Below are 551365 nucleotides of genomic sequence, written 5' to 3' on the forward strand. Positions count from 1 at the left end.
CTGCTGCTAGCAGCTGCAATACCAGCCTGCAGGGCTACACAGCTGCATATCCTGGCATTTCTTGCCTGCCTCTCAGGGAATGAGGCATCCTATGGTGTTGAGTGCTTGAAGTTTTTATGTTCTGTGCAATCCATGCCTGTTTAGCTGAGAGTTTGCCAATGAAAGAGAAGATCCAGATTATGGAAGCATTTGAGGTCAGTACTTTTGAGTGGAACAGCAAAGCAAGTAATGGCTCTTTTTTTTTTCTTTCCCTCCCACATAATTCTGTGCCCAATTAATCTTTTGGTGCACAACCACATACTACAGGGCCTTTTCTACCACTAATACTGTGCTGTCAGACTGGAGTCAAAGCAGTGACTGAGGCCTTGTATTGTGTATGTGTCAAAGGCATGAGAAAATACTGCTTGCAACATAATCCCCTCAGCGTGATGATTTCTGCATTTCAGTGATTTGTACAACACGGGGTAGTAATCAGATGGAGCTAGTTTTACATGCTCTCCTTCATATGAATTCATTTTAAAAATGGACTTTTAAAGTAAGATCAGTTTGGCTGAAGCATTTAATGCCATCATCACAGAAAGACACAGAGCAGTGGAGGAAAACAGCTCTAATTTGATTTCTGAAACTACTGTGTGGGAGAAAAGAAGCCTTTAGGATTGTGATTGTAGCTACTGAAATTAATTCTGCATATTTCAGTCTATGTTAAGGACTGAGAAAAACAAAAAATCAGAACTTCAAAGCTAGGGTAGGTGTATTGTTTTAATTTTCTTATCAAAAGCTAGAGGGGAAAAAGAATAATCTTTGTGTTTCATCATGAACTAAACATTGCAATTTACCTGAAATTGTGCTTTTTTCTTCTTAATTTACAATGAAAAGCAAACACAAAAAAGGGAGAGTCCATGACACATTTCTCCTTCCCAGCTGTCAGAGGGTTTGCTCCTTGGTCCCTACAAAGTGAAAGAGACATAAGGTTGTGATTTTTCTAAAATGGAAATGGGCTCAGAGCTACAAGGGCTGTATCATCCAAACCTGATACTGAGGTCTTGCTGCTTTCCAAAAAGCACTACTGTTTCTGCCAAACCCTAGAGAAAGTGGAGTTGACAGTTTCTTCTTGTTGGCATTTACAAAGCTGCAGAAGCTTACAAGCTGCAGCAGGAGTATCCTATCTCCCTGGCCTGCCTCCTCCCGTGCAGAGCATGCCCAGACTGGATGCTGGAGGACAGTGCTGGAAAAAGCAATCCAAAAACCAAACTGTAGGGAGCCAGGAGACAGGGGAAAAGGAATTTGTCTCCATCATCATCCCAAGTTCATGCCCTGTGAGGGCTCAGGTCAGTATTCTGGGGAGTGGTGGCAGACCCTGCATGTCTCTGCTGAGTGACATGAATGCCTGTGAGAGCCTTGCTCCCTGGGGAGCTTTGGGGGAACTGGACACCAAACTCCTCTGTGTTTGCCTGGGGGGTATCAAAGGCACCTGTGTGTGTCAGTTGGTTAGACAGGGAATGCAGGCACCTATTTTGAGAGTCACTCTCCTGGGAACCTAAGAATTACAGGCATATGAAGGTGCTTATGTTAAGCAGATTTGATTCCACCAAGCCTAAAAAAATAGCATCCTTGGAAAGTCACGTCTGATGACCTAGACTGGAATTACAAACCCATATATCTGATTCCTAAACCAGGCAAACAGAAAGAAACTAGTAAAGGAGGAGTGCACTTAGACTTTTAATTCCTTTTGCTCTTGTCTGTGTGCCTCTGTTATATGCAGGCATTTGACGTGGCTGCCAGCAGTGCTGCTTTCAGCTGGGAAGTGTGAGGGCTGCCTCATGCCCCTCTTTGTGCACAGGCCTTGGCCACCCATCCCAACAAACCTGGCTTAAAGTCATCATGGCAAAGTTGGCAAGCCTGTTGACAGAGACACTCTTGCTGGACTTTGCCAACAGTGTCCACTCTCACCTTCCAGTCCTTATTCCTCAGTGAGGATGCAGTAAAATCCAAGCAGATGCTTTCAACACCAGATGTGACATGCAAGAGGTGGCAACTCAGCACCTGTGGTATTTGTTGCTGTGAGGTTCCCATGAAGACTAATTGTGTTAATTGATTTGAAGATGGACTAGAGAAGCCTGTGGAGAATAGCTCTATAGGAGCGATTCCAGCTCAGGATGCTGGGAAATGGCTGGTTGCTGGAGGGTGGGTATGGGGGGAGAGCTCCACAGGCATGCCCAGTGCTTGTACCCCAACCACAGCTATTGGCCACTGTGGGGATTAAGAGATTGGGCCAGAAGACCTACAGGCTCATCCAAACTAGCTATTTTTTAAATGTAAATGATTTTATGTTGCTGTAGATCTATAGGAGAGACAGCTAGAGGGTGATTCAGCTGTCTAAATGCCAGCATCTGGCACCGTTAGGTGTCCTGCTATCTTTTCAGCTACTCTTCCAGGAGAGCTCAGGTTGGTCCTGAGTAGCTGTGTGCTACTGGGGTGTCCTTGGTGGCTAAAATTGCCCTAAGTGCATGTGTTTGGGCTCCCAATGTTTCTGGGACCAGGTCAGACTTTGTAGTGTTGAGACCCTCTTTCAACAGTGGTAGTTTTGAAGGATTTGAAATTTAAGTTCTGGTGTTCACAAGCCACAAGGTTTTGGACGCTGCGGAGTTTGAGGAGGTTAAATGCCAGTATTTTGCTTTAATCTGTTTTGAGATCTGGCCCTGGGTCTTTAGCTCTCTCTGCTGTCTCATCTTTTCAAGAATCTGCTCTTTGCAGCCAGAGAAATGAAATCTTTGCTGAAGCAACAACAGCTCATATACAAGTGTTACAAACTCAGGGCTCCACATGTGCAGAGGAGCCTGACAATACCTAACCATTCTGGGTGAAAAAGTCACTTCTGAAGGGAGAAGGCTATACAGAGAAGGGAATCTGGGATATCCCCTGGCTCTGTAGAACAATGCTGTTTCACCAACAGGGATAGGTAGGCATCTGCTTAATCTTTCTGCCACGTTGTTTTTGATTTAACACAGCTGGCAGCTTAACACTACACAGCTGTTCACTCACTCCCCCTCCATAGCAGGATGGCAGAAAAAAATGAAAAGTGCAGGAACTTGTGGGTTGAGATAAGGACAGTTTAATAAGAAAGAAAAAATAAAATAAAAGTAAATAATAATAATAATAATAATAAAGAATACACAAACAAGTAATGCACAATGCAATTGCTCACCTGCCATTGACTGATGCCCAGCCAGTCCCTGAGCAACTGCTGCCCCCCTGGCTAGCCCACCCCAGGCCCCCCTTCTTATTGTTCAGCACAACACCCTGAGGTGTGGGACACCCCTTTGTCCAGCCTGGGCCAGCTGTCCTGGCTCTGTCTCCTTCCAGCTCTTGGTGCATCCCCAGCCTTCTCATGGGCAGGGCAGCATCAGAAGCTGAAACATCCTTGTCTTAGTGTAAGCACTGCTCTGCAACATCTGAAACATTGGTGTGTTATCAGCATTATTCCAATCCTAAATTCAAAACACAACACCATGGCAGTGGCTAGGAAGAAAATTAAGTCTACACCAGCTGAAACCAGGACACATGTCAAGCCTTTCTGGGAGGGAAAAGCATTTGATCTGCATGCCACAAACAAGCTTCTGTAGACAGGGCCCAAAAAACCCTTTCTGGAAATTTGGAGAGGAAGCTCCAGAGAACAACAATGAAAGAATACATTTCGTTTGTGGTTATTTTAGAAGTTGTATCACAGACTGAAGTAATACGTGATGTCAGACATGCTCCACAGACTGACAAGTGAAACATTTCCATCACTGGTAACTCAAGCAGCTTCTCCTCTCTTCAGCCTCCATCTACTCCAGCCGATGTTTTGCCCACGTCTTGAAGAAAGAGCCTCTGCCCTCTCCTGTGCAACTACTGAAATTGCTTCCTTAGCACCTTTTTCCCTCCTGCCAAGCTGTGCCTGCACGATCCCATATACATGTAAAAATGCCCATTCAGAAGACTGTGAGGGACATCGACAAGTTATCAAGACTTTTCTACAAGTGTCTGTGCTTCTCCCAGCCAGCCCCCACCTCTATTAACAGCGCTTTGTTACTATGGGCTTTCAGGAGGCCTCTCTGAGCAGCAGCTTCACTTAAATCTGCTCCTTTGGTTTTGGCTTCTGTTTCTTTGTCCTTATCACAGAACAGATTATTCTTTTTTTTTTTTTTTTTTTTTTTTTCATCAAGCTGCAGACTGCTTTCCTGTTCTTCCTTACTTCCTTCTCCCTGCAAAGATCAAACAGAGCTTTTCATCATCAAAAGTCATTTGATCCTACTAAGTGCTGGGTCCACTTGGCTGTTTTCTTTTCCAGTGGAGAGAAAGAGGGGGGATTGAGCACAGAAGTTTTCTACGAATGTCAGACATCTGTTACATTGTCTGACTGTTTGTCAGTATTTTTAAGAAATGTAAGAGAATAAAAGAAAGATTATGACATACACTTTGAATAAAAGCTTTAAAACTTAAATTTCCCGTATTTTATGGTGTGTATGGTGCTAAAAATAACTGATTTTCGGTAAACACCTGTTGCTGAACTTCATAAAGATTATAACTACCTCATGTTTGCATTTTTCATTCTTCAGCTGAGAACAGATTTGTGGCAAATTTGCAAGAAGAAAGATTTCAAAACAACTGTCCCCTTTTCTGGAATGCTCCTGGTGTCAAATGACCTTAAAAAAATATCAAGCAACGCCTACCTTTAACAGAAGACATGCTGCTAAAAAATAAATGTATCTCTGCTTCTCCAAATTGAGGTGTCGGGGCGAGGTAAGATGTGGTGAAGGTAAGAAATGATGAGGGTGCCTGGGAAGTTCCCCGCGCTGCTGGGAAGAATGTGCAGGTAGATGGCGGCTCCACCAGGCATGACCTGGAAGCTGAGTCCACTGCCATAGGGATGTCCCCACATGGAAAGGCTGGGCCACATTTCCACATCCCCGTGTGGGGAGGCTGGGCTACGTCTCCGTCAGACGACAAAATATCATCAGGGAGCGACCCTGGGCACTGGACTGGAACACGAGGCCTGTGTGGCCTAGTACAGCCTGGTCCAGGCCCACCAGTGGCCTCCTTGGGGTCATTGTCCATGGGGTCTCAGCTCCGGAGAGCAATCGTGAGCACAGTTTATTGGAGCTGGCTTGCTACCAGCTGCACAGGGAGACAGCATTTTTGGATGTAAAAACATTTTATAGGTTGGGAATTCAATTTAATTAGGTTATAGTTTGGTTTAAAATAGGGATACTTTTCCCCTGACAATATTATTTACCATGAGGATTTCTTTTTTGGTGTGTGTGAAACTTTCTGAGTTTTAATGGCAGGAAAAAAACACACAAAGGATTATGCTGTACACTTAGTCATCTTCGATGTAGTGTTCTGATACCCCATGCTTTTTAAATTTTTCTTAATCTGCTGTAGTGAAAATTAAACACTGTGCTGACTCCTCTACCAAGTGCAAGTGGACACGTTCATGGTCATACCTCATACCTGCAGCTGTAACTGCTGGAGGACTTCTCTGCTGCAAGTCCACACATCAAAACAGCACGTTCACATTTAGAAACAACACTAGTGCATGCAAACTGTGACAAAATGCCCAGGGGCTTCTCTCTTTTCTTTGAGAGGTACATATCTTACACCTTCCCTCCTGCTGAAATTCAACAAGAAATCTGATTTTTTGGAAACTGAACGTTGACAAGATTTCTGCCTCCTCTGTCATAAGCATATAGACTACAGTAGATCTCATAGATATTTTTTTCTTGTTAGATTAAATCAAGTGCTGAGCCACAAACCAGACAGACTGTTCAGACTGAAAATAAATAAATAAATAAATAATAAAATTAAAGTTATGTTTTCAAAGGTAGTTAGAAGATGAGGAGAAACAATTTCAAAGTTTTGGCGAAAACCCTGTCTCGTTTCTGATAAACTCTGAATCCCCTGAGCTCTGCTTACAGCTTCGTGCACAGTAATGGAGCAGGTACCATCAGATAAACTTAATTCTAGCCTGATGCAACCTGAGACACCTGAAAGCACATTAATGATTATTCAGATTTGTAATTCATTAACTAGCATAGCCCATTTTTCAGAGGAGTGTGCTGAAGGTAAATGGAACATGGGTATGTGTATGAGTATGTGTATGTGTATATGTGTGCCTGGGCTTAGACATACAAATTGCCTTCAGCAGAAGGCACCAAATATCCAAGTGTTTAGTTAACCTGCTCTTCTGCTTGCAAGAGCCCTTCCTTGCTGTGCCAGCCTACAGGCACCCTTCTGAAAGCTGCAAATTCTGCATGCAAAGAGTGGCTTCGCGCAGGTGGGATGCTGCATTTCCAGGGCGGAGTCGTTGCTCAGAGAAGACGATTTCACCGCCCCCAGCTCCTGTTCTGCCCTTGCAGTGAGTGCCGGCGGACAGCAGGGGCTGCTGCTCCTGCGCTGGCAGCCCCTCTGCTCCGCACTCCCAGAGCCCCCGGGGATCGATGCACAGAGCAAAGCCGGCGGACGGGGACGTCACACTGTCACAGAGGCAAGGATTTTTGAATCACTTACTGATTAAACATGCATAGTTTCCTGGCTGTGCATTAATGTACAACCAGTTGCCAGATGGGAGATATAAGTGTATATGAAGTCTTGCACAAACTGCAGTTTAGTACCAGGAAGTACCTGTCGATGAAAGATAAGCAGCCTGCCAGGATGCAAATGTTATTACTCTACTAATTGCCTAAAATAATTTCCTGCTCTCGTCAGGAAACGATGCACATACTCGTTCTGACATGGTGTTTTATCCGTGGGCAGGACTGGGCCCTTTCCCCGTTTCTCAGCTTGAGCTAGCTGCCCTTGCCCTCGGCCCTGACCATGTATGTCCAGTGTGCTGCTGAAGGAGAGGGCCGAGAAGCAAAACACAGGCTACCTGTCACCCCTAAGAAGTATATCAATACACCCCAACTTCTTACCCAAGTGCTATACTATGTCGCTGATAATGCTTGTGACCTTTTGCAGGCAGAGTTGTTAATAGCTGTGTCTAGACAGAGAGAAATTTTCCTTCATCAGCTGGGTGTTTAACCTTTTTTCAGTTTTCTGCAAACAAGCGTCATCTCAGCATCTCCCCAGAGGCTCTTGCTGCTGGCCAGTCTTCCAAACGATAATTAATCAGCAGGAAAAAAAATATGCCAGCAGCTTGTTTATTGTGAAACACAACTGTCAGGCTATTAATTACTTGTTCCTATTGTACTTCGAGTAAAGGACTAAACCAGCAAGTCTTTTCAGCCCTATCAACTACAGAGCGGAGAAACGTGTCATCAAAACATCGCCATCCGCGGTATTGCTCCGGCACCCTCCTGTGGGCATCGCGGGTTGTCTGGGCGAGAGGCAGCACGAGGGGTCCTCCACTCCCACATCGCATCCATGGGTGCAAGGTGTCCCCTGCACAGCCCGTCTGGGTAGGGAGGAGAAAGAAGGCATCTGTTTAAAATCAGGTTAAATAAAAGGAAGCTTGCAACCCAGCGGCAGTAGCCCAGGGAAGCAACGTAATTGCAGGTTGGGCCAGCCGCAGCCACCAGTGTCACCCTGGAGACCGGCTGGTAAACGCCAGGCCTCCCAAAAAGGGGGAGGCAAGGCAGCCGGGTAAGTAAACAAGTAAAACGAGGTGGACGAGGAAGCTCTGCAGTGAGCCCGGCACTGCCCACGGCCCTGCGTCGCCTCCTCTCACCGCCCGTCCGGGTCCGGGCAGCAGCCTGGGAGCAGCTGTGGCACCACGCGGTCCGGGCCCCCAGAAACCTCCCCGGTCCCGGGCGGAAACCCCAGGTGCAGGATAGTGTTGCAGGTAAAGGATTTTCTCTTCCATTTGCTGGCTCGCAACAAGCTTTTCTCACCAGCTGAGCTTGGGGCTTGGCCACTAGCGTTTGTTTTATATACATATATATATATATATCATCAGATATATATAAAAATGTGATGAATAGCAATGTCCTACCTGACAGGATGGAGCCAAATGCTGCTGGGGATGGGGGAGAGGCAAAGGGGAGGCTGCAGGCTACTACAGAGGGGTTGGTGGGACTGGGAAGCCCGATTTTTAGTGAGATGTTAAGGTAGTCGCCTAACATCCATCCGATTTTCATGCTTGTAATAATTTAACGAGATTGTTAGGAGTAAAACCCAAATACATGCTATTGGTTTAGGCCACTTAAATAGACTGATAGTCTCCAAGATTTTTTGCTCAGGTGTGGTGTGTGACTTAGGAGTTTGGCCAGGACAGGCGCTTTCAGAGCTGACAATAATCCACAGATTGGTGTGGGTTTATGTCTGCCACACCTGGGTGTTTCTCAGGAAAATCAGGCCTGGATTTTCCAAGGAGGCTCTTGGTCTCAGCTGAAGGATAATGTATAAACAAACAGTACTGAACCAGAGCACAGCTTAGGTTAAATCTGCCTCTTTCCAGGTTTAAGCCTCAGGCTTAAAGGGATGCAAGGAGATTTGGGTCATGAACAGTTTGATGTCTTTCTGAAAAAAAAAGAAAAAAAAAATTTCAGGTTTAATTTTTGGTAGGAAATGTAATCATTGCTGTTCAGCTCGCACAACACAGCATCGCCCATGGAAACAAACAATGCTGGAACTCAGGGTGCTGTAATTGCTTGTAGTCCAGGCTGCAAGGCAGAACAAGGCTCTCCAGTGTTCAATTAAATTAACCAGCCCCTTTTTCATTTCACAGTGGGAGACAACTGATGATCTTGGAAGAGGTATAAGAATTATAAACATGTAAAATTACAGTTATGACCTTTTCTTGTTGTCATAATGGTTATTAATACATAACACATTTGGAAGGTACCCAGTGAACTGTTATATTCAACTAATCCTGACTGTATCTGTAATTATTTCATGTTAGATCCAAAAGGGGGCTTGCATACTGGAAAGTTAGTTTTTGCATTGGTTACTGTGTAGGTGTCTGTCCCCTGGCACACACTGTGCTGTCCACATCAGTTCCCATATTCGGTGCATCAGAAAGGGCAGAGGAATAGCTGCTTAAAGTTAGTAACCAGAGAAGAGAAAGAGGACAAGAGATCAGGACATGCCTTCAGCTTGGCTCTGGAGTATCACCAATGGTAAGACATGCTGTTTTGTTCTCCTGTGAGAACTATGTGTTCTATTTTATCTCCATCTCCCACAATGGCATGATGCCTTTGCAGAGAGGTGACAAAATCCCAGCTTTGGCCTCCAACCTTGTCCTTCAGGGAAGAGCTGGAAGTGCTGGGGAGAGCAGGATGGCCAAGCTCCCTATTGCAGTGCAGGATCTGAACAACCACATTTATCTTCAATGCCCATATCTACAATGTTGTTTTAATCTTATGGTCTTCTGTGACCACTCAGAGGAGGTTTCTCATTTCCCCTGGGGAAGTTCCAGTTGAAGATGTTGGTATCTCTTGTTGGGTGACCTCTTGGTGTAGGTGTCCACCACCCTAAACTGTATTGCTGTTATGTAATCTGAAGGATTTTTTTATTTTATTTCTTTAACCAGGATTTGTCCTAGCAAGAATGTTGTTTAAACAGCTAGTGGGACTTCATGCACTGTCAGCTGATTGTTACCATTTTTCCAAGGTCACATCTTGCTTCATTGTTTGTGAGCTCTGTAACTCCTGTCCTTTCAAAGACTGAGATCAGATCCTGCTGCTAACAAATAACAAAAGATTTTGCCACTCATTTCTAGCAGAGACATAATCAAGTGTTGCACTCTCTCAGTATTTCATAGGACAGTCTGCAGAAAGAGGGTTGCTTGGAAAAAGCAGCATGTATGGAAAGCAAAATGAAAGAAAAGAGAGAGCTTTTGAATCACTGAATTCCCTATCCTTGCTATGATTCAGAATCTGTTTTCTTAAAACATTTCTTAAAATAATCTTTTAACAGCCTTGGAAGTGTTTATCTTTAGTTTACAGCAGCTGCCAACAGAAATCGGGAAGTGATAGACATACTAGAGTGTGGACCAGGCTCATATGTTCTGGGGTTTATATTTCAATGCTTTTCTTTATTCAGTGAATGTATAGTAAGGATTCTCAAATACATGCTGTTGTGTGACATAGGAAGCCAGGTCACGTTTAAGAGGCTTTAATGTAATATGTCATTTAAGTGCAATATCTTTATGAACTAACTTTAACTGCTGAGTTTGATATCACAGCATGGTGTTCGTTGATTTCGTTATTGAACATTTTAGAGAATGTAGATTCTCAAAGACCAGCAGAATTATTGATTGTTAGTGTTTTTAACCATTATGCATGGAGATAAAAAATGGAATTATTGCTCCCTGTGGCATTAGTAAGATTATAAGAATGCTTTGTTCCACCTCAGAAAGAATACTGACAAAATATTGGAACAAGTCAGGAACAACAGCAGAATTATTTAACATCTGGAAACTGATTTTGTAGCAAGAGTTCTAAGCTCTGTCTAATTGCTTAGCCAAAGAGTGCTTCAAATGTTTGCATCTGGACAAATTTTAAACAGGTGTAGCCCTTTAATCTAGTAAAAGAAAATATAACATCATCTAGTGATCGGGAAATTTCAGACTGGAAGCAAAGAAGATATTTTAAAATGAAAATGATTCAATACTGGTACAATTTAGTCTAGAGATGGCGCGTTCTTGCCTAGAAATGCTTTTACATGCAGAAGCAAATTATGTACTTGCTGCAGAGATAATTGAGGATTGGCCAGTTTCAGTGGCTTTTATGGAGGTATAGGAGATTATAATAGATATCATATCAGATGGTCCCTCTCTAGCCTCAATTCATCAATCTCACTGCAATGATTATTTGATGTGCATTGCAGTATACGGGAAATGCCCGCACTGAGCCTGAGGCAGAGAGCTACTAAAGTCCTTACATGGTGTTTTTGTGTAGATTATTTCAGTGTGCAATGGAGATGAATTATCTCATCATTTGTCTCAGATCATGTTTGCATAGTATTTATGTATCTAAATATAATACAAAGGCATACTACACAATGCTAAGCATGAATGTTTAAGCACACTGTATATAGATATGTATGCATAATATATACAAGCTATAGTATATAAATACAGAATGAAAATACAGATTGCACAGTATTTATATAATCCCACTGTATTTTATATTCTTGCCAGCTAAAAATTTTCCCTTAAGGACAGGTCATTGTCTGCAGAAAACATTTCTGACTGCTGACCTCACATAGCTGGAAGGCTTCTTGGTCACTCATTAATGAACTCCTGGGATAACTTTGTCCATCCTGGCTGAAGCAAAAGCTGACAATGATCTCTTCCCTACCACAATGGATTTCTGCATTACGCTAGCACTGAAAACAATTTTGGGGAACAAAGACATTCTGTCTTTATGTTTCTCCCAAACTCAGCTGGTGCGGTCTGAAGGCACACATAAAAACAACAAGCTGCCATAGACAATGCCCTGTAGGCAGGAGTGAAGTAGTTAAGGTGAAACAGTTTAATCCCCAGTTTCTCAGAAATTTTCTCTGACTGCTTCAGTTCAATGACATCAAGATTTGAAGTGTGTTGGGCACCCACGATGCCTCACAGAGCTGCCTGCCTTCCACATCTCCCCTCCTCTGGGCACCCTCAGCAGAGAGGACCGGGCCCAGGCAGGCCTCTGCCATGACTCAGCCAGGCCCTTCCACAGCTCTCCCACAACATGGCCTCCTCCTGTGATGCTTTAAAGGCTGGAAGACATTTTGGAAACCTTTTTCTTGATCTGCAGGCCCAGCAGCCAGGCTATGGACGGCAGTCCTAGCCTTGAGCTGCTTTCCCACTCACCCACAGGGATGGGGACCCAAGCTTACAAGTGACTTCATTGCCCACACATCCTCTCCCCAGCATCAGCATGGGGAACAACAGACAGACAAGAAGAAAGCCCTCAGCCAGGACAATTTTTGCTGTCACCGCTTTTCCTGTTTGGGAACACTAACTGCCAAGCTGGCAAGGCTGAGAAGGCTCAGCAGGGCTGCTGGAGGTACAGCAGCAGCACTCTCCCGGCTATGTCCACCAACTTTCATTGTGTTCGTACACAGTAGGCAAGCAAACTCGTACCCACGCTTTCAAATTTCATCTGGGTTAAAGCAGCAGTGTGGTTGTCTGAGCTCTCCTTTCAGGTTTGGTGGCCCATGAAGTGCAGGTCAAAGCAATTATTTTCACTCAATGGAAAGAAAATGTTCAGTTCCTCTGGCAATTTCCTCTTCTGAGAAAAAGATATAATGAAAAGGAAATAGAGGGTAAAAAGGAGTCCTCATGAAAGAGTTGCAAACACCTTACAAGTGAGGGACTTAGGATGCTCTGTATACTAAGGCAGGCTTCAGTACACTGTGTTTTGTTTATGAATCCGCATTGTCTGAGAGCTTTGGTGTTTCAGATGCCAGGCACAGCAAGGCATGACCGAGAGATGGCAATCCAGGCCAAAAGAAACCTGTCTAAAACCACCGACCCTGTAGAAAGACTTCGACTGAAGTGCTTAGCAAGGGGATCTGCAGGCATTAAAGGACTTGGCAGGTAAGTCCAAGAAGTCAAATCCACTGTTCAGCCTAACGGTTTTAGTTGCAGGAGGCTCCAAACATAGATAGTGAAAGGGTGGTTATGGGGAAAAGAGATGGAGGAGGCTCTTTGTAGGATGTCCAGTGATGATGGGGAGAGAGTCAGTGTCCATAAGGTGATGTGAAGGAAATTCCAGCTGAATATGTGGGAAAGCTGTTTCACCATGCGCATGACAAAGCACTGGAAGACAACTAAGCACTGGAAGCAAAACTTTCATCTTTGGAAACTTTCAAACACCAGCTGGCCAAAGCACTGAGCACCTAGGCTTAGCTTTGAATTTAACTTGCTTTGAGTGAAAAGTTGCATTAAACACCTCCAGAGATCACATTTAACCTAAATTATTCTGTATTTCTTAATGTAAATATCCCCAAACAGCTCTTGGATGAAATTCTGGCCCCGCTGAGTTGTGCAGTAGGAATCCCCACTGCTCTTATCGAGCATGGCCATGCTTTGCACTCCTTTTGCTGTTGTTTGTAGCTGGAAAGCACAATACCCCTCCCTGATATCTCGTTTACAAGTGGCAAAGTGGGTCCTCAAGAATCTCTGAACCAGATCCAGGGAAGGAATTCAGGTTCATTCAACTCACTCTTTAGCTGCCTGTGCTCAAAGTTTTGGTCCTTCGAACTTTCCACCCAACTACCAACTGTGCCAGGAAAGGTTTGAATTTAATTCTTCATTTTTGCCACAGGTTTTCATTTTTGCCACTCCTTACCATTTATTTACCTATGCCTGGGGACAAACATGGCATTTCAGTCAGCAGCAGTCTGAGCAGGGTGTAAAACCTGTGTTTCCCACTTCCGATGCAAATGCCATAACCCACAGAGCCTGTTTTGGGAGACAGGACTCACCTGCTCGTCTGGTAAAGGACTAAGATGAGTCCTTCAGAAGGAAGGTGCTTCCCCAAGACCTGGAACAACTCCTGCCAGGGAGAGAGGAAGAATGTAAAACATCTCTCTCCCCTTGGTGTTTTCTGCAATTAACTTAAGTGCCTCAATACTGGGGATTTTGTTGTTCCTTGGGGTGTGACTCCCCTTGTAGCTTGTCTGTCAGGTGCCCAGTACATGGAGGGCACACAGGCTGCTTCTGCAGTCACCTCAGAGCGTGGAGCACCCCACCCCAGGAAGGGGAACTGGGCCATGCGCTGGAACCCCTCCCTGTCTCCCTTAGCCTCAGAGGGATCCCGGATGACCGGCTGCAACTTCATCTATCTGCACAACTGTTAGAGAGCTCAACATGTAACGAATAGCAAGACTCCTTCAGTTAAGGTAGCCTTCACCTCATTTAACTTCAGCTTCAGGCACACAATCTAAGCAGGTCATCTCTGCTGTTGATAGGTTTTATTTTTTTGTTTTGTTTTGTTTTGTTTTTTCTCAGAAGACTGTGCAAGGGGGAAATGTTATCTCAGTAAGGTGGCCCTGTTCTCCAGCACCTTGCTAAACCTCCGCAGCATCCTTTAAATTCTCCTTTGCGTTCTCCTCAAATTGCACATTTTCCACAGAGTATTTCGGATTATGGATGATGACAACAGCAGGACCCTTGATTTCAAAGAATTTGTGAAAGGATTAAATGATTATGCTATGATGATAGACAAGGAAGAAGCACAAGAGATTTTCCGGATATTTGATAAAGATGGCAGTGGAACAATTGATTTTGATGAATTTCTTGTTACACTGAGAGTAAGTCTGGGAATTTATGTTATTACTGCATTAAATGGAGAAAGAGCCCTGATTTGTCATTAGCTAAACTTCAGTACTAGTGAAACACAGTATTGTTTTGCACCTAAGAAACTAGCAAAACCTACAGCTGTACTTACAATATCTGTAACTCTTGAGAAGTTAAAATATTCCATTTCCATCTTAATATGCTAAAGGAAAAAAAATCACCCCAAATAACTCCTCTGTGGATGAGAAAGCTCAGAACCTTATGTCTCTGCCACTGATTGGCAAAATCTAATAGTCCTAGTAAAGAAATGGTTGTGATGGATTTTTATGAATTGCTGTCTTGATTTAGGTACCTCAGTTCCTATATAACAGTCCAGGTACCTATGTAGTTTAGCCCATTAATCTCACTTTTCTGTCCTTCATCTTATATTATGTTTCATCATAACGTGAGCTAGTCCAGTGGGAGCTTTCTCTAATAGACGACAGCATGACAGATCCTGGTTGGAGCCTCTGCTTTTCTCGAGTCACAACAATTGAGAAGTAAAATAATTAGTGCCTGCTGATGGCAGAAATATTTTAAATTGGTAGAATAGAAGTGTTCAAGAAGTCTTTTTTCTCTTTTTGTCCATTTACAATCCTATCAATAGACACTAATTAGACTCTACCACACCACTTTTTGGTGATATAATGCCCTTCCTATGTCATGGACAGTGTAGACTATCAGCACTTTGTTGTCCTATGTGCCTTGAACTCACTTTACTATTAACAAGAGCAGTTACATGAATTTTGAACTGGGCATTTATAGAAATGAATTGAATCTGCTGATATTTCTTTACAGCCTCCCATGTCAAATGCCAGAAAAGAGATCATCATGCAGGCATTTAGGAAGTTAGATAAAACTGGAGATGGTGTCATCACGATTGAAGACTTACGGGGAGTGTATAATGCAAAACACCATCCCAAGTACCAAAACGGAGACTGGACAGAAGATCAGGTTTTTAGGGCCTTTCTGGATAATTTTGATTCACCCTATGACAAAGATGGGAAGGTAAGTGAAACATCTGATGTCAGGCTGTGAAGTCACCAGATGACTCACAATTTGAATTAATTTATTAAATGAGAAAATGATTCCAGTACCAATCATGCATTTGCATCATATACATGGAGTACAGTAAAACATATGCATAACCTCTGTGTAGGACTGCTAGTTGAGCTTGCTTAGGCATTGACAGGCAAAGAGCAGGAGGTGCAAAGGTAAGCATGAGACTGCATTTATGGGCTTGTAGCGTATATGGATCTACTTTTACAGGTTACTCAAACTCTGTCTTTCAACTAACCCACTCAATTGCTAATTTTCAAAATCTATGTAAATTAGAGGATTTTTTTACTTCTTAGGAGAATAAAAAACAGGATCCAGCTCAAAAGCAGGTTCCCTAATATGTGAAATACTTTCAGTTAGCATTTCTCTAGTACTCATAATCTCTGAGATGCTTTACTTGGAAGTCAATCTGTAATAGAGATGGACTTATCCACAGGATGTCAGAGGGACAGTGAGGTTTGAGCAGAGCAGAGGGAAAGCCAAGAGCTGTGGCTGGAGGGCTGTGAGGGGGCAGCCAGAGGGACCCAGGGCTGCCACCAGACGTGTCCCCCAGGAGCTACCAGCTGGGGCAGGGCTAGGAGGCCTTCCTTCACTCTCCAGTGCAGGTACAAAGCCTGGGCACCCTCTGTGATGGACTTCCCATGCATTCAGTTCATAACTATCTTTGAGCCAAACATGCTTCTTTTCCCCTCATTGTGTGTCTGCAGAGTCCTTTGGTCTGATCTTACACGTATCTGACCAACACTGAGCGACCTCTGCTGTTCACGTGTCAGTATTCTTGGTCCAAGCTTTGCAAAATAACAAACTAGATAAGGTTTCATCAGCTCTTTATGCAATGTCTGTAACATTTCACTGTCTCTTCCCAAATAGTCTTAGGTTGCACCTGGGCTTTCATACTGCACTGCACTGGTGACACCTGCCTGTCTAATGACTGGCTAAAACACCCAAAGCCTCCACTTGTTTTGTTTCCAATAGGCATGTTCTCAGTTTGGTAGAGAAGTAATTGGTTTTATTTCTCTAGGGCGTGACTTTGCACTTAGTAGAGCTGAGTTTCATCCCTTTCTCTGCTGTGTCATCCTGAGAAGTACTGGTTGTGTGAGTTGTCCCTTTTCTGCAGCAGTGATGACGTCTAGCAAACCTCAGCAAAAATTTTCCTTTTTTGCTGAGGTCATAAATGAATGCATTAAAAAAGATGAGCCCCCAGAATGATTCTTGACAAGCTGAATGCCTCTGTTTGGCTTCATCAATGCCTTGCTCCTAATAAATGCTACAGTGTTTGAATTTACAGAAAAGTTACCACTCACCTCTTGTTCAGCAATCCTGGTGCTAGCTCACCAGACTGTGGTTTCTTCTGAGGACTGCCTCTGACTTTTCCTGTGCCAGAATCAGGGGTCACTAATGGTCCTGCTATGAACAGAAGACACCTAAAATGCTTTTAGCTAAAATGCCTCATGGCTAAGCATCTGCTAGACAGGTCCTCTTCATCACAATTTTGCTGGGTGCCTCTGAAATAGGCAGGGTCAGTGAAGCTTGTAATCAGGTCGTAATGGTAGGACAGGCAGTAGATTTCCTTACTCCCATTTGTCACTTGTTGCCTAGCTCTCACATGCACAACATTATAGGAGCAAATATTTTTTCTGTGTGATATTAAAAGAATAATGTATATGGTTCAAGAGTTAAGGTATCACTATTTTCATCATCAAATACCTATTAAAGATACTCAAAAACTCTTTAGTATTTGAAAGAATTTTTGCTTCTTGAAGTGAGACCTGTTAGGGCACTGATATTTTCTCTCTGGTGAAGAGCCATAAAGCTCATATCTGTCTCTGGGTTGCACCAGGAAACCCATCCACTTCTATTAATGATAATGCAAATAGAGGATAGCACTCCTGGGAAAAAAAATACATTTAAATATTTGCCTTCCTGGACAGCATTGACTTTAAGTTCAGATCCTGATAAGATTAGTTTAACTCTGCATGTTTAATTTCCATCCAAGTGTTCTTGGAGGACAAGAGCTCTTATTTCTGGTAAAGTGAACTCTGCATTTTCACTGTCTTCATTCTTCCTGTTGGGTTCCTTTTCACTAAAAACAATGCGAAATAGCAGGTGTTAAGTTTCATTTAGAGTTTTTCTCAATATGTGGTTTTGGCTTACTATAACATGAAAAAAAAATAAAGGTTCATTTTTCTATTTTAAATCCTTCTGTCTCAGGTTACAACAGAAGAATTCATGAACTACTATGCAGGAGTCAGCGCCTCAATAGACACTGATGTCTATTTTATCATCATGATGAAGAACGCTTGGAAACTCTGATTGTATGATTAAAAGAACAAGACTTTACTTTCACCTTTTGTAGGTTCCCATGATTAAGTGTATGCACAACAACACACTCATTTTCCATAATAGCAGCTTCCAGTAACTGTGCCAATTACAGTCTTACAGTCAATCTACAGAAATAATTCCCAGATGCTTTGGTAGTCTCAGCCTCAGGGGATTGGCAGCATAATCGGAGAGCAGATCTGGCATCCAGCCACTCAGCAGATCTAACCCTTTTCTCCCTGCATCCCTGACATGTCTTTTCATCTCTGAGATGAGCTTTTCTTCTCTTCTCGGACATCAGCAGCAGGTCATCGTGACTCTTGAATGTATCCCCCTCCAGCACTAGATACAGCTCCACGGGACAGAGGACACAAGAGGAGGAAAATAAATGTTCAGGAAGGGTGATGGTCTGGGGCAGGCTGTAAGGAACATGACAGAGTGCCCCAGGGGATAACAGGGGTGGGCTGGAGGGTCACATACCCCTCTCGCCTGGCTTCTTGTGTCTCACCCGTGGGACGGAGCCACTGCCTAAGTGCTCAGCTTGGTGCTGGGAACCTGTGAGTTCCCAGTGCTGGGAGGCTGGAGAGGGAGACAAAACAAGCAGGGGAGGATGGATCAATATAAATGCCAAAGACTCTTTAGAGCCCTATTTTTCCACAGCTTACAACTCAAAATATGTCAGCAGGCAGGCATCTTTTGTGCGCATGCGTTGCTTCAAACCTCTGTGGGCCTGCTTATTGCTTTCCCCCCCACTTTGGTTTCTTTCTTTTTGTACTCTGAAACCATCTCACTAATGGTTTTCTTTAAATGGCATACGTGTTACAGTACTTTCTTCTCTCTGTTCCTGGAACATTTACCAGTAGGGTAGCTGTTGTCTGTACACACTGACATCGAAAGTTGCTTGCTGCTTTTTCTGCTTTTCATATTTGTATTGGTTTATGACCGAGCTATGTCTTCAGGGAACTTTCTGGGAACTCAGGAACTTGTAATTTTCTTGTCTGGTCATCTTCAGTTTCTGATGCTGAAGAAAGGGTGGGAACACATCCTTCTCCTTGCTGCCCCTGGCCACACTAATGAGACTGTCAGTTCTGAGATCTGCTGTCCTCTCCCCATGCAGAGAGTGGGGAAATGGCACAACAAGGAAACTTAAAAAAATAAGAAGAAGAAGGGGGAGGGGAGGGCAACATACCTAATCATTCCTCTCTTGATTCCTTTTTCTTTTGTCTTCTTTCTGTTTCTCTCACAATGTCCTGATGTTCCCCAAGGCTGAGTTGCTGTAGCAAAGAGTAAATGGCTTATGCATGGCAGTGTTTGCTCCATTTCAGACTGGCAGCCAGCTAAAAGCAGTGTAGACTCACAGACTATACTTTCAAATGAATTTGTCTGATGAAGTCTCTGCTTGTGCTTAGTATGGACTGTTTGTGTATGCAAGGATGTATTACACTAATCAAACACAAGGAATCATATAAATCATTAAGGTTGGAAAAGACCTCCAAGATCATCTGGCCCAACCATCCCCCTACCACCAATGTCACCCACTAAACCATGCCCTTAAGCACCACGTCCAACCTCTCCTTGAACACCCCTAGGGACGGTGACTCCACCACCTCCCTGGGCAACAAGTTCCAAGGCCTGACTGCTGTAAGTTTGAGCACTGCAGTCCTGAGTGCTTCTAGCTCTAGTCCTGTGCAAACTCTGCTTTTGTTTTTTCCAGCCATGACCTCAGTACAAGCAATAGCTCTTTGAAATTCCTTAGTAAATGCTGTGCAAGCTCAATTATTGTCTTTGATCTGTGAACCTCTAGAAATTTGCATACTGGCTAACGGTGTAAACTAGTGGAAAGAGTTTTTTTGTGATTACCATTGATCGTAAGAGGAGTCTTACTGAGATGCTACTGAGGTGCCAACATAGCTCATATAAAAAACACACTTGTTGCAAATAGAGGCTTTGCATATCCTGGCAGCTTGTGTGCAATTCATTTCTTTTTCATTTACTAATTGGCTCCAGAACAGGGTATCATGTTAGCTATCGTCTAAGTTTCAACTAAAAAGAAAGCAATGGTAATGGATGGCAGGCATCTCAAAATGAAGTGATTTCCTTCTGACATGCTAGCTCATGGTTTCAGACTCCACAAGTAATCTGTTGTGCTGATGTTTAATCAAGGGCAGTGGAAATTTAAATCTGCATAGCTGCAACTCCTAACCAGTTTGTCTTTTCAGTACCAACCCTTTCCAATTTTACTTAATCCCCAAAAGCAATATACATTTCTAGAGGGGAGGATTAACTGGGTGGAGGAACAACAGAGTCAAAGAGCAGAAGTGGAAACAACAAAGCATTTTTAAAACCAGCAGAAGCTTTGCTACCGGCCTCAGGCAGCCTTCGGTTTAGCCTCTGATGCTGGCCTGAGGGTGGGAGCCATGGGAGCTCACGCCCCTCGTTCTGGTGGCAGGGCTCAGTGAGCATCCCGTGGGCTCCTCACTCTGCCCAGCTGCTGTCCTGTCACCCATGGGACATGCTCCTTGGCATCTCCAGGAGGACATTTTTCATGATTACATTGCTTCAAAACCTTGAGCCGCCCTTCAACCCCTCACCATGCCTCTCTGCTGGGGCTGCTGTGCTGCCAGCTGGGAGAGCCACAAATGAAGCTTGAGTGCCCGTGCTCAGCCTCAGGCTGCTGTGTGCCGGGTACAGAGCTGGCAGATGCTGGAGATAGACCTTGGTGCAGGCTGTCCTGCCAGCCCGTGGTTGCAGAGCGCACACGGCAGATGCTGGGAGATAGGTGGCAATGCACGTGACCGTATCTGGCGCTGCCATCAAGATTGTCAGATCTTGGTTGGTACTTCACGCTTGAACATTTTATTTCTTCTTTCTGATTGTGCAACAGATGCTAAACAGGATGGCACAAACCATAGGAACATCTGAGTCTGCAGGGCTGTGGGGCAACACCAGAGGTGAAGGTTTCAGCTCCAGCCTTGCTGCAAAAATGCTGTCTGACCCATCTGGTCCTTCAGGGAGGGAAATGGCTCCCCCCTACCTCTACCTGGGCCATCAAAGCATCTCTGTGACTGCCCCAAACTGGCACAAGGTGGGGGGAGAGGCCTCTCCCTTCAGCATGGTCCCAGGAAAGGAAAGGCTGCTCCTGCAACAGCCGGTACTTCATGTTGGTTTTGCCCCTGGTGTGGTTTTGTGGCTTTGTATTTTTGTTCCTGGAGCGGAACTTTTTGGCTTGATCTGGTCCAGAGTTGTTTGGTTCGTGTTTCCCTCCTGCAGCAAGAATTTTTGGTTCAGGCAACCAAGTTTTGATGCAAGCCTCTCTCACTCTTGTAATCAGGCCACAGGGTACGCTCACTGAACCTGTTCGCTTCACTGGTCCCCTGGCAGAAAGCTGTCGTGGCAGGGGCAGATGGAAGCAGCTGAGGTTTTTGCAGATGAAACCAGCTGCACACGCTGCTAAATGAAAGCCAGCGAGGCAATGACTGCACAGCCCTGCCCCAAAGCCTCGCCGCTGCGTGGGCAGAGCGGAGCTGTGCCACCCCGCAGCCGGGCTCGTGCCTCTGCCGGCACCAGCTGACAGAAGGGGCCAGCCTGGTGGTTTGGGCTGGTTTTGCTACTGACCTCTGTGCTGGGAGCAATAGCATGATCAGCTTTCCATGGTAAACCAGAAAATGCTGAGAGCAGCCTGATGCCGTCACCAGCTGCCCACTTTCTGTGACTTTTGCTATGATTACAGCTCCTTCAGAGAAACTCTGACCTTATCGCATAGACTTACTAGTTTAGACAGTCCCATCAATGGATTTCTGCTTCGTTTCTCATTTTTTAATAAAAAAAATAAAATCTTTACTAACATTTGGAGCTCTTTACATTCATCTGGTGATGGTTCTAGTGTTGGAATACTCTAATTTCATTGTGGCATCTAAGTCATGCAGTCAATGTTTAGCAATAGCCAGAATAACTTGTCTTACGTTCAGTTTGCCAGGACATAACAACAACTCTGTCTCCAGAAACACCAAGCTCAATACACTGACCTCAGAGTTATTGGAATAAACAAAGTCTCAGAGCTTGCTGGGGCAGCACATTCTGATGTCAGATCAGGACAACCTGATGAAAAAGTCAGACTTCTCTGAAAGAGGCTAAAGATTTTTCTGCAAAACATGGGAACGTGTAACATAAACACCTTGCTGTGGGCTACAGTCTGTAGCCATCACACATTTTTAACTCTGTTTTTCTCATTCCTAGGTTACAAAAGATGAATTTTTGAACTACTACTCTGGAGTTAGTGCCTCTGTGGACAGTGATGCCTACTTCGTTTTAATGATGCAGAAATCCTGGAAACTCTGACTTTTGCTTTTGTTTGTCCCAACTTGTTTGGAAGCAGAGGCTATAAAGATGTGAAACACTGTTTAGTTTGTTGTGAGTTTGTTTTTTCCCCCGTTCCTCTCTGCATGGCACTTTCTGGGCTGCGTGATGGGGTGGCACCAGTGGTGTCCCAGTGCTGGACACTTCCACTTGGCTTCGTGTTTCAACAGGTGGCGCCTAAAAGCCAAGGAACAGCCAAGCCTTGGTGAAATCTGGAGTTGGCTGGGTGAGCCAAGCGATGGAGCGTCTCTAAAAAGGAGCATCTGTATTTCCTAGCATCATGACTTGTTTTCTTCTCTGTTGGTATATTAGATTTGTTTTGCCAATGTCCTGTTACACACAGCAGTGCTGATTTGGGACTCTTCATGATCACAGTACTAAGGAACCCTTTGACCCCAAAATAATGCTTCATGGAAGCAGTAGGTTTCCTTTATGTTTCATTTTAGCTGATTTGAAAAGATAGCTTCAGGAACCCATGACCAAAGTGAGAACTAGCTCAAGCCCACAGTGAGCACAACACTGCTGCTATTCACTGCCGCACCGCACCCTTACTGGACAAACGCAGGCAAGAAACGCTTCTGCTGGGAAGCCCAGAAGGAGCTGAGCCCCTGCCTTGCAGACATAGCCCTGCAGCATCCTCATGCCCCTTCCTACCAGGGGTGGTTTCACGCTTGGCTTCTGCTGTCTCCATCTGCCCTGCATTCAGCTGTGTGTCCCTGCATAGGTGGCCTGCCACCCCATGACATGGGGATCATTGCAGGGGTGCAGAACAGATCCCAAACCTGTGGATCACAGTGGGAGAGGGCATGGGCTCTGCTCGCAGGTCAGGAGACCTGGTCCCCAGCCCGACAAGGGCAGGGAGCCCTCTGAGAACATCAGGGCCCACCTGGAGGAGATTTGTCCTTTCCTGCTGCAAGGCAAAGGCGTCTTTGCCTCGCTGTTTATCTCATGGCCCGGACTTCATGGCGCATCACTTGCATTTAATCTTTCCTTCGCCCTGACACAAATGGTCCCCATGCTTAGCACCCTACGAGCAGCATTTTTGTGTGCTTTATCGACATTTTTAATGAACACGCACAAGAGGAGGAGATCTGGTAAACAAACTAATAAACCCAGCAGGGGACAATTACCATCCTGGGAGATAATTAACATTTTTGGGCATCATTAAAATTAGTCTGCAAGTGTATTAGACCTGACAAAAGACTTATTTTATTTCAGGGGTGATAATATGTGTGGCATTAGGAGATGTTTGCATTATGCAAAGGGACTGCAGAGAGATGAGGGAAGGGAAGGCAGTGGGAGCCTGACAGTGCCCAGCAACCCAACATCAGGCAGCAGAGCAGGGCAGCCAGGCTGTTGAAATGCCATTCCCAGCACCTACAAAATAGTCAGGGACTGATTTTTCTGAGAGATTCATCTCCCACAGTTTGGGCCAGACTGTCAAAGCTGAAGGAGCACTGCTAACACATGCCTCAGAGAGAGATAATCCTCAAGCAGCACTGTCTCACAGGAGCTCAGCGATTGCAAAAGCTCAGCCTGACAGGACTTGCCCAAACACATTGACCAGGTCGCTGGCACTGACTTGGTAGCGGTTGGATGTAGTTCAATGAATGGGTTTCACAGCTGTATCTGAGAGCCAGGGTCCTTTGAAAACCTTACTGCTAACCCTCAACCCTCCTCAAGTTGTCTGTGCTCATTGCTGCTCTACTGAAAATACACCTTTCTGGATAGACTTCATCATGTGCCCAAGTGCATGCCTGGAAGAAAGTAACCCCTGTATTTGGCATGAGTTAGCCTTTGTGAAGAAAAGCTACAGTGGAATGAATGTATTGAACCAAAGTCTGCATACTTGTCAGCATTCACTAGTGTGTTACCAAAGCACCATCTTTGAGGAAATAACTTGTGTGAGAATTTGCCTTAATGTTTGCATACCCGTGCTAATACAAGCCTGAGGGCTTTTTGCCTTTGCTGGTGCTGTTGCTGTGGACTCACAGCTGCACAAAAGGTTTTGGTCAATGCTTCTGCCTCCCTGAGCAGCTGCAAGCCATTGGCAGGAGGTGGGCTGCAGCCATAAAGCACCACTTCCATGCTTTCACACCTCTGAGCTGTCTGTAATTATTTAAGTTTTATCCTGCCTGAAGCTGGGTAGAGCCCATGGAGTTGTCCCAATTTCGGTGATGGCAGAGTAAGCCCTCTCCTGATAGATGTGCATAAGAAGACAGAAGAGCAACACAAATATGTCATGCAAATAGTCATGTCCTTTTAATACAGTAAATACATTATAAAACCGAGGTTACAAGTTATCTAATTAAATAAAATCATTAGACACAGAGAATAAGATTGTTTAAACATAGCAGCTATGCAAAAATATGAGGACTACATAGGAAAAATATAACTATTTCGGAGTTATTACAGTAAATAAACATGAGATTGCTGGCTCTTTTTCTGTATTAAAGAAATACAGAGAAATTGTTTATATTCTGTATTCTGTATACCCTTCTGGATAAGCAGAAAGACTATTAGACGTCGGTACCTTACTGCTTAAATAGTGCAAATAGACATTGGTGATGGCACTTGTATTCATTAAAAATGTATGTATGAGCTCAGAACAAGCATAGCACATACTGTACAGGATTCTTCTGATGCACTTTTGCTTCTTCCTCTATCCCCTCTTTGTCGCTGTGTTACTGGAAGAGGCTTTCTTCCCAGTGCAGTCTCTCCACATCTACAGTTGCACTGTGCATGTCTGCACAGCATACGCATTACCAGCAGCTATTTTTTTTAAAATGAAATACAAATATCATAAAGGAAATGAATGTCCAGGGCTTTCATCTTTTTCTACTGCATTAATCAGCCTGTCGTTTGGTGAGAAACAGTAATAAAAACAATTCTGTAAAATGTCACTGGAGTATCATGAGTCAAACTCTCTGCCACTTTGCATGCAGAGACCATAAAATTATCCCTGTCTGAAGGGTCCCCAGATGTCAGGTGGAGCTGGGGCTGGTGGAGAGCTGTCTTGGGAGCGCTGTTTTTCTCCAGCAGACTACGTCAAATATAACAACTTCTCTGTGGTTATTAGCAGTCAGAAAATGTTCAAGCAGCTCTGAGGATGAGGGAGGACTCTTTTTACCCTTGGACTCTGGGAACATGAACATGAACAAGGAGGATTTCAAGCAGCTAGAGGAACTGATACTTCACAGTGTGGTAAACCCCAACCCCAGAGCACAGCAAAGTGGCTTGGATTTCCCATGGCCACACTGCTTGGCTGTCATGCAACTGTGTGGCTGTAGCAGCTTTGTCTCCAAGTGTGTGCTTTGCAGCGTGCAGCATCCCACAGGAGCAGTGAAGTGGCTCAGCCCTCCCAGAGTGGCAGCCTACGGGAAGCCCCTTAGAAATGGGCACAGAGTCCAGAGAAGGGTGAATGGGAAGGGACAGGATGCCTTCCTTAGTCATAATGTTAAAGGCTTTTTCTACATTATCTCCAGGCAAGTTACAAGCTACTACTTTTAAAATATGGATCTTGAGATGAGTGGCAAGATCCATGATGCTCCATCCATATTTCTAGGCCAGAAGCTGCACGAGAAAAGTACCTGGCCAAATTCAAAGTATTCTTATGCAGCCACAGTCACTGGGGATAATGCTAGCAAGAAAACATTATTTGATCAGTCCTTCTGTCCAGGAAAGTAGTTGCATGCTGTACTAATGCTTGTGCAAGAGCTGCAGAGAAAGACAGCAACATGTGTTTTACTGCCCTGATTCAGTTATAGGAAGAGCTAGGAGTTTGCTTTTCATTGATTTTGTTTTGTGTTCTTGTCTAAAAAGACTGCTAATACATGAAATAACTGAAGGTATTTAATATAAACTACTAGCAGAAGTTCCTATGGACCCTGAATTTGACTCCAGGGTAGTCAAATGAGCTGCATGCTGGGTTTTGTGTTGTTTTCATCTATCTGAAAAAAATTCAGTCTGAGAAAACATCTTCTTAAAGTGATTCCATGTGCCTTTTTTTCCTGGGGGCTCTGTGAACCTCCTTTGCAGTGGCCAAGCTCCTGAATCCCCAGGTGATTAATGCTTAGGCGCAATTCTCATTTACTGGCATTTTGCAAACTTGTGGACTTCCACTGACTGCAGAGGAGTTATTCTTGATCTGTGCTGGTGTGAAAGATATCAGATGCTATTTAACTTGAATTTGCTACCGTATTTCTTCCTTAGGCATTAATAAGAGCTTATCAGAAGCGTTCACTTTTATGAGAGATGCTGTCATCCTCGGCTAGGAGTGCAGCATCATTGCTCTGGATTAATCAGATCTGAAGATTAAAGTCAGGTTAAATTAAATTTCATTTCTGCTGCAGTGGAGATTGCTGCCAGCAGGCTGAGAGTGGAGGTTAGGACACTCAACACTAAAAGGCTGAAGAACCCACTTCCTCGTAGGTACAGCGTTGTGCTGTGATCAGGATGCATGGTGGAGGTGGGAGCTCACTGCTGCAGGACACAGGAAAACAAAATAGGCGGCTTCATTATCCTGCTTGTGTTGGTGAAAAAACAGCATTCTGTCATGTCTGTAAGGTCTATTGATTTTTGTAAAAGCTAGACATGGTGACATAGGCTTCTTCATTGTTTGGTGACCTCAGTTCACTGCTAGGTGGCATCTGTGACACCATGTCACCTTCCAGGGGCTCTGGTCCAGGTTGGCCTGAGGGATCCAGGGGAGGAGCAGAGGGAAAGTCAGTATCTTGGTCACACAGGGGCGCCCCGCTGCTGTGGCACACTTCATACATGCTGGATCCACAGACGCCTTCGGTGCCTGCAGACTGGTTACTTCCCAGGAGTCCATGCAGGGCTTCTGATGACCAGTTTCCTCCGTAACTCATGGACAGGTTTAGGTTGCTTTTGTCTGTCCTTGCAGGACTCCTCTTCAGGTCTGATGCACTCCTAATCTTTGCTGGAACATTTGTCTCTGGAGCAGTTGGTGGCTGCAGAAAACTTTCCTGTTCAGCTTTTGCTCGAATGCCGTCCACTTTATGGATAAAAACGTAACCGAAACTCTCTGGGTTAAAGCTTATATCAAAATTCTGCATGGCAAAGGGAATAGCACAGTCAGTTAACAGTGGCCAACAGTTGACAGAAAAGATGCTTTGCTAGTTCATATGATTTTAGAAGGTTATTTATTATTCCTTTAACTCTGAAAGTAACCCTGAAAAGGCTGAACAATAGGTTAGTAGAGAATTAGCTATTACAAAGCTCAAAATCTTTTTGCATGTTAATCTGAATCTATTCTGCGGTCTCCTGCAGGCAGCATCACTAAATAGTGTTTCAGAGACTTTTTGGAGCCACATATCTACTGCACACCTGCCATATAATAGGAACAAGTGTGCTGGCACAGGCAGCTCCTTTCAGTTCTATGTTCCTAATTTAGCAGTGAGAGAAATAAAATTTTATCTTGGCTTCTTGAAACATATTAGGAATCCCTGCACCACGGAACACAGGGGATGGCAGAGATGTCTTTGACCTCTGAAAATTAAGAACTTGCTAATAATCCACCAGATGGATTGCTGGCAGGACAACTCTGTTGAGTTTCTTTAGTGAAAAAATATAGTAGATGTAGTTTTAAGGAAACTGGTTAATCCTACACCTCAAAGTTTGTGGCATTTGCCCATCAGACTTTTACCTGGCAAAGTGTGTTTCATGTGCTGTGTGGCCTATGAACAATTCTGTTGGCCATGTAAGAGGACATGAGTATCACCAGGGATGTTTGCAAAGGGTTCCAATCCAGCTCTGTAATCACAGTTTCATAGAAGCACTGAAATGTCCCACTTGGAGTGGACTTCTGGAGTCCACCTGGTCCAACCATTTGCCAGAAACAGGACCTTAAATTGGGTTATCCAGGGTCCTGTGCAGCCAAGACTTGAATATTTCCAGCAAGCGGTACTCCACCTCATCACATCGTCACATCATGTGACCTACACAATGTTTAACAGGTCTCACAGAGAAGGATTATTTTCATATATCTAGATGAATTTTCCCCTGAAATAGCACCTACCTTTTGCCTCTTGTCTTGTTGCCGTGCAGCCTTATGAAGAGAACATCTCACCTACCCTCCACCTATCCTTTAGGTACTAGAAGGCTGTGATTAGTGCTGTCACCTTGAGTTTTCTCTTTTTCTACAAACAAATCCATTTGCTTCAACCTTTCTTCATATATTAAATTCTCCAGCCCTCTATAGTTAGTTTGCACAAGTCAAAGTTCAGGCACTACATGAATTGTCTGTTATATCCATACCCTTTGCTATTATTTGCCCATGCAAATATTAGCTCTCTTTAGCAGAATGTAGAAGCAATTTCTGAAAGATGGACCAGTTCATGTAGCAAATGCATGTACCTTCTGTAATGAGTGTTAGTTTTGTTCCCAATAGTCTATACTCAGGTGAAAAAGGCAGTGGAAATACATACATTTTTTGGTTTCTTGCACAGTTGCTCCAGAGTTTTTTTATGATCAGGAAGGTTTGGCCACATAGCAGGCTTGATCCTGAAACAGCAACAGTAGACAAGGAGTTCAACAGCAGCAAAAATGAGACATGCTGAGATAACAGAGGTTCATGTTGCATCATTTATACTAATTCTCACCCAGCCTTAGGTGTGACTTGCATTACCCAGAATAATGGCAGAGAAGTTCCAGAATAAAACAAAGACAGGAGAAGAAGAGGAGGTATAAAGGTCACCCAATAGTCATTGTTCTTCTGAGTGCACAAATTGTCGCAGTTAAAGTAAGACACTTCACCAAGTACTGGGAAAGCAGCAAATTGTGCTGGCAAAGATCTCATTTGCATTTAGCTGTTTTAACTGGGTTTTGCATGGTGAAACCATCTTCTGCAAGTGAAAAAAGAGGCTGTGGTTGAAGTGCAAATTTGCAGATATTTGCCTCTGCATGTTTATATTAGTCAAAGAAATGTATCTTTTCTTACTCCTTGGCCATCTTTCTCTGCTTCAGGTATCTGTATTATAACCTTGACTACAGGTTTCCTTTTACTGCCTGAATTAGCAAAGTTCTCATGCTGTGCTGCTGTGAAAACCCTCAGCCATGATGCATCTAGAGAATACAGCCTGACTGACATTCGACTTTGCAGTGATGTAAGTATAGCTGACATATGAATTATCAGCAATATTATAATATTATATATATGAATATATATTTCTGTTTATATATATTTATATGTATTTGTATATATATTTGTATATACAAGCATAAAACCCCTCTTTTTACAAAGGAAACCTCTGGATTCAAAAGGTCTCACCATATAAAAAACTGCTTTTTCATCAGTTTTATGTATTCAGAACTTCTAGAAAAGTTAGAGAAGTGCAGTGCTCAACAGTACTAAAAAACAAGAGCTAGAAATCTCAAGATACAGCTATACTTGCAAATTAAACAGCACCAGGGAGCAGTCCCTGGTAGGCAATTCAGGTGGCTAAAATGTTTAATTACTAAAAATGTTCCTGACACAGTTTCACTGAGGCCACCTAACCACATTCCCAGGCAATCCCCATATATAAATCAGGAGTTAGCACCTCCCAAGTATTGTCACCAAGAGCTGCTGGCATTCAGGCATCCCTCTGGGCATCAGTGAAGCTGGATGCCATGGGCAGGGGCTGCCCTGAATGCCACCAACCAGCCACGGGCATCCTGCCTTTCAGGGGGTTCATCTCCTCTGGCTGAACTTGGGAATTTTGCGCTTCAGATTCTGATCCCTCCAGATTATTTATGTATTTGTTTATTGTCTTAATCTTGTCTACTAGCTATCTATTTCATATAAGTATATATTACTACATACTGAAAAAAAAAATTACATGTACCTATCAACTGCTTGTAGCTGATACATGAAAAAAGCCCACAGAGACTACGGACTGCCTGTGTAGGTAGTGTAGCTCTGGTCCCACCTCTGCCTTGACTGCTTTGGAGGGGGCTGTAGAGCTTGGTTTTGCCACGCAGCTGGATGTGGACTCATCTGGTCTTGTGGCTGATGCCATCAAGCCCTTCATGCAGAGAGCACTGCCCCGTCACTCCTCAAAGCAGTACCCTGCTGACTCAGACTGTGAAAGGAAAAGAGGCAATCTCCTCTCTATATAGTTTCCAAACCTCTTGGGACTTTACTAAAACCCACAGCTTGCTTTCTTTTCTGAGTCTTGCATGAAGCTCTTGAGTCAAATGCGCCTCCCATGAGACACTGACTACGTAAGTGTTTTGTGGTGGCTTCAGATCCCCAAGGGTCCCAGCATTTTGAGCCCAAGACTAAAGTCTGATTGAAACAGCGGAGGTATGTTCTGCCTATATTGCGGAACATGTCTTTGTTTGCCTTTGACTTGATACAGAAGCCCGGAGATAGAAAGAGAATAGATCACAGGTACAACAGGGAAGGCAGTAAGACTGTCAGAAGAGGACTGGCTTGCAAAAATTTTTCTCATATGAAGAGACCTAGATTACCTGCTTTCCCAAAAATTTAGGATCAGTACAATCATGACAACTGATAGAATGAATCCAGGGATGGCGAGCATAATCACGAACATGCTGTTATCTAAAGGCAAACACAGGACATCTGTCAGTGCCCATAAATGCCTCACTGCTAGCCACAATATCCACCTCAGACCATAAGTCAGAGATGAGAGCCCAACACTGCACATTCCTCCCACTGGCCTGGTGCAGCAGTGGGTCTCTCCCACCTCACTGACAGTGTGAGAGGTTGGGAGGTCAGGGCTCCAGCCCTTGGCTGAGCTCCAGGCTGGTTCCCAGAGGTCTGCTGTCACCCCCAGCCCGGGGCAGCTGCCACTCACTGCATCCTTACAGCAGCACCAAGGTGACTTCCATCGTGTGATCAGGTGCCCAGCAGGGCTGGCCCTGCTGTGGCTGCTGTCTCTTCCCTCCCCGTGCTCTCATTGCTGCTGCAGCCAGGGCAAACCAGGCAGCTGGGGTGTCACCAGCCCAAGGGCCCCTTAGTTATCTTGGACTGAAGTGCTTTTTGCCCTTACATCTCTCTGCAGAGTGCTCTCCTGCAGTCCTGAAGCTCTTGGATACGCTCCATTCACTCCACGTGCCTTTAAAATAATCTCCATTGGGCTGCGAGCGTACTTTCACCTCGTAAGAGGCATCTGTTTCGAGGTTTTTCCCCAGTAACTTTACCTGAAGGTATGGCGATTCTATTGTCTAGACATGCAAAAAGATGCAATTACTGACTAATAGGCATAGAAAACAGGAGCAAAATCACCACAGCAAACACTGTTACTATTACACTTAAGATGTCTCCATTTCTTTACAGTGTTATGTCTTGTGTTTCCATGGCAAAGCCCAAGCACAAATGAACGAAACTTTGGTAGCCCACAGAAGCACCTAACAAACAAGGGTGCTGTTGGTCAGGAATTGTTTTGACTAAGGAAATTTCCAGAGGACAAATATTGCTCCTTTCCAACTTGTCAGCTGAAAAACTGCAGAAATGCAGACCTCAGGGCTTTTGCATGATACTGGTATTTCTGATAGCATTTAATTTCAGAAATTAGTGTAAGATCACCAACATATACTTACCTTCCAAGGACCTTCTCCCTTCCGATAGGCTATTTGGTGTATTAATTTGTCCTTTAAGTATTTCTTCCATGAATGTGGTGTACTATAGTGAATAAGATACTCATTTGCCTCCTTTTGGTACGTGATGTTGATATTGAATGGTACCTCGGGCTTAACTGCAAATGGCAACAAACCAGGATACAACAGATGCAGAAAAATATTACTACAAAATAAAATCGTCTTGAAAAATAAAAGTAGAGTCCATTTCAAATTAAACTCCCTGCAGGGTGATCTGTCTTGAGTGGGGGCTGGCCTGAGCTGGGTGAGTTTTACGCTGAGGCTAGCTCATCATTATACCTTGGTCCCAAGATGGGCTTGGTGTTGACCAGCTGAAGCAGAGCTGCGGCCAGCATTTCCTCAGACTGTGACATTTAGTCTTGGAAAGCAGTTCCTGAGCAAGCCCAACCCTTCTCTAGAGATGCTTGAAGACCTGAAATTCAGTCCTTCTTCCCAGTACTCTGAGTTGGTGACCCCATGCCAAAAGTGGTCACCATTTGGGGTAAAGGCACTGGCAGCAAGCCGGTGGCCAACAGGGCGGTAGGACAGAGGAAGAGATGAAGCTTGACAGTGTTAGATGTAGCAGAGGGGCTGCAGCTCCAGGACCTTACCATGAACCCACACCTGACTTGGTCTGCAGAAGGAGACAGTGCCAGATGGCCACCCTTGCAAGTACAAGTCCAAAATGCAGCCCCCTGAGCCCTGCCTGATGCTGGACACGCCTGAGGACCACAGGGACCCGTGTTTGTGCCGCTGAGGTTTCCTGCATTATCATCAGCTCTCGCAAGAACAGAGAGCCCATGTCTCTCTTTTCTCACAAAAAATGCATATAGTCCCATATTATGCCCATTGCTTCCGTATTCCCCAAATATTTAATCTTTCCATGGAGCACCATCAGTTTTGAAGGAGACACCACCAGAGATGGACCATGCTCTCCCACAGACAGAGGTGGTGTAAGATTATTAAAAAAACTATTGGACTGAGGCAGAAGTGCTTTATAAGAGAAGGATATTGCTGTGACTATTGCCAAAGGAAGGCAAAGCAATCCAGCACCAGAGCAGAAAACAGGGCTGCCCTACAAGGGCTTCTGTGCAGCCCTGGAATGAGACCAGCTCCCAGGAAGAGTAAGTCCTAAGGAGCCCCTCTTTCCCAGAGCTCCCTATTTCTTAACTTAGGCAGGTCCCTAGCATGGCTTTGATGAGCTCATTGATGGGTTCTTGGTGTCTCTTCTGCACCACAGGGTGCCTGAACACTTTGTTCAGACCATGGGCTCCACCAAGAAGCAAGGTGTGAAAAAGCGAGATCTTGCAACCCCACAGTCCCTGCGTGGGATTCTGGTGTGCTGCCAGGTTCAGCTAGAGTTCAGCTGGTCAGCCCTGAAACTAAGCAAGCCCTAGTAAGAGATGAACAAAATGTCCCTGCTTGACAGTTCATCCAAGCCCACGAACAGCTGCTTTTACCACCTGTGTGATTCATTTTAGGTCCAGGTCTGGGCAAACAGTGTTATAAGAAGCCGGTATTAAGCTGCACATTTTTAATGGGAGTTAGTCATCTTTATCTTTGAAGCATCACACTCTACCAACATGCAAATCCAGGCTCCATCCCTTCCTAGGACACTATTTTATGTCTCCTCTATGTTATCCAGATTGACCTCTAGGTGTTGCTCTGGACAATTCACACACACACACACGCACTAATGTCTATACCTTTATAATCTACAAAATGTTCAATGTCTTACCAATGTCAGTGACGAACAGACTCCTGCAGACTCTTCTCTTTATCTCATATTCCATGCAAATATCTTTATTTGAGAGTATATCAGTGAATTGTAAGAAATACACGTCTTCCCGTTTCTCCATATTGAAACACACATAATTGCTGTCTTCTTTGGTACTGTTGAGCAAAGTGACACATTAGTTTCTTCTCAGTCTTACTATAAAACTATAAGGGGCAAATCCTGGTTGCTCATTTCACATTAACTGAAGTAAGACTCCATACGAAATAAGAAAAAATGACATGTAAATAAAGAGATTAAAAGATGGATATTCTTTTTCCTCGTGGTCTTTGAGCACAATAATCAAGTCACAGTAGGAGTCCTGGAGCTCCCAAGAAAAAAAAAATTAAATATATATATATATATATTTGAGATGCATGTGTTAAGAAAACCTTTGTATCTTTAAAAATGAGCTTACTGCTGCCATTTTTAAATATAGGGCAAAATAGGGTAATGAGGAATTTCTTACTGACTGAAGTGGCAGCAAATACAGGGTCAATACAGGGAGATATATGATAACTTTTCAGAGGTGGAAACGTATCTATGTGTTCTTCCATCTGTGTGATTCCTGTGTTTGAGGACTGTCATAAAACTTCAGCCAAAATCCAAAATAAACCCCATGAAAATAGAAAAATTCTAATGAACTAGGTGGAAAAAATTAATTAGTGATTAGAATAGTAAGATGCAAAAAAGAAAAAAAAAACTCCTTCTGCTGGTTGTCACTGTACTTTCAGTTTCAGGAAAAACATGCAAAGGGAAAAAGCAGAAGTATGCTAAAGAAACAAAATCTGAGCTTCTTCATCTAGGTGTATTTAAAAAAGGTGGAAGTGTTTCATGGTCTTGATTAGAAGTGGAGATGACTGATAAGTTTGGTAAGTTTTTGGGTTTTGAATACTCATTCTAGTGTGTGTTTTGCATGTCTGTGTGTGCAAAGACAGTTTAACTTTTGTCTTGACCTAGATAAAGACTTTTTCAGTGGAAAATAAGACTTCTCATGAAATAATTTACAGTGGAAAGGATCCGCCTCTTCAAAATCATTCCTACTATTTACTTGATAAGTCTGGGTTTGCTTTTTCTTTCTCTCTTTTCTTTTTTTCTTCCTTTTTGTTTTGTTTTGTTGTTGTTTTGTTGTTGTTGTTGGTTTTGTTTTTGTTTTTTAAAATATCATTTAATTTAAAGGAAAAATGCTTTTGTCTTATGCTCAGCTTCACCAGAAACAATAGAAGTTCCAGAGCAACAGGAGCAAGATGAAGACTATTGGAGACATTATAATACCCTTCGTAGATCCTTCCATCCGATTTTTCTTTCTTGTTGTGGGTTAGATTCTGCTTCAGTAAGCTCTTCTTCTTTGCTAAATATAGTATTCAAACCTGGTAAAATGCTCTGAAACAGAATTTGGTCTCACTTTTCCACTCCTGTTTCCCAGCATTTGGCAGTGTGACTAACCATTCTTTAGCATTTATCTTCCCAGAAGTTTACCAAAGTACAGACTGACAGCACTTACCACACAGCCAGGGTATAGTTAGTGTTGTGAGGAGGCATCTCTGTAAAATTGCAGGTCAGGCTGCTGTAGGAATCCTTAAATTCCAGCTGGCTGAAGCAGTCAATGTCAAAGTTGCCTGGTTCGTCATCTTCAAAGGTCCCTAGGGAGAGATTCACACAATGGTACTTGAAGCAAACCAGCGTGTGTATTCAGTCTGCAGCTCCATTGTAAAGGAGGTTGTTTCTTTGTGTGGTTGCCTAAAAGGAAGAGGATCAGCCTACCTGTTTTGTAAGAAGCAAAGCAAGCTTGTTCAAAATGAAATTAAAAGCCACTTGCACCTTTCAGGGTTGCTCTCCGTGCATGCCAATGAAGCCCACCCACTTAACATGCACAGGGATATATACTGCATCACCGGCCTGTGAACTATAAAATGATTTTGCATCACAGATGGCTCAGCCAGACATGACACCCCATGTCTGTGCTATTCTTTTAATCACGGGCAAACACGGGGGATAATGTTGTCCTTTAAACATCTGTGAGATATAAATATATAAAATATATTGACCACTCTGCAGTCCAATTCTAATTCCTCCTATATTTGAGCCAGGGGAATTCTCACTTTAAAAGTTATGGATGATTTTTATACCAAGAAAAATCAGGACCTGCCCTGGCTGAAATCATCCTAGAACTTTTTCAAACAGGTTTTCCTATTAGGAACCACAAAATGCTGCTATCCTTGGACATGTAAAGGGGAGCAATGGGAGCAATACACATTCATAATGCCTGTTGTAAAGCAGAATAGTCATGTCAAGGACCAAAACACTCCTGAAAACAAACAGCACAGGAACACACACTGGGGGATATACTCTGCACAGTTACTGCCAGAGGTGTTTGGGGCTGATGCTCAGGGCTAACGTCTGTTCAAGAGCAAGGGCTAGTTTCAACAGGATTTATTTGTGTGGGAATTTCAGCTCAGGACAGCCTGAAAGGACGTCAAATACCTTTGAGTCTGAAGCAGCAGACCCACAGCCAGGGTTGCACACCATTGCTGTTGTTGCTCCTGCACCAGGACCAGCTGTCCGCCCCCTGCTCTGCCCCTGCCCATGCTGGGCAGGTCTGACCTGTCCCCAGGTTCCTGGGAAGGCTGAAAAATGATGTGGGTGGCTTTTGGAAAACCAGAGTATTCTGGTGTCATGAGGCAATTAAGCCTCACAGCACATTTTAACTGAATTGCAGAGTTTTCTGAAATGTCACAAATTTGGGTTGAGGAGGGAAAGCTCAGACATTCTGCCAGAACACACAGCTTCCTGCAAATTTGCTTCGATGACTCATAAAACAATCATGATTTGACTAAGAACGTATGTCTCATGTCCTACACTTGGCATGTATGAGGTCAGTGAAACAAAAACTGGTGCTTCTGAGAGGACTCCTCTCCAGCAGAAAATGCTAATTCAGCCCAATTTCATGAAATTTCACCCACGGTAGCCAAGAACACAGTGAAAGGGATATTGCGAGCCCTTGAGTGGATTCTCAGGGCAGGAACGCCTCTGTCCCCTTCTACCAGTGGTTAAGGGTAGCTGTGATGATGTGTAACTCTCTCCCCTATGTCCAGGGACGATTCCTGATCCTCCACTGGATTGCCTCCTACCCACTCCTCCACATGCCCTTCCCATGCTGTGTGCCTGCTGCAGCAAGAACAAGTCCTGGGCTGCGCCGGGGATATCAGTGACTCAAGTGCTTGCATAAGCAGCTTGGGGAAATGCCCATGGAGACATTCCCAATGGAAAGTCCCTCACAGAGAAAATGATGGTCATCTCTGCTGTGGCCCAGGTGGCTGAGATCACTGAGGGGTGACCAGCCACTTGGACACTGCGATTCACAGTCCTGCTGGTGATGCCCCATGACCCCCAGCCAACTCTGCCAGCGTACTGGGAGATCCAGACCTTCTCTGCAGTGGGAGCACACCTGGAGATCCAAAACCGTCATGATTTAACAGAATGGAGAAAGCAGGGGAGAGTTTTGTGATTGCATGAATGTGTAAGAAAAGCATGTCACCCCCAGCGTCCCTCACACAGGAGCATCTGAGGATGCACTGCTCCGGAAGTCAGATCTATCCCCCGAGCCAAAATTAAGTGCCCATTCCCAATGTGAGCAACCAGTGCTAGGAAGGATTTCCAGGTCTTCCCTTCTCACCGCAGGTCTGGTGTTGCCTGTCCCAAGGGGAGCTCGGATCTCCCTGAAGGAAGAAGAAATGGAGCATCTTCCACCAAGGCGGCCGGTTTGAGGGGACAACCTGTGCAGCACAGGTAGTGCGCCGTGCTCTCTGACCACCACATTTTAGAGAGAGACACAGAGGTCAGCGCAACTCCAGAACAAGCCCTGCAGCAGTTTCACAGAGGCAAAAGTCTTGACCAACACAGCCCTGAGCCATCGGGGCAGATAAGTATCTACAAAAATGTATATTACATATAATTATGTATTTGAGAGTAAGTATGTTTGTGTGTATATATATACACATACATTCAAAATTCATGGGATAACAAGTGAGCTGAAATGAATCTGTATAAAATGAAAAAAAAACACACCAACCTACCGTATTGTAGACAGTTAGATACACCCAAAGCTCACGTGCACATATATAGCACATTTTACACATCCCTAAGACTTCAGCTACAATGATCCAGGAGATTGGTTTATTTATACGCATAGTTACCTCAAGGCAGCATTAAAACTTGTGAACTAGGATGGTTAATCTTCCTTTATGTAATAGAGAGAGACTGCTTAGTGTTTTCTATGTATAAACTTTACATATACAATATCATATATATACGCAGAAAATTGATAAACATCATATTAATAAATAGCCTATCAAAAAGAATTTCTCAGCTGTCTGCTACTGTTTTGCTGGAAAGCAACAGAAATTTTAAGTCAATCCCTGTCAGGCTGACTGCAAAATCAAAAGAAAGAAAAATGTCTTGTCTTGCAGTTTATACATTTAATGATTATCCAGCATGGTTCACCTTTGGTGCCTGGGTAGAAGGAAAGCTGACGTTACCTCTTTGAACTTTCACATTGTTGATAACATGGTTCCTCATTCACGGAAATAACACCCTAACTATAGAATATATGATAATTAAGCCTCATGAATGGCCTTAAGTATGCAAATTTGAAATGCTTTTCCTGGTACAGTTCCTCCGTGGACTGAGAAATTCTTTTTTATCTGATGTACATATGTGTGTGGCCCCAGTCACGCTTCTTCCCTAAACTTCAGAAACACCACACACAAATATATCTGCTGCATAAATGGTTGTGGTGACTCCAGTATGGCTCCTACAGCTAAGGGCTGTAGGCACAATTAGAAGTTTACAAGATTATAATGTTTTTCCTCGAGAAGCTCAGACCAGACAGACCCCTGAGCCTGGCTCTGCTGAAATCAAGGCACGGCTTGAGATGGAGTGATTCCAGAGGGAGGAAAACTGCTCTCACAGCTACAGCTCCGGCAGGTCTTTCACAGAAATGGTCATCCCTAAGGTTTGGCCAACCCCCAGCAGAACGGTTCCAATCACAGCAAGAGTCTCACGAGCCTTTACCAAGAGAAGAGTGTTAGCAGAGGCTATGCTTTGAAGCCACCAGGACTAACCACAATGTGTGAAACTGAAGGCACTAGTAAGTGCCTGCAGGATCATTGACAGAATTTGCAAAGTCAATGAAGTGACCAGCTCTGTGGCCAGAGCCCTGCGAAATCTCTAGTGATGATGGCAGCGGAGAGTATATCATCTTGGTTTAGGATTTATTTGGCTCAGGGAGGAGTTTTCATCACAACAGTTTTGATGTGGGTTGGACAAACTGAACAAGTCTGGGAAAGAGGGCCACTGATGTTGGCCGTCCTGCCCATGACAGCCTGCAGCGTGCTGCTGCCTGCTGCTCCTGCCCGTGCCTGCCTGCACATCCATGGCTACCCTGGCATCGTTTTGCCATTAGCTCCCTTAGGACTTTTGGGGTCACCACTGCTCTGTCAGGCCTGGGGAGGCACTGCTGAGGAGGCAGCCTGCCACTCATCAAAGAGGTGGAGTTGAAGGCAAGTGCTGCACTGAGCTTCTCCTCTCCTCTGCACCTAATAATGGATGAGATCACACCTGCATCGGCTGGTGGCACTTTGTCAGGCAGCAGGGTGACTCTGAGAGGCAGAGAGAAATCCAAACATCTATCATGATGTTCAATTTGTTGGTCAAACCCATATGACTCATAAGGAGATCATAAAAGCTGGTAATTGCTCAGTGGGGATTTTCTGAATCTGTTTTTCTTTAATTCTAAGCAAAGGATTAGTTATGGTTTACTGGAAGCTAGTGATGAAACAAAGGAAAGGTCTTCTCCCATCTGCTGTTGAAAAGCCCTGAGCATTTCAGTGACGTCTGCTATAAATCACTAGTATTGACCACCTACAACTGTAGCTGCTTGCAAAATCTGGTTCTAAACAGCTGCAAATTGTACAAACAAAAGGTAAACAGAAAAAAAAAAAGAAGAAGAAGAAGAGAAAAAAAACCACAAACAAACACAACCAAGTCTGGTGGATGCAATTCTGAACTTTTCTGTTTTCCACTAACGCAAAAACTTGTCATGTATTACCTAGCTACATATGTGTGTATGTGTATATATATATATATATGTTATACAATAAATGACAACTACGTGAAAAAGAGATTTCTAGCCATTAAATCTGTGAGACAGCATAGGTACACAGACATCATCTTCCTACAAACCAGAAAACTCTTTTGCTCCTCAGTGATGAAATTGCAGTGCCCTAAACTACCAGTAACCAAATGACTGTCCATGTCCTTCAGACACTGTGCAACAAGCTCTGTCACAGCTGTTTGCTTAATATTAGACAAGTAAGAGTTAAACAGATCTGAGACTGAATCTGTAAATGCAGTTTTTCAGCTCCCTTTTGAGAAAAGGGACAGCAGATTGAAAGATGGTGTTTTTTATCATTGCTCTTTATGATTTTGATTGCGACTAAATTGATTGCGACCTTATTGATCTTGATGAAACTAAATAACTTTCACTTGTCCAAACGAGATAATGAAATCTGCAATAAGCCTGAATTCAAACTGTCGAATTAATTTATAATTTTTTGGCATGTAAGTGATGAATGCTCTTAGTGATGGGCTGTGAGAAGCCCATGGTTGAGCTGCTGCCTCAGCCACGATATGAAAGACACTAGGACTATCCCCAGATATAACTTTCACAACTGTTTAAAGGAAAAAAAGAAAGTTCTGTTTTTGAAGTGGAACAAGTTGGGCCCCACTTGACGTATATTAAGACATTTTCTTTGGAGGAAACTGCCAAGAACAAGAGAAGTCAGAACCTCGGCATCCTTTGATGGCAGGTCAGAGTGATCCTAGACTGCAGAAGAGTGAAACAGGCATAACTCCTCACACAAACACTACATACAAAAAGAAAGGATTAACAGGTCTGATGTTGCATGCCCTCTGCATACAGGAATCACCTCCTCATTTCAGACAAGTTTGGACATTGAAAGGTCAGCAGACTTGGGAATTAAACAGATAAACCAGCTCCACATACACCCCAGGTACTGGCACTGAAAGAAAGAGACTGGAGGCTAAAACTTTAACATATTTAACCCAGCAGTTGCATTTTGGAGCACTTAGCTCAGGTTTTCAAGATCATACATGAGTGGAAAGATGAACATGAAATGACTCACCATCACCATCTGCAGAAGTGCAACCACTTTCCCCAAAAGTGGTACGAAGAAACAAGACGAAAATGCTCAATACTGTACTCGTCCGTGTCATCCTGAGCACACTGCATGTGTGCAGGACCTGTGTGTGTGAAACCCTCGCTTACTCACTTACTTTATACTAGACGCAGAACAAACACATTGCCTGATAAAACGACCGCAGGCGAGGGGAAGTGTAAACATGCTGGCAAGGATGACTAGTGGCAGAGAGCAGGAAGCCAGAGAGAAGATATTTGCAGAGCTTTTACTTTGAAACACGCTTCCCACTTCAAAACTAAGGACCTTCTGGATCAGGCCCATTGAACTCACTGGGCTGAATCTGGTCAAGTCCAGTGGGTTGGATGCAAAAGTTTCTTGGACCATGCTCCTGTCAGGGCTAGTGGGATTTTTGCTGCTGATTTTCCTGAGGAAATGGTTCTGTTGCCACATCTATTTTCCTCTCAATGCAGGTACACAGTTCCAAGAAAGAAAAAAGTCTTCCAGCTATGAAATGTTAAGTGCAATTGCTGCTTTTTATTCTTTAAGTGTTGGCATCACACAAGTCCCAAACAAGACAATGCCGACCCAGAAAAGTTGTGATTTACAGGACTAATCCTGCAAAACCCGGCTCCTGAGAACAAAGTGGTATGTCTCCCTTTTTTTTTTTTTTTTTTTTTTTTCATTCTGTGGACAAAGCAGGGGCAGAAAAAGGATGATAAAGAGGTGTTAAATATTTCCTATGCACACTTTCTGTGGCTGTATACACCAACGCACACCAGAGCGTATTGCAGGGCCATGCACACAGCTGACTGATGTGGGTAACTACAAGCGAGCAGAAGACCTGAGAGAGGAGAGCAAGCTCCTGCATAGCACTGGCTGCACCAAGAAAGCTGCATGTTGCAGGCGTAAAGGAAACTGAGGGCAAAGTTGGTAACAATGCCCGAGCAAGCAGAAAAGTGGTGACACTATAAAAAGATACAACATGCAAGCCACAGTGACTTTTTTGTTTGCAAGGAAAGAAACCACTCAACAGAACTATGAAAGCTCAGCCCTCCTGTCTAGAACAGTGTCCTTCTTGGCAGGGAGCTGGGGGCTCTTCGCCAGTGGCACTCCCTGCCCTGACCAGGGGCAGTGGATACCCCATGGGGTGCTTCTGGGTTCCCCCACACTGTTTTAATAGGAGGAAATAGCCCCCTTTCCATGAGAGCTCAGTGGGGCTGCCTGGAAGCTGGAAATTTCCCACTCCTGTATCAAGTCCCTTCCTGGGATGGGACCCTTCACCTGACAAAATGTAGGTATTTGCAGTGTATATTCTATGCTAGAGCTTCTCAGACTTTCCCCCTGTATACTTGGTGGATAGCACAATTCATCTCATCCTAACACAGACTTTCAAAAGACAAAATCTAAGCCTTTAAATATATTCATTTATCTCCATGGCACAAAAAAAAAAAAAGCTGAAATAGGGGTAGACATCTGCTTGGCAGACCTCCATGATACATCCTGCTCATGGACATGGAAGGGAACTATCCAAATGCAATGGACATGGCAGCACCTTGGCCTGACCAGACCCTGCTCAGGATGGCCTTAAAAAATTATCTGGGGCACTTCCCCATTCATACAATATCCCTTTCAAGAAATACCCTCTTTCAGAGGACTTTGTCAGCTGGCAGGACTTTAGGAGTAGTAAGCCCCTCATCTCTCCCTCCTGAGTTTCCTATACTTGACTCCAAGCTCATTGACCCCAAATGTGAATCAAAGAGATTGGGTCTCAGTGACTTCATGTCCCTGTGGCCTACCCTATCTCATTAGAAAAGTTTATTTCAGGATTTCATCACCTGGCTTAGTAATATTCAATATCATATTAGTCTAGAAACCCTCAAGGTAATTTCTACTGCATTTTCAGCCAGAAACATCAATAAAGGAGGGCTCTTCCATGCAAACTGATTGTTATCCGGAAATTACACCTTCTCACTTTAAATTTTTCTTGTTTATAATTGAGTGGGCTATCACTTTGATCATTTTTTTTTCTTTTTTCCTGTTTCAGCTGAAGCAAAATAAAAGAAAAAGACTTTTCAGAAATAATATTTTGGCTGAGCCTTGAACAATCTTACTATCAGAGCTGCACTGCTCAGGGGATTTCCATGTTGTCATAGCTGCATTTTGTCTGGGTGGGGAAATGAGGGACCACAATGAAAAGAAAAAAAATAGTATAAAGAAAAACCCAGAAGCAAAAGTACATTTTGTTTTACTTCTGGGTCTTTGCTTCAAAAGTTATTTGATTTCTAAGAGGTACTTGAGTCCATCAGTCTCACTTTGTTGTCTTTCTCTAATATGCTGGAGATAGGAAATCAAATTTGTGCGAGTCCAAATTTTAGAGTAGCTGCAGTGTTAGTACTCAGGTGAGGCTGAAAGGAGACTGGATTAATCTTGCTATAAATTTACTCTGCATCTGCCTCCTTATTCAGGGTTCCATAAAAAAGAAAAATACATTTTTCTGAATCTAATCTTCAAATTTGACCAAAGGGATACATTTGTCTATTTTTTATTTAAAGTCTTAAGACCTCTGGAAAGCTGACAGATCAGGTTAATACACACATCTATCAAAAGCACATTGCTCAACAATGACAGTTTAAACAGGTAAGATTTCTGATGGTACAGCAAAAAACATACTAGTCCTTCAGTGGTGTGCCAACCTTTGCTGGTCCCAACACTTTGCTTGGAGCTTCTGAGCTACTCTGAGCCTTCTGACATTTTTAGCCATGAGCAAAATCCAGGTTACAACCCACCAGTTGGGTAAAGCAAGTTTTTCAGTGCACTGTGTTTCACAGCTACATGCTGTCCATGTGGTGTGTCAGCTCCTCAGCATGTCCCATTGACTGGTCCACATGACCTGGTACCCTCTTGGGTTATTGCTTACATTTCATCTGTTGATATGACTGATCAAGAAAGTAATTTACAAATTAACACTTCGTTCACTTCTTACACAGTTTGTTCACTTGTTTTTTGATTACCCTTTGGACACAAAAGTCTGTTTTAATTCTGTTTTGTCTCCAAAAAAAAAAAAAATGGAAAAGGCCTCTGTACATACTCTAGAATTAAGTCTGCCACCACTACCTGTTTAGTAAGATGAAGATGGTAGATATCATTCTACCATCTATCCTCTTCAAACAAGCCAGTTCAAGGAGATTGTGGCACTTGTGGAAGCCCAGTGAAGCACGTTCTCAGACATCCCAGTGTGTAGACAGTTCACATTGACAGTGACAGTTGGGAGATATGGGCATCCTTGTGTTTGAGGAACTCTGTGTTTCCTGGTCATATATCTATGGGTAAATTTGTGAACCAGATTTGTCAGAAACTGTTGGGCTTCTTGGCTCTCTCCATGGTGTGGCAGGGGGTGAGGGTTCTATATATTACAGAACAAGGGTGCTGGTCCTTCTGCCTGACCTGACCTGACCTGCTCTGCCCTGCTCCTCAGGGAGGTGAGAGGCTGGAGGAGACGATGGCACAATCTCTTTTCCCTTCTATGGGCCACAAGTGCTTATTCAAGACAGATTCTTAACACCGTTTAGGTCCACCCTCCTTCAATACAATATTTACATCTGTGCATAATCTTAACATGCTTCCAAACTGCCTTAAATAAAGCTTCAACACCCTGTAAAAATCTGCTGTAGGATGTTTCTTTAGATTATTGACAAAATGAAATTGGTGGATTCATTCATCTCTGAAACAAAATTTATAAAATTCAGTACACAGGAATTTGAGATGTTAATAACCATATTTGTAAGTTACAGATACAGATTGGTGCCTAAGACTAAAACATGGTTATTATTATTTTGTTGTTGTTGTTAGGAAAAAGTTTGGTAAAGCTGAAACAAGTAAGAAAGCAGAATGTTGTTAGAACATATATTATATATATACTCAAGCATAATTTATACTTAGATTTATTTTTTTTTTTACCCAGATATGCTGAGAAGCAGAAATCTTCCAGCTAGCTTCAGCTGTGAGCGGTTTTTCCACTTAAAAAAGAATTCGGATTTTTTTCTTTCTTCCTCACATTTCTCACTCTCACCTGCCACGAGAACTTGGTTCCTTGTATCTTCTTCCAGTGGAGCCATCCTCATTAGCTCATCAGCTGAGGGACTTCTCTTTAGCCTCAGGCTCCTACAATTCTTATTTTGCTAGCCCAGGAGCAAAAGCATGTAGGAGTTGGTATTGCTTAAGGCAGCATCACCATGGACAAACATAACTTGAAGCCTCAAAGAGAGAAAGTGTGTATGTGCACGTGTGTGTGTAAGAAACCATCTCTGGTAAAAGTGAAATTGAATGTAGTTACTCTGGAGAATATTTTGCTTCCCCCCTCACCAAATTACTTTGGGCTGAAGAACACAATGAGCAATGCAGGGTGGAAGGTATATAGTTCATTGACGCATTGTCCCAAAGAGAGGAGCCATGTGTAACAGAGAACAGAATATGTTCACCCCTTCTTTGAACTTCCTTTGTCTTTGAGATTTTGATACTTGAAATTACTGCTTTACATTTCCTACTTGAGGACTAACTTATACATTGGTGCCACATTAACAAGGAATCCAGTTACACTGAGAGAAGAATATGGAAAAGTTAGAAAAATATCGCTGTGCGGAGGCTAAAACGGGGGTTGGGTGTGCACTTCAGGCATTCAAATAATACGAATTCAGCCCCCTAAACTACAAGACTGGCTACAAGAGATGATTTTTTTTTTTCTTATGTTCCAAATACAGCAATAGAGCAAGTATTGCTGCAAATACAGCAATAGAGCAAGTATTGCTGCAAATACAGCAATAGACAAGTGAGACTCACAGGGTTCTAATAAATGGGGTTACATGGAGCTGGCAGCCAGTCACCAGTGGGGTTCCACAGGGCTTTGTTTTAGGGCCAGTTCTCATTAAAGCTTTCATAAATGACCTGGATGCAAGACTTGAATGCGTAGGAGGTAAGTCGGCAGACAACACTACATTGGAAGGAGCGGTTGACTCCCTCAAGGTTAGAGAGGTCTTGCTGAGAGATCTTGACAAATGAGAGAGCTGGGCAGTCACCAACAATATGAAGTTTAACAGGAGCAAGTGCTGGATTCTGGACGTAGGACAGGACAACCCTGGCTATACGTACAGACTGGGGGGCAAGAGGCCAGAGAGCAGCCCCGCAGAAAGGGATCTGGGGCTTCTGGTCAACAGCAAGTTGAACATGAGTTGAACAAGTGTGCCCTGGCAGCCAGGAGGGACAACCGCACCCTGGGGTGCATCAGGCATGGCACTACTAGCTGGCTGAGGGAAGGGATTGTCCTGCTCTGCTCTGCGCTGGTGTGGCCTCACCTCCAGTACTGTTTGCAACTTTGGATGCCACAATATAAGAAGGACATAAAACTATTGGAGAATGTTGAAAGGAGGGCTACAAGATGGTGAAGGATCTGGAGGACAAGATGTATGAGGAGCGGCTGAGGTCCCTTGGTTTGCCCAGCCCAGAGCAGAGCAGGCTGAGGGGAGGCCTCATGGCGGCCTGCAGCTCCCTCACGAGGGGAGCGGAGGGGCAGGCGCTGAGCTCTGCTCTCTGGGGACAGCAACAGGACCCGAGGGAACGGCATGGAGCTGGGACAGGGGAGGGTCAGGCTGGGTGTTAGGGAATGGGGAGCTGGGGCCTCTTCTCACAGGTAACCAGTGATAGGGCAAGAGGGAATGGTCTCAAGTTGCACCAGGGAGGTTCAGGTTGGAAATGAGGAGACATTTCTTCTCAGAAAGAGCAGTCAGGCATTGGAACGGGTTGCCCAGGGAGGTGGTGCCGTCACTGTCCCTTGGGGGTGTTTATGGAAAGGTTGGATGTGGTGCTTAGGGGCATGGTTTAGTGGGTGATGGGAGGTGGTTGGAACAGATGACCTTGGAGGTCTCTTCTAACCTCAATAATTCAATTATTCTTACCTTCCTTCTACACCAGCTGATGCCCGCTGCCCAGCCCATGCAGTACACTACTGAGCAGCATTGAAAAGCCAGCCATAGTCATACTGACCATTAGCCATAGGGATAACAGAATGTATCGCTTAAAATGACCCGCTGTCGAATGCAGCTTAATCCATAAAGATGAACTCATCAACATATTTTTAAAGAGTATTTAAAAAAAACCAAACACATAACATTTAAAATGTGTAAGCAGATAGGCATTAGATAACAAAAGGTCAAAATTAGAGAAATCATTTAAATATATTTAAATTTAAATATATTTTAAAATCTCTTTCCTGGCATGAAACCTACATAGAGTAACTGGAAAAAAAAAAAAAAGAAAAAAAAAAAGAAAAGAAAAACACACGCAAGAAAATGAAATTGCAATCAAAAGAACCATACTGCAAACATACACTATCAAAGGTAACAAAAATATATGTAATTTAGGTAACCAAGATGTGATTCAGTTTGGCATGAATTCTGTGCACTGCATTTATCTGTTCAAAATGAATTATAGCTGTCATCTCAACAATTTAACTATGAGTAATTTTTGAAGTATCATTACATTGAGACACTTCATGCAAGAAAACCACTGGAAATTTTGAGATTAAGCTGAAAGATTATCCCCCATACTATATTCAAAGACAAATAATAATCACACTTTTCCTTCCTGCTTGTCCCAAAAGCAGGGTGCAACAGCCAGTACCACAAGGCAAATATGCAGTATTTTTTCCTGGGAGAGAACACAAAGAACACTCCTCAACCAACTAAATAAAACAGATGAGCTACTAAGCTAATGCAGATCTGCTGTCTACCTAGTTCACCCGAAGGGAAAGGTTCTTATCTGTTTCATATTTTTTGTTTCATTCTTAAATTGCTTGTCATCCATGCAGATCAAAGCAGGCTAAAACCCCAAACTGAATATGATTAGTCTTTTTTTTCCCCTCTGGAGGATTAAATCTGTCTGTGAAAAAAAAAAAAAAAAAAAGAAAGGTGGCATAGTACTGAAACCTAGAATGTGTTGTCTGCCTGATGGGAGGGTTGAGCAGCAGCAGCACTACAGGGCACAGCAGAACACTGTTTGACATCCTACTGTTTCTTCCCATGGCAATTCTTTTTGAAGAATTGCTGTAGCAGTGTAGTTAGTGTAGTTTCTTAGTGTAGTTTCTAATGAGTAGCAGCATGGAACTAAAACCTGTCCAGCTCTCCTCTGGTATACACTGGGGCAAATCAGTTGAAAGACCCAAACAAGCAAAGGGAGTTGCATCATACAAATACTTAGAAAATACATGACAAAAGATAATCTAATTCAGTGGATATTTCATCCTAGCTAAAGTGAAGAAATGAGTGAAGGTTACAGCTAAAAAAAATTGCTCTCAAATTTGCTGAACTTTCAATGTAATTAGAAAGCTGATTTCTCAGGCACAGCAATATTCTCAGTGCACAGTCCAACAAAGATTACAGGTACAGGCGCCATCTCAAATACCGTAAAGCTGTAGCTAGGAAAGCAGGAAGCTATGTAGCATTATTAGCATACAGTTCTGATCCACCTAATTTACCATAATGAGGGGTGAGCTTAGATAGACTCTGTGTCAACACAATTCTATCATCAGTGTGGTTCACTCTTTGATCAAGCTAAGGTGTCTCTATCCTGTGCTTCACTGCGTACCGTAAACATTACCTGAGATTTTTCAGGGCAGAACAGGCTGTTAGGATGATGTGGTCTGCCCTGCAGTCTAAAGAATGTCACTCTCTCATCTGTCAGACTTATTTCTGACCTGTTACATTTGGTTTTCTAAAGACTTGAAACAGTTGAAGAAGCTACTGCACACCTGATATCAGCTGTCCTGACTGCTCAAGAGGTATGTGTAAATTTGTCTAAACCCAACCCGTAGTGAGTGAATCTGTTGTTTACAAAAATTAAGATCCAAGTATTATCAGAAATCCTTTTCCATGCTGATAACTGTAGTCAACCAAGAAATTATCATTTTATCATGTTTTTGAACAAGTAAAATAAATCTAGGGGTTTAAACTTATAGCTCAGTAAGATATGTCTTCCTGATACCAAATTTTCCTTCCGCTTTTTATGAGTTTTCAAAACTATTCACAATACTGTATCAGGAGTCTCACTTATCTCTGTATGCAGGGTTATTATCATCACTGAGGTTCTCCGTGTTCTACAGCTTACACATCCTGGATCACAATTGTCATTTTACCTACTGCATCTCCTGTTGTCACCTTCTGAACTATATGGCCAGGGTCTTACCTGACTCTGTTTTGGAGTCATTACTTCCCTGAGCTCAGGCCTTAATCTGATAAAAGGGATGAGAGAGTGCAAACATGGTCTAGACTGAGACTCTAACTGCTTAATCTGATGGGACTGTTACATACCTTGGCTTGTGTCCATGGTATAGTTAATAGCCCAGCTGCTTGGTCTTTCTACCTGGGTGGAAACAGCGGATGTCATTGTAATTAAGAAGTAGATTTCATTACACATTACCTATGGTTCCAATGAACAAAGCAAGGGTCATTATTCTGACCTAACTCCAAGATTTCAGCTAAATCATTGTTCCTGATTTCAGCACTGTGGTTAGAGGTGTTGCCTATTTGGAAGGAGTAGAGGAGCAAAAGCAAAAGGAGGGCTGGAAATTGTAGTGCACGGGGAGAGATGGAGAGGAGCTCTCAGCACCTGCAGGGCAGCACAAACAGGGCAGGGCGACCTGCAGTGGGAGGGCTCACCCATCTCATGGGGTCCTGCACCCAGGCCTGGTGCAGAACACCACGCTCTGAATTTACACCTTCTTGTAATTTTGGGGGTGAATACAGTTGCAGTGTCACTAGGGATTTTTCTTGGTGCAACACAGACCAAGAAGCAGCCTTTTGTTTGCTGTTAAGTGAGCAATATGACTGCCATTTGTAAAAGAGCAGCCAGGAGAGCTGCATGCTGCAGAGGAGAGCTGGAAACCTGCTGCCCCGCAGCCCAGCCTGGTGGAGCCGCTTCCTTCCCGACCCCTGCAGCGGCTCCCTGCCACAATCTGCCCTGCACAGCATCAGCCAGGGGTTTCTGCTGGTCCACAAAGCTGGTTTCTCTCCACTAAAATACCTGCAGGAAAGTTGGGCGTGTGCTGGCCTTTACTGCCTACCATGCGTGCAGATTAACGTTACATACTGCAGTCTGGATGTAAGGGTGTGGCCCAGGGTTTTCTGCGCAAGGCACAATTTTTACCACAGGCTTCACTCCATGTTGATTTAAATACAATGAGCAATGTATATCGCTTTTTAAAGTCCGAATGGAAGGAAAAGGTCAAAGCCAAGTCATAAATTTATCAAAGTTTAATGAACCTGTGCCAAGGCGTCATATGAAAGTATTGAAAAGACGCTGAAAAGCAATAAACATGGGATTGCTTACAGGCTATGGAGGTTGCCCAACCTTTCAGTGACCTTGGCCTGTGGTGGAGTTTGTAGCAAAACATGAAAACAGGAATACCTACCTGGTTTCACTTTTCAAGGCAAACGCTGTGAGCTGAGCCTCAGCATAACTGAGATACAACTGCAGCTGGAGCCATCAGCTTCAAAGCGTTTGTGTTCACAGCCAGAACATGCTGCAAACCTGCACTGAATCACCTCGACCTGGGAAAAACAAACAAACAAACAAACAAAAAAAACAAAACAGGGAGGGAAACAAAATCTTGAATATGAGGCCGACAAAAAGAGAAAACAAACCACAACAGACACCAGCTGCTGAAATGCACATTTGTTGCAATCCGAGATTCAGGCAGGAAAATGTTCAGTAAGAAAATAAGTGCAGAAAACAGAGGGATGGCTCTCACCATGGACATCCGCTGGGGTGGTGATACTGTTAGGCAATACCCACTATTTTTCCTCTGGAGTCAAGCAGAAAGGAGAAGCCATGAGCTCTTACTTCTGTCAAGAAGCAGTGAAAACCAGGTGAGGCCGATGGTTTGGGACCTCTGCTCTGCGCTTCCCACAACATGACTGGCAAGATGAAGTGAACTCTCACGGACAGGAGCTGCCTGCATCATGGCTTCTGCATCTTTCAAACACTCCTCTTGTGATGACACAGCGCCATTCCTCATTCCCAGAACTGTGCTGTATAGTCTGACCATCATGTGGGCAATCTAAGCTTATCCCAAGCATTTACAGTTCCTCGGCTGGATGTTCCCATTCCCTGAATGTTTCATTTCCCTTCGAGTCTCACACCCAGCAGAATTTACCAAACTGTCCCTCAAAGACACAGCCACACTTGAAGAAAAATCAGGAGAAATTGTAACTGTTTGATGTTATAACTATTGAAAAGCAAGAGTGCACCATGAGATCCTCCACAATCACAGCTATCCCCCTTAATGGATCAGGATTTTGCAGCATCTGTTTATATCTGCAGTGAAGAAAGCCTTGCAAGGACAAGGGACTTGCATTATAAGTGCTACTGAAATCATAACTTTGCCCTTCCTCAGCTGTTACCTTTAACTTTCTCAGCTTTCAGATTACTGTAGACCAATGTTTTTCAAAATGGAACCTCCCAGTTTAGCTTGCACTCTAGGAAGAGATTTTCAAAGTATAGAAGTGAATGAGGAGAAAAAAAAAATCTCATTTCACAGGGATTTGTGCTTCTCACAGACACACACACACACAAAAAGTCTTTGGAAAACCCCGCTATAACCCTTTTGTTACATAATATTTGGCTTGATTTTCATAACTGTTCAACATCCTACACTGGTCTGTTAGAAGTTAGTTATTGCCTCTAATTATTTAACTATATATTTGGGTACCTAAAAATGGATTTTTGACTTCAAGTAGCTATTTTAGAAAAGACTGTACAGGGTTTCTTCCATAGATTAGTACAAACAAGGCTGTTGCTGCTCCAAATAACATTCCTTCCATTTTACAGCCCCCTCGCCTAACTACTGGGTTACATGTGGCAGTTTTATTGATCACTCTGGATTGCCATTCAGCAATTATGGGAAGCTGAATGTATAACATTTTGGAGAAATGCCCAGAATTGGAAGTGATTTTATGTTGACTCCTTCAGCGCTTATACTGTGTAGGAGGAGTGCTGATTTTCCTCAACAAAGTAGTCAAAGAGGGTTAGGAAATACACTATTTCTGTCTTATTTCATTTAAGTGCTAACATTTATGAGTACAGATTTAAGGGCATGCAGGGTACAGGAGGGGTTGCAGTCATCCCACATCTGCAGTTCCCTTCCCAGCACAGGCTGGCTGCAGAGTTTCCCTCTGTCTGTTGCAGTTACCTTCGGTCCCACAGAAATGAGGATGTAGATGCCGTCACAGACTTTCTTTGTAAAAGCAAAGTAGATGGAATTGTGCTATCTACAACACACTGATTTGAGGCTATTGATAAAAAAAAAACCCTACAAACCTTAACTTTTTGAGATAAGGAAATATTAGCATCATTTCACAGAGGAAACTCACTCAGCAATGTGAACTATAAGTCCTGCCAGGAACACAGAGCATCTCGATCCTTAGCCACTTGTTCTGTTCACTTGTCTGCCAGATTCAAACAGCTGAAACAGCTCAGGAGAGGAATTGGACACTGGCCATGGTAGGTTAGGAAAGCAGATTGGAAAAATTGCCAGCATTTTTCCAGAACTGCATGTTTTGGAGTAGTTTGTACTTCTGCCCTACTGAAAACTTAACAAAGGCAACCACATTAGCAGTAATTAGTAGCTGAAAGCTATAGATGAATGAATAAACCTTTCCAGTGAAGGAATACCAGTTGTCAAACTGAGTTTGAGGAGGACAGGATTTTCACCAAACACAACTGATACATAATGAACCATGATTTTACACTTAGTAAGTAATAACAATAATAATAACAAAACTTTTCATTTCTGCTTCTTTTTGAAACCACAAAAAGTCTTTACCAAAAATGCAACTTCTTACTGTCAAGAAATTTGCACTTTCATCTCAGCTTTGCTTTACTTTCTTTAAAATTGTTCACTCATGTAAAACTGCAACGTGGACTGTGGATTTTAGCTATGCCGCTGAGCAGAGCAACAAGGGATGTAGTGTGGGAACTGTAGTGTGCATCAGAGCAGGACACGTGATCATTCTGCCTCTGCCACAAATACACAGCTTTTGGTCCTCTATAGGTATGTTGAATCTATCCCAGGCATCTTTGCTATCTAACAGTGGTTTACGCTGTCACAGAAGTGGTATTTTAATAAACACATGCAGAATCTTGAAGTTTCCTGACAATCAACTCGTACATACATGCAAAAGAGAAAACAGTGTTGGTAGGAAGCTATCAAAAAATTATGTTTTCCTGTTTACACAGCACTGCTAATACTTATAGCTTGAAAAGCGTATTATAGTCCTGAATAATATTAAAATGTTCTTACTAATATAAAAGTTACAAACACTTCGTGTGCACTGTACACCTGAAATTTTCTGTTCCAAGGTGAGAATACCCAGCTGATGAAACAGAGGATTAAACAACAGCTATCAGCAGAGAAGACAGCAGCTCTGGGGACTACAGAGAGTTAAACCACTTGAACTCGTTTGAACTAGTTGCAGAGTTAAGCTAGAAAGCCTCAGAACAGAGATTTTGGAAACAGAAGGAGATTGATAACTTGTTTGTAACAGCATTTTCCCATGCTTGGTCAGTGGAATGCTGCAGCCAGTGTGGGTTTCTTGCACCACTGGGATTTTGTCAAGGGCTTACATGAGGCAAAGGTAGCTCTCAGCAGCTGTCCCATTTAGCTTTCTTCTCTTCATGTATTATTATCCAACATTTGTAGGAACAATATTTGTTTTACATAAATATTTGAAACTTGTCTTTTACCTTAGTTGCTACAAACATCTGTATTTGAATGTGAAGGAGATTGTTATTAGTGTGTGAACCAGAATACCTGTTACTCATTTCCATCTCACTATCCCCAGATATAAATAGAAATGGTTTCATTCATCTGCTTGTGTGCATTATCCATACAAATTGCTAAAAATGTATAGGACTGATACAAACAAAATGAAAACTGTCAAATCAAAGTCTAAATGAAGTAAGGATGTTCATGAATCACAAATATATTTCCACATCTTTGAATCAATTTGTGAAGGACTGACAATTATGAAAAGGGCTAACTTTTTTTTTTTTGAAAATTTATTTGAAAATAATAATTCCAATAATTACATAGAGTGATGGGTTTGAGAGCTCTGCTAATGTTGTTTGTCATGCAGTTCATTCTGAAAGCCTTTCATCTTCAGTAAACCCACAAAAATCTAGTGCCTTCAAATCAGATTCAGGAGTTTACTACATCTGTAAATATAGTCTATGACAGCTATTTCGGATGACAATCTCCAGCTGATTACCTCAATTAAAACTTTACATCTCTTACACAGAGTTTCACATCTTCAAAGAGATACAGAAATTCATTTTACCATGTTTTGTTCCACTTCTTTTAAACTCATCACCTGATAGACTGTTTTTTGTGTAAAAATAAACAAAGGTACCTCTGAAAAAACATTGACCAATGTAGATTTTTAGTTACCCCAAAGATGTGTGAGTGGTTCACTTAGGTGTGGGTGCGACGTGACACTTTTGCCTGTGGTTTATGTGTTATAACTTTTTCATCTAATGAGCTACTAGCATGCAGGCAAGCTGCTGCTGGTTGTACATGTTGGGAATGAATGATCGTGATCTGCATGTTTGTCATAGATCAGCACTATACAGTTATTTAATTGCATAAGAAGAGAAATCTCTGTCTTTTGAAGAAATTTCACTTATGACAGGTCCTTCCCTTCCCTTCCCTTCCCTTCCCTTCCCTTCCCTTCCCTTCCCTTCCCTTCCCTTCCCTTCCCTTCCCTTCCCTTCCCTTCCCTTCCCTTCCCTTCCCTTCCCTTCCCTTCCCTTCCCTTCCCTTCCCTTCCCTTCCCTTCCCTTCCCTTCCCTTCCCTTCCCTTCCCTTCCCTTCCCTTCCCTTCCCTTCCCTTCCCTTCCCTTCCCTTCCCTTCCCTTCCCTTCCCTTCCCTTCCCTTCCCTTCCCTTCCCTTCCCTTCCCACACGTCATTATCTTCCAAGTATGTTAAAATGGAAAATCTGTCAGTCTTTTGCTGTACAGACTAATCCTCCCAAATTCATTTGTCAATGCATTAATTTTTACCAGTATTTTCCTAAATAAGAAACTGAAGTCAGGCTTCTATGCCTCTACTTGCCTGTCCTGGAGACACTTGACTGAAATAGAAGATAGGTGTTTAAAGATCAGTACTCCCAATGAATATTCCCTATGCTACAGAGATAAAGAACATAGTTAAAATGGTAATATCTAAGTCTGTCAGTCAGACAGGGCGTGTTTACACTGGTTCATGAATATGAGTAGAGCTTGAGCACAGGACCCCAGGTCTGTCACACCGCTGACTTGTTGGATAACTCCTTGCTCTCTTTAAGGCCAATGCAATGACATCTCTCTAATACAAAACATGCTCATGCTGCACTGTGGGACAAAGACAAAATGATGTATGAAGAAGCATGAGTGGGTTTTAGTAGTTTTGACTCTATACACCCTCCACAGTCTTCCGACACAATTTCAGTTGTAATTTCATCCTCCAACACCATTTCATGCCGCCATGTGTTACAGCTGTAAGTATCGCAGTACGTATTTTCAAGCTCATGCTATAGAAACACTGCCATGATGGGCTGCCACACACTCCTGCTTTGAACCAAAAAGACACACAGAAGATAAGGCTACAGGCACCGTGTGAACCTTGGAGGAGACTTAGGTTCAAGTGTGATGTAGTGTGGATGCTCCATGTATGTGGATGCGCTATGCTCTTGGGAGGTTGATCCTAAACAGCTTGGTTAGCAGCAAGCCTGGGCTTAGCATCAGGTCGGGATAGTCTTCAACCTTTCTTTGTTTAGCAATAAAGACATAGACTGTGAATCTTTCTACTGTCTGAAAATAGATCTCAGCGTTTCCTTCAGTGAAGTCTCTGGGATCTGTCAGCTTCTGTTTCTGTCCTTCCCCTCCTTTCTCTCCCAGTGATACTCCTCAGGAGCACTACTCAGTAGTTTTGTCCAAAATGCTAGTTGAACTACAAAACAACTATAAGACAACAGCAGAGTTGAAGAAAAAAAGAAATCATAGCTTCCTCCTATAAAGCCAAAATCACTTTTAAAAGAGCCTTTTAAACAGAAGAGGTTAACTGGACCTAACTTCATGTCCATTCTAGTCCTGCAAAGTTACAGGCACACTGAAGAAGGAGAGGAAATAAAAGCTTACTCTTTCTGACCAAGAATGCAGAAGAAAAAAGTTCCTAATTAATGTTATTGACTTTGTATTTGAAAAATACAGAAGCTTATATAAAAGAGGCTGAAGATGTCCTCCAGCACTGCAACAGTCTGACAAAAGATGTCTTTGCCATCTTTTCAGATAATAGGGGAAAAAAATGACCTGATATGGAATTTTCTGGGGATATTTCAAATGTTGATTAAACATAAAGTAGAAATACAATGTTTAAAGCATGTTGGCTTAAATTCAAATATGTAAATGATTATAACTGAGTCATTGCTGCTATAGCAATTACTGAGATGTTTGTCAAATTTGTTTCAGATCTCTGAAAAGTTTCCAAAGCACTTAACTTTTACATAAGCATGACAATCAATTGAATGCAAGGACCTTTTCACCACAGTAACACATGATCTAAATTAGGTCACCTTGTATTTGTGCGTGTTCGAAGTGTAACCTACTCAAATCAAATTAGGTCAGCCCGCAGTGTCCTGCTTATCAAAATACCCCTCTAGAACAGAAGATACAAGATCTATAGAAATATTAACTGAGGAATTAAGAATGACAAGGAACATACCATGGTCATTTTCAGATCAGTTGGAGTTACTCAAATGTGTCTAAACTTGGCCTGTACAAATGGAAGTGAGAAAACATACTGGCAACTTACCTTTCCTTAGACAGTGTAAGGTTATTCTTATCCATAGCCCAATATTATGTATCTCCTCCTCCAATATTATTTACCTCTTTATTTCTATTGGATATCTGGCTGAATACATTTACTTAACCAGGCAGACAAAAATTGTTAAAGATATTCCACAATATAGTCAATGCTTGCATAGTAAAAACAACAATGTAAAACTTGCACTGGCTTCATCTTTAATTTTACCTTAATATTCTAGTCTTTTATTTGTTTACTTTTCATGTTCACACACTCTGGCTAAGGAAAAGCAAAATGAAAACATATATTGGAACTTTTTGCTTAGGTGTACAGCTTCATCCCTGACTAAGCCTTTAAACATGATGCTTTTGTTTCCTTTAACTATTTAAGTGTAAGCTGGTCTCCTTGGGTATTTATGTTATACCATGTTTCTGTATGTATTGACAGCTCTCTAATAATACAACACTACTAAAATAAGATTATCTTGAAGGTGCAGCTTAACTTCAGTAATTCCCTATAAATACTTTTGATGCTGACACGTATCTTTCAGTTTATAAAAATATGAATGCACAGTAAAGTCAGTATTCTTGACACTTCACTATTGAAAACAGATGGCATTCCTTACACGAAGGCAAACTATTTAGTACACAAAAGCTTTTATACCTGTAATAGAAATTAACATTCTTTCTGCCAAGCTTCCTGAAACTCTGCCTGACTTCTGTTTTGTGTATGCTTCACTCATCTGAGATAAAAGCCCGATCGTGAGCAATAGTTTAACACAGCCAACTCCATTAACCTGCCATTGTAACAGCATTATCCTGAAAACCTCTGGTAAAATATTTTTCAAAATATTGTGCAACTCCTGTCAAACAAACCAAATTCTGTTTGATATAACATAAAAATTTGCAAATCTATGTTACATGAGAATGAGTTTGTACTTCTAAATATAGAACAGGTGAGTAATTTCACCCAGTTCTGGCATCAGCACTTGCCTACAGATTAAAAAGGAACAATGAATAATGGAGATCTGAAAACGCAAATTACAGCACCTAACTGCGCTTAACAGCTAAGCCTGCTCTCTGACTCTGAGAGTGCTTAGTCCACTCACATTGCATATATAAAACCAACACTGAGGTGAGCTCTGTGTTTCATAACTAAGTTCCCAAGAGTTTTGATGTGCTCATGACCAGCTCTAAACCTCACAGATAATGACTTAAGCTGCTAGAAGACAGCACATCCCCCAAATCCTCCTGAGGTTCACAAAGAGCACAGATGGTGTCAATAACACATTTTAAAGAAAAAATTAGTACTGCAGTAGTAAGGGCTCACTGATTTTTTTAAGCTGATATCGTGCTTTATAACTGTGTTACATATGTGTTTATATGTGGCCTCTTCTACTGTAAAAACACAACAGATTTTTTTGTTAGCAATTTATTAAATAGAAGATATAAGGTGGGATAATTGTGAATATTGAATGATACATGGTTTCTAGATAAGTTTAATGCAAGTGAAACTGTAAAGTCTGACCGAATACTTGGGATGCTTGATTCCAGAATGTGAGCTCAGTAATATAAAAGAATGCCACACAGACAAATGCAGAGAGGCATCAGAACTTCAGTTTATTTGTTCACTTTAAATGAAGGATAAAGAAAATACTTCATCATTGTGTCTAGCTTCCAAAAGAAATAAGGCCTTTCAGCTTGGAACATAAAGCATAAGCAAGTCCAAACACTGGACTCTGAAGGTAGAACTTAGTCTGAAGAAGAGGTTGCACATGAGTGTAATTAACTGTTAAAATAAACTGGTATGTGATCTGAAATCTCTTTCTCTTAATCTCTTGCAATCATACATGGACACTTTTCTAAAAAACACTCAGAGCATTTACTTTTAGTAAATTTTGTAAATATGTAAATGTATTTCGTAAATACTTTTTGTGGGGTACTCTAGGATGAGGTCTCTCACAATCAAAAAGTAAAATATCCAGATGAAAATTTGGCTTAGTATGAAATGAGTAACAAACAGTCCACTGATTTTAGCAGAGACAAGAAATCACCCTATGAATATAAATGCTCCAAAACAAACTGCAGGTAGGAAACAATCTCTTTGATTTTATCTGACTACCAGCTCTTTCTTTCTTTTTTTTTTTTTGATTTTGAGTTTGTCCTCATTTTGTTCCTTACCTTACCATTGTTTTTGTTGTTTGTATGTTCAGATGTGGGTAGTGGTAGAGCAGAGGAAATCTGTTTCTTACTTCTAATTCATCTGTTTCTGAGAAGCCACCCTAGCCCTTCCTTTGCTCAGCTTTGGATTTTTAAGGAGTCCTGCATTTTAACCTTTGGACTTATTATTGATCATGGCAACAATGAAGTAACAGGAAGATTTTTCTCTTTTGCCTTAGTTCTAGACTGAAGAAAGGTCAATTCAAACTAGGATAGTTTGCCTGAGGAAAAGAAAAGGTTGTTCTGACTATCAAGTAGTCTAGGTAATTCAGGTAATGAGAGGTGAAAATATGCCATAGGCTAAGCCTCAGAGGGTTCATCTAATTCAACAGATTTTAAAGGATGTGGTAAGGGAGAAAAAAAAGCCAAATAGGCTGAGGTACTGAAAACATATTTCCTTTAAAGTAAAAGTTAATTGTTGTTAAAAGTGTTAGGCAGAAAACATGAAGAAATAAATGTTAATCTAAAAATATGGAAAAAAAATGCTATGGATTCTTGGCAACCCCATTCATACTGAAATAAGCTAATACCCTCTATTATCTAATGTAAGAATGAAAAGATGAGAGGCATTTTTCAGAAAGCTGATTTTTGTCTCCAAAGGATCTATGCCTGCTTAACATGGTATGAAGTTCAGGTGCTCTAAATTTAGCCATGGCACTATAGTAAATTACCAGCCTCTGTTGCAGCAGGATTGCTTCCAGTGCCTGAATTAACTAATTAACCTATTTAGAGCCAGCTTTGACACCTCTATATTGCATTACATTTGACAAAGTAGACATATCCTTATTGCAGAACTCTAACCACAAGACCATCCTTTTTCCCTTTCAGGCTTCCTCCCAGTAACAATGTGAATGACATGCCCAGTTTAAAAAAAAAAAAAAAAAAAAAGCTGTGTTCATTGTGTCACTATTAATCATTATGGGGCTGAAAACGAAAATACAATGCTAAATCAAGTCCAACATATCCTAATTGAACTTAAGCTGTCATGGTACCACAAAGTTTTGTTGTGTGTTAAATTCATCCCAGCGTACTCACAGAGCTGGCTGGTTAATGTCATTGAGACATCTCTCAATTATTTTTCAATGGTTTTAGGAAACTGGAGAGGTCCTAGTTGACTGGAAGCTGGCAAGTGTTGTCCCAGTTTTCAAGAAGGCTGAGAAGGAATACCCCACTAATTACAGGCCTGTCAGTCTCACTACAATGCCCAGAAAACTCCCAGAAGATTATTAAGGGAGTTATTGAAACACACTTGAAAGACAACAGTCATTGCTCACAGCCAACGCAGGTTCATAAGGGGTACGTTCTGCTAAATGAACTTAATTTCCTCTTATGACAAAGTCACCCACCTGGTTGAACAAGGGAAGCCAGTCGATGTAATCTTTCTGGATTTCAGCAAAGTTTTTGATGATGTTTCTCACAGTACCCTTCTGGACAAAATGTCCAGCATGCAGCTAGACAAATACATAATACAATGGGTGAGCAATTGTCTGAAAGGTTGGACTCACAGGGTTCTAGCAAAAGGGGTCACATGGGGCTGGCAGACAGTCACCAGTGGGGTTCCACAGGGCTTCGTTTTAGGGCCAGTTCTCATTAAAGCTTTCATAAATGACCTGGATGCAAGACTTGAATGCGTAGGAGGTAAGTCGGCAGACAACACTACATTGGAAGGAGCGGTTGACTCCCTCAAGGTTAGAGAGGTCTTGCTGAGAGATCTTGACAAATGAGAGAGCTGGGCAGTCACCAACAATATGAAGTTTAACAGGAGCAAGTGCTGGATTCTGGACGTAGGACAGGACAACCCTGGCTATACGTACAGGTTGCGGGGCAGGAGACCAGAGAGCAGCCCCGCAGAAAGGGATCTGGGGCTTCTGGTCAACAGCAAGTTGAACATGAGCCAGCAGTGTGCCCTGGCAGCCAGGAGGGACAACTGCGCCCTGGAGTGCATCAGGCACGGCACTGCTAGCTGGCCAAGGGAAGGGATTGTCCTGCTCTGCTCTGTGCTGGTGCAGCCTCACCTCCAGCACTGTGTGCAGCATTCGGTGCCACAACATAGGAAGGACATAAAACTGTTGGAGAGTGTACAAAGGAGGTCTACAAAGAAGGTGAAGGGACTAGAAGGGAAGGTGATGTATGAGGAGTTGCGGAGGTTACTTGTTCAGCCCACATATATACACATATTTGAAACAAAGAAAATATGAACTATTGTTATGAGAAAGAGAAAAGAGAAAAACCAAAGTCTTTGCCTAAATTAAACTTTGAAGTGGGCATGGCACATTCTTTGCTACTGGCAGGTACTGCTGCTATCTTTTAACAGGTATGATATTCATAGTGGGAGATAAGTACAGACAACCATTGCATTATGCTAAAGGAGCAAGGCCATCAGACAAAGCTGCTAAGTCGACGACCACTTATTCAGAAGTGCATGGACATCTGAAGATACTGCTCATGAGAAATGAAAGTAAGAAATCTTGAATGTAAAGTGACTACGGAAAACAAAGGAAATGAAACTGAGAGGGTAGACACACACTGGAACAGGCTCCCCAGGGACATAGTCATGGCACCAAGCCTGTCGGAGTTTAAGAAGTGTTTGGACAATGCTCTTAGTCATATGGTCTGAATTTTTGGGTAGACCTGTGTGGTACCAGGAGTTGGACTCGATGATCCTTGTGGTTCCCTTCCAGCTCGGGATGTTCTATGATTCTATGAAATTCAAAATGTTTGAGAGAGTTTTAAAATTATGAATAGAATAATCATAGGTCAGGAAAATCCCCTTACCTTTACAAAATGAATGCTCCTAAACAAAATGTAGGTAGTGGTGTTTTATTTCTATTTTCTTTAACTTTATTGAATCAACTTCTAGATATAAATTATTCATAAAGTACATAATGCATATATGTAAAAGCCAGGGGTGAAATTGAGCACACACTTAAAAGTGACAGTGGAAGATGACATTTCTGCAGGACAATGGTGCTACCTGGAGATAGCCAAAGTCATACCTGTTGATCTGAGTAAAGAAAGGATGTATATTCACTTTTTCACTCCTCTCATTATGGTGCTAATAAGAAAAGCAATAACACTTTATAGGACTCTTAACCATTTTCATCCCCAGGAGAACTACTTATTAAGAGCCCATTAGTTATGCTTGTGCAATGCCAATGAAATCAGTGGTTTTGCATGGTATAACTGAAAATAATAAACATGATAGAATAATTCAGAAGAAATATCCAGAGGTCATCTAGTCCAATCTCCTACTCAAGAATCAGCAGCATGAGGTCAGCCCAGTTTGCTCAGGGATTTATGCAGTCAGGTCTTGAAAAACTTCAAGGACAGAGACTGCAGAACCTCTCTGGGCAACCTGTTCCACTGCTGGACTTTCATCAGCTTTTTCCTATGTCTGCTCAGAATGAGTCATATTTCAAATTTTGCCCATTTTCTCATGTCCTCCTGCCATATCCCGCAGCAAAGAGTTTGACTCCATCTTCCTGATAACTGTATCACAGGTATTGTAAAACTACTGTTAAATTCCCTCAGAGACTGCTCTTCTCCAGGCTGAACAAGCCCAGTTTCTTCAGCCTGTCCTCCCCTGGAAAGAGGTCAATCCTCCAACCCTCTTAGTGACCCTCCACTGAACCTTCTGCCATTTGTTAATGTCTTTCTGGTATCAGGAGTCCCAAAACTGGACATACTATTCTAGAAGTAATGAGTAATTGCTCAAGAACAGTGACTTTTCTCATTCTACTAGGTATGTTCCAGTTAATAGATGCCAAGATGCTGTTGGCCTTTGGTGCCAGGGCATGCTGCGCTCATGTTCAGCTTGCTGTCCATGAAGATCCACAGGACCTTTTCAGCGGAACTGCTCCCCAGCTAGCAAATCCCCTGTTTTTATCATTGCAAGAGATTACTCCTTCCAGAGGTGCAGCCCTTTGAATCTGTCCCTGAGTTTGCAGGAATGTCCAAAGATAAGATGCCAAACTACAGAATATTCATTATACGTGCTACTTAAAATCAAAGGAAACAAAATATTTTATATTCTAGTGCCAAGGGAAGTTTGTAAAATCAGGAATGAAATAAAATTGCATTTTATTTATGAATGAGCATATTTGTAATAGAATCTTTTGGAGGTAACAAAAGCAGTACCAAAGCAAGTAATTTGTACTGATAAAGTGAATATCTTTTGATTTTTTTTTGATTGCTGTTGCTTTAATTTCATAATTATAGCTACAATATTGCATACAAGCTTGTGAAGTATGCTTGATTTTTGGATTATATCTGCCATACTGTGTCTTTTGAATGGTTTGGAGAACTTCTCTTTGGCAGTCTTCATGCATTAAGAAAACTCAGCATAGCTAAGAAGCTTTTCACAAGATGGCTTGCTTCACTTGTAAAGAATGTGAAAAGAAACCATGGCTGAACCTCATGCTCAGTGGAAATTTTGAGGTATGGACCACAGAGCAGATTGAGGAACTTTTCTCGCTAGCATGGTGACAATGTGACATCACATAGCCACATTCTGAAGTGAGAAAAATAGTGCCTTAGAAAATGTTCTGGTTAATTGCAAAATGTTTTGAATCTTCCTGTGCCAGTCTGCTTCCTGAGAGATGTGCCCAGAGTGGTTCTTTTTATATAGGGAATTGATCACAGCCTGGATTCTTCACAGAATGAAATATTGAGCCATATTTATGCAGAGAAATTTTATGCCAGTCAGTAAGTGTTAAGAGACTTCCTAACTCAGCAGTATTTTCTGGTTAGTTGTTTTTGAGTTTTTTTTTGCAGGGATGGACTATAAGTTGTTTTAATCATGATAAGAGTATTGTTAATATAAACTCTTGCATGCTTTCTAAGGTAGACTACCCAAGGCATTTTCTATGCAGCATACAAAAGAATAACTAAGGCAAGTGAAATTAGGGAGTACAGGAAATAAAATAGTAAGTTACAGCAAACTTTGAAAAAAAGGACCTAACACATTGAAAATGATTAACTGAAAGCTGAACTAGGTTTCAAGGTTTTTTTTTTTTTTTTTTTTTTTTTTTGCGTGTGTGTGTGTGTTTTAATATCAAAAATGCAGATATTTCATCCCAGCTTCCATCACAAACTGGATTTAAAAGCGTTATTCATCTTCATTTTATGACCCTGTGATGAGAAATTTTCCTTGACCTTGTTTCAACACTTGATCCTCTTCCCTGCTAAAAATCTCTGTGTTATTTTGAAGCCTAAAAGTTCCAGCCATTGAGTCTTGCTATATCTATATGTCTACTGGAATGGAGACTTTTTATACGGATCCTTGTAAATGGAAATCTGACATGACCACCCCTTAACTTTTCCTTTGATGAGTTAAAAAGAACAAGTTCCTTGAATTTTCGTGTACAAAACATGATTCCCCATCATTCTCGTGGTTATTCTCTGAACACTTTCCAGTTTTCAACATTCTGCTTGAAGCTTAGATATTAAACTGAGCAAGATATGACTGTAACTCCACTGCCAAAACTGAGTGCATAGCTACTTAGCTTTCCCCCTTCCTAAATACTGGACCTATTTTGTTCTCTGGGCCCCAGCATTATGCTGGGAATCAAAGTCTATTGGATATCCACTGTGAAACTCAATTATAATCAAGTTGTAACAGTTATAAAAAAATAAGTTGGTATTGTCAGGACATACATTCTTTGCTTCTTAAATTATGCCTTTGCCTTGACAATATAGAAATATGTACTGTCTTTCACATGTACTATTTCATACTTCACCATGCAATCCATTTCACTTTTTATTATTCAGCATAACTTCAGAATTTGTGCTTATTCTCAAACTTTATCAGTAATGATTTTGTTCTATTCCAGGACATTGATAAAACATATACTGTGTGAAAAAGGAGCAAGAATTTAAGAATCCTAACTAAAACAGCAATTCACGATTTTCAGTAGCTGAAGTACCTGTTTACCTCATTGGGATTTACAGATCATAGGAGAACCTTTCTGAGAAGAATACCTTTCTAATTTCCCACAGAGAACATCAGTATGTAAAGTTGGAATTCAACACCTAGTGATTAATGCTGGCTTTTACTAAAGAAATTAGACATGGAAAAAAAGAAAAAATGTAAATTTACTATGCAGTTCTCTTTTGGAAATTTTTAATATCCTCATAGTATTTTTCACACAAGAAGAAGAAGACATAGTCTTGTATGAGTATACATATGTAATGTCTCAAGAATCTGGGGGATGAAATACAATGAAATTTTGACTGAGTTGTACGTGCTGTAAGAAGAAATTATTCTGGTAACAAAGCAGATTAATTTGTATGCATCGTGAAGTCTGTTGTCATAAGTAAAACGAGGATGTTGAGGTTTTAGCATGGTTTGCGGGGGCACAACAGGGTTATATCTGTTTCTAAGATAGTACTTAGCTACAATGTGCCGGTGTGGTTAGCACAAAGCATGTAGACTGCAGAGACACAACATTATTTGCCTGAAGTGATAAGCCTACTGGGTTCTATTTTGAATTTGTATATCATGTATAAATGCTTTGATCTGCTGTGCTAGTCTACCAACTTTTCTTTCAATATTTGACTGTCTGAAATCAACTAAAATGAACCTGCCATTATTGACACCAAGAAGTTTTAAAAATCTGACAAAATGTTTATAATTTTAATCATCACAGAAAAAAGAATTTATTTTACACGTTGGTCTGCTAGATATTGTCTAACTATAACTATGCCAGCTTCTCTTTTTTGCATGCTGGTATTCCTTTTTTGGTACATAATTGTTTTATAGCTCAAGCAGGCCATTTAAAATCCTTGTTAGGAACATCAGAAAATGTTGTGTAAGTGCTATACTGTGTCAAGCAGACTTCACTAAAAAGTTACAAAGATACATTAAAAATGTAAAAATATTCTGTGCAGAGAGCGCTTCTCAACAAAGGTTTGTGGTTCTCTATGAGCTAGCTGACTTCAATGGGACTACTTGTATTCTTAGAGAGCATCATATGTTTGAGTGCTTTGCTGAATCAAACCAGAGAAAGGAAGCTTTAAATGTTTTGTGTGATTGTTACCAGGGTACTGCCAAAATGCAGAAAAAAATACCCCAGAATGACGGAGCAGTGTTCAGGTATGAGTAGGCAGGCGTCTTGGAAGTATTTACTTATTAATTATGTTTCTAATCTAGTAATACATTATAGAGCGCACAAGGTTTGCTAAAAGCTTGGGCAGTTGTCAGATTTCAAATTAGAAGTTATACTGAGTTTGGATAATCACAAATACATTCTTGCCATGTCCAGTCTTCCAACAACTTGAAACCGTAGATCAGAAGAATGGGTATCATTGAAAGCCAAGGAGATATTAGACATTTCAGTGTTGAATTCCAGAGGAATTAATTAGAAACAAAAGGTATTCTAAGATTTATATGAAAAAGTTTTGTGAAAATACACAGTTCCCAATATTTTATTTCTAGTCATCATTAGCCACAAGAGAATGAAAAGGTTGAATAAAACTGCAAGGAAACACAAATTTCCTATTAACAAGCACATTTCTATGAAAGCTACTCCAGAACAACCTCCAGGAGAGCCAAAAAGAGTCACATTGGATGTAGAAAAACAAAGAACAACTTCAGTAGTAAATAAGGAGAATATCATCAAGACTGCTTAATCTGCCAAAGAATGTAGCAGCTGATAGGTGTCTTCAAGTGCCATAGACATTTTTAGACAAGCACCTATCATACATGAAGACCTGCAATTTGTGGCTGTTGTATGGAGTGTCCCTTAGTACACTATGCTGATTCAAAAATGAATTATGACCGATTACTGAAAACAATTATGTGGAACCCCAATATAAATTACAGTGACTAGCAAACTTATGTGCAGAATTAGCAGTGGAACCACAAATGGTATAGCCCCTGCTTTGCTGCTTCTGCAACAAGATAGGAGGAGAGGTTATGGGGCCAGGGGGGAGGAGGCAGCAGCCTATGCCACCCAGCCCCTTGGGCTACATGTGGTGCTGCACCACACAAAGAGTCTGTGGAGTTTTAGTGGGTGGCAACAAAGCTGGGCTGTGATGGAAAGTTAGGAAAAAAAGGGTTGGATAACAAAGATTCATCATCTCTGCTATTAACAAGCACTACTTTTTCATGTATATCATGTTGTTTTGGTAGTTTACACTGATCTTATACTGACCATGTTTTCATTTACTTATTTTATTAGCTATGAACTGCATCATTTTTCAAAAAAATAATTAATTTAGAACAAAATTAATCAATATCTTATAAACATTAACAAAATTTGACCAGATATCTTAACTTGTTTACAAAACTTTGATGTATTCTATTCTTCTACCACCTATTAATGAACACAAACAGCTCTATTCAAGTTCAGAAACCAGCTTTTTTTTTATTCAGAAATTCCATCAGGATGTTTAAAATGAACTAATAATATTCTTTCCCAGGTTTTGTGTGTGTTTTTAAATTATTATTATTATTATTATTTCTTTAAAGTAACAAATAAACGTAAAATTACTACAAAATTTGTTTCTTTCAATGTTAAATGAATAAATCTTTCCTGTGGAAGGGAGGAGTGGAGATCTAGCACCCATTTCTTACATGCATAACAAAATATATGTTTTCATGAACCACAATTTTTCATGCATCGATATCTTTACATGTTGTGGTTTTCTCACCAATTGACTGTGCTTGTTCAGCTCTCTGGAGAAAGATTTTAATATCCTATGAAAAAGAAAATGAAAAGTTAAAAAGAGGTCATTTCACATAGCAGCTTGATCATCTTAAAACTTGTAATAATAAAGTCCGTCTTTCCATCGTGTGAGCTTTCTGACTAGTCACTACAAGTGTGTGATGAAAAATTAACTTCAACGGTGATACATTACTATAAATTGCACTTTTTCTAGGTTACATAAGATGTTTCCCAAAAGGGCACTTAAAACAGCACTGTCATTCAGCTTTAGCACTATATTGAGCACACTGATGAAAACATAACAATATAGTGGCAATTGCAGAAAGAACGTTATTCATAGCAAATTCTAGAAGAGTTACTGATGTCCCATTCTTATCACTGAGATGGTGTTTTCATGTTATCCACACAATCTCATTGCTTTCCATGGTTTTATGAAACTATGGTGTATTAAAACACAGTTCTCAAAGTAAGCAGAAACCTTAAGCGTCTCCTTAACTGTATCATTTAAGTCATTAAAATTCTTGTTTAAAGTTGTTGTTTAAACCAGCAAATATCATTCAGAGCACACAGAGACAAAATTTTCAGTAGTTTCTTTTCTTGTGTGTTCACATTTCAGACTGAACTTAAACAACACATCAAGGAAATAAAAGAAAATAAGTAACTGCAATAGTTGGAATAACACATGCCCCCTTTTAGACATTATAGAGCTGCAGGTTTTTTTTGCAGTTCTGCATCTTTTATAACACAAACTGTGTTATAAAAATACTGTTTATTTTTTATAACACAAAATAAGCGAATATTCAGAATTTTTAAGAAAGAAATGAGTTTAGATTCAAATACATGCTCCAGTATGCATTTGGTGCCTATTTTGAAGATAGAGCCTTTTTTTCAAAAGCATAAACTGCTTGTATGGAATAATGCCTCACATTACTTGCAATGTATGAGCAGCATTTCAGTGAATACAGAACTTGGTTAAAAGATTAATTTTACCAGTCCTTAGTTTTAGAAGGCAGTGCTAACAGTTACCCTGACTCTAAGAAATACTTCAGTTTAAGGAGGCCTACTTCAGTACATTGAGTGAGAAATGAAGTTTCAATTCCGGTTCGACAAAAGTAAATGTTAGCAAATGGAACCTTCAGCAAGCTCATTATCAGTACTTATCACTACCACACAAAGCAGATGAGGATCTCAGTAAACTGTAGTGCTTCTGGCACGATAGAATGTGAATTATGAGTGTTTTAAATTTAAGTACGTGTTCTTGTAAAAAATAAGTTTGAGAAAGCTACTGCTCATCATCACGGAGCAAATGAGATATACAGTCTCTTCCAATACTGTCATTGTGTTCTTGCGTGTGGGAAGTGGAAATTTTATGCTCTAGCAATGCCACAGAAATATATGTTAAATATCAGTCTAAAACTAAGAATGATATGATCAAAAATTATAACTGGATGAAAAAGAGAGTGATAGAACAGCACTTAAGAATGTGTTAAGCATATGAAAGAAGGTTTCCGCAGGACAGATTTAATTTATGTAGCTACCAGTTTTACAAAGGAAAGCAAAACTAAATAACCTCAAAACATGGGTGAAATAGTCCCCCACAGATTTAGTATGTCTGTATTTAAAGAAGCAGACATAATATTTCTGTTATATTAACAATATTTTTATCATTTTTAATGTAAGGAACATGCTATTTTTCTTGTATATTTGCACTTCTTGTGCTGTTTTTATTGTTTTATGTTATTTTTTTAATGGGATATACATGATCAAGAGAAACATACGTCTCTCATGTAGACCAGGTATTTAAACACTGAGTTTAATTTTCCTTCTCTTGCACACTGGGACATTTAAAACACCACATGAAAAAGTCTTCTCAAGTTTCATAAGTATTACAGCTACTGCCTACAAGTAGACAGTGATTCAGCAATGCTCTTTCCTCCAAAGCATTAAATGTTGTCTATGAACTATATGGTCTGCCTCTTAAACCTTACTGAATAGAATCTTCATGAACTCTTCCTGAGAGAGAATGCATTTTTACTATGCTAAATGACATGTGGAGTTCTGAATGCTTGTTCAGTTCTGCAGTATTAAATGGCTTCTGTGAGTATAAGCAGTTTTTGTAATATTTGCTCAACTTACTAATAAATGTTTTGATAGATATGTTTACTATACATTATTAGAAATCCTAACCCAGTGGAACTTCAATTTAAATGAATATCGGGGTAATGATACTGAAATGATTAACTAAATCAACAACAATAACAGCCATAATAATATGATAATTACTTTACAAGGAACAAGCCTGATGCATGGACCTATATTGAAAGTATTCAAAAAATAGATATATCAAAATACAATATAATCAAAATACCAACCTTCAAAATTATTATTTATTTTTTTTTTAAAGGAATTAAGTAGTGGCAACCATACTATTCAGGATTTGAAAGCAGGACAAAAAGTGTAACATAACATTATCAAATGCATAATAGTTTTAACTGAATGGTAATTATTAAGGTACCTTGTTGTCCTCATTAAATGTAAGAATGCAGTTCACTCAAAATAATAGATTAATGAATGTATTAAGAATTGTAGAAGTAAAATACAATGCAGACTATTTAAATTTATCACAATCAAAGCACAGAGTTACTAAAATGCATTATTGTCCTGGGTAATTTTATCTGTGATAGTATCAGGATAGAAGTAGGACAAGTTTTGTAACATGAAATAATAACAGCCCTGAAAATGACCTTAATTTTTATTTTGAGACCAACCCATAGAGTAGAAAAAGCAAATTTGCTTGTTTTTTTCCAACTGGAAAAATATTCTCTGTTACTACTGAATGTATTTAAAATGATATCATTCAGAATGTAATGAAGTGTCTACATAAACATATAGGATTGGTCTGGCTATACCTAATAAATAAATTTCATCTGATAAGTGGAAAAAAGAATGTTGATTATGGAAAACCACTTGCAAGTTCTAGTCAGGACGAGAAAGACTTCAAATCAGGATGAAAAAGACCAAATGATAAAGTAATAGAATTTCCAAGTTTATTCACTTATTGGCATTTGTACTGTGGCTAACAGAAAGGTTGACATAATGCAGGTTGTTGCCAGACTACTGGTGTATGAACTGAAAAAACAAACTCCCTTCAGAAGACATCCATATACCTCACCAGCAGATAATATTCTTTATCAGAGATACTACTGGTTAGAACTGAATAGGCTGTCAAGAGACCAAAGGAATACGGTGCCCCAACATAGATTTTACAAATTGTAAGCTAAATATTTCATTTATGGTTTTCAGCCAAACATTTCATTTTCCACTGTTTATGACTGCAGCAGTAGAAACATTTTAACCTTAAAAACCACACCCTACCTTGCTATATTTATCTTGTAAAAGATCTCAAAATAACAGCACTGTGGTTGGATTTCATTTTTATAGAGATTTTTATAGTCTCTGGAGAATTTCTGAACAAATAATTGATGCTAAAAATATTGTTTACTTATTTTGGAATTGTTTCTTTAGGAAGAAAAAAGTTTACCTGTTCACCAAATATACTTCTATGAATTGTCAGAGGAAGGTCATTCCTGAACGGCATAGATTTCTGACTCGTTCTACATAAAACAATGGCCACTGGTTCTCTATGCATGTTTGCTGGTGAATATAATTTGTTTTAAAGTTGAATAAGAACTTGTAGTCTTAGCTCTTCCCTGCTTAAACAGAATTTGAAAGTAAGACTGCAATGCTGATTTCATGCATAAAACAGCAGTCGATATTTACCTGTGCAGTCATGGAATATCATCCTGTCATTCTAAGTACAGAATATGCATTTTAAATGTATACTACAAACTACTCTTCAAGTTGTATAAAATACTTTCTTCTTAAAGTGGTACTGGAAATTTTGATTAAGAATAAACATTCTGCTCTTGATATTCAGCTATTAGTTTGTGAGAAAAGGTTTTCAAAAACAGTACCCTTCCTTGTAAATAGTAGAATATATACATATGGCATTACTCTTTTCACACCATAGTTAAGTGTTACTTTTAGTTGCATCACACTTGCTCTTCATGGGGAACTCGCAGTACGTTGAGTGTGTGTAAAGAATACTTCTTGAGATAGATCATATATACAACAAAGAGCTCGTTTAAGAAATGTTGTGGTCTACAAGAAACTCAGTGAAATTGGAAAAAAATGTTCAAATTAGGAAATGCAGTACATGATTAAATAAAAAGGATCAGGCAAGATGGCATAGGGAAGGCGAGGGAGGAATAACTTTTCATTCCATGGTGTCTGTCCTCCCAAATTTGCTGAGACATACATTGCATGGGGCTTTGAGCAACCTGGTCTAGTGGATGGTAACCTTACCCATGGCACAGCAGTTGGAAGTAGATAATCTTTAAGGTCCCTTCCAACTCAAACCATTCTGTGATTATATGATTTTATGATTAAAGTAGCCAGGATAGATATGATTGATAGTTATAATATTTAATTGAGTGGTCTTTGTTTTATGTTCTCCTTTTGTATCTTTTCCTACTATAACAAATAAATTTTCACCCTAAACTTCAACAGAGTAAATAGATTCTTTTATTCTTATATCTTGTCTTTTACTAATAAGGAGTATGAGCGATATGATAAATACTGTGCACTTCACTCCTTACAGGGAAAAGCACTGCCACCTGTGACAAGGCAGTAGAAAACTTGGAGGCAGCCATAGGCCAGCTAGACAGGTATAAAAAATTGGTCAGAAAGCACTGCACTCTTTGATGGATGCTTTCATTGACAATGAAAAAACTGATCTAATCTACAATCTTCTATGATGTGTATTTCATCTACACTTCAAATTGACGGTATCTAAATCAAAAACATTTCTGGGATAATGCAAATTTCGATATGCATACTTACAAAGTTTGTGGTCCCTGAAAGCAATACTTACAATAAGCTTGTACTCTTGATACCTGTTGATCAAGTCTTGAATGAAAGGATGCTTCAAAAGGAATTCAACTGGAATAGGTGTCAGATCTTCAGCATCTAATTCTTTGTATATTTTTATGAAATGCTTTAAGAAAAAATAATAACTGTTCAAGTTGTTGAGTAAGTGTTTAAAAAAACAGGGGAAAGACTACAGCAGGTATTTGTGTAACATAATGTAAGGTACAAAACCTCCTTTGAATCACCAGACTACCTTATCATATCTGCCTTCCTTCTCTGAGCTACTAAATCTATGATTATCTTCATCTGTACACGCTCCATCATGAAACACTTTGAGTAGAGTTGCCAGTGAAATTTTTCCTTCACCTGTGTAATTCAAGACTTCACTTTCATCTTCTATTAAAGGTCCCTCATTTGTCACTACACCGATGTAAGGAAAAGCCTAAGAAAATAAAGCATGGGTGTAAAACTTAGTCAATAGGTCATCTGTTTCATGTAAGTATTTGTTAAGGATCAATGGATTATACTTTTAAACTTCAGTTCTTACAAAAAAAAAAAAAAAGTCATCAACCTATACAAAATTATCCACCAAACTATGAGATGAAGGAATGGGTCCTGACAGTCCAGAAATATCTATGATGTTGACAACAGTAAAAACTGAATAATCATCTTTTTCCAGGAACCTGGCCAATGTTCCTCTGAGAAATTAATATTTTTCAGAACAACAAAGCATAATAATACTTAATAGTTACAATTTACAATACACTACCAAGAACTTTTTATTTACATGAGTAAGCTTAGTAATTCATAGAATCATAGAATCATCTAGGTTGGAAAAGAACTTCAAGATCATCAAGTCCAACCATAATCCTGACCTACCAAGTCCCATCACTAAACAATGTCCTTCAGTGCAACATCCACATATCTCTTAAATGCCTCAATGGATGGTGGAGGTTGGACTTCCCTGAGCAGCCCACTTCTAATGCTTAACAATTCTTTCCACAATGAAATTTTTCCCAATGTCCAAAGTAAACCTCCCTAGTGCAACTTGAAGCTGTTTCCTTGTGTCCTCGTCACCTGAGAGAATAACACCCTCCTCACTGCAAACTCCTTTCAGAAAGTTGCGGAGAGCATTGAAGTCTCCCTCAGCCTTCTCTTCTTCAGAATAAACAACCCCAATTCCTTCAGCTGGTCCTCATAAGTCTTGTTTACTAGTCCCTTCACCAGCTTCATTGCTTTTCTTTGCACATGCTCGAGCAACTCAATATCCTTCTTGTAGTGAGGGCCCAAAACTGAACACAGTATTCACAGTGCAGTCTCACCAGTGTCAAATACAAGGGGAAAATCTCTCCCTGAGTGATTTGCACCAGAAAGTAATAAATCAAATCAAATACAGTAGATCATAGTTTGGAGAAATTTGCTTCCCACAAATTCTGGATGTTCACATGAAAAAAGCAGCATGAATTTTCTAGTCCAATACAAAGAGTCACCGTATGAAATTCATTTTGTTTAAGAGTTAAATAGGCTCACCAGCTCTCCACAGAAAAAAAGTGAGAAAGGCTTTATGCAGAAAAATCAGGTGTTTGGTATATTGTTTGTTATAAACAAGCGACAAGATATCTTTGTGATGACACTACAGATGACCAAAGAGAAAAACAAAGAACAACAACAACAAAAACCACTCCAGAGATTTGTCATCACAAAGATGAGAAAGGACCTCATGAAGCTGAACAACACTTTGTCTAGATTAGCCTACTCTGTAGGATAACCATTAACAACAATAGGAAAGTTCATTTAATTCAACATACCATTTTCCTCTTTATTAGGAAGGACACACTGCTGAGATTCAGACATGTTTGTGGTACATGCCTTGTGCATTAATACATTCCTTTTTCAGTACAGGAGGAGCAGGTCACTGATCCACTGATTTTTTTTTTTTTTTAAACACTCCGCAGTGGAGAATATAAAAATATCAGCTCTTAGATACAGCACGCTGTATCATTTACGTTTATGTAAATAAACGTTTACTGTACCATTTACGTTTAGCTAAAAGATCTACACGACAAACAACGAAATAATTGAGACCTAAAAGCTAAGCATTTGAAGATAGTACAAGCAACAAAAATCTCTAGAACGTGTTTGCCTGATCTTCTCTCATTAATATAATTAAATTTTCAGAACTATTTCTTTAGGAAGCTTCCAGTCAAGAGTCATTACAATACCAGCAAAAAATGAAAAACAAGAAACAGAGAAGAGATGAATGAAATTAGGTGTCTTTGTATAAGTGTCTGTTTATAAGCTCAGAATAAGCTGGATAGCTCTTTATATTCTACTGATGAATATTCCACTGATAATATTTATTGGATTTCCAGTATCTATAATGAGAATTTGGAGATTTAGATCACATGTAAGCAACCACAGGTAGACAACAGTTTAGGTTCATAATTTGGAGCCGAATACTACTTTGGATGTCTTCAGGGACCTAAGCCTTTCTATCTGATGGCTCAATTAAAGATGACACAATACCAACTCATAATTTACATTTTGCCCCCTTGTGGTTGTTGAATATCCTGCATGAAATGCTGGCCCTACTGAAGCCTATGGTTAAACTCACATTCACTTCAGAGAAGCAGGATTTTATTAATTCTCCCTCTCTCTCGGTATTCAATGGGACTGGTAAGGGTATGCATACAGAAGACAAGGTATAAGAAAAGAAAAGAAAAAAGATTAAAATTATGTTCTATCAGCCCTGTGATACCTACTTAGAAGAGACAACTATAAAGCCACATAGAATCTACATATGCAAGCAGTTCATTTAGAATCTAATTCTTAGATGTTTCTAGATTTCTAAGGGACTCTCCAAGATGAATTAGGCAAATACACTGTCCGTATAATACATTGAGAGATATGCATCATAGCACGTATAAATCTTGCCCCTCAGAGATAAATTTTTAATTCTAGATTGGAGGGAAATGTTTTCCTCCACCTGTGACTCATAGCCTTCACGAAGCCTTTCACATTTAGGTGATAATGCACATGCAGTTACAGAAGTCCCAATCAAAAGAACAAAACCAAACAAAAAGCGCTGAGGAGAACAGGTTGCGTTGTTTTATATCCAATGACCAGAGAGCTAGAACTTTCCTCTGGAATATGGGGTACTAAGTTCAGATCTGCTGTATCTAAGTGGGAGCACAGTCTTCTCCTTTCTGTGCTCTCCTTTTTTTTCTTTTTTTTTTTTTTTTTTAATGAAAGGTGAAAAGGTAATTGGTATATTCAGACTCTCACACTGACACTTTAAAAACTTCTGTTACTTCCCTCTCCAGTCAATTGGAAATAATTCTTCACTCACTTCACATGTTCCCTTTCCAAAACTGTGTTGTGCAAAGCAAAAGCAGACAGAGGGGAGTACAATAATATATGTCATAAGTGATGAAAAGTAATTATGAATATGTATGAAATAACACTGTGTGGTAAAATAATGTCCTTTCTCTACTGTTTCTGGAGAGTATAGCAGTATTTTAAGTACTAGAAAAATGCCAGAGTCACTGTAGTTGTGACAGCATATGAAACATTTTATTATCTAGAAGAGCAAGCTCTTTCCAACGTGTATACTGATATATGTCGTATTTTTCAAAAAGTGACTTATACTTCAGCAACATGCAATTAATGTATTTAGTGCATTTACTAATGGCAGTTAGGAGTCTTTAAAAAAAATGGGAAATTAATAACATACTTCAGAAACACTAACATCATTCAAAAGCTGAGCTTTATGTGATGTGACCATACATTCATCATGTATTAAAAAAACTCATACTCTAAAAAAATTTTTTTTAATTATTTCACATTAAATAGTTAGTATTAAGCCTTCTGATTTACAGGCAAACTATAAAACAATAACAAAGGTGTATATACTTTTAAATATCTCAAAGAAACATAGTGTGAAAGAAAGTAAAGAGCAGCAACAAAGCAGGTTTTATATCATGAGATGACAATATCACAAACTACATCATAGTCCTACTCATGTGGACTGGTAGCCGGACTAAGACTAGGTCAGAGAATGTCCTCAGTTTTTACCCCCCCAACTGTACTGGGAGTAGTTACCAGGAAATATCTTAAAATTTTGTTATTATTTAACAAGCAACATTTTAGACTTTTGGAAGAATACTTCTGAGTATTAGTACCAAAATTACTGGGACTGTTTGCAGAGTTCCCATGAAGTCAGTGGGACTGTTTGTGAGGGCTGGATCTACTCAGTATATGGATATGTCCAGAAATCGAGCTAACCTATAATTTAGCAAGCATCACTACTATTCTCTAATATTTTACTTAAATATTTTACCCCACATACAAGAGAAGATTCTTCTTTTCTATGAATATATGTTCCAGCAGCAATGCTAAGTGCTCGGTAGACACCTTCAACAGGATCAGAATGAGCAGCAAAATAAAGTAGCATCTCAGTATAGTTGAATAGAGCAGGATCTTGTCTGGTGTCAGCAAATAAGCTGAAGAAAAACTACAAAAGGACAAAAATATTTACATTAATTTCTACTAATGAATGTTGATAAAATACAAATCAAAAGCTATACAGAAGAGGATGACAAAGTAATGACAGCTGAAAAGTGATACTATCCTTAAAAATGTGTTGAGGTTGTGTAAATTGAGATAAATAGTTGTGTCTGAGTCATTCAAGGAAACAGAAACTGTACTATTTTATTTTTTCAGAGTGAGGATTTTAGCAGAAAAGAAGAAATTCACCAAATGTGATATAATTATAGGTAGGCCTAAACCTTTTTCCTGTATTCAGATTACACCTGCATCTCCCTCTTCCACAGTGATGTCCATGAGCTTAGATGCAGGGATCATTTGCCTCTCATTCTTTACAAAGTTGTTCACTGTATAGCAAAATTTATGTGGTTCAACATAGTTGAACATGATTCAACAGAGAACAGAAATAATTAAGTTTTTCTGAGAAGACTATGATTTAGAATACTAAAGGACAATTCATAGATTCCTGTCCCTGATTTCCACATTATTTCTAACTTTGAGGTTTTTATACATGGAAGCCATATTCTGAAGTACCACCTGACCTTAAAATCCACTGAAACATTGCAGCAATTATGGAAGAAGAGACCTAAGAAACTTCAGAATGAGAACTCTTGTGTTAGAATAGTAAGTGGTCTCTTCAAAATATCTATGTTTTCAAAGTTACCTTTATGAGATGTCCTAGCCTATCAAAAGGCAAAGGTTCTGTGCAACCTTTTGTACTGTTTAGATCTTCATTTCCAGTAAACCATAAGCCAACCTGAGAAAGAAAAAAAAGTCGTTTATTTTCACACCTTAAAAAAAGTGGTCTTTATGCTCTGTAACTGTTGAACAGACTAGTTACTGGGAGCTTGATTCAGGGATTTAATCAAGCTGAATTTGTTATTAATATATTTGTTATTAATATACAATGACATCAGTTTAATTAACTGTTTGGACTTTGTAACAGATACTTTAGGAATTATTGAAAATTGAACAGCGAAGTCACACTATGCTCTTGAAAAAGGTGAAAATTAACTATGTAGTTCTAAACTTAAACTGCTCAAGAAGCAGAATATGATGCAGAATTTCTGTGTGTGTTCCTGTTAGGGTATCCTCTGCTACCCTGTTGCTTTTGTCTTAACTACTCTTTTGGAAACAATTGTCCAAACCCTTCAGTGCAACCAGGGAAAGAATCATAGCTGTTCCCACACATGCCTACTTCCAGCAACAAATAAGTGTCCTGTAATGATTAAAGAGCTACATCTACTCCAGCATGCTAAACCTGCCCACATTTATATAGGCCTCTTCTGAAAAAAAGGATCTTCAACTGAGAGTTACCTGTGTGTTTATAAACCTTCTAGTCCTTTTCAGTCCTTAACCAACTGCACAAGACTGTAGTTTTAGAGTCAGTAGTCTCAGGGAAGTTTGGAAGAACTAACAGGGGTAGGTCAATAAACAAATGAATGTACACACTTGCATGTTTACCTTGAGCTGACTGAATGGGAGCCATTTCTGATCCTGAAGTGCGTAAATGTTTTGATCAGTTAGTATTACTTTATAATTAGGATCCTATGTTTAAAATGTTAATTCGCAGCCTTGAATGTCTTAAATCTGTTTATTTGTATACTCTCAAATTTCAGTAAAAATTACCATAATAGACAAATGGATGCAGCATGTAGACCTGCAAATTTTGTGGGTTTTCTTGCTTTGCAGAATTTTACTTCTTTTTTTTTTTTTTTTTACCAGTCTTTGGTGGGATGTGGTTCTGCAGCAAGTTTTCAATTAATCAGAGAAGTTCTGAAACAGGCAGGTTTCTGGAATAACACAGCCTTTATTTAATTTTGGAATAAATCTAATGTTAGACATTTTTAAAACAAACTACATTAAAGGTTCTATGAAATTTGTTTAAAACATTTCGGAAATTATTTTAGTATCACCAAATCCAAACTGACAGAGCTATGAAATATTTGTGTGTACATTCATACACATACACACACACACATATATACACATATATATTGGCTAGTGCACATTAAAAGACTGAACCAGCAGTCATCCTAAGATTAAAAATCCAAAGTAAAACTGAAAATTTATAGAAGTAGGTCAAATATGTTAAAAGGAAAAAAAAAAAAAGTATTCTTAATACTTTTTTACAAAACTTGCTTCTTTAAAAACAGTTCTAAACCTTGCAAAGTTTTAAATAGAACTTTTTTTTAAACAAAAGAATGGATCAAATAATTGTTTAATTTCCTATATATTCAAGGTCTGAAAAACAATCTTCATTTGCAAAAAAAATCCTTATTGGAAAAATTCTCAAAATATTTAATTAAATTGGAGCTGGTGAGACCAAATTAAAATATTTGTTTTTGTTTGGGGCAATTTTTTTGTGTTATGGGACTTATACAGTGTCAATCAATAGTAGTGTCAGCTAATTGTAGTTCAAATGCTCACAGAATAGTTTCTTTAGGACAGGAAGGATTTTCTTTTTAAATTATTTTATGGCTTAAATAGGAAACAGAATTAAAATGTAAGATTAATTAGGCTGATTTTTGTAATTAATATATATGGATAAGATAAATATTTGGCCCTCAATTTTCTGAAGACAATTTTCACTAGAAAGCACCCTCAAATAGCAAAGCATTTAAAATTCAGGCTGATTTTTCTAAGTTTGAATAAACCTGACAATACATCATTCAATTCAAAGAGATTAACAAATGAATATTACTCAAAGAGAAAAGAATTATAACCTGCATATAGCGTTCCTGTGTAACTAAGCCTGATCCACCTACATCAATAGACTTGAAGATATGGAGAGTTTTGAGAAGTTGTGTCAGAGATGGCACTGGCCAAGGCTGTGCTGCTGCTAAAAGGAATCTGCGCCAGTCAATCAGTTCTGAGTTCACTGTGAATGCAGATGTCAGATTTTGCAACTATAAAAAGAAAATAAATATTGTCAAATATGTATGCATAAACATATACTTTCTATATATTATGCATACTTAGTTCTTTTTCCTATTTAGGATGGACAAGATTATCCATTGAGATTTGTATATGTCAAAGATACATCAAAGATGTATAAAGGATTCAGAGTTCTTTCTACTTCCTCCTTGTCTGCACAGTGTAGTTACACTGACACATTTATGAAATTTACAGCTTATAGTGACTTTACAGTAACTCCAATGGAAGCACAAGCATAGTTCCACTTAGTAAATAAGAGGCTTTATACAGTAAAAACACTGATATTTTCTCACTGCCCTCAAGTGCTTATGCCTCATGTCCTCATGAGAAGCATCTGTGGTTCACCCCAAACTCTTGGAGCACTGCCACTCTCCTACCTCTTTCCCCTGTACAGTGAGCATCTGAGTTTTGAGGGAGAGCAAGAGCCTTACAAATTAGTTTCAAGACTCTGATTTCTTTCAGAATGTATGGCTAACTCTGTATCTGTCATGGATGGAAATTATATGTACTTCACTCGTAACAGAGAAGAAGCAATGTATTTTATTGATATAATGTAGTGATCTAACAAAGCTTAATCATAAATAAGACAAAAATAAGATTTGAGACAGTGAGGTACACTTGGATATTTACTGTATAGAGGGCAGGGTCAAACAAATGGTCAAGAGACCCTGACAGTCACGAGGTTCAGAGTGGACCCCCTTGCTTTCTAAACTCCTGCTCAGAGAGGTGCCTAGGTGTGGCTGGATCCAAACTTAGTCCCACAGTTGGTCAATGATTTATGTCCAAAGAATTATATGTGCACAACCAATCTAAGATGTAATCTTAGCAAAGCTTACAAAGTTTAGCAAGCTATCAGCCACTTACTATCTGCTGCAGATAAGGAATCTCTCAACAGTAAGGAATCTCTCAGCCTTGAGAGGCAGACCTTGTGAGGCATCCCTACTCAAGGGGACATCCTGGCCTGCAGCCCACTGCCATGCAGGAGAGATCAAAGGGCTCTTGGCTCACTCTTTATAGGGTGAGATAGAATCATAGAATCATTAATGTTGGAAAAGACCTTCATGATCATCTGGTCTAACCATCACCCTACCACCAATAGACACCCACTAAACCATGTCCCTAAGCATTATGTCCAACCTTTCCTTGAACACCGCCAGGGATGATGACTCCACCACTTCCCTGGGCAACCCGTTCCAATGCCTGACTACTGTTTCTGAGAAGAAACATCTCCTAATTTCCAGTCTAAACCTCTCCTGGCACAACTTGATGCCATTCCCTCTAGTCCTATCTCTAGTTATCTGTGAGAAGAGGCCGACCCCCTGCTCCTTACACCTTCCTTTCAGGCAGTTGTAGAGAGCAATAAGGTCTTCCCTGAGCCTTCTCTTCTCCAGACTGAACAACCCCGGTTCCCTCAGACTCTCCTCGTAGGACTTTGGTTCAGACCCTTCACCAGCTTTGTAACCCTTCTCTGGACATGCTCCAGACCCTTGATGTCTTTCCTGTAGTGAGGGGTCCAAAACTGAACACAGTACTTGACGTGCAGCCTCACCAGAGCTGAGTACAGGGGGATGATCACCTCCCCGGTCTTGCTGGCTATACTATTCCTGATACAAGCTATTTACACTATTCCTGATACAGGATGATTGACTAACAGTCATATCTGTATACTATAGATGTTGTGTAACTATAGATGTTAGTTTCTTCCAAATTTGGCTTGAGACAGACATTGACCAGCACTGATGGTCAGGTGAGCACATTGCTCAGCTAGCCTCTTGGCTGTTGTATTGTTAACTGTCCCTCATGAATCCACTGTGACCAGATGGCACCCATCATGACTGCTGCTGGTGGTTATCTTCTTAAGCAGGGTTATGGAAAATAAAGCTGGGAAGGCTGTGGGGAGTTGGAGGTACACCATCATATTATCACTAAATAAAACAGGCCAGAGACCATTGTTTGTCACTGAGGCTAACTGGCATGTGCAGTTGGTAAACATCTAAATAAATACTCCCGCTTCCTAAATAGGGGGTTATACTTAAGCTGCCTATGAGATAATAGTCCTTAGTGTGTGCTAGTGGGGAACTGAACTGACAATTTAGTAGCATGAGTACAAAATTTAGTAAGTGCTTGGGCCTGTACCTTGGCCCTATTTTGCTTACTCTTTCAGGTATTCACCACATGGGTTTTCTTTGTTCCAGAAGTGTTTTCAGTTATCAAAAACAATTAATAGAAAAGCTGCTTTGCAGCTTGCCATGTATTCTTTTACAGCTGAAGATGCAGTATGTGGATAGCAGGGTGAGGTCCTGATCACAAACAGGGAAATATATGTAAGATCTCCTGATAGAGCATTGTGAAGGACGTAACGAATCTGGCACAGTTCATTTCTGCACTATTGGTGTGGTGAGAACTTACTATGTTCCTCTATACTATGTTCTTCTCCAAATACTGATTTCCTTGTCAAGTGTCTGGTTGGTTTCAGACTGGATTTACAGACGGAAGAAATGTATTTAGAGGGCTTAGGGCCTTAGGCAACACAGAGTGAATCAATTCAATAATGTTGTAGATGCCATCTGTCCTAAAACTGGCAAGTATAGCACTGCTTACTTTAATTTCAAAACTTATTTGAAATTACATTAAGTCACAAACTGTAAAGATGAAATGGTGACTTCAGTTCAGAATAGCTTCTGCAGAATAAACTTACACTTTAGGTCATGCTTCATTCATTTCCTTTAGCATGGCAATTCTTGCTTTCACAATAAATTTAAAAGTCTCATTTTAAAGTCATGCTATTAAGGAAACTCTTTTAAAGGAAATCCTCTTCTTAAAATAAAAATAGTACTTATAAGCACTAAGAGCTCTTAAAGAATAAAGAACATGGGATACATGCACATGTGCTCCATTACCAAACTGAATATTTGACTCATACTTTTCCCCATATAATTAATTTCCTGTGCTAAGATTAGATTTTTTACATACTGATGACAGCTGTGACTAGTTTTCACTAAACTCAGTGGAAATCCATCACTCAGCAACTTTAAAATGGTTTACTCATGCAATTCATCTGTGTGAAGAATATTTGAATAAAGCTGCTTCCATCATGTGTGGTCCAAATAAAATCTTAATGTGAATTACTCTTAATGTGAATTAAGAGTAATTAATAGTAATTAAGTAATTAATTAGTAATTAATTACTTAAGTACTTAAGTAATTAATTACTTAAGTACTTAAGTAATTAATTACTTAATTAGTAATTAATTAAGAGTAATTAATATCTTAATGTGAATAACTCCCAGAAATGATTATCAAAATATACTAAAAATAGCATACACTAGGTATTTTTGTCCCATACATTTTACCAACAGCATCTCAAACTAATCAATGGATTTTGTGATGAAAGATTTGGAAAGACTAAATTTTTTCATGTTTCTAAATCTGAAAATCATGGGTAAATAAGATTAAAGTCATACAGCTCCAGATTTTATTCTCCTATCTCATAACAAAGAACAAAAGCAGTCTTAATTTAACATCTGGAAGTGAATTTTCCACGTTTTCTAAGGAACTGATGTAATTTGAAATTTGTAAATAAATATAGTGCTAACATAAGCATTTAATTCCTAGCACGGTGGTTTCTTTGGCTTCTTCTCTACTGAAAGGGAACAATTTTAAGGAAAAACTGATAATGCCCTGTAATAGTTATTCTCTTGACTTTGTCATAGGAAGGACAATGCTTCATCTTCTACACAAAGCAATATCTCAGGGAAAAAAAATAGTTGTTAACTTACATCTGGAAGTGTTAAGTTCATCCATGCATCAGGAAGGTAATTTGTTCCAAGGTTCAAATTAATCAGGTCAATAAAAATGTCAATAAATACTTTCTTATATATAAAACCTAATGAAATAAAATAAAAATCAATAAAAAATATATTTAAATAGACTTCTTTTGTTAAAGGGAATCCATTTTTTTATATTAATGGCCATATGGGAAAATATTTGCTTTGCTATTCTGTAGTATTCATATTGGCTTTATCTTTGAAGCCAAGCATAATACATTCTCATTTAAAATAAATAATGTGGGGTCTGTTTAATAGCAAAATGTCAAATATTCCAATAAACTACAACTATTTTGATATTTGTCTTGATCTCCACTGTGATCACTAATCTATCCTCCCAGTTTACACTGACAGTTAATAAGCATTTTAAAAATACCAATCACAATCACATACATATTTTGTATATTGAATACCTACCAACCTTTTCTTTCACTGTGCTCTATTTTAGTTAATCATAAATCCATCTCTACCCTTGGTAAACGTGCGCTAGAGAATAGGATGGTAAACACAGAATATTCTCTGTTAAAATTTGAAATGAAATTTAATTGCTTTAAAAGTTTTGTAGGATCAGCTTTTGGGAGTTAGAGATAAATAGCTCTGTCAATTTTAATTTAAAGCAATCAAAAGATAAATTAGTGCATGCATATATGACATGGATGTATAGATAACAAAACTTAATTTTGTAAAATAGGGATAGATTTGCTTATAAGCAAACAGTAACTTTGAATTTCATGTACATTATTAAAACACAGAATGAAGTATACTGAAATACAATAGATAAATATGAGTCTGTCCATTCGGAAACAGACTTTCTTTGCTCAGTGAGGATTCACTGTAAAATCTCTGCAGTAAAGATAAAAAAAATGTAAAGAAAGTTTCAAATGAAATTTTAAGAGACAAGACTGATTTGGTCAGGCTATGATCACTTCTGCAAGGTCAAGACAGTAAGTTTTCAGATTATAAAGCAAACACAAACAATGAAAAACAAGAAGGAAAAAAAGTCTCATTGTTTTTTCCTTACTGCAGCCAAACTTTTGTCCCTTTTGAAAGGAGCCGTTATGTATGTTCTACAGCTAAAAGCTTTTGTCTTTGAGGTCCCTTCCAATCCAAATCATTCTATGATCTCTGAAGTGAAACAGGGAAGTGAAAATTCTTAAGTTTATGAAAAAGATTTAAGTGGTAGAAATAAAAAGAATGTGTTCGAATATTAATTTCATAGTGTGAGCATTCAAAGTCCAGTTGCCAATTTGATTTAGTAGGTCTGCACTCTCTGCTGTTTGCCTCCAATCCTGAATCAGGAGTTAAGCCCTCAGCACTTCTTAATACAGCAGGAAAAACCCCATACATATATAAGCTTGGAGAGAAAACGAAAAATAGATTTGGGAAGCTTAAAGTCTGTTGGGACAAGAAGAAGGAAGAAATATCTGGACTTGAAGCCATATGTTCTACCATAAATTTCAGCATGAAAGCAAAAGCTAAAAAAAATATTGTCAAACAGATAAGCATGCTAACAGTGATAACATCACCTCCTGAACGTTTTTGACTTACGTGTTTTGAGAAAGAACACATTTTTAAAGTCCTGTGAGCTAGGCTGTTTACTGAAAGACAGTGAATTGTTGATTTAATCACTTTAAGGTGATCAGAAACTTGTATGAGTACTTCAAACCACAAGAATCAGATAATTTCCATATGGCACAATAAAGCCTACATCACAAAAATATCATTACTGGGAGACTCCATAGAAGATTAAGTAGTAGTTACCTCTATTCTAGGAAACTATTTATTGGTTCATGGGGAGAAAAGGCTATGGTCCACAAAGGAGGCAGCAAAAAGTTTATATGAAAATAACAGGAAAAGTTTTTACATCTTACTTGCAGTCCCAAGATATCCATTGCTTTACTATGTGAAGTCCAGCTATCATCATTTTTATTTCATATTTTACTAATTGTTTCCATTTTCACATCTGATCCCTTCTACTCTGGAAATTTGCAAACTTCTTCTTCTCACTGTATCTTATGGCTTAAACTGTTGAATTCCTACTATGATTTCCCTATGTAACAATTAAAAATGCAGCTCCTGGATTTCCTATGTGCTTCTGGCTCTGCATACAATTCCAAAAAGATATAAATATCCTCATGTCACTTTCTGTGAGACTATTTGACTTCAGAAACATACCAAAAAACTATTTGAGGGGCAAGGAAATTAAAGTACTTGAATCAAGAGATAATTCCTGAAATGGGATTAAAGGATTGGAGACTAAACCATTAATGACTATTTATAGAAATCTGATTGGATCGTAGAACATACTAGAAAATAGTTTATAGGTAAATTTGACCTTAGCTGATGTAAGCTAAGACAAACCAATAAATTGTAGTGGGATTAAGTTTAAGCACTCTCAGGTGGTCTGCAGCATCTACCCATTTTTCTTTCTCTGTGGTAGAGCTAAGGAAGCTCTTCTCTCTTTTATTCAGAGTTAAGCTACTCTCTATCTGCTAATTATATAATTGATGATGTGCTGTAGGATAATTTCTTAAACTACCTCCTCATGAAATCTCTGATGTGGGACAATTCTGAAATATTTTTAAAATGGTATAATAGTTCAAAAACTTCAAATGTAGCACAACCTAATTCCCCCTCGTCACATACCTAGGTGGAACAAGGGAGGTTCAGAGGAAGAGACGAAATCCCTCATATGCATATAAAGAGATACCAAATAACTGCCTTCAATGTATTTTTTGATACTTAGTCTAGAATCAATGTATTTGTTTTTATATTATAGAGCATGGAACTATTTTTAAATGTCAGATTAATCAGTTTTCTTCAGGGGTTGCCAATGCCACAGAACTGCTCAACAGTCATGGTGAGATGCTGAGTGGGCAGCCACACAGATGGTGCTGAGAAAAGAAGACTGGTGCTCCCAAATGGGGCTCTGCAAGTGGTAGGAAGAAATAGTGTCCTCTGGGATAGAATGAGAAAACACTTCCCAGGATCTTCTTTGTCCATCTAACAAGAATGGTTTCAAAACACATGGGCTCTTTACAAAATCCTTTCATTCAGTAAGTCCAAATTAAAAAAAAAAAAAAAAGAAAGAAAAAGAAAGAAAGAAAAAATGTATTTCTCGAGTGACATAAATGACTGAATAGAAAATAAATGTATTAAAAGTGTAGATACTGTCTTAACTAGAAGGGATAACAATCATTTTGGAAAAAGAATCAGAATTCAAAGAGTTTTTGAAAAAGTGGAGAGATGGTCAAGACCAGTAAGTAAATTTCACTGAAAACAAATCAAAGTGCTTTGAGGAAAGAGTCTGCAAAAATTATTGTGTTTATTACATTGCAGATAAAACCAATGTGGAAAAGATTTCAAGCACTTTGAAGAATGGAATTAGAATTCAAAATGAACTTTACAAATTGGAGGTATAGACTGGGATAAAAAGAACACTATCCAATACAAATAAATGTTAAGTGCTACACCGTGCTGAAATAATGCACTGCATAAATGTCACAGGCAGAATCTTACTGCCAAAGTACCAGTTCCGTAGAAAAGGCTCTAGGGATCATAGTTGATTACAATATTGCCAGAAAGTACATGTGAAGACACTGGAAACAAACTTTGTATTCTTTTTGTTTTTTAGGTTTTCTGCTGGCATACAATCTTGGAATTTGAAGATCTAGAAGGGTGCGTGGAAACTGAAGAGCACTCAGAAGAAAGCAGCGAGAATAACTACCAAGTTAGAAAACATGAGAAAAAATATTGAAGCACTTCTGTTAATTTCATCTACAAAAGGAACATTATAAGTAAACAGGAGTAGTTTTTCAGTTAAAATCAAGTATTACAAAGAAGCTAGTGATAAAGTCCTCTCCAGTTAAAACTGAGAAGTATGAGAGGAAATCAAATTTCTTTTCTGCAAAAATATTTCAGATATTAGTAAAAATATAGAGTGAACTATTTTAAAAGCTTATCAAAACAGAAACATGAGCAAATACTGACTACAGACTGGGTGACTTGGTCTTATTTCATTGCAGGATTTTTAATATTCCTTTCCAAGTACTTTTTATGATACCAAGATTTCACTAAAAAATGAGATGCTGCCCTGGCACCATGGAAGTGACTTCAAATAAATAGATTTAGATAGATAGATTCAAAATATAGTTTTATTTGTTATGGTGTTTTTGTTTGCCTTTTTTTTTTTTCTTTTTTTTTTGTCTTCTGCTCTTGGACATTCTGGGTACACATTTCCAAAAATTTTTTAACTTCATCATTGCTAGAACTTCCCCACTTGAAACTTCAAGGGGAAAACCATGGTATTATGAGACTTATGAGAAAATCTTTATAATTAGTTATGCCATATATCTAAGAAAGTACCCTCTATAATATCTATCTTCTTGCTTATTAGGTAAAATATAGCTACACATTTCTGTTATCTGAGAAATCACAAATGCACATACTTCAATGATGCATCTTTTATAATATACCATATAATGCACAGTACTGATTTCTTGCTCTGATCGCTACAACTTAGCTCTGTTTGTGTGGATTATCATACCTTAATGAGCTATGCATTCAAAATGTACTCTATTTCTGTTGTAGGCAAATATTTAGACCTATAAGTAGCATGAATATTTATGCAAAATACTCAGAATGACTATATAAATAACATACCTTCTGCAATTACTAGAAATGTCTAATATTGAAAGTAGAATGTTGAATCTCAACTTAGAAAAGGGTTGATTTAAAGGTGAATGACCTCAAATTTGTTTCTCCCGAATTATTTCTAGTTCATCACTGTTTGAAAAGTCTTCGATGATTTCACTTTAGCTTTCTCAAAATATATTCTTTTGGTATTCTTTTCCTTGACTGGAATTTAGCAAGCAGGAAGTTGCATTTAAAACATGTGGGTAGTGGCAAATTATGAAATTTGAAACTTCTCTGAACAATTCTCATTCTCAAGTCGTAGGATAAAAATCAACATATAACATTCTTATCGTAGCCTTCACTGAAACATTTTTACAGGAAAAAGAAGCAGTTTAAGCTGTGAAGTATATTGGTCATATCCTGGCTATAATGTTATCTATTATGGGAAGACTGATTTATGCAATAAATAAACAGCAATGGAATATGGATCTGTTTTGCCTCTGCAGGAATCTTCTGAAGGACAAGTCTGACAAACATTATCCACAAGAGATTAAAAAGTAGCAACACATACAGAGAGAAGGCATGACACAAAATTCATAGGCCACAGAGGCCAAGCAATCATTAGACAGTAATAATACACCAATTTCCCATACATTTATCAAAACAAAAACAGGGTTTTCAGAATCAATAAAACTTCTTGAACCATTAAAGAACAAGATGACAGTTAACTCCAGTGGATATAAATGTGTCAATGGCTCAGATTAAATGCAACAATCAGATAGTAACCAGTCATCCCTCTGTCCAGGTGTCACAACAGCCACAATGTACTCCACATTTTTTGTTCATTCTTTTCAGCTTTGTAGGAATCAAGTAATGAATGTCAAATATGATGTTGATTCAGCAGTGAATACAGAAAGAAGAGCCACATTTTCAAATTGTAATGTTATGAAAAAATATAAATTTCACATTCATTCATCTTGCAAGATATGTTACTAAAGTGTCCATGTATGTTAAAAGAGTGACTGCGAAGTAAAAACTAAGAATTTTCATCTAATCACTTTCACAGTGACTCTCCACATCAAACTCAGAGGAGCAATCTGATCTTTCATTTGTCATCATATCACCTTCCTGTAGTCTTCTATTTCTCTGCCAACTACTATTCCACAAACGTATAGCTTTCTTGGGGTCAAACTTCTGGATATCTGGAGAGTTCATCTGAATTATCATGAGATCTGTCACACTTTCAGACACTAGTTTAGAGTGCAGATGCATCATGGTGAATTTCATTTGACTGAAGCCTCGCTCTGTCTCAGCTGAACTTGCTGGCAGAGTTAGGATCAAATCTACCAATGTCAGGATGTTGGGATACTTCTTTGAATAATCTGAGTTCACCAAATCCCATGTCAAGGTCTGGATGTTCTGAAATCTAAAAAACATAGTAAAAAGTATAATTATACCTATTCCTAAATATATTTCCATAATTTTTTAAAATAAATCAATAAACACAAGCAAATGCAGTATTTTTGTTACCTGTTATATAGCTCTAATTTCAACATGCTCCATTCAGTTTCAACTTCATTGATTTTCACACTAGCAGCTTCTAGTACAACTTCATAATGTTTAGTCAAGACAGACACTTCCTTTTCACCAAATTCTATAACAGAGGCAACAGAAAAATATTTTTGTACTTTAAAAAAAAAACTTAGAATGTGCATTTCTTCAACTAGCTGCTATCATAGTTCTATACCTTCTCTCATTTTGTCAGGCCATAGTTTAAAACTTCCAATAGTAGTTGCTCTTAAGACATCTTTACTTGCATCACAGAAACAATTACGTAGCCTCTTCACCAAATTACTTAGTACTTTGGTTCGTACTTCTGAAATATTTCCATTTCCAACAAGCTGGTGACCATGAAAGTGCTGAATGGTCTCCATTAGGCGTTCCTTTGGACCAGCTCTAAAAGATTCAAAGTACAAAAAGGTATATAATACTCTTTTGCTAGACTGTAAGAAATCAGGACTCAGTCGTTACAAATGTCAGACCTTGTTTGATACATGTGGAGTGTTTCCACTGTTGACTGCATGGTTGCAAATATATCTGCAATGGAGGAGTTGTGATCCAAAGTAACACGTGACAGAATGTTGAGGGCATTGATGACATCCAACAAGAAATGGGAAAACTTGACTATCTCCATTTTCAGAAGGAGGTGTAAAAGTCCTTTGACTTTCTGCCTATTTGAGGCTCTTGAATCTTTTTCAACCTGGAAATCAATATGGAAACAAAACGTATCAGGTAAGTGGACCAAAATTAACCATAGCAATTAATTTTTCCAAAATTTACATCCAATTTTTAAATCAGTTACCTTACTCAGATGTAGAACAATCGCAGGATAACCTTTAAGGAGAATTTGTAGAGCTGTTTGTAGACGAGGAAGCCACTGCGAGCCTCCAATGCGAGAAGGAATTGCTGGGCGTATCCTGATGGCTTCATACGTGGCTTTGAGATTATTCTTATTTAGAGGTGAGTTATGATAAAAATAATACATATTTCTCAAGCCATTGGTTAAGATATTGTATAGCTGAATATTTTTCAGTGCTCCTTTGTAAGCCAGCTTTAGGCGGTGAGCAAAACAATGCACAGACTGTACACAAGGCTGAATTTCCCTCAGAAGCTCAGCTACCCCATTGTTTTCTCCTATCATGACATCTGTCCCGTCACTTCCAAACCCAACTAATTTTCTTGACCAGTCTTGGCTTCCCAAATTGAGCTGAAGATTTATTTCTAAAATTTCCTCAATTGCATTTTTTATACTTGAAGCATCATTTTTTTGAACAGGTTGAACTCCAACAATCTGGCAATGGACTTTTCCTTCATTTGCAAAGCGCACATAGACAACTGCAGCTGCTTTGAATATGCTATCTGTGACTTCATCACTAATGAGAGAAAAGAATTTACATTTCTCCAGTTTCTCTTTTAGAGCCCTTCTTTCTACTTCAGCGATAAAATGTATAAATATTCTTGCTGACTTGTCATTTCTAAATACAGAACCAATATCCACTCCTTTCATATCATCTAGTTTACACATCCAGTCAAGGTCTGTAAAGGGACGACCAGACTTAGCAATAGCATGGCATGTTCTAAAAATATTTTCTACTCTTCCTAATGTTATGGAGTTCATACTCTTCAACATCTGCTCAGCAGAAGCTCTATTTGGTGAGGCAGTACTGGCAGCTTCCATGCAGGTAGCCCAGGCATGAGCTTCACTACTCTGGTGTGTATTTATAAATTCAAGTTTGAAGTCATCAGTGCCAGAACAAAAATTATGAACGTTTTCCCCCAAATCCACATTATGCTTGCGACACAATGCACAGAACATTATTCCCCTTTCATCATCATATTTTAACCAGGAGTACTTTGTTAGCCATATTTTTGGAAACTGGCGATTCCTCTTTGTTCTTTGATATTCCAAATCTTTCTTCTCCTTCCCTTTGTCACCAACTTCTCTCTTGCTAGAAGAATTACTCTTGCCTTTAAATTGCTTCAGTGCTCTTATGGCTATAATTTAGAAAGAAACAACTAAATATAAACTAGTTTTTATTTAATAATTTATCAATTGCTTTTTTTTTTTTTTCTTCCACATTTAGTTTGTTAAATTGGGACTGGACTGTGATTTAAAATAAACAGCCATAAAAGGGAGTAAATAAAACTGAGATCTCCTCTTACACCACTTTGATATTACTCAGGACCCTTGTAAAAAATGGTCAGTTTTGGCTATAGTTTCCTTTTGACTACCAGAGGTTTGTCAGAATCTGCAACCAGTAAAATGCAGCAACATAGATACCATTTTTGAAACAGAAAAAAACAGAGTCAGGGAATGGAATTCAGTATTGTCTTTGAGGAAAAATGTCTCCAGAAGATACTGCTGACGTCACAAGCCTATTATGATGACAATTCCACCTGATATTAACAGAAAATTTTACTTGGAACAAGTTCATAAATACATAACCAAATATCTGTCCCAGAATGAATAAGATGTTCTAAAGCACATTTAACTGACCTGATCATCTTTAAGTATGTTTATCTGCAGAAAAAAATTATTACTGTTTTGAGAGAGAGGAACTGCATAAGCTTCACATTTTGTTTTCGAAATTGAGACATTCTCAAAGCATCGAGATTGTTCTCAACATTGTTCTTCCAAATTGTTTTCAAGGTGGTCATTCTTATATTTTGTACTAAGAAGTGCAATAAGCTGACATTTTTGAAATTTTTCTCTCTAGAGCTCATGAATCTCCTACCTTTGGCAGGTGATTTAATGATTCTTTTAGTATACAGTTGCCATAAGGTCACGGCTTGGAAAAGAAAGCAGCCAAATAACTACAACAAATTCCAAGGAGAACTTAGGCAATAAAATTTGAAATCTATTCATTGGAAAATAGGAGAAGTAAAGCACTGATGAACAATTTGACTCCCACCATCCTTGCTGTAATTTGTACCTCAAGAAGCAAAATTAACAATTATATTAAGACAATCATAGAAAGAACTGGTATTTTGGGTGTTTTCAAAAATCTTATGAGAAAGACTCCTTGTACTCCATTCTTGTCTATTGTACAAGAAGGGGCAAACTTTTATATATGCATTATAGAATTTCTGAGAACAGTTTGTTCCCATTTTATTATAAGCATCCTGAAAGGCTATAACAGTGAAAAAAATGTTAGGAACATGCAGTTTAAATATATTTCTAGTATGAGTAATTCTTTGAAAGAGCTGTTTATATCTAACAGAAAACTTTAAATCCATGCTAGCAGCTGTAGTCCATGTGAACAGCAAAAACAAATGGACTTCCGCAGAAGTTTTCTTTTTCTGAAGTGTGCCCAAGGACACCCAGGACCAAAAAGAGAGGAGGAGAACAATTCTTAATAAACAGTAAAGATTGAAAACCTTCCCTAGCAGTAGGCAGCCACAAAAACACAATAATAGGTTAAAAAGGAGATAGGAGGCAGGATTAAAGGGTCTGCAACTGCAGAGGTCAGAGGGTGGAAGGGGAAAAATGGTTCTAATATGATAATGTGTTATGATAACACCTCTGCAGTGCCTACTGCTTCTTGAGGTGTATGGGAACCTTGTTTTTTTTTTGTGTGTGTTGGTGTTTTTTGGTTTTTGTTTTTGGTGCTGATTAGAAAAAAATAAGGATCAGAATAGGTTCTGTGAGCCACTGTCTGAGATAGGATTCCCTATAAGGTGGACTTTCAATGTCACTAACATTTTTCAAGTTTTGATTTATTTATTTTTTTATTTCAAAACACAATGGTTTTAATCTCTTGGAAAATTCTATTTTGTACATCTTGTATTTACAAGTGATCAGCTGTATGTGTTTTTAGAAAGACAGTATATTCTACAGTATGTGAGAACAGTAAATGCTAAGAGGAATGAATCATCAGATCAGATCCCTAACCCATCTAAATTATGATGATCCCTATAAACCAGACTATATTCATTACAGGTCTTCTCTCGAGTATATTCTTACCACACTTACCTAAGGAAATGAAGGTTATGCAGCTGTGCTGTCTCTGCAGCTCTACATAAATTTATCTGCCTGCCAGTTCTTCCTCACTGATAATTTCTAAATGGCCAGTTTGAACCAAGTTTGTCAGTAGGGTAGAGATATGAAGTTTCCAAAATTTTCTTCCAGATCTGTTCTGAGGAACAGGACAATGATACTCATATCATCCCTACTGAGGAAAAAGCAGGGAGATGCCAAGCTTTTAGCTGCTCTGTGGCCAAGACTTGTATGTCAGCCTACACTCAATTCCAGACCACACACAACATCCAGTGTATTTGGCCATCGCTGTGCAAGCAAAAAACATAGATAAGAGGACATGGAAAGAAGACAATATTTTTTTCAAATAAGGCTAAAAGACATGGAATGGAGCAGGAGTTAGGTTACTGGGAAGAAACTGGGAACATGGGAAAAGGGCTGGATTTATTGCAGTGGTACTGTGGAAAGAACACAGGATACAAAACGAAATCTTCAGTACTGAAAAAAGTTCAAAAACAAAACTTCATCTTCTCTATTTATGGAGCTACTTCTTTTTGACAAAAAAAACTTTGTCATCAATGAAATGAAAGGGAAAGCATACGCAGAAAAATCTACATAAGTTAGCTCTTCATTAAAATCTGTTAAATCGGTTTTAAAGTTCGTATCATTCAGTGATATACCAGCTGACATTGACATGCATTTACATCTACTTTAATAAACAGTGCAGAACTATAATAAACAAATAAAAAAAAAAAGAAGTTAAGATTATGACCACATCTGAGGCATTTTGAAGTGTCATAAAAAGCATAAAGAGCAGTCACCATGCCTCAGTTATAAGACACAGGTACATACAAAGAGACTGTTTTCTAATGACACACAAGACAGCAGTATAATATTTTGATTTTAAATTCCAGTTCGGCACTGTATGAAAATAGGGTTCCTCTCTCTAAACTGAGGAACACTGTAGGAAATATAGAGATTAGAAATTTATACAAGCAACAAAACATGAAGAAATTGTAAACCTACACTAGAGACAAGAATTATTTTAACACTTCATTCTCTTTTTCAAGTTTACTCTACTCTATCCTATTATATTCTATTTTTTGGCTAGATGTTTGGATGACAGAGATCTATGCAAGTTACACACCAGACTCTGTAGCAATACTGCAATGGATAAATGAATGAACTAAAGCCTTAGGCTGAATTATATTCATCCAAATTTAGCATTTACACCACTAAAAGGTAGTAATAGGGGATACTGTCATTCAGTGAAAAAGACAGGAATCTCAAGAATATGATTCATTCCCAACAAAGAAATTGAGATACTCATCAGATGCTCATCACCCCCTGCAAGTGCTTCTCACTGAAATTCTCGCTTTATTCACTAATTATTATTGATTCTGATGTGTTACATGCCTAATCTTTACTAATTATCAAGAATTAGGATTGTAAATTTAGAATCTCAGAGTAAGTTATGCTAGTTGCTGCACAGGTGAAATGAGGGGAAAGGAAACTTCCTCTGTTATATTCATAGGGATCTTGATACTGGGATATATATATTCAAGTGCACAGACACATACAAAGATGTTAAATGTTTCATAAAAGTAATTGGATACACAGATTTTTAAACGACATAGGCAGACAGTAACAGCTACTGAAATTAAATAATATACATGATATTTATTCAGTAAAAGACTAATGGGGGGTGTGTGTGGGGAAGTGAAAGTAAACGTAATTAGAATTAACAAATTTTCCAGTATCTGTAAGGAGAGGTATTGTACCTATCCTGGATATCTGATGAAGGGCTTTATATTTCAAAAGTTTAGGCATTTTCTATCTATATTACTGGTCGAGTAATATATTATTATCTATATTACTGGTCGAGTAAAAATAGTTCCTCTGCCTACAAACTTAGACTTTCTTATTTTCAAGTTTTGAAAAAAAACACATTGAAATCTAGTCTTAGAAAAGATAAAAGTTACAGATGAAGAACTTATTTCCATATTTGCATATAAGTTTCAGCCCCTATTCACACCAAAGTCAGATCATGAGGGCTACTATCATAAGTTCATGAGCTTTTTCTACAAAAGTACTTCAGAAGAGGTAGCATAACCTGTACACATTATTCATGGTCTGGGTGCAATTTGGACTGTGACACTAAGCAAAACCTTTTATGAAAAAGACAAAAAAAATAAACAGAACTACATGTACACTGATATGCTTATCTGTTCCGAATCTGACAGCGCAGCAAAACTCAACTGAGAAGTCTATAATTAGAAAAGAAATAGCAATACAATTTGGTCATTGATTGTCTTCTACGGTTGACAAATCTGGAATCACATTTGGCAAAATTACTGAGACTGTTCACATCTTAGCAGACTACTTCAAAGTTTTTTAAAACAGTCATTTTAAATTTTGGATATTGGATATAGAAGTTCTTAAAGCCTGACTGAAAATTATTTCAGATAAATAATCAGTTCTATAATTCAAATTGGGATTGCTCATGAAGATCATTGCTGTGGAAAAGAAAAAGAAAAAAAAAATACAATTTAAAATTCACTCCAGTCATAAACTGAAGAATAAAAATCTAGGATAGAATATATTTTGACCAGTTTGGTAATGCAAAGCATTACCAAAATTGCATTCTCTGAAGCACCTTTAAACTTGAGAAATTTCAGACGCATGCTATTTGAATTGACAGTAAATGCGATCATAGGCTGAAAATGGTGCTAAAGAGAATCAGAGGAGATGAGATCGATCCATGGTTAGTTTAATTTTGTTCATAGGAACAGAACATGTCGAAAGAGACTGTAGAAGAGGAGAGGAAAAAAAAAAGAAAAAAGAGTGTTATCAGCTCCATTTCAGACCTGGCACAGTTCTTTCTATAAAAAAGAAGCACAATCCTGAGGCAATATATTAAACCACTGTTAACAAAAGGATCAAAGGAGTTAGTGAAATCAACAAATACTGCAGAGCCACCCTGAGTTGGGGCAATGGCACTTGAATTAATAAATTAAAACATTTAAATATTTCTTTATCAAATGAAAGACTGGGTCAGTATGTAGGAAGGTCCAGCAGAGGTCACAGTTTTTGTCCATCGGTGCTTAGAATGGCCAGTAATGTGCCTCCACGGAGAACCAAGCGTGCAGGATAGAACAAGTTGTCTGTGATGAATCCGCAGTTCTTTAATACTTTAAATTCCTAGGGAACACAAAACTGTTTATAATTTTATAAGATTTCTTTTGTAAATACCTAATAATTTTAAAGTATATTGGTAGTCCCATTTTTTGCTTTTTTTTTGTCAATTTGTTAGACATATTTGAAAACACATCCTTTTGACGTCTGCCAAATATCCTGTGAGAAAACTGTTTACTTCCAACCTCATAGTTTCTCCTTTTTACTCTTTGCTTTGCTTGGTTTTCCAGGTAAATTGAAAGATGATCTTGACCTGATGATCTTGAAGGTCTTTTCCAACCTTAATGATTCTATGATTCTATGATTTCAATTAATTCAAAATTCTTCTTTATGAAATCTTCACAATGCTATACAAAATCAGCCTAATATTCCATTTTCAGAACAACTTTAGGAATTTTGCTATTTACATAGTATAGAGGATTGGTGGATTTATTTTATTAAAATATGTAGACTTGCCCTACAGTCTATGCCTCATGTTCTCTGATTTATTTGTATTACAAATGCTCAGTGGACTGCCCAGGCAAGTAGGAATTAAAAGATTAAGATGTTTGGCCAAAAATAATCTAGATGTTTGGAGATTCTGCAGTAGAAAGATTACTAGCTGGCTACTTTTTTGTATCTCCTTTAGAGCTAGCTGCTATCCAACAACTTCACCGCCAACGTGCTGGGTGCTTTAGTGTATTTCCTTGTTTTGTTCGATACAAGAGTAATCATGAAGGAGGCATATATTTTCTGTTGGGCATTCTATTAAACAAGGGGAGACAGAAGGATGTAAAGAATTTTTCCTGATTTTCTGAGAGGAAGGATTTAACTCTCCCTGTAGAGTCTAGTGCTTGTGGTGATGGGTAGTGGTTGTCTTAGGAAATCTGGGATACTTTTACAGTGCGTAAGAGAATGGAAAAAAATATTTTAAAGATGACTTGCACAATTCACATCCTAAATCAGCTGTCCAAAAAGGTAAATATTTTGACTTAATAGTCACCAGGCAGTAGAAGAATGCTGTTGCATGTTCTTGAGAACCTCACTTTAAATAATTTATTTTCATTGTTCCAGAGTGCAGGAAGGGGCAAGAGAGGAAGAAATTACAAAGAAATACTGTCATGCTGTGACAGCTGGATATCTCTGTTGGAGCTAGGGCATCCCAATGGAAGAAACAATGAAGACCTTATGCTAGAGGATATTTATCTCCTACATTACCTATACGCTTCCAATCTGAAAGTTTAGATGAATTCCTGTATACTTGGAGAAAATAATATTTCAGCATGAATCGGAATGAGTTTCTTCTATTTGCACCTGATAAAGAATTTGAAATAATGAAACAATGAAGGTTCAGGATAAAGTAGATGTCCTGCTATACAAGACACTTACTGTAGCAATTGTTCTGTCATTTGCAGTGTTACCTCTGCTGACTGCCCTGTGGTTTGCTGGAAGGAGTCTAAAGAATTGTTTCAATCCTATGGGATCCTAGCAGGCACCATCACTCCAATACAAATAAAAATGATTGTATGTAACTTGGGTCCTGCCTAATTGTGAGATCAGTCCTAGATCATTCTGTCATTAAGTGAATGAAGAATGTTGGATAGGAGCCTTCCTGGTATGAATTATATGGTCTAACAACACTAAAATCGTGATGTAAGCTTCCAGAGTTTGGAACCTATTATGTACTTAGTCTTAAAAAGACTGAGTCTTACCTTCCAAGCTAATTCACAAAGAAAAAGTTTGCTTTGTTGGGTCATTTTAGTGAACATAATATCAAAAAGACAATATTGTGGAAAGTTAAAGATTTCATTTGTATTTTTGCTATCTATTACAAAGGCACAATGAAAACACTTTTTCTCTATCTTGAAAATTTCAAGAATATTCGAGTTCATATTAGACAATGTTTTTAGTTTTAAATATTTTAATTAAGGAATAATTCAAAAAAAAAAACTTTTAATGGGAATGACCAGTCAAAACTGGTATTTGCGTAGTATGTTTACCTCTATGGCACTAATGATTACAAGTGTACAGATTTTTAGTTTCACATGGCATTATATATGCAATAATATCTGCTTCCTTAGTCTCTGTAGAGGCATTTGGAATGCTTACACACACACAAATAATCTCTGCATTATAGATAGAATGATAAACATCTTTCTAAAGGAAAATTCTTAACATCATTCTTCTTAAAATGCGTTCATGTTCAAAAGCTAAATGGAATTTCTCCATAACTATGCGTGAAAATAATTTCTGAATACAGGATTACATTCAACGTCATTGTGCCTTTGTGGCCTTATTATATTGGAAGAGTTGGATCCAAAATTGTAAGTACAGGTTTATGGATTCTGGTTCACAGTCTTAGTGGCACTTGTACTAAAGTCACAATTGTAATCTGGAACACTGATAGTAGGGCAAACCTCTGCAAATGCGTTTAACTATTTGCCATCTCAGTTTAAAAATAATGTTTTGACAGAAAGTATTTTTAAATGTCCTAAACTTAAAGTTCCCATAACTAGAGGGTAGGTACACAGTAAATATACTTACAAAGTAAAAAAAAAAATGAGTTAATACTTGCAAATCACCCAAAACAACTGGCATACATTTACTTGAAGAATATAATCATTAACAGTTTAATAGACCCTATCTAATAGTTTCATAAAAACAGTGTTTTCTTCAACAATGTTTTAAAATAATACAGCTTCAGTGTTTACTGAGTTCTGAATTAGTAAATGAGTTAAAGACTTGCATTTGAAATGATCTCTAAGCAAAATATGATACGTAGCACTTTAAAAAACATACTACAGTCAGAGTTAGAAGAATATTAAGCACATGGTCTTGAAGATACAAAGCCCATGAAAGAGACACTAAAAGCTTTCAAGTGGTCTGGTATTTCACATTTCTAATATTTTACACTATAACTTTGCTTCTACACTTAGTGCCATCTTTAACTGTAGTATGATCTTTAACAATATAGGTGACTAATATTTAGTACCTCCTTGCAGTTACTCTTTTTTAATTAGCTATCTAACTGCCTTTCTGGAATGAAGCTGATTTTTTTTTCTTACCTTTAGGTGCCACTTGTAGAAACTGCTTATGAAATGTATTAAGTTGTGAAATAGTTAGAGTACCACTTTCAGAGGTCTCTACTTGTGGAACATGTGGTGAAGGAACAGGATCAGGAATCACTTTTACATCACTGCTGAGGAAGAAATCTGTTTCTTCTAAAGTCATTTCATACTGGATTTTGCTAGAACACTCAATGTGGTGTCGTCCTATCTCAATGAGCTTTTCAACACTGTGAAAATGTAAATGCAGGAAACAGTAAGTACTTTTTAATAGAGAATGTTAATATCAAGTTCAAATTTTAATGTGTTTACACTCTGGGAGCTTTCCTGAAGAAAGAATTACAAATCCTCTTTATAAATTCTGTACTCAGCAAAATCATTATGAAGTGTACTCCTACTCTGGCAGCAAGACATTTTATTACTGTGGTAAGAAATTTAGGCAGATCTAAGCCACATAAGAGACCTGATGGAAAAATATGAAAGGATGAAACTTTATTTATTCCATAAATTTTATAGGAGAGATACACATTCCATTTGTAATCATCCTTTTGGTTATTCTCAATGCCTCATCCCCTACTCTGCCCCTAGATTGTAGATCAAAAAACACTTTCTAGAGTAGCATTCTGCAGAGATACATGAACTGCTGTTCCAAGTCTGATGAGCATGACTTATACTTTTTAACAGGTATAGGCACCAGATTGGCCTGGGGTCTCAGGATTATGCTTGCATCCATTCAAAGGACATGATATTCTGTAAATAACGTGTTTTGGAAGACATTGTTGTCAGGAGGGCCAATAAAACTAGCAGGTAGAGCTCAGCCTCTTTGAGCTATTGCCTGTTAGAGCCTTCACATATTACATTCTTGGGTGTGCACTGACATGAACCAACCAGGACTGCCCCAAGTATGCTTTGAAATTTAGCACAGGCCAGAAATATTTTCCATAAGGCAATGTGACATCTTTCTTCTGGAAAGTAAAACACTTTAATGATATGGACATAGGCCACTCTATGTCAGGTGGCCTAAGTGTCACATAGTGGTTCCAAGCACATTTTGCTAGAAGAGAAAAATGGCCAAGAAAAAAAAAAGACATTGAATTATTTTTTTGATAAATGCTATACATAGTGTTTATGACAGTAGGTGGAGCTTTCCAGTATTTGTATAGTACAGAAACAAAACAAAACAAAACAAAACAAACCTACAATCCAAAGTGACAAAAACCACTGAAATGATATACAGACATCTAGGAAATTGAATATCTGATTGTCTGATGATGCTTATAAATTGCTAAATCTGTAGTCTAGCAAAACAGTAAAACTGATAATTAATTACCTCTACCATTGCCAGCAGAACCTTCTAATTATTGAAGAACCGTGTTATTACCATTCAGTTATTTAAGATAAAATTAAATTTTAGCTCATGAAATGAAATGATTATTTTCTAATACATTTTGCAAATTATTTGCTCTATATAAACAACCACCTTTACCAGCTTAGTCCATTAAAAAAAATAAATGAATCCTGCTCAAAATTGGATATGCATTACCTGGACATTTCTGCTAGGAACCTGGCTCCAAGCCACTTTTCCATGTCTTTATAAGCTTCTTCTGCTTTCACTGTTAGTTCTTCAATATATGCTAACGCTTTTTCTTTTATAAGTTCTAGACGAGATTTTGTGGCTTCTTCTGTTAAAATATTTTTAATAATAATAATAATAATTAATACTTATAAAATTTCAGGAATTTTCACCCTTAAGCTCCTGATGTTTAACACATTAACCTGTACTTAGGCAGCAAAATATTTATTTCTCATGTTCTTAAATTATTAATTTTTCAGAATCACCCTTATAGCACCATTTATTTTACAAAACTGTGTATTCTATAAGCATCAGAATTCACAGGGTAACAAATATCTTAATAAAGCTAATGCAGAGGTGCAGGGGATGTTTAAGTACACAGTGACATCAAACTAAATTAACACTATATAGCAAACAGACCTAGAAGCGTAACAATGCAAGTGTAACATGTTATAGATAAATATTAAAGAAAACATTTCTAAAACATCATCTATGTTAATCATGACAAAGGTTTGCTTTTCTTTTCCTAACTTCCACTTCTTCAAAATTAACTTCATTGGTTTTGCTCCAACCTTCCTACATATGACTATTTTATACCCTAAAACTCAGCTTTCATTTGGTTAGTGACCACTAGGAAAGTAATTAATCTCTACCAAAATTATGCATAGAGTATCCAAATTAAACTTTTAAAAATGCTGGGAATTTCAGAATTCAGAATTTGTTAGTTTTCAGAATAGAAAGAACTGAGAGAGTCTTTCACTGAGAGACTAATACAGAAGAAAGGAGCTGAAAAGACAAGATGTGAGAACAATGTCCAAGGTGAAAAGGATATCAACTGGATGAAGAGACAGGTAAGGTAATGTGTTGACAGAGACATGAAACAGACACTGACAGTTTTTAAAAGCCTTAGAAAAGAAGAATGAGAGAAGAGTAGCTAGAGATTATTCTCAATCTTGAACATAAGCAAATTCAGTGTTCAGCTTGATTTTTTCTTTATATTTAACCTTCTTTGAGACAGAATCTTTCAAATAAGTAATATTATATAGTAATTGGCATAGTGACTTCAAAGTTAAAGAATGTAAAATTATTTATATTATAATTCTTACTCTATGTACTACTAAGCTTTCAAAATACTTAGGTTTGGGGCTAAAACTTTCTTTAGGCAGCTAGTGTAGAAAGATGAACTGTGAAAAGTATGAGACAGGTCCTTTTAATGTTATTTCTCAGTCACAGTAGAATGCAATACTGAGCACTTCCTATATTAAGCAAGAAAGAGTTGATCAAAATTTTACACCTAGCATCGATTTGGGTCTCATAGAAAGGTTATTTGATTTGAGGGCAAAGACATGGAAGTTCTAAGCAACTGAGAGTATCTTAAAGGAAAGTGGTAGATGTACAGACATTTGGTCTGGTGTGGAGCTAGAGAAGCCTTGTGAATCTGTGTTTTCTTTATTAACTGCTGTTTGCCCTCTAGTTTTCATAATTACTACGCAAAAGTTAGCCCAGCCAAGGAAATACATGATGGGTTAGCTAACTGCTGCTGAACAGAATGTGTAACAGATAAACTCTACCTATTCTTTAGTGAGAATGAGTTCTTTTTATTCTACTCAAAACCCATCTTCAAAGAAAAAAAAAAATCAACTCATTTTCAGTTTGGAACTTCTGTTTTTCAGACATCCACTTTTTGTTGAAAGTGACCAATTGGCTTGGAAGTTATTGGGCAGAACAAAGAGACAGAAAACTGAGTCATACATGGGTTTTGGAAGGGTCTGTTTAGTAGGGGCTTTGGAAGAAAAAGCAAATATGTGTCTCTCTGCTTAAATCCTGCACAGCTTGAGGAAGAGGAAATGAGAGAAGAGCATCAATGAAATATGTAATTACCAAAAAATTCTTCCACAGATCAAAACAATTCAAATACTGAACTCAATTGAATACTGAAGAGTGGCCCATCCCAAACTTATCCTTTCATGAAGAATACTTGCTTAGTTGTGGAAATGACATGACATGACATGACATGACATGACATGACATGACATGACAAGAAATGAAATGAAATGAAATGAAATTAAATTAAATTAAATTAAATTAAATTAAATTAAAGAAAAACATTTCTATCTTGGTATATCTATCACAAAATTCCCTGATGACTACCACTCTAAAAAATGTCCTAATTTCTTCAGACACTATTTTCTCTACTTTACTTTACTTACGCATCCATCTTCCCCCAAAGAGCTTCTCGTTAGTTTTGACTGTTACATTACCTAAATTAGGAATAATGATCACCACCAAATGTAAGTAGCCAAACAGTAACATACCCTCATGTTTCAGGGCAGCAAAATATTCTTGCTGTATTTTAAGTGTCAGTTCTTGCTTCTTTAATTCTTCAGAGGTTAAAGGAACTGGACTGACTTCGACCACAGGTACGGTAGAAGGAAGTCCTGCAGAAAAATAGTCCCCCTCACAGTCTTTGGACTTTGATGGTAATTGTGTGTGTCGCATTTTTTGAAATGAAAAATGGCACTTTCCACCTCACTTGGTATGACCATTTATGAGCACGCAAATGTGTTTACACAGTTGTCTTATGTCAACAAAACAGCTAGTTTTCTTCAAATGTGATTTACATCTGCAAGACATGCTAAGATTAACACTGAGTAAAAATAGTCCAACATATACATCTGTATTAAAATTGGTTAAATAACATTCCAAAATGTATTTCTGAATGGAAAATCATGACTAAATAGATCCGCCTCCGTTGTGATCCTGGAAAGTCAAAATGGCCTCTTTGACCTTAAAATCTACCAATTTATAACAATCTGTACAAAAATACACCTCTTTTAAAAGATAGCTGTTCCTGCTGCAGCAAAATCAAGTTTAGCATTCTGTGAGCTACCTTTGCATCTTGTTTTAGCTTACCCAGCTGTGAACAGATATTGTAAACATGGTATTTTGTCATGCATAAAATTATTTCTGCATACATAACACCTTGACTATTATTCAAAAATATTAATCTTTGTAACTGCTTTATCCTAGAAGAAAAGCAGATGAAGCTGTTAGAGAAAATTACAATAGCATCTGCATGATACATAAGGTAAACATAAAGCAAACAGTCAAATCTTGAAGTGATAAAATTACATGCGATAAATTGCAACGCTCAGTTACTAGCCTGTAGTTCTAACTACGGGAATTCTTATGTTACAGGAGCACTACAGTAACTGTTTTCATAATAAACAATAAAACAAGCATCAGTTGAGATTTTATTTTGTATCATGAGGAGTTCACAGCTGAGCTGTAGTCACACATCTATAACTTCCTTTTTATCTATAACTTCCTATAATTTTTATGACTTCAGGTAAGTCATCTAGTACCAGATCTGAAAAAAAAATATTTCCAAGAAGCAATTCACAAAAGCCTAACATAGCCACTTAGCATACAATAGCTGATAGCTGCTGATTTCCTATCACAAAGCTTTTTTAGAAAACTAAACATCTACGAAATTCTTGGCTGGATTGAGGAGCTAAGTACATAGCTAAATCTCCCTGGAGCTCACAGATTCACTTAGTATTTGCAAGGCTATACTTGTTCACTGTACTATAAGCACAACTCAACCAGAGAGGCAGGACTGAGTACATTGCAAATAAAATGGCTGTCAAAGAAAAAATGCTACCTGCCTTATGCAAAATAACTCTGCAGTTACAGCTTTCTCACAGGAAATTGAACACCTGAATTTCAAGTTACCCCAACACATGGAGGGCTCAAGCCCCTCTCTTAATATGCAGAATGTCTTAACAAAAGACACAAGATTCATACTACTAAACTGACTTCTTGCATAAGCTATGACTTTTGCAGAAAGTTGTGGCAGTTACTTAAACCACTACCTGCTCAAGGAAGTATTTATGAAAAAATGTATAAACAGCACTGAATGCCAGGAGTCTTCCCAGCAGACTGTTAGATAATTACTAAGCTAAAGACATAGAGTCTTCTAGGTCTTTTTGTCTTGTGCAAGTAAAGTTTGTATTCTCACGTGCACAGTGAAAAATAAGAGGGTAGGACAGACTCTTGCTAGGCCTATGTGCAAGATCTACCTCAACAGAAGTCTGCTCTTTTTTAGGACTATAAATACTATTAGATTTTATTTTCTTCACACCATCTTTAAGTTATATTTTAAAATGATGGACCTTGGGAGATCTAAATTACTGTAATTACTAATGAATTCATTCAGAAATATCTTCAGATATTGGCTAATGTATTGATTTTGTTCTTTTTTTTTTTAATGTTTGAAACATTTTAGCTTGACTGGAAAGTATGAAGAATTCAATGGGAATTTATTTAAGTTGATAGTTCTAACTCCCTAATTCCACAACAGCACATGGATAAAAATTAATATTTACTTTTTATTTTGAATATCGATCCATATATAATAATAACAATAACACATAAGATTAAATATACCCAACTGTCATTCAACACCCTCTGCATTCCTTTATCATCATCAGCTTTTCACATATTTGACATTTAAAAAGAGAAATTAAATATTAACTAAATACCTTGGTTTATCCCTTTCCATATTACTGTCACATTTACATTTCAGTAATTTCAAGCACTTCTAAAACAAAGTCTGCATTTCAAATACCTGTCTTTTTAGTAGGTGATTTGGGAGAAAGCTTTTTGGTATCTTTGGCATCCTTTCCAGTAGCTTTGCCTGACATTGTCTGAAAAGACTTCAGATCTTCTTTCAAATCTAGCTGCTGTTCTTCTTCTTCCTCCATTTCCTTTGACTTCATTTCAGCTGTTACCTTTACATCATATTCACACACACAGTCAAGTAAATGGTATCAGTACTATGTAATTATTGTTTTAAATAGCCTATATTTACTGCAAGTAGTTGCTAAGACATACACACTTAAATAAAAGAGATATTTAAAGTAATAAATAATCAGAATGTAATCAATGTATCAAAAATAAAATTGTACAGCAAAAGTGTAAGACAAAGATGGTAGTTTTAATTCCTGTAATCCACTCTCTATCTATCACAGGGAAAAATTGTGAAATCTGAGCCAGATGTGAAATGTAAGACTGTACACAAGCAACACTACAGTTACACTGTAAGGCTGCAGAATTTCAATTGTTTTTAAATGATCATTATGAAAAAAAAAAAAAAAGAAGAACAACCTAATTTACTTTTAGCTATATATAAAAAAGGATGTAACCATGGTTTTTGAAGTTTTTAAAGTTTTGAACAAAACTTGTATCCCAGGACTAGACATCCTTCTTCTCATAGTTCTATTGAAGAATTAGGGGAGAGTTTATCATGGAAGAAATAGATATATAGATCCAACATTCAAGTATTTATCTCTGTACTGGAATGAAAGAGTCAGTTGCAAATATGGAGGTGCTGCAGATCTGATAATACACGGATCCCAACACTTACATCATAGAAATGCAAATGTATTCAATGGAAATATCAGCAGGGGAGTAACACACAAGAAACTGATACACAGTGTGAAGGCTGTGTGTCCAGGCTACATACTGAATGGGAATCCTTGACTGTCCTTTCCAGAAATCTTTAAGTAAACAAAACATTCCTTACCATATCTGATACTGCTGTTACTGCTGTTTGCCATGTATCAGAAATAAGATTTTCATCTTTGCCAAAAGCGGCTGCTACATTTTCAGAAGAATTCTCATCCTTAACACTCTTCAGTAGAGTTCCCCTGTTTTTTAACTTGGCAATATTTGTTTCCGGTAAAGGCAGTTTAGAAGAAACTAGAGGAATCCTGAAAAATAAAATATAAGGCATAAACCACTTCCCCTTTGTAAAGAGATACTTTATAACTATTTTGGAGAATATGTTAAGAGAATGAGAATGTTATTTTCAAAATTTATCACAGCAACAGAAAAAGGATGAACTTTCCTTATGACCATTAGTGGTAAAATGTGTGCATGACAAGAAAATTGGCTAGTTTAACTCTAGAAACCAAGGAATAATAATAGAGGGATAAAACTATGTCAAACGTCTGTGTGATCTAATGACATGGGCTAGAAGCACAGCCTCATTATTCAGATGTTTTCTAAATGAGCTGTAAATATTAAAAAAAATAGGTGTTGACAGCATTTTTGATATTGTGAAATTATTTGATGGTATCCATTACCTTTAATATTGCATTCAATTCTGTGAGTTTTTCTAGGCTGCTTTGGTTTATATTTGTCATTACATGACCCATTTCATTATGTTTGTCTGCGCACATATTAAAACTGTTAATGCTCTATAATAACATTTAAGTTAGTTGCATGAGGATTGTGCTGCAAACTGTCAGCAATGCAGAGGGAAGTAGGAAATATTCCTAGAACAGATTTCTTTCTAAGGCAGCTTTTGAAACATTTTACAATTCAGAGTTGTATTAGTGAAAATGATGTGAAAATGAAATGGTCAATCAAAAATCAGAAATAACTTAAACGGTCAAAATGATTTAAGATTTATCATTTGACTATAACCAGTAGTTTAAAATTCTTATTTCCCAGTCCTTTGAAATACACCCACATTTACTTCCACATTCACCCACAAAGCAATGAATGCCTTATAATTTTTTATATTTGCATGATTTAATAACGCATTTCTACCTTCTTGATTTGTTCTGATCTTCTTTCTGTTCTATATCAATAATATCAAGCAATGGGAGTCTAGTAAAATCTTGACTGTCATCTGTTGGGATTTTTCCTTCCATTGCCCTGTAGTAATCATGAAGAAGTCTCTTTGTATCTTGGAAACGATCCACTTCAACCTCAAGAAGAAAGAACATAAAGACTGAAATTCAAAACAGGACAGAACAAAATTCTGTTACATTTTTAAATACACAATAACAAAAGCGATTCTAAAACATAAGACTTTTAGGGAGAACAACAAACATAACCATATTTGTTTGAATATTTATACTGTATTTAACGCATATTTCCACTTGCATCAACAATGTCTTTGAAATTTACATTCTTAATTTTCACACAAGAATTTCTAAGGATGATAAAAATCATAGTTGTTAGAATAGGAAAAATATTTCCAATAGGCAATGTTTGATACATTAAATTTAATTATATTTTCATGTGTATGTATTCCTGTGCTAGCAAGCATCCCAGCACCAACAACAGCGATCACTTTGGTCAAAATAATTAAAATCCTTAATAACATAAAATGAGTTAAGTGATGGAGAAAACAATTTATAAGCCACACAGTTTCTCCTAGACAATGAAATCAACAGACTTTACACACCTAAATACCTTGAAGGTTTTTTTCTGTGAATCTTCTCAGGAGAAATCAAGATTCAAAAAACATTTAACACCTGTCATGTTTTGATTTATTGATACAGAACGGTGTTAGTTTTTAACTGACAAAATTCATGGGAAAATGCACAAAACCACATTCACAAAACAAAGAATAAAACCTTTGCGGTGTAAAACAGCCCTTATCCATAAGTTAAGGAAAAAATATATTATGACAGTGCACACAAAGAAGGGTGGAAAGAAACCTGATGTAACCTTCCTAAGGTTAAGACTTTGTTAAACGGAATTTATACAAATCTGTATGTTTATACAGTAACAAAGCCACCTGGAGAATATATGTAACTTCCCACAGAAAAAGCCGCAAAAGGAGAACTCAAGACCAACACAGTCTATTTTTGGCTGTTTCTCAAACCAAGCCATAACTTAAAGATTTAGTTATTATATTTTTATTTTTGTAGTTGTAACATTGATAATTCATTTAATTTGGGGAGTATATGTAATATGGGAAAATAATATTTGGGAAAATGAATAAGGATAATAAATAAGGAAAGTATAAATGATTTTTTTTAAGGGAAAAACATAAATATTACATATTGTTAATATATTTTTCATTTTAAGTGTCTATTCTGCATATCCACAGAAGACATATCAAAGTAGATAGCAAATCTCTTCTGGACTGCATCTTACGTGTCAATGAAACTCTGCTAAAGAGAATTAAGCTTGCAAGCTTATACATGAATATTAAAATAGAAAAAGATAAGATTTAAGCTCAGCGATATCATTTTAATTTGGCTTCCTTGTGTGTATTATTTAAAATACAGAATTTAAATACACAATAATATAAATACCCTAATTAGAGGAAGAACGCTGTTCAGTTAGCAGGTATTTGATACTTAGATCTCTTAATTTAGTCAATGGCCTTAGTCTTTATTTGTGGCATTATTTAGGCTCTTTGAAAATAGGGTTAATAATTTCCCTACTATAGCAACTGAATTTACTTAGATTGCCACAACATTCATGTAAGATAAGAGAGTGGTTCCCTTGTTTAATAAGCCTGTAAAAATAAAACAGAGTTAAGGGTCAGGGAGCCCAACCAAAAGTGCTTCATCCTGACTTTTCAACTAAATTAGCATAACATGGCATGTGTTTAAAGTACTTATTTCCCCACCTTCTTTAATGCTGCCAAAACTTTTAAAGCAAGGTCACTCAGTTTACAGAAATGCCATTCCATTCCATTCCATTCCATTTCAGCCCTAAACCCAATTTATCCACCTAAGAATGGCAGTCACAGGAAAATAAATCTTACTTTACTTCAGGAACTGAAGTAATTCACAGTCTCACTGAATGAGAAGAAAGGCATACTGTTGGGAAGGGAAGAGCCACCTAAGTGAATATGGTCTTGTGAAAACTGTAAAGTTAGACATGTGAAAGCTGTGCCACATTTAAATGGATTTTCTCAAGAATAACAAAAAACATCACTTTCTCAAAAACATTCCTCACAACTATATATATTTTTTTAAGACAAGGTAAAATTTCAAGCCACACTGGTGAAGTTACAACTGAAATAATTTCTTGATATGGGAAACACAAGACAACCTTAGCAGTAAGTGTGTCTACAACCACAGTGAATTATGTAATTTGTAAATAAAAAGCTGATATTACTACAATCACTCCAGTATAATCAGTTTTGACATTTCTGTTACAAAACTCAGATGATTCAGTGGACTGATAAAACTGCAAAAGTAGCACTGTGCGTTACAGATTGAAAGTTCATGGTGTTGGACAATAACAATGGTGTTTTTCTTAAACTTTTCTGCTTGCAAAATGGGTAAGCATATGGATTGTCATCCACTTCTAATCTCTAACATTCTAGATAAAATCAGAAGAGGCATGAACATTTGCTTATCTTATTCTCGATCCCTCATTTATTCAAAGCCAAACATGAAATTCTTCTGAGGCTTACTGTCTTCCAAATCTAATTAATTGTCTACTTGCATTGCAAACTCTATAGTAGAGTCTATATCATACCTGCATAAGTGAAAAAAAATGGTTTATTGCGAGCCCCTTATGATCCAGTAACCAGCCGTCATTCATGATATCAGTACGTTCCTGCTCTGCTTCTTCCCTTCTTTTATCACAGATATCCCAGAGAAGATCTCTTAAGTCCTAAAACACAAAATAAAATATGAGAAATAACTATGAAATAAAACACACATACATTTTTATTTATTATTAAAAACTATATTTTTGCCTGTGCACAAGGCATCTTCCTCTTAATTTTTTTTTTTAAATTTTTATTACAGTCAAAGCCTGGTCCAAGAGTTATGTGCTTATAGAGAGCTGACAGAAAGTAGTTTTACAAGTGTACCAAACAGAAGAATCCAGAGGTATAAGATTAATGCATAGGACAGTACTTGGCTGCCTTGCTTTCACCAAGCAAAGACTTATCTAAGCCAGACAAAGAGTTTAGAACATGAATAGCTAAGCTCCTAACAGTACCAGCAACTTTCCACTTGAATGGTTTGCAATATAAATATAAGGAGAATTCTAAGCGGATGTGCAATATGAACGATCCTGAGAAAATCATCTCACTGTTCAAACATTCTGCTATTTGCATAGCTCCATTCTATTCTTGCTTTAACATGGATGGTGCTATGTAACTAAGTAACTAAGTGCTCTTCAACTAGTGACTATATCTAACAGCAGCTATGTAGCTCACTGTCAACACTGAGGACCTAGTAAGCATAAAACATGCATGAAAACCTTCTGTTCCCCACTACCATTTCGGCATGGAAGTGGCATGACAGACCTCTATGGAGTAAGAAGAGACAAGAAAAAGAAGCTGTTAAATGCTGTGGTATGCTCAGGCGAGCCGTTTCTCAGTCTCCAAGCAGTTCTACATCACCTGATTTATCCTGGGAAAAAAGGAAAGCTGTTCCAGACTACTACCCTTACAACAAGGCGGTTAGGCTTCAGGTGATGAGAGATTCAATATTCACCAGCTCTTGGTCTCAGCCTAATCAGTCAAATCCTGTTAGTCCCACTGTATCCAAAATCTTCAGACAAATTCAGCTGTCCTCAGTAGGACAAGAGCCACAGGGAAGCTGACAAATGAACAGCCCTTGACCTACTTTACACATCAGTGGCATAGATAGAAGGTAGCCAAATTGAATGCTATCACATATTTACGGTTGTTCCGCACTGTAGGATATACACATAAGGAACTGTTACTGAATAAAAAGATATAAGCTTACAAATGACTTGTTTTGTGGATACAAACAACACAAACTAATATTTTGCACAAACTGATGTACAGTTCTTTCCAGTATCTTCCTGCAACACGTAATGAGCAGCATTTTCTTCTTTGTTCTCATGTTATGCAGGTCACATGTTTGATTTACTGTAAATGGTGACTACAGCTGGAACAGTAGATGGTGAGCTATCTTTTTTCAGGGAGAAGCCAAAAACATGTTTTATGTGTCTTTCTTTTTCTCTCTCACCACTCTTTCTTATTTCAAAGTGAAACAGCTTCTCTCTCCTTCTTTTTTTGTACTCAGGTAGGGGAAAAAAGAAAAATGAATGCATGTGCTAAGTTGTCTCCTATATGGGACAAGAGATGTAGTGGGGTCAAGTGACTTACCATATTAGATGATAGCAAAGTCATGAGCGGAAAGTGAGAGAAATTGCTAAAAGGCAGTGTAACAGAGATCTTATGCATAGCAATTCTGTTATGAGTTTGGTTGCCAAAGCCTTGGATGTCAGAGCCTTGGATGTCAAAGCCTTTGAGGGATTTTTCACACATAGCAAGATGGGATGTATTTTTCCATTTTCCAGTTGGTATCAGAGAAATGTGGTTTATGTGGTTTCACAACGTGGCAGCTTCCATTGTGGATAGTGTTTCAGAAAGGGTCCAGCTGAGATGACAGAGTTCAGCAGTCTGGGAAAGCGGAAATGTTTAAGGAAAGACATTCCACAGATTCCAGCCCTCTTCATTTCCTCTCTCTCCTTTTCTAGTATCACGGAAGGATGAATGATAGAATTCTCACATTTGTGGAGGTACAATGGGCAAGCTTAAAGGCACAGAGGAAGCACCATCTTCACATTCACCCACAGGTTTGGAATCCACAAGGACTAGAATGGGTAATTTGGAAACAGAATTCCTGGTAGTCATGTATTAACTACAAACAGTCTTACTTATGGTGTTTAGCATTATCACAATGCCTGAGACTCACTGCCTAAACGTCCAAAAAATATATCACTATCTCATCCTCTTAGCCTAATTTGAAATGGAGAATGTCAAACATGGATCTCTGTTACGAGTGAAAGGTCAAATACTCAAAATTCTAGCTTTCTAAAATATAAGACAGAGGGATTCCAGTCTTTTTTATAATTCCATTTACTGGAAATTAGGAATATGAATGATGATTTTTAAGTCTTCTATTTCACCCTATTGAAATAATGCTATATAGAAGGAGGTTCTATGTTTTTTTCCACTTTAGTGAATTCTTCTATAATTCTACCAATGTTCCCTACAAATAAAAACGTCTGTCATTTTTTTCTCTTTTCTGGGAGCATTTCCTGACATGATTTCAATGAAAGATTATGCAGAAGTACGTTTCTTCTGAAAGCAATATAGGATAGTGCAGAATTCTGTTTATGTCTGTTCTGAAGTGGGAATCCAATAAATTCAAAGATAGCTCCATTTCCTGCCTATGTTTAAATTGGCTCCAAACTTGTTAGGACCTTTACAGCTACGTATTTCTGTGAAGAAGAGCTCTCAGGAGATGTATGAGAGCAAAGACTTACCTGCGCCAAAACATTTCACAGAAATTCTCTGTACTTTGTATGAATCAGCTTTAGCACACATATATTACCATATCTCATATACGGAAAAACTAAATGGCTGACAAGATTTGCCAGAATGTTATAGAAATGACCAAACCTATAAGTAAAATTTCTGAAAAATGTAAAGAAAAAGAAACCAGAGAAATTCTTACTCTAAACTGTACCAGAATACAACAGTATAACTTAAAGAAAGAAGCAAGAGATAAGAAAGGTGTGGCCACAAGCCAGACCAGTTGTGACGTGTCACTTTATGTACAAGAGGAAGTGAAATAGTTTAAGAGGAGTGGTAAGAGGAAAAAAAATGTAAATAATAATATCATTCATGTTACACTAAGGTTGTATACAATCAAACAATACTTTAGGGTATATTATAACTTTTGTCATTTACTTACAGTAACTCTTTGATGTAGTTCTGCTTTTGTTTCCTCATCTTCTCGCAGGTCATCAGCAATTGAATTAAAATCTGATTGCCACTGAGATACAAATTCCTGCTTAAGATCTGGGCGCTTTAAATAATCTTGGAAATTTTTTCTGTAAATGATGGTAAAAAACTACAGTGTTAAAATAAAAATAGAATGCCAGATTAAAAATATAAAATATGAATATTAAAGTAGTAGGCTACTTTTTCTACTCACCTAACATCTGCTAAGTAATAAATTATAGAGTGCTGTTCATCCCTTAGGCATCTAAGTATAGCTTTGATGGTATTGACATATGCATTTTCTATGTTTTCCCAGTAAGGTACTAAAAAGTCAGATATCTCCTGTATTTTTAAAAACATCAAAATTAATTGATACATTTATTGGTAATCCACTTAGCTGTATCATTAGCAAATATAAGAAAGATCATTTCATGAAATCACATTACTGATTTCTTTCACTACGTATTTCTTTTGATTTACAACTATTTACAGCTAATTATAAACACTACCAACATATAGGTTATCCTATGCATTTCTTTGGAAAAAAGTGGCCATACTCAAAATGAATGGGAATTACCAGCAAAATACTGCTGATATCTGCTTTTTGATATATTCATAAATTCAGTAAAGAAGGATGAGTATTTAGGTGGTACACAACTGTTCAAACTAGTAAAAATTAAAGGTGACTGTCAAGTGTTGCAAAAGTGACATTTGACTGACTGACTGTCAAAAAATGACAAATGAAGGCCATGACCAGAGGAAACACAACATACTGACTTATGGGCTGTAGCTACTCAGAAAGAGATTTACAGCATATGCAAGCTAACTGCAGTTATAAAGTCAAAACTGGTAAACATTAGGAATGGAATTACAGAACAAAACACAAAGCATCATTATGCACCCCTCAAATCCACATCCTGAATACTGCAAGCAGTCCCAGCTCCCCATCTCAAAAAATTTTCGTTGGAACTACAACAGGCAGACAGAAAGTAGGGCAACGGTCATGACTGAACATATTGAACTGCTTCTGCATGAGGAGAATTAAACATTATGACTGTATTGGAAAAACAATATCTGAGGCAAAATGAAGAAGGGAGATAGGTTACATGGCTCTAATACATAAGTACCTTCAGAGGGTGAATACAGAATTATTTTCATTGTATCTCACAATACAAGAATGTAGAGTCATCAAATGACCCAAGCAGACAACAAGTTTAAAGCAAAGTGACAGAATTTTTTATTTTTATTTTTTTCAGAAAAAGCAGAATTATGCAGGCCATATCATGGAGAACAAAAAGTAAATTGCTTCCAAATAAGCAACTACACATAATGATGGAAGAAAAACCTGCTGAGGGCTACTGAAAACAAAGATGCAGATATAAAGTTATCTCAGGAAATTGCTAAATTTCAGATCTTAATTTCAATACTTAATGCTTTCTTTGCCTCAGCCTTTAGTAGTAAGACCAGTTGTTCTCCTGGTAACCAGCCCCCTGAGCTGGAAGATAAGGATGGGGAGCAGAATGAAGCCTCCATAATCCAAGAGGAAATGGTTAGTAACCTGTTACACCACTTAGATACACACGGGTACTGAGGGAGCCAGCGGAAGTGCTCACCAAGCCACTTTTAATCATTTATTGGCAGTCCTGGCTGGATAGCCAGATGGCTGGGATGTCCCAGCTGACTGGAGTCTAGCAAATGTGACGCCGATTGACAAGAACGGCCAGAGGGAGGACGTGGTGAACTACAGGCCTGTCAGTCTGTCCTCCGTGCTGGGGAAGGTTACAGAGCGCCGCCACCTTGAGCGCCATCTCGCGGCACATACAGGACAACCAGTACAGGACCAAGCCCGGTCAGCTTTTTGTGAAAAGCAGGTCTTGCTCAACTACCCTCATCTCCTTCTATGACAAGGTGATGCACTTAGTGGATGAGGGAAAGGCTGTGGATTTTGTCTACTGAGACTTTAGTAAAGCTTTTGACACTGTTTTACACAGCATTCTCCTGGAGAAACTGGCTGCTCATGGCTTAGATGGGTGTGTGCTTTGCTGGGTAAAAAACTGGCTGGGTGGCCAGGCCCAAGGAGTCGTGGTGAATGGAGCTAAATCCACCTGGGGTCCAGTCACAAGTGGTGTCCCCCAGGGCTCAGTACTGGGTCCAATTCTCTTCAATACTTTTATCAATGATCTGGATGAGGGGATCGAGTGCACTCTCAGTAAGTTTGCAGATGACACCAAGTTCAGTGGGAGCATTGATGTGCTTAAGGGTAGGAAGGGTCTACAGAGGGATCTCAATAGTCTGGATTGATGGGCCGACACCAACTGTATGAGGTTCAACACAGATAAGTGTTGACAACAACTCTGCTACAGGCTTGGGGAAGAGTGCCTGTAAAGCTGCCTAGCAGAAAAGGACCTGAGGGTATTGGTTGATAGCCAGTTGAATAAGAGCCAGTAGTGTGCTCAGGTAGCCAAGAAGGCTAATAGCATCTACGCTTGTATCAGAAATGGTGTGGCCAACAGGTCTAGGGAAGAGATTGTCCCCCTATACTAGTCTCTGGTGAAGCCAAACCTCGAATACTGTGTTCGGTTTTGGGCCCCTCACTACAAGAAAGACATCAAGGTGCTGGAGCATGTCCAAAGGGCAACAATCAGCTTAAGAAACATTTGAATAAACTGCAAATACAGGATTCCACAGGTACCCACATCTGCTGAGGGAGCTGGCTGATGCCATTGCTAGGCCACTCTCAATTATCTTTGAAAAGTGATGGCGACTGGGGGAGATTCCGTAGGACTGGAGGAATGCAAATGTCTCTCCTCTCTTCAAGGAAAGAGTCCAAAGAAGGGCAACAAAGCTGGTGAAGGGCTTAGAGAACAAGTCTAATGATGAGCAGTTGAAGGAACTGGTGTTACTTAGCCTAGAGAAAAGGAGGCACAGGGGAGACCTTATCGCTCTACTACTACCTCCACAAGGGAGGTTGTAGCAGGGTGGGGGTCAGTCTCTTCTCTCAAGCAGCAAGTGATAGGCCTCAAGTTGTGCCAGGGGAAGTTTAGGTTGGATATTTGGAAAAAAATCTTCACTGAAGGGGTTGTGAAGCATTGCAACAGGCTGTTCAGGGAAGTGGTTGAGTCACCAACTCTAGTGGTATTTAAAAGACAAGTGGATGTGGTGTTTAGGGACATGGTTTAGTGGTAGACTTCACAGTGCTACAATAGCAGTTGGACTTGGTGATCTTAGAGGTCTTTTCCAACCTAAATGATTCTATGGTTCTATGAATTAATGTACCTTGGGAAGTGGTTCATCTACATAAATCCATCCATGTGATCCTGGTTCAATTGGTGGTTGTGTCACAGGAATAGGAGGAACCAAATCTTGAGATGTGACTGGTAAAGGCTTTTTTCCTGGTGATTTTTCTTGAGCAGAACCTTGTATTAGAACATAGAATTAGTACCTTCAAATGTATTTTAAGTAAACAAAGATAGACATCTATGCTACTCTGACACGTTGAAAATAATGGAACAGATTCAATATTTCATTGTTTGGTGTTTTTCATAAATATATATACTGATCAAACCAGTGATGCCATAGTTGTTATAACATTCCTTTCCAGTTAGGTTGTGTTTTGCAGGATTGATACTTTTCTAAAACCATCACTGTGAGAGAAACAAGAAGATAAAGATTTTGTGTGATTTTACAAAATATTCTTTACCAGGTAAACCAAGGTCAGCGGTATTGACAATTCTGAGATTCATTATAACTATCATTATTTCAATGATTCCCTGCTTAATTAAAGAACAGTTGTAAGCAATTATGGTTTCCATGTGAGAATGGGGAAAGAAAAATGTGTTGGAAGACACATAAAGACTGTCTTCTAATAATCCTGAAGAAATGAAACTGGTTATTCAAAAGTCTGCCAGTCCTGTTTTATTTGATACACCTTTTCCCTTGGGTATTTTTTTTCCTTTTTTTATTTTTATATGATTCTGTCCTTTGGGGTGATTAAGAGGAAATATGTAATAAGATGCACCAAAAGAGATGTTAATAACACTGCAAGTTATTCATATTTTTAAGCTGCTGCTGCTGTTATGCCACATGGTGAAGATGCTAGCCATAATACTTTAACCAAGAAGTAGGGACTGAATTTAGTAATCCGTTACTTCAGTGAATTTAAATATACCCAACTGACAGTTTGTTTTAAACGTTTTAAAACCTTTTCTCAAATTACCTTTGCAACTATGTGAAATCAGTCCACATCCTCTGAAACAGGATAACAGAAAAATTCAGAGTTCCAGGGCAGTTATCACTAACTCATAAATCTCCAAAGTCTTGCGGGGACAGTGAAAATTGGTAGTGTTTTCATATATTTTTATATATTTATCATTAGTATTAATTATAAAGAATTAAGTCTTTTTTAATTAAATGCAAAAAGTAGGAACAAAATAACTTACTTCTATTCTGCTTTTTGGCAATTTCTCCCACTAGAATTTCCTTTACTGCTTCGCACACAAGACTTTCTTCTGTCTCTGCATTGACTTTCACTAGAATATTGTGATGGACTGAAAACCAGTTCTCTAATTTTGGCCATGTGTCTAGAAAGCCTGAAATTCTACAAAAATCATATTAAAATCTTAAAATCTAACTACTGAAATAACTGCAGGAAAAGAAAACATTTTCCCAAAACCAATAAACAAAAGAAATATCACATCTAATCCAATACTAAAGCAAATTCAGCAAACACTTTTTGAAAATATTTAAATTTCTATCCACATCAACCCCTTCATTTTCAGCAACAGAAAATTTTCAAAATCCTACTGTTATCTAGTTATACGTATTTGTTACTCTTTCTTCTCACAATGTAAGCATATGTTTTCTTCTATCACAACTAAAACAATAATAATCAATAATGTAGTAGTCTAAAATAGTAGTATTAAATATTTAGATATAAAACTTGGTGTTCTTGATTTTGCTCTCTATGTAAAATTAAGCATATAATGATTGCATAAAACATACAAAACTAATATATTCTTTATTCCTGTAAAAGTGGAAGATACCATTTCAAAAAGTCTGTAACCCAAACCATTTCACTCAAGGACAATCACATTATATATGACATTTCTCAGATGTATGTATGCATACATATATATATGTAAGTATATGTATGTATGGTTCATTCAATACATATCTGCAAAAGAAATTCTCCTTGTAAAAATACCTTGGAAAAGCAAAACATATGAACTTTTATCTTCTAGGATTATTTGTATTGTGCCATGAATTCACTAGCTCTTTAAGCTCCACATCAGATAAACTCATAAGTAAAATCTTAACATTAGGCATATCAGTACAATCATGGATCACATATGAGGTTCAGATTAACTACATGCCTAAAAATATGGTTCAAGTAACTTTTTTGTACTTCAAGCAACATACCTATGCAGCATCTGGTCCCTTACTAAGTCAATCTTCTCTTCAAGGATTTCAGCATCTGAATTTTGATTGTTGTCCTCCTGTTCCATTTGAGATGAGTTTGATTTCTGTGCTGTGTGGAAAACAGCATATATGAGCATATGTTGAAAAAGGTACAAGTAGTGATTGGCCCCAAATAAGATAATTATTAAAAGAAAGATTTTAGCTTTCCTTCATTTTACATTTCCTCATCTAAAAACTGGGTGCCAGCTTCCTAAAAGAAAGGAAAGGTCAGAGAGAATTATAGAAATAGATCTGGGTAAGGACCTGGAGTCAGTGCCTTCCCTCCTTTTCTGTTTAAATGCAGTCAGTGATAATGCTAATATTTCCTGATGGATACTTTGCAGTCGTAGAAATCTCCAGGTGTAGAGATGGGAAAAATCTCATGGACAGACTACTTCAGGCTTAACTATTCTTACAGTTAGAAGCTGTTTTCGCAGTCTAATCTGAATCTTCCTTGAAGTAACCACAACAGCAATAGACAGATAAACTATTGCACCTGAAGACACGATATCCTCTTTCTCTGAGTCTTCTCGAGATTAAAAAACACTTTAATGACTAATTTGACACTTTTTTTTTTAACTTTATGATGTTTTTATTGTTCCTATGACTCTTTCTATCAACACATGACATCTTAAGAAATAAATTCTTTTTGGATTCTTGAGACTATATCATGTATTATCAAATTTTCAAAGTGTTTTGGCACACAAGGTCTTAAAATTAACACAAATTTTAAGTGTCTATACATTTATCTTGACTGCATTGTTAGCAAAACCTCTAACAATTTTGCCTCGTTCTCATCCTACCTCTCCTTTCTTTTTTTTAACAAAAGTTAAATGCTGTTAAATTCAAGCCAAGTGCTATGAAACTGCTGCAGTAAAAACAATAAAGAAGAATCTCCCTACAATTTGGATAATACAGGATGTATTTGTGAAAAGAACTCATGTTTTGCCAAGATGAATAAGACCAATGAAAAGTATGTGGCTTGGAATTGAAACAGCCCTCAAAAGGCCTTTGATGCCTTTGTCATTTCTGGTCAAAATCACCTACTTACAGGTGTTCACTAACTAACATATGACAAATGCAGTGTTCGATAGGGAATGAATGTTCGCACATGCCAGGGAAAGTTAGCACATCCCTTTGTTTACCCTTTCCTTTGTCTCTTTCCAAATGTGTCTCTTGGAGAAAAATACTATTTACACATACTCATTTGGAATGAGTCATATTTCTGCATTTGACGTAAGTTCTGTTTTTCTCAACTGCTGTTTTATGTGATAGTTAACACTAGCCACTGCACTATATCAGCTCTAGTGAGATTTCAGAACAAATAAAACCAAGAATATACACATGTACTTGCACACTTCTAATGTGCTTTTGACTGAAACACATATAAATGATTCTGTGAGATATAAAGAAATTGTACAATAATGCTATTTCGCTCCAATGAGCACCACGTAAGGGTAGATCTGGTAAATATAAGTTAAATTTATAAAGTCATGTACTTTAGACAAGTAAAAAAAGAACAGCCAAAGTTAGAAGAGGACTTACATATGGAGAGGAAAACTGCCAGGAAATAATAAAAAATATAATTTCATAATTATCAGAAAAAGTAAAAATAACATATAATTTTGTATCCTAATTTCACTAAGCAAATTGCCATTACATTGCAAAGTATTCACAATTTAGTAGTTTCAATATTATAACAATCTTTATATTCCCCTTAAATCAGACTCTGCTTGTCATTTAACTTTGTTAAGTGTAGTTGGAAACTCACACTTCAAGCTAGCCATGCGTTTTAGTACTGTCGTGTCTGAAATATCCAATAACACAGAAACATCAAATGCAGGTAAGGAAACAGGAGGCTTGATAGGGGCTCTGGGATCTGTAACAAGGGAGAGCTTTCCAGGGTTCATATCTTCTGCTTCTGCTTCATCTGGATCGACCCCTGTATAGGCTTTTTCAAATAGCTTTGCCTGATTAATTGTCATTGGAAATCCATCCAGAATCCACCCCATCTCTGGCGGTGTTTGGCTATGGGCAAATAAAGGATCAGGATTATACGGTGAATTGATAGCATAATATTAACACCTAAAGAACAGCTTGTCCTAGCAGTCTTTCATTCTGAATTCAGTATATGCAATATCCTCATGAACAGAGAATATGACAACTAAATTTGTGAAACAATGGATTTTATACCAGGAAATTACATCAAGTATAGCTAAAAGTGATAAACAAAACAAAACATCTGTCTTGATGAAGTTTTCAAGAACAAATTCTATACGAACTATTATCAGAGATGTAATTTCACTGTTGTCTTGAAGTGCTAACTTTTGCACTAAAGAAATAAATAGCAAAATCTGTTTCATAACATAAAGTACTGATGGGAGTAATACAACTTACATGATATTCATGTGAGAACTTAAGTGCTATTTGCTTATCAGGAGAGTAGAGACAATTTTCTGTCATGTAAGAATGTAAAAAAATAAGTAACTTAACTGCCAAAGTATGAATGTTTGGATTATGTATTTCACATAAAACCTAGAAGAAAAAACACTAGAACATTGTGAATAGTTTCCAACTGATAAACAAAATAGAGACATAAGTTATATTTAATGACTATGTGATAGATATTTTTTTTTACTTGCTGTCAGTGGTGTACAATAATGTCTGCGTAATTTAGGGCTAGATTCTACTGCTTTAATATGAGGATTAACTAACTTCACTAATTAGCTCCACTTTCCCAGCAGAATACTCCAACGTTCCAGTAATGCACTGAATAAAGAGAAATGGCTGACTCTGGATCTACAAACTGGATAATTACACTCTCAATAACTGGGGAAAAAAGCTACACAATTTCATACTTAATAGCTTCCAATAGGATGGCAACTAGTAATTCATCAGGAATACTTTTTCCTTTCTTCAACAATTTCTGTGATGCAGCACCAAGCTGGGCACGTACAGAAAGCTGTGGAAGAGTGCAGTTAAAAGAACATGTAAGACTGAAGTGCTCAGAATGCTCATGACACTGACAGTTAAAAAGAACTATTCTACTTTACATAGATTCTACTTTACATACCTTACTTCTATGTTCTCTATATATTTATTTATCTTTATCTTTATTGTGTTATTTATTAATCTTCATTGTGCTATTAATTTATATTTAATGTTTATTTTATTATCTATGTTTATTATCTATTTAGGAGAAATAGTTTAAACTGATTTAAAAACATCTAATTTAACTGAAATCTCAAACTGAACATCATTACACTCATGAAAATGCCAGACAGAAATGAGGTAGAGAAACAAAGGATATTGAAAGCAGAAAGATAAAAAAATTAAGTGTCCAAGTTATTCTGATTTAACTGTGCAATAATTCTGACTTGTGTCCAAGGTTACTCTCATTTTCTCTGCTCTAAATCCATTGATGATTTCCTTTCTGATAGCTTAAAAGAAGCCTCAAACTGGTTTCCTATAGCAGCATTTAAATTTTTTAGTTCTATAGGAACCTTCCTAGCTTTTGAAGTACTCTTCAGCTCAACCAATAAAGTCAAAGAGATCACTGGAAATTAAGTATTTTTGAACATAAAGAAAAGAAATCTTATCATGGGATGAATTATCTGCTTTGCACCACCAAGATCAGGAATACATTTCTGCTAACTCAAAAATGAATAGGAAGTACCATATCTTACATAAATGTGAGATTAAACAGGGAGGTATTTATGTATAACTCTAGCTGTATGTACAACTCTAACCAACATACGCAGGAATAGATTTTTATAAGATGTCTTTCCAAATTTCATACAGAAAATGCTTGCAGTAAGGTGAACAAATAAGTGCAGAATGATGAAATGGTGTCACCATTCTGTAGTTTAATAAGATTTTAACTAAAGTATCTTTATATAGTAGCAGCTAAAATCAAACTACAAACCTTGGATAGGTCATTCTGACTGTTGTCTGATTCAGTTTCTTGACCAGATGAATCATTTCTGATAGGACAATTACCTAAAATAGGTACATTATAAAGTTTAACGCTTTTACTTCTATAATATTTCTTACTGTAGATAAATAATAAAAGGTATGTGCAATCATCAGAAACATAGGATCATTGAATAATTCAGGTTGGAAGCAACCTCCAGAGGTCACATAGTCCAACCTTGTGGTTAAAGCAGCATCAGCTGAAAAGTCAGACCAGGTTGCTCAGGTTTTTACCCTGTCTCGAAAACATCCAGTGATGGAGACTACCTCTCCATACAATCTGTTTCAATGTTTTCACGGAGAAAAGATCTTTTCTTGTGTGTGGTGGAAAAGGGAAGGAAGACGGATATTTACAGATATCTCCACAGCAAAATTAAGACTAGGAAAAATATGAGCCAACTGCTGGAAAAGACTTTCGAAATGCTGAGCCTTCTCTCAGTCTTTAACAGTAAAACTTGCTTTCAGGAATCCCAGTCCCCTGAGATTAGCAGGAAAGTCTGCAGCAAGGAGGACTTACTTTTGGTGGAGGAGGACCATCTTAAGAAACATTTGAATAAACTGCAAATACAGGATTCCACAGGTTCTGATGGGATGTACCAACACGTGCTGAGGGAGCTGGCTGACGCCATTGCTAGGCCACTCTCAATTATCTTTGAGAGGTGATGGTGACTGGGGGAGATTCCGTAGGACTGGAGGAATGCAAATGTCTCTCCTCTCTTCAAGGAAAGAGTCCAAAGAAGGGCAACAAAGCTGGTGAAGGGCTTAGAGAACAAGTCTAATGATGAGCAGTTGAAGGAACTGGTGTTACTTAGCCTAGAGAAAAGGAGGCACAGGGGAGACCTTATCGCTCTCTACTACTGCCTCAAAGGAGGTCATAGCAGGGTGGGGGGTCTGTCTCTTCTCCCAAGCAACAAGCAATAGGGCAAGAGGAAATGGCCTCAAGTTGTGCCAGGGGAGGTTTAGGTTAGATACTAGGAAAAAAAATCTTCACTGAAGGGGTTGTGAGGCATTGCAACAAGCTGTGCAGGGAAGTGGTTGAGTCACCAACTCTAGTGGTATTTAAAAGACAAGTGGATGTGGTGTTTAGAGACATGGTTTAGTGGTAGACTTTGCAGTGCTATGATAGCAGTTGGACTTGGTGATCTCAGAGGTCTTTTCCAACCTAAATGATTCTATGATTCTATGAAAGCAAGAAGGAAGAATTGATCATGTACAAGCTAGTCAGCCTCACCTCAGTCCCCAGGAACTGATGGAGCAAAATAATCAGGGAAATATTTTCCAAGCACATTAAGGACAAGAATATGATTAGGAGTTAAAACATGCATTCGTGAAGAGGGAATCATGCTTAACCAACCTGACAATAACCTTCTACAGGCTCAGTGGATGAGGGAAGATCAGTGAAGATCAGTGTGTGCTGTTTATCTTGATTTTCAACACTATCTTCCTTAACATCCTCATTGACAAACTGATGAAGTATGGACTAGAGAAGTGGCCAGTAAGGTGGACTGAAAACTGGCTGAACTACAAGGTTGTGATCAGGAACATGAAGTGCAGCTGAGGACCAGTGATTAGTGGTGTAGTCCAAGGGTCAATTCTGAGAACAATACTGTTTAACATCTTCATTAATGACCACATAATGAGAGAGAGTGCACCCTCAGCAAGTCTGCAAGCAACATGAAACTGGAAGGAGTGGTTGATACTGCCCAAGTAACAGAATCCAAGGGCAGAGACTGGGAGGATGAAGTACTGCCCACTGTAGAAGATTGGGTGCAAGACCACCTAAGGAACATGAATGTGTGTAAGTCCGTGGGACTTGATGAAATGAATCCAGGGGTCCTGAGCGAACTGGAGGACAAAGGTGCTAATTCACTGGATTTGATATTTGGACCACTTGTTAGATAAGGAATTGGCTAGTTGGCAGCACTCAAAGAATTGCAGTCAATGTCTCAATGTCCAGGTGGAGAATAGTGATGAGTGGTGTTCCTATGGGGTCAGTACTGGGACTAGTATTTTTTAATATCTTTGTCAGAGTGATTGAGTGCACTCTCATCAAGTCTGCACAAAGACGACACAAAGCTTTGTGGTGCAGTCAACATGCTGGAGGGAAGAGATATCATCCAGAGGGACCTGGACAGGCTGGAGAGGTGAGCCTGTGCAGACCTCATGAAGTTCAGCAAGGCCAAGGGCAAGGTTCTGCATCTGGACTGGAGCAATCCAAAGCACAAACACAGGCTGGGAGGAGAATGCATGGAGAGCAGCTCCAAGGAGAAGGACCTGGGGGTGCTGGTTGATGAGAAGCTCAACATGAGACAGCAATGTGCACTTGCAGCCTAGAAAGTCAACCATATCCCAGGCTGCATCAAAAGAAACATAGCCAGCACATTGAGGGAGGTGGTTGAGAGAGGTGATTCTCCCCCTCTATTCTCCTCTCGTGAGACCCCACCTAGAGTGCTGCTTTCAGATCCCCAACACAAGAAGGACAAGGATGTATTAGTACAAGGAGGGCCATGAAGATGATCAAAGGGCTGGAGAACCTCCTGTATGAAGACAGGCTGAGAGAGATAGGGTTATCTAGCCTAGAGAGAAGAAGGCTCAGGGAGACGTTATAGTGGTCTTCCAGTACTTAAAGGGGACCTTCAGGAAAGCTGGAGAGGGATTCTTTGTCAGGGAGTGGAGTGATAGGACAAGGGGTAATAGTTTTATACTAAAAGATAGTTGGTTTAGATTAGATAGAAGGAAGCAGTCCTTTCCCATGAGGGTGGTGAGGCACTGGAACAGTTTGCCCAGTGAAGCCGTGGATGCCCTATCCCTGGAAGCATTCAGGTTGAACAGGGCTTTGGGAACTTGATCTAGCGAAAAGTATTCCTGCCCATGCCAGGGCAGTTGGAACTAGATGATCTTTAAGGTCCCGTCCAAACTAAACCATTCTATGATTCTGTATCTCAGGTGGTTGTGGTTGCCATTCACAGGGACCTTGATGGGTTGGAGAAAAGGGCTGTCAAAAATCTCATGAAGTTCAGCAAAGGGAAATGCAAAGTCCTGTATATGGGAAGGAAAGTCTCATGCATCAGTTTAAACTGGAGGTCAACTGTCTTGAAAGCAGCTGTGCAGAGAAGAGGCCTAGGGGCCCTTGAGGGCAACAAGCTGACTGAGCCAGCCATGTGCCCTTGCAGCAAAGAAGGCTGACAGCATCCTGGACTATGTTAAGAAGAATGTTGCCATCAGGATGAACTTGAGCTCTACTCAGCCCTGGTGAGACCGTATCTGGAATGCTGTGTCCAGTTCTGGGCTTCCAAGTACAAGAATGACCTGGATATATTGGAGAAGGTCAAGCAAAATGCCGTAAGAATTATTAAGGTCACAGAATATCTGACATACAAGGAGAGTCTGAGAAAGCTGGGATTGTTCAGCCTGGGGACAGAAGGCCTGAGCGGAATCTTGTCAATGCTCATAAATACCTGATGGGCGGGAAGTAAAGACCAAGCCAGAAACTTCTCAGTGATGCCAAGTAAAAGAACACAAACTGAAACACATGAAATTCCATTTAAACAATAAAATATTAACTCTAAAGGTTATGGAACATTGGAACATGTTGCACAGTGAGGTTGTGGAGTTTCCTTCCTTAGAGATGTTCAAAACCCAAATGGACACGGTCATGAACAACCTGCAATAGTGACCCTGCTTTAAGGAGAAACAATGGGCTATGTGACTTCCAGAGCTCCCTTCCACCTTCAGCCCTCAACACCTTCCTTTGGAAGGTGTTTTTAAGATGAAGCTCTCATCCTGGACTTTGTCTGTGATACATTACAGCTGTGTGATAGCCACATCAGCACTCTCTATTCTATCTCTTTGATTCTGACCCTGATCCATATCCGTGGACTTGAGTTTCTGATTTGACTCAAGACTTACTTCATCAGCAGACTTATCGCCAGACTGAGGTTCACACTGTCTCTGGACCTGGTCCTGACCCGGACTTCAGTCAATATCCTCACTTTTTGTTGGCAAAGTGTTGGCCCTGCCTAACTTATTGTTGTCCTCATCTCCTAGCTCAGCCTCCTTTGTGGAGCAGCCTGAACTTGCTGCTCTCAGACACTACAAATGTGTGGAAACAGTAAATTCATAATGGAAACTACGGTTAAAACTCAGACATGGATAACTGAAAGGCTAACTTCCATTTAAATTTAACAAGATAAGAGTAATAAATTATAATTAAATAATACACACACACACACACACCTTTGGTTCCATTGATAAATGTTTCTGTTAGAACTTTCGGTAGTGATGATTTTGACATGTTCCTCTGGACCTTGTATCAATTAAGAAAAGAAATGATGAGAAAGGAAACTACATGCTGCAGAAAACCAAACCTCTGAATTGAATATGTCTTGAAGTCTTCTAAGTCAAAACTTAGAACTAAGTCTGAAATGAGTAAGAAATTGAAACAATATGCTTTTTTCCTTACACGTCACTCTCTTTTCCCTGTGGTACCCAAAACAAAAATTAATAAAAATGCTTACCTCATTTTGTTTCACAGAATTCTCTGCTTCCTGTGAAATTACGCTGTGTTCACATTTCATTTCATTTTTAAGAAAAGCTTGGATGGCCTTCTGAACCAGAGTATCAACAGATAGTACCTGAATATTGCAAACTAATATAAGAAAAAATTAGATAGTTTTACAGTTTGAGCTGAGCATACATAGACACAGACCACTATTGAAATTAAATTAATGATGAGAAGACATGCAAAAGTCTAGTACATGCAAAGCAATGCATAGTTCCTTTTGTTTGGGCTTTTGATGCAAGTTGTTTCCACTGTCTTTGCTCTGTGACCACTATACAGCAAATTGCCACAATCACACAGATGTCTGCTAGTCTCTTCTATAGAAAAAATCCTCAGAGAACTCAAAATCATTTTTAAATTCTCCAGAAATGCAGAAGTAATACTATAACAACACTTTATGAAAGTTCATGTGTTTTTATCTTATTTTGGAAGATAATGAATGAATGACTTACAAGGAACTCCTAGAAAATATGGATGCATGTGAGTTTCAAGGATTAGTAATGCAAGGCCTTGCCCAAACAAATGTCATTCTAAGAGTTGGATTTAAAAACAATTAAATATTTTAAAGAAATTCAGGTAAAAAAACAAACAAACAAACAAAAACCTGAACTCTACCTTTTTCAAGAAACTTTACACAGGTAGTTTTTCCACTAAAAAGTTTTCCCAAAATGCATCCCTTAATAGGAAAAGAAGGAAATACAGGTAGTGAAGATTTGGGTTTTGGAGGATAGAAAATCTCCATCAGTCTATGAAGTACATGACCCAATATGTTATTATTACGAGGAGGTTTGTATTCACTGTTATCTTCAGTTAGGCACCATTCCCCTGTCATACTCTGTATAAATGACAAATTATGAAACAATTTGTCAATATGCCTTGTCTTTCATCTTTCTATATATGCCATTATATAAACAAATATACAATAACCAAATATAAACAGTACTAAAAAATAAAATATTTTTAGAATAGAGCCTTGTTAAAATCAATAACTGTCAGTATCTCTAAGCATTTTTATTAATATTCACTAATACTTAGTTGAGAGACAAGTACTCCTACGACCATTTTTACAGATTGCTAGATTCGTTTTTTAAATGTCATAAACATGAAAAGTCATTTCACCAATATGACAGAATGAATCAGTAGCATATTTGTGGAATATAAGTCCATTATCCTACCATTCAGCGTTCTAAAAAATGGGCAACATTATTGCTCAGTATCACACTGAAATCTTTGAAAATATGTACAGAGAAAGATTTCAAATACAGTTATCTGCCTAATATGCAGTCAATAGACACACAAACAACACCCCTCAAACCCTAACAACTTTCCCCCTCCCCTGCCGAATTTAATGAATCAGAAAAGAAAGGAAATACTGAGTAGAAAATTCCAGTTCATCTGCACTGAGATCAGTATAAATTTATCAGTGGTATGAATTACAAGCATACAGCTTAATGAGGTTGTCTCTTACTGACAACTGCAGTGGGAGAAATATGAATGGAAGGATATAGTCAGAAGAACTGAACATATTTTTTTGCTGCTGTGTTATTGCATTTTATAAGGCTAGGAAAGTAACGATGAAGTACATGTGCAGTTTATGCTATAACAAGCTAAAAGACAACATTCTAGTATGCAGGATAATACTAGTCTTGTTTCACTTATGATTTAACTGAAGGGTAATAAACAGCTGTCTGGAAGATATGTGGACTAGTATTATTCCCAATTAGATTTTGGCTTGTCATCTCATTTGGGGTGCACAATAAAGGGTTGTAAGGCAAAGTCAAATGTTTCAGTAAGGAAATTTCAACACAGAAAAAAATGAGGGAAAATAATGTTCACAATGAGGGTGGTTAAGCACAGGAGTAGGTTGCACAGAGAGTCTGTGGAATTTCCATCCTTGGAAATATTTGAAAGCTGACCAGCCAAGGCACTGAGCAACTTTATCTGATTTAGAAGTTGGACCTGCTTTGAGCAAAGATGTTGAAGTAAATGACGACCGCATCCCTTTCAATGTAAACTATTGTCTAATTCTATAAATTAAATATTTAATTACATCAACAGCAGCATCTAGTTTCATTCACAGTTCTAGTGAAATACAATACAATGTTTTAAATTCATGTTCTAGTTTTTTTTTTTCTTTTTTTCCTGACTTTGCTATTTACTTTAGGGCTGGAGCACCTCTCCTATGAAGGAAGGCTGAGAGAGCTGGGGATGTTCAGCCTTGAGATGGGAAGGCTCTGGGGAGACCTCACTGAGGCCTTTCAATACTTAAAAGGGTCTTACCAAAAGGAAGGAGGACTCTTTACTTGGATAGATAAAGATAGGACAAGGGGGAATGGTCTTAAACTAAAAGAGGATAGATTTAGATTAGACATTAGGAAGAAGGTCTTCACTGTAAGGGTAGTGAGGCACTGGAATGGGTTGCCCAGAGAAGCTGTGGCTGCCCCATCCCTGGAGGTGTTCAAGACCAGGTTCGATGGGGCCCTGGGCAACCTGATCCAGTGGGTGGCATCCCTGCCTATGGCAGGGGGGTTGGAGTTAGATGATCCCTAAGGACTCTTCCAACCTATGCCATTCTATGATTTTATGATTCTATTATAAATTATATATTGCCATAGCATACTGTCTACTAACAGAACTAGATCAGTGATGAATTTGAACATATATGCATTAGGTAAACTAACACCATATAATCTGTTATTACTATAAATTAAAATGCAACCTTTTAATCAGTAAAAACAAATATTTTTGAGTTGCAAAATACCCCCCTCTAACTTATCTCAGAGAATGTACTTTTTAATATGTATTGGAAAAGATATGCTTAAAAAAACCAAATCCTTGTTCTATCTGAATCATTCTCTTTAAAATTATGAGAAAAGATGGATCAACTGTTTTAAATTCTATCAAACCTGTAGAAAAAATGAATTCCAAGAGGAATGGGTTTCTTATTTGAAGTAATCACCTTTCAAATTTCTTGTCTTTTTCTTTCCAATCTAAAAGATTGCTAGATTGTATTTGTCTTTGGTTAAAGTAGCTTACCTGTTAGAAACAAGGTTTCAGGTATTCAGGCCAGAGTTATACAACTGCCAGTCAACACCCTCAAAGGTAACTGCAAATTATTTGGTATTTTGGACAGTGCCTACTGTTATGTTTGCTTTGGAGGAATTTTATTAACTTATGAAGTGATTAGCCACAACTGATCACGTGATAGTTTCCAAACATTTCCAAGCTCAGTCTAATGTAGAATGCACAACATACTGATAGCGCTTTATTTTCTTCTTTTATTTTATCATACATGTTTCTTTTAGTCAGCATTCTTAATATAAACTTATTGTTTTTGAGAGATGCCAAGTTGCTTGTGCCACGCTTTTTCCTCTGTGGTGAAGAAAATCAGCATAAATTTTACCAGAATGCCCTGCCAATACACTTTTGTTTAGATGAAATACTCTGAAGGAATTAGCTGTTCACTTAGGTTTTCAGGTGACTTAAGTATTGGTGCCTATAGTTTTACACATGTCGTATGATATCAGCTTTTGATGAACACTCATTCAGAAAGGCATAAGACTGGAAAAAAAGATGTGAATGTGCATTTGAAACAGGCTGGTAATGAAAAAAATGCTTTAAACTAAATGTTTAAATGTTTGCTATCTTCAGTGCCCCTATATTGAAAGACTACCGAGACTCTGTAATACAAACAATATTATGACTGAAAAACTTCGTTTCTCATTAGTGTTCCCCAGTAACTGTTTCCTCCCTATCTGTCCTGTATGTCCTCCCTTTTGGTCTTGAATATTTGCTTTTTCTTTTTTTCCACCTAAAGAGAATGATCATGAATTTCATCACATGATTGGATATGGCCTGAACAAGTAACTTACAAATAAATTAATCAGAAAAGCACATATTAAGATTGAAAACAAAATAAACTGAACTGCCAGGCATTCACCACAAACTCCTAAAAAACATTTAGACTCATTGCAAAAAAAATGTACCAATTTGTTCAGGAGGTGGGTAAAAGGACATGTATATTGTAGTTATAATTTCCGAGACAGTAAAAGACAGGTTATTTGTAATGAATTTGACATATTATAGTTAAACAGATTATTTGAAAATACTGGTGTGTTTTTTTCCCCCAAAGAAAAGCATCAGTTACATTGTAATTTGGAAAATATTGTACAATACTTTTTAATTATAACAGGGCAACATTCATCCTTCATCTTTCACTTTTGAAATTACATAGTGTACCCTAAAGTTGAGGAAAAGATTTAAGGTACCTTGTATCCTAACAGAATGTTAACAAAAACATCAGCCATTTATAACAATGTTTAAAAATGCTGCCATATGAAAATAAATAGACCACCCAAACCAATAAATCTTGTTAGAAAGCTTTCATTCAAAATTGCTAGAATTAAGTCTACCATGTTTTGTAACGGACACTATTTCTTTTCACTTGCTTTTGCCGTCTACTTCCTCTTTAATTTTAAATATGGTAGCATTAACCACACTTTCACATGCCAGTTGACTAAAATTCATTGCATTGCAATTTACTTGTTGGTTCTATGAACTCAGGAGAGAAATATAATCAATGTTATATATAAGCATGAAATTATAACTGTTTTAAAATTGTATCAGCTGTCCAGTGCTACTAACATAAAATATAGCCATGTATTTCATATAGAATCTCATGTAACACAAAGAAAATGCATATTATGTGCATATAAATGCATAATGCATATAAATGCATTAAATGCATATAATTCTGATATCAGAAACTACTGAAAGAACAAAATGTAATATCACAACAAAATGTTTATGATTATGAACAATCAACGTGTATTATATTCCATTATGTCTTATCAGTTTGATATACCTTGTATTCACCATAATCTTTTTCATCTAACAGATTCATTTTATTCATTTCTAGAAGTTGTTCTGGACTTCGTTCATTTGGCAAAGGCTGAACTGAGGCTTGTTCATATATTGGTTTTCCATTAAAAAAAAATTCCTTCCAATCACACATCAGTTTCAATGGAATTTTGCTGTAGTAGAAAACAAACAAACAAAAAAATTGAATGAGTTCCAAGCCAAAAATTAAGAGTTAGGTGTTTGAAAATAGTGGACCCAAATTTACAAGAATTACAATCATGAAATAGGGATATGCTAGAGTAGGTATGGTTTATAATATTTTCTGTAATTACTACAGCTTGTCAGGGGGAAACCATAAAAATAGTCACTGTGTGTGGCTACTTGTATGACACCAGTAGGCCCTTGTAGGTTTTGGTATCTTCAGAAGTGTTTCATCACACAGTATTTGTCTAGCAGAGATGTGTGGTAACAGTTTTGCTACAACTTCATTTCCCTGTTTCAAAATACTCTTCTCTTCTACGGGGTAAGGCTTCCCCTCCCCAAAAATCAATACAATTTTTCCTGGAATCTAAAATTCATTCAGAATTATGTAAGTAATTAAACTCTTTTTCTTTTTCTTTCTTTCAGAAAGGAACAATATTCACATGAAACAAGATAAACTGCATATAGTACCAAGTTATTAAGCAATTATTGTTATTGCTAAAATACAAATAGGACTCTTACATCTATGAGTGCTAAACAAACCATATAAAACCAGCTTAAATTTGACAAATGCTCAGAATGTTCTAGGATTACATCAGTTTAGAGCTTTTTTTTTGACTTTTTTTTTTTAATTAATGCTTGTAGATAAGGGCTATAACATTAAGTAAACTACATGCGTGGTTAAAAAATAATTGAATACATACTGTATGCACCCTTTTCAATGAAGTGTGCAGAAACACTGACAAAACATATAGGTAGTGGCAGTAACAAAGATACAATCTTAATATGCATATTTTGCAAAGATATTTCAGGTATCTGTACATATTGTTAAGTACTCAGTACAAGCAAATATGACACTGGCTTATTCTGGAATAAACTGTATCAGACAAGGAAATCATAACTAAACTGTGTCTAGACTGACTATTTTATCCAGTACCCACTGGGCCAAAATTTATATGATTTCCCTGAAACATAGACATACATATTTCATATGTATATGGCTTTATTATTTAGCCTACAATTACATCAAAAGGCAAGGAAGTTTTTGGCATACTTTCTAATCACACGCCCCCCACTGTCTAATCACTGAATACTAATGAGAGAACTAGAGCAACAGAGAATCCAAAGTCCTGCTCTGTGGCTTTGGAAACACTACTACAGCAAAGGCATGTGGAGATTGCTGCCTTTTTAGGACATTCTCAGAAGCCCTGCGGATTTGTGGCATGTCAGAAGAGGGGATCACAGCATGTAGGACCCAGACTTTGGACCAAGTTGCTACTTTCAGGACTGTCCAGGCAGGTTGATATGTATTAGGAAATTCATCCTCTTTATATTACTGTGGGGAAACACTCAGCTAGTGGAGCAACCTACCGTGAGATGAGCAGCATTCAGTTTCTAACTTTTAAACAAAGGAATTGCTTCATATAAAAGGTAAGTCAGTATTTCCACAAGCTGTAGAACTAGTGAATCTTTGCTAAGGATTCAAGTTGTTTGAGTTTTCAAGGAATTACACTAGGGCTTTAGCCCTATTTCACCTTGTATTACACATCAGTGAATACTCACATGAAAGGAATATCATAATTTTCTTATGTAAAGTAATTCAAGCTGTCCTGTAAGATACCTGAAGATCCACATAAGACATGACTGGTGCTTAAAGCAGAATGAATCATTAAGCCTAACAACTACCTCACACCTGTTAGTTTTGCCTGACAGCTAACATACTCACTTGTTTGTCAATATTCGATATTCTCCTACTTTTGTTGACAAGTCAATGATTTGGTCGATCACTTCCCAACATATAGAATAATGCTTTTTATAACGAGCCTGAGTTCTTCCAACAGCAATTTTCTCATGACGTTCTCTTTCTTTGATAGTTTGTTCTTCACAATCAATTTTTTCTTGTTTTGCAAGAGCCTAGAATTTTTTTGAAAAGTACATTTGAGATTGCAAAGAAAATGAAACTGCAGAAGTGCACCACCATGGATTAAGAAAAAGAACTTGCTCATTTAAACAAATAAATGAAAACAGAGTTACACCAGAGCTGGAAAGACAGCAAACATTGACACATACAAAAATCTAAAAACTTCTAAAAACTTGATTCTATAAGTCCCAGTTTCTTTGCTTTTTAACTGATAAAATATAACAAAATAAAGGAGAAATATATCACTTCTTTCATGACAAGCAAATTAAGAATGTACTCGGTGCCTGGGAGGCATGGAAACGTGAAATGACATTGTCTGCTCTTCCTGAGGAACAATGCAGATGCATTGGTAAAGGCTTAGTTTCACTGAAAACTATGATGGAATACTCATTTACAATATGTGACTAGCGACTTAATTTATCAGATTCTGATATACAAATAATTTGAGATTATTGATGCTGTTTGACCTTTGAGAAGGATTTCTGGTCATTGTAGAGAAATATCAGCAGCTCCTGTGACAGTGTGCTCCTTTTGGCCAAGAGTGTTCTTACAGAAACACTGCAGTCAATAGCTATGGCTGCTGATTACATAGGAGTCCAGCTGCATTGATGGATTTAGAGCTGTTAATTGTTTTTGGCAGGAGCAAAGTAACATTCCTACTGCTACATTACAGCCTGCTGTGGGCATAGCACTTGGCAATTTCCCACAGGATTATGAATTCTTTTAATTTATTAATCTACTCCAAGATCCAAGGTAGAAATTAGCACGCATGATTGAAATTCCTTATTACGGCATTTTTCAAAAATGAATGGTAGCATATTACACCTAAAGGACATGAAAAACATAATTCTTAAGACAAGTTTTTCTGTAACTGTCTTCTGTCATTTTGTCTCTACAAGACTGTCTTTTGACCTCAGCATATAGAGATGTTTCTCTAAAAAGTTAAAATTACTTGAGGTCTCTTCCAACCTAGAAATCTGTGATACTGTGATACTGTGATACTGTGATACTTTGTAAGAAAAGAACAAAATGAGACTTTAACTTGCTCAGTTCTGTCCGTTAACTGAGCCGCAACTTTAAACATATTTAAAAGTGATATATTCATCTTTGGATCACCCTAGAAAAAGCCTAAATTCTAACAGTTGACAATACAAATTCCACAGATAGGTACTGCAACATTCCTACAGTGACTCGGTGAGTAAATAATCACTTACGGCCTCTCTATCAAGAGCTTTCTGGAACTCTTTCAGTCGCCTATCTTCATACTGTTTTTCCCTGTAAATTCTGTTTTGCCTTAACACCTCTTTCTCATGTCGAACATGCATGAGTTGAACAGCAATCCTCCGCTCCTGCTGAGACTGTCTCATTAGTCTGTAAATAAGTTGCTCCTCTCGGTAAGCCTCCTAAAATGTATGTACATATAAAAAAATAGCATTAAGAACTGCTTATAAACGATTTCATAGACAACTCATCACTGTCTCATATGGGAAATATGAATGGAGTTATATAACAACATTCACTTGCTAATTTGATATACACGTCCAGAACAACCCATCTATTTATGAATACTACCTTTGTTAAATATACAAGAATTGTAGAACTATTCAAATGAATTCTAAATTTGTCTTAACAGATATACCGAGTGAAAAATACATTTGTTCAGATTAACTCAATTTTAACTTGGATAAAGCCTGTGTGCAAAACATATTTCAGATAATTCCTTCTGAATGTAAAGATATATCCCTTCCTTGAATTACATTGGTCGTTATTTCCCTTATCTGTCCTTGTTCTTTACCAGTCCCCATTCTCAGCCATGCTCCACTGAACCTGTTGAATAAGTCTATCCTTCTACGGTTTTGAACTTCATCCTTTTTTCTCAGGATTCAGGTAAATATCTCCTCCATTCAGGAGACTGGGAATATAGGAAAGCACTCCAACCAGAGGAAAATACAAGACTTCTAGGTAACAGTTTCAGCATTCTCACTATGACAAAGCATCATATATAGAATACCTTACTCAATATTATACAAAAAAATCATTCTGAACCATTGCTTGAAGCATGGTCAGAGTACGCAGACAGTTGGAAGGCTGTGCACTGTTACTTTTCAAAGTTCTTGACAGAACATACTAATATCTTCCCACTACTATACTTCCTCTTTTCTGTGCTTGGTATCTAAAGCTTAACATAACCTAAAGTTTTGCCCCATGGCCTTCACAGTCCAGAACTATTTCTGAGTTCTAATCAAAAGCATCAACTTGCCTTTCAAGCCCTATTGCCAAATATCACTCCTAAAGGAGAACCTTAGAGGAAACTTCTGATTCCCTCGACTTTTGATTCCGATGCAGAAAAACTACTATAAAATATAGGTTCAGATTTAAGGACATAAGTTGGGAATTGATCTGAAGAGTTCAAATTAATTTTCCTAAGAACAGAGAAATAGGGTAAAACCACTTAATAGTATTATAAAAATAAATAAATAAAAAGTATCACGTCTTTTATTTTCTTCTAATGTGGTTTATTTTTCATCAGCTCTCTGTGATGGAGAGAGGGCAGAACACACTATATAAATTCACCTATAAATGAAAATTCAAACTTCACTAAGTATAATCATGCCATTATGAAAGAAATAGCAGATTCTACAAAGAGGTCTAGATCATAGATTAGCAATCTATGAATACCTGGAGGGAAGGGTTGCCATCCAGAGGGACCTGGACAGGCTGGAGAGGTGGGTCTGTGTGAGCCTCATGAAGTTCAGCAAGGCCAAGTGCAAGGTGCTGCATTTGGGCTGGGGCAATCCCAAGCACAAATACAGGCTGGGCGGAGAATGCATTGAGAGAGCCCTGAGGAGACTAATAACTATTTAACTATTTAAATAAGTTATTTAACTATTTTAATTGCAATAATAAGAACAACAACCTTCAAATAAATTGAAATCTTTGATATTGATATTAGGGAGAAGCCAATATTTTTCAAGAAAATCTCGTTCCATATTTTTAGGTTCTGTTGTCTTTGCAACTGCTGGAAAAACTACATTCCAATTAAATACTGGTGATTTGAAAAGATTAAGCTGATATAAAATCCCTCAAAGTTTTGCTTATTTTAGCCAAAATGTGCTTTTTCCCGGCACAGTACCTCATGACAGGGTAGTATAATTTTAATGGCAAAGAAACTATCATGTGGTCATCTCAGGCTTTAATTCCAGAGGGCTTCACCCACATGCAAGATCATCTCCCTGCAAAGCTTATCACTAAATGAGGATCTAATTTATAGCGTACTCTTTGTACATTATGTTTCTGTGTACAGAATTATCACCACACATACAACTCTAAAATGGAAAACAATGAAACATTAACAATTTTAGATGCACTTTGTATTTTCATATTCATGCTACATGTCATTTGATATACTTTGGGTAATAAAATTATCCAATAGCACTGCCTTTTGAAGAGTAAATCTGTTCAGATGTCTTCTATATTCATTAAAGCAATGCAGTAAAAGAAGGAATGTAACTTTCTGATAGCTTTTTAAATTCCACAGGGAGAAAATCTAAACACCATTTAAAAATGAGTAGTTAGAACAAATATTTTGTTGAAACGGTGCAGATCAAAGATTCAACTGGGATGAAACTATGTTACTGTCAAACACTTCTATTTTCTGCCTGTGAAAATCTGACTGGCGTCACCACATGCTCCACATAGAGGAGTGCCATGTAATTTTAAAGTATGTTTACTCCTGGACTCAGACTTATACTACAGTTTTCAGTGTGCCAAGATTCAAAAACTGGAACAAGGTTCTTTTAGTAGACGTTTATAGATATGGTCATAAAACACATTAACGCATTCTGAAAACATGCAATTCGTTTGATTCTAGATGATTCTATGGCCTGTCTTCAAGTTTTATGCACTATAAGCATAAAGCCTAATGACTACAAGAAAGCCATGATTTCAGCTTGCAAACCCATTTTAGTTCTGTATCTAATGCAGGGAGATACTAATTTTCAACTACTTTGTATAATGTTTTCAATCTTAAATATATATATATATATATCTTCACTTATTTCATACTTCCTTAAATCAAGCAACATCTAATTTCTGAACTCTCACAGAATTCCAACCAGTAACTTCTTCCCCTGATAATTCAAAACAAAAGTGGCACTAAATAGGTTCTTTTATCTGGTCAGGCTATTGTTTTGGTCAACTGATCACTTGTCTTTCCTTCTAATCCCTGCAGTCCCTTTATTGTCCCTACACCAAAGATTATTTCCTGGGAAGTTATTGTTACTTTTGCCTTGCTTTGTAGCCACACTGGAGAAAGTCTGATTAGAAGAACACTACAGAAACTCCTCCATCTTGAACTGGCAAGGTTTGTTCTGCGGCTGCAGGTGGACCAGCCATCTGACCTGGATAGCACTGGCTGGCTTTGTTGGCTTAGTGCTGCTGTCTCTACCAAACATGCCAATAATGGCTGCTGATGCCACACGGCCATCAGCTGATAACCATGGCTATCGGAACCATTGGTCCAGGCTACTGGGGTATACTGGGGCTGCAATTGATGATGGAAGGTTTGAAACTACAGAGATTTCAGACAGCTGGGTTGCAAAACTTATTCACGATCTATGCATATCAACAAGAACGTTATACAGAATCACTCTGAGTGAGAGCTCAAATACAGCATGTGTGGATAGATATACAGTCTTAGTCTAAGCCACTAGAGATATCCTTAGTTTCCCGCAGAATACAGACCTGGGAGAAATATTGAGAAGTCATTCTAAATGCCTACCCCAATAAACGTACATTTTTCTTAACAACTTCAACAACCTCTCCAGACAATATATGCCAGTGCTTTAAAATATATATATAATTAATAATTTTTCTTTTAAGCGGTGCCATGCATCTTCAGTGCTGTTATTATGACATAGCTGAGGAGACAGGCTCAGCTACAGTGGGTTCAATGTACTTGATCTAAGCTAAGGACTCAAAATGTAATAATACTAAGATAAAAGATAACTAGAAATTACAGAAACTCTCCAGTAAGTTACAAGGATATGTTTGATGCCATCATTTCTTACAGAGAAGATGTGTGAAGTCAATAATCTAAGAGCTACTTTTTGAAAAAAGAGTTTCTGAGGAGGAATCTGAAAAGCCTTATGCTTTCAAGACAAAATTTGAATGGAACAACCTGCAACAACCATTTTTGGATACAACAGAGACATCCTCCCAAGACACACTTTCTATTCCATAACACTTCAAAAATCAAAGCTCTGATCTGCAAAATAAGTATTTTGCTTCTTCATACTACCCTGCACAACCATTTTTAAATTACTCCAGTCTAGATATAAATAACTTATGTTACACTATTGCAAATATAGATTTTCAACTGTCACATTTGTTGGTTTTTAATTACTACCTTCTTCAGACCCAGTATGCATTTTGATAGTTTAAAGGTCACCTTTTTTTTCATTCTTTTCGGGGAAAATAGCAGGCAGGCCTTCAACTGGTTTTTAATCATCTTAGCTCTGCTGCTTTCATTTCAGCCTTTATGATTTATAAGGATGAAGTATGACATAAAAGTGGTGAGAAAGAATAGAAAACCTTCCATAATTTTCAAGGAATAACAATGCATAAAAGTTATTTTCAGAGATAAAATGTATATATCTCCCTTTCTCCTCTCCAAATTTCATTCAGCCCTCAAAAACATGTTACTTTGTAAGTATATATTTAGGTTACTAATTGTGCATGGGTTATGTACTTCTCTTACCTCCTGTGCTTCGTGTGCTATTAACTGTTCCACCAGCATTTTTCGTCGTCTTTTTTCTCGTTGTTCTCTAGCAAACATATCTTCCTCCAAACGTTTTTGAATTTTTCTTACATATTCATCATCTGAATAAATATTTAATAGCTCAGTTGCTGTCTGTGCTGTGGTTTCTAGGGCTGGTACTTGCAATTTCTGTGTTTGCAATGATTCTTGTATATCACTGATTAAAAAGATTAAAAAGAAAAAGTTATTGACTTTATGGGACCTATGTTTTTCAGAGGTGTTTTCATATAGATCACTGTGAAGTTGTATGCAAGTCTGACAAGTGCACAGAATTATCTTGGGCAGCAATGTTCATGAGCATTGTGGCTACTTCTTGTGGCTACCCTTATACCCCACAACCACCACTGAGTCCAGAGAGCTCCAGACTTTACGTAAGCCAACTGTCAATTAGCTCATTTGCCAATATTTAATACAGAAACCTTTCTGCAGAAAGAATTCTGCAGAAACAAGAAATTAGGATTGCAGAATATTAAACGTAGTTTACTCTTTATATATAACCAAACACTCTGAGCACAATTTTGCAGAGTTATTAATCAGACGTAGTTTTCACACAGAAGTATCCACAGCAGCATGCATGAGTGCCACCTCTTCTAAATTTTGTATACATATCACTAAAGGTGACAGAATGCTTATTGCTTATAATTATTCACAAATAAATCAACATCTCCCTCTATATTAGTTGCCTATAAAGCATAATTAAGGAGAAAAGTTACTTTTCTTTGAAATGTGGTGCCATGTATATACATCCACCACCACTCTCTTCTTTCTGCAAGTCTAACCAAAACTACAGACTCAATGACTGAAGTAAACAGAAAAAAAGAGATATACTGTGTGCCCTCTGTTGCTGCATATATTGCAAAAAGGAGAGAGGGAAGGCTGATCCATCCCTAACACAATTATAAAAACACTAGGTAAAAATGCTAACAGCTGGAGCGGGAATACTTGTAATGCTAGCAGACATATAGACAGTCACTCAAAAGAGAATCACAGTTTAAACTAAGCAAGACATTATATTTCCTTCAAGTAGCTGTCTCCATAGATAGTAGGCACCTAAGGTGCCCAAGGTACTGTCTAAGCTTAACAATCTAATATCCAGATATTACCTATCAGAGACTTGGCTGTGTACGGCAGAGAGATTTCCTGCAATAGACTTCTCAAACTTGTTAATTTCCTTGTAAGTGTCCTAAAGAAATAACATAAAATTTAATGTTTTTCTCTTCACAAACTGTCTTAATGAAGCTTCAACTATTTTTTCACAGAGTAAATACTAGGAAATGATTTATGCTTCCTGTTAGTACCACAAAAAAAGTTTACACTGAAAATACATTAAGCGTCAACTAAATCAAGATGAAAGGCAAGACTATTTCCTTCTCCTACTTTTTGTTTCTATTTACTTTTTCCCTTTTTCCTATCTATACCTATGTTCAGACAAAATCCTAAATTTTTGCAGCTGTCCATTTTGCAGAATAATTACAGTTTGCATAGGACTCTACTAGTTCGTATAATTCCCACTATTCAGGGATTTTGAAATAAGATATTGTGGGCTATGTTCTGCTTTTACTAGCTTAAATTTATCCCTAGTAGTTATTCAAGCAACTCTGTTTGGATACTCTACATTTAAAAGCATCTATCTATTTATTTATGCAATAAGAACTTTCTCTTCCTTCAAAACAATTTTTCCTATGTAACAAATGTTGAATCACTCATATTTTGCCCAGTTCACATTGAGTCCACTATATAATTTCAAGAGTTGTATCAGCAGGTTTAGATGGCACAAGTACAGTATTCATAAGTGTAAATGCTCCCAGAAAATAATGTTTTCCCAGTTCATATAATTACCATTAATGAAATATAGATGATAGTTACCTCTGCTTCTCTTTTCTTCTTTAGCAATTTTTGGGCTTCAATAGCTTTTATTGTGTGGTTTGGTCGTGGCTTTGGAACCTGTATAATGGCTGCTTGAATCCTGGCCATTATTTCATTTTGTCTCCTTCTTCCTATGCGATGCTGAATATTCAACATAATGTGTTCAGATACTTGAGTTGAAACAAAACATACTATATTGATCTAATACACTATATATTTACCCATGTAGGAAATGTGATTAACCCATAAGGAAAAAAATCTTTTAGGAAGAAAAAAAAGAAAAAAAAAAGTGACAGACTAGCAAATGATTATTAAAAAAAAAAAAAAAAAAAATTCATTAAAATACCATGAAAGCTGTGGATGAACACCTCCCCGGAGGTGTTCAAGATCAGGTTGGACAAAGCCCAGGGCAACCTGATATAGTGGGTGGCATCCCTGCCTATGGCAGGGATGTTGGAACTAGATGATCTTTAAGATCCCTTCCAACCCAAGCTGTTCTATGTTTCTATGATGAAACAGATGCATTTTAAGTTAAAGCATCACTCCACATTCAGAGTCATTTGACAGTTTTTCAATATGCTAGTACATATTCTCAATAGTTGAGAATGAAGAAATATTTTAAGTACCAGTATCAGAAAATCTGATCTATGCAGTTGGACTGGAAGATCTTTGAAGGTTCCTTCCAACTGAACTTTCCTACCCTATCCTATCCTATCCTAGCCTAGCCTAGCCTAGCCTAGCCTATCCTATCCTATCCTGGCTATGCCTGCGTTAACAAAGGATGAGGTGCAATAAAAGCATGTCTGTAAAAAACAAAACAAAACGAAACAAAAACACAGTTTGTACTCAATGCCTGAGAGGCATTTAAAGGGTTATATTAAATGTTAGCTCTAGTCTAGCACCTGTTTCTGGTTAGAATTCAGAACAGAAACTGAAAAACACACATACTGTGAGGCAATGCTACCACTCAATACTGAGTCTCAGATGATTAAGCATTAGCAAAAATTTAAATAACACCATTAAAGTGCACTACAGATACATGCAGTTAAAAGAAGAGTTGTGTGGGAAAAAAAAATTTTCTACAAATGTTCAAAGAAAGCTAAAAAATAAATATCATATCAAATAGAATTTTAAAAAATTCTTTAAAAAATATCTTGAAAATCTTTGGGATATTGTTCATATTTTCTTTTGTAGATACTTGAAGAGTCATTTCATCATTTTTTTCCATTCTTGTTCTTGCAGTGGCAATAGAATTAATAAATAACCACTGAAAGACGCTTTTAATTAGGAGCTCCACAGAAAAGGATCTGAGGGTGTTGGTCAACAGAAAGTTGAAAGTGAGTCAACAGTGTACCCTGACAGCCAAAATGGCCAACTGTACCCTGGGGTGCATCAGGCACGGTATTGCTAGCTGACTGAGGGAAGGGATTGTCACACTCTGTGCTGCTGCAGCCTCACAAGTACTACCTACAGCTTTGGGTGACACAATATAAGAAGGACATAAAACTATTAGAGAGTGTTCAAAGGAGGGCTACAGAGATGGTGAAAGGTGTGGAGGGGAAGACTTGTGAGGAACAGCTGAGGTCCCTTGCCAGAGGCCCAAAGAGAGCAGGCTGAGGGGAGGCCCCATGGTGGCGTGCAGTTTCCTCACGAGGGGAGCGGAGGGGCAGGCGCTGAGCTCTGCTCTCTGGGGACAGAGACAGGACCTGAGGGAACGGCATGGAGCTGGGACAGGGGAGGTTCAAGTTGAATATTAGGAAAAGGTTCTTGACTGAGAGGGTGGTCGGGCACTGGGACAGGCTCCCCAGGGCAATGGTCACAGCCCCTAGCCTGCCAGAGTTCCAGAAGAGTTTGCACTACGCTCTCAGACAAATGGGTTGATTTTTGGGTGGTCCTATGCGGAGCCAGGAGTTGGACTCAATGATCCGTGTAGGTCCCTTGCAACTTGGGAAATTCTTTTGTTCTTTGATTCTAGCCATACAAAACACTTCTCAAATTAGTCATTTTCTTATTCATCATGGCTTAATATTCCTTGACTAGACTGCCAATTCTTCTGTATAAACTACAGCCTGTACTTTGGAAGAGTGTTCCCATATGCTGAAAAAATAGTTCATCTTTTTGATTTAATGAAAACATCTACACAGAGCTGGAAGATGGAATGAGGCCATCCATACCCACTATAGGTCCCCTTCCTTGTGTCTTTATCCTGCTTCTGAACAATGCTCCATCTTTTTCTTCAAAATTTCACAAAACCTCCTTTATAAGAACACTTTAAACATTTACAGTTGTGAAATTTACACTTTGTCTTCAAATTTATTATGATTTTTCTTGCATGACAACATGCAAATACTCTTAACATAAAGTATGTGATTTTGAAATATTAATGTTTTTAAGGGTCTTAAAAGACTGTATTGGCTATATATCTACACATAAATGCTTACTAAGAGCGCCCTCTTTCTTTGCTTTTCTATAAACATGATGGGGCAGAACAACTATGTATGTGACCTTAAGAAAATACTTCTTCAGAAGTCTCTATTAAATGTAATTAGTCACCTTTTCAATGTCTTGGGCTCTGTGTTCCTCTCGAAGCTTCTGAACTTTCTGTTGTTCTGAAATATGTATACGAGCTATTTTATCTTCCATTGCTTTAGACTTCATTTCAAAATGCTCTGAAACCTGTTGTAGCTGCAAATCTGCCTGACGTGGTGTTAAAGATTTCAAACGCTGAAATTAAATTTCAAGATAATCAAGTCAGAAACAGTAAGAAAAATTGTATTTAAATGTGACAATTTTGCAATAGTTATCTCAAACTGTGTTTTCTGGTGTTAATATCCACAGAACAATATCTAAACATGGTGGAGTATTTTTTTTAAAAAAATAAAGGACCAGCTGTGTTGAAAAGAACTTGCAGAATTGAACTTGAACAATGCCAGATGGAAATCTAAGACATTCAACTTAAACATAAGACAAAGTTTTTTCCCTGGAAATGTTGCTCAATAATTTGCCCAGGTATTTTTATGAAGTCTCCATCCTTGAAGATACTCAGAAACGAACTGGACAAGGTCCTGAGCAACCAGAGTTAACTCTGGTTAGAGGAGCAGGGTGGCTGGATTATGTGACCTCCAGAGCTCCCTTCCAACCTCAACGATTTTATGATGAATGTATCTATTTACAGGAGCAATCTCAGTTGCTTTATCTTCTTTAAGCTATTCATATATGTGAAGGGATGTCGTGGCTGTTTGGTGCTATCTCTGCATTTGTTGGTACACTTTATGTTTTGTTAGGATGTGTGCTAGAAAAAATGTGAAGTTTCACCCAGCTGAATCTGATTCGTGATGTGTGGCTTCTTAAAGATTGCTCGTCCTGGTAACAAATTATGGTCTGCACATGCTGAACATTACTGTTGAAGATGAGAAGAATGTACTACTTAGATAATGCCTTCCTCTTAGATACTCTCTTTGCCTTTTTTTTTTTTTTCCCCTCTTTGCATTATTCAGCATATGGTTACTCGGCCAGCTGGAGTCTAGTATAAATATATGGGGAGACATGTAACAGAAGGAATCAAACCACCATGGCACATTGCTCAACAAACCACCATGGCACATAGTTCATCACAGACTAATTTCCCCTTCAGGAAACATTTATACCTAAGTTCAAACCTCGACCGCAATGCAGTCTGCAATCTGTACTGATCAAATAAGTAAGACAGCAGCCACTGAACAACTACTAGTCTTTGTTGCTATCCATATTTTAAGGCTGGAAAGCAGGTAACACAGAATAAGCCAAAACAAAGGAACACAAAACAAAGGAACAAAAAGGAACACAGGTGGTCATTATCCTCATGAATCACAGATAAACCAGGTAATCCCAGTGTCTATGTATAGGACATGGCAAAGGATTTCATCTTGTCCATAGAAGCACTCTGGTTTTGAAAAAGAAATCTAAAAAGCGGGGAGGTGAAACATGAAATATGCTTGAGAGGTATGTGTAAATAAGCTACCTTATTTTCCTATACATTTATACAAAATTGGCATAGTTAGCTACCTCTTGATACAAAACACTTCCAATAGACTTGAGCCTTGCAGGTGCTGTAGGTTTCATTGCTTCCATGGCTACTGCAGTGAGCTTTGTCTTTCTCTTTTTTTCTAAAGCAATATACAATTCATACAAAAGCTTTGTTGCAGCCCCATGCTGCCCCGTCATGATGTCTTGGGCCACATTCTCATTAAACTGTACATCAAGGAGGTGAAGTGTGGGTTCCAGGAGAGAAAAATTGTTAAGTTTTGCACTTGCAATCCTATGTGATTAAAAACAAAGAAAAAATCAAAACATAAACGTACTTTCAATTCCAACTTGCTGCAATAAGCATTGTCATTATATGTATTTCATATCAAGATAGGAGGGAAAAAAAAAACCACAGCGGACTTCCTTAGAGTGACGTGATACACATTTTGTTTTAGATTTTATACTGTAGTACATGCAAATAGATTGGCCTACTAGGAATAATTTTGGGGAAAAAATAGAAGACATATATATATAAATCTTGATGCACGCACACAAGAAGTACAACTGACAGCAAAAGCTTACTCCAAATTGCAGCTAAAAGTATACCATCTACAAAAGGTACAAGGAACTAGAATGAAGTTTATTAAACTGTATAAAACCATGTGAGCTCTAACCAGCCAAAATACAGGAAATTATATATATATATGTGTATATATATATATATATATATATATAATCTATTAACCCTCAAAACATCTTGTCACATTTCTTCCCCAATAAAAAGAAATGCACACGTGGCTTGGTGTAGTGTTGAAAAATAAAGACTGTGGTCCCAATGAGCAAGATTTTTTTTTTTTCAAAAAATAAATGGTGGATTCCAGATTAATTATTTTTCTTGATGTGTAGATTCTCCTGTGGAAACACTTGAGATCAGTAGATAGGCCAAAAAAAGAAGAAGAAATTATCAATATTTCACAATTAACACACTATCAGATTTCATTCAGCAAAACCATAACTACTGGCTGAGTCAGAACATTTCTATGCTGCTCTATCACTTAACTTCACAATAGTTTATTTACATGAACCAACAAGGTTTTGAGGTTAGTAGAGCAACAGCATAATTCTACAAAAATGTTGAATTTTAACTTGAAGACCTCTTGGTCACACAGAATTCACCGTATTCCTAGATAAAACAGTCCTGGAGTTAATCAATCTCCCTATAACAATCCATGCCTTATTTGTTATACAATTATATATAAATGTAGCTTACAACTATTGAACATCTTTCTGCAATTGATTCAAGATTAAGGTGACACCTACTGTCAGAAGTCTTGCATGCATTGAGAAGCTGTGGTGACATGACCTCTTAATTTTTTTATTGTGTAAACAGATCAGATGGAAATTCTTAAAAACTGCTTGATAATACAAAGATGTTCTAAACCTTATCTCAAAATCATTTTCAGAGATAGACAAAACTATAATATTTCGTTTTTCAAACATGGACAGACTAACTGGAGGATGTTTTCCAGTAGTATTCCTTTCAAAAAGGTAGTACCACTTTCTCAACTATTATTCCCTTGCTTTTACGTCTATATATATGCCCATGTTCTGTATAAAGAACTGCACAACATAAGCAGCTAATATAGTTAAGCATAACTTGAGAGGCATAACAAGCATAACGTAAGCATAACATCATAAGCATAACATAACATAACATAAGCATAACATCAAAATGACCACCCATTCTTTTCAGTTATTACTTTCTAGATTACAGTTGCCCATACTACAATAGGAATTTACATTTCCTCCACTGCCACCCCAGTAGGTACCATCTTCCCTTGGTCTTTACTAAAACATATTAAAGTGATGACAGCTTACCAAATGACCCTTGAATGACATAATACACTCAAAAATTAAAAGTATTACTTTATAGATAACTAGTAAGATTTGTCAAGCACGGGTTCTTACAAGATTCCAGGACTATATAATGACTATTACACAGAAATAATTGCCTTTAATGTGCGGGAGGAATATCCTGGAACTGAGGAAATATTGCCTCAGTTCTCAGTAGCTGTTAAAGGATCTATGTCACTAGCTAATACAAAAGGAAGAGAAGGCAGAAAATATCAAAATATCCTGATGAAGTCATGGAATATCATGGTAAAGAATACAGCATTCCTTCCTCTCATGTTGGATATTTCAGGACCTTAATAATTGTTATGGCATTTTGCTTGACCTCCTCCAATATATCCAGGTCATTCCTGTACTTGGGAACCCCAAACTGGACACAGCATTTCAGATAAGGTCTCACCAGGGCTGAGTAGAGCGTAAGTACCACCTTCTTCACAGAATCAGGGAATGGTTGAGGCTGGAAGAGACCTCCAGAGATCATCTAGTCCAACCCCCCTGCTGAAGCAGGGTCACCTAGAGCATGTTACACTGGATCACATCCAGGCAGGTTTTGAATATCTCCAAAGGAGACTCCACAACCTCTCTGGGCTGTATGTTCTACTGCTCTGTCACCCTCCTCATACATTCCCTTCCCAAGGGACCTTAAAGACCATCTAGTTCCAACCCTCCTGACATAGGCAGGGATGCCACCCACTAGATCAGGTTGCCCAGGGCCCCATCCAGCCTGGTCTTGAACACCTCCAGGGATGGCGCAGCCACAGCTTCTCTGGGCAGCCTGTGCCAGGGCCTCACCACACTCTAAGTGAAGAATTTCCTGCTAACATTTAATCTAAATCTCCCCTCTTTCAGTTTAAAACCATTCCACCTTGTCCTGTCATTATCTGCCCAAGTAAAAATTCACACTCCATCTTTTTTATAAGCACCATTTAAGTATTGAAAAGTTGCAATGAGGTCTCCCCAGAGCTTCCTCTTCTCCAGGCTGAACATCCTTAGCTCTCTCAGCCCTTCTTCGCTGGAGAGCAGCTCCAGCCATCTGATCATCTTCATGGGCCTCCTCTGGACCCGCTCTAACAGCCCCACATCCTTCTCGTGCTGGGGGCCCCAGACCAGGACGCAGCACTGCAGGTGGGGCCTCACAAGGGCAGAGCAGAGGGGCACCATCCCCTCCCTCCACCTGCTGCCCACCCCTCTGTTGGTGCAGCCCAGGACGCAGTTGGCCTTCTGGGCTGCAGGCACACACTGCTGGCTCATGTCGAGCTTTTTGTCCACCAGAGCCCTCAAGTCCTTCTCTATAGGGCTGCTCTCAATGGGTTCTTCTGCCAGCCTGTGCTCATGTCTGGGATTGCCCTGACCCAGGTGCAGGACCTTGTACTCAGACTTGTTGAACCTCATGCGGTTCACATGGACCCACTTCTCAAGTTTGTCCAGGTCCCTTTGGATGGCATCTCTTCCTTCTTTGGTATCAACTGCACCACTCAGCTTGGTGTCATCTGCAAACTTGCTGAGCATGCACTTGATCCCACTGTCTATGTTGTCAATAAAGACATTAAACAGCACCGGTCCCAAGACAGACCCCTGAGGGACACTGCGCATCACTGGCCTCCACCTGGCCATAGAGACATTGACCACCATTCTCTGTGTGTAGCCATCAAGCAAATTCCTTATCCACGGAATGGTTCACCCTTCAAATCCATCTCTCTTCAGTTTGGAGATCAGGATGTCATGTTGGACCGTGTTAAAAGCCTTACAGAAGTCCAGGTAGATGACATCAGTCAACTGATGCAGTCACCCCATCACAGAAGGCCACCAGGTTGGTCAGGCATAATTAGCCCTTGGTGAAGCCATGCTGGCTGTCTTGGATCACCTCCTTGTCCTGCATGTGCCTTGACACTGCACCAGTGACTTCACCTGACTGCTAGGACTTTTCAGATATGATGGAGAGAGGCTTGGCAACTCCACCAGCTAGTGCCCTCAGGACCCTGCGATGCATGGCATCAGGGCCCATAGACTTGTACCTGTTCAGTTTCATCAGGTCATCTCGAACCTGCTCTTCACTTAAGCCGGGAGGGACTTTGCTCCCCCACCCTCAGGCACGCTCCCCCACCTTCAGGTACAGGGAAATGAGAGATGTGGGAAGCCTGACTGGCAGTGAAGACTGAGGTAAAGAAGTTGAGCATCTCAGCCTTCTCCATGTCTGTCATTACCAGTTTTCCCTTCTCATCCATCAGAGGGGACACACTATCCTTGGCCTTTCTTTTCTGGCCAATGTACCTACAGAATCCCTTCTTGTTATTCTTTCCATCCCTTGCCAAGTTCAGTTTCATCAGTGCCTTGGCTTTCCTGATCCCATCCCTGCACACCCAGACAGGAACCCTGTACTCTTCCCAGGCTTCATGTCCCTGCTTCCACTGCCTGTGCATTTCCTTCTTGCACCTCAGTCTGACCAGCAGGTCCTTGTTTAGCCATCCCAGCTGTCTGCCTTCTCTGCTTGCTTACATGGGGAATGGAGAGTTCTTGTGCTCTGGGGAAAACACCCTTAAAGAGTGGCTAGCTCTGTTTTGCTTCTTTGTCCCTAAGGACAGTGTCCCAAGTGAGCCCGTTGTCCTGGTTCCAGTTAGGACAGAGTTAATTTTCCCTCATAGTAGCTGGTAGGGTGCTATGTTTTGGATTAGGATGAGAAGAGCGCTGATAACATGCTGATGTTTTAATTGTTGCAGAGCAGTGTTTACACCAGGCCAAGGACTTTTCGGCTTCTCGCTCTGTCCTGCCAGCGAGCAGGCTGGGGGTGCAGCAGGAGCTGGGAGGGGACAGACCCAGGACAGCTGACCCAAACTGGCCAAAGGGGTATTCCATACCATCTGGCGTCATGCTAAACAATATATAGGGGTGGCTGGCCGGGGTGGGGGGGCCGGCTGCTCGGGGATAGGCTGGGCATCGGTCAGCGGGTGGTGAGCAATTGCATTGTGCATCACTTGTTTTCTTACACATTATTATTGTTAATACTATTATCATTATCACTATTATTATTATTATTGTTATTATTATATTCCTGTCTTAATAAACTGTCTTTATCTCAACTCACCGGCTTCACTTTCCCGTTTCTCTCCCCCACCCCAGAGAGGGAGGGGGGAGGGTGAGCGAACGGCTGTGTGGTGTTTAGCTGCCAGCCGGGTTAAACCACAACACCCGTCCACTAGCTATTTATACGGCTGGAATTTTGCTCTTTGGAAGTTCAGGGTCCTGACTTTGCTCTTTGCCGGGCCCATATTCCTCACGATCAATAACTCAAAATTCAAACTTTGTTGGAGGATGACAAAAGTCAAGATAAGCAGCACATACTGATCTTCCCTCATCCACTGAGCCCATCACCTCATTGCAGAAGACTGTTGTCAGGTTAGTTAGGCATGATTTCCCCTTCATAAAGCCATGGTGATAACTCCCAGTCATCTTCTTGTCCTTAGTATGCTTGGAAAATGTTCCCACACTCATTTGTTCCATCAGTTTTCAGGAACTGAGGCGAGGCTGACTATCTCGTTCATGACCAATTCCTCCTTCTTGCTTTCCTTGAAGAGAGCAGTGACATTTCCAGTCCTAAGAAATCTCCTCCAGTCACCATCACCTTTCAAAGACAATTGAGAGTGACCTAGCAGTGACATCAGCCAGGGCCCTCAGCATTTGTGGGTACATCCCATAGACTTGTGTATTTGTACCTTATTTAAATGTTCCTTAAGCTGATCCTCTTCCACTGAAAGTTTTCCTGCTAGTCTTAGGGGATTGGGATTCCTGAAGGCAAGTTTCACCAGCAGAGACTGAGACAGAGAAGACATTAAGTACTTCAAACTCTTCTTTTTTCCCCCCACTAGATCCTGTGCCCCATTCAGCAGTAAGCTCAAGTTTTTCCTATACTTCATTTTGCTGCGGAGATACCTGTAAAAGCCCTTTTGTTTGCCCTTCATGTCCCTCGCCAGTTTTAATTCTAGATGGGCTTTGGCTTCCCTAAAGCCTCCTGTGTACGCTCAGACACTGTTTTTCAAGTCCTTGTCCACCCAACACTACTTCCACATCTTGTATGCTTTCTTTTTGTGTTTCAGTTTAGTCAAGAGATGCTTGTTCATCCATTCAGGCCTCCTGCTGCCTTCATTGATTTTCTTCACAATGAGATGGATTATTCTCATACTTGAAGGTGGTGACCCTTGAATAAAAATTCAGCCACTTGTCCTGGACGCCTCTACTCTCCAGGAGTGATTTGCATAGGATTCTTCCAAGCAGGTCCCTGAACAAGCTTCTTTCATGAAACCTATGGTTGTGATACTGTTTTCAGCTTGTTCCCTCCTCTCAGAATCCTGAGATCACCATCTCAGGGTCACTGCAGTCAGTGCTGCCCGACCTCCCTCGTTTGTACATATTAGGTCTAGTAGAACATGTCCCTTCTTCAGCCCTTCAACCACCTGTCTCAGAAAGTTATCATCGATGCACTCCAGTATCCTAACAGATTGCTCGTTTATGGCTGCATTGCCTTTCCAGCAGATAACAACTTGTTTAAAGTCTCCTATTCTGACTAAGATCTGTGAACATGAGAATTCTTGCAGCTGTCTCAAGGAGATCTTAGGTACTTCTTCCTACGCAAGAAGGTTTTGGTGGTTCCCATCTCTTCCTAGCAGTCCTCCATCTTCAGAGAGGATCCCGTGATTGTAGAAAACAAATCCCTACTGTTGACAGCAGCTGCACAACCAGTTGTTGACCTGTAAGATCCATCCACTCCCCACCAAGTTCTTCCACCTCACCAGCAGAATTGAGGAAAAAAATGCCTAGAGCCCCACGCCTCTCACTTTTACTCCAGAAACACATGGCCACTCTTAATATACTCCAGGCCTCCATGACGGCATCCTTGGTACCCACACAGAAGAGCAGCATGGGTTACAATGCTAGGGCTGCATGAGCAGTCCTGGACCCAAGCCTCTAGCAAGTAGAAAACCTTCCTAGCTAGCACATGAGGACAGAAGATGGGGGCCTCCATCCGCAGAAGAAAATCTCCCACTGCTATTACTTAGCGCTTCCTGTTGGTGATCCTGTGTGTTCAAGATTAGCCACCTCCGATGCTTTGCTGCACAGCCTCAGAGTCCCCAGCCTCTCATCTGCTACTGAAACTGTTTTGCAGCCGTGGATCAACAGGTAAAGCATGAGCCTTTCTTCTCTTGACAGAAGGCACAAGCTGCCAGTTATCTCCATTTCCCAACCCTACAAACACAGACTCTGACTGCCTCTTCCTCAGTACAGCTGAGGGGTCAAGTTTCTGTATCTGCAGTGTCTCAGAGAAGCTCAAGTCAATCTCCTTTTCACTATCTGTGATGCTGCATCTCCTTCTGCAGCAGTTCTACTTAGTTATACAGATCCTCTGCCAGCACACACCTCTGCAGGCAAAGATACCACCTCCCTCCATCTAATGCTCAGCAAAGAGTCTGGACATCCCTAAAGCCTGAGACATGGAAAATTGTCTCCTTTCTCTGAAGATCAATCTGATTTGAGGTCTGACATTCTCGGGTTGTTGCTCCAGATCACACCCAGATCACCACATCTGCTGAGAACGCATACACTATCTCAGCAGAGTTTCTAAACCCTCTTGCATCTGTTGAAAGGGTGCTTGATCTTTCCTAATGAGAAGTCATCTGGGAACAAAAGTTCAGAGTACCCTTTTACCAGGAATAGTTGATAGAGCTTTTTAGATGTTGCTAGAGCTTGTAGAAGTAAAAACCTCCTTAAGCTATCAGGGGGTACCCTAATGTTCTTCAAAGAGCCCCCAGGAGTGCTTTAGTGTTCTGAAATATTCCCAAATGATCTAGAATTTTGAGAAACAGAAGCCAGAAACTGCTGTCTGCCTATTAGCTGCACTCAAGCTTCCCTCCTACAAGTTGGTAGGACTTGAATAGGAAAGGTTACAAATAAATGAGAAGTGCAGAGAACACAGAAGAGATTCAGAAGGAACAGGAAGAGGATGCACAGCCTGGCACATTTATTCTATCTGTGCACCACAGTCTATCTTTTGCCATAATGGTGCATAAGCCAGGGAACCCCGTGAACTACCTCATGAACATACCAAGCCTCACAGACCTGCAAATTTTTCAGCTTTCTCTTTTGTGGGTTGTTTTTTTTTTCATTCTTCACCATGGATATTCCACCAGATTATTTGTAAATGTATGAATTATTGTATTATCTTTTCCCAGGGCTTTACTCAGAGCCTCACAACACATCACTACCATTTCTATTTTACTGAAGTAAATGTTCACCACCATACCAGACTTCAGTATCCTGGGCTTCATTCAGCTTATGGGGAGAGTGTCAGAATCTCCAGTGTTAAAGACATTCTGAAGGACTTCTATCATTCTGTGACTTGTAGAACCTTTGATCTAGCCTGCTACTATCTTAGTTACAATCAAAATGTGTAATTTTTGTAAAGTAGTATGATCAACTTTGGAAACAGGAAGCTTGGCTGTGCATCAAATAGAAGTAGTCTTTGATTTATTGATAGTTGCATCAAATTTTGGTAAATTCCAGATGTCTTTTCCATTCTGCATTAGCAAATTCCAAGTGAAAAAATGAATATTTTGTCTAATTTCTGCAAGAGACATGTTATCCATATGTACTGACCTGCTCTGTGAAAATTTATTAAAGTCATCCTGAAGGCCATATTTGTGTAGAAGTTCTCCAAGGAGGTAGCCATTAGAAAATTCTTCAGCAAATGATCCTGGAACTAAGTTGTTTATTTTTCCCAAAAAGAATAACATAATTAAAATAATTCATACTTTAATTTTAATATTACCTTTGTTTTTATGACAAAATCAAGTACAAGCCTTACTAAATAATTAAAAAGAAGTTTAGGAGCTGCGAGTGACTTTTTAAGCCAGTAACAGATTTTCTTCCAGTGCAGTTATTTTGCAACATAAGCTTCACGCAATCAATTAATACTCCTTTTCGGTGTTGAAAATCAAACTTTGTCGTGGTTGTCACTGAGACAACGGCGAGAGCTATAAACAACAATTGTTAAGTTTTCTGTAAACTTTGTCGTGGTTGTCATTGAGACAATGGCAACAGTGACAAATGATAATTGTTTTCTGTTAGAAAGTTTAAACAAAGATATCTGCAGCGCTTCCACGAAAGCTGCTTGCTCTCGTGGAACACCTGCTTCTCCAAAGCCAGCCCCACACCTGCCATCCCAAACGGGGCAGCGATTAATACAACCGTGTCCTCTGGAGTGGACATCCATCCTCCCCTCGCACCTCCTGAGGGTCTGTGGCGCCTGACGGAGCACCAGCCCCCCCCCCGCCCCCGAAGGCCACCCACCCTCCTGAGGGCGCCCCTCAGCACCCCCGCGAGGAAACCGCCGGGCTTCGGGGCACGGCAGCGGGACTTATCCCGCGGGACACACCCCCCCCCCCCCCGGCCGCAGGGTTTAGGGTCTCGCTGCACTCACCGACGCTGCGGGAGAGCCTCACCTCCCCGTTGAGCCACCCGCACAGCAGCCCCGCCATCACCGCCGGCCGCCCCCGCCCAGCCTGGCACCGCGTCCCGTTGCCACGGCGACCGGGAGCCCGGCGCATGCGCGGAGAGGGGGTAGCCTCCCCCCCCCCCCGGCCCCTGCCCGCCCGCTCTTCCTGCCCCGCGGAGGGCCGCGCACGCGCCGCAGGTGTGGCGGGTGTGGCCGGGGCGGGGAGGCGAGGAGGAAGGTGAGCGCGCCGGGGGGGGGGGGGGGAGAGGAGAAAGGGGGGGGGGGGAAATGCGCGTGCCCGCCTCCGCCGCGAGCGGCGCGCGCGGGCGCACGGCCGTTGGCCGGCCGTTAACCGGCCGTTACCGTCTCGTTGGGCGGGAGCGGGCTGAGGGGAGCCTTGTGGGTCTGAGGCGGGGGGGCGGGTGTTGCTGCAGTGGCAGGGGGCTGCCGTCCTGCTGGGCGCCCCTCTGCCCTTCTTCCCTCCCCGCTTTTGTTTAATAAGGTGTCACTGCTCCCCCGCTCCGCCCCGGCCGCCGGTGGCTGAGTTGTTTGCCGTGTTGGCGCTTCGCAGAGGGGGACTCGGGCTGAGAAGCGTTCTGTCGGGAGAAGAGAATGAGCCCGGGATACATTTTCCACGCTTTAGAACGCCAAACCGCACGAATTGTCGCATTGGCTCGATGGGGAAGGGGGGAGGGAGCTCAAAAAGTGAAAATGCTGAGAGGAGAAAAAAAAAAAAAAAAAAGCCCTGCCAGTTCGAAGCGTGTGCTACGCGTTAGCAAGGCTGGTTTTCAACAGTGCTCCTTGTGTAAGGAGTCTGAGGCATCTGTGTGCCAGTACAGCTCCGCGCGGGGCTCAGCTCGGCCAGTTTGGGGCATTTCGAGATTGCTTTGAAATCATCGACTCTTATTGCATTACTTCTCTTTTTACTGGGTCATCCTTGTTTTAGTATCACGTTGAAATAAATACTTTGAGAAGTTTTGGTGCCCTCTTTTTAAAGAGCATGCTACAAAAATGTAGAAATAGAGAAGAGATCTACATCTGGAAAATGCATTGTACCCCATAGGAATTTAAATTCTTTCTTTCCAGGAATATCTGAAGTAGATTGAAGTTTTCAAGTGTCTTTCACTGCAATCCAGAATCCTAAAGGATGACTTAATCTAGAGAAGAGCAAGAGGATCTAGTGGTTAATGATAGGCAGACAAGAAACTAAACATTTTTCCAAAGTGACAATGATAGATATTTGACATGACTTTGAATATTATAGATTCTGTACCTTTAGAAGTCTTTTGATTAAATCGCTGTGCTTTTACAGGTGTGCTTTAAATCAAAATAAATTACTAGTTTTGTTAGAAGAAAGGTATAACTGAGCAGTTTATGTCTTAAGATTGTAAAATTAGTGGCACCTGAATGAATAAAGTAACAAACTTCAAGAGACGGGAAGTACTTTCAGGGCAGATTTTGTATTCTTTTGAAGTTACAAAGTTTTGTGCACGTGGTAAACTATAAAATTACTCACACTTTAGAGGAAGTAGAAACCTTGATTTTTTTTTTTCTAATACAATGTTCTTAGTGAGAGTATCTACCGTGTGAGTGTGTTTTTGATATGTCAAAGAACAAAGAAGAAATTTTAGTTTCATTGTGGAATTTTTTCCTCAGCTCCAGTAATTACATATATATATATATAGTTACATATATATATATCACATATATATACATATATAATTATATATATAAATATATATAATTACGTACATATATATATTTAAATATACTGAAATTTTGCTGTAAATAGTTATTTATATTAAGGTTAGAACTACTTTCCATATAACCTCTGACTTTGAAAAGCTGATAGTTGTTGTATCTCTAGGAATTTTAATGGATTTTTTTCAAATCTATTATCATAAGCAGTGGATCTCTAACATTGGTTTGATCTGCTCTGGTGGACATAATAAAATCCTACTTAGATAAGCTAGATTTGTGAGAAATGTGGAGTCCTTCATATGTTTAAATTCAGTAGTGGTTTGCTGTTTCATCTAAACCTGTCTTAGCTCTTAATAAATTAATGTAGCTTTCTAACAGAATTCTGAGTAGTGATAGGATGTTGTAGTAATCAATTTTTCCTTCATTGTCTCCCTGATTTAAAGAACTTGGAAAGATGTCTGCATTCTGCACTGTGAAAGCTGAGTCCGCAGTGTTTAAAGAAAAATACTTGCAGACAGCAAGTAAGGTAACTTTTTCCCTAATTCTGCCTTTCCTGAAACTGCTGACATTTTTTTTTTTTAATAAGGTGGGTCTTGTGTTTTGTTAATTTCTTAATTCTCTGCTAAGAATGCCAGTGGGACTGTCATGGAAATTGCAAACTGATTTCCTGTGGGATACTGTACCATGGGATAATGTAACTTTAAGACACTAATACTAGACTGTAGAATGCATCTGCTGCTTTCACCAACAAATCTGTAGGTTTATTTTAAATTTATTTAAATTTATACATTCAAATTTATTTTAAACTTCATATATCCTCCTATGGACTTGCTTTGAGAGAGAATTGTCTGTAGGTTATATCTGTAATGGTCAAAGGAACAGAAGACCTCAAACAGCAATCTTCTGAACATAGACAGAAATGAAGTTTCAGGGACTGTCTGCTGCTTGTCATTCCTTCTGGCTTCCTAAAAGAAACTGTATGTATGAAGATTATGTCATACGCTCTTTGTTATTCAAGTCTACAGCTGTCGTCAATATTAGTTTTTAATCACATGGAAGTAATAGTAGTATGTATATGGAATAAAAGGACAAGGATACAGTTTTTAAAATTATTATCAAAAGCTTGGACTTTTATCACAAAATGGCAATTGAAAAACTTTTAAAGGTTCAAGATTCTACTCTGAAGGGGAGTTAGGAGGAATGATCTTCTGGATACAATGAAGATTTAAAAAAGGCAGATGGAGACGTTTGGAATTCTTAGATTGCATTTAGGTTGAAGCTGTGCATAACAGTATCAGACTAAACTTACTGTGTAATTAAACAATGTGTGGTTTCAGGAGTTTCATTTTTGCACTGGAATTTATTGCTGCATCACTAAATTTTTTATAATCACACTAATTTCCTATTTTTTGTAACTATGTTTTTTATTGTTTGCTTGCCATGTCTCTTGGGAGGTTGCAAAAAGGCTAAATAGCATGCATGTCTGATAGTGGTTTTTTCCCACTTTTCCTTCTCTAGTTTGATTATTCATTTTACTTTGCATGTCATTTATTCCCTCTAGCATGATCAAATGACCACACCCTCTTTGAAACCTAGTTTCAACTATATTTGTCCTGCCCAGATGCTTTCCTCCTGTCACCTCTGGATCCTCATAAGCGTCTGTACTGAGGACAGAAGAGGATCGAGCCCTAAAGAAAGGTTTAGAAATTTCCATGATCTTGAGGTTTGTGCTACAGCATGTTTGCACAGCTGTTTGCTACTAAATCAGTCAATTCAGTTCCCCATACTGCCATTTTGAAGTCATAATTCTGGAACCCTGTCCTGACTCCTACCCTGGTTTTCCTTGTTGCCACAAGGCAACAGTTATGCTAATTCAGACCAGATGTCTGCCTAGTCCAGTCTCCTGTTGCTAACATTAATCAATAACAAATTCTGGGGAAGAGATTAGGGGAAAGCATATACTGAAACCTGTAGTTACTCCCTCCAGAACATTCTCCCAGCCACCACTGATTGTGGCTGAAGGACTTTTCTGAACCCACATAAGCTTGTACAATTAATTACTTCCATGAATACGTGCAGGCTGGTTTTGAATCTGTGTAAATGTTTAGCATTGACAGTGATCTGTGGTAAGGTGTTCCATTGCTTAACCAGGCTTTATATGAACGCATTGTTACCATGCATTATGTGAAGTACGTTGTTTTGTGTATTTTGGAGTTGCATTCTCTACATTTTACTTTCAGCACTGTGGTAGTTCTGTTATTTTTAAACAAGAGCATTGTGCACCTGAGTTGCAGGCTGACCTGATGTTTCAGGTGCTATCTTGCTTCTAATAGCTGTGTCACCAAGAACTAATAAGTAATAGGTACAGTCTGTATGTACATTTGGTGTCAAGCTTTATTCTCTCTCCTTCACTGTATTGGGGTTGGGGACTTTTGTCTCTGGAGAGAAACTGAGGTTCCTCTTGCGTATTCAGCTCTTTTTATTTTCTGCATGAAGAAAGCTAAAATGTGAGTGTACTGTACAAGTACTGTAAAAAAAAAAACTCCCCCTTTTAAGTACATGTAAAATAAACACTGGCAATGCTAATGTGGCTGTATACAATATATTAAAGAACTGCAGTTACTTGTTAAGTAACCTCTTTGTATTTTAATCAAGTGTGTCACCTTTGTTCAAATAGAAACGAGAATGTATGATGCAGTCTGAAAGATGCCAGGTACACTGTGTTCATGAAAATATTGTAACTGAGTGCATTGTTTTCTGTACTGTAAAGTAAATTGTCAGTGTGTAGGTTCAACTTGAATGTCAATAAATGACTGGGCAAGATTAAGGCAAGAGAACTGCAGACAAGTTCTGACATTATGAAGAGGAAACATGGTGAAATGCTTCCCATACGAGGAACAAATACAGTATTATGTCTGGCTGATGTTTGATTTATTTTCCTAACTGGTAACCAAGTAAAGAAAAAGATAATTTAGCCTGTTGTGCAAAATTGAACTCACTTCTTGCATCTAAAGACAATATGTTTCATGTTACTTCAGTTATAGAACTTCCATGTTTAAACTGAGGTCTGATAAATTTTTCAGCTTCAAGTAAGAATTCTCTCCAATGTGGTGTGTTTGTCAGGAACTGTCTACAGTAGATAGTAGTATATAATATTGAATAATGTGTGAAATATTTATACTGTTTGGTTTTGTTTGATAGAAGACCTACAGACTTGCTAAAGCATTTTTTTTGTTGTTGTTTTTAAAGTGTACTGAATTCCATTGAAAGATCTCAAAGAGGTTCTGTGACTTCAAGGTAGGAAGTGTGGCTCAACTGTTTCAAGAGGAAAGGAATACTGTGTTATAAAGCATCAAAACAGTACAATCTGAGGCATAAGTGATAGAAGAAAAGAACCAAACTGCCTGACAGAATGAAAATTCACGTAAGCAAAACAAAAGAAAGTAGAAAGCTTATTAAAACCTGTCTGAATAATGAGTATATGTCTTAAGGGCATGGTAGGATATGAGAAAATTAGAGATTAATGTGTAGATACAGCTTTAAGCAAATACATAAAGGAGTGGGGAATTAAGGGCCTATTTATTTTAGAGGCTGTTGTGATGCCACTGAATTGATTACTGATTTTTGAGCATTTCATTCTTAATAATTTATTTTCCTTTTACTACCAATTTCTTTCCTTTTATAACTCTATGTTAAGATTTTTTTTCCATAAAAAAGGCAGAGATTGTGGGATGCAGGCTGTTATCCCTTAGTGGGACATTAAGTGTAGTCGAGAAAGGCAGTGAGCAAGGGGTAAAACAAATTGAGCATTAGAGGCTGGAACTGGATAAAGATTCATAAAGGAATGTGACTGGTACAGATAGCTAGCCAAGTGGGTTCCATTATGGATGGAAAAAAAGGAATCAAGGGGATAGAAGGTGCTTTAGTTCTATGGCTGAGGTAGAATCTTCAAATTAAGAACCATAATTTCTCTACCATAGGAAATATAGAATGTACTGGCAAGGGATGTTTTTGGTAATTCCCCATAATTATCCATATCCACACACACACACACACATCTATTTTATAATATGGTTACAACTTACATTATGTGAACGTTTTTCTTGTAGTTGTTCATTTTTGCCTACATAGCAGGGAGCTAAGTAGCAAATAAAATTCAGATGGTTCATTTTTGCTGTGCATAGTTGAATTTATTATCTGGTATAGTGATTCTCTGTAAGATACAAATCAAGTTAATGAAGCCAGAGTTTTCCATCCAGTTAGAAATTGTGAGTTTATTTGAAGTACTCATAAGGTCTAATCACTTAGTGTTTAATCTTCATCATTCAATAAATGCTCATGAATTGGGCACCATTTCTCTGTAGCTTTTGTCTAGAATTACTAAAGAATATTTGTAATATAACTAGAATCCTTTTGGCTGCTACTGAAACGCGACTACTTTTTTGCTTAGAAATAGGACATCTACTGTGCATTAACAATTCTGTTTGATTCTATTTTTAAGGTATGAAATGAAGAATAGTGTGTTAGATCTGAAGTGGAGAGGGAATGCAAGTAAGCAAATGTAACTAAGTAATCTGGAATTTGGCTAGCATCTTTGCACCTAATGCCAGTACTTAAAAGCCTTAGATACTCATTCTTTCTCATTATGTTGAATGAGAACATTGGTCAGGCATTCTGTACATTGGAAATGTTCTTGGTAGAACATTAGACTTTCACAGTTGTTCTTTAATCCACAGTTGTTAGCAAATTAGAGTAAATTTAGACAGTGGTTGGCAGAGTCCCTTGGGAGGTGGTTCTGAAGGGCAGAGGAGTCCAGGAAGGCTGAGCACTCTTCAAGAAGGAGATCTTAATGGCTCAGGAGTGGTCTGTCCCCACGTGCCCAAAGACGAGCCGGCGTGGAAGAAGACTGGCCTGGCTGAACAGAGAGTTGTGGCTCGAGCTTAGGAGAAAAAAGAGAGTGTATAATCTTTGGAAAAGAGGGCGGGCCACTCAGGAGGGCTATAAGGATGTTGTGAGGCAGTGCAGGGACAAAATTAGAAAGGCCAAAACTCATCTGGAGCTCAATCTGGCTACTGCTGTTAAAGATAACAAAAAATGTTTTTACAAATACATCAACACAAAAAGGAGGACTAAGGAGAATCTCCATCCTGTACTGGATGCGGGGGGAAACTTAGTTGCAAGGGATGAAGAAAAGGCTGAGTTGCTTAATGCCTTCTTTGCCTCAGTCTTTAGCGGCAAAACCAGTTGTTCTCTGGATACCCAGTACCCTGAGCTGGTGGAAGGGGATGGGGAGCAGGATGTGGCCCTCACAATCCACGAGGAAATGGTTGGCGACCTGCTACAGCACTTAGATGTACGCAAGTCGATGGAGCTGGATGGGAGCCACCTGAGGGTACTGAGAGAACTGGCGGAGGAGCTGGCCAAGCCGCTTCCATCATTTATCAGCAGTCCTGGCTCTTAGGGGAGGTCCCAGTCGACTGGCAGCTAGCAAACGTGACGCCCATCGACAAGAAGGGCCGGAGGGTAGACCCAGGGAACTATAGGCTTGTTAGTTTGACCTCAGTGCTAGGGAAGCTCATGGAGCAGATTGAGTGTCATCACGCGGCACTTACAGGGCAACCAGGCGATCAGGCCCAGTCAGAATGGGTTTATGAAGGGCAGGTCCTGCTTGACGAACCTGATTTCCTTCTATGACAAAGTGACATGCTTAGTGGATGAGAGAAAGGCCGTGGATGTGGTCTACTTTGACTTCAGTAAGGCTTTTGACACTGTTTCCCACGACATTCTCCTCAGGAAACTGGCTGCTCGTGGCTTGGACTGGCGTATGCTTCATTGGGTTAAAAACTGGCGTGATAGCCGGGCCCAAAGAGTTGTGGTGAATGGAGTCAAATCCAGTTGGAGGCCGGTCACTAGTGGAGTCCCCCAGGGCTCAGTGCTGGGGCCAGTCCTCTTTAATATCTTTATCGAAGATCTGGATGAGGGGATCGAGTGCACCCTCAGTAAGTTTGCAGACGACACCAAGTTAGATGCGTGTGTCGATCTGCTCGAGGGTAGGAAGGCTCTGCAGGAGGATCTGGATAGGCTGGAGCGATGGGCTGAGGCCAACTGTATGAAGTTCAACAAGGCCAAGTGCCGGGTCCTGCACCTGGGGTGCAACAACCCCAAGCAGAGCTACAGGCTGGGAGATGAGTGGTTGGAAAGCTGCCTGGCAGAGAAGGACCTGGGAGTACTGGTTGATAGGCAGCTGAATATGAGCCAGCAGTGTGCTCAGGTGGCCAAGAAGGCCAAGAGCATCCTGGCTTGCATAAGAAGCAGCGTGGCCGGTAGGGCTAGGGAAGTGATTGTGCCCCTGTACTCGGCTCTGGTGAGGCCGCACCTTGAGTACTGTGTTCAGTTTTGGGTCCCTTGCTACAAGAAGGACATGGAGGTGCTCGAGCGAGTCCAGAGAAGGGCAACGAAGCAGGTGAGGGGTCTAGAGAACAAGTCTTACGAGGAGCGGCTGAGGGAGCTGGGGTTGTTCAGCCTCGAGAAGAGGAGGCTCAGGGGAGACCTCATCACTCTCTACAGGTACCTTAAAGGAGGCTGTAGCGAGGTGGGGGTTGGTCTGTTCTCCCACGTGCCTGGTGACAGGACAAGGGGGAATGGGCTGATGTTGTGCCAGGGGAGGTTTAGGTTGGATGTTAGGAAGAACTTCTTTACTGGAGAAGTTGTTAGGCATTGGAATGGGCTGCCCAGGGAAGTGGTTGAGTCACCGTCCCTGGAGGTCTTTAAGAGGTGTTTAGATGTAGAGCTTAGTGATATGGTTTAGTGCAGGACTTGTTAGTGTGAGGTCAGAGGTTGGACTCGGTGATCTTGGAGGTCTCTTCCAACCTAGACGATTCTGTGATTCTTCCCTCCCTCTCTCTCTCTCTGGAATAAAAAGAGGTCCAAGCCTATGCAAGTGCATCATACTGTTTATTAAGTTATTTTAAATCAAATAAGTTTTACAATTTGCTTTGAAATGTTAATTTATAGATTAATGTATGATATTACTTCAATGGGCCAGGTGAGATGTGGAAAAATAGTTTTAATTTTGAAACAAGAAATAAGTATGTCTGACAGACTTTACAGTTTACTCAGCTCCAACTTCATCTCATTTTTATATACAGACTGTGCCAATAAAATTTAATAATTTACTGCATAGTATAATATGTGGAACCTAATATTCATTTATTTCTGGGATTGTGCAACTGCTTCCTATGATTAACTGCCTAGGGAAACTCTCTTCAGCAATTCTTTCTATGCCTTTAAAAGTTTCTGATCCACGAGGAGAAAGAAGACATACTGAAAGCCCAGGAATGGCAAAAATAACCAAAAAGCAAATAAATTATATTGTGGCATTGTAATTACTTTCTTACAGATCCAGACATTCATACAAAATGAGATAGTGTAGGAGTTAAATTGATAGAAATTTTAATTCAAGTTCTTCAAAAACTGTTCATCTTATCATTTGTGTCTAAAGCTAAGGAATTAGTTTGATTTACTGTAGGTATTTTAATATGGAAACGGATTTAATAGTGGAAATGGATCTTGGTGGTCATAGCAATTCCAAACCACCTCTAGAGGAAAAATAAAGGACACTTTGAGCAGTCAAACCCAGGTTCCTCTGTTTTATGACACCGAGATTTACAGAAACCTGTAGGATAAGAAAAAATATTTGTCGAGTATATGTGAATATGCAAGTATGTGTGTCTGTGTGTTTTTAAATATTTTATGAGAACATCCTATGGTTTTGGAAGAACTTTTGCGAGCACTAAATTCATTATTTCAAATCATTAATAAACAAGCAAAAAAGTTCTTTCTTGCTGCAGCAATGTTGTTCATTTCCTATAGTTACTTATCTGAATGAAAATAAAATCACTGTATATTTTTTTCTGAATTGTAAATGTAATTCACTTAATATTTTCTTCCTTCATGATATAAGTATACATTTTTTCAAATTCGATTAGTTATACAAATACAACATTTGCCTTTTGAATTTATCATTCATCAGCTTGCTGGTGCAACAGTAGATAATGAATATGGGAGGTTTTTTTATCAATATGTCTTGTTCATTGTTTTCTTTTTGTGAGGTAGGCTCAGTAACATTGCTTGCCTATTTTTTTGAAATTAGATAATTTGTTTCTGTTGTCCCAATCACATCTGTGTTTAAGAGCTACTATTGATAACCTTTTGAAAGATTAAAAATAGGTATTTCTGTCCTATGTATAACATGTCAGCATATAGAACAGCAGCCACTATTTTTTTGATAATTGTGACATGTACATTTTGTTTTGCTTTGTGATTTATTATTCACCGTGTCCATATTACACAACAGAAACTTTCATATATGGTTAGTTTTTTCCCTTCATCTTTGAGCTGAATATGGCAATTCATTTTTATTTTATGATGAAGTTATCCTTGCAAGTGAAGAGGGCGTAAGTATTGAACGTTTCTGGGAGGATCCCTTATAATGTCCAGGTGTGGTTCAAGCCATGGTTTATGAGACATGTCTATAGTGTGGAAATTAACAAGCAGAAAATAAAATGTGTGTTTTGCAAGATGATAGGCTGTAGGAAATTCAGGACAAATAATGGAATCATAAATTATGTAATTACTAAATAATGGAGATATTAAATCTATTTGAAGATTTATTAAACATATAAATAAGTTTGTTATAACAATTGGCTTTAGCAAGAGATATTTGATAGTATGAATGTTACTTAAAAAAAAAAAAGAAAAAAAATGGAAATGATAATTTTGGTTCTAACCTAAATGTGTCTTCAATCATAAGGAGTAAAATACATGGCAAAATTCTATGAGTTATTTTAGCAAGAAATATGTATGGTAGATAATTAGAGACAGTGATAGTACTTGACAGAAATACTCAGAATTCTTTTTGGTCTGTAAATCTGTCAGGAGTTCGCTTACCAGCTGCCTAGATAACAGCCAGGATCAGGAGACATTTTAGACATTTAGGCTTCTGGGTTAGCAGTACTAGCCACAACTTTTAAGCATTCTGTTTGGTAATTTATTCTGACTTCTAATGGTGATCCATCTTTGATCTTTTTTAATGAATTATCACAAAGCATTGCTTACCACTTTTCCCTGATGGGAAATATACAGTTACCTTCTTTATCACAATCGTATGCTGAACCTGTCTTACTGGTGTCATGTCAAATAATTGTCTCTGCGCTAGTTTCGTGTAGGTGAAACAATCTAAGGTTATACTCAGCATTGAAACATAAAATTCTAAATTACTTAATTTCTTATTTTTTGTGTATTGTCCTTGTAAGCACCAAGTTCTTAAGAGATACTGTGCCATAATGTGCCTATTTACCTTATTTATCCTAATCTATATATTCAGGTATAGTATGTGTTACATATGTGTTCTGTGTACATTCTTAATGCTGTAACTGTAATTCTCTGGAGTAGTGTTTGGGGAAAAAAAAAAAAGTAATAGCAGTTCAACCCTTTTGTGTGTACTGGCAAAATTTCTAAAAATAAAAATAATTAAAAAAAAACCACACTTGTAATTCTATGAGAAGTTCGATTTCAGACCTGAGCTGAATTTTATCCGGATTTCTCCAACTTATGCTTTCTGGTATGTTCCTTATTTCCTCCTCCTCCTTCAACTGGTACTACTATAAGTTTTATTAAAGCCTGTAAGTTTTACTTGAATTTGTGACTACTCAGGAAGCATGCTGTTTTTCTATCAACTTTTATTTTCTTGAATGCAAGACCAGCTCGCTGTCTCGTCTTCCCTGTGCTACCTCTCTTCTTTCTATGCTGTCATTATTTCGTCACTGAAGAGCGCGTTTTCTTCTGCTTTACTCAGTAGATTCCATTTATTTTATTATTTACTTCTTATTTCAGAAATGCTAGAAGGCCTAAAATTCTTCTACGGTTTTCTTTAACCAGTCTATAAACCCATCCTTTTTCCACAAATTTTTCCTATTAGAAAGAGAATTATATAGATCTTTTCCATGCAAGTACAACTCATGATCTAAATATATAGGATACCTCCACAGTAATAAGAAGAGAATGTGTGAATTTAAGCAAGTGATTTTGCCCTCACGTTATGAAGTCTAGCAAGTCCAATGTCAGTAGTCCCTTTGCAATCTGCTAATTCAGAGCAGCCAGAAGACAATAACATATTTACATTTTTAAAATAGTGTAAGATTTACAACTTTGTGATCAAAGACATTGAGATGAAAGCCCTGAAGTATCTTAGGTGATATTCTAAAATATCACTGAGAAAGATAATTTAAAGCTTAAAAAAGCACACATATCACAGTAAATAACAGTGTACAACTTCTTTGATATATATAAATTTATTAAGATACACACAATTTTACTAGCAAACACTTAGTTTACGATACCTGGATTTATCAGTGTTCTCACTGGTTCATATAATTGATAATTAACTGTTGTTGTATGATTAAACACTTCAATGAACAGTAAGAAACGTATGCTGTATTGCTGACATACTGAAAGCCTGGAAATATTTCAACACCTTCAAGCTAGTAAATATGTAAAGCAGTAAGATAAAATCATTAATAAGCAAGTTCTAGATAGAGATGACACAATCATTATTGAAGCAATTCTCATTAAAGCACTTTTTCTGGGTATGGCATGCTTTATAGAATAAGAATTCTACTTGCTTTGTTTAGGAAAAAGGCAATGAATAAACTTTTATCTCCAAAAAAATAGAGGAAACGGTTCTGATCAGTTGTTTAGGAAAAAAATAAAAACCACCAGTTTGACTATATTCTTAAGTGTGAAGCTGTGTAACAAACAGATCAGTAGACCTATAAAATAGATGAAACACCTTATAAATGAGAGTCAATTCATAAGTAATAAGAAAGTGTTTTGAAATAGAAAAGAAAGCGGGGGCTGTTTGCTCAGCTGAAGGATGGTTATATATTTCCTTGTTCAGTCCTTAGCTTTCGGTCATCTAAAACTGTAAGAAAGGTTTTGATGATGAGTAATTTTTGATGGAAAGATAGCAAGGTACCTTTTATATGTCCCGGTCACATTTAAACCTATACACGCTTTGAAGCCTAACTTGGCAGTATTTTTCAAGCCACAGGAAGATCTGTATGTGTGCTGTTCTAGCTTGTGTTCAGAACAGGTATATAGTAATTTACTGCAGAGATTCAATACAAACTACTGAAGGGATTTAGGAAAGTATACTGTTTTCCTTTAATCTTTTGGTGTGAGTACTGTAGTTACACGGATTTTTTTGGTTTGAAGATTTACTTTCAATCAAGTTATCAACTTGGATTTCCTTCATATATGTGAACAGTTTTATTCTTGTACACAATTTATGATTTTTTATTTACAAATTCAATGTATTTATAGTATCTTTTTTTTTTTTTAAATTTGGGGATGTGTGTCCTATTTATTCCACTTTATAGTGGATCCATTTTATTCTTATTTTTAAAGGGAAAAAAATCAAATTCAGGGACAGAAGATACCATTCTTCACAATGAAATGCCAGCCTACTAAAACATTAGGAATCAGTCTGACTTGACATTATCAATGTACTAGTTCTCGTTCTTGACAGGTGTGGTCTTTTGATGGCTTCTATAGGCAGTGTTTATGTTCAAGTGGAGTAAAAGGCATGTTTTAATTTCTAGTTATTGCCAATAATTACTATTTAATTTCTACCCATGACTCAGAATTTCACTTATGCTAGGATTATGCTAGAAGAGCGTGTGTTGCCTAAGAAAAACGTATCAGAAGAAGATTAAAAATCTATTTTCTAGTCTGGGATTTTTTTATTAGGTTAGTGTTTAACTTTCATACAATCACAGATTTTTTTGGGTTGGATGGAACCTTAAAGACCATCTAATTTCAACCCCCCTGCCATGGGCAGGGTCACCTCCCACCAGACCAGGCTACTCAAAGCCCCATCCAGCCTGGCCTTGAACATGGGGGCATTCACAGCTTCTCCGGGCAACCTGTGCCAGTGCCTCACCAACCTCTGCGTAAAGAATTTCTTCCGTTTATCTAATCTGAATCTACCCTCTTTAGAACTTTAAATATTCTGTTTAAATTTAACTGGGATTTAAATCAGTTAAATCATAAATGGAGGCTAATTCTTAGTGTGCTATCCACAGCTGAATGCTAAGCTGTCCACTTTCTTTACTGTCCCTATCAAAATATACTGCAGTCTATCATTTAATTGACAGATAACCTATGGAAATCACCACAGCTTAAACTGACAGATGTAGATCATATTTCTTGCTAATGGACTATGCTGCTTTGCCTGTCTTAATGTTGCTCAACCATCTTTTTTTTAGTTTCAACTTTAATGCTTGTTACAGTGTCATCAAAATTCTTTGCCTTTTCTGGTAGGTGACAGTGTATGCCAAGTTCTTCCTAATTCAGGCATATCTTCTGAATACTTGATATTAAATTGCTCCACAGCACTGACAGTGGATCTGGTGTTACAATCTTTTAAAGCACTATTCTGTATTTCTGTATAAGACTGCAAGATGTTTTTCTTACAAGGAATAAAGCTATCAGAGAAATCATCAGTATATTGCTCTCTTCCACTGTCCCTTTTTCTGTATTATCTGTTTCTCTCTTTGATTTATCCCAGAGCAGTCAGTATCAAGGAGGAGAGTTTTTTTGTTTCACTGTACAACCCTTAACATGTTACCTGAACTTTTACTGCTAAAATAGTTATCATATAGACCTTAAATGTACGTATTTCTATTGACGATTTTGCCCGAAGTGCTAAATTAAATGTTATTATGACTGGTTATGTTTTTCTATATTCTATGTATGTTTTTTTGACAGTGTTTTTTTTTTTTTTCCTTCTCTATCATGTACATGAACTATTGGGTCTCTTCAAGAGTATGTGCTTTTTTTTGCATACGTAACTTCAAAATTTGATCTCTTGATGTCCCTTCCAACCCCTGCAGTTCTGTGATTCTGTGAAAATTTAGAAGCAGGTGATATGATTGTAAAAGTAAATGTGTACTTGCATTGTAGTGTTTTTTTCAAACATTGATAGATCACATACATTTTTCTCATATTTCAGAATAAAGTTTAGTGAGTATATCTATTTTCATATACATGCATATATATGTATATCTGTGTAAGCATATATAATTCATGTGTTACTCCATCTATATGAGGCTAACCCTTCATAAATCTGTACCCTATTTTGTGAGAAAATATTAATCAGTAGCAGCTTATTTAATGGCTTTATCTTAGAGCTTAAGAATGAAATGCATTTCAAAAAATGAAAAAAGGATTGACATGGTGTAGCTTGCAATTACTTACTTTTTTTGGCACCGGAAAAAAATATTCATTTTATCTTCACTTTAACATTAGTCATTGTCAAAGGAGAAAAGTGCAAAAATCGTGTAGAGGGAAAATTCATTATGAACTGGCATAAAAGTATGCTTGTTTACTTTTCGACTTTGTTTTTTTAAAAATATTGTATTCATACTGGGAAATAAATGTGTCCTCCACTGTCTTTTCAGTATTTTAATTTAGTAAGCTGCAATGATAAACGTCTCGGTACGGTGTAATTTAACGGTGTGTGAGCAACACTAGCCTGGTATAAGGGTTGATGTAAAATGTAAACTTTGTCATAGTTGATGTTGTTTGTTGTTAATTTTTTTTTCTGAAGATTTTCAAATCAAGGTAAACCTTGCTGTAGATGCAGCCATAGAAAATGAACCTTTTCCAAATTCATAAGGAGTAGTATACCTGTAAGAGTATTAGATTACCCTCCTATAGCTCTGAAAGGCAGAATTACTACTTCTGGCACACTAAGTAAAGCATTTCCGACATCAACCTTCCCACAGTCACTGGAAGTCATATTCCTTGTTACACACAGAAACCCTTGGAGTCCCCAAATGTAAAAATAAACAAGCAGATACAGAAATGTAAGTAAAAGCAAATAATTTGTATTGACTCCACTCACTCCTTATCCATGTGAACAAAGTAGATAGTGATGCTGATAATGTATGGGTAGGTCTACGGTGCCTTTAGGACGTTTTGTTTATGGAACACTTGGCAGCTGGTGATGAGGTGCAAATTCTGGTCAAAATTCACACTGGATTTTTAATAACTGATACAGAGGGAGCATCAATAGCCAAGTCTGGGTACGTGAATAAAGTATGGACTGGTAAGAGGGTTTTGTTCCTGCACTTCAGCCTGTTTACCGTGTTTGTTGACAGAGTGATCTTTGCAACTGGGGAGTCAAAGACAAAGTTGAAAATAGAAAAAATCATAATGAAGATCACAGTCCCTGAAGGATTTGATCTGGATTTTAAAGAGACATGTCAAAGTATGGGTACATTATCTGTCCAGCAGCTGCCTCTGAAGATTTGCAAAGCAGTGTGGAATATTATCTGAATTATGAACTGAATGTATCAAGAGTCATTTTATAAACAATGAAAGACGGAATAGATGTGTGTAAAACCAACATTGATTTTATTATATATGATGCACATTTTGTGTAACATAGTTTACTTTGTATAAACATAGCTTTCTGTCTAAATTCAACTCCTTCCTTTGCTTCTGTAAGCTATGCCTTTCTTTTTTTCCTCTTTTAAGTCTACTTGGAGTAACAGCAGAACCAAAAGGAGAACATGGAACAATTATATTATTTAACTAACCTTCTCCAACAATTTTAGTAAAAATTATTGATATGCTAATCATATCAGTAGTCATCTATAGATCACTATAATAATATGACAATTGTTCTTCAGATATTAATTGGGCTAAAGCTTTGTGGCAGCCAATGTTAGAACTGATTCGTATTAGTTATAAATCCTTAATTGCATGTAATTATAGATTTGCTTATGAACCAAACAGCTGCTCCTTTTCCATGATCTGTTTTACTCTGCCATTTGGAAGGATTAAGCTTGAGGAATGTCTATGAAGTCTTTTTTAATTTACCTTGTCTTGGCTCTATTTTATATTTTACATTGCACCTGGCCTGAATTTTCTAGAGCTCCTTGCTAATCTAGTGAAGCTTTTCATCTAGCCACGTTAATGACATTACTTTTTTCATTACTTTTTGCAGCAATCCATTTGGCTTTCCTGTCTTGGCTCAAGATGGTGCAGATTAATTGTAACATCTCAATCAAAACAACATGTATAATCTGCAAGCAGCATTCTTAAAAATGTTGTAACATTTGAGTTACATGAAGTTGAGTGCACTTGAAAGTTCTCTAAGCAACTGCTGATAGATGCAATCTGGGCAACATTTTGCAAGAATATTTGTTGAGAATATTCAACATTAGCTTTTGAGGGCTTATGAAATTGACTGTAAGCATGGGCCCAATATAGGGAGCTAAAAAGGAAGCTTGAATGAGATATGTTTCTCATGAACATATCTTCTCTTTCTCTCTCTCTCTCTCTCTTTTTTTTTTTTTTTTTTTTGTGTGGAGTAGTTGAGGACAGAATTGTAAGGTGGCAGAGTTGTTTAAACTTCTGTTGTTCTTTGACCATGAACACAAAAATGTTCCTTATGTACCAAATTACTGGACGCAGTTGTTTGGAAGCTGGTATTGTATGTATGAAAAGCACAGTTACTATGAAGCATGATTGAGTGAATATGCTTCAAATCCCTGTATCATTCCTCAAAGGACTGATGATACCGGTCTGTAACTAAAAGTTTTTCACATGTAATCACAAAATCTTCAATTAGCTGTTGTCCATTGAATTCTGGGTTGCTTAAGCTTTTACTGTCTTGGAGACAGGAATGAGAAAAAGTGTATTTTGTCTTTGCAGATGGAACAATTTGCATTCAGGATTAGGTTACAAAAGATAAACCAAATAGTGCCAGTTTGTGGGCGAATTATATAGCACAGAGGTCATCATTAGATTTCCAAGTGTATGATTTGGATAGCATTTTGGCTGATATCCATCAAAATAACATTGCCTAACTAACATGACCAATCTTCAAGCAGACTGATTGAGTAAAAAATTTATTTCCTAAGGGGAACAGAAGCCCCAGGATGTGTTCTGGCAAGTCTTCAGTTGATAGAATAAATTATTAAGTACTCTGCAGCAACCAAGAATGGTAAATATGGTATTTTGTACCCTTAATGAAGGAGGTATCTGAGGAGCAGCTTACTCTTTTTTTTTTTTTTTCCCCCTTCCTTGAGATTTTTCATTAATGTATTCTTTGCTGTTAACATTATCCATTCCTCCTCCAAGAGAGTCGTCAATAACTCCATCAAAAGGATCCCTATGACAGGGATGCCACCTTTTTGCATTCTTCTGGAAGTACAGTTTTGTTGTTGACTTTCAACATAGCTGCACACATTTCCAAAATTCAGGTCTGCTAAAATCTGAATTTCTTCACTTCTTACTATTGAACGACATAATCATAATTTAAAATCTGAAAAAGACCTGTACTGAGACAGCAGAATTTATGTACTTCACATAACAATTTAATGTTCAAGGCAGGAGGTATCCTACCTCCTAAATGTGAAGCTACTTTCTGACAAAAGAATAACATTATTAAAAAAAAAAAAAGCTCCTTGCAACTAGGAAGATAAGATAATCTTACAGTCAAGAATGCAGTGAATGAAGAGGCTAAGACTGGGAGCTGTGCCGGAGACAGGAAACATCTAAGAAGTCAAAGGATGGTACAGTCACTTGGTTTGAGAGAGTGGCAGTCTTGAAAGAAGTAGGAATGGTGGAGAAGCTAGAGTTTGCTAGCCTGTGAAAATATAGACAGAAGTGGACAAATGCAGGAAAGGGAGTAAGAACCAGCTTTGTATTGGTTTTGGAAACAGAATATTTTCACACCATGAAAATAATGTGTTTCCTTATGTCTGTTGTGATTAGCCTAGGGGTGTAATAACACTTATCTTTTCCATTAGGTTAAATGTCCTTAAAAAGTTAACCTTTCCTCATCTTGAGAATATTGTAATTTGTTGCGTTGTATATCTTGTGTGTCTTGCCTTTAGGCCCATCTATCTTCTTACAGAGAGGATTGTAGAATCACTTAGGTTGGAAAAAGACCTTTATGATCATCAAGTCCAGCCATCCACATAACTACCAAGTCTACAACTAAACTGTGTCCATAAGCACAGGAAGGCCAACTTCAGCCTGGAAGACCAACTATGTCCTGGGCTGCATCAAAAAAGGGGTGGCCAGCTGGGAGAGGGAGAAGATTGTCCCCCTCTACTCTGCTCTTGTGAGACCCCACCTGGAATACTGCATGCAGGCCTGGGGCCCCCAGCACAAGAAGGATGTGAGCTCTTGGAACGGGTCCAGAGAAGGGCCGCTAAGATGATCAGAGGGCTGGAGCACCTCTCCTATGAAGAAAGGTTGAAGGAACTGGGCTTGTTTAGCTTGGAGAAGAGAAGGTTCCAGGGAGACCTCATTGTGGCCTTCCAGTACTTGAGGGGAGCGTATAAACAGGAGGGGGAACGCCTGTTTACATGTGTTGGTAGTAATAGGACAAGGGGGAATGGTTTTAAACTAAGACAGGGGAGATTTAGGCTAGAAATTAGGAGAAAGTTTTTTACTCAGAGGGTGCTGAGGCACTAGAACAGGTTGCCCAGGGAGGTTGTGTATGCCCCATCCCTGGAGGCATTCAAGGCCAGGCTGGATGTGGCTCTGGGCAGCCTGCTCTAGTGGTTGGCAACCCTGCCCAGAGCGGGGGGGTGAAACTAGATGATCTTTGAGGTCCTTTTCAACCCAGGCCATTCTATGATTCTAACTTCTTACAGAGAGGATTGTAGAATCACTTAGGTTGGAAAAAGACCCTTAAGATCATCAAGTCCAGCCGTCCACATAACTACCAAGTCTACAACTAAACTGTGTCCATAAGCACCACATCCACAGGTTTCTTAAATACCTGCAGGGATGGCAACTCCACCACTTCCCTGGGCAGCCAGTTCCAGTGCCTAACCACCTTTTCCATTAATAAATTCTTCCTGATTTCCAATCTAAGTCTCCCCTGGCACAACTTGATGACATTTCCCTGTGTCCTATCACTTGTCATTTGAGAAAAGAGACTGACAACCACCTTGCTACAACTTCCTTTGAGAAATTTTCTGACATGGAATTTCTTTGTAGTTTATCAATACGATCAACTCTGAGAAAGAATAAAGATACAGTAAGGTGTTTAATACTGTAGAAACTTTCTCATTTCTTAATAGGAAGTTTAAATATATTTGCTGCCTTGTGTTGAAATGTGTTCATTGTATAAATAATTTTTTGTTTTAAATCATTTTAATTTATTCTTTTAGTGATATTTTCTAAAGTGACTGAATTTTATCAAAACTAGAAACAGTAACTTCTTCTCTCGTACTGTAAAGACTACATGAGATTTCATGTGGGCTTTATTTCTACATTTGCATCTAGAAGTTTGCTGAAATATTACAAATTTTAAAGGGCACATTCCAACACTGAATGATGAAAGAGTTTGAGACTATGCTAGCACTGGTTTTAGAAGACTTACTGGGAGAAAGGTGAGAGCAAAAGATATCAGATGTTTGTGTTTTCTTGTAAGATGCAGGGGCCACATCTTAAAACTTCATTATTTAATGAAAAGAGATCAATTATGTAATATTTTTATAATTATGCAATACAAAAATATTGTCATACTGGAAAATTTTAAGCAAGGAATATAGAGACAAGCAGGTAGTTAAACAAATTACTATTGTAGGACAATTAAGATTAGCAGAAACTACTTACATGTCTTAACATTATTATTGTAATGAAGGATAATTATGATATGGAACCTGAAATTGGAGTTGCAGTGATTGAAAACGTATATGACAGATACTTGAAGTTGCTGGCAGTTTGGGTTATTTCATTTTGCTGTTAGACTTTTGGTAATTACCTGAACACATGACAAGTTGTCATTAAGTACAACAGTAAGAAAAATCTATCAACAATCCTTTAAAAATACATTCTGTAATGCTGGAAGCTACATTGTTTTTAGGAAATAGAAAATGTTCTTTCTGATTTTAGTACCTGTATTACTGCTCCCTTTTTAACCTGTGCTTAGCTCTCCTTTCAGATACTGCAAGCTGAAAGAATCCATTGGGTTTTTGAAACAAGTATAAATTCCTGCTCCTGCCCAAGCTGCTGATTGTGTGACATGATGTAAGTCATGTAACCATTTTGTCTGCTTTTTCATTGTAGATGATGAAAATTTTCTGTTTTCTATACTTTGATGAAATCAATCAGAAATGTTTATACTAGATTCCCTGCCAATCATGATGAAAATTTTCATCTTACTTTAAAATTGAATTTAATTTAATAAACAAAACTTGTTTTGAAAAAAAATCTAAATTGAAACCTTACATTTCTGCTTTTTCAGCTGAAATTATTCGTTAGAATTGTAATACTTTCACAAATAATTTCACCTGACCTAACATATGCAAGACTGCTTACAGGTGCTTATCCTTTTTACACTGTTACTTATTAGTTTTAGAATGTTTTGAGCAATTAATATATATACCTGTTTAACAAGTATATGTTGTTGTTGGCTGGAACTTTATAATCTTAGCTGCAGTTTCATTATCTTCCAGTGTGCTTGACTGTGTTTTAAGTTTAATTCATTTTGAAGCTGGTGAATTATGACTTTGATTTTTTTTCAGAGTTATGAATTATTTCAGTCATAATTATCTGAGCTATTCACTAGTGGATCCAGAAAATAAGTGATCTCAAAGGAAAGAAACCAAAAAGTTTCAAGAAAAAAGATATAGGGAATATAGGAAAATATCAAATAGGGATTTCTTAGGAGAGAAGAAATACAAAGAGAATTCCCTCTGTGTGAATCAGGAATGACTAACAAGTTTCAGTTCATTGATCGCATTAACATGGTATTAGTAGAGAATCTACCTTGTAAGTATAATATCAGCATCTTTCAACTGACCAAAGTTATTTTTCACAGATCCATGTTACAATCTGATGAACATTACCTTCAATAAAAAATCAAGGAAATAGATAATGGAATTTTTGAGGAGTTTCTTGGTGAGCTAGGATGGTGGAACTCAGCCTGCAGTAAACAGGACATAATTACCTAGTTTAAAGATGAGACAATGGGAATGAATTGGGAATTCTGAGTAGCTCATATTTAAAAGGGATGTTCATGGCACTCACAACTCCTTCGGTTAGCTTATAAGATGTACAATACCACCATATCTGCTAGGAAAGCCATTCACTGCAGGTCCTGATTGTGGTGAAATAACAATTGTGCTCGATACATTATTTTGTTTGTAACTTGCTTTTAGTATTATATATCTCGGTTCTTCTAGAGTGGGTGTAAACATGAACTACTTTGTTCTGTACATCTTGTTGTTAAACATGAACTACTGCGTACACTTGCATTCTTTTCTGTTAACTAGTGTCTTTTCTTCTTTCTTATTTCTTCTTCCATTGCAGAAAGACATATATTTGCTTAGCTTTGCAATTGCTTTTGTCCTGCCCATAACGTGCTGATCTCCGGAAGGACTGAACTTGAAACTTTTGTTTTTTAGTCATTCGTCGTTCTTTTTAAAGAATTTTAAAAACAAGATTTGTAACATTAGTTGTTATTCTCTTTTAAGCATTTGTACTTACCCTTTACTGTGTTTTTCATCTGATGCCTTTAAGATGATTATGAAAATTAAGCTTCTTTCGTAACTATAGATTTTTTATCTGATACAAATACAAAATATATGATGCAAATAAATTAGTGTTTGCAGTTGTCATCTGTTTCAGAATTTCTAATAACTTTGGGGCTCTCTATAGATATGTTTTTGTATAATGACATGAGCTGTCTCTATGAATGTAGTTGTAGTTTGTGTAAAAATCACTCCTAGGTCTCATGAACTTTCTCTTCTGCTTGTTCATCATTAAGGTTTGAAATTGGTAATTAATGCTTTTTGATTATGTATTATTCTAACAATGTGTAGAATACTTTATAACAGTGTTTTCACAGAGAAACGATAACACAAGGTGCTCAATCTTTACAGCCTGAACAGTCTTTATAAAGGTACTTCAGATGACCTGTCACTTTCCAGAAGCCATTTAATCTCTCTTCACTGTCTTACATCTGCAATATATGAATTTTGTGTGGCTCAATCACCTTTGTAAATAACAGCTTTCTCAGAACTGGAATAAGCAATATATTTGATTGCTAATAATTTTGCTTAGGCAATATCTATCCAAAATAAGTTTTCACAAGTTTAAAGAAAGTTTTCACTAAATCAAAGACTTCTAACTTATAAAACATTAGGAGACTGAAGCATAAAAAGTATTCATTCACCAGATGCTGTTAATTAACTGCAATTATTTTACTAGGTCTGTTATATCCTGCAAATCACTGAACTGTCTTAGTATCAAATTGATATTTTCTCTCTTAATGCATTCTTTAAAAGATCCAAATTTTCTTTGTTATTTATGTAGCAAATAGTATGTAGGAAATAAATCAGATTATACACTTTATATTTTCTTCTGAAATCAATTAAATTTATAGTTTTTCTGATTTCCCAGGACTAAATTGATAAATATGGACATCCAGCTGGAAAACACTGTTTTTGTATGTTAGGTGTTTAAAGAAACAGCTCTACCCACCCCCGAAAAAGACAAAACCAACTTTCCTGAAGTGTTCAGCTCTGTTGTTCTTGAAGGTGAAAGGTCACTGTCATGGAAGTCTATGTTCATGGTTGTACTAAACTGATCTTTTCTGTCATGTAAGCTTGCACACTTGAGGCATTTGAAAGGAAAAACTGAAAACTTAAATTTAACTGTATTCAATAGGAAAATAATTCTATGAGTGGAGTGATGTATTCTTGGTGACCTGCGTTGCTAAGAAACAAACTGCTGTGTTCTCAATTGATTAAGTCCTTCTCTTCTAAGTGTTTTTACCACAAAGTACATTGCAATGCCTTATTCAGGCTTGGACATTTCGAATCCATTAACTATGAGGTCAAGCTATTATCTGCTTCTTTACTCCCTTCAATCTTGTTCCATCTAAACTAAAATCACTTAGACACCTTTCAGTGAGTATCTAGTATAAAGTTCCAGTGCAACAGGGGACAAAGCAAAACTCTTCCTATTTCTCCAGACCTATCTCCGTATCCTGTTTCTTTTCTTGATCCCGGTTGAGAACACTGCCAACTGCATCTGTCACACAGAACTGTAGCTTGGATATCATCTTCAGCCCATTCTTGTTTCACTTGCTAGTACTGAATTTGCCCAGTGTGGGGTGGGTTACAGCATGTGGCCACATAGTGCCTTTCTGTGAAATTTGGCAGTGCACACAACAAAAGATGTGTAAAAGCTTGTTTATTTTTATACTGGCTGTGGAAGGATAGTTGATACATGATCAGATATAAAGTAAGCCAATACAGAGTTACCATGTCAGCATTGTGTGAACTAATTTAAACCAATAAAGTCATTTTATAAAGCATCTAGTCTATGCATTGGGGCGCTGCATAACTTTTATTTAGTAGTAGGGATTGTCTGTCTAGATTTATTTTATCATTTTTCCTTATACTTTTTGAAGAGCATTTCTAAAATAGTAACTTACTTACTCAGCTACAGAGCTGATGCGTTTTCTCTTGCTTTACTGTTTATCTTAATTATTGCAAAATCATTTTTCTATAATTAGAAAAATGTTCTATGTGTATTTATCTAAAATATTGTTGCACTGTATAGTTTGTCACTATTTCGTTTTTGTATCCATCTCTAAACTGGTATTGAAACTTTTCGCTTTAAGCTTCCTAACTTCTCCCTCCCTTCCTCCCTCCCTCTCTATTGAAAGGCTAACTCCTGCCTATTTACCCATCATTGACCCACTACAGTGGGTCAGTGGCTGTTATTGCCTGCTTGTTAAACTTACAGATTTTCATAGTGTATTTCCCACTTGATGGGAATTTACGTACACATTCATTAATCCCCTTATATCCCAGTGCTTCATGCTATCACTGCTGCTCTTCTAGCTACACAGAATTGGCCAAGGTTTAGATAAAAAGGTTTTTAGATCAAGGTTTTCCTGAGATCACTGCCTGCAATACTAATCACCATCTTCATTGTTTCCTACTTCCTACTACTATATCAATTTCTAGTCTTTCACCATAGATTTACACTTGATGTATGTGAAACTAGAACTTTAATCTCATTTTCTAAATCTAACCATTCAGAACAAATCATGTACCCAGAGAAGCTCTGAAATTTAAGTCAGCCAAAACTGATAGAACATTAGAAATTCCAGCTTGCAACATCTTGAGCTTATGAGTTAGTGTTTATGGCTGTTACTCATCACACATTGACCATTATTTCTACCTTTCCATCCTGTTCTTAATTGGATATATTTCATTTATTATTCCCAGCCATATATTTTCAGGCAGTACAAATAGCTTTATAGATCAGCAGTCACACAATCTCATCTACTTTTTTCTTGACTCTTAATACATACTTACTCTGAAATATTTTTAGGACAAATATCATAGGCTGAGTAGCTCTGCTGATTTATAGTAGCAGTAATGCTCCTTCTCAGAAGAATAAAAAAGAAATCTTTTGAAATTTTCATATTCCAGGCTAATTCAGAATTCTTAGCTTGTTTTACTGAGGTGATTAAACTGATCAGTTATGACTTAAAGCACTGATTTGGACATCTGGGTTATGAAATAATAGAGGATTTCTGGCTTCTACTTCTGCAAATACATTTCTGGCTATAAATTTTTTTGTTTCTCAATTTCGAATTCCTTCAAACTCATTTTTTCTGGGGTTTCTAGATGGAGTCCACTGTTAGTGGTATTTCCATTGCTTGAAAGAGGATAGACTGTATATTAGTTCTAAATTCACCATTGGAGGTTGGTTGATACTATTATTCACCATTATAAGACACTGTTTTATTGACAGTTGGGTGCTGGGTTATGGTCAGACCCCAAGCTCCAAGATCAGAAAGGTTTTGCCACGAGGGCTCACCACCTTTCTTGTGCTTGTGTTAGTAAATGGCGCTTTGCTAGGGAATTTTCACCCCCTCACTGGAAATAAGTTGTCCGTGCTGTTTCCTTATTAGTACAAGTGAGAAGAGTTTTGTCAAGGACATTGCTAAACATTTTCAAAGTTTGGGAGTTTCTACAGGCTGTGGGTTATTCTCAGTTGGCAGTTTGCTTGCAGACAAGCTGTTTTGGAAGATAATAGAGTTTAAAAAATTGGACTTCTGCTCTGTGGCAGTTAGTCCCAGAGAGTGGTATTTCTCACAGCTAATTTATGACTACCACTGTAACCTCTGTAGAATTTCCATGCATCTATTGTCCTTTAAAGTAGAACGTATCACCTAGAATACCATCCAAAAGTCGTACAGCCCTCCAGCAGTTAATTCCAGTAATGTTGAAATTCTGTACTTTGCTTCTGTTATGAATTTGTCTACCATCAACCTCTAACCAGAGGATTTAATCATACTTATACCTTTGAAATCTTCATCTATTGCCAAGTATTCACTTCCCATTTGACAGGCAGGACGTTTTCCAGCAGTCATGTGCGTATACACCTGGCAGATACAACTTATCCCTGAAATTTCCAGGACAATTTAAATCTGGAAGAATTCCAGTCATGGGTAAGAGCTCCAGGAAGATTTGGTATTCATTACGCAGAAACACAGGTTAGGCAAGGTTACTGTGTCATGTAACCAATAAATACACTGTGAGCATTTTAAAATCATATAACCTCTCTCTAATTAAGTGATAATAGAATGGAAAGGAAATTCACTGGGTCACTTTTCCTAATGCATTAGCTATTTCAGCAGAGAAACCCTATGAATGATTTTAATACTGTGTCATTATAGTGATATTGTTGAATTACAAATCTCTTACTTACATCAACAGGAAGGATAGTTGACTATTTCTGTTAAAATGTGAGGTGAGGCTTTAAAAATGTAATAGGCTTTGCATGCTCTTGCATGATTCTCAGCTTCAAAACTGGTTAACTGGAGATAAGGTATGTCAGTTTTTCATATTATGTGTAATCCTCTCACTGTTTGTAATATCATTGGTCATATTTCCACTTTCAAGATTATTACTGCTTTTTTTTTTTTTTTAATATTCCTTTCCTAATTCTGTCTGCCTTATTACATTTCACACTGACGATTAATTCTTACTTCCACATAGCATGCAAATGACGTGCCTTGAATAAAAAATGCCCTTAGACTGTGTGCTCAGCAAGACTAGAATTGTCATGGCTCCTGAGTTTCAGAAGTGTTCATCCCATATGGGGGATGGCTTTGTAAGTAATTAATAGCAAATGGTTTAATATGAACAGAAGAAGTATAACGTAAGGAAGATTTTCACTGATTTTTTTTTTTAGCCTACAATGATTTGTAGAAAATAGCATTGAATAATAGATTTTCAGCTGGGCCATACCCTAAACCTGGACATCACATGTGGCTCCGGATGCTGTGGCAACTGCAGCTGTGTTGTCAAGGAAACAGCCTTGTGCTCAGTAGGCAAAACCAATGAGGATTAAGCAAGGCTACATTATAGCTAAGCCTCTGTGACCTTATCAGGGAGCAACAAGATCTGTCTGTTCTTCACCGTGCAGGTGTCCCTCAGGAGTGAGGGAGATATGCACAGGCAAAAACATACATGCAGTATATCAGATTTAAATGTCAGACCTGGATTATTCAAACAAGTGAATGCATTTCCCAGTTAGATGGATTAAAAGACTCCACTTGTGTAAGTAAAACATTGATATAAAATAAAACTAGATATTATAAAATAAAGTAATGTGACATGTTTTAGTTAGCTATGAAATGAGGAAGAAATAATTAAAGTATGATGGACTTTGGAAATTTTTTAATTTTTGTTGTATCTCTGTAGTCAGGGTAAAATTACATAAAAGTGTACCACTATTAAAAATATGTTAATTTCCCAGTGATAAGAAATATTGTAGATAGGACACTGAGATGCAGAATAGTTGTCAACATTTTCAAGAAGTCTTATTCTTTACTACTAAGAATTAATTAATGCATGGGTCACTTAAGTAAACTCACACTCCAACATACATGTTATTTCATCCCAGCATTTTATATCTAAAAGAATCAAATCCAAGTGGAACTGAGATAAATAAATGCAAGAGAAAAATACTTAGTATTTTTTGGCTTGTTGGAAAGGAAGTTTAAATAGAAAAGTTGCTTAAATTGCTCTCAGAAGTTGTCTGGTTTTTGCTTGAACTATAAAATATTTTTTATTTTGTTTCGGAAGCAAAATAGACTGTTCCACTTGAGTTGAAGCTTCATAATAAATAAAAATGAATGAACAAGCAACTAAATTTTACTTGGTTTGGCAGAATCTCTGGAGTTCGTTGTGCTTATCTGTTTTAAATTGTCACATAACATCAAAGGTGATTAAATGTCTCTTTTAATTAACCCTATGTTTAAACCATTAATCTGGATTTACTAATATTAATTATTGTATTTTTCTTGTTTCAGCATTTCTTTTGGTGTTACATGACAGTATTTTCCAAAAAAAAAAATCAGTGTTAATTTATCTGCAGATAAAGCCAGATGAGCCTTTTTCATTAGTGATACTGCCAAGTGTCTCGTACAGAAAAGAAGGGGCTGAAGCAAACTGTGAAATGAGACATATCTGATTATCATAGTGATTTTTCTTTTAACATTATTTTATGTTTTATTTTCTTTCTTAGTGTCTTTTTTTCTACAGTGAATTTAATCTAAACCTACCCAAGACCATGGGGTTTGTCAAGTTTTGATGCTTCTTTTCTTGCATCCCACTCCTTTTTTCAGTGAAGGCAGTGCTTCTGCATTTCTTTTTTTCAAATATCTGACTTTTTTTTTCCCCAGAATTGCTGTTTTTAGCATTTCATTTAAGTTATAGAAAAATCTTATATATAAGATATTTCCAGCTAAATAGAGGGTTTCAGACATTTTGCTGCATGTTTAAGGCAGTTATAGAAAACTTGAAATTGACCTTATTTTATTGCTTCATTTCTAAGATACTTACCACTGACCTGATGAGAATTTATGCCAGCACATCAGGGGAAGAAATGAAACAAAGATGACAGGGAAGACTTGGCTACTTTTGTGACCTAAAAATGATTTCACTCTTATTAACTATGTAAAATGTACAACAGGAAAGTTAGAGACAAGAGCATACTTAATGCTGAGCCATTCTAACATCAGAGTTGTTAGAATATGTGCAACAGTTAGCTTTAGAAATTGTGGATTAAGTCCTTGGAGAAAAGGCAGTATGATCCAGAAATGTTCAGAGAAACATGTACCTTAACATTGAAAATAAGAGAATTAGGAAATGTGTTCTGCTTCCCAAAAATGTACTCATTCCCATTTCTTCTTTTTTTACTCATTTTTTACTTTCAGTTTTTAAGTGGTTTTGTATGACATTTGATTTCCTTCTCTTGTGCTTCTGTTTATTACTGATGCATTTAATAGTTATTTTGAAGGTTGAGTACATAGCTGGATACTTTTCCTACTTTTTTATCTTCTTGACCTTTTCCCCCTCCTTGCATTTTTCCTAATTCTATACAAATACTTCTATCTATATTCTCTCTTGGTCTATCTTCTATCTTTATTGTCATTTTTCCTTGCTTTTCAGCCACTTGAATCCATGCATTGGTTAAATAGCCTGTCTTCTTTAAGGAGTTTGATGTGAATTAAATTGAATTTTTATTCTAGATCTTACTAGTATAAATGACATTGACCAATTATTATTAATTTAGGGAGCAAGAGGTGTTAGCCACTTTTTAAAACCAGTTAACTGCTTTAACACTGTGCAAGTAATTTAGTGCAAGCAATCTACTATCCTGCCACTTGCAGTCCTGAAGAATAGACAAAGCAGCAACAGTCTCTACAGTTGGATTATTTGTGTTCAAATAGGTAGATCAAGCTTTCTATGCTAATGGAGTGAGTTAGAAGCATTCAGTACATGTCATCTGTCCTGTGCACGTGATGTACAACTGATCTGTTTGTGCTTAACAAATCTAAGATATACCTGATGCTGTAGATTTACAGCAGGCCATCAGTATATGTCCCAAACCCATGTGTCTTGGTGTTCCACCTTCTACAGTAGATCTCTTTTCTTCCATGTGAAATGCTGGCAAGTATGATTTCATGACTCCATTTTTAGTTATTTGTGTAGCTTTGGTTCATCTATTCTAAATGCCTTATATCAAGAAGATTTAACTTGTTTGATCAAATTCAGACATGAATTGAGGAGTAGATATTGGAACATATGGTGAAATCTGATAAATTACGTAATATCACTATGGAGGAAATCAAAACTAGACCTAGATAGTCTACTTACGTCTAATTTTTCTTAATCTTTAATCTTTTTTAGCTATTTATGGTAGTGTAAAATGCCAGGGTAGTTTTACTAAATCTAAATACTCAGGATTATAGTGAATTAATTCAATTTTGTTATGAGATTATGCATTTATAGGAAATGTATTATTTTTGTATTGTAATGTCTTTAATTTGGTTCACTGTTCATAAAACATATATACAAAACTGTATTTCAGATTTTTTCTTCTACTTTACCTGAACTTCTGACTTCTGACCTGTTTTACTCATTTAAAAGTAAGTTTCTCAGGAGGGTAACTTAGTAGCTATAAATTGCTTTCTGAACAGGTTTTGATGAATGAAACATTCAAATTTAAACACACTTTCAGGTTGTGAAATCCAGATTATTTGGTGGGTATATTAACAAGTATATGATTTCTTTAAAAAAAAAAAAAAGCGTCTATATATATATGTGTATATATATATGTGTTTTTACCCATGAATTCTAAGTCAAAGGCTGTCAGCCACAGTAACTATCTGTGTGCAAGATATCTGAAGACATTTTAGTATGTATTTTTGTATCACTGCAGTAATAGGTAGCAATATATAATCATGTGTCACTGAAATAAACTCACACTTGCAAGCAATGCATAACTTACTACTTCATTGTATCTCTTCATTGTCAATCGCCTTAAGAAAGAGAGTGTTTATGGAAGCCCCAGCACCTGTTGTTTTTTTGATCTTATGATGAATGTTGTGTACTTCTCCAGATTGTTAATTGGAACAAATGCAAATGATGCATATTTTCCGTTTCTACTTTTATTTAAAGTACCATTTTTCAGTTTAATATTTTAGAAGTGATAGAATAAAATCCAGCAAATTGCTAACAGAAGAATTGAGAAAGTGAGTTCAATTGTTTTGCTAATGTTCTTTGGTGCCTGCAATTCCAGTCTGCAGTCTCGATAAAACCCAAGTAAATATTGGTCACACCTCCACTGAGAGATACACTGGCAGTAATGTTCATCTTGTTAACAGACCTTCAGCTTTGCTGAGAAAAACACACAGAGGATCTTTTTGATTGCCAGCTCTGTTTTTTAAAAGTATTAACAGGCCCACATCCAAGAAGATGATTACTTCAGTGCTTGTTGCTTAGGATTTATACTAAGGCACGTGGTTGCTAACACAAAACCGCTTTGCTTCCTTAGGAGGTATTTAAGTCTTTGCAGACACAAGAACATCGAAATTGCTGTACTGAATCAAAGCTTTGGTTCATTTATTCAGCCTATGATCGGAATTGATTACCTGTTCTTCATAGAATAAGGCAAGAATCCATTACATTTACAGATTAATCATATTAAAGAAAATTTAATGCTAGCTTCTCCCAGTCACTGCTTGTGAGGCTTGCTTTATATGTGAAGACTCTGCTCTTGAGAAAAGGAAGGAAAGGTAAAAACTAATTTGTAATGCTGCTGGGTAAGGGGGAACAGTAAGGAAGACCAATAGAAGGAATAGGAAAGACATAGATCCAGAGAACGCCAGTGGCACATTAATGGCATAGTCAGAAGCTGTCTGTCTTCTGAATAGTCAGTATTTGATGGATACTACCTGAACAAGAGAAACAGGGTAAAATTCAGGATACAGTTTGAGGGAGAGCATATGATTGTGTCTGTCATGAATGTGGTGAGAACCTTGGAGGAAGAGGCTCTTGGCTTATTGATTGATGTTAATTATATTTCCTGATATACAGATTATTAGGTAACACTGATAAGAGATGTATGTGATATCTGAAGGGCTGTATATTCGGCCCCAATAGTAAACAAGACATGAACCACAAGGTTGAGAAAAAAGCTTTTCTAAGCATGCTTTTTTGTCAATTTAATATTTTCTGGTTTTCAGTTTGAGTAATAGCAGAAAAATTTATTTTCATTGTATTGTATGTTGTTTTGTATGCCCTGATAATAATCTCCTTTCTAAATTTGAGTCCAGAAATTCTTTTCCCTTTTGAATCATATTTTTTTCTATACCTCTCCTTATACTTTCAACATTATGTTTGGAATTCCTATTTGAACTTCCTTGTGTTTGTATTCTTCCTGTCTTCTTTTCTGATATGTGGTTCTTAAAACTGAAATCAGTATTGATAGTATAGATATGTCTTTGATTTCTGTAGTTCATATGAAAACTCTTCCACTCTAATTCTTATCCATTGCTTTTGCTTAAGCCTTTGAGCAACTTTGGATATGGAGGTTTGTTTTTTTAATAGGTTTATTTGACTACATATCCAGTATATGCACAAGTGATTTATTTTCTTTCTTTCAATGTCAACAGGGTTTGTAGTTATCAATAAAACTGTGTTTGCTAATGTGATTTTCCAAGTGGAAATGAAATCTGTCCATGTTTTGGGGTGCAGAGCAGAACTCACGGACAACTTGCATATCTCCTACACTGGAGCTTGTGGAGGTAGAAATAGAGGTTCTTGCTGTTAGCTCACTTAGTCATTTGTTGCTCTCAGTATATTCCTCTCTGCTTGAGATAACAAGATAGAAAGTGCTGTTTCCTTTCTTTCTCCCACGCCACCTCCACACTTTTCTTTTTTTTTTTTCAGAGTCTGTCTTTCAGCTTTTAATTAAATGACTAGGTTGCAAACTCCCTAACTGTCAAGGTAGATAATGTATTTAATGAAGCAATATGGTATCTGGACAACCAGAATCACGATTAGGCAAACAGTTATTCTCTCTCCCAGTTGTCCCTTTAGTCAGATGGCTGTCCTATTCTTGATTTTTTAGGATTGTAGAGTTCTTTCTTGCCCTGTGGTATTAGGTCTTTTTTTTATAGGTCCTACAGTTTAATGTGGTACATTCATCGACTGTAAGTTAAATATTCTTCTTGAACCCCTTCCAGTGGTTTTCAATATACTTATCTTTTAGGTATTCTAAAAATATAGTTATATGCAAGCTTCAGCAGAACCCAACAGAGGAAAATTCATTACTTACATATTTTTCACTGTGCTAGACACAAGCAATTCTTATCTTACTTTCACAACTTAAATATATGCTTTTCTTAAAAATCCTTTTATATTAGATACTCCAATATTGACTAAGACAGTAACTAACACTGATTAAGACAGGTATTAAGTCTGTAGGAATGACAGAGTGTTCAACTCTGCTTGCCCATACAGGAGTGTTGATGTCTCTGATTATTTTTCATATTCTTTGGTTAATCTGCAAATTTTCTTTTTATTGGCATGTTTCCAATAACTTTGTCCTGTACAATACTTAAAGAAATGGAATTGGATAGGACATGAATCCTATGTTGGACTGCAAATCTTTGCCAATCAATGGACAGAAATGTTACCAATATCTGTAATTCTTTGGTAATCAGGATTGATTCCTGTTCTTGTAGCTCTTAATGCCTGTGTCCCTGTGAAATCTCTTCATTTGGTTTTGGTGATTTTTACTTTTAAGCATAAACCATCTATTGGTCCATCTACCCTTTATAATTGGATTCTTTAGTGATAATTCGCAGGTTCATATGGAGTCTAATAAACACAGGACCGATTTCTACTGAACATTATTTAAAATCAGAGTGAATTTATATTTTATCTGAAGAAATTGAATAGGAAGGACTTTTCTGGTTAGTGGTCCTGTTTTTGAATGTCATACCTCCTTGGGTTTTGAGAAGTTATGATTAAAACTTCTGCTATTAAGGGAAGAATGAGTGTACCAGGATCACTGAGTAGAATTTGCAGTTGTGCTTAAGTGTTGTTCCTTCGGTGTTTGAACTTTCATTGCTTTTTTTCTAACTGATAGTATTATTGCTACTGTGGTATTTCATCGGGATTATTTGATCCATCAGCATTTTTACTGATGGTTCTAGACTATCATCAGATGTTGCTGAGGAGGTATACTGTTGTTCAGGAAAGAAGTTGGAAAGCATTTTTGCACCATGTTTGGTGTAATGATGGTACTCGTGGTAGGTTTTATAATTGTCAGAGGCCTGCCTTATAACAGAATAACGCTCTTCATTTGAGATATGTCTTAATATCAGATGGAGAAATCTAACCACCTGTAGTGCCTTGCAGCATCATACAAGCCATATAGTAAGAATTCCCTGATGACACTTGAGACACCTGAGATTTTTCCATCATTTGGGAAAAAATCTTAATAAATGTCCTTGCATATCATAATTCCTCCAGTGGTTTATTTCTCCAGTGGTACTTCCTTTAGCTCTTCCTTTAGCTCTTCTTCTATATGTGGGGAACTCCACCCTGAAAGTATTTGCTCTAATATGCTAAAATTAGGAATCAGCCTTGTAGTCTTCTGAGAGAGACACAAATTTTTAGAAAATAAGTTAGCTGCTGAAAATACAGACTTTCTTAATTACTTTCTGGGACTTGGACACTACTTTTCTTCCTATGTTCCAAAGTTAATAGACTACTTACACCCAGTTAAGCATCATATTGCTATGCAACTTCAAACATTAGCTGGTTGACTAGATATTGAGAGGATATTTTTAATTTATTGCTCTGGACTTTTGAACTGTTTTAAGTCAGCATAAATCACTTTTAGTCAGTGCAGCTAAATTGTTCTTAGGCTTAAAAACAGACTACAAAAACATGCCTATTTAAGAAAGATATTTAAATGAAAAACATTCTGCTTTCTCACGTATGAAAACCTGGGATATTTAATAAATTAATCTTTTGTTACAAATTTAGTATTCATTATTGTTACTTTGTGTTGGCTTCTTTCAAGAATAATTCTATATTCTTTGTACAAATACACTTGTCATGTTTATTCCATTCTTTTACTCAATGGCAAAATATTTGTATTTTCAACTTTTCAATTTCTATGCCCTAGAATAGTGTCCACTTTACAGTTTTGGAGTTTGTGAAAAAAGGTGGCACAGCATTTTTTTGTTCTTTTCTCAGACATCCAGTAACCATATACATGATTTTCTTTGTGACAGTTAACTTCATTTCCTGCCTGTATCTCATCTGCATTTTTCTTTCTTTCATTCTTTTTTGTCCTTACGTCTGTTCGGTTCCCCATGTTCCATTCTATGGATTACCTATAAGTTACTTGTGGAGTTGTCTGAGCTTTCTCCTGAAAATACAGTGATGAGTGCTACAATTTAAATCTTGATATGAATGCAAAAAGGAAATGCAATACTATTAAACTGATTTTAATATACGCCCAATATGTAGGCATAATATTTATTCACTGTGAAGCAATAGCAAAAGCAATAGCTGTGGGGGAGTGGGATAACTAAATCTCAGAATGCTTTGGATTCTGTGTGTTTCTTTTGTTATATGATTTGCTATTTTTCTAAGATACTGCAGGAGTCATTATTTTCATAAAATTGTCTGTTTTGTTGGTATTGATGTGCACTTTTCTTTTGTTGCTGTGGCTGTTCTATTCTGCAGTTTTTCCCACAGTGAACTGAATTCATTTGCAATGTTGTCAGACTGCAAATGAGTGGGAAACAGAACTAGTACTTAGCTTACATTCAGGGCAAAAGAAGGGGAACTCAAGCACATACACTAACGAGTTGCTTTGGAAAACACTGGAATTGAGGTTGCATTTCTACACTAAGAATTCAGTTACTTTGGAGGTGTCTTCCTTCAAAACTATTTAGTATTTTTCTTTCAGTTTTGGCAATTTGTTACAGTTCGTTTTGCTACTCTGTTCCAAACCTCCAACTGTCACATACCTTTGCAACAGAATATTCCAGTATATTCAGATTTTCCAGTATATTCCCTATAAGAAAGCCCCTGTGTTTACTGAACAGCTCTTGTTGTGCCACTGAAGTCTTCATGGCACTTACAAGCAGATAATATCTAGAATTTCTCTTCTGATTTATTTTAATAAGTCCCCACACTTAAATGTAATTGCCTTGTTTGAAATTCAGCCCTTGACTGTTTTTGGTTTCGTTGGGTTGGGTTGTTTTGTTGTTGGTGGTGGTATTTTCATTTTTGCCTATGGTGCCTATGAAACGAAGAATGTGATGAACATGGTTACAGCTTATCTCCTTAGTAATTTTTAATCACATCCTGGATGTGGTGGAGGACTATCTCAAGAGTTGTTTCTTCTCTTGTGGCTTACCTGACTGGATTCACTGAAATAATCCATTGAAAATTTTGCCTCAGCAGTATACCCTTGTGGAATTTAACAGGTTTACATTATTATTTGCTTCTTGTTCTCAGATTTCCTGGTCTCCCAGAGTACGTCACAGTCACTGTCATCATCCTAGTCCCACCCTCAGTATTACAGTCTTAAAAATCCTGTGCTTTCCTGTTTAGGTATAGAATCCCAGTCCTGATCCTATTTTCCTTATTAATACAACAAACTGGTTTGTCTGATTTAACCCAGCTATTTCAGCATTTAACACTACTCCTGTGTTGGAGTGAGCAATTGTTTTTCCTGTTTTGTACAGTGAACTACAGCATTTCATTTATTATTACTTTTTCTCCATGTTTTAATTTGTAGTATGTTATTAACTTAATTTAAAACCAGTCATTCTGTTTCTCCCATTTTAGTTTTTCTTTTTTTCATTTGCGTATTCTCATACATTTGGTAGTATTTTTTTATATTATGTATCCTCTATAAATAGGACTTTATTGTTAACTAACCAATAAACTGGATTCTTACATACCTACAAAACAATTCAGGTAAATATTTTCTTTTACTTTTAGCTGCTTTACTTGTAATTCACATCCACCAGTGCAGTATAAGCTGTATGATATTGATGTCTTAAAATTGAAGAGTACGCCTGAGAAAAAAATCACCCCATATTTATCTGCTGTAAGATTAAAAAGAAAAGTAAACACAGAAATTGAAAGGAAGCAATAAGATTTGAATTACAAAGTTGGAGTGGAGAACAACATTGGTGTAATGTATGAAATGTTTATGGATTATGTATGTTTTGTAGGAGGAGGTTGCAATTTTCATCACGCAGAATAGGGAAAAATGAATTTGTTATTGTAGGTGCACTAAGAAATGTAAATATGCAGTAGATGTTTCTACATTTTTTCCTGGTATCTTGAGTCACAGTTTTACACTGTCAAGAAACTGAAGAGACTATGAAAGAATAGTTTTGGTGATATTAAATAATGACAGGTCTCCATAAAAACTTGGAGGCAAATGCAGGATTTTTTGCCTAAATATTTATTAATTTCCTACTCATATCATCCTCGGATTTCCATATTTTATCATAGTCCTGAGAGTTTCAGACTGTTTTTATGAAATGGTACAGTAACTTTCAGGTTCAGTCTTATTTAGCATGCTTAACAATACTTTAAATCTGAAATAATGATAACCACACAGTCACTAAATTGTTATTTTAAACTCAGATCATCTGGGAAAGACCACTTAGATTTTAGCCCGGTGCTGGATGAGTGAAAGTCTCCATTGTATGCATGAAGAAAGTTTTGTTTTTATATAGCACTCTTTGGCTTGATTACAGCTTTTTGCAAATTATTTTGCTTTGGTTTCTTTGTTTGAGTGGAAAGTAAGGGCAACAAGAGAAGGATTTTTGATTTTGTTTAGTCTGTTTCATATTGAAAGAAAACACATGTACAAGGCAGTAAATCTTAACAGAAGGAAAGTGAAGTCTAAAAAATTGACTCAAATTTTTGTTATAAATGTGTCCAGTTACAATGCAGTAGCCCTTGCTTATGTGAAAAACAGAATTTACTTAATTACACATATTCAAAAAGTCTGTGTGTCATTATCATAACTAAAAAGTCATCATTTCTTTTCTAAAGCACTTCAGAAAGCAAAATTAAGAGTCTGCCAGCATCTTCAATTTGTCTGTCTTTCACAGAAAATTGTAGCCTAAGTTTAGTAAGCAAATTTTGTTGTTTTTTTTGTTGTTGATGATTTTTTTATTTTTTTATTATTACTTCTTTAAGTTTCTACATGCAGATTTCATAATAGGAAGTGAAAAATTAGTGTTCTTGTCTAAAGCAGAATAATTATCAGAAATTCTTGAAAACAAGAACATTATTCCAGTCATTCCTTGGAATTAAAAATGTAAATGTTTCTCTCCTTTCTGCTCCCTTCATCCACGAATTTTTTTCTTTTCATAGATACATATACCACCCAACTTCGCCTGATAGCAAGTTAAAACTGCAAGCCGTGAGTAATTTTCTACACATCAGTGAGATGATTTTAAGAATATTACATGAATTAATTGCTGGAGTAATATTCAATTTATAAAAGATATCATGGATACCATTTTACCATAAACAGCTTAGTTGTTAATATGAAATGATCTTTTGTCAGTAAAAATCTTAAATACTATGATTAGAGGGGAAAAATGTTGATTGTTTTTACAGATTATAAAAGCATACATCAGTATATTGTATGCCTGCTGTAAGAATTTGTTTTAGTTGGTTAAAATTAGTAAATATGAGTAGACGTGAACTTTCTGGCTGGTTCTGCCATCCATACTCACTGAGCTCCTTCTCCTTCTAAACCCATTTTAGTTCATCTCATCTTTTCCCAGCTTTCAAATCATAGATACAGGGAATGGTCTTTTACCCCCAGAAATGTGCATTCTATATACCAGGTTATGAGTTTGATTAGAGAAGTAAAATTCAACACAATATGAAAGTTGTCAAAAATTTTAATAAAAATTGACACTAAAAATAAGGTTGCTTTCAACTGGGCTCGTAGGGTAAGTGTTCTGTAAATATATGTTTTTGTTTTCTTAGAGACCATAATAATCATATTAAGATCCCAGTGAGCATAATCAGCAATTAAATATGATGTAAGAGGGAGACTGAAGGATAGTTAAATGATTTTATAAAGCAATATTGCCTAGCAGTGATTTCTTCAGTTTTCGTTTGAACTTCCCTTTCTATCTTCTGTGTTCTTTTAATATTTTCACAAAAGCCATGAAAAGTTCATTGGTCTTGTGTACTTTTCTCATCCATCCTCAATCTCTTGTTTTTGTTTTCTTAAAAGAAAGTCTAACCCTGTGTCTCATTCAGACTTTAGGTCCAAGTTCTGAGTTCATCAAGATGAATAGAATTTTCCCATTATTTTTGTGCTGGTTGGGGGGCAGATTGGGTATCATTAAAAAAGGCTAAGTATCATACCTGGACGTGAGTGATATCTTCAGTATCTGAAATTTGGCCCTTAGAGAGTGTTTGCAGTTGTCTTTGATGATGAGGCTTAGTTACTATCTCTCTGTATTTTTTTTCTTATTTGGTGGGTTTTGTGTGTGCGTGTGTGATTTTTCGTTTGTTGTTTGTGGTGGTTATTTCTTTGTTTTGTTTTGTTTTCTGTTTGTCTTTCAACTCCTTCCTGCTCGTTACTGTGGCTGCTGTTCTTTTAAATGTGGATCCTTACAATAGCCTGTGTAATCTCCCTGGTCATAGCAAAGAAATAGGTACTTCTCAGACAAATTTGTCTCGCCCTTCAATATATATCTAAAACAGGTAAGATGAGTCACATTCTGTAATAGCCTGTTTCCCTTTATTGACAGTATAGGGACACCTATACAGCTCAGCTATAGGCATCTGGTTAAAGTGAGGTGAGTCCTGATTTGTCATTCTGAAAACATTATCTCTTAGAGAGCACACAATCTACTCAAAGTTCACCTCAGTCAAACTCATTAAAGAGAGAACATTACTTCCTTGTTCCAAGATGGGCAAGTTACAGTGACCTTTCTAGCTTGTTTTTAACTTCACAGAGTTGATTGCATTTTGCTGACCTCCAGTTGCCTGCAGTACTTTCAGGATTATTTCTTCCAACTATAGAAAGAAATATATAGTGTTTGCTAAATCTTCAAATTCATGGGTTTTATGCTTATTGAGCAGAAATTATTCTGCCTTCTTTTCTCTTTCTCCACAGGTCTTAATAGTTCCTGATACTAATTTTGATATAGACTAGAAGTTAAATGAATGAGCAGTGTACTTCCTCTTGGAAACATGCTATACAAGATATGGTTACATGAAGTAGGTGTAGGCACTTTAACAACTCTCCAGTGCAAAGTGGGAACTCCCCTATCGTGTTTTTCTTTCCTCAGTTCTGGTCACATAAGCCTGTTGCTGACCTTGCACCAGCTGGCATTTATTTGATCACGTGAGCGAACTCACTGAAACATCAGGAAAGTAACTTGGGAAAAACAGAAGCTGTTTAACTCATTGAATGTTTAATCTTGAGATCACATGGATGCTGTATCTCCTGGACAGTGAGGCAGGGTAGGGAAGCTATTACTGAGGGTGGGAGGGAAGGAACTGACTCAAAAACAGGAGGAAAATGAAAAAGTGAGGAAGCAAGATCTTACCCTTTCAGCACTATTAGACCATTCATTTGGTCCACATGTAAAGTGAACTGTCATCTCCACATTTAACACAGCTACTCTTCACTAAATAGAATAATTGCAGTTCATTTTGGTGTAATTTGTACTTGCTGCTGCTGCCAGGATGTATACCTGTGTCTTAGCTCACCTGAATTGTTATTTCAAGTATGATTCTAAATGCCTACATTTGCATCTACTGTTTTTAGGTAATTTAAATGGATGGATCTTCTAATTAGGTCTTTTGAATAAAGGTCACTGACAAGGTGCACCTGGTATAATAATGTTTATATTAATATTGAGCTTTTTCAGTGGCATAAATTTATTTCAGTAGTTTTCAATTATGTGACTTTAGAGTTAAATTAACTGTAATTAAGAATTAATTCATGCATTTGCTTTTGATTACCTCTCAGTAAATTTTGGTTTAAACTGTTTAACTGTGCTTATGAGGTACCAGTGAATACATGTGGAACTACATACAAAAAAATAACTACCTCTAGTAAGTTTTAAAAGAGTTCAAGGAAAATATAATATTTTCCTGTTTAAAAAAAAAAAAAAGCATAATATAGGGTGATATTCTAAATATGGAATATTTAGGTCTAAGATAAAATTACTGTGTCAAAGTTGCTGCAGTGACAAGGTCTTCTTAATCTCTTCCTCGAGTATTTCTAATAATTCTTACTGAAATATAAAATGCAAAGATTAAGGAAAGAACTGAGAAAGAAAATAAGAATAAAGAGATACACAATGCTTAGTTGTCATCCACATAGGCTTACAGTATTTTGTTGATTACAGTATTTTAACTTATTATTGGGTATTTCCTTTGAAATGACTTGGTTCTCTCAAGAAGTTGAGGTAGAAAACCCTAACTCAGTGAAGTCAGCCTTTTATATATTATATAGATAAGTAGGAGAGTTCAGACTCCAAGGTGATCACTAAAATTACGAAAACTGTAAAGGATAACTAAACTTAATGGAAATATTTTTCCTGTGATTATGATGACTTACAGTGCATTTTGTTTCTGAAAGGATATGATTGTAAAACTGTTTCCATTACTTGGAGGATTTTTATGTTTGCATATTAAACTCTGTAAATGTCAGCAAAGAAATAAATATTTCTGATCACAACCATGGAAAAATGAAAACAGTTCTTTCCCACAGACTGCCCATTTGACATGGAAAATTCCTTTTATATTTTATATTTCTTTTTTTCCCACTTACCTTCCACTAGTGTCCTTTACTGGAGGATTCCTCTATGGAATCCTTAATTGTGAATGTATTCTTTTGCATACTGGCCCATCCCATCTGCGTGTTGTCATTGTTGTTTGTTTTGCATTTATTTTGTAGGTCAACAGTAAGTACGAAATGTATTGCAAAGAAATACTTTTTTCTGCATTAGGTGGAGAATGTAGGATTTACATTCAGTACAAGGTCTGTGCATAGCCTTTTGGTTGAACGAGGTTTTTTGTGCATTTAATTAGCTTTAAGTTGTACGTTTGTAATTTTTAATACAAGCTCAACCACTCTGTTATCAAAATAGAGAGTAATATAAAGTTAGGTAGCAGTGACTATGCATAGTGATGTAGTCCTACAAAATTTTCTTCAGGTATCAAAGATGACATCAATGTCTTGCATTTCTGGTACTATCTCTGGGCCTAATTGAGGGTCATAAAGACTATGCAGAAGCAATATGTTTTTTACTGTAACAAATTTTTAGACTAGATGAGGCTTTGATCTGAAAAAAAATATATATGTATATATATTTATATATAGTCTTGTCAATTTTGCTGTAGCCTTTTTTACTGTAATTTCTGGATTCAGTAGTGGTCTTACTCTGTAACTTAAACAGGAAATTTGGTTGCAATGATACCAGTGAATTGGAGCTGGTTCAAACTGATACCACATATTATTTATCCAGACACCATATGTATGTTATCTAATTCATGAAAAACATCTTTATTATAGTCAGTTGTGAGAGAAACATGGTAGATCGGTTCACCAGAACCAAAAAATAAGGAGAAACATGAAAGAAAGGAGAGTAGTCCTTTTCTAGGGCTGAAGAGAAACTCCAAGGTACGTTGTTGCTTTCTGCTTCTTTTAAACTCTTTTGATTATTTTTTTTTCCTCAGAACAAGTATACTTTGTACTGTTTTTGCAATTAAACATCATATTGTAATGAAGCATTTAAAGAGATACATGGATACAATGTTAATTTCTTTGCATAATCAAAAATATATGAAGAGTATTGAAGAGTTGCTTGAAGTCTGCTGTGGTAAGATGTATTCCTGCTGAAAAACCTTTCTGCTTTCATGTCTTTGTTGTGCAGAGACTGTAGTTATGAATGCAGAGAAGAGATTTTCCTCTCTCTCTCATCTTTTGTTGCAGAACTACCTCATTCCCAACAATTAAAACGAGGACTGATGGCAGCAGGTATTTGAACATCAGGAAATTCTGTGTGAGGATGAAGGGGAAGATAAGGCCACAGACCTACTGGCAGTGCTGGAGGTTAGGGGTAAACAATTTAGTATATGAATTCCCAATTCTGAATCAGTCCCAGTTAGAGATGCCTGGATGGTGACAGAAAAGTGTCAGGGGTTGGGGAACAATGTTGGGGGTTGATCCCAACAGCAACAAACAAACCCTCTTAATTATGGCTCAGAGCTATAAAGTCTTTGCAGCCTACAGGTCACATTATCCGAGATTCTTCTCTCCCTGAGACTTTTCTATCCAGGATCTCCTTTTTAGGTCCTAAACCTGTAGTTTTGATGGTCGCTTACATACTCGTGGTCTTGTTGATTTCTAGGATATACTGCATATGTATATTGTGTATATGTGTATATATATATATACACACTGTATATTATACTCTTAGTAGGTGTACAAGTCATTTGAGCCTGCCTGTTCAGAACTTGAGCTCAGCAAAAGTTCCTGCTTTGACAGGCATTTTAGAAAGTGTGACCAAGCTGCACCTTACCTGTCTGCACTGGAAATCTGAAATAGAAAAAATATGAGAAGACTTAAAATGCAATTGATATATAATTGCCCAAGGGCCTCTGCCGCAAGCTTTCATCTGCAAAAGCACATTCTCTGCAAAACAGGCTTTACAGAAAACATTAATGTGCCTGCATCTTCTTTCTGGCATGCAAGGAAAATGGAAGTGCCATAAGAGCTTACCCTGTTAGAGCTGCTGAATGTCTCTCATGCATAGCAGCTATGCTGTGTGGGAATTGCTGTGATTTGGACCCACTTATACTGCTTGCAGTGAGTGAAATGGTCTAGTGGACTCAAATAACGGAAGATGTAAGGGAGGGCAAATGGAAGCAGGAGTGGTAAGGAAGCGACACTGAAAAGTCTGTAGTGCACTGTCTGGCACATACAAGGTGTACATATTTTCATAAGCAAAGTTCTGCTCAGAGAGGTGAGCTCATCAAGTGGAAAATTAAAAGATAGGAAAGGACCCTGAGTTTAAGTAAAACTGTAGTGTTCAACTTTTAATTTTAATTAAATCATTTCATGATTGATTGGAATTAAAATCTAAACTGCTGTGTATGTTGATGAGAATATGATTGCATGTAAACACTCGAGATATTATCAATAACTTCTAATGGCTTATTAATGTCTGGGAAAGGTTGGATGATTGAAGCTGTATATTTTTTTTAAGTGTCAAGATCATAACTCAAGTTTCTTTTCGAAAAGAAATTTCTTCTAATCCTAAGAATCAAGTGTAAATGAAAACTGTTATGTACTGAAGGTTCTGAAGTAAGAACTCATGTTAATTGGCGTTCTGTTTCTTGATCATTCCATCCTAGAGAAAGTGAGTTATTTTTGAAGGAAGTAGGATGTTAGACATACAGAATGGCTTTATAAGCCCAATTAAATAGGGTTTTTGAGATTATTGAGAGCTGGAAGGTTGCAGTTCTTCAGCCTAAAAAGTTTATTTTGGTTCATTCAACCTTTGAACCCGCCCATGGATGTCAAATCCTTTGTCCACACTGTCGCTCTGGGTGTTGGGTAGTTGAATGCTGTAAGTAAGTGCAGTCCATAATATAATGGACAAGATTTACTGGCTGCATATATGACTATGCAAAACTAACCAGTGAGATATAAACCCTGTTAATGAGATCTTACATCTTTTCTCTAAATGTCTGGAAGCCTTGAGACCTTGGCAAAGAGGCTATTCAGAAGTAGGCCCAGCTTTTCTTTGTTCTGAGTATTTACAAGTTGTTCTGGTCACCTTTAATTCTCCCAACTACTTGTTTCTTGGTGTTTTCACTTAATTCAGCGATTGTTTTACTTCTCTCAGCTATTAGGCTATTTTTTTTTCTCCTTCTGTCTTATTTAAGAAGTCATAAATTGCTGTGGCAGTTACTCTTCTCACTGTCTTGCTACCTTTTGGGATCGTTCTAGGTTACTGAACTAACTGCCAGCTGCTTGGCCTACACTGGACCTGATGGCAAAATCAGCTTTTGCTTTGGACTAATTTATATATAATTAGTTGTCCCTTAGTGACAGTTGCTCACTAAGGTAGAAGCTGTAACCTAACTTCCTTCCAATTCCCATATTTATATAAAACTAATTTCTTGTGTTTATTATTCTTTTTATTTTGACAGTCCTGTACATATATTGTGCATGATTATTCTAATGCTGTCTGTATTAAGATACAGACAATTAAGTATTAATTTTTAAATTAATTATTAATACAAATTAATTAATTTGTATTAAGTTTATGAACAGTTGAAAAACCAAATAAAAATATAAAATTAAAGACTACGAATGAGGAAGGTGCAATGAATAACCAAAATCAAAACTTCCATTTTTATTTCTTTATTTGGCATTTGGGTTGAACGTCTCTCAAAATCTTGGATTTATAATCTTTCTGGCTGCTTTTCTATTTCAACATGGTAAAACAGTTTTTCATACTCCGCTTTAGTAATTTTAAAGGTACTTTTATATCTCCATGTTTTCTGGCTGAAATAAGAAATGACTAAAACTGTACATTACTCTCAGGCAAATATTTATATTTTGTAAGAGTCTGAATTGATTTTTTTATCCACATAAAAATGGCTTTTTAGAAAGTTTTTGCTCTGCTGAGACAGACATCTAAAGGAGTATGTATCTTTAACCTTTTAAGTAATCTTTGTGAAGCCAAAGCTCCCTGGTGTTCATCTTAATTAGTTAATACATGTTAAATGGCACGTTGTCTAGGACACATCAGCTAATACGTGGGGCTGGGATTAAAAAGCTGGGATAAAAGTCACCAGCTCTGCTAATGTCAAAAGGCAAATGAAATTTCTTTCAATTCCTTGGCTTTTGTTGTCTTATCTTATGTAGTATCATCATTTCCAAGTGTCATTTGAGACTGTCTGCAATTTTACCTTTAAAGTTAATCTGCAACAAAAGAACTTCTGAATTCCTTAATAAATCATAAAGTTCATAAATATCATACAACATACGGTAAAACTCATCTCTTAGAGATGGTGCAGATAAAGTCTGGATACCAATTATCTCAGCACTGTAGCTGTTAATATGCTGACTGACACCTTTACATCTATTATACATTTAGCATTTGCCACAGCCTTTCCTGGTATTTTATTTAATAGCTTAATAGGGTACATTGTTAATAAGTAGGCTATTTGGGAAAGCATACTTTTCTTCCAAGAGAAATTCATCAGATTTTCATTAAATAAATGCAAATAATATGTATAAGTATTATCACGTCTTTCCTGGGAAATTGTTTTAGTGGTTGGAATGATTTAGAAGGAAGCTGAGGATAGCTCACTTCCGTTTATCATTTTGCACACTATACATTTGAAAAGTACATGTTTATACGGATTTGATAGTAATAGATTAGGCTGTCAATGTTCCTTAAATTGTAGATGATACCAAATGTATTTGGATGTGAAGTTTTTCTTATGGTATGCATGTATGTGCATGTTTGCATGCATACTGTATTCACTCTGTGCATCTTGTGCACAGCTCATTCTGAAATCAGATAATTAGTTCAATCTTATTAGAGTACTATCTACTCTGAGGGTATCCCCTTAATCCCATTTCTTTAGCATGCAAAAAATGTGGCAAAAGCAGTAATTTAGGCTCAAATAACTGTTGCTTCCTCTTTACCCCACCTCTGCAGCTTTAGAATCAGAGACTTTGCTTGAGCTTATAGGGGTGGGGGGAAAACAAAAGCAAATGCTGACACCCCTAAAACTCACACACTTGCCTCTGCTGCCCTCTAATCACTTAGCTCAGTTTTACCAAATAACTATTTCATCAGCTGGGAACACTACATTGCTGAAACTTGTAAAATAGAAGGAAGTAAAGTATCATGTCTTGTAGATTGTCATACTTTATTAGCATATAACACTTTGATGTTGTATAAAACACCCCTCTTACAACTTACTAGTAATAATGTATACTTAAAAAATAAAATACTTGTTTATTCTTTCTTAGACATACTTACAATATCAGTAGGATGCCTATGCATATTGAAGAGTTTCATCATGCTTTTCTATCAGTCATTACGGTTGCATGATCTTAGCAAATTAAATGTGCCAGGAATATTGGCATGGGAACCAACTGATATTATATACTCCATGTCTGTACTTTTAAATTGTCTTGCCCTCCAAAACACTGTGGCTGCATGCAGACCACCTATTGGGACTGGTGCTGTGCAGCTCCAGATCTGTACCCAGCAGTTGTTTGGGGTAGTTCTGGTTGACTTGGACCAAATCTGTGCTAGGGACCACTCCAGCAGTTTATCAGTGTGGGTAACCAGGATCCAATACCCAGGAATGCTGGTAGGTAGTTTGATTTACAAAGATGGATGTATCCATTTTAACTAATATGTAGCAGTTTCAGCCTGTAAAATTCAATTTGACCTTGTTAATTTCTGAGTAATGTGTAATGTGTTTTAAATCACACTAATAGGCACTTTCTGAATACTGTTGCCACCTCTATCAAATTCTGCAATAACTTCAGGTTCTGAGAGTAAAAAAAAAAAGTCATATAATCAGTCTGCTGTCTTCAACATGAATCACACTGACGACTTTTACTGGCACATCTAGAAAAAAAAAATACAACCCCTAAATTTTTGGGGGTATTCTTTTACATTTTAATGGGTGGGAATGATTTTACCTATGATACTTTCTAATGTTAGTAAATATATTGTAAAATGTTTTGGTTTTGTCATCATCTCAGTAGATGAGTATTGCAATCTCTGCAGAGTCTTGACAGAGAAATAAGACCTCAGAATTTTGGCAGTTATTGTTTTGGAAGATTTGTACATTAAAAAAAGTGAATATTAAGCAATGCTATAATTAATACCTGTAGCAAAGGATAGATATCTATCAACTTGCATGGAATATTAAACTACTGTAAAATAATTCAATTCTAGGCCAGTCATTTTGGCAGATCTGTAATGGAAAATAACTGCAACTTTAAGAGCAGTATTTTTTTCAGTTCAGGTGCTGCAGGATTCCATCATGGCACCGACAGTCACTTTAATCACATGAAAGAGTAATTCACTGATGTAGTTTATGAAATTTTTAGACATGTAGAGACAGAGATCTCTGTGCTGAAGAGCTTATGCTATAAGCAGGCAACTTACAGTTAACTGAGAGGTTAACTGATGATACAGATCAAAGTCCCTTCCTTTTCATGTTTTTTGATTGTTTCTTTGATTTTTGTTTCTTCTATTCTAGATGTTTCTTGCTTATGGTATTAAAACTATCTTTCTTATTTAGGGAAATTCTCCTCTAACTGCATACATTATACATATATGTGCTTTTATGTTTCTTTTATACTGAAAATATTTTACACATCCTGTATTTTGCTGCATTACTCAGCTTGACCTGCAGTTTCTACCATAATTGAGATTTCTGATCCTTACCTTCCTGAGTCTTTTGTACTTAGACAACTTCTCTTTAGTACCCATACCACTGCATTTTAACTTGAATTTATTTTACTTCAATCCGGAGATACAACCTCTGTTTCACAGCTTTCTGTTACCCTGAGCTTCAGGGCATTATAATGTTCTCTTATAAGCTGCTGGAAGCTTTCAGTAGGTTGGATGTTGAATGAACAGAATTCATTCGTTCTTGCATGCTGAGGCTGCCTTCCTTTCCGTCTCTTCAGAAAGCATGTTTATATCTGTTGGTGCATTCCAAACTTAAGTGCTCCTGTTTCACTGTTGTTCATGTGTAAAATTCATGTTTCCTAAAAATGCTCTCACAACTCATGCTTCAGATCATTTCCTCCAAATACATATAGCAGATATTTGCATTGCTTCTAATGTCCGAGGAAACAGCATCTGTAATTCCCATCTTTGTCCCTTCCAAAGAAGCTACACTGTTTTATAAATATATATGTTATATATATATATATATCATTTTATTATGTATATATTACATACATTATGTATATATATTATACACATTAATTGTCCTACTGATTGTCTGCTTTATCTAGTCATGACAGGCCGATTTTACTTTCTGTAATGACTATGTGAGTTGATATAGAAGAGGCTCAATGGTGTCTGCTTGAACACTTGGTCTGAAATCTGTAATACAGTGCCAGATAAACATGCTGAAAATTCTGGGTAGTTTTTAAAGGGGACAAAAACATAGATAATTATCATGGTAAGGGCCTCCTAAACAGGCTAGCCTCAAAAGATTAAGATTCCATGGCTTCCAGTAAGCAACTAGCAGAATGATCTACCACTACTAGTGATAGTGAAGGATTTTGAACATTAAGACATCTTCTGATGAAAGGAATACTGAGAAATAAATCCACCAGATTCCCAATTTGCAGACTTAAGCTCTGAAAATCAATATGTAATATTTCACAGGAACTAAGTCTAAGAAAAGAATTGAGGAAAATGTGTAGTACCTTAAATACACTATGCTAAGATTTTAAGTACACACTCCTCCAGTACAGAGGGTGTATGGTTGTTGTGGTTTAACCTGGCAGGCAGCTTGAGCACCACACAGCTGTTCCCTTCCTCCCTCCCTCCCCACAGTGGGATGGGGGAGAGAATCAGAAAAAAAAAAAAAAGAAAAAAAAAAAAAGTTAAACTTGTGGGTTGAGATAAAGAAAGTTCAATAGGATAGAAAATGAATGAAAACTAGTGATAATAATTATGATAAAGGAATATACAAACCAAGTGATGCACAATGCAACTGCTCACCCTGAGCTGGCACTAAGCCCAGTGCCCAGACCAACCCTGAGAAGTGGCACCACCTGAGCCAACTTCCCTAATTTCATTGTTCAGCATTATGTATCCCTTTGTCCAGCCCAGGCCAGCTGTCCTGGCTCTGTCCCCTCCCTGCTCCTGGTGCACCCCAGCCTCCTTGCTGGCAAGGCCACATGTGCCATGACCTTATTTTGTTTACTAGAGTAAATATTGCAAGTGAGTCCTTTTCACATTTTACCAGAGAATATGTTTATTTTCCTTAGGGAGGTCCTTACATACCCTGCCTATCCTTTCACGTGGGGGACTGTTTTACAGCACATTTGTCTACCTTGGTTTAGTCCTTGTTTAAAGCCTTTCAGCAGGAATGAATCTTCCGCAACTCTTCTAACAGCGTATGTTCTTGGCTTTCTTATAAAGCAGGATTATAAAGTTTCCCAACCACAATACACGGAATGAGATGTAACTAATGAGACAATTTGGAAAACACAAAATACCTCTCTAGTACAGTAGTTATAAGAGGAAGGCCAAGAGAATTACAGTTCTCTAAAAAGTGGAAAGGCCAAAGTTTTTAATTAGTTTTGACTGAAATAGTCAGTCTCAATGAGCTGCTGAATATAGTTAATACCAGAAGGGAGAGATAATGGAATCTGTTTAATGTTGAAGGAGAGAAGTAGAACAATATAATAAAACTATTTACCTACAAACATCGAGAAGGGATCAAGGACATGAGCTTTTTCAGGAACAAATGATGTCAAACCAGTTTAATTTATTTCTCTGAGATGGGAGCAGACTATATAGATGGATAAACATTAATATAAATTAATGGATCTTTATAGATGGGTAAACATTAGTAATAAATATCATATATAAATATTAATATATAAATACATAAATATTAGCTATCATGACTTTAATAAAACTTTCAATGCTGTATCGCATGGTATTCTCATAAACTAACAATGAAACATGATTCACAGATTCACAGATTTCTCTAGGTTGGAAGAGACCTCAAGATCATCGAGTCCAACCTCCGACCTAACACTAAGTACTCCACTAAACCATATCCCTAAGCTCTACATCTAAACGTCTTTTAAAGACCTCCAGGGATGGTGACTCCACCACCTCCCTGGGCAGCCCGTTCCAATGCTTAATAACCCTTTCGGTAAAGAAGTACTTCCTAACATCCAACCTAAAACTCCCCTGTCGCAACTTTAGCCCATTCCCCCTCGTCCTGTCACCAGGCACGTAGGAGAACAGACCAACCCCCACCTCTCTACAGCCTCCTTTAAGGTACCTGTAGAGAGCGATGAGGTCGCCCCTGAGCCTCCTCTTCTCCAGGCTGAACAACCCCAGCTCCCTCAGCCGCTCCTCGTAAGACTTGTTCTCCAGACCCCTCACCAGCTTGGTCGCCCTTCTCTGGACTCGCTCGAGCACGTCCATGTCCTTCCTGTAGCGAGGGGCCCAAAACTGAACACAGTACTCGAGGTGCGGCCTCACCAGAGCCGAGTACAGGGGCACAATCACTTCCCTCGACCTGCTGGCCACACTGCTTCTTATACAGGCCAGGATGCCGTTGGCCTTCTTGGCCACCTGAGCACACTGCTAGCTCATATTCAGCCGACTATCCACCAATACTCCCAGGTCCTTCTCTGCCAGGCAGCTTTCCAGCCACTCATCTCCCAGCCTGTAGCTCTGCTTGGGGTTGTTGCAGCCCAGGTGCAGGACCCGGCACTTGGCCTTGTTGAACTTCATGCAGTTGACCTCAGCCCATCGCTCCAGCCTATCCAGATCCTCCTGCAGAGCCTTCCTGCCCTCGAGCAGATCGACACACGCACTTAGCTTGGTGTCATCTGCAAACTTACTGAGGGTGCACTGGACGCCCTCATCCAGATCATCAATAAAGATATTAAGATGATATCAAAGATGATAAAGATGAACTTATGGTAGGGTGAAAATAAAACTAGTTGGAAAACCACAACCAAAAGTAGTTATCAGTGGTGGAGTTCTAGACATGTCTGTCCTGTATCCAATACTATTCAAGATTTTTATTTACATATATAAAGGTCTACTTTGTAAGTAAACAAGTGAAAGAAGTTTAGTGTGGTCAAACTGCATTGGCAGATAGTCCAAAATAGCCTTTAAAAATTGAAAGCATGTTATGAAAAAGATAGGATCCAATACAAAAAGAAAGTAAAGAAAATTATAAATGTAGGTAGGAAAAAATAACCACAGAGTGGCAGGATGGCATACAATTAGTTAAATACTAGTCCTGTAAAAATAACAGGATCCAGAGACTATAGTACATCACAAGCTTAATGAGAATTAAGCTCGATGAATACTGTTTGGAGTGTTTCACTTCAATTATTTGAATATGAAATTTATTTCCAAATTGAAACCATGTTTTGTTTTCAAAAGGAAGACTTTCTGTTTTGCCATATGTTTGAGTTACTCTTTGCAGATAAACGTCCTTTATCTGAGTTAGACATATGGCTACTTCCTGATTTGATAAGGAAAACTATCATTCTGATGTTAGAAGGGCAAGTCTTAATGTTGGATATAAAAAGGTGTACTATCTGCAAAATGTGTGTTTTCCCTTCTGTTCTTCAGCAATGGTAATGACTGAATTGAAGTATTTCATTCATTTTGGGGGCATTTTGCTTCAAGAAGAGGTAGAATAATTTCAGAGAGTCTGGGAGAAAGCAACAAGTTCTGACAGAAATCCAGAGATACCTATGACAATGCAAAAACTTGAAATATTTGATCTTTAGAAAATCAGACTGGGGGGGTAGGGGGAGGAAGAAGAAAAGAAGTAGAGAAGTAAGGAGAAGTAGAGGGATATTACAACAATTTTCAAATACTTTAAAGCTACTGCAAAAAGGAACAGGGCAATCTGTTCTCTGTCTGTGGTGCACAGAGCAAACAGTAATATTTCCAAATTACAGAACAGGTGATTTAGGATAGAGATTAGAAAGACATCTTTCATCTGACAGTTTATGAGAGTTTATGGAGAGGGCAGAATTATTTTTTAAGATTTCTAGATTTCTTGGCAGGTTGTGGAAATCCTTCACTAGATCATTAACAGCAGGTTAAAACAATATCAAAAATGAGAATGTGTTTTGGAGATAAAGCAGATGCTGTTTTAAGGCTATTTCTGACCCTATTTTGCAATGATTCTTAGGGTGAAGTTCTACACTGAACAGCAGCACTGATGTGAGGTCTTTGCATTTCCATCAACCTTTTCGGTATTTGAAGATATGTAATGTTTTTATTCAGTCTTCATCTCCTTACATTAAATGACACTTTCTTTAGTTTTTCTTTCCTTCATAGAAAATGAAAAGCCCCCCCCCCCCCAATTTCCCTGGTCATTTCAAGTCATACTGCACTGCCTCTCTTCTGTTCTGACACAATTGACTGCGAAGCTAGACTGTGAACTGAATCAAGCAATTGACAGACTCTTACTTTGTGGAAGATCTGATCAAATTTGCAAGTTGTTTTCAGGTGGACAGTTGTTTTCAGGTGGGTCAGTTCCTAGATCAAGTTCACAGCAGATCCTGCAAAACAAACAGATGTAACTAAAGAGGCATCAAAGGGGAGGAAACAGGCACATCTGTGATTAAAGGCATTTAAATAAGCACTGTCAATATGAAAATGCACATGGATCTGTGGGGTCAGGGTCACAGTTCCTTCCCTCCCAAGCCATTACAAATTTCTGTCTATATATTTCCATGTACTAGTTATCAAACGTCTGTTACTGTTATTCTCAGAAGGTATAAGTTAAATTTTTATTCTAAGGACAATGCAAACCTTAATACCTTTGAGCCACTCCATAATAAGAGGACTGAAATTGAAGCTGTGGGCCACTTTGTAGAATTGGCTACTAATATTTCTCTCTCTTTATAAAGAAAGGCACTCTGATTCTTAACTACTTCAATAGCATTTTTGTTCAGTTGTCCTTCCTATGGATGAGTATGATTTTTTATATATGAAAATAATAGAAATAATATATTTATATGCTCATCTTAAGTGTTAGAGTATTATTGTAAGTAGTCATCACTTTGTTAAAAGACCAGGCAAGAAATGGTCATCTGTCTAACTCAGATAAACTTTGTATCTCTGCTGAGATTAATAGGCATATTAGGGCTGGGGGGAAAAAATAGCCTATACTTACTGAATATAAAATATATTTTTATTACAGAAATAAAATTTTTGTTGAGATATTTGAGATAAAACACTCCAAACAGGATTGAACAAGTTGGCCATTTTTCACCACTTCAAAGCTACAGCCTGTAAACACAATGTAAATATTTAGCGTAGATCAAGCATGATCAATGATACCGAAATTTTAGTTGGCATGAAACTATGCCTAGAAAAACAGAACTGTGCTACATTATATTGATAGTAGATAAGAAAATAACATGCTTGTATAGATTGACTAGATCTGTATCTTTGAAACGTGAAGTCCACCAAATGCAAATGCAAAGTTCTGAAGCTGGAACAGAATAATCGTGCCACAGTACAGACTGTAGCTCTCTTGTTGGAAGGCAGCTTTGCACAAAAGGACTTGGGGATCCTGGTGGACCATGAATTGAACATGAGTCACTAGCGTGCACTTCCAACAGAGACAGCTAATGGAATAGTGTGCACTTGCAACAGAGAAAGCTAATGGAAAATAGGTCTGCATTAAAAACAGCAAAGTCAGTAGACTGAGGGAAATGATTATTCTCTTTTTAGCACTTCTGAGATCACATCTGGAGCACTGAACCTTTTCTCAGAAAAGACACTGAGAAACTAGAATAAGTCTGGTGGCATGCCTCCAAGATAGGAGATGGAGCATGTGATATAAAGGCAGAGACTGAAGGTCAGGGTTTGTTCAGCTTGGGGCAAAGATTTTGGGGGGGATCTAATTGCTTTCTTGTGTCAGTAGAAAGAGAGTCATGCCACAGCAGTAATAGGGTACTGTACAGTACAGATTCTTTCACCTGTTTAAGGGTCAATATATGCTTAATAGAATGTTCTTCACGAGGTACTATTTCTCATGCATTTTTTATCCATTCTGTTACACTCGCAAGAAGTCTTGTGCACTGTTAGGAGTTGCTGAATCTGGTAGCCCAACAGCACTGAGGTTGCTGTGGTTCCATGTCCCCAGATCCAGCCAGCAGTGAGTCTGAGTATGTGTTCCCATACACACATAAATAAACTGACACTGTACATATATAAATATATATATACGGCTAAGTACACAGATCAGTGCAGACAGAAAACACAGCAGTCATGCAAACACAAGCAACACCAATTGTCTCATCCTGTTCCCCTTTGTGGCTGATCAGAATTAATGCCTATTAGTCAAAAATTTATATTTTATATACCAGCAAGTTATTCTAGATTAGCTGCCCATATCCTTATGGGTGACTTCAACTTGCAAGATGTTAACTGGAAATACCACACAGATGATAAAACAGGTCCAGGAGATTCCTAAAACACCTTGGTGATACCTTGGTAAAGGTACTAAGGGAGCTGACCAGAAAAGGTACCCTCCTAGATTTGTTGCTTGTAAACAGAGAGGATCTCATGGGTAAAGTGGCAATTGGAGACAGGAACAGAAAATTCCACAATGTTGGAAGTCCAGCAGGCAGGGCAAAAAGACAACTTGACTGAGCAGGGATCTTCTTGAGCTGGAGCAGAAAAAGGAAGGAAGTGTATGGCCACTGGAGGTGAGGTCAGGCGACATGGGAACACTACAGAGATGCTGTTCAACATTGTAGGAAGAAAATTCATGCAAACAACAATCACTTGGAGTTGAAGCTAGTCAGTACCGTGGGGGACAATAAAAAGGGCTTTTTAAAAATATGTTAAGAACAAAAGGAGAACCAGAGAAAACATTGGTCTGTTACTTGATGAGGATGGTGACCTCACGAATAGGGATGTAGACAAAGCAGAGACATTTAATCACAGAATCACAGAATGGCCAAGGTTGCAAGGGACATCTAGTCCAACCCCCCTGCTGAGCAGGATCACCTAGAGCATATTGTGCAGGATGGCATCCAGGCACGTTCCACAACCTCTCTGGGCAACCTGTTCCAGTGCTCTGTCACCCTCGCAGTAAAGAAGTGCCCCCTCATATTGAGCTGGAACCTCCTGTGCTTCAGTTTGTGCCCATTGCCTCTCGTCCTGTCGCTGGGCACAACTGAAAAGAGACTGGCTCCATCCTCCCAACACCCTCCCCTCAGATATTTACATACATTGATAAGGTCTCCCCTCAGTCTTCTCTTTTCCAGGCTAAACAGGCCCAGCTCTCTCAGCCTGTCCTCCTACAACAGGTGCTCCAGTCCTCTCATCATCTTCGTAGCCCTCCTCTGGACTCAATCCAGGAGCTCCATGTCTGTCTTGTACTGGGAAGCCCAGAACTGGACACAATACTCCAGGTATGGCCTCACGAAGGCTGAGTAGAGGGGGAAGATCACCTACCTTGAGCTGCTGGCAACACTTTTCTGAATGCAGCCCAGGATACCGTTGGCCTTCTTGGCCACAAGGGCACATTGCTGGCTCATGGTCAGCCTGCTGTCCACCAGGACTCCAGGGTCTCTCTCTGCAAAGCTGCTCTCCAGCAGGTCAGCCCCCAGTCTGTACTGGTGCTTGGGGTTATTCCTTTCTAGGTGCAAGACCCTGCGCTTGCCCTTGTTGAACAAGACAGTCACCAGTGGGGTTCCCCATGGCTCCATTTTAGGGCCAGTTCTCATTAATGTTTTCATAAATGATTTGAACGCAGGACTCAAATGCGTACTAAGTTTGTTGATGCACTAAATTGGGAAGAGCCGTTGAGTACTTCTAGGGAAGAGAAACCTCACAGAGAGATCTTGACAAATTAGAGAGCTGGGCAACCACTAACTGCATGAAGTTCAACAAGAGCAACCTTGGCTATATGTACAGACCAGGGGATGAGGGGCTGGAGAGCAGCCCCACGGAAAGGAGTCTGGGAGTTTTGGTAAACAGTGATTTGAATTTGAGGCATCAGTGTGCTCTGGCAGACAAAAAGGGCCAACTGTACCCTGGGGTGCATTGGGCACAACAGTGGTAGCCGGTTGAGGGAAAGAATTGACCAACTCTGCTCTGTGCTGTTGCAGCATCACCTCAAGTACTGTGTGCAGTTTGGGGCACTGCAATGTAAGGACATAAAACTATTAGTGTCCAAAGGAGGGCTACAAAGATGGTGGAAAGTCTGTAGGGAAAGATGTATGAGGAGAGGCTGAGGTCCCTGGGTTTGTTCAGCCCAGAGCAGAGCAGGCTGAGGGGAGGCCTCATGGCGGCCTGCAGCTCCCTCACGAGGGGAGCGGAGGGGCAGGCGCTGAGCTCTGCTCTCTGGGGACAGCGACAGGACAGCACTGGGACAGGCTCCCCAGGGCAGTGTGATGTGACACCACCAAGCCTGCCAGAGTTCATGAAGCATCTGGACAGCTCTCAGTCATATGGTCTAATTCTGTGTGGTCCTGTGTGGAGCCAGGGTATGGACTCGATGATCCTTGTGGGTCCCTTCCAACCCAGGATATTTGATGATTCTCTGATGTGCATTCCTCCTGTAACTAGTCTTTAACAGTCAATCTATCCAGTAGCTGGCGCCTGGATTCACAGGTCTCCCCATATACTGGCAGCTGGGCATATGAGCCCCTGAGGCTCACAGCCTTGCTCCAGTAGTTGGTTATTCAGCTCTTCTCACATACATGCACAAATATGTTACAGATTCCTCCAGTAACTGGCATTAGGCAACTAGTCTGCCCAATAGCTGCTATTGGATACCCTGGTTTCCCAATTACCCTGCACACTGACACATACCTGCAAACAGGTCTCTCCAGTCCCTGGTCCAGACTTAAGACTTTATCCAGACATTATCCAGACTCAGGCCTCTCCTCTCAGACCTCTCTGGTCTCTCCAGTATCCATCCTAGATTTGTGGACATTCATACGTGAGCATTTTATCCTACAGTAAAATTATGGAGTAAAATTTCCTGTAAACTATGTGAAATGTCTTCACTTGAAGCAGAAAATTAAGGAAACCTGCACTAAATACAGCAAAAGGTGGTATTGTCCACACAAATGCAATGTATAACATTTGCAATATTTTGAACATTTTTGGTTACCTTAGAATATGTACAAAAGGGCACAGATATCTCCTGTCTTTATTTTGTGCCATATTGTCTAGAATTTGTTTTAATTTCAGTACTCTTAAGCCTTGTATCTCTTTGTGTACTCGGTGTTCAGGCTATTTCACTCAAAATTTTACCAAGAACATGTTTGTTTGTTTTTTCACTGATGGCTGGCAGTGTGGAAGTTGTAAACTACTTCATACTGATCCAAGCAAGAAGGTGAACAGTGGATCACTGTTAAAAACAAGGTTTACTATTAAATATGGTAGGATTATGCAAAGAAACAAGCACATATAGATAAAGACAAAATGGTACAACGATTGCTTAATAAAACAGAACCCTACAATCAGGAGTATGTCAAAGGCATGGGTAATACCAACAATGTGCCACTAACATATATCAGTGTGCACTCTGAAATTCATCCCACAATACTAGCAGCACACAAATAGTCATATAAAAACAAGCAGATCATCTCAGACCCCATTCAATATATTGTTAAGTATGGCAAGGGAGTATTATAGCCAAACATTAACAGTGCTTGAATGAGAGCTCCCACCAATTTTTACTCCTTTCAGAGAGCTGAAAGACCAGACAGGCTATTACTTTGTTTTCACATTTAGACAGAAGCATTCCATCATAACTGCAGATAAATAAATTTGGCAGTTTCTTAAAGGAACAACATGAAAGACACCAACACAAATTACTCTCTAAAAAAGCAAGAGAAGATCAAGTAAAAGACCAGTTTGGCTAAACCATGTGTCACATAGAAGGTGGAAACTAGGCTGGGTTACAAAGACTGAATGGAAAATTAATAGCATATGCACATAGAGATCAAATCCAACATATCATGGTGTAGAAAGATATACAACTAGTCCTTATTTTCTCTGCTTAGTTGTCTAAAGAAGCAATGCTGTTTCACCTAGTTATTTCTGATAGCATGGATTATCTTTTAATAAGGAGTTTTGTGTTTTTTTTGTTTTGTTTTGTTTTGTTTTGTTTGTTTGTTTTTTGTTGGTTTGTTTTTCCTGAAAACTGTATGGGATGCATTAGAAGCAAAAAATAATTCTCAGCTAGTGTAAGTCAAAGACAGTCAAACTAAGACAGACTAAGGTAGAAATTTTTTTTTTTTTTTTTTTTAGTATCTCCCACTTAGTATGACTCGATGTGTTTCAAGAGTATGTATTTTTATCCCAATAAAAATTAGGCAGTTCTATCCAGAATCAGTATAGAACAAAGATAAGGCTTGACATAAAAATATTAAATAGTCACTTTAGGTAACTTTTGTAGGAAGTGAAAAAACAATGAGCACAATTTATGGGAGAAAATTACTACTTTTATCAAAATTTCCAGTAGACACTCTGCATTCATGTTAAAAAAAAATACAGAAGAGAGGAGATTGAGCAGTGAAAATCAGTATGTGTTTGTCCATTTTTTAAACATCTAGAACAACTTATCTTCTAGTACTTTGCTTGAGATATACTACAATTTAGTCTATTAGTCTGTTGGCAGGAAAAGCAACAAGTTTTTTTCCACTATTTCTGTGAAGCATTTTAACTAGATGATTCCAGAGAATTAAGTCGTATATTTAAACCACAAACAAGGAATGGGAGCATTTCTTCTGTTTACTTAAAATGCACAGATTTTCTGTGAATTGCTTTTCATTTGCGTAGTACACTTGTAAAAGCAAACTTACAAATTGACATACTTACATACTTTGCAATACCTATGAATCAGATACACAGATATATAGACTCTAGGTATAAACAATTGCAACTGTAGCCATCTACATCAGGTGTCTTAAAATCATCGTAAAAGGAAGACTTTTCAAGAGCAGTGGGAAAAACTAGCTTCAACATTGTTTGGAAATGTAGAATTTCGATTATCAGATGTCTTTGAAAACAGGTTAAGGAACTATTTGTTATAAATGACTTAGGTATATTTGACTCTGTCTTAGAATCAAAAAGTGGTTTAAATGGACCTCAGAATATTGCCTGTGCTCTGTGCATAACTGCATCAAGTCAAAAACTTTACCCCATTCCAATGGTTGGCTTTGTATTAAAAAAAAAAAAAAAAACACCTAAGCTTTCTCCAAAAGTTTGGTACCTCCTAAATTCCTCCCACAAGATGATTTGGACTATACTTTAGATCTTCCATTTCAAAAGCATTTACTGTTTCTTGTATACGTGGCTAAAAGGAGAAGGCAGACAATTATTGCATACACCAGTAGAACAGAACAGAACAGAACAGAATAGTGTAAAACAGAATAAAATAGTTCAGTTGGGAGGGCCCAACAAAGATCAAGTCCAACTGCCTGACCACTTCAGGGCTAACCAAAAGTTAAAGCATATTATTGAAGGCATTGTCCAAATGCCTCTTCAACACTGACAGGGCATCAACCACCTCTCTAGGAAGTCTGTTCCAGTGGTTAACCACCCTCACAGAAAATGAATTGCTCCTAATGTCCAGTCTGAACCTCCCCTGGTGCAGCTTTGTGCCATTCTCACACATCCTGCCATCAGTTCCCAGGAGCCAGAGACCAGCAACGCCCACCCTGCTCAGAAAGTTGCAGAGAGTAATGGGGTCACCTCTGAGCCACCTTTCCTCCTGACTGGACAATCCAAGTGTCCTCAACCCCTCATCACAGGACACGTCTTCCAGCCCTGATACCAGCTTTCTTGCCCTACTCTGGATGCTTTCAAGACCTTAATATAATTTTTATTGTTGTCTTTCAACATCCCAGAACTGCACCTGATATTCAAGGTGAGGCCACACCAATGCTAAATATAGTGTGGGAATCACCTCTTTTGAGGTAATTAAACACCATGCTGTGTTCATTGTACCCCAAAATGCAGTTTTCCCTTTTAGCTGTCAGGGCACGTTGCTGGCTTACGTTGAGCCTGCTGAGCCTGCTGGTGTTGGACCAGCACCCCCAGATCCCATTCTGCTGAGCTGCTTCCCAGCCACTCATCTCCCAGGCTGTACCTGTATGAGGTTAGACTAATGGTTCTGTAGTTTTCTGGGTCTTCCTTCATGCCCTTCAGTCACCAGGAACCTTCCCAGACTCCCACCGCCTTTGGTAAATTGTTGAGAAGGGTCAAGCTGTAATATCCACTAATTCCTTCAGCACTTGAGTGAATCCTATCAGGTTCCATGGGCTTGCAGACGTCCAGCTTACACAGCTGTTCCCTCTCAGTAATTTCTTTCAATCATCGGTCTGCTAATGAAGTGGTGTGTGTATGTCAAATACTGCACGTCTGTTGTAAGGTGTGCTGAGAACAGAATGTGTTGCACAGTCTTTCAAAAGTACTGTAAGGCTACAAACATAAAACCATAGTTTGTAACAAAGGAGCACAACTGTCACAAAACCATAATCATGCATTAGTCTCCATTTAATTATTTGTTCATAATAGCAAACTAATAATAGTGAAGTGTTTTGATAAGAAACCAGTATTTTAATTCTGCAGAACTAAAGCACCTTCTGCAGCAAATAAACTTTTCACAAGGGATCTTGCTCATCTGTGTAAGAAAGCTTCTGACAGTCCACAATAATGAAAGTTATGTAGAACTGGAAAAGCACTATAATCTACCATAGACGAGCATTGAAAAGTGAAGTTGCCAAACTATATTTGAAAATAAGTGTGTCATTACATAATTATAAATCATTTTCTTCTGCCATTTTGACATATACAAGATGAAAATTTCTTCTCTGCAATGGACCTGTTGAAATGGAAGTCGTGGTATTAGACTGCCTGCTTTACCATTCTGAAATGAGAAGCTATAAAAAGAGTTTTAAAACAAGAAACATTCTGCAGCGAAGAACCATTACTTTAAATATTTATTTATTTATTTATTTATTTATTTATTTTTGTAAGAACAACCTACAGTTCCTGCGATATCTATAAGACACTGTTTTGAACTACTACCACAGAAATTCCATGACGTTTCTGTGGATGTTCTGTCAGGTATTGGGCACCTAAGGCCTCTTCAGGTCATTTGAATTGGTCTTACATGCTGCCACATACTGTCCCTGAGCAACTGGGAATTATTTCTCTGCTTGTCAAACACATTGAGTGAAATACAGTCAGCAGGATTCTTTTCTAAACTAGGACAATAGCTCCTGAAATTTATCTGAATCCAGACAGTAATTGTGGCCACCTACTCCATCAGCTTACCCAAACATATTTAGGAATATTTGTTCTGCAGAGGTGCATTTTTCTTCTGTTATGAATATCTAATATATATAGCTCAGATGGCATTGGTAGACAGTGTAGGGGACCCTTTTTTTCGGAGCTATTTTTACTTCCAGACCATGTAGAGTTGGTGTGATGTAATGTATTTTCCGGGATGATGACCCATCATCATTAGCAAATAGACAAAAGTTATTAAGTTGGGGGTGAGGTCAGACTGAGAGGACAAGTGGCAGAGGTTCAACAAGGAGGACTGCTAATAGCCTTGGGGAGGGGCAAAAGAGGCCTTGTGTAGTTCTGCATCTAAGATGGAATATCCTCCTGCATCAGTACAGGCTGGGAACCAGCTGGCAGGGTAGCAGCTCTGTTGAAAAGGCCCTGGAATTTACAATGGATGCCAGGCTGAATGTGAGCCAACAATGCACTCTGACTGTGAAACAGGCAACTATATATTATGCTGTTTTATTACTGCATCTGTACTGCTGCATTCTCCAGTACAAGAGAGTTATCAACAACCTGCAGCAGAGGGTCCCTGGGATGGTTAGTGAACTGAGGAGTATGATGTACAGGGAGAGGCTGAAGGAATAGGATTTGTTTACCCTAGAAAAGAAAAAGCTAATGGGGGATCTAGTTATATTCTTCAACTACCTAAACGCTATATTCTTCTAAAAAGTGTACAGTTGGAGAAGACAGTGGTCAAAAGTTGCAACAAGGGAAATTTGGAGTGGACATAAGAAAAAAATATTCACAATGAGAGTGGCTAGACAATGGATGAGATTATCTAAAGGGGCTGTTGAAATCTCTTTGCAGTTCTGGAAGGTGTCTGTTTCCATTGATGCATGAGAAATTTAGGGACTTCTCTATAATTCCCCACTTAATGTCAGAAAGTTCATTTTAGATTTTACGTGTTAGAGGAGCAGTACCTCAGATGGGTGCTTAAATTTGGCAGAGCAGGGGAATACAGCAGTAATTTGATTTGATTTGTTGACTTTATTTTCTTTGCAGTACATTTCCTGTAATTTTGTGATGGTAGATGTAAGAAAAAATTGTAAGTAGAGAAAATTAGCATTATTTATTTTATTTGCTTCTGAGAGAGATTCATAAATAATCTTGCAAGGCTTTGTATTTTATGTGATTTTGCACAGAATTTTTAAGTATCTTCAAATATGTAGTTCTACTGAGAAAGCTATTTAATTGTTATGCACAAAGAGGGAATCATGTACATTCAACAAAAAATCTTTAGATTAAAGAAAAGAATAAAATATAAAAAAACAGCTTACGTCCCTCCAAATAGGCAGTCTTACTGGGATTTTTAAAGCTTAAGTACCAAGAAACAAACATAATTCATATTGCACTTGGAAGCACTTGTCAGAGTGCTTCCAGTGTACATTATATTGTTTATTCACCATGAATTTTATTTTTCATTTTGCCTTCCATTGAAGTTTTTCTGATTAGTGTGTTGTGTCACGTAAATGGCTTGAGCAAGTTATATGAAATAAATCTTATCAGTCTCCAGAATCTGTGTCTTCAGGTTGTATTGTTGTAAAGTTCAGTGTCTTAATTCCTTCTTTTCAGTCTGTGGTTTATAATAAGTTGTCACAGCCATTTTCATTGCTAGTTTTCTGCTGTCACTGCCTCTTCAGCTCTTCATATTAATATTCAGAGAAAAGCTGAAAATTTAAGTAGGGTTACCCTCCTAATAAAATATTTTTCCAAATTTGAACTACTACAGTAGAACAGCATCAGTTAAGAACAAGAACTGGGCATGATAACTATTTGTTTCTTCATAACAAACTACCACATACAAAAATTGATTGAGTCTTTGCAATAAAAGTTAATAGTTAACAAGGAAAGAGACGATTATCATCATTATTGACAAGTTGTTTTTTCTTGCAACTATACCCATCACTCATACAATACAAAGAAAAAAATAAAAGACAAAATTAAAATCAAAACACAATAGACAAGTAGGGGGATTGGACCAGATAACCTCCAGAGGTTCCTTCCAACCTCAACCATTCTATGATTCTTAAGTAATGATTAAATATTAATGACTATCAGTATAAAACTGATTGGATAGAATGCTTTTAGTACGCTGATATTCTTTATGAGATTGCTTCTGACTATAAAGTATGATTCTGATCAAAAGGTGAATCCGTGCCCCCACATGATCCTAAACAAAAAATTATTTTGGTTTAAAATAATTATGTGGAAAATTGGATAGCCTTGAGAGGAGGGAACTATTTCCAAACTTCCTTCTTGGGATCTAGCTACTTTTTTTCACTAGATTCTGAAAGATCGGGTAGTTCACATGACAGACACCTCTTCCTTCAGACTCACTACCTGGAAGAGGTTTGAGAGTGTCCATGAATGGGAGGAAAAGATGCATTATACCTTCATTTGTTGTCATTTATTGATTTAAACTCTGTTAGAAGAACAAGTGATACTGGGTCAGATGAAACGTCCTCCTAGTTCTCTCTCTTCTCCAACCATGACCAATAATGGGTACTTGGGAAAGAGAATAAGCGTAAGGAAACATATGTTTCTTCTTTGTAAAGTAGCATATTATTCATTCAACCTAAGGCAAAAATAATAGCAGTTTATTTGTAAAGATAAAGAATGCTCAAAAGGCAACGAAATACCACTCATCTGTATTCTTCTGTACAGTAATTATCCAGATAGTAAGTAAGATAGCAGTATGATTCTTAATGTTCATATAACACTTTGAATTGCAAAATATATTTTGGAAGTGAATATTATTTTGTATTTTTAAATTGATATAATACGTTTATTGGATACAACACTTAAGGGAGAGTTTTCTAATATAAAAATATATCTCATAATATGATACATAACTAGACTTCTGAAACTCCTAATACAAAAAGGGAAAAGATTTTTCAAGTCTTCTTGGATAGCACAACTGTCAGGCCCTGAAGCAGAGACCTGAGATCATTCTGGAGCAAGGAACACAAATACACTTCAGAAAAGATTCTTGAATAGCCATTCTTCTGTAGTCAGGACAGAATTTAAAAATCACTCAGGAGGCATTGCTCTTGGCCATAGGTCCTACACTGATGGCCATCAGTAGCATGGCATTGACAAGTATATTAGGCCAAATTCATAACCCAACAGATTACGGAGTAATCTCATCATCATAGCTCTGCTTCCTACATATTACATACTTTATTGGTTTCACACATTTTTCCTCATCTGCTTCAACAGTTTGTGATTGATTTAGGGAGCAAAGACTCTGACTCAAACAGAGTTCTAATACTTCTGCATTTGAAGACAGAGGCTAAAAATTAAGAACAGAAGGAGGGTAGTAGAGCTTTTCAGCTAGTGTTATTAAGAGAATCACATAAATTAGAAATTAAGTATCCTTTGTGTTTGTTGTCTTGTAAAAGGCTGTATCTGTCCCAGAATACAGGATGCGGCCATTTTGTAAAATATTTTAAGAGACTGAATGAATTTAGGAGAAATCATAAATAATGAGACACATCCTTTCAAAGCCTGTTTTTTATTAATGCCTCTTTTCCTGTTCAGCTTTTCAGACAAAAGGAGATTCTGTTGGACATCCTGTGTTAATTAAATGTATAGTTTTGTGAAAATGCATGCTGGTTTAAAAAATATAAGTAGATTTTTTGTAGCAGTAAAAATATCAAACAAGAAATGACTCCATGTATGACAGCATAACTCCAGTTATAGATCAAAGAGATGAAATGAGTTAGACCCTAAAGGGGTGGGCTTATCTGGAACTTACTACCCTACAGAAAGACCATGTAATTGTGTTAAGTGCTACTTTGTGTTCATAGCATCATAGTTAATCATTTAGATCTTTTGGTGTTAAACCAGTACTTGAACATGTGCATCTCACATCAACCAAGCTGTTGTACTACAGAAATATTTTTGTTTATAGTTGAAACCAAAGAATATCAGTCAGGATGAATTTCATCTTTATTTCGTGAATGTTCTCATGAAAAGAAAACATATTTGTAGACAATAGAGATTACTGTTTTTCCCTTTCTCTGCAGGATTAAATTAGAATAGAATAGTGCAGTTGGAAAGGAACTTCAAAGATAGAACCATAGAATATTCCATGCTGGAAGGGACCCACAAAAATCATTGAGTCCATATCCTGGCTCCACACAGGACGACCCAAAAATCAAACCATGTGTCTGAGAGCGTTGTCCAAACCCTTGAACTCCAGCAGCTTGGTGCCGTGACCACTGCCCTGGGGAGCCTGTCCCAGTGCCCAACCACCCTCTGGGTTCAGAACCCTTTCCTAACACCCAACCTGACTTGTGACAGTCCAGGTGGAGCAGCAGGTCTCTGTGATAGCAGGTCTCTGAGCAGCAGGTCTCAATCATAGAATGAGATAGTGAAGGCATCCATGAGAGAGCTAAGGGTTCATTACAAGTCCACAATTAAAAGAGACAGCAAAATTTGAAGAATGCATTTAGGAAGTAGTAAAGTGATCAAGAATAGCTTAATGAAGTAGGAAACTGCCACATTATACAGTGATCCCATCAGAGAAAAAAATAAGTATTTTATCTGTATCAATAGGTAATCTCATCTGAATGTGCCAGCCATGTATAGCTGAATAGGAATTTAGAGGGGTTTATAGAGCAAGTGATAAATGGCTGAATTAGATAATGCTACAGTCAATATTTGGTCTGTATTTAAAATATGTTATAGTATTTAATATGTATACTCAACATCATGAGAGAGGACTGATTCTTAAGTAACAGCTGTCAGTGATGCTAGGCATATTCTTACATTTATATAAATACCAAAGGTGTGCTTACCATTTCAAAACAAAGAAAAAAACATATAGAAACAACTTCTTTAAAACAAGAACTGGCTAATTCATTTGTTTATGGATTTATTCAGGCCTTATAAGATTTTTTGCTTTCCTCAGCACAATTAGAGCTAGTTAAGCCTTCTCATTGTACCTAACTCAGTAGGAGCACAGTTTCCTCTATTACACAAACTGTGGTGGTTTCACACTGATGGGCAGCTGAGCTCCACCACACTGCTCTTTCATTCCCCCTCCTCAAATGAACACGGTGAGAGACTATGATGAAAAAAGGCTCAAGGGTTGAGGTCAGTCACCAATTACAGTCATGGGTAAAACAGACTCAGCATAGGAAGATTAATGTAATTTATTGCCTATTAGTAACAGACTAGAGCAGTGAGAAACTAAAAGCAAACTAAAAGTATCATTCCTCTATCCACCCTCTTCTACCTTCTCCCCCCAAGCAGCACAGGGGAACAGGGAATGGGGGCTGCAGTTGGTCCCTGATGCTTTGTCTCCACCGCTCCTTCACGGTCACTCTCTGCCCCTGCTCCACGTGGGGTCCCTCAGCCAGCAGCTCTTCAAGACCTGCTCCCACACGGCTCCGTACCACGGGGTCCATCCCCCAGGAGCAAACTGCTCCAGCACGGGTCCCCCACGGGCGGCAGCTCCCCCCAGACCCCTGCTCCTGCGTGGGCTCCTCTCCACGGGCTGCAGCTCCGGCCCGGGGCCTGCTCCTGCAGGGGCTCTCCGTGGGCCGCAGCCTCCTCCAGGCCACATCCACCTGCTCCACCGGGGGCTCCTCCACGGGCTGCAGCGTGGAGATCTGCTCCGTGTGGGACCCGTGGGCTGCAGGGGGACAGCCTGCTGCACCAGGGGCCTCTCCACAGGCCGCAGGGGAACTGCTGCTGCGTGCCTGGAGCACCTCCTGCCCTAATTCTGCACTGACCATTGGGGCTACAGGGCTGGTTCTCACTCCCCTCTCTCCCAGCTGCTATAGCACAGCAGGTGGTTTTTTTGTTTTTGTTTTTGTTTTTTCCTTTCTTCAGTCTGCTCTCCCAGAGGCCCAACCAGCGTCACTCACTGCTCGGCTCTGGCCAGCGGCAGGTCCCTTTTGGAGCCAGCTGGAGCTGGCTCTTAACTGATCTGGGGCAGCTGCTGGGTTCTGTTCAGAGGCCAGCCATGCAGCCCCCTTCCCCACCACCACCCCCCCCCCCAAAAAAAAAAAAAAAAAAGCCATGTAAACCTAATACACCAATGTAGATAAGGAGTCGCACTGGCTGAAGGCATGAGCAAGTGTGGTAGACTGAATACTTTGTTAGTAGTTAAAGGACAACTTCCATACAAGATTAGAAGTGACCTCACTTCTGGCAAAAGTCCTGCCTGTCACAGTCACATGACAAATTTACCCCAGGAATATGTTGTGCTCTTAGGACCAGGAAGTCCTCCCTCTCTTGGCCCACCTGAGCTATCACTTTGCTACAGTCAGGCAGAGCCCCTGCCATCCCAGGGCTCCACGTGCCTGCCTGGCACCTGAAGCCATGTCTGCCTCCCAGTGTGGCCCATGCACATGAAGGTCATGCTGAGTGAGAGCCTGTTGTTTGAGCATCTGTTACATGTTGACATAAAGATCATCAGCATGTCTGAGGGTAACAAGGACTGGCAATTTTTATGGCTAATGACAATCTCACGTATCGCAAGTAGCGTGTCATCTTTTCACATGAAAGACATTATTATGGCGCTAAGGATATCAGGAAAGTATATGGGACAAGAAACTTCTGTGAGCTTTGTCAGACACTGTAGAACCACAGGTGCTGCAGAATCAGAGCACGTTCTTTACTTCATGGCAGTAAGTCCTAGTGCTGGCTCTGGCCACTGTGTGGGTGTGCAGATAAGTAGAAGAATAAGGAGCCCTAGCTGCAGACAGCAGCTAGCAGTGACAGCAGCACAAGGCCCTGGCAATTAAAGTAATTGTGGTTTTGTTTGAGAGCAGCAAAGGATATGCAGAAAAGACTCACAAATGTAAAGGCTGAAAATGTGGTATGTATTGTGAGCAATCTTGAAGCACCAGCACCAGTGCTTTTTATCCATAACCAAAAATCCAGAAACATGGACGAGTGGTATTTTTGATGACATGGGGCATGTGCAGAATGCCCTTGACTTGCTGGCCTTGGAGCAAATGAGAAGGCATGGCAGCCTATCATAGGCCATTGTGAGATAGCATGGGATACATCTCTGCCAAAATGATAGTCACTGTGGGCTAAGGACATCCTGGTTCATCATTGCTATACTACTGTTGGAAGCTCATGTGTGACTAGAAAAGGGGAAGGACTTCTGAGGTGTGTGGATCATGTGAGAATGGTACTTGCCATGTCTTTGTGTGAAAATTGCCCTGTAAGTACATTTTTTCTGTCTCTAAAGGGACACATCAGAGGGTTTTGGCTACTGCTTCTTCAGAGGAAATTGTGGTAAGGAAAGAAGGCAGCAGCAAAAGAAAATATAATTCTCTCTGAAGTTCTCAGAATTCTTATTCCTATTTTATTTCTTTTATTCTTTCCTCTACATTTAAAAACCAGAGGCTTGTGCTGTTTGGAGGGAGGCGGGGACGGAGAGAGGAAGGGCAGGGACAAACAGTCGTAACCCCTATAAAAGCTGTTGCTCTCTGCGGAAGGCTTGAGGTTTTTTGTAGATAAGGACTGTGGGAAAGGGAAAGACAGGTTGCTGCGTCCTTTTATATGCTGTTTCAATTGTACTGTCTGCAACGCTCCTTTTAGCATTTTTCTCACGTTTAAAGTCCCTTCCTGAAACCTTGTCACTTATCTTTGATTGTTTCTTCCATCTTGTATCTTATTTCCCACCTTCCTCCCAACCTTGTGTGCTTACTGTTCTGACACCTTTTTGCTCATTTTTGCAATGAAATTGTGTTCTGCCTAAATGTTTGAGAGACTGATACAGCTGTGGTGAAGAATAACTTCACTAAGGTTGGTGCAGTTATAGTGGTACAAAAGTCATTATATTGAAAATAAAGTTAGGCCCTTACTCTCCTAGTTTTCTAAGCCTTCCTTTCCGGAAATGATTCACTGACGTGTCTGTAAGGACTGCTGTCTGGAATTTAACAGCTTATTTTAACAGTTTCCAAACCTACTAACTTTTCTAAGAAAATTAATCTCTGGAAATGAAATTATTATGCTTCTAGACCAGCCACAGAATAATCTTTCTCCACTGACTATAGAGGCAGCTTAAGATCCTGACCTAAACCAGATTTCTAAAGTGGATACACCCGTTACATGACATGGGATGAGTCAAGTCCATAATCCCTTTCAGAGACCTGCCAAGTTCTATTCTAGAACAGCTATGCTTTTTTTACCCTGTTGGAAGTCTTCTCCAATTTTTCATACTCTGGTGGCTAGTATCCTTTTGGTTAACTGCCTGATATTATTTGTGTCTAGTTTCTATCTGTTCTTTATGCTCCAGCATTTCTCTTTAGCTTAAGCAGCTATTGGACTGGTCCAGTGTTTACTCTTTTTTGTATTGCTAGACATACACTATCTTCATAGGGACATGTAAGTGCCTGTTCCATTTTCCACCTCAACCTTTACTTTGCCAGGTCAAATCATATTAGTCACTTTTTAACAGATGGGCCTTAGAGCCTTTACCTCATCTTGGTTACCTTATTTTTCACCTGGCCTAATTTGAAAGAATCTTTCTTGAGCATGGCTTACCTGTGTTGTGAGATCTTGCCACTACCTTAAAATAATCTCCTTAATCCAGTGCTCCTTGGATCACAGTTGTCTTTTCTTGGCAGTATTCCACCAGAAGCTGTGTGTGCCTGTACAGACTTGCCTGACTGGCTTGAGTGCTGCTACTAGTACAGCCACAGGCATACAGTGCTCATTAAAAGCTGAACAAATAGCTCAAATTCTGGGGAAATATTTAAGAACCGTCTCACACTATACTGCCTGCTGCCACAGTAACTAAGGTTGCATTACATCAGCTAGCTATAAACTAGATAGCACAGGTATAAATGTCAAAAGTTATCCTTGTTACAGATCTCAATGTTAGTTCTTAACTCACATCTTTCATCTTGTCTTTCACTAGATCATTAACAATTTAGTTTCTGTTCCATCTTCTTCCCTTCATCCACATTCTAGGGGTATAAAGCCTACTTTCACTATGAAAAAAATGCATATGCAGACTTTAATATTACTACAGTCCTCTTATGGAAATTAGGATAGTGATGAGGTGGAACAGTACTTCCTTGATTCACCTTCATTTTGAAAATCTCTTCCCTAGGCCAGATCTTATCTCTCTCTCCCCCACCCCACCCACCTACCCCCTTCCCCCTGGTTTGCCCTCCCTGTTTTCAGCAGCAGCAAGCAGATACGGACATAAAGCAAACAGCCACAGCCTGCTACATCTTTTCTGGCTGGTGAAATACCTGTTAGGTCTGTTCTTTTTCACATTTCTGAGGTGATAGCATCCTTTCAAACACATTACCAATTTTCCAAGAGCAGTTTCATCCCTTTCTACACAGTCACTGGTGGAATTTGCTTACAGCTAGCTGAACGCACTGATATTTTAGGGCATAGTTTTATGATACCATCGACTGAGTCTTTACTGCCAGCTATGCATTCCATTCCCCTATCGCTAGCATTTGTTGGACCTCAGAGTGCGGCTGTTCAGATATTTACAATAGGAAGGGGAAAAAAAAAAAAGGAATCGTCTTCTACCATTTTAGCTCCCTAAGCCCTCCTAACTGGGTCTCAAACGGGTAACACAACACACATGATGGATGGAAGGGAGCAAGCGAGTGGAGATACAGAGTGAAACTGTTCCTCTTGGCAGCAACTGGCAGTTAGCTTAGTCCAACCACACTGAAAAAACACACCTGAAGGTTTATAATCTGTGTGAATAGATCACAAGGTATGTGTTCCTTACTCGAAAATGCGTGCCTGTCTTGCCAAGAAACTGTTCATATGGTTGCTGCTTGTTTGTAATATTCTGCAGAATGTCCATTTGGTCACAAGATACGAACAATTATGACCTTGACTAGAAAGACTTGACTGTAATAACAACTAAACAACCACACCACAGAAATCTCACTTCATTATGAAAAAGAATGTTCTTGCTCAGTCTTCTTCCTTAAAAAAAAATCACTACATATGCATGTATTTTATTTTCACTTCACTGGCATGAATACAGAGAAGATAAAAATGTGAGTCAATGAAAGCATTAATAAGAACATGTAAAAATGCTTTCAGTTAAATAGAGGTGGATGACTAGTGAATAATTTAGTATGTTAGTAAAATTCAAAACCCCCTTGCATAATCTGAAATTCCTTTCAAATCACAAGAAAAAGCTAACAAAATTACCAAAAAAAGATTTTCTTCTGTTTAGTCAGCTTTTTGTTGTACAGTCACCTACTTTCATTCTGTTGTAAAAAGAATTTGTTTTTCTGCAATTCTAGACTATAAAACATGGACTACTGGTGCACAAAGGTTATTATGGATGTGGTTTATGGTAAGGGGCATTAGTTTTCCCTTTTAAAAAAAAAAAACAAAAAACACCTTAGGCAACAAGCATTTAAAAGAGGCCACAGCAACCTGTAGCATATGTAGCCGATGCTTAAAAATATCCTTTTTCTGCTGATGCATTCCTATGCTTCAGAGTACACCTCTCACCTTTAAAGCTGTCACACTCCAAACATTGCTTGTACTGAAGAGAATCACTGTTTTGCCTCAAGCAAGGAACATAAGTGTTGCAAAACTGACTCCTCCTCTAATGGGGAGAGCATGTACAAGTACACAGAGTTGTATTTCTCCTGGAGCTGCCAGGCTGAATATTTTGCAGTCAGAGCTGTAAACCTTACAGGCTTTTTCTTTATCTTTTTACTTTGAGGTGTTTTGTTTGTTTTTTTCACTCTTTCTTTCTGGATTTCTTTTCTTTTTTTCTTTTCTTTTAGTATTTGTGAAACTCTTTGAAATGCTGGATTTTCACGTCCTTGTTCAGGAAGTATTCGTGAATTGACATGGGTCAACATACTTCTCGTTACGAGGCAAAAGTAAGTACTGCAGTTAAACCTGTTCCTGCCGTATGTTTATCTGACTATAAAGCGTTCAGTGTCATTGTATAAAGGACAGAGTAGATTAGTTCTATTAGCAGAACTGAAAAACTTTAAAAAAGTAAAATCAGTTAAAATTAACATGTTATGCTAAATATTGTATAGTTTACATTCTGTAAAAAGACCACTTTTAGTTGACAGTCAGCGGTCGCTCTTTTAAAATACTGAAAGAAGCCAGATGCAGAGATGCCACTTCTCGTACACAGCTTTTTAAAATGACATTTCAGAATTGCATTTATTTTTGGAAAATATTTCTAATGCAGTTGGTAGTACTGATCTCATGTTACTATCCCTTTATATTATGTATGTTCACTAAGTACTCCTTATTTATGTAATTCGTTAATGAAAATTTGCTGGTTGAAGAAATAAGCCTCCCGGAGCTCCCGTAACTGCTGTCGGTCGTATCTTCCAGTATCTACTGTTTCCTAGCTATTATTTTATTCTTCCTGCATCACTCTCTTCTGTGTTCATATATATATGCTCACTAGTTACCAGATGTTTTTCTATGTTATTATCTTCAGATTTCTTTGCTGTTGGCATAGACTGGAAGTCGAAGGTAGAAGGAAACAGATATCAGAGAGAAGGGGAAGAAAAGAAAAGCTGCTAACTGAGCTGGTGAGAATTAAAGAAAACAGTGTGATTTGATTCTGAAATCATCTTTTTAGCCATTTTTCTCTGCATCTTATTGAAACACTGCATTGTCGTCATCAGTAATATTTTCACTATTCCAACAGCACCTGAGAATTCATTAATGGTCTGGGAAGGGGAGGGGAAATGAATATACACAGTTTCATTTGCTATTAGTTCCCTCTAGAGAGCGCAGCAGCCTGCAAGACAGAGTATAGATTGTTTCCGTATAGCCAGCATAAGCTGCAGAATGTTATTCTGCAGCTATCAGTCTTTTCTTCTTTTGAGAGAGGGTTTGCTATTACTGAGCTGAAATAGGCACTCGTTTCCCCAAGGCAGGTGGGTGTATTGCCCGTGGAGTGAACAGGTTTAAGCAACAAGTAATGCTTGAGTATCTGTATAATGAATGCAGCCATTTGCTATATACACGTTCAGTGGCACCAAGTATCTACAGAAAGTCTTTGGCATGAGAGCACATCGGCCTTCTTTGATGAAGTACAGCCTAGTGAAAGAGTCTGGCACAAAGAATAATGTCTGCCCTCATCTGGCATGCAGCTTGCAATCTTTAAGGAAAACATAATGTAGACAAATGCAGATAGTATAAAGGCAATGAGGAGCAAAAGCTGATAGGTAATCCTAGTATTTTTTGTGTTGTTAAAATTGGACTGGAAATCTTTCAGACTAAATTTTCCCATGAAAGATGCGATGCTTTGACAGGGCAGCATTATCCAATGGACTGAGCTTAGAAGGATAGTTCAGGTTTCTGAATTTTCATCTTTAAATCTGAGAAGGGCTTTATATGTTTTTAAGCTATTTCCATCAGATTGTCATCTTTTTTGTTGCCCAGCTAAAGATCCCTTTTAAATTTGTTCAGCTTTCATGGCTCTGGATGAATTAACACCCGTTGCAAATGGAGCTCCATTGTCAGAAACAGCCCTCGTAAACAAAGCTGGCTTTTGAAACCTCTGGCCCTCATTTAGAGCTTGTGGAAGTTTCACTTTTGCACATTCCTTACTGTAGTGCAGCAAATAGATTTCAGCCATTTCCCTCAGCTCCATCAGGATTTCAGTCCAAACTTTTACTCTCCCAGGCATGTATTCCTCATCAGAATTAGACACAGGTTAATTAGAGACTCATAAAACTACAAAAACACTTTGTTCCTATTACCTCTTGGTTTTGTCTTGTTTGAATCTAATATTCAGGTACTAGCAGACACTTAAATTTACAGACTTTAATGGTGTTTGTGTACCTGCATGTACATACATATGTATCAATACACTTATCCTTCAGGCAGGATTTTGTTTGGGTTTTCGACCGAATTCCTAATACCCTTCTTCTAATACCGTTCTTGCAAAGATCAACTCCGCCAAGAAAATCTTAATCTTCTGTGGCTTCAGCATCAGTGCCACTTCTGGTTCTCATTTATTCTTTCAGTACAATTGCCCTTAGAAAGGCTGTATGACTTCAGAAGGTAGAATCAAAGCACAACTCAGCCCTCAGCCTGTACCAGAACCTGTTGGTTGGACTGATTAATTGGGCTAATAGAGTGCTCTGATTACATCATTCACAGAGACTTTCTTGTTTACCTTTTCCTGATTACACTTTCTGGGGAGATGCCTTCATTCCCCAGTTAGGTCTCCATTCTTGCATAGCTTTGACTGCTATCACATTTACCCTCATTCCGGCTGATCTTAATCCTTTTGAAGAACCAGCTCATGGTACTGCAATATTTTATATTGATTAGTCAGCTCTGGCTGTACCTATTCTGCAGTCCTCCCCCACCCCAAGTTATAATGTGGTGCAATTTAATAAACCATTATGAAATCAAGGATTCGGATTTTTCCATGAAGTAAATAATGACAGAAGGAAGGTATCTCACTTTCTCGGCCTTCCGCCTTGCTATCTTTTTTATTGCCCAGCTCTATTGAAGAGGTAATGACTTAGCTCTGATAGAATAGTATCTCACAGTTCTGGTAGATACTGGTTGGTAATGGCTCTATTTCACTTGACCTTTAATCCCTATAAAAATTTACTTGTTAAGAAACTTTCATATGAAGTTGACTTTTTTTTTTTACAACCAGTTTTTAGCCCTACAACTTGCCTTTAAGTAACTCTGTTGGTAAGAACATTTTTTGCAGACAATATAATTGGACTTTGATTTTTCAGTTCATTGGCAGTTCTGAAAACTATTTTTAAAGACAGTGTAATTGAAATTAGCAGGTTTTCTTAATTGTGTTTTGGCAAATTGGAAAGACAAAACAAGGCTGAACTAAGTATTCAGCTAATGCTGTCTAATCTGAAAGAAAACCATTTCATTTTAAAGATTTCTTTAGAAATAAAATTGAGTTATGAAAGTGTCCTATGTATGTAAAATGTAAAAGTTTTTTTCATAAAAAGCTGTGATTAGTGATTTGAGTATTTCAGAATATTGTTTACATTTTCTTTCTCTTTTGAAACAACTTCTTAAAACTGACACAGTGTACTTTGCTGTTTCAGATGACTCTAGCCTGTGTGGCTGGATAATAGTTCCAGCCAAAAATTTTGCTCAATGTAAATTAAACCTCTCCTTTTCCTTTTCTACAACTATCCATCATTTTTGTTATGGTCTGGACTAGTACAAACTTTCTTCTGAGAATCATGACCGTTTCAAATTGTTGCTTGTCTGTTATAAGGGAGTAAAAAGGAATATTTTCGAATCACAGAAGTAAAAGGACTTTATGAGACTTGCAGCTATTGCATCCTCCATCAAAATGGTTCTCCCACTTGTCAAGTGTGAATATTGATAAATACCAAAATGATCTAGTCATCTCATCTTACTTGGAACATTGCACCTTACTTACCTTTTCTTTAGGAATTACAAACTTGCTGTCTTCTGAAATTCAGTGTAATTGCATGGCAGTTCTCTGCAGCTGATCAACAAAAGTTTTCATAAGGAATGACAGTTTAATTCTTAGTGTATTACAGGTAATTTCATATTCACAGAAGAAATACACATGTGGTAGAATTCTGCACTAATAGTGATGTTTTTTATACAAACTACATTTTTTTGGAATTTTTTCTTGCAATAAAAAAAGTTTCATATTTTGATTTACAGGATAGCCAGTGACCTTGCAAAAGTTTTGTTTAAAATGTATTTCAAAATATACTAGCTATGTAGGATGTTTGGACTGAAGGTTGGGTGAAATTTGGATTGAAATTCTTAAAATGAGAAATCAGGAAGCACTGAACCATGATGAAATTTGTATCAGTTTCTGACTGCATGACTAAGGTTGTAATCTCGTTGTAACTACAATGATTCATCTGCAAAATGTATCTGGAGGTTAAATCTGGGCAAGCATACAGTAAGCTTACTTTTACTTAAACGCAGATACCCCTTTTGCCATCAAATACTTAACTCAAAATTTATTTATTGTAAGAGCACACCTTAGGATATACATTAAAATGATTAGAAAGGGGAGAAAAGAGAGGCAGTTGAGAGGCAAAACAATCAATTCTGTCTCAAATTATAATATTCATGAACACAGCTTACTCTTACGGAATAGTTCCACTTGAGATCTGCTGTAGTTCAAGCCTTGAAAATCCTCTTCAAGATTGCAAATTCATTTGCATTTATAGTATTATTTTCCTGAAATTTAAAGTCATGTTTTTATATGAGCTTATTTATTTGACAAACTATGCAACGCATAACAGAGAGCATATTTGTACTTAGTTTGGGGCAATAATTAATTACCTATTAATTAATTATATCCTAATATACTTGTCCTACAGAAGCAAAAACATATTTCCCTATAGAAATAAAATTTATATAATCACACTATCTTTTTACACTTTTTTTTTTATTTGCTATCTAATTGCAAATGACTCTGACAGTAAGGGTAAGATTTCAAATGATGCTTTCCTTCAAATTATATAGAAGTAAGTGTAAAAGAGAAAGAACAGTTGGAGCATTTGCATTAGCTTGATTCTGTCAGATGATTTCAGCAATTCAGCGTGGCAGTCTACGTATCACAACCACATTATTTGGTGGAAGGCAATTATAATATATATGTCTGTCTTTATTACGCATGTATATAAACCTCATTTTTAAATTAAATATTCCAACTAGCTAGGAGATACAAATCCACAGCAAATCAGACTCAGCAGTTCTGATAATTATGGAGTTTCCAAGCAAGACCATCAGACAGACAAAAAGACTGAGAAGTCTGTACAGTGCAGTGTTCAAAAGAGTTCCAGACTCTTGACTCTGAGTGCTTTATTATGTGTATTTTTTTCCATATTTCATTGAGAATTGTCAAATTGACAGATAAGAAAAAATATTTTAAATAATTAACTCAAAGATACAAGTGTAAATCTCAAAGCACCTATTCATTTCCGTAGTCCAGGCCTCTTGTCTTACATCATAGGCATTATGAGGGACTGAATATTCCAGAAGTATTTGCAACACATAAGCATTACAGAAGCGTATTCAGAAGCTTATTGAATACATGCAGTCACATACGCACATGTGATAGCTCTGGTGCATTTGGATGAGCTCTGCTACATGCTCTGTGGGGCAGTTTGAACCTGGATTTAGCATAGGAACCATTATTCCCCTACCTGCCAAGTGCAGCTGTGGCTCTGCCTGGTGACCTTTCCTGTACTGTATATACCTGCGTACCTTGCAACAGTAAGCTGATAAAATGGACCAAAAAAGAAGTAAAGGATTATTTTACATTTCTAAGGGAACACTCTAATTTGTCTGTTGAAGACCCAAGGACACTCAGCTTTATTTTCATTGTTTTCTCTTCCTGCCTCTCTCCAGCTTGTTGAATTAAAAATGTGAAAGAATGAAAGTGTAAAATTGATGTTAAAAATACAGTTTTCTGAAAGATCTCTACTGTTCAGGATTGTATTTGGGGAAGTCATGCCAGCTTTGTATATAATTTAGATCATCACTATGATCCCCCTAGCTTCACAGTTAGTGATCTCTGAAAATATCTGAGTACATTTGTTATGTCTGATATCATTTGTTTTCTTTGCCTTGAGGAATTTTCTGATTTCCTGATTTTCTTCCCCCTGACAACCTGAGGTAGCCAGTTGTTTAGCAAAGCAAATCTCTTAGTGTGTTCATTGTTCCCCTGGGGTAAAGTCGTTCCATATTAATAGTATTTTTAATTCGTTGCATTTCCACTTCCAGTGAACACGTGATACATAACAATCACTGTGAACGAGTGTGTACCGGTTCATAAAAACAGTCAATAAACTTTGCACTGATAATTTCAGAAAACCTTCAGGCCTCTAACTGGGGAAGAACAAATAGGAACAATCACAATATAAAGCCAGAAGTTTTATAATTTAGGACAGAATGATCTGTTTGATGAGTAACATATGCTAGATGCTTCCATGTGGTGTCACACTTCTTCCTTGAAGAAAATAAGAGATGGTCTTTGGAAAAGCAAACACGATTTGTAGCCAGATCTCTTACATCTGCTCCGAGCTTGATCCAAAAAAATGGATCACTGCAGTCGCTACTTCTTGACCCTGAAACATTAGCTGGGAAATCATGAGTTCAAGAAAGCCGATCCAAAGAAAGTAGGCTTTTTCTTTAGAAGATGTTTTATTTATCATGTGATGCAAAGAGAAATTAAAGAACACTGCACTTACATTATGGTAGGGCAAAGCCACATGCTCTGGTAATATGAAAGGTAGGTAAGTGAAGATTGTGTGAATACAAAGTTAAAATAGAAAAGATATTTTTAAAATAGAAAAAGAAAAGGTACACAATTCAAGTGAAGAGTAAAGATTAGTTTTTGAAACATCAGTAGAGAAATTACCTATTGCGATGGAAGTTTTAACTAAACTGCAAGGTTTAACTGAACAACTAAACTGCCAGGTTCAATGTCAAGGTCTGGGCATCTGAAGATAGGATCCTTATGTGGCCCCTTTATTGTTTTAAACAGTAACATAAAGCATCTTAGTCTATCTAAGGTGATTGGGTATGATAGTACTGTGTCTTAATATAAGGAAGATAGAAAGTGTTGGCTTCTTCCACTCAAGATACTTCTTTCAGTCTTCTCTCTAGGAAAAGCCCAGCCTCATGTGTCTTCTGTCATCACTATACCATAACCATCATATGTCTGCTTAGCCCAAGTGATGCTAAATTAACCCAAACTGTGTGTAGTAATTACTAATATATGTTAAAATATTAATAAGTAAATCCTCTCTCTAGTGATTATTATATACTGTTTCATAGATTATTTTATTTCAAATATATCTTTATTCCTTGTTTGAGTGGTAGCAACAGGGCTCTCTAATGTGGTTCAGAAAGATGGAGGAGACGGTGAAGAAAGGCTGCCATCAAGAGAAATTATCAGTTAAAGAACAACTTTCATACAAGATGATGCAGCTGTGATTCCCCTTAACTTCTGCAGGAAGTCCTGCCCCTTAAAGCTGATGACCACTGTCCCCAGAAACCTCTCCTCTTTTTCCACGAGCCTCTTTTCCAGTTGTGTGATCCATTTAGCCCAGAAGTGTGTCACATATCTTATGACCAAGAAGTCCTCCCTTTGTCCGTGAGATGATGCCATTTTGTCATGACCATATCACATGTGCCGTGGCATGTGATCTCAGAGCTCCCTGTAACATCTGAAACCCGTTTTCTTTATCCGAGAAGTATGTCAAAGGTCTTCATTCATATGCATATGCACATATGTATATTGTATACGTATACATATACATATACATACATACACACATGCCTGCAGTTACAGAAATACAGTAAAGTTAACAACACATGGAAGACAGTGAGAAAGCACTTTATAAGTAACAGGTATTTGTGGCATATTCTGGACACCCTAACAGCATAAGCATATCTTAATAGTGATGAACATATTACAAAATGTGCCTGGACTGCATGTCTAAAAGGCAAAATGGGTTCTTAAATAGCTAAGGTCTTTCAAACAATTTTTGCTGCCTTGCAAATTACAACCCAAGCAGGGAATAGATTTTTTTTTTTTTTGAACCAGCCTTAAGACAAGCTGTTAAAGTAGTGTAATTTTCACCATTCTGTTGCTAGTAATGGGGTAGAAGCCTCTTGCAGATTGCTTTAACAGGGTATTAAAAACCAGGATGTGGGGATGTTTTACAGCATGCAATCCGTTTTGCTCATTTGGCGTATTACTGTAGTTTATAAACAGCTTCCAGTCTAAGCTACTGATGTGAAACCTCCAAGCTCTGCAAGATTTGGAAAACAAAGTCTAGGAATAAGTTTAAAATTACAGAAAATATGTCTCCAATCAGAAAGGAAGACTGTGTGAGGCTATCTATAACAAAGGATAGTTTTGACGATGGTTATGAGCAGATGTTCATCATAGTAGTTGAAACTGTGAGAAAGGGGCAGATACCCATGTACTGCTTAGTAGAATATCATCACCAAGCTATCAAGGCTATGTTTTTCTCCAAAGAACTTCAAAAACTGAATCCTGATGAGGACAGGATCTGCAAAATTGAAAACTTCCTAGCAGTAAAAAGGAAAGGAAGAAAGAAACAGCTGTTTGTGGTGTGGCTAGCCCTAGAAGTTTAACAGCTGGATGAAAGCCTCTCAAGTCCATGACGTTTAGTAGTTGGAGCCATAGTGGGAGAAAAAGAAGGATGGCAGACTGGCAGACTGTGTTTTTTACATCGTGCTCCCCAGCAATGCCTGCACAAGGATTTTCCCACAAAACAACAGTTTGAACATTACCAAACAGGTGTCAAAGTTCACAGGAGCTGTCAGGCAAGCGATAGGTGGGGCTTGCAGAAATACAATGCCTAAACAGCTGGAATAATATTCACAGTGCTGGAAATAGCACTGCCGGGTAAGACATGGCAATATTCTTTGGGGTGAGTCCATTACCCATCCATATCCATACTGCTGGAGGGTATGAACATTTATTGTTCCAACAACAGAGCTTTAACTGTTGACCAGCCATAGGTTTGGTACACAGTCCTGCAATCAGGAAAACAGAGATTTATCAGATGAAAATTCTTACACTTTTTGTACAGCTGGAGAGTTAGCAGATTTTTCTGGAAGCTTCTGGAATTGCCAGTGACAATTTCTCTTTTCAGCTGGCATCACTGGAAGGTTTATCTCAATCTACCTCTACACAAAACTTGTCGAGCACCAGGTGTTTACAGATTTACTGGTCCCATTATCAGCCTGTGTTCTGGCAAATGGTAATAGCAGTTAAATCATTGCAGCAACAAAGTACAACCTGCACTATATTCCAGTGAATCAACATCGTATCAATACAGACAGCATTGAACCAAATACGAATGGAAACAAACATACCTTACTTCACATTAGGCAAGGAGATGGTGAAGTTGCATCTGCCACCCTGGAAGGTTCTGGTATTTTAACAGCACACACCATTATGTAGAGAAGAGTGAGTAGTAAAGGGAATAGTAGAAGAAATAAGAGGACACATGCTTTTATCTGAATTATTACAGAGCCCAGATTGGCAATGGTATCCCTGATTTTCAGGGCATCACTGTGAAGTAAAAGCCTCTTTTCAAAAGCTGTATCATTTTCCCAGAAGAGATTGGAAATTATTAAGTCACATGTTAAAAGTGCTCTGAAAACATGGCCAAAGATATGACCAGATGCATCTTCCAGGCTGTTGTGGCCAAGTTGCAAACATTGGCAAAGCAGGAGGTCTCTGGGCTTGTTTATATTCAGAGACAGCTTTTAAAAAGAGACACGTCACAGCTCTGAAGTGAAGGCCTTCCTCAAACCCTTAAATGGGAAAGGATGGGTAGAGCCAGGCTGCATTCCATCCACAGCAAGAAGTAAAAGAATAACAAACCCCACTGAACAATGGGATAGAAACAAGAAATCCAGAGAAAGACGGTCCATTCTACCACTAGAAACGGTGATATATTTTAGTGGGGCTGACTTTTGTTCACAGCTGCTCAGAAGAGTGTACCAAATCCAAACCAGATTTGTTTGAAGTGGCAGACAAGCATCAAGAAGAGCTTGTCCATTGAGATGCCATTACTTTCAGCTATGGCAGAGTTTGCCCCCTGGATATTTTTCACAACTGGGAATGGGGAGGACTCTGTAGCTCTGAACAACAGTGCTGTATCTTTGCAGCAAAACTGGGAAAGAAAAGAGTGGGTTTGATGAATTACCTGCTGGCACCTATTTTCAGCCATTTGGGTGTTACAGTAGAAGACATCCTCATTCTGAGTTTGTAAGGCACAGTCTGCTATGTAGGGAGTAGATGACGTGGAATTTCACTTTGAGCTTTCATTTTCTGTCCTCACGAGAGGCATGGTTACTGCTGCATCAGGTTCAGAAGAGCCATTCATATTTAAAAGATCTTTTGATAGATGTAACCCTCTGCCCTTGTCATAATTTGCATAATTTGCTTTTGTTTCAGAAATTCAAGCCCAACCATCATTTATCTAAATGATGTCTTTTGGAAAAAACCCTTTGCAAATTTTTCTTGGTGTCCCTACACACATTCCTTTAAAGCTGAATTTTTCTTCTGGCTTTCCATTTTACTAGGCAGCGTTGCCAGTAATGTGTAGCATAGTGCAAAGTCCAAAGACTGCACTACCAATAAGACTGTATGGTGATCTGGTTGGTTTGAAATTCGGAAGAGGGACCTTTTGGTCATACTGACAAGATTAGTCCTATGCCTTCAGACCTGCAAATTTTTAATGTCCCCCACCCTCTCTGTGGTACACTCCCAATCCCTTTCAATTTACCCCACTCCAGACATATTAGGAGTTTTTCAGAAGTTGTTTTGTTTTTTTTTTTTTTTTTTTTAACTGGTGGTCCTGCAACTCTATTTTCTTTTTATTTAATTTGCTTTATTATAGATTCATACAATATCCCGAGTTTGAAGGGACCCACAAGGATCATCGAGTCTAACTCCTGGCTCTACACAGGACCACCCAAAAATCAGACCCTATGTCTGAGAGTGTTGTCCAAACACTTCCTGAACTCCACTGGGCTTGGTGCTGTGACCACTGCCCTGGGGAGCCTGTCCCAGTGCCCGAGCACCCTCTGGGTGCAGAACCTTTCCCTAACACCCAGCCTGACCCTCCCCTGTCCCAGCTCCATGCCGTTCCCTTGGGTCCTGTCACTGTCACCAGCAATAGGTGGTTGTTATATACAAATTTAGTTAATTTCAATACCTCTTATTAAGCAAACTTTTATATGTAAACTTGTGCAAATACAAACTTGTTTAGACTTATATATAAAGAAGAGTATGAATGCACTTATATGTATCTCTACAGTCCTTTCTGTATATATTTATAGCAATATTTACATGTCTGTATATTAGATATACCAAGAATAGATGAGGTTCCTTGAGAAGCTTCCAGGCAAGCAGGAATGCAAGGTTTCAGCTGCCAAGTAATCACCAGGTACACTGGGATCTCAAGGTTTGTGCCACTGACAAAATGGTAGCTGTGACAAAATGGTAGCCCTGTATTGGGCAACGTGATGACTTCCTGCTGCTGAATGACTGCAGCATGACTTCAGCAGCCAGCCAGTCCCAGGAAGCTCCGACACCATGTGGGTTATGGCTGTGCCAAAATGACAGCCTCACATGGGGTCAGATGGCATCATCTGGGGGTCCTGACTGGAAAACAGGAGGGGCTTTGGGGCAAATCAGTCGTGTGTCCATGAGGGGCTGGACTGCAGCAGGAGAGAGGGGGCAGGGTGATTGCCATGTCCTACCTGGGGGTGGTTGTCCCCTGACTCCTCCTGGGGGCACAGGGAAGTGTACGCTGGCCTGGTGGGCAGGGGAGGCATCATCCATTCCTAAATGAGGAAAACTGAGAGACACCATCTGCGTGTTGGTTACTTGGTTATAAACTGCTGGAGGAGGCTAAAATTAGTACGCTGGAAGAAACTAAAATTAATATTAAAAAAACTACAGATAAGCAACAGCAAAATAGGTTCCCGAAGAAAAGAAACAATCTTTTCAAAGTAGTCCAGTTTCTTTCTATAGATGGACATGTCTTGAAGACAGAAGAACAGCTGAGATGTCGTACGTTTTGGCTATTGTGAGGCTTTCAATACAGTTTCATGAAATTTTTGTAAATTAGGTAGAAAGACATTTTCTGGATGAAACTACGGTGCTGGATGTACTGGTCCTTAGAAAACCATATAGAAGTGGTTATCAGTGGGTCACTGTCAGAATGAAAGGACAATTCAAAACAAGCTGCACAGTTATCTGGTTGGTGTAGGAACTAATCAATAGTTCATTAGTGACTTGGATAATGTCATGCCAAAGGTATTAGTAAATGCATTAGTAAGACAACAGTGAAATGAGAGGGGTTTGTTTACTGGAAAACAGGATGAGAAAGCAAAATAATTTTGACAGTACTGTTTTTGAAGAACAAGTGATGAGCAAGGGGCTGCCCTTGAACATGGAGACTCAATCACACTAATAAAGGAACAAGGTAAGAAGTAGCTTTATAAATAGGGGTTGTGATGATACACAAGAAGAACAGGAGTCAGTACTGCCATCCTGCTGTGCAAAAAGTAAATAACTTGTCAAGATTTATAAACAGTCTGTTTTGTAGTGTACAAAGTAATTCTTCTATTCTCTTCATTCTCAACTGAAATACTTTGTCATTTGGAGCCACTGTACTTCACAGAAAATAGGCAGAGTGTAGGAGAGCAGAAAGAATTTTTAGAAATCAGGAAAATATGGCATATGAGAAAATGAATCAAGACTGGTAAATCTAAATGAGAGAAGAGAAGGGTGATATATCTGAACTGCTAGAAGTGGTGTTTCTTGGCTCTGCAGAAAGTCAGTAGTCTGTTTTTGTTGATTTTAGACTGCTAAAGAAATAATTGGATTAAGTTGCGGCAAGGAAGATACAGATCAGATATTAAGAACATTATAACAGTACAGATAATAAAGCAGTAGCTTACATTGCCTAAGGAGATTGTGAAACTCCCATAACTGGGACTTTTTATGAACAAGTTAAGCAAATCTCAGGAATTAAATTGGCATTGTTAATCCCTCTTTGGGATTAGAGGGTGTCCATTCTGGGATCCCTCCTTGGGGCACTTAGGTGGTGTAGATGGCTTCCTGAGACCTCTTCTAGTCTATAATTTACTAAGTATGTTTCGTGCATGAAATTACTAGGTTGTATATTCTTTGAAACAGGAAACATATATTGTGTATTTGTACAGCACACAACAAAGCAATCCAGGCTAGAGACTGTAGTCATTATAGAAACTATATAGTAATAATGGTATCTAATTATCATGCTATGTTTTGTAATGTTGGAACATTAATGTAAAACTGTGAGTCACTCTGCTGTCAGTGAGAGCCACATTTCAGAATTAGCTGTCATCATTCAAATAGTCTTGGCTAATTTGAACTTTATTGGAAACTCTGTCAGCAACTGTCATAGGTAAATATCACGTTGTGATATGATTTGTAATAGAAATCAGCCATGACAAACATTTTAATATGTTTTTGTCAATATAGTCACAAAAACAATTTCAGTATTTTACAGGTTAAAAGTTCAGGTGACAAACTAGTCTTTTTAGCACATTACATTTATACCTTCCATACATTAACTGCTCAGTCTTTACCCCTTCCACATTTTGACTGCCGTTTGCTTTGTCTTAGGCACAAAAGCAGTGATATGAGATACCCAACGTAATGTTGCATGTGCTCAAAATGGTGTAGACCTGTCTGACTTTAATTCTGAAATCAAGTTCATCTAATGCCTGAAAATGCACTTGGTGGTGAAAGTGCCTCACTCTTCTGATGGAAGTCCTTTCTCAGGTTGGGGTGCAATGGGATGAGGTGAGGAGGTGGAATCCATTTGCTGAATTATCTGCATGAATATGTATGCTTCTTTTCAAGGACTGATGAGATATTCTTTATTTACTGATGGCATCTGGGTGTTAGGGTTTTATGATGCCAAACCTGCAATAACATCATCGAAGCTGAATCTAGTCAAGAGTGATTGCTATCAGTATCATTTTTGCAGGACCTTTAGTATTTGTCTTCTATCAGAGCACTGAGCAGGCATTACTCAGATGATTAATAATACCGTGTGCCACTGAACCCAGGGGGCTCTTGACTTTCTTAACTGTTTTCCTCTATTCATCAATTGTCATTCAATCAAAAAAGTGTAGCAGGTATCAGTACGGCAGTGCTGTTCAGCCCCTTGAATAATGTCCAATATGTTGTGAAATGCCTTGATTAAAATGAGCTCTTTTATATATTATTTTAGACTCTTTAACTAGTAAGAAGGCATTTGTATTAACATGGTGGCATTTACATGCCACCGCCTGGTGATTATTTACATCTGTAGTCTAGAAGAAATGATACTCATGGCTATACTAATGAATGCTTTATCCTGAAGAACTACAAACCAAACGCTTTACAAACTGAAGCAGATTAAAGAAATAATTTCAGGCAGCCTATGGAAGTGAGGAGCACACAATGATGTTTCACAATACTTTTCAGAAGCAAATGTGGAAGAGGATCTTTCCTTAACTAAAACTGTAAGGGGAATTAGTTGCTTTAGAATATATTTTCTCAAATAGGAATTTGAGCCTAACAGTGGGGATTAGCACCATTTATTCTATGAAAGAAATAACTTATCAAATATAAGAATATTGACATTATACAAGACTAATAGTAGAATATATTATGTGGAGAGTTGCTTTAATGCAGTGATGCTAACTGAAATGCTTGGGATAATTTGCTCAGAAGTAGCTTGATTATCCATGTATGGTACTGATACTGACATTTAGATAAACCCTTCGTTTTGTATTCCAGTTGATTATGATTTCACAATAACAGTATAAATCAAGATGAACTTGTTGAGATAAAGAGGTGCTTTATGGTTTAAAGCAGGGTGAGTTCTAAAATAAGTCTTTAGAGAGACATACTTGTTGATGTAGTGCATCACCTGACTCCATAAAATGTGTGAGGAGGTTGCACAGAGGTTGAATGGTGTGCTTTAGTACCTGTTTTTGAAACAGTTTCTGAACTCAGTTGCTGTTGAATTACATAAGAAAAGGTATAGTCACTTCTTTAAATGATTTTATAATTCCTTGAAAACTAATTTCACTTTAAACTGCTTTCTTACTAAATCAGACTTGAATGTATACGTTACTTTGTTTCTTCTGTAGTATTAACTAGTTTATTTCAGTATAACAGTACTTTTCAACTTTCTGATGCTTAATTGGACATATTAATTCATGGCGGATATGAAGAAGTTTGTTGTAAAATATTGGGAAGGTTTATTTGCTGAGACAAATGTTCCATGGGAATATTTAAAAAATAATAATCAGTATTGTGTTTGGAAGGGAGATGTTTCTCATTATCATTTTTAACAAGAAATTCTAATTAAAATGCTTGAGAGGCTAGGGCATTCTTTCTTACAGGATTTTAGAGAATCATCTCCAGTTGTACGCAAAGTTCTGTGAACTTGAGTACAGCTTTTAAATGTAATATTCTATACCCTAGCTGACTATCTTTCCCACTAGTGTTACAAGTACTGTGATGCTTTTTTTTTTTCACTGTTTGAAAGAAGCCTGAATAGCTACTACAGATTTGTTTCACCACACATAGTAATATAGATTCCTGGGATTCATGTTTAATATTTACGAAAAATGAGATTAACTTCTTTTCTCAGTAGTCCCACCTTGCATAAATAATACAGTATGAAGTGGAGCAGGGATCCTGGAAGTCCAGTATCCTAAATGAAGGTTTTTGCTGCTGGATTATGTTTTGCCTTTTGCTCTTTGGTTCATTTAATATTTAATTGCCATATAAAAGGGAACACTTCAGGCATGCTGAGTTGAGATACAGAAGCTGAGATGTGCCCATAGCTCAGTAATAATGATTAGATAGATTAGATTGCGGTTTGAGAGATTATATGACTTTTTAAGGGCCAATCCTAATCTAATCATGCATACTCTTGATGGAGGCAGTGAGAATGTCCTGGCCACAATCAGTTATCTGTGTCTGACTTCATTTTTGCAGGTACATCCTATGACAGGCAGTGTGGAGATGTAAGAAGTACTCTTACTCTTGGTTGAGTAAAAGGCTGGAACTACGGCTAAACTGAAGGGCTAACTTTTCATTGGTATCTCAAAGCTGAATCTGTCGAAGAGCAATGAAAGCTCTATTTCAAGCTGCAGCCCTGAAAGAATCTCATTTCACTACACCTTCTAACATCTGCAGTCCCATGTCAGCACTTAGCTTTCCATTCCCAGTATCCCAGTTTCAACCCTGAATTCTCCGGCACCCAAGTCTTGAAACCTGTTGGTCCTTTCCAATGCATAAAACTGGCAGGTCAATATGCGATGAAATACACTCTGTTAGCTGGCACTGCTGAGCAGATTGATGTTTCCTGACTCCACTAACAGTTAACCAGCAGGTTTGGACCAGAACTCAGGAATGCTGTACAATGAGGAAAGAAACAGCTTTCCTTCCCCCTTTTCCTGTTCCCACAGGACAGGATCAGCTGAGCAGCAGCACTGTGAAATGCTTTTACAGGCTAATGCCAGAAAGTCGGAACAGTGGGGGAAAAACTTACTCTGCAATTAGGCACCAGTCTCAGGTGGAAGTGTTGACAGTCCTCTTTCAGCTGAAAACTGTAGTTTCTTGTGGATGCAACAGGTTGCGCTGAGTTGATTCAAAGTTAATGCACAGTATTGTGGATATAATATAGAAGACAGTATAACCAAAAGCATGATGGCTTTAGAATATATGACTCTAGGGTACCCACAACTATCCTTACTGGGGCTTGGTTTAATACCTGATGTCAAGTAAGAAGGAATATTTATCTCGAATAGGTGTCAACTAAGGAGTATTTCCATGACATTGAATAGCAAACTAAGGGAATTCCAGACTTAAGCTTTTAGTTCCTACCACTGTCCTGTAGTTCACTATCAGCGTGCAAATACAGCTCTTTGTTTAGTGATAGTATAAACTGAATCACTGAGATGACTCAGGCTTTAACAAAAATTGAAGGTTATTTTATACAATGAACCCTTTCTGTGGCCTCACAGACCCAGAAGCAGCTATATCAACCCAACTGAATGAGGAGCAAATTGCAGTATGGAAAGAGCAGTAAGTTTAGTTAGGAAAGCTTGCTAAGATACCTGTATTAGTGTACATTGGTGTATTGTAGAGTTACGCCTTCAGCATTAGACAGATCATCACAGTCCACACTCCCTGGTTAAACTGTGTTTGAGTTAAGGACTGCGACCCTATTAGCTGGGGAGCAGCCATTTTCATTCTGACCACTGACAACAGATTGTGCTTGACACAAACTTGAATTGACAGCATTCTCTATAAAAGAAATCAAAATTTTATACATACTACACATCCAAAGCCAGGTAGATGTGGTCTAGAGCATGTGGACTAGATTCACAGAATCACAGAATGGGCAGGGTTGGAAGGGACCTCTGAAGATCATCCAGTCCAACCCCCTTGCCGAGCAGAATCACCCAGAGCACATTGTGCAGGATGGCATCCAGGTGGGTTTTGAATATTTCCAGAGGAGACTCCAGAACCTCTCTGGACAACCTGTTCTAGTGCTCTGTCATGCTCACAGTAAAGAAATGTCCTCTCATATTCAACCAGAATTTCCTGTGCGTCAGTTTGTGCCCCTTGCCTCTCGTCCTGTGGCTGGGCACAACTGAAAAGAGACTGGCTCCATCCTCTCAACATCCTCCCCTCAGATATTTATATACATAAATTCCTTAAATAAGAGATCATTTTCACTGAATCTGTAGGACTATGTGTCTCCCCACACCCCATTACCATTTTTTCCACCAGACCTTAGGGCTTTCTTTTTCTGACTGTAGTCACAGCTTAAGGAATAACATCATGTCCCCAGATCTTTTCATTTCTCAGACTTTGCTCATGCTATCCTATTGCATGAGGATCCTACTGCTACTTGATTGTAACATACTTAAAGAAGGTTGCTGTTCATGTGTTTCACTTACTGGTGTCATTATGAACTGTAGGAGTGGCTGATTTTAATCCTCTCAGGAAAATCTCTTCTTGGTTCCCACAAATAACAGGTAACTTTTCCCAGCTTACAGGGGTGTGTGTTGCTGTTTTCTGTGATTGTGAAGACAAATGTCTGAGCTGCAGGTAACATGGGCTTGGAAGCTCTTTAGTTGCGTGCTTGGCTCTTTTTCAAATTCTCCACTAGTAACTCAGTAAAAGTCCGGGTATGTCATCACAGCTGTACTTGGATTTGTATCTTGAGATGTCTTCATTGAAATAGACATGAGGTAATCTTGTTTAAAGTAATAAACAATACCGATGAATACCTGAAAAATGTCTTTACTGAATTTCCACTTATGTATTTGTTTTTTCAGCTAATTGCTGCTAACAGACTGCTTTCTAGGTTCAACAGCTCAGTGATTCTGTCCAAATAACTTTTATGGCTAGAAAGAATGGCTAGAAATATTATAATAATCCCTCAATAGCAGTCAGCAGAATACCAGTTTTTCATTGGCTTTTACATTGTCATATTGGTGTTAACTTCTAGCTACATCTCCATATTTGATTCAAAACTCTATAGAGATTACTCCTAATGTTAGACTGAAACAAGGGTACTTTAAACAGATTGGCCTTAAGTGTGACTGTGTAAGAGTTTAAAACATCTCCCCTTCCTCTACTGTTCTTCAAGTGTTTTTCATCAATTTGTTCACAGAGCTTTAGTTCCTTGAACTGACTCATTGCAGGTTCACGTGAGTACTGGAAAAGATGCTACAGAGAAGGCAGGAGTATCCGGAGTTTGTTGGGGAGGACTGCTGAAATTACTTCAACTTATCATAGGAGTATTCCATGTAAACTGACTTATCAGCACAGCATCATCAAAGAAGACCAGACTAAAACTACCCTCTGCTATGAAATGTGATTTTTATTTTTTTATTTTTTTTGTAAGTTAAGAGCTGTAATTTATAAGTCGGTTGGTGGTTGTTCTAATGATTTCTCTATATACAGAAATCTCTTTTGAAAATAGAAGATGTCCTTTAGCTATGCTGAACCCTTTTCTGTTTTACAGTTGGAGTAACTCTGCATGTTAAAATCTTATGCCCTGTTTTGGCTTATATATCATACCACGTCCAGTGTTTTAGGAATTTTCCTCCACTCTAATCCATAAAGGGAATAAGCTAATATTAGAGTGAGTTTTATGAGAATAACTTCAGACTGGTATAACTAGAATGATTGCCTCTCCCTTGCTCAAAATGTTTAAAATCTCATAATTTCCTAACTATTAACCTCAGTCCTGTTGTGCTGCAAGAATGAAACAAGCACCTAAGTTGTTTGGTCTGCAACTTGAATGTTCAGCAGTGACTGTCCTATGACTGATATTTGGCAGATCTTTAATTCCCATATAAACAAATTAAAGAGATTAACTTAATGAATAAGTTTGTTACCATTTTTTTCATTTTTAATTTCAGCTACATAAGTATAATAGAGTTAGTTAAACTTACTTGCTTTCCTTTTTTAATGCAGTTCACAACCTGCTAGTGTAGACAGTTGTGACAGGGTTAAGCTGAAGCAAAAAGAAACTTTTTGTAAGTCAGTGCCAGGCTAAAAACAGTTGAGTTGGGTTTGATACAGTACTGGTAGATGAAAAATTGCCTCTGGTCTCCTTGGCTCCTTGGTTCTGCTTTCTCTGTAGGGAACCTCCCGTGCTTAGCTTGGTGGAAGGCTACTCTTCTGTCTGCCCTGAAACTCAGGTCTGGGTGTCCTTGTCCACAGAATGGGTTGTTTATCACGCAGTGCAAACCTACTTAGCTACCAAGTAGCTCAAGAGTTGCCTCTTGGCCACTGTCCTAGCCCAAAGGCTGCATAAGCATTTCCCAGTACTTGCGACAGGAACGCAATGCAGAGCAGTTAACGCTTGTCACTGCGGCCTCTGAACTGCCAAATGCAGTGCTGAATATGTGGTATTTTATGTGCATGCCCCTCGCACTCTTTTGTTTTCTGCTGCTTTTGTCCCCAGCTGTGCTGAAGCGTTTTGCCTCAAGAAGTCTGATGTTTTCCTTTAGAGAACCTCTAATGCAAACATTCTGGTGCACTCTACAGAGCGGATGTATTCCTATAGAAAACATAAACTGAAATCAAATGTACAAATTAAATTACATGTACTGAAGCTGTCTTCCACTTTGCCTGAAATAGACCCTTGACATTAAAAATACAAAGGCAAGACTCTATGTTAGTCTTACAATCAAGCCAAGACTCTGTTCTTTGATTAGTTTGTTGGAGAATTCCCCAGGCAAAGCACATGATAGAGTAAACCACGACATGGCACCAAACAATGAGGATTACAGGTGCATGGAAAGTGCAGTTTGTTCAAAAGTCCAGTTAAAGCTGAACATACAGTTTCCCTGGAGACAGACCAAAATAATACTGATTTACAGGTACGCTTTCTGCTAGGAAACGATTAACTAATGCAATCTTCAGCTGATCTCGAAAACTTAAAAATAACCTGACCCTGTTACAGCTGACCAGAAGTCAACAGGGATAAATATGGTTTACCAACCTGTCAGAAGAATATATATTTAAACCACTATATTGTTCCTTTAAAAATATACAATGGCTACTCTTAAAGGCCAGCTCTGAAGATCGATCTTGTTATGCTAGTTCTTTTGAAAAACAAAATGAGAAATCATTCTAGCCTGAAGATTTTTGTTTGGTCTTGTAAGTTTTCACCAAATATTCTCATAAGATAAAGTTTGTTTTCTTCTGTATCTACATACAGTACATACATATAGTTCAGGTTTTTTTTTATTTAATAGACAAAGACATTAAAGCTTTTCATAAGCTTTAATGCTCAAAAGGGTCAAGTACTAGTACAGTTTCATCTTTTACATGTTCTTAGGTGTTTTTTTTTTCCTTTGTTTCAAATGTACGTGGATATTTATGTATGAGAATTTTATTGTCTAATCATGTCAGCTCCCACAGAAAATGGGCACGATCTAGCAAGCAGAATGCATTAGGTGTAGAACTGGTTCTGTTGAGTTACATGCAACAACACAGACAAAAATGTGAATTTTGGGAGAATTAGGCTTTGCTGGATGAGAACACAGAAGAGCTGAAGTCTAGGTTATATCAGTTGACTCTGAATTTGATTTTGTTAACCATAGCATACACAAAATGAAAGAGAACCTCTTCTTGAGCTACAGAAACCAGATTAAATCCAAAAACAAGACTTCTTTGTAAGGATTCCTGAAGTTCTGAGTTACACTAATGATGTAATGTTCAAGAAAGAAGATTATCTTTGAGAAACACCTTAATTTGTTCTTCAGAGTTTTGTTTATAACATTAAATGCTTCAATAATATATTCAAATACACACTAAATATCCAAAGATGTCTCTTTAGAGATATTTCTAGAAGACTTGATTATTTTCATTATCATGAAAGAAACAATGAAATCACTCCCAAGTAAAATGGCCAATGATTTTCATGAAGGTAAATATGGAAGAGAAAAAAGTATTCGTATTCAGCAGTTTGGCTTACATGATAGTACAGAGCTATTCATACAGTGTGTTAAACAGGTACAAAAACATAGATAGCAAGGAAGTAGCAAGGAAGGCCATTCTTACAGAGTGGAAACTGATTCTGAAAATTACCAAGTCTTCAGAGAGGATGAGCAACTCAGGTGCTGTTGGTTTGGTACTGTAGGCTAACATGAGATCTCAACAAGGTTGCCTCCATAACAAGGTAATTTTGTACAATCTCTGTAATTACAACATTACAGAATATATTCTAATGTATTTGGTATCCTCCTACATTTTATGAATGCTGAAGAAGTAGAAAGGTTCACGTCATTTGCAGGGGAGCTGAAATCAGTGTCTTAGTGTGGAGGGAACCAGGGGCTCAGTCTGTTTACTCACAAAGAACAGATGACTTGATTTTTAGGTAACTGCATAAAATAGAAAAAGATATTAAAAGCCTGGGTGACCAGGGGGAGTAAGTTGTAGGAACTGATCACTAGAAGCTAAAACCAAAAAACTTAGAAATTAACAATTCACTTTCCGTTCTGAGCATGACTCTCCCCGCAGATAAGGTGTCAGGGATAATCTTTAAATGAGGACTTTATGATAGGTATCCATAAGGAGAAGTGATGCGTGAGCTGAAAATTGACACAGCATATGCTTTGTGTCAATTGACAGAGCAGAAGCCACAATGCTTCAGCCAGGAGCTTAGGAGTCAAAGAGGCTCTCTGAATTCAGTGAAGGCTGCTTGAGAACAGAGCCTGTTAAGATCTCACTATTATTTGTCTTTCTTTCTGGATGATACATATTATCTCAAATTACTTGGTTAAATGAATGAACTGTGTTAGTCTCAAATGTGCCAATGGCACTGGATGTTCCATTTTCTTACTTTGTCTTTAAACTCTTTGTGGATAACTTGGGGATTATTTAAATAATAAGAAGTAGAGTATATGTAGTTCTGGGGTAGAGTCCTGCTACAAGCATTTCATTAGAAACTTAAGCTGTGGGAAAGTTACTGCTGACATGAAATTCCTATTAGCCTGGGATTATAGAATATTTTGGTATCATGTTATTACCAAAAGTGTATGCGTAATTTTTGAACAATTTCCTCCACGAAAAGTAATTCCCAATATTTTAAATTAAGTAATATACCTGATCAATAGTTTAATTATTGAAATAAACAACATACATCTTAGAAAACATCCACCAGGTTTTGTTTTTAAAGACAGAAACACAGAATTGAAAGGAAAGACTTCAGAGGAAAAAAATGAAAAACATTTGAGATGTTGTTAAGAAGCAGATTTAGGATCAAATCCACTTACAAGATTTTCAAGTCCATTTAAATTAATATAATGAAACACCCCTTTGGCTTTGGAATAAATCTATTGTTTCACCTTTTTATTTTTATTTTTTTATTTTTTTCTTACAGCAAGAGATAGTGCTAAATTTATGTATGTAGGTATGGAATTTCTTTTCAAGTATTTTCTCCAGGTTTATGGAATGACTCTGGACAAGCAAACCCGCAAAAGGTATATGAAAAAATTGTATTTCTTCAGAAACTAGCATCACTTGAAAACAAACAAAAAAATCTGTTCACGATAGTTTGCTCTCAAAAAGACTCTTTGTATTTGCTTGACATTTTCATTTTGATGTGAATGGGTACAACTATGTATTTTTTTGTGAGAATTTTGCCCTAGAATAAAAGGAACACACTTGAGTTTATAGCTTGAAACTATATGTGAGAAATTAGGATATTTTACTAAAAAACAAAAACCTTTGCTTTTAAAATTGCAGGGCATTTTAGAAGTAGCTGAAATGATGAATTGACAAACATCTGGACTAAAACCACTCTTCATAAAACAATGCCAGAAAACCATTTTAAATAACTATCTCTTAGCCACAAAAACAAGGGTATTGTGAACACAGTGACAGAAAGCCAGTCTATGCTAATCCAAAACATACTTCATGTGGATCTGGAAATAGTGCCCTAAGCTGCTAACACACAGCAACACAGAGAGACTGATTTCAACATTGTTCTTCATTTAATAAACTTGTACAGATTTAAAGCGGAGGTTTAACTTTTCTCCAGCATTGATTTGTACAGTTATAAATCTTTTTTTTTTCTCTCTCTCTAAAGGTTTTGCATAAGATTTCTTTTTACAAATGATTTGTTGAGCTCCCAAGTCATCCACTTAAGTTGAGGGACGGGCAATCTCCATCACTTAGCTTTATGGAAGTGGTACAAGAAAGCAGAGAATGTAATCATAAAGTCTGCTCTTCTGGGACATTATGAGATGAGTCAAGAATGTGGTGTATATAGAATCTATACTAAAGGGGAGGTTGGGAGAAAGAGATGCAGGCAGCTATACACTGGTTAGAGTAATTTTAAAAATATGCAGAACTTTAGAACAGTTTTATTCTGTTTTTAAGGAAATAATAATATACAGGAATCAAGGTAGAGTAGAATGGATGAGGGAAGAGCAGGGGAAAAGGCTGCTGGACTTCTGTAAGGCCTTTGACTCTGTCCCCCATATGACAGTCATAGAGAAGCTGTTGATGTATGGACTGGAGGAGCAGACAGTGAGGTGGATCAAAAACTGGCTGAACAGCCTGGCCCCGAGGGTAGTGGTTAGTGGTGCAACATCTAGTTGGAGTCCAGTAATGAGCAGAGTGCCCCAGGTGTCAGTATTGGGTCCAGGTCAGTTTAACTTCGTAACAGTCTGGACAATGGGGTAGAGTGCACCCACAGTAAACTTGTAAGTGACGCAAAACTGGGGGAGTGGCTGACTCACCAGAGGATCATGCAGCCATCCAGAGGGACCTCAACAGGCTGGAGAGGTGGGCTGACAAGAATCTCATGGAGTTAACAAGGAGAAGCACCAAGTCCTGCACCTGGGGGGAAACAGCCCCGGGTACCAGTATGTGCTGGGGGCCACCCGGCTTTAGAGCAGGTTGGTAGAAAAGGACCTAGGGGTCCTGGTGGACACCAAGTTGCATATTAGTCAGCAATGTGCCCTTGTCACTAAGAAGGCTAGTGGTATTCTTGGCTGCATTAGGCAAAGCATCACCAGCAGGTCAAGAGAAGTGATCCTTCCCCTCTACACAGATCATCAGGAAGCACTTCTGTACTGTGCAGGTGACAGACCACTGGCACAGGTTGCCCAGAGCAATGCTGTATTCTCCCTCCTTGGAGATATTCAAAATGCACCTGGACATGGTCCTGGGCAACCTGCTGTAGGTGGCCCAGCTTGAGCAGAGAATTGGACCAGATGACCTCCAAAGGTCCTTTCCAACCTAAACCGTTCTGTTATTCTGTGATTCTCTAATGAAAGGGAAAGAAAAATATATGGAAGAGGGGAGGGTTAGGGTTGGAATTCCTCAGGGTGAGCGCTGGATCTGAATCTTTAATACTTGGTTTGATCACTTCAATACAGAAGGTAGGAATATGTTTATGACATTTCCCAGTTATGTGAAGTGCACTGTCAATATCAAGGTGCTATATGGGAAGAGCTAGGTGACCTTGAGAACTACAGTAGCGTAAACAGGATGAAATTCAGTGCTACAAAATGCAAATCCGAATGGAAAGGAATGCAAGGACTGAGAGTGAACTAACAACAAAGATTACTGTTTCAGCCAGAAGCTCATTAGCTGGAAACGCAGGCAAATTACTTTGGCAAATGCAGTCCTAGAAGCTTTGGGTTGTCTTAGCTGAGTTATTTCTAGCAGAATTAAAGGAGTGTTAATGATGTTATGTAAAATTCTAGTGGACACATCAAAATAATTTGTGTACTCTCATTCATGGTCAGGAAACATAAATTAAACTACAGCAGATGCAAAGACAGGCGCTATTCTTCTAGTAGCCTTTCTTACAGGAAGATACCTTAAAAAAAATGATTGTTAAACCTAGTAAAAAGTCTGGGAAGGAATATATGGCTGCTGTCTGAGAGGGGATTGTATTGCTCTATAACATGCCATACAGCAGAGGAAGAATGCCAAGGGGAGGCTGGAACACTACGGACACAGAGGAAAAGAAGATGGAAAGCTCTTTGAACTGTCTGAGCCACAAGAACAAGTGGATGTAAGACAAAGAATAAAATTAAGTGGGAAATTGGAAGATGATTCTTCTGAATTAAAGTAATCAAGGGCTGGATCACCTCCCAGTAAGAACAGTGAACACCAGAGAAGTAGCTACTTCTAGATGTACCTTGATTGGTTCATTAACAAAATTATGCAACGTGTTTGTTTATAGTAGCAAGTGGCTTGGCTGAATCAGGTGGTTTCTTCCAGCCTTTGCTTCTAATTGCTGCCTCTGTGAGGGTGGATCTGCAGAGAGGTCTGGGGCATTACTCTGATAGATTTCTGATGTATTACAGATCCACCTTAACTGAAAAATTATTTCCTGAAGACCGAGCCGTTATGCTGGTATCAGCCCTTAGGAATTCTACGGTTCAGCTATTATTTCATTTGCCTGCAGCGCATATTTTCATGGCAGGCCCAGGCAGTGATTGGAGCTGGCTGATGTATGCAGGAGTATGTTTTTCTCAGTTTTGAGCTGAAGTGAAGAATGCGAAGGGCTTAATTATGCCGTTATGGAGCTGAGGTTCTGCCTGTGGTGGGAAGGAAGTGCTTTATGCCAGCTGGGGAGGCTGTATTCCCCTTCAGCTCTCTCGGTAAGAAATTTGGTCGGCACCTGTAGAACAGGTCTGGCTGATGTTGCCTCAGCTTTCCTCACTGTCCTTCCAACTACATGTGAGTGAAGGAAGTTCCTTGGAAAAAAATGGAAGGAAAGGAGGAAGATGGAGAGGTACAATCCCTCCTTTCAGATACCTCTTCAGAGTCACTGTTGCCCATTTTAGTGGTGAACAGTTACTGAGTTTATAAAGCCCCCTGTTGTTGGCCTCTTGCTTAGATTAGTACAGGTTATTAAATTGGTAAGTGCACAGTTGTCATGTACTTGTGTTTTTCCTTCTGTGCTCTGTTGCTTTTCTTCCATATATATATATAAAACACCTGTTAACGTTTTGGGGGGCTTTGCTTAGGGAACTTGCATGTTTAACTGCCTAACTAAATAGGGGAATGTGAAAGAGAAGTGCTATATGTGCTTCTGTAGCTCTGTATAATGGAGATAAGCTTTTAACATTGTTCTCTATTGTTCTCTTTGTTTGCCACCCCAGTTTTTATCAGGAATTCAGTAGTGTTCCTGGCCTTGTCCAACATACTGGAATCCTGCAATGTACATTCGTGTGGGAGTAGTTATTACATAAACACTTCTGGTGTTTATGGACTTCCCACAGACCTCTTGGAGCCTTAATGCAGTGATTTTCTTCAGTAAAGAGAACTGTATAAGCATTAATCATCAAAATGTAGCAAGATCCTCTAGTGGGAAAGTGGGGAGTGGGAATCAGGCAGCTTGCCTGAGCTCTGCAGAGTGCACTTCAACACTTTTTGGCATTGGCAAATTCCGGAAGGGTTGGGTTAGGTGAGATTAGCACTACCAAAGCTACAGGCTTATTTAACTATTTAGGAAGCCTGGTGAGACCATATATGCCTGCTGTTCCAAGATCTGAACTATTTTATGTACTCTCTCTTGTCTCCTTTTACAACCTCTTAGAAAAATTTAGCGTAGCACAATTTGATTTTACAATGAGCAGTCATTCAACTGGCTACAACTTTTGAGTATTGGGTTTGACACTGCAGTAAACCAACAAATACTTCTACAAATAAATAAATACAAATACAAATAAAAGGGAATGTCCTTTTCACCCCTTCCTCCCTCCTCTCTTTTGTTACTTCCTACCATCAAGTGCCACCTCCTTTGCTCTGTCATTGGTGCTCACAGGACCTTTAATGAAGCTGATTTAACTTGCTAACCCAATGGGATTTTTTTGTTTCTTTTCTGCCAAGGTAGTTGCTTGTCATTTTGGAGTTGAGCTGGCCCATGGAGAAGTGGGAGCATGAGTACAGAAGCGAGAAGGGTGAAGGAAGGGAAATGTCCCCATGTCTGTGATCAGCACAGCCATATTGTCAGAATGCTCCAGCTGCAATCTCAAATACATGATATGCTGCCCAGCAGGACATAGGAAGAGACATAGGAATGTAAGGTGTGCTAGGTATATATGTTCATGATTTGTTCATAATAGAATTGTAAGTGGAAAATTTAAATAGTGAACTAACGAGCAGAAATAGCCATTAGCTTAGGAGAAATAGGAATAATAGGAATCAGCTGTATTAGGAGGGCATTGTCCCATCCATATGCTTTTTGTAAAGCACTTCAGCCAGACTACGTCCACCTTGCTCTGGTCAGTGAGCAGCCTAGACTGGTGCTGTGCTGCAAGAGGAGCTGAGAGCTGAGCAGGGGTGGACAGGCAGGCAGCGGTTGCTCCAGCCCCAGGGTGACCAGATAAGCCCTGTGATGGCAGGCAGGTCCAGCCTTGAGCCCAGATGGCTGGACGAGGTCGTAGTGACAAGGCAGGGTCTGAGGTTCACGTTCAAAACTTGTCCAGATCAATGGGACACCTGGGCCAGCACAGGAGTATCTGCAGCACTTCTGCTACATAGCTCAGGTCAGGACAAAATATGAGTGCCTTAGCTCAAAAGCTACTTCAGAGCAGAATGGTGGAAAGGCCCCACTGAGGCTTCGTAGCAGAGCTTCTGGAAGAGCTGTTTTCAAGGCTAGATACTTGCACCATTACTGAAGTTGACCCTGGGCCGAGGCAACCAAACCTTCAGCCAGTGGGAAGGTAGGGGAGGTGCCATAAGAGCCCCAACAGCTTTAGCAAAACATGCAGTAGCTTAGAGCTAGAACTGCAATGGAAGTAATAAATGTTTTAACTTTTTCCAGGGGTAGGGGAAGTGGCTACAATGTATGGTTTTATGTTCTCCATAGAGTATGTGGAGAATCAAATAGTATTACAAGAACTTTAAGTATCATTTGCGTAATCCAGAAACAAGTTGGTGTGTTTGGAGACTGGCATTTCCTTACAGTCAGGTTTACCCAATGCATAAGAACCATGGCAATATTTATAGTGTCTCCTTTCACAGATGATGATCTACCTTGTGCATGCACTGTAGGAAGGCTTGTACTCTGCTTAGTGTCAGTTCTGAATGGGAATGATAGGCTATAGGATCCTGGGGCTTCCCTTTCATATATACATTAAGCAGAAATATACAGTAACAACAGAACTGACAGTGGGTCACATGGGATTGTGGTTGTAATTCAGACTCCTAAAGCCATTTTAAAAATGAAATACATAAAACAAGAAAATACATATTTTCAATAAGCTGTCCTGCACTCAATTAACATATGCAGGACAATGACATGGCTAATGACTGGTGAATAGTTCATGACAAAATGTAAAGAAAAATGTGTTATATTTCAAACATCCTGTCCTTACAAGAAGAAAGTACTTGTCATAGTCATAATGCAGCAGAGTTCTTAAGTAAATTGAAATAATATGCATGGTCTCTTGAAATGTCTTTGGGTAATCAGAGCCTTCTGCTGACTTAATTTTAGGGAAACATTTCTTATATTTAAACGTCTGTTTTAACATATTAAAACTGTTATTTGGTCTGCAATGAAAAAGACAAAATTTTAAAGTCCCACTGTTTTTATCTATAATTATGTGGCTGTCCATTTGAATGCAGTCTTGACCTAGTCTGGCAGATTGTCACTGGTGTAATTCTTCCTTCGTGCTGCCTGCTATCCTGAGATCAACAAGATTGTTTCTAGAACAATGTTCTATTTCAGTCAAGGCTAGATTACCATGATGGATGGGGAAAAAAAGATTGTACTTAAGTCATTCTTAGCAGTCTACATGTGTAGGCATTTAATTTTTTTTCACTATAGCTAGAAGACACCTTATATTTCTGTTACAAGAGAATAAAATCAAAATACATCCATAAGGAAGAAATATTCTGGAGGTTTCATATTTTTTAAAAGTCTATAAAATCTGTGTCTCTTTTGTAGCTATTTTTAAGTAGAAATATATGCAAATATATGTAGTTCAGATTAATTCCCTTCTCTTTGTAGTTGCTGTATAAACTGTGATTTTGTTACTTTAGTAACATAATTATGTTTTAAGATTATGTCAACTGCTAGAGGTAGAACAATGAAACTAGTTTAGTTGTGAGTGCTTTAACTTGATTGGAGAGTAATGCTTCCAAAGCTTAAAACTTATTTATCCCTTCAAATTCAGTCCCTCTACATAACATTTGAATGTATGGGCAAGGGTGGCTTGTGATATTCTGAGTTTTGCAGACTCATGTATGCAAAACTTATAGATACAAGTTGAGTGTGGTGTGGTATGTATGGAGCCTTGAGTGTGGTGAAGATGTCTGCCCTGATTTCCATAGGTATGCCTCTAATTAGAGCTATGTTAACCCTTGAGTTTTTGTCTGCAGTCTTTTCTTTACTCCCATCTCTCTTTGTATGACAGTCAAGGGTCTGGGTTTTTTTTCATTGTCTTTCATTTTCCAACTCAATTCACTCGTCTGCAGGGAAGAAGTAACTGCTTTTCACTTCAAAGTACAAAGGGTTTGATTTTGCTTTTGCCAGGGTAGAAAAATTCCAAGTGTGAAATATCTTTCATAATCTTTATAAACTCTTTCAGATAAGGCTTATCTCTGAGGGAATCTGGAACAGCATGATCAAGATAAGATTTATTCTGTATTACAATAGTAGCAAGTGCCCTTGCTAAAGAGTATTTACAATTCAAGCAATTGCAAATACCTACTGATTGCTGCCACCCTCTAAATTCAGAGTTGGATCCCAGCAGCAGCCCTTGCAACTTCTGCATCTCTCTCTTTTCTGTGTATAAGGACCAGGTTTTTAGTTTTATTGTATTGGGAAAAGAGGGTGCATAGAAGACTGCTAAATAACGATCTAGGAATGACATAATTTAATGAATACTTCATAAACCTTTAGCCCATACAATGCAATTATTGTAGGTTTGGTTTTAAGAATGTATTGTGAGTGTGCATTCATCAAGCTTTACAGGAACTGTGAGAAGGATAAACCTGAACCCAAGTAAGAACATCTTCCAACCAAATATTTGAGGATTATGTCTACTGAATAGTAATGCACTTCCAGGATTGTGGCCAGAGTGACGTAGTGGTATAGTCAAGGCTGAGAAAAAAATAAATAAAATAAAAAAGAGAGAGAAGAGAGAAGAGAGAAGAGGAAGAGAAGAGGAAGAGAAGAGGAAGAGAAGAGGAAGAGAAGAGAAAAGAGAAGAGAAGAGAAGAGAAGAGAAGAGAAGAGAAGAGAAGAGAAGAGAAGAGAAGAGAAGAGAAGAGAAGAGAAGAGAAGAGAAGAGAAGAGAAGAGAAGAGAAGAGAAGAGAAGAGAAGAGAAGAGAAGAGAAGAGAAGAGAAGAGAAGAGAAGAGAAGAGAAGAGAAGAGAAGAGAAGAGAAGAGAAGAGAAGAGAAGAGAAGAGAAGAGAAGAGAAGAGAAGAGAAGAGAAGAGAAGAGAAGAGAGAAAGGAAGGTAGGAAGGAAGAAAGAAAAAGAAAGAAAGGAAGAAAGGAAGGAAGAAAGAAAGGAAGGAAGGAAGAAAGAAAGGAAGAAAGAAAGAGGAAGGAAGAAAGAAGGAAAAAGAAAGGAAGGAAGAAAGAAAAAGAGAAAGAAAGAAAGAAAGAAAGAAAGAAAGAAAGAAAGAAAGAAAGAAAGAAAGAAAGAAAGAAAGAGAGAAAAAGAAAGAAAGAAAGAAGGAAGGAAAGAGAAAGAAAGAAAGAAAGAAAGAAAGAAAGAAAGAAAGAAAGAAAGAAAGAAAGAAAGAAAGAAAGAAAGAAAGAAAGAAAGAAAGAAAGAAAGAAAGAAAGAAAGAGAAAAAGGAAAGAAGGAAGGAAGGAAGGAAAGAAGAAAGAAAGAAAGAAAGGAAAGAAAGAAAAAGAAAGAAAGAAAGAGGAAGGAAGGAAGGAAGGAAGGAAGGAAGGAAGGAAGGAAGGAAGGAAGAAAGAAAGAAGAAAGAAAGAAAGAAAGAAAGAAAGAAAGAAAGAAAGAAAGAAAGAAAGAAAGAAAGAAAGAAAGAGAAAAAGGAAAGAAGGAAGGAAGGAAGGAAAGAAGAAAGAAAGAAAGAAAGGAAAGAAAGAAAAAGAAAGAAAGAAAGAAAGAGGAAGGAAGGAAGGAAGGAAGGAAGGAAGGAAGGAAGGAAGGAAGGAAGGAAGGAAGAAAGAAAGAAAAAGAAAGAAAGAAAGAAAGAAAGAAAGAAAGAAAGAAAGAAAGAAAGAAAGAAAGAAAGAAAGAAAGAAAGAAAGAAAGAAAGAAAGAAAGAAAGAAAAAGAAAGAAAGAAAAAGAAAGAAAGAAAGAAAGACTATTAAGAAAAAACTTTTTTGGATTAAAAATGGGGAGGGCATACTTGTGAGCTCCTCACTGGAGCACAGGGAGGTATCTTAAGGTAGTTGAAGCTTGCCCTGTCTTTCAGGGGGTGCTGGGGCTTAACGAAAAAAGTGTGTAAATAGGCTTTTTAGGATAGAGCAATCCAAAATACAATGCATTTCTGAAAGGAAGCTGTATAGTCACTGCTCACCAAAACCATTGCTTTTGTGGGATGCAAATGCTGACTCAATGCATAGGAGGAAAAGCTAAAACTATGGAAAGGCTTAGATACTTCTTCCCTGAAATCAAAGTGTCCTATACTAGGGTACACCACTTTCGCTTTTGTTCACCCATAAAACCTAAGCTGCTATTTACCAGTTAAGATATATTTGCTTTGTTTTGGTACATATTCATTTCAAAGGAATCTTCTGGTAATTACTATCCCAGAAGCTTAGGACTTGTTGATTAAATCCTCGTCTTTCAAAATCTCCTTGGTAATCCCTGCTGCACAACGTTACAAAATGTTGTGCCTAGCTTGTGTACTTTAAAAGGAAAATCAGGCACAGATTTCCCTAAGGAGATCGTCATTCCACAGGCTGTAGAATCTGCTTCTTTCCAGGATCTGGAAACAAATTTGTTGGTTCCAAACTCCCCAGGCCAAGGGCTTATGTATGCTTCTCTCTGCTGCCTGACCTCCCTGTGCTGATGCTGGAGGTCACTGCTTATTGAGACAACTGTTTTGTCATTTGGAATGTAAGCTGTTTAGAGTTACTTAGGCACCTCCAGAGTCCTTCAGCTTGATCCAAGCTCACTGGAAGACCTTTGGGCAGAACAGCTGTCCCAGAAATCATGTGTTACTGCTAGTAATATCCACCTAGCACTGGCCTCATTTGTACTGTATTACTTCACAATCTCAGCATGTAAATCTGTATAGGTTGTCCTAATTACTTATATGCCCACATTTGATTTTGTTGTGTCAGCTTGCTGTCAAGAGGCTGATACATATGAAGCTGGAGAGGGTAAAGAAGCAGTCTGGCTGACTGCAAGGTCAGCAAGTTTCCTTATTTCTGTAGCTGTGAAACAGTATTACTTAGCAATACAAGATTGCTTGCTACCCATTTCACTGAGAACACAACTGAACAGTAAAATGATGACAGCACTGAAATCTCACTAGCATCTGCTGGTAGGTCATCATTCTTCAGGCACTGGACAATTAGTAAGGGGTTACTAATTTCAGCATATTGAAGGCACCTCTGGACCTTATTTCACAAATTCCAAATTAGCTATTCCGCCTTTTCGGAGCTGTTCCTGGGCATCCATACTGATCCAGAGGTGGGTAGGCAACATCTTCTGGAATTTGACCCCAACATAATTCTTAGAGATTTGGGGCTATCTTATGGTTGGCAAGCTCTGTTACTCTAACCATTCCTGTAGCAAACATGCTTATGTGAACCTCATGAAGTTCAACAAGTACAAGTGCAAGATCTTGCACTTGGGTCAGGGCAGTTCTCAATATCAGTACAGACTGGGGGATGAATTCATTGACAGCAGCCCTACAGAGAAGGACTTGGGAATATTGGTGGATGAAAAAATGAACATGAGCTGGAAATGTCCACTTATAAAAATGTCCACTTAGAAAGCCTGGGCTGTAATGTCCACTTACAGCCCTGAAAGTTGTATCCTGGGCTGCATTAAAAGCAACGTGGCCAGCAGGTAGAGGGAGGTGATTCTCCCTGTCTACTCCACTCTCATGAGACCCCACCTGGATTCCTGCACCCAGCTCTGGGGTCCCCAATACGAGAAGGAAGTGGACCTGTGAAAGCTGGTTCAAAGGAGGGCCACAAAGATGGTCAGAGAGATGGAGCACCTCTCCACTGAAGAAAGGCTGAGAGAGTTGGGGTCATTTAGTCTGAAGAAGAGAAGGTTCCCTTCAGACCTTATCGCAGACTTTCAATATATGAAGGGAACTTGTTAGAAAGATGTAGAAAGACCATTTACCAGGGCCTGTGGTGACAGGACAAGGGTCAACCTTCTTAAACTGAAAAAGGGTAGATTTAGATTGGATATAAGGAACGGGTTTTTGTTTGTTTGTTTGTTTGTTTGTTTTCAGTGAGACAATGAGAGGGTGAAACACTGGAACAGAGAAGTTATGGATGCTCCATCATTGGAAGTGTTCAAAGCCAAGATGGACAGGGCTTTGAGCAACCTCATCTAGTGAAACATATCCTCGCCCATGGCACGGGAGCTGGACTAGATGACCCTATCCAACCTAGGTCTAGATGGTCCTATCCAACCCAAACCATTTCATGATCCTATGACTTTGATCAAGGCCATCCACTAACTGTTCAGTGTTTTGGTCATTGCTGTCCTGACATCACTGCTGCTTTCCGGGGAGACAACATGACCAGCTGGGCCAGACTTTTGGTGAGAAATATATAACCATAGCTTTTCTCTGAAGCTATGGTTCTGCTGACACCATTGCATGATACTCTGGTATATTATAAGCTACTCTAAGCCATTCATGCTCAGCTTTGTAATATATTTTCTGAAACACTGTGATACAGATATTTCAGGATTTCAGGGTCTCACTGTAGGTTGTGATGTTAACTTGCACCCATGCAGAGATTTACAGTCAAGACATGAATGCTATGACCTAAATTATTACTACTTATGCTTAGCTCTGCTGCCATGTTCCACCATGTTCGTATGTTCCACCTACTCTGATGACAACATCTTATCAGATATTTACTGAGTAGACTATCAGGTGATTTAAGGCCTACTAGTATTGTCCATAAAATCAACTGAATACAAGCCTGAGTAAAATTATCAAAAGGCAGCTGGATACTTTGCAGCCCGTGAGAGGCCATTAAAAATCAATGGCCCTTTCCACTTGCATCTCCAGGTCCACTCCTAAGCTGTTGTCTAGTCTGAGACTGTCTTTGGTTACAAAACCAGCAGTCTATGAGGAAAAGATCTTGCTTGGGATCTACAGCACAGTCCTTACCTTCTTTTTCTTTCTCTCTTCTTAACCCATGAGCATTTTTCATCTAATTTTCTCCTCCTGTTGTGTAGGAGGTTGCTGAGAGTTGCTGGGTGGGTATTTGGCAACTGGCCACAGTCAACTCACCACAGTAAATTTTTTTTTAGGTTTCTATCTTAAAAAAAAAAAAAAGTATATTAAATATAAATATATAGTATATATTTTTAAAAATTATTATTACAGTACTTTGTAACTTGTAACTTGAGGACTTGCTTAGGTTTTAAACACATTTACATTCATGCTTAGTTCCTGGTTTCATCTGGGATAGGGTTAGTTTTCTTCATAATAGCTGGTGTGATGCTGTGTTTTGGATTTAGGATGAAAATAATGTTGATAACATTATTTATGTTATATATGTTATAACATATATTATTATATATGTGTTATAACATATATATGTTATGTGTTATAACATTATTTTATGTAATGTAAATAATGTGATAATAATTATGTTTTAGTTGTTGCTGAGCAGTGCTTGCACTGAGTCAAGGACTTCTCTGCATCTTGTGCTGCCAGCGAGGAGGCTGGGCGTGCACTAAGAGCTCAGAGGCGACAGAACCAGGACAGGTGACCCCAGCTGGCTGGAGGGATATCCCATACCTTATGGCATCGTGCTGAACAATAAAACTGAGGTGGTTGGCTGGGGGATGGCTGTTGCGTGGGGATTGTCTCAGCATTCATCAGCTGGTGGTGATCAATTGTGTTGTGCCTCATTTATTTGTTTTTTTTTTTTTTTCTTGTTTTCTTTTGTTTTTTTGTGGTTTGTTGTTTTTTTGTTGTTGTTGTTTTTGTTCTGTTTTTTGTTTGTTTGTTTTCTTTCTTACTAAACTGTCTTTATCTCAACCCACGAGATCTTGCACTTTTACCCTTCTTCAGTTCTCTCCCCTTTCCCACCGTGCTGGGAGGTGAGCAAATAGCTATGTGGTGCTTAGTTGCCTGTTGGGTTAAACCACACTCAGATAGCCTTAATTTGTGTCAGAGCTCAGAAAGTGCTCTGCCCAAGGAACAGTGTGATGGGGCATACAGAACATTTGGCTGTATCTGAATGGATTTTTGCCTCCAATTACTTGTATCAGCAGGACTTTTCCTATTACTTTTTCATTGCCGCCCAGACTTTTTGTGCTTGCTGTGTTGCTTCTCTGTCAAGGGAAAACGAGCAGCTTCCACAAAAGCTGGCACTCAGTAGGGACCCAGGAATGACACACGTTTGCCCCTTTCCAATTCTCGTGTTCTGTAACCTGGTTCTGTTGCCTTGTACCTGCTGCTTCTGATATTTCTAGAGGGCAGAACTGGAGCTGCCCTATCTTCTAGAGAACACTGCAGACCTGCCTTTAATTCAGGTCATGATACACTCACCCAAAGCCAGGACTCCCTTTGATGGGCAATGTGATATTAGTGTTTGAGTGAAGAGATTACACATGCAGGCTGGAATGCCTTATAAGAAGAGATGGCATGATATGACAAGGTCCCTGGCCTCCATGTGGGAAGATTCTTTGGAAAAAAAAGCACTGGCCAAGGCTGCCAGTCCTTGTTGTTCTAATCAGCCTCCTCCACTTGGCCAGAGCATTTCTTGACAGCCTTGCATGTGTGTACTTGCTAGCACACGTGGTTTTCCGTAATGGCTCAAAGCACTTTCAGCAAGCATTACAATGGAGATTTCTCTGTAAGAGCATGACTAGGCATGACACTGAGTTTCTGTCCTGATCAGGGCTCTGCCCCATCCTTTGTGAAGTCCATAAGGACTCCTCGTGAGCCAAGGTCTACTGCATTGTCTTGAGATTTTTGTCCCTTGTGTTAGGTGATAATTAGACATTATGAGAGACTGTAACTCTGTTCCTTTTCTTGGTTGGATCATTTTTTTCAGACAGATCCTTCAGAGAGAAGCGGGTCTCTTTGTATGTGGTCCAACTAACAGGCAGGGTGGAGGCCAGTGAGCTCAGTAGTGTATATACTCGTTCCCATGAAGGGAAGGGATGTCCCAGATGAATTAATGTAACTTTTAATTTTGTCTTGTTGTTTCTGAGATATAAACCTAGGTGGGCTCATGGCTAGAGGAGATGTTGTTGGAATAGTGGTGTACCATGATAAAGAATTACAACAGTTATGTGAATAAAAGTTTTGCCACTGCCCTCAAAGGAGTTAGCTACAGGATATATTGAAGGCCCTTTCTCTTCTCCATCACATTATGGCAACAAGTTTAGGCACAGTTACAGGGTCTGTAGTTCTCTCCAGAGTGAGGACCTCTAACAAGAATTCTTCCTCCCAACTCCTCTTCCAGTTGTCCCTATCCTCAGATTGTGATAGTCATTGTTTCTTTACTTTTATCTTACACTGGTATCCAGTCCATTTGTGGCATATAGGCAGTGATGCCCATGTAGTAGGTAGCACTTTTGAAAACGTGATCTGGTACAAACTTTTTAAATAAAGTAAGGAAGGTACCATACTCCCCTTGGATTCACGCTGCCTTTGCCTCCAACCCAGAAATGATGTATTGCACCATGTTCTCCATTGTGCAGGAGGATGCTATGGAAAGTATAGTAAGCACTGGGCACTCACGAGGTTTCACTGTTTTGCTGCTGTCAGGGAGTGTCTCGAATGTGCAGAAACTTGTCTCTCTTCTGAATATGACTGCCAGAATCCCTCTGGTACTTCAGATGTAGAAAAGGACTGGGCATTATCCATTGCTTAAAGAATTTCTTCTCCTGCTGGCAGCACAAAATGTTCCCTTTTTACATAATTATGAAACTCTCTTATGTTTATACATAAGCAAAGAATTATATTCATTTCTGACAATGAACAGCAGGCCTATCCACTCTATAGATTGTTTTACTGCTCTTCTTTTTCTTTCTTTTTTTTTTTTTTCTTAAATCAAAACCTTATCCAGTCCCTCTGTAAGCTTCCATTTAGTTTGACAGACTCTAGGCCATTAATCTTTCTGCTGTGGTCTGGAAAACATCTCCAGACTCCTTTCCAGATGTTTCGTTCACTGTCGTATCCAAAATGTGCACTTTGTTGGTGAATCTAAAATTTTAACCCAATCATGGGTACTATTTTTCATGGTACTGTTATAAACTGCATATTTTCCAATACTTGCAAACAATGCATAAATGGCTTTCTTTGTAAAATTTACCAATCTGAATTTCCCAGGATGTTTGCTAAATTTATTCTCCCTCACCACCACCACCACCACACTGCTTTTTATTTCATATTAATTTGTCAGTGAGTAGGAGAGGCAATTAACTTGCACTGGAGGACAAGAACTACTTTTAGTGAGGGCACGTGTATTTACTAAGGAGGCCTCTTTGGAGCAAGGCCACGGCACCCATTTTGAAAACTCCTCGAGCTTTCAGTCAGACAGTAGCTGTTTTGCTGTGTCTATCAGGGAGTCTGCAAGATTTCTGTATGTCTTTATGTGGCACATAAATGTTCATTTCGTAGAAATTCAAGTAAAAACATTAGTTTTTATCCATAATCTAGAAGTGTGCTCACAGATCTGGCAACTAGACCCTGAGAAATACCCTGGTATCATATGCTCAAAAAGTAAGGCTTATTTATTTTTCAAGAGCTTAGTCTGTTTGATTTACTTCCCTGCACCTTCAGAACAATGGAAACTATTTCTGAATGCTGTAAGACATTCTCGTCTCCTCCATAACAGCACCTCTGCTTTGTTAATGGGTTTTAGAAAGCTGTATGTTCCAAGCAATGTGTAAATAGTATATGACATGCTAGTCCATCTTTTTGGTTGCTGTAGCAACATCACACTAAACTATGCATTAGTCAGTAGTCCAGTCCAGCAACTGTCTTGTTTCTAAAGCATGGTTTACACATTATGAACATGATTAAAAACAAATGCTGAAACAGATAATTGACTTCATAAGCCATTCCAGCTGAAGAATGTACATGAGAAGGCCTTACATTGATTGGTTGTAGAGCTGAGCCTGTAGATTAAGCTCCATACATAAAACTTTCAAATTTCCCTCACTTCCTGTTTGTGCAGGCGGTTACACATAACATTTTTTATATGAAGAAAAAAAAAATGCTTCAAAGGTAGGTAAAGCAGAGAACCAGTAGTTCTTTGTTATTCCTTATGTATCTGTTCTGTATCAGAGATACAGTCATAGGATGCTGAATTTGTTATAGTCCTTTCGTTTCTATATATAATATAGTACAGATTTTAGGAAAATTGAAGAGAGGGATTACACGTTAAAAACAGCTATCAAAACATCCCTTCTGTCAGAAATAACATGAGATATTAAGGAGCAGTAGTCGGGAAATAGAAAACAAAATTTGAATGCTTAAATAAGTTCTAGATAGAAGGGGCAATATTATCTTTTAAATTTTGTTATGGTCAAAAAGGAAACACTCTTTACATAGAAAGCTGTGAATATCATTTTATTATAATAGAAATCCAAATCTCAAAGTATTCTTATTTGTCCTTACCTAATTGTTACGGAAAAAAAAAAAAAAAAGAAAACAAAAATAAAGAGTACAATTTAAGTCTCAAAAATATTAGTACAATTAAAATTGTTTTGCACGCAATTCCTAGTATATACCTCTTTTTCCTTGCTGTTATGCTCATACCTTTGCTGCATCCCTGGCTGGTAAAGTCATCAGTGCTAGTCTATCTCAAGCAGAAAGGAACTGGGGAGCACTGTAGGAGATCAGAAATGTTTTGAGTCTTTCACTGACACGAGTCAAATGTTGATGGTGGGATTACTTTTCTTCTTTGGCAGGAGAAATATGATATTGATGTTCATGGTTTTTTTCTTCCTGTTCTCTAGGATACACTCTGAGCCACTGTTACATATTTGCTAATGCTCTGCACCTTGCTATTTATTCATCAATCTACAAGTTTATGTTACATCCAAACACATGGTGCATTTTTACATATTTTGAATACTGTTCTTCATTCTCTTCATTTCAGCTCAGTGTAGGCATTCTTTAACTGGTCGTTGCTGAGTTGTTTATAGCCCCTGGGATCTCAAGTGTCAGCTTGTCCTCCTTTTCTGACCAACCCATGCCTATACTCCTCCACACTGCACCATTATGTTTTTATTAAATATTTCATTGTACAAGAAGAGTTACTTACTACTGCCATATATAAAAATGATGGTTATACTAAAATAAGTAAAAGTAAAATAAATTAGAAAAAAATGTTACTACAGCTAAACCAGAAAAAAAAAATACAGGCAGACCAAGACAAGTTCAAGTAAGAGTGATAAGCTTCAGTTGTGAGGACTTGCAAAGCCAGTACAGTACTCAGCCCCTTACTAGCAATTGCAATAGCAAGTTTACAGAGCAACAGGACTACAGCAGAAGAAAGCTACATGTTTAGAGAAAAAAAGAAATTTAATTTTAAGTAGTTTGGTCTTTGCCCACAATATGACAAGTGCTGGGATTTAAAATATGGTGAATTGTGTAAGGGAAAAAAAAAGGTGGGAAGTCTTACATTAAATCAATATTTGGAAATCCAAATGCTGTTAATCTGAACTGACAAGAATTTTTTATTTTGCTTGTCAAGTAAATGCAAGATAGCTGTGGCAAATATTCAAAGAGTTGCTATTCTTGAAAGAAAAGATTCGAATCTGTTGCTCATGTGGTAAATTTTTACATAAGTAATCCTTCCATAGTTAACTTTTCCGAATTATGGTTCGTCTGAGTGAGAAAGAGGTGTATAATTTGACCATAAAATGAAAACGAACATGAAATCTAAAAAGTTGCTTGAAATTACACTGTAATTAGCAAATACTTCCAGTCTTACTTTCAGGAATGACACTGAATGTGTAGATGTGGCCACAATCTTCAGATCTTCTGTTCATTAATTTCTGACTAATAGTTCCCTTTTGTTGCATCACATTTTTCTTCCTGTTTGAGGGCATATCCGTACTTACTATGTGAGAATTATTACCATTAAATTTGGCACAAGTTGTAGTGAGATCAGGGGGATATTTCTGGTCTCCTGTCAAACTTTTTCTTTAATCATGCAGGTTTTCCATAAATGCCATTCCATGGAAAACCTGTTAATTAGATCTTTGTGGGTTTTTGATATTTTGCCCAATGAACCAGAAAGGTACTCACTCAAAGTCAGATGTACTGCGTGCATCTTCAGCTGTCTCTAAATTCAGTCAGAGTTTTCTGCGTGGACAATGCAGAGCAAAAGAAGAGATTAAAGTGTACATGGGATTGGTATAGCAGGTCAAATAACTCAGTATTTAACTTAGAGGACTGCTTTCCATATTTTTATTACTGGTCAATGTTAGAGATAAGATAATGACCTAGATGAAATTCTGTCTAACTAGTTAGAGAAAATCCATAGATTTGCAAAAGAAAAATTTATGTGAATATCTTACTTGATTTTTTTTTTCTGTATAGTATTCTAAGTGACCGATCAAAACTAAAGTTCATTATTGCGGACAGAGAATCATAGAATGGTTTGGGTTGGAAGGGGAACCTTAAAGACATTATATATATATATAACTATATATATAGTTCCAACCCCCTGCCATGGGCAGGGCCACCTCCCACCAGACCAGGTTGCCGAAAGCCCCATCCAACCTGCCCTTGAGCACTTCCAGGGATGGGGCATCCACATCTTCTCCAGGCAACCTGTTCCAGTGCCTCACCACCCTCTGAGTGAAGAATTTCTTCATAATGTCTAGTCTAAACCTCTTTTACTTTAAAGCCATTACCCCTTGTCCTATCACTACACCCCCTGACAGAGTCCCTCCCCAGCTTTCCTGAAGGCCCCCATTGTCCACCCAGCCTGTATTTGTGCTTGGGATTGCCCCAGCTCAGATGCAGGACCTTGCCCTTGGCCTTGTTGAACCTCATGAGGTTTGCACAGACCCACCTCTCAAGCCTGCCCAGGTCCCTCTGGATGGCATCCGTTCCCTCCAACTTGTTGGCCACACCACACAGCTTGGTGTCATCAGCAAAATTGCTGAGGGTTCACTCAATCCCACTGTCCATGTCACCAACAAAGATGTTAAAACAGCTCTGGCCCCGTACTGACCCCTGAGGAACACTTCTGTTTACTGATCTCCGCTTGGACATTGAACCATTGACTGCAGCTCCTTACATCCAACCATTCAGCCAGTTCCTTACCCACTGAGTAGTCCATCTGTCACATCCACGTCTCTCCAATTTAGAGACGAGGATATCATGGGGGACAGCGTCAAATTCTTTGTACAAGTCTAGGTAGATGGTGTCAGTTGCTCTTCCACTATCCACCAGTGCAGTAACCCCATTATATAAGGCCACCAAATTTGTCAGGCAAAAATATACTTTCTTTGCAAGTTAATTACAAGGTTTAATTGACTTATTTGTCTGTGCTTACCAACTGCTGTTTTCATTTCTGTACCCCACTTCTACTAGTGGAAAAATTGTGAGGTGGCATTCACAGACACTGCAAATATTGAACTAAAAATTAGAAATAATTTAAATGAATGCTTTATAATTAAAAGGGAAAAGTGGAGACACAAAAGTCTTTTATTTTGGAATTTCTTTTATTTATCTTATTCAATCTGGAGACATTTTCAGGATTCATGGAATATTTTAGTATTTAATTTGGTGTTTTGCATTAAAAGTGGATACTGACAATGTCATAGAAGAAATAATTTTGTAATTAATAAGGTTTCATTTTGAGTCTGAAGAAATTGAATATGCATATTCACCATATATATTGCAAATATTTTTTTCCTCTTTAATATCGAGTTGACATTTTTTACTCACCGTAACACAGATTTTGACAGAAGTAGTTACTCCAGATAGTTTTGCAAGATTTTAAGTAGTCTTACAGGCATCTTAGGCTTGTTGCAGTCTCATTGGCATGGTATGTCCAAGCTCCACTTCATGCAGTTACTATTTTGTTGTAAGAATACCTCAAAGCCAACTCTTCTTTTGTCAGAAGTAGATGTAATAGCTAGCTTAATTGGAAAGACAATGGACAAGATGGAGAATCTATATTCTTAATATAGAACTAGAAATTAGATTTATTTTTTTTTACTGTTTGAATAAACTACTATTAATAACAGTTGTTTTCTTGGACAAAATGATGTTGAATAAGTCTTAAATTGTCTTAAGACATTTTGAAGACATGTACATTTCAGCCAAGCAGTATCATAATTAAGCTTTTCATCCTTCAGATCTTAAGATCAGATATCCTGATCTTACATCACACCAACCTTAATTATCAATATTTTAGTCAGGATCTGTATTTTTCCCGGTAATCTCATTATTAGGTATCAGTATAATCAAGCAGAATAGAACAGGATACCTATATAAATTTAAATTTGGAACATTCGTGTTACCAGGGACCAGTTAATTGGCTTTAGGCAAGATAATAAAGAATTTCTACTAGTTTTAATAATCAATATGATACTGAATTTAAAAATAACATCCAGCAAGTAGGGGAGTATTGCAAGCTTGTGGATGCTACCAGGAAGAAGCAGATAGAAGTTAAGTTGGAAAGCAATGTTTATGTCTGGTAGGGTCCGTTACCTCCAGATAGGAGTAATCTTCTGAACTATCTCATGTAAGATTTCACATGGTCCATAGGTACCTAGCATGGCAGTCATGCAAAATCAAAGCATATAAATCCAGCATTTGCAAAATCTGTCAGGTTATTACATTTTTATATTGGACGTTCCCTAGGTGTTTAAGCTTAGGCTTCTGCGTGTACGTCAGTGGTATAGCTAGAAAGAGTGGCTCTATTCAGCATCATGAAAACACGCCTTATAAATACCAACTCTTCTTCATTCCTTCTTTTCCCAGCTATGAAATACATTCTTTATTTAGGAGTGCTCCCAACATGCCCCAAAGGAATTTGTTGTCCTTTCCCTGAAGTATGAAGATTATAACTTGGGTCTTATATGCAGAGGTATAGTGAGACATTTTGATAATTAGGTCACAAGTCTTCTCCCTCACGTACCAGAATACATGGGCTCTTCCTATGGCAGCCCAGCTGCCTTTCTAGCTCCTTGCTGGAGATCTCTTCCTTCTGGGTAGCATTAACAGCAAGACCTGCAAAAGGAGCTTGAGCCACATCAGTATTATCCACCTGTTGAGTCTCTTTGTTGTTCTGCTCTTGCAGCTCTTCTTCTACTACTACAGTGGAACAAAATAAAAACTTGGGAACTAAATTCCAAAAATCTTTTGGAGAAATAGGACCTGGAATTTCTTATCCAGGCCCAAACTTAATTAATATCTCATTTTCTTCAAAAGTGAGTGAGATCCGCTTTGTCAGCCAACAAAAGCTCTTTGTCTCATTGCTCTGAAAGAAGTGGTTGTTATTTTAATTGAAGCTCAGTTACATATTCTGTATCAGTAAGTCCTAGTTCATCTCATATTTATAATCTTGTTTAAATAAGACCAAGGTTAAAAGGATACCGATAGGCATTTTTCCAATGTTTTTAAAAAGAAAAGGCATGGTTATTTTGTCTCTAATGATGCCTCCTTTATTTTTAAGTAACCTTTTTTCTCTTGGCAGCTTGCCCATACAGTTTGCTTTTTATATATTCTGTGCCAGCACCCACATAGCAAAGAAAATGTTTGAAAGTCGGTATTTCATGATAATAAAACTAGAAACTGTTACCTCAAGCTGGTTCATTCATAAGTATTGTATTCACCCTTTTGTCTAGATTCAGAGCTGAAAGAGTTCCTGCATTAAAACCGTACTTTTCTGCATTAAAATTCTCTGTAGTGACTTTTTTGAGAAAACAAAAAAATAATAATAATAGCTGAATGGGTCAATGCATTTGTGACTGAGTCACAAACTGTAGTGAAAAATTTCCTGGAAATATTTTTGAAATTAAAAAAAAAAAAAAAAAGAATTACTACTTGCAATAATACATTCCACTTTTTAGATATTACATTTTTCAATGTAGTAGTGCAATTTTCCATTGTGGGAAGGACTGAAGATTTGCACTTAACAGCATTGAACACTTTGATGTTTGGATTCACTTTTTCATGGGCATTTTATGGTATAATCAGTCTTGGTTCTGAGTTTCAAGTATGCTTTTATCTGCACCTTCTTCTTCAAGAAGTCCTTCCTAACTTATTTTCTTCGCAGTTTTCCTCATAGCTTCCTTAATTTGATCTGCTGTTTTTCTTTCAACTTTGTGTTTGTCTACATAGTCTTTCTTTGCCAATAAGGCATTAGGATACCAAGACATCACAGTAGTTTCTTCTCATTCTGACCTTGTTTATTCACATGACCCTGTTACAGAGCAGGTAGACTTGCAGGTAGGTCTAAAAGAGCTTGGATTAGCAATAGCAGACAGCAGGATGGCTTGTGACTGGCAAGAAGAGTGTTTCAGTGCTTTTATAGACACAGCAGTAAAAGAAAATAGTCTCTTTGTTACCTCAAGGCTGCAGAATTTCTTGTAAATGTGCTTTATGGTGGTGGTGTACATAAATATGAGGGCTTCTTTTCCTGGATGTGTAAATCATTAACAGTATGTGTGGTCAGTAGTCAGCTTACATTTTAGGTAGTTCTTACTTTTATGACATGTGGTTACAGAACAGCGTAAAACTGGTAAAGGTTCAAATTCATCAATACCTTGTATTTAGCTGCAAAAATGGCATCAGGAAATTTCTCTTTTATATGTACAATAATTGCTCAAAATTACTTTTTTTTTTTTCCTTATAGACAAATTCTGCAACTGAATAGCAGCCCATGCATAAGAATCTGCTTAAACGTATCTTCTTTTCCTGCTTCACTCCCTCTTCCTGGAGTCAGTCCACCCAAGCCCTGTATTTTCTTAAAGAAAATTTAAACTGCTTTGTCCTCAGCCTTGAGGTGATACAATCGCGCTCCAGTTACTCATACAACCCCTCCCTAACCTGTGGCTCCATTCTCTGCCTTTTTTGTACTATCATTAGTCAAGGTTATTGTTCTTTGCCTATTTCTATCAAATGTGTTAAGTTCAATGTAAACATTTTTTTTTCCTCTTCACTTCCTTAGTATAAAAGACATTTGAGGGACAAGTTAGCACTTGATCTAGCTGTGAAGTCTTGAAATTATAATCTTGAGTGTTGTGATACTCAGGTTTACTTCTTTCACAGAGATTTTTATGGTGGAGTCTCCAAGTTAATTTCCAAAAGTGCTTTTATCTACAGCAACTTCTTCTGGAAGTTCTTCCAAACTTCTTACTAATTTATGATTGTCTGCTTGAGCCTTCTTAGTTTTTAAGGCATAAGCCATAAGAATGCATCTTAACCTGAAATGTGAAAAATAAAAGGTAAAAATGTAATGTTATAAAATTGTTTTTATTGGAAGCCTGTTTAAGAATATTATGCAGCCAAAAAAAAAAAAAAAGTTTAAAATAGTTTGCATTACTTCATTTTCATCCTCCAGAATCATGTAAATATACACCAGCTTAAAAATAAAATGGAAGAAAGACAGTAAAGCAAATATTTTTCAAACTAAAGGTTAAGTTTTCATTTCACCCTGTTTGTTTTTTGTTTTGTTTTGTTGTATTTTGTTTTAATGCAGGAAGCAACATAATATTTGCCTTGCAAACTTTGATGATGAAAGAACATTCCAGGTTTTGTTTTTGGCCACATCCAATGCATCCTACTTACTACATCTTCATAGAAAATGAAAATAACAGTAACTTCCATACATTTTATGACATCTGAGAGAAATTCTAAAGTTATTATGAAACTTGGGGTGGGAGATTATCAGTTGTTCTTACTATTTTTATATATTGGAATTACCTCAGTGAAGTTGGAATCGGCTGCCTACTATAAGGATGTATAATGTCTCTCTGTATTTAGGTAAATAGTGGTTTATTTACCTGATAACAGGAAGCATCCGAAAAATTATCCTGGCTGATGCTACAGGTTCTTCTAGAATCTTTGCAGAAAACATAGAGAAATCCAACCAACAAAACGAAGAACAATTGTGTAGATACTGGCATTCAAAAACGCAGAAGGTAGATGCTTCGAGAGAGGAATCCCAAGGAGCTACAAGGAGTAAAGGGAATATTTTACACTACTGGAATGTTAAGTAGTGGGACAAACTCCCATAGCTAGCTAAGATGAAACTGTCCTAGGACAGACAGCTGTGAATTATATTAAATGTTTTCATATTTTCTTTTGTTTCTATTATTCTCATGCCATCTGAGTACAGATGTGTTTAGATGCCCCATGTGCATGTCGGTCTTGCCATAGAGAGGCTTTATTCAATCTGTTGGGATGGCTTGGAGGTCAACAGCGTTCACAGGAACGTAAAGCTGGAGCCTCCATTTTGTGTGTGTCCCACCAGCAGCCCATAAGCAGGTACCAGTCACAGAGCAAGCAAAGCTGTATCACTTCAGGCTGGACAGACTTGAAGAACACCACAGCCCAATATACTGAATCCCAGCTCAACAGTCAGGTGAAGGGAAGACTCAAGCAGCACCAGGTTACTCACTTGGTATAGAATATTTTTAATTGTTAAATAGGTAATGCTATGTGAGTATGCAAGATGCTAATGATTATCTTTCCATTGAGTTGAGCAGTCTCTGAAATCAGAAGAGACAAAGTCAAATGTAGAGGACTTTGTCATTCAAGTGAGATTCTAATCTCACTGTTTTTAGCTTCAGGTCAATTTTAAGTTTCATTAGATTTGGATCTGGGCTCTTACTGGTTTACTTATTAGAACAATGGAGAAAGACTAAGAATTTGCATTTGGATTTTCATTTCTGCTGTATATACACAAAAAGAAGGAGATGATGATTTTATCTTCAAATCAGTTTTATAACTGAAAGCGCTACTGGTGCCCTGCTGCATTATCATATTAGAACATTTATGAGCCCATTTCCAGATTGTTTTCACATACTCAGCATGGGTTTGTTTAAAATAAACATGTTATATTCCCTGTGATCTAGAAATCCTTATGAGTCACTGTGCAACTTTTTTTGTTTTTCTGAAGTGTTCACAAGCTACTTATATTCTGCAGATATGTTGCATGAGAAAAATGGCAGTGCACTCCCCTTGCAAGTAAAAAATTGGTCAACATCAGCCAAAATTGCAAAGCTTACAGCACATAAGCACATGCTCCAGGCAAAATAAAATTGGGAAAAGCATATGAGAATCGCAAAAGCATATTATATTTTCTGTGGTGAGTAAAGGTGCTGCCTTTTCTCTACACATAAAACTTTATTGTATCCCTCCTTGAGGAAGTAGCTTCAGTCTCTTGCCATAGTAAACAGAATAGTGTACATAATCCCAGGGCCATGATACCTTAAGCTTCATGATCTTAGCAAATGAGGACAACTGATTAATAATTAATTATTGATATAACTCCATTCACTTCACCAATTTCAAACCTAAACATTTTTTGTCTAGTGATCTTATTTGACAGGCAAGCAATCTTGCTGTAATAGGCTTCATTCTTCCAATGCTGCCCAGTTTAGTGCAATGCTAATGCTGCACGGTAAATTGTCTCTTATTCTGCAGCTGTAGTGATAAATGAGCACTTGCAGAATATCTGCATCTTTAGGGAGTAGGACTGTGATGTTCAAAGGAATGGGCTGAACCTAGGAACATGCAGCTTTTACCAAAATGACAATGAAAAATTAATTCCTACCTATATTGATCTCTTTCATCTGAAACAACCAGCAGCTGCATTAAGCTAAGCTCTTTCTAATCTTGCAAACTTTCAGGAAGTACTTTTTCCATAAGTACGAAATGTTCTTGAACAATTTACTTTGCATGCAAAGTTTGAGAGGTTCTGTTTTAGCAGTTAGTTGGCAATTTTTTTTTGTGCCCACTTATTCTCATGTAATTTTTTGAGTATTCATCCTAAATTAGCTGGGAAAGGCTGATAATACTGTATCAGTCAAAATATAAAGTCTTTCTTTTCTGAGCCATAGTAAAATCCTTAATTTCAAGACTGTTTCACTACCAGCCATGTCTCCTGAGACCATAAGAGCCAAGAAAGTGATCTGCTTCTTTGCTGAACTCCTGGTACTGTTTAGCACCCCAAACCCCCAAGACCACTTAGTTTAATTTGCAGCAAGATAGGTTTCTAATTGCATCCATACTATGCATGAAGAGAGAGTTGATCAAAATGCTCAATGTAAGAAGGCCTTGCAGAGGGATCTAGATAGATTGGAGCATTGGGTGATCATCAATGCTAGCCAAAAGAGGAGATTCTCCCACTATACTTAGGATTGGTGTAGCCTCACCTTGAATATCAGGTGCAGTTCTGGGCTCCACAATATAAAGAGGATGTTAAGGTCCTTGAAAGTGTCCAGAGGAGGGCAACAAAGCTGGTATCAGGGCTGGAAGGCATGTCCTGTGAGGAGAGGCTGAGACACTTGGGTTGTTCCATATGGAGAAAAGGAGGCTCAGAGGTGGCCTCATTGCTGTCTACAACCTTCCTGAGCAGGGGAAGAGGAGAGGGAGGTGCTGGTCTCTGCTCCCTGGGAACCGATGACAGAACACACAGGAATGGGACAAAGCTGCACCAGGGGAGGAGGTTCAGACCTCCATGAGGATGGTCAACCAGTGGAATGGGCTTCCTAGCAAGATGGTTGATGCCCCGTGCCTGTCAGCTTTCAAGGGACATTCGGACAATGCCCTCAGTAATGTGCTTTAACTTCTGGTTAGCACTGGTGTTGTCAGGCAGCTGGACTCGATGATCTTTGTAGGTGCCTTCAAACTGAACCATTCCAATTCTGATTCTAATTCTCCTTTAACTGTTGTGTCAAAATACAACATGCCAATTATTTCTCACATACCTGTTTTCAATATTTTGGTCATTTTTTAGATGTGCTTAATATTGCAGTTGACAGTTTTTTTGGAGCTAATGAAAGTTGATCTCATTTATATAACTCATTCCAGAAAAATTAATCAAAATTATTGTTTCAAGTTGAGACTGCTGTGAAGAAACAGCAGTAGCTTACTGGAGTTCCTTTCTATGATCGATGAGAATTTTGTTTCCCTTTGTAGAAATATACATGTTCATATTAAGTTGCTGCTGACCTTCTGTTTTTTTAAGTAAGTTAAATGCATTTTTCATTTTTCCCTGCTTGCTGATACTTAGCCAATTTGAGTGAAGGAACTGCAGTTTTTAGTTAGTGCAATTTTCACTTGCTTCTGAGAGCGAGAAAGGGCAACAGACATCATAGTAACCTAAATGACTGTGCAGTTACTGTATAAGGAGGTCAGCCTGAAATTCAGATATATGCTCCAGGAGAGTAAAATTTTTGGATAGCAACTGAAGAGTAACAGGACAGTAGAGCAGTGGACAAAAAGGAAAATATGGTTCTGCATTTTCCTGATGGCAGCCTTCCAGTATCTTTAAGGAGCTTATCAAGAAGATGAAGCCAGGCTCTTGCCTCAGTATATGGTAGGACAAAAATTGACAGACAGATTTTGGAATGAGAGAGGTTTCAGCTGAATATAAAGGAGTATTTGTTCACCTGAGAACAGTCAAGCAGTGAAACGTTGTCCCAGGAAGGCTGTGCAGTGTCCATCCTTGGAAATTTTCAGCCATGAATGGATAAACCGTACACAGCCTTGTCAGTTCTCATAGGTGACTGGTTTGAGTTACCTCCTCTTTTGGTGTTCTTCACTAGCAGTGCCCCCAGTTAAAAGTAAAACTGCAGTAGCTTGGACCTGCCGGGTCTTATCAGTCCTGGCAATAAGATTTAACTGCTACCATCATTCAGCTTAGTGTAGTCAACACATAGGGGAGAATAGGTGGATACAAGCGCTTCCTAAAAATAAACCTTGCAGATATGTTTACTACATACCGTGTAGCTCCAAATGTTCACATAACTTCATGGAATTGTAAATAAACATGCTGTATTTGGTTTTCCACTTTCTTAACTTAAACAGCTGTTGTATGTCTAGAGTTAAGGTCAACTAACTTGGCTTTCTTACTTGTGTTCAAGCAAATACCACTTATTTGTTCTTCCAGACTGATTTTTGAACGTTTCTTTTGAGTGGAAAGTTAAACAAAGATATGCTTCTGCATGTCTAATTTGAGAAACATGGATAGTTGGCAGATTTCGGTCTCCAAGGATGGTGACTCCACAAGCTCTCCTATGCAAGCTTTCATGGTTTAATTCAAAGCTTATGAAATACCAATTAAATTGCTGAGTAATTAATTTCTCTACAAAAAGAATTGCAAAAGAGATGTTGCTTTCTCCCTTTTCTCCCACAACTTCTCTTCTTCTTCAGCCTCCCCTGCTTTCTGGATGCATGTGCACGCACACACATGCACATAACAGGTGATGGAAAATTTTCCTTTTATCTCTGTCTACCGTACTTCTCCTGACTACTTCAGCTACTTCTCCCTTCTTCCTTTACAGAATTCTACTCTTGATCTTTTGTTCTCCCTCCACATCTTATTCTGCATAATCTCATCTGAAAAGATAACTTTATCTATCCTCTTGTGTTGATTACCCATGAATCTACATCTCCAAAACTTTCCCTTTGCCTTTTAACCAAATAAAAATATTGGCCAGCCTCTCTGATGTTTCTTTGTGAATTTATCACCAGCAGACCAAGCTGGACATGGCTCAAGGACAGTTCTTGATCAGTCACCCAAATCCTTTGTTTTTCACTCTCTTTCTTAGCTACTGTAGAAGACAGAACCACCCTGCCTCTTAAGCAGCAAATCACTTTTGAGATCTGAATTCACATCCAGGCTGTCTTGCAGATTCTTCTGTTTTGCTGCTGTAAAATATTGTGCTTTCTGCTGACTAGATCTCTTCTTGTATGTTACACTAAACAACCTCAGAAAAATAAAATCAAAACCATTCTAAAATTACAAAATAATCATTGGAGATTCTGCTGGATGAAACTGCTTTTTGTTTGGTTTACTGAGGAAGTGAGGCTGACTGATCTCATAATCTATAGTCCCTATTCCCTCCAATAATGTATTATCCTGTTGCCCAGTTTAAATCACATTTAAAAGAGGATAGAATTACCAAAGATAATGGAAATGTACAGTTTTTTAATGAAAATTGCCAAATGAATGGAGAAGAGAGAGACCCTAATTAGTGCACCTCCTTATGTTGGAGGAACGTTGTGCAGAATTTCATTAACATTACATTCCACTAGGCAAAAGCCAGTTGGACAGTCAGCATGTCTCCTATAGAAGCCACCCCATGAGCTCCATCCTTTCTGCCTGTTGGCCAGCAGAGTACCATGGAGGACGTCAGGAGGAAGGAAGCTGGTATTACAGTGGAAAGGTGACACAAAAGAGAATCAGGCTTTATTAATTCCACTGCTCAAAGAAGAACATGTTTTCTTTCCATGCTGTTCTCTGCTTTAATCGTGTGTCATTGCAACGTTTTAGAACTTAACTCCTGTTGACTCACTATTGCAAAACTGTTTCTGAAAGACTTTTTGTTCTCTTAGAAGTACAGACTTATTTTATTCAGGGGCACAAAGTGTCCACAAGAAATGGGCAAGAAATATTTGGTGCAACTGAGGGGATAAAGGAGAAGCAATGTCTCTAAGGCACTCATCACACCCTGGCACTACTCAGCAAAGGTGTAAAATGGAACTACTTGAGAATAATTTTGCTTCATACCAGCTGTCTATGACTCAAACCTCATCTCCTGTCTTGAGAAGGATGGAAAAAAAATCATTACAAAATCCAGGATAAGAATTGTCTTATTCCATTCTTCTATTGTCATAGCTGGCACAGAGCCCATCTCCCCAATTCACGATGTCCTTAGTCAGGTACTCCACCCAACTATATAAGTTTGTACTACTTTCATCTTATAAGTCAGAGGTTTTGCTGGGTTTTAATGTCAATCACTGTCATATAATTAAAGCTGCAGGAAAAAACATAGGCATTCATATTATATAGGTGCTAAAAAGGACGAAGAATTATGTTCCTCAGTAATGCGAAATGTGCTGTCACTCTGAGCTTTCGGTAAAGTGATAACTATTAAAGTGTACTAGGATGTAATTTCAGTGCGATCACTCAAAGAGAAATACCAGACAACCTTGTTGGGGATTACCATTCTGCATAGTAATGGGGGGATAGGAAAAAAAAAATAAGAAATGACAAAGTATTTATTTTCCATGCAGTTAGCCAAACACAAGCAAATGAACGTTCTGAAGAATGACAGTGTGTTCCCAGGTTGAGAATTTATATGGTTTATTTAATGGTTTGGCTGTAAAGTCAAAAATAAAGTGGTTTGTAAAGGAATTCGGTCATTGGCTGCTGCTCTTGTTATGAGCACAGCTCCTCTAAAAAAGAAGTCAGAATTTGACTAATGGAAAAATATGATATAAAAGAAAATAAAAAGAGGTTCAGGATTAGAACCAGAATTTCCTGAACCTCAGTGCCAGTTCTTATACATGTTCACCAGTGGAAAATGAGCATAGCGGAGCTCTAGCGCGAAGTTTATTTCAGAACTGGCCTCATAATCTCTCCCTAATAAATGGAATTAGTAATATATTTTAGCTTTGTTTTTGGAATGTTGTCCTGAAGGGTCTCAAGGGTAAAGTATCTGGAGTGTTGTGTCCACTTCTGGGCTCCCCGGTACAAGAAATACATGGACATACTGGAGTGAATCCAGCAAAGGAGCACCAACATAATTAAGGTACTGGCATATTTCTTGTATGAGGAGGGGCTGAGAGTGGTGGCAGTGTTCAGCCTGGAGAACAGCAGGCCCGGGGGATCTTATCGATACGTATAAGTACCTGATGGGGGGGAAATAAAGAAGGTGGAGCCAGGCTCTTCTCGGTGGTATCCAGTGAGAGGGCAAGCAGCAATAGGCACAACTTAAAGTACAGGAAATTCTCCTTAAATGTAAGAAAAAAAACTTTTTTACAAGGGCAGTAAAATGGTTGAATTGGTTGAGAGGTTGAGACTGTAGAACAGAGAGGTTGTAGAGTCTCTGTCCTGGAGATATTCCAAATCCAACTAGAACTGATGCTGGGCAGCATGCTTTAGCTGATCCTGCTTCAAGCAGTGGTGTTGGACTAGACAACCTCTGAAAGTCCCTTCCAGTTTCATCCATGCTGTGATTCTTTGCAATTTTTTCAAAATTCCTGCCACTTGGATTTTTTTTTTTTATTTACAATTATTCATAACTAAATTGCTACTAGCAATATTTCTGCCTTCTATCTAAAGACCTCAGTGTATCTTGGAAATTCATTTTATCAACATAGAAATTATAAATGTGATTTAAAAGATACACATCTCAGTGAGATTTGGTGTCTGCGCATTTTGCGGGTGTAAAAGAGGTGTCCAATACCAGAAACTAAGCTGTCAGCAGGTACAGGAACAGAGCTCTGGAGCTGAGTTCTAGTTCTCCTTCACCAGCAGAACATGCACATGCATCCCAGCACTTCTGTCTTTTCTGCCTCTGGGACACTATCTGGAAGGTTTCGTGTCCTCCATGATTTTCCACCCTTGAAATATATTTCCTTCTCCTATCCACAGATTTGTACATCAGAACATATGCTTTCACTAAGGAAATTAAATATAGATTTAGGTCTTAAGTAGCAGCGGCAGGTCTCCAAGATGAAAGACAGCTTGCAGAAATTACTCTGATTTTAACAGTTATGACCTGTATTACTGAGAATTTTTGTTTTTAAGATAATGATATTAGCAGTGCTAGCTGTACTTCCTGCTGATTGTTTGCTTATACAACTGATGCATGTAGCCCATAATCTAGAGTATTTCTCCTGTCATGGTACCAAAAGCATAAATCATTTCCTACCATTTTAATTTCTAGTAATGGACTGGTTATACCTAATTACTAAATACACTGAGTGGCAAAAATATATGCATTCAGTGTAATAACATTGATTTAATATCAGAGTGTGTACTGGTGAATTCAACCCGATAACAAAACTGACTTTGAGAAGCTGCTACTATACCTTCCAATTCCTGCCGGGGGGTGCTTGCTTCTTGAAGAATTTGAGCAAAGATTGTGTCAAAGAAGGAATTAATATGTAAAATTTTGCAGTAATTCATGTCTATTTAGTTGCTACTGTTTTAAGACTCCACCTAATGTAGTATACTTCACATGCAGCAGTTCATATTTTGTAGGTACTGTATGAAAAAAATCCTGATATGCTATGATACTTAGCATTACAGTTAAACAAAGCAATGTGCATTTCCCATTAAATTCTTCACAGAGGAGGTTGAGATATATTGGAAAGGAAGTTCAGATCAATAGGACTCTCGAAAAAGTAGAGAGGTTCATACAGATAGCTTAGTAAAGGACTAAGGCAATGTGCTTTTTTTGCTGAGCCATGTGAATTATGAACATATCATTCGTAGAACTTATGCTTGACAGTAACACTGAACTACAAATCTGACCAGCCTGTGAAATTCTCATTAGAGTGAGTTAGTTTTAACAGGTGAAATTATCACATATAGATGTAAAGAAACTACAGTATTCATGGTATCTTGTGCATATGAAAATCCATCACAGGGAGAAACAGGATAACAAGTGATTCCTGAAAAACAGGTGGCCTTAATATCATGTTCCTCAGTAGGAGAGTCTTGCCTTTACCACACAAAAGATCGTAAGACTGCTTTCTTCTTGCATCTGGCTATTTGCACTTTTCCCATGAATACATAACTGACATACGATAGAGCTTTAATACTACGCTAAAAGGAAATCTACATGCTTATCAAGTCTTACGAAGTATGTGCTCAAATTGTGATTCTGTAAAATGAATCACAGCATTTGTTTATGCTTTTGAATGTTGCAAATGATTTGAAACCAAGAAGGTGATTTGGGATTGAGTATTGGAATTAAAAGGAGCAAGCTTAGGTTCATAAACAAGTGTTCATCCTAAGGATAAATGTTCACACTTTGTATAGCAACATGGTTGTTATTGTGTATATGTTTATTTGCAGATGCTCTGCTTGTGTATGCTACTCCACACACATGATTGTGAAACTATTCTAGGTACACTCAGGGATAAAGTAAACAATCTTTCTCATATCAGAGCTTTTGAGAAGTGAAAAAGAGCCAGTGACCTTTTCCTTTCAGCTGCATCTCTGCATACTTAAGAACTTTCAAGTACCAGTTTCACCCATCAAATAACTATTCTCTGTTTGAGCAATAAAAGAATTGGGCAATTATACTAGAGTTGGGAACTGAAGTAGAGGAGTACTGGAGGAGGAGTGTACCAGCAATCTCTCTTAAAAAACCTATCCCCTCAATTTGGTTTTCATATCAAAGATAAAACACGGGTTTGAGATGTGGATAAATGGTACTGTGCTTATTTAACCTTCCATCACTGGGGCATTGCTAATCTCTTGTCTGTATAGGATGCTACAACATTCAGACTGAACTTACAGCTTCTGTAGAAGGACGATAACATGAGGTTTATGGTTGTGTTCAGATCTGTATGCCCGTGGCTCTCAATTTGTCATTCTTGGTACCTTTCCTGAATAGCTCACAACATAGTCTGGAAAGGACAAATAAGATCTGCACCAGCGTGTTACTTCATTGACAGTAGATGTCTGAAGCAGTTTAGGAACATAGCAGAGGTGGCTGTTGAACTAAGTATGTTCATAGTGTGTTTTACTCAGCCGCATTTAACTATGAAGAAGAATAGATCTGTGGTACTAAACAGCTCGTAATTTTTCTACCAGTCAGCATGCTTCAGAAAAGATAGCTATGTACATGAAAAGTAGGCTAGCAAATGTTTACAGGCAGCTAGGGCTCTGAAAATGAGGTAAATATCAGCTTGATAAATCTGAGCAAGAAAAGCAGAAAAGCAGTACACTGAAAAGCTCCATATAATCCAATGGACTTCTGTGACTCACTTGGTGTATTTATTTCTAAAATATGTGTTTACATCTAAAGATTTCTAAGTGTGTTATTCACCCATTCATATTGTCTGCAACTAATTTGCCCTTTTAAGGTCCTATTTGCACCATCTTGAAAGACTACCCTGAGGCAGTCAAAAAACCTGTTCTTCATCCAGATAGCAGCTTTACAAGCTGAGTCTCCTGTGCTCTCTGAGCTGCACTTGGGACAAAACTCGAGGGGGGAGGAAGGAAAGGCGCCAGGGGCCTCTTTTACCTGCTTTCCTGGCTGGGTCTTAGAGCATTAATAGTTTCTGTGTACTTGAGATGCTTTGATCTGACTGCTGAAGATAGCCACCCAAGAGTGTTATGTGGGCAGACGTGTCGGGATGTACCCATCCTTTTCTTCTGGAGGGGCCCCTCTTCAGTCTGAGGGGCCCAAAGTTTTCATATGGAAGAAGACCTTGAGGGAGACAGAGGCCTGACTGTTCAGGCTCAAGGATTCTGTCATGTCCCTTTAAACAGTCTGCATTGGATTTGAAAGTCTGTTACCAGTGTCTACCAAACAGTGTCAAATCATGTATCGGACTTAGTTTCAGTGGAGCAAATCAAGGATTAAATGAAAAGAGCAGTTTAAAACATGGCTGTGTTATTCTTCAACATATTTTCCGTTGGCATTACACAAAATATGCTTCTAAGTAGGATGTGCAGCCAAGATGCAGGCATAAGACCATAAAAGGCACCACTAGAAATGCAACATGAAAAGATGCAGGTAACAATAATGACTGAAGGTGTGGATCCAAGTTTCAATAAAAATTACTTTTATATCAAGTGAAAAGGTCAGTCTTTGTGTAAGCAAGGACTTAAAAGCCTGGGCTGTGTTATTACGTAAAGTAAAACCGACAGTTATGGCGTTTTTTCCTCCTGCCATTTCTATGTGCTTAAATGTCAGCATAAGGTTTTTATTTCGGGAATTATGGAAGCAGTGTTGTGGATTAAACACAAAATGAATTTTATTACCATCTGAAATATGACTGGGTAACTATGGTTGGGTAATAAATGTTGATTGTAATGGGATATAAAACAAAGTGGGCTGATGTTAATTACAGAGGCTAATGGCTGATTTCCAGTGGTCTAAATTACCATGCTTAAAATTATTTCAGCTGTTAGTAACATTTACTAGTTTGCTGCAATTTACCATGAAATCCATTATACCAAGGGCAGGCATGAAGGTTCCTACTGCTTATGCCCTCTCTTTGATTCCATGTAAATATCAAATACTTCTAAAAGAAATGTCATTGATGCTTCAGGTTTATGACCTTCATACTTTCTCTCTCCTTTTTTTTTTTTTTTTTTTTTGACATTTTTGTGAGGTATCTTTTATCCAAATAAAGCATGTGGATCTGACATTTCAGATGCTTTGATATAAAAAGCCATCTTTGCCTACCTGCAGTTCTCAGAACTTTTGAATTTCAGTCAGTTTTCTTTTACATGAAAATCAGATCATTTTGCTTGCAAACAGCTCTGAAGTGGCCCCTCCGATACTCTACCTTCATACATTCCCCCTTAGCCCTAACATGGATGGAGGTTATATCATGTTGAAGAAGTATGCCATTTTAAAGGGAGAGAACTCCAGAGCTGACTCCCTTGTTCCAAGATGAAGTCATGACCCTGTATATCAGTGTATAAAAACTGATAATTACAATGCACACCATGGGTCCATTCTGAGACTGAGTGAAAAAAAAAACTCACAGTCACTAAATCAAGTCACAGTAAACAGTGAATCAAGAACATTTACTGAAAAATCAGATGTAGCCTGATGCATTGATACATGCTATAGCCAAAAGCCCTTCATTTCAGTTGGAGTTTTTTTTTAATCACCAAATAAAACAAACATACAGAAGAAAAGTGTTAAAATTGATTTTACTTCAGTAGAATGTGTATTTTTTATTCTATGAAAGCTTTTCTTCTCCAAATTCTGCTTAGTAGCTATTTCTTCATTATTTAATCAAGGAATGTACTAACTCCACAGAGGAATCAGGCCAACTGAAACATCCATGTTAAATCTAATTTGACATATTTGCTATTACAGCAGAGGTAAGGGAGAGGCTTATGTCCTTAGTTTGTTAAAACTAAACACTATCCATAGCCTGAAACCTAATATTCTGTTTTTAATTATTCTTTATTTATGAAGCCATCTGTTTGCATTTGCTGCGCAATGACGATGCCTCTGTCTTTGCAAAATGGATTTCTTCAAGTAGTTTCTTGGCATGTTTCATTTTTCCCTGTCAGGGATGCAAGTATCACCTGCTAGAAATCCATTCATCAGTAGGTGACACAGCACTGTCCTTTCAGCTTCTCAAGAACAGAACGAGTGAGTTAATGTATGAACGGGTTAATGAATGAGTACATTAATGAATTTACCTTTAACCTCTGGAGATTGCAGTGTAAGTTTTAATTCTGTAAACAAGTACATAAAAGTTTCACAGCCTACAACCTCAGGGTCATTTCCTTATTCTTACAAAACAAACGAAGAATCCAAAATACAACTCACCATGTCTGAGAATCTCCAAGAATAACAGCCTGGGATGAAGATTGGGGGTAGATCAGGTCAGTGCTATACTTCATTCAGTTTATCATGCAGAAATGAGAAGGGAAATTCATACTGCTGACTAAAGGGTGAATTCAGTTCCTTCAGAGATGCATATCTTAGCTTTTAGGAGTTCGGTATTTTCTTCCCTGCAAACTTGTAATTAAATAAAGACAGTTTTGCTACAAGCTGAGCATCTAGGTGGAATTCAACAGGGTTGTGATACAGCAGTATCGATACTTTACCAGTCTGGCTCTCTGGGAGCTCAGAGTAATATGAACATTTGATTTTCTGTAACGAGAAATTATGTGGTTTCTACTCACATTAGGGATTAACACCACCTATCTAAACACCTGCAGAAAATAATTGTATAAAATGTGTTAAACTCTAGTCTATTTAGGATTTAGGTACTGGAGAATATCTACAAAATTCCAACAAGATTAGAGCTAGGCGGGATAGATACCTCCCTGCATATCCATGTAGTTCTAATATTAAAGGGAATATAATGCTTTAAGTCAGCAGTGCAAAAAGATTAATGGTTTGAAGCTCAGTAAAATGAAGGTTGAAGGTTAAATATTGTTTTATTCACATTATTGTCAGCTGTTTCTCTCAAATAATTGTAAGAAAAAATTCTCTCCATTTTAGATTTCCGGGATAAGGGATTTCATTACCTTAGCTAACCAGTGTGCCATTTCATCTGCATGTGGCATTAGTAGCCTTTAGCATGCAACTACAAAGCTCTTCTATCAAGTTTGAAGGTTGGGGAATATGTTTGGGAAATGTTCTTGTTCACAGATCATAGTACATAGAGTGTTTATATCAGTTTGATTGGAGTAGTACTTTTTGGTAGTTATGTTCTTCATGGAGTAACCCTACAGTCACTTAAGCAATACAAGTTTAAGTGTACAGCATATATCTGGAAAAAGACAAAGAAACAGCTGCTTTTACGACCTTGTACTGAGGGCCTCCTGAAAAAGAGAACATTGAAACAGAAAACAATTACTTGTTCAATAGTTTTCTCTGCTCCCGCTGCTATTGTTAATTATTGAATATATTTGTGATTGAAGAAAAAGATTTTTTTCCCCTGCAGCCAGGTTCCTTCTGTTACAGCCTTACCACAATCATAAGGCTTTGAAGAGAGACTTCAGCCAAAAGGGGTTGTTTCAGTGACAGAGAATAAAAGAGTCTGTGCTAGAGCTAAGGTCACAGCTTTCTTCAGCATTACCATACTGATGCTTGCAGGCACTGAGATCCAGAGATTTTTCTCCTCTGCTCAAACCCATTGCATATGTTCGCCAAGAAAAAGCTATCTAGGGTAGTATCCAGTGGAAGAAGCTTTGAAAACCAAAGGGGATACTAGAATATATTTTAAACTACACTTTTATCCAACCCTTTACTGCCCATTGCCAACATTTTATTTGTTCTTCCCCTCTTCTCTGTCCTTCTGCATTACCATTTTCCCTTATATTCACTCCACAAATCTTTCACAATTTTCTTCATTACTATGTTTCCTTTACTACTTTCAAAGTCTTGTTCCTTTGCTTCCTGAAACGTTTTAGTCATTCTAGCATCTGTTACCAAGAATATGAAGATAGCAAAAGAATTCATGCCATTGCATTGCTTGTTGAAATTCTGTGTATAATTGAAGATTATCAGAAATTTTTCATCACAACATCTTATCATGGAAAAAAAAAAAGTTATTAATGAACTGAAATTATTTGCATACTCCACTTAGATTTCAAAAAATGTTCTACTAGAAAATTTCAAAACAAAATATTTTCTGTTGATATTTACTTGGTGATATTTATTCATTTTAGAATTTTGAAAATCTGCGTGCAGTGCTCTTAGCTGAAAAAGAGTTTTTGACATTCTAAAGTGAAGATTTTCCAAAATTAATTCTTCATAGGCAGTTTCCATTTTATGGGATATTTTGAAAATATTTTGTAATGAAAATAATCCTTAGTTTCAAAACAAAAATATTCAAGTTTTGACCTGTTTGTTGTATCCCTTTCTTCTACTCTGTATTTTTACTTTGTTATTTTTCAGTTCTTAGGATCATGAATTAATCCTTGTACTATACTTAACACGGTCGGATTCTATCTTTCTTCTCAGGGCTATCATAATAAATATGATTTTAGCAATGACTATTTGAGTGTCTTGGTTGAGTGTCTGTTTGATATGACCAATTCTATCATTTACCTTTCTGATCACTGAGATACAAACAATCTAGTAGCTACTATACAGCTACTAGTGTAGCTGTAGTAAAAATGACCTTTTTAAGCAAGTCATATTACACAGGGATCTGTCACTAGTTCATAGTATCACTTCCTGATGAAAGCAGTGAAGAGAGCAGAATAAAATTTGGTGGCATGATAGAACTTTTTTTTTTTTTTTTGTAATTATAAGTTACAGAAATCTGAAAAAGTGGAGGAAAGTTTATTTCTAAACATAACAGACTACAGGAAAGAGTGATTTTCACAATTTTTAATTTAGCAATCATAACTATGCGTTTTCTGTTAGAACTAGACTTTCTTTTAAATGCGGAATAATTGCTTCATTTTTAAAACGTCTTTATGATGTGATCAAGGTCTACAAGGCATCTTGTATTTTGGGAGAAATCTTTTATTTAACCAAGCTTGAATCAAACTCTGTTCCCAGCTCTGAAACCGATGATCAGATTTCTGTCCTCCTTAAAACATGAAAGATTTCACTGAGCTCCATCTTTGAACTACTTTTCACCTTATGCCATAGTTGAGTAACTTCAGTGCAAACATATTTTTGCCATATTCAGTTGTAGGTTATCTATGCAATTTTATATATGCACATAAAAAAAAATGTTTATTGCCCTCAATTAAATCTGTTCCTCTGTAACAGCATAGTGTCTAGCTGCCAGATGATTTCATGGTATTTTTATTGTTCTTATTAGCCTTACTGAAATGAAGCCAAACAAAAGAATACCCTGGTAACTGAGTAATACAGCTTCCCACCTGGTCTCCGGGCAAATCCAGACCATTCTTGATGTTAGTTGTATAAATATTCTATTGTTTCAAATTGTTTAAAGAAAGACAATTTCATAAGAAATAGGATGATGGAGTTAGTAATATCATGTATAAATAGTTTTTCTTGCTGTGGCAGATAAATTGCCCAGTGAAGCTGATCTAGACTATTTCTTAACAGCAGAGTGTAGTCAAATGGGATGACAAAGAAGGGTCAACTGCACACGGTGGCTCTTTTAATAAACCACTGAATTTCAGTCCATTAGAGGTAGCTGAGTCAGGTAGCTCAATAGATTTGAGACTGCTGCACGTCCATGTCCTTGGGGCCTGACAGTAACAAATCTGAGCATCTGCTCCCAATGGGTGGGCAGTGCTATAGATTTGTATGTGCGTGTATTTGCACAAAATGTGGACCACTCTAGTGGCTGGTGTTACGTTGGCTGTACATCCAGTAGCTGGCACCAGGTCCGCTGATGTCCTCAGTTGCTGGGGAGTTGCGCACGAGCCTAGAGACTTGCAATCCCACTCAGAGCTCTCTCCCTCCTTGCCGGCTAATCTAGCTGGAAGTTCACCAGCACACAAATGCACCCACCCAGCACAGAGCACACCCAGACAACAGAAATAGAACTTAATGAGGGTATAGGGTAGACTATGGTGATCAGGCACACATCCCAGTCAAACAAGCTTACACTTGACTGGCCCCTTTATTCCCTTCTTCTCCTTGTTTTCCCATGCTTGTTTCCCCCCAGTCCACTCTGATCCCTTCCTTTCCCTGCTGTTTGTCCCTCCATTAAATATCCCATAATAAGACTGCCACGTTCCCCAAATTCTTTTCTCACTGCATCCCCTAATGAGTGCTATACCTCCATCCCTCTGCAACATGTACTGGGAAGGGAATTTGGTTGACTCCTCCTGGTGGGTTCTGCACAAGGGACAATGGGCTGATTGTTTTCTTTGGTAGTTTTAGGCGTAGCCGATTCCCTGTGCCCCATTTTCGCTGATTAGATTGCCAGGGTTCCTCCCCCTACCCTGTCATTTTTCATCTGATCCTGTCCTGGCTTTTGTGTATATGGTGATTAGGTTTTAATCATATAACCTAGCACAATCTACTAGTAAAGCTGGGCTGCATCCTAAATTGCTAAAACCAAAAATTATGCTCTTACTGAAACAGATAATGGAAAGACTGTACAGTAACACAGTATTTTACAATAGTTGCTATTGCTCTCAGTGTTTAAATGTATTGACTTGGACTGTCAGTATCTGAATCAGCTAATGAGTGGGTTTTTTTTTGCTCTTTGTGTTTTATGAATAAAGTAGCAATACTTCCAGTAATATACAAATCCTGGAACTACTCTTTTTTTTCTTGCAGATTATCAAGTGATCTGACATTCGCCAAGGAGACGAGCAAAAATCTTCCTTGCATACATGAATCCTTTAGGTAGGAAACTAGACTGTATATTTCATGACTATGCTATGTATAAATAATAATTAAAAGTGTCATAGTAGGATAATGACTGTGGAGTAGGACTTAGCAGTTGGTTGAGATTAATTTCCACCGTATTTAAAGAGCAATTTTCAAGTTCTAACTTCAATTCTAATTTTCAGTCTCTAAAATTTTTCTCTTTACAGCTTATGCTTTTCTTGTCTGAAAAGATACAGATAAAAATCATGAAATTATGACTAACCATACAGACCACCAGAGAAGAAAACAGAATCTTTGAGAGCCGTGAGACTGGTGGAGGAAAATTACCATTGTTAGCTAGATCATGTTTAACAATTTTATGGTTTTACAAAGATGGAATTGGTGATATTCTGGGGGAAAAAAGATAGTGAGAAAGGATCAGTTTTTAGCTTGTACATGTCTAGTATGAGTTTGAGCACAGCACTTAATCTTTTTCTGTATTGGTTCCCAATCTGTAAAGTAGGGATAGTGGTGCTTTCTTCCAGTTGTCTTGGCCTGTCATGTCAGTTTAGATGTTGAGACTTTTAAAAAGAACTCCAGGCTCAGTTCTGTAAAATCAATTGGCATAGATTAGGTTAGGTGCATAAATACTTCGTGAGTGACTTGTGTATATAAAATATTTTCAGGAGTATGGGCTTTCATGATTTTGTCTTTTCCAAATATGATTTAAGTCTTCCACACTAAGAAGTCTATCTCCATCAGTGAGCAAAGTTATTCCATTCAAAAAAAAAAAAAAAGGACTACAAAGGGTCCTTAGGACCAGATTTATTTGAGAGGAACTTAGGAAAAAAATATATTAGAAAACCTGATACAGGCTTTTCAGGTGAAATCTAAAGGAATGTATAGGTGCCTTCAGGTTACACAACATAAAAATATGAAGTGTATGGTCCCAAGAAATTAACTTGATGTGTCTCTGCAAAGCAGCCAACAAAACCTACATGCTAGAAGTAGCCACCTGGAATTAGTCTCAAGAAATGTAGATCAGAGGCATGTGTGAACTGCCTGCCTTCTCTAGAACTCATATACCTCCATGAAGGTTGCCTGAGGGACTTAGAAGTTGGAGACTTCCAGTTAGGTCTCATGCAAGGTGGGAAAGCAGAGCCCAGAACACACTGCACATACACACCTTTAGTTTTCAGTATAATCCCAACCACCATCATTCAGAAACACACCTAATGATAGCTATGCCTTAGTCATGGTTAGGGACGTAAGTCATCAGTGTTGGCATAAGAACTCAGCATAGGAAGGCAGACTCATGCAATGACCACAGAACAGTTGAATGAATATTCAACATTCAGCTATAGGCCAGTAGGATTCTGGATGGTATAGGAAACTGCCACATTTCTTGCTTTATTCCGTTCTTTATTTGTACTCGGTTTCACACAGCTGTAGTTCACCCTTTCAAATGATAATGAACTGTGGCATTTTGAGAATCCTTAAATTGCCTTCCCCTAGGCCTGAGAGACGAACATTATTTATCATCGTTAACTAGTTGGAATGTGAATCTTGTTCAGTATGGATTGGTAGAGCACTTCAGGCTTCAGATCCCTTTGGCAGCACAAACAAAGCCTGTGATGGACAGAATACCATTGACAGCGGGTGCTGTGCAATTGTTTCCCCTTCCTGCAAGCCTGAAAATAGCGCAGATGGAAATATTTCCATTTGTGTAGAACTAGGTAAAGACTTCTCTGTCAGTCTCAAGAAATGTATCTATCAGTATACAACAAGAGCTACAAATAAAGTAGGACAAGGACAATCTCTCAACCCTGCTTCACAGCACCAGATTCAGTATTTGTATTTAACTTCCAGCTTCATCTAGCTGCAATGTAAGCACTGTTTTCAATGCTAAAATTTCATATTATTATTAATTACACAGTAGGGTTATTTTACAGTAATATATAGCACTACTTGCTTCTGTGCTTTATAATACCTCGGTAATGATTTCTGTCCGCATGCACAATTTTTGGGTGTTCGATATGCAGCTATTGAAGACTGCATAACAGCTGTGTTAAAAGGAAGAAATTCAGCTACAGTGTCAGAATGTAATAACTCTGTTGGAATTAAATCAAAACCTTCAAAAAGGAGGCATATGATTTTTAGTTATCAGTTACTGTAGCCTTGGTTTTGCATGATGTTCTAGCAAATCAGTGTCCATTGTATCCCTTATAAAAGAATGCATTCAGTCCAAAAAGCGAGTCTTTCCCTACAACATATTCATAAATACTAGTTAACCTTTTATGAAAAGATTTTCAAGTCAGATACAGGGAAGGTACCCTTTTGATGTATTTACAACAAAGTGGACATTATTTTTTTTCTATTAAAGCAAGTATTTTTAAAAACAAGAGATCTCTTCAGAGGCCTTATAGGAAATATCTGAACCAAAAATACCAAATACCAAGCAACCATGGAAACGCAGGCACTGGAACAAATGGAATATGGTTAATATGCCTGGAGCCTCCTGGCCACTGCTCTGCTGCTGCTGACATCCCTTCAGAAAGCAATACAAATCACAAATAGAATGATGCTTTTCTTAGATGCTTTTAAGGACATATTTATGATCAAATAACCAGAATTTCTCATAATTCTTTAATAGAAAATATTTTGAAAGCATTAAATTCTGAATGTAAAATAGGATATCCAGCCATCTCATGCTCGTGTACAGTTTCCTAATTGCTAATAATTCAAGGTATATAAATTGAATTGAAATAGCCAGGAAAGCACATATCGGATCATAAAGCCCACTCCCCAGCTATCACGAACAATCATGGCATATATATTTCATAATACATCTGACTCCCTGGGAAAACTAAATGGGATTTTTGCTTCTGGAAGACTATTCCAGAAATTCATTTCTGTCTTTTCTTTCTTTCTTTCTTTCTTTCTTTTTTTTTCCTAATTTTTGGAACTAATTACAGCCATTTATTCTTGTTGCAACATTTTGTAGAGTTCATACATTCTTAAGTTCCCTCTTTTGATTCTAATCCCCTGGTATGCCTATAGAAGACAACCATATACTTGAAAGGAGTAAGAAGCCAGTTCTTTAAATCTCAGTCATGAGACAGCCTCTGTGTCCCTGCTCATATCAGTAGTTTTCTATATCCATTCTAAATATGTTAATCAGTTTATTTATTTGTGTTTCTGTGTTTTTGTTGTTGTTATTGTTTCCCCGCATATGGAGTTTTTATGTCCCATACATTTAGTATGTGGCAGTAACAAGTCCACAATCCTCCACTGTATCTCTCCTGTTCTTTTTCACAGCCACATCACAGTAGTGGCTCATGATCATCTCATTTTTAAACAACAAAAGATCCCAAGAAAAAATATGTGCTTACAAATTAATTAATTTCACCTTATTTCTATTAATTTGATTCTCTGGGTATTCAGTTTCCAAAATTATCCTGCTTTCATTGTAGTGTGCTCTACTTCAGCTCTTTCTGATGATGCCTCTCTATCTTTCATCACACAGAAAAGATATCTCTAAAAGAATTTTTTAAAAAAAAAAAAAAGGTATAACATAGTCTGTTTGAAAGTGGTGTATTTTGCAAACATTCAACTGTTGTTTTTGTTGTTGTTGTTTTGTGTTTTTTTTTATAATAACAAAATATTGTGTTATCGTATGTACATGAAATGGCTGTTGTTTATAGTTCAATATTTCACCTTGAGAAGAACATGCTTCTTCCTTGCATGAGCTCAGTGGTCTGCATTCTGCATTATGTAACACCAAATTTTCAGCTCATTTCAGAAGTTAAACACTAACAATTGGGCCTGCAGTTTGTTTACAGACATAAAATTTGCATGTGATTACACAAAACTGGAGTTTATATTTAAATGGTGTGCTCCGCATTGACTCTCTATGCACAGATTGCTGTAAGGGAGTTTAATACAGATGCAGTTCTGCAGTGTAGCTCAGTTGCATAAATGAAGTGTGCCTGGATATTCAGAAGAAGCCTATGAAAGTGTAGCTGACTGTGGTTCTTTAGCACTTTGTCCACAATAAACACATTTTAGAATCAGTTAAATTGACTGATACTTCATTTGCCTGTGCACTTGAGAAACATTTGTGTGCTGATGGGTTGTAGTTTCTTGATACAGAAAATGAATTGCATAATGAAAATTGAGTCATCTGATAAACCACAAAGAATTTTTCCTCTGCAAAGAGACAGCTTGTTCTCACGCTGTTCTACACTGAACGGGTTTCAAGCACAAAATACCTGTCGGATGTGCTTGGTAGGAGTGGAAAGCTGAGGTAAGGAGTTTCCTTTTCAGACAGTAAATCGTTATTCTTTAGTTTCATGGAGTAAGGTTGGCTACAAAGAATCTAATAGCAGACACCAGTCACCATCTCCACGCAGGAAGTTTGCTGGTGGGACAAGCAGGAGGTTTGCTTCAAGTCATAACTCAGCCTTTTCTTCAGGCTAGGCAGATTTAGCAGCAGCAGGGGCTTCCGATTACCCTGAGCTGTAACTTGAATGCTGAGGACACCTAGTGGTGTCAGCCCTCTGCAGGCACTGGGGCTCCACAGCTGGTGGCCTCCCACTGTATTTCAGCTGAGTTCTGCAATACTGCCTCTGGCCTTTACAGGCTGAAGAAAGAGGGATAATTGCATCTTGTCTTGCGTTTCCACCTGGTAAATGAACTGTGAATTTACACTACTTTTCCCTTGGTTTCTTTTCTCTGTTCTTGGCATTTCCACTTTCCAGCAAAATTAAATGCAGTAAAAACAATGAGCTGAACACAAAGAATGAGTAGCACTCTTCAGCTCAGGTGGTCTGAATTCAACACTGCCAGTCCCAAATATTCAGAAGTCATGAGATTGGCTCAAAAATCCTTAACATATACATAAATCATGAATATTTTCTATTTATCTTCTCTTTTCAGGACCTTCAGAGTTCAGAAATGTTGAGTTCTTCTTTATATTAACAGGGATAAACATATATTTTTTGTTATTAAGAGTCTGATTCCTCAGGTAAATTAATGAGTCAGATGTTAGAACTTTAAGAAAATCATCCTGTGTCCCAAGATGAAAAATAAATATGCAAGATTAGTTAATGCTGTGAAAGCCTAATCCCAGCACTGCTAACCATTCAAAAACCTTAAGGATGATCTACTTACTACTCTTCAATTCAGGTTTTCTTCCTCTGAAGTGGAAATGCAACTCATGCCACACCTCTGAGAAATAACAAGAATCAATTAGCTGCAATTCAAAAAGAACTTTGATCAAGCCAAGGGATACATATTACATGTTACATATTTTTATTGACTATTGCATGATGGTATATTTTACAGTGATCCCTTGATCTGATACTCCCCCCTGGGGAGAAGTGGACACCATGAAGCAGAAATTGATGTCATCAATTCAAATTATATTGTTACTTCCTCTGACTGCAATGGGACTAACTGGTAAGTACAAAACTTCCTGAAACACTTGTTTTCCTTAAAACACTTCTTTCAGAAGTCTGAGGCTTTACCTGATCTATCCTGACCATCACTGGAACCTGTACATATTTAAATTAAATTCTTTTAAAGTTTTGTATGGAGATTTTGAAAATGGCTTGAGTCCTCTTTTCTTTTTATAGTATTAATTTAATGATAAAGTGGTGGTGACGATGAAAGACATTCACTCCGTCCCTGCACTCACTCCATCCTTGTCACCTTCTTGGGAATTAGCATCATTTGAATAGTAACACAATTAGAGATATGGTACGGAACTTTAATGAAGTAAAGGTAAGATTAGGTTGAAAAGTCACATGCTCATCATGTCAAAAAGTCTGTAAAATTATGGTCTATTTTCTTGTTGGAAGTTAACGACAAGTAATCTTTACAGGAAGTATTCTAAAATGTATCAAGATTATTATGGAATATTCAAATAATTAATGAATACATACAGGTTGCCAGTACACAAAATATTCCATCCATCCCATTGATTTCTTCTTTCTCTAATTTGCCTTACCTACAATTTACCCCAAATATGTGATAATTTTAGAGTTGTGCAAATAATGGAATTTTGGTTCAATTGCAAAGTTGGAGGTGAAATTTAATTCTAAGATGACCCAAAGATAAAGATTTGGGATATTTTAGGAAAATGTATATATATATATATATATATATATGTCATGCATTTGACTCCATGCTTTTTAATTCATTTTGGAGATTACTGAACACTTTCAAAGTTTAGGTTAAAATGACATTTTTATTTTCAAAAAGAGAAGTAACAAAGTATTAGAAGCTGTTTCAGAAATTTGAGATAATATATATTTACTTTTCTGAAAGTTTCGGCCCTTTTCCCAGGCAGATTTATTTACCAAATTCAGTCCATAAGTTCAAATAATATTATTTTTTTCAAGCATTTCTTGTTGAATTTGCCATTCAGCAACAACTACAACAAAAAAAATTGTCCAACCCTAATATAACTAGCTGGATTTCTGCACTTCTCTAGGTCAATCATATCCTGGAAAACCTAAGATAATAAGATGTCGTTCTCTAGAAAAGGAAACCTTTTCTTGTTGGTGGAAGCCTGGTTCAGATGGAGGACTTCCTACCAATTACACCCTGTTCTACAGCAAGGACAGGTAAAAAACGATGAATAAGTAAGTTGTCAAGTCATGATTATGACAGAATGAGGGAATGATAACATTAATTTGTGAAAGCCAATTTTATGAATCCATGTTACACCTCAAATAGCCAACAAGGGCTATACAGATGAATGGCTTTCCCTTGGTGGAAAAAACCATGGCTACAACCAATACCAAACTTTCAGCCTGTCCCTACTGAAACTCATCTGAGCTAATTGCCCTGCTCTGAACACATACTGGGAAAGACATAATTTGTCCCTTTATCAGAACGCACACAGCTTTTATCTGAAGCACATCCTTCTCTGAGGAGGGGAGTATCAGGGCACCACGAGGGACAGAGGCCACCTGGGGGTTGCAGGGGCTTCCCTGGGGCAGACAAAGCAAGGCCACCAGCTAGGGCCCATCCCACCCCTGAGCAGGGTAGCCCAGGGGCAGACCCAGGCATAGAGCACCACCCTGGGGACAGGAACAGGACAAGGTGGGGCTGGGCTGAGGTGTCAGCCTGCAGGCCAAGGCTGTCTTGATGGGGCCCACGGCACAGTGTTTGGGAGCTGGAGACCGGCCCTACTGTGGTGGGCCGAAGTGGGGTCTTGGCCACAGGCAGGGTCAGGGGAGGCCCCAAGGGAGGCTGGGCAGTGACAGTAAGGGCTGGTGGTTCCCTCAGGGCCCTGTCATGGAATTTTCCCTTAATATGCACAGCAAACCCGCATCTGGAGAAAATCTGAGAGACTTTACTTCCCCTTCTGGATTCGTAGCCAGCCTGGTTATTCACAAAATGGAGTAAAACCAGGTGTGGGTATTGCATCTCAAAACTTACTGTTTTGGTAAATCTGTGACTCCCTCATACTGTTACAAATAAAATGTGTATATGTTTATCTACTTTGCTTAACCTGTGCTTCTTTGTATAAATGCCCTTTCTTCCTGAAAAAAGAGGGCTAAGAACACGTCCAAGCAAGCATGGAGGCTCAGAGATTGAATATTTTTGAATAAATCCAGTGAGGTTCAGAACAGATAAGGTAAAGCCTCAGACTTCCCTGCTTAAATTAAACCAGCTCCAGATCATATGTATTAATTGATCAGGAAAGATGCAGCTTTTAATAAAGTTACCACAATCAACAATAATCTGAGAGAGATGATGCTCCCCTCATCTATAGTGAGCATATCTGTGGAGCTTTTATTTTATGAAAGTCCAGATGTTTCAGTCTTGATCAGAACAGAACTTTTTTTGAGCCTCTTAAGTCACACCAGTCACAGCCCAGAACTGCCCCACCTGGAGATGGTCATAGATGCTCGTCAGTTTTATTAGATCTGCTGAAAAACAGGCATTGCCAAGCACTCCAGGTCTGAGACGTAGTTACCTTTCTTAGCTTACTGTCTCTCAGGTGTAGTCCCCTTACTTCCATCTTTGCTTTGTGAACCCAGACAAAACTACCTGAATACTGAAAGACCTTGTTACTAGTGATGTATCGAGCGTAACAGTGGGACTAAGACGTACCTTGGAGCCATCTCAACTAGTGCTTTGGGTTTGTACAGTTCTTCACACCTAGAAAAGGCTGAGTACCTCACCTAGTTCAGCTTTAATTGAGTACAAAACAATCCCTCTGCTAAAAAAAGCTGAAGACTCATATGAAGGTAATAGGTAAGAGACATGATGATCATCATGTTCAAAAGCAGATAAAAGAATACATTGCTGAAAGCAAAATAATCAATAAAACACTCCTTGGCCTTAGGGCCCATCAGGTTACTTTCCAGAGAATGGAAAGAAGGTATTTAGTAACTTTTCTTCTGTAGTCAAAGTGAATGTATTTAATTTGCTTTTTAACTTGCTTTCAAACATTTTTAAAATTGCCTCATGCTGTCTCTGGAAATTTCTCTTTCCATTCTTTTGTAAACATGTTCCTGTGTATAAAAAAGCGGATAAAAGCTTTCATCCTGAATAACTGCAGTAAAAATAGCTTATGATTCAATGCAGCATTTATGGTAATAGCATTTGACGCTCACTGAACTGTTTCCCAGAGGGTGGGATTATATATATAGACTTAAACATTTTAAATTTCTTTGCTGAACCTAGGCCATTACTAGAAAATTATCTACTTTGATTCATTTTCTAAACTTCTGAACTTTTTAAATCATTTTATTTCAGTGAAGAAAAAATCTATGAATGTCCAGACTACAGAACGTCTGGTCCCAATTCCTGTTACTTCAATAAAAACCACACTAATCCATGGACAACGTATAATATCACTGTAACAGCAACAAATGAGATTGGAAGTAACAGCTCGGACCCTCAGTATGTGGATGTGACCTCAATAGGTAAAAAGGAAAGAATGAAATGGAAAAAAAAAATAGTTGGAGATGTATCTGTCTTTTAATTCCAGAACAAGTAGTCGTGAAAGTTTTCTTTCCTCATGATGTGAAGCTTGCTATGGAGAAGTGTTTATCTACAGATGATCTAAAATATGTGCCTGTAATTTATGTGGAAAATGCATTTTACTTACAAATTAAGTAACTGCATATTCTATTATCGTTTTAATCTTGGCTGAAAAATTGTCGCCAGTTTCTAGTAAACTCCAGTATGTCAATTAGTCTCAACTGAGTTTAGACAATTTTGTAGGTTCCTAGCACAGCAGATTATAAAACTTTCAAATTAGGTCAAACTACCTGAAATGTTCCAGACTAAATTTTCCAAATATAAACATCTTTCTGGCTGCTGGCATTGCAATCTTGGGAGGGTGAAAATAATTGCCCAAGCACTCAACTTTTTTTTTGTTTTGTTTCCAAGTATTTCATGTTCTTAATTCCATTCTGTTTTCTGCGTACATACATTGTAGAATGTACTCAGTTTTTTACCTATGAAATATCTGACTTTTTCATTTTGCAAGAGTAACCTGATGAAATTATGATTTGTATTTCCTTAGTCTGACAAATTCAGAATGATGTCTAAGATCTGCTGATACTGTGGTAAATCAGTATCCACTTAAACATTATTAGGGAGGAAAAAAAAAAAAGAAAAAAAAAGGGTTATTTTACTATACTCTTGTAGAAGGGCATATTCATCTGAAATTAATATAATGAAATACAAAACAAATCACAGAAATAACATAATGGTTGAGGTTGGAAGGGGCCTCTGGAGGTTGTCTGGACCACCCTGCTCAAGCAGGTACATCTAGAGCGGGTTGTCCCTGACCACATCCAGGCAGATTTTGAACACCGCCAGGGAGGGAGAACAGCACAACCTCTCTGAGTAATCTGTGCCAGTACTTCATCACCCGCACAGCACAGAAGTGCTTCCCAATGTTCAGACAAAACCTCCTGTGTTCCAGTTTGTGCCCATTGCCTCTTGTCCTGGCAGTAGGAAGCAGTGAAAATAGTCTGGCTCCATCCTCTTTGCACCTTCCCTGCAGGTATTTATACACATTGATGAGATCCCCCCTGAGCTTCCTCTTCTACAGGCTGAACAGTCACAGCTTCCTCAGCCTCTCCTCACAGGAGAGGTGCTCCAGTCCCTTTGTCATCTTGGTGGCCCTCCATTGGACTCTTCCCAGTATGTCCATGTCTCTCTTGTACTGGGGTACCCAGAAGTAGATTCAGTACTCGAGGTGCAGCCACACCAGCGCTGAGTAGATCATCTCTCTTGACCTCCTGGTGATGCTTTGCTTAATGTAGCCAAGAATACCACTAGTCTTTTTAGTGACAAGGGCACATTGCTGACTAATATGCAACTTGGTGTCCACCAGGACCCCTAGGTCCTTTTCTACCAACCTGCTCTAAAGACGGGTGGCCCCCAGCACATACTGGTACCTGGGGCTGTTCCTTCCCAGGTGCAGGACTTGGTGCTTCTCCTTGTTAACTCCATGAGATTCTTGTCAGCCCACCTCTCCAGCCTGTTGAGGTCCCTCTGGATGGCTGCATGATCCTTTGGTGAGTCAGCCACTCCCCCAGTTTTGTGTCACCTGCAAGTTTACTGTGGGTGCATTCTACCCCATTGTCCAGATCGTTAATGAAGAAGTTAAACTGACCTGGACCCAATACTGACACCTAGGATACTCCACTTGCTACTAGACTTCAGCCTGACTTTGCACCATCGACCATTACCCTCTGGGCCCAGCTGTTCAGCCTATACTTCAACAGCTTCTCTGTGAGGATCTTATTGGCAACAGAGTCAAAGGCCTTACTGAAGTCCAGGAAGACAACACCCACTGCTCTCCCCTCATCCATCAGGCTGGTCATTTCATTATAGATATTTATCAGGTCAGTGAAGTGTGACTTTCCCTTGGTGAATCCGTGCTGACTACCTCACATGATTTTCTTCTCCTTCATGTGCCTGGAAATGGTTTCCAGAATTAGCTGTTCTATCATCTTCCCGGGGATCAAGCTGAGGCTGACCAGCCTGGAGTTCCCTGGGTCCTCCTTCTTGCCCTTCTTGGAGATAAGAGTGCTTGCTTTCCTCCAGTATTTGGGCACTTCTCTTGGTTGCCAGGATTGATCAAAGATTATAGAGAGTAGCTTCACAGTCATATCTGCTACCTCCCTCAGCACTTGTGGGTGCATCCCATCAGGGCCATGGACTTAGAATGTCCAGTTTGCTCAGATGTACCCTGACAGGATCCTCTTCCACTAAGGATACCTCTTCCTTGCTCCAGGCTTTCAGCCTGCACCCAGGGACCTGGGATTCTTGAATGCTGGTCTTTTTGGCAAAGACTGAGGCAAAGAAGCATTCAGTACCTTAGGCTTTTCACTGTCCTGTGTAGCCAGGCCTCTGAGGGCCCACATTTTCTCTAGTCTTCCTTTTGTCACCGATTTATTGGTAGAAGCCCTTTTTGTTGTCTTTGACATCCCTGGCCAGATTCAATTCCATTTGGGTTTTAGTTTTCCTAACTCCATCCCTGGATGCTCTGACAATCTCTGTTTTCCTCCCAGGTTACCCATCCTTGCTTACATTCGCTGTAGATCACCTAGACATGTCTTCCCATAAACTCACTGTCAGCTCCTCATCCATCCCCAGGCAAAGCTCCACACTCCAGCTGGTCATTGACATAGAGGGCAATGCCCCTTCCTCGTCTCCCCAGTCTGTCCTTCCTAGAGAGTCCGTATCTTTCCACTGCAACACTCCAGTCATGGCAGCCATATCACCATGTCTCTGTGATTTCAACGAGAACATAGCCATGTAACCACACATATGCGTCTAACTCATCTTTATTCCCCATACTGCATGCATTAGTGTACAGGCACTGAAGAGGGGCACCCCAACATGCTGTGTTCCTATAAAGTTTTGGGGGGATTTCTCCATAATGCTGTTTTGTAGGCATATCTTTGCTAACCTGCAAGCACCGGGGGTGACCCTGCTTCATCCCCATTTTGTGATCTTTTGTGATCCCTCCCTATCACGTCACCCTATGCCCTTTGTTCAGCAGCCTTGTTTGTCATTAATTCACAGGGCTACTGTTTAAAGGAGGTAGCCTTTCTGACAGAAAATTAAATCATTAATGACAAACTTTTCATTTATACAGTTCAGCCAGGTTCTCCTGTGAATCTCACTCTAGAAGCAAAAGCATCTGCTAGTATAACCTACCTTTGGGCAAAATGGTTTCCACCTCCATTAGCTGATGCCAGCTTTAATTCCCATGTGTATCACTATGAACTACGACTAAAACCTGAGGAAAAGGAAGAGTGGGAAGAGGTAAGGGAAAAAACATTTGTTGTATAAATGCTTTTCAATAAGTTCTCTTGTCAGAATTTAATTGGTACTATAAAAATTTTAGTTTCTATAAGGATACAAAAATACTGTAACCAAATCTGTTTAAAAAAAGAGAAGTACTGTTACAGCTTACAGAGACAGTGAAAGTCATGGTATTTGTATAACTGTCCTTGATATGTCATATACTAAAAAGTAAGATAAATAGATCTATTTAGCCCTATTTAGTAGATAGATAGATCTATTTAGGAATATTTAATTGTACATTTTCATCAACGTGTCTGTTGCCATCACAGTAAGAGACTGCTCAGTTCTCATAGTTTAAGCCAAATCAAGATCAAAGCAGTTTAATGATTCATTAAAATATAATTGATGAGCAATCAGTTAACTATGCAGTCAAAAATCAGTGTCAGCAATACAACAGATAAATCATAATACCCACACTGCCTGGAGTGCAGCTACCCACAGCATCAGAGAGAGAGGCTGCGCTGCTCTGTCTGGCTCAGGCAGAGGTCATGGTACTAGCAGAGCAGCTTCTGATAGCGTCACAGCTGCTGTTTCCAGTCTCCCCTCACCAAATTTTCATGCTTCTTTAGTGCTGTTTTTCAAGCTGACTGTGTTTCAGATGTCTGTAATTCCCTAGTTACTGTTTAATTGGGCTGAGAGTTGTCATCCTCCTCAACATGATTAATTGGGGCAAACCTCCAATGTCTGAAAGCTTGGGGTGTTCTACTCACACTATTTACATTGAAATTCCCAACTGTTGTCATTTTGCTAGGAGTGGGCCACAGTACTCCCACAGCTGGGATACCAGGATAAAATATCATTCTTAAAGTTATATTCAGATGGCCTCAATGCTACTTAAATTGCTGATGCCTTACAGATGGAGAAAGCTATGTATCTTGAAAGACTTCTGAAGAGATGTTTAAAGGGCCTAAGGCACTTAATAGTAAGACCTAAAACTAACCACTAAGAGGTGTTAAACAGATTGTCTGAGTCAAACTACCTATAATGTTCCTTTCAATGTTGATCTGATGAAGTACTTATTAGAAAGTCTACAATTCTTGAGCATCAGAACCTCAATGTCACTGTTTTTCTGTTCATTCAGCCACTACCTTTACTACTTTGTAAATAACATCTTAAAAAATATCTGATTGAAATCCTTACCTTTCAAAAGTCAGTGACGCAAGCATACTTCTTGATGTCTTATTTGTTAAAATAGACCGATTCTATATTATTTTTCCAGACAATATCTGTTGGAATGCAGACACAATACAAAGTGAGTAGGTTAAATGCTGGGATGAGGTACATTGTTCAGGTCCGTTGCATGTTAGACCTTGGAGAATGGAGTGAATGGAGCTCTGAAAAACGCATTCAGATCCCCAGTGGTGAGTTGATGATTACTGTTCTGTTAATTGTGTTTACACTCTAGTCAGTTCAGTGTTGTGAAAGGTGCCTAAATGGCAGCCCTGAAAACCTGGTTCCTCACACAGATGCTTCATAGTGCTGGAGGAACAACTTAGCGCATCTTGCCATATTTTGTGTGTAATTATATATTCAGTCTTGCTGATCCACTTAGTACTTGGCCTCTGCCAAAACTGGCTATGACAAACAGACTGGGATTTACTAGGAAGTCACTTTGGATACAGATGTGCTTGCATAATTTTAGGTCTTGTCCTGCCATTTAAAATCATGTTGATTTCACCTAACTGAAGATACCAGGTAGCAGTACTTGTGTGAGAGTCACTCATTTGTTCGTTAGCAACGGGACTGAAATCATTGCCAGGAGCATAACAGAGCATAGCACTGCAGCTGCTATCACATGGGAATAATTGTCCGTGTTCTGTTGGGACATTAAATATGTATGACTTCATATCTTGTTATCAGACACTTTAGCCAGGTTGTCTCAAATCTTCTTCTTCTGTCACTAGCTGCATTATTCATTATTTGACATGGAGATTGCTGAAGTACTGATAATAGAAAAATATTTTGTAAATGTCCCATTTTCAGATTTGCCTGAGGCAATTATAAATTTGGAAAATCAATGGCCGCACTCTAAATAGTAGAAAATATATATTATTAATATAATGAGAACATGTTTTGCCACAAATACATAACTGCAAAGGTTTCAAGCACATCAGGGTTTTGACAACCATCGAAGTATTCAAAATTTAAGCATCTTCTTCAGCCCAATTCTAAATGCTTTGATTGAGTCTATAACAACCATCAGGAATCCAGATAATTATAAATTGCTTAGCAGCAATTAGGCAAATAGAGTGAGTACTGGGCATAACATCACTGTAGGAGGAAATACAAGAACTACTTTGTATCTTTTGAGTCAGCTCAGCATGGGCACTTCAGGAGAGAATTACTGGCAGGGACATAAACACAGGGGTAAACATGTTCTTGTTCATTTTTTCTTTTCTTGTAAAAGCCAAAACAACTGGCAGCATTATTATTTTTTTTTTGAATAATCAACCAGATCTTAAAACACATTTTTGAAGAAAAAAAAATGTTTATGTAAATAACAGATCAAATAGCAGAATGTATTTTAAATAATTTTACAGAAACTGGTATGACAGCATTTGAGAACCCTTTGTCAGATTTGGGAAGCCAAAAAGAGCTACAACCAGGGAAATAAAATGTAGTTCCTCAGTGTAGCTGCAGTGGAAAAGGATTTTGAAGCCAGATCAAAGTAAAAGGCTGCTACCCTAATCACTGAATGCCCTTTCTTTCCTGTGTAAATAATGAAGCAAAACATTTTCTTTCTTTGTAGAAAAAGAAAAAAAATGTATTTTCCCTGCTCCAATTGAATTTGTTTTATAAATTCAGAGTTGACCTGATGCGTTAAACTTACTAATTAGTTCGTTTATGTATCTCTTGCAGAAGAGTCACCTCCTGAAAAGCCTACGATAATAAAATGCCGTTCTCCAGAGAAGGAAACATTTACCTGTTGGTGGAAACCTGGTTCAGATGGAGGACGTCCTACCAACTACACTTTACTTTACAGCAAAGAAGGGTAATAAGTTGTATACAATTATTTAGTATTATATCAGAAAGACATAGAAAATCAAGCTTAATCGGTTTTGCATTTAGGAGAAGTGCTTTTCTATAGTTTACTGTAGACTTTTGTGCAAGTGACATATTCTGGAATAGCACTAGTAACTACATATTTAAGGTTAAAAAAAGATCTTTTTGTAATGTTGGGTTTTTTAAATTACTGTGAATTCTACTGGCATGGATAGATTGCCTTGATAGTTGCCATGGTGCTGCAACAGAATAACAGTGTTCACAGTAAAAAGGCATGGTCCTGTAGCTCCTGTAGCTCCTTCGCACCATAGACAGAAGCTTTCCCAAATGACCAGAATTAGCCACTTGAGGGGTAACTAAAAGTTAAAGCATATTATTGAGGGCATTATTCAAATGCATCTTCAACAATGACAGGCATGGGGCATCAACCACCTCACTAGGAAGCCCATTCCAGTGGTTGACCACCCACATGGTAAAGAAATTGCTCCTAATGTCCAGCCTGAACCTCCCCTGGTGCAGCTTTCTGCTGTTCCCACACACCCTGTGATCGGTTCCCAGGGAGCAGAGACCGGCACCTCCCTCTCCTCTTTCCCTGCTCAGGAAGATGCAGACAGCAATGAGGTTGCCTCTGAGCCTCCTTTACTCCAATTAGACAAACCAAGAGTCCTCAGTCTCTCCTCACAGGACATGCCTTCCAGCCCTTTCACCAGCTTTGGTGCCCTCCTCTGGATTCTTTCTTAAATGCTTATTTTTTTATTTTTTTTTTACATTGTGGACCTTAAAATCCTCTTTATATTGTGGAGCCCAGAACTCCACCTGATATTCAAGGTGAGACCACACCAGTGCTAAGTATGGTGGGAGGATCACCTCTTTTGACTGGCTGGCCATGCTGTGTTTAATGCACCCTAAAATGAAGTTTGCCCTCTTGGCTGCCAGGGCACGCTGCTGGCTCACACTGAGCCTGCTATGGACCAGCACCCCCAGATCCCGTTCTGCTGAGCTGCTCCCTAGCCATTCGTCTCCCAGCTTGTACCTGTGTCTGGCATTGCTCCATCTCCAGTCAGCCGGCATTTTCCTTGGCTGAACTTCATGCCATTGATCTCCCAATGTTTCAATCTATGTAGATCCCTCTGCAAGGCCTCACATCCCTCCAGGTCATCAGCAGCACCTCCAAGTTTAGTATCACTGGCAAACTTGCTGTGAATGCATTCCACTTGGGTATCCGAACACTGATAAAAATGTGGAACAGGACTGGCCCTGGAATTGAGCCCTGGTGAACACCACTAGTGATCAGTCACCAGCCAGACATAGCCCATTCCCTGCAACCCTTTGAGCTCTGCTGTTGAGCCAGTCCATTAGCCAGCATAGCATCAACCTGTTCATCTCGCAGTTGGACAGTCTGTCCAGAAGGATGCCGTGAGAGACTGTACCAAAGGCCTTACTTTTGTCACACTGTGTCTCAGAGGATCCTGGAAACAAGTGCTACATATTCTTCATCAACTTTGCCTTCTATACCTGCTCACTTTGGGAAGTTTGTGAATGGATTTGGAGGACATGTACAAGTTCGATTTTGGAACATTTGGTAAAAGACCAAATAGATTCTGAAAGCATATGATGTGGGCAAAAATTCATGTAAATGTGAAATGAACATTGAAAATACTCATTTTTAACAGATGGGTTAGAAGACTAGCAATTATGTCTACTGGTGCTCTGAAACATGTGGAGGCTAGGTAGTAGACAAGGGCATTCAGAAAAGATTTGTACTCTACTAGCCACTATGACATGTACCGCAGCCTAAACTCTCCAGGCTTCGTAGTCTTCATTTTGCAGTGGAAAAGCTTAATACAGTCTCTGGAATTGTTCAATTACTCTGTAGTCTGAAAGCAATATTCTGATTTCCTTCACACTACCAGGCATAAAGATTCTGATCCAGCCCTAAACATGCTGGATCCAAATGCAACTACTAGTTATCAAAGTCAGGTGTTTCAGTCTGTGTAATCACTATGATTCTTTTATTTCAGAGAAGAACAAGTTTATGAATGTCCAGATTACAGAACTGCAGGCCCTAATTCCTGCTACTTTGATAAAAAACACACCTCTTTCTGGACCATATACAATATTACTGTCAGGGCAACTAATGAAATAGGAAGTAACAGCTCTGATCCTCATTATGTGGATGTGACTTACATAGGTAAGAGATAATAAGTGTTTTCTGTGGAAACAAATAATTCAAAATTATGGGTTTTGACACAAGAATTTTCATTGCAGCTCTTCTCATATATAGTAGTATATCCAAGTTAAAAATATGTGAGAGCAAATAAGATCTTATCTGGTATAATAATAAATCAATATTCATCCTTTTAGCATTTTATTTTTAAAGGAATCATAAAAATGCTGAAAGCTTTAAAACTGTATTCAGAAAATCATTTATTGACTTTACGTATTTCCTTCAGTCAAGCCCTAAGAAACACCACCCAGCTAAAATCCTTTTCACCACCAACTGAATTCAAATTGATCTTTTAACTAATAATACTTAAATTTGACTACCTATAAGTGTTTTTCTGAAATTTGCTTTTTTTCTCAGATCCAAGAGAAGTTGAATCAGTGCTTTTTATAGCAATGTACTGATACTCTCTTCTCTCAGACTTTTTACACAGAGTAACTGTGGACAAGTATGTAGGTTATGTTCTAAGGGAAAGGAACATTATCACCAGTAATTACATTGTTATCAAGGATGTGGCTGCTGGGAGCCTGGTATCTGGAAGAGGGCTCATGGAGAAAAGGCTTTACATTTTACCTCTATGCCCTGACTACTTACCTGGTGAAGCTTTGCATCAGACAGTGGTAAAAATCATGCACTATATGTGGGAGTTCTACCTTCGAACTGAGGTAGCTGCAAGCCTGAGTATGGCAGAAACCTACATTCCATTTTGTTTTATTTTTCTGTTATAGTCGTGTCTGTCTATAAACAACTATTTTGCTTTGCTGTTAAGTATTTCTATCTATGCATGTTGGGATTATGCTGCTGTGTTTTCTGAATGTTAAAGATTGAAGGGGGCAAGTTTTATTGGTTAAATCTGTTTGTACAGCATTTCTAATGATATATGCCAACTTTGATAAGTTTATGATATACCACAACTTCTATAACACGGCATTAAAGATGTTAACTGGTTCTGTTAACTTTGAAACATAGCTGTGGGGAACAGCAACAATAAATAGTAATATAAGAAAAAAATATTTCAGATAATAAGTGATTAAGGCAAATCTCAATATGAACTCCACGTATCTGATGTTCTCCAGTTTCTCCAAATTCATAAATCCTTGCTTAGTTTATCAGGAAATTCTTGATCCCTGTATTCCAGCACTAGTTCCAATATAATGATATAATGGAGATGGCAACTCACCACTCACAACATTTCATATCTCCTCGTAAGATGCAAAGAAAAATCATTCAGAGTCTTACTGTCAGCTCTTTTATTTTAACAGTCCAGCCTGATCCTCCTGTGAATGTAACTCTAGAATTAAAAAAGCCAATGAATAGAAAACCATATCTGGTCTTGACGTGGTCTCCACCCCCACTGGCTGATGTCAGATCTGGATGGCTTACCCTTGAATACGAGTTGCGACTAAAGCCTGAAGAAGGAGAGGAATGGGAGGTAAGAATGTCACAAATTTTTGCTAGATGATCAATTACTGTTTGTCAGTTAGGTCCCATGACTGACTGTAACGAAGCGGGCACACAATATTTAATCCTATTTCAAAAGCAGTGCTTGTGTGATCTACAGATTCTTACTGACAAATTAGTATCTCATATGCTGCTGTATGATAGCAGGTGATGAAGTACTTATTTTTAATAGTGACCATTATATATTAACCATATTGGCATTTTAGTGTAAATTGTTAGTTCTCATTTAGTCAGGTTTCTTTTCTGATAATTTGTTCTCAACCACAAGCACTTCTTAGGTAACAGAAAGCTCAAAGCATTATGTAAAATCATTTAAATTTGTACAAATGACCACTAGGTAATAGTTGTCATGGTCACCTAGTAATTATTGTCTGTATCCAGGATGTGCAACTCAAACAACTGGGGGACAAATTAAAGACTCTGGCTATTAGTATATGGTTGCATTACCTCCTTGTCTGCTGTAATACTTCCCAGCAATCTCTGTGTTGCCTTCTGCCTTCCCTTGCCACTGTACTTTCCAGCTCCCTGGCCATTGCATGATCCACTCTTTACCCTATACAGTTCTACCAGCTCCACATTCCTTCTTTCCTCTCAGCATTTTTCTTCCTCAGTCACTATTTCTTGCCTCATTCTTCTCTTCTCGCCATTGCAGTTCCCACTATTACTACAGTTCCTTCATACCTGCCATGTGCTCATGATGTGTCCTTGCAGTAGTTTAATTTGCACAGTATAGCAGGGCCAGATATCATTCCTACTGCACTGTTAGAAAGATGAATTTAGAAATAAAATAAATGTACTGTTACTTCAATGACTTGCATAACGATTATTAGAAAGCTATCCAGATAATTTCTGTATTCCCAACTTGGTTATCAAGACTAAACTAGCTATGATTTTCCTAGGGGAAAAAAAAAAAAAAAAGTCTTAATTATATATGGATTTTATGATTTTTAATTCATTTCCAGACTATTTTTGTTGGACAGCAAACACAATATAAAATGTTTAGTTTAAATCCAGGAAAGAAGTACATTGTACAGATTCACTGCAAACCAGACCACCATGGATCATGGAGTGAATGGAGCTCAGAAAAGTATATTCAGATCCCTAATGGTGAGTGGCCAGGCATCCTTTCAGTAATTGTTATTAAGTGCAAGTTTGTGTAATACTTCTGTTAGCTGTCAGTGGCACTCGTGCAGATTGACATCCCATTGTTTCCCTAGGAAATGTAGCAACATCATTGCTAAGGTAACTGATTTCTCAGCTTTTCTGCACCTTACTGAGTTAGCTGTCTCATATGTTACTTTTAGGAGTTAAGCAGGTGAATGAATTTCCTTACTTATTTAAACAACATCCTTTCTGTTTATTGCCTCATCTGTTCTCATGATGGTAGTTTTTAATTAGGAGAGTTCTGGTAACTGCATTAGAACTGCTATCAGAACAACAAAGGATCACTGTCTTCAGACAGCAACAACTCTTCATTACACATTATCTGGAATGAATTCAAAATAAACATCTCAATGTAAAAAGTGTCATGTTACAATAGAAATCCTCAAAAACATTTAGTCCGAGATCGTTTTACCCACCTTTTAATTAATTATATGATATGTATTTGATAATGAAATAACTATGTTGGTATAAGTGGATTTGAACCCAGTTACTATAACGGACATTGACAAAAATTTGCTTCTTCATACATTTTTCTATATTTTTTCCAAGACAGTTTATTTCCTACATAGTGCTATTAATACAAAGTATATTAATTACCACATATTGCAATGAATATTGAGATCTGTCTATGCTAGTAGAGGTCTCCAGATTCAGTACTAAATTTGGCAGCTTAGAACAGTTTTTCAAATAAAAGTCATTTGAGACTTTTTTTTTTCTTTTCTTTTCTTTTCTTTTTCATTCTGATTGTATATATGCTAGGTGCATCCTTAAATAATTACATTTCTTTCATAGATTTCAGAGTAAAAGATATGATTGTGTGGATCATCGTGGGTGTCTTGTCATCTCTTATATGTTTAATCATGAGCTGGACAATGGTTTTAAAAGGGTACAGGTAAGTCACAAATTTCACAATCCTATGGAGTTAAAAATCTCAGCAAACTTTTCCAAAAATAGGCTATTAACATTTGATTTAATCTCATATAGGTTTTGTGTTTTCTTACGAGTGTTATGTAGTATAAATTACAGGTATTTGATTTTAAATTCACAAATGGTAAACAGGTATTTCTGTTCTGAGAAAACAGACTAAAAATGAAAAACTAAATTCTTAATTGGTAAAGACATGTCTCTATTAGATCTGGCCATCGTGGTTTGCCATTAAGTATTCAGCAAATATCATTTGGAGTATCCCTGCTGCTATTGAAGACGCATGTTTTGGGTTTGGCCTAATTTTCTAAATGAAACAAGGTTATGTTATGAAGTTATCTTTCTACATACTTGTCAGTCAATTCCCCAAATAATTTATTAAATCTTTGTCTGATTTCACTCAAAGGTAAAGGTGTTGCAAAGTTTATCTCTTCTGTAGAAGTATTGCAAAAAATAGTGGATGAGTAGAGGAAAGAGAGAAACTGCTGATGGAAAAGCAATCAGAAGTCATTCATCATAAATCCTGTTTAGTACCAGTCAAATGACAGTCAAGTACGCACACAGAGGCCCATTAGTCCTCCAGGACTGCACCCTACATCACTGTGTTGTGGTCAGTGATGAAGTTACAGCAGTTTGAGAGAGCTGGAGTTTAAGGGACAAAGAATAATAAAAGGACATTAGTAGTATTACATTTCCAGTTCAATAATTTTATGCTGTTCTATTTCTTATGAATATATCTAAGGATAATTTACAAACTATACCTGGCTTAGTAAACTACCTGGCTACAGAATGCAGGCAGGAAACAGATGTCCAACAGGGAGGCAACAGATAGGGGAGAAGTATTTAAAATTTCAGTAACTTTCTGAGGAAATGGGAGAACAAATACAGAGAGAAAACATAGAATTTAGAATAGCTTAGTTTCAAGGATCTTACAAAGACCATTGAGTCCAACTGCCTGACCACTTCAGGGCTAACTAAAAGTTAAAGCACATTATTGCAGGCATTGTCCAAATGCCTCTTCAACACTGACAGACATGGGGAATCAACCACCTCACTAGGAAGCCTGTTCCAGTGGTTGGCCACCCTCACAGTAAAGAAATTGCTCCTAATGTCCAGTCTGAACCTCCCCTGGTGCAGCTTTGTGCCATTCCCATACACCCTGTCATTGGTTCCCAGGGAGCAGAGACTGGCACCTCCCTCTCCTCTTCCCCTGCTCAGGAAGATGCAGAAAGCAATGATGCCACCTCTGAGCCTCCTTTACTCCAAGTACACAAGCCAAGTGTCCTCAGCCTCTCCCCACAGGACATGCCTTCCAGCCATTTACCAGCTTTGGTGCCCTCCTCTGTCTTTTTTTTTTTTTTATTGTGGACCTTAACACGCAGTGTTAATAAAGTGGGAGAATCACCTCTTTTGGATGGCTGGCCGTGCTGTGTTTAATGCACCCCAAAATGCCCAAAATGAAGTTTGCCCTCTTGGCTGCCAGCGCACGCTGCTGGCTCATGTTGAGCCTGCTGTGGACCAGCACCCCCAGATCCCGTTCTTGCCTGCTGCTGGGCTTTTAGAAGGTGGTTCTTGAACAGTGACCAGCTCTCATGGACCCTAAACCCTCTAGAGTTGATTCCCAGGGGACGCTGCTAGCTAGCTGCCTGAGAAGTTTAATGTTTGCTCTCTCAGGTCCAGGTTGGGCAACTCCACTGACCTTTTTGCTCCCTACACCAAAAATGTTGAACTATTTCCACAAAATGTTCCACTATTTCATCATGATAACTGTGGCCAAGACAGCCACCTGCCATCACCTCTCCCTCAAGGCCTTCCCTACTCTCAAACAACAGATCCAGGAGAGCACCCTTCCTGGTAGGCTCACTTGGTGCATGTGACAGAAAGTTATCTTCAGCATGCTGTAGGAATTTCCCAGGCTTGCTTGTCCTGACAGTATGATATTCCCAGTGTGTGCCTGGGAAGTTTAAGTCTCTCAGATGAAATGGAGACTTCAACTTTTCTTCAGTCATCTTCTTCCTTTACTTGTCTTCCTAGGGCCCAGAAACCTTTTTTGATAGCACTCAGACTTCCTGTTGCTACACCACTGGTACCCACATGAAAGAGTGGGAGGGGGTAAGAGAGGGCCCATATTTATATCTTTTGTATTTGTTCTGTTGTTTTTTGTCCATTTGTTTGTTTGCTTTGCTTTTTGTTTGTTTTGTTAATTTTTGTTTGTTTGTTTGTTTTAGAATGATAGCCTTTATCCTACCACCAGTTCCGGGACCAAAAATAAAAGGCATTGATACACATCTGTTAGAGGTGAGTACTGCTGATGACAGCAGAAGAATTTGCCATTACTTACTTTTTAAAATTCAGTACTAGCAAAAACAACTACCATAATTAAGTATAAAACAGATTTAGTTAATGTAATCGATGTTAAAAATAAGCAAAGCTTTCAGGTTGGAAGGTATGTATGAGACATAGTTTTGCCTGGCATTAATAGGAGGGCATCTATCTACAGGGTTTGTAACTTCAGTTGCTACCTGGGACACAGTAAGAGCTTAATGCCTATGTGATCTAAGTTGTTCTTAGATAAGTCACTCTCCACAGTCTCTTGCCATGTTGAGGAGACAAGGGCATGGCTGTTCTGTCAATTCTCCTCCATTACCTTCTTGCCAAACCCTTGAGACCCTTATCTGCTAGAAGCTCTGTAGTCCTCCCATTTTAGAAACATGAACTCTGGGATCTCCCCACTAACAGAACTCAGGGAAAGTTCTTCTGTTCTTTTGCTATTTTCTGCAGTAGTAGAAAATCAGGTTACATCTAGTGTAGTAGCTATTATAGTATTTGCCTATTAAATATATAGACTGTTCACAATTGTTCTAGTTATATAAGCCCTAATGTTAACAGTGGAAAAATATCAATATCTTATTTATTATGTCCTCAGACAGGGAAATCTGAAGAATTATTGAGTGCTCTTGGTTGCCATGGTTTCCCTCCAACATCAGACTGTGAGGAGCTACTGATAGAATACCTAGAGGTAGAGGACAGCGAGGATCAGCAACTCATGCCAAGTCACAACAATGGTAATCCCAGTAAAAAAGCAAAAACAACACCCAAGGAAACAGACAGCGACTCAGGACGAGGGAGCTGTGATAGCCCTTCTCTGCTTTCTGAGAAGTGCAGGGAGTCCCGTGCCCTTCCATCAACACTTCAAACACAAGATGTAAGAGATGTTCAAGAAAATAAAGCTGTGAAAAGGAGCTGGGAAACTCAGTGTGTAGCCTTAGAACGGAAAACACTCCTTTCTAACAGTGAGAGCACAAAATCATCCACGTGGCCTGCTGCTCAATTACCTGATAATCAGCCTCCTATATTTGCCTACCACAGCATTGTAGATGCATGTAAAATAACACTGATCACCACAAATGTGAACATTGCCCCAGTTTTGGTGGAAAATGAAGAAAAGCATCAGTCACGATATTCTATTACTGAAACCGTCCCTGGAGATATGGAAGAACATGGAGAGATGGAGAATTTGCATTCCAAAACTGAGCAAACGGCAGTGCAGGTCAAACAAAACAGACCTAATGTAAAGTCACCTTTTTTGGATGCTACACTAATGGATTACGTAGAAGTCCACAAAGTCAAGCAGGATGAGCCAGCAGTATTACTGAAACATAAAGAAAATAGAGGAAAGACTGAAAATTACACTATTCCAGGAACCAGCAAAGAATATACAAAGGTCTCAACAGTTGTGGACCATAATATTCTAGTATTAATGCCAGATTCACGAGTCCAGCACACACCTATGTCTCAAGAACCTGCAAAGGAAACATCTCAGAACCTTCAGCAAGGTCAAGCTGAGAAAAATATGAGCTACTGTCTGACAGCTCCAAGTGACTGCAAAAGAGAGACAAGTGGATCGGAGTATATGGACCCATCCTCCTTTATGCCCTCTTTTAAATAACTAAAAGTTTGTTCACTCTTCATCAGGTAATGCTACAGAATAAGTCAAATACAATCAGTATAATAATGCAGTGGTTTAAGATTATGCTACTACGTTACGATTGTAGCTTACACCATTTTCTAGCTGACAAGTCTGTGATTTGCATATCAATTTTGTTAATAGTTATGTACAGTAAAATAAAACCACACAGCAAATAGTTCCCTAAAAACAAACAAACCAAAAAAAAAACCTAGGCTCCTATGTGTATTATACAGAGAATTATAAACTGTGGGTTGATACAACAATTATAGAAGTAAACCCTGGATCATTAACACATTTCTCAGAGAGGGAAATGAGGAAATGGATACTACATGCCATGAAAAATACATTGCAAACTAATTCTTCAGTTCTGCAGATCTTCTGTTATTTGATTCAACCTAAGGGAATATTGCAGTTTCAACAAAGACTAAGAATGTTACGAGTCAGTACACCACAATTGTCTGAGCAGTTTCTAAATTGGATAAATCATTACACAATGACATTCTGATCTACAACGTATTTTTTTCTGAGTGTATTCTGACAGTAGATTAAGATTTCTCTATACTTTTTCTCAACCCTTCAGAAAAATGAAGCTCTTATATATGGAAAAAACATATAAAAGAGAATATATTCAACTAATTACAGTAAAAAAAAATCCTCTAAATATATTTTTTTGTTTCAATGTGACAGAAAACTTTGCATCCCGTTCATAGCCTATTCCAGTCAAACCAAACATGAAAAACATAGCAAGACACTATTTGATATACTGCCTTACTGTACATAATATACAATTCTACTTTAGTACAGTCCCATACATTTAACAATGTATTTTTAAAGGCTATTTTTCTATTACCAAAAAAAAGCAAAATAAAATATTTTTTAACTTCCCAATGTTATTTAGCTATTTAGCAACTTTTCTGTTTCCTTCTGCTGAAACAGAGGTAACAAGTAAAGCTGCCATTTCTATACAAAGCATAAAATTAAACTTTATACTAAGTAAAAATATGAAGTAATTTTTAAACTATATTTCTAATATATTAAAAATGTATTACTATTTGAATTGTAAATTATTTATTTCTGATGTTTTTTACCAGCTGTTATTATAAAATTAAAATAGAATCTAGGTTTTGAGAGCAAGCTTCTTTCCCACTTAATTCGTACTCTCATGCCACTCATGAATGGAATGATGGTCGCCTGCATCCTTAGCCATTGTGTACACTTTTCTCTTAGCCTGGAAAGACAGTTTGAAATTTTTCAGATATTTCATAATGAACTTATCAAAATTAGTTTTGGAATCCAGCCTCAACAGTCAGGGATACGCGGCATAAAGTCAGAGTCAGTGCTCTGCTGAAGTAGCAACAGGAGTGAGAAAAGGAGTCCATATAGTTGGAAAGCAACTGTGGAAAGAGTCAGGGTTCCTCTTACCACATGTAACTGAAGGCAAAATCAAATTGATAATGGAATGGCTGCGTACTTATGGCCCTTCCTTCCTGAAGCAAAAGTTTAATTTACTCCATCAAAGTATGAACAAGTAAGTCATGGCTAATTAAAGCTGGGCCAAGCATTTAGCCAACACCACTAGCTTCAGTGGGAATTGGAAGCATAAGGTAAGGGAAATTGTACTGTACATGTGATGGAAAGGTCTTGTCCTTCCTGAACAGTGTCATATTTCTCAGCTTTTTCTGATTTTATGCACTGAGCCAGCCTTCCTGCAGTATCAGGTAACCTGCTGCAGAGCCAGCCAAAACAGAGCCTCTGATTTTGATCCCCAAAAAAACACATCTTATTTGGCAAATCAAATTCTTATATGATACTTCCATGCAATGGAACTGCTCAAGTACAGATCGGTCAAGCTGTCCAGCCCTTTCACTGGCTAGACTTTAGAATTTAACTATCTGTGTGTATATAAACATGTATGGTAGTGGATACTGTAACATTTACTTTAGGCATCAAATTTGAAGTCTGTGACCTCTATACCTGCAATTTACTTCCCCTTTCTAGAGGCTGATTGGAGCAGTCTGGATGATCTGCTGAATGCACAGAGAGGGATCTTAGATTCTTAATTCAGCCACTCAGTTTATTGCTTGAAGACATGAAGTGGCTACGTCAGAGAGCAGCCAAGCATAAAATTTTGTTTAATTACAGGTAACAGGACAATTTTACTGTAGCATTTGTGGTATATCTTACAGATTTTCTAGATACTAAAAGTACTGCAAAGAAACTATTAAGTTATCAGTCAAAACTGGAATGTTTTACAGGACAGCAATCTGTGTGTCCATGTGTGTAAGCTGATAGTATACTGTCTGACAATGCTTAATTCTTCTGACTGAATGCTTCATTTTTCTGACTGAATTTGACAAGGCCAATCTGAATCAGACACGTTCTCTTTCTTTACACAGATAGTCATATCTGAGCCAAGCAGTTGTTTTCTACTCCCAACAGCATGCATAAGGACATGCTGCTGCAGGCCTTTAGCATCCCTCTGGTGTTGTATAGAGGCTATAGAATCTTATCAAGCTACATCCTAAAGATTTTCTTTATGTAGTGGATTACTTAGGGTAACTTACAGGTAGCTACAGAGATGCTACAAACCAAAGCAAGGGTTGGATAATGTGTCAGCAGCAGACTGTTGCTGTCACAGTTTATTTTGGACCAGAGGCAGACAGACACAACTTTGAGCAGATTTTAAGTGTATTATTGATCCCGCCTAAATGGAAGTATCTATATATGTACCTGGTTGCTAAGTTTTTATTGTAGATCATGGAGTCTAGAGCATGATTCTCCTGGCAGAATACAAGTGTCTGCTTTAGGAAGAGAGAACTCATACTCTAAACTCCATTGACTGTTACTAAGTTTGTCTATCCTAGCTTGCTCTAATAGAGAAGTATGACTCTCTAGACCAAAAATGAGAATTTAAATAATGTTTATACAAATATTTCCTATGCTGACATTGCTTAAATGGAAAAATATGGGCTGTATTAATATTATGGGTTATGTCCAATTCTGTGGCAGCTGGTAGGCCCCATTAACATCAGTAACTTTAACACCTTGAGTTCATAAAACCCAAAAGATCAGCTTTTCAGAGGACCTTTAGTTTATATGCACATGCAAACTGCAAGTTGCCAGAAAGAAAGAAAGAAAAAAAAATCAGTATTATTGCATGAAAAAACAGGATTGCAAGATATCAAAAAGAAGGCCCCTCCAGTAATCCACAAATTCTCCCTCGGAAAGAGAACTGAGTGAAAGCATTTCTGTATGCCTAGCCATAAACTGGTACTGAAACTGCAAAGTATCTGCAGGCATAAATTACATTATGAGGCATAGATTCTTTCCCAACTTTGCCAATGAAAGTCTCGTGATGCCAAATCATCATGGCTTTCTGTGAAAACAGAAATTCAGCCCGAGTAGAAAAGGTGTATTTGTTGGTTGCTCAGATGTAGCTAAGCTTTTTGAGGGATTTGCTAGCTAAATAGAACTTTAAAACATTTTTCATAAATGTATTTCATCCTTTAAGCTGAACAAATGTGCAGTTTGATTATTTTCCCTTTGGACGCACTTTTATTTTCCAAAACACCCTGTTACTTCCCAGGTGGGAGTGACACCTTCTGAAAGTGGCCTTTAACATCCAAACTGTACTTTTGCACATCAAAAGAGAATAAACTAGTGTCCTGTAAAATCAGGATAACCATCAGCTAAGTTTGAGGGCCTTTGGATGTTCAAATATTTCATTGTCTTGTTTGCAACTTTAGTTTTTATTACAGCTCTTAGCTTTTAGGTAGAAAATAGATGAGATTTTGTAGCAGTTGTACTTAGTGGATTCTTGTAAAGTTATGATACATCAGTGGGGATAACAGGCACATGACACCTCTTTTGATATACAGTGATGAAGTATGTAACATAATTTACCCCAGGAACAGGGATTGTCCCTCTAGGTCTCATACCGTTAGTTAAACTTCTCACATGGATTTATGTTTCAATGATGCTTTCAAATTTAGATCTATATACATGTCTCTTAAAGTGTGAACTACCTATTAGTAACATAAAAGCCCTAAAAGGCTCTTCAGAAGTAATTCATTTTATAAATTCATAAAATCTAATATATATATTTCAATTAAATACCTTTCCTTTGGACTCAGAATAATTTTATTTATAGTTTTTCTTCAGTATTGAGAAATATAACTCATTATTTTAAATTTTCTAATTAAACATTTTCCTTTAGCAAAGACATATTTAATGTATATTTTTAGTATTTCAATATAATGTTCCTGACTCTTAAAGAAATATGATTTATTCAAGTGGGGCATGTGCTGCCAAAACTTATTTTCACATAAAATGCAGGTTTGAAGAATGGTCTTGATGATACTATGTAACTACAGAGGATTATTTAATAAAAATGCAGTAAACAGACCTTATAGAATACTAATAAGAGGATGTATGTGTTTATGGAACAAACTGAAACACAAATATGTAGTGATAACTGGTTTATGTTAAAGCAGTGAACTCTGTGGTATATCTGTTTATGTGTATATGTTTAGATAGCTGGAAAATCTATAGCTGCTTTAAATGTCATTTAAGTATCTAAAGTCTAGTAACAGTAGATGTTAAAAATGAGTAAGAACCATTTTATTTGTGATCTCTGGAGCACTGTATATGTGCAGCTCACATCATTAAGCCTGTAAATGTGTTTGATAATTTCTCATTAACCGTAAACAATTTGAAAGTGTTGTGCAAGGAAACCAAAGTCATCTAAGCCAGTTAATGAATATTAGACATCTTCTACAAAGCCATAAAGAGAAATGAAATGAAAGCGTCATGAGATCAGGCACCATGTTTTTAAAGAATCACTACCTCAGATGTTGTTTATTTTTGCTCCCTTTAAAAAGGCAGACAAAAGCATTTTACTTTGTGTGTCAAATTGCAGATTCTTTTCTAAAAACGTATTTGTAACGTTCAAGTTGTTTCTCTTAACTAACAGCTTGTTATGGAATCATCACTTGTGTTGCTTTAGTAGTACTAGGATGGGATATTAGACATTTGTAGCCAAATATGTTTTTATGTGAAAAAATAACAAAGAAGTTTCCATCTTTTCGGGAAAGCCATACTGACCAGCTTGGCAGTTGCTATTTTCCTAAAGCATCAGTCCCTTTTCTGCTTTTTGCTACTGCCTGTGTGCCCGGCTTGCTAGGACTGAATGAGCTGAGTTCTCAGAGGTGATCTGATCTTGGATCTCACCAATGGGAACTAAGCATTTATCAGTACTTACTACATAGAAAGACCTGTTTTCAGTTGCTTCTGAGAAGTTAATCTTCAAACTCTGTTCCTAAATGAGTGAAAATGGAGACCGCCCCTACTCTCAGCTATCTCAAACCCTCATACCATGTCACTGACTTCCTTCAGACTCTAGTGCCTATGGTGCAGATGGACAGACTGAATTACACTGAGCTGGAACAATCTTTTGTCTCTGCCTTGAAAATCCTTTTGAAATAAATAAAAGATTTTTTTCATCTTTCCAGTGGATGTCAAGCAAGAGATTAAAGATAAACAGAATATAGAAATACATCATGTATTGGGACAGAAAGGGAAATTAGCAATGGGAGGAAGGACATGGCTGCTGCATGTGGCAGAATGGAAGAGGAGCACAGTCACAGTGAACCCTGCAGGAAGGTGCACAGGTAGTTGAGAAATCAGAGTGGGCAAACATGCATATTGACCGTGGTTGAGAAGAGAGGGAGGGAGAACAGAAAATGAAAGCAGAAGAATCAATGTAAGAGTAGATAGGAAAAAATCAGAAATGGTAGAGTAATAAATGAGTTTTTAAGAAAAAAAAATATATATATATATTTTTATATCAAAAGTGGGAATACGTACCGTTGCTTGAGATAGTCCACAAAAACTGTAATGCCTTATTAAGCACTAATCAGTCATCAAGATGCTGAAATTGGCTACTACAGATCAGCTGTTAGATAAAAGCTGAAAAAGACATACACGAGAGCGGGTCATTCCATTTATATTAATTACAGGATTTTCTTACAAGTATCTGATATTGGTCCCTGGCAAACAATGCTTGAGCAGCTAGACCCCTCATCTAATCTGCTGTTACATTTCCTACATTCCTAAGGAAAAAAATCAACAAAAATACCACATGTACCACATGGTTTTTAAAAGCTACATTCAATTTTTCAGACAGATTTATGAATTTTTTTTTTTTAATCCATTTACACTGTGTCACACATACATCTGTCATTCTTAATCATTCTTCTGTTTTCTATTTACTAAAGGCAATGCAATGACCTAGAAGCCCCAAGAGACAAAACATTTTGTGGGTACTAATAAATGGTCTCTTGACATTTCTGGGCATTGTATAGTTTACACCTGTGACAATATTAACATATATGACAATACATGACAATATACCAGTTGACATTTTCCTTAATCACAAAGTCCATATCTTGGTGATAAATTCTAGAATTACCAAGACAGACTTAAAATACATTTCTCCAATTTAAGCTAAGTTTTTAAGAGAAACTACTACATCTGTCAAAAGTAATTCAAGAAATAACTGAATTATTTGTGTCGCGTCTTGCAGTGCTGATAGGCTTTTAGCTGGATTTATACTCAAGACATCAGTACACCGAGAAGTTAGAAATAAGGAAGTCTTTTTCATATCTTCCTGTTTTATTTTCAGAAGGTTTAACATTCTGTTCTGTTCTGTGATGGTGCTGGTCTTGGACTTTCTCTTTATTTGACAACTTTATTTTTGGACAACGCTGCTTCTATTTTAGAGAGCTGCTGACTACCTTCACCTCATTTTGACATCAATAAAAATGTATACAGATTTTACTTCATTTCCTACAAAGATTGTAATGGTCAGTTTTATAGATAAAGCACTAAGTAGAATTTTTAGAGAATGCTGGAAATCTTTGTAGATATCAGTGGCAGAAAATATCCCTTGAGTAGGACAGAAAACTATACATGTCTAGGAATACGCAGATTTTTCTATAGAATACAGGTGGAAGTATAATGATGTCAAACCACATATTTTAATATTCATAATGCTATAAAATACTCTGAATTCTCATCCCAATGTCCTTCATTCCAAAAGGAAGAGGAAACTACTGCTCAGATATACTGAGAAGGGACCTCCTGGGCTGCTATACTGTTGCTCATTTTTCATCTCAGAAAGTAATTTTTTATTCTGACATCTGAATAACACAACCATCAGTTTCATACATGCTATATTCATTTATATTGCTCATAGATACTCAGCAACATGTGGGTTTCTCAAATCTTTATATTGTGCTCCACATATTTTTTTTAGTCTGTGTAAAACAGAAATACTGGAGATGCTGCTCTGAAAAAGTACTACCAAGGGAAAAAAAAAAAAAAAAAAAGAAGTCAAAAGACACTAATAATTTGTATCTGTTCAAATTTCTGGCAGGGCTGTTAAATGCAGGAGAGTCTCTAGAACTTCCTTGCCTTTGATAGTGCCAGCAGATCTCTCAAAGAAACTTATTTATAATTTGAATTGCATGTTCTGAATAGTATACACAATAAACAAGATAATTCCCAACCAAGAAAGAGACCATCCAATATTTAAAGCAATTTTTTTTCCATTTGCATAAACCAATTCATTGCTAGCCTTGCAATAAAAGCTAGGCATTTCCATTACATTTTCAGAATTTGTATGCAATCTGGAACATCCAAGTTATTGTAGTGTCATTAGTTTAGCAACAGAACAACTTGAAGCACAATTATTCTATGAACCAGATCCAAATATTTTGTAAATTTCTAAAATTTAAGAAATTATAGAAAGTAGATTTCATATGCAGTATGTACATTGGTTGGAGCGTACTGGTACAAAAATAGTTGCTCAGGAATTCTTCATTGTTTCTAAGTGTATTTGAAGGAAAATGCTTTAAAAGTATGTATTTTTTAAGTTCTTAATATTGAAACTGTTGGCTTTAATAAAATCTGTTAGCAATTTCACTTGTAAGATCAATATTGTTACTGAAGTCTGTAGCTTTCTGGTGGACTTTTCTATATTTTGTCATTGTAAAATCTCTCTGCAATGATGTTCACATTTCAATTTAATAAAAGTTCTTGAATAATATTCTCAAAATCTTCTAGCTTTCCTCATAAAATTGAGCAATTCCATTATATCTAATAACAAAAAAGAAAAGTCAGACATCCAGCACAGTTTGTGGGATGGGCTCCCTCTGTTCTCCAAGTGGAAAGCCCACTGATAAATGTTTTAACCCACTTTGTGTGCACTGGACAGTTGATTCAGCATGCAGGAAGCTCCATACTGCATGTAGTGAAAATGCAATATACAGCCATCCATGCATACAACCTTGGGTATAAGAGAAACTCCTGTGTGAAGAAGGACTTCTGACTTCTTGGAGAAGCTGTTTAGAAAGGTTGGTTTACTCATGCTTATTTTCACTCCTAGAACATATTTTCTGGAGCACAAAACAAGCAATATATTCACCTGCTCCAAACTGGGGGACACAAGGCAGAACTGGAGAAAAGTGTGAGGGTTATTACCACCTAGAATCATAGAATCACAGAATATCCCGAGGTGGAAGGGACCCATAAGGATCATCAAGTCCAGCTCCTGGCATCACACAGGTCTGCCCAAAAGTTCAGACCATGTGACTAAGTGCACAGTCCAATCTCTTCTTAAATTCAGACAGGCTTGGTGCAGTGACTACTTCCCTGGGGAGCCTGTTCCAGTGTGCAACCACCCTCTCAGTGAAGAGCCTCTTCCTGATGTCCAGCCTAAACTTCCCCCGCCTCAGCTTAACACCATTCCCGCGGGTCCTATCACTGGTGATAATGGAGAATAGGTCACCTGCCTCTCCACTCCTCCTCACGAGGAAGTTGTAGACTGCGATGAGGTCTCCCCTCAGCCTCCTCTTCTCCAGGCTGAACAGGCCCAGTGACCTCAGCCGCTCCTCATATGTCTTCCCCTCTAGGCCCTTCAATCAGTCTTCTAGGTTTCATAGAAATCACAGTATTAACACAGATGGCTCCTTCACAAGGTCACAACTCTCAGACTCTCGTTACTTTATCTTTTTTTCTTTCTTCCTTCGTGCGTTCCTTCATTCGTTCCTTTCTTTCTTTCTTTCTTTCTTTCTCGCTTTCTCGCTTTCTTTCTTTTCTTTCTATAAGAAAATAATCATTATCACTGAAATTCAGGCATTGCAAGTTTTTGAATGTAAAGTTTGATTGAAGAAGTCTGAGTATTTTAGAATCTTACCCTTCTTATCTTCTCTCAGAAGATTCACCATCCTTGCTGGTTGTGATGGTAGTCTTTAAGGAAGAAGGAAAAAAAGAAGAAAAAAAAAAGAAAAAAAAAAGAAAGAAAAAAAAAGGGGGGGAGGAAGGAAGGATCTTAGAATCATTAAGGTTAGGAAATACCTCCCCAAGATCATCTGGTCCAACCACCCCCCTACCACCACTATCACTCACTAAACCACATTCCTAAGCACCATGTCCAACTTATTCTTAAATATCCCAGGGACGGTGACTCCACCACCTCCCTAAGCAACCTGTTCCAATGCCTAACCACTCTTCCTGAGAAGAAATTTCTCATAATTTCCAACCTAAACCTCACATGGTGCTACTCAAGGCCATTCCATCTTATCACTAGTTATCTGCGAGATGAGGCCAACCCCCAGCTGCCCACATCTCCTTTTCAGGGAGTTGTAGAGAGCAAAGAAATTGGTCATTGGTCAGTTATCCCGCCCCTTCTAACAATATCTTTCAATTTCTCTTTATTACCCAGATAATATTTTACAGTTAAATGCTCTTTATCACCCAGATTACAGATAATATCTCATTCTAGTTCACTTCTTTTCCTTAATGAGACTGTTTTTCTGATTTGTCCCCATACTCATTTTTGCTTAGGTCAAGTGCAATTTGCCACACTCAACCTTAGAAGTCCTTTCTCTGCTGAGCGTGAGATGAGCCATACGAAGATGGCAAACACTCAGAAAAATGATCAGTATTTCATAGGAATGAAAAGCACTCCCTTACAACCACATTTTAATGATTGCACATTAAAGTTTTTCCAGAAAATTACTAAAGATGGGGGAGAATTGGATTATGGCACAATTAAGCTGTGAAGGAAAATATTAATTTTAGCACTGTTTCTCCAGGGTGAGCATCTGAAAACAAACTCTAGTGGGTTTATGCGGCAAGGTTTTGGTCACGGGGGGCTGCAGGGATGGCTTCTGTAAGAAGAATCCGGGAGCTGCCCCACGTCAGATAAGGGCCAGTTTCAGCCGGCTCCAAAGGGGCCTGCCACTGCCCAGAGCCGAGTCAATAAGCAATGTTGTTTGTGCCTCTGTGAGAGCAGATTTAAGAAAGGGGAAAAACGAAACAAAACAAAACAAAACAAAACCTGCTGCACAGCAGCAACTGGGAGAGCAAGGAGTGAAAACCAGCCCTGCAGCCCCCCAGGTGAGTGCAGCAGGAGGGCAGGAGGTGCTCCAGGCAGGCAGCAGCACTTCCCCTGCGGCCTGTGGAGAGGCTCCTGGTGCAGCAGGCTGTCCCCCTGCAGCCCATGGGTCCCACACGGAGCAGATCTCCACGCTGCAGCCCGTGGAGGAGCCCCCGGTGGAGCAGGTGGATGTGGCCTGGAGGAGGCTGCGGCCCATGGAGAGCCCCCGCAGGAGCAGGCCCCGGGCCGGAGCTGCAGCCCGTGGAGAGGAGCCCACGCAGGAGCAGGGGTCTGGGGGGAGCTGCCGCCCGTGGGGGACCCGTGCTGGAGCAGTTTGCTCCTGGGGGATGGACCCCGTGGTACGGAGCCGTGTGGGAGCAGTTCTTGAAGAGCTGCCGCCTGTGGGCAGCCCCCGCAGGCTCAGCTCGGGAAGGAGGCATCCCGTGGGAGGGACCCCGCGTGGAGCAGGGGCAGAGAGGGACCGTGAAGGAGCGGCGGAGACGAAGAGGTGGGGACTGACCGCAGCCCCCATTCCCCATTCCTCTGTGCCACTCGGGGAGGAGGTGGAAGAGGATGAATGGGGGAAGGTGTTTTTTGTTTGCTTTTAGTTTCTCACTGCTATGCCTTGTTAGTGATAGGCAATAAATTACATTAATCTTCCTATGCTGAGTCTGTTTTGCCTGTGATGATAACTGTTGAGTGATCTCCCCGCCCTTATCTCAACCCTTGAGCCCTTTCCATTGTATTTTCTCCCCCTTTCCCTTTGAGGATGGGGAGAGAGAGAGCGGCAGTGGTGGCGCTCAACTACCCAAAACCACCACACAAACAAACAAACAAACAAAAATTACTGTCCCCCAGGGCCCGCCCAGCCTCGCTGTCCCTCCCTATAGCTGCGGGACGAGCCCTCGGGGGCCGGGGCGGGGCGAGGGCAGCGGGCCCGGGGCCCGGGGCCCCTCAGGCCGCGCGGTGCCCGGCGCACGGCCGGCGGCATGGCGGCGCTGCGGCGGGGGGGCGGCCGCCGGCTCGGCAGCGGTAAGGGCAGCGCCGGGAGCCGAGCGGCCCCCCGAGGGACAGGGACAGGGACAGGCACCGGGTGGCGGCGTTACCCGGAGCAGCGAGGGGCTGAGGCGGCTCTTACCCCGTCCTTGGGGTCGCCTGGCCGGGGGCTGCCCGCAGAAACGCGTTTTTGCAGCGGAGCCCTGAGGGCCTTGGGCAGATGGGGCCGGCCGGGACGCCGAGGGGCTGGGGGCAGCGATTCCCCCCCATACGCCGGGATTTCTCCTCCCAGCGCCGTGTTTGCGGGTGGGAGATGTAGATCCCCTTGGAAAAGATCTACAGGCAGAGCTGGGTCCTAGACCTAGGGCTTTAATTCACGTTTGTTGAGTCCGGACACTCGTGGGTCTTTAATTCGTTCAAGGTAGTGGCAGTCTATCTGGTCAGTATTGGGAAACTTTATGTTTCATTTGTTTGATGTGTTTTCAGAAGCGTGTGAAGCCTCAGGTGTTGAAAAATAAAGGGTGTAGCTCTCGGCTGATGGCGTTAGGGATGCAGAAGAAGGATAACGATTTTTGATGTCCACTTAATTATACTTCAAGTTAAGCTAAAGATAGGATGGCACGGTGACTTCAGCATATTGGAGAGAGAGCGAAAGGTGGGGACGAGAGCTGTGGGGGCCCTGAGCACCCCTGGACAGCTCCAAGCTCCCCAGGACCTCCACCCATGCTCATGTCCCTGTCTCAGCCGTGCCACGGGGGTGGGCAGCCTCGCCACCAGTCCTGTCCCCGGCCCCGTCTCCTGCATGGACCTTGGACCTGTGTCATTGGCTTGTCTCCAGCCTTGTCTCTGGTCTTGTGTCAGAAAATGATTTTTCTAAGATTTTCTCTGTCAAAATAAAGCAACATATGTTTTGCCTTTCTGCAAACAGAGTTCTAAAGTATTTTGTTTTTCCCAAAGGAAAGCCCTCAAAGTGTTTTCCTTGTCTGTAGCTGTTATTTTCTGTGAACAAGCTTGTTGCGAAATGCTTTCAGATGTGCACTTTGATACACGCTTGATAGTTCTGTTTCTATTTTGTAGTTGCCTTTAGGCAGCAGAAGTGGAAAAGCATTGTCTCTGTACAAGCAAAAATGCCTCCTTGCAACTTTGTACCTGAGAAATACCAAGTAAGTCATATATCCTACACTTGAATTTAAGTAAGACTCCACTACGAGATCTAAGTGATAGGCTCATCTGCTGTGAATAGTCTGTCCGTTGAATAGGACTTTTGCTATTTGCTTGTTTGTTAGAACCACAATATAACCTATAGATGCATCTGTGTGACATTTCTATAATTAAGGCTAAATTGTTGATTTGGAAGACTTCCAGGAAAAAAAATAAATAAATACAGAACAGCAGTCTTGTTTCAAAAGGTTGTTTTGCAGAGCACTGCATGTGCCAGAATTTGTTAAAATCTTTGTCCTGTGAACAACTAGAGCTGTTCCATTAGTCTGGATCTTTAGAAAGCATGAACAGATACTGACGTTTTTATTCCCCCCAGTCCTATCCATATGAACGTATGTTGAAGATTCGTGAACAAAATGTTTCTCCTTCACTGCGAACATTTTACAAGAAGCCTTTGTTGCTGCATCAAGGATACATGCAGTGGTTGTTTGATTATGAAGGACGAAGATACCTTGATCTCTTTGCTGGAATCGTTACTGTCAGTGTTGGTCACTGTCACCCGTAAGTGTGTTACTATTTGATTTACACGACAAAATACAAGAAGAGATGCTGTTGATGGCTTTGTTCTTTCTTAATCCGTGGCACAATGAACCAAAAAAAAAAAAAAGAGAGAAAAGAAAAGAAAAAAACAATGTAATTCACTGGATTTTCGTGCATTACATATTAAGGTCAATTCCCACTATGTTTTGAAGAATTCATTCATTTTATCTATTTGATCATCTATTGGGCAAATGGAGCAGTGTCTGGATTTTCAGCATTAGTAACAGAGGCAGGGGGTTTGTGTTTATACACGTGTTGAATGAAGTCCCTGTGTCTCTTCTTGTTCTACCTGCAGGAAGGTAACTATGGCTACCCAGAAACAGCTTGCTCGCCTTTGGCATACCACTAATATTTATATGCACCCATCAATCCAGGAATATGCTGAGAAGCTAACTTCACTTGTTCCAGATCCACTTAAGGTACTTCACTTCTGACAGGAGCAGGGATGGGGAAAGTGTGTGTCTGTTTATTAAATGAAAATATTTATTACATACATAAATGAGAGCCACAATATCTGCAGCGAGAAAAACCTCTCCAGAGACTGTCAGATAAAGAGAGCGTGATGACCCTCAAGGCCTTTTCTTTAGATTTGGATATAGACAAGCATAATAACACAAGCTCCTCCTCTGTTTGGCTCTCTCCCTCCAGTCAGTGCTGTTAAGGGGTGTTCACCGGAGAAAAATGACTGAAGGAACTGAGACGTTTTTAACTATTGTTATATGTAGTCAGCCTTAAATTTCTTGATCTTACAAAAATTAAGAGTGAAAAGTATTTGACAGTATTTTATGTAGTGAGCTTTACTGACATTTAAGTAAGCAAACCATATAAATGTCAAAATGTCATGTGCCATATGCACAGAAACAGTAAGAAAAGTACTGTGTTTCTTCAGGTAAAAGAAACTGGTCATAAAAAGAGACTTGGTTACCAGAAGTATGTGAAGCTGTTGCAGTCTAAAAAAAAAAGGAAGGAATTTCAAAAATAGATGTAAATGTAAGACATCTGCATAGCTTAAGCAGGGGAGCGAGTGTCTCGGTCACTTCTGAAAATTAAATTTAAAACCAGTGACAGCAGGATTTGAGCTGTTTTCAAATCTTAGATCTTATATTCAGAATGTTCCCCTTAATTCTCAGTGGAACCCAATGAACAACCTCTTGTTTTCCACTGTTGTTTCTCTGTGTTGCGCTCCTTGTAACTAACACACAAGGGTATTTTGCAGCTGATATTACTGGTCTGAAGGTTATTGAGTTAGTCATGCTCAGTTTGACCCAAACACCCCTATTTTTCTTTGAATCATTGTTCCATCTCAGATGTGGGACGAAAAACCTGAAGAGTCCAAGTCTTAAAAAGTTTGTATACTATTTGGTGTCATTGTGATCTTTGTTCCCATCTGTACCCTATGGGCACCACTGAATTTACTGCAGTGAGGTCACTTAGCGGCAGTGAAAAGTGATTCCTCATACTGTTACAAAGTGACATATAAATAGGTGGTGGTTGTGCACTCTATTGATCCTAAGTGTTCTTCCACAGGTGGTTTATCTAACCAACAGTGGGTCAGAAGCCAATGACTTGGCGATGTTCATGGCAAGGCTATATACTCGCAACTTCGACATCATCTCTTTCAGGTAATGGTGGTATGGTCTATATCAAACTTACTGTGTTTGTGATCAGTCTCTATATGCCTAAAACAAGAAGTAACTCCGTATCTGCTGAGGACACCCTGTTGGACAAAGAAGATCAAAATAGAAATTCAAAATTTGATGCAGCGTATTAGGACTTTTCTGCAGAGAAGACACAATCTGTAATTTCTGCTTTTCTTACTTAGTAAAAGGATCTAGTCTTTGTGTTCAGGCTGTGCTTCGGTGGACCTTCGTTCAGGGTCAGAGCAGGCTTCAGCAACTACTGTTCTCTTCCTTTGTTCCACCCCTGCAGTGCTCCTCTTTGTGGGGGCACCTCTGGAACAGCGGTGCAGTGAACCACAGCAGGGAACTGGTCTGGCTGAAAATTATCTGGAAGAAAGGTTTTGTGGTTTTGTTTGTTTTGCTGCCTTATTTTTCTGCCTGATCCCTGAACCACAGTTCACTGCACAGCTACTCTAACAGCTCTTCTGGCTTAACTACAGAGGTGGTGCAGGGGTGAGGACTCTGTGAGAACCAGTGTAAGCAATTCTTCTCTTTACTGTGCATCCAAGGCAGCCACAGATATTAAAATAAAAGGCCTTGTTATAAGGAGCTGTATTTTTATGCCATTCTGTTCAACGGAACACTGGGCATCCACCTAGCTTGTATATTCTGCTTAATGAACTTCTGGTTTGATTATAAAACTAGCAACAAACCACCATGCAGTTTAATGATTGGCAGCATCTGTTTGAGAGAGCAGCAGTTCCCATGATTCAAGGAACAGAGATGTTTGTTCTGTGGGGCTCAGGTGCTGCAGCAGAACTCTGTGAGGCGCTTGCATAAAACTGTCTGAATTGCTGTCGATTCCAGTCCTCATTCTCTTCTCCTTGTGAACAATTATAGCATATGAAATCACAGGAAATAAATGCAGATGGGCAGTCATGGACTTTCCAAGACCAAAGCAAAAGAAATGTCAGTAGGAATCTTGTTTTGAGTGTAGCAGCACACACTTTTCCCAATAATTTATATCTCAGAGGCATGCCTTCTCAGAACTAATACTGCCACAGTCTCTTTTTGGAAATGAGTGATGTTCTTGTGCTTTGTCTGTTTGCACAGAGGAGCATACCATGGAGGCAGCCCTTACACACTGGGATTGACATCCATTGGTCCTTATAAGCATGGCGTTGCCAATGGCTTTGGCTGTTCAACAGTGAGATTTTAATTTATTATTTTTTTTAACAATCTGATGAACTAGCACTTTATTTGAACATTTTGATGGTTAGCAAATTTTTATCTTCAAAGTGCTTTATAGTTACTAACCAAACTGCAGTGTAGCTATTCCTGCAACAAGAGCCAGATACTTCATTGCTTATGCTAATTTAGATTTGGGACAACCATAACATGAATAACTGTGATTTTCAGTGCTTTACTCTTGCTTGGTGCTTGCATAGAAATCTGAGGAGGGTGCAAAAAAGTAATACTTGTACTCTTTTTCTCAAGTTTGCTTTGGCAAATCTGTGTAAAGCTGCTTTCTGCTGATCTGAAATATTTTCTACCCTGGAATGAAAAAGAACCTGTCCTTTACGTCAACAAGAGAGGAGACATATCTGTGACAGAGCTCCATTGGGGATAAGTGACAATAAGTTACATCTGTGCCCTTGGGAAGATGGGAATGGCTTTCTGTTTGCTAGAAGCTGGCTTTGGCTCCTCTGGTCTGTACTGGTGGTAGCTCAGCCACAGCACTGGCTCTGGGTAGGCTTCTTTATAGCAAACTCCCAACCTGGTTCACTAGATGAAGACATTACATGTCTTCAGGTAACTCATTAGCAGTCAGGGTTAGAAGTTCCTAGTTTTCAGTCTGTTTTTACTCTGCTGTGATATCTACCTGCCTCCCTGTATTTTGCATATTTCATCATGCTTTGGATTATTGAAGCACTACTGGCAACTCTGAAAATGTTGCCATTAATCTTAGATAACCATAACTGCTGACTAACTTAAAAACTTAAAGATCAAAAGAAAGGAAATCATCAATTGAGTCACTACTACAGGGATATCCTTGTGGGAGAAGCCTGGTATTATTCCACAAGTGTTCTTTGGAAAAGTCATTGGAACTAGTTATGCTCTTTGTCTCTAACAGCCTCTTCTTTTTTTTTTTTTCTTTTTTTTTTTTTCAATCAGTCATCCCTGGGTATGATTAACACATCTCTTAGAATGATGTTACCAAATCTGTAGCTATTTCTCTTATGCTTGACAGACAATGTTGCCAGATGTTTTTCGTGGTCCGTGGGGAGGCAGCAATTGTAGAGATTCTCCAGTACAAACTGTTCGAAAATGCAGCTGTTCTGAAGGTTGGTCAATGACAAAAGTTATTTGGTTTTTAGATTAGAGAGTAACAGGGGCTGTAGAAGTCAAAGCGTATGCTCAGGTTATTTTTACCTCCTTAAGAAAGGTAAGCATTCCTCAGTAGACCTCTAGTTTGGGTTTGCAAGGGCAACTAAAGAAAATATTGCAGAAATCATGGGTATCTGTTTCTCACAGGAAAAAAAAAATGGGCAAGCAACATCTCATATTCTCTTTTTTTTCCTTTTTTTCCTTTTTTTTTTTTTTTCTGAAAATCCTAGCCTTCATTTCAAGCATTTGTCAATATCAGCTCTGATATTCAGAAAGCTGTGGTTCTCAAACCTTAGTGCATCTGGAAGTACTATTTGTTGATTGGTATTTTCCAATAGTAAGAACAACGTGAAGCCAGTGATAAGAAGTCGTCTTTATGAGGCAGAACATCCATTCACATACAGTGTGAAAGCTCCTCTGCTCCTCTCCAATTAACAAAAATTATGGTATTTTTTCCCACTGTTTCAAGAGGCACTCTGTTGTTTTAATTCACATGCATAAAAAGATATTTCCTTCTTATCTTTGCCCTCCCCAGTGAATGGGAGGATTAGCTATACTAATTTCTCTGTTCTTTATTAGTATAGACTTACATGCAGCTATATTCTCCAGAAGCCTTGTATCTGCACTAACATAATGTTCCTTACGTCTTATTCTGATGTTAATTGAACCCTGAAAAAGTATCTGCTTATTCCTTCTGTTGATGTAGGTGTTTCACACTCTCTAAGCTACAGCTTATAATTTGTAACATCTCATTGTCTGGCAGCTTTACCTTGCTGTTTTAGAACTGGCAGTCTTTAGGGTATAAATGGTTGAAGAGAAAATAAGGGACTCTCTCATGACATTTAGCCATTTTTATCTATTTGAGAAGTAATATTTACCATATAGTCAGATAATACTTGTAGATGTACACTTTCGTATTTTAAAGTTGCTATTGTCATTTTAATTAAATTGTATTTAAAGTATTTTCCCTGTAAACAGGTGTATGTCATGCAAATGAGCAGTACATTGAACAGTTCAAAGATACTCTGAACACTTGTGTGCCAAAGACAATAGCTGGATTTATCAGTGAACCAATTCAGGTAGGTAGTTTCGCATTTCTCAGTTGTGTTACCACAAATAGTATGAAATATTCAAATCTGGTGTTCTTTAGCTACACCCTAAATATGGATGTCCATTGATTTTTATGACTTATACACGTTAAACATTTGGAAGAATGAATGCACTCTCTTAAAAGTTCAGCTTTTGTCACTGATTTTGGCAGAGCTAGAATGTTCCTCATGAAGTTAAACAAAGAATCATGATTAAGTGTATATGCTTTTTCTGTATTTAAATAGCACGTATGGCACACACTATTGTTTTGTACCTCAGTACCTTCTTCCAAATTTTATAGTGCTTTTCTATTTACTATTTCTGTAAACTTTAGCACAATTTCCCTTCCACCTCTTCTCAGCCATGTTCTCCACTATGTTTTTAGGAGCTCTCCAGCTGGCCACAGTTCATTCTCTTGGTGCTTCACTCCAGTTACAGAACTGCTGTAAATGTGGTTGTTAAATAGGAGGAATGGAGAATATATCTTGAAAGCAGGAAAGGCAAGAAAAAAATGTGAGAACTGTGACCAGAGAAAACTGCACCTGCTCTGTTTTTGCTTTTTCCTAAGCCTTCACATGTTTTAGTCTAAGAAGCCATTGCAGTCAAGGTATAGCATGGAATTTCTGGCAACATGCACAGAAATTGAGGAAACAGTATTCTAAACAAATTTACTAAAGAAGGGATGTGAATTCTCCATTTACATTTATCATGAAACACAGTTTATGGATTTCTCAGTGTGCAGGTTTTCAAGGTACTTGTTTTGGCAGTTAATCTTTAATCCACTCTATTTTACAGTGGTCCAGTTTACAGTATGGCCTCACAGACATTTGTACAAACACAGCTAATGGAACAGCAAACTGCCCTGTGGGATGGGAACGTGTGACCTGAGCAGAAACTATTTGAAGCAGTTTCACTGCTGAAGACTGAAATTTGAGACAACTGTTTTGCTATTACCTGAGAGTTGCTGGTATTTTTTCTTACTGTAGGATGGTCACCTAGTAAAACCACTCTTTCATTTCCTGTTCCTGAAGGCATCTTCTTTTTATTTTATTTATTTATTTATTTATTTGTCTTGGCAGGGTGTTAATGGAGCTGTTCAATATCCGAAAGGTTTCTTAAAGGAAGCATACCGGCTAGTACGGGAAAGAGGAGGCGTTTGTATTTCAGATGAAGTGAGTTTTTTCACAAAGAACTCTAGAGAGTTTGGGGTACCTCTGAAAGTCTTTTTGAAAGAATCCCCATGAAAGCAAACTGAAAGCCTGGAAATAAAATAAGCTGTGAAATACATAGGATTTCATTTAAGGTTAACATGGTGCCTCTTTCCAAGCTTAGGTGCCTCATAGTTTTTACTGCCTTTATTCTGCAGCATGGTATTCTAATTTTAGACATAGGTAAGGCTTGTAGCAGACTTGAGTCCTTCAGTTTTGGAAGAAGTCTGGAGTAAATTTACAAAAATACGCAACTAATAAATGCCAGCTGTGATGTGGTATTGTCACAATAACACGGTTACAAGTGTTGTTTGCATACATTGGCAACTCTAGAACGGGGTTCTTTTCCTGTCCCTCTGCAAATACATTTCATAAATAAAATTTGCTTACCTAAGGCCATTTTGACATATTAGTGAACTCTTCAAAGTGACTGTGATACATACGTCAAGCACTGTAGTAGTAGAAATCGGCAATCATGGGACTGCAATTTTGAAATGTGGTAAGCAGTTGCATTTCCTCTCCATTTTGAAATGGAAGCTGCAGCATATTTGTGCATTTCACCATGCCTAAGACATGGTGTGATGTTAGCTGTTTAATATGCAATACACAATTATAAAAACAGTATTTTGTGCAAAGTCACCTGAGTAAGGGTCTTTCTACAATAGTTGATTCAAGGTATGGTTGCAGTGCAATGCAAATCAGCAAGAATAGAAAGAAAAGAGAAAGAAACCATATTGTGAAATGTGAGAAAGTGATGGGGATTTCTCTGGATTTTTCCTTTGAAAGGTACAGACAGGATTTGGACGAACAGGCAGCCATTTCTGGGGATTTCAAACGCATGATGTAGTCCCTGACATTGTTACTTTGGCAAAAGGAATTGGTAATGGCTTTCCCATGGCAGCTGTTGTTACAACAAAAGGTATAAGTGTTCTGTCCTGCTAAGAATTAAAGTAGAGCAAATACAAAATGTACTATACAATAGTTCCTTACTGGAGTGATGTGTATTCAAACAGCTGAGCTTTATTAATGATCTTGGATTCAAGCTGTCTTTTGAGGTAAATGAATTGGTTTCTCGTTACTGACTGGTTTTACCTAGAGCTGTGCTTATACCAGTGCAAAGCTTTATTTAGATGGGGTTAATTGCATAATTGAAGCAGAGATGACCTTGTCACAGAGCCTGGTAAGAAATCCTGAAAATCTTCTCTGAATTCTCCATTTTAATAATCAATGCACTAAGAGAAGACAATATGTTAGCCGACTACTTGATTTGTATGAATGACTCACTGAGTCTGGTTAAGAAAATTGGTAGATGTTGGCCCAAGGAGACAACTGACTAGATTATTTTAAAGTTTGACCATTTTAAAGGCTGTCTTTCGCGTCTGTTAAACTCTGTAGTTTTAGCAATGTATTATAATCTATCACTTAGGAGAATCAGGGTAGAAACACAGCAATATTTTAAGTTAACACATGTAAGTACTGTTACCAAATATGAAACAACTGTAAGACTAACTAATGTTTTTTGGTTTTGTTTTTCTCTTCTAGAGATTGCAAATTCTTTGGCTCAAAACCTTCATTTTAATACATTTGGAGGAAACCCTTTAGCCTGTGTAGTTGGAGCTGCAGTTCTTGATGTAGGGAGAATGTTATGAATTAATATATTCCAAGCTTTCTCTGGATAAAAACTGCTTGCATTTGTTCTTATTATAAAGTTAAATGTGGACAATTTTGTAACTATATAAACATATACAAGCATTATTTATACGTAGGCAGGGTGCTTTATGTGTAGGAAAAATATAAGTTCCTGATTAGTTCCACTGCAAAATTTTCATCCCTTTAGCAGGAATATGAGTCATTTGTAGTTTTCATCTTGGAAATAACACAGAACCTTTATCTGAAACAAGTCTGAAGAGGTTGTCAGTTAGGAAAAAAATAAAATGGAGTTGAAAGAAAAAGAGTTAAAGAAAAAAGAAGAAAAAAGGAAAAGTATCATTTTAACTTTTGTAATTCTTTGTTTTCTTTTGTGAATTTTATTAAATTAAGTTGTGCATGTCAGTGCTGATAGCTGGTTGCATGTCAGAACTTTGATAAATAGAGCAAAGTATGAAAAATGTATATATTGCATTTAAAAAGCATTGATGAGTGTTGATGAATCTAATTAAAGCACTCAAACTGTTTCCTAAAAGGCTGCCTAGTACCCATAGGTATGCCTTGTCAAGTTATATTCTTCTTTTGGTGCTGGAGAAAGATATAAAATATTTTGTGTAAGATTTTGAAAATAATCCCGATGGCCAGGTATTTTTCATCTATGACTGTATGTGAGCATAAATTACTAAATTATGATTATGCAATAACAAGTAAAATGTGCAAAAGGAGAGAGCAACCTCAAAATATTCTGTTCAGTTTTAATCTAATGCTATTAGTGGATTGGAAGAGATGAAATGCCATAGCAGTAAAGGTTTTTTTATATACCATAGTAGTGAAGGAACATAGTGTGCAAATCTATGAGAGTTAGTGAGATGGTGATATGTCATTGATCTAACTGGGTATTAAACAGATGTGTTAGAAGCTTGTCCTGCAACATTGTCATTGTGCATCATTTTCACCAGGCTATTGAAGAAGATCATCTGCAAAAAAACAGCAAGGACGTGGGAACATATATGCTACTGGAGCTTGCTAAACTACGGGATAAATTTGAGATTGTTGGAGATGTCCGTGGCAAGGGACTTATGATTGGAATGGAAATGGTGACAGATAAGGTTGATGATTTACTTTATTCCTTAATTCCTTTCAATGCCATTGAACGTTTTACTTAAAAAACAGTTGGTGGAGTGAGAAAGCATTGCTCTGGCTAAAAATGAGCCAGAACATTCCAGCATTTCAAATATATCACAAGCTTTGTGTAAACAGTGACTTGTGCACTTTAATTGCATAAAGCCATCTTAGAAAGCAGATTAAATTATGCAACTAATGTTTTTAGACAGAGATGGGAGTGGGATATATTGGAATAACTGGAATATACATCTTTTTCTTAGAATTAATTTAGAATATCTAAATTTAATGTTCACTTTCCCTAGGACAGTCGCCACCCTCTTCCAGCTGAAGAAATCAGTGAGATCTGGGAAGACTGTAAAGATATGGGTGTTCTGATTGGAAGAGGAGGACTCTACAATCAGGTACTGAACTTCTGGTTAAAATAACTTTAATGATTTTGCTTGGTTTACAAACCAAGTAGGAGCTATTTGTTTCTTTTCTGAAACTAGTGCTAGAACTAGTTAGAAACCAGTGCTCAACTAGTTCAGGGCACACTTCAGAGAAGCCTTGGTCCCAGCTCTGCAGTTCTGCTATTATTTTTCCATATTTATGGTTAGATTGTTTGGCAAAGGGTGAGCACTGACCTAGAAGGGCTGTTAGAACCTATGTTCTTTCCACACAAGTGTAAGGATGTCTTTTTTTTTTTTCTCATTCTCAGACATTTAGAATTAAACCTCCTATGTGCATCACTAAAAAGGATGCTGACTTCGCTGTTGAAGTAATTCATGCTGCATTAGAGAGACATATGGAAAGAGCAGATGCAAAGTAGACTGGAACTGTTTATTATGTATACGAGATGCAATTGAATGAACCCCTGATACTTGCCATCCAGGCTCTGCACTAATCTACGCTAATCTACACTGGACAAGAAGAATCATAGTCTGAAGATAAAATGTGTCAGCATCATAAGACTACTCTCACAGAGCCAGACTTCAAAGAATGTTCTCTAATCTATTTTGTAAAAATACTGTTCAGTCCTACAGTTGTCTTTAACAGTGCAACAGGTGACGCTAGGACACAGTGGTTTAATTCTGCTGCTCTTTGTTCCTTACTCTTTTCTTCTGCTGCTGCTGCTATCTCACTTGTTTCCTATGCACCAGTACAGGTCCTCCAACAGGCTACCATCACTCTGGGGGTGTTACAGGTACCACCATGGAGTGCCTCTTGCTGCTATGGCCTTGTTCCTGTGTCTCACAGCATTTGCTGCCATTTCTTAACTAGGTTTTCACAGAGGCAACACAAACTCGTGCTTAACTGAACTTTGGCATGTGGTTGGACTGTTGCAGAGCCAGCTGTAACCAGTGCAGTGTAGTCCCTGACCACCTTCCACTATGGTCACCCCCACAGCCACCATAACCTTCCCTCTTACACCCAGTACTCATGAGCATTTGTAAAGACAGACAGTGACGAAGTATTTGATTTTATTTAAATAAGAAAAATAATTAACTCAAAGGTAACATTGCAGTGTTTAAGTCTCACCCTCAGTCCCACGATGGGAGATTTCACGGTTATTTGGGCTAGGAACCACTCTGAACAGAACATAAGTGCAGGTTTCAAACAGTGCTAAAACTGTTTACCCTTACTACAAGGAAGCACTGTAATTTGTGCACTGTAAAAGCACAAAAGAAATCTGTGCACACTAATTGTAAAGGTTCTAATTACACTAATTATTTTTTATATGGGGCTCTAATCCAGTCATCATCCTCTCCAAAAATGCTTTTATTTTCCTCTTGCTGCTTTTAGGATTGTACAGCACACCAATTAGTCATTTAGCAAGATGCAAAATCCGGCTGGGGAAATAAGGTGCAGCATTTCTTACATAACCACTTTCGGGGAAAAAAAAGTTCATTACCTCCCTCCCTCACTCTCAAAAAAAAATTGTTGGCTGTTAGCAAGAACTGTACATCAGTCATTAGTCATTTTACTTTAGTTCAAATTTTAATGTTTGAGTAATTTCTTACTCCAACAATGGTACTGTGTTCTGCCATTTTCTCTGATGAGTTGAAATGTTAGAGCAACTTGAATAAGGCAAGATCATTGCTTTTTTCAACTCTAAGGGTTTACTATTAGACTAGAGCCCCAGCCCTCCCTGAGCATTGCATTCTCTAACTGCATTCACAATTTGTTTTGTAAAGTTCTTTCATACACTTACACTCCAAAATCAGGTGTTTGTCTCACTTTTTTTTTTAAGTGCTATTCAAGATGAAGCAGATTATGCATTTAAAAAGAGGCATAATACCAGTTCCCATTTTGTTTTTCATTAGAAATCAAAAGAAAAAATGTAGACAGCTGTCTAACTCACACCATTCCCCAGTCAAATGGCAGTATGTAAGTTATACGTGCTGAGGGACAGACTTCCCACATGCAGCTCACCTCACATACGTTAACACCAACTTCTCAGTTTTCATAGCCCTCCTCCCCACTTATTCCAGCAAGGTTCTTCCACAAGATTATCCCTCTCACACACACCTGGCATGCAGGTGCACACACAGAACTAATATGGACTGCTAAAACTGTGATTAACCAGCTTTGTCATCTTACTCTTCTCCCTTTTGTCTGCTGATTAGTTTGAAAGGGCCATTGAGGATGGCAGAAAAGCCTGTTTTTTCCCCTTGTCCTCGTTCATATTTCATCTTTAACAGATGATCAAAGCAGCAGAGTCCATTCTTAAATCAGTTTTCTCTCAAAAAAAATAGCAACGTGTTAAAATAATTTATTCCCTCTGCATAGGTTGCATCCATGCAAGTTTCAACAAGAATGCAAGGCAACTAGCTTTGAATCACTATTTTTTTCCCTTCAACATGAAAGCTGCTGGAAGGGTAGGCCAAATTCAGTCAGTAAAGGCTGGTAAAAACAAACAAAAGCACAGCTTGCTTCACAAGGTAACATTCCTTTTGTTACATTTTTTTCCTTCCTCCTCCAAAAGTTGGAGTTGTGTGCCCTGTTTACCTCAAAATATAGCCAATGCATACCTCTCCAGTTTGGGAGATTTTTCATGTATGATTCTGGAGACTGTCACTGTATCTAAGTTCTATCTGTTTTTACGTTTCTCTTTTTTGCTTCTGGTGTGTACAGCTCCATTTACAGCTGGTGCTTGTGTTGCTTTTGCATGTCCTGTCAATTTCAGATGTTCAAACAGTTTATTTCGGGATGGAAATGCACAGTTGCAGGTTACACAGTGAATGGGAACTTCATTCTACAAGGAAAAAAAAAGATTCATGTTTTTACAGAATGCATAATAAATAGAACGCACCAGCTGGTTACATGTAGCTTCTCTTAAACAATGAAATGTGATTAAGTTGTTTGTTTCTATAATTAAAATCCCATTACTGATTAACAATAAAAAACAAACAGTACAAATATGGCCTCTTAGAATTTTAAGGAGTGCTAACTAAAGCATAGAACAAAACAGAAGCTTTGCAAAGCCCATTTATGATACATTGGATTACATTTGATGTCACCTGACTAAACAAGACTATACACATACTACTCTCATTTCTGAAATTTACTGAATTCAGTATGTCTTAGCTCTAGTTAATATAAGAGTTCACTCTTACTGGGAATCATCAAGATTGGGAAAGATGCAAATGGTACTGCCTGATGACAACAGCTGTCTTGTTTACTTTTTTGTTTGTTTGTTTAAACTGCTTTGAATACTGAGTTCTTGCCACTCTCTTAGAACTGAAATTTAGTCCTACTTTTCTCTGCAAAGACAAGATCTGATGTTCCAATATCCCAGATTCTAATAAAAATCACAGGAAGAGAAGTTACCTGTTTAAACTACTGAAAAACAAGCAGTAAACTGTAATAGAATTTGTGGACTGGAGTTCAAACCAACAACCGTGTTTGAAATTACATGTTTGTAATTACATGACATGATTAGTAGCATTACTAATTTGACATACCGTTGTTGGGTGCTCTGAAGATGCCTTGGCAGACTTTTTTGCATCCTTGGCTTTTTTACCTTTAGGCTTAGCACTGCTGATAGACAAAGAGAAACCAAGTTCAGTGCACAACATATTCAAATTAACACTTAAGAGTAGTCTTTCAAAGCAAAGTTTGTACTAATTTCCCCCGTTCTTCCTTCGCACAACACAAGTGTGTCCAGAAAAAAAGAACTGTCATTTATATGATCAACTGTCAGTCTCAAGATTCAGCTAGACGATGGATCAGATACTGATAAATGTGTGGCACTGATTTGCAGTCTAACACCATTTCCAGAGTAAATCCTAACACTCCTTGGTTTGTACCATTTTTATTCAACCCTGATTTAGTGGAGTAGCCCCCCCAATTCACTAGGTGAGAAAAATCTAGACTTTTTTTACAGTATCAGATGTGACACAGAATGTCAATCACTGCTATATAGCAAGTCAGCGCACCTTTTCACTTCACTTTGTGCTTCATTTACTTGGCTGCTATCTTCTGTAGCACTTGTTTCCTCTGACACAGCACATCTTTGGCCATCATTTACCAACTCCTCTGCTGAACCACTGTCCTTGTCCACACATGGCACCTCCGTTTGCTCAGCTGCTTCCTCATCAGCACTTTTATCAAAAGAGTCCTCGTAAGTCTGTCCAAGGAGAAGAAATGCAAGTAAGCGACTTTAAGTTCATTAGTGCTTATGTTTATACTGTTATACTAATTTACCTCAAAACATGGGTGTGACACGCAAAGGATCAACTCTCTGAATTTTACGCTATGTTTTCTGTGAGTGTAACAGGCAAAACCTTAGTTCTCCTGTTTTGAAAGATGAGACCACCTGTGATGAAGGGCAGAAACACCAATAAAACAGCCTCAAAAGCTACGGAAGAGAAGAATGAAGGTAGCTTTTAATTACTCACAGGGCTCAGTGACAGGACTCCCATTTCACATTCTAAGATAGTGGCCCTGTTTACAACTTTGCCAAATGGTATTTGTTCAGGCTAAAGTTTTTCTGTGCCAGATGTTTGCATTAGGACACTTAGGCCAAAACTCTACTTACTGACTGAAGCTAAACACACTGTATTTCCCCCCCCTTAACTTTTGAAAACACTGTTAAACTTTTCCTAAAGTTTAAGGTAAAGCTTGGTAAAGGAGGGAAGTTACGTTTCCAGAAGAATCTCTCTGCACAAGAAGGTTCCAACTCACCTATGCAAGAGTGCCACCCACGTTCTGGTGGGTGGCATTACTTGTGTTTGCAATGCAAGTGAAAGGTGGAATGGATGTGTTCATTCCAACAACCACACAGTGTCAGTAGGATGCCAAAAAAGTTACTTTATGAACAGTACACTTTACCAGGTCTAGCAGCCAAAGCAGAAAACTATCACCAAACAATTAAGTTGCTAATGCACTAGAGCCATTGCTGGTCTTTCTTATCAATTCCTTGTGTTCACTCTTTATCTGCCTGTTTCCCTGTATTCCCTGTATCTTTTTTCTTGAAACTCTTTCTATCTCTTTTCCTTACACTTCAGCCCACAAGCTCTTTGGAACCAGCACTACATTTAGTAGGATCTGTACAAACAGAATAAAGTTATGTTTATGAGATATATTGTCATATTATGTGATAAAAAAGATTGTAAAGTTCCCTGAGTTTCATTACGTCTGACTCCCTACCATCATTGTTTTCTGTTTCTTCTTCTGCTTCTTGGAGAGCCTGTAAAGATAAGAATGCAAAATGAACTCTCTTTGAAAAAATGAAAATGAATACAATTTCCAGAAAGTTATGAAGTTATATTTTTGTTTAACATCATAACATGGTATTAGAATAGTAGCCACAACTAGAAAATGATTCATATCTGAAAAGAACAGTTCTCCTAAACTATTCATTGCATTTAGAAAAACACTTATTCTGTTCACACTGAACTTAAAGGTACTAATGAGCTAGTTTGCTTTATGCTTTGTCCAATCAAAAAATGAAGCTGTACAACTTATTAAATAAATTCTATTTAATTTCAAATACACTTATTTTCTATGTGTGCCAGCATCCAACTGACAAAAAGTACCATAACTAAATCAAAAGACACTGGGCCTGTAGGAAGTTCCCGTTTGAAAAATATCCTACATCTGAACTCAGCCAAACAAACGCATGCATTCTATTGATACTCTTACACAAAGAAATATTTCAAATTGCATGATACTACGAGTTCCAACATGATAATAAATTCAGTCAGAAGCTCTCTCTGTGGCCCTTCGAGATTTAATTAAATCATTAATCATAACATAATTAAAAATAATTTTAAGTACTTTTGTTTGGGTATCTCTTCTGTTTCTTCATCTTCTTTAGTATCTATTCCATTTGCATCATCCAAAGATGCAGGAAATTTCCCTTCTTCTTCTTCCAGTTGCTGTCGTAACAGTGCTACCATCTCTCGATGTTTCTTTGATTTTTCATGGTTCTTCATGCTGTGAAGACCAGCAAATAGTTACTGCAGGTAGCTGAGCAAATACTGTTACATTTGCATATAAATTAATAACTGGCCTATTATCCATCACTGCTAAGAATGGAAAATTACGCCCTGACAATGTCTCTGCTGGAAAGAAGACAATGACCATGATGTGAAGTTAGAGTCCTTAAAAGGCTTTTTAAAAAGTTAAAAAGCAACAATCTCCACCCCCAGCACAAAAAAAATCCCAACCATACACACACACTTACGCTTTCTCAGTTTTGAACAATTTGTCACAAGCAGGGCAGTAGAGATCATCAGCAAATTCACCTTCTTCAGCCTCATCACTCAGTTTGTCTGAAGAAACGAATGGGGATTGGGGAGACAAAGTCAGATGACCAATTTTTGAGTAAGTTACTCTTAAAACCCCAAGAAATAGTGTCACGACACTGACATTCAGCTTCTTCAGTATTGCTAACGTGCAGACAAATGAAGATCGTGTCAGCAAATCCTATATTAGCATACATTAACAGTTGTAGCTTGATGTCTTCTCATGTTCCATGGAAAACATCACAGGGCCAGCCTCTAACCTGACACACCTCAGCTGGAGGCACAGGACTTGCACCAGTCAGAGCTGTGAAGCTGTGGCTTGAAGTGCAGTGAGCCAATATTCACACAGTAATGACCCCCCACAGCTCACACCACCACACCCTGTACCTTCAATGCCTTCTTTTGTCTCTTGTTCTTCTAGTTCACCTTCATCATCTGATCCATCTCCAAATTCCTTTTCGTATTGTGCCTCCATCTCTTGCAATTCCCTCTCCAGATCTGACATAGTTATCCAGCTCTGCTCTTTATACTGCTCAGCAAGCCTGTAAGTAGAATAATACAGTAACTTCTACATCACATTTATGAGCTGGGAAATACAGAAACTGTATTATTTAAAAGATAAGTTGCCCTTCTCCAGTATTTCAGGAGGGCCTGGAAATCTGAGCAGGTACTTGGTTACGTCAGTGGGCATACTGACACTGCAAGTAAGGAGGTATCAACATAATTGGATCCTGCTTGAACTTCAGGCAGGAAATGTACTGCAGCATGGTAAATATCAAGCTCACAGCGGGAAGAGCCTGCTCGATCCTAAAAGGAAGTACAGCTGCTTTTACCTGCTACACGATCCCATGAACACTATAGCAATGCAAAACCCACTAGCACATTGCTACTTGACTCTGTGCTACAGAATTGTGCTTGGTACACTACGATACAATTTTTAAAAGGTTACACTTGAGACCAAGACTAATATAAAGAATTTTCAAGGATTTTTGAAAGAACAAGTGCAGCTATCATTAGAATCTAACTCTACATGGCATCCACATGGATAGTTGTCCAAGTTTGAAATAAACAATTTGTTCCACATTTACATACTTGGCTTGTTTGAGTTTCTGCTGCCTCCGAAATTCCTCTGCTTTCCTAAGTTTTTCTGCATTCTGTTCTTCTACAAGTTTTCTATGAGCCTGTACTCTTTTATCCCTTTTACGAATAAAGGCTACCAGCTGACGGACCAGTTCATTCCTCTCTTTTCTTGCTTTATCTCTAGTTTTCTTGTTCTCTTTTTCCATAGCTCGTTTCTCCCAGCGGTTTGATGCTTGTCGTGTGTCATATTCTTCTTTCCACGCAAAGTTTTTATGAGTACAGAAACTCTGCCAATATGCATAGAAAGGGTGGACTACCTGTTAAAATCAAAAAAAGAACAAACCACTTTATTAGGGAGGGGGCTAAGAACTCACCAAATAAATTAGCTTTTTTGTAGCAGTTTTGCATACAGATTTCTATACAGGCCACTGTTTTTTCCCCAGAGTATAATATAAATAAATCACACGAAGGTTTAGAGAAATCTGTAGTATCATATTTAAAATTTCACAACACAGCAAGCCAACAACCTATCTGTTAAACTATTCCAGACTCCAACTTCTAGAATTATCTGCTTTTAGGAATGGACCATGCTAACACTAGTGCCCAGTTACTTTATCTTTGCTGTACTTTTCCTTTCAAATGGGAAAGCAAAACCAGAATCAGATATTCTGTACATAAACAGACAGACGCATGTATTGTGTAACAGCCACCGTGTGAAGACACACTTACTCCTGTTTTGTTCTGTTATATAACTGCTGGTTAAAATGATGCCCTCCAGCTCTCTTGTTAGAAGAAACGGTAAGTCGTCTTTCCTTATTCTCCTTTCGTTTACTACTCACAAGTAAAGACCGAATTAGTAAGGTTGCATAATGATTTTTTGTTTTATTCTCTATATTCCTCTCCAAATAATTACTAACCTTCTGCATTTTACACATTTGGGAAACAAAATATGTCTAAATTTTTAAAAAATTTACTTGTACCGTTAAACTGACTTTTTACTACTTAGCCGTGCTCACTACTGTTCTGTATATCGGAGCACCTCACAGCATAAGTCCTGTTCTTTAATGTAACAGCTTCACATCTCTTCTGCCAGTATTTCTTCATCTCCTTATGTCACTGGTATTCATTGGGCTACAGCTATTATCTCCTCAACACTAATTTCTAACAGCTTATCTACATGTGAAGGTTCATGGCTGTGGCCTCTGGCAGATAAGTAGCTATGAAGTTTTTCTCTGCTACCACTAAAATCCAGCTATACATATATATGTTGGACATACATATATATAGGACATACATACATATTGGACATTTTGTCCAATAATCTAAGTGATGATAGACTATTAGCTCAAATTTGTGCTCCAGAAGTAGGAATCTTCTGTGCAGAAGGATGCATGGCCATCAGCTGATGACAGGGACCACCTGTCCCTTCACCAGCTGTATGAGCTATGAGATTTTTCTCCTCCTCTGTGGCTACCTGAAATAGAAGTCCACCTCAGTACTCACTCCAGAAGACTACAAACCAGCTCATGCTGAACTCCCAGGTGGATTTTGCGTTGCTTACTACATATAATTGGAGCTGATTGCTTTTGTTTCTGCATCTAACTGACCTACAATTATTCTCTTCTCATGAAGTCTTGTTAAGTCATCACAGACTTAAGAATATCTTCCCTGGCTGCCTCGTGTTTTTTGAGTCACTTCTCAAACTTTCTGGGAGTTAACTCAGTAGGCTGAATCAGAGAACATTCACACCACAGATTTTAAAGCCTCTGTACAATTTTTGTAGCTCCCTTCTAAATCTCTTTTCCCACCATACTCCCACCGAGCAGAAACTCGGCCACTGCAATGCTGGAATCTTCTGACTGTCTCTTTGAATATAAGCAAAGAAGGATTAATGACTTTCCCATCTAAATGAGTTTACCTTCAATTAAATACTTCCAAAAATCACTAGATCCCATTCAAAAAAAAAAGCGAGCATTCACCTTCCAGAACAGAGTGAACAAGGCACATGTATAATGATGCTGCTTCTATAACTACAGCCATTTTGGCAGTTACTAGTCGATAGCATTGAAAACAATTTTTGGTCTATAATCATATTTATTCTATGGTTTCAATACAAGGAGCTCCCAAAAGATGTTTCAAGCTTTTTCTAGCAACAGATGGATTTTAACAATTTCATAGACACTAAATATACTCTCCCAAGGAAATATTTCAATTTTTAAGCCATCCTGTAATGTTACCTCAAATTCAAACACCCATTCTGGCACCTTTTAGTCTAATTTGTAACAGTGTTTCTAACTCCAGCCTAGTTTTGTAATGTCAGTTTCTCTTTTTTAAGGTATGTATCATTTTATGTTTCATAAATAATTAAGCACACAGTACAATGCTACTAAAAGTGACAGGGAGAAGTAGCAAATTAGGAGGAATATTTGTGAGTACCGGTACTATGCAGTTATTCACTGGAAAAACAAATATTACTTTACTATTTCAACACAGAAGAACTAGCAACCATTAAAAAATAGAAGTCTGATAGAACGCAAAAAATGCTTGGTAAACCAGATGGGAATAATTCAAGTGTCCTCTACGTATTATCTTCTCCAGATAAGGCAGGCATGCAATATTCTGCAAGTTGAATCTTACTACAGAATAATTGTAGATGAGAGGAATATCATAGCTGGAGCTTGCACGGCAGGTCAACCAAATATCTCATTTCCTACAGGCTATGTTATGCAGTGAATGAGTCTTAGTTTTCCTAAATGAGGCACAATACTATATGTTATTAAAAAGTAATATCTTTCTCTATCTCTTGCTATAATGTGTATTTATTTGTACATTGCATTAGAATACTGGTGAACTACTCTCATGAAGATGTAAAGAGAAAATCCCTTTTTTTTTTTTTTAGGCCTTGGTTCAAGCTTAACATTGCACTTAATTTTCATTGGCATAATTGATGGTTAGCCCTGTGAAATATTTGTTTGCCAACTTACCACTAAAAGCCTGACTACTAATATAGTCCAACAGGAAATGACACTTTTGATTCATCTAAGTATTATGAATCATATTACAAGCACTTCCTTTATAGTAATGGTCTAAGAGACAGTAGATACTTGTTTTTTGTATTCACCTCAGAGATCAGCAGGAGCCTTTTCTTTGATTTCAGTGTGGGACAAAGTAATTACAACTGTGTTACTTTTAGTTTAGTTTTACACTTGTTCTTACCGTATCATAGTCACTTTGGGAATATCCAAATGTAGGGAATTCTTCAATATCTTCCTGGGTCATATACTCCATCTCTTCTTTTGCAATCTGTTCAAAAACGTGTCGATAGACTGTAAAGAATCCCTAAAATTAAAAAAAAAAAGTCTATGAACATCAGTGCAATTATTATTGAGCAATATAGAATGAATCAGTTACAGTAAGTAGCATATTTCAAAAAAATTACAATTCAGAGAAAATTACAGTTTGCAAGAGCAACTTGCAATCAAGTAAAGGCCTTGTAGGCATCTGCTCAGCAAGACCCTTCTGTTTAACAAAGTTCCCATCCTCTCATTCCTCAACGTCTGTCTCAAAACACCTGTATTCAACTTTAAACAAAAACAAAAAAAATGCTACAGCATGCAGATGTTGATAAGTTTCTAGTTACACAGGACCAAGTTTTGATGAAGTTCCAAATACAAAATTTGCTAAGAATGTATCCCAATTGTATCTTTATTTTTTTAAATTAAGATGTTGCTAACTCACTCCTACTGTAGTAATGCAAAGACATAAGGATTTTCTCTGAGAGGAATTATTCTAATCACCTAGAGCTTTTTAAATTATGATTATCTTAAAATCCAACAGGGAATTCAATTATTGGAAGAACACTTCACGTAAGCACTGTTATCATATTGTCTTTCCTTAGCTCGAAGCATTCTAGCTTGTTAAAGACATTACTGAACAAACTGATGTTATTGCAAAGCAATGGAATGCCTCACTATATAGCGTATGGAAATAACATACACAAACCCTGTAATTGTACAGTACACTCAGGAATCCTGACTAAGTAATTTTTAACAAGCAGGAATCAAAGCTTGCCTAGATAACCAGTGTGGATTTATACAAACACTTCTTATACCACCTGTGCTCAATAACTCCATGCACAGCTTTTCAACTCTAAGCAAATGCTGACATTTTTCTTGAAAATTAAATTGATTCATTAAAGATGAACTAATTCATTACCTTTTCATCATCTCCGTATCCAGAGTAACAGCTGACAGTGAAGTAGCGCAGCAGATCCAAACTATCATCTTGATAGTCTCCATCAACTCCTCCTTTCAGTAGGGCCTCCCTGTGATTATCATACCTAGCAAAAGTTCATAGCATCAAAACGTAAGGAAACAGATCCCAGTAAAAGACAGGTAACATCAAAATCTCTCGATAGTAGATAGTAACCCTCATCTTTATGGGAAACTTAAACTTCCCTGGTACACACTGGGAATATCATACTGACAGGACAAGCAAGCCTGGGAAATTCCTACAGCATGCTGAAGATAACTTTCTGTCACATGCACCAAGTGAGCCCACCAGGAAGGGTGCTCTCCTGGATCTGTTGTTTGAGAGTAGGGAAGGCCTTGAGGGAGAGGTGATGGCAGGTGGCTGTCTTGGCCACAGTGGCCATAATGAAATAGCAGAGTTCAACATTTTTGGTGTAGGGAGCAAAAAGGTCAGTGGAGTTGCCCAACCTGGACCTGAGAGAGCAAACTTTAAACTTCTCAGGCAGCTAGCTAGCAACATCTCTTGGGAATCAACTCTAGAGGGTTTAGGGTCCATGAGAACTGGTCACTTTTCAAGAACCACCTTTTAAAAGTCCATCAGCAGGAAGTCCCACTGTGCCACAAGTCAAGCAGGTGGGGAAGAAGCCTGGACTGGCTGAACAGGGGAACTCCCCCTGGAACTAGGGCAGAAGAAGAAAATTTATGACCTCTGGAAGCCAGGTCAGGCTTCACAGTGAGATGACAGAGCTCCAGTTCGCAAGTGTGGGGAGAAAACAAGAACAGCCAAAGCCCAACTTGAGTTGACACCGGTCACTGTGGTGTCAGACAACAAAAAGGCTTTTTCAAGTATGTCAACAGCAAGAGGAGGCCTAAGGAAAACATTGATACTTGGCAAAGATGGTGACCTGAGGAGAAAAAGGCAGAAGCCTTTAATGCCTTTTTTTGCCTCACTTTTTAACAGTAATTACAAATCTCAGGCTGCCTGGTCCTCTGAGTTAGAGGACCATGACTGTGGGAACAGTCGCTCTCCATATGAGGTCACCAAAATTGGAACAGCTCTATCAGAAAAACATTCATAAGTCCATTGGGCCTGACAGGATTCACCCAGAGTGCTGAAAGAGTTAGGGATGTTACAGCTGGACAACAATTTACCAAAGGCTGTGGGAGTCTGGGAAGATCCCTGCTGGCTGGAAGCTAGCCAATACTATACCTTTCTACAAAAAGAGCTTGAGAGATAACCCAGAAAAGTGCTGACCTGAGATTAACCTCAAACCCTTGAAGAGTTATGGAAAAGGTTGTCCTGGATGCTACTGAAAGTCAGTTAAAGTACAAAGAAATTATCAGGCATAGTCAAACATGGGTTCAAGAAGGTGAAGTCCGGCCTTAGTAAGTCAATCTCCTTCTATGATAAGGTCACCCACTTGGTGGACGAAGAATGTAATTATGAAGACGTAATCTTTTGGGATTTTAGGAGGCATTTGATAGTGTCCCTCACAGCATCGTTCTAGACAAGTTGTCCAACTGTGAGATGAACAGGCTCACACTATGCTGGGTGCTCAGTGGCAGAGCTCAGAGGGTTGTGTAGTGCGTGGGGCTGCATCTGGCTGGTGGCTGATCACTAGCAGTGCTCTCCAGGGCTAAATTCTAGGGCCAGTCCTGTTCCACATATTTATCAATGATCTGGATGCATGAGTGAAATGCATCCAGCAGGTTTGCCAGTGAAAGTAAACTGGGAGCTGCTGCTGACAGCCTGGAAGAATGAGAGGCCTTGCAGAGGGGTCTAGATACCTTAAAATACTGGATGATCACCAAAGACATGAAGTTCAACAAAGGAAAATGCTGAGTGCTGCACCTGGGACAGAGCAATGTGACACAGGTACAGCCTGGGAGACGAGTGGCTGGGGACCAGCTCAGCAGGATGTGACCTGGGGGTGCTGGTCCACAGCAGGCTCAACGTGAGCCAGCAGCATGCCCTGGCAGCCAAGAGGGCACTTTTTTCTCTCTTCTCAGAGAGAAAAAAGCCAGGGTCAGTAAACTTCTCTTGACCTTTAGTTTACCTGCTACGACTTTGCCTGCAATAACTATAGTAACAATTTCCCAACAGAAACCTAGCACTAGCATTAGAGCAAGCTGTTTCAGTGAGCTTTCAGAAACGAGGAGGACAAATCTAAACCACCCAAAAATTACACACACACACACAAAAAACACCATAAATTAGCACATTTAAAGTGAAAAACAGCACTTTAAAGAAGGACAAACTTAGCACATGTTCTTGACTGCATAAGCTTGTATATGCTTCAGCCCGTTTGAAAAACGTTACGCAGAGCATTTAAATTAGCAGCCTCTTAAAAGAGATGTGCATATCTCAAATTAGGACTGTTACAGAAACATAGGTAGGAAAGACTGGGGTGATACCATGTGAGCAGGATACCTATGTTAACATGCAAACTGCTTCCCACCCTAGGAGGAAGAAACTGATGCCAGCACCAACATGTCCCCAGGGAACCTCCTCAGTGCCCAGTCCTACACTGCCTTGGAAAATACAGCAAGAAAGGTGTCGGTCTGTAGCTACACCTCCTGAGGAAGCTTCAGGCCTCTCAACTATTTATTTGCTGGAGCAAAGCACCATGAAGGCTGACGCCAGCTGTTACACAGGCCCCACTCTCACCACCAGCAAAGCCAGATGAGCGGTGAATTCAAAGCACAGGCCAAGAGAGAGAAAAGGAAGGGGAAAAAACGCACGCAGAAGTATCTTGAAGTCTGCTACCAGATAAATATTACTTACCAGGCTCTCTCCTGCGGGTCACTGAGAACATCATACGCTGCCTGGATTAACTTGAACTGTTCTGCCGCTTCCTCGGCGTTCTCTAGGTTTTTATCTGTGAAGTAATTTATTAAATTTTAATCAACTCAAAGCGTAACAGCAGCAACCCGTCACAAACGCTGAAGAAACCCGGGCCGAGAGCACGGAGCCACAGGTGCTACCGGCGGTGTTGCCACCCTCCCCACGCCAACCCATGCGGCCCCATGCGCCGTGCCAGAGACACGGCGGCACCAGCACGGCGCTCGCACCACCACCCGGGTCCGGAGGCACCTCGGAGGCTTTCCCAGGGCCTCCCCTCCTCTCCCAAGGCACCTTCTCGCCCCACCGCACACCCCACGACCGCCCACCGGCCGGGGAGGCCGAGGCCGGGCCGCCTGGCTGGGGCCTACGGCCGGGCCGGGCCCGAGGCCGGCGTCCGTACCGTACCCGGGTGCCACCGCAGCGCCAGCCGCCGGTACGCCCGCTTCAGCTCCTCCTCGGCGGCGTCGCGCCGGACGCCCAGCACCTCGTAGTGGCACCGCATGGCGGAGGGGACGCGGGGCGGAAAGGGGACGGCTGCGGGGAGCGCCGGCCGGCCGGCAGCGCGGGCGGAGCGGCGGCAGGAGGAGGTGGAGGAGGAGGAGGAGGCGGAGCCGGCGGCGCAGCCAGAAGGAGCACGAGCCCCAGCCCGAGCCGGGAGGAGGAGGAGCCCCGCAGCCCGGCCCCCGAGGGCAGCACGCCGTGCAGGGCGAGATGGGCGTGGAAGTGCTGGGGTGCCCACAGGAGGGCTGCAGGGGTGGGGAAGGGTCCGCAGGGCAAAGTGCGTGAGCGTCTGAGGTCCCTGGGTTTGTTCAGCCCCGAGCAGAGCAGGCTGAGGGGAGGCCTCATGGCGGCCTGCAGCTCCCTCACGAGGGGAGCGGAGGGGCAGGCGCTGAGCTCTGCTCTCTGGGGACAGCGACAGGACCCGAGGGAACGGCATGGAGCTGGGACAGGGGAGGGTCAGGCTGGGGGTTAGGGAAAGGTTCTGCACCCAGAGGGTGCTCGGGCACTGGGACAGGCTCCCCAGGGCAGTGGTCACAGCCCCGAGCCCAACGGAGCCTTTGGACAACGATCTCAGACAGACACACATGGTCTGATTTTTGGGGGGTGCTTCATAGAACCAGGAGCTGGACTTGATGATCCTTATGGGTCCCTTCCAACTTGGGATATTCAGTTATTCTGTGCACACAGCATTATATGTCCCAACCACACATGGCCTCCAAAGCAGCAAACCGGCTCCTGCAGTGATCTGCTCCTTCCGAGTTACTTCCACTACTTTCTTCCAGCCAACACCACTCCTGTCAGGTTATCAGTGTTAACTTTTGCTTTGGACATCTGCGCTCTTCAAAGACCTCAGTTTGACCCAAGTCTCTTTTTCTTTGGATTAGATGCCCTATTTCAGAAACTGACTAGATGCCTGTATTCACCACTCTTTCTTTCGAAGATGGAGAGGTAACACAGAGTTGCCCCTGCCCTGTTATCCAAGGCTGCAACAGAGGAACTGACTAGATGGCATAAGCAAAACCTTGAAATATGCAGAAGCTGGGGAAATGGGGAAAAGTGGGAGACAGGGAAGAATTAGTAAACATAACCAGAAGGCAGATAAAAGGACAAAATAACCTCAAAGAGGTCTGTGACTATTTGCTTAAGTCAGTCAAGGCAAAAATCCTTTGCAAAGTCAGACCTTTGCAAAAGCACTACAGAGAAAATCTCATGCCCTTACAGTGAGAATTCATGTGGTTGTTTGGACATTATACTTTCTGCGAGAGACAACCTAGTTCTATGCTCTTCCCCCACCTATTAACTTATGAACACAACAATTCATTTAACTAGATCTGGCAAAAAGGCAGGCTCACTGACAGTTCCCCTAAAGCTTTAGGGAAGTACAACCCCAAATCAAGAGGTGCTTCAAAGCTGCAGTGTGAGGTTAACAACTTTTAAGCACTATTGGAAATATATTTAAAGCTTTTATATGGAAAAATCTCTATGACTAACTCTTTGAGAAACAAAACCTAAATAGTATATACAACTGAACCAAGAGAACAGCAATTTTTGTACAAAAAAATTGTACAAAAAAATTGTCTCTATAATTGTGTAACAGAATTGTGCATTCTTATGCATAATCTGTGCTTTAAAGCACTGTTCCTGTAATATAAGAATCACAGGTAGTTATATTTCGGGCTAATGTAGGCACACAGTTTTGGTACTCAATCAGAGGTAGCTTTTACCTCTTACCTTTATGCCAAATTCATTGCAAATTCCCTAAAAGACTAGAATCTTATGTTAGCCTGTTTCTCCCCAGCAGGTATATTTCAGGTCATAAGAATGTTATACAAGAGTTACCATAGGCAAAAGAAGCAAGGAAGCGTTTTTGTTTGTTTTGTTGGTTTTGTTTGTTTTCTTTTTTTAGTTGTTTGGTTTTTTTTTTTTTCATTCCCCAGTGAGACAATTCCTGTAAAATTAAAACTTTACAAAGGATTATCTGCTGCTGTAAAGGACTAGCAAAGCTATCTTTCAAATTCGCATTAATGATAACCACCAGTGACAACCTGGTTACTTTTATTCCTTGTATGTGTTACAAGTTGTTTCCCAGAGGTATTTGAATGTAAGACTAATTTCCAAAAGCAGAAATATTTGGAGATCCTTATTTCCCCTTCCACATTGCCATGTTTTTCAAAATCCAGAATCAGCTCACAGAAAAGACAAAAAAAAGTGAAAATCGAACCCCAATAAAGAAACTGGTATTTCGTTTAATTAAAACTGAAGCCCGGTTAGCTTTACTTGTAAAAAAAACAAGTATTTACAATATTATGTCTATATAGCTAAGAAATATACATAATATAGCCACACCAGACTAAAAGATGACTTGAGTCTGCTTAGTTTCTTCACTTGTAACTTTTAAGCTTATGCTTCAGTTCTGAAAAGCTTTTTTTGCCTCTTCCTCTCAATTTTGCGTGGCTTCCTCTTATCTTTTACAATTCCCTTTGACTCTGGTTTCACAAGCTGTATTTCCACTGGCTTTTCTTCAGCTGGAATTTCAAAGACCACTTCAGTGGGATCTTCTTCAATAAGCATCTTACTCTCCTTTTTCTTAAGCTTTTGTACTTCCTTCACTTGATGTTTTTCTCTAAATTTAGCAGCCATTGACAACCTTATCAACCTTCGATGCTATTGAAAATAAGAATTTAAATTAAAACAGGTGTCAAACAAGCAAGATGGAAGAAATCATCAGGTATTATAATAACAGGTGCAGATTTCTCTGCTTATTTGCCAAAATCCACAATGTAATGTCATCTTTCCACTGACAGGAATTGTGCATTCTTTCAATATTTGCACAATTACTCTGTTCTCAAACTGTGATTAGTTAGGGCACTCTTTCCTACAAAGAGGTCCAGGACATATACGGCTTGAGATAGAGAGATTGCAATCTTCAAATGAACTACTAAAGAGAAAACAAAGACAAGGCTGCTTACCATATTTGGGGACTGATAATAGGGATTTTCATATAAAGTTGGTCCTCCAAAGCTACCCTGGAAGATTTTTATGAGGTTCAGGACAAAACGAGGCCCAATTTCTACTAGAGATGCATCTTCTTCTATTATCTGCAGTAAAAGAATACCCTCTTTATTTCTCATAGATTAAGTCAATGTATACAAACTCATAGGCACTTCACACATGGTGATATGTAAAAACTTATATCCAAGATATGATGCCACTGAATTTGATAAGCTAGACTTCTACAAGCAAAGTTCTGTATACAAAGAAGTTCTTACACGTTCAAGCAAGCACTTAAAAGAGTACTACGCATTTATGAATTCTTCCTTTAGAAAGTAAGTGCCAGCATACTTTCAGCTGAAGTGTGAAGTAAAGTTAAAAGACAAGTGAAGCCATGGCTTTGGCTACCTACTACTACTTCTTACCAAAACACCCATCAAAGAACTGCAACTAAGAGAACATAAGCTTAACTGGACAAAACTGAAATTATCTCCAGAGATACAGAAGGTTTGAAGTTACTTTGTACAAGCAATGAGCATTGGCATATTTTGATTATAATTATTGTAATTGATATGAAGTTATTACTCCACTAAACACCAGTGAAAGAGCTAAAAGAGACCACTAACCTGATAATTCCGAAACCAGATCCTATTGTCTGTAATGGTGAATGTGAAAACATGATCCACAAAAGGCTGGCTTTTCGGGTGATACTGTGGCGTACTGAATATCTGTAACAAAAGACAGTACTTCTAAATAATGGTAAGAGGCCAAACATAAATAGCTTATCTTTATTTTATTTTAAGTTTTTAAATTCTGATCCCAGGTTACATAAAAGAAACTTAAGAGTCCCAATGACTAAGCATGACTCTAATCCTTTGAGGATTTTCTGCAAATTCAGAACTGTAAAGTTAACATAGAAAAAAACATTTTAAATAAGCTGCCAAAGAAAATTTCTAAACTAAAGACTGACCTGAATAAATAACTCTTTTAGCAGGGCATAGTGTGGCTCCTTGTCAAATGTCTAAAAAGGAAAAGAGTAATGTTATATACATAATTAAATACAATAGCCATGTAAAGAAAATGAACACAATCAAATATAAAACTTGTACTTACTGGATCAAAAGACAAAAGGGGCCGTGAGCCTCTCAAGCAGTTTCCTGTCATCTTCAATTCAGCCAGTGTGTGAACTACAGTGATTTTTTAAAAGATCGTTTTAGTACTTAAAGAAAGCTGTGCAGGCAAGAAAGTAAAAGTCTAAGAACAATAACATCAACCAACTTACTGTTCTGCACTAAGAATTTAGCTGATGGTCCCTGTGGTGTATTTGAAAGCCTGCACAAGAAAGGCAGCGGGAAAAGAGAAAAGCAAAATGTTAGTAGGAGACAAAAAGATACAGTGGATTTCTACAGAACACTCCAACAAGTTATTTCTGCATTGAAGTAATTTCGATCACTTTTATAGCAGTATCAAGTTCCTTCAAGATATTTGTGCATACTTGCTTTCTGAACAGTTTTGTAAAAACGTTTCCACAAGTAGTATGAAAACCAGCCATGTGTTTTAAACTTGCACTACCTACAACAGAAGCGCAGGATTATTTCACATTTAACTAAGCAACACTATTTCATGTATCCACGCTATTACAGTAACAAACCACAGACAGAAGCATCACCAGTTATATACAGAAACATGAGAAAAACATAGAATTACTTACCACACATAGAGATCTTGTTTCTTTTTGGCTTCAAAGAAGATGCACTTATTGCAGTTTTTCATTTCACACACCTAGACAAGATATATCAAATCAGCTATTTACAATGCGGTGAAGACATTTTCAAAAACTTTCTATGTTTCCATATCCATTTCCAACATCTTTCCTCCTCACAAAAGTTCAAAAGCAACAGTCTCATTTTAACAAATTACACTTACTGACTCCCATACAAAGTTTCAAGCACTTGTTTTGTTAAAAAAAATATCAAATCCTTATTACCACAAGTAATAACTTTACTACAGCTACAAGCAACCTGATATGCTCTCCAGAATATGAACATTAGAGCAGGAATTGCAACATTAGGTTCTGATTTCAGCACTACCAGTATCTTACTAAGCCATTTGGCCTGGTCGGATATTTGTTCTTTAATTTCTTAAAATATAAATTGTAATACATCCATCACTTATATAGAAAGGCATATTCTGTTTTATATCTCCATGGAAAAAAGCCTGCGTTTAAAGGTTTTATTAATCAAAAGTCAACTTCCCGTTTTATCATTAGCACCTTTTCAGTATCAAAAATTTTCACTTTTGCAGTTACACAACTCCCTTAACTAGTAAAAAAAACTTTGAGCTTGGCTGCCTTTTTCTCTTGCATGTTAAATTTCTACAGAAAATTAAAAGGAAACACTATTTAAATACTGAATTACCTCATTAATTACAAACAACTTGTCTTTGCGATCCATTTTAGTATCTGGAAGACAAAAACAACACTGAGAAAGCTTGTACACTGATTTAACACGAGTAATTTTTTATCAGTCTGCATAATTTTTTACTAGCTGTACATGAAAGATGCATAACTATCAAGTTTTTTCAGCCATGTTCTACAATAAATCGGTAAAGCAAAAAAAGTATTCTTACAACACAGAAACTATAGGTGTTGTTTTCCAGAGAGTATTATGATACAACAACATTTGCTGTATTTGTTTGCTCAAAAAGGGTTTGTTGTTTTTTTAGAATAAGAGGCCACAGTTTCATCAGAACAGTTACATACAACATTTTAAAAAGAACAAGATATTGGAAGTGCTTAGTTTAAAACTACTCTGAAAATGCACTAGGAATGATGCCTAGCCCTACCTGCTTTAGAGTGAGGCATCAGCGTTCTTAAGTCTTGCATTAGGTGCCTTGTTCTGAAATTAATTCCACGAGAGGAGAAAATAAGCACCCGTTCCTTGTTCTTCCATTTGCCCTAGGAAAAAAAAAATATTAAGCACAAAAAGTGAGCTTCTTAAAGCTACTACCACACAGCAAATGTTTCAACTGTAGTAACAGAAAAATAGAGTAAGAGTATATGTTACTATCTTGACTCATGCATAAAACCTCTCTGCAAGAGTGCTGAAACATGTTTTGACATGAACAACTGCTATCTGTAATGCTTCACAAAGTCCCTACGTTAAGATCTTTTACTACAAAGCATGTTAAGTATTAACAAAGCCATATGCAATACTTAGTCTGAAAGCATTAATCTGAAGCACCTCCTCCTCTAGGAAATGTGCTGCGCTACAGCCTGGGCACAGGAAAACTCAACCACGAGGTCTCAGGCTTCCGCGTGCTTCTTGGCTTTCTTTTAAGCTAACTACAAGGCTGTTTTCGAAGCCTTCTCAGGATGATCCCGACATGATACACGCATAATATCCATCAGGCCCTCCGCATATAACAGAATTACAGAAGTTATATGCTATACATATATTACATAACTATTGAAAACTCTTGCTTTTGTTTGTGCAAGGATTAATAAGTTAGGAATGTGCCCCTTCTCCCTCGCACATCAGCCGGGTCCCCGTCTCCCCAAACCCCCGACCCCTAACACCACACCACTCGGTCGCCGGCACCACGTTGCTCCGGCGAGCGTGGAGCCGCCTCCTCCCAGCCGTGTGCCCCGCCGTGCGGCTACCTGAGACACCGGGGCCGGGATGCTGTACTCCTGCGGGCCCGGCTTGGCGTCGGCAGCCGCCTCAGGCTCGCCCGGGCTCCCCTTGGCTCGCTTCTTGGGCCGGGCGGCCGCCGCCGCGCCACCCTTCCTCTTGGCCGCCGCCATCTTAGGAGGTGCCGCGCCGCTGCCCGCCCTTCCGCCGGCCCCGGAACCGCTCCCGCTGCCGCTGCCTGCGGTCGCCACGCCCCAGTACATCGCGATAGATCGCGACAGAGCCCGATAGATCCCGGTGGGCCCTGCCAGGCCTCGGCATGCCGCTCTCCACGCAGCCGCTCGGCAGCGGCGAGCCGTACGTGCTGACGGCCAGCTTGGACAATGCCCGCCACCTGTCCAGCCTCCTGAGGGCCGTGCAGTTCCAGGACCACGCCACCTGCTTCGCCACGGCCAACGGGCTGCGAGTGACGGTGGAGGATGCCAAATGCATCCAGGCCAACGCCTTCATCCAGGTAGGGGGCAAGGCCGAGCTGCTGACGGTGGGACCGCCGTTAAAGGGTGAGAAACGGGCTGGTAGTGGTGTTAGAGACCTTAGGAAAGCCCAGACTGCGTAATGGAGGTGTACAGGATTTTACCAGTGGAGAAGGGGAATCTTTGGCAAAACTATGAAATAGTTGCAGAAGCTGATGTGAGGGAGGTACGCTGAATAGGCTGTCTATAAGATAGACCACATATGTATAGATATATCTATTTTATAGGTAACAGAATCGTTTAGATTGGAAAAGACCTTGAAAGTCATCAAGTCCAACCATCAAACAGACCTGCTGTGTCCCATCCCTAAACCTGAATCCCATCCCTAAACCATGCCTCTTAGTGCCACAACCACACGTCTTTTAAATACCTCCAGGGATGGGAATTCCACTAGTTCCCTGGGCAGCCCGTTCCAATGCTTGACCATCCTCTCCATGAAGAAATTCTTCCTCATATACAGTCTGAATTTCCTTTGGTGCAATTTGAGGCTGTTTTCTCATGTCCAATCACTTGTTAATTTGAGAAGAGAGACCGACAACCCTCCTTGCTGCAGCCTCCTTTCAGGAAGTTGTAGAGAGCAACAAGGTCTCCCCTCAGCCTCCTCCAGACTAAACAGCCCCAGTTCCCTCAGGTGATCCTCATACATCTTGTTTTCTAGACCTTTCACCAACTTTGTTGGTCTTCTCTGCAGAGTCTTGAGATGACACAGTACTGATAGGCTGAACTCAGCACCTAGTTCATTCATACCTGCCTGCTTGTATCCTTTAATGGGCCGGCACCTGCTAAGCCCATGGCTCTTTCTGACATTGCCATGCCTAGATTTGTGAGTAGGTTCCTGTGAGAGTGTTGAGCTATTAGGTTAGGTGAGTTCACCACGTGTGCTGAAACATGCCCGTGACTAGTCTTGGTACTGGGTAAACTCCATACTACCTCTTGTTAGTCATTGGGCATCAGCTGCTTTGTGGTGGCCACCAGAACAGAATATCTAAGAAAAAAAAGCAGGGTAATTTGGGCTGCTTGTGAAGAAGCACTTACACATGCTTATTATTTGAAATAGTTATTCATACTCCTAAAAAGCAAGTCTCGTTTCTGGAGAAGTGGGGTGTTTACATTGCATAGTTTCCTGAATGTTTCCGTCTCGAGAAATAGACAACTATAGGCTTTAATATTTGTAGCTTGTATTAAGCTATAAAAGACAAGTGTTCAGGTTTCCGTGCATATGCTGTACTGTTTTGTTTAAACTGTGACCTGATTTATTTATTACTAGTTTTTGAGGATGAAGACCTATTTTTCTTCACTGGATATTGTGTTACATTTAGCAATTGTTTTGTATTGCACTGGTCTCTGGAAGCAAAAGCATTCAATTTAAGAAGATAAAGAGTAAAATGTAAAATAATTACAAAAGCTTCCCTCTTTTCATCTCTCTACTTTTTCTCTCATAGGCAGAAATTTTTCAGGAATTTTCTGTTCAGGAGGAATCAGTGACATTCCGGATTAATTTGGCTGTTCTTCTGGACTGCTTGACTATTTTTGGTGCCAGTTCTACTCCAGGTATGGTGCATATTTACCTTGACCTTTATGTGTATCACATGTAATTACATAGTGAAATCTGTGCACAGCCATAGGGAGCTTTTCAGTCTTTGCAAAACTTCTCACTTCTTCACCTGAAGTCCGTCTGAGAATGGCAGCTCTCACTGCTAAGCAGAGTCCATCCCGTTTGCCTAACCTATTGCAAGTGTATGCAGTGACAGCAGTCAATGTGGAGATGAAAAGGGGATGATGGGTGTGTGTCAGGGTCTGCTGCAGAATGATATCGTAAAGGAGGCTGACTCAGCTTGGAAGATGGAATTAAAAATACATGTGTGTGTGACACGCTTGGGGTAACTGAGAAACAGAAGGGTCTTGTGAAGATGTTTCTTGCATCTATGTAAGACAAAACAGCCACTTGTTTTGGGAGAAAACCTTTTTGTGGCACGAGGTGCAGTGAACAACCCCAGTTCACATGCTTGCTGTGGTTTGGGGCTGAAGATCTCAAATGGTTTTGTAATCTCGATCAGAAGACATGTCAAGTAATTTGTTTGGACAAGAAAGTCATATGATGACTTGCTTGATCAGAACTCTGACTGGAGTTCTAATGCTTAAGCCAATACTGTCCCCCAGGACTGATAAACACCACGAGCACCTTTTTTATTTTCAGTCCAGAGCCCAGATCACCAACATCATACAAATGCTAACTTCACTTAAGGGTGAAAAACTTAGGCACAGCTGGCAGAGCTTTTAACGCTGAACTATTTATAGCATATCCAGCTTTATTATCACAGCTAGTGTTACCCATTTGGTACATGACAAAAGTTGCATGTGAACTGCTTTACGTGTACACATCATTTCATTTTACTGCATAAGATAACACTTGAAAGGGTGTATAGGAGGCTACACTAAACATGCAATGTTAGCATATGGAGGATGGACTAAACATGCTAAATTAAAATGATCTGTGCCCCATTGGACAGTAAAATCTGAATTTCCTGAAGTTATCAAATACACTAATTGTTTTTTTTGAAGAATGTGTATTTCTTTCTCTTTTTCAGGAACACCAACAGCTCTCAAGATGTGTTATCGTGGCTATGGCTATCCCTTGATGCTGTTCTTAGAAGAAGGAGGAGTAGTGACAGTGTGCAGAATTAACACTCAAGAACCTGAGGACTTGTTAGACTTTGATTTCTGCAGTACCAATGTTGTCAATAAAATTATCCTGCAGTCAGAGGGACTACGAGAAGCATTTGCTGAACTAGATATGACAAGTGAAGTTCTGCAGATCACCATGTCTCCAGATAAACCATATTTCAGGTACTGGAAATGAGACTTTCAACTCAAATGTTCATGCTTCGCCTTTTTGCTTTTCAGTGGGTAAAGGCGCGAATTTTCCAGGGTGAAGAGGGGGAACTGTTTTGGAATATTGTTTTATTTCAAGGAGAATTGTAATGAATATAGCAAATCACAGTATGTAATTTCATTAACATAGAAATGAATATATGGACTACCTGATAAATGTGACTGTAGTGCACACAGTTTAGCATTTATAGATAAGTAAAGCAGAACAAACAATAGTGTTTTGTGAGATAGCCATAGAGATGTACAGGCCGACTGCTGACAAATTTTCTGTAGAGCTTCTGTCAGGTGTTTTGAGATAGTGCCTTTTGTCTTCCAGGTTATCCACTTTTGGAAATGCAGGAAGCGCACATCTGGACTATCCCAAGGACTCCGATTTGGTGGAAGCATTCCACTGCAACCAAACCCAGACAAACAGGTGAGTAAATCTGTAACCAGTGCACTCTGTGGCAGGCCATTCATTCTTGATGGAAAGTATAAGCAACTGTTTTTGTGCTACCATGACATTTATTTCATTAGTACAGGTGAAAAAAAAATACTTGCCGTCAGATAAAAGTCAGAGTCTAATCAAAAGCTAAGCAATAACAATGTCTGTCTGATGATGTTACCAGGAAAAGATCAAATTAATATGTTGCTAATTGTTTTTTAGTCATTCTAGTGGCTTTAACTGGGAGTAGTGTTCTAGCTAAACTCCGCATAACATATTTTTTTCAAATGGTGTTTTTCTCCGCTACAGGTACAAGATTTCTTTGATTAAACCATCTACAAAGGCACTGGCTTTATCTTGTAAAGTCTCCATTCGAACAGATAATCGAGGATTTCTTTCACTGCAGTATATGATTAGGAATGAAGATGGACAGATCTGTTTTGTGGAATACTACTGTTGCCCTGATGAAGATATTGCTGAAGCAGAGCCGTAGGTGTATGTTCTGGTATCTGTATTATATTTATGAATATATAAAGTGCTATATTTTTTTTAATAAAAATGAACGAAAGCTGTAAAGATTGATAGTCTTTATAGTTGTCTTTTATTTTTTAAACTGTGGAACAATAAATACAAAGACTTCTTTCATATTGCCCTGCCAACATTTCTTAGCCTTGACCCAAAAAGCTTCAGCTCAAAGAACAGAAAGGGGAATTAGTCTCCAGTAGTTATTGGTGTTAAAAGTGGTGTTCTTGTAAAACACCGCTTCACTTTTGGTGCTCTCCAAGCATTTTTGTTTGTTTTGTTTTTTGTCTTTTGTCTTGTTCCAACAACTAGACTAGGGAAAATCTGAGTACTAGCTGTATGTTAGACAGTCAGTTAACTTCCAATGACTTAAAAGTAAACCCAAATTTGTCTGGAAAGAGAATGGCATTTTCAGTCTGTTTTCTTAACAGCAGCAAGTGGTTTCTTTTTGGCAAATGCTGGCTTTTTTTTTTTTTTGGTGAAACCACTGGGTTTTTCATCAACATGATTAATTCCTAGTCTAACTCAATTTCTTAGAATTTTGCCTGAGATCAGTTTACCCCTTTGTCTGCAGTACTGATAAATTGAATTGTTAAATTAAGGTAGAGTCCAGGGTGTACTTATTTATTACTCATAAATGTTCTAGCAATGTTACTAGTTTGTGCTTAAGTAATTTATTACACATCCTCAAGAACACTGCTGCTGAAATGTTTCCTTACGTACATGTTCCCATTCCTACACTGCTATGCTGCAACCCAAAAGCTTGTAAAGTCCTGTAAATTTGTTTATATAATTTTGTAAAAGACTTCATTAAAGGTTCTTTGCCTTCTAGTCATGACTAACTGGAATTAAATTACTTGTACGCTCTCTTTCAGTGTTTAGGTCAGTCAGTTGCACAGAATTTGACAGCTTTCTTTATTCTAAAGTTCTATTATATGGGGCCTGTATTGGGTCACAAAGAGTGCTAGACTAATCCAATATAAATCTGTTAAGAATCGCAAGACAGAAAGTTTTTGTATTTGAAATTACCTCTGAAATGAATTTCCCTTCTTAGTAGCCTTTGTCAGCAACAGGATGGACTCCTGAACCACGCTAAAGGAATGTCTGTGAGATGAACTCATACGACTGCTAAAAATGAGCCTAATCGCTTGGTTGCCAAAAAGAGAGTGCAGTTTCTGGAGAGTTTTCTGCAGTGCCAAGCTCTGCAAAGCAATGAGATGGGCTGTACTTTGATCAAAAGTTGCACTACTTCTTTCACATTTCTCCTTTGCAAAGTCTCCTCCAAACGTGGTCCACTGAACCAGCTGGGTCTCGAACCAGATGCAGACACTGCAAATCATGCTGCAAGAGCCTGAAGTCTTGCTGCTGCAGCATGGGATCCAGAGAGTCTGATCAGTGGATGGTTTCTGTGGCTTCGGTCAAGTTTTGGTGTTTGTCAGAAGATGAGGTCCTTCCTTGCACACTTGGAAATCAATATATTCTTACGTCACCAAGTAGGTTACTCCACAACTCAACAGAATCCAAATCCTTTGGGTTTATTTCATGTTGTTGATAATAATGTTTTTGTAGACCATTCTTGATGGGTGAGCAATTGGCTGACGGGCAGGGCTCAAAGGGTTGTGGTAAATGGGGCCACATCTGACTGGCGGATGGTCACTAGTGGGGTCCCTCAAGGCTCCATTTTAGGGCCAGTCCTCTTCAATGTTTTTATAAATGATTTGGATGTAGGACTAGAAGGTGTTCTGAGCAAATTTGCCGACAACACTAAACTTGGAGGAGTTGTGGACTCAGATGAGGGTGGAAAGGCCTTGCAGAGAGATCTGGACAGATTGGAGAGCTGGGCGATCACCAACCACATGAAGTTTAACAAAAGCAAGTGCCGGGTCCTGCACCTGGGACGGGGCAACCCTGGCTATACGTACAGAGTGGGCGACGAGACGCTGGAGAGCAGCCCCGCAGAGAGGGATCTGGGGGTTGTGGTTGACAGCAAGTTGAATATGAGCCAGCAGTGTGCCCTGGCAGCCAGGAGGGCCAACCGTATCGTGGGGTGCGTCAAGCACGGCATCACTAGTCGGTCGAGGGAAGAGGTTGTCCCGCTCTACTCTGCACTGGTGCGGCCCAACCTCGAGTACTGTGTGCAGTTCTGGGCACCACAGTACAAAAAGGACGTTAAACTGTTGGAGAGTGTCCAGAGGAGGGCGACGAAGATGGTGAAGGGCCTAGAGGGGAAGACATATGAGGGGCGGCTGAGGTCACTGGGCCTGTTCAGCCTGGAGAAGAGGAGGCTGAGGGGAGACCTCATCGCAGTCTACAACTTCCTTGTGAGAGGGAGTGGAGAGGCAGGTGACCTATTCTCTGTTATCACCAGTGACAGGACCCACGGGAACGGTGTTAAGCTGAGGCAGGGGAAGTTTAGGCTGGACATCAGGAAGAGGTTCTTCACCGAGAGGGTGGTCGCACACTGGAACAGGCTCCCCAGGGAAGTAGTCACTGCACCAAGCCTGTCTGAATTTAAGAAGAGATTGGGCTGTGCACTTAGTCACATGGTCTAAACTTTTGGGTAGACCTGTGTGGTGCCAGGAGTTGGACTTGATGATCCTTATGGGTCCCTTCCAACTCGGGATATTCTATGATTCTGTGATTCTTCACCTCTTACTTATGTCAGCAATCCATTTAGCTGTACACTTTCATGGTCTTCTGTGCAGATCATCCATTTAGTGAAATACATTTATATTTTAAAAATAATTACAAATCTTTAAACTAGAAGACTGATAAAGATAACTAAAAATGTTCTAAATTCCTTTTATTTACTGTTTGTTTGTTTTTCAAACTGAAGTATTCAGTATAGGTAAACTTCATTCTGACCTAGCATCTCAATTTCTTCAATGAAAAGAATTAGTATTATGGCCTCATTGGGAATTATTAATATGATGCCTGACTACTGACTGTTAAGGATGATCTCTATAATCTATGGATGTCAGGATAAAAATGAAACTGAACATATGATTTTTCTCAATGTGATTTATTTTAGAGTATTGAAGTTCCTTGTATTGTGTTCAAGGACATTGCTGTGGCTTAACATCTGTACTTTTACATAATTGACTACAGATGTACTGTATTACTTCTTAAAATAGTACTTTTAAGAATTTCTTCTGTAATTACCAACAGTGATCATGGAAATAATATCTTGAGAAGTTAAAACACATCAAAATACCAAAAGCTAGCTGTTCCATTTCATAAATAACTGCTATTACAGACATGCAAAATCTTTGCAAAACTTTGGTTTGTAGCCCTCAGGACCAACTCAGGCCCTAGATTCACAGAGGTGGGGAGATGCTTGTACACAAATGCTTTTATGGATATACTTCTAGGTAGGGAAAAACAAGAAGTCTGGGTAACGAGAAGAAATTGCTGTGCAAGCAAGGCAAGGAAGGGTTTTAAGAAGCACCTGTGATGGCATCTATTACATCTCTGACTTCAACTACAGTAAAATAAAAAGGTTGGTGCCCATCCACCACCATTTGGTTCTGTAAGGACTGTTGAACACAAAATCACCAGAAAGGAATTGAGTTCTATACCTCTGTTAGTCGTGGGAAATAATCCATTATTTAGTTATGTATGGATTTATCAGGAAATTATATTATTGTATTATTGACTAGAAAGGTCATTGATGATGTTAGTGGAGTAGCTGGAAAAGTTGATATGAGGCACGAGCTAATTTCTGTAGGTGGCTATTTTGAGCATCTTGTAGCAGCTTGTAAAGCCCTAGGAATCCAGCAGGTGGGCATTACTGACAGAAATATGTAGAGTGTGCATAAAGAATAATAGCACTGAGCTGTACTTTTGCTGATGGACCGCTAACATTAAACTGAATAAATATGGAATTATTAAAAATAAATAAAAAAAGTCATTACAAAATAGAAACTTGATATCATCTTCTGGAGACAGAAACCCATTTTTATATGAATTAATCTTTGAGGGAGAACAGGGCTGCTTAGGTAGAAATGGAAGCAAGGTTCCATTGCAGACTGCTGCAGCATCTTTCTGCTCTACTTCTCACTCTTGTCAGGCTCTAACAACTAATGTGGCAGTGTATTAGCACAGCTAGATCAAATTGTAAGGGCTCTGCAAAGGAGTGAGCATTGTAGGGAAATGTAATCAAGTGCCACAAAGCTCTGATCTGCGGAGTTAATACACCGTGAGAAGGATGCATGAATATCCAAGAGAGGTGAATGTCATTCTGTTCAAGCCTCCAAGGAGAAATACACCTGACAGTAGCATAGAAAGAGCTGAACTACCTTTAACACAGCCAGTTTTGATGCAACAGCCCAGAGCACTGTGTGTATTCCTTTAAACTTCAGAGAGGTAATTAACACAAAACAAAACAAAAACCAGAAAAGGTGAAGTGCAGTATTACAGCTACCCTACTGAATAGGTTATAAATTTATCCCGTTTTTCTATCTGCTAGACAGATACTGCCCATTGTATGGTCACATTGAACCACTTGCTCACTGATGTCCTCATGACAGCTGCTTTACCTTTCAGGAAGTCTTTCAGCAGAGTGCAGGCCTGCTAGACAGAGAAAGCTGCAACTCAGGTTATCTGCAAATATGCTAAATTTATAAAAACATATCATTTTTTAGAATGATTTTTCAGAGGCTTGCCTGGTGCGTGCCTAATGCACTTCAGTACTCATCGTCATTCCCAGGCATGAGGAACTTTTGTCACAACAAACAATTCATACAACAAACAATTCCAGGAAAAGTTCCCCTTTTCCTACACCGTCAGAAACCGGAACCTCTGTGAGGCAGGTCACCTCTTAGGAAATGCCTTGCTTGACATCAGACATACAAATGCCAAGTCATCTGTGTACAGGACATGTCTGGTACTTGGACAAGCACGTCAAGGATTTTGAAGCACAAATGTAAAGATACTAAAAAGAAGCAACATATGCATATAAATATATATATTTACATATGTTTTTATATTGTAATTGCTGTTTGGAATATAAATTCATTCTACCAAAACCCCATGGGGATGTTGCCCTTTCCTAAAAATATATCTGGCATCAGTTCAGCACCATTAATCGGGACAACCAAAAATGTTACCATTGCGTTGCGTGTCTCTCTCTCATCCCTTACTGGGCTGGAGTCACTTGCAGCCAGTGAGCAGCTCGTGCCAGCATTCAGATTTGCAGAAAAAACTCTAAGCAAATATCTGTCCTTACCTGATTTTTCCCCAGCCAGACTGGCCCTTTGCTGAATCCCTCAGAAGTGCCAAGAGCCTGTGAATTATCTGCACCCAGTGTCACTTGAAAGGCACCGAGGCTCTCTGTAAAGCACGTTCAGCAACCTCCAGGAGAAGTGCGCAGTGATGACTTCCATCCAACCCCATTTCTCCCAGAACAAGCCTTCTCCTCACCAGTGCTGACCTCAGGAATCAGGAGCAGCCATGCGAGAACAAAAGGATGCCACAATGAACCTTTGTGCTTTATGAACGTGAAGAGATGGGGTTTCATCTCCCAGGAAATCAAATCAAAGATTTTGCTGCCTCTGTTGTCTTTGGAGTGTTGTTTTTTTTTTTTTTTTTTTTTGTGGCAGGGCCAGAATTGCCCACTGTGGGCAGCATGAAGTGCAAGGAACGAGCCTGAAATGGAGCAATGGGTCTTGGGGTGGCCCCTCACCAAAACACACAGGTGAAGGACTGCCCACATAAGCAAGCATGATGACATTTTCCTGGACAAAAGAAGAACAGGAGATCAGCTTATCTCCTGCTGTTTGATATTATATGTCTCATCTACATTCAGACTTTACCTCTCCAAAACACATAAACAAGATGTTTTAGTTTTAAAAATACACCCTGAGGGTTGAATATATGCTGACTATTTTCAAGCTGGATTTCTAGCCCCACTGGAATTTTTGCTTCATGAGTACTTGAAAAACCAAGCGCTGTTTTTATCACTCAGAAGGTCCAGAAACAGATTTCAAATACAAATGTCCCAAGGTCCTTGACTCAGAGTGGCCTAAATCTTCCTATGCATTGGTGTATCTGCGTAAGTTACTTTAACATAGTCTACCAGTTGATGAGATTGCCAAAATCTTTCTTACCTGTAGCAAGTAACTCAGAGTGCTCCCATGTTTTTCCTTAGGCTGTTCAGTTTGGACAAGGTCCTGCATAGATGCTGGAGTTCAGGTGGTGCCTTTCCTTTGGGTGAAACCACGGCATCGGCTGCACTTTCCCAGGCCAGCATCATGGCTTCCAGCTTGTTTTGTTGCAGAGGAGATCTGGAAAAAGAGTGGGACACCAGAAGCTCCTTGAAAATTGGCCGCATTTTACTGCGAGCACTGGCACTGGGCTGCTCAAATGTGCTCTTTTTGAACACTCACTTCAGCTGTTCATCGTGATCAGTTTTTGGTTAAACAAGACCATTTCTCTCACATGTTGCTGCTGTTCCTGACTCCACAAGGTGCAAACATCCAGGTCAGTGCTTTTGGGCTGAACGTGGTGTGGGCTTCATGGGTGGGGTCATTTTGGGGCCAGAGCCTGCACAGAGATCCACAGGGCTGGGGAAACAAAGGCACAGCTTTGGCACAGATCTTTCCATCTTGTGGCACCTACAGCTTGGTCCTAACTTTCTGGAAATATTTAGCCATTGGAAAAAAGTCTTAATTTCTGCTCTTTACTTCTTTGACAAAGCAAATGCCCCAAAAGACGGGCAGCCCCAGCCCACTCCGTGGGTGCCTGAAGGCAGCAGGGAGGCTTTGTTTAGGGTGCTGTGCCTGAGAGCAGAGCCGGGAGCAAGGTTTCTCAGGAGGTTTTTGGCCAGCAGAGGGCATGAGCTGACCCTGCCTGCTCTCCTCCGTCCCACGGGCTGTTCCTCGCCTCCCTGCCCGCGCAGGAGGCTCAGCACCCGTGCTTGGCTGAGAAACGCTCTGGAAGCGCCTCCCTGGCTGAGCCAGGTGGTCGGTGTCCTCCAGCTCTACATTCGCTTCTACATTCGCTGTCACAAGGCCGTCCCACTCACTGCAAAAGGATGTCACTGCCTGGATGGGAGAAACGTGAAACGACGTTATGCACCATTAACGTGCGTCTGTGAAGCCTTTTGTAATAGGTACATTAGGAGAAAAGTGCTTTCGAACACAAGGGTATTTGCTCTGTGCCAGATGTGCTGCATCCCCAGCGAAGCAAGGAGTCACCAGGGACCCAGATTTTTCCCCCTTCTCCTCCACAGATGCTGGCAGTGACTCCGTCCCCGTAAGGATGCATTTGGCTGAGTCAGCATGCTGCAGACCTGGGAGAGGATACATGTGGTCTCTAAAGCATAAAAATCCACACAGATACCCACTATATGGTTTGCTGCCATATAACCCTAGAGCATGCATGAGGGTACAGTTTGAATTTGTTTTAGACCCAGTCAAGTCCCACTTTGGCACCATCCCCTATTGATACTGAAATGCTTACAACAAAAAAAATGGAGACACAGTGCGTGCTGACAACAGGATTTTTCTGCTGCTCCTTCCTTATCAGCACTGCATTTCCTCACCATCCCTCTGACTAACTCGGGGAAATGCAATGCCTCGCAAGCCGTCTCTCCCAGAAGAGATATGGGGTCCTGGCTCAGCCTAATTTTAGTTTGCTCATTTGTAGGAACGTACAGCTCTGGGAGAAAGGCAGCACACACACCGTCTCCTCTGCCAGATGACTCAGCAAGCACACCTGTGTTTGGGTTACAGATTACACTTCCTTCAAAATTTTCTTCAGATGTAGACGCTGAGGTCGTGGCTGAGTTTCAGTGTCTACGTCTTCTCTCAAAGACCTACTGTACGACAAGACCTGATACCAGGTAGCAATTACTCAGACTAAAGCTCTCTTTCCCCAAGGAAGCGTGGCCACCCGTCGGTGACTTCTGCCAATCTCCCACTTCAAGGGCTCTGTAAACAGATGTATGCAAGTCACTTGTACTCGCCTCCTCATCCTACAACACTTTTTTGCAGGACCCCATTAACAAAGCCAGTTTAGGGATTTTTTCAAGTGTTTTTCATGCAGTTCCCCAGGACCATGACACATGGACCTGAAGGTAACCAGAGAGCTGCAGGCGAGCACCTGCGCCAGCTTCCAGAGCCAGCCCCACAGATGATCCTGGCAAAAGCCCTGCAGAGGATCAGCTCCTGAGAGGCTCCAGTTTTGTTGGAGGCTGGCTTTTACTGACAGGCCTGGAGGGGGTGCTGGGCTTTCCAGTTTCCTGCTTTGAGGCTGGTGAAAGGGGAGAGTAAAGCTCTCACTGCAGAATTTTGCAGCCTCCTACTCTTTCCAGCTGAGACTGTGGGCTTGACCAAAAATGAGCAAGCCAGCAGAAAACTGGAGGCATCAAAATGAACCCTGTATTTACATGATTAGATAACATATAATTGTACATATGCAGATTTTACCCTGTAAATACAGTGCAGTGATTGATTTGATAAGACAGTAACGGTGGAGTTTTTGCAGCAGCACCAAATTGCACTGCCTCTGCCTGCTTGGAAAGCAGACTGATGGCAGAGGAGACAGACTTCTAAGATTTGTACACACCTCTGTGCAGTTCCAAAACCAGAGGAGCAAGTGTTTAGGTTCAAAGCTGTTCCCTTGAACCCCACAGGGCCATGCTGAAGGCCCTGGTCCAGGCTGTGCCTGCCCATGCAGATGCTTCCAGGCACGGACAGTTGGGGTTTGCACTGCTGGAAGCTCACCTTGCAAAATGCTGGGCCACCTTCAGAAGGGAACAGGCTGATCCAGAGTTGTGCCTGGCAGTTATCTGCAGGAACCACTGGTTGGCCTGGGCCAAAACCATGCCATGGACCATCCCAAATAATCTAATGGTAGGGATGGTCTCCTTTCAACATCAAAGACTATTCCCGACATTTGTATAGGTATAGCCTGATCAACCACCAAGAACACATTTCTTCTCCCTGTGGTTTTGCAGCCGTTTGCCTCAATGCAGGGAGCTCGCTCTCTCAAATGCTGCCTGCAGGTAGTTGGAGGCATGAGGCATGAAACAGGTCCTGGAGGAGATGGGGGCACCCCCACACTATCACCTGCTTGTGGCACTGATGAGCACTGAGGTCCCCTGCAAGCAGCTGAGCTCCAGGGATGCCCCGGTGTCCCCGAGGGAGCAGCACAGCCTCTGGGGAAGGCTGGACCCTGGCCGGCTGCCCTGGGGTGGTTGGAGGCCCCTTCCCCCCTGGGGTAGGATTTGTGACCAAGGCCACGTCCTGTTGCTGCAGGGATGAGATGCACTGTGCCAGGCTGCAGCCTCAGCTACTGTACAGCCTGGGCAAGGTGCCAGCGGGAAGATCCTCGATGAAGCCATGGCAGAGGGGAAGCCAAGGCTGCATCACAGCTGTGGTCCCCAGGGGCACCCAGGCTGTGACTTAGAACCGGGGCACTCAGCAGCTGCGGTCCTGAGCAGCGGCGCTGAGCCACCAAGGAGAGCTGCTGGAGAGGGACCCATATGGCAGCTGTGTGCCATCCCCTCCAGTGTTATAGCCCAGACAGGGCAATCACGCAGGGCTTTAATTACACTTGTATTTGCAAGGGAACACGCTGCCAGAGATGCATTAGCCAAAGCATCTGCAGAGGAAGTGCTGACCCTTGCCAGCAGAACAGCATCAAGCTTAAAACCACTGCAGATGCCACACAGCCACTGTCCTGCAGTGCAGGGCTTCCACGGCCTGCTCCTGAAGCCACCTCGCACGCGGTGCAGGGGACAAAGTAGGGGCACATGCTGCCCTCCCCAGGGAGGCAGCAGCCCTGCTAACTCCCCCACACCACGACCTTCAAGGCGGCACATGGCTCCGCAGCATCCGCACAGCTGTGTTGGGCCCAGCTCTGCGACATCTGGCCAGACGTTGCCCCCACCCAGCTGCTGAGCACAGTGTTGCTCCTTTGGGAGCTGCACTGCTGAGTGTGAAAACCTGGAGGAGCTACTTCTAGGAACAAGGGCAGCCCAGACTTCTGTGCTCTGTGCCCTCAATCCCCACAGCATTTTCACCTGAAAATGAAAGGCTGCTTTAGCTTTCTGTCCCTCCCCAACTCTTTTTCTGCCTGGAAAAAGCAGCTTAATCCAGTCATCCCCTTGCTCCCCAGCCTCTTCTTTCAGGGATACCTCCTGGTGGGCAGCAAAGTGCTTACGGAGAAGCAAAGGCATCCAAACATTTTTGGACGGGGCTTTGGCATATGCAGCTGGGTGCGAGGCATTCTCTTCTTTAGGACAGGACGTGCAGGAAGAGCGCTCCAGCTGCAAGCCCAACCATCACCAGGGAGCACTTCGGTTACCTTCAAAGTGCAGAGCAGCCACAATGGAGCAAGCAGCCTTGCAGAGGAGCACATTTGCCTACAGACTCAGGCGATGCTCGCCTCCGAGGGCTGCTGAGCACAGGGTACCAGCCCACGGCCCCGCTCCGAGCAGCCAGGCGCCGGCCCCGAGCTCCTGGCGGGGATGATGTCAGCGGGCTGTGCCTGTTTCCAATCTCCAGCTGCTGGTAGGAGGCCCCATTACCAACCGTCTGAGCATTTCAGGCTGTTGGAAAATGCACGAGGAGGGCCAACGCTGTGAATCTGGACAGAGCAGCGTTCAAGCAGGCTTTTAAAATCAAACACTGAAAAAGTGATGATTATGTAAATACCTGTGTTAACCTTGAGAGCAGCCAAAGGCTTGTAAACAGGGTAGATGTGTTGCCTTAAAATGCCTCAGGAAATACAGGCTGCATCACCAACAGACCCTCCTGAAGCCACCACTGGGATTCAGGATGTGGCATACTCAGGACTAAAAACACAAACCTGTACAGCTTCTGCAAAGTGGCAAAACCTTACGTTGGCCACACGTTGTCCCAGGATCCCATCACTGGATCCATCATGAGACAGAGGCTGTCGTTTTTCTTAGAAAACGTTTTGTGACATGCTATCGTAACTTGGGAGGATTCAACACTCAGAGGCATTGAGCAAAACACTCCCCTTTCTTGCCAGCAACAGGGTCTGCCTGCAGTAGCCTTCTGCAGTTACAAAAATCGTACCTTGGGCCTCCTCAAATAAGGAGAAACTTCTTAAATCACAGCTTTGAATTAACTTCACCTGCAGTTTACCTCTGTATGTAATTCTAAGATTATGAGAATGGTTGTTAATACAACAGGAATTAATTTGTTACTACCCTGAGAAGAAAAAGTACGGTTCTAGTCTGTATTTGGTATCTCTTACTTGCTTTCAAAAGGACCAGTGAAGGACCCAAACGGGGGAGGAAGAAACATGGATAGAAAAACCACTTGGATAATTCACTTCTGTGAAACATTTTTGCTGAGAGTTGGCTTGCACCCACAAGTACAACCGCTGACCTGTGTTTGGAGAACAAGACAGTGTTACTATCAGTGAAGTTCTCTGAACTTCACTATCAGTGAAGTTTTCAAAGTACTCAAGTTCTTGAACAGTGGCTTGACATTAAATTGAGAGCACTTTTAGTGCTCTCTGTGGCAGATCAAAACCACAGTGCATAGAGGATTTAAGCCACTGATCTGGCCTAAAAGCCTTGCACCAGTTCCTATTTGTTTGGAAAAATATGCTGGGTTAAACGCTTGTGCCTGCAGAATTTTTGCTGGGTTACATCACATCCATCTATGCCGCTACTTTGCAACCCCCCCCCCCCCCTTAAGACCTAACACACAGCTCCAGGAGCTTTTCCATGACATTCCTCATCACAAAGCATCATGACCTACAGCACAGCTGCTGCTTTGAAGCCTGGATCCCCGAGACATCCAGCAGCAGGCCCAGGTCCCAGCTCCACAGAGGGCCAAAACCACAAGGCCAAAACCACCAGGACCGGCCCTGTGCCGCAAGGCCTGACCACACAGCTCAAGTCAGAGCTTCCTCCCCACAGCGCATGGGTCACTGCCACGTTTAAAAGGGCAGATTGCTTCTGCCTTCAACATCTGCCTTCTGCTCGGATGAAAGTTGGCATCAGAGTGGAGAAAGCCTCAGAGAAGAAGAAATGAGCTTTTAAAGTGCTGCCCAGGAGGGGACCCCTGCTGTCATGACCGTCCAGGCAGAAGAGCAGAAATAATTAACAACCAGACCAGTGATGCCCAGGAAGCACTTTTATGCAAGTGTGGCAGCAACCAATCTAGGAGGCAAAAGGCAGGAGGACTGTCACACCATGGGTCTGACCCTAAAAAAAAAGTGTTATGCAACAGATCTGGCATCCAGCCATCCACAAGGAAAACAAATGGCAATTCAGATGGGAGTTCCCAGTCAGGAGGTCCACTGCTTGCAATGGATGGCACAAAAGAGCTATTTTGTGACTTTACTAATCCAGCAGCAACTATTAGCAAAAAAATCATTAATCCACAACGTGAAATTACTCAAATCTGCCCTGCCAGATGATCTGACCTCACACAGACTCTGCATACCAGTTTGTCAGCACCCTTGTTCAAAGGAAACCCAGTACTGAGTAAGTTACAGAAATTTTCTGCAGAAGTCTAGAGAGCTACTTGACCTCTTTTGGACGTAACCAAAAGAGGTGCAATTCCTGTCATGTATGTGGTCTGCACTGAGGTCAAAAGATGTACTTAGCAAATAAGGTATTGAAAAACTAGTTCCTCCAATAAAACTCAAGAGACAGAGATGATAAAAAGACAATACTTACATAGTCAACACTGTTAAGTTTAAAGAGATGTATACATATCCAAATATATATATACACACACACAAATACACTTTCACTGTAGTTCTGTATACGGAGTGAAGTGCTAAGTGATAAAGAACCACAGTTTTGAGAAATTGTGGGACTTAGCCCACCTCTAATACTGGTCTAAGGTCATTTTAAACTTAGTTGGAATACATCCAGTGGTGAGTGGGAGACCCATATTACTTCTAGCAGGACACCCATGGGAGAAATAGCTCAACATATCAATCCAACACAAGGCATAATCTACCAAACTGGTTGCACTGGGTTTGGTGTAGATTCAGTTCTACCTGTACATCTGACAGGTATCTGAACATGGAGTATAGAACACATTTGTACTACATTAAAGCAGTTGAGTGTGGCAAGATTTCCCTTGGCATAAAAAGTAACTGAAGACACAAAGAGAACCAAGATGAAAAAATTGGAAATAGTTTATTTTGCTGCATAAGGAAACTTCTGGTAAATTACATATAAAGAAACTTGCTATGCTGTAGTGTATAATTTTCAATATTCCACAAAGATAGTTGTAATAAATATACAAACCAAAACAAAGTAGAAGACTAAATCCATCAGGCAACTTACAAAATGGTTCATCAAGTTTTATACTTTGCAGCATTGGCATGCTTAAAATCTTGTTGTTCATTCTGAAGTGCTGCAGCAAAATTCTTTTCACATTTCTTTGGAGCATTTTCAAAATCATCTAACTATAAAATACTGTCCAAAATTAGCAGGCATTAGTTAAACCACCCAAGAAAAGTAACACCAAGGTCTAACTGATGCAAAAGAATGTTTTATTTGTTTTTAAAATCCATTTTAGCTTTGCCAGGGTTAGGAATTATCCAATAAGTGCACTATGAGTCCAGTCAGCCTCAGGCACTGCTGACTCTTGTCATATTATGACTCTATATAAACTTCAGATTATATAGCTCTGGAGATTTCTCTATTAGAGACATATCTACTACCAGAAATAAGACAAATATCATAGTGAAGCTGCAAGCTAGTTCAAATGGTTGTACCCTCAAGTGTAGTGTGTGCTTAGAAGAATTCTTCCATAGCTTCATAATAAACCATACATCATTCATTAGTCATTTTTATTTGACTTCTAAATTTAAAAGTGCTGACAAAGGCTTTCTTGATGCCCCTGGCCTCTAGAAAAAACATGTAGAAATTTTTGACACATTTGCTCTTCTCTACCTCTCATTTCTACATTTGTTGAAACAGCAGGCTAAATTGTATTTTACACTTCACTGCTCTGGACCACACCAATGGACAGGTCTATTATTCCGTACAGATCTTTTTCAAACTGAGAACACTTCTCTATGCTTCACTATTACTGAATACTTGGGGGTATAGAAAGGAACTCTCTAAAACACGATTACCTAAAAATATTTGTTAATAAGCTTAATGCAAACATTACGTAGAAAAATGGTTTAGTTACAAAAAAAATTCATTAGAGGGCCAATAAAAATATACTGAAGAGAAGATCTTTACAAAAGTGAGGTTAGGAAATATGAGGCATTGACATTCACTGTAAACATCCTGTGTTCACTAGAATCCCTTGTCTAAAGTATATGTTCTGGTTTTGTTCCTGAGCTTCATGGCCAACACTTGCATAGATAGCTAAACCTATCATAATGAGTTGTTTCTACAGACCTTTCTGTACTGCTTTGTACAGAACTTCAATAGACTAATTACTTTACCTTTTGAAATAGTTTCATTCCACTAGCAGGCAGTTCAAGGAAACTATGAAGCATGGTATGATTTTTGTGTACTCAGTGCATTGGATGGGTTGGGACAGCTACAGTATGGTGTGCTAATCTAAAATAAAACTAAGTTAAGAAGTATAGCTGTTTGACGTTCTGGCTTACCATAAATACCTACTTCTGCTCACTGCTGCAAGGCTCGCTTCTGCTCTGCCAAAGAGTGCGTATGGCAAAATGTCTTGAATCTGAGTGCTACAACATCAAGCATTTAAGCCTATCCCCAATAACAATATGCAGCTTATACACCGGTAAAGGAGACATAGAGAATTTCACCTTTACCCAGGTGACATGAGTGCTTGCCTCCATATTAATCTCCCTCTGGGAGGAAGCTAGAAAGCAGTTTCAGGGTAAACATGACACATAGTGGCCTAAGTAAAAAGTCTGAAGAACATACTTGCATTTTGGCTATGAAAAGCAGGCATGTGTTTAGTTACTGCACATGTCTATGCACATGGAAAGTGGTAGAGACAGACAAATAAAATCCACCTCACAAACAGCACAACAACAAAAAAGCAGCAAATTGCCTGTTTTAAATCTTATTTTAAGGCAAATCTAGATAAACACCCACAACAGGATTAATGAAAATAGGGAGTTTTGCTTTTTTTTTGTTGGTTTACTTTTTCTGCGATTGGCTTTTGCACATTGATAAAATTTGTTTAAGCACCTTCTGGACATCTTCATCCATTTGACCCTAGACAAGGGGAGAAAGAAGAAAACGTGATTGAATTCAAGCATTTCCCAACTCCTTGAAAAAGTTTACAAACTATTTTTAAGATATAAGAATTATTCCAATTTTCCAAAAGAAAGCAGTGTTAAATTTGTGCTTAAACCGTCACATCTTTCAGGTATTGTGTGTTCAATACAACCTGCAATGTTCTGAATAAATCTGCAGCAAAAACATCTTCCATTAAAACACCAACACTATGTAATGAGTAATATCTAACCATACCTGCACAGCGTAGAGAAGATGCATCCGGTAAACTGACACAATTTCCTGATGCTGTTTCTTTGTTTCCTAGAAAATAGTTAAGCAGAAAGTCACAGAGTATTCAGAACTGTGGAATTCAGAACTCCCCACCTAGACGTATGGAGGTCTGTGAAATTACAAGTGATAATCTAATGCACAGGTGGAAAACTAGCTCAGACACAGGACTGTGCTGCTAGCTATCTAAAACATAATTTGCTGGGAAACTTAGTCCACAGAAATGCTGTAATTCTAGCGAACTTTGTAAAAAAAAATAAATGGTGAGATGATATTGGTTGCAAGAAGTGCTGAGCTGCAAAGACATGGAACAAGCACATACTCTGCTTCTAAGTTTATCAGAAACCAGAAGTGACCGAGGAAAGCCGACAATATTCTGACAAATCAACCCTTGACTGCAATTGATTGCAAATCAACCACTTGATTGCAGTAACCCATCTGTCAGTAAACACCTTTCTGGTGAAGGAGATGCTTACAAAGGTCTTAATCTATGAAATTCTCAGTTAATTACTATACATTCAAACAAGGAAAGTCAAACACCTTTTTTGTGATCAGAATGCCACATCCCAGAAGCCATCTTTCCAAATAAACATGAAGCTGCCAGGAAAGCCAGTGTAAGAGAAGGAAAGAATGCTTCTCTCCTGTTTTAAGTCCTATGCATCTTCTAATTTGTTGCATATCTTTGCACTACTTTGGCTGACCCTTGAGCTATGAGAGATGAAGGCTCCTTACGAATTTGGTGGACTGGGATAGGAAACACCCACAAGCCTTCACACTGACAGGACATGGTGTTCAACTATCTACCTATTTATTTCTTCTCACTGCAAGGGAATTTTTCTGGCTCATGTGCATATTAACTCCTACATCTGTCTGCTGGGGATGATAGGACAATAGACAACAGTTAAGGCATTTAGTGTGTCAGGCTGGGAATTTTCCTTTCAAATATTATTCCAGAGCTCTCTACAAATGAATCTCTGGTGGGAAGTACCTTCTCTTCACCCTCTCTAAAGTGAGTGAAAATGCTCCTTTGGACAAGCAAGCTTTTGGAAATAGTAATTATGGCTCAACCTGACTTAGAAGACTGAGCCTCTCACACACAAACAAGTACAATTTTAAAAAGTCTTTAAGCAGTTCGGAATTTCAGAAAATGAACTGCAATCCCTGTAAACAGATGGACTTGCTTGATTTGAAACTTCACACTTTCAGTGACTATTTTCTTCCAAAAAGTCAAGTTTCTTTTGGCTTAAAATAACAAAAATATTTCATCTTTTAATACATGTTCCTGAGAAAACACAGCGTTAGTCCGCTGCACACTGACCAGATTTTTCACAAATCAGGGTCTCAGCAGCAGGTCTGGTCACTACATTCCACTACAAGTGCAGAAATTTTGATCCATTACTGATCTGAAGAAATATATGCAGAAAAATAGTTTTCTTTAGTTAGACTATTTCTGGAAAAAGAAATCTGAAGTGACTTGAGGATTCCTACATGTTTCAGAGCATTACAAAATTTCTGTATGAAAATTCTTTCTTGTACTTATTGACTGTACTCCATTTTAAATAAGGCTGAGTTAAGAACGCCACACATGCTTTTGGAGAACTGGGAATAATGGTGGGTTTATGAACTATTATTTATGATTATCTACTTACAGTCAGTTGGTTTTGCAACTGCTTCACTTGTTGTTGTAATGCCTCCAGCTGTTGGCTTTGTCTTTTGGGGGCACTGGTTGAGTAGGAAAGCTGAGAAAGGCTGTTCAATGCTTCTTTTAATTTGCTGACCTCCTTGGACATTTCACTGATCTAGGAAGGTAAAAAATAGGTTTTCATGAAAAGCTGCAAGGCATACTATATTCCCATGGGTCTCATCCTATACAAATAAGTATTTGTGACTTATATTAAGAAGTGGCAGAAAACTAGATGAAAACTCAATGGACAAACAGAGATGTCATGTAAGCGAAGGGTTACAATGCTTCTCTACCGCAATCCCAGCAGTCATTCAAAGTGCATTCCTGGCTCTGAAGGAGTAATATTTACGAACAAAGACTGTATTTACCACCTTCGCAGATGCTGCTTCTTAACACAAGACCGAAACATACCAAACAGGCCAGCTATTCACACTAAGCAAAATGCATAGCTTTTTATAAAGAAATTGTGACAGACATAATTGCACAGGAAAAATAGCTGTCACGCTGAGGCTGAGATGATACAGTAAACTCAGAATAGTGAATGTCTGCTGTTTCCTGATCCTGATGTTTCTTTGTCTCCTCATGAACCTCTTCCTGCTGTAAATTCCACTTTGAATTTGCTCAATTCAGGCTGAACCTAACCTGAACAGAACTTAGAGGTGAACAGAAAGATGCTTACCTCCACCAGAGAGGAAGATAACTAAAGTCAAAAACGCTGAATAAAAACTCCTTTGACATTAAGATCTGTGAGACAGTACTTTGGCATCTGAATTTTCAGATGGCCACATGAACTCAAATGTTACTCCGCTCTGTGACACCTTACACCAACTGGGGTTTAAGGTCACTTATGCACCTTCCAATATGTTCTGTAGTCTGAACTCATGTAATACTTCCTCCACGGCAGTGAATCACTAACCTTTTTATCTTTGTCCTCTTCTAGTTTTGATGTGCTTTCAGAGTATCTTTTCATTTCAAGTAAATCTTCTTGAGCTTGATGGTACTTTTGGTGAAGACCAGTCACCTCCTGTTCCTTTGCTTCAAGCAGAGTATGCATGCCTTCTTTCTCTTCTTTCAAATGCAAAATTTCATTTCTCAGCTGCATAACATCTAAGGACACATTTTCCTTCTCTTTGATTACATCCTTCAGTTTGGATGACAAAGCACTAACTTCACCCTCTAATGAAGACTGGAGTTTTTCATACGTAGCCTTGGGTACCATTGCTTCATTAATTGCAGCTTTTTCTTCCAATAATTCCTTTTGTAGGTTTCTTACTTCACTTTCCTTGTTGGTAAGCAGTCCTTTGAGCTCATTTATTTCCTCCTCCATTTCCTTTACAGTACTTCGGAGTACATTCATCACCTGATGGTGTTCAGTAATTGGCAAAGAGTTTTGTTTCTGAGTGTCTAACAGTTGCTTTAGTTCTTCTGCTTCATCTAATACTTTTGTGTACTGGGATTTCATTTCTGATAATTCATTCTCTGCTTTGTATTTCAAAGAATTTGTTACCTGCATCAGCTTCTCATGTTCATCTCTAGGAATGTAGTCCACAGCGATATCATCCAGAGTTTTTCTCTTCCTGTAATCTTCAAGCTCTATTTGTGCCTCCTTGTACAATTGTGACAATTCACTAAGTTGTCTGTTGAGCTCATCTATCATTCTGTGCATTGCATCTTTCATTTCTTCAGACTCAGCACTAGACTCTAACTGTGTCTGATTTGTCAGCTTGTCCTGTAGCCTTTTAATTTCCTCTTGCCCTTCTTTGTACCTCTCAATCAACAGTGCCTTCTCCTGATTAATATTATCAATAACTGAACAATACGAGTTCCTTATTTCCTCACATTCTTCCACAGACAATTTGCTTGCCACATTCTGCTCTCTTTCTTCAAACTTTTTCTGGAGCTCTCTCACTTTCTCTTTTTGTCTTTCACTTTCCTCCAATGCTTTCTTCAATTCTTGCTTAAGCACTTCAACTTCTTCACATGTCACCTTCAACCTACCCAGCTCAGAACTGGTTTCTTCACTTTCAGAAGAAACGAGACCCATTTTCATCTGCCTCTGTACATTCAAAACATCTTTCACAGTTTCCTCATACCTGTTTTGAGTTTCTTGGAACTTCAGATTAAGATCAGAGCCATTTTCTGAAATATCTATGTTATTTAAGCGATCTGCTTCTGGAACTCTAGACTGGAACTGAGCTTCTAAGTGCTTTCTTTTGGCTTCGGAATTTTCTAATTTCCTCTGCACATCCTTTAAGTCTTCCTGGAGGTACTTTATTTTTACTTCACTAGGGCTTGCCGAGTTTTCTTGAATTTGGGTGGCTTTTAATGTAGGCTTCAGCTCCTGAGCTAAGAACTCATTTTGTCTATCTACTGCTTGATCAAACTCCGTTTGGGTTGAATGATAAGAATCTATGGCAGAATCCACTTCCTTAGGTGTTCTTTCCTGTGCAAAAAGAAACCCAAACAAATGCATGATAAAAACAAATACATTTATTTAAAACAACATATATAAGAAAAAGGAAGCAACCCTTGCCACATCCTACAAAGATGGGCAATTAAAGCACCATGGAAGAAACCGTTAGGTTTCATCTCAAAACCCAACTGGTCCCATTTAATCATCTACAGCGACAGAAGGCAGCAAGTGCCAAGCTCCTCTGAAAGTCTGTTGATCTCCATATGCTAATAATCAAAGCTAATAAATCAAAGCTAAGTAAATTAAAATCAGATCTGCTAACACAACTGTTAACAGCATATTTTAGAATGCAACTATCATAGTAAGCAAAGATATTCAGTAATTCATGGGGAAAGGATCAAAACACTAATTTTAATCCTTTGGGGGCAGAGTGCTTCAATGATGAGCACCACAAGCTCTTTATATTTACAGAACATCTCTTTAAATTGGTAAGCAGCTCTTTGTTCTACTAAGAGGTTAACAGAGCACTAGAACAGCACAAAATACACCACCTGTAATTTGTCCTGTAGCTCCTTATTGTGTAATGTCAAAGAAGCAATTTTTGCTTGCATCAGCATAAGTAGATCTTGCTGTTCAGTTTCAGAACTCACGTCCAATAAACTATCAGCACCTTTGGAGGAAAAAAAGATTCAAAAACTTTCAGAAGTTGAACTGATCCCACAGCTAGCTAGTTATTTTGCTTTCCAAATTAAACACTTTGTTTTCATGACTATTAAGTGCAGTGAACAAGTGAACAATTCCTAGAGCTGTTTCCCCAAAAATGTGTTAAGTCACCCAACAGAAGCAGGTGGGAGCTGGTAGTGAAATTACATAACGTTATTCCCAATACTTATTGTGGCTCACATTCTAAGTGGAAAGACACAGAGCACATCTGACCAGACTGACTTTTCACAACACCTAAAAGACCTAACCAAATAAGAAAATAAGTATTAAACTTTATTGTATACCTGTTGTGCTGTCACTCAGTCTGTCTTTATTATCTCGAAGCAAGGAGCTGAATTCTTCCTGCTGAGACATGAGAAAAAAATTTAAAAAACACTTTCACAGAAAGCAGATGTAAAGTTGGACAGCTCACAGAAGATAAATATAAATAGCATAGACCTTGTTGGATGAAACCTGGCAAAACTTTTTTTTTTTTTTTTAATTGTAGCATGTGCCAGGACAGGAATTATATTGCCTAGTTCTCATTAAATGTTAATGTAATTTGGGCTACTATCCCACAGATAGTTTGGAAAAGCTGCAGCCCCTGTGATAAATCGCTGCAATATATTGTGGTGTACTTAAAAAGAAATCTTCAATACCATAAGATAAATATGAGACAGAACATGCTCAAGTATTTGCCTGATGTCTTTTGGTGACAGGCTCACTACTTTTTGCAATACAATCCCATGTATTTCACTGGTATTAGCTAATGAGTTCTCACACCATTAATACTTACTTTCACAACCATATTCCTACATACTGACTAGTTTATGACTAATTCTATTTAGATGTTCATTAAACATTAAAGCAATCCACATCTGCTTTGTAAATTACATTGAAATAGATTTGGATTCCTTTTTATTCTTAAAATGCAGCTAATTAATTCACAGGAGATTCTGCAGTCAGCAAAATAAATTGCTATGGTATTACACGTTCTTCCCCCATACTTAGTAAGAACAGAAAACTTTGACATCTTGCATACCTGGTCAGCAAAGAAAGCCTGTCCTTTTCCCGTCATGGGAGTTGAAGTTGATGAGCGTGGAGAGGACAAATCACTAAGCTGTAAAAGATTATATATAAATAAGTATATGTATGTATACATGTGCGTACATATAACTAATCCTCCAACATGTGCCGTATATAGACACAAACACATGCGAGCACTTTTCCTTGCACTAACGTAAGTCACAACTCTGGGTTAATTTCAAAGAGCAAATTTAATTATTCAGTGCTCTTTTGAGCCAGTATCACATTTGCAGTGTGCTTGTTGTACAGATTACTTTTCTGTTTAACATTAAACATGTTAAACTGTATTTTGGTACTATACAAATCTATTTAAGTGTTTTACTATCATATGCATATATGCATATAATAATGTGTACATACATATGTAGATTTAAAATACATATAATTTACTTAAGGAAGTCTGCAAAACAAGGAAACCTTCAATTTTAGATGGAAAAAGCACCTACACAGTAAAATTTGTACTACTGTATCTTAAACCATGATATATTTCAAGCAATTTTCTTAGTTAAACTAACCAATGTGTATTTTCATGGTGTCATCTTAATGTCAGGAAAAGCACTCATAATATGACAGGCATATAAAGTAGGAGTGACAGCTCAAATTCAGCCCACATAATTCACATAATGGTCAAAATGCTCTTCATCCCCTAAAAGTATCTCAAGATTGGTCTTTTCTTTACCTGAACAGGACTGATAGGAGGAGGTGGGGCTTTGCGTTTTTTTGGAGTTCCACTTCTTTCTGAACTTAATTTAGAGCCTTGATCATGCTGAAAGTTTCACCAGCCAGAGAAGGTAGGTTTGTTAGTTTGGTTAGTAAAGTCCGAGCAAGTTGTTTCACAAATATATATATACATATATATTTTCCCACATTAATATCAACCTTAGCAGCTCATGCAGTTCCTTTTTTTTTCTATGTAAAGACTACATCTCTGATAACACAAAGATATTAAACATGCCTGACAATAAGAATATGTTCCCTTGTAATCCATGCTTCAGTGAAAACAAACGAGATTTAGTGAAAAAGCAGAAGCTGACAACAAGTTTAGCACTAGTGATCTTGAATACTTCCAGAAATTCATTCACAGTCCAGTCATGCCATTCTTAACAGCTACCATCTTTCCTCTCCATCAACTTCCATTCATTCATATTCCAGTCACACCACTCTTAACAGCTACGTTTCCTCTCCATCAGCTTCTGCCTGAACTCCCTGAAAAACCCAACTTCTCCACTCAGAGAAAGAATGAACCAATACATAGCACCCTCTTCTAATCTCCAGCCACCAGCAAATCTACAAGATACTTGCACTCCAAGATAGCATGATACTAAATACAGAATGTAAGAAACTAATTTAATTGCCTAAATCTGATAAGAGTCTCACAGATAGGGGTCACCGGTAAGGTGCAACCAGGAAAAACCTTCAGATAGATGTTCTGGAAACAGAAAACTTTTCTAGATCATTTTCTATACAGTTTGAAGAGACCAGAGTCCAGCAAAGCACCTGCAATACATGAGAATGGTGGAATATCTTCCCGGCACACGTGCGCATGCACATGCATCTTCCCTTCCTTTTCTCACTGAGAAATCTGGCAGCTACGTCAGAGAGAAGGTAAACCCAAAACTGATGTTCCTGAAACACATTCCTTAAATAAGCAACAAAAACTTTTCACATTATAGAGCAGTTATAAGATATGCATCTCACAGTGACTACTAGCTACTAGTCACATCTACTGCTACTAGTCACGGCAGTTACTATTTTTCCCATGAGCTACAAGCCTTTAAAGCCTGAGTATTTTTAAAATCAAAAGGATAAATACCTGCTTTGATTTAGTCGGTGATTTTGTATCTGTGAAGCAAAAAAAAAAGTGGAATTAAGAACAACGATCAAGGAAAAAGTTATTTGCCTAACCCTTCTCTCAGCTCTACTTCCTGGACCATAAATGCTGTTTCTTTTTTGAACTCCTGTTTGAAATCTGAGCAATATACTTAAAATTCAAAATTCCATTTAAATACAACCTCTCTACTGCTTTTTTTTTCGTTTCGTATTGATATAAAATTCAAAGGATAGTGACAATTCTGCTTCTACTGTAGCCTCTCACCATTCTTTTACATTAACTTCCTACTTCAAAAATCTTTTTTAGCTTGACCACAAAGTCCTGTCTGCATTAGTTCCTTCTGAATCCCTCTACTGAGGAGCTAAACATAGTCTTTCACATAATAAGGAGAGGATCTAGTTCAAATTCTACGCAAGCCTTCACTACGCTGTTACATCAGCTTACCTTTTCTTTCTCCAGAACACCTGTTTGCCCTGCTGAATATTTTATCTCACATTTGATATTACCATATACAGCAAATACCACATTTTCCTGTTTTGAAAAGCTTCAGCCAGACCACCTTGAAGATAGCTTTTAAAATTTTTCAGGTTAATTTAAAAAGTAAATTTGTTCATTACTGAACATAAACATAGCCAAAACAAAAAGTGACAAACAGCATATCAGCATCTCTTACGTACCCACATCCTGAGATAACTTTGACGATAGGAGATTCTGGATCCCTGCATTCTCAGAGATTTTGGAGTAATGCAAAGCATTCTGCCCAAAGACATCCACTAAACTGACATCTGCACCTTTCTTAAGGAATGCTTCCACCATGTTAAGGTTACCAGCTTCACAAGCCATCATCAAAGCAGTTCTGGACAACAGAAACACAAGGTAAAATTATCAAGAATAACCTTTGAAGCCGCAGCTCATTTTGTCAGGAAGAAAGTGTGACAGGTACTGTGTAATGAAGAGCAAAATTTTATCAACATATGTATCAACACATACATGCAACTGTTTTTTCTATGCACAGACACCTGCCTGCCCCTCCTCCTCTTCCCCATACGCCCCAGTTAGACCTTCTGCAAAGACCTGTTACGGTTTGCACGTCTCCAAACATTTCTAAAAATGGTTTCCTGAAGCTAAAAGGAGAGAGAGAAGTGGATGAAGGATCAAGTCAGACTATCAGATTTCACTGTCACACTTCAATTACAACAGGAAAGCCTTTATTTAATCACTTCTCTCCTTCACATGTTGTTTTTAAGCAAAATAGACAGGTATCACCCAAAAACCCAAACATATTTCTCAAAGCTCTTCAGTGAGACTGAAAGGTGGTTTGACCTCAAATCCTGAGCCATTCTCAAATAAAAAAGATAAAGAAGTTCCTTAGAGCACAACCAATTCCCTCTCCAGCACCGGGCAGCTTGACAGTGCCTCCTACATTAAGGGTAACATACAGAAGGAGCATTTTCCTAACAGGTTGTATCTGTTTTTCCTCAGTGACTTTTAGGGATCATACAGGATAATTACAAAAACACAGAAAACCCCACCTCTCGAGCATGCTCTAATATTGCTTTTCTGCCACAGCAGAATTCTCCCTTTTAAATGTGAACTCATTCCTAATAGGCTGGCCAAGTTCACAGGCAAACACGCTTCTCAGTGCAGATATGAAACTGAGAAGTTACTACAGAAATTTCTCCCAATATCCAACCTAAACCTTCCTTGGCGCAGCTTGAGGCCATTTCCCCTCATCTTATCACTTGGTGCTTGGGAGAAAAGTCCAGTCCTCACTTCAGTATAGCCTCCTTTAAGGTAATTGTAGAGTGCAATAAAGACTCTCCTGAGACTCCTTTTCTTTAGGCTGAACAACCCCAGTTGTTTAGGTATTTGCTAGATATTAAGGCAACCATTTCACTGATGAATTAAACACACTCCCTGTAACAGGTGAGCCCTGGGGAAGTGACGGCTGTTGCAGTACTGTGGTAAGAAGTCAAATGTTGAGTGGTAACTTGGATAGCAGTTCCACAGGGATAGTTTTAGACTACCAAAATGACTAGCTTAGTCTGGACATCAGAGGGAATTGGACAAGCCATTTTCAAAGGCTCTCTCTTTCTCCTCCCATTAAGACTTCTACTTTCTCATTAAATATGCAACCAATTCTGTGAACAGGAGATGACTAAGTAGTTCTTCTCCTTACCATAAGGAGTGGGAATTAAAATGGTACATTCCATGTTATATAGTTTTTCTTGCTTTCACACACTGTACTTTCTTTAAAAAAATAGAGAATACCAAACTTGCAAGTACTGTCTTATCTATAACAGAAATACCTTCATCCAACTAAATTACAAACTGTTAACGCTACCTGTTGATTAAAAGTAAGCTAGTGAGAGAAAGGCAGAGGTCCCAGAATGGTAGCACCTCAAGTTCAAAGCACCGTGGAGGCCATTTAAACAAACCAACCAACCAAGAACCAACAAAGGGGTTTTCTTTAGGCAACTTAAAACAAAAATCAAACTAATAGAACTTTGAACTCTCATAAACCAAGCTAGGGCCCAGTCTCATCCTCCCAGGTGTTCCCAAAGAACAATATGGACATTGTATCACATAATAACCAAGATAATTACTAAGTGCCAAGTCTTCTCAGCATCCAGCTTTACGTTTGCAGTTTCATCATTTATAAAAGTCCATAATTTTCAAGAACTCTTGAACTTCATCAGTATCATCAAAATGAGTACATTTTTTTCCACAATAAGGATGCTCTGGTTTAAGAACAATTTTCTGACACGCTAGATGTCTATTCAGGCAACAAGTCTCTAAATGGCACTTTCTGAGAATACAGCATCTCCACCATACAACAGTTTTATTGTGTTTTCTCTTGGTGCTGCGGCTGTGTTACATTAGAAAAGAGAGCTCTCCATGAATGTCACTTCCAAGTAACAGTTTTCAGATTAAAATTGGAGAAACTAACTCATGCCAACAACAGAGCAGCACTGAAAACTGGGACACGTACAAAGTGACGTGTGGGCAAGTGCTATCATTCAAACTCTTGTAGGAATGATTTTAAAATGGGATTTGCTGCTCTGGTAACCCAACGAAAATCTTACAGGCATGATCTAGTTTTAGAGTTATTTAGTTTCTGTTTCACCTTTCCCTTTAGGCAGAATTCTCTAAGCTTTCTTGACAACTGGGATATTCTCTCTGGTATTGAAAGCATTAGTTCACATAACAACAATTTCGGGAAGGGAGCATCGTTTGACAGTCAGCCCTGGGAAAGAATTAACATGGTGATGGTTAACCTGCTGTACCTTCCATTTTTATCCCTGGTGTTGATGTCTGCTCCGTGATCCAGAAGGTATTTGCAGACTTCTGTGTGACCACTTTGTACTGCAAGCAGCAGAGGTATGTTCCCATCCTAGGAATGCATTTAAAGAAACTATAAACAATAATTCGACAACTTACAAATACCACCATGAGATTTAAAGGTCAGCTATGAACCTTCCTTCTACACAGCACAAACAAGGCACTACCTGTACATTTTTGTCATGTACCATAAATGTAGCTGGGTTTATTTAATTCTTTCCTTTAGTACTGGGAATGGAATCACTCAGCAAAGCATTAAGAACAGGAATGCTTTTTGCTGTCTGTACTCCCTTTTCTGTTTGCTTAATGCTATAACACGGTGATTTTGCAACTATACAATACCTATAAATAAGTCCACAACAAAAAGGTTAATTTTAACTAAGTACAAGGCAAAAATACAACATTTCTTAGAATAACAGAGTAACTTCAATTGGAAGACAACTTTAGAGATTTTTTCTTCCTCCTTTGCCCTCACTCCAGAGAAAGGCAAACTTCATTTCACAGTACATTGCTCAGAGACTTGTCCAGTCAGGTTTTAAGCATATCCACAGACAGAGACACCATGATGTCTTTTGGTCCCACTTCCGATGTTCCACCACCTACATGCTAATAATTCTTTTTTTCTTTAACACATAATTGGAATTTCCCAATCAGGTCTACCGCCCAAACTGTGACCACTGCTTGACATCATTTTGTTGTGCACCTGAGGTGGGTTTAGCTCTGTCTTTCTCATGATCACCAATGATGCAGTTGAGGGCATCTTAAGATTCTCCCATAGCCTTCCTGATTCTTAGCATTAAAAAAAAAAAAAAAAAGACAAAATTTTCTGCCTTTAAAATGCATCTACTGAAATTTTAGATCTAATGTTCATGAGTGTTTTGTGGTTTTTTTGTTTTGTTTTGTTTTTTTTTTTAACTCATCAAAAAGACCAGATAGGAAGATAAGATGGAGGAAAGAAAAAAAAAAGTTAAATGCCCTCCTCCCCCTTCTTTTTTTTGGTCTATTTTCTGTCAGGTCCACTCTCTTTATCATCAGAGTTTTCTACCAGGCAACTGCATCATTCTCAAAGACAGATCTGGTTGTTTGTAGTCATTTCATAATAGAGAATATACTGTCCCTTAGCCTTTACATTATACCAAGTATAATTTTTTTTGCAGCACTTGCCACAAAACGTGTGTTTCCCACAGTCTACTGGAGTGAGTGGGAAGACTTTTAATCATGTTTTGAATATATCAGAATCGATTCTAGACACTTGTATCAAACCCTCAATTTAACAAACAGCAAACCCTACCACTAGTGTATGATAGTGAAGTGGTTTCCCACATCTACTATGGCAAGCCACAAAAGGAATATTCTCCGCCAGAGAAATCCAAAATTTAATACAACAGTAACATTGCTTTGAACTATGATACCTGAGATTGACTGAAGCAGAAGGTAAAAGCTTTAAAGTGAACAATGGGAGAAGAGGTACGTACCAAATCTTTGACGTTAATTGGACATTTGTGTTCACAGAGAAGTTGAACTGCCTGAAGACAACCACATGCAGCTAAAAGAAATAAAAAACTAGCATGAAAGTCCATGAAACCCCGTTTTTTTGAAACCTGTGTTCTACACTTCCCATTTGCAATATTGCATCATTACAATGGCATTCAAGAAAAACAAATTAAATCATATCTCTGTTTTTAAGAAAGATGGAGAGAGACAAAGAGGATGAACAGCAAGCCGTATGCAGAAATAAAACTATTATTTATAGTCTAAATTAACATACGATCTTTAAGCACTAGAGTCAGAATCAACCTTATCTTAATTTTTTAAGTATTTCAATGGCTTTGTACATGTAAGAGTGAACTTGCTAGCTATAAGTAACTGAAATTTGCTATTCAGTGTTGAAAAATACCCCAAATTTATAAGCCATGAGAATGAACATGTATCCCTCAGCTGCTCAAATCTTCAATTAGCCAATAATATATTAATTTTAGAAAAGTAAACAAACTTTCATTGTCAGATTAAAAATGCACGCATTCCAACAAATCTGACATTTCAAGTTGGAAATAAAATCAAAAGATTAGTTAAAGAAAGCTGGAAAAAATGGAATGACAGAGCAGAAATAAGCCAACTTTAATATAGCTCACCATTCTACCCACTATTTTTCCAATCAGCAGAAAGGGTGTCACTATATTTATGCATTTATAACCTACAAAGCTTCACCAAGCTCACGAGCTAGGAATATCAAGCATGACAAAATACATAGTACACACTTTTAACAAAGAAGTTACCTGCATAGTGTAAAGCTGTTTTCCCAGAATTGTCAGTGCTGTCTACTGAACATTTACACTGCGTAATTCAGAAATGAGAAAAAAAAATTAGAGAAACACCAAGAAAATAAAACATATGTTTGATGTTAAGGACAGAGAGCTGAACATCTCTGAGAATAGTTTTATGAGTAATTCCACAAAGTTCAGCCCATACAATAAAAGTGAAGAATACTGATGAAAAGCACAGCTTTCCTCTCTACCAATCTGGTCTATCCTTTCTTGGTAACAGCTTATTCTGAAGTCATGGGAAACGCGCATGGGGAGAGAGATATCCCTAGAAAAAAAGTTATAGTTTTGGAACAGTTTCTATCTGGAAACCAAAAAGAATCTCTCCAACCCCCTTGCCTGAGAAAAGCAAAAGCTTCATATTTTACATTACACTAGGAGCTAGAGCAAGCACATTCTAATGCATTAGTATTAAATTGTTTCTGTTGAAGGACATAATGCTTCACTTCCATTTGTAAGAACTAAAGCATCTAAAAGCCAGTTATATTTTGTAATATTTTAAGCCACCTGCTTACTGATTAAGCTAGACTTTGAAATAATAAATATAAAAATACCAAATTGCAAATCTTTATAAAGACTTGTTTTGGTACAGAAGATTTTACTTCTAGTTATGGCAAATAAAGATATCACACTGAAATTTTTAGTTTCTAAAAATCAAACATTAGATATTGTAACTTTCAAATGTAGCACTGCCTCCAATTCTTCCATGGTTTCCCAAGAAAACAATTTTGTGCAGGCTACCAAATTATATAACAAAAATGTCAAGATTCAGCCTGTGTAAAATAATTATCTATGTTAAGATTAGACATTTCTCACAAGTACAAACACCTTATAACACCAAGTTGGTCTACAGATGCAAGAAAACAATCCAAAGAGCATGAATTACTGGAGAATACTAACAAAGGGTTTGGACTTACAAACTTGTTTGGAAATACATATGTTGTAATAAAATTAGCAAGACATCAACAAAAGCAGTTTGTAGTTACAGTGGGCAGGTGAATAGGCAGCAGATATTTAAACACATCTAGTTGCTGAGTTGATCATGCTGTTGCATGCGATACAATTAGTGACAGCTTGATGTCACTGTTTATGCTCTAAATAAATGGGTTTGCTCTAGAATCTAGTAGATTTTTCTAACCAAATCACAAAGAGAAGAGTCTTGCTGCTTAATCATAACCCCTTCCAAGTGTGCAAGAATGGTGGGGGAGAAGGGGGTGGGAGGTTCAGCTTGCAATGAGTGGGAGTCAATGAAATTTGACTCAGTATGGTCAGAGACATTGACAGGCATCAGTCACAACAGACACGGAGAGCCCTGAAGTAACCAATGGAAAGGAATTTGGAGGTTGAGATAACGGATCCAATCCCTTTCTGTACCACTGCACTCAGGCAGTGTTATTTTGTAGGTTCATTATTTCATCCGTAGTCTTAGCCACAATCTTACTGATAGTTCTACACTCCTTTTAAATATCTATCTATATATAAATATCTATCCCATTACTCTGATCACCTCCATCAACAAAACTTACGTGGCTTTCTGCAATGGAGCTGAGATGAACAATGTTTCTCCTTGCTTACTAATACACATCTTCAGCCTCCCTCAGTGTCCTAAGAATCTTCTCTTTTATCTTCATTTTTGTTTTTCTTACCCACCTCCCACTCCCTTCTTTCTACTTTTTCTAACCCCTCACTGTCCTTCATGTCATGTGGTTGAGGATTAGTACCAAACTCCTTTGTTTTCTTTTACCTTTGACTCTAAACTTGACAGCCATTGTTGACAAGGTCAACAATTGATTCTTTTATATTGCACAGACAGAAAACATTCCAGTCAATATCAAAGTCCCACCACACATTAAGAATCCTCTTTCCCTACACCTGTTCTATACCATCTACTTCCAAGCCATCCAACCACATAGATTAAAATTGGGAAATTAGAAGCTGCAGTCTGCTTGAGACCCAGCCCTGCTATGTCACATCAGTTGCACAGAGAAAACTGAATTTGTAGACAACTCAGGGGAGATACTTCTATCATCTGTTCACAGTGCCTAAAAGGTCTTAAACTCAAGCACATCTCTTGATTGCAAGGAAATGGGACAACAGTATAGGAGTGTGGTGCAGATTATTAGCAGGAAATGTGTCAATATCTAGTGAAGAACTACCAAAGTGAAATCTCAAAAATAATCAAAATGAATTTAATTTTTTCTTTACCTGAAGTAACCTCTTAATGCAATCAGGGTGGCTGTTCTTTGCTGCAAGATGTAAAGCACTGTGCCCTAGATCAAAAAAAGCAAAGCAAATTAAGCATTCAATCACTCCAAAGTACTGGAATTAGCAACAGAAAATAAAATAAAATCCTGCATCAAGTAGAATACAGTTACAGCAGACTATTCCATTATCTGCCTGACCAACAATCCTAATGTCTAGCTTCACATACAGGAATGACACAAACATTGTGTCAGAGTCTGCCTTAGCGGAAGTAAGTCTAACATTATGCATATATGTTTTGTTTCATATAAAACAATTTTCCTAAAATACACAGCCTCCCTTGCAGATAGATGTCTGTCAAGGTGTCTGTATGTCTTATTTATTTTTTTTGCAATGAAAAAGGAATCTAGCACGAAGAGCAAAACCAGCCAAATTCATCACTACAACAAATTTTTATCATCCACGAAATGCAAGTATATGAGTACTCAGAACACATGACTACTTCAGTTTGCATCTTGTAGACATCCCTTTTTCTTAATTTACTTAGCATCTGTGAGGTCATATTTACTTATGCAATACAGTGATTTACTGACTATATATTAATGATGAAAGATTTTGCAGTCTCTCCTCTAGTTTTATCTTACAGAGCCCCTGAAAAATTAAATAGGCCAAAGACAACAAAAGAATAAATTATTTGTGCAAGAAAGAAGGAAGGGGCTAAGATTTAGTACTCAATAACAGACAGTAGAGCCACTTATGACAGTGGAACCTCACAGCAAATAATGAGACTTTTACAGAAAAGATGTTTCCTGAGAAACACAGGGTTGACACTCTCAAGCAAGAGCAGGCAACCTGTTATTTATCCAAATGACTAATAAAACCTGAGACAAGATGAAGTATGAATTCTGAGTAATACTATTGGGTGTATATATTCTCTTATCATTATGTATAATCTGAGTACTTCTTGTAGTATCACAGACACTTACTTCCTCATGGAGGCAAATCATTTCAGTGTGTGACAAATTCATTAGGGCTGTAATTGGTGGCTAAAACTGAACCCAACATTTACAGATCATTATTGCAGAGGCAGAATACTGACACTTCATTTAGGTGGTCCTGATAGCCAGACAAAATGCTGGTCACAGATTCCACAGATATGTCAACTGAAATATACTAAGAAGTGTTTGCCAGTTTCAAATTCAGCTCTCATTATTGTCCTAGTGGAGTAATAATTAAAACATACACTTTCAAGGGCTGAAACAGCATATTTAATAGTTCTCTTTCTGTTTTAGCCCATATCAGCTCTTTTCAGTATGTCATAATCCTAAAGAAATGTCTTACTGCAACTGCAGTTAATGGAGTTAATAGCTGGATACACATAAAAGCAACACACAAGACCTTGATTTAATCTATGCAAAACTTCACATGAAGTTAACAAAAAGGTTTTTTGTTTGGCTGTTTTTTTTTTCTGGGGGGGGGAGGGGGTAATAACAGCAATAATTAATAAAATCAAACTATTATTTTGCAGCTGGAGTCCACTATAAATTCTGACATTCATAGTATTAGGGCAAAAATTTTCAAGTGCATAGAATCTGAATTCCATATGCAGAAAAGGGAGCATACCAAGCCCTCAAAGGTTACAAGTGCTTTTCATACATGGTGTGCAAGGGAGGGGAAGCAGTGCTGTCAAATTTTCATTGCAGTCTGCACATCAAGATCTATAGGCAAATGAAGCATATTATGCTATATGTTTATGTTTGCAGAGGCATACCTGCACCATCTTGGGCTGTCACGTCTGCACCATGTGTCACCATAATCCTGAGGCATTCTGCGTGGCCTTTTGTAGCCGCCAGGTGAAAACTGAAGGAGAGCATTTACACGTCACTGTTCTGTTACAGACCTCCTTTCTCCTTCATTCATACACCAAGTACTGGCAAGTTCTCCCCTCCCTGTCCTTAGATCTTTTGGCAACCCTCCACTACCTCCCAAGAAGATAATTGCTCTGAAAGTCAGAAAGCACATCAAAAACTTTTGTGTTCATACATTTACACAGGCTGATATTTCATTAACCCAAGCCATATACCTAATGTGCATCTATCAGTCCAACACGATTTGTAAACTAATGTTCCTAGTGATGCAATATATCCCCACAGAATTCCTGGGCTTAGGAAATTACTGAAGAAAATACTCTCAAAAAATGGCTTTGCTCTAGACACTCAGGGCAATCCTAATTGTGCTCTTTCAGCAGACAAAATTTAGTTCCTCTAAAAGGTAATTTGGTTTCCTGAATTAAACTAAATCAAATTCTGTTTCTGAACTGTCCTCTATAGAGCCAATCTTTCTTCACAGGGGAGGTGTGCGTGTGTGTGTAAAATAAACAAAAAAAAAATCAGTGTATGTGAATGTAACATGGAGGAATGAAAGCTAGTGGATATTTTTAAGACTATGCTAGGGATGTATTTTCCAACTTTTGGTTTTGCTTTCCCATCTCAAGCATCTGCTTGTTTGAACATTGGAAAACTGGAGAGGTTGCCAACCACACCATTGCAGGACATGCTGAACAGCATAAATTACTATTATATTACTACATATGATTACAGAATAAACCAAAGAAGTTACGCTGAATTCATGACTTTTTATACTGAAAGCTCATCTTTGACATTCTTGGCACCTCAAGGATTCACAGAATTTAATTCACAGAATTTGATTCATAGAAGCATATACACATGCTACTGACTTAATTAAGATGAGAAGCAAAGACAAAGGAAAATCTTTTGAAAATGGAGTTTATAACATCCTGATGCATATTGTGCCAACACAGGTGAGTCTCAAGATATGGACAGAGTACAAGCAGACACATTACTTCCCTGTGGTCTTACTAATATCAGCTTAATATAGAGAGCTGTTTTCCAACTGGTGTAATGTAGAAAAACAAGTTAGAGACAAAACACTTTCAATTACTATTAAATTGTGTATGAAAAGTTGGTACGTTCATAAAGCATGTCCCAGACTGAAAAAGCCAGTAATCCTGGGATGTTTTCTAATATCTTACGAAGTAGAAGTTTATTTTTAACACACCGCACTCCTACATTAAAGGCTTTTTCCCCCAGCATCTAAAGGGAGCCTAATTAATCACGTAGACACATTTCCGCTGTATTTAAGAGTTTGCATTTTGGACAACTGCTTCCTTTAAATGTTAAAGCGAGCACGGAAAATTCAGCCTGCTAGTCTGAGCAACCAGGAATACCAAGCAAGAATGAAACAGATATTTCTGGCGCAGAGTATGTGAACTGCAACACTGTGGTTCTCTAAGCTGCGGACTTTTTCTTTGCAGCCTTCCTGAAAACCAAGCAGAGGAAAAAGACCTACAGACAAGATCTGGCAAAGGGCTGAGAATTAATCAAAGCAGGAGCGCTCCTGGAACAAAGTACCAAGTACAGCAACTACCTCCCTTCCTACACGGAGTACTTCCCCGCTGCCTGCTGCTGACTCCAAATGGTAGGCAGGCAGCGCTTGAGCTTTGAACTGTTCTCTGCAAGTATAAAAATATCCTGTGTGCTTGTCCACTTGCTTACTACTGCCATAAACAAACTGAAGAGTTAACACTTCTAAAAACATAAAAAGCCCTGCTGCTGGCTGTTCTCTAGTCATTCAGATACCAAAACTTCATGTACTTGGTGACCAATGCAAAGTTGTGTAAACATTCTTCAGAAAAAGAAAAGGTTTCTCAGGCTCTGGGAAAATGGCTAAGAGAGGAAGGCAAATGGAGTCTGATAAATTCCAACACCTCTAATTTGGCCAGCACAACATACTGGTAAATACTGAAACAGATTCAGATACATTTGTGTAGACGCACGATACAATCAAAGTCACTTAAATATCAGGAAGGCTATGAAGCACACACTTGGCTCTCTTACATTTGACTATATTGATAAGAATAATAAATACTTGAATAATAATAACTTGGCTAAATCGAGAACATCCAGGTTATAGAGACAGACTGTGGAGGATAACTCCAAACGCAACAAGAATATGCAAGAGCAAAAGAAGTTTGGTTTAGGTAAAATCAGACTGCAAAGAAAACAGAGAATAAAAACTTAACTCCTTTCAGGCTATGTACCTATGAACACATCAGTCCCACCAATGCAAACAATTCCTGTGGCAGTTCTCAACAAGTCATCACACATGCACATGCTTAGTTTCATGCTGTCAAAAAATTTACAAGTCAAGGAAACCCTGATCAAAAGTATTGCTTCTCCCAAATTGATAGGATCAAAGAAACATCTGTAAGCAGTGCAGGTGGTGAGAAAGATGAGAGAACACGTGTGAAGGATGTAAGAATCTAACTAAAGCAAAAACATAGAAGCAATCTGTGGAGTCCTGGTAAAAGAGAGGGTGGTAAGGTTTAACTCGCACTCATTTACACAGTTACCTGAGCCAACACTGTTGGGCCTGCTACTGCTCTCTCCCAGATGCTTACTGTGTATCTATCCCCTCCTTAATGCTATCATCTCTTACATAACCCTACAAACAAGATGTTTTTTTCTTAATAGTCCATAAGCAATTGGGGTGGGGGACACAGCTAGTTAGCTACAGTTTAGTAAACTGAACTGGTTCACTGGGAAATCAGATCTGCTTACAAAAGAGAGGAGAATGATTCCAGACTAGGATGAACCTATTACAGTCATATTTAAGTCAGTTATTTGCAGAGGACTGGACACAAACTTCGCCTTCGGGAGTAATTCTATCTGATTTTAAAGTTATGAGTCCCTCCTTCAGCCTCCTCCACCAAAAAAATGAAAAAAACTTCAGGAGTGGACACTGAGAGCTGGTGTGTTGCAAGGGAAGCTCTTGAAACAAAGCCTGGAGAAACTGATTTCAGTACAGAATAATTCTTTACAAGCTACATAAACTTTCCTAAAATACTTGAGGCAAAAGCTGCAGGTTTCCAAACAGTGGAGTTCTCACCATCTGGAAGCCTTGAGCAGTGGTGCCTTTTACTTGCATCCTTCATGAATAAACTTCCCTTTATATGAAAGCAAACAACTTTTCCTCCCACTTCCTGGTTTTGCAATGATTTAGGCAAATAAAAACAAACATATAAGTTTTGATTTGGAGCAAGGGCCACACTGAGGGTTACATTCTCACTCAGCCTAAAACCCCATTCCAACATAGTTCATTTTTATTCCACAAAAAAGAAGCCTGTTGCTAATACTCCCAGCTACATCTTGGTACCTCAGACTGAATTGATTTGAGATAGATTTCTTTTACTGCTACCAAACATTTCTACCATTCCTGTGGCACAGGGTGGACTTCTACAATAATCTTCAGACGTTTCAGTGCAGCGGAGTAGCAGCTACCCTTCCCACTGTATCCAGAAATGAGGCGTGTCAGAATTCAGACCCACCTCTGCAGCAGCTGATAAAGATCAGTTGTTCTGACACTGCTTTTTTCCACTGGGAATGTACAGGTCCCACAACTCCTCAGTTATGAACAGGATAAAATGAAAAATGACATTCTTCAGGAAAAAGAGAAAGCCCGTTTGGAGCACACAGTAAGCAGGAACATAGTAAAATTTCATCAGATTTGGAGTCAACTGGAGAACAGCTGCAAGGCTATCATCTCCAAGTCCTGTAAGGTGTAATTTTTTCCTGACCCAAAAAGGTTACTCAAATAACATTTTCAAATGCATCGATAGATGCTTTTTATGACTGCTTGGTGACTGGATGGTGTGGACAGCTGCATAAGACATCCCTGAACTAGTTGAAAGCAGATTTCTTACATATAGATGCCAGTGAAACACAACTGTCCTAAGTAAGCCAGTCGTTTATTCAGTGCTAAAGATCTTTTCTGTGTTTCAGTTATAAAGTCAAGCTAGCAAGAGAATGGAGATTTCTTCAGCAAGTGTCTGACAGAGAGCACAAGCGTTCAGATACAGCTCGTCTTTGCTAAGAAGTCAAGAATGAGTATTTCCAGAAATTATTTAAACGCCAGACAGTAACTCAAACAGAAAAGTGCTGTAATTTTTACTACTCAGCTCATACAAATCATTTTTTACAAATAATTTCACCACAGGTAAAAGATCAGAATTAATCCACATTTAGAGCTTAGACTTGTAAAAATTGAGTTAACTGAGCCTGCTGAGGTGGTGTTAGTAATGAGACCTGTGTATGCTGAATCCAGGTTCTCTGCTGAACCATTTACACAGCTACATCCTGCGAACTGAGCACAATCCTCTTACTGAATGTTATTTTGACAGCTGGCTTAAAACAACTGGGTGGTCCATATAACTAGAGAAAATACCACAAAATTAGAGTGGAGCATGATGAAATAAGAAAAAATAAATATAAAGTCTTAATTTAAGACAATAACCTTTTAACACTAAGAAATTTTTATTTGTGAAAAGAAAAACAAAATTAGAAGACCAGAAAAATTACATCCTGTTACAGGCTCCATTTCTGTATGGCAGGGTCATGCTCCAGAGTTCTTTCAGGGCAGAATCAGCATTCTCTGTAGCACAGAATTTCTCCAGGGCCTGAAAGTAGTCTGACACGGCATTTGCCAAAATCCAAAGCAAATAAAGAACATGGTTGAATTATGGATGCTAAGTGAACAGAAAATAGCAAATACAGCATTACGACAAACACAGAACAAAGTCAAATGTATATGCAAGAGTACAATACTATTGTTCTCTGCCATTTTAATCTGAGTGCTCTGAAAATATTTTAAGTGCAAGAATGTTTGAAATACACTATGAACTCACATATACTCATTGTCAAGGTTTATTTTGAGTAAAAACATTCCTCCCCAAAGCACATCATTCTTCCTCATTTTCTAGTGTACATCAAATTTTTGTTGACTTTCAAAAAATCTGACTTGTCTGCCAACGGTTTGATGATTTACAGTTTTCAAACTGACCAATACTTTCACACAAACAACAACATTGATAAAATAAGATACAGAGCTGCTTGGAGTCTTTGCAATGCTGATAAGACAGAGAGAAATGGAAAACATTCAACTCTTGCTGCTACCAGATGAGAGAAGTGATTTTGCCAGGTATCTCAGTCATGAAGAGACCCATGGATTATCTGGAAAATTTTCTGCACTGATTTAAACCTTTATACATTTTAGAGGTAGCATCTGGCGTATAAATGTCTACAGTGATTTTCACAATCAGTATTATCCCTCAAAGCCTCAATTTCCCCTTTCAATAATAACAGCAAAAATACACTGACTAGATGCTACCTGGCCTTTGATTGCTTTCCACCATAGGCCAAGTGGCAGAAGTGCTAGAGTGTGGCAGAGACCTGACCTGGATGGGAAAGGTCTGCAAGTACAACGAAAGCAGCGTATTCTGTGCACAGATGTGCCTGCAGTGACTGTATTCCCGAGTGACTAATGTCTAATGTGGTGTCCTCTGGCATGTAATATGATGACGAGTAATTAGAGAAGAGTACTGTTTACTTTTCTGTGAATAGTTTGGGATTTTATCAACATAAAGAACAGTGAAGGAAGTAAGCCTTTTATACACAACATAAAAACTTCTGACACATCCTGAACTTAATTCATAGAAAAATAATCACTTTCAGATTTAAAGAATGGGAAAGGCCAAGAATTGTCCTGACTGAGAAGGTGTTTTCTGCCTTCCTCTGCTGACCCAGAGAGGGCTCTCAGCAAAGCAGTAACTCTGTTCCAGCAAGGATTATACTTCCAGGGCCAGCATCTGCTGATCCAGCTGCTGGTTCTGCTTCTTCCTTGCATCTGCACAGGTAGGTAGGTACCCACATGAGCTTACAGAGGGAACAAAACCAGTTGAAAAAAAACAAAGCTGCTTTCCACTGTTTCATCACAGTCACGTGTGCGTGCACCCTGTCAGTGCAAATGAAGGAACAGGACCAGCCTCAACACGGTGAAGTTTGACAAGATGTAGACTTTCACCTTAAAACTAAAAACTAAAATGAGACTCTGAACATTTCCCTGTGAAAGCTGCTGTATCCTTATCTTTCCCTTATCCTTGTCTTTCATAATCAAGTGACAATCACTCACTTTGAGAAGATGCATGTCTTAGAAACAGCCAGTGATTGAACTACAAAGGAAATATTGCTGAACCTCACTATTGGCAAGCCTGTCAATACTAACCATCTGGATGTATGTTACCAATCCTTAATTTGGAAATAAAAGCATTCTTCCCTCCTTCACTAACGGATTTTCTTTTCATACTTATTAGCTGAGTGTGAAAATGGCAGTAGCAGACTGCAGCAGAAGTACTAATTTAGATTATCCCCACCCTACAGCTGCTCTTACTCACCTCTTGCCGTACTGTCCTCCTGCCTTACAGTGTATCAGGGAACTGAGTTCTTGAGGCTTGCCCCCCACCCCAAGCCAGCATAAAGATCTGGGAACGGGACTTGCTCACATTGGCAATCCCACACGGAAAGGTCTTGGCAGAAATAGCTTCAAGGTGAGAACCAAATTAAAATTGAGAGAGAAAGACAAACATTGAATATCACCAGATAAATCCTCATGAAGATACATTTCAGTTACTATAGACATTTCCATACTACAGAGAGAGAGGCCATGAATACCATGATAAGCCCATTCAGATATTCAGCAAATCATAGGTTGTTTTAAAGGCATATCACACATCTACAAGCACAAATATCAATATTTACTAGGGTTTTTTGTTTACTTTTTTTTTTAACAATTAAAATCCATAGCTTTATACTGCTTCCATTTCACTCCTGTTAAGAGTAAATGTAGTAAATGTGGCTTTTCAGTAAATGCAGGAAGTCCATGTCATGCTCCTGTCATGCACACATGTAACCACAAGTGCAAAAATTATCATAGGAAAAACAGTTCTAGGAAATACACTTCATTTTCAAGCCAGTGTTGGTACTATTAAAACTCAGAAAACAAAATATTGATTGAATGTCTTTTAAAATCCACAATGAGCTGCTACTGCCTTCTGGATTGTAGACAGACAAAGATTTCAAGAAAGGTGACATAAGCAGTAATGGATTTAGGAGGAGCTGTGAGTGTTTCTTCCCATCTGTCCTTCTTAGTACCAGCCACTACCACGTAAAGCAGTGCACACAGCTTCTGTTCTCCTATCCTCTATTTAAACATGAGATGGTATCTGCTTTCCCTAATACACACAAAGCCCTCTGGCATAAAATATATGGGTCTTCAATGTTAGCATATATTCTGGAACAGCTTTCAAAAATCAGTTTTCATTTAGAGCTTCCAGCTTTGCCTCACAGCATAAAAAGTCTTGTTTCAGTCATACACACCTCAAGGTATAGGACATCAAAAAAAGGCAAGCCTGCTGAATGGCTGTTTTCTTAATAGGAAAGAAGCAATTGCATCATGCACTACAGAAGCTGGCAAGCCACAGACTCCTGATTTTAGCCTTCAAACTCAGCAAAAATATCCAACCAGCTGCTCTGTGGAGAGATTTCTGAGATCCCCAGAAGCTTTATATTTTTCATTCTCAGGTTGTGTTCCAGCAGTTCCATTTTCATGCACAGTTTTCTTTGGCAAACTCTATTACCACATTACCACAAACTCCCCCTTCAAGTCTGAAACTTATAGATTTTTCTTCCACGTACCATTTATTGTAAATCTAAGTGCTCACAATTTCAATTTGTCATATGAAGTTTCCTGCAGACTGTCTATTTTTAAAGGCCCTCAATACCTAACATCAGCAAATTGAAACAGAGATTCTGCCAAGGTCAAGCTTTAGGGTACTCCTAGGTGTTGACAGAAAGTCTAAAGATTTGAAATGCTGCTTTTATTGTTGATGTTTTGGGGTATGGAAAAGAAAAGCCTAGAAATGAGAGCAGTGTTACCTGTGCCTCTAAGGCTAAGGTCTGAAGAAGAAACCAGAGCAGGGAACAGAACAGAATAGTTCAGTTGCAAGGGACCTACAAAGATCATCGAGTACACTTCAGAGCTAACTAAAAGTTAAAGCACTTTATTGAGGGCAGTGTCCAAACATCCAAACATTGAGCACTGACAGGCATGGGGCAGCAACCACCTCTCTAGGAAGCCTGTTCCAGTGGTCGGCCACCCTCATGGTAAAGAAATTGCTCCTAATGAACCTCCCCTGGTGCAGCTTTGTGCTGTTCCCACACACCCTGTGATCAGTCCCCAGGGAGCAGAGACTGACACCTCCCTCTCCTCCTTCCCTGCTCAGGAAGATGCAGAGAGTCGCAGAGAACCTCTTCAAAGCAGACAACCAAGTGTCCTCAGCCTCTCCTCACACGACATACTTTCCAGACCTTTTACCAGCTTTGGTGCTCTCCTCTGGATTCTTTCTTAAATTCTTTTCTTATATTGTGCTCTGGATCCAGTGCAGCACCCAGCATTTTCCTTGGTTGAACGTCATGCCATTGATGATTGCCTAATGCTTCCATCTATGTAGATCCCTCTGCAAGGCCTCTCATCCCTCCCTGCTGCTGCTGTCAGCAGCACCGCCCAGTTTAATATCATCAGCAAACCTGCTGAGGATGCATTCCACTCCTGCATCCAGATCACTGATAAAATTGTGGAACAGGACTGGCCCTAGAACTGAGCCCTGTGGAGCACCACCAGTGACCAGCTGCAAGCCAGACATAGCCCATTCCCTGCAGCCCTCTGTGCTCTGCTGTTGAGCCAGTTCATCACCCAGCACAGTATGACCCTGTTCAACTCACAGTTGGACAGTCTGTCCAGAAAAATGCTGTGAGGGACAGTATCGACTGAAATCCAGAAAGATTACATCCGCCACCTTCCCTTCATCCACCACATGCGCCACCTTATCATTTGAGATCAAATTACTAAGGCAGGACTTTCCCTTCGTGAACCCATGTTTAACTATGCCTGATAATAGCTTTGCTCTTTAAATGCTTTTCAATAACATCCAGGATAATCTCTGTAAGTTTTCCAGGTACTAAGGTTACACTAAACAGACTAAACAGGTCTATCGTTTCCTGGGTCCTCTGTCATGCCCTTCTTTTAGATCAGTGTAACATTGGCTAGCTTCCAGGAAAGCTTCCTTCTGATTGTTTCTCTAAAAGCACATCCCACATCTTGAGTCCAAAGTGGTGGACAATTAGCTTCTCGATATATATGCCTTCTGGCAAAGCATCTTTTTGGCTCAGAGTGAAATCTCTGAGGATACCATATATGTATCCAGATCCGTTCAACTTTCTCCCTAGGGCTAGGTAAAATCAGCTACCATCTGCTGCCCTTGCTTGCAAGGGCAGAAGAGAGTTAAAACTTCATTTTATGTCCAACAATGAAAGCAATGACTAGCACCTCCCTCAACCTCCACCCTACAACACAACGTGCTTGGTATTATTGTATATAGGCCAGCAAAAGCTAATAACCACCCTACAACACGAAAAGTCATGAAATTAGAGCCAGGAAATCCCGAAGCATGTTAGCATAACAAGAAGCCAGGAAAAGACTGAAAAAGGCTGAAAACAACTGGGTAAAAGTTAATCTAAAGAAAATATTTTTGTTGCATGAAAATCCAGCAAGGCTTAAAAACTGCATACAGTACTCCAAGAACCAAAGAGCATGGATATCCTTGTTCAACATCAGGGATGTTGACAGAGGATAGCTCAGGGTATAAGCTGTGTTTGAAGTTTGTGATTTTTAAACTTCTAACAGTTTGGACCTTTTCAGATTTGAAACAAAAAATAACTATTCAATTTTTTTTTTATCTTTTTTTAAACTGTATACAGTGAACTTCTCTTCATAGGGGAATTAAAACCCAAGTGCATTAAATATACACTCATAGTATTAAATCCACTAGTAACATGCTCCTCAGAGACTACTGGTTAAGATGACTTGTTAACATTTATTCTATAAACTATTATGTCTGTTATGGTAACATTTTTATTTAGCATTTCAGAATAATTATACTAGTAAAGCTTTTAACAAAGACTCCACAATTGTGGAGAAGAGAAAGGAATGGAATAGAGACATGTGAAGGAACAACCAATTTTTACACTTTTTCCTAACACAGCATGCACCTGTAAAGAAGGTAGCAGAAGATGCAGAGTGGTGTACAAGCCAGATAAGCATTTTGAAGAAGAAAATCCAGCTTTTACATGTTGCTCTGTTTTGGCTGTCTGTTCCCTTTCTCTTCCTAGATCAGAGCACTTTAAACTAGCAGCAGCCAGTTGGTGTAATTAAAATCTACACATACAGCTCATTTGGTTGCATAAGTCTTTGAAAAACACGTAAAACAACTGCAGCCCATTATGCAGATATAAATCTGAAAAACAACTGCAGCCTTAGCCCCATCCCCTCCAGCCTTGGCGGGCCTGGTTCTGGCCCAGCCCACGGGAGGCACGCTTCCCCTCTGCTCCCTTGCCAGCTCGGATAAGAGGAGTGCAAGGAGCTACCACAGCGCTCGTAACGCAGAAGCAGGGCACCGTGCTCTGTCTCCACGTGAGCCAAGCTGCAGCTGTTTCAAGCCAGGCACACAAAAACTCCCAACCATCTAGGCTATGCTCCGATTCAAGCATCTCAGAAGCTCCTTGAAAACTGTCCGGGTCTGGTAAAATCTGGGTATTTGGCAACTCTGCTAACGGAGCTGCTTTACAGGGAACTCGGCCAGCTGCCTGGTGCTGCTCTACGGGTTTGGCCAACCCTACAGGAGTGGGGCCAGGTGGCTCACAAGGTACCCAAACACACGCATGGAGGCCCTTCAAAAGGCAGCTTACTTTCTCCTGAGATGGCCTACTCATAGACAATGAAATGTAACAGCTTATTAATAACAGCCATCCTATCGGTCTATTGGAAAAGCAAGTATAAAGCAGAATACATAAGCTGGTTTCCAGAAAAAAATGTATTGTTTCCTCCTTGAACTCCAACTATCATCTGCAGGAAGTCCTGCGCATGTAAGACATGAAAGTCACGGGATGTTTCTCAGCATTCAAAGAAATTTATATCAAATAGAGTTTGCTTTTCAAATTAAGTGGAATTTGTTTCATTTTACCATATATGAAATTAGTAAAGAGAAAGTAAGAAGTTTCACTTTCTCAGATGAGAAGTTTAGAATCTTCATAATTTAAATCAAACTAAGGAGCAGTAACTTCTGTCTCTTTAGAAGATCGCTTAATGTTTTTTTTTATTTTTAAACATGAAGGTAAAAAATACTAAAACGTCTTGCAAAAAAATGCTTCAAAAATGCACATAACAGAACATGAATGGTGTTAGTTTAAAGTCCTGCGAAAAATATAGCTAAGAACTAAAAACTGAATCATGGTACATCTCAAAGTCTAAGTGACAGGTCATATACTCAAATCATTAGAAATTCTTTCAGTCAAGAGCCAGAAACAAACCACTGGCATGAAATGCACTCCATGGATCTCATTTAAAAGCTTGCATAAGGTATGATTGTCAGTACAACAATGTTTGTATGAAATACAGATTTTTTTCATGTATTGCCAAACTCTAAAATCAAAGTTAAGTATTGCTCCTCCATTGTGGAGATACAAGCAATTCCTCTCACTATACATTAACAATTGGCTCATTCTGAATATAATGGAAAGTTAATTAGCCCAATTTACTATCCTGGCAGAGCATGGTTTTGCCTAACCATGCCCAGATGTTTCATTAGCATTTCTAAGAGTTAGACGAAAGTGGAAAGTAATTTTTCAGGAAATTTAATATCAACATCTCAATTGAATTATATTCATAACAATGCTGCAGGGGATAATGGGAACTAAAAGGAGCAATCGGGATTTTAACCCGAAAAGATCTTCAAGGAAGCTCTGGAAAAACAAAAGTTTTTACACCCAATCTCCCATGGAAACAAACTTTACAAGAAATTTTGAAATAAGAACCAGACTCCAGCTATCTTTTGGCTAGCAATAAAACACAGGTTGACATCTCTGCGGTTGTCTTTATTTCATCCCTGAGCTGAAACCTAGACGTTGTTACCATCTGGACTACCATAAATTGAAAACTATGATAAATGCAAGACAAAAACAATTTTCTGTCAGGGATCTTATCTGGTTATTGGAACATCAATGAACTACATGGTTTGATGGTTGGACTAGACGATCTTGGAAGTCTTTTCCAACCTTAATTATTCTATGATTCTATACATTCCCAGACAGGTTAGGAACCTGAGGTACTAGACATTTCTAGTAGCAGCTCCCACCCTGGTACAATTTTCAAAATAAGTAGGAAAGCATACTAGCATCGTATAAGTGTTTGGTCAGTTTCTGGATATAACACAGTCCGTGCAAAAAAAACATCTCCTAGTGCATGATGTTAGACTGAGGATCCCCAGTATGTACACAAAAAAAAATGTGGAGACTGCCTCAATTTCAAAGGTCTTGTAGAAGATTTGTATTATTCTGAATCGACAAAAGGAGGATGCTGTGATTCTTCTTCAAACTCATAGGCACTAGACTCACCTGACAAGGTACTCTGATTTTGGAGGTAAACTAAATCATTTCTATGGTTTTCTTTCTCAACCAGAACTGTATTATAACTGTATAATAAATAAAAATAAAAAAGCTTCCCTTAAGATAAATACTATTACATAAAAGGAAACAGGGAAACGGTCCCTCTCAAAAAGCATTTAATATCTAATTTACTCTTTGAACAGTGACGTCCTTTGTGCCACTTACCCCACCTCCTAATACAACAAGATCCAAAAGCGAGAAAGGAAAAATGAATCCTATATACAGAATAAAGTACTTGGGGATGGAATATGCTCAAATTTATTTTCAGCTCAGCCTCTGAGGCATGAACATTCTGATTCAAATGAAAATATATCATTTCTACTGACTGCTATTGACAAGAGTTTTGTGAAAGAGTCCTTAGAAAGTGCATTTGTAGAGGTTTCTGAAGCTTTTTTGTACCATTGTCAGATTCATTTTATTAAGCAACAGCTGATTCAATTGCAGTAAAAAAAATTACAGAGACCTATTGTTTCATTTAATAGCCATAAGCATTTAATTCTAGTTCAGTACCTTGCAAAAACACGCAAACATGGCAGTGATGCACTGGCACACAGACAAAATAACTTCAGGACACGGAAGTGCTGCCATTTATACATTGTGAATCATTTCCAAACTTTTTTTTCCTTCAATAACAACAGCCGCTTCTTTAAATAACAGCCCGTTTGAACACTTGCTCTTGTGGAAAGAGTAGTACATAAATGAATTCTATCCCCTCCTGAAAAGGCCCTTTTTAAAAAGCCTTTTTGTTAGTTTAAGTGGGATTTAAACGATCAACTTCCAAATTGGAAAGCGCTGTTTTGTTGTTTAAGGAAGCTGGACCCCAAAAAAAAAGAAAAAAAATAAGGAAAAAAAACCCTACCATCTGGCAGAATAAGACTACAATGGCAGAGTCAGATTTCCAGATAGGTTCTATTACAAATGTGCTTGGCAATAGTCTGTGCACTGTAAGTGGGAACAACAATGGGGCTGTGTCAACTTACGCCAAAGGTGGATTTGCTCCATGGCCTTAAAACTGATTTATTGTTTATAGAAAGGACTGAGTCAGAGGCTGTGTGGTGGCGAGGAAAGTCAAGCAAGTCTTAAAAAACTATGTTTTGTTAGTTTGACACCTTTTTTTTTTTTTTTTTTTAAGAGGTACTGCTGGAGAGTTAAAACTCCTGATGAAAATCTGTAAATACTAGCTCAAAGCAATTTATTGATACCTAGACCTCATTAATTTAAACTTCTGTATTTTGTTGCATGTGGGCAAGCCACAGAGAAAAGAATCTATAGGACAGAGGCAAACGAGGACACAGGCCAAATTTAGACAGTTATGTCCAAACCCGAGACAGAAGTGGAGCACACTTGAGCAGGACTCAGTAGAATGACCATGCAGTACTCCACAGAACAGATGCAGAAAACGCTAGGCTGTTGTCTCTGTGCCTTTCAGCTCAAGGATTTTACATTAAGAAGCCATTTGATTATAAAACAAAAATTTGGAAGAACCCCCTTAAGCATGAAAACTTAAGTCTTCTCCACCTTTTGTTTAAGATAATTATTAAAAGGTGTGCTTCAAATAAAATAAAAGCAATATCAAGAATTTTGTTGGAAGAGTTATTAAGAGAAGAACTGAAAAAGAAAAGACCTTAATAGAAGCAGTCACACCTTAAAAGAACAGACAATGGGCCTAACAAACCTGTACTGCAGTGTGTAATTGTTTCTCCTTTTGTGCTTTCAAGCACATTCTGAAGTTTTAATCGCATTATGCAAGTTGTTATGTAATTGAATCCATCATGTTTTTCTAGTCACCTTCAACCTAATTATGCAAACAAATGCATCGATACATACTCACTAGGATCAATAGACCACTCATCCAAAGAGTGTCCTTCCCACATAGCACTGCAGACCGTTTTCTAACTAACTAGTGGCATTTGCGTATGATGGTAGCCAGTTGTCCCCATAAGACCTCTCCAGAACGGTTTTTCCCAGCACGAGTCCCCCATGCTCCAGGTGAGGGAGCTGTCAAATTAGTACCACGGTCTTGAGGAACACTACCAGAACTCAGTACTGGGCGGCTGCTGGGTCTATGCTTCTAAGCAGAGTTTGAAAAATAGTTGCGATAGGCACCCACGATTCATTGCACAGGCATGAAGCCCTGACATCGCACTGCAAACATAGGAGAGACAAGCCTACCAGTATGGAAATGATGGCTGTGCTTCATTTTGCATTTGATAACATTGCTTAGGCAACAGTATTTTGGTTTTAGAGCCTGCATGCATACACGTACATACAGAGGCATCTGTACACACACAAACAAAAAAAAAGACTGAAGTGGGGAAAATGCAAACAAGACATTGCCCATTATTAATAAGCCATACTAGAGTATACTTCTAGGTCACGATACTCTTTGGTAGCTACATCTCTCCAGATCAGTGTCATGGCTTCTACAACTGTCAGTATCTATCTTTCAAAACTGAAGCAGAAATAACCTGAGTAGATTGCTAAGTTTCCCAAAGCACCTGAAACAGAATGAGAGTTGACGCACTGTATTTCCGTAGCACACCAGTGGTATTTTCCTTCATTTTCACTCAAGTTTTCTTTAAACCACTACACTAAACAATAATTAAATTAGCATAATGAACTAGCAAAAACAGAGATCTTCACAGCACTAATTCACACATCCTAAGCAATTAAAAGTAGTTGCATCTGCATCAGTTGTAGCTGCATCATTACTATAAATGTAAGATAATCAACTTCTTTGCAGTTGCAAATAATGAAAGAAGGTAAGTTTTGAAATGTTTCCATGTGAAGATGAAAATCATTGCACCAGATCCTTACAGTTACAATCCCACTTCCTAGAGTCATGAGGCTTGTGTGTATTTAATAATTTTAGTCTTGCTTAGTTCCCTAGAAAAAATCAAAGTATCAAATTATATGTGAAACCTGCAAAATATTGGTGTTACGTTGGAAACAGTCCAGTTAAGAATCTAGCTCTGTGGTTATGTTGACTAGAAAAATGCAAGATGCTAGACATATCTTTAATTTAGAGGCTTCAATAGAAGTCATGCTTTGATTATGTCTGATTCTCCATTTCAAAAGAAAAATACGCACATGCAACTTCTAAAAATTAAAATCATATTGAAGTGTGGAGAAAGCCCATCTGAAGTGATTAGAGGACACGGACTTCTGCAGTAAGAAGCTGCAGGTCATTCACTATGAGTCACTGCCAGTTTCCTCAGACGCAGAACAGAAATATAGCAGATGTAGAAAACTGAGACAGACCAAGCAAGAAGCAGATCATGACTCAATAAATAATCCAGGAGGTAATTCATTGGAACTTATTATTTGGTATAAACAGCCTTTTTCTGTCTATCCCAAGACTAGAAACTGTTTTCGTTTCTCCCCAGCTATCCTCAATTTTACAAAGGCTTTGGTTTTCTCATGGGATGCTTGTTTTTCATTTATCCATTTAATCATCTTCCAATGCCTTAAGAAAAAAAGTTTAGGGATAGCAATCCCATGTTGTAACTTTCTTACTGGAATCTTTTATCTTCCACAATTCAGAATGTTCACAGGATAATAAGAACAGAAGAGGAAAACATTACATTGATTCTCAATAAAATATACTGAGACTATGAAAGGAATCTCGTTCACTCAAAACTTTCACTGTCCAGTTTCAATCACAACAAGGAGGAATTATCATCTGCAAGATTTTAAAACCCCCATCACCATAATTTTTGTTTCTAACAGGTTAGTTAGAACTGAAGATAATTTCAGTTCTGTATCGTAAAACTAATGTCCATGGGAAAAAATAGCCCCACAGATTAATGCCTTTTGGAGTGTGCAATCTGTAGAGTGTCATGAAATTCCTGAGTCCCAAAATATCCTGTCCTAAAATGGCACCAGTCTGCCCAGCAGACTAGCTTCAAGTTACCTTAATAGGTTTCTGATTATGAAATGGAATTTTAAATGTAAAATTATAAATACAGACCATCAGAAAGAAGCTTTCCAAAATGTATCGTGCTTCAGGTGAAAATACCTTTATTTTCAGGACAGTCCCTGGTGCTTAACTACTGTAAGTGTCATGGACATCCAAGGCTGTTTACTTCTCCTCTATTACATTTAAATCACAAGTTTAAGTTAGACTTACGCAGTTTTGCCCTCACTATCTTGTTTGGTGGCACTGGCTCCCTTTTTACCCAACAGTGAAGCCACTTTTTCAGGATCACCATTCTCCACCGCTTGCAGCAGCCGATCATCATTCTTATTCCACTCATTGGTCTAGAGTAAAAGAAGAAGGGAGAAACATTATTAGCACTAGTGCCCAGGCTTCCCTGAATGATTCTACACACATTTGGCACATCTGGAAGCCAAAACAGAAGCCCAAATCAAAGAAAAGACACAGAGAAAGCTACATAAAATGAAGTTGCAATCCATGTAGCACAGGCTCCCGAGAATTCAATGGCTCAAGCCAGGACCTAAGTACTCACTGAAGATGACCTCTGACATAAAAACTCTACAGAAGAACTGTGCAGATACAAACCCATTTGTTCTTGCTTTGTTTAAAAGAGTTCTCCTTCACTTGCCTAGAAACAGGACAGTCCTAGTTTCTCTTTCGGAGCTGCACTGGCCCCATGAGACCTTCATCACATACATCATGTTGATAAGCAATGAGCTGTCTCAGCTGATTCGCACCCCACCTTATCAACCCAGGTCAATCAAAACTTTCCATATTCAAGGCTTTCCCCAGCTCACAGTTTAACACAAGAGATTCACAGGTTAAGAGTCTTCCCTTTGCTGGCTGTAATTAGTTTTACTGAGCTTTTAACCCACCATGTTTGCCTTTAAAACAAAGGAATCAACCCGAGATAGACAGTACATCCATATCACTGCTGAAAACAAAAGATGACCACCCTATATTTAAACCTTTCCAAATCCACTACGTCTTTTTTAATCATTCTCATCACTTGAATTAATGAAATGACACTATTTCCTAACGTGATGATCCCCTCCCTCCCATTCCCAATTCTCAAGGCAGGGCCTATTTCCTCTACCAGATTTCCAACCAGGATCTAGCACGTTACTAAGAAAACAGAGTAACCTTTTGTATCCCATGTAACCACAGCAAAAAAACCTCTGAAAATGAGTGAAAGTTGCACCCATGCTTTCTAGGTTGGACTCACAACAGGGTACAGTCTTCAGTAAGAGCATCTAGTTCATGTGCAATTAAAAGCTGCTTTTGGATTAGCTTGAAACCCTGCTACACTCAGGAGAGCATCTTCAACAGACTATGGCTTTCTCTTTGACATCAGTCAGCTCATCTCCGGCATGACTGTCTGTTCAACAGCACTGGATTTCTACACAATTTTGGCAAAGACTGAATTCCTATTAATATGCTCCTTGAGAAATATTCAGCTTGAAGAGCACTTTGTTCTGACACTTTGCACAGACTTGTTTTTTTTTGCTGTTAGCTGAACAAAATGTTTGATACTTTTCCGTCTGGACTCGTGAGAAAATATGAAGTGCACGCTGATACAAACCAATTCTCAAGGCTCTGCCCACCCTGAAAAGCAAAAAGGGAAGAAAGTGTTCCACCTTGCTAATTGTTTAAAAAACTAGATTAAAAAAAATAAAACAAACATATAAGGATGAGAATGCAGTCCAAGCAGGAAAGTAGTAGTTGAAAGAACAACACCTGCAACCAAGAGTATGAATGGCAGCTCTGCCAAAGGAGGCGGCATGCAGAAGACAAAGAACAAATGCAGTCTGATGGCAGTGTTTTGACTGGTGGGTAGATGCACATCAAACAGGTTGTGTTCTTTATTCTTACAGCACTGGAATAAAGCTCTGTAGTTTCCAGAGCATTAGTTACATCTGCAAAAAATGATGTTTCCCCTAGCAATATTTATACTCCATGGCAATGAGTGCCCTTCCAAGCAGCAAGCTCCACCTAAAATGAAACTCATTGCATATTCTTCATTTGGGGATTTTTGTGCTTTTAAAGGGAGCGTACTATTAAAAACAGATGTTAAAAAGACGTATATTACTTTTAAATAAAATCTTGAAAATTAACATGGTTTGTTTGTAAGCATATTATGCCTTTTGTTTTGGACTTCATCCTGTTTCTAAGTTTGTTTATTGTTATTATGCAGTCATATGAGATACTTAAATATAAGCTATTTGATCAATCACCCACAAATCACCAAGATGACTGCAAAGCATTATTGGCACCTAACTCCTACACAATTTATTTATTTATTTAATCTTGGAAAAGAAAAGAGGAGATAGCAGGTAACATGATTATCTACACACACACATCTAACATAATACTCACCTGTACTTTGAAAAAGAAATACAATACCTAATTTAAGATTTTCTCATGACCTAAAATAACCAGTTTACTACTGAAACATGAAACTGGGTAAACTACAGGAAAATGTGAAGATTAATGCTTGCAGAAAATCCATAGCAGAACAACTTTCAGCAGGGTATTCACTTTTTTAGTGCAAAAATGACCATGTCTTCCAGAAGTAGTTGCATGGGTATTTCTTTAATATTCAGCTATTAAACTGAAAAAATGAAGTATAATCCTATACCCAGTATTCTGGTGTAAGCATACAAACATGCTAATGCCAAGCCCCAGGTTTAAGAAAGACGTCTATTTCCCTCTGGACAGGCTGCTTTGATAACCATATCCCTGTCTGTAGTTACACTGTCATTAACATTCCAGAGCCAAGAGAAACCAACACAGCCAGGTCCCAAATCATGCCTCAGTATTTATATAGCGTGGAAGCAGCACCTGGGAGATTTAACATTGAATGGCGAAGCCTGGAGCATTCTGAAAGCGATTCTAATGTTGCGCAATGATGCCATGTTCATGCCAAAAGCAAAACATTTTATGACATATGGTATTAGTCTCTTAAAAGAGCAGAAACTTTATTTCATTTTTCCTGTAGTTTCCAACCATACTTGTTTTGATTAAAAAAAACAAACACACTCACACAGCTAGAGAAAGATTTAACAGTGCCTCATTTCAACAAATGCTTCCTATTTATCTGTACCACTAAACAGAATCCCTCGTCTCCATGAATTAAACAGACCCAAACTTGGACAAGCTGTTAGGTAAAGTGGTCTCTCATGAAGACCCTGAAAACAGTCAGTTCTGTCAGATCCATCTCAGTGTCAAGGAAAGGCTATCAGTGTACATTTCCTTGTTTTTCATGCAAAGATCGTAATTCTTTTCCCTGTTCAGAGGACAACCACAGAGGCTGGAGGCTAGAATAGCAAGTTCTGTATTTGGTAATCATTTTAGACACCCTCTTTTTCAGGGTCCTAATTCTGTATCTAATTAGTACCCCTTCTTCTAAGCACTATGACTCAGAATTGTTAAAGGAATTAATAATTTTAGAAACTGCCTGATACCTAATCAGCTTACATTCATTTTTCCAGTTGCATGTTTTCAGATTTCCTTAGTGATTCTATAAGATCTTTAATATTACCATATCAGCTCTTTTGTTTTGCTCCTGGAATACAAAAGGATACATGTAGTTTCTCTTCACCATTGTGTAGCAGAGTTATGCTCATTTAAAAATTAAAATAGCTGTGTTCTATGCAAGATGCTTAAAGTCATCATGCTGTATTGTCCATATAAAAGTTATGCATCTTTCCATTAAAGCAATAAGGATTCCATTCTAGGGTATCAATAAACATGTCACTATTGTAGGCCCATTTTCTATTCAAGCTTTCTTATACATATTTAACAGAATTATATACATTTAACTATAATGTAAGTTACATAAACCTATTTATAGACCTCTTTTTTCTGCAAAATAAGATCAGGGATACATTTGTCCACATAAACAAACAACTATGCAGACATCAACTGTTGCTTAAGTATTCCTCTGATATGATTCAACTGTTTTTTCTTCTTCAGTACACTCAAATCAGCAGCATTGTACAATGAATACATTCCAGAAGTTAAAGGTAGAGCTAATGAAGGCCTACAGCAGGCTTTCAAAAACAGCTGTTCCTGTAGGAAATTGTAGCCCTACTATCAAAAAAAAAAAAAGAGAAAAAAAGCAAAAAAAGGAAAAAAAAAACACAGAAGGAACCCACGCAGAGAATATGTACCCAGAAATACAGTGTCCCCTCCCCAGGGTTGGAAGCAAGTTGGAGGCATTTAAGTCACTAAGGCTTTCACAGTGGTGCCTCATGTAATCAACAACTGCACGGCCACTGGTGCACAGAGCAGACCAGAAAATACAGAACCCTCAACAGAGGCAGTGACCTCTGCATTACACACAATTTCTGGTTCTTTTATAATATTAGCCTGGTTTTGACCCCACAAGTCACACAAACAACCACCAAAGACTTGGAAAGTAACTTCTGCCAGTACAATACAAAATATGGCTAGTCCCAAACACAACTACTATTGCTCAGTAAATGTTTCTAAAAGCCACCTTGAGCTGCCATTTATTGTGCAGCACCAACATTTTTTTGTCCAGGACAATGTGCACATGGGAGATGGATGCTCATTGACCAAGAGCACTGGAAGGACCAAGGCAGCCAGCATAACTAGAGACCTCAACTTGTTAAAACCTCTGCATCAAGCTTCCACCACTGCAACCCCACAAACCATCCCATTCCACTTATTCAGGCAGCCCAAACATTTCTGTAAGGCTCTTTTGTTCAGCTGCCCCACATCCTGCCTCCTCTATCGCAGGGCTCGCTCAGCACCGACTCCTTGCTATTATCCACACCCACCAACACAACATGCACATTTCAGCCAGGCAGCACAGACAGCACCATGCGGCAAACAGCCCCTGGGAAGTTTCAGTCCTGTCGCCGCCGCCACTCTTTCAGGTAGCATAAATGGATGCTTCCTGTTCTGTCAGAGATGCCTAGACATGCATTGTTCTGAACAAGCCCATGTAGGGCACGAGCTCAAGGTTAACACAGAATAGCAGCAGTGTCTCTTGAGCATAGCATCAGAGCAACAAAAATGTAAGACTCGAGCAGTTAAGCAGATACTTTTCATCAGCATTAAAACCAAAGGGGATTTTTTTTGTTTGTTTGAAGAGTGTTGCAAATACGCAAATTAGCCAATTGAGTAACCTGTGACACATGGTGCTGCATGCAAATAAAAAACCGAGCAGCTCAGCATGAAGGCAAACACATGCATGTAATTAAGTTGGCAGAATCAACACGGAAAAGACTGCACATGTGGGGTTTCTTTATCCCTTCCTCAGCAAGCACAAGTCCCCCCAAACAATTAACATTCTGCAATAACAATGGTTTGTAAACACATGCAAAACTCAGCTGATGAAACACACATTTCAGCTTCATATAAACAGAATCAGTATTCCACATTGTACTTCTTCAGCTGCTTTTTCCCCCAGTTGAATTTTTAAGTATCAGCACGCTGTTCAGCTTAGGAACATTTTTAGGAACCTTACAAAGAAGTTGGCAGGACACAGCTAGCCAAGCTCAGGAGGGAAAGCCACTCCTACACACAGCACTGTCAGATCAAGGTTAATTGAGTGAGGCAGAAGGCAGGAGGGAACTGATTGACTTGATTTATACTATCAATTTATGATTACTTATTAAAAAGGGCATAGTACTGAAGCCAAAAGCAGAGTGCAGGCAGTACCTTCAATGATAATGTTCAGGACAGGTATATCTGTCCAAACCGCAGCTTCATCAGCCACAGATACACACATTATTTCTTCTGCAAACCTGATTATCAGTATTCTGATTATCAGTATTTGCAGCCATTGAATCAAGGAGTTACTACATGGAGCAGGAGCTGCCCATTATAAATCCTTTGCCATTGGGATCACATAGAGTATGTTTAGATGGCAATTTGTTTTGAGTCCACAGATAAAACCTTCATGTCGAAACCTATTTTTCCCTAGTCAAAACAGCTAATGCAAGCTTTAAGCATTGTTTTGTTCTTCTGATGCAAAGTGAACATATTCCTTTCCAGAAGAAAAGCTCAATAATTTAAAAAATGTTTAAGGAAGATACTTTCTTAATTTCCTTCATGACCACATCAGGATATTAAACGTCAATTGTCTTGAGATTATCAGTAAATGTCATGCAAGAAATGACAACATATAACTAGAGGTGATAGTTCTACTTAGCACTTGTACACAGTGTTTCCCATTTGCAAAGACCTGAGCAAACATTAACCGGACAACAACTGTGTTTCTTTATCTTTGGCATGCAGCCTACAGGAGATGGTTTAAGTGACCTTGCATTGTTGCAAACCTACTGGAGGCAAAGTTATGTTATCTCCACTGAAATCAGAACTGCAGGGAAGCCAGGAGTAGCAAATTGAAATTCCTGATAACTTCAAACTCAGCAACTTGCTGTCTGAAAAGGAAAGGAATACTTAAGGACTGCCATGCAATTGTTTGTGAAGCCAAAGACGCTGAACCCACTGCATCACAAGGTCATCCACAAAATTCTGTGTGTGCTGGACTTCCCAAGAGAGTCTTAAAAACAAGAACAATCCTATTGTAGGGAATGCATTTGCTAGACAAAACATCCCCCAAAGTTAAAACAACAGATGATGGCTTTTCTCAGAAGAATGGCTTATCTGAAAACATTTAACCCAGGAGTCAGTGATAAGTGGGTAAGAACTCTATATCTTTCCCAGCCCTCCATCCCCAAGACTGAATTGGCCACTAGCAAACTTATGTGGTGCAGTGAAAGTCTCCTTCACAGAGTGGCAAGATGTTGTTCAACTCGCTGTAGCGAGGTAGGGGTTGGTCTACTCTCCCATGTACCTGGTGACAGGACGAGGGGGAATGGGCTAAAGTTGTGCCAGGGGAGGTTTAGGTTGGATATTAGGAAAAACTTCTTTACTGAAAGGGTTGTTAGGCATTGGAATGGGCTGCCCAGGGAAGTGGTTGAGTCGCCATCCCTGGAGGTCTTTAAAAGACGTTTAGATGTAGAGCTTAGTGATATGGTTTAGTGGAGGACTTGTTAGTGTTAGGTCAGAGGTTGAACGAGGTGATCTTGGAGGTCTCTTCCAACCTAGACGATTCTGTGATTCTGTGATTATCAAGCAACAGCTTGTCCAAGTTTGTTGCAGCAGCTCCCAGGACATTTGGAGCTTAGTATATGCCAGAAGCTGCTGCCTCCAAGGCCCCTTTCAATTGCTGTGGCTCCAGCTCTTTCCTGTACCTTTCAAAACCTGCCCAGGGGCCATGTATGTCACCAGTGCCACTGCAAGCTGACCTCTGCTGCACAGCACTGCACTTCACTGAGGCAGCACCCTGAACAACTGTGCCAAAAGACGCTATATTCATTAACTTTACCACAAATAAGGTCCTGACCTCCAATTAAGTTGTCAAAAAAGTAAATTGTGACAATGGCTTTGAAAGTAATTCATAGCGATATTATCTATACGTTACTAATTGCTATACCAGAAAGTCTATTCCAGCTTCTCTTGTCCACCCATGTTCCCTACTTGAGGTGACTGACAGCTAGTAGCATTAATTATGTTTATATAAGCAGATGAAGCATTTCTTTAAAGGTGGAAACAGCAGCAGCAATGCAAGTAACCTGTGAACCTTCTACAATAAAAAGCGTTACTCCATTGTTCTCCTCTTGCTACTCTGCTTCCTTGGAACGACTGCCTATACAACATGCGCAAGGCCTCTTTAATACTGGAGACTGTATTTGTGTCAGAGCATAAATTCAATTTGAAAAGTAGATAAAAACCACCAAGGGGAAGGCAGGAAGCAGTTGGAGTGCATGAACCACTAATGTTAAAGGACTAATGGTAGCTTGTCAGTAAACCTTGATAATTACGCATTCATTGGGTAGCTTCTGCGGATAAAGAAGTGATTATTATCCAAGCAAACCATTTTTTCTTGCTGAACCCCAGAATAATACAACTGAACCGCAAGTCACTCAGCAGGGCACTTTTATCAGCCAGTAGGACTGCCTGGAAAGTCTCCAGGCAAAGGGGGACTACAGGCTGTGAAATGAAAGGGCCTTTTACCAGCAGAGAACGGGAAAGATGACCTGACTGAAATGGCCATCTGAAACTGCAAGTTTGTGGAGGGGAAGGAATAAGAAACAAAGATGTTGTTGAGAAAAAGTTAGCGTGGTCTTTGCTTAAATCATGACTTGCAATTTGCAGCTGGCTGTGAGCTGTGCTCCAAGAATGCTCAAGAGGGTAACGAAAATTGAAAAAAAATGCATTGAAGAGTTTGCTGTTTAGCTGAGATAACTGTATATACTATTGTTAATTTCTTGTTATTTTTGACAAATTTATATGCAGAGTAGCCATAAAGTCAGTGTAGGGAATGTGCACAATTAATAACGCAGAAATCAGTGGCTCTTCATAGCTTAACTGTGAGATTTCATTTCTGTAACAGTAAGACAGTGAAGAGGTTGAGCCCAGAAACTCTGCAAGGGAGGCCAAGAGAGTGACAGCGTCCAGCTAAGCCACATCAGGGAAATGGCTGGCCCACATCTAGTAAGCCTAGCAGCACACGGTAGAATCCTAAGCAAGCTGGGAGGCACACAACTCACAAGTGCTGCTCATTTCACTTCCTAGTAAAGGCCACGATGTATTTTTCCTTCCGATACCACTTAAATGCCTTTTAACAACATAAAGGAAATCAATCTCCGCACTTGAGGAACAGCAAGATTTCCTGTTAATGTTACATCTAGGCACATCAGGTCTTTTATTTTCTTTTAAGCAATTACTGTTTTCAAGCAACCAATTACTTTCCAGTAGAGATAAAGGACAAGTGATGTGCAAAAAGCTCACTTTGTTCTAATGTCTAGCATGTGGTAAGAAAAACTACATCGAAATCATCAGTAACATATAGCCAGAACATTGGCAATATGTGAAACTACTGCCCGTTATTTATCACCTCACATCAACAATACAGCAACTAGAGATTTATCTTTACTTTCAGATAGGGAAGGATGTAGCAGTAACCACACCACATGCAACTGATCATTCTCTGTAAGACAGGAGAAAGTAAAGCCAAGAATTAATCGTGGATATTCTTATAAATAAAACAATGTTTATCTTAACACAGTAAAAAAACACAAGGGATCTTAAAAAAAAGTCAAATCAATCCTCTTTGAAGTGATCATCTCCCACTGTTTTGCCTTTTCCCATAGCTTTAAAGATTTGAGCTACAATGAACATGAACTCAGATTATTGTTCTCATCTTGAAGTCATTCAGTAAATGTTACTAAAACCAAAATACAACTAATAGACTGCTGTTTACTGCCAAGCACATGGCAGTCCCTCAAAAAAAATCCATGGGGTGTCAGAACACACACTTAAAAGAAAACGCCTCTCCAATTGTTACTCAAAGACCACAGAGAATCCTCAGGTCTTCCTTATGCTTTAAAAATAATAATAATAAAATCTATAAACAACACTGATTTTCAGCATTACAGGCCTTGTGAAGACTACTTTCTAACAGTTTTAAGACTGAAGAACAACTGAATCAACAGATTTTAGCTAAATATCAAGGTCAAATTGCAACTCACACTAAGGACATTCAGTCTTTCAAGTCTTCAGGATTTCTGTTGCACAACTGCTTCACACAGTTGGGAAAAAGAATCGTGAGATTTAAAGTGAAATTGGTTAGGCAATCTAATCTCACTTTTTATCTGCTAAGTATTTTTCAGCGATAAACAGGCTACAGGATACAGGGACACTGCCAACTATCTGCAAGCAAAGCTTGTTTTGTTTGTTCAGCTATTGTGTTGACTATCTTGCATTCTGCAACACTGTGCTAGACACAATGGTCTCTGAGGACCAGAGTGTGCCTAATGACCAGGACATAGTTCTAAACTTTCTGGAGTTGAGACAGTGATCAGAACAGCCTGTCAGCTTTCAACATCCAATGCTGTACACATACCACTTCCTTAATGGATTTGTTTTTACATTCAACGCCACCTATATTTTGGTTAGTATCTGAGCTGACTACATCTACTCAGATGTTTAGTAACATCTTTCAGTTTCTGTTGATGACTGAATTTCGCAGAGGGAACCAGTGCTTGACGCATATTCCTGCTTCCAGACGAGCAAGAGGACATCTATCATGCTGGAACATGCTCAGCTGCAACATTACCTCATTTGCTAGGACTGGCACTTTGTAGACCCATGACTCCGTGTTTCCTCCTGCCTACTGCTGAACCTCTCCAACCATTGTTCTTCTTGCCACTTCTACATAGAGATGATTTTTTTACTAGTTTTAGGGCTGTTGCCCTTTTTTCCTCTCTGTTATTCTGTAAAGGGGAACAGAGACACAAAGGCTAATTGTGACGCCTGCAGACAAGGAAAAAAAATCTTCAATACTAAACAGAATCACACAGTCAAGAGTCACATGAACTGTCTACATGATACCAACAGCTCGTAGTGAAAGCTGTTTCCATTGTTTTCATTTTGTTTTTTCTGCTAGCAAGAAGACTGCAGTAGATTACTTGACAAAACTCTACCATCTTAATATTATCCAAATGTACGAGAAAACATCATAAATGGTTGCTTTAAAAAACAGCTGACACTATTTTTGATACCTTTTAAACTGCCATTGTAGGAAGCAATACAATTTCAAAATCCATAACAAAATTTATATTAAAAATCTCAAAATTATTCAGCATAGAAAAACAGTCTATTTATAGCTGAATTTGCCCTTCTTGTAATGGACATATCCACTGTTACTGGGTTATAGCCTTCTATTCTGAAACCCAAGACACAGCCAAACAAAACACAGTGCACACATAGAAACAAATCCCTATGCCAAGAAGTTATTTTGTTTGGAGTCTTCAAGAGCTCAGCTCAATCTCTAAAAGCACTTCATGGCTACAAAAGAAGGCAAAAATGTTTCACTGTCTGTCTGATCTTCAATAGGCCACCGACGGATACTTGTGTCATGGATTGACCTCTAGGTCCAATACTTGTCAGGTCTCCAAAATCAAATATTAAAGCAGCTCAGCTTTGCTTGCTGCTTTAACTTCCATGGGTGCAATGAAGGATAATCTGAGAGTCATGGGGAAGTTACACCTAGGATTCTTTCCAAATTTCTCAAGTCCTACTGGGAATGTAAGCAATTGTTTTTGCATGAAAACAAAATCCAGTTCAACAGCTAGAGAAAAGTATGTGAGATTTCACACCACCACATCTTCCCACGTTGTTTATCCTCCGCATCACGTGCACTGACAATCAGACAAGGCTTTTATGCGTCAGATCTTCTATATGCAGAACATCAACTGCCCATGCATGGCAGGCCTCAAGAAAAATGAGGGAAAGAGCAGGCAGGCACTCACCCCATTTCCTTCCCGTGGTCCTCATCTGCAGAAGGAGCTCCTTTCTGTACAGAGTTGAATAATAACACTTATCCCCCTTATGCGGATTTTCTGTTTGCCAGGCACAGATGGCCTCACCTTTCATCTGATCAGGGCCACAGCTAGCACACCACCTATCAGGCACCCTGCAGAAATTGAGCTATTTGCCCCAAGCTAGTGGTGGAGTTTAGCACTTGCCTGTTCAAACAGCAATTGAGCCATCTGCTGTCTGCCACAACTTCCCGGATCAGTAAATTAATGGACCAGTATACATGTAAAGAACCCTCCGATCTCATCTGAATATTCTTATCCACATGCAATTTACTCAAGCACTAAGTGCTATCTCTACCAAGCTCTTGCTCATTTGGATATTCTGCATCTCAGTGAACACGCTAGGATTAATCACACAAGATGACAGAAATCACAATCTGTGCCTTTTTTGTTGTTGCTAAAAAAGATTCAGTCAGCTCCTGTTAATTAGTCCTAGGCTGGATTATATTGGCATGCCACGGTCTATTTACTCTTATTGGAGATAAGTGCTGCCAATGGTTTCACCATGTACTCTTGATCCTGCTCTGTGAGGAATACTGTTGTTATTACATTTAGAAACCCTCCTAGGGCTGTCTAGCTTTTATTGTGATTTCTTCAAAAGCTTCATGCACAGTTCCTATATTAACAGGGATCAGCAGCTTAACTACCTAGAGGTTTTCACCTTTCCAGTTCAAAGTCACAGTGAATTAAATTGCTACAATGAAAAGATGCACAAAGCACAAAATCCTTAAGGGCAGCACAGCCCCAGAGTCTGTGAAGACAGAACACAATCCCATGTACAGTGGGTCTGCTGTGCTATAAGCCCATTTTCGATCATCAAAAACATTCCTGTTACAGCTAGAACTTCTTCATCAGAGCCCACAGAGGTACTGACATGAGGAAAAAAAGTGCCTAGTAATAATGCCAATCTTATAAAACATTTCCCTAAGCCACCGTTCCCCTTTGATGCTTACAAGTAGAGCAGTCTGACAAACATCCCAAAATATACACACTCCCCTCCCCACTACATTCCGTTTACTCTACAAACTTTTAGGATTGCAACTTCACACCAAGGCTATGCTGGATTTTGTAGAGAGCATCTAATGCAACAACTGTGAATGAATAAATGCTCAATTCAGACTGCTCCCAAAAGAGCAAATGGCCAGTCAGCAGTAAGTTAATTCTTATCCTCTTCAAAACATGCTTTTCAATAATTTATGTGAGAAGGTGGAGGGAGAGAGAAAAGGAGATCAAGGATGTTTAACAGATTTCAAGTCTTCAAGGAAGAAGAGAACGCCTAACAGCTTTGTGTGTCACGAGCGAAATGCAAAGAAAGTGTATTTTTTAAGAATCTGCATTACATACCTTTGGGGTTCCCTTCTACTTCAAGAGACATGAAACCCAAAACGACAAACGATACAAGTGTCCTTTTCGTATCCTCTAACAGCATCTTCAACAGATTCAGTAATAATTGCAAATAATTGTATAAATAAGCTGAAAACGGGGTAGTTTTCATTGCCAGAAACAGCAGAAAGCTTCCAAATTTTATGGGTTAAAAAAAAGCCAATAAATTTAACAGTCTTTTGAAGATGTTAGTATAATCCTTCCAAAACTGAAGAGAACAGATGACTCAACCATATGGCCAAGTTCCACTAAAATTCTGTCTCGTAATCATAAAACATGATGTAATGTAGCTTGGTCCCAGGAGAAGGAAAGGCGTTAGACATGTGTGACATGCACAAGCATTCCCTGAATCCATCTGACTAGCTAGTTTAAAAAGGTAATACACAAATAATCAGGGTTTTTTTAGAAGTTTCCAAGATAAATATTCTCAAATCTTCTCTTGGAAAAGGAATAAGTATTGCTCTTCAAATCTAAATCAATGCATCAACCATTATTGTTACAAACACTGCTCACCTAAACATGTACAGTGAAGTACTTGCTACACCTTTCCACAACAATGCGTCTTTTAAAAGGTTTGCCATTACAAACTTTGAAAGCAATCTGTGCTGGATTACTACCTCAGTCTTAATGAGCATGAAGTTTAAAGGACTATTTGCAAATCAAAAGAAGCTTCCCTTTTAAAAATATCTAGGGAAAGGGAAGGAATACACACACACCAAGTGACAAAGAATATTATCTTCTGCATTACATAAAGGTTGAATTGAAATAACTGCTAAGAAAAATCAGAGCCATCAGCTCTGACAGGTAAAATACCTTCCAAATCATTAATCACCCAAATATACACAACAGAAGACATCAATACCATCGTAACTCAAGTGTTCTACAATCACCTGGAATTAACAGTGACCACTCAGTACATGGTTCTAACTCTGGCCCTCATTATATTTAGGACTCCACTTGAGCAGGTATGCACAGATGTCTTAACATGTAATGTGTAACAGCTTTATAAGAACTCCACTTTTTATTGTGGGTAGTTTAAATCTGTGATTTGAGTCCAGGCTACTAGAAAAACAGACCAATTCCAGAAAGAAAAGTAAGGAAAAAAATGACAAGCAGCAGTAGTTTCCTTTCTCAATAGTGACAAAATTGGCAAGGGAAAATTACTGGGGGCTGGGATATAGAGACAATCACTCCAAAGCCTGGCTGAAACCACTGTGTTACAATCCCACCCAGCAGAGACAGGGCCCAAGCAGCCATTACACTGAGCATCCTTTTTCCACACACTTAAATGTTAGGGAAAGAGCAGAAATTGATAAGCCAAGTGGTTACACAAGTGACCCATGAAAAAGTTCCAAGCTTCCTGACTCTCCACCCAAGCCCTATCAAATCAAGAAGTGTTAGAAATCAAGAGGTCAGGCATAAAGAAAAAAAACAATCAGAATGGACTGTATACCAACCATACATCTCTAAAATTCCATTAGAGCTGGAAGAGGTTAAAAAGTACAAATATGATCCAAAATGGCATCTGTGTGAAGAACAAATTGGACAGGATGCCTCAGTCTCTAAGGTAGAAAAGTTAAGGAAGACGGAAGTCAACAAAATCATCAGTAACATGGACAAGATGGATGGGGATCAACCGTTGTCTTTTTCGGCACAACGAGGGAACATCAAACAACAGTGGGACCAGGTCATAAAGAAAGTTAACAGCAGAATTGTAGAACTGCTTTCAAGGTAAGTTGCAGTTGCAAGACATCTATGCGGTTTCAAGGAGGAACTTGTCACTTATTAGGTAGAAAGATTCAGTAGGCTGGTGGGACCCTCAACCTGAAACAGTAATTGCTGTTATGTTGCTAACAGAAATCTGTTCAGCCCTGTCACCTTTTGCATCACATCTCCTATTCGTCCTCCTGCTCTGTAACAGCAGACACACCAGCCTCCCCAGGGCCTTGACTGGGACCAGAACAATGTCATGCTAGGAACACTGCCCTAGAGAAGAAGCTAGTGACACATGATGACAGTGCTTTTCCTCTAGTGAGGAGAAAAGCATAAAGAAAAAAAAAAAAAGAAAAAAAAACAGCACTGCTACCCCTTGTCTGAACTTCCCTTTACCAACAATCATGCTCTTTACTCAAACCTCTGTGCTCAAGAAACCTATGTGCTGTAGATCGCTAGCAATCCCTTAACCACTTCAACAATCCAAAGCTGATTAAGAAAAATAAACCAGTAACCTTGAATTCAGCAGGCCAGCTCTGTATCACCAACCCAACATTTATAAGAAAACTGCAGAAAAAAAGTGGCCTAAAGCCACCATATTTGTCCATGACGCCTCAACCACAGAGCATTACCCATGCAGAAGCCTGGAATGCTTTTGATTGTATGGTCTTCTCATACTGCAGCTACCCATTCCTATAATCTTCTGGCAAGAGCTTTTATTGGTAACTTGAGTCAAGGGTTGAAGTACAAACCAAGGACAGGCTGCAGCCACGCTCGTAAATCAGGGATTTAATAAAAACCTAAAGACGTATAAAATGATCTCTGTCACATAGGCTGAGATCACATCCACACTATGAAAGGATACAAGTTCAATGGACTATCATCTTTTATATCAAGCATATTTTATACCATGCCAGTCCAGCTATAAAAATACTGAATTACTTGTTCAACATGTGGACGTTTTGAAAGTTAGGTATCTTGTTTTTGCATCTAAATATGGATTTGAAAAGGAAGCTCTCAAGAACTTGACATGGATGTTAGCAAATTTATTCTTTTAACAGTTGAAGTGTCAATTACTACATATCAGTTCTATTTTATCCTTTTACTACACTATAGTATTTCACAACTGCCCTTCAACTACCTCCAAGAAATCAAATCTAAACATTTTGGCTTGGCACGCTGTTTGAATGGGAAGAGACTGACTAAACTAAGATAAATCGTCCTGCTGTTACTTTTCCAGAAAAGGTTACAGTGAAGATACTTCTATTAGCAAAATATGGAAGCAATATTACTATAGTGACTACAGAAATTTTAGTGAAGTGTGAACAGACAAGACTTCCATAAACCCACCACAAAGCATTGCTATCTGCTTGAGAAAAAACAAAGAGCTCTTCAGCATCTCCAAAGAACTCTACAAGGCTGAGCGACTATGTGCTGGAAAGTGTTTCCTTAGGAGTGAAGAAAGTTTTGGCACATGCACTGCAACGTCACTATAAATTAAACCTCTGTGCTGCAGCTGTCCAAGGCTTTGTACTCAGTCCCTGACACAACACGTTGCCTCGGGCTGCTTGCTGCATGTCTGCCCAGCCACTGAACTGGTTTTACTATGTTCCCCTTTGCAAAACTGGGCTGTTATGCTCACTGTGGGCTGGCCACCACCTGTGCCACTTTCTTTCAGCACAAATGCTCTAGATGGCACAAGACATCAAATACCGGGGAAAGGCTTCATGATTGCTGGAAGGTTACCTGCAGCCTCCACGGTGTGTTAAAAAGAGCAGGGAGAGTTCCATGCACCAGCTTTTTACACTGGAAATTAAACAATCAACATCAGACGTAAGTGACGGAGGGAAAGGAAAATTCCACCATTCGGGTTCAGATTTGTTTAAAAAGTAGGCAACAAACATTTTGGCAAAAGAAGAAATTTCTGAGAATTATATATTATTTGAAAATAAATTGTAAGTTTTAGATGAGTATTGAGCTTCAAGGGTAGCCAGCCACTTCCTGAGCTTTGTTTTATTTTCAAATGCGTCATTCATTTATTTCTATGCCCATGCAAAAAGTTTTCCAAACATTTAATGTCGAACAGGAAAACTGAAGTGGAAAGTGGATGACAGCCAGTTTAACTGAGCTTTATCAACACACTCCATACATCCTGACACACTGTACACACTCTGAATTACCACAAGCACTATAACCAGTCATGCCAGTGCTATTTTAAGAGAAGTCATATTTTGCAAATAGAAACGATAGAATTTCAATAAAGTGCAAAATAACATACTGTGTTGTTTATGATCCATATGTTGTTTGCATGAGACTGAACATGCAATAAAAGAGCAATAAAATAACCCATGCACATCTGTAGACCTTGAAAAATTAGGTGCTGTAGGGCAACATTTTAATGATTTTAAACCATCAAATGACTGTTGAAGAAATATATAAATTTAGAAGAAAGAAAGAAAGAAAGAAAGAAAGAAAGAAAGAAAGAAAGAAAGAAAGAAAGAAAGAAAGAAAGAAAGAAAGAAAGAGACTTCAGGTTTCATTATATATTTCACTGTCTGCATATACATCTCCCACCAAAGCAAGTCAATATTGCCTTTTTTTTTTTTTTTAATTTGGCTGAAGGAAAAATCTCTGGGAGACAAACACAAACAGATTTATTCTCAAGTCTAGAAGCTGAGCATGCTTTAACAATTGGTTTCCTCCAGCCCTGGGAGCTTGGGACTATGAATCCTTTCAAGAGAGGTGACAGAGCCTGCCTCACATGGATGATGTCTGAATAAAACACTAGCCCATGAGCAGAGAGCGAGTTGCTTGTGTCTAAATCAAAACTGATGCATTTCTTGCTGCTGCACCAACGCAGCCCCTACCAGCACTTATTTTAGACAGAGCTGTTGAGTTATGCCAGGAAAAGCCTGGTTACCTTGGAGACATCTCCCAGCCAGCTCCGGCAGAACTCTCATGATATATCTCACCAAAATGCATCTCTCCGCTGGGTACAGACAACTTCCATGTGCTTGAGCAGAATACTATGACACAAAGGAAAATGACCAAAGTATCCCAGCATAGCTAGAATATCAGCATAGGATAAAGGATAAAAGGATAAAACAATTACATCCAGATCCTAGCATATATGGAAGTATTAAAACTGTGGTGCAGTAGGAGCCTGCTACACACAAAGGCTTTTTTGTTTTGTTTGGTAGGGATTGCACAAATAACAAGTGGATACTGAAAACTTTCATCCAGAGAAGGCTTCCACCCCAAATGTAGAAAATATACCAGTTACTTTAATACTTACAGTCTCTGGGACAGAAAGAGAGCTGGTGTTTAGGAACATATGCTGGAATGAACACTTTTATTTTTAAAAAGAATAGTACAGCAGACTCATCTTGACATTGTCCCTTCTAAACCAAGCCTAAAATAATTTGTATCTGGGAAACACAATGTGGAGCCCTGCAGCAGTCAGATGAGAACTAAGAAGAGCTACAAAAGAGCAGACCAACACAGAGCTAAAATGATGTACACTATTCAAGAATACTTTTTGTTGTTTTTTAACTGAAGGAATCTCTGTCGCCAAATTCTCTTGCTGTCAGAAGTCAATCCCACCATAAATCAGGAAAATTGCTTTAGTCCTGTTTACAAAATTGTCAAACAGAACTCTTTCACCAAAGATGTGTCCCCTATTAATAGTATCTCACACAAAATAACACCCTTCTGCTTCACAAGACTGCCTGAGGGTGTACAGTGTGATATGTGGCATCTCGTCTGCCTTTATGACACATGGCATTATTACTGTTAACACATATATCACGGCAGAGGTGCTTTTGCAAAAAAATAGATGTTCCTCTTCTTTGAAGAAGCCAAGTAGAGTTTTCTAGCACTCTACCACATTCAATCCATCACCACAAGTTAAGGTCTTTAGCTACTTGCATGAGACTTGCCTATCAAACTCTCCACCCTTCAGATTTTCAAAAGCACAGCACAATTTGTACCTTTATTACTACAAAAGCTACTTCTTAGGCTGTTTGGTCCCTGGGCTACAAAAAGCTGCAACTAGAAGGCACCAGCAAGAACTTCAAATCCCATTATGCAAACAGCTCAGCTTCTGCTTGGAACAGAGCCAGACAAGTAGTGAGCAACAGATACAGCAGAAGCCCAACTTAACCAGTTCAACATCCACACAACTTGCAGACAACATGCTTTACAAGGCATGAAGAATTTCAATGTTTTCAATGGAAAGCACTGATTGCAGAAGGTTCCCCTTCCTCTCGGCTGACATGCCAAGGCTAAGACAGTCAGTTATCTTGGCTTATTATACATAATTACAAATCTATTTTCAGCCCTCAAAGGTGTATTTTTCACCATCTCATAAAATACTGTAAAGTTGTAAACAAACATAAGATGGCTTTTAATTCATGATTTACATTCCAAAAATTCAAACAGGCATCAAGTTTTCTTCTCAAGATAAAAACTCTTAAAATTCTTTCTGGTTTTAATTTCTTTTGGTAAGAATGTCAGGAAGAACAGAGGGTTGGAAAAGGAGCATATTTCTGTTCATATTTTCTGAGTTAAGTCCCCCTCTCCCCCCGAACTTTCACCCCCTTGCAGAAGTTCATGCCTGTCAAAAATTAAAAAGTCTGCATTGCAAGATGGGCCATTATAATTCAACACATGCTGCTTTGGTGGAGAAAAAGCATGTTTTTGGAATAGCTCTGTTATGGGTCAGGAATGTAAAGCAGAGTTCATATTTCAGATGAAAATGGGAAACAGCTTTTTCTCGCAAACCCAACTCAGCTTTCCAGTACAGAAGTCTGCGCAGTAAGGTCTTTGTAGCGTACTGCATCAGACCTTTAAGTGCAATAGAGATCACCAACTGTTTGCGTTCTACAAACTGCAGCATTGCAAATTCCTATTTTTAACACTGAATGCAAGTTTTCAGCATTTGCTTTAGAGCATACTCTCCTGCTGCAATGTTTGCACTGCCACAGATGACTCAATGGACAATCACATGCTCTATATCATTCCAGAGAGCATCCCAGGCTCACAAAACAACTGCACTATTGAAACACAAGTAGAAACAGCACAGCTCAAATGAGATGGCATCACAAAAGTGTTCTGTTCCTCAAAGATGTGCAAACTGGAGTTTGATGCACTACAAGTCCCAACACCTCCCCAAAGCAGAGTACAAAATCTCTTTGCACCCAGTCCTGTAACTGTTTTATTCTGTGTAAACAATCCTTTTTTTTGCACTTAGATCCATGTGTGTGCTTAAGAAAGATTAAGAAAGTTACTACATCTGTACAACATCAATGTCAATACCATGTAGAGGAACATCTTGGTTTCTGGTCTCCTGGAAAGATGGATGGGGACCTAAGGGAGGGGAAACAAGTTGAAAACGAGTTCTCTCACAGACAGAGCATCTTCCAAGCTATCCAGCAGAATTCAAGTTGTAGAAGTTGTCCAACTCTCACATGTATTTCCCTAAGACACAGGAATCAGCCTAATAGACTTGCTAAAAGAGTAACATATCTTGGCTGTTCACTAGATCGTAGCATCTTGAACAAGTAACAGGTTTGTGGAAGAAGTTCTTGAGGAAACCAACAAGAATGCCGTACCTACTTCCTGCACAGAACATGCAGATGTTACATGTGAGCCATCTAGTCACTATCTGCTTTTAGCCAAAGTTTCCTGAGACAAGACTCTCCCAACACATTTTCCCCTAAAACCTTTGCTGCTCAGACAGGTTGGAGGAAGCAGAAACCTGGACAGAGCAGATAGCAGCCAGCCACCATTCCTGAGATCATCTCACTGATGTGTATGTGAGAGACCTGATCTTCAGACATAAGAGTCAGTGGCATCCATCCCTGAAGGGTGAAATGGAAAAATTCACATCACACAATGAAGAAGGGTTAAGATAATGACAAAATACCCTATTTTAACTCTTTCATTTCTTGTCTGCATCAACAGTGTAAGAGTACCAAAAAACAAGATGTAAGATGTGCCATTTAAGTTCACAAAACAGTGACAGTAACAGAGTATGATTTTACCCTTTGGGTGAAAGGTACACCCACAAACATAACATGCAAAATGTCAGGCAGAAAAACATACTGCAAAAGACTGAGATCTATTTATTTTACAAGAAACTGCAGCTAGATGCATGTCAGAGTTCAAATTATCCTAACATTTCAGGGCCCCAGTCATGGTTGAAAGCGCTATTGCACAAAGCACCAAAGAAAACAATCTACCCTTGATTATTCTCAAATTGCAAGTGTAGCCAGGTCCTCACCCAAACAGATAGTCTCCAGAACAGCTATGTTAAGTAGCTTTCTTAAACAAGTTCAGTGTGACACTACTTTTAGTGTTCCATCTATTTTACAGAGTGGAATCAGATCTCCTTACAAGTTTATTTAGCATAGACAGAAACCACATCCCTATTCCTCGATATGAATTGTCAGTTTTAAAAACCGGACCCAGCTGGTAGCTTTCTGTTAGCACTGATGGTATTCATTACCAAGTGTCAAAGAAACTTACAGTCCTTAGTATGGCTAGTTTCAGCAAACTCAGCAATACAGGTCTGAAGGTCCTGTTCTTGTTCCAAAATTATTTATTTTGAAATAGTTTTTAATTTGATGCAGTTTCCTTCCTCACCACAGAAAGAGGTTTATGCAATCATTCTATACCAGTACACCTACTCCCAGATTACTTAAAGCTAGGAAGCAGTCTCCAAGATAAATAAGCTCATGCAAGTTTCATGAGAAACAGAGATTATGTAGATGAGAATAAGGCAGTGCTTCCACCAAAGGCTGCAGTTTAAGCTTAGCTGTTTTATTTGATCTGTCAAATGCTAAACGTTTAACTGCACTACCTGTTTTAGCAATTCAGAACAGCCTCAACAGGCGCTGCCTGATGCCCAGCAGGCACATGGGGGAACACTGCAGAGAGCTGTCTCTACATGTATGTCAGAGAAAGAGCAGAAAAGGCAGACACTGAAGGTCAGAGTGGGAAAACCACAAGTGCTGTGATGCAGTGGAGATGGAACACAAACCAACCAAGCTTCAACAGTTCTGCTGCTTCCAAAGGACCTTGTGAAATAGAAGATATCTAAAGACTGACTCTGCCCAGTCTCAAGAAATACTGCAAAAATGCTCACATGATGTTTCTTGAAAGGGTTGCTTTATTTTCTTACAGCTTTTACAGAATATGTAGTCATATTCATAACATAAATCAGGTAGACCGTACCAGGAAAGAAGGTTTAAATAGTGGGATTGAGGAGGAAGCTATGGAAAATCTCATAAGGACTGTGTTCTGGACTTAATGCCAACAGCAGCAACTCCAACCCCATCATCTTACATATAATATCAATGATCAGTTGATAAACTGATTTTTATCAATTGATAAAAACTCTCCCTCTATTGAATCACTGAAGGTAGAGAACTCCACGAACACTAGACAGTTAACCACACTGCCTTCAGCTACTGGAAATAAGATCCTCTCCCTGTCATTCTCATCAGCTGAAATTATGTTCTCCCCACCAACTGCAGTACATGGCAGGTCTGGCAAGCTTACATACTAAAAGACTGAGACAGTTAAGCATTAAGTAAGAGAACACAAATTAACGTCAACTGCTGATTTTCCCCACCACTGGGCTTTCTTGTAACAAAGACTAAAAACATTGTAATTAACTTTGCTCGTGAAATGCTATGTTCTAAAGTTGGGCCTAATTAGATGCAATATAATTCTTGCCAGAAACAGATAATGTGCGTCTTTCATCAACTCGGGTGATTGGAATTTATTAATGTTCTCAGCAAGTCTGCATAACGCGAATTATGTTTACCCGCTGCTCCGCAAAAAAGCACGGTGTCTCTTTTAGGTACGATCAACAGTATTTGATATTTTATAAGAGAGAAATGTATCTTTCAGTTTAGAATGAAACTTTACAAGAGCACAACTCAAACTGCAAGGGCAAGAAAGGAAAATAAAAATAACAGCACTAAGCATAGCAAGATCCAGGGCCAGTACTAGCTTTCTGTAGTACAGATACATAATAAGTGTGTGGGGAACAGCAAAGGGATATGGAAACAGGAAAGAAGGCACGGCTTAGCAGTGATGCTTTTCATTACAGCAACAACAACTAAGATCTATTGGTAAGCACAATGCCTCAAGGGCAGCATGAAAAAGCCACATGAAGAAGTGCCAAAAACATCCTCAAAGTTACAGTAGGACAATGGAGGCCCAGGCTGATGGTAGCTCTCTCCCAAGTTAATGTCTTCTGAAGTTAGTTTAGCTTGAAATACTTCAGCACTCCACCCACAATCAGCTAAAGAGAAAACAAGAAACAGAATGTGAATGATATTCATGCTTGTGCAAGCTCTTTTATTTCTTTTTTAAATACTACTCAAGCTGCGTGACAATAGATGTATTTTCCTTTGGTTTGTTTGATTGTATTGCTTCCAAACAAGAACTGTTCTCCAGAGCTCTGCTACAGAAGGTAATCTTGAATGTCCCAACCTTCAAGAAGACAGAAATTACCTTCCAACCTCTGTAGGAGACAAGCAGTGTTAGAGATGCAGTTGAGGTCTCAAGCAGATTTCGCTATAGCAGTCCTGAAGCAGGAAGAAAAATGGTTGTTTTCCTCCCCTCTGAATGTCTTCTACACTAAAACAGCCCAGAAACAAACAGAAAAGTGAACAGAAATGTGGGGGAGGGAGGTATGTAACACCAAGTGTTCTATAATTTCGAGCTTCCCCATACAACTCAAACTGTGACAAATTACAGCTTTGATAAGGACAGATTGTATGGGAAACTGAGTAAGTTTAGAATTAAAATGAATATAAAGAAGACTGGAAAAAAAACCTCTAATTTCATAAGGTACTGCCCACATGCCTAATGAGTTACAATTTTTAACAACCAAGGTTTTCATGTAATGTAGCAGGCACTCAGTCCTAACTGTAGATTCTTAGCATATTACATGCCTTCCACCCAACCATTCAATGTTAATTATTGTTATAGGTGTTGGGTTTCATAACCAGAGCTCCTAGTTCTCTTTAATAATTACTGTTGTGCAAATATTTCTGACTTCTGTAAACACGGTTAAGAGAGACCTTCTAAGCCAGGCAGTCAGTAAAGCTGCTGAGTTGTGGAAAGCCAAATCTAGGTGTCCATGAGCTACAAAAAAAAGTTACAACTACGTCTTCCAAATAACAAGGGAGGAAACCATTACCACGTTTAAACTCCTGAATTTGTACCAATACTACTAGCCAGCTTATCTAGTTTTGTCATACTTCAGACATCTTGGGTTCATATCCAAGTTGGAAAGAGCACAGGATAATCTCCAATGTGACTATTTAAGGATATTTTAAGATAAGCAATAGGTTAGTTTTGAAACTTACACTTATGCATGTGTTTGAAATGACTCATGAAGAGACAGTACTGTAAAAAAAATACACACACACAGTGAAGGAATTCAGTAAATTTCTGTTTTAGCCTTGAACTTTCTGTGTGGCAAGATTCTGGAAAAGGCAATGAATATTTTTGCAAGATTTGCCCTACTAGCAGGACAACAGATACTACCAACCACCACTTACACCACTAGTAACAGCCACACTGGGTATGAAGAGATCTATGGGCTTTTTAGATCAGGAGCCAGACGTTAAGACAGTGTTCATTACACCTGTTCAAAGCCTCAGAAAGAGAAGACTTGCTCTAACAAGTAACCTTCCCAAGAGAGGAAGGGACTTGCCTTACCTATGAGCATGAGCAAGTCCAAGATCATGCTGCGTACAGGTCACTGCGCCTCCAGAAAGCAACTTATTCCCCCCGCAGAAGTTTGAATTATTTACTTCTATTTTCTCTTTTCTACAGGGAGACGTTCATTCGTGCATCTAAACTGGATATTCAAGGTGAAAAGCAAAGACAATATATACATAGTATATATTAACATATAAATAGAAATATAAACATAGTAGAGAAACACTTATAGAAATTGAAGTTTGTTTTTGTTCATTTTTAATAGTTTGTGAAGGTCTGGATTTGGCAATATTTAAGTTGCCTTGTTTTTTTTTTGTTTCTGTTTTTTCTTTTTTTAAATTAATTTCTAGACTTTTTTGCAGCAGGAGATTTGGAAAAAAAATCAAGACTACTCTGAAGAAAAACCTAGCAAGAAACAGAAAAAATAGAATTCATGGAATAAAATGAAAAAATGGGGCTTGTACTGCATAAATTCAAACCGTAAATTCCTGAGAACAGTAGTAATAACTGGGAACTGAGATGAATATTCTTGTTGCATCGACCTATCACCATTTCTTGGTATTAATAAGGTATCACTCCCATCATTTCTAACAGATCAGAGATGATTACAGTACCATTTCAATTTCCCCACACCTGGTCTCTATACAGATGTATTTAAAATCCAGTCAGCCAGTTTTCTTTAAACCACTGGCAAAGGAACCTGGGTGATGTAACTTAAGAACACATTGAAATCTTCCCCTCTTCTCAACCCAGAAATGCTCACAGCAGCTGAAGCATGCAATGTGAAATAAAACTGGTTAAAAGACGACAAGGGAATTGGTTAGGGAATAGGGGCTTCTTGGCATTCCTTTAAACCATTTCCCGTTCACCCTTGTGGAGTATAACATAGCCCTAGGAAAATACATCTGACCTCACTCTTTTCAGCTGCATTTAAAAAAAAGTTTGGAAAGCAATTTAAATATCAGATTGCACATTCATAAACTAAAAAAAATAAGAAGAGGTTATACGTACTATTGCCTTTGTCTCCGACTAAGACAAGTTGGTTTCCTTTTTTTTTTTTTTTGTAAATTTAATGAGAACTTTGATTTTCCCTGGGAGACGAGGTCAACAGACTAGGGCATTTCCTGTCTGCAGCAATGCCCTGTGCATATGCAGACATGAGTCTTCTGACAAACAACTGATGTATTTCAAAGAGGGGGGTCATTACAATCATGGAATATAGCAAGATCACATTCTTTCCTATTTGTTTTGCTTAATCACTATGGATTACTCAAACATACTTGAAAAGAGGATGCATTTCAGTTGTGTGTGTGAAAACAAACAATTCATCGAAAATCCCACACACACTGAAATCAGAGGAGGCATGTTTCAGGTCAGACCGTGACCATGCATTGATGGAAACTTGGAGCAAACATACTGAAAGCATCTGGGATACAAAAACATAAAATATCTGATTCTACAACGTCCTGAGCACCTTGTCACTAAGAACATAGGCCCCTACTGTTCAGAAAAAAAATAAAGGAGGCTTTATGATCACGGCCATTTATGGCTTCCATATTTCAAATCAGCCCTCTGAACCCTCCTGATGGAAGTGTCCATGCAAACCCCATGCAGTCCTATCACATATTTGGGACAAACCCAGAGCGGCATGCAAGGAATGTCAAATCTTCAGAAGAATCAACAGCAACACCTCACCTAACTCCCCACAGATTTTTAATAGCAGGAAATTCAAGAGACAGTTTACAACAGCCAGCAGACATACAAAAGTCAGAACATGCTGAGCAGTCTCAAGCTATGTAGAGCTATGTAGAGACAAAAATAAAGCTAGGCAAGGCAGAAGCTGGTTGTCTCTCCTTAACAGAATTTATGCAGCCCCCATGTTTCCACAGTATTCAAGCACTGCAGAATCACTTCTTTTTTTTTTAATCCACCACAATTACCCTATATAAATACCCTTACACACCACTCTCTCATCTTAAATATATGAAATGTGGAGTAACAAGTACCTGCACAAGATTACAGAAACCTGCACTGAAAAATGAGCAGTTGAGTCCTTCTTCCAATCTTCTAGCTTTTCCTTCCTTTACTGCACCAGCTGGGCAGTTCTCATGCTGATAACCTAGGAGCTTAAGTCAATCCTGACGGTGAGATTTACACTGCTCGTTCTCCTTTTCTAAAGGAGGCAGTATACTGTTTTACAGCCACCTTCAGTGAATTCACAAGCTACTTAGAATAGGTTTGTTTTCCTTATGTCAAAGAACATAACTTCATAGTTGTGTTTACTGCATGTACAGAGAGCTGAAACAATACTACATTCATAAAGCTGGAACTACTAAGCACTATATAAGTAATTTACAGACCAAAGATGCAAGCCTGACAAAACAAGAAAACAACAGCTATCAGTGCTAAAATAGAAACATAAATCTAAGAAAATAAAAATGCCGCCTTGAACACAGCCATTAAGCTTACGAGAGTTTGCCAGAAGAGGTGAACGAGTAGAAGAATTACTACTGCAGAAGAGCAGGAAGAAATATGTCATTAAATAATATCTATATACAATTTCTAGGTAACAGAGGGTTGGTTGTGTCATCCCCCCCAGCTTATAGACAGACAACACCTGAATCTCACTTTGCAGGAAACAGGCAACTTAGCATTTCAAGGATAAATTGTAAAGTGACTTGACCTTAACCTAAAGCAGGAGGGGAGGGGGGCAGATTATAAATCTATACTCCAGGTATGGAAAATCCTTTGTATGAATTGGAAAAAATACACCATGGCAGAACAATTACATTCTTATGCTACCAGAAGAAAAACACCAGTGACTGCCAAGTACATTTCAGCTACATCTTAACTTACTGAACTTGCCTTCCTGCACCCTAACGAACAGCTACCTAATGTTCTTCCATTTCATCTCATCAGGAAATCCCAGACTGGACTCGATGCCTTCCCTTCAAAAACACAGAACTGCTACCCAAAGCAGATATGGTGCATTTGGTGGTTACACATAGTGTGTAACAACTGAGCAAGCATCCATACTTCAAAAAATGAGGAAAATTATACCACGCACTACCCCAAAGTCCTAATCAATACAGCAGAATCTGATGATCACCCTTCAACAGACGTGAAGAAACTTACCTGCAGACATTTTCCCCACACGATGCTTATGTTTGCCACATCTCATTCGTTATGTCACGGTTCACCCAGCATTACACAAATGACTTCCAACTCAAACGATCCTCTAAGAAAAGCAGCTCTACTCATAAACAAAACAAAATTCAGCCTTCATCTAATTTCATGCATCTTACCATCATCTGAGTAAATGGAGATAGCTGACGTGCACCACCACAGCAAATGGTCAAGAAATCTTTGCTGTAACATTAATCTGAGCTGCCGGTCCTCACAAACACATGGATAACACAACCTCCTTCTCGAGAGCACAACATGCTAAATAACCAGCACAGCAATCCAGCTGAAGCGAGACCTGGCTTGCAAACAAGGAACCTACATTAAGAGCAACAAAACCAAAACACCCTGAGCAACTTCAAGTTTACCAGCAAACAACATATGCATTAAGAAGTGGTATTTGCTACTGCAAAAAGAGAGCTGCCCAACACCAAGCCTAGGACAGCTTTGTTGCTGTACAGCACTTTGCACGCAGAGCCCTGTTTGCAACACCTATTCCAACATAACTGCCAGGGTGCACACCTGCTGCTTGTTGTAATTGTCATCATGCACTGACACATGATGGGAGACAGTTGTGACAAGTCCAGCAAAAACAAAGAGCAACAGGCTGTTTGTACCAAAACAGGGACATAACTGGGTGGGCAAAAAGAAATTCACAAAAATGCCACCCTTAAGTATGCTTGTACTGTGCCATTAAGCACACTTAACACGTGCTCCAAGATAGCTGAAACTTGCAGCCTGCTCAAACAGTTATGTTGTACACAGTGTTCAGATGCCCTTAGTCCCAGACAGAAGGATTACAGAAAAATATCCAGCTTCCTCACCTGATAAACACACAGAATTAGTTTGGTCAACCCATCATACTACAAAGGCCTTTAAAACTCAGCCTCCAAATCAAGTGTACATTTACAGATTCAACAGCTTCTATGTATGTATTCACAAATCACTGTATTCAACCAAATCCCCTCTTCTCTCATTAAATGGGTTGTATTCAGAATTATAATTTCAAATTGGACTGCATTGCTACACAATGTTTTTCCCTGTTGTTAACTGCATGTTGACAAGAAGCAACTAAGGCAAAACAACAGAAGAGATGCACTTGCTTCTCCTCCCTGACCTACCGTATGGCTTAACGGTTAATTAGGTGCATGTACATGATTCAGTTTCTTCTAGATTGAGTATGTACCAACCCGTTTGCAACTGGTGCATGCGGTAAGATTTCCTGCAAGCAGTGCATTGACTAGCACTCCATGAGCTCACACAGTTGCTCACTTTTATCCCCCAGTTCACCCAAGTCTCAAGTGGTGCACTTCACTTAGACTTCTGACAAATCTATAAACTATAGATCTGAGATTCATGTTAGAAACACAAAGTCACTGAGGGGCTGACATTGTTCCTATCGAATGGAATTATTTCAGATCACAAGCAATCACCCCCTAAAGAAAACTAAAAAAAATAATTTAAAACAGACACCCAGACCCTATAAAGAAGCCACTACTGGATAACCCGTCAAACTAAGTATCCTCAACAGTCACGTGTATTTCTATCCTAGACTCAGAGGAAACCCAAGCCTCATGGAAGCCCTGCCATTTGCTTCCATGCAGTCAGCATTTTAGTTCTGGTTCTTGATTCAAAGCTCAGTCAAGCAGACTGAAGTCTTTCTCTAACTTCAAAGGGCATTGTTTCAGTCTCTGGATAAGCAGACAGGTTCCCAAAGTTTATGAGATTCCCAAGAGGTTTCCACCACACACAGCAAAGGAAGCAAAGATGAAAGAAAAGTACGCACCTGTGAGCAGAGCAGAATGAGCATGTCAGACACACATTTAAGTACTGGTAACCACATTATTTGCAAAGTTATGAAAACACCCTGGCTTCTGTCATCATCTGTACCATTCCAGTGTTCTGAACAGTTAACTGTATATTCCATCTGAGATATGCACGTGTAGCGTATCTAGGGAGTGAGACTCCTCAGACAGCTATACAGCAGTAAATTTAGCTTGAGTTCCAGATTGTTTTTGCCTCCCCAAATCCAAATAGCATCAAGTATCACTAGCGTTAGGTGCTACACATGAGCAGCACTGAAAGAGGTTCCTACCTCAAAATACTTGAGGGTAAAGTATAAAGTCCATGTAACACGCAAAATGTAGGAAGAGAATAGTACTGTTGTAAGAATACACAGAATATCCTGTTGGAAGGGGCCCACAAGGATCATGTCCAACTCCTGGCTCCACAAAGGACCACCCAAAAAAACAGACCATATGTCTGAGAGTGTTGTCCAAACGCTTCTTGAACTCTGGCAGGCTTGGTGCTGTGACCACGGCCCTGGGGAGCCTGTTCCAGTGCCTGACCAGCCTCTCACTGAAGACTTTTTTTCCTAATAATCAGCCTGAATACAAAATATGAATACAAGCCATGAATCAAAGAGATTAAGACATCCTGCAGCTGTAGTTAAAATTTGACATTCAACCACAATGGCTTTCACCAACACAGTCTACAGTGCTTTTAAAAGCTTAAGTCTACATAACTCTAGATGGTCTAGATCTAGAAACATGAAAAAGATAGCTCCTTAAATAGCTTTTCATGTGTCAGAATAACTACATGAGTCCAGGCAGCTTTACTACTAATAGTTGGACAAGGATACTATAGCTTTTCCTGAAGCTAACCCTTAAGCTTTTTTTCAGCAGCTGTGAAAAAAGTAGAGGTATCTTGTTCTAGACTTAAGAGAATTTTGTATCTTCTGTGAGGATCAGCATGATTGCAAGCTTCCTACATGGTATGCCAAGATACAAATCTTTATACAGAATCACAAAGTGGTCAAGTTTGGAAGATAATCTTCCCTGCTAAAAGAAGGGTCAACTAGAGTAGGTTGCTCAGAACTTTATAGAATCATGGAATGGTTTGGGTTGGAAGGAACCTTAAAAATCACCCAGCTCCAAACACCTGCTACAGGCAGGGACACCTCCCACCAGACCAGGTTGCCCAAAGCCCCATCCAGCCTGGCCTCAGAACGCTTCCAGGGATGGGGCATCCACAGCTTCTCTGGGCAGCCTGTTCCAATGCCTCACCACCCTATGCGTGAAGAATTTCTTCCTAATAACCAATCTATATCTACCCTCTTTTAGTCCAAAACCATTACTCCTTGTCCTATCACTACATTCTATGATAAAGAGTCCCTTCCCAGCTTTTCTGTAGGCCCTCTTTAGGTACTACAAGGCCTAAGGTCTCCCTGGAGCATACTCTTCTCCAGAATGAAGAACCCCAACAACCTTGCCCAGTCAGGTTTTGGCTAGTTATACGACCAAGTTACAGCCAAGTACGTAAGAATGACCACAAATTATTAGCTTTGCATCAATTCACAATTAAGTGATATATTTAAGAGTCTGTAGTATTTCAAAGTTCATTAAAGGAATATCATCTGTAAAAGAAAAAAAAAGTTGAGCAGTTGTTCATAGAACACCTTTGCCACTGAGCTATAGTACACATACATTGTAAGACAGACACTGTGGTACTATAGCATTTTCTCACAAGACAAAAGACAATTTCCTTTTAGCTTTCAACCTTATATTCATCCCAATTTTGTGTTTTCCCTCTACATAGGTCTGCAGTTTTTAAACACTCCCTTAATCACTACAGCTAACACAGAGTGGTGAAACACAAACATCAGCCATCAATCTCACATGACACAAAAAATCTTCAGCCCACAGAAGTCCTCTGCACAGCTGTGCTAAAAAAAAAAATGCAACTTCCTTATAACCACCACAATCAACCACAATACAGGAAGTCCTCTTCATCCCTATTCCCTCTACCTGTCTGCCCAAACCTTTGAGCAAAGAAGGCATCTTCAATGAGGTGCTGGCAGTCCAACTGTCTGAACTGTCCCTAATCACTACATGGTATTTCCTGGGAAGAATGCCATTCTCCTCTACACTTAAGCTTCATGGATCCTTCAGAACATGCATGTCTTGAAACTCAAGGAGATGCAAAAGTGTGGCAAGCCAGGGAACAGAAAAGGACTTAACATGTCTCTAATGCTAGACTCAGCTGAGCACTTGACTACAAGCAAGCAGAACAGCTCCTTGAAGAACAGGACCAAAAAAGGGTTGCTAAATAAGGCAAACAATACACGTGTTTCAGTTTGATAAACTTTTTTTTAACATTTGCTGTCTGCTTGTACCATTCTCAAAAGATAAGCATGGAATGAAAAGGCTCAAGTCTTGTCTCCAACAGAATAAGATGTATGGGTGTTTTATTGTTTAGTTAATACTACAGTGCCTATTCTCAGCAAATGTTTTTATACTTAGTAAAGACAAGAGACAACACTTCAGATGAAGACTAGACCACTCATTAAATCCCTTTAAATGAGTTTTAACTGACAGCTGGACAGATTTTTTTTGTTGTTCTTAAAAAAATCAGACTAGGCACAAATAGTGCCAAAAAGGAAGAGCAAGGATATAGTGTACCACAGTAAGAACGCACAGACAGCTAATTTATCATATTTTTTATTTATTTTACTTTACATTTAAATCTTACTAAAGATAAGCAAATAAATGAAAAAAATTACAATTGCTTTTTTGCAACTCTTCCAAACACAGGCCTTTGAACTTTTGTGCTTTGTTTAAAGGGACACAAAAGACATGTTTCTACACAACAAAAATTCCTTTCTTGTTACCAATATATTTAAAAATACTATCTTTTTCCCCAGTGTGTATATGCCAACTTGCTTTTCTTTTTCCTACCCACCCCCACTTCATGCTGCCTAGTTTTCGTACTTGATTTAGTCTTGAACTGTCAACAAACTGGCTAGTTTCACATTCTAATTCTTCTGCATTGATCTAATACAGTTTTGTAGACCACTGTCCCAACCACTACAGGGTTTAACTCTAAAACAGCTTTGTAAATGGGGGGAGGGTGTCCTTTTCATTTCTGCAAAGGTTTTACATGTTCTTTTTAATGAGGGATCACATGAGGATGGCATGTGCAGAACACAGATGCAATGTGTTTAGCTGGCCAAGCGCTGCTCAGGTTAGCAGGGCAGAGTAGCGTTTGAGGCCAGCTAGTGACTAACCAATGTTTCTGTTCATACAGCCTCCAATGTTCCTCCAGCTCCAAATGGGAGAACAAGTGAGGAGGCATCTGGGATAACGAAGTCAAGAGGCCTGGGCAGGCACTTGGGAAAAGGAGACACCTTTCCCTTTCCCCTTCCCCAACCTAAATTTACACAGGAGTCATCGTTATTGTGTCACTCTCAGCTGGTAAGAATATGACTCTACGGCCAGTAATAATGGGAGATATTGTTCCTCGTGTAACTTGGGGCACAAACATGGGTGGAGGTGGGAGTCAAAAGAAGTGCAGGAGCTATGTATCATGTCCTTAGCCAGCCCTGCAGGTTTGATCTGACAGTCTTTCAGCCCCAGAGCTTCTTCTGACTTCAATCACCAGATTTAACAGAGTTCCACTTGCCATGCAATGACATTGTGGGGCTAGCTGATCAGGGCTGCAGCTGTCCGTGATTGACCCAGTCTGTGGATGAACAATGCATACTTAGCAGACAAGGAACTAGCACCATAGCAATAACGAATTCGTAGCTCAACGACATTTTGTTACAGACTGACAAAGCACGGCTGGGAGCCCAACCAGGATGTTCTCTACTACACTCCCGACTATAATCCTGTTTTAGGAAATAACTACATGTTTGTTCAGAGTAATCCAACTCCAGCTCAGGTTCCTCTGCCATAATTTCAACCACCACAATACATTTCTCTTTTGATCTACTTCCCTTTCTTTCTGTCCCAACCACTTGGCGATGCTGCAGGTTGTTTCCAAAATGTGACGTGATGAGAACCTGCAAGTGACCCGTTTTCATGCGCTCTGCCAAAGCTAGGCACTTTCCCTTCCAGAGCTAGCAGATAGCAGGCATCCCACAAGGGCCCAGTTATTCCTTCACACAGAACAGGTACCAGCTTCAACATACCCAGCAGCTTCAACTGTCCCTGCAATCCCTTTCAGACCTTTCCTTTTTCCTTTCTGTTTTCCCCTACCCTTATCTCTAAGTCCTTGCTCACATGTTTTCTCCATTACATTTTCCTTCCATCACTAAAAGAGACGCTACATCACTTATGTGTCACTTTGGCCCCCTCATAGAGGGCTGAAATGCACAAGAATTAAAGTTCACATGAATAAAGTAATTTTCTTACTCTAAGTACGTTCCTGTTGTCAGTAATGTCGAAGAGACACTACGTGATGTCAAGATATTCACACTGAATTGACTGCAACAGGCAGCAAGTCCTACTCTATGGACTGTAAGACTCTGAATACATTTCACTTTTTTGCACAAACATGTAAGTTTTGCCTGGGAGAGCAGGCTGACTAGAGCAGAGTTGTACTCTGTCCAGAACTGGAGGCGTGACGCCAAACAGCTCCCATGCTGAAAATGCAGTGGAAGGTAAAATCCTCAACTCCAGACAGAGGGAGGCAGAAGCAGGAGCCATCACATTCGTTTCAAGAGAGAGGATAAATCCTCCTTTTCCAAGAGGAGGTGGAGGAGAACGTCCAATACATTCCAGAAAGTAAGTCTCCTCCTACACACTGTATAGTGGAATCCAAAGATCCAAAGACACTTACACACAACTTTCAGTAGTTCATTTTCTAAATAACCAGGGAGAGTGATCAGAAAACATTGCTATTCCATTTTATAGCCAGAGTGAATTTTGTATGCCTTTTTTGTAACAATTACCCTGGTAGAAAATAATATGTGTACACGGGGTGGATAGAGCAATTTTCAACAATCCCATGTTCCTTTTTAGGTCAATTGCAGTTTTCAGTGGACAAAAAAAAAAAAAAGGCTATTTAAAAGAGATTCTGCTTCATTATTTTTAAAGTTGCCCCACCCGCATTTTGTTCTCCCACACACTCACTCAGTCCAGAGCACATGGGAACACAGCAATTTCAGTGGAATGTATCCCAGCAATCTTTCAGTTCCAGACCCCCACACAGCATTTTATACTATAAAAACTGTTGAATAGGAACCTACTAGTTAGAACGTTGGGCATTAAAAAGAAGTGCCAAGCCTTAATTAGCATAGCCTCTAGGTTAAGACTGAGATATTTTATACTACAGCGTACCTAACGGCCTCATTACTTCAAGATTTATGGAACAATGACTACAACACAGGCCAAAAAGAAGAAATTTCCATACGAACTGAGAACTTTTCCTCCCTCATTTGATAGCAAAACAAATAGGCATTTCCAGAAATACCAGAAGTTTGAGCCGGCAATTAGCATTGGGAAATCCCAGCCTGTCTTGGCTCTGCTTCTGACAATAGTTACTTTTTCTGCTAAACTGCACAGTCAATTCTAAATTTTAAAGACACTGTAATATTTTAATTATTCAATATTGAAGGTATGCAGAAACAAATCCCAATCCTGATCTTCCACTTGCCCAGTCAACAGGGGCTATGTTGTCAAATCACAAGAAATGTTTATCAGCTGATCTTCAGTACTCACAGCAAACAGTCCTAAAACTTTTGAGTTATTTTCCCACTGATATAAGTCAGTGTGAAAAAAATCCAATCCATCACAACCTTCACATCCTTTTTCTAGAAGAATTATAAATACTGTTAAAAACAAATCACCTAACCAGGTCATCTAGCTTCCTATGATATCTTAGTATCAAAGAGCAAGATATGTAAATGTATGTAGGTGCCCACAAATTTGGATGAGCATCTTGTCATATTTAAGAAGCAGACAAAACATGTTTAGACAGGTTTGATATCTGTGTACATTTGAAAATCCACCCGGCCCTGATCTGCCTGTTTCAGATTCTAGACCCTTTTGAAGTCGGGCCACAAACTGACTAATTACTACAGAAAGCATTCAAATCTCAAATATTAACAACAATTAAGAGGCTCATTTAAACACCTGTAACACTGGTTTTAATTGGATTATTTCACATTCTACTCCAGACAGAAACACTGAAGAGCTTCTGAATTTATGGTTAAGGACACTTATTCTCCACCATATTTCCTACAGTCTATTCCTGCAGATAAAATTCCTACAGGCGGTCCATAAATAAATTCAAGCTCTGAAATGATAGCACCTAATATTAACACAACAACTTTTTTAAGTATCACATGTAACAGGTGCCTTGAAACAATTAAAATGGCTATCCATTGGTCTGCTTTTAGATGTTACCAACAGTAGATTTTGAGTTTGATAACGAGGAGCAAAGAAGTAAGGAAAGAAGTGAGAAAAAACAGCTCCCCAGGCAGAAAAAGAGCCTAGTTGCTTTGTCAAGACATATGTGCGATTTCTGTCATTTTGTCTACAGATACTTGAGTATGCACAACCACTACCTGCCTTCTAGTCTCAGTGTTTGCTCCCACCTATGCATCCTCTTCAGATTTCTAGACTACATACATCCTCCTGTAACTGTACATCACACTTTGACAATGCTTGTTTGTGACAGAGCTATAAATCTCACTCCTCCACTTCAAATACACATGTTCACATGGCAACAGTCACCCTAAGGAAGGATTTCACAGCAATTAAGTGTGTCAAGGGAAAAAAGATTCTCCAGTTAATGGAGCTGCCTGTGCACACAGACAGTGAATCGGGCAAAGGAGAGGGGAGCTGAGTAGCAAAAGCATAAAATGCAAAGCCACAAGAGGACTAATGCTCTTGTCTCTCAGCTGTGGACTACACCAATTCTGCTAAATATCAGAATTAGCAGCCTTTTACTCCTGTGTTCCTGCAACTCCTTTGCTGTCATTCTCAGCCCAGTGCTTTTTAGGCCAATAATCTGAAGGCGTGATCTGACAACACAGTTAAAACAAGCAAAGAAAGGGAAGTCCTGCTGCTCCTCCTCATTTCACCATTCCTCTCGGGGCTGACCACATAGAGAGACAAAGCAGGGAGTTAACCAACTAACCCAGCTAAAACTAACCCCACAATGTAATTTTCCATCACTTTAGGTTCCTGAACTGACTCACTGTTACCCTCAACAAGGTTCAAACATCCTTAAAAACAGAAGGGCAGAGATAAAAGAAGAAGGAGCAGGGCCATCTCTTTTGAAGCTGCAAGAGTGGTACAGAAGGGCAGAGATAAAAGAAGAAGGAGCAGGGCCATCTCTTTTGAAGCTGCAAGAGTGGTACAGACATGGCAGTAAAGCAAAGCCCCAGAGCAGGGAGACTTATACCTATGGCTAAGTATCTGCAGTTGTGCCCACTTTCAATTCAGCCATTCCAGAGCAGCCTAGAGAGGTTTAATATACCACTAAAGTTGCCTACCCGGTCTTAGCTTTAGCATACAGTTTTGTTATCAGACTTACTGCTAGAGAAGTGTTTGAGTAATTCCTGTCTCCCACGCATACCTTAAAGACTTATTCCTACTCCTCCCCTCTTCCTACATTTTTTTTATGCTAACAATGAGGCTAAAAAGAGAGGTACCATTCCCTACCCCAAAACACCTCCAGTTCTACAGAATAAGACATTAAAGATTTCCTCCAGAATGCAGTACAGGGTAGGCAGAATGAGAGGGAAAAAAAAAAAAGAGTCCCTCTATCCCTGCTGACTTTCCTCTTATCCCCATCCTGAAAGCAGTTACCACATTTTATATAAATTGAGATACAAATAAGACTAATTCCAATTAAAACCACCTCCTTGTCCTCCTCCCAAATTATAGCTAAGGGCAGCTTCTAGAAACTAAAGAAAAGAAAGATAATTTTCCTTGCTTATCATGCACAAAATACAGAACAGCTCCTGTTGGCTGTTTTGAATTATGCCCTTAAGGTTTGGCTTCAACACTGAGGAAACAAGACTGTCTTGAGTTTAGACTGCTGTGCTTGTAGAGCTACATATCTAAACATTAGGTATCTTAAAAATCCTTTGTGGTCAACTTTGCAAGTTTGTTTCCAGCCAGTAGACAGCAGTAGTATCAAAACAGCAATTACTTTCAGACCTCCTTTGGTTTTGGGGAGAGGTATGAGTGAGCTGTCAAGGCCAGGCGAGTAAGAAGTGAACCAGTGGAATTTATAACAGTGGGTGGACTAGCTACAGCAAGATCTAGTTGCATCACGCATGTCACTTAGCCTTTGCTCTAGAGCAGCGGCCCAGCCAACAAGCATAAAAGTGTGAATGAAGTCATCCTAACACACAGGCACACCTAACTTCCATTAATACCAAGTGTGTTCATGCTTTAGCCAAGGGACTCCTCTCATTACTCAAGCAGATGCCTAAAGGAAGTTTTACTGGTGTAGGTCAACTCGAACAGCAACTACTGCTACTCTTTGCATCAGTGGTGGCAATTTCTGACCACCAAGTAAGCAACTGAAGACCGAGAGGCATATGGAGTTAGATAACCGTGCCACTGGCCAACGTGTCCTGGTGAACAGCTAAAGCCCAGTATCTCTTAAACAGTTTAAAGTGTTTCACTCTGCTCACAAAGGTTGGTTGACATATTTAGCTTGGTTATAGAGTTTAGCAAGGCCTCTTGCTAAAACGAAGGGGTAGAACAACCACCAGAACTGTTGCTACAGTGCCAGCACAGCAGCTGCCCGCACCAGATGCTAACCAGCAGCTCAGAAACTTTGTATGCTCTAATCAGCACATCCACAGATCATGGCACAACGTCTCTTCCTTCCTTCCAGCTACTGAAGCTCATTACAAGCTGAGACCACTAGACTACAGAGATCACTCTAACTCTGTACCACAGACCATCTTTACATCAAAGTGCAGCTTGTACTGCTCCCAAGTGCAGTGTGTGATGAATATCAAAACTTCTAAAGAAGCTTTACTTTCAAATCTAATGTATATTCATCAAACTTGGCTGCTCTAAGATCCTGTGGGAATCTGGCAACAACAAACAACACCGCATCGTTTCTCTCAAAGCAGCACGCAAGTTGCAGAAGGATGAAACATCACATTCTTTGTAGATCATGGAGTTTTTTTTGTTGTTTGGTTGGTTTTTGTTTGTTTTTGTTTGGTTGGTTGGTTTTTTAAATTCCACACAAAATCAGGAAAGTCAATTAAATCCAAAGTCACCTACATCACTGACTGCTCACTGCACTATCACATGAGCATCAACATTAGTGCATAGCAAGAAGCTGGAATGAGTAGCAGTAGGAAGAGGAAGAGAAGGACAGGACCAGACTACAGCAGTCCCACTGCTCCAAGGGAAGTACACTTGCTGTACAATTTCAGGATTGGGTCCCCCCAGTACTACCATTAGCAAGAGACAACATGTAAAATGCGGGATTGTGTCTCTCTAAATGCAGCTGTGAAGAGCGTCCTGTAGGACCTCCGTATTTATGCCTCCTGTCCTCACTGATCAAGCCTTGTATCCACCTCTCCTGTCATGCTGGAATTGATAAGCCACATCTTGCCCTAACTGTACAGCTGGTTCCTGTATTCTTGCTGACAAAGAAACCCCGACACAGGCTGGGGAGACCTTTTGTTAAGTGCTGAAACACCACACTGATAAGAATGATGATATGTTTAGACAGAAATGTGATTGGGCAGTAAAGTCTTTACTAGGCGTAATCCTGTACCTGGAACCAAGTTTCAGTCTGGGCACCAGCACAATCCAACAGAAGTTCTGCAGACCCTATATGTACATGTTTGATTCAGTTATTCCAAAAAGGGAGCAAGGTAGTGAAATACCATTACTTTGCATAACAGAGACTTGCACTCCAAAATAGAAACAGCCTACTACATGCTGTACTCAGCTGTTGCCTTTGTGCTTGGAAAAAAAGCTGTTATTCTCTGTAATTCATTAACCTACAACCTTATCAAGGTGGGAGTGAAGAACTTGTTTCCAGCATGGAAACCAGCAATCAAACCGAGCAGAAATACTTACGTCACTCTTCCTGAACTTTGCTTTTAAGCTCTTCATGCTGATCACATTCAACCTTCCAAATCTTTGAGGAGTTTTTTATCCTTCTTCAATATCTAAACAAACAGAAAAAAAAAGAGAGAAATAAGATTCCAACTTGATACCTTTCAGTTCATTGGCAGACAAGTCTGAATTCAATTTGCATACGTATATCACCCTTTGAGGGTTTAGCCCTCAAGCTCTAAAAAAGATTAACAGCCAGCTAAGAGAAGTGTTCTGTACTTCCAAACTTGAAAGCAAGCCTAAGTCTGATCACAGAAGAACAGAGGAGGCCTTTGCCAAAAACTCAAATGTACATCACATTATTACTTCCTACCTATCACTATAAGTACATCACTCACACATTCATACACGTAGCACCTCTCTCCCCCCACAACCAATTTTAACATTAGTGTCAAGGCAGCCATTTGTGAAGAAGAAAAAGCAGAAAGATATATGTACAGTCATTCAATTAAAACCTCACTATCCTACAATTGCAGGTCTGTACTGGGTAGACAAAGTACTACCTGCAAAAATTTAACCACTAACCAATTCAGAAGTACACCAAAACCATGCGTGACACATACTAGTTAGGTCAATGCAACGTAGCAGGTAGAACCATCTAAGCAAGAGGGGTCATCACTGGAAGAACTGTTTCATACTTTTCCCCAAAAGAAATTGTATGTTTATTCTTGCAATCATAGCTATTTTTAATTTGACAATGCGCTATCAATTACAAACAGTCATATTCCCCTTTCCTCTCTTTCAAATGAAGAAAAGCAGCAGTAACACAAACATATACATCCAGCATTACAGACAAGTTGCAAACTTTTACAGGGAAATGGGGAAATAGCATCTAGAGCAAAGTTTCCTACAGCAAGTTACAATATACAACAATCCAAGATAAATGTAAATGGGGAAAACATAATAAAGTAGCATGGTGATGTGTTTATTCATATACAACAGTAGAAAAACTTAATGAAACAACTTGTGGACTGGACAAAGCCACCTGTACAAAAAATTTTCCAGCTTTCTTGTTCTACAGTGTGCTCAGTGGAATAGCCCACACACCCCATCTACATAGTTTAGCTGTTCTACAAATTCCTGCTGAAAGAAAAGTTTAAAGTGAAGGGTGTTCAGCTGTATAAACTTCCTCCCTCCACCATGGAAAAAAGAAAAAAAAAAGGAGAAAAATACTATGAGTCTAGCCAAATAAATAACTGAAAAGAAGACTGAAACATAAATTCAAACAGGTCATGGTGGGTCACTAATGTTTTGCATCACTCTTCAGAAACAGCAGATTACAGTTTGATTGGCAAAGTAAGATTCAATTATTCCATAAGAGAAAGTCCCTTATTATTATGAAGAAGGTTGCTACATTCTATGATTCCTCTACTATGAGCGAGTTTCAAGATGTAACTATGCAGTACGCTCCTTATAGAGTATATAAAAACGCTCCCACAGAACAGAACATGGAGCACCATTCAGGAAGAGGAATTAGCACTAAGTAAACATGTCACTTTGTTCAAACCCATATTTAATTGGCAGCCATTTACGACACACACAAGTACATTTCTTTAAAAAAAAAATAAAACAAACAAAAAAAATCCCATACACTGCAGATACACAAATACATTTCCCACAGACCTCCAACAGGTAATTTGGATGGGATAATTCTGTAGGCTGTTAAAATATCATTAACTCTAATTATATGACTCTAATTAAATAATCATCCTAAAGTCATGTCAGATTCCTGACTGCTTCCACATAATACAAACATTAGGTTTTACTCTAAGTTCTTGCTGTTCGTCTCAAGGTACGGGACGACGGAGAATGAGATTGTGGCATTGTGTTTAAATCTTTATCGTGCAAGGGGGAAAACAACTGCAGAAGCTTTTCACTCCCTGCCTTAAGTGACAATTTCTTAGCTTTCTCCTGGGCTGAATGAACTAAAAAATTGGAAGCTCTGAAAAAGCAAAAAGAAAGAATTATTTTAGATTGCTCTGATAGAAGCATAACGCTTTATTTCTGCTACACCTATTCAAACTTTCAAGGAAGTGTGAAACTGCAGAACAGCTGTCATAACCTGCAGTGGAAATGAGCCTGAACCTCAGCAAGAGCCCAATAATCTCTTAACTCATTCTCTAGCAACACCAAGGATAACGAGCCTTGCAAAGACCAGAAATGCCACAGTACAGAGAAGACAAATGCCATTATATTTATCTAGCCTTCTTTACATACCACACCAGCAAAAGTTTTTTGGGGAAGAAAGATTTAAAAGAACTTTAAGCTCAGAAACATCACACAGTATCCTACATAATCCAAGTTTAACAGGTCTTTTTAGAATTAGAAGTTAAACAAAAAGGTATTCAGTTTAAATAGCCTATTTATTAAGGTAAAAACAAAGTTTTTGCATGGGGAATTAAAAACATGAAGTCTTTCCTCACAGACAGATTGCCAAAGAATTGCCTGCTATAGGTCATCTTTCCCCTTCCCACCCCCTACAGCATTTTTGGCTCCCACAAACGAAATATTTGTTATAGCTCCCATGGAAATGAAGTACTGAAGTACAGAGCTATGGGAAAGACGGCAAATCCTTGTAGGTATACGCACGGAAGAGCTGCAAAGCTGAACTCTCTTCTGCAAGGAACCTGTAGCAGTCTAACAAGCTTTGCAAGCACTCCCAGTATGTTACTTTTCCCAGTTTCAGGAAGGAAGAAGGGAGGTGAGCTGTGTTTCTGCTAGAAGCCAGCTTATTTTTTCCCACAGGATACTTCACTTCTTGCGTAAGTGCATTTTATACATTAAATTTGAAACTTAAATCCACAGCATAATTAAAAAAGCATGCACAAGCACACAAAAACAGCATTCCTAAGTTTAGTGTGTGTCACATCTGTATTTTTTCCATAAAAGATAGTTAAACACAAACATTAAGATTACAGCTCATGTATCATAATGCCCATAATCCCTCAGCTGTAGAGATAAAAACCCATGAAGCAGTGAGGGCTGTCTTTTCTTGGCACAGTTTAAAGGAGGAAGTCACCTCTCAAAGGGTGTAATTATTGGAACTGATGCAAAAAGAGGTCAACATTCTGATTCAGCAGAGCTTTATGACAACTGCTCATTTGCCAGAGGGGGGATAAAGGAAGCACCTTTAATAAACTCCTGTTTTACAAGACAGGAAACGACAACTAGAAATTCACTATGGAGAATCAAGACACTTCAAAACTATTTCTGCAATGAATCACAGGTATTAACAAGAAGCAAGTTCTACCTATGGCTGCATTTCTCCCCTTTCAAAACAAATGTGGTAATAAATCCTCAGGGCTGTCATTTTGTAGCTGCAGCAAGTTTTGCAGTAGAGAATTGCTTAACTCCAGAGATTCTCAACAGCTAATGCTGATCACATGTTTTTAAACATTATCTCCAAAATGAAATATCTGGTCCTCTATCTCATCTTCCTTTAGCTTAATATTAATAGCTTTCAGGAAGACAAGCCACAGAAAACATCTTAAAGTCGGCGGTAAACCTATCTAGTTAAAAACAAGAGACATTGAAGTGGCAGTAATCTTCAGCCTCAATAATTTCATTAAAACTGTGTCTTAAAAGACAATAGACTCTTTGGGTTTAAATGTAGGAAGCAGATTAAGATAATCTCCCCTACTGATTCCCAGTAAGATTTGGGCAAGCCACAGTAAACAACCATACTGACATTTTTTTCCCTCTTTCACTAGTTCACAGCAAAACCAGAGCAGGGCCTTTCCTGCTCCTTGAATGGCCAAAGATCCACTGAGGCAACAGTAAAACAGCCTTAGGATATTCAATGCATACTGTTCATGGCAATGACTGCTACCCTTTAATAATTGGCACATGCTGAATTTGATTAATTTTAGGTGTCAAAAGTCCTGCATCTCTTTCAGAACATAATGAGAAGCTTCCATGTCAGGCAATGCTATTTTAAAGCAAAGCATCATTTATAATGTGAACTAATTTCCCGTTCCACTCCCCAAAATATCATATTTTTTCCCCACCATATTAGGCTACAGAAAAGAACTGGAGACTCCATGCAAGGTTGAAGAAGGAGAAACCAACATATATGAAAAAAATGGTCCTGAAGAGTACCATTGCTGCTGTACATTCACATCTCCTTTGTGTGAATATACCTCCTCTCTCAGGGGAAAATAAGAGGTCTCAGAAGTCACTTCTACCTTGCACTCCAGCACCTCAACATCATTTATTCTCTGGATGATCATCATCTTTCCAAACCACAAGCCCTGCTCTGACCCAGTAGAACAAGCCTTTGCGGCAGCCAGCTCTGCATGGCCGCCAGAGGCATCCACAGCACTAGCTTTTCTTCTGCTGCCCCCCTTCAGTACCCAACCCATCAAGTGCTTCACATGCTTCAGCTACCCTGACCTACAAACCAATACTGAGAACATGCCCAAAAACAAGCTTCTCCTTAGTACTGCCAAAGCCCGCTGCACCACCTGGAGGCATTAGCCACTACCCAGCCTCTTCAGTTTGCACATGACTGCAGGCAAGTCCATATTGTGCTACAAATATCCTCCCAGCACTTCATCTTGGACTACCTTCTCATTTCCATCCCGCTGAGCATATTCCTCTCTCTACTGCTCAGGCCAAAGCAGGGAAGCATGTACAATCTGACCAAAAGCAATGGGAACATTTCCCCGCTCTTTATCAGCACAAGTCAGTTTTTCCATCTTGAGTAACCCGTCCTCCTCTTCCTCCTCCTATCATAAGGAAAGTCAAATGGAACTTAGTGTCACCTATAAAGACAAATAATTCTTGGCTTGGCTAATCTATTATTACTTACCAACGAAAACACACTGAAAAATGCACTGAGAAGCCCAAGTACTATACAAGAATGGGAGTGATTTATATACAGTTAATCCCACTCCAAACAGAATCAGACATCAGAGATAGCAAGGGCCTTGAGTAACTTAGTACTATCCCTCTATCTGTTCACAAATCACTGGCAAAGATGTGCTGAACTGTACAAATTTAAGCATTTGAGCCCAGAAGTTATGGCTCCATAGATATTGCAGCACTAACAAATGCAGTTATTGCTCCTCCCTCCAGAATGCTTTGAATCAGCTTTCTACTCTTACATGTCCTTCTGATACTCAAAATTTGCAAATATTTTACTTCATTTCTGATGTATTCAGCTGAAGCAATATCAGCCTCTGGGGATGTAGCACAACAAATAGAATTGTTACAGTGTGTCCAGAGGAGGACCACAAAGATAATCAAGGGACTGGAGAACCTCTCCTACGAAGAAAGGCTGAGAGAGATGGGGATGCTCAGCCTACACAAGAGAAGGCCCCAGGGTGACCTCATTGCAACCCTTCAGTACTTGAAGGGGACTTACAAAAAAGATGGAAAAAGCGACTCTTTGCTCAAGCAGATAATGACAGGATGAGAGGGAATGGTTTTAAACTAAAAGAGGAGAGATGTAGGCCAGAGGTCAGGAGGAAATTCTTCACTCAGAGGGTGGTGAGGCACTGGAACAGGTTGCCCATAGAGGTTGTGGATGCCCCATCCCTGGAGGTGTTTAAGACCAGGTTAGATGAGGCCCTGAACAATCTGATCTAGTGGGTGGTGTCCCTGCCCATGGCAGGGGTGTTGGAACGAGATGGTCTTTGAGGTCCCTTCCAACCCAAGCCATTCTATGATTCCATGAATAAAAACCAATGCACAACGGTTAATGTGGGGATATGTGCAATTTGTTAAACAGCGTTTTATCCTAGTTCTAGATGACTAGGAGAAAGTTCGAATCAATAAGGCCTTATACATAGTGAGTTACACAGGAGATTAGAGAAAAATCATCAAAATGTGACATTGCTCTGATTTGTTTACTTGACATATTAGACAGCACTCCAGGCAAAATCCTTGCTCAAGAGAAGTCCAAGCAAATTTGTCATTCGCTCATTACACTACAACTTTACTCTGTACTTACTCCAATTCTTTTGTCTTGAAGTATCTGTCAACACACATACTCACAGTAAGAGACAAGATTTGCTGCATGAGCTGGCACATACTGCTATCTTTCTCTGCTTTCATTTTCCCCACCTCTAAAACAAAAAGCCCACCCTCTACCTTGTGTGCTGCTCCATTTTAAGAGAATATTCTCTGGGTTTATTGTACACAAGATAACGTTGCAGTCCTGACAACTTTTCCCATGTTCAATGCTTAGTCCAACAAGGCTAGACTGGAACTGAAGCATAAGGCTACAAACAGAAATAGAGAAAAATGATGCAGAGTTCCACTTGTTAAATGCCAGTTATTTAAATGAGAAACCCACGTGGATAACAACAGCTAGCACTTGTTTATACTTACTGCCTTCCTAGCATTCTGTATCAATCACTCAACTAAGTGCTGTTCAGAATCAGCAAACAATGAGAATCTGCACAGATGCAACCTTAAACCTAAAAACAGCCAACTTCATCAATGTATAAATGAATATTCCGAAATAGCATCAATGCAGAACAGGCTCCTACTGGGCAGGAGCTGGGAAGACTGGAACATCAATTTAACACCTGCCAAGCCCCACTCCTATAAACTCTGCCCTTAAATTTTTTTTTGAAAGGCCTCAGAAGAATATCCTACTGAAAACTTTCCTAATACAAAAATGTTCAGAGATGGTGCTAATAACAACTCTCCTATTCCCCTCACAAGTTTTTGGGTAGGGAAAATATTTTAGTTGATGAAAGTGCAGAACATTTTTAAACGTTACCTGAAAAAAAGAGTTGGGTGTGTTTAGAAATCAAAAATTAAGTACATCCACACGTCAAAAAACATATTAGAAATTCAGATTTTTTCTATTCTGGAAGACTACCAATGCTATAAACAAGCAGAAGATCAGCACCTACATCTTAGTGATAATCAAGTGAGTTTTATCTGATTTCATTTTGGCTGGTGAAACTTTCATTCAATAGTAGCAGCACTGCTAGACAAGTATTGGAGGAGATGCAGTGTGCAGGATACTCTCCCAGGTTTCAGAGACCTGTGAATCTCTAGAACCTCCTTAGAGTTACCCTGGTAGGAACTCAGACAAGTCCTTGCAAACAAGGTTCTCAAAAAGCACTTGAGTGCCAAACTACCCAGAGACTTTTCAGGCTGTACCAATGTTGCTGGAATCAGATGTAGGCCATTGTTTCTGCATGCCCATCTGCAATAGCCCACCATCACTCCCTGACACTCAGCAGTTATAAGGAAAGAAGTGGAAAGGTCTCACCTCCTTCTAAAGTCCTGCAGAGTCATAGACAGACACAGAAGATCTTTTTCTTTGTAGTGACTGGATAAACTTTGCTCTCGCCTACAGGTTCAGGTGGAAAACAAACGCAAAAACCCTCCACACATCCTGTTCTACAGAATTTTGAATATAAGCAATGGCTTCCAGGCATAAAACCAAAAAAAGGAAACCATGGCAGCTTTAGAAAGTATGTGTAAGTTATTAGAGCATTCATCTAAAATGCAAGACCTGCTCTATAGAGGAAGGATTTGAGTGAAGATCTAACACTGCCCAGGCAAATGCACTAACCATCAGGGTGCTGGCTCTCCCCTCCAGAAGTGGTCACACCAACTAGCACAGGGCCACCAAGATGACAAAGGGACTGCAGCACCTCTTTCTTCTCTGAGGAGAGGCTGAGAGAGGTGGGACTGCTCAGCCTGGAGAAGAGGGGGCTCAGGTGGGATCTCACTGATGTGGAGGGTACCTGAGGGGAGGGTGCAAAGGGGATGGAGCCAAGCTGTTTTCAGTGGTGCTCAGTGCCAGGACAAGAGGCAATGGACACAAACTGGCGCACAGAAGGTTCACAGAAGGTGAGCATCAGGAAGCACTTCTGTGCTGTGTGGGTGATGGAGTGCTGTGACATGTGGCCCAGAGAGGCTGTGGGGCCTCTCGCCCTGGAGATCTTCAAAAGCTGCCTGGACACAGTCCCGGGCATCCTACTCTGAGTTGGACCAGATGGACCCAGGGGCACCTTCCAACCAACTGTTGGTTGATTCTGTGACCGACACCATCACCTCCAGGCATTACTGGACATCGTGGTCTGGATCTCAACATGAGGAAAAGATGCTTTCTTTCACTGCTGGGTACTTCTGCTCCAGCATTCCTCTGCAGGTGCAGAGGATTAGATTTTTATTAGATTTATTAGATTATTTTATTAGATTTTTACCTTAAGTACCAGTGGAGATCTTCAGTTGCTTTCACGCTTTACCAGCCTCACATTTGTCAGTGTGACACTGTCAAGCTTTGCTATAACATATTACCTGAATCGCAGCTATTTGCGCTCTCTCTTCTACACCCTAAAACTGCGTTATTAGGTGACCCTCAAAACATGAGGAGCAGCAAGACTGACGACTCCATAAACAGTCCCCAAGCTACCTTGCATGCAGAGCTATCACCTGCACACATGCATTCACAGGCACCTAGACAGCAACCCCATGGAACAAGTTAGAGGGACTCGGCTTCCCAGACATGCGGGAAGTACGGGTATTCAAACCCACAACCCCAAAAGATGTGACGGACTGCTCTGCTCCCACCTACCACCCAGCTAATGGAAGCTGCCTGAGATTTTCGGTAGTCTGCTATTTCTGCCACTAAGCAAGGCACCAAGCCTTGAATTGATTTGTTCTAATTTTGCTTGTTTTTCCTCTATAGCTATTTCAAGTATTATCCCTACGCAAAAAGAACCAGCCCACAAGCAGCTCTCAAAAGGCATGTGATTAGGGTATTGTTGCAGTAGGATTTACAAATTGCCAACGTCTCACACAAGAAGTTAGCTTTCATGGTCTCCTGGCACTGCTTCCCCATTAAGAAAGGCATAAACTCCTTATTAGAGAGGGGGGAAAGAACAGCAACGTAACAGGGAGCGTACAAAATAAAAACAAAGATGAGGCAAGTGAGTAAACCCTCCTGTGAAATGCTTACATCCCTTTGAGAGACCAGCAGCCTCGTCTCTTCTTCACTTGATGCGATCCATTTCTTGGTTCAGGGAAGGAGAGGGGAGGAGATAGCGCTTTACTGCTTCGCTAGCAGATGTGCTCTTGGAAGAGGGAAGAGAATAGCACAGAGCCAATATTTTTAGAGATTGGAGGGATGGACATCTGCTACTGCATAGTGACTTATTGGCACTGAGCTTGGCCTGAACTCAAGAGAATCCTGAGCTCATATCCAGCCTCTTTCTACTCAAATGCTCTTTTACTCTGGTTCATACGGCTCTTATGCAATTCTTCTATTAGTAAATAAAATCCCATTGACAGCTTTCCATGAGTGTCCCACGAAAAGAGCCAAGCAGGTCATTGACAGATATTTACTAGCTTCATTTACTCCTAGTTAATCTGGGACATCAGACGGCCCTTCTAAGATGACATATGCATATTTTTTGGCATTCCATTTATTTTTTTAACTTGAAATAAAACACTCTAATCTTAAACTTGCTGGCATACACGGAAAAAAAAAATATCAGCTTCTGCAGAAGTAGCACTCACTCCAGCTAGGCTGCGTTTCACATCAGCTCTGTAAGGAGTGTGCTCACGCTCCCTCCAGAAATAAACAGGGGAATGTGCTAAGATCCCGCAGCGCTGATAAAGCGGGATGTCGCCGGACTTTTCACGGTCTCAGGAAAACTTAAGGCTGTCACAAGAAGCCATGGCAGCCTGCGGAAGGCTTTGCCTGCCAAGCGCCGTGCAGGGGAACGGCAGACCTTTTGGTGCTGCTGAGACTTAGAAGAGCAGGGCTCTGCTTAAACTTGACGCGACCCCTCGCGCAGCCTGCCTGCGTTTTAATTACATTTAATTATTGTTATTTCGGAGCAGACACAGGGACCCCCACCCCCCACGACCTCCTTGAGCACCCGCCGCCACCCGAGCGCGGACCCCGGTGGGGAGGGAAGCGGTGCCAGGGGACCCCGGGGGCTCCGGTAACATTAAAAAAAATAATAATAATCATAAAAAATAAATAAAATTAAAGCCCCTGGGGGAAACCACCCGGCGCAGGAGCCGCCACAAGCCCGTTCCCGGGGCCACCGCTTTGTTCCACCGAGGGGACCCGCGCAGACGACGCTGGCAAGCAGCTGTCACCCCTGCCAGCCCCCAGGAAACACAGAAACACACAAATACATATAATTTATATTAAAAAAATACAACGGCACAGCCCAGCGGCGGCGACTCACGGGCTGCTCCCCGCACCGTGCAAACGGGGCTCTCCGGCAGCAACGGGGGCGAGAAGGGAGAAGTTTCCTCCTGTTGCGCCGAGCTGGCGGCTTCTCCCCTCCGGAGCAGCTCCGGAGCAGCTCCTTCCCTGCGTCCTTCCTCCTCCTCCTCCTCCGCCGGCGGCGGCAGCAGCAGCCCCCGGGCGGCGGGGGCAGGTGGGCGCCGCACACAAAGCCCCGATTCACGCCGTGCGGGCGTGCGCTCCCCCCCTCCTCCGAGCCACGCTCACCGCATGGAGCCGCAGCAGCAGCCGCCTCCCGCTCCGGACCGGTCCCGCTCCGGCTCCGCTCCGGTCCCGCTCCGGTCCCGCTCCGGTTCCCGGCGCTGCGAAGGGCGGAGCGGCGCCGCCGCGCGCCCCGGGACACTCGCGCGCGCGTCACGTGGCGGCGGCGCGCGGAGCCCGCCCGGCCGCTGCGCGGCAGCGCCCCCGCGACCGTTAGCGCTGAGGAGAGGGCTGAGGGGGGCGGCGGGAGGGGCCGCGCGCTGCCGTGCCCGCCGCCCCCCTTCCCCTCCCCGCCCCGTCCCTGGAATTAACCTTTCTCTGGGCTTAGAAAATGACAAGTGGGCTCGGTAGCTGAGCCAAGGTAGCGATTCGCTGGATGTGCTCCAAAAAGTAGCTTTCCTCCTCTCAAAGCTGTGCCTCGTCCGATGGCAAGCCACTGTCCCACCTCCGTATCTCACCACAAATATTGCGGTTGCCTTCTAGACCCTGTGGAATTAAGTCTGGACACTGTCAACAAATTCACCTCTTACATTGGTGAGCCTTCACCTACTGTCCCGCCACAAGAGTCCACCGTCAGCCAAATTCCCACCTCATCTCATTGGAAAAGCCCATCAGCTAGTCCCACTCACCACAACCACGTTCCCCACCTCAGAAGGTCCCCTATAATCTCTTAATCTTTTCTGTTCCCAGCCATATCCACACATGAAGTGGCAAACAGTAAAGGGGAGGAAGTAAGCACTTGAAAACTTTAGGTCATTATTGTAATAGTGGCAAGTATTATTGAATAAATACACTCGGTTAGCACCAGAAGCATACTTTCCTCTCTTAACATGCAGTCCTTACCTCAGCCAATTTATTCTGCGTGTGTTTTACCTTTGAGAACAGGCATAATCGTGCTGGCCCGGTTACCCCTCCTTTTTCTTGTAAAAAAAACACCAATGTTAATCTAATATAGTTAATGCTGAAAATTTAATTTGCACGGAAAAAAAAATAATAGGAAAATTAAACTTCTCCAACAATACTATCTCAGCAGCTACAAAACTTGTAATTATTGTGCAATTGTTTTTAATTCCAGTTATTTTTAAAAGCAAAATACACGTGTACAATACGGTTAGAAAATATCCTGCCTGCTTCTTCAAACACCAGCAAAATTACATGTAATTGTGCGTGACCAATATGAAAATGATTTAATATGCAAGTATAATCTCTTACATTTTGAATAGTCTGACCATTATGAATTTTTACTTGCTTTCTTAATGCCAGAATATCACAAAGATGTTTTTTTTCAGTATGTTTGCATGTCACATACAACACCTTAATAACAGTTAATATATTTTGGCTACAGTGTGATAAAACATTCATTTCTTGAGGACTGGGAAATCCAGTATTTACTAGTTCCCAGAGAAGTGTTTTTCACCATCTCATAAACTGTGGTCCAGGATAAAGACTTCGGGCTTTGTAGTGGCAGCTAGCTTAAATTTGTTAAACCAGACTGATGCCTTACAGGTCCTGACTGCCCTCTAGGTTAGTCTCCTTTAATGGAAGACTGCACTTTCATCTTTTTTTTCTCTGAGCTCCCTTTTGGGTTCCTCTCCAACTGCAGGGCACTGCCTCTGGTTCAAAACGCTCCTATGTAATTTTGTGCCTCTTCAGGCACAGCACAAGACTCAGAGTCAGGAGATCTCATGCATAAAGCTCTGGGATAGCCACCTGTGCCACTACTATCTGTCTACAGGGTAAGAACCATTCTTTGAAACCTGTAGTTAACAAATGCTACCTGTGAGCTAACAAAAGTTGTTAGTAAAATGGAGATAATCTAATCTGCAAGAGGCGGAAGGTGGAGCATATCCAACACACAAAAGCAAAGTCAAAATCTAAGTATTAGCATGTCAGCTGTGTGACGTGCCTGTCCCATCTCCCTCCAACCCTTTGTACCACAGGCACGCAAAGAGGGTGGGAGAGGAAGAGAATATTGTCTTCTGCTCAGCCTCTCCTGGAAAAGCTGGGGTGCTTGCTGCCAGTTGTGACTTGGAGCTGCTGCCCACCACAGTGAGGGTGTAATGAAACCACCTGTGCTTTCCTTGCTGCTTCTCCAGAAGGGAGAGGCCTGGAAGTGGCTTAAAGATGTCTTCAACCACACCTTATCACTCTACTGCCTTGATAGCATCTGCTAATTATCTTACTTGGCATTGTTAATTTTTTTTTTGCTGCTTCTGGCTACTGCCTCCTGTAGTACACAAAGTGCCAGTCACATCTCCGCTTAGAAATCATTTGCAAAGGAAATCACGTTCCTGAACAGGTTCATCACTTCCCTGCCATCTTGCAAGCCGCGTAAACTTGTTCTGTGCGCCCCAAGTTCTGCATATTGTCTTCCCTCATTGGACTTGTTCTTGTCTGATTGCTTCCAACCTGGATACAGTTTGTTTCACTAATCCTGGCTGTTATTTTTTACTGAAGAACAATTTAAATAAAGTTTATTTTTAGATTTTGAGGCATGCTTTTTTTCATGGGCAGTTCTTTGCTTACGGGAAAATATTTTCTTCACACTTTGTGAGAGATGTCCCCCCAAAATGCAGGAATCTCTGTGGTAACAAATGAGAGATAGTTAAAAAGTGTGTTTTATATCTGCTTCCGCCAGAGCACTTTCTTTTTTAAAAAAATTGTTATCACAGTACAGAGTTACTTGATGCCTCTCTTGTGTCTCAGTTCACAGCATGACACATTTCACACATTGGGGAATTTTTCTCCTTTCCTGTTCCGGTGTCACTTGTGTAACACCAGCAATGGGCCTTCTGATGTGTAAGAGGAACAGGGACAGCGGAGGAAAATAATGAAGACTGAAGAAAGTCACAACTGGAGCTGCTCAGACAAAGCTCTTAACTGAGGTGACACCTGGAGAGAGAGGACAATCTGTCTAGGGATTTGTTTTCCTCTGAAGTGATCTTTTAAAGGCTAGACAAGAAAAGTCCAGAAACAGTTGCAGGGAATTTTCTAGATTATTTCAACTTTCACTTATTAGATGGATATTTCCTTTGCCTCCATCAGTCTTCCTTCTCCCTTGTGGCTTTTACATCCGCATTATCCTCTTCACACCTTTCTGCATGGAGTCCCAGTCCCAGTCCCACAGAGTCTATGACACTTGTGGGACCTCTTTATGGTCCCAGGTAATATTTCTAGAAAAATCGCACAGCAATTCACTTGTTTTGCCAGCTCCTTTCTGCGCCACCGAGCCCTGCTTTGCCGTGGCAGGAGGTACTGCAAGGCTGGGCTGCCATCGGCCGGGACTCATAAATCTCTATATTCCTCCTCTACCATAGGAGCAGAAATAGGCTGTTTGTGTCACTGTTGTTACATTCTTCAGGAGTTTTGCAGCAGAGATCACCTGGACATTGGGGAGCCACCCTTAAAGAGCAGCCTTACCTGGGTGGAACTGAAAGGATCAGAGCTTGAGCACGTGTCTGGTTAGGAAGGCGAACAGCCCTCCAGAAATGTAGTTTACTCTTCTATCCTTACGAGACGAAGGACATTATCTGCCTCTGGATATGTTTTTTTTAGTTTAGCTTTAGCCACTGGGATATACAAAAGGAATTAATGCAATCCTTCTTAACTACAAAGAGTAAAAATCCTCTTTTTTCCTTTCACTTTCTCACATTATTATGGAAATTTGTGCTTGCTTTGATATGAATGTGCATTCTGTAGGTTTAACTAGGAGAAAAATCATTCCTTGGCCCTTTCACTAACATCCAGTGCAATGTAAGTTCACTATCTTATACATCTTCGCTGTGGGGACCACAGCTTGGAGCTGCAAGGCAGTGAGCTTGATGATCTAATGCAGCTTTCCCACAGAGACTCATCTGCAGAATTATCCCATAACGTATTTCATTTTAAAATTATTTTCAAAGCACAAGTCCATGGAAACAACAAAAGAGGATTACACACTCCCCACACAAACAAATCGTGCCTAAAATGGCAGTGCGTCTATGTGAATAATTTAAAAAGGAAAAAGTGTTTCTTTTCTTCTTATAGAAAAGTTCTGCAAGCAGAAAGGCAACACTCCAAATAGGCAAGAAGATTTTTGTAGGTAAAAAGTAAAGCTTTGTTAAAAATCTATCTCAGAATCAAAACGGTGTATTTCAGATTACCATAAATGAAATGTTTTTCTGGAGCATTCCCTGCTTTTTTATTATTTTATTTTATTTTATTTTATTTTATTTTATTTTATTTTATTTTATTTTATTTTATTTTATTTTATTTTATTTTATTTTATTTTATTTTATATTTTATTTTATTTATTTTTTATTTTTATTTTTATTTTTTTATTTTTTCTAAGATAGTATCTCACCTTCACAGCCATTCCTGCATGGAGCTGTGAAAATTCTGAGTTTTGGTTCATTCCAATTTTCCCCTTTCTTTCACAAGCAAGAGGAAGATTTTCTCACTGCTTGGCCCAATAGATGCTCCAGGAACAACTGGGGACCAAGATCACTCGTGAGGAAATCCCTTGTTTCCCAGCCTCTGCACAACCCAGAGACTTCCCTGCAAGCTTGAGGGTTTAAGCCATCTGTAAATCCTGATGGCAACGTCTGCGTGAAGCTAACCGACTGCCAGAGGCCAGGCAAAGCACACACTGCAGAGAGCTGACTCCAACCCCTCTGCAAATATAAAGGTCTCTTTGAAGGCCCACCACGGAAAGTCCTGAAAGGCCAGTTGCCCGAGAATAACCACGAAGGTTATACTAATCTGCAGATCACTAAAGAGTAAAACCCTAGTATTCAATTATGCTGGAGAGCACCTTGATTATGTTGTAATAGCACAAAAGTCAAAGCAGTTCCCACAGGCAGAGGCAGTTATGTGCCATATATACTCCACACCATGCCAAGAGTTGCTTTGTCTCTGCTCTTGCTGTAAGGTTTCTCTTCCATTCAGGACTTGTAAATCAATTTCCTCTTCCCATTCAAAACGAAGAAATCCACATTCCTGCATATTTTATATGACTATTTGCATTACAGAGAAACCAAGCACCTTGCAAATGGCATTTCCTAACTGTTTTTTTTTTTTTTGGTCTTGCTTCTTACAAGATTTCTTAAAGTACTTGGCATCTGCAAGCTGAAACTTCAGCTCTGTCCCACGCTGTATTCCTGTGACACAATTTCTGCTGCTGATTTTGTGGTGGTGGTGCAAAATTCAATATAAATTCTATCTTTGTTGTTGCTCTTCAAGCTTTTGAAACAGAAGTTTCACTTACATCTCCAGAAAAAAACAAAACTATGTCAGTCATCTGTTTTGTTTTTAAAAATGCTTCCTCTGATACAGAGACTTTCATACCATAATTTTGTTCTAAGATTCTTCATTTATTTTGAGGCATTAAGATCTTTCTTTTGTATTTATAAATCATAACTTCTTAATAAAAGAAGAAACTAACAGCTTGTTTGGAACTGATTCATATTTGTACTCAAAGCCCCCTGCCTCTGCTGGAGTTGTAGTAAACGAGCATCAGACCTTCCATTTTACTTCTCAGAGATGGCTATAGCGTACATCCTCTATCATAAGAAAAAAATATCAAAGGGTTGGAAATTGGGATGGGATCCAAGGTTAAGACTCTGCGATTTAGTGTGCAGACCTTGGAGATTTCTGCACTTTGCACAAGGACAGATATAAATCTTATGTAATCCTGCTCCAGCAGAGAGGCTTTGTGAAAGGACTTCTACAAATGAAGCAGCTAATTACCACCAAATATGTAGCAAACAAAGGAGTGAGAGTAAGCCTTTGATATATTGTACCAGTTCTTAGAGATCGTGACAAGCCAAAAGATCACAGAGGAATGCAGTTTTATATCGAAGATTATGGATATGGATCCAAGGACACAGTTCCATGAACTGATGAGATATGGGTTTGGCACATCAAGGTTAAAAAAGCTAAAGCCACGTTTTGCAGATCTGGACCAGTATTGCATATCTCTACAATGCTATGGCTGAAACTTCCTCCACTCTCACAGTTCTATATTATGTGCGTGCTCTGTCACTTGAGTGTTCAGTCTCAGGCATTTCATTGCCTACCACCAGAGAAGACTCAGTCAGTCTGTTCAGCAGATTCCTTTAGCCTAGAGGGAAGAAATAGTTTTGCTGGCCTGGAACAACTCACAGGATCACATCATCCTGTGCGAGGGTAATGTCAAAATGTCATGGTGGTCACCAGCTGGGTTATCCCCCTCTTCCTTCCTACATGCTCAAGCATTTTTCATGACCCATTGTGGATTCATGTGTCCACTACTGAGTCCAGGCCAAATCTCACCCTCCTTTCCCAATCAGAGGAACACGTACAGCAGAAGTCCCAGCATGCTCTCACCACAAACCCATGTTCTGCTTTCCCATTACACCAATCATACCATGAGTCTTTGTTTCCTAAGAACCATTGAGACTTGTTCCTCTGCCTGTCCTTCCCTTCCAGGTGGAGATCTGGGGCAGACAGATAGGTCTGGTATCAGCAACACTGTCCCGCTCACCAGACTGTGGTATGGAGGAGAGGGGAGTTTTATCTCCCAGGAATTGCTGTGTGAACCTCTTTTATTCTCTTGCTCAGAGAGTTGGCATCTGGGAATGAAGACACTCAAGGAGCAGTCATTTTCTTTAAAGTTGCTGAGAATGTAGACGCTGAAAGAATGCAAAAAGACTAAACAAAATGAATGGTCATGATCGTGGGAGTGGGACATCAGTCCACTACAGGCTTGGAGCCCTTCCAGAGTGTATTAGTGGCTAAGTGGAAAGCAGAATGCAAAAGACACCCAGCAATGCACTCCTTTGTGCATCACCATGCTAACACCATGAGGCGGCTGTGCTGTTGTCACCAGGTTAGGTGTGCTCACATTTCAGGCAGATCGAGTTTGTGCTGAGAGGTGACAAGCCATTCATAAATCCACTAACAATCACGCTGACACTAGGGGTTGTTATAGCGGATGGTGTACAGAGATCCTAGAAGTCTAGCAATATCTTGGAGTGTCTTACGGTTGTCTTTCAATATACAGGAGGTCCAGATTTGGATTCAGTTATACCAGTTCTTTCAGTTTTAAACTTTGCCTGGATCTGAACTGCTGTATAAGAAATGAGAATAGAACGCCTTTTTAGAAAGTGTTCCAATTTATGCAGGAAGGTCAGATCTGGTCTGGTGGCACCAGCCTCTGAGAAAATACAGAGCCCGACACCATATCCGGATAGCTTTTGCCCTGGGCATAGAATTCAGTTCTTGCAGGCCATGACTGTGAGAGCCCAGCTGACAGTCTGGTGCTGCTTCCATTTCCTCTAGCTTTCAGGTTGAATAAACATCATTAAATATAAAAAGTCAACATTTGTTTCTAGTCAGTTGCTAGTTATTTCCTTCTGCTGCCCTGGAAGGAAAAATGCAACTACTGAGAGATATGGATACACTTTATTAATTAACTTTTAAGTGCGTTTAAAAATAAAAGCCAAGAAACTGCAGCCTCAGGTTGAAATTGTTACTGTAAGGAATGAAACTATTTACAATAAAATGTAATAATAAAGCACAGACAATAATTAAGATAGAATTGTTTACTTGGGTACTTGCCTGCCATTTTATTTCATTTTGTAATTTTAGAGCAAGAAAAATATATTTTGAAAAAACAAAACAAATCAAAAAAAACCTGTATAGACATTAGCAGTAAGGATGTTGTCAATTCCCTTTTTAGTAGTTGGATAACAAAAGTGTGGCTGCAGTTGGATACTGAAGAGTGGAGACAGATGGATACACCAAACACTTTTTCTGTGAGCATTAGATAGTTGGTACTTGTTGGAACTGAGTAAATACCAAGTACCTTAAAATAATTTTTAATGGATTTTCTCAGCATTTGTTTCTGCAATCATTCATGAAAGCAAGAGGCTTCTGTTTTGAAAATTCAAAGAAAGGAAGAGTTTTAAGAACATTTATGCATATGAGAGTTCACAAAATATCTTGTAAACCATCATTTTCTGCCATGGCATCAAAAAGAACTAGGTGCCCTTTCCAGTTTTATCATAAACCACTTTCTGCCTTCCATACTCTGAAACATAATTTTCTCTATAGAGTTGCCCTTAGAGTAGCCCCATAATTGAACCTGATTGTTACGTGATATATTAAATGTATTCATTGTAAATATTTTAGATGGAGGTTTTTATTTTCTGTCATTAGATGGAACTATATCTGTTCCTTATCCAGAATTTTATTCCTGCTGGAAAGTCTCAGCCTCTGCTATTCTGACTTTTGGAATAAGTTTCATATACCTCTTTTTGTCTCATTGAAACTCCAAGTTTCAGCTCAGATCACCTTTTCCTACCACTCCACCCCCTGACAAAGAGTCCCTCCCCAGCTTTCCTGCAGGTCCCTCTAGGCACTGGCAGGCCGCTGTGAGGTCTCCCCAGAGCCTTCTCTCTTCCGGGCTGAACACCCCCAGCCCCCTCAGCCTGTCTTCATAGGAGAGGTGCTCCAGCCCTCTGAGCATCCTCATGGCCTCCTCTGGACTCATACATCCATGTCCTTCTTGTGCTGGGGGCCACACAGTGACTTTATCAGGAAAATCTGTTCTTCAAAGGTTGCATTGCAAAGAAATGGTAGCTGGTTGCAATGAGATGCCTACTGGGGAAGATGACAGCCTCTGGTACTGAATTCATCCTTCAATATGTCCTGTGCTTTGAGAGGTTTTATTTTGCAGCGCTGCTGTTAATGGAGAGAGAAAATAGGTCTCTTTGCTTTGAAAATCTCTGTTAAGGTAAATAATTGAACCAGCAATTCCTTTGTGAATGGCAGTCTTGTCTTTGAATTCTATTTTTATTTTTTACTTTTATTTGACATGACTTGCATGCAGCTTTTGAACTTCCCTCGACCTCTGTTTTCATCAGCATCATTCCCTCCCAAGACTTTGCTGAAAGTTCCAGGAACCTGACCTTCCCCAGATGTCCTTCAGAGTATATCAAACCATCCCTTTTCATCTTCTGTAAAAAATGCATATTATATAAGTGAATTGAAGGTCTCAGTGAGAGACATCTTCTAAATGAGGATGGTAATGACCTGTGTCTATTTCACCAAACCATTTGGTGCTTGAGGGAGGATGAGAGCAGCTGGAGCTAAGGCCCCTGTATTTACACTGCAAGCAGCTGTGCGTTTTTCCTTCAGACATCATTCAGTCTATTCCCCTGAGCAAAGCATCCCCAACACAGGTGTTTCAAAGACCTCCAAAGTACAAATTGTTGACTTAGACCCATGTAATCCCACAAGAACGTGGAGCATGTTTAATGAGAATTTGTAATGGAGATTCTTCTACATCTAATTCATGTGGACCAGAGCTGCTCTGCATGCAGATCAAGCCAACGTGACTGGAGGTTCACTCTCAACCACACCAAACCAAAATGTTAATATAAGCACAGCCAAATCTTCCTGATGTATATTCAATTTGTTTACTTTAACTTGATTTAGGAATCGGGACAGCCCCTTTGTCTGTCTACATACTAGAAAATGCCTGTCCAAATTCCTTCTCTGCCTGCAAGGAGGTGAGATTACATGATATGTATCCGTGCATGAAAGCTGTATCAACCTAAATTGAATCCTTGCCACGTCAACAGGCTTTTAAGCCTCAGTTCAGTTCATGATGGAGTGAGATTGCCATCGGTATTTAGGAGAACTGAATCTGCAAAGTAGCATGTATTGTCCTATACAGCCAGTATTCAAAGAAGCATGGGTCTACTAGGAATGGCTTCATGCTTCACTAGATCAGAAGGCTAGCAAAGAGTGTGATGTTCTTTATAAATGTCATGACTGAGTAATTTATTAAAAAAAAATAAATAAATCCTTAACTATGTTGCAGTTAATGCCTGAAAAATATAAATAAATAAATAAATATACGACCTATCATTCCTTATGCTTTTTGGCTTTTTCCTCTCCTGGACAGTTAGGGAACAGTCTACATTGTAAATTTGTTCTTGGTCTGAAGGTAAAAGTATTAGCACAGAGATCTGCTTTGCAGGTTTCATGCTGTACATGGGAATTGCTTTTATTAGCCTCAACTTTTTTATTTCAAGAGGAAGATTATTAGTCAAGAATTCTGAGGAAAATTACAAATCTTAATTTTGTGCCAATTGGATGTAATATAATAATTGTATTTTCATTTACATTTATAGGGGTGATTTATGCTGTTTATTGTGTGTAAAGTTCCTTTAAAGCAGATCCAATTACATTTTCACTGCTTTACTTGCCTTGTAAGTAAGAATCTATCCATACATCTCATTCTTTCCTTCAGCTAATGTTAAGTAGGTATCTGGTCTTGTAGCCATATCTGCTTTCATATACACAGTTACAGCTCCCAGTGACTTTAAAACCAGTACGGTGATTGGATCCTTAGGTTTTATCTCATTATTAAAACTAATCATGGGAAAGTTAACAAAAGCTGAGTAAGCGCTGAATCGTAAGATGGTGACTGTATCCTTACCAGCATTCCAGCCATGCCAGTATAGATGGCAGATTGGACCGCTGCTTTTCATTGGTTGTGGTTTTTAATTTTCCTTACTTACCAACTACAAAATACAGGCTTGGATTTACAGTCTGTAAAACAAAATAAAAGTGAGTGAAAACACTAATAATCCCAAATCAGAATGTACCATTAATGCAGACCTACTTATCTGATTATGTACTTGCTGTTTGTTTAGGTTGCATCTCAAGAGACCAGCTCAAAAATGGTTAAGCACACAGCCAAGCAAGCCACATCTTTGCACAGAAATGTTATAATTCTTGTTAGCAAAACTAAATTATATTTATAAATTGCTCTGCCAAAAAAAAAAATCTTTTTACTACATTTCCCATCAAATTATAATTGTTGGAGTATTTGGTTTGAAGCTGCAAAAGAGGTTTATTGCTGCTTCCTGGTCCTTGAAATTCTCAAAGGGCAAGCATTCAATTATGGAATTAAAATGAAAAAACACAGATGGCCAGTGTTGATAACCGTACTAAAAGCAGTTAGGGGCCAATCCTGGAAACATTTACTTACTCAGATAGCTTATTCTCACGCAAATAGCTCTAGTAAAACAAAAGGGATTACAGATATGAGAAAGGACTGAAGTGCATAAATATCAGACAAGTAGCTAAAACCTGTAGCTATATGCATATTATGTCTAATTTGAAGTATCACAATACAGTCATACTCCTCAATCTTTTTACTTTATGCACATGTACTGATCTAAGATTTTCCTTTCTCTGCTACTAAAGTGATCTAAAGATGTGCAAAAGGGAGCAAATGCTTCTCATCAAATCTCTAGGTAATGGCACATTGAGACAGAGATAATCAATAAGATCAATTTTTGTCTAATTTAAATTTTAATCAGTAGGAACATATCCTAAGATTTTATTGCTCTGAGATGAAATGAAATCCATAAAAAGAAAGAATACATGAAGAACATGAAATATTTCTATTGAATATTGGGGCAGTGTCAAACTGGAGATTCAGTGTGTAAGATTCTTTCATAGACTGTCCCCTTGGGGCTATAAATCAGAAGTGAGGGCAATCTTTTCTAATGTCAAGAGCAGCCATTAAACATCATTTATGCTGACGGTTCCCTTCACTGATCAGAGGACAATCTGGGCTTCATAGCCAGGCATGCAAAGAAATGCCCTGCGTTCAAATCTTCCCATGGAACACGTGCACATTTTTGAGAGGACCGTGCATCCATCAGGTTTTTTAAGACGTTTCCATTAGTAAATGACAAAAACTGATGGAATAGATTTCTCCCATTCCTTCTCTCCCTTATCCCTCCCCCGCACCTTTTGTCTCGCAGTCTCCATCCCATTTGCTCTCTCTTTGTCTGGACTTTTTTGCCTTTACAGCTCCCCTTCACCTCTGTGCCCTCTTCCATGGCCTGTGTTTTCTTTTCTCTGTTTGCCTCTGTGTCTCCCACTGTTGATTTAACATTCTGCCTCTCTCCCTCACTCTTTCTCTCCCAGCCCATGATTTCTTCCCAGGCACTGTGTCAGAGAGGACTGCCACAGCAAAGTGATTCAGTTTTTCTAAGGTTTTTGATCACAGACTGGTCTTTTTAAAGACTAGGTTTTAATGAATATACCTAGATATATATGCAAGCCTGTGTATGAGAATTGTTATATTGTAGACAAACAGAAAAAAGAAAGCTTCTGTCTGTCACTTAATCTATTTATACAAGCCATCACTGCTCAAGACACACTGCATTCCCGGAGCCCAGACCTCATCACTTCCCCCATTAATTACCTAAGAAAGCAGAAGCAGACTCTTGAGCATGCCCTAAAGGTCAGAAAAATGTGAGCAAAATCCCAAAGCTGGTAATAAATTCCCACTATCTACCAGGCTAAATTGGGTAGGATATTCAGGGGTGGACAGAACAGTTTGCTGCTGGGCTTTCCCATCCAGCTCACCATGTAGCTATAGCCGACCTCATGTACCTGTGCAATTTTCATTATTTATGCATTTGGAACTCAGTTTCATTTATATAAAGCCTTCTTTATGTGATGAAAGAGGAGCTTGGAGTGGCTGTAAATTACATTCATATCTCAGGCTGATGTGGTGGGGCATTAAGAGCACAGTGGTTGCTGGCCTCCAGAATTCAGCACCAGCTCAAGAAGGAGTTGCCAGGAGCAGATGGGTGCCTTTCAGGTGAGCTGTATGGGGCTGGGTGAAAGATTAACTGAGGGAATTCTGTGACGCAGGCTACACCTATGATGAGATCGAATACTCATGGTAGACACTTATAAGAGTAAACATCCATTCATCATTACATTTTTTTAGATATTTATCTCTTTTTTATTATTTGCAAATAATAGGTACAGCACTTTTACAGTAGTAGGTGGATAGATACAGTAATGTTGTTACCCTTAAACAGGATTAACATAAAAAATCATGAATAAATTTTTAATAGAAGGAAAAGCCATGTGAGGGACTGTCAATCTGAACATGATAGCTAGTTTTGTATTTATAAACTCTGATGTTTCTGAAGCAGATTTTGAATGGAAACTTCATGTTCATACCGAGGTCATTGATGAAATCATTGCTATTCTGGTACTGTGATTAACTTTACTCTGTGTCCTTCCCATGTGGCTGGAATCTGCCCCTATCCCTCCACCACAACCTCCTCTGTCTTGGAGGATTAACAATCTGGGAGACAGGAATACATGATAATGATGCTATTATGCTCTGAATGCTCTGTAAATGTTTTTTTAAGCAATAATAAAAATTTATGAGCACAACCAGATAACCTTGGAAAACCTCTCTTATTACATTTTAAACTTCACTGAAATGTGTTTTCTTTTTGTGTCAACGAAAAGAAATTTCTCAGAAGTTTAGGTCTAGATCAGGATTTCCTAAATTTGTAATCCCAGCAAGATATTCAGAATGGGTGGAATATTGGCTAGGGCAGCTTGACAAAATTCTGTTGTTGAGTAAATGTAACAGCACAGCCTCAAATAAAAGATTCTTCTGTGGCTGATGCAAGGTTTTGCAGACTGCTGGTGGCCTGAGAGGAGGAGAAGAGGTGGAGAGAGAGAGTTTTGAAACCCTTAAGCTAATGATAACCCTGATCTAGATCGGTTACAAAAACACAAAGGTCATACTCCTGTAAAACCTCCACATTGGAGTGAAAGAACATTCTGTCTTTGAAAACCAGGGAGAGTTTTACCATATAATTTCTATAAATACCACAAAAATATGTACAGCATGGCCTCCCAAGCAATTGTATCAGCTCAGCTATGGAAACTGTGAGCTATAAACCCAAGTCTCGGGGTGGAGTGCGCAATAGGAACTCTTTATGCTGGCCTTACCACCAAGGAAAAAGAGGAAAGATGTAGAATTCTGTCCTAAAATTGGGCTGCCCGTGCGTTTTTGAGCTGTGTGTATGTTTGGTTTAAGAACACACCATAATCAACTCGAACTTCAAATAAGAGTTTGAGAGGGAAGGTTGAAAATGTTTGTGTTTTTGCTTTATAACCTAATTAACATTTACGCAGGTCAGCAAAAGCAGAAAACATACATTTTTTTTTCTTTTATGTACATGCATGAACAGAAATTTATTGCTGCCTGTTTGTGAGTATAGCTGTATCCAGCTAACATTGAGAATATAGTATGAAGTGGGTGTGGGAGTTTGTTTTCTGGGTGTGAAAGAACAAATAATACTCACCAAAATATAAATGACATCTCAGTTCATAAGTGTGCACTGAACACAGCTTCAACATTTATTATTTATTTTTGTTGTTGTTGTTGTTCTGCTTTCCAAATGGGTCCTTTCAAATTTTTTCTTCTCCTTTTTCCACCTATTAATGTTTCATGGCTTTTCTTTGTTGCTCCTTGTCTCTTCTTTCTCTATATTTTTTCCACTCTGTCCAATTCCCTCCTTTTCCTCCTCTGATTTCTCATTCCCTCTTGCTGGAGGTATTCTTTTGAAAATACTACTACTACTATAGAGAAAAAAATAGATCCACACAACCATACATCCTTACCATTTTTACAAATCTTTTGCTTTCTTCCCATAGCCTGTCTGTGTAATCACTGCATGTGTTGCCCTGAAAAAAGCCTGTGGGCTGCTGCTATTAAGCTGATGCCTGCGTACTGGTGAGCATGGTCTGCCATAGGCCTTTGCTAGCTGAAGCCACACAAACATTGAAGCAGAACAAAAGGTTGTGGTCCAATTACTTGAGAAACTAACCTTGGCCATAGTCAGTAGCTGTGCACACTCCCAAATGAACTAGCAAGCTGGAGCTGATCCATCACCTACAGTCAGCATTAAGACCTAGGGATGCAGACATAAGACGTGTGCAGAATTTACAAATGGAAAGGGAAAATGGATTTTAAAGATTAAATAAAACAGAGTAGGCATGGCATTTCTATGCATAGTGCCATAAAAAGGGAAAGTATTAAGCAACAAAAGCAGAAGAAATAAGGGAAGGTCATTCTTCTGTGTTTTGGGGGTGTCGATGCACATTGCTGGCACCAGCCATAAAAAGGTTCTCGCAGGCTGGTTTCCAGAGCCCAGGGAGAAGTGCTTTGCAAGAGGCTGAAGATAAATTAGTATACCCCCATCGTGCACATTAAAGCCCTTCCTTGATGTTCTGGAAAAGCAATTTAGAAAAGCCTCTCTGTCCCTTCAATGCAATCACAGGCTCCATAAACAGAAATTCCTCACGCATTGAAATCAATCTGTCTGTGTTACTCCTCCCCCATCGCAGACAGAGCAGTAAATCCCTATTTGGTTCCAGAAGCTGGCCTTGGAGAACTGCTTTTAGGGTCCTTACAAGTTCCAGTGTATTCATATTACATAAAAGTCAGTGACTCCAGGACTTTGCTTTTACTGCCTGACCATGGGGGAAACAGAACTCCCTGTCTGTAGTTTCTAGCAAAATTAGATAGCTATGTCTGTCTAATTACAGGAGGGAATCGGTGTCTTTCAGCCACAGACGTGGTGCTTTGTCAGTCCGCTTTTCCTTCCCTTAAGACCTCTTGAGGCTCTGCATCTTGTCATGCCTACCCAAAAGGCGGTCAATACCTTGTTGGCCTTACATTGCTTCACTGTGGCATGGCCACAGACAACAGCAACGTCGATAGAGATGGGGGAGGCTGCCAGAGCAGGGCTACTCTCCTCAGCCCATAACCTTGGCAGGGAGAAACACACATTTTTTGAGTTACGAAAGCCTGGACCCTGCTGATGGTAGGTATTTAAAAACTGCGTATCTTGATAGTTGAGAGGGAAAACACAAGAAAACTAAACACACAGCCTCTTACGGCTGCTCACAGAGTAAAAATCATACAGTTCTTGCTTCACCTTTATTCTGGACAGACAGGCACACACAACCCATAGACAGTCTGCTGGAAAACTCCCAAATTCTTAAGGCAATAGGCAAGTTTGTCTCGAGCAGTATCAGATTAATCTGTCCCAAATAAAATAGAAATGAAAGCCACAGATGTTGACTGCCTTTTTAAAGGGAATTTTAGCTGCCAGCTCCCTAATTATATTTACATGTTTCTCTGCCCAAAATGCAAGTCATGGTACACTGGTGAAATAGGAATCTTTTGCATTCCAGAGGGTCCAGACATCACAGAAACCACCGTGAAAAGTTCACACGGCCGGTCAGCTCGTCCCATATGTCTTCAGCCAGGCACCGTGCGTGTGTGAACTGGGAGAGTCATCATCAGAGCAGCCCTGGCAGGAGGGCAGGCACACCAGAAAGTGTTCCAAAACACCACTGAGGGCTGTGCGGGTGTGTGAGCAAGGTGGTGTTTAAAACCATTAGCTGTCTTACATGAGTGTACTCACTGTTAACTGAGAACATTACAGTTAGGTAATCCCCACTTGAGCTGATTTTTAGCTGTCAGGTAAACTTTATTAGAGATACAGTGCAGTTCTTTCCTTGGCCCATTTCCCTGACACAGCAGCATTCTCTGCAGCTACTTAAAAATGGCAGAAATCAGTCTAAATTCCTAATATGATGAACATAAGCTCTTCATGTCATATATATATATATTACTTTCCAGGCTTGACCACAGGACCATTTAGCCTTCAGCCTTTTTTATTCTGAGAAAATTCATCAAATACAGGGCTTAAATTAGAGAGGAGACAGAATCAAAGACCTGGATCCTCACCAGCACTCTGACCTTGGGCGTGTTTCAGTTATTTTCCAAGACTTTCAGCTGGGCCACTTTCTATACTCTAGACCAAACCCAAACCCTTGATCTGGACCTGCTGAAACTTTGCAAAGAGATTTACTTTCAGATCTAACCAACACAGTTAGAGCTTGCAAAGAACTGAAACCCAAGTTTGTTGGTACAAAATAATCACTTTGCGTGACTCCATTTTGGGGTGTTGGAAATGAGATAAAATTAAAGATCAAAGATCATGATTTTTTGAATGCAGGTGCTTGAAACATTTTGAACATCCTGTTGTTCAAAGAGATATTTAGAGAGAACTACACCTCAGTGATGGTAGAGGTGGTAGAGAGATTTACACCTCAAATCACTTATCACTGTTTTAAAAGTCTTCTCCACAGAACTGTTTAATGGTGGGCATACCTACTTGGGATTCATTATTTCACAGGGAAGTAAAGTATTTAATAACAGAAAAATGTCTGATTCCGTATATATTAACTCATCTGGCACATCCTGATGTATTTGAAAATCTAGTTCAATGTGTACAGCTCTATGCTTTCTGCTTTACCGATTTACCAGCAATACAATCTGTATTGTTCACTCAGAGATGTCCACTTACGTTTTACCCTTGTGAAAATGGCAACAGAAGTGAAGCCCAAAGTGAAGTCCATCCTAAAGTTAAACCAGTTTTATTATTTATTTAACATTGATTATGTTGTCCATTACACTTCAAGCTAAACTTCATGTCCATAAAGGTCTGCAGTTGCCTTTCAGCGGAGAAGTCTATGCTTTCTTCCTTAAAATAGCACTGCACCAAGACTTTTGCTGTAACGCTCACTGTTTACTGCCCTTCCTCTGTCAACGGCTGTGCTTTTTGTATGAAAACAAAACATACGTTTTTCATTTCCTTAGAATAGCAAGAAATCTTTTTACAGAAACTGCCGCCTAAGCAAATTACAAGTCTATAATATTTCCATTAAGAGATCTTACTTTCCCAATGTTGAGTGCTTTTGGTGGTGTGTTATGGAGTCCAAAAACATGAAGTGAAAATTATTCCTGTGGCCACAGAAGCATTTTAGATTTTTCCAGTGAGGCCCATATCCAGGTCATTTAAATATGTTTGATTTATGTTTCCTTTTTCGCCTCATAAGTTACAGGGATATGAAAGAGATACAGATTTCTTTCTGAAGAATGTTGTCTAAATCAGAGCAGAATAACTTTTATAGGACTTATGTTACACTTTGCCTTACTGGGGAGAAATCGGCACATCTGGATGGTAGGTGCAGCAGCAGACCACAACTATCTCAGTATCTTTATGGGATCATTGCTGGCCGATGCAAGTTAAAACCATTGTAGCTTTCTGATGGGGCAGGACACAGGGGAAGAGAAGAGAGAAGCAAACCCTCAATTCCCAAAGTGATTCACATCACTTTTGCTCCCCACAATGGTCCTTCTTTTGGGAATGAAAGAACGCTTTTGGGCCCAACATTGAGAAGCAAGGCAACAAAAGTTTAAAGCTGTCTGTGGTAAAATGCACTACAGTGTAAAATATATGGCCTGAGAGCCTGATTTACATATGCATGCAATTAGGAAGCTGTTGGCCTTTTTATACACGTACTGTAGATCCATGTCACACTGACCATCGCACTCACTAGTCAGGTTTCAGTATAAATGCAGGTGCAATTTCACACAGTCATGTAATCACTAAATGACTTTTGCAGGTATTGTGGTTGTGTGTCAATGTCCTCAGAACTTTGTAAACTGCTTGGTTGTGTGCCTGCAGACTGCCGAGGACCAGTTCCCAATGTATGAGGCCTGTAACAATATGTGTGTGTATATCCAGTCACAGTTTTCTGCAACTGGTTTGCCACTTCCCATTTCACTCAGACTGAAGGAGTCAAGGGAGGGTCCTTGTATTTTATGAAGCTGAACAGATGTCACAGTGCAAACACCCCAGAGAGGCATGGTACACAGCACTGTATTTGCATTAGTTATCGGAAAAGAAAAAAAATCACCAAATCTGAGAGTCCCACTTGGACCACCTCCAGCTCCAAAGGAATGTAAGGATAAAGACAGAGTAAGAGTTTACTCAGGAAGAAACACAATCTGTCTTTGCATTACAAGGCTGGAAACAAGGCTACAATGAGTAAACAAAAAAGAAAATCTCCTTCTTCACCAGCCTGTCCTTCACCTGTAATTCCTCCAGCCTACTCTGTACTGCAGAGGCTGGGGCACACATGCATGGCACCCACTGCCTCAGCAGCCAGGGGATCCCATTAGAGTCAGGCTTCTCTTCTGCTCCCCCAGTCACAGCACCCCAGCTCGACTGGTCCTTTCATGCCCCTTCATGAAAAGCTCCATCAGGGCTGTGATATTCAAGCACTGTTTGAGTCCTTCCCTTCCTGCCTGTCCTTTGTGATTAGGAAGGCCACTGTCTTACATTTTTCTCCAACCTCTCCTTCTCCAAACAGCAAAATAAACATAGGAAAACCCTTTTCAGCTCTGCCAGTTTTGCATGCTGCTATGTACTCTCTGTAAAACAGTTCTATCCTGTCTGGTGGTTGTAGTTTGCTACCAAAGATCTCACACGGGTGTGTTAAGAAGGCAGCCCCTGCCCCAGCTTGTTGCGAGAGGTCACTGTACAGGATGCAGGTTCAAGCTGGTCGAGTTCATTGCCCTGTTAGCACTGGGTTTGGAAGGAGAAAGTAAGAAAAGAACAAAGCAGGAGCTGCATGATTAGACCTAGGGGGAAGGCATCTCTGCATTAAGGTCGGGATGGACTAATGAACAAAGGTACCCACCCATGTACCCACCCATGGTCATTAGTTCATTGGCAGAGCTGGGAAATTCAAGTACTCACACCTGGATTGGATTTGACACTAGTTGTGAAGGGAAGGGGAAAAGTCTGGTGAACAGAAGCTGATTAGGTTGGGATGGGACTTACCCCAAGGGACCGCAAAGGGTTCAGGCTGAAGCTAGCAGGGACAGGCAGGGCGGCTCTGTGCTGACAGCGCAGCAGGGCTCGGATTAATCTCAGGGGAGCTCAGAGATAGTATTTCAGCTGTCAGGAGCTGACGAATTGGGCTGTGGTTCAGAGGTTGTGCTGAGCTAGGGGACGCAACTAACAGCTATATTTCAGATTGGGGCTGGCTGTGCACACGTGCCCCACAAACCCGTTTGCTTAACCTTCCTGTTTGCCAAGAGTGAGTAGCCGGCTGGCCAGTCAGATTTCCTGTATCTCTGGGTCTCCTGGCTGGCTGTGAGTGCCTCTTTATCCACCCCTCAAGTTAAAGGAAAAAAAAAAAAAAGGAAAAAGAGGATTTGGAGGAGAAAGTGGAAAGCAGAACTAGCATGTGTTGGGAGCAGGGAAGGAGAGGTGCGAGCAGTCTTTTCTTAAACATGCCTAAAGATTTTGAGCCAGTGTTAGATTGTTAACCAGTACGTCCATTCAAGTGAGAAGTGAGTTAGGCACAACTGCTCGATGTACAGGCACAGTGCGTCTTCCAGGCCTGGTCCTTGGAAATGTGTGAATCACGCTGTGACAGCAAACAACCTTTCATTCTCTAGGCTGGATAAAAGTAACAGTGATGCATAAATCCATCATCTCTTCTGCCTCAAGAGCAGAATCAGGAGGAGAATCCACAACTTAATCTCAAATCTGTCTCTTCCAGACCTGTCTGACATGCCATCAATCTAGCTCCTGCTCCTTTCGCTCCACTGACACTCCTCAAAATATTTTTCTCCCTTGTTTTCCCTGCTCCATCCTCCCCTGGCACTCCTTAGACCTCCCTGATTTTCCATAATTGCTCTGTGGGTTCCTGGTTCTCTCCATGCTCTAGTCATTGGTCTCTCCATCATATCGGGCTGATCTCCGTATTATTACCCTGTCTCTCTTTTCCCTACTTAGCTGTGGCTCAGCCCCTCCATTTCTGAGTCAAACTTGGTAGATGCTTTTCCCAACAGCTACACCTGCCTAACCAGTTCCCACCCACACTCCTGGTTGTGTCATCCTCACGCCTCCCTCTCCTTCATGCTAAAACAAGCGTAACGGTGTCACATGTGGTGTTACATGTCGGAGCTGATCAGCCAACTCCCGTACACTAGGAGCCTATGTGGATGTGGAAGAAAAGGCTCTGCCCATTGCAATTTGCCTCTGAACTCCTTGGGAATAACACGGGGGCAGTGCTGGGAGACGAACGAGTGCTGGGTGTGCTCGAAAACCACAGGCTTCACTTGGCTTCCTCCAGACAAATGCATTGCTCTGGGCAGTTTTCTGTGCCTTGGTGAGCAGAAACAGCCTCTCCTCGCCTGCTCTCCATGCTGCCTGCGAGCTGTGTGACAGGGACCATGCAGCCGAGGGTCTGAATTAACAAGCTTCATTAAAGGCAGGGCGTGCTGCATCAGCCTCACGCCACCCTCCCCTCTGCCTCACGTGCTCGTCCCACCACTGACATGGACAGAGACGAATTCCTCTCTCCCCGGCTCTCTTCCTCTTGCAGCACACAGCACCACAGGGGCTCCACATCAGCCATGTCCAGCACATTTTTCCCGTGATTTTTTGTGCATTCCTTGGATGTCAGTCTCACAGACTTCACACAGTCTCTGTGCATAACAGTGGTACTACCTAGCAGCTCTGGCTTGCTGCTTCTTTTCTTCTTTTAAATGGAAAAGCGTTTAGCATTTAATAGGGATGAAAATAATAGTAATATATTGAAACAAAGCTGGAAGCCTCTGGGATATACCCAGCAAATGAAAATTCGATGCTGAATGTGATCCTTCCAGGCGAACTTTTAGCCCCATCCAAGGAATTTAATAGAAAATTCTATCCCTATTATAAAATGCTATATATTGGTTTAAATATTTTGTTCAAAGGCACTAACCTTCTGTGAAATTCTCTTGGACTTTTCCATAACCTTGGACCTTTCCATAACCTCCATCTGCTTAGTATTCTCATCCCGGTGTACAGGGTTTTCTGAAGATGCTTCTTCTAAAGATTCATATTCTAGATGACACTTTCTGTCCACTGGTCTAATGGCAAAATTAAATAGAAATCTGAAAATATCAACTGATTGGCATGTTGGTAAGAAAATATTCAGAGATGAAAACTAAAAGGTTGCTTTGCTATGATGACTGGAATTCTTTGGCATGCCAACAGAGTTGCCAGCTGGCTATAGTAGAAGAAAAATGAGCAGAGCATCTGCAAGATATTTACAGTAAGGGTAGAGGGAGGAGGGGAACAGCCTTCGGAGTTTATCAGTGGTATGCAGAGGTCAAAACGTTTATCAAACCAATTCGATGTGAAAAACCCTAATGAGAAAGGGATTCTGAATATTCTGAGCAAGTCTTGGACTGATGAGTTGTGTCTCCCTAAGTTCCCTTGGGAATTGGATGGAAGGGAAGGGAAGGGAAGGGAAGGGAAGGGAAGGGAAGGGAAGGGAAGGGAAGGGAAGGGGTAGAGCGTAGGGCAACAGTGCAGAATCACTATCCTGTCACCTTTGCACAGCCAGAGGCTTGGCTTGGGCTGCCTGTGTTGCCTTACCCACCACCCCCATTCCCTCCACGCTGAATAGGTTTTGTTATTGCTGTCTGGAATGTACAAGACATTTCTTCCAGACGATAATATATATATATAAACAAAGTGAAAAGGTGGAAGAAGCAGATGCTGGTCCTCCTCAACAAACTGCTGCGTCTCAGTTGACCCCTAGTAATTCCTGTCCCAAAAAGGAGGCTGCGGGAGGAAGGAAAAGGAAAATTCCCCTGCAGCCCCCGGTCCTGCTGTGTTGCAGCATACACTGCTCTGCCCCGCTGCCAGCAATGCTCCCTGCAACCCCTGCTCCCTGCTTGGGCTTTCTGGGAAGGCAACAGTGGTCAGCCCTGGCTCTCCTCCCCAGCCAGGGCTGCTGGAGCCAGCGGGGGATTTCCAGGAATGGAAATTTGCCGTCACTGCCGGAGCACAGGGGGCTTTCCAGTGTGCAGACTCTGCTTTCTGACACTGACTCAGAAGGAAGGCAAGGAGGTGTGTGTGTTTTAGCCTCTCTCTCAGAGATGAAATGTGAGCTTCAAATCCCCACGTTTAGATGAACTGAGGTCCTCTGGTATGAAGGGTACGAAAGCTGGTATGAAACACGTTTTGTCTTCCCACGTTTCTGCTCTCATTTTTCATACACGAAGGCAGGCCAGTTCAAGGTTTCACCTCTCCCCACTGAAGAAAGCGCGCGGCTCTTTGCCCACTTCTTCCTCTGCACAGAGAGAGCTGGGGCTCTGCTGAAAGGGAAATTTCAAATTTCATTGCCAGGGGAGTTCACACCATCCTTTCCCTGTCCTCTCCGTGTCCAGTCTCCACCCAGCATCTCATTAATGCTGATCAGTGCAGCCAGAGGCAAGGTGCTCAGGCTGAGGAGGACAGATGGGAATGATCACTGATATTTGCACTGTTATTGGGCAATGCAAAGAAGTGTGCTCACTAGGGAGCTCCTCAAATGCTCCTCAGAGGCGGGCTGTGGGGCAGCAGGACTGAGCAGCAGATATCTCCCACCACAGCCATTCCTGGCAGGTTAGTCACTGGCTTCCCAGGAAATGGGACCAAGTCCTGAGGGTCTAACATTATTCTCTGGTTTGTCCATGGTGGTTAGGGTGGTTCCTCTGAAGCAACGCGAGCACAGAACTGGTTTAAACAAGAGCCTTTGGCTTTTTCCCTCCACGCCCTGCCCAAGGACTTTTCCTAGCTGCTGGTGGTGGCTGTTGAGAGGGGCACAAGTGAAAGCACACTCTGTAGACCTCAGCTGTGAGCAATGGCAACTGGTTTCAGGCTTGTGACTTCCAAGGAGTAGTGGCACCTCCTTGTTCCTCACGCTGTGCTTGCACTGCTTGCAATTGCAGTGTGAGTTAGAGCTGCTTTCTGCCTGCTCTCAATGAAGTTAATTAATCCTGAGAGACCAAAACCACAGCAGCGATAGACTGTGTATAGTCTGTTTTCCCTCCTCTCCCTGCCCTCTTTTCCTTGACAAGCAGCCCTAGTCTGAGACCTACCTGAACCTCGTGTGGATGAGTCCCCTGACCCCTCTGCCTTCAGCCCTTTGGAAACATCTATACAAAATCCTGCAGCAAAGTGCTCCAGTTAAATGTGCGTGATCAAGTCTGTCAAGGTTAGCAGGCTACATACCTGACCTCCCAGTAAAAGTTACATTAGCTTATTAGCTGCTGGTAATTTCCCTCCTGCAAAATCAAAACCAAATAGAGCTTGCAGGGTGATTGTTTTCATTAAAAAGCTACCAGCTGCCTAGCGTGCAGAAAGCCTGGGCAAGCTGCAGGCGGAGAGGAGCAGAGCAAACTCATACCCTGCTTCTGCCACATCCTGTGCTAAGCTTTCCTGGCATCCACAAGTCTCTCTGCTGCCCTCCTAGTACCCTGAGATATGCTTTGAGAGAGGAGCAGTGCCGTTTTGGAGAGGGCAGCATTGGCTGTGCAAGGCTTCATGAAGCCTGGAGGACAGCTATGCAGGAAGCTCGCAGGCCCCTTCCTCCACCCCCGGTGGTGGAGGAGGGTTTGGTGGGGAATTCAGTCTGAGAAAACAGTGACAAATGACTGGTCTGTGGAGAAGGGATTAGGAAGAAGGGGAGAGGAGAGAAAAGAGAAGATAATAGGGTAGGAATGTTGTTCTTGGAAGAAAGTTTTAAAGAGGAAGCAGATCATGTAACAGCCATGGGCAATACCACATGCATCTTTCGTAAAACCAAGGAAAAACAGTGTAATGATTCACCTCATAGTGTGATACCACCAGTCTCGGACAAAGGGGCAGTGAGGCTCAGGGCCCACTGTGCAGCTCTGCTCTTGGACAGTCACAAGCCGCCTGCTCCCCTCGCGACCTGATTTACCTGGGAAATCGAATCACATCCCTGGGACTATCGCTCCACGGTGCAACTCACCTCTGTCCCCCTTGTAAACAGGGCATAAACCCACTGCAAGGCTCCACAGCATGCAGACAGCCCTGCTCCACTCCAGCTCTTGCCAGAGAAGAGGGATGAGTGCTGCCAGCCCAGGGAGCAGAGGGGAGAAGGTGTTTTAGTATATGTTTTAATATTCCTGTGTTTCATTGCGTTTGAAGTTACAGTCACTGCCCCATTGTTACTCAGCTCACTTTTGCATCTGGGACTCCTGCCTGTGCCTCTAGCCTATTTAACTACCCCTGTTACATCAGGGAAGAAACCAAACCACGTGTAGGAGCCCTATCATGCCTTCCCTATGCCTCTTTTCTCCTCAGGAGCTGCCTGAATGTTTCCACTCCCTCTGAGGCTGGTGCCGCCTGCTCTGTAACCCGCTTCCTCCTGCCACGCAGTTCCTTCAGAGTGCAGACTCCGTCTGGAAGGGTTGTGATAGCTCGTTGTCTGGCAGGACTCATTTCCTTTAGGTAAAATGCCTGTTTTTACGCTTGGCAGGGATGACAGTTCCCGAAACAACTTTCTGCAGGGCAGCGTTAACACAGAGCTTTTTTTCCTGTTGCTTTGCCCCAAGGTCTCAATCCAAGGAGACCGTTCAGATGGGGACCTCTCCACAGAAGCGTGGTCTCTGTAGGGTGTGAGCCCACCGGGCTCCTCGCTGCCCCTGCACAGAGCTGCAAACAGTGTGCCACTGCCCTTGTCCTCCCTCTGGTACCAGAAAAACACTTGTCAAGCATAAATAGGAAGGCACACCCAGCACTGCTGGAAGGGTTGCTCCAAGAGCTGGTAACTCGCTGCTTTCATAATTATTTATTTATTTATTTATTTATTTTTCTCAGTTTGCCACGGACTCCAGGGATGGGAAAGTAAATGCAGAATAGTCCTGGCTGGACAAGCCTGCCTCACAGTGCTGAGGGATGCTGGGGACATCGCATCCCAGCGTGTCCATCCGTGACAGGAGCAGGCGGCCGGAGGGCTGCCGCCAACCTCAAGCAAGGAGCTCGGGGAGGATGCTCGCGGCAGCCTGGCCACGCCGGTCTCTCACCACAGCACGAATGTGGCCTGAGTCTGGCCCAGAAGCCCACATACCGCAGGCTGCTTTTCCTTCGAGGCAACCACAAGCAGACTGATTTGTCTAAATGAAGGGGAAGCAACAATTTTAACTCCTTGCTGGTGCAGCTGGTCAGTAGATTGCTCCCTCGTGTAGCTACCTACCAGGTGGTCTGAGCCTCCTGAGTCAGAGCTCTGGGATGGTGGGATGCTTTTTTTAATTCTTCCTGTCCTTGGAAGTGATGGAGACCTCCCTCGTCACAGGAGTTAACGCTTTAAACCACCACAGCTGTTTCAGAAATGATTGTGCCCTGAAAGCCCTGAAAGCATGTTTTTGCTATATGAACCTCCCCAGTTTCAAAGTAACTGTGCTGATTTTTTTTTTCTCCTTTGTTTTGTGCTCCAAGCAGCAGCTCACCCTCATCCTGTAGGTGCTAAGTCTGTGCCCACGCTGTGCCCCTTGCAGCACTAAAACTTCTGCTTACGTTGGGACTTCTCAGCTTCCACCACAGGCTCCACAGAGAAAATACCACTGACCCTTGGCTTTGTCCTTCTGCAACTCTGCTACCTTAGCATGTGTCACTTGGAAAATGCAACCAAAGCACGTATCGATGCTGCAGGAAATGTGCTCGGTGGTGTGAAGTCTTCGTTCTGCTCCCCGCCTCAGCATGGGAACTCAGCTCGCTCCCTCCATCCCGCTGCCAGCTTATTTTCTGGGCTGTGACATTTTGCTGCGTAACCTTCCTGCTCCATACCTTATCCAGCAGAACTAACCTGACTTGTTTTTAACAGCTTTGCCCTGAGCTATGCAATGGTCTATTATTTATAATTCTGTAAAACATACTGAAGCTTTAAGAAGGTACACAACTACATTTCTACTCTTCTCTGGCAAGCCTTGCTCCTCTATCAGAAGGTCAGAGACTACTTGAAATGCACGCAGTTTCTGTGCAACTGCTGTAGAAAGGCATCAGGAGAGGAGAAGAAGGGGAAAATGGGGGCCGGGGTGCAGACTCCCTCATAGTGTATTTGTTTAGCCACGATGGCAAGTGGTGCTGGGGACTCTGGGCACATGCAGGGGCAGCAGATGTGCCCGTGACACCCAAGGCTCCACTGCTGCAGCACCCAGCTTTGTGTTGTGGTGCTGCTGCCCATCTCCTGGTCTGCTGGATGTGCTGCTGAGGCTCAGACCCCAGGAAAATCCCCGCTCACTCCAATCCTTGCCTCTCATGTTTTCACCCCGCATGTTGATTGAAGGAAAATGTTCCAAGAAAATGTTTTTTTTTTTTTTTTTTTTTTTTTTTCCTGAAAATAAACATTCAGCATTCTGCTAAGTGATTGTGGACCACAGATAATTTAGCCTGGATTTTCTTTGGGTTCAGCTGCCTGGGGCCCTATTTGTCCTCCTCTGGAATGCTTCTAATTGCACTGAGAGCTGAAACCCTGCTTGGACCATGCTTTTCCAAATATGCAAGAACACTTGATATCATTTCACTGCAAGTGAAAGATGGAAAAGCTGCTATCTTTTAGAAGAATCACTGGGCAGAAGACCTAACGACCTTTGTGACTACAGAGTGGAATACCACTCATTTAATTTTAGCCATCTAAAAGCCATGGCATCTCACCTAGGCAATTTGTCTGGTCTCTCTCTATAATCGGTGGCAGGCGATAAGCCTGTCTGGGGATGACTCACTCCATCTATTTTAGGGTGGGCTGAATCACCCCCTTTGCAGCTGCCATTCTCTATCTGTTCACTACACGAGGAATCAAAACAAATCCCTCAGACCAGAGATACCTAATCTGAAGGAGCTAGAATTACAGCTAGAATCCCTCACCCCTGGTAATACTGAGAAGCACAGCCCAAGAACACATTCTGCTGCCTACATGTTGTCCCATCCAGCATCTTCATCTCATTTCTACACGCTGCTATGAAGGACACAACAGTGCCTTTTAACCTACAGCATTTTCACTTTCTGTATCTTCTTTGGGTGCCAGGGGCATTTTAACAGTTAAAGAAGATGACTGTGAGGGCAGCATTGGAGCTGTCCCAGCTTGTGTCCTGCGTGCTCCCAGAGGCATGGGGTGATGGAGAGTCTCCCCAAGCCACACAGCAGAGAGGTGGAGGAACTGAAGTCCATTTCCTCCGCAACTTAGCCCTGGATTGCTGGCTGGCTGCAGGAGCAGGAAGAGCATAACGTATGATATAATGTATAGAGTAACTATACGTGCAATTAAGCACCACCGTGCCTTTCCTATGACTTTGACCCAGAGCTGCCTCTGTTCTCTATTTCCTTTTGTGTATGAGAGCTCATTTTGACCTTGCTTACAGCAGCTGCACACCGATACATTCCCAACTGAAATATTAGTCCAAGCGAGATGTGAATCAGGTCCAGCTCCTCAAACCATTGCTGCTGTCTGCTGATTCAACAAGAGCAGCTGTAGGGGAAAACTCCTTGCCTGGCCCAGGTGGCCCAGCTTTCACCGAGGCTGCTGCACCTCCACCCAAGGAGGTCTGCAAAGCATCATTGGGAATGTGTTGGGGGATCAGCAGATGCACCATGTGGACACATTGGCTGGCTTGGCCCTGTGGGAAGCTCCTGTGAAACTGAAGTGGGGTGGTGTACAGCAGAAGGAAAAAAATTAAAGAAAAACAATTTGGAGGGAGAGGCAAGTGGTTGTTTTTTTAACGGGTGTGTAACATCACTCTGTAATCTCTGTCTTCATGTCTGTGTAGGTGCTCAGACAGTCTCGTTACTCTTTTACTTTTGTCACCAACTAAAAGTGCTTAAGTTGTGTGTAAATTACAGTTACAAAGTGTCCGTGCTAGCTCGTCTTATGGCTGGTTTTGTTACTCAGAAGTACCTGGTCCCAGGCCAAGGTCTTTTCCGCAGGATGCCAATGTGCTACGTGGCGAGCAGCTTCTGTTTCAGAGTTTTCCATCCAGGCCTTTGGATCCTAGGCAATTGCCAAGCCGCCTGCCAGGCCAGTTAAGAGATCGCTCAGGGTAGCAGCCCAGCATCTGTTTAACCAGCATTTTCCTACAGTTACATAAGGGGGGTGTAGAATACCCATTAGGAGAAAAATTCCAGCTTGTCCCTAAAAGACAAAGTGAATTTCTCCCATCTCACCTGCAATATCTGACCTCACCCTCTACTCTAGTACCACCAGCTCTCAGTCACTCGATAGCTGTTTTCACCCTTTATGCTACTGCTGTTGTGGAAACCTCTTGTAAGAGCTCACTCTCTGGCCAAGAATACTTGCTTACTGAGTATTTCTTTATCAGTCCTGGCTGATGTGTGTTCCTGCGGATTGCAGCTTCTTCTTTTCCTTCTTTTCCAGTATGTCCAAGCTGGCAACATCGTCTGCACTCATTCTGCACCGTGTCTAGTCCCACCTCAGGTTCCTTCCCCAGGGAGGAAAGGATGCTGCTCAGCTGGAGCTCCTATCTCTGCAAGTCAATGAGCATTCAAATTCTTTCTGGCCATTCTAATATTATTTTTAAAAGAGCAACGATGTGAACCCTGGCATACCTGGGCAAATTCCAGCTGGAAAATCTTGCTTAAATGAACTTCCTTTGGTAGCAACTACAGGAAACGTTATTCTTCCCTCTCTGTCCTACTGAAAGTGGGTGTGATCTTGTTGCTGTCATCCCGTCTTTGGCTGAATTTCAGTGGGGGGATGGAAACACGATGAAAATGGTTTAACGACAGATTTACACGAAAGTGTCCTCAAATAATTAATAGAAGGATCAGTCTAGGGAAAAAAAGTTATTAGCTATTCACATGTGGGTGTTAAGTATCAACCCCCATAAACTTCTTCCATGAGTCACCTTAGAATACCCCGGTGATACAATGAAAAATTGTATCTGAAAAAGAGTTGTCATGGAAACACAAAAATAGCTCTAGAAGGGATGTTGAAGGGCCAGCCAGTCACTTCCCCTGTTACAAGATAGGATCAGATATAATTTAACCATTTCCAACAGAATTTCTCTAACTTGTTCTTAGAAACCTCATCAGCCTCCCAAGGTAACCTACTCCATTATCTCAATTTCTCTGGAAAGAAAACAGTTTCCAGACAGCTGATCGTTCTTGTTGGCATCTTTGCACCACTTTGTCTACCTCTTTTATGAAGAACATTTTCCCAAAACAGATGGGCTCTGTAGGTGAAGCTCTACCAGTGCTGATTTGAGGTGAATTATTACTTTTTGTGTCTTGTTTGTCACGTCAGTATAGAGCTTTTATTTTTGCATCAGGATAGCACTGTTGGCACATGGCAGGTTGCAATCTGCCAGAGCTCCCAGATAACATATTAATTCTCCAAAACAGAGTGAATGAAACGGGAATGCATTGTGTAGTGCTAGCCTGTGTGCATTACCAAGGGAGCCTTCCCTTTCAAGTGCAGAGCTTTGAAAGCCTTATGTAGCAGGCTAACATGGGTAGTGGGAGTCACAGCTTCTGGAATTGCAGGAACATATTTCAAGGTTCAACTTCTCTGCCAGTGAAAAGCTATCTCTTGCTCCCAAAAAAAATTTGATTATACTGTTATACAAAAAAAATTAGTTTGTGCCTTGAGCAGCTCTGGGTTTTGCTGTGGATTTGAGAAGTGTCCATGTGCAGCAGAGCAGGTGGGATGCCCTTTGGTGGTGGCACATGTCCCTTACAAAGGAAATCCTTCCATTTGAAATTTGCTGCTTAAAGGCATCTCCACACACCTATTTTTGGAGTCATCCTCCCTTCACCAGGGTGGGGGCCTTTGGGCCTACACTTGGATGTGGGAATGACTTGGTGCCCAGGAGAGAGCAAAACCCTGTGTCCTCCACCAGGTTTTTCTACTGAACTGGACCCAGTGGCTCAAGCACAGCAGCACCACACTACCTCATCCCCTTTCCCCCCTCTGTAGCTCTGTTGTTCCTGCAGGTACCTGCTGGGCTCTGCTGGCTGTACAGATACCCTTCATGCTCCAAATTGGCTGTAATTACTCATTAATACTGCTCACCAAGCTCAAGGAGACATGGCAATTTCATATGTCAGAAACAAGAGAGAGCAGAGGTGTTGGAGGCAAACTTCCTGCCAGTTTTTGTCAGCTGTGAGCAAAGAGTTAAAGCTCCTCGGCTTTACATAGCAGGGGTAAGCATGTAACCAGTAATTTCAATCTGCTTGCTATCAGATAAATGAAAGCTCTGCAGGGACATTGTTGGTTTAGTGCTTGAACAGGCATTTGACATGTGGTGAAGTGGCGGGTGAGTATTGCTCAGGTGGAGACCTGGATATGGTTCAAGGGAAAATGTGCCTGGCAGGAAAGGAGAAGGAACCTGCAATAAAAGCAGCTTGTGGTGACCTGAGAGTATCCATTCCAACCCTGGCAAAGGGTATGGAGGGCCACCACAAGCAGCCCCTGGCCAATTTGGGACACACGTTGTGTCAGGAAAGGGCTTTGTGCAGGGGGACTGCGAATCCAAGTCACATTTGCCTGGGCCAGCTAGAACCAGGGGCAGGGGTTCACACAGCCTTTCCCTGCTGCTTAATCATGAGCTCACATCTCACACTGTCCCAAACAACACCAGGGGCAGTGGGAAGTATGAACCAGGGGATGGTTTTGTTAGGGCGGGGATGAGGCCACCCTCTTTTTGAGGGAGAATAGCTGTGAATATGAACATTTATGTGCTTGTAGCTCTCAGGATACCATCATTTCCTTTCTGAAGAGAATGGGGATCAAATGAAAGTGTGGGATTCAGAGAACAAAGCAGGCAACCTCTGAGCCACAATGGGCCACACATCCACTGCAGAAGGTGTTTGAGGGAAACACACCATGTCTTCTCCTCCAGCATCTTATCAGATGTGCTCCAAAGAAGGACTATCTCATCTATGACCAGAATCTGTTGTGTGTCCCCAACTGGATGTGTGTCCATCACATCCCTTCTGGGTCACAGGACTGAGTGTCACATCAGCATCCCGGTGGGTGACTGGAGGATGAGGGTCTTGTGCCTGTGGCCATGTGGTTGCACATCTTGGGGACTGAGGAACAGGTAGAGCAGTTCAGACAGATCTTAAAAATAGATGGTAGAAGACCTGGTCAGGGCACAAACCTTTCTGGGACTTCCCATTGATGTGGGCAAAGGAGGGCACTCTTGCTGCTTATGTTGGCATCTGCTTCCCTGTGTTTACCCTGAGGCATCATTCTGGTCTCTCCTACCACTGGCTCTCCATGCCAGCACATCCCCATGATATCACTTCTAGTTTCTCTTAGGCAAAAAAAAAAAAAAAAAAAAAAAAAAAAAAAAAAAAAAAAAAAAAGTAGCAGTGAAAACATTTTCCCCATTTCTAAAGAAAAGACAATTAAAAGGCTAAGCTTGATCTCTTTTCCATTCCCCAATAAAGACTGACTTTTGCATAATAAAATTATGAGCACCCAAATGGAAGAGGGGCAATCACTGAATTAGAGGCCAGATTTCTAAAGCTAGAAATATGACTCAGTTGTTTGAATACCTGCATCTCTCTAAGCAATATAAAAGAAGTGTGCTATCACCTTGCTTGCTACAGTCGATAGAGCCAAGACTTGAAAATGTCTGCCTGAAGCTGTGTCTCCAAAGTCCACTGTTCAGCCATCTGAATAAGCCGACTGATTTTCAGACATTCTGAGCATTTTACAATTCCCACGTGATTCTGCTAACAGAAAATCTTGGCCTCAGAGCCTTGCTGTTAAATTAAGCAGCACCAGGTCTGGCTGCAATTATTAGAGCTGAGAAAAGCCTCCATTTGTGTTTCGCTGCATGCCCAGCAGAGCTGGCCCATGTCCTGAGCAGACCTATGCTAGGTCGTTTTTTCAAGCAGATTTGCACAGCTTTGCTAAAAACAATCCTCCCGAAAATGTGATCCCACGTATAAAAGAGCTGAGTGATAGGACTCCTGTAACTCCAGTATTGCTGCAAAGCAGCTCAGAAAATAGAGTAAGGCACCAGCAGTGGAAAGGGTGAAACATGCTGCGGTGGAAGAGGCTGCTGGGATCTGCCCGCCTGTGGAATTTGAAATGTTCTCAGAAGTGGAATTGAATTTGCTGAGGTTTCAACTCAAAAGACAGGAAAAAAAAAAAAGTCCTGTTTCAACATATGTTTCTAGTTTGTATGCTAAATGCATTTACTTCAATGTTTTTGTGTATTTAAACATCTTTAAATCGTATATTATATAATGAAATAAAAAATACAAACAATTCCGTTTTGTGAAAATGAAATTTTCAAGCATAGGCTTGAGAAAAGGTGGTGTTTCTTTTTTGTAAGATAAATTCAGAAAGTTTATTTCAGCTTCAAATGAATCAACCAAAAAAAATCTTTAAATATTCCATAGAAGAGAATTTGCTTCCTCCAGACAAAGCTCAGCAGCTGCCACAGCTGGTGTGTCTGCCTGGATCAAAGGGACCTGGAAGGGGCAGTGAGACGGTGTAACATTCGTCCAGCATGTGATAGTGAGTGCAAAAGTTAGTGCCTGGAATCATGATGTCATTGTATGAATTACAGAAAATCATAGGAGTTCAGGGAAACTTTCATATCCCTTTCCTGTTGTGGAGAATTCTTACGTTGCAAACTGGCTGTAGCAATATTTAATTACTAGTTATGGTCAGTCAAACCTTTACATTTCAGTGGGAGTTTTGCATTAATCAGGAATAAAGGATCTGAAAGATAGACTGTCACTTCTGCAGATCCACTCTACTTCTTGCCTATGGAGCCTTGAGTGAGTATTGAGGACAGAGACTTGAGTATATTGATTATCCACTCTACTTGCCTATAGAATTCAGTATTTTGTTTTCACTAAATGAAATAGTTGGCAACAATACTGGGTTATAGAATGATAACATTCATCTTGTGCTCTGTTTTTTGAAGGAATATTACACTGTCAAGGTTAATTCAAAGTAACCCAGAAGTTCGCACTTCCTCGGTGGCTTGTTTTGAACATAATCAGTGAGTTCATGTGACTTTGAACTCCTGTTGTACTCCTCCCTCAGTTTTAGTTCTTTAATGATGTCTTTTTGTTGATTCATTGTCTGTGAGTGCAGAGATAACCTCTCATTTTCCTTGTAGCTCACATCATGAGCACAATACAGACTATATGATTCAGCTGTGATTATCAGAGCTCCCTGAGTCTGGAAATGAAGCTTCAATTCCATCAGTCCATCAATTTCTAGATAATCTCCGAGCAAAGCAGTTCATGAATTATAGATCACAGCCCTCATGCATGGAAGAAAACCAAAATTGGTGCAGGTTTACCTTCACAGCTGGTTTATAGTTTATGGCAGTGGTGTTTAAGGAGACCTGTAGCTGTGCCTGCAGCTGGGGTGGGAACATCCAAAAGAGGGTGGGGTAAAGGGGGATCAAGAGGTCGGGTCAGCTCTCCCAGACTGGTAATAAGCCCCTGTTAGTGAGTCAGAACCCTCACCCCAGCTGAAGTCATTAAAGCTTTATGTGTGGGTGTCAGCTGCTAGTGTTGCAAACCACACTTCCTTGAATGGGTGTAGTGAACCGCATAGGGGGAACCACAGACACTGATTTTTTTTTGAAGAAACATAAAAAGCTTTGCTTTGGGACCAATGTATCAGACAAGTTTATGTATGTAACTGCCCAATGCTTTACAAAGTTTTTTTTGGTTGCTTTTTGACTTTTTTTTTTTGGTCAGAAACTGGAAAAAATTATTTTAAACTAAATGAAGTTGTGATGATACTTGATAGCAAAACTCTGTTGGTGTAAAACTTCTCTGGGAGTATATTCTTTGGGAGGTGAAGGCGATTTAATACTGTCTATAGTTATCTAGGTAACTAGTCTATCTAGGTAAGGCTGATCCAGTCAACTCCTCTCAAAAGGTGTGCGGTGGTAAGACAAGAGGTAATAGACACACAAGCTAGAGCATGAGAAATCTTCATCAGATGAAAGGAAAACCTTTTTCTTTGTGTAGGGGAACAGATCTTCAAACGGAGACCAGAGATGTAGGGAATTTCCATACCTGGAGATCTTCAAAACTCAGAAAAGTACCTGAGCAACCTGATCTCACCTGTGTTGAGCTGTGTGTCGGACTGGAAGACCTCCACTTTGGTGTCCCTCCCAAAATAAAATTAATTTCTTTGTATCCGTGGCTGAAAACCCTATGTATTCCTCAAAGAAAAGCAGATTTGTTAAGAAAAAGTTTCTAAAGCTGAAGTTACAGGTAACATCTAACAGCTCCCAGCCACCAAGAATGGTAAGCCCTGCCCCTCTTGCTCACTTCTCTGATCCCAGACATGTTTTGCCCTCTCCCTTGTGTTTGTTCTGGCACTTGCTCGGCGTTTCACAGGTCCACCTGGATCCCCAGCCTGGCAGAGCACTGTCGGAGTGGCACAGGCCCAGGGAAAGTCAGACCTGGCAGAGCGAGGGTGTTCACCATGTTTGGGATGGGAGGGACGTGGCAGAGAAGGAGCCTTCCTCCTTCCTTCTGGCCTTGGTGACCTACTCGATTAGCTCAAGTCAATCCGTGTAACTGAACCCTGTTGAAGCATCAGTGAAGGAGACAGTTTGAAAAAGCACAGCACTTGTAATACAGCATATGGCAAAGAAACCTCAGATTTATTGGACAATTATCCCTAAGTAGCTCTCAGGAAATATTAGGAAATCTGAATACCAGTGTGCTCATGATACAGTCACTACATACAGTCTGTTTTACACTTCCGGAGAGCTAAACCTGAGGAGCTTTGCAGGGATCTTGGCCATCCTAGACCTGTGATTGCCATCTAGTGGGCTCTGCTTTTCATGCAAACTCAAGAGAAAAGTTGCCTCCTGGAGCAGCCTGCTGGAAGCGGCTGTGCCCTGCATGCCTTCTGCCTTGGCTGGCTGGTAGATTGGCCTTGTCTGCCCCTTCTCCAGTGCTGTGTGTCCCCCCTTGCTCTGTCCCACAGGCATTTTCAGCCAGGGCTGTCGCTGACCCCACACTGCCCAGCCCTGTGGCTGGTACCCAGCTGAGTCTCCATGCAGGGGACAAGGCACGTACAGAGGAGACCAGGAGGATGCACGCTCACCCCTTGTGCCAGGATGAGTGACCAAGGTGTCCTCTAAATAACCCGAGACACCATATTGATCCCCTGCCATATGACACTGTCCAGAGAGCAAGTTTGGGAGGTCTCTTGCTCAAAGAAGGTAACCCAGGGTATTTTCTGAGCAGTGACAACGCACAACACCAAGCAGGCCAGATATAATCTCCTGGGGCATGAGACCATTTTCCATCTTCTGCTTTCTTGCTTTGCAAACTGCCTGCATGGATGGTCATCTCCAGTGGTACAAGATGCCTCTTCTCTGGCAGGAGCAGGTGGCGTGAGCTCTGACATGGCCTCTGCTAGATTAGGCTGCCTAGGGGACTGCAGCTCTTCCACACAATGTCTTCCCACAGTAAGGGATGATGTATTTAGCCTTAACCAGAGCTCTGTATGGGAGACAGAGACGGGAACCACAAGCTGGGTGTGGAGACTTGGGCCTCCCACCATGTGCCAGGAGAGGGAGAAGTCTGTCTGGGCAGGGACTGAGTTTGCGTGTCACCACGCATGGCCTCATGTGATATGTCTGTGGCCTGAAGATGAAACTGCTTTATTTGTCTGACTTGTGCAATTAACTGGGCCTGCTTGTCCTTCCCATAGACTCGATGGATGAAATCTTCCCTTCAGGGGAGGACAGGGGGGGTAATAAGCTGCTAAGGGAAGCCATGTAGAGGGATGAGCAGCCCTCACAGGATTAGGCTGTAAGGCACAAGCCAAACTTGAATATGAGCCATGGTCGAACCTGAGCTGTGCCACCCTCCTTCCTGCTCACAGGCATCACTAGAGGGAGACGGAGCACTGACTTGTGGCACTGCCCAGACATAGCTCCTTAAACCCCAATTTTCCGTGCCTTTTCTTTCAGATTATTGCCCGAAATGCTGCACTGTGGAGTATGACAGACTCATGGGGCCCTCGGCCTCTTCCTACTAGGACCATGTGGGTTTGCTCCTGCCAGCACCGGGGACACAAAGCCCTGTGATGCCAGATGGCACCAACACACATGCACACCCTGTCTGTAAAGCAGCTAAGAAGCTGTGCATACATTAGTGTCTATAGCAAACATGCAGGAGGACATGAGAAAGAAGAGCCAGCTGTGGAGGGTTTGGGCTGCTGTAAAGAAAAAGCGGCAAGATGTTGCCTGCTTGTCCCACTGAGCAGGAGTGTAAGGGGCAGCAGGGGGATGTGAGTAGCTGAAAATGGCCAAGCTGCAGAAAAATACATGTTCTGAAAAAAGAAATCTGTTCTTACAGAGAAGAAATGCCCACATAAATACAGCCAGGAGAGACTGCTGTTTGCATGCACAACAGATAACCTAAACCTTGGGTTAAAGCTGTGGGTGACCGGGAGCTGAGGAAAGCCTGAGTAAGATTTGCAGCTGGCCTGCTTGGTCACTCCAGATCCAAAGGGACCATCAGGCAGAGCTGGGACTCACCTCACATAACTTTGTCCCAGAGTTCTAGACGAAGCTGTCTCATTTTCCAGTCCAAACAACAGAGAAAGACAACCCAAAAAGGCAATTCATCTCCTCCTGAGATTGGTGTTTGAGATAAGTGATGTGATTCATTCTCTTGGCTTACCTTCCCTATTGACTACAGAACAGCCTTGACACCTCACCCACAAGAGCTGCCTCGCTGTTGGCTTGTGCTGGCTGGACTGAGTGTAACTTTTAATCTGATCCATGGTGTATCTATCTTAGCCCATACCACAACACCCTGTTTCTCCTCTATCAAGCAAAAACAAACATATCTTCCAGCAGGATATCTGCCAAGCATATCAAAGACTGGACAATGCACTACTTTAACAGTTTTTCTGATTTCTGATTTAAATTCACCTGGTTTTAGGGTCTAGTCACAAGTTTTTGAAATGTGTTTCTCCATTAGTATTTTCTTCCCATTTATTTAGACTCTATATACAAATGTGCTCTCAATTTTCTTTTTGATAAAGAGATGAAGGAAGATAGTCTTTAAAGGTATTTTGAATAATTTCATGATGCTCTTCTTACCTTCTTCATTTCTTTTGAAATCTTGAAAAACACTGCCAGCAGAACAGTTTGCATGGTTCCAGAGCTGAGCTCATCAAGACTACATACAGGATCAAAATTAACTCCCTGATCATGCATGTTTGTCCCTTAGGTACAAACTCAGTTTTGTCACATCACACTGGGAGCTAAGGTTAAGCTGTTGGACCACTATGGCTGTTGTACTGTTTCACTGCCAGGGTTCCCAGGATAGGCTTCATAGCATATGCCTGAAATTTTTGTCTACAACTTTGTAAATTTGCTTTGGTTGTATTAGAAATACATTTTACAAGATATTTGCAAGATAAATACTGTAGTATTAGAAATTTTGCCCCTGGATTTTTTCCTAGTTGAAAAAATAAATGTTTTTAGAAAAGGCTAATTCTGTCCTGTATTTACGCCTTTTCTGCCTTTCCTCAGGACAGACTTGCAGATACAGAAGAATATGCATCTCTCAAATATTTGTTTTCTAGTCTTTGTCATGTGGATTATATTACCAATTCAAAATTTAAGGAGAAGCAAGTCAGAGTGTTTGCATTCTGAAATATGTATGCCACATTATATGAGAAGATTATAGCAAACAGCATGAAATCCAGCTATCATGCTGTTCTCAGCAGTTATTTTTCTCTGATACATTATACTTTTAGATTTATGTCACTGCTGGTGTAACACTATCGTATGTATAAAATCACTGCAAATTTTGTTCTTGAGAAGTTCTTGTGTTTTCTTCAGACTTTTTTCTAGAGAAAGGAAGAAATGCCAGTGACAGGAGTGGAAGTGGGAGATGCTTGGGAACTGGGGACTGAATTTTAGCACTGGCTTTGCCCAGTGGTGAAATAAATTCTCTTTTTATTCTATTTGACTTATGCATTTGTCAGGTAACAGCAACTATAGTGCCATACTTCAATAGCTCACAAAGTGATATGAGACTTATTGACAGAAAGGATGTTTATAAATAGAGGCTTATGCTTAGAAACAAACAATCTGCATAGCATCAGCTATCAATGTGCAGATAAAGGAGGTTGGCAAAAGTACGCTGTTCTACTCGTATTGTCATCACAGTCCTGGGTAAAAAAAAAAAAAAAACAAGGCTCCCTTACTGCAGCACAGCTGTGGTGAACGAAGAGGAGGAATGCTGGTGTCTGGGAAACAGCCAGCTCTGCTCCAAGGACCACACCAACCGGGGATGTTCCAGACCTGTCAGCAGCGGGAAGGAGAAACCTTCCTCGAGCTGCAAGGCCGTTTGGTCTGCCCAGAGGAGACTTGTGCTCTCCTCTGAGAGTATCACTTCTGACCCTTTGGGTCCACAAAGCTTTCCACAAATGCCCCCTTCAGTGGGGCTTGGCTGCCTGCCCTGCCCGGCTGTGTGAGCTCTCAGTGAGGCTGACAGCTGCCTTTCGTGCTGTCAAACCAAGCTTTTCATCATCAGAAATCATTGCCTCCCTGGAGACCCAACAAACCACCTCCCAGCTTTCTCAGAGACCATTAGAAATGCCAAGGCACTACAAGCCTGCCTTTTTCCACCTCCGGGCAGCCTTCCTGGCTAAACAGAGCCCTTCATCATTTCCTGCCGAGTGCAAGCGCTGCACAGGGTACTGCAGGCTCCCAGAGCTCTCTGCCCATTAGCTTGTGTTACTCTGCATGCTATCTTGTATCTATCTCCTCTTTCCTGAGCCAGCCTGATCACCATCTCCATTATATCTTTAAAGAAATGTTTGTCTATGGAGTCTCCAGTGGTATACTAGCCAGGAAAAGAGAGGGAGAGGGAAGGCAGGAAGGAAGGGGAGAAGGGAGGAAGGGAGGAAGGGAAGGGAGGAAGGGAGGAAGGGAAGGGAGGAAAGGAGGAAATGAGGAAAGAAAAAAGAAAGAGAGAAAGGGAGAAAGGGAGCAAGAAAGAGAGAAAGGGAAAGGGAGAAAGGGAGAAAGAAAGAGAAAGGGAGAAAGAAAGAGAAAGAGAGAGAGAGAGAGAAAGAGAAAGAGAAAGAGAAAGAGAAAGAGAAAGAGAAAGAGAAAGAGAAAGAGAAAGAGAAAGAGAAAGAGAAAGAGAAAGAGAAAGAGAAAGAGAAAGAGAAAGAGAAAGAGAAAGAGAAAGAGAAAGAGAAAGAGAAAGAGAAAGAAGGAAAGAAGGAAGGAAAGAAGGCAAGAAGGCAGGCAAGAAAGAAGGAAGGAAGGAAGGAAGGAAGGAAGGAAGGAAGGAAGGAAGGAAGGAAGGAAGGAAGGAAGGAAGAAAAGAAGGAAAGGAAAGAAGGAAAGAAGGAAAGAAGGAAAGAAGGAAAGAAGGAAAGAAGGAAAGAAAGAAGGAAAGAAGGAAAGAAGGAAAGAGGAAGAAAGGAAGGAAGGAAGGAAGGAAGGAAGGAAGGAAGGAAGGAAGGAAGGAAGGAAGGAAGGAAGGAAGGAAGAAAGAAAAAGAAAGAAAGAAAGAAAGAAAGAAAGAAAGAAAGAAAGAAAGAAAGAAAGAAAGAAAGAAAGAAAGAAAAAGAAAGAAAGAAAGAATGAAAAAGAAAGAAAGAAAGAAGACCCCAGCATTATTTCTTGGTCTGAAGGAATGGAAAGTAAGGGGCAAGCTCTGCACTTTGATGTGGCCGTGCTCCATCAACAGAGGCAGCTAAGCAGAGGCTGACTAGAGTTGTATCTCACATGTATGTAGTAGCAAACTGTGCCTTCACTCGTGGTATCAGGAGCATGAGTAAAATTTGGGGAGAACAGAAAGGGAGGAAAGGGAATAGAGAATACTATCTGTTCCAGTGCAGATTTCCGGAATGTTAGTGGTGCAGTGAGACCCTCAGAAAATGCTCCAATTCCCCCATTTTTTTTAAGAAGACAATGAAGATGAGCAAATTTACACAACCATCATATTTCATTCAGTCTTCTCAGAATCACAGAATGGGTGAGGTTTGCAGGACCTCTGGAGGTCATCTGGTCCAAACCCCTGCTCAAGCAGGGACACCTACAGCAGGTTGCCCAGGACCATGTCCCGGTGGCTTTTGAAAAGCACTCTTCAACTGCTGATGGAAAACTCCCAAGAAAAATGGTCTAGTTAATATGGGATCCATGCCTCAGAGCTACAGGTCTTGCATCTTCTGTGATAGCCTGTGACAGAACTGTGATATTTGGAACAATATAAACATCTAAAATCTGACGTGTGGGAATTCTCCTGTTGAAAGTCCTCAGATAACAACCCTTGTAACACCGGTATTGTATTTTACAGATGTGGCCCTCCGAAGCTTGTACATTCAAACTCCACCTCAGCTGGTCAAAACCCCTAAGAACCAGTGAGCCTTGTGTGCTCCTACGTGTAGGTCACCTGTTCCTGAAGCTCCTTTCTGTCCTTCCCAAACATCCATTGTGAGTTCTTCTCTTGCCTGTTTCTGGGGCATCTCTGACCCCTTCACTGCTCACGCTGTGCCAGGGCTACTGTGGGGCACCCCATTGTGCTCTGATGGTGACACTGCTCTCTGTGTGTGCCCCCATTCCTGTCTCTGCACCACGCTAGGGGCTCTTCACAGCCCTCGATTTGTTTTCCTACAACTCCAGTTCTCCCTTTCCCACCTCTCACATAGTGCCCCGCTGCATTAACCTTTACTCCCTGCTCTGTGCACAGGGGCTGTCATGTAGCCTTCAGGCCTTTCTCCACCCTTAACTCCTTGCCTTTCAAAACTGCATGCCATCAAAATCCTGTCTGGTTCATGGATTAAAAGGGGATGAAATTCAAAGTTGATCATAGCCAGGGATCTGGCAGCCAAATATACAGCACATTTCTGAAATGGAGATACTATTTGTAATTTCAGGCATGTCGGGCATTCAGACATTTTCTTATTTTTGCTCATGCATGTCTTGAATTAAGACCCTTAAGGAATAGCTGTGTGAGTATGCGGTCATGCTGGGATCCTCCAACAGATGCCAGGAAGAGTCACTGACCCCAGGCAAACGCTGCTCTGCTGGGGGGGAGCTGTGGCACTGGTCTGCACCTCTTCAGTTTGAAACAAGGGGGCCATTAAATGCCCCTGCCTTTGCGCAGGGCTGAGACAATCAAAACTCTTTCTCTTTCTGCTTGTTCAACTTGTTTGCAGGGCCACAGGACTGAGGGTATTCCATGTTAATAAACTGTAGTGTACTGGAAAGATACCTGGATAGTGTAGTCAGCTTTTACCTGTTAACGGAAACAAGGGCCCACATATCACTAATCATCTTAATTGCAGGCAGCAATGTGACTGATTCAAGAAGAAGAAATAAATGCCTATTTCCCAGAAGGAATCTCCATGGCAACAGGAGGGTATGGGACTCATCTGGTCCCACATTTCCAGGATCGATACATACATTACAGATAGCATTAACCAGTGTGTGTACTCCCATCACCTGAAATAACAATCTGCCATCAGCCTGTTCACATCTGTCACAGCATAATTTCATCCCACAGGGGTGAAATTTGCTCAGCCTTTGAAAGGAACTAAGTAGGGGGGAGCATAACTGAAGGTCATCGTGTTTCTTTCTGAACCTGCCCGCCTTCAGCAATATCCAGCTGAGCTGCTTCAAATCCTTGCTTGAGGATGTGGAGCTTGGGTGGATGACTTGCAGTTATGTGTGAGAGCTGTGGATGGTTCTCTCTGGATTACACTAAGCTCCAGAAAAGGAGCTTCTCCAGATGTCTGTTCTGGAGCCCATCCTATTAACCAAAAGATTAATCCATAGGTTAATAACCTGTAAGGTAAGATGCATATGTGCATTGAGTATACAGTTTAGCTGTGGTGTGTAGAATGATGTCTTCTGCTAGCTGCTAACCTATATGAAGGACACTACATGCTCCATGCTTGCATGGATTTGATTCTATTATTTTGAACTTGGATGCAAATGTCCAGTCTTGGCTCCATCTCTCCCAATTAGGGAGGCCTTATGATTCACTGTCATTAGATTTAGTAGATGTCTGTGAACAAACTTTGAAATATCTAAATTCCAGGGCACAAAAGCTCCTTTATAACCCTCATTCGAAATTAAGCTTGTGCTGCATTCTTGCCATTTTGAAATGACCCTTGTCTTGAACACTACGTCTTGTGATCCGTAAATTGACTACAGGAAAATGTTTCTAAACTAACGTAACTTTGTATTAATGCAATAGTTGTATGTCCTATCTACATATCTCTGATCTAGGGAGTCGTTATATCACAATCCTTACCACAGCAAGGGAGAAACAGCAAGGGAGTATTATACAACTTTATTGTGTATGAACAACACATTATTTTACAATATTTTTGTAACATGAGTCTGTTCTAAGACCCAACTGGAATATCCAGAAGAGCCCTCTTAATGGATGCCTCCAAATTCCTGACTGTCACCACGTTTCAAAGTGGCAGCTCTAACCTCCTCTGTCCTTGCCTGCATTTCTCATCTCATCAGAAATATATATTATTTATACATAGCCTGGCGTAACTCCAAGGAATCTGTTATAATTTATCAAGTGAACATCATGCATTTGGAAATTGTCTGCATACTTATCTACACAATAGACTCCTCTGCTACATGAACTCCCACATATTCCCTGGAGACACGACTCCTTCCCCAGATCCCCCCCAGCCTCTTCTTGTGTTTCCTTGTCTATCCTACCGCACACTGGAATTTCTGGCCCTGTGCCTCAGAGCTCTGACATGGCTTTTTGGGAACAGTGCGTCTCACTGTCTGCCGAGATGCTTGCTCCTTGCTGTGTGCATCTGTGTGTATGCAGTGCTTGATGAACATACCTTCCTTTAAACGAAAATCATATTTATTTTTCTGGAAGCTTTAAGGCACAAGAATAAGCACTGCTGAGGTCAATCCATTTCCTGTTGAACCTGCAAAGTGGCCACTTTAATTTAGGCAAGAATAAACCTTGTCTTCCATCACGGTCATTTTCGTAACAGAACTATAATCCTTGTATAAATTATACTTCACTCTATACACCATACTACTTACTTCACTTACTTGATACTCCAGAAGTAGGTTTCGCTAATCTGGGCCATGTAAAGCTCTGGCTAAACCAGCCTTGTGGCCTACTCCCCCAAAGCTTGCTCTTCCCACATGTGCATGCTCCCAGTGCTCCTCTCTGCCAGCAGAAGCCTTTCACAACACACAGCTCAGCCACGTGAAGTAGTTGCTCTGTTTTCATTTATGCTGCAGGAGCGAGTTCCAAACTGTAAGGACCCAGGCCGAGCACTGTGTTCAGTCCCAGCCACAGCAGCTTGGGGCTTCCCTGTGGCTTCACCCAGGCTGGGGAGTGGTGTAGACACCTCTTCTTCAACACAGGCAGACACATCAGCACGGTCCCCTCTGTCCACTACAAAGATGGGAAAGCATGTAGGAGAAATACTTCCTCCAGCTGTCAGGATTTCTCCCTATTTCAAGCCACCTCGCCTGTCCCATTGGGTGGGAGGCAGCATGTGGATAACCACCACAGAGCAGACAGCACAAATGCATTTACTCACACGGAGGCAGCAGACTGAACTGAGGTTGGGCAGAGCAGGGTGTACAGTGGGATCACGAGAGACACAGAGGAAAGTGGAAGGGTTTGTAGCAGAGATGAAGGTATGAACAACTGTGATTTTCTAAAAGAAAAATTTATCCTCGCGGCTGTGGGTCTTTCTTAGACCCTGTTTGTCAGGTCATCAGCAGGTGCACTGGGACTCCTAATTGTGAGGGAGCTGCAATTAGGATTGCAATTAGTAACAATAAATGAGGACATTTACAGCTGGCAAGCTTGCCACCCCACTGCTCCCCTGTTCAGGTGGGTTCATCTGTGGTAATGTTAATGTTAGACATGTCCTGAAGTTATTAGTTCAGTCCTATTGAGAAGGCACATCTGTTCTTGCTTATACTGAGTTCATGCACGCCAGCTTCTCTTGACAGCTGTGAGGGGCTATGTACTCAACATGGAAGCCCAGAGATGAGCCCAGAGGTAACCACTTCATCTAAAAAGCTGGGATGTATGTATAAGCAAAAAGAGTTTGTGCATGATGTACACTATAGACCCTGGTGCTGCTCACAGCCTGCCATGTGGATCCCAGTCCCTGTCTATATTGCACTTTGAAGTTAGTATTGAAGTCTGCTATGCTGTACTGTGAATTTCTTGACCATGGCACTAAGATGTTTAGAATACACCTTCACAGAGCTGGACCATGGGCTTACCCCTCCTTCTGAGCTCTCCTCTTCTGGCAAGAGCACAAATAGAATCAGAAGACACCAGGAGGAGGGAGCTGGGAGTTTTGGTGTCAGCATATGAGAGCCCAGTGCACTGCCTGGAAAAGGGGAGCCGGGCAGCTGCTGTGAGTTTGAGTGCTGATATTGGAAATGGGTCTTGCAGGGGCATGAAGGTGCGTTTGAACTAGCAGGATGGAGGCACCCACGGTGCTGTTTTGCACTGCCCAGACTACTGCAGGTAGGGAGATGGTTTATTTTATACACCATACTAATTAATTCACTCAACTGATACCAGTTAACTTGAAAAACAGTTGGTTTTCAACTCTATCCAAATTTCTCAGGACTGTTTTGACAAAATCTTCAGATACTGGTTTTCTGCATGACTGCGTGTGAAAGCTGTAGGGGAGGTTCCTTTGTATCATCCACAGGGGGACACCCAAGGGGAAGAACAGCCCTTCTTAGCAATTAATCTTCCCCCCAGGAGCATGGATAAAAGAATGTTGCAGCACAGAAAGGATATGAAGCCAAAGGACCAAAAGTATAGCAGATGTGAAACTACAGAGATCTCCCCTTTCAGACAGATTTTGTTCCCATTTCCTCCCTAACCTACTTCAGGCACTGTGGTGCCATCAGTTTGAACATTATTGCCTTTTTTTTGTTTGTTTGCATGAAGACCTTTGACACTGGTATCAAACTGTAGGTCTCATCACCCCAGGACACAGAATGTACTTGTAAGAAACTCAATAGCCAGTGCCTTGGAAAACAGAGTACAAGAAAACACTTGAACTGAAAATCAATAATAGATTTTTTCCTCTTAAGTCTGCATTGCTAATGCTTTGTGGGATTACTTTTGTATTTCTTTTCAGGTCATAAAGAACATGTTAGCCCTGGACACACATGAAAAAAATGCATCAGAATTTAAGTACTGAAAGGATTGTTCTTGGACTAGCATGGAGGATGTCTCTCTATCAGCAACCATCCTGGATGTTTTAAGAAATCCTGCTTCTGTGATTGTGCTGGAGCCTGAGATGGTCACATTTGGGCAGGACAGTTGGAGCTGCCCTTGCCAACAAAAGGAACAAAGCTGGCTTAGGGCTACCTGCAGATGTGGTTGATCTCGGTGGGATTGCTCCGAGCCAGGTTGCAGTTTTCTTTTCCCACAGTGATACTGGAATCCTGAGCAGAGGTGAACAGTGCTGAGTGGCTGGAGAGGGAAAGATGTTGGCTCATGAAGTGGAGGAAAAGAGTTGGAAACGTTTGACAGTTCTGATATGAGCATCCTGACAGCTACAATCAATCAAAAAACTTGCCATCTACCTCTGTTTCTTCACTTTGAGGGTTATACTGAAAACGATACGTCTTCTTTGGGAACTGACCAACATTTTTCACAGGGATGGGGAAAGTGCAAGGTGGAGGGAAGGCTCGTATGAACACCACCAGCCAAACTGCAAAAAGTGTCCAAAGAAAGAAGCCAAAGAGACAGGGTTGGAAGCTTCCTTCAAACCATTCTTTCTCCCACTCCTCGCCCTTAGCTCGGAAGACCCTGAGTAAACAGGAGCAGGACCCTGAGGTGTGCCATGCCTGCCAGCAAGCCTTGGCTGTGCCATCCTGTGGCAGGATGGCAGGGCTGATGCCATCCTGCGGCCTCTCTTGAAGTTTCTGTGTTCAGGCAGAAGCAAGGATGGGTTCAGCTGTTACCACAGCTAGTTTAAATTACTTTTTCTCAGGGGGGTGGTTGTACAGTATCACGCGGTCCCAGAGACCCAAAGCCGAAAGGCACCTGTGTGACAGCAGTGTTGCACCCAGGCTTTTTTTTTTTTTTCTTTTTTCTTTTCGATTTTCTACTTCCTAGGCACATATTTCCTTCGTGTCTTTGCCAGCATACGCACTCAGAAAAGCTCTCCCCAGCAGCGAAGGGAACTCTGCTTTATTCAGCATGTAAGATTCAGCCTTGCTGGCTTGCTGGTGAGAAATTATTCTGGTTTCAACACTACCCTGTTGGACCCAGGACTGCTGCACAGAGCTTCATGTGCTCTTCACTGCCTCTGGTATGGTGACCCTTTCTGTGGGTCAGTCTCAGTTCAGTTTGCTTTTTCAGCTTTCAGTTTTGCCTTTTTTCTGTTGTTTCCTGACATGGTAGATCATCTTTAGATGTTCGTCCCATACTGTGGAGCTGATGCCACACACCACTAGAGATAAAAATGTTTCTCTGTACCTTTTTCTTTTTTTTTTTTTTTTTGGGGGGGGGGTGGGTTGGGAGGTATGCTTTCTCTGAGCTATTCCCTTTGTTCTATCTGATAACTATAAACAGAATAGACAAAAGCAAAGCACTGACATATGTATCTACTTTCTTCAGTTTTCCAGATTTGATAGAGGAAGCACCATCACACCCAGACTATGCACTTTTGGCTGGAGTGCAGTGATATCTTATTTCTTCTTCTAGCAGCAGTTGCTTCCCTAACCTAGATGGGGATAAGTTAGGAGGGTGATATTCTGCTATGGTTGTGCCTTGTGCTGATCTGTGTGCTGCAGTGGCCAGTGTAAATGAAGGAGAGTCAACTGCATCTGGCTTTTCTGCAGAAATTAAGTTGTGATCTGACAAGTCAGTTAAGGGAATGAGAGCATAGATGGAGGAGCTAATAAATTTCTCAGCTTTCAAAATTAAGTTTAAGGCAAGTGGCTAAAAAACATAAAGTATATCCACATCAAACTTCTCATGCTAACCTGGGCATCCTGTGATTAGCAAGTATTACTTGATATTTTGAACGCTTATTACCAATTTCAGCCATCCCCACGTGTTCTGTCTGCATGGGAAGGGCTCTTCAAACATTTTGGACAAATATTTTTCCATCAAAGTCTGTAATGTAATTAATGTTGAAACCTTTTTGGAAGCAGCATTGATTTTTGACAAAAACCTCGGCATGAAAAGTACAGGTTAGTGTTGTTCTGAAAAACAGCTAAAGTGCAAAAAAAGTGACTTTTAGTTTCACTGCATTCTTTAGTTTACTCTGTTTCTGCCTTTTAAAACTCTGTTTTCCCCCCCTTTTTTTTTAATATCTCCCCACTTTTTTCCATTGGATAAGAAGAAAAGCTATTCCACAAAAGTGAAAAGAAAACCACGTATTACTTTTATTATTATTATTATTATTATTATTATTATTATTATTATTATCTGCACGTTAAAATTTGAAGTCAAAACTGGGACTTGATGTGAAACAAATGTCAGTTTTAGTTTGGTATTATACATAAGGAAACCAAACACCTGACTGTGGGGAAAGAGGAGGGGAAGAAGACTCATTTTTCCATCAGCCACCCTTAAGGTATCTTGACCATAACTCCAATGTCCAATTTTCCAAACTCAACTTTGAAGTGAAGGAGAACAGCAGCTGCCAGTCTCTGCTGAGTCTTTCAGCACTCTCCTTTGATCACTCCGAACAAAAAGTCATTTGTTTTTCTCACTTCATTTTCAAAATTCATAGGAAGAAAATTATTGGCGCTAGGCCTGTGGAAGAGAATAGGTGAGGGCTGCAGTTGTGGGTCTGTTGTGGGGCTCCGGGGACTTCGTGGATTTTTTATGTCAAAAGATGCTAGGGCTGCGTACCTGGGGAGCACAGGGCTGAGCGGCGCTTTTGCCCTGCGTGAGCTCCTGAGCATTGCTGCAGGCCCCATGCAAATACGCCATGCAATATGTGGACAAAAAAAGCACCTTCCTTGCCATGCAAATAACAGTCAAAACTGAAGATTATAACTGCCATATGTTTTTCTTAATAACTTAGACTATAAGACCCTCTTTACAGCAGACCAGCTGAAATAGAAAGTCCTCTCTCCCAAGTCTGGTTATGTGAGAGGGCAGAGATTGCCAGGCTAACCTGGGCTCCTATACCATCCACACCACCTGGAGTTCCCGGAGTAGGATCTCACACCTGAGACAGATGCAAAACCTAGACAAGCAGCAGCATCTGTCTGCTAAACTGTGGAGAAGGATCTTCACCTCCAAGAAGGAACTGTGAAATGGTGAATGGCACAAGTGCAACAGCGCAAGAGCATCCTGTTAAAATTTCTGCCATGGTTTTCCCATGTCTGTGCTTATCCCAGATGTTTTTTCATATATTGGCTCACACTGCACCGAGAAAAGTGGAGAGAAATTTTCCACCATTGCTATCAGGGTTCAGACCCGGCTACATGAGAGCCCTACTCTAAAACAGCTTCCAGCTGGCAGCAGGGTTTTCAGCAGTGTCATCTAACCCTTCTGGGAGAAAATGTCAGGAAAGCAGTCTGGAGAAATGTCTTGTCTCAACTTGCCAAATAATGGATGGTGTTATTTGGATAAGATGCTCCACGAGACGTATACTCAAGCTGACATTTAGGGATCAGGCTAGACCAAGAAAATATTTTCCATCCCTAGTGGTTATAACTTTATGGGGGTCATTCCTACATTGCAAGCCTTCTGGAGAAACATGAAACTGCTTTTACCATTTTTTTTTAAAATCTCATTGATTGTTCATTGTTTTCGTAAAATGAAAAAGCAGCTGTGATTCATCCCTATACATCCAGTGGATCAGATTAAATTATTCCTGTCCAAGCATACCTTGAAAATAAACATTTTCCTCCTCGTTTAATTTCTGTTGCATATGATCCAGTTCTTGTAATCATATTCTGGGCAGAGAAAAAGCTGCTGTGATTGACAGCATGGAGAGCAACAGATGGTGCTGTTTCTGTTCCATTGAGAGCTAGAGAAATAAGCCTATTCACTGGCATTACAGACTGACTACTATAGATTTAACTCTCCATTTTAGCTCAGTTTGTGTGTGTGTATGTGATGAGCTCTGTTAATGCCTTTTAAATCAAACACTCTGATAAACATCAACTTTAAATTAAAAACAAAAACATTTATAGTCTTTTAAACCTTACTAATATTTCTCAAAATTTTAAATGCAGATGGTTTCGCACACAAGCATCAGTAAGGGTGCTGGGGTGCAGAGCAACATATTCATGGTGTAAAATTCCAAGGTGATTGCTCAAGGCTGGTACTACTCATTATGTTGTACCATGTAGTATATATGGGAGGATAAAATCATTGCAAATTTCACAAGAACAAGAGCAGAGTGAGTTGGTTACCTGAGTGTATATCCAGAGTAATTGTAGATATTGCTTTGAAATGTATTGGTATAAGTGAGAATACCTTGTCTGGGTAATTTAGATAAAAAGTGCACAGCAAGTTTGTACCTTGGATTTCCCAGAGAAGGCCTTTTTTTTCTGGGCAGTTAAAACACAGCAGGGCTGGCAAGTAAAGCCCCAGTAATCCTGACGCTAAGGAAATCTCCCGTGCAAAGGAGAATTTCAAGCTGCTCATTTATCTTTCCTGCTATTTTCCTGCAGGCTTCTGTATGTTTTTGATTGTCTAGACTAGATATTTCTATTCAACACTACTGCATTTTGTAAACTTTAACTTTCCCTCTCTGAATCAATTGCCTTCTAGCTTTCCACATCACAGTGTAAGTTACAAAGCAAAATGTCAAACAAATGTCTTGTCCTACAAATGTCTTGTAGGACATTGGACGGACAAGGCATTACCTCGGGGCTGTCATGTGGATACACTTTCCATTGTTTGACTGCTCGTCAAGTCAAAAAGGTCACCACTGGAGCAAACGTCAGTTGCAGTGCTGCTGATGCTAAGCCAGATCAAGAGAGCAGCAAAAAGGCTTTGCTGAGTTGAGGGAGATGAAAACACAGGTTTAAGGACTTTCATAAATTGGGACCAGAAAATTTGGTGCTACCTCTGAGTGGCGGGGATTTGTATAGTACTTTAGAGACTTTAGTTAATATATTTGCCAGATATGTTTTGCAAGCATGGATCTTCAAAAAAAAAAAAAAAAAAAAAAGCTGAGAAAAGCTAACTTTGCTGAGAGGGGTTCTCTTTTTTTCTCAAAAGGCATTTACATTCCTCTTATCCAAAGTCTCTGAGGTCTGTGTGTATGAGAGACTAAGCACTTTAGTCTGCTTTAGCTTTGCAAGTTTTTATCACAAAATCATGAATAAGTTAATCAAGTTTTGACACAAACTCAGTGTTCAGGTCTGTGAACTTGCATTAAACCACGATCTTGTGGCTTGTAACAGTAAAAAAAAAACAAAACAACAAAAAAACGCAAGTAAGTCTTGCAGTGATTTTTCCAGCCCTATTGCACACCAAGGCTCAGACCCATGCAAATGCCAGCAACGGTGTGTAAACCTTCAAAGACTGTTTGGATGCCACAAAGATGGCAGTGAGCTGTAGCACAGAGCAGTAGAGGGAATCATATAAAACTACACTGTTCTGAATGCAATTCTGTTCTTCTGTTAAATACACAAAGAAGAGACAAAATTCCTGAACTAAGTCCATGAGAGCCACAAGCAAGAAACCTTGCCTACAGCTTTCAGAGTGGATTTCTGAATTAAGGTTATTAAAGCCACGGGTGGTTGGGTGTGTGGATGGATGAATGGATATACCACAAGAACTGCTCTTACTACATGTACAGGCTACTGAGTAAGTAGATCCTATGGGTGTGGTATGAATTGGAGGGTTCGATTAATGTCTCTGAAACTGAATGCCAGTTTTCTGCCCTCCAGGTTGGAATGGGAGTTATTTGGTAGGTAAATGTATTCCTTCACTGAACTCATTCCTTTGAACACATGCAGTCTGATGTTTGGAAGGTATTTCCACAGTATAAGGTGGTTTGTAAAGAAGCAACACTCTGTTCCCATACAATCAAAATTAGGTTCAGCTACTTCAATGTTTTTTTTTCTCCCCCTGCCCTTCCTACTGTCAGGAAGAAGCTTATGGTTTTGTACCTTTTGCTGTGGTCAGGTCATTCTTTTCAGTTAGCATGGAAGAATGTGGTTGGTAACTCACCCTTATCCCACCCCTGTGACTGCAAGCAGAACCAGCACAGGGACAGCAGCTGCCCCACAGCTGTCTGCAGTGCTCGCCAGCAGCATCCTCCCGCTGATGGATGTGGCTGACCGCTCCCTGGCCACAGTCCTCATATAGATCCAGTCGCCGTGTCTGACGCTGGATCCAGTTCCAGTTTTCCCTCAGTTAAAAGGGATGCATGGTCTCATTTGGCAGGATCCACCTCCTTTGTCAGCAAGCTGCCGGAACGCTATGCGCTCTGAGTTTAGAGATGTGTTGAGCTGTCTCCTAACATGGCCCGTCTCTCTGATGATGGAGTTTACACCAAATACAAATAATTTTGATGTGGATTTCCCTTCCTCTGGTTCACCCTTCATTCCCCCACTGCACCTTAGGGGGTCTGCACTGCACAGCGCGCTGGAGCACCGACCTCATGGCAGATCCTGCTGCTCTGCTGATTGCATGCATAACACATTGGGGTCCTGTTTGCTTTCAGAGTGAAGGAAAGCCAGACCACTAGAAATTATTGTCCTTTCAGGGTTTTCACCCCACTTGAAAGCAAACTTTTGCTCTTTCTGGTACCCATGTTGCACTGCAGGTTCCTGCACAACATGAACCTCAGTTTGGATGAAGAAATGAATCTACAGCAAGACCCCAGACCACAGCAGGCAGAGAAGTGTCTTATAGAGGACATTCAGACATGTGATTGGCAGCCTCTGACTGATATTGTGCAGACTCGGGGCCTCTGCTTAGGTTCACTGCCTGAAAGGAGGTAGGTAAGTCCCTCTCAGTGATGGTTGCTGTGTTAGAGGGTGCTGGGACAGTTATGCAACCTCTGTTTGAGTCTAGCAAACTGTTTGTTGTCTGCTAGATGTAAAGCTTCAGCAGGTCATTTTAAACCCCCTCCAGTTCCAGACATATACACTTCACTGTGCTGGTAAATCTGCGTTTCTGAATTGCAGAAACACTTCTCACCCACCAGACTAGGTGAACACCTTTATCTCCTGTCTCCGCTGCTCATCCTTGCCCTGTTGGCTTAACCTCCTGGCACACTTCTGCTGGTGGGGATTGTTTTTTCTTGGTTTTCAGGAAAACATGTGCTCACCTGTTGCCCAGGACACTGCTAATCTGTGCAATGTGATATGTTTCAGGGGGAAAACAGGGTGAGGACTAATGGCGGAAAATCCCATCAGCTGGAGCACATGGTAAAGATATCAACCTGAGGATTTGCAGAAGTTACTTGAAAGGACACAGTTTCCTTTCCAAAGTCACCCTGAGAAGCACAGCTTTTCTCTGGAAAAAAAAAATACATATATATATTAAAAGGAGTGCACGTGGCTAGTGTCTTGGATCAGTTTTATCAGCAGATGGGGGAAACAAAGTCTCCAAGAGGAGGTGAAAGCTGCTGCTCTGGGGAGAAGGGGAAAGATGAAGTCCCTCCAGTCCAGGAGCACTGCTTAGGCTGTGTGAGGTGGCCCTGCCCAGTCCAGCCTCCTGCCATGTCTTGAGTCCTGCCATCTGCCTCACACCTGGGCTCTGTTTTTGCCTGGCATGTCCCCACATCTCTGAGGCCTACCTCCTTCCCTGCCTCCCCTCCCTGATATGGCCACCTGAGGGAGGGCAGCCCTCTGCCTCGGCCCCAGTTTCTCTTTCTGGCTTATCTCTGAGATGCCATTTCCATCCTTCAGGCTGCTTTTGGTGGCAGCCTACTTTACCTATGCCTACAGTTGGCCACAGGCACTGACCACAACGATGGTGTCGCTTTTCCCACATACCATCCATACAGCTCAGCCTAAAGGTAGAGGCTGGGCTTGCTGCCTACTGTGTTGGGAGTTTCTTTGCTTAGAAGCTGGCTAACAGTCCCATGGCAGAGCCTTTCTTTACAATACTCAGGTTTCTTTCCTGCCAGAAACTGAATCCGACATTACTGATGAAGTTAAATAGAAGTTACAGACACGGGGCGAGACTTGTTGAGCCAAAGTGTCCCACTGCAGAAGATCTTTTGGCCGTAATCCAGCATCCCATCTGTTTTTCTTATGAACCAATGAGGAACATTAAAATCAGATCAGTAAATTTAATGTCTGCTTTAGCAGCTTCTGTGTCTTGAGGTTTTTGAGGCATTTCTAAAGATGTGTTGCAGGAATAACGTCTCTTTATTTCTCTCCAAGGCCCATGTTGGCTAAACGAATCTATACAAGAAAAAAATTACACCTACCCCATAGCTTAAACCCCAGAAGGCAAAGGCAGGGACTGGGAGAATGAAGAACCTCCCACTGTTGGAGAAAATCAGGTTCAAGACCACCTAAGGAACCTGAAGGTGCACAGATCCATTGGACCTGATGGGGGTCCTGAGGGAACTGTTTGGTGAAGCTGATAAGCCACTATCCATCATATTTGAGAAATCATGGCAGGCCAGTGAACTTCCCACTGATGGGATGAGGGGAAACACAACTCCCATTTTTAAAAAGGGAAAATGGGAGACTACCATGACTGGCCAGTCAGTCTCACGTCTGTGCCCAGCAAGGTAATAGAGCAGATCCTACTGGAAACTGTTCCAAGGCACATGGAAAATAAGGAGGTGATTAGTGTCAGCTAACACGGCTTCACTAAGGGCAGATTGTGCTTGACACATCTGGTGGCCTTCTACAATGGGTTTACAGCATTGGTGGATAGGGGAAGAACAACTGATGTCTTCTACCTGGACTTGTGCAAAGCGTTTGACACTGTCCCCCATGATCTCCTTGTCTCTAAATTGAAGAGACATGAATTTGATGGATGGATCACTGGTAAGGAACTGTCTGGGTGATTGCACTCAAAAAGCTATGGTCAACAGCAAAATGTCCAAGTGGAGATCAACAATGAGTGACGTTCCTCAGGGGTCAGCACTAGGACCAGAGCTGTTTAATATCTTTCTGGGTGACATAGACAGTGGAACTGAATGCACCCTCAGCAAATTTGACAACGACACCAAGCTGTATGGTGCAGGTGACCCACTGGAGGGACGGGATGCCATCCAGAGGGACCTGGGCGGGCTTCAGAGGTGGGCCTGTGCAAACCTCATGAGGTTCAACAAGGCCAAGGGCAAGGCCCTGCATCTGGGTCAGGGCAAACCAAGCACAAACACAGGCTGGGAGGAGAACTGAATGAGAGCAGCCCTGAAGAGAAGGGGCTGGAGGTGGTGGTTGGTGAGATCAGCATGAGCCAGCAATGTGCCCTTGCAGCCCAGAAAGCCAACCATGTCCTGGGCTGCATCAGAAGCAGTGAGGCCAGCAGGGAGAGGGAGGGGATTGTCCCCCTCTGCTCTGTTTTCATGAGACCCCACCTGGAGCCCTGCACCCAGCTCTGGGGTCTCCAGCACAAAAAGGACATACAGCTGTTGGAGCAGATCCAGAGACCGCGAGGATGCTCAGAGGGCTGGAGCACTTCTCCTGTGGAAGAGCTCAAGACCAGGCTGGATGGGGCTTTGGGCAACCTGGTCTGGTGGGAGGTGTCCCTGCCGATGGCAGAGGGGTTGGAATTGGATGGTCTTTAAGGTCCCTTCAAACTCAAAGCATTATGTGATTCTATGATATCCTTCCTGCACTTGTCACCTTTAAATTGCAAAAGGTGCCAAGATGATTGACTTCTCTAAAAATATTTATTAAAGACATTTTTCTGTACTAAATAGAAACAATAGTGAGTCAACAAGAAAGCAGATTAATTTATATACCTTAAGGGTAATTGGTTCAGGAAACAATTTTTATCTCTGTCTGGTTTTCCACAGTAAGGCTTGTAGAAAGAAATGTTTTCTTTCCAGAAAGCATATTAAAAATGGAAAGCAATATCTTTCCATAACATGATTCTAACACAGTAAGTAGACATAGCAGTACCATGGGTGGTCATAACAAATTAATTACAGACTGATAGGGAAAGTGTTTTTGAAAGTGAACATTCTGGCACAAGATGATAGCAAAGATATCAGCTCAATCCATTCACTTCTTAAATGAGTCAAATATTTTTTAATTACACTTTTTCTTTGGAGAAGGGCTTTAAAAATAAAACTTTGGGATGTGTACTTAAATCTGTACCTTTGGCAGGGTCAGTGCCACCTGCAACAGGCAATTGGGCCAGCTTTGACAGTCTTTCACTGACCTGCCTCTTGTTCATGTGTGGTTTACACCTTATTTGAGGAGAGGAATCATTTCAAACAGTGTTCTCAGTCACTGGAGTGACTTTTATTTTTATGCTACAGAAAAATAAGCTTTTTGGTTATCCTATTTTTTGACAAAAATCCTGCATGATCAGTACATTGTAAGAGCAAAGTAAGGATCCTGCTGTCCTGAGTATCGAGGTACAGAGCAATTAGAGGATTAACCGACATTGCACAGATCACGTCACTGTAGACTTGAGAAACAACTAACCCTTGTTAGAAGCAATGAGCAAGACACAGAAAGAGAGAAGAGAAGAAATTGTACAACAAACTGTACAAGAAATTGCCCAGCTGAAGGGAGTTTACAGCTTTCCTGAAGCTGCAACTAGGAAAGTTCAGGGAGAACCAGAACTTCTCTGTGAGGGAATTATCTGTGATTGCACAATCCTACATCCATCTCAGATGGAAACATCACTGTCAGCACCCAGACCACTGCCAAAAAGGCTATTCTAAACTGTTTTGGGAATATCCCATCAGCCTTACCAAGAAAGTGGTAGGACCTAAAACAGTGCTGCCAGCAGAAAGAATTTGGGGAAATCATACCACACTTGCAGGCGTAAAGGGCAAAAACCTTAGGTAACATTGCTTTTCAGATTATTTTTACACTGTTTGCTGGACTGCAGTCTGTATTTGATTTATACTGTGACAGAACATACTATTCATTTTGTAAATGTGCTCGGCTGTGCTCATGGAAATCAGCTCACATGATGCTTGCTGTTCCCTCCAGGGCAGCACACCACAGGCTGGACACACTCACAGCCTTACTGCACCTGACCTCCCCATGCTAGCAGGAGAAGGGACTACCCCAGAGTTGAAGGACAACCCCTACATCCCCTGGCTAACACCAAAATATTTTAACACTCAGAAGTTATCACGACTCTCAGAAGCACCTTCAGCTCTGTACAGCACCTATTCCTATCATCGCTATCTTCTGCAGAGACTATTTTGATGTATTTGGCAGGTTACAAGATCACAGCCTTGATACATAGCCATAAATAAGTTGTTCAGGTCCTTATTTTGATGCCCCAGTAATTTGGGTCCCTAATTACAAACACCTGGACAATATGTAGCATTTGCTATGAGATGTAAACTGCCTACCTTATGTAAAGAGCGTTTAGAGAAGACAATGTGTGGATATTCAAGTGTCAGACATGGAGGCAGAGTACAGCAAATAGCCCAGGAGCTGGCATACTACTCTCTTTAATGCAGTGAAAAATTCAATTAAAACAGACACCTGAAGCAGACAGAGGAGAACTATGGCACTGCTAGAGAACTGAGGTGTCCAGCCAAAAAAATATTTAGGTCTAGCTTGCCACAGATACAGACAGCCTTTCATAGTTTTGGGCTTTTATTTCCACTTCAGTCACTCCAAATCAGCCTAGGGGATGTCATAAGTGGAGGAATATTTGGTAACAGCTGGGGCTTCTAAAAACTGGACAAACTCCTAGAAGTCTTGCAAAAGCCATCACCTCAACCAGAGGGAGTCATTACTGACAGTCTTGAGACTAAAGGCCTGGACATGGTTGGTAACAGGTCTAGAGAAGGTCTGTAAATGTTTGGAACATTATAGAAGAAGGTTTGTCTGCTACTCCCCACCTTTTCCTATAGATGCAAAAGGAATTCCTCAAGTGCATAAGGCCATAATCTTCCACAAATGCCATTAAAAAACCACCACAGTGATATAATTTCCTTTTCAAACTATCTTCTTTTCTTCTCTCCATGAAAGTGAATACTTAGAAACCAAATTAGGAAGACAAACACAGCTTTTTTGCATTGCAGGAAACTCATTCTTTTCTGTTATAAATGGTGCAGCTTGGCTGGGCTTTTACCCAGCAAGGGCTGCCAGTTCTGTAAGAGAGGTTACTCTTCTCTCCAGTCCATGTGGCTCTTTCCCAGTTGTTATTATTACAGCATATATTTTAAAATATATTTTTAGCCCAAACAGGCAGGCAGTGAATGAAAATTAACAAATTCTATCTCATGCTGTGCCAGATGTTCTTCTTAATTCATGGCAGCACCATTTTCTGACTCTTCTGGGGTAAAGAGATATACATGGACTGGGCATTTATCAGAAACCATTTACAAGGGGATGAAAAGAAGCAAAGAGCTAGTCCTGCAGCACACCATAGTTGCTGGGTTTATATGCTATCTTGGCATCTGTCCTGGGTTGTTCTTATAAGCCCAAACTTTTTCCCTCTTTCTAGGGCTGGCTTCTTAACTCCTTGCAAGCCAGCCCATTCATAGTGTGTAGTGTTGGTAGGAAATGCAGGTAGGAACAAAATCAGAAGATCAGTTAGTGACAGACACCCTTCCCTTTCCATAATGTGATTTATTTGAACCGTTTTGTGATCTTTGGATCCCAGGTGTGGTGGCAGAGGTTTTCTCATTTTGGAGCCTGGACACAGTGTGTTCACAAAGCCAGCATTTGGACTTTTCTCCTGAAGATCTCTGCTGGGCTCACCAGAAGGATGTAAACCAGAGCTTTGGTGCTGCCTTCCTGGCATTTGCCTAACAGCCCAGCTCTTGAACTACAGTGTCGCAATACAAGCATAAAGTAAAGATTGATAATCTGATATGAATTGTCAAGAACTAGTCCAGTGATCTTACTGGGTCAACAGATCACAGATCAGTCACAGTTCACCCAAGGAGGTGCCCAAGTAGGGCACTTCTGGAGGAGTTTGATTACGTATACAAGCCCCATTTTTCACTTGATATCACACTTTTCTGAAGACTTGAAGTCTTTGATATGTCTTGGGAATCTGAGAAACTCTGATAAATCTGGACCTTTAAAAACAATTTATGTGAGATCAGGTCACCAAAGCAATTCTGCTTACACACCCTGGACAAATGTGCAATTCTTGACCTCTCGTGGGTACTGAGGCACACTGAGAGCATTTTGTCTTTATGCTTTTCATTCCAGGCCAGAAGATTAGTCTTGGGTAATAGCGTGCCTGAAACTGTGTCTTAGCTTCCCATCTAAAAATAACATACCTTATCTGAACTACCCACACCTCCTGCATGTGAAAAACTTGAGCTGGGGATGTACGCAGAGGAGGATTTCTCACAAGATATTCCTTATTTCTTGCTGGGTAGTTAAAATAACGAGCAGTTGTTCCTGTGGCATTTCATCCATTACACTCTCGGTCCTGGCCGGAATAGAGAATTGCAGAGGAACACATTTCAAGTAATAAATTTAAACATTTTGAAACTTGAGAAAAAGGTGAATTAAGAGAAAGCCAAAGATTCAGGTTAGATCTTGTTTAATCCAAACCAGGATATCCATCCCTGACAAAAATGTTGACCACGGCTATTTTTTTGGCACGGTGTTTGTTCTCTCCCCACCCTGGTTTCTTGGAAGTCACTGTGCTCTGGCTCTTCAATTACAGATGGATAATTGATGCATTGCAGACTGGAAAAAGCTTATCACACTGCATTATTTGTTCCACCACCAGAACCCTATCACCACTGTGAAATCTATTTCTGCAAGCTTGAAAGAGACTTGGATAAACCACCTGGCGATCCTGTCTGGGACTGTCGACAGTCTGATCCAGGCAGTTTTTCACGGTCTCTTAAAAATGGCATTGACAGAGGGAAGGGGTCTGTTTCACCAATGCATATTTTGGAGAGAGGGTTTGTGCAGACAAACTGATGCAGGCTGTGCTGTTTATTAGAGGATCACCCAGACTGAGGCTCTGTTCAGAGCCAGGAGCTCAGGACCAAGTTTCTGCCCACTGCTGTTCACACCAAATTTCCCCACCTCATCCCAGCATAAAGCCAGCCTGAGCCCTACAAATTCTGCTCTGCTTTGTGGTTTGGACAAACTCATCAGCAGCTGCCACATCTCTGCATCGCCAGGCTGCAGCAAGGCAGCAGCACATCCCTAGGCCACTGGGCAAGAGTGCACGAAGCCTTTTGGGTACCTTCCTCTGTGGCACCAAGCAGAGGGTGCTTAATGATGCCTCGTCTGGCATTTAAAGCCAGCCTTCCTTTGCTGATCCCCACTGGCAGGCCCTTGGAGGGGCTTTTGCTGACACCAAGCAGCGGAGCAAGCCCTTCATGGGCCCCTGCAGGGATAGTGACAGGCACCAAAGGAAGAGACCTGATCATACTGGTGGCCTGGTGAGGAGAGGCTTTTCCCACCAGGCATTTGCCAGACATTTCTGGTGTGCTGAGGGCATGTGGCCCACCTGCCTTGGGAGCCCAAAAGCCATTTGTGGGTGCACAATATTTGGAAATCCTCACAAATCTGCTTTCCCCTTGATAGCCCATGTCTGTGGAGGCTCCCTCAGGGAGGAGGGTGGTGGAGTTTGCCTGAATTCCAGTTACTGACCAAAACTGCTGCAGAAATAAAGAGCAGATCTCAGAAGCTTTCAGCAAAAATACCTCCCTTGCTTGGTCCTGTGGGATTGCAGTGGTCAGCACAGAGGTGGGAAAAGGCTTCAAAGCCGTCGTATGAAAAGCAGCTGCACAGCTCGTTGGCTCTTCATCTTCCTTCCCAGCTCCTTGGGGACAACACTTGCAAATCCCACCTAAAAGGGCTGTCTGTGTTCTCCCTGCAGCCATGCTGAGGTCAGAGGGCTCTGCCCAGCTGTGGCACGTGGCTGTTGCAGAAGCTAGCCAAAGGATGGCACAGTGCTGGGCATTTTGCATTGTTGCTGGAGAGGGGAGGCTTCCTCCCTGCGTTGCTGCAGGAGCAGCGTTAAGTGCCAGCCAGGTGGGGGGAGCTGGTGGCCCAGCAGGAGCAGAGCTGGTGGCACACCTGGGAATAAAGGAGCCCAGAGAGTCATGGTGGGGTCAGGAATTCGGTGACAGTCAGTGGTGGCATGGTGCTGGGTGGCCTTTTTCCCTTCAGCTGTGGTCTGGCTCTCTCAGTATGGCTCCGCGGAGATGACTTGTGAAAGAGCAGGTGCAGATTACCTCTGTGTTTGGTATGAAGGAGTTAACACTGCAAACAGGATTATTTCTAAGTGAAGGAACTGTAAATGTTTAATTACAGATAAAACCCTGCCTCAGCCAGAACATTTTTATTTATAATCATTTTGCTTTGTTGCCTCTTGAAATTATGTCCTGCAGTTTTATATAACAACCTCATTAATAACCTGCTTTCCCAATCTCAGTACTAATAAGGTAGTAATAAGAGTCACCTTTCTCACAGAGTAGCATTTTTGCTTGCACAGAAGGTGGGAAGCAGTTTTTACCTAATAGTTATTGCATTTTAGCTGATATCTAATTATCTGACATAAATATATCCACGTGCTTCCCTTCATCTTAAACTGTTGATAACTAGGCAGAAATATATCCTGCTGCTAGAGAACCTTGTCGATAGAAGAAAGGCAATTATGGTGTGCTTGAGCTTATGTAGCAAAGGCCGGAAGGGTGATGCTGGCTGTGCACGCAGCAAAGGGGTGGTGTGTGTGTGTGTGAGTGTGTCAGATTTTATTCTCTTTTTCATCTCTCTTGCACTGTTCTCTGGCCCCACAACTAGAAGCAGAAATCAACCTTGTGGTCCCTTCTTGTCTCCAGATCAGTAGGATCTGTTCTGCTCTTTGTGAAGCATTCTTGGTATTTTATTCCAGTACAAAGCAAATTCAAAGTATTGCTGTTTTGATGCTACATTATTTTAGATTCACGTCACACTTTTGGACGAGTGTATTTCACTCGTCCAAACTCAGAGATCAAGAATGGAGAATCAGTACCTCCATTGCTTTTTACTTTCAAGTCCAAACTTTCTGCCTGTAGACAGTGACTTTGTCTGCCTGCTATTCCTTGTGGAAGGCACAGAGGAGAATGATGGGCAGCAAAGACTTCTGCATATGATTCTGCAAAGACTTCTGCATTTGATCAAAAGATTGAAAATAAAAGAGCAGAGGCTAAACTCTATCATTAATTTGGACAAAAAATTTGTGCAGCATCAAACCACGAGAACATGATGGGCAGGAACCAGGTGGACTCTATTAGAAAGTGAGGAAGGGAACATTTCTTCTTTCTCATAGCTGCCAAGAAACATGCTCGTTTCAGCTTTTGCATGAAATGATAGATGGGATGGGTCCTTTGAAGCCCAAATCTCTCTGGTTTTATTCCTTCTCACTTTGGGACATGGGTGCTGGCGATATTCATTACTCATATTGGAAACATTTGCCACAGGAAGCTCCTGGAACAGAGTTTGGAAAGCCATGAAAGCCTTAACAGCAGTTGAAAACATCAGTGCTGTCCCAGCGCTTGCTGAATCAAATTATTGAGTGCCAAGATAAATTAATGTTTGTCTCTGAGTCATTCCCAATTTTACGGAGTCCAGGGTTTTCAAGCTCCTTTCCTACTAAGAAAATCCTCTCTCCTTGAAAAAGAAATCCCATTTTGGTGGCAGCAGCTTCCAAATTCTGGAATGGTGTTTAGAGAAGACTTGTTTCATTCTTCAGTAAATTCCTTTCCATTTCTCCTTGCCCAGTGAAATAACTGGAATATTTGCATTTTTTTTTCAAATCAGGGTTTTCAGTTGTCATAAAGCATAGGCTAATGAGCCTCTTCTGTGAGACTATCTAGTTGATTAATATTTATACACTGAAGCAAGGCTCAAGGGCTAATCTATGAAGTGTATTTAATGATCCTGAACATCTGGCTTTAGAATCCAGGATTTCACTGAAATTGAATTAAGATTCCTGTGATTAGACCTTCAAAATAAGGGAGATAAAGGCAACAAAAGCACAAAGCCAGGAGACACAATTCTGCCTTCCAAACCTATGGACTGGCATAACCATGAGCTGCCCCTTTTCCGGAGGCTGTTGCTGAGATATCCAGGATGCTGCAGACAGTGGTCAAGTTTATCCTTGTGGGGAAAGCTGAGGTCTCTGCTCCTATGCCACACTTGGCCAATGGAGAAGGATAAAATGGGGAAGATCTGCTCTTGGTGACTTCTGCTGCTGGCAGGCCTTAGCACTGCCCCTGGACTGGCTCAGCTTGAACCCTGGGCATCTGTGGTGGCTGGCACTGCCTTTCTGGGGTACCAGCACAGCCCCGTACTCCTCGCTGTGGGCTGCAAAACTGCAGATCATGGAAGAGAGTGGCCAAGTACACGCCTGTGCTGACACCTTTCCCAGCACTTGCACCAGTGGTAGATGTACCCCAACGGAGCATTGCTCACCCCTTTCCATCACATTTCCAGACAGCTTCTCCTCCCACAACGTGACTGCCCTGCTGTCACCCACAGAAAGGGTCAGAATATAAAACAGAGAGCAGTTCCTCACCATCATTCAGCAACCATCAATTACTCATCCCTCCCAGCACGTGAAAGGGGCTGAACAACCCTCAAATCACCAGTCTCCCTTTTGGGCTCATCTTCAACTTAGACAGGACAGACACATCTCCTTTCAAAATCCTTGCTGCTTGAGACTTTTTTATCTTACTTGGGGTCAAAAAAAGGATTTCCTAAGATTTCACAAGGATTAAGATTAGGCTTTATTCCTTAAGATGCTCCACGCATCTCAGCACTCTACCAGGCAGTGAAGACCTGTGATGGCTGCCCCTTACAGCTGCAGTCAACGAAGTTGGGGCATTTTAGCAACTCTAACTCATTTTCCTTGTTTAGCAGCATCTCTGGTGTTAGGCTTTGCTGCTGTAGAACACCTAAGGCTTTTTACATTGACAGATAATTTAGCACCTCAATTTCACTTGTGGGTCCTAGACTTCTGGTTGTTCACTTCCTGTTTTTTTCCCAGAATCTCTTTTGGAGTGCCCTGTCTATGTTCACCCTCAAAATTAAGCCTGGGTGATATTTATATATTATTACGTTCAGAAACAACTTTCTGGATGGATGAAACCTTCACACTATATATGTAGGTCTCTGTTGCTCCCAGTCCCCTCACATCCACTCCTCAAACACATGACTTTAGACATCATGCTCTAAAAACAACCACTGTAGCAACCTGCACCACAGCCATCACATTTCTTCAGGCATCTGAACAGGGAAAAGAAAAAAAAAAAAAAAGAGGGGGGAGAGGGGGGATAATTCAAGGCCACAGAGCACCACAGAGGTCACAGAGAGGAGCCCTGTTAATCAGGGCAGTCATCCTTGAGCAACTTCAGTACGAGAGGTCCAGAGCAGTCCATCATGTTGCAGGGCCAAGGATCATTCCCTGGGACCGATGCCTTCAGTAGTGATACTGTCATGTACTGGGGAAGTGTTTCTCGTGCGCCGGGATGCTCCTTGCTCTCAGGAGGGTGAAGTGCATGCATGTGTAAGCCTCTATGTGTGTGCATTTGCAGGACTGCTTTCTGCAGATGTGGCATTCTAGAGGATACTAGTGGGTGGTTAAAAATATAATAAGGATATTATTATAGATATATAATTTGATTCCTTTAGTCTGAAATAAGCCCCCGGTAAATTTATATTTACTTGGCAGAGAAGACATGAAACTTGGTTTGGCAGTTGCATTTAGCAAAACATTGTGAACTCAAGGGAAAAAATATTGCCTGGCTGAGTAGGTTGAACTAAAGCTGAGAAACGGGGCTCTGTGAATCTGAATTCAACCCAGTTTCTCAGAGCTACTTACCCAGTCTACTTCCACCATTGGCCAACTGACAGAAATTCAATATTTTTCTTTTAGTGAATGAAAAGCATAGTCAGAAACAGCCATTGGGGCAGAATCATATGCAAAAGCTCCTCTTGTGCTTTTGTTTCCTAATTGCTCTTGGAAGGATTTTTCAGACTGGGCTGACGCAGTTGTGTGTGTGAATTTCCTGGCAAATAAGGAAGGTGACTGTGTCCAAAAGACATTTTAGAGTGTGAATTCACAGCTTTTCCATGTCTAATCAGGGAACGTAAACCATTAGCCACATGTTCTCCATTTCCATCACATTTTTTCACACTTAAACAGAAACATGCCAAAGAAAAGGTGCTACATTCTTAATGCCCCCAAATAGGAACCACGGGAGTCCGTTAAATGCTGTGGCCATTTCCAGCATACAAATCAATTTTCCTTGTGGTGGTGAAGTGGTGAATAATGCCTGGTTTGTTTAAAGGAGCATGACTGATTTTGGATGAAGGATCCTGTCACTTTGGCATTTTTAGTTTTATTTATTGCACACAACCGTATAAAACTTGGTACTGGTCTCAGTGCCAGGCTTACTAGTGGAAAAGCTGAAAGGACCACATAACTCCTGGTGCAGCAAAGAGGTTCTCCTTCTGCAAGGCATTTTCTGGACTCCTGAGAAATTATTTTGAATAACATGGCAGAGAAGGATTTCATCAGTTGGCATCTGCTGGCTTTATTTTTTCTTCCATTTTGCCTGTGTCAAGAAGAATACATGGAGGTGAGCAGAAGATCTTATAAACCAGTGGCCAAAGTATTGCAAAGTCACCACCAGACTGGCCATAAAGGTTCCAGAAGCAGGGAAAATTTGAAACAGCGGAGTCAACTTATAGAGTGGACTGTTGCTAATAGCTCTTCTACAGACCAAAATGTCCTGAGACCAGAGGTAGATGATGTAGAACTGACTACCTCAGATAGAGTCCAGGTACTCTGAATTAATCTTCTAAAGATAACTTTAAAGCTAATGAGAATATTTATTTTTTTTCCTAAGATTATTAACAGTATATTTATGAAATGAATTTTATTATAGCTGTATATTGGTCTGTATCCTGCTGGGTTGCTTTATAGGATCTTTAAATGAGCTGGCAGAGCCAGCAGTGTTTTTGGGACACTGGTAACAACATAGACAGAAGTCCTCTTTTGCTGAAACTATGATACAATGCAATCATATATTGTAATATACAGTCTCTTAACTATTTCAAGGTACTACTTAATTAATATATTAAGTTTTAGATTCAATTGACTCATTTGGATGTGAAGGAAAATTAATTTGCAGAGATATTTGGAAAGATTCAATTAGAAGAGAATGAATTTCATTGAAAATTATTTATATAAATTATACTCTCTTGGGCTTGAGACAAACATACTGAAACTCTTAGTATTCAAAATTATTATTCTCAGGGATAGTTTGAATACAAACAAATATTAAAATGTTTGAGATCTGAATAGATTTAATAATGATATATATCAACTTAGTGTCAGTGGAAAAAGATTTGGAATGAAACTTTTAAAATCATCTGTAGTATCTGCTTTCTAAACTGGGGGTCTTTTTATGTCTTTTACATGGCATTTTATATGTTATAATCATTAGCTCACAACAAAGAGATAATTGCATAATTTGATTATACAAAAAATATTGCAATCCAAATTTAAAATGAAAACTGAAGGGTAGAAGACAAAGCTTTCCCCAGCACAACAAAATGATACTCAAATGAAATTTTTGTTGATTGATATTTCTTAGAAACAAGAACATGAATGTTTTGCTCTTATTTCTGATAGAAATGTTTGAGTCTTATGCAGTCCACAATTTATCCTTTGTGATTTAAAACAAATTTTCAGTTTGAACCATGACATTTTGAATTCCAAAAAATCACGCACATACAGACAAGTGTGGAATAACTGTCTATTTCATGATAAGCAGAGGGGAAATTTGATTTTAATCCTGTTTTAGGCTTAAAGAACTCAAACACATCTGAGTAAGGGAATGAATTTAATACACCACTATATGACCTAAATATAAATATAAACATATCATTTAATTTTTGTAGTGCATTGCATTTCATATTTCTTGAGCAGGAATTACATGTTCCTATAGTACACTCAGCAAGATAGATATTTAACTGTAGTTATGCTAAACTACACTTGCAGTATACAAACAGTGTAAGCAAACAGATATATATATTCCAATGAGTCAGTTACCATGTGTGTTCCTCTTTACTGCATAGAGAATTGTACAGCTGCATATTATAGACCATATGTTATCGGTAGTTAAAGACAACTACTAACAAAATATCATATAATGCAGTATTTAATGCAGCATAATGATTTTTTAAGGTTAAAGCTCTCAATCACAGAAAGTGCCACTGTTTTTTGGGTGCATGTGTCTCTCATCAGAGAGTTTAGTACATGTGCAGAGTTGCCTGCTGGGAGAAGAGGCTGTGACATTGAAAATGAGCCCAGCAAGCCGGAGTACAGCTGATGGCAGTCATTTACCTGCCAGTCCCTTCTCTGGGAAGCAATCTTTTTCTGGGGAAATGATGCAAGTTTTGGCTTACTGAAATGAAATGGAGTACTAGCAGATGCATGACAGGGCCAATCCATCACAGAGTGGCTGACGCAATAGGTATTTTCCATCTCCAAACTCCAGGGATTTCCAGGCAGAGAAAGAAAAGAGATGGTAAAGACTTGTTTTAATTTATGTCAAACTTCTCCCCTCCCCCTGAGCTATCTGAAAGCTGTTTTGCAGCTGCTGAAGACAGCCGGTCTGTGAATGGAAAGGTTTCACCTCTAAGTCCTACTTTGCTGCTTATCCTAACTGTGAGAGGAGAATATAACCATCTAGTTAAAGAGTTTTAAAGATCCTATTCCCTGTTGTGGCACTGAGATTATGGCATTTGTCTTTATTGCACTGGGTAAGAGGTCAGTTTCCCCACCCCCGGTAACTTATGAAAAATATAATGCGTATTTCTCTAGCACATGGTTTCTTAATAAATGGGGAGAGCCATGCCAGACACATTTGCCCTTTTTAGCTTGCTCCTTGAAAACCTTCAGGTACTAGTCAAACTACTGGTGTTTTGCCTTGAATTCTGGTGGCTTATTTATTTCATTGCTAGAAAAGGGGCATGGAGGACATTAGTGCCCACAAAGAAATGCTATTTTACATTCAGAACAGGAGCCAAGGATGGTGGCTGTACATTACTTGTCTCCTGCATTGTCTTAGATAGCACAATGGAAACCCATCAAATTAATTAGGAATTGAAAAAGGATTCGGTCTCTTACTATGATTAGTTCACATGTTTAAATTAAGGGAATTTTATAGACCATCTGCTGCCTAGAACTGCCTCCTATACACTAAATCCTAGGAAATTCAACAAATATCCGCAGTGTCATTGTTTCCAGTTTTCTATCTTTATTAGGATATCAGTGTGGTAGATACATTTCAAAAGCCCCTAAATCATACTCGTGTTCCGAAAGCAATGCCAAAGGATTCATTGTGCAATAAAATTTATGTGCAAACGGCTGCATAGGACACCTTTGGCAAGTAGGCTGTAATTAATATCTATGTCCCGTTTGGGTGTAATTTTACATTAGCCACAGCTTTTTCTTTTAAGTGTACTTTTCATGAAGTCCTCTGTTTTCAGAGATTAAAAAAAAATCCTCGATATTGATTGTTCTTGGCAGCCAGTTATGAACATTTTTTTCTTCCTCGTCAAAGGATTAGTAAAGATAATAAGTCAATACTACTTTATGACTTCCATAAGTAGCTATTTTCAAGTCAGTGGGACTGCTCTAGTACAACCAGGCTGGCAGGACTTACCCCCTTTCACACGTAATCTGTTGAGTTTTTGGAGAGATTATGTCAAATAGCTTTTGGCTATGACCAGCGCTGGTATCCATTTTGCAATAAAACTACTGCTTATCTAATAATGTTGGTCAGGATTTCAGTGCGTTTTGTAAGAAAATAAATCTTACCTGTGCAGAGACTTTCATGTGCCTGAGGTAAGGTTTTCTGACTGGACTCAGGCCTTCCCTTTCCAATAATCCACAGTTCTAAGTATTTAGGTATTTCCAGGCTGATAGTACTTATTTGCTCTTGGCAGAAGCGTATATAGTTGGCCCTCTCGTTTAATATGAATATCAGGCTCTATCAAAGAAAAAGCTGGAGATTTTATTCTTAGCCCATACTTGACATTAGCATTTCTGATGGTGCAAAATGTTTGCACTGTTCCAGTCCTCTTGTGTTTGGCTCCCTTTCTAGAACTGAAAATGAGCTGAAAAGAGGGTTACTTCTTTTGTTATATTAGGAAACACTCAAACAGTGTGTCTGGTGATTATCAGTTAAGTTCTTTGTAAAAACAGGGAGAGACAAAGCAGCAAGAAAGATACAAACAGATTCTCCAGGAAGAGATAGTCCAAAAAGTAGAACTCATTTTTCTCATACAATATAGAACTTATCCAAAATGAAGATGAAAATCATCTCGTTGACCAAAATCCCATAAATCCAAAGCTCTTCTGCCCACTGGCAAGTCTTAACATTTCCACAAGTCTTTGAATATGGAGCACATTTGTTGAACTGTCAGGTCAACCTTTCCTCCCATGGTGGCTTCACTGTCAGTGGTTCCAGATGCAGAGGGAACGTGTCTGTGGCATTGGACGTGTAGCAGTATTTTGTTGGCATGAAAGTTTTCTGTATTTATGACATAAATTCCCAAGCCTTTTGAAATGAATGAATTCTGAGGGTATGAGTTCTAGAGGCATGCTTGGAAGAGTTCAAAACATGGGCAGAAAAGCAGTGTTTCAAATCCAGCTGTTGACCTTGAGGGCAGGAATACAGCACATCTGCATGTTCATTTGGAAGCTCCCATCTCACCAGAGGATCATTTGCTGCTGTTAAACCAACAGGTCTGCATCAAGCGAGTAATTTGAGGATGATAAAGATGATGGAAAGAAAGGAAAGGAAGACCTAGGAGGATATTGAAAGAAAAGATGTAGTTGGAACTATCCTCCTGCAGAATTTAAGAACTGCAGATTTGTGCCTCTGGATAATAGCAAAAAATTGTAAGGAAAAAACAACACAGTAGGAAAAATGAGGAAGTAGAGAAATAAAATCAAACCTAGTACTTCTACCTCAGCTGACCCATCAGAAGTTTTGTGGCCACTGAATCACCACAATGCCTAGCTACAAAATCTAACCAGGATTGAATGAGACTCCACTAGTATAAATACAATAATTTGGGAAGGAAAAGCACTGAAATAAAGCCATTATCAAACTATTACAGAAACTGAGCTGTTTCTAGTAAATGTATTAGTTTACTTGTATTGTACCTTGGCACTTTTTTAGGTTCTCCCAGCTTTAATAGCCTGTAAATATGCAAGTCTGAGAGCTTTAACAGGAATATGCTGCATTTTTGAATATCTCCTTCTGGCAGTCTGGCCCAGTTTTCTTAATGCTAATTGAAGAATTGTTCATTGCTGATGGCCAAATGGAATCCCTTTTTTTCCTGCCATTCATTGCTCCTAGCCTTGTTTGCCAACAAAAGGTCAGCAGAAATGTGGGATCAGTGAAAATCAAGATAGGAACCTAACTGAAATATTCAGCTAACTTTCATTACTTGGTATTATTTTGTTTTCAAAACCCCCACTACATTTGTTGACAACATTTTTCTTTTGTATATTTATATTTATTTAATACTCATATCGGTCTTAGAACACCTGAAGAGCTTTTGCCTTAAATCTTCCAGAAATAACATCTTTAGGGAAAACCGAAGTATGGGAGATTTCATTCCAGATAAGAAATGTTTTGAAAACTTAGCAAATATATAAACAGAGGCTATGCAATGAAGACCCTGTAAGTGACATGTATATGCACTCCATGAACGAGTTAATTAAAATTTATTTTTGTGCACTTAGCCACCGCAAACTGGACCGCAGAATCCAGACTGTAGTTCCTGCTGCCGTGGTGACTTTGGAGTTCGGCTATACCAAGGACCCCCAGGACCTCCCGGCCCCCCTGGGATGCCAGGTAAAAAATGCACTTTAATCTATTTTTGAACAGTCTAATTACAGACTACAAATTACAGGCTATTCTCAAAGTACCAGAGAATGGTCCAAATCAGTATCTGGGGACAGATTTGGAAGCAAGTTTTTTCTATAAATTCTTAGGAAGACAGAGGTTTTCAGTAAGATTCTAAAGATTTTCCCAGTGTAAAACTAATTGTTAATAAAAATCAGCTTTCAAATATTCATACTGAAATTAATCTCCTTATGTTTCTAGGCCAAATTGTTCTCTCTTCTTAAAGCAGCATGAAGCTTCCATTAAACTTGGAAGAACTTGTTTCCTGGAGTTGATTATTGCTTTCACCTTCGAATAGTGAAGCAATAATGGATTGCTGGATAGCAATGCTGTTGTGTACTGTATGCAGGAGTTTTTTTCATCTGGCACACTGCTAGCCAGATTTTTACAGAGACACACCTTCTCCTATTTTCTCATGGAAACTTCTTTTTCTTCTTTCTTGCTGTCTTCCACAATAAGAAGTAGTTTTTCTTTAAATTAAAAATGCACACAGAAGAACAGAATACACAAAACTAGAAAAAGAAGAGCCTACAGAAGGGAAAAAAGATAGTTGTATGTTTGCCTGTTTGCTACAGCAGCTACCTTCAGGGATTTGAATACGATCATTCCTAAAGCAGATGTATAATGTAAATGAGTTTAATGGTGAGGCCTCTTGTTCAGAAATACTGCATTACGTACTAATACATAGTCAACTTCTTAGAAGCTGGACAATATTTTTATTACACCCGCTCTTTTAAGGCTGCTGGTCAATACAGTGGGGCACAACCCAGTCCCAGCTTTGCCCTTTCTTCATGCCAGGATGCAACTCCGTCACACTCTTGTGTTATCAAAGGATGCCACAAATGTATGGCCACTGGCAACCTTACACAGCCTAGAATTTCTGTTTCATTCAACTGCTGCATTTTCTATCATTGTGTGCTTGAGGGGAATGACAACAGCTGTTCTTCCTTTGATTGAAACAAATACCACTTGTACACTTCTGTTCTGAGCTGTTAGGAGAGTAGTGCTGTTCTTTCAGGAAAGATCATTCTTGTTATTTTTGGGACTTACTGATTTCTCCATTCAAACAAACAAACAAAGAATTGGTTGATTTCTTCTATTCTCTAGCTTCTTAGTTTGAAGTCAATTTTTTCATAGTACAAAAACTTTGAAGAATCACGTATTCAGATTTGATCACAGACAACATAATTCTTCTTGTAAATTCATAATTTAAGTGACTAATCAGAGAACAAGCAGAGTGACAAAGACTCTAATTTAAATTCACATTGAATTAGATCAATGATGACACCAATTAATCCTCTGAGTACTTAATTGAAAGGTCAGGCTCTTGCTTCAGTCAGGTATAATAACTACTCAGTTATTCTGGCCAACTTTAACATTTTGTCAGTCGCATAGTCACACATGTTTGCTCAGTAATTTCCTCAGTAAACATTGGGAAGTAAGTAATACTGCAGATGCAGAAACACATTTTTATAATGACCCTTTTTATAAGAAGCCATCTCAGAAAAGTTTCATTATAAGGCTTTTGTCTTTAAATCTAGCAACAAGCTATCAACCTCTTCAAGCTAACCAGCACCCTAAGAATGTAGCTCCTCCAATTTTTCACACAGATGGGTCATTTAACTAGCTTAAGATTACATCCACTCTCCACTTGTGTAGACAACTTCTTAAGACAACAAACTGTTCTTCAAAATTATCTTATCCTATCCTAGTTAACTTGAATCAACAGGAAATATGTTTTTACACAAAAGAAAAAGCAAGAGTATATATGCAGGCTACCAGGTATGTGTCATCTGGCAGTGGCCTTCCCTTTTCCTAAGCCTCACGTCCACTGAGGTCTCCTCCTTGCATACCTCCCCAACAATGCAGTGACCCAAGACACCTACAGTTTACACAGAAACACCAAGGTAGCATGAGAATTGACTCTAAAACACCAATGTATGTCCTTCTGGAAACGTGCTCATCAAAACCCTTACCTTCATCTTAACCACACAACTGTTTCTTATCCATCACAACTCAATGTGGGTTTAATTATGAAAAGTGTACGTGTTGCAAACTGGTAGAAAAAGACCCTGTCACAGATAGCTGTTGAAATGTATTATATGAAATAACTGAAGTTAAACAGAAAACTCTGTTTCTTTCAAGGAAATCATGGAAACAATGGAAACAATGGAGCAACTGGCCAGGAAGGAGCCAAAGGTGAGAAAGGAGACAAAGGAGATATGGGACCGAGGGGTGAGCGTGGCCATCATGGACCCAAAGGCGAGAAGGGTTACCCTGGGATTCCTCCAGAGCTACAGGTACAAATCCGCTTGTGTCAGCTACAGCAGTAACTAATGCAGGATACTTAAGCAAATCCACCTGTAAATGAATACAGTGAGAGACATATATATTGCATTTGTCATGACTGACAAATATGCTCTGCCAGATCTTCCTGGGAAAGGAAGACATCAGGGCTTAGCCTTTTTTAGAGTAAGTTTCCAGCTAAGAAATGGGCAGGAAGAAACAAATGGCTCCTTTTTATGACAGAAAGCCAGTACCTGGGTCACTAAAGGTGAATAACAGGGACTACCATTTTTCTATTAAGCTGTACTATACACATAATTCTGTGCTTCCCAGGGCATGTGAAAAGAGTAAAGGAGTTACTCAGCCTCATGCTTCTCAAGTCAGTCAGGCTTTGTGAGATTCTCATAAGCACATGTAAGCAAATCCTTAAAGTACTGGGTCAAAACCTTTGAGTGCAGCCCATAACCCTCTGGTTTTGAAAAATACCCTTCAGTTAGTTATCTGTGGTTTTAGAAGTCTCAGTGTCTGAAATATGTTGAGAAGCATGTAGGGTCTGTCGAGGAATGAGCAACCCGAAAGCCAGGAAAGCATAAAAATATGGGTTCGAGCCTGAGCTTATAAGCTCTGCTGAGAAATGGATGTATTTTCTGGGCTCAACACTGTGTTGACCTAATCCCCTAGCGTTTGGATTAGAGTTTATTCATGTCCCAGGAATTCAGCAGATGGTGGAGATCTTATATATATAAACCTGCAGTAGAGCAGAGGCATGGTATAGTCTTGTTCTTAAGGCAACCAAAAGCAAATAGGGCTTGTATAACTATGACCTTTGACTGCTGCTGAAAACGGGATTTAAGAGTTGCCCACACTATACACTGCAGTGTGAGGATATGTGAGTATGTGAGTAGTTCATCAGCAGTAGCAGGAGTAGATTTGGGTATGTCTATGATTCTGTTTAGCATAGGTGCTTAAAGCAAGATTTAGGTGCATGGTAAGCTTTTGGATGTATCCCCCCTGGTATCCAGCTGCCACTATGGAATGGGCTTCTGTAGGTCTTGTCAGATCAGCCAGCCCCATATAGGGGAATCCTAAAACACTTCAGATGGCGCTAGATACATTTGTGTGGGCACCTGGTTGGAGTTAGATTTAGCTCCAAATTAACATAGTTTAGGAGCCTATTTATGAGGAAAGCATCTGAACTCCCATTAAATACTGATTATATACTCATTATATACTCCCATTTATAGTCATTGGGGATCTAGAAGAACAACTCACCTTAATCTGATGGTCAATGCTGCTTTGGGGCAGATGGGTCTTCACACTCCGTGGACTATACAGACTTGATCTCCAGTAACTACAAGGAAGTCTACATCCTCACTCACATGTACACTCTTAAATGGAAGTGTCTTAGTCCTGAGCTGATTCATACCCCCAAAGTCAGTTCACCACAGAAAGTACAAAATGGGATGTAGCAAACATGCAGGAAAAGGAATCCCACTTCCAAAACCTCCAACCATGAGCAAAAACAAATTTCTGATCTATTTACAAATCTACACCTTTTAACTGAAAGATATTGCTCTGAGTAACAGTCATTCATGTCTGTTTTATATCCTCATAAAAGTATGCAAATTAACAGCAAAATCACCAGTAGAGATAACCTGTATAACGTGGGAAAATGACTGTAGATTTCTTGGCATTGTGTATGCTTGAATTCTCAGCCTTATTTTGCATGAAGATGGAATAGTTGCACAGAATAAAAATCATGATGAAAAAAACTTCCAAAACTAATGGACTTTTGTAATATAGCAGATTTATATTAGCACCCTTGAAGAATTAACTGGGATTAACTTTATAGCTGAATATCTTGAAAAACATATTGGTTGTAATTACATTCAGCATAGACATTTTTGCAGTTTTAAATGAGTGATCAGTATTTCTTCTTATGCATAGTGGTACGAATTTAATTGAAAAAATAATAATGAAATGGCACAAATAACAAAAGCTTACATATCAATACCTGTTTCCTTGTAAAATTCCATCACTATTTTTAATAGATGTGCTTAAAAATTCCCTATACTGTAGAGCATATCATTTCTCATTAACATCATGCTTAAGAACTTTAGAAAGTGGATAGATTGGCAAAAAACTTTTGAATACAATACTGTTTTAAGTACATAATTATTTTGAAAGACTTGCATTCCCATGTTGATCTGTTACTTCAAAATGAGACATAGGGAAAAAGGACACCTTTTTCAGCTCTTTTGGTCAGCCCAAGAAAATAGCTTGGGTTCAAAAAGAATGTGAAATGGAATCTAAAAATAAATAAATAAAAAATTCCATCAAGTGGCCATTACAGCTGCTTTGCTTTAACACATGATGAATTTTGATGTGATCCTGGCTGAGAAACAAGAAGTTAATTGTTTGCTGTCAGAGAAAATGTATCAAGTATGGATAAGGAAAATCAGCCCAAACTCTCAGTTCACATCTGGAGTGCCTCAGATTTCTGAGCAGATGGCTAATGATTTCCATTGTTGGATCTGACCTGGCATCTGATTTTGCCTTTTTCAGTTTTCTTCTTTTCTGTATCTGAAATCAAAAGAAATTTTGGGTGGTTTTGTTTGTTTGTTTGTTTGTTTATACCATTGTAGCTGGAATTTCATGAAAAATATTGTTTTTATGGAGATCATTAACAGCTATCGTTGAACACTTTCCTTCTAAGAAATTAAGAGACAATAATAAAGTGTCTGTCAAGTCACTATGCGACTTTCTGGCATCCAGGTGTGATTCTGCCTATACCCCAACCGCTGACAATCAGATGGGGTGATCACAGACTTACAGAAGAGATAACCTCCTTCCCTACCCATGCAAAATAGTTCTCTATAGGTCATTCCCTGGTATCTTACTGAGAATAATCTAAATTGTCTGGTGTGGGAGGTTTTGCACTGCTTCTTGTGAAAAATTTTCCATGGCCAATATGTCCCACTGCAAGAAGTATAATATGAAGTTCAAGCACAGTTCTCACTTTCTTAGTTTCCTCTTTTGATCTTCACCACTCTCTGTTGCCATGACTGAGGGGTACAGGGCAAGAAAGAAAAAGTGCTGATTGCTGAATCCCACTCACTGAACTTTTAGGAGAACTCTGATAAAAATGCTTGATGCATTTTTAGGAGGTAGTTAGGTAGTAGGTAGTTAGCAAGAAACACCAATATGTATGGATTTTACCAAGATTATTTTTTCACACATTCAGTTAAAAGCAATATCCAGCCTAACTGCATTGGGGAACATATAAAAACTAATTACATCACACGTACCAAAAACACCATACATTTCCATACCAGTTGTCTATTGCATCATTCTAGAGAGAGTCAAAGGTAAATAAAATCTGAAACTAAGGTTCTGCTCTGCAAACTCTTGCCCATACACTTACCTTTACAGTCATGAATAGTCCAATTGAATATAAGAAAGCTAGCACTCTTCCAGTTTCTTTCAATGGGAGTTTTGTTACTGGTGTTTAATGGCCTTGGAGCAGAACCTAGAAGAACATCTCTGTCAGGAAAATAAACAGACTGCAAATACAGGAAAAAATTCTGTAGCTGATTCCTCTATACATGTACACGTAACGGACGACTGACTGAGAACTGCATTTTTCCAGGTTGCTTTCATGGCTTCCATGGCTACTCACTTCAGCAACCAGAACAGTGGGATCATCTTCAGTAGTGTCGAAACCAACGTTGGAAATTTCTTTGATGTTATGACTGGGAGATTTGGTGCTCCGGTGAATGGTGAGTGCTTGCAAAACAAAATAATTCAATTCTGGAGCTCTGGGGAGAAGTGTGATCAATAATGGTGAGAAAACAGTGCTGCATTAGCACAAGGAACTGATGAGACATCATGATTGCCACTTGCTTTCAGGGAAATTGTATTGGAAACTGAGCAAGCCAAGAGAAGGCTTGCTAGCCAGCGTGACTAGTGCTAGCACAAAGACAGAAGAAAGAGGCGTTACCAGATCTGGGGAAGGAGCAAGATGGTCTGATTTGAGACCTTTAGCCCTTCTGCCACTGTGATGGTATAACCATGGCCACATGTTGCAGCAGCTTCTCATCCACCTCCTGCCTCTAGCCATTCTCTCCATCCTTGTTTTCCCTTGAATCTGTCCATCTGTGAGCTGGCCAACAGCAGATGTGTCTGGAACCAAGGCATTACAGTTTTTCCTGAGTTATTTTTCTGCTACATCAATCCCCCCTCACAGCTGTGGCACAGGAGAAACAATAGGAGATGGGGGAGAGAGGGCCATAACCAAACACGCATGTAAGCAAAGCCTAAGACCATCTTCCTTCACTTGGCCTTTCTCACCCTTCCATTCATTTACCCAGAGCTATGAGAAGTGATGATAGATTAAATGGAAGTTAGGCCCTCCAAGCTTGCTGTGGCACTTGTCTTACTGGTGGCTAGAGGTATAGGTGATTTGGTCACAGCTGCCCACTTCGGAGCTTACTGTATATGTGGATGTTAAATTTTGACCCACAATGATTCAGCAACTTTGATGCATACTCCAAGCTCCCACTGTAGGGTCAGTGCTACAGAATTACTCTTCAAAGAGCAGGAGCTTGTCCTCTCTCCTGTGGGTGTTTTGTATATCTCACGATACATGACATAGTTGCACAGACAGCATTGGCACCTTTCAGACAATGAAAGAGCTAGAAGGAAAAAGGGTGATGGCAAGGGATGTGTTGTGCAAACAGAAGAAGTGGTGGCTATGCCTGCATTGTTCGGGATGTGGCATGGCCAGTAGAGCAGCAGTAAGTACCAGCAAGTACTGCTAAAACAGCTCATGCCCTGACTGGCTAAGGCAAGATGCTGGCTGCATGACAGCCTCTGAGGCTGAGCCCAACCTGGCCTGGAGGCTGCCCTTTTAGGAATGGGCAGCAGCAAGAAAGCAAGGAGAAAAAAAAAGGTGAAAGAGAGATCACAGGACTCAGCCTCTGGGATATTTCTCTTTTGGTGAGATGAAAGAGATGGGCAGTCCTGTCATGTTCAAGTAAAGGTATTTCTCTGGAACAGGATGTTGCTTAGCCCCTGCCATAGGCAGAATAAAAATGAATCAGATTTTGGTCTCGCTACAAGCAGAAGAAAAATACTCACTGATAACTATAAGTGAATTTTGGTCTCAGCTGTTCTGCTTCCTAAGCAAGGAGCACAAGCCGGCAGTGTGACTACCTCCTTTTACAGAGAAAACATATGATATTTTGCAATCTTTTCAGGGGTGTATTTCTTCACCTTCAATATGATGAAACATGAAGATGTGGAGGAAGTGTATGTGTACCTGATGCATAATGGTAACACAGTATTCAGCTTATATAGGTAAGTGAAGGGTCAGGCCATTTTCACTGCAAAAGCCATGTTTGCATAGATGTGACTGCTTGCTCATGTTTCAAAAAAATATTAAGTTGTTATTTTTTTGAAGAAATTTGGTAGGGTGAATTAACCAACTAAGAAAAAGTATTATATTTTGCTCTCCTCAACTTGCAAATTTGGATCCTACCTGACACAGATCCTGGACCAAAAATTCTGCCTTGATCAGAAGTTCCTCAGTGCTGAGGGAAAAGGAATTAGCACTGCAAGTCAGGGTTGGAGTTCACTGGTAGCATGAAGTCATTCTGCTAATACATATCTTCATCCTCATTTTGTCTGTCAGAGAAAGGGTGTAATGAGTGTTCAGCAGATAATAATAGTCTTGTGAAAGACTAGGGGAAAGATGTTTACTTTAAAGGTGGAGAGCATTTAAACTGCAATAGTGAGGATGGGTAAGAAGTGAAGGTGTTCCACTTACTAGCTTTGTTATCCTCAACACACTTTGAATAAAAAAGTTTCTGAACTTTTATGAAGTTTATGTTACTTGCAGAATCATCAAGAATAGGATCCACTTGTAGCTTAGCGACTCGTATAAAGACCACGTCAAGAAGCTTGTAGCCAGGTAGACATCTGAAAAAAAGAAAAAAAGTGTTTGGAAAAATGTTATTTGTTTAATACCAACAAGGGGTCTGGTGCCAAAATCAAGTCTTTCTCCAAAGCCTGAATAAATGGATGTGAAAGCTTAGATTCAACACACTGGATTTTAGACACTTACATGACACTGGCTTCATTTAAGCTGCCTTGTTGAAGCTGCTTCTTCAACGGCCAGTAACAGAAGCACCACTGAAGGGTGCTTCATTCCCAATAGATCTTTCCTTCAAAACAAAAAGCACCAAGATCTCTTCCCCTAATGTATTAATATCAGAAAAAGCAACAGATGGAGGAAAGGGAACTAACACACAAATAAGTCGGTGGGTTAGCCCACACCATACACACTGAAGTTCCAACAAAAGACCTCAGGATGGTGCAAACTGCCTGTCTCCACCTGTTGCCCGTGCAGGGAGCACAGGGACTCACCTCACAGGAGTCTCCTGACCTAGAGGCATTCAAAATGGACTTGGATGAATCACAGGAAAAGAGAGCATCACAGGAAATCTGGAGTGTTGTGAAGAATGAGCAGAAATCTATTTTAAAGCATAAATTCATAACTGTGTCATGGGGAAAACAAAACCAAAACCAAAACCATATAATTTAAACTTCCAGAATTCCAGATTTTCAGAAAGGAATGATACAATTATATAAGGTGCAGAGGTTGTCTAACAGGTCAAATGCACAAAAATGCCAAAGTTTCCGCATAAAGCTGAAAAAATGTTGGCAAGCCTTTCCAGGAAGTTTTGCTCAGGATAACAATGTGCTTTCTCAAATTCATTTTTTAAGTTGTTTGCATGATCGTTGCTGACAAAGAAAAAACTGATTTGTTAAAATATCCATCCTTAGCTATGAATCAAAAGGGAAAGCAGACACTTCAGGAAACAGTGCAGTGCTAAAACTTGCCAAGGGAGATGAAGTCTGGCTGCGAATGGGAAACGGAGCTCTCCATGGGGACCATCAACGCTTCTCCACCTTTGCTGGGTTTCTTCTCTTTGAAACCAAGTAAAGAAAGAAACAACCAAGTAGGTGTTTACCTGAGGAAGCTTCTTACTGGGAACTGGCATTTTTCTTGGACTGTGGAATTGCATTACGACACGTAAAGATCAAGAAGGCTTGTTTTGATGCAATGTGTTGCTATTTCTGTATCAGAGATGAGCCAAATACACCAGGTAGTTGACACAATTACAGATGCACGGAGGATGTATTGTCATCTAGGCTGCAGCTGTTCAATGTTGTGATTGCTTTCTTCTCCAAAGCGACTGAAAAACAAAGGGGAAGGAGTTTTAGTAATTTAGAGAGCAGTTTGCACAGTAAAGCCAATTTTGTCTGTAAATATACTCTAGTTAAATATACACCAGGAAGTGAACAATGTTTTTCTGTTCTTTTATTCAGTTCTTATGACATGTTCATTTAAATTTGCATCATGGAAACAGGCCTGAATGAATTATAAGTAGGCTTAGCTGAGACCAGATTTAAAGGAAGCTTGGACTAGAATGAATTTTACAAATAGAAAGAAAAAAAATGTGAAAATTAAGGAGTCAAGGATTCAGGTTTATTGCATCCCCATCTCAAACCTCTGAAGATAATTTTTCATAGATTTTTAGTACATATTTATGCTTGCTCTCTCTCTAAAAAAAAAAAAAAAAAAAAGACTGTTAATTTAATAATTCTTGCCTCAGTAGGAGCTCAAAGCTAAGGTAACTTAGTCTGCAGGGTACATGAGACTGGACAGGGGAACTATAATGTTTCTTCCAAGCTTTTCAGTTGTTGAAACCTGATGTAACTGAATGCAAGCTGTCAAAGCAGAGGTATATATGCTGGAGAAGTTGGGATATGTCAACAGCACAAACAGAGAAACACATTTTGTGAAGTTTGGAGCTCTTTTAGAAGGATGTATATTTTAGTATGGCATATTTACTTAGCAGCGAAGTTGTTGATACAGTTTTATTACCAACCTTCCGAGAGCCAGTATTTCAGGAAAAGACATTGCAGCCTAGCAAAGCAGCAGAGACTCAGTTCATATTTAACTGGTGAAAGCAAACACTGGCTGGCTCAGAAGTTCTGACCACAGTAAATCAGGTCATTCTTCAGCATTAATATTTCATTAATATTTGCTACCAGTTTTTCAAAATTTGGCTACCTGAAATCCTGTCTTGCTATTTTCTTTTCATCAGAATCAGCACTGAATATACTAAAACAATATTGAAGTTTGTATATATTTTCTGCACATTCTGTCTCTCCACATGCAAGCTAATGAAATACAAATTACATTTTAAAAGGGGATCACACAGACATTACCTGTCATTAATGTGTAACAAGCAGGTGGGGTTAGGGCAATATTTATCTGAAATTCTCTTCTATTGGCTAAAGATACCATTATCTCTCCAATAGAGAAAGTGAATCAAAATCTGCCCTATCAATGTCTGTGTTCTTGTACGCTTTCCTAGTGTATGAAAACCATGTCTTATGATGAAAAATGCATGTTGATACTTGATGATTATGACTTGTGAATTTTTTAGTTTTACGCATCAACCACTGAAAATATTAGCTTTAATGAACTGTCCTCTGATGACTTTTATTTTTTTTACATGATTTTGGGTTGGGTTTGCACCACATAAGTTTTCAAAACCTGAGACCATGTTATTTTAATTAGTATTTTAGTAACATTCTGGCATGCCTTCAATTTAAAACTCACTCACCAGGTAATCAGAAAATGTTATTCTTCTGGAGTAAGTGCACAAGGTGCATGAGATATATGGCACCATGAACTAAGGTTCACAGTCAGAAAAATCTTGAAAAAAAATTATGTCTTGTTTGTGTTAGGAATGTTTGCTTACTTTGTAAAACATATATTTACCCAATAAAGATTAATAGACATAAAACTGCAATGGTTTGTTCATATCATTATTTACTATAATATATCTGAGATCAGCCAAAGACAGCTACCGTTTGGAGATTACAGAGATATATTCATAATATGTATTTCTTAAGCATTAATTTAATTAATCTAAACTGGAGAAAGACTGTACTAAGGACCAAAAATATATTCATTTTTTATATATATGCATACATAAGAATTTAAATCCCTGAGATTTCCTTTAAGGTATTCATTTTCCTTTGTGGCATGGCTGCTTTAATTCATTTTGGTCAGAATAAAGCGCTTACAAATGGTGATACATACACTCATTTTAAGGTTCTTTACATTATCTCTTGTAATGGCCATGATATAAAAGAAAGCCAAGTTTTATCATTCTCATTTTATGTCATTTTCACAAGTTTTGTACAACTTGGACTGCTAAAACAGGGTGGAAGGCAACTGAGAATAACCATGAAAGCTTTCTGATGACAGCAATGTGGTCTCAGTTCCAACGTTAAGCATTTTTTTTTACATCAAGGTTGAAACTTCCAGGCATTTATAAGAAATCTCTACAGACTTTTCTCTGCAAAGTTACTGCATGTAATCTCTGCTGACTGATTGCTGTGATACTTTACATTTTAATTGTTAACTTACATATTAGTTTCAAAGATCCTTCAAAATATAGCAGCTGATGTAAAAATCCATGTGTGCGTTCCCATCCCTCAAAATATTATCAAGTTTTATATTCAGTAAGTCTTGTGGAATATGTGTGTTTGTCTCAGAAATGTTTATGAAAATTAGTCATCTTTCCACTGCTGTCAATAATTGAAAGCCTTTAAGAGATACTCAAGAAAACAAAACAACAACAAAAAATAGCCTAGTTACAAAGACTTTTCTCCTTTGTTTTAAAATAAGTGGTTTTGATTTCTGGTAATTTGTGTTTCAAGTGAACAAACTCCTGGAAACTCAATAACACTGCCCCATACACAGCTTGTGCCCTGCTCTGTATGAATTGCCAGCCCCTACTCCTGGTCCTCCTTTCTCCCAAGACCCAGGACTGCCATCCCTCCCTGTGACACTGCCCTGCCTCTGGGCAGCAGCCTTGCAATGTGGCAACTCTCAGCTCCAGCTGCATTAGGAGCGTTAAGGGCAGCATTTTGCAAATGGCTGCATGTCACTTGAGAGATGCTGGTGGCATGAGCTGAAACCTAACTGAAGGAAAATGTCTTAGGTCTGGGTCCCAGTTTCACGACTGGCGTTTTAAGAAAGCAGAACTTGCCAAGAAAGAGGATTTGGTAGGAAGCAGTTTGCAAGGAAACATGTAAGGCAGAAGCAATGGGGAGTTTAGACTTCAAGTGAGCAGAATGTAGATGAGTGCAAGAGAAAGGCAAAAACTTGTTGTTGTGGTCTCTGGTATGGCCTGGCAGTGCAAAGGAAAAGCATGTCCAGAGGAATTAGTTGGAAAACATTGACATCACAAGAGTAACGCACTCAGAAAATTTATTTGTGTTTGGTAAAGGACCAACGACTGAATATACTTCAATTGAAAACGCATATCTTGCATAGAAAGCTCTGTTAAATTCACCACTGATTCTGTAGTGAAAATGTATTTGAAAAATTTGTGGGTTTAAGCAACGTGAATAGGTCTTTAATTACAGTGACACTCAGATCTTTCATCTTCCCCATGAAATTTCTAAATGCAACTCAACTGCTTTCTGAAGTAATTTTTTAACTAAATCTTTTATTTTTTTTGTTAATAAACATTTTCCTCATACTTAACTGGCATGATTAAAATGACATTTTGTGCTCAGGGCCAAAAAAAATTCACACAAGAACAAAACATGCAGGGAGCAACAAAGGAGATTAGTCACTAATTAGTTATGAAATGTCCAGAGATCTTAATTTTGAAAATCAATAGCAAAATGCTTCTGTTTTGCACTTGGTGGTGCTAACTTACAAGTAGGGCTTAAGAAAGCTTGGAAGACAGCACTTCTCAGGGGCTAAAGGCATTCTTGGGACTATTCTGCTAACATAACTGTACAACCCATCAATTTTGGAAACACGGCACTACAATGCACCCATTCCCACATTTGGAAATTCCTGTTGCTGTTTGAATCAGTAGCATGTACATGGTCCTCATGCACTTTGCAGGCTGACAAAGGAGTGGTAACAAGAGTGAGAAGAGACCACGCTGGACTTGTGAAACTGGGAGGAAATTTTAACTGGCCTCATCCCTCTCCTCTACCACTGGGCTGATAAAATCCAGCTCATAGATTTTGGCATGAAAACTGTAAAGATGACAGTGGAACAGCCTCAACATTGTGCAGCTGCATTTGAAACAGGGCAGGGCATACTCCATGAACACATTCACAGAATAATAAAACCCATGTGGTGCAGGAAAGAGATTTCTTGCATTAGCTGCTGAAAAATTGCACAAATGGAGTTTTATCCTGCTTTTCTGAAGACAATCCAGCAGACTAGAGAAATTTCACCAATAAAAAAAAAACACACCACAAAAACAAAGCAAAAAACCCAACAGTGTTTTAAATGAAGTGCATTGTTACAACACCAAGAATAGTAATACCCACATTAAAATCATCTTTGATATCTTAGCTCCTGTTTCTTGTAAACGTGCCTCACAATGCATTCTTCCCTTCATATAGTCATATGCTGCTTCTTTGCCTTATCCAGCAGCAATGATATAGTGCTTGCTAAATAAGATGAGGGCTATATACTAGAATGTGATAGCCAAAGATGAATATAGAACTTCATTCAGTAATTCCATCCAACGTATACTTAATGAAGCACTGTTATTATACAATACAGATCATACTAATACTTAAGAAAGAACAATGTAACTTAATTCACAGCAGCAACCTTTAACTTTTTTTTTCTTTTTCATTTCTAAGAGCTTCATTTACCAATCTTAACAATTATTTGAAAGAAAAATGCTCCAGGCTCTCACAGTGTACTAAGAGAGTCAAGGATGTCATCAAGGACTGGAACTTCAGGCCAGAAGATGGGAATTCTGAGTTTGTGTTATCCTGTCTTGTGAAAAGCCCTGGACTCCAGAGGAGAGTTAATTTGTCTGCTCTTCATCTTGTAAACTACAAAAGAGTGGAAGTACCATTGTTTCAAACGAAATCTTCCATGTAGTGCATCAAGGCAGATCAGTGCTGTCTTCCCTCTGAGAATACATGCTCCTCAGAAAAGTCCACATTTGCTTTCTCAAACTATCAAAGGGACAAAAAATGAAGAGGAACTGATTTAGTTATAAATAAATAAAAGTTACAAGTAAATCGTGGCCATAGCTAAGGTGCAAATTAGTGGCTTATGGGCAACAGTGTGGCTCTGTGCTGGAAACAGTTCATAAAAACGAAGGCTTATCACACTAGCGCATGCTGGAAAAATTGTCTGTAATGATTGTTGTGGACAATGTTATTCAGCAGAAATGGTCCATTGGAAAGAAGTGAGGGTAAGATTGCCAAGCAGTGTTGCCCAGCAGAGAGCTGAAGCTCAGTATCCAGGCAATCAAAACCTGGGAATAACCCTGGTCTAGTTTCTAGTCCCCTCAGCAGTGGTTAATAATAAACCTCTGGGAAAATATTTATTTTCTACAGTTTAGCCAATATAAAGGTTAGTTATATAAAGCTGTTTGCCAGTTTCTTCATCTAAATCAAGAAAGCACAGCAATATCATAAGGTACGACTCAAAGATGAATACTTTGTTTCAGGTACAAGGGTAAAGGTCCAAAGTACAGGACTCACTGTCACAGAGGTCAGTAATTTGTTCTATTTCAGCAGAGTAACAGGAGGCAAATTTCTTACACCGTGAAAGTTAATGGCAAAGCTTGTTTATTGTGGCAAAGCCAGGTCTGCACCTCAGTGACTCCCTGGACTAGACAACTCACAAACAGTGTATTTTCTAGGAGATTTGATTTTAATGAAGTAGCACAAGGCAGTTTATGCAACTACTTTCTGTGGATGAGAGTGAGCTAAGTCTGTAATTCATATTCTCAGACAGAGACAGAATTTCAGGCAGTATGAATTCACAGCTACTTTAGAGGGATGTACTGACCTCAAGATAGATTCACTTTTGGGCTTGTGTGTGTGTTGGGATGCACTCTTAAAACAGAAAGCAAGGAAGTGTCAGTTCACACTCATGGGGAAGCAAACACAGGCAAGCAAAAAGACGCTCTGTCTCCCAGCTGAATAACCTATTGAGATTGCAGAGATTAGGCTGCTGCATTTGAGAAGCATGCTGTATGAGGGACAGTGTGCCATAACAACACGTAATATGAGGTCAGAAGTGTGGAGAAAATTTACTTTGCAAATATTGAGAAGTATTATGAATGGAGAACAGCTGCTATTCAGGCAAAGCATAAACACAGGTTTGGGGATAAAGCACCCGTGCTTGAAAGCTTTGATAAATCTGGGACACAAAAATACCACCATAAACTTCATGTGAATCTTTAAAGTTCTCAACTTCAGATTAATGCAGATATGTTTGACTTTACAAGGGAAGTGTCACTCTGTGTTGTGACCTACTACTTGCATTTTTAGGCAATGATAATTATCAAGTAAGGTTTGAAATATTGCAACAGAT

At 39.5% G+C, this 551365-nt stretch overlaps 11 protein-coding genes and 1 long non-coding RNA gene across 58 annotated transcripts; 5 read left to right on the forward strand and 7 right to left on the reverse strand.

Moving 5' to 3' along the window:
* Positions 1-6393: 6393 nt before the first annotated feature.
* CAPSL (calcyphosine like) lies at positions 6394-22033 on the forward strand. Of its 7 annotated transcripts, XM_083818514.1 has the most exons (7): positions 7632-7822; positions 8938-9098; positions 12375-12511; positions 14052-14229; positions 15053-15262; positions 17525-17665; positions 21869-22033. In XM_083818514.1, exons 2-6 carry the CDS (start codon positions 9096-9098, stop codon positions 17624-17626), a joined length of 630 nt encoding a protein of 209 aa, XP_083674640.1. In that variant the 5' UTR covers positions 7632-7822; positions 8938-9095; the 3' UTR covers positions 17627-17665; positions 21869-22033. The 7 variants fall into 7 exon arrangements, with proteins under 7 accessions (XP_083674642.1, XP_083674643.1, XP_083674640.1 ...); XM_083818516.1 differs by lacking the exons at positions 7632-7822; positions 8938-9098 and adding an exon at positions 6394-6526; XM_083818517.1 differs by lacking the exons at positions 7632-7822; positions 8938-9098 and adding an exon at positions 6587-7623.
* Positions 22034-24226: 2193 nt separating this feature from the next.
* Positions 24227-40828, reverse strand: IL7R (interleukin 7 receptor). The gene is made up of 8 exons (XM_083818511.1): positions 40571-40828; positions 34870-35008; positions 33330-33484; positions 31556-31710; positions 31006-31180; positions 30464-30554; positions 28438-28513; positions 24227-27060 (listed from the first exon to the last, which is right to left on the reverse strand). Exons 1-8 carry the CDS (start codon positions 40659-40661, stop codon positions 26557-26559), a joined length of 1386 nt encoding a protein of 461 aa, XP_083674637.1. The 5' UTR covers positions 40662-40828; the 3' UTR covers positions 24227-26556.
* Positions 40829-66045: 25217 nt separating this feature from the next.
* LOC310890070 (sperm flagellar protein 2-like) lies at positions 66046-89142 on the reverse strand. Of its 2 annotated transcripts, XM_083818563.1 has the most exons (8): positions 89013-89142; positions 83544-83650; positions 79555-79737; positions 77493-77585; positions 76632-76796; positions 72537-72725; positions 72288-72410; positions 66046-67386 (listed from the first exon to the last, which is right to left on the reverse strand). In XM_083818563.1, the coding sequence occupies exons 1-8, from the start codon at positions 89017-89019 to the stop codon at positions 67303-67305; spliced, it is 951 nt and encodes a 316-aa protein (XP_083674689.1). In that variant the 5' UTR covers positions 89020-89142; the 3' UTR covers positions 66046-67302. The 2 variants fall into 2 exon arrangements, with proteins under 2 accessions (XP_083674689.1, XP_083674690.1); XM_083818564.1 differs by lacking the exon at positions 79555-79737.
* On the reverse strand, positions 86826-156311 carry SPEF2 (sperm flagellar 2). 5 transcript variants are annotated; one of them, XM_083818520.1, is made up of 33 exons: positions 156153-156311; positions 155330-155432; positions 146813-147065; positions 145322-145492; positions 142769-142909; positions 142006-142085; positions 140843-141059; positions 136299-136487; positions 134890-135077; positions 132967-133135; positions 128718-128778; positions 128059-128189; positions 127778-127847; positions 123495-123568; positions 122428-122531; positions 121341-121597; positions 119531-119639; positions 118552-118709; positions 117389-117528; positions 114327-114454; positions 114084-114222; positions 110875-111012; positions 108193-108353; positions 107162-107348; positions 106205-106367; positions 103890-104012; positions 101545-101683; positions 100002-100231; positions 90589-91781; positions 90269-90486; positions 89974-90182; positions 89757-89880; positions 86826-89652 (listed from the first exon to the last, which is right to left on the reverse strand). In XM_083818520.1, exons 1-33 carry the CDS (start codon positions 156277-156279, stop codon positions 89277-89279), a joined length of 6270 nt encoding a protein of 2089 aa, XP_083674646.1. In that variant the 5' UTR covers positions 156280-156311; the 3' UTR covers positions 86826-89276. The 5 variants fall into 5 exon arrangements, with proteins under 5 accessions (XP_083674646.1, XP_083674645.1, XP_083674649.1 ...); XM_083818519.1 differs by having other exon boundaries at positions 128718-128937; XM_083818523.1 differs by lacking the exons at positions 86826-89652; positions 89757-89880; positions 89974-90182; positions 90269-90486 and having other exon boundaries at positions 91643-96963; positions 128718-128937.
* On the forward strand, positions 156280-324549 carry PRLR (prolactin receptor). Of its 29 annotated transcripts, none has more exons than XM_083818533.1 (21): positions 156280-156405; positions 158312-158394; positions 176905-176990; positions 178275-183553; positions 194216-194264; positions 228705-228803; positions 229385-229478; positions 292026-292094; positions 297405-297518; positions 298555-298687; positions 300834-301003; positions 304201-304370; positions 305632-305773; positions 307272-307404; positions 309437-309606; positions 310902-311071; positions 312063-312207; positions 313057-313156; positions 315417-315486; positions 316115-317163; positions 319157-324549. In XM_083818533.1, exons 9-20 carry the CDS (start codon positions 297449-297451, stop codon positions 317135-317137), a joined length of 2496 nt encoding a protein of 831 aa, XP_083674659.1. In that variant the 5' UTR covers positions 156280-156405; positions 158312-158394; positions 176905-176990; positions 178275-183553; positions 194216-194264; positions 228705-228803; positions 229385-229478; positions 292026-292094; positions 297405-297448; the 3' UTR covers positions 317138-317163; positions 319157-324549. The 29 variants fall into 29 exon arrangements, with proteins under 29 accessions (XP_083674659.1, XP_083674656.1, XP_083674669.1 ...); XM_083818553.1 differs by adding an exon at positions 161118-162419 and having other exon boundaries at positions 156289-156405; positions 316115-324549; XM_083818530.1 differs by having other exon boundaries at positions 316115-324549.
* Positions 324550-327692: 3143 nt separating this feature from the next.
* Positions 327693-345404, forward strand: AGXT2 (alanine--glyoxylate aminotransferase 2). Its single transcript, XM_083818561.1, has 14 exons — positions 327693-328631; positions 329673-329758; positions 330133-330317; positions 330652-330775; positions 331884-331978; positions 333089-333182; positions 334227-334320; positions 335342-335442; positions 336532-336624; positions 337447-337579; positions 338203-338291; positions 339267-339416; positions 339735-339833; positions 340130-345404. Exons 1-14 carry the CDS (start codon positions 328589-328591, stop codon positions 340238-340240), a joined length of 1497 nt encoding a protein of 498 aa, XP_083674687.1. The 5' UTR covers positions 327693-328588; the 3' UTR covers positions 340241-345404.
* Positions 340875-355705, reverse strand: DNAJC21 (DnaJ heat shock protein family (Hsp40) member C21). 2 transcript variants are annotated; one of them, XM_083818560.1, is made up of 12 exons: positions 354744-355705; positions 354279-354372; positions 351459-351582; positions 350460-350582; positions 347256-347560; positions 346551-346705; positions 346103-346190; positions 345694-345852; positions 345064-345103; positions 343851-344041; positions 343377-343449; positions 340875-342667 (listed from the first exon to the last, which is right to left on the reverse strand). In XM_083818560.1, the coding sequence occupies exons 1-12, from the start codon at positions 355423-355425 to the stop codon at positions 342503-342505; spliced, it is 2199 nt and encodes a 732-aa protein (XP_083674686.1). In that variant the 5' UTR covers positions 355426-355705; the 3' UTR covers positions 340875-342502. The 2 variants fall into 2 exon arrangements, with proteins under 2 accessions (XP_083674686.1, XP_083674685.1); XM_083818559.1 differs by having other exon boundaries at positions 343377-343452; positions 354744-355285.
* A 1172-nt stretch (positions 355706-356877) lies between these two features.
* BRIX1 (biogenesis of ribosomes BRX1) lies at positions 356878-361725 on the reverse strand (the record flags this gene model as incomplete). Its single annotated transcript, XM_083818562.1, has 10 exons — positions 356878-357503; positions 357809-357937; positions 358457-358558; positions 358801-358851; positions 358944-359017; positions 359113-359162; positions 359542-359612; positions 360248-360291; positions 360675-360786; positions 361492-361725. 10 exons carry the CDS (start codon positions 361723-361725, stop codon positions 357240-357242), a joined length of 1131 nt encoding a protein of 376 aa, XP_083674688.1. The 3' UTR covers positions 356878-357239.
* A 56-nt stretch (positions 361726-361781) lies between these two features.
* Positions 361782-366663, forward strand: RAD1 (RAD1 checkpoint DNA exonuclease; the record flags this gene model as incomplete). Its single annotated transcript, XM_083818565.1, has 5 exons — positions 361782-361976; positions 363438-363546; positions 364584-364842; positions 365204-365302; positions 365621-366663. The coding sequence occupies 5 exons, from the start codon at positions 361782-361784 to the stop codon at positions 365802-365804; spliced, it is 846 nt and encodes a 281-aa protein (XP_083674691.1). The 3' UTR covers positions 365805-366663.
* A 12289-nt stretch (positions 366664-378952) lies between these two features.
* On the reverse strand, positions 378953-465258 carry RAI14 (retinoic acid induced 14). Of its 6 annotated transcripts, none has more exons than XM_083818527.1 (18): positions 465049-465258; positions 454569-454660; positions 415466-415596; positions 398637-398725; positions 396869-396933; positions 394619-394676; positions 393818-393888; positions 392288-392394; positions 389678-389856; positions 388983-389011; positions 387849-387935; positions 387126-387203; positions 386389-386446; positions 385933-386051; positions 383885-385411; positions 382934-383083; positions 381252-381317; positions 378953-380993 (listed from the first exon to the last, which is right to left on the reverse strand). In XM_083818527.1, exons 2-18 carry the CDS (start codon positions 454602-454604, stop codon positions 380916-380918), a joined length of 2928 nt encoding a protein of 975 aa, XP_083674653.1. In that variant the 5' UTR covers positions 454605-454660; positions 465049-465258; the 3' UTR covers positions 378953-380915. The 6 variants fall into 6 exon arrangements, with proteins under 6 accessions (XP_083674653.1, XP_083674650.1, XP_083674652.1 ...); XM_083818524.1 differs by having other exon boundaries at positions 386389-386449; positions 465049-465257; XM_083818526.1 differs by lacking the exon at positions 465049-465258 and adding an exon at positions 464796-465017 and having other exon boundaries at positions 386389-386449.
* LOC310890072 lies at positions 415603-454562 on the reverse strand. The gene is made up of 4 exons (XR_014577002.1): positions 442842-454562; positions 439534-439675; positions 438319-438444; positions 415603-438106 (listed from the first exon to the last, which is right to left on the reverse strand). It is a non-coding gene; the product is annotated as an uncharacterized lncRNA (long non-coding RNA).
* Positions 465259-529714: 64456 nt separating the features above from the next.
* On the forward strand, positions 529715-547014 carry C1QTNF3 (C1q and TNF related 3). Of its 2 annotated transcripts, none has more exons than XM_083816403.1 (6): positions 529715-530469; positions 535455-535566; positions 537763-537917; positions 541553-541682; positions 543162-543261; positions 544750-547014. In XM_083816403.1, exons 1-6 carry the CDS (start codon positions 530182-530184, stop codon positions 544907-544909), a joined length of 945 nt encoding a protein of 314 aa, XP_083672529.1. In that variant the 5' UTR covers positions 529715-530181; the 3' UTR covers positions 544910-547014. The 2 variants fall into 2 exon arrangements, with proteins under 2 accessions (XP_083672529.1, XP_083672530.1); XM_083816404.1 differs by having other exon boundaries at positions 529715-530265; positions 544750-547013.
* The last annotated feature ends 4351 nt before the right edge of the window (positions 547015-551365 follow it).

The sequence above is a fragment of the Anser anser genome (assembly GCF_964211835.1).
Source record: "Anser anser genome assembly, chromosome: Z".
Taxonomy (NCBI): Eukaryota; Metazoa; Chordata; class Aves; order Anseriformes; family Anatidae; genus Anser; species Anser anser.

Coding starts and splice junctions, on each gene's coding strand:
- CAPSL (XM_083818513.1), top strand. Junction 14,230..15,052: donor AATTTCTTGTTACACTGAGA/GTAAGTCTGGGA, acceptor ATTTCTTTACAG/CCTCCCATGTCAAATGCCAG. Junction 15,263..21,868: donor CCTATGACAAAGATGGGAAG/GTAAGTGAAACA, acceptor TCTCATTCCTAG/GTTACAAAAGATGAATTTTT.
- IL7R (XM_083818511.1), bottom strand. CDS start 40,661: ATGACACGGACGAGTACAGTATTGAGCATTTTCGTCTTGTTTCTTCGT. Junction 35,009..40,570: donor CACTTCTGCAGATGGTGATG/GTGAGTCATTTC, acceptor ATCTCTCCCTAG/GGACCTTTGAAGATGACGAA. Junction 33,485..34,869: donor AACTATACCCTGGCTGTGTG/GTAAGTGCTGTC, acceptor TTTGCTCAACAG/TACCAAAGAAGACAGCAATT.
- PRLR (XM_083818530.1), top strand. CDS start 297,449: ATGAAGCAGAAATTGATGTCATCAATTCAAATTATATTGTTACTTCCT. Junction 301,004..304,200: donor TGTGGATGTGACCTCAATAG/GTAAAAAGGAAA, acceptor TCATTTATACAG/TTCAGCCAGGTTCTCCTGTG. Junction 313,157..315,416: donor ATGGTTTTAAAAGGGTACAG/GTAAGTCACAAA, acceptor TGTTTGTTTTAG/AATGATAGCCTTTATCCTAC.
- DNAJC21 (XM_083818560.1), bottom strand. CDS start 355,425: ATGTGTGTCTGTCTGAGATCGTTGTCCAAAGGCTCCGTTGGGCTCGGG. Junction 354,373..354,743: donor GGCGCTGCGGTGGCACCCGG/GTACGGTACGGA, acceptor ATTACTTCACAG/ATAAAAACCTAGAGAACGCC. Junction 351,583..354,278: donor GACCCGCAGGAGAGAGCCTG/GTAAGTAATATT, acceptor AACTTTTGCTAG/GTATGATAATCACAGGGAGG.
- RAI14 (XM_083818524.1), bottom strand. CDS start 454,604: ATGAAGAGCTTAAAAGCAAAGTTCAGGAAGAGTGAC. Junction 396,934..398,636: donor GACAGCCCAAGATGGTGCAG/GTATGCCTCTGC, acceptor TTTTTGATCTAG/GGCACAGTGCTTTACATCTT. Junction 383,084..383,884: donor AAGAGGACAAAGATAAAAAG/GTTAGTGATTCA, acceptor TTACCTTCCTAG/ATCAGTGAAATGTCCAAGGA.
- SPEF2 (XM_083818519.1), bottom strand. CDS start 156,279: ATGCGCCGGGCTCCCGGTCGCCGTGGCAACGGGACGCGGTGCCAGGCT. Junction 127,848..128,058: donor ATTCTGTGAAACAAAATGAG/GTAAGCATTTTT, acceptor AATTGATACAAG/GTCCAGAGGAACATGTCAAA. Junction 118,710..119,530: donor AGGGACCAGATGCTGCATAG/GTATGTTGCTTG, acceptor TGATTTTTGTAG/AATTTCAGGCTTTCTAGACA.
- C1QTNF3 (XM_083816403.1), top strand. CDS start 530,182: ATGGCAGAGAAGGATTTCATCAGTTGGCATCTGCTGGCTTTATTTTTT. Junction 530,470..535,454: donor CTACCTCAGATAGAGTCCAG/GTACTCTGAATT, acceptor TTGTGCACTTAG/CCACCGCAAACTGGACCGCA. Junction 543,262..544,749: donor ACAGTATTCAGCTTATATAG/GTAAGTGAAGGG, acceptor ATCCATCCTTAG/CTATGAATCAAAAGGGAAAG.
- LOC310890070 (XM_083818563.1), bottom strand. Junction 76,797..77,492: donor GGCTAGGACATCTCATAAAG/GTAACTTTGAAA, acceptor GTCCTTTTGTAG/TTTTTCTTCAGCTTATTTGC. Junction 67,387..72,287: donor ATCAAGAGTACAAGCTTATT/GTAAGTATTGCT, acceptor TCTTTTTCATAG/GATATTAAAATCTTTCTCCA.
- AGXT2 (XM_083818561.1), top strand. CDS start 328,589: ATGGCGGCGCTGCGGCGGGGGGGCGGCCGCCGGCTCGGCAGCG. Junction 339,417..339,734: donor TGGAAATGGTGACAGATAAG/GTTGATGATTTA, acceptor CACTTTCCCTAG/GACAGTCGCCACCCTCTTCC. Junction 339,834..340,129: donor GAGGAGGACTCTACAATCAG/GTACTGAACTTC, acceptor TCTCATTCTCAG/ACATTTAGAATTAAACCTCC.